General features: G+C 39.8%; 20 protein-coding genes across 31 annotated transcripts; 10 read left to right on the plus strand and 10 right to left on the minus strand.

Moving 5' to 3' along the window:
• The first annotated feature begins 12,005 nt into the window (after window positions 1-12,005).
• On the plus strand, window positions 12,006-19,437 carry LOC125799330 (GTPase IMAP family member 7-like). Of its 2 annotated transcripts, none has more exons than XM_049475853.1 (2): window positions 12,006-12,092; window positions 18,132-19,437. In XM_049475853.1, exons 1-2 carry the CDS (start codon window positions 12,065-12,067, stop codon window positions 19,049-19,051), a joined length of 948 nt encoding a protein of 315 aa, XP_049331810.1. In that variant the 5' UTR covers window positions 12,006-12,064; the 3' UTR covers window positions 19,052-19,437. The 2 variants fall into 2 exon arrangements, 1 of the variants encoding a protein (XP_049331810.1); XR_007438179.1 differs by lacking the exon at window positions 18,132-19,437 and adding an exon at window positions 14,746-14,850 and having other exon boundaries at window positions 12,027-12,092.
• Window positions 19,438-28,635: 9,198 nt separating this feature from the next.
• LOC125799328 (GTPase IMAP family member 7-like) lies at window positions 28,636-31,709 on the plus strand. Of its 2 annotated transcripts, XM_049475846.1 has the most exons (3): window positions 28,645-28,856; window positions 29,323-29,364; window positions 30,438-31,709. In XM_049475846.1, the coding sequence occupies exons 1-3, from the start codon at window positions 28,829-28,831 to the stop codon at window positions 31,355-31,357; spliced, it is 990 nt and encodes a 329-aa protein (XP_049331803.1). In that variant the 5' UTR covers window positions 28,645-28,828; the 3' UTR covers window positions 31,358-31,709. The 2 variants fall into 2 exon arrangements, with proteins under 2 accessions (XP_049331804.1, XP_049331803.1); XM_049475847.1 differs by lacking the exon at window positions 29,323-29,364 and having other exon boundaries at window positions 28,636-28,856.
• Window positions 31,710-56,345: 24,636 nt separating this feature from the next.
• On the minus strand, window positions 56,346-70,121 carry LOC125799313 (interferon-induced very large GTPase 1-like). The gene is made up of 3 exons (XM_049475769.1): window positions 70,015-70,121; window positions 62,502-62,585; window positions 56,346-61,653 (listed from the first exon to the last, which is right to left on the minus strand). Exons 1-3 carry the CDS (start codon window positions 70,078-70,080, stop codon window positions 56,833-56,835), a joined length of 4,971 nt encoding a protein of 1,656 aa, XP_049331726.1. The 5' UTR covers window positions 70,081-70,121; the 3' UTR covers window positions 56,346-56,832.
• A 15,944-nt stretch (window positions 70,122-86,065) lies between these two features.
• On the plus strand, window positions 86,066-87,432 carry LOC125799335 (insertion element IS630 uncharacterized 39 kDa protein-like). The gene is made up of 2 exons (XM_049475873.1): window positions 86,066-86,266; window positions 86,415-87,432. The coding sequence occupies exons 1-2, from the start codon at window positions 86,192-86,194 to the stop codon at window positions 87,072-87,074; spliced, it is 735 nt and encodes a 244-aa protein (XP_049331830.1). The 5' UTR covers window positions 86,066-86,191; the 3' UTR covers window positions 87,075-87,432.
• Window positions 87,433-90,212: 2,780 nt separating this feature from the next.
• LOC103026691 (GTPase IMAP family member 7-like) lies at window positions 90,213-110,619 on the plus strand. 7 transcript variants are annotated; one of them, XM_049475827.1, is made up of 4 exons: window positions 90,220-90,313; window positions 106,247-106,297; window positions 106,714-106,782; window positions 108,862-110,619. In XM_049475827.1, the coding sequence occupies exons 1-4, from the start codon at window positions 90,286-90,288 to the stop codon at window positions 109,770-109,772; spliced, it is 1,059 nt and encodes a 352-aa protein (XP_049331784.1). In that variant the 5' UTR covers window positions 90,220-90,285; the 3' UTR covers window positions 109,773-110,619. The 7 variants fall into 7 exon arrangements, with proteins under 7 accessions (XP_049331787.1, XP_049331784.1, XP_049331786.1 ...); XM_049475828.1 differs by lacking the exon at window positions 90,220-90,313 and adding an exon at window positions 97,484-102,224; XM_049475830.1 differs by lacking the exons at window positions 106,247-106,297; window positions 106,714-106,782 and adding an exon at window positions 91,269-91,337 and having other exon boundaries at window positions 90,213-90,313.
• A 2,515-nt stretch (window positions 110,620-113,134) lies between these two features.
• Window positions 113,135-326,561, plus strand: LOC111189911 (GTPase IMAP family member 8-like). 2 transcript variants are annotated; one of them, XM_049475804.1, is made up of 8 exons: window positions 113,135-113,381; window positions 116,516-117,205; window positions 117,353-117,946; window positions 118,657-119,265; window positions 119,563-119,676; window positions 119,790-119,894; window positions 121,493-121,579; window positions 326,549-326,561. In XM_049475804.1, the coding sequence occupies exons 2-4, from the start codon at window positions 116,644-116,646 to the stop codon at window positions 119,247-119,249; spliced, it is 1,749 nt and encodes a 582-aa protein (XP_049331761.1). In that variant the 5' UTR covers window positions 113,135-113,381; window positions 116,516-116,643; the 3' UTR covers window positions 119,250-119,265; window positions 119,563-119,676; window positions 119,790-119,894; window positions 121,493-121,579; window positions 326,549-326,561. The 2 variants fall into 2 exon arrangements, with proteins under 2 accessions (XP_049331761.1, XP_049331760.1); XM_049475803.1 differs by lacking the exon at window positions 326,549-326,561 and having other exon boundaries at window positions 121,493-122,312.
• On the plus strand, window positions 130,586-134,406 carry LOC103044213 (piggyBac transposable element-derived protein 3). The gene is made up of 3 exons (XM_049475691.1): window positions 130,586-130,789; window positions 131,541-133,327; window positions 134,401-134,406. Exons 1-3 carry the CDS (start codon window positions 130,591-130,593, stop codon window positions 134,404-134,406), a joined length of 1,992 nt encoding a protein of 663 aa, XP_049331648.1. The 5' UTR covers window positions 130,586-130,590.
• On the minus strand, window positions 133,726-152,621 carry LOC103041624 (trichohyalin-like; the record flags this gene model as incomplete). Its single annotated transcript, XM_049475801.1, has 5 exons — window positions 133,726-136,248; window positions 137,046-137,162; window positions 138,082-138,717; window positions 149,904-149,975; window positions 152,564-152,621. Coding segments are annotated over 5 exons (2,520 nt in total), but the record flags the coding sequence as incomplete, so codon positions are not given.
• On the minus strand, window positions 161,464-188,226 carry LOC103039870 (transmembrane protein 184B). 2 transcript variants are annotated; one of them, XM_049475824.1, is made up of 10 exons: window positions 187,753-188,226; window positions 182,571-182,783; window positions 179,994-180,159; window positions 174,554-174,644; window positions 174,294-174,369; window positions 173,818-173,909; window positions 169,994-170,163; window positions 166,061-166,255; window positions 162,914-162,940; window positions 161,464-162,313 (listed from the first exon to the last, which is right to left on the minus strand). In XM_049475824.1, exons 2-10 carry the CDS (start codon window positions 182,781-182,783, stop codon window positions 162,093-162,095), a joined length of 1,251 nt encoding a protein of 416 aa, XP_049331781.1. In that variant the 5' UTR covers window positions 187,753-188,226; the 3' UTR covers window positions 161,464-162,092. The 2 variants fall into 2 exon arrangements, with proteins under 2 accessions (XP_049331781.1, XP_049331782.1); XM_049475825.1 differs by lacking the exon at window positions 162,914-162,940 and having other exon boundaries at window positions 187,753-188,225.
• On the minus strand, window positions 190,726-210,580 carry LOC103041322 (casein kinase I). Its single transcript, XM_022662555.2, has 11 exons — window positions 210,404-210,580; window positions 207,125-207,212; window positions 206,756-206,866; window positions 205,097-205,245; window positions 202,041-202,269; window positions 200,784-200,954; window positions 198,836-198,984; window positions 196,636-196,807; window positions 196,201-196,292; window positions 196,004-196,063; window positions 190,726-194,663 (listed from the first exon to the last, which is right to left on the minus strand). Exons 2-10 carry the CDS (start codon window positions 207,198-207,200, stop codon window positions 196,031-196,033), a joined length of 1,182 nt encoding a protein of 393 aa, XP_022518276.1. The 5' UTR covers window positions 207,201-207,212; window positions 210,404-210,580; the 3' UTR covers window positions 190,726-194,663; window positions 196,004-196,030.
• On the minus strand, window positions 213,108-245,496 carry LOC103040713 (trinucleotide repeat-containing gene 6B protein-like). Of its 2 annotated transcripts, XM_049475771.1 has the most exons (23): window positions 245,401-245,496; window positions 243,503-243,538; window positions 240,059-240,146; window positions 239,932-239,953; window positions 238,305-238,637; window positions 235,231-236,969; window positions 233,868-234,135; window positions 232,092-232,253; window positions 229,750-229,928; window positions 228,442-228,516; window positions 228,199-228,351; window positions 227,060-227,194; window positions 226,833-226,955; window positions 226,633-226,743; window positions 225,626-225,806; window positions 224,888-225,040; window positions 223,371-223,523; window positions 222,683-222,823; window positions 221,678-221,767; window positions 221,202-221,417; window positions 219,959-220,026; window positions 217,928-218,067; window positions 213,108-216,314 (listed from the first exon to the last, which is right to left on the minus strand). In XM_049475771.1, exons 3-23 carry the CDS (start codon window positions 240,113-240,115, stop codon window positions 215,858-215,860), a joined length of 4,956 nt encoding a protein of 1,651 aa, XP_049331728.1. In that variant the 5' UTR covers window positions 240,116-240,146; window positions 243,503-243,538; window positions 245,401-245,496; the 3' UTR covers window positions 213,108-215,857. The 2 variants fall into 2 exon arrangements, with proteins under 2 accessions (XP_049331728.1, XP_049331729.1); XM_049475772.1 differs by lacking the exon at window positions 245,401-245,496 and having other exon boundaries at window positions 243,518-243,805.
• LOC125799315 (caspase recruitment domain-containing protein 10-like) lies at window positions 248,077-281,582 on the minus strand. Its single transcript, XM_049475793.1, has 25 exons — window positions 281,404-281,582; window positions 278,749-278,778; window positions 271,451-271,690; window positions 270,672-270,809; window positions 268,909-269,095; window positions 268,574-268,712; window positions 265,891-266,064; window positions 264,380-264,499; window positions 264,176-264,301; window positions 262,973-263,155; window positions 261,714-261,809; window positions 261,542-261,578; window positions 260,010-260,047; window positions 259,657-259,745; window positions 258,829-258,875; window positions 258,046-258,148; window positions 257,755-257,926; window positions 256,606-256,729; window positions 254,853-255,093; window positions 254,678-254,744; window positions 253,463-253,565; window positions 252,105-252,263; window positions 250,191-250,303; window positions 249,949-250,064; window positions 248,077-248,982 (listed from the first exon to the last, which is right to left on the minus strand). Exons 1-25 carry the CDS (start codon window positions 281,408-281,410, stop codon window positions 248,778-248,780), a joined length of 3,054 nt encoding a protein of 1,017 aa, XP_049331750.1. The 5' UTR covers window positions 281,411-281,582; the 3' UTR covers window positions 248,077-248,777.
• On the plus strand, window positions 305,344-337,115 carry cdc42ep1b (CDC42 effector protein (Rho GTPase binding) 1b). Its single transcript, XM_022662556.2, has 4 exons — window positions 305,344-305,517; window positions 311,424-311,607; window positions 323,255-326,484; window positions 334,175-337,115. The coding sequence occupies exons 3-4, from the start codon at window positions 326,046-326,048 to the stop codon at window positions 334,738-334,740; spliced, it is 1,005 nt and encodes a 334-aa protein (XP_022518277.2). The 5' UTR covers window positions 305,344-305,517; window positions 311,424-311,607; window positions 323,255-326,045; the 3' UTR covers window positions 334,741-337,115.
• A 1,196-nt stretch (window positions 337,116-338,311) lies between these two features.
• Window positions 338,312-346,085, plus strand: LOC103045320 (GTPase IMAP family member 8). The gene is made up of 4 exons (XM_049475792.1): window positions 338,312-338,405; window positions 341,552-341,599; window positions 341,946-342,608; window positions 343,496-346,085. The coding sequence occupies exons 1-4, from the start codon at window positions 338,390-338,392 to the stop codon at window positions 345,823-345,825; spliced, it is 3,057 nt and encodes a 1,018-aa protein (XP_049331749.1). The 5' UTR covers window positions 338,312-338,389; the 3' UTR covers window positions 345,826-346,085.
• Window positions 346,086-351,566: 5,481 nt separating this feature from the next.
• LOC111188771 (GTPase IMAP family member 8-like) lies at window positions 351,567-360,919 on the minus strand. Its single transcript, XM_049475692.1, has 7 exons — window positions 360,818-360,919; window positions 358,141-358,764; window positions 357,258-357,890; window positions 356,392-357,012; window positions 355,015-355,775; window positions 353,767-353,931; window positions 351,567-351,572 (listed from the first exon to the last, which is right to left on the minus strand). Exons 1-7 carry the CDS (start codon window positions 360,837-360,839, stop codon window positions 351,567-351,569), a joined length of 2,832 nt encoding a protein of 943 aa, XP_049331649.1. The 5' UTR covers window positions 360,840-360,919.
• A 13,730-nt stretch (window positions 360,920-374,649) lies between these two features.
• LOC111190173 (interferon-induced very large GTPase 1-like) lies at window positions 374,650-453,910 on the minus strand. The gene is made up of 8 exons (XM_049475693.1): window positions 453,730-453,910; window positions 442,878-442,928; window positions 442,077-442,703; window positions 387,967-388,017; window positions 387,163-387,789; window positions 383,232-383,861; window positions 380,518-381,116; window positions 374,650-379,321 (listed from the first exon to the last, which is right to left on the minus strand). The coding sequence occupies exons 1-8, from the start codon at window positions 453,857-453,859 to the stop codon at window positions 374,708-374,710; spliced, it is 7,329 nt and encodes a 2,442-aa protein (XP_049331650.1). The 5' UTR covers window positions 453,860-453,910; the 3' UTR covers window positions 374,650-374,707.
• A 46,961-nt stretch (window positions 453,911-500,871) lies between these two features.
• Window positions 500,872-503,937, minus strand: LOC111195549 (uncharacterized protein K02A2.6-like). The gene has a single exon (XM_022683417.2). The coding sequence runs from the start codon at window positions 503,788-503,790 to the stop codon at window positions 500,872-500,874; it is 2,919 nt and encodes a 972-aa protein (XP_022539138.1). The 5' UTR covers window positions 503,791-503,937.
• A 4-nt stretch (window positions 503,938-503,941) lies between these two features.
• Window positions 503,942-505,170, minus strand: LOC111190916 (uncharacterized). Its single transcript, XM_022664627.2, has 2 exons — window positions 504,131-505,170; window positions 503,942-503,954 (listed from the first exon to the last, which is right to left on the minus strand). The coding sequence occupies exons 1-2, from the start codon at window positions 504,907-504,909 to the stop codon at window positions 503,942-503,944; spliced, it is 792 nt and encodes a 263-aa protein (XP_022520348.2). The 5' UTR covers window positions 504,910-505,170.
• Window positions 505,171-506,927: 1,757 nt separating this feature from the next.
• LOC111195548 (GTPase IMAP family member 4-like) lies at window positions 506,928-507,715 on the plus strand. The gene is made up of 2 exons (XM_049475694.1): window positions 506,928-507,558; window positions 507,705-507,715. Exons 1-2 carry the CDS (start codon window positions 506,928-506,930, stop codon window positions 507,713-507,715), a joined length of 642 nt encoding a protein of 213 aa, XP_049331651.1.
• Window positions 507,716-511,415: 3,700 nt separating this feature from the next.
• LOC125799332 (GTPase IMAP family member 4-like) lies at window positions 511,416-554,302 on the plus strand. The gene is made up of 2 exons (XM_049475858.1): window positions 511,416-511,794; window positions 552,972-554,302. Exons 1-2 carry the CDS (start codon window positions 511,522-511,524, stop codon window positions 553,581-553,583), a joined length of 885 nt encoding a protein of 294 aa, XP_049331815.1. The 5' UTR covers window positions 511,416-511,521; the 3' UTR covers window positions 553,584-554,302.
• Window positions 554,303-576,716: the final 22,414 nt, after the last annotated feature.

Consider the following 576,716-nt stretch of genomic DNA (forward strand, 5'->3'; position numbering starts at 1 on the left):
CACAGGGGCTTTGAGGTGACGGAGGTAACGTTAGTAACGTTAGGATAACACAGGGACTTTGAGGTGACGGAGGTAACGTTAGTAACATTAGGATAACACAGGAACTTTGAGGTGACGGAGGTAACATTAGTAACGTTAGGATAACACAGGGGCTTTGAGGTGATGGGGTAACGTTAGTAACGTTATGATAACACAGGGGCTTTGAGGTGATGGAGGTAACGTTAGTAAAGTTAGGATAACACAGGGACTTTGAGGTGATGGAGGTAACGTTAGTAACATTAGGATAACACAAGGACTTTGAAGTGACAGAGGTAACGTTAGTAAAGTTAGGATAACACAGGGAATTTGAGGTGATGGAGGTAATGTTAGTAAAGTTAGGATAACACGGGGACTTTGAGGTGATGGAGGTAATGTTAGTAAAATTAGGATTACACAGAGACTTTGAGGTAATGGGGTAACGTTAGTAACGTTAGGATAACACAGGGACTTTGAGGTGATGGAGGTAATGTTAGTAACATTAGGATAACACAGGGACTTTGAGGTGACGGAGGTAACGTTAGTAACATTAGGATAACACAGTGACTGAGGTGATGGAGGTAACATTAGTAACATTAGGATAACACAGGGACTTTGAGGTGACTGAGGTAACGTTAGTAACGTTAGGATAACATAGGGACCTTGAGGTGACGGAGGTAACATTAGTAACGTTAGGATAACACAGGGACTTTGAGGTGACGGAGGTAACGTTAGTAACGTTAGGATAACACAGGGACCTTGAGGTGACGGAGGTAACGTTAGTAACATTAGGATAACGCAGGGACTTTGAGGTGATGGAGGTAACGTTAGTAACATTATGATAATGCAGGGACTTTGAGGTGATGGAGGTAACGTTAGTAACATTAGGATAACGCAGGGACTTTGAGGTGATGGAGGTAACATTAGTAACATTAGGATAACGCAGGGACTTTGAGGTGACGGAGGTAATGTTAGTAATGTTAGGATAACACAGGGGCTTTGAGGTGATGGGGGTAACGTTATTAATGTTAGGATAACACAGGGACTTTGAGGTGATGGGGGAAATTTAGTAATGTTAGGATAACACAGGGACTTTGAGGTGATGGGAGTAACGTTAGGATAACACAGGGACTTTGAGGTGATGGGGGAAATTTAGTAATGTTAGGATAACACAGTGGCTTTGAGGTGATGGGGGGTAACGTTATTAATGTTAGGATAACACGGACTTTGAGGTGATGGGGTAACGTTAGGATAACGCAGGGGCTTTGAGGTGATGGGGGAACATTAGTAACGTTAGGATAACACAGGGGCTTTGAGGTGATGGGGTAACGTTAGTAATGTTAAGATAACACAGGGACTTTGAGGTGATGGGGGTAACGTTAGTAATGTTAGGATAACACAGGGACTTTGAGGTAATGGAGGTAACGTTAGTAAAGTTAGGATAACACAGGGACTTTGAGGTGATGGGGTAACGTTAGTAAAGTTAGGATAACACAGGGACTTTGAGGTGATGGGGGTAATGTTAGGATAACACAGGAACTTTGAGGTAAAGGTCTGCACTCATGCGGGGGTCCCAAGCAGCCCCTTGAGCAACTAACCGTATGTTCTACAACCATATATTGCCTACATATTACAAGCCTTAAAAAATAAATAGCCAATTTATTTATTTTTTATACAACTTTACTAGTCAAATAAATGCATTAAACTCAGTTATCAATGAAAGTAATAGTCTAAAATCAACTTTGTCATGTACATATATATCATCCTTACATATTACAAAGCTTATTTTTTAATGAGTCTGTTAATTTATTTTAAAATAAAATTTACTTGTTATAAGGCTTACCTTTTTAATTAGTCAGTTCACTTATTTTATGTTAAACTAATGATCAAATAAGTGAATACAACAAAATCATCATTAGAAGTAATCATTTCAAATCAACTTTGTCATGTACAGATATATATTCCTTACACGTTACAAGGTGTAAATGCATTAAACTCAATCGTCATTAGAAGTATTTATTTCAAACTAACTTTATCATGTACAGATATATATTCCTTACATGTTACAAGGCTTATTTTTTTATTAGTTAGTTCATATAGTCAAGTCAAGTCAAGTCATTATCAACTGCTTTATCCATTAAGGGTCGCAGGGGGGTGCTGGAGCCTATCCCAGCCAGCATCGGGCAGAAGGCAGGATACACCCTGGACAGGCTGCCAGTCCATGGCAGGGCAGACAGACACAGACAGACAAACAGACACATTCACACACACACACTCACACCTAGGGGGCAATTTGTTTCTGACATCCAATTAGCCTAACATGCCGTCTTTGGACTGTGGGAGGAAACCGGAGCACCTGGAGGAAACCCACGCAGACACGGGGAGAACGTGCAAACTCCACACAGAAAGACCCGGGTCGCCCCAGCCGGGAATCGAACCCAGGCCGTCTTGCTGTGAGGCGGAAGTGCTACCCACTGCGCCACCGTGCCGCCCTAGTTAGTTCATTTATTTTATATTAAATTAATTATCAAATGAATGCATTAAACTCAATCACCGTTAGAAGTTTTTATTTCAAATCAACTTTATCATGTACAGATATATATTCCTTACACGTTACAAGACTTATTTTTAATTACACAATTTATTAAAATTGTGCGTGTGTATTTATTCAGTTTTAATCATTTATCTGCTCAGTGTGAAGCTCGCTTGACCATCTAGGAATCATCTTGTTGCAAGTCTTTCAGAAAATCCACTCCTGGCTATTATTTTAATGAAATCTCAACAGCACCTTTACATTTTCAATATACCACTTATTTTATTGTATTGTAAACTGTATGTAAAAGTGAAAGTCAAAAAAAGTTTTTTTGCTATTTGTGCCAACATTCACATTTAAATAAAGGTTAAATAAAAAATTGCATTGTGGGTTTTTTTTGTCTTATTTAAATACAATTAATTGATTTAGTAGTGCTTTTATTTTTAGCCAAGAGCTGTTTAATTCTTTAAATACATACCTTTTATGTAAGTAATTAAGGTAAAAATTAATGAATTTGTTTACTACATGTATTATTGTATGTATCAAATGACACATAATACTTCAAAAATAACAAAAAAATAAAATAGTTTGATCAAAAGGTGAATTTCAGTAGTCCCAGCTTGCAGATGTACTGCCCAAGTTAATCACTTGTGGTCCATGAAAGCATTTATCTATAGATTTGGGCCTCTCATTCCATCCTGTTCTGCCAATCCCAGACCAGCAGTGTCTTCATCTAGTAATATTTTTTGTCTAACTGACCTCTCAAAATTTGTCACATACAGCTCCGGGAAAAATGAGATCTCTTCAAAATGATCAGTTTCTCTGATTTGACTAATTATAGGTTTATGTTTGAGTAAAATGAACATTGTCTTATTCTGTGAACTACTGATAGCATTTTTCCCAAATTCCAAATAAAAATGTTGTCATTTGGAGCATTTAAATGCAGAAAATGAGAAATGGTCAAAATAACGAAAAAATTGCAGAGCTTTCAGACCTCGAATAATAATTAATTTAGAAACACCAATATACAAGTTTTTAGAGTTTAGATACCAATATTTAGTGGAATAATCCTGATATTGCATGGCATGATATTTTCTTGGCATGTTATCCTCCACCAGTCTTTCACACTGCTTTTGGGTAACTTTATGCCACCCCTGATGTGAAAATTCAAGCAGTTCAGCTTAGTTTGATGGCTTTTGATCATTAATCTTCTTCTTCATTATATTCCAGAGGTTTTCAATGGCGTTAAAAATCAGGGTTATTGCACCAAATGTTGATTTCTAAACCAATATTGTTTACAATACAAAAATAAAGGGATACATTGAAAATGTAAAGGTGCTGTTGAGATTACATTAAAATAATAGCCATGAGTGGATTTTCTGAAAGATTCCGGGCACCAATGTGATTCCTAGATGGTCAAGCGAGCTTCACACTGAGAACACAAATGAATAAATAAAAAAAAATAATTACAAATTTATTTTTTTAATTATTTGACTATAAAATGGATTATTAAATAAAGAAAATGACTACATAAATTTGGTTTCAAAATATTACATCTGATGATAATTTAGTAGTTTAATGCATTTATTTAACTATAACACCTATTATAAAATAAATTAACGGACTAATTACAAAATAAGCCTAATATGTGAGGACTATATGTCTGTACTTGACAAAGTTAATTTGAAATTAATACTTCTAACGATGATTGAGTTTAATGCATTTATTTAATAATTAATTTTATATAAAATAAAATAACCGACTAATTAAAAAAATAAGTCTTGTAACATGTAAGGAATATATATCTGTACATGATAAAGTTGATTTGAAATGATTACTTCTAACGATGATTGAGTTTAATGCATTTATTTGATAATTAATTTAATATAAAATAAGTAAACAGACTAATTAAAAAAATAAGCCTTGCAACACGTAAGGAATATATATCTGTACATGATAAAGTTGATTTGAAATTATTACTATTAACGATGATTGAGTTTAATGCATTTATTTGATAATGAATTTAACATTAAATAAATTAACAGACTCATTAAAAAAATAAGCTTTGAAATATTTAAAGATGATATATATCCTCCTGAGACCTGGCCTATTCATTTGTGTCCTCTGTAGTGGACATTGTGTTTCTGCATCTCTCATTTTACTTGTTTGAGTTACACTAATAATTCCTGCTGTATCTTAAAGAGGACATAAATATGATGTAAAACATACAATCTTCAGTAAAAACTGTGGTTGTAGTTTGTTGTGTTCCCTCATTATAGCAAGAAACCACAATTACAGTGATGAATCTACGTTTTGATTAAGGGGGAGGAAGTCCGGAATTCCGAATCTCTCACGAATGTCAAACATAAAACTAACTTTACTGCAGTTAGAACTTTTGGATAATACAAAAAAATAAATAAGTTGGCAATGCAAAAGTGAAACTAACTTTACTGTAGCTCTATCTCTACCAAAGTCTGCTCTTAGACTAAAAAAACACATATCAAAATAAATAATTAACTTAAGACTTTATAATGTCATCATTGGTTTATCATATGTTACTTTTCATGATGAAATATGTAAATAAAATGCATTACCCCAGGAAGGACGGGTCTCTGTCCAGGACCACTACAGTCCATCTTTTCTTCTTGGTTTGCTCATCTGCTGCCCCTCAGCTCCGAGCAGAGAATGAAAATCACGCTGCTTTCAGAGCCTTATATCAATCTGAGACTGCAAATCGAGATTTCAAAATAAAAGTCTACAGTGACTTTTAATTGCCCAATAGAACCCAACATTCCAATCTAAGGGTCGGTGATTTCCCACTGCTCAGAGTCTTTTCTTCTAAACCATGTGACTCTATTATTCCTGTAAATCAGATGGTTTCTGAGACCCCCTGTTTGCAGTTTAGTAACTTTTCCTCTAAACCACGTGACTCTACCCCCCCCCCCACCCCCCCCAGGTGACATCCTTTCATTATTAATATCAGTACTGATAGTAATGCTTCAAATAAAACTCCATGCTTCATGTGCTGAATAATGCACAATAGAACAATATAATATAATATAATAAAATAACAGTGAAGTGTAATAAAGTTTATAGGATTTACAGAAAGTGTGCATTCATTCTTCAAACAAAATTAAGCAGGTATATATATTTGGATACCTTGTCGTTTTTTGACAAACACCTTTAGCACTAATTATTGGAACACAATTTTGTTTGGGTAAGCTCATTGACCTTTGACCTACATACACAGGCAGGGCCGTGCAGAGACCTTCGGAGGGGCAGGTGCTCAAAAGTCAAAAGGGGGCACATGGAGCACGAATTTGAAACACCGTACAGGAACATACCTTACAATATAACCGGGTGATTGTGGTCTTTACTGTTGTTACTGTTAAGTACAAATGATCAGAAGTCACGTTAAAGCAGTGTTTCTCATCCCTGTTCCTGAATATTCTACTGCAGAGGTCACCAATATGTAATACGTTGTCCAATGCGAACCCAAACCGATAAACTATTGAGAAGGATTTAATTTAATTTAATTTGTTATGACCTCATCAGATGTTTTTTTTTTTTTTTTACATTTGCAGGTACACCTCTGTCAGGCATTCTGCAAGGTTATACAAATCAAAAAAGTTTTCTTAGTTGTTGTGATGGTTGTAAAGTTTTTAGTTGTTGTGATGGTTGTAAACTTTTTAAAGATGTGTTACAACCCACCCCACCCCTGTCAGCCATTGATTAGCTAGCTGTATTAGTGTAACGTAGAGGAGGCAGGATGCAAACGCAAGTTTGGAGTACCTCTGAGACCTGCCGGTGAGTGTCCTCCCACACTTGCTCACTGCGTTTCATCCAGTCATCCACAGCTGGCACGTCGGAAGACACCGCTGTCCATGGTGCCAAAGGAGGTTGATAACCCAGAACGCACTGAAAGGGAGTGAGACCCGAAGTGGAGTTAGTGAGTGAATTTTGAGCTATTTCAGCCCAGATGAGATAACGGAACCAATCAGTGGGGTATTTAAAACAGTAAACACGTAAAAATTTGCCTAATTCTTGATTAGCCCTTTCACACTGCCCGTTACTCATAGGGTGAAAGCCAGAAGTCAGACTAACCTGCACTCCTAAATGCTCAAAAAATGCTCTCCACACCCTAGAGGTGAACTGAGGCCCTCGATCAGACAAAATGTCCTCGGGAATACCATAGTGTCTAAACACATGAGTATAGATTGCTTGAGCGGTTTGGAATGCAGTAGGCAGAGAAGGAAACGGGATAAATTTAACACCCCTACACACTAAGAAAAGTAAGTACAGATTTGTACCTAAAAGAGTACAAAGCTTGTCGCTGGGGCTGTACCTTATATTGAGGTACAAAAAAGGACTTGCACTAAAAGGTACTTTTTTGTACCTCAATATAAGGTACAGCCCCAGCGATTTATATTTTTGTGCCAGTAAAGATTATAAAGATTATAAACATTATCATCAACTAAATATGTGTCAAGAACTTGATGATCTAAAATTGTCTGGCTTTCAAATGAAACATGTGCAGTTAAAATATATATTGTTTATTAGTACAGTGATACAGAATACTGAATGTACCTTTTGGCTGGTTAAATGGTACAAATCTGTACTTATTGCTGTTAGGAATGACTTTGTACTTCAATGGGAACAAATCTGACCCTGTAAAGACCAATATTGTACCATTGAGGGTACAATTATAAAGAATGTACCTTTGAGTACAAAAAAGTACTCATATCGTACCTCTGTTTTTTAGAGTGTAGAGAATCTGTCAATCACTGTAAGGATTGTGGTATAACCCTCTGAAACAGGTAGATCAGTCACAAAATCCACAGCTAAATGCGACCAAGGTCGCTCAGGCACTGGTAGAGGCATAAGTTTACCGGCTGGAAGGGTCTTGGGAGTCTTACACTGAGCCCAGACCGAACATGACGTAACGAAAGTGTGTATGTCGGCTTTCATGGTTTCCCACTAATACCTAGAGGAAATTAACTGTAGCGTGCGCGTCACACCAGGATGACCTGAAGATAGAGCAGAGTGGGCCCACGTAATTAATCTATCTCTGAAACAAGGTGGAACAAACGTCTTATCCTGAGGACAATCTGCTGGAGGTGGATGACCAGCATTGATTTCCATAATCTGGTCATCCAACTCCCAGCGTATAACAGCTATTTCTACTGAAGGCGGAAGGATACGCTCAGTTTCGGTTACATCATTTGCGCTGTCCGTGGTGCTGAAAACCCTGGAGAGCGCGTCAGCTTTGGTGTTGCGGCTACCTGGACGAAACGAAATGGAGAACTGGAATCTCGAAAAGAATAGAGACCAGCGAGCTTGACGGGGATTTAATAGTTTAGCGGTTTTGAGGTATTCGAGGTTTTTGTGATCTGTAAGTACTGTAAACGGGTGTACGGCCCCTTCCAGCCAGTGACGCCATTCCTCCAATGCCAGTTTTACAGCCAACAATTCCCTGTCTCCTATACCGTAATTACTTTCGGCCGCAGATAACTTACGTGAAAAGAAAGCTATGGGATATAGTTTGGGGGGTGACCCACTGCGCTGAGAGAGGACCGCACCAACTCCGGTCTCAGAGGCGTCGACTTCGACTGTGAAAGGGAGATTCGGATCAGGATGCTTAAGAATGGGAGCGGATACAAAAGCAGCTTTAAGTTTAGCAAAGGCGTGCTGAGCCTCAGAGGACCACTTCAGAGTTTTTGTGGCTTTCTTAGTCAGAGCCGTAAGTGGGGCAGCAACGCTACTGAAATTACGTATAAAGCGCCTATAAAAATTAGCAAAGCCTAGGAAGCGCTGGAGATCTTTAATAGTCTGGGGCGTGGGCCAACTCGTGACGGCTTCCACCTTGTTATCATCCATGAGGACACCATTCGCGCTAATTATGTAGCCGAGAAATGCGATTCTCTGCCGGTGAAATTCGCATTTTTCGGCTTTGGCATAGAGACTGTTTTCGGATAAACGCTGAATGTGTTGTAGCAAGATCAGGGGAATAGATCAATATATCGTCTATAAAAATTATGACGAATTTACCCAACATATCTCTGAATAAATCATTCATGAATGACTGGAACACGGCGGGGGCCGAGATGCGAGACCGTAGCTCATAACGAGATACTCATAGTGACCGTTAGTGGTGGTAAACGCAGTTTTCCATTCATCTCCCTCCCTTATATGAACCAAATTATACGCGCTACGGAGATCTAATTTCGTAAAAAACAAAGCGTTTCTCAACTGTTCCAGAGCTACTGGAATGAGAGGAAGGGGATAAGCGAATTTATGAGTGATGTCGTTGAGACCCCGATAGTCAATACATGGTCTCAGTCCACCATCCTTCTTTTTAACGAAGAACAAACCCGAACCGACTGGAGATTTGGACGGGCGGATAAATCCTTGTTCGAGTGCCTCGCTAATGTATTCCTCCATAGCTTTCTCTTCATCTAAGGTAAGGGGATAAATGCGCGCCTTAGGAAGTGTGGAACCTTCAACTAAATCAATCGAACAATCACAGGGACGGTGAGGAGGTAATTTAGTGCCGTTGGTCTTACTAAAAACCCCTAAAAAATCAGAATATTCTGAGGGTACGTCAGGGGAATCAATAGCATTAGGGTTCTCCACCGAAGTGGACTGGACAGCTAATTTATCTAAAACTAGACAGGTAGCGTGGCAATGAGGAGACCAAGAAATAATTTCCCCTTTGGACTATGATATAACAGGATCATGAGTCTTTAACCATGGCAAACCCAGGATTAGCTGGTGTTCAGTCCGTGGGAGGACGAAGAGAGGCATTTCCTCGATGTGGAGTGCGCTGGTTTGGACAGTGAGAGGCACAGTCTGCTGGGTGATGGGTTTGGAGCGTACGGTGTTCCCATCAACAGCACGGATCGAGATGGAGCGCAGCAGACTTCTGGTAGGGATGCCTCTCTCTTTAACCAGGTCCGCGCTGATGAAGTTTCCCTCTGCCCCGGAGTCTAAAAGGGCTGGGACAGAAAATGTACCGGTTGGACATGTAATAGCAACATTCAATGAAAAACATTTAGATTTAGACAAAAGGGGGCATCTACGTACCACATTAGCCCGTTGTAGATGCCTTAAAAGGTCGGGGACGGAGTTCACAGTCAGCTTTTAGATGCCCAGGCCCACCGCAGTAAAGACAAAGGTGGAGACGCAGTCTGCGCTGACGTTCAGTCATGGACAGTCTGGTTTTCTGGACCTCCATGGGTTCAGAGTAGTAGTGTGCTGAAGCCTCTGGAGCCGGAGGGGAGATGTTAACCACCGGGGCTGGAGCAGGAAGAGAGCGGGTGGCCTGGTTGGGGCGCCGAGACAGGAGCTGATCCAGCCGGATGGATAAAGAAATGAGTTGATCCAGAGTTAGATCGTCATCTCTGCATGCCAGTTCTTTTTGGATGTCTGCATTTAGACCATTCCGGTACACATTAATCAGTGCTGAATTATTCCAGCCATTACTTGCTGCCACAGTGCGAAATTCCAGTGCATAAGCAGCTGCTGACTTGTTCCCCTGTTTCATAGTTAACTAAAGTTCACCACTGGAATATCCGTACTTCGTGTGATCAAACACACTGCGAAAATTCATCAAAAAGGCATCGTTGCTCGACTCCGACACACTATTCCAAACCACGGTGGCCCATTCTAGTGCCTTACCGGACAGCCGCGACACGATAAACCCAATTTTAGCTTTATCCGTGGTCGGTGGTGTATTACTAAAAAATACTGAGCACTGTAGAAGGAACCCGCTGCATTTTTCAGGATCCCCATCAAAAACCTCTGGTTTGCAGACTGAAAAACCAGAACCAACCGGGATAGTTTGGGGTACGGGAGGAGGTACTGCTGGGCTGGGATTTTGAACAGTTAATCCCCTAAGGTGCTCTAAAATCTCGGACAGCTGCTGCTGGCTGGCCTGCTGTCGAGCAAGCTCATCTACAGCTTGGGTCACACCAGCGAGGGTCTGTTGGTGCTGACCAAGTAGCTTGCCCTGGTTGGCTAGACCAGATTTAATGAGCTCGGCATCCGCTATCTGATCCATACGGCTGAGTATTTCTGTCAAGGCTAGACAGTACTCAGACACATGCAGATGCAGAACACTGTGATTTATTTTACAGCACAGAAACCACGGGTAGTCAAAATACAGAAAAGGTTCAACAGGGGCGAACAGCAGCCAGAGAGATAACACGTACCGACTAACGAGGGACAGTCCTGAGGTCATACACGGCAAGGCAATAGTGAAGAGCAGGCAAAAATAAGCAATAGTATAAACAGTCCAGGTAATACACAAAGATCCAATATCAGAGCGTAGGCAAAAATCAGAGTCAAGAATAAACAATCCAGGGGTCATACACAAAAGGAAAACACAGGCAAGAATAGAAACGCGTTGTAAAGTGGAAAACCAATGAATACTCAGCACAGGTATGCGTGTGAAAGGGCTATTTATACTGTGAAATATTAGTATTCCGGACTTCCGGGGGGTGTACTGAGATCAGGTGAATGTGTGATGTCAGCGTGTGGTGCGTTCTGGGTAGTGTAGTTCGGAGACTGTAGATCGCAGGGAGCACTGAGTGTGGGAGAGACAGAAGCGCTATCAGCATCAGACCTGACACTGGCCTGAATTTGTTAAGATTGAACCAATAAATTGCAATGTGCAGACACATTTCCAATACAGTGCAATGCTCAATTAAATATATACAAATATTATATGATATGCTGCATCCACTGCAATTTATTGGATAAAACCGTGGCGGAACCTTGTTCCTGGATTTTGTTTCCCACCCGCAAGGTTATGAAGTCACACAGCTTATCCAATAGAAGCGTTGCAGCTAAGCTAAGCGTCAACTCAACTCATTTGAGCAAAATGAGCCAGGCTTGTCTTAATAAGCCTGGCTTACTGCATGGCGGAAAAATAACACAGCATTCCAAGACAAACACTTGCTACCCACAGTAAAATTTGGTGGTGTTTCATCATGCTGTGTGATCAGTGCAATCGTTTTATAGGAACCTTTCTTTTTTACGCATTTGTTACAAATGAGAGCTGTTGACATCAACTGTTTGAAATCAATCATTATTCTTTTACCTCATTACTATCTCTAAATTTCCTCCATACCAATATTTTTGTATGTGTTGCCGGGCTAAAATGCAGGAGTGGGTGTATATTAGGTAGAAAATGTTTTATTGTGCCAGGCATTTTGCATTGTGGACATAAAATGTATTATTTCTGTGAAAATTGTCTGTGCTTCCTTTACTGTTATGGAAAATTATAAAACCCTCACGTCTGCACACATCTACATTAAAAGACCTGAAGTGTTTCTTGTCGGTAGTCTGGTTAAAGTCAGCACGAACAGAAGCTGAAGTCTGCCTGAGTTAATTACATCTGCGTCAGAAACTGAGAAACAGCGCCCACCACAGATTTCAGTGTAAGGTTGGAAGACTTTCCTTCTCTCGCTCGAGGAACAGCAGAACTTTTCTGTTTAGAGAGCAAGTCCTCTCAGAATGGCCGAAACTGCTGAAGAATCGCAGAGTAAGTTCAATGTATATTTACAATTCTAACAAATATAGCCACAGCAGCAAAATAACAGCCTGGATATGTAATAATATTTTACTTTCGGTTTAGTTAAGTCGATTCTTCTCTGTTACGTTTTTCTTATTGAGGTTCAGTAGTTCTGTTCTTTTGTTTACTTAAAGAGTTATACGTTTTCTTGTATATAACATAGGTTCTAGATACTATCTAGCTTTCCAGGTACTATGCTTTAGTCCTGTTTATATATTGTGAATCCAATCCATGTCGACATTAGAATCAGATTTCTCCAATAGGTGATTTAAATAGAATACAGCACGTAGTCACTGATCTTGTACAGCACTTTAATCTCCATTTGGAACTTGTGAGAATGTATGGCCATGCAGTAAATAATTAGTTATTTGTGTTTTTTGAGCTCCATTGTATCAATAATGAATGAAAGAATATTTATTTTAAGTAGTAAGCGTGGGAAGTCTGTTAGGACTGTCAAGATAAAACATAGCAATTTGTTGCTGTCACGTCTTAGCCCTGTCTCATGTCTCTCTGTGTGTTTTCCCCACGTGACCTGTACTCCTCTGTGTCTCCTGTCAGTAGTTTTCCACCACATGTCTCATTTGTAGCTCCGCCCCTTCCCCAGGTGTTTCCAATTCTAGTGTGTTTCCTATTTCTTTAAATAGATCCCCTCTGCCACTTTGTCTCCGTCGGTCTTTGCACCTTCCTCTGTTGTTTTGTCGCTCCTTGTTACTTTCGTTTATTCTCCGTGTTCCCTAGTTCCTTGCTCTGTGTTTTTCTCTGTTTATTTCTTGTTTGTTTTTTTCTAGTTTCTTGTTTAGCTCCGTGTTCCCTAGCTCCCTGTATATACCCTGCTTTGTGTTTATTTTCTAGTTTAGCTCCTTGTATATATTCCGTTTGTTTATCATTAGTACTTCTTGTTTTGTTTAGTTTATGTTCTCTACTCTCCCTCGTTTATTTTTGGTTTATTATCTTTGTTACGTGTTTACTTGTTTCTTTGTTTATCTTTGTTATTTATTTAATAAATTATTTATTTATTTCGCCCTACCTGCACTTGCGTCCGTCTCCTCGTCTCCCTGCCTGGGTATTCCTGACAGAAAGACCAAACATGGACACAGCAGGTTCTGCGTGGACTGGCTCCAGGATGGCGATTCGCCGTGCTCCTTGCGGGACCCCAGCACAGGACACCTCGAGGCCTCAAGGACGCCGCAGGCCTCGGGGTAGGCGTTTTAAGGGGTTCCGCCAGCCGGATGAGGAGCCCTTTTCCAGGGAGGATTTTCTTGGGGGGGCGATAAGGGTTGGCGCGGTGAGCCTCGGTCCTCACCCTGGACTACGCGGTGCCTACGAGGACCAGAGGCGGGTCAAGCGCGACCAGAGGGACTACCTGGGATGTGCACCCAGTAGCTCCGAGGAGGAGGAGGAGCTCTACCACGCACCAGCCCGCACTCCATTGCCGTTTCCCCCAGGGGCTGTACTCTACCCAGCTCTCGGCCGCACAGCTCCTAAGGCCATCCCAAGTCCCGTGACTCTCGCGGCCGAGACGCCGCGCTCCGTGAAGCCCGCGGCCAAGACACCACGCTCCGTGAAGCCCGCGGCCGAGACGCCGCGCTCCGTGTTCTCCGCGGTGGCAGTCGAACCGCGCCCCGTGTTCCCCGCGGTAGCTGCCGAACCGCGCCCCGTGATTTCCGCGGTAGCAGCCGAGCCGCGCTAGAGGACCTCCTACCCAGCGAGCCAGCCGCGGCCAGAGACTTTCTCCAAGCTTGACTCAGCCGGACAAAGTAAAGATCCAGTCCGGGTTTTTGCGGCACCCACAGCCTTGAGCCCCACAGCTGCAGCGACAGCCCCTCAGGCTGAGGAGCTGGCTTTCATGGCGGCTGCAGAGCTGGATTCCGCCGCTGCAATCCAGTCTCGCTCTAGGACTCTCTCCGCGGCCACTCAGCCGCGCTCTGGAACTCTCTCCGCGCCAGACTTTACCGGCGGTCCCGCGCTTTCTGCCTCTACAGACTTTGCCGGCGAAGCTGCGTTTAGGGCGTTTAGGGGACCTGTACTCCTCTGTGTCTCCTGTCAGTAGTTTTCCACCACATGTCTCATTTGTAGCTCTGCCCCTTCCCCAGGTGTTTCCAATTCTAGTATGTTTCCTGTTTCTTTAAATAGATCCCCTCTGCCACTTTGTCTCCGTCGGTCTTTGCACCTTCCTCTGTTGTTTTGTCGCTCCTTGTTACTTTCGTTTATTCTCCGCGTTCCCTAGTTCCTTGCTCTGTTTTTCTCTGTTTATTTCTTGTTTGTTTTTTTCTAGTTTCTTGTTTAGCTCCGTGTTCCCTAGCTCCCTGTATATACCCTGCTTTGTGATTATTTTCTAATTTAGCTCCTTGTATATATTCCGTTTGTTTATCATTAGTACTTCTTGTTTTGTTTAGTTTATGTTCTCTACTCTCCCTCGTTTATTTTTGGTTTATTATCTTTGTTACATGTTTACTTGTTTCTTTGTTTATCTTTGTTATTTATTTAATAAATTATTTATTTATTTCGCCCTACCTGCACTTGCATCCGTCTCCTCGTCTCCCTGCCTGGGTATTCCTGACAGTTGCATAGACCTAATTACCTTGTTTCTGTTTTTATTAATGTCACTTTTTCCTGAATGCAGTGACAACAGGAAGACACAGTCCTGACTGGAATCGCCCTAACACTAAGGAAATAATTTATTTTGCAAATCATGCCATACATACATATATCATTATATACATATGTATATGTCTGTATGTATGTATGTATGTATGTATATTTATATATATATATATATATATATATATATATATATATATATATATATATATATATATATATATACACATACATACAGGGGTTGGACAATAAAACTGTAACACCTGGTTTTAGACCACAATAATTTATTGTCCCGATGGACAGTTTGGTGGAAACAGGAGAGTTGAGGTGCACATTGATTTCTGCCATGATTTGAGCAGCCATGGTTTTATGTTTTTTGGATACAATCCGGGTTAGCACCCGAACATCCCTTTCAGACAGCTTCCTCTTGCGTCCACAGTTAATCCTGTTGGATGTGGTTCGTCCTTCTTGGTGGTATGCTGACATTACCCTGGATACCGTGGCTCTTGATACATCACAAAGACTTGCTGTCTTGGTCACAGGCGCGTCAGCAAGACGTGCACCAACAATTTGTTCTCTTTTGAATTCTGGTGTGTCACCCATAATGTTGTGTGCATTGCAATATTTAGAGCAAAACTGTGCTCTTACCCTGCTAATTGAACTTTCACACTCTGCTCTTACTGGTGCAATGTGTAATTAATGAAGATTGGCCACCAGGCTGCTCCAATTTAGCCATGAAACCTCCCACACTAAAATGACAGGTGTTTCAGTTTTATTGTCCAACCCCTGTGTATTATGCCTTAAATGCTGCTGTGGCGACGCACAGGCTTCAGGCTGTGAATGGACGCTTTTAAGGAGGAACAAAACATTCAAATGGGAGTCCACGTTCTGTTTTACATGAACTGTTTGTGATTTTTGCACATCCTAAGCAAAAATGTGTAAAACTCCTAAAACACTTAATCATCTACTACAGTCTAAAAAGGGAACTGTATTTTAATGCAGGAAAACTATTAAGGTGGAATGGAAATGTGTTTTAAGGCGGAAGGGAAATGTGAACAAGAAACTAAAAGCTTTATATGCTGCAGTAAGTTGACCTAGGGAGGAATTAGTTACTCAGATGAGTAGTTTTACAGTAAACTGGTATATTACGTGTATTAAGGTAAGACTTATTTTCTATCTTTTTATGAGGCTATTTTGAAAATATAGCCAAGCTATATAAATGCATTTCTACATCTCCTGATGACATTTAATATTGTGTCACAATATGTCACTCTCTGTCCACTCACTGTCCACTTACTGTCCACTCACTGTTCACTCTCTGACCACTCACTGTTCACTCTCTGTCCACTCACTGTTCACTCTCTGTCCACTCACTGTCCACTTACTATCCACTCACTGTCCACTTACTGTTCACTTTCTGACCACTCACTGTCCACTTACTATCCACTCACTGTCCACTTACTGTTCACTCTCTGACCACTCACTGTCCACTTCCGGTTCACTCTCTGTTCACTCTCTGTCCACTCACTGTCCACTCTCTGTCCACTTACTGTCCACTCACTGTCCACTTACTGTTCATTCTCTGACCACACACTGTTGACTCTCTGTTCACTCTCTGTTCACTCACTGTTCACTCTCTGTTCACTCACTGTCCACTTACTGTTCACTCTCTGACCACTCACTGTTCACTCTCTGTTCACTCTCTGTTCACTCACTGTCCACTTACTGTTCACTCTCTGACCACTCACTGTTCACTCTCTGTTCACTCTCTGTCCACTCACTGTTCACTCTCTGTTCACTCTCTGTCCACTTACTGTCCACTCACTGTCCACTTACTGTTCACTCTCTGTCCTCTCACTGTTCACTCTCTGTCCTCTCACTGTTCACTCTCTCCTCTCACTGTTCACTCTCCATTCTCTCATTGTTCACTCTCTGTCCACTCACTGTCCACCTACTGTTCACTCTCTGTCCACTCACTGTCCACTCTCTGTCCACTCACTGTTCACTCTTTGTCCATTTACTGTGTTCACTCTCTGTTCACTCTCTGTCCACTTACCAGCCATGCTCTGTCCACTCACTGTTTAATTACCATCCACTCTGTGTCCACACTCTGTCCACTCTCTGTTCACTCTCTGTTCACTTACTGTCCACTCTCTGTTCACTCTGTCCACTTATTGTCCACTCTCTGTCCACTTACTGTCCACTCTCTGTCCACTTTCTGTTCACTTTCTGTCCACTCTCTGTCCACTCACTGTCCACTTACTGTTCACTGTCTGTCAACTCACTGTTCACTCTCTGTCCACTCACTCTCCACTCTCTGTCCACTCACTGTCCACTCACTGTCCACTCTCTGTCCACTCACTGCTCACTCACTGTCCACTCTCTGTGACATTATTATTTTCTATTTATTTTGAATTAAATAACAAAAGATTGCTGTGGAAGTGATCCTGTAGAATATGAATTAAAATTTAAAGGCAAGAAAGCTGATGAAAGATAGCAGTCAGTAGCATTGTGTGTGTTTTTGCAGGATTAACTGTGGATTTTGCTGTATAATATATTATTTATGACTATAAAGGTTATTGTGAGGTATGTGCTACATTAGCTGATGTAATGGATTTATCTTTTATGTGCTGTAGACAATACAATAAGGAAGCGAGACATTTGTAAGACTTTATTTTAGTGAAGCACACGCCTGCACTGTACTGGTTTACAATTACACCCTGAATAAATACTTGACCCCCCCAGTTATCATTGTATAATTTGCACCCTGATAAAAATATTGTCATTTAGTGCATTTATTTCAAGAAAATGGGAAATGGCTGAAAAAAAGATTCAGAGCTTTCAGACCTTAAATAATGCAAAGAAAATAAGATCATATTCTTTTTTTTAAGTTGTAGGAATTCAGAAATCAATATTTGGTGGAATAACCCTGGTTTTTAATCACAGTTGTCATGCATGTTCTCCACCAGACTTACACACTGCTTTTGGATAACTTTATGCATCTGCTGGTGCAAAAATTCAAGCAGTTCAGTTTGGTCTGATGGCTTGTGATCATCCATCTTCCTCTTGATTATATTGCTTGGTTATATATATTGGTTTTCAATTTAGGAAAATCAAAGAAACTCGTCATTTGCACTTGTCACATATATATATATATATATATATATATAAATACACATGATAGATTTCAGTACAATATTGTGTTCAGACAGTTGTAAGCTTTTCGTGAAATGCAAAGCAAAATGAATCAAATCAAAATGAAATATATGCAGACGTCACAATTGTGTAGAAAAGATTGTTGACCAGTGAAATAAACTGTATTTAATACTGAAAAAATATATATATATTTGCAAATTAATGGTGAATCATAAGCAGCATCACTAAAAAATCCACCCCCTGTTTCTGCAGTGTCTGTAACCAGGAGAATGGTCCTGGTTGGGAAGACTGGTGCTGGTAAAAGTTCTTCAGGAAACACCATCCTGGGTAGAAAGGGATTCCGAGCTGCTCTTAGTGGATCCTCTATCACTAAAGAGTGCTGGAAGGAGACAGAATGGGTGGGAGACACTAAAGTGGTTCTGGTGGACACTCCGGGTCTCTTTGATACCACACTTTCAGAAAGAGATTTACAAAAGGAGATCAGTAAGTGCATTAACATGACTTCTCCAGGACCCCACGCCATCATACTGACCATTCAGCTCGGACCCTTCACTGAAGAAGAGGTTTTAGCTGTGCAGAAGATCAGAGCTGTTTTTGGGGAGGAAGCAGACAAATACACCATCATCCTCTTCACACATGGAGATGAACTCAAGATACCTATTGAAGAACATCTGAGTCAAGCTGAAGGACACCTCCAAGACCTTATAGAACAGTGTGGAAAAAGGTATCATGTATTTGACAACACAAAAAGGCATGATCACTCCCAAGTTCTCGAATTCCTGGACAAGGTGGAAAACATGATGACGGCAAACGGGGGTGAACACTACACCAACCCCATGTTTGGTGATCTGGAACAGAAGCTGAAGGAGAAGGAAGATGAATTAAAGACTGAATATGAACACAAACTACAGGAGTTAATATTAAAATTCAGTGAAGAAAAGAATGCCTTACAGCAGGAAATAGGAAAGCTGAAGGAATCTGATCAGGAGAAAGACAGGAAGGTTGAGGAGCTGGAACTGCTGATTAAAAAGAAGGATCGAGAGCTGAATGAATACAAGCGTTTTTATGAGGAAAAGTGTAGGAATGTTAGACTGAAGGCAGAAAAAACTCAATTCATTGAACAAGTACAAGCTGTTTGTACCAAGTTACAAAAAATCTTTATTAAAGAATGAAAAAAAAAATACATTCTATTACAGTTTATAGTAAAGCGTTAAGTTGAATTAGAATAAGGTATTTACTACAGGTCTGCATGTACACAGTATCTAAAGAAGTCCATCTATGCCATCAAATGGACTTTTATAAATTGCTATAAAATAAGAAGAATGAAATGGTTTAAATTGTATTGATTATTTACAGATTTTAGTTATATCTGATTCTAGCATTATGCAAGTGAACCCACAGGGTTAAGACAATAATCCTAGTTCATGTTAATTATACTGTGTTTTATATTTTTCTCCATTTGAACACAGGTCAAAGTAAGATTTTATTACATAAAATGTTATTATTACACTTACATCTGTATATCTTATGCCTCTGTACACACAGTTACAATTCTTATAGATTTTGCATCTGTAATTATTAAACATATATATACTGTATATATATATATATATATATTTTTGCAAAAATCGAAAATGTGGTCTGTTTATTTAAGAGGAGACATAATTTGCATAGAAACACACACACATAAAATTAAGTTAAAATTGTATCAATAATTGCATTGTACCAGAGGGGTATTCCACCAACTGAGCTAAATCATTAAGCTGGGCTTTTTGGTACAAGCCTGGTTTATTTTGTTTAAATTTAGTTCCACAAACGAGGCTTGACTTTAGCCTTGCTCATTCACTACAGCAACATATGTGTTTGGACAAACCTGCTCTTTACATTTGTATATACATTGGTAAACATGCCTCTGTCCCAACCTCTTTGGAATGTGTTGCAGGCATCACAAATTTAGTGAATATTTGCAAAAAACAAAAAAGGTTTTACTTTTGATCATTAAATATCTTGTCTTTGTAATGTATTCAATTGAATATTGGTTGAAAAGGATTTGCAAATCATCTTATTCTATTTATGGTTTACACAACTCTCAACTGCATTGGATTTGAGCTTTAAGAATTATTTGCATAAATAAAAAAATAATCAGATGCATGGATCAGAAAAATACATACAATATGGAATAATTATTTTAAATTATTAATGGTTTTAATGACAATGCTGACAATATTGTGTTGTATATAAATCTTACTTTGTTTTAAAGCTTTCTCAATTATGAGTTATATATAAAAAGTATATTTTTGTATACCTGCACAGGGATAGTTTACATCAGAGGTATGTGAACTGTTTAGTATTGATTTATCATAATAATATTGCTTACTATTGCTTGTGAAAAATGGAACTATATTTTATATTTCTCATAGTGTGCATTTTCTGCCCATGTCTAAGAGAACAGTAATGTTTTATCCTGGTAGTTCACACAGTCTAAACTACAGTCAGAGCGAATGATACACTGGCAGATGAGCTTTTAATTACAGTAGAGCTGTAAGAGAAACTGATCCACACTTTATTGTGCACAAAATTTTCTTATCTCCTTATTTCTTATTACATTATTTGGACATTTAGCCTGTGAGAGGAAAGGTTTTTGTATCAAACTGGTACATTTAATTTTATTTGAAACTTTAACACTGATATATGTATCTATGTATTATAATTTTGCCTATATAATTTGTACTTATTATTATAGGGTAATTTACCACAGCATGACTTACATAAAACTCGGATGTGAGAAATCCCAGAACATGAAAAGATGACCAATGAGTCAGAGCTTAGAATTTAAAATATATTAAAGTTTACATTAAAGTTTATATTAAAGTATATTAAAATTTATCAATATAACTACGTCAGCAGAGTCCAGTTAACAGGTTGTTGTCCAGTTCCAATGACGTGATCAGCTCCAGCCTGTCTGAGCAACAGTTGCAACACTGTTGCAACACTTGTTTTAGTACACATTATATTCAAACATTTAAAATGCACTGATTTCTCTATTTGCCTAGTATAAAACATGCTGTTAGTCGCTGAAATATATTTTTCTTTATAACGTTACTTTTAATAAAGAGTTATGTATCCTAAGTCAGAGTATATTGATAAAGTGCTAGCACAAAACTTTAAAACCCTGCGACACTTGTTTTAGAACAATTTATTATCTTTACTTTTATTATCTTCATTTCTTAATGCGTTTGCAGGTTAGAGTCGCAGCTGTATCGCAAACACTCCTATTTACAGGCTCTTTACAGAATATATTTTTAGGGTGGACTTTTATTTTGACAGAAAATCGATTTTGACATTAGTAAGAGGAAAGCCGCATCATTACCAGTGATAAGAAGCTGATTGTGAATAAAAGTTGAGCGCATTGTAGCGTATATTTAGTCAATGACATGTACACAAAACAGTATATATTTAATCACTTATTTTTTTACATTTTAGGGGAAGCTGAGCTTCCCTTGCAGTCTTAGAGCAATCACCTCTATTGTGGATAGCCAGAATTTAGTACAGTACTTTATGTTGGTAGTTTAAATCAGTTTCTTAACCCTGATCTCTGCCCTAAAATTGTGTTTTCCAGCGGATCCAACTGATCAGCTAATAAACAGTCCTTTACTGAGTTTACCTGTTAAAATCCTTTAGCTCCCTATCGGCCTTTAAACAGAGAAAGCTCTAGAATATGCAGAACAGTGGCAGTAGAATATGCAGTAACAGGGTTGAGAAACACTGAGCTAACGTGACTTCTCTTCATTTGTAGTTCAAAGTAAGATCACAGTAAAACCTCATGTCCTGAGTAAATAGAGGGATAAACTGGGACAAAGCAGTGGGCTTCTTTTTTTTTTTTAAACCTTTATTTTACCAGGCAAATCATTAAGAACAATTTCTTTTTTACAATGGCAGCCTGGCAAGAGACACAGCCTCTTGCAAAACATACAAAACACAAACAACACAACATGGAGAGAGAAAGAGAGAGTAGGGGGAAAGGAGAAAAAAAACATTTATAAGGTCTGAATAACTGCAGTTACAACATTTAGTTAGAAGACCTGTAATAGCATTTTCAAAAGCGGACTTGGGTGTAAAAGCAGTCATTTTTAATGTTTTTTGTAATGAGTTGTAATCCAGTCTCTAGCTGCCATAGACTGAAACAAAGATATTCCTAACACTGTGTTTCTTTTTGGGATTTTCAGTGTGATGACTTGGTCATTGCAGGTGTTATAAGCAGAGGATAACAATTGTAGCAGTTTGCAGAGGTAAGGAGGGGACACCCCAAAAAGGGTTTTGTAAATGAGCATATACAGGTCCTTCTCAAAAAAAAACTGCTGTCCAGAAGACCATCATTGACACCCTCAAGCAAGAGGGTAAGATACAGAAATACATTTCTGAACGAATAGGCTGTTGCCAGAGTGCTGTATCAAGGCACCTCAGTGGGAAGTCTGTGGGAAGGAAAAAGTGTGGCAGAAAACGCTGCACAACGAGAAGAGGTGACCGGACCCTGAGGAAGATTGTGGAGAAGGGCCATTTCCAGACCTTGGGGGACCTGCGGAAGCAGTGGACTGAGTCTGGAGTAGAAACATCCAGAGCCCCATTGTGCAGGAAATGGGCTACAGGTGCCACATTACCCAGGTCAAGCCACTTTTGAACCAGAAACAGCGGCAGAAGCGCCTGAGCTTGGTTTTAGTTAGGTTTTTGTTTATCTGTAACTGTAAGGTAGAGAAGAACTGTTGAACACTATGAAAACTCTTTTGAATTGTATTGGTTACTGACTCTGAAGATGGACCTGTTGCATAGAGATCATCGGCATATCATCGGCATAGAGGTGCAACGAAGAGTTTTTGGTGAAAGAAGCAATATCATTCAGATATATAGAAAATAATGTAGGGCCAAGAATTGAGCCCTGAGGAACGCCCTTGGACACCAGCAGAGAATCAGATAGCAGTTTATTAGATTTAACATGGTGAAATCTATCTATAATATAGCTTGAAAACCATGCTAAAGAACTATGTGTGAAACCGATGCTGTCCAATCTTTTCAGAAGAATCGAATGATTATCGCTATCAACAGCTTTTGACAAATCAATAAAAATTGCTGCGCAATACTGTTTGCAGTCTAGGGCAGATATAAGGTCATTGAGAATTTTGAGTGTAGCGGTGATACAGCCGAACCTGATCTAAATCCAGACTGAAACTCAGACAGGATATTGTAGGTCTCTAGGTAGTTGGTCACTTGCTTGTTAACAAATGTTTCCAACACTTTTGATAAACACGGTAAAATAGAGATTGGCTGATAACAATTAGGGTCCGTCTGATCTCCTCCTTTAAAGAGAGGGCATACTAAAGCTGTTTTCCACGCTTGAGGAAAGTTAGCAGTGTGTGAAGACAAATTAAAAAGATCTGCAATTGGTTTTGCAATTATAGGAGCTCCTATCCTGACAAAGAACGGGGCCAACTCATCTGATCCAGCTCGTTTATTACCGTCCAGTTTAAGCAACTCATCCAGCACTTCACCCACTGATATAACCTGCAAGAAAAGCTCTGAATAGGGCTCAGAGATCTCGTGGAGTCCTTAGAGTGTAAAGTTAAGGATGACTTGAGGGATAACTGATTACGCTGATTGAGTGGGGGAGCTGGACAGGGGGTTTATTTTCAAGGTCTCTAACTGTTTTCCAGAATCTTTTTGGATCATTGTCACTAAGAGAAAACTGTTCTTGAAAAAAGTCAATTTTTGCTTTGCGAACTGCATGTGTGGCCTTGTTTCTGAGCCTTTTTAAGGCTAGTTAGTCAGCAGGAGACGTGGATATACGTGCCATGCGCCAAGCAGCATTTTTCTGGTGTAAAAGCAAGAATAATTAATGATGAAACCAGGGACTGGTTGCTTAAAAGGGGCATGTTTGTTGACAACAGCATTAAACATACTGTATTATAAAAGATACTCCAGGCATCATTCACTGAGGGAATCAAACCAACTCTAGACCAATTAAAAATGGATAAATCAAAGTCAAAGTGTTTAAGGTATTGTTTATAACTGAACTGTGTAGATTTGTTGAGGTACAATTTGACCGAACACAAGCAGTAAAACAGTAGTCACTAATGTCAGCACAAAACACACCAGACTGGTAGTTATGAGGTGAGTTTGTGAGAATAATGTCAATCAATGTGGCCTTTTCGATGTTTTTAGGGTCATGCCTGGTAGGAAGGGAAATTAATTGATGAAAGTTTAAAGCATCAAGTTGCATCCCAACTCTGTCAAGAGGTCTAAGCATGTCCCAATTGAGGTCACCTAGGAGAACGAATTCTGATTTTTAAAAAAGGCTGGGGCTGTTGGAGGATGGTAACAACCTGCCACTCTCAATGAGAAGCTTTTTGATAACTTGATATTGAGAACCAATAAATCAAACTGTTTCGGAATTGATTTTGCTAACGAAACTGAGCACTGAAGATTTTCTTCTGGTAAAAATAGCTACTGTCCCACCCTTTGAAGATCTATTCTGTCTGAACAGGTTGTAACCTGGCAACAGAATTTCAGGGTATTCTACCGATTTATGAGCTGTAGAGGAATAGTTAGAAGGGCAACAATTACAGAACAATTGCAGAAATTGTGATTAGACATTATTCAAAATCTTAAAGGACCAATATGTAACTAATTTTCAGTAGTAAATGATAAAATTATCAGGATGTATCATCAGCTTAAAAAGCCTCAGCATGTCTCAAAAATCTCAGTGACCAAATAAGGAATATAACAAGAGTGAATATTGGGAGTGAGTTGAAAGTTGGAGACTTAGAGCTCAAAAATACTACAAGACCGACCCAGAGCGGCTACTTTTCTCCTGAACAGGTAAAGTTAAGCTAACTGGCTAGCTAATTTAGTCAGGTAATTTATCATAACCACTAGATGTGCTTAGTAGGGACTAGAGCTGTCTCTCACGCGGGGCAGAGCCAACCGCGGCGCTCCCTCGTGTAAAATACAGTCAATATAATGCTAAATATGGGTGATAGAGGAGTTTAGGATTGCTGTATTTCTCCTCTCGCTCGTAATCAAAGTTCTCTGCCTCTCCTACTACTCTTAACTTTGTGTAGATTGTGTAGATTCAGCATGCTGAATTTGGCAACCCAAGGTAGTTTCGTGGCTGGGGAGGGGTGGGCGGGTCAGACTACTCTCTGTGGTGTTTTAAAATTGAACTGCTGTAACTATTTCACACACTCGCTCTCAGTTCCTACAGAATGTAGCTTTAAGCAAATATAAATGTTTTGAGTCTAGATTTAAAGATACATTCTGTAGGAAAAGTGAGCAAGTGTGTGAAATGGCTACAGAAGATCAATTTAAAAACTTCACAGAGAGTTGTCTGCCCCGCCCACCCCTCCCCAGACATGAAGCTACCGCGGGTTGCCAAATTCAGCAGGCTGAATCTACACAACCTACACAAAGTTTAGAGTAGTAGAAGAGGCTTAGTCTCTGATGATACATCCTAATCATTTTATCATTTACTACTGAAAATGAATTACGTATTGGTCCTTTAAAGACTGAGAGTGAGTCCTGTATATTAATAGGAAGTTGGGGGCCAGACCATTAATGGATTTATACGTCAGGAGAAGTATTTTATAATCTATATGAAATTTAACAGGTAGCCAGTGTAGGGATGAAAGAATAGGTGTAATATGATCAAACTTTCTAGCTCTAGTAAGCACTCTCATGGCTGCATTTTGAACTAGCTGGAGTTTATGAAGTAATTTATGTGGACTTCCAGCCAACAACGCGTTGCAGTAGTCCAGCCTCGAGATTATGAATGCATGCACCAGCTTCTCAGCATCTTCCAGAGAGAGTATACTGCGGATTTTAGCTATATTTCATGAATGGAAGAATGCAATTGGGTCAAAGATAACCCCAAGGTTTCTCACAGTTTTAGCAGGTACAATTAAGTGACCGTCTATGTCTACAGAATTAACGTTTATGTTTTTATCAATATTAGGACCTAATAGAAGGACCTCAGTCTTTTTAGAATTAAGTAAGAGAAAGTTTTGTGTCATCCAATTTTTAATCTCTTTAATACAGTCTGCTATTTGATTTAGACTGTATTAGCCCATTGTATTTGTAGCCCATTGGCTACAAACTCCCCTAACACCAGTGATGCTGTTTCTGTTCAATCTAAAATATACAAATATTATATAAATCTCTTTTCAACTAAATAATGCACATTATAATGAAATGTTGATAATCTTTGTGTCATTCATTATTTTATTACTGTAAAGCACTAAAATTCCTTGTATTTTATATTCTTAACTTGTTCTCTCTAAATTCTTTGTAAAACTAGCTCCTCCTCCTTTTTACCCATTACAATGTACTAGGCATATGTGGAAAGGGAAAATGAGGCGCACTTGGGGTTGGATGAACCACTGTTCTCAAATTCTTTGTCATCAGGTGTACTGTTGTTCATTTTATTCAGGTAAGAACATTTTAGAAAAGTCAGAGAGCTTTTTAATATAGTAGCAGGGAGATGGCGATCATCTACGGAGAAAAAAAATGCTTTTCACAACTTTTAATATACTTTGTAGGCTGTGCCTTATCCAATTTGCAGAGCTGGTTATACTTTCAAGAACTGATGATTACATCAAATGCTCTGGTGGAGAGAGAGGAAGGAGACAGTGGTCTTCTGTCTGTTGAGGGTTGGCATGGAAAAAAATGTTCCAGAGCTGATAAGAGAGGTTTGTATTAGAGTTGAGTAAAATCAGAGTTCTTTGCTGAATTAGACTAAAGGCGTTACTCCAAATGGAGGCCCTCATCTTTTAGCTTCTGAAAATTTGTGGCCTTCATGGAGGCTTTTGCATAAGGGTCTTTGCTTAAGCGCTTTCCAGTGGAGGATTCTGCATTGTGCTGTGCCCACTAATGCCTTTGTGGGAAAAGTTCATTTATGTGTGTCATTCATGTATCTTTTTTGACAGAATTCAGACACTTTTTTGTACAAGGTTGACTCCACTGTTTAAACCAGAACAGTTTTTTTTGTTTACATGATAAAGCATTAAACCACAGTCTGTAACCTTTGAATTTTTACCCATGACTATATATTTTCAAACAAGTCGAATTTGGCAGTAAACTGGCAACTCTGGCCAAACTGCAGTTTAAACTGCGAAGACGGGAATGTGTGAACAGGAGCACAAGGTTAGCTGGACCAAACTGCTGCTGTCTGTGCAACCCACCAAAAAACACCATGCACCCAACACCACATTTTGTGCAGTTCAGTTACTTTTCCTCTAAACCACGTGACTGTATTCTTGTAAATCAGATGGTTTCTAAAACCCCCTTCTGAGTCTCACCAGGAAACAGCATCCTGTTACAGGATGTTAGCAGATCTGAAAGATATGTAATGCTCATGATGGTTAAATAATTGAAAAATCAACATTGAGGTTAGTAAAACATGTGACAATCTTTCTTTATTAATAATACTACTGATATAATATAATATAATATACACTGTATAATATATAACATACACTATATATATATATATATATATATATATATATATATATATATATATATATATATATATATATATATCAAAGACTCACCTTTTTGTAGATGTTGCTTGTGTACCAAATCCTAAATATGTTTACCCATTGACATTATCTGCTTAAAATCATCTTAATTACTTTTTTTTACCTCATTACTATCTCAAGATTCAAGATTCAATGCAAGATTCAAGATTTTTATTGTCACATCACAGAGTACAGGTGTACACAGAGGCGTGCAGACATAGACATCAACTCTGCCCTTTATCTGCCCTTTTGAAACGTTTTTTTTTTTTTTTTAATATTATGATTATTAAGATTTTACTGAGGCCGGTTTGAAATGATCTTTTGAAAACCTGAGCGATTAAAAACGACTGAAAACAGAATGCCCTGAAATCAGCTCGCACACACCCGACCTCTCTCTTCCTCTGTCACGTGACCCCGCGCGTCACACGCAAGGCACACCAGATGCGCTGCAGCAGCAGTTCAGTTCAGCTAGTCTTCAGCACAGCACACATGGCAACAGATAGGCTTCTTCTCCCCCGTGTCCCACCAGCCAGGTAACATACACATAAAAAAAAAAGTGCCCTTTTTCCCCCTGAGCACTTGCCCCCCAAAATGTCTGTGCATGCCACTGGGTGTACATGTGAGTGAAAAACTTGCAGATTCCCACCAATGTGCAGAGAACAATATTTACAAGAAGAAGAATAAAATATAATATAAAATAAGACATACAGATAGCTTTACAGTATAAATATACACAATACACTCAATAACAATACACGTAATAATTTACACTATAGGCAAATATTGCAATAACTCTAACTTGTCTCCATGCCAATGTTTTTGTAATGTGTTGCAGTGCTGAAATGCAGGAATGGGTGTATATTAATACATAAAATTGTTTTAAAATGTTTAGCAGATTCATGCTGTGTGCAATTAAATAAACAGATACATGTCAAATTAAAGGAAATGTGAGAAACACTGTACTTATTTGCACTTTGCATGCTGTCTCAACTTTTTTTGATTTGGAGTTGTATTTTGTATGTAGAATATAAATCTGTTTTGTTGTGCCAGGCATTTTGCATTGTAGACATAAAAGTATTATTTCTGTGGAAAATGTCCTTCCTTCTGTGCTTTCTTTAGTTTTGAGGAAAATAATAAAATCCTTATGTCTGCACACATCTGAATTAAAATACCACCTGAAGTGTTTCTTGTCGGTAGTCTGGTTAAAGTCAGCACGAACAGAAGCTGAAGTATGCCCGAGCAAATTACGTCGGCGTCAGAAACTGAGAAACAGCTCCCACCATAGGCCACGCCGGTCACATTTCAGTGTAACGTTGGGAGACTTTCCTTCTCTCGCTCGAGGAACAGCAGAACTTTTCTGTTTAGAGAGCAAGTCCTCTCAGAATGGCCGAAACTGCTGAAGAATCGAAGAGTAAGTTTCAATGTATATTTACAATTCTAACAAATATAGCAACAGCAGCAAAATAACAGCCTGGATATGTAATTATATTTTACTTTCGGTTTAGTTAAGTCGATTCTCTTCGGTTGCGTTGCTTTGGTTCACTAGTTCATATCACTCAAGGATTATATGTTTTCTTGTACATAAACCTAGATTGTAGATAGCGTACTTATCTTTTCAGATACTGTGCTTTACTCCTGTGTATAAATTATGAACCAAATCTATAAAGAGATTTGATTCAGGTTTCTGTGATTTATGAAGAACATTCTGTTAATGATTAGTTATTTATTTGTGTTTTTTGGAGCTCCTTGTATAAAAAAATGAACAAGTGAATATTTATTTGAATTGAAGTAGTAAGTGTGCAAAGTCAAGATATAACATATTGCAATTTTGTTACCTTATTTCTGTTTTTAATAATGTCTCTGTTCCCTGAGTGCAGTGAAAACAGGAAGACAAAGTCCTTCTTGGAATCGCCCTAACAGTAAGGAAATATATTTTGCTGTGTCTGTACCTTAATATCTTAATTCAAAGCATAAATGCATGTTTTCAAGATCTTTAAGAAGTGTGTCTTTGTGTGTTTGGCTGGGATCAGATGTAGTTTTACTATATTTATTTATTTACACAGTTTGACTGGTTTATGGCACCAGTAACAGCCTTGGAAAAAAATAGTTACAAGGGATGCACTAGAATTAATTTTCTGGTCAAAACTGAATGACTGAAAAAAAATGACCACATATTGCAGGTTCTAAATAAAAATCCTTTTATAAATTAGTCATAGGGAAGCACCCAAAGTATATGCCCTGAATATTATTAGTTGAAAAATATTTGTTGCATCCCTTGGAAATGCTTCAGACTTTTATTAAATAGTGCTGCTGTTCCCTTGCTGTATCCTCTGTGCAAAGTGTGCTTAATACATTGTTACCATCACATTTGACCATTTCTCCAGCTGTTTGTAACAGTTTTGGGGTTTTAGAACTGGACTGTTGTTGTGCTGTTGTTTTTCTGCTGGAAATTATTTTAAAGGAGGGACAACAGTGTATATGAGATTTGAGTGAAAATTGTTACTTCCATATCAAAATCATGTTATTCCAATTCATTATTTATCTACAACAATATGAAAACAGTTCTCTATTCTCAGGCAGCGTTAAATAAATCATGCATATATTTGTCTTTTATATATAATCGTATTCATCTTTGGTACAGAAGTTTTAAGTTTTTGTTTTATATATATAAAGATTTGATGTCACCTTTACTATAAAAACTCATCAGAGATTTCAGTACAATATTGTGTTTAGACACAAATTTCACCTTAACTGATACCTTAACCTCCATACCTTAACTGGTCCCAATTAACAGGTTTATTAACTAAAACCAATACTAAAAGCAAAATAAATAGGCGAGCAAATGCAATATTTCACATGAATGCCCACATCAAAAATGTGTAGAAAAGATTGTATTTTTTTTCACTTTTATAGTGAACAAAATGTATATGTTTGCTAATTAATGGTGAACCATAAGCAGCATCACTAAAAAATCCACCCCCTGTTTCTGCAGTGTCTGTAACTAGGAGAATGGTACTGGTTGGGAAGACTGGTGCTGGGAAAAGTTCTTCAGGAAACACCATCCTGGGCAGAAAAGGATTCCGAGCTGCTCTTAGTGGATCCTCTATCACTAAAGAGTGCTGGAAGGAGACAGAATTGGTGGGAGACACTGAAGTGGTTCTGGTGGACACTCCTGGTCTTTTTGATACCTCACTTTCAGAAGGAGATTTACAAAAGGAGATCAGTAAGTGCATTAACATGACTTCTCCAGGACCCCACGCCATCATACTGACCATTCAGCTCGGACCCTTCACTGAAGAAGAGGTTTTAGCTGTGCAGAAGATCAGAGCTGTTTTTGGGGAGGAAGCAGACAAATACACCATCATCCTCTTCACACATGGAGATGAACTCAAGATACCCATTGAAGAACATCTGAGTCGAGCTGAAAGACACCTCCAAGACCTTATAGAACAGTGTGGAAAAAGGTATCATGTATTTGACAACACAAAAAGGCATGATCGCTCCCAAGTTCTCGAATTCCTGGACAAGGTGGAAAACATGATGACGGCAAACGGGGGTGGACACTACACCAACCCCATGTTTGGTGATCTGGAACAGAAGCTGAAGGAGAAGGAAGATGAATTAAAGACTGAATATGAACACAAACTACAGGAGTTAATATTAAAATTCAGTGAAGAAAAGAATGCCTTACAGCAGGAAATAGGAAAGTTGAAGGAATCTGATCAGGAGAAAGACAGGAAGGTTGAGGAGCTGGAACTGCTGATTAAAAAGAAGAATCGAGAGCTAAATGAATACAAGCGTTTTTATGAGGAAAAGTGTAGGAATGTTAGACTGAAGGCAGAAAAAACTCAATTCATTGAACAAGTACAAGCAGTTTGTACCAAGTTAAGAAAATTCTTTATTAAAGAATGAAAAAAAAAACGTTCTATTAAAGTTTATAGTAAAGCGTTAAGTTGAATTAGAATAAGGTATTTACTACAGGTCTGCATGTACACAGTATCTGAAGAAGTCCGTCTATGCCATCAATCAAATGGACTTTTATAAATGGCTATAAAATAAGAAGAATGAAATGGTTTAAATTGTATTGATTATTTACAGATTTTAGTTTTATCTGATTCCAGCATTATGTAAGTGAACCCACAGGGTTAAGACAATAATCCTAGTTCAATGTTAATTGTACTGTGTTTTATATTTTTCTCCGTTTGAACACAGGTCAAAGTAAAATGTTATTACATAAAATGTTATTATTGCACTTACATCTGTATATCTTGGCCTGGTATTTCTCGGAATCCATTAAGGTCTATACACAATCAAGATTGCCAGTTCCTTCCTGCTACAGAAATACAGCCCCTCATGATCAATGTCCCACCTCCATGCTTGACTGTGGGGATGGTATTCTTCTGATCTTAAGTCTGGTCTTTTACATGCCAGACATACTAGTGGTTCATACAATTCCTTAACTTATTTAAGCTTTCATCATGTCATCCCGTAGGTGTCTTGCAATTACACTACAGTTTTTGGTCAGTTATCCTGACCAATTTGCTAAAAGCCCTTAAAGGGCTTTCCTCCATGGCCAGGCAGGTTTGCATCTGTTTCATAAGTTTTACAAAAAACTCTTAAATCCAAGGCCCTTTAGGTGTGATTTTAAATAATTTCTTTATTGCTTAATTGTGTTTCAACTGTACTTTAGATACGAAAAATAATCAGAAAGCTTAAAAAAAAAACAATATTGATAAATCCGTAACATCAAATGGTAAATGTGGCTTGTGTCTGACCTGTGTGTGTAAACCTGTTGTAGAAATACAAAAGCTGCTCTTCATTAAGTAAAGATTTGTTCTAAAGATAAATTGCCATACATTAACAGTAAAAAGGAATGCAGTTCCTTTTTGACTCCTGTGTAAATTTCATTTAGTAATACAAACGAAGTTTTAAAGTAAAAATGAAGGATAAAGGATTGACTATTCTAACACCTGGATACGTTTTTTTGTGAATCATTCCATTGTAGATTTTGCTTTATATTTTGTATCATTGCCTTGTTGAAAGATAAATCTCCATCTCAGTCTCAGGTCTTTTACAGTCTCCAACAGGTTTTCTTCCAGAATGCTCCTGTATTTGGCTCCATCCATCTTTCCATCAATTTTAACCATCATCCCTGCTGAAGAAAAGCAGGCCCAAACCATGATGCTGCCATCACTAGAGCCAGTTTAGATAAGGCAACATGCAGTGTGTGTGCAAGAAAGGTGGCTGTTAAACGGGAAAACACTGCGATATTAAAATTAATATAAAAAGGGACATATTATAAAATCAACTATCTACATTTATAACCTGATGCATATTAATATTCCATTGTTAAAGTTAAATAAAACAGTGTCTAGCTTTTGCGAGGCTTCCTTTCCGTAACCTCGCCTGTACCGTGCTTCGGCACCCCCGCCTCGTGATGCCGTGTCCGGAGAGCGCATTGGTCCACGGAGGTCTTTAGCTGCTTTTCTTTATTTTTTGAGATCAAAGGAACATAAACACAATCAGAAAATAATGTTTTTATGATGCCGGAGGACTGTGTGTTATTGAATATACTGTGAAGCATAACATGCATGATACAATGTGGAATTGTGTTTATTGACTTCGTTCCATCTGTACACTGTAAAAATGAGGAAAGAAAAATTATATAAAAATGCATATAATGGAATTTGGGACAGTTCTATAAATGGCTCATATGAGTCCTGCTTTACATATGTAACAATATATTAAATTATTTTAGCTGGTCTAAAAAAAAATTTTTTTAAGATGTTAATTTGAGTGGGGAATTATATTTTGATCATTTATTTCAATATTTTAAATGTGTTTTAGATGTGCCCAAATAATTGTAAGAGGTAGGACAAATAATATCATGATATTACACTAAAACCAGGGATATATTTTTAATATAATTAATGTGTAAGCCTAAAAAAATAAAGGGGAGAGTAAAAAAGGTGTTGTAATTTCTTTAAAACCAGTTACAAAAAAAATATAAGGTAACAGCTCTGTGCGCCGCTTGCTCTGCCGACTGGGCACGTCTCGTGGTGGGGGTGCAGAAGGCTCTATCGGTAGATTTGCCTTGAGGGCAAATTCTGGACACTGTATTATTTAACTGTAAGAATACAGCATTAAATAGTTAATGAATGAATTAAGCATTAATTAAAATAAAATAATGAAATGGTAAAATGTCTCAAATTTTTCTGATATGTATGTATATTAAGTATAGTATTATTGAAATCATACAATATATAGACATGACCACAACAAGTTGATGTCCTTGATATTGTCTATTGATTTTCTTACAAAAGAAAGCACATTATCAAGCTGATGTGCTGACTTGAAAAACAATGTTTTATAAAATTTGTTTTATGTATTTAGGATACTTAATATTTATACTCCAATGCTAATGGAATAATCTTGTTAATTAAAATGTATTTGTCTTAAAATTGTGTAACTGTGATTTTTATGCTATTATGTTAGCATTTAATTATTTCATAAAACAGAATATGCTATCATAAAACAGAATTACAATTATTTATGGCCACACAAAAAAATGGATGCGATAAATGATCTGTGTTGCAGCCTAATTAAATTGTAGTGCAATGTGCATTTATTTATGCTAAAAACTAGCGCTTACTGGTATAGGGATGTCCATCAGATTAAGAGAGTCACTGAAACATGACTGAAATGTTTTGAACATTTAAAAATCAGTAAAAGAGACCCTGCATACAATGAGCGAATTTGCCAACTTGTCAGGGGCAGCCTTAAAAAATAATTATTTAGAGAAACAAAAAAATAATTAATAGGATAACTTAAGCCAAGAACCCCTCACACAGTAACACAATGAGAAGATGATCTGGTCAAGTCATTTATATAATTTATTACTATTTTTGTTTTTTGGAAGAAATCAGATCCAAAAGTTGTTTCATATGTATATTCTAGCTGTAGCTGTATACAATAACATACAGCAGGTTGAAGTACATCAGCCTCCTACCATTTTAAATGTATTGTGTTGTGTTTGTGTGGTTCTATTTTTATCTTACTAGTATATTCTGTGTAAATTTTCTTTTCTTCTTCTTGTTTTAAAGGTCATGCCAGCAGTCTAAATGAGTACACCATTATGCTATAATGTTATCCTGCTGGGAAAAACAGGAGCTGGAAAAAGTGCTTCTGGAAACTCCATAGTAGGACAAAATTCCTTTGATTCCAGAGAGAGCTTTAAAACTGTAACTAAGGAGGTTCAGAAAGAGAGCATGACTTCTGATGGCGTGAGACTTGATGTTTTTGACACACCAGGACTCTTTGGACCTGGAACAAACAATGATGATGTGATGAGAAAATGGCAGCATCTTCTGGATTTATGCCCATCAGTCCCCACTGTGTTTCTGCTGGTGATGAAGACTACCAGATTAACTCCAGAAGAGAAGAACACTGTAGAACTAATTCAAAACTTTATACCAAGTCATCTCCTTCAGAACACATGGATCCTCTTCACCAGAGGAGATGAGCTGGAGAGGGAGGGTCTCTCAATAGAAATGTTTATAGAGGAGACTGAAGAGCTGAAGAGAGTCGTACAGAGATTTAACAACAGATACCACGTGTTCAACAACATCACACGCAATCCTGATCAAGTCAAAGGACTGATAGAGAAAATCAAAAAAAGAATTGGAATTACCAGTAAGTGTATTCCTTCTATTGCTCTACATTCTGCCATAAAAATTCTTACAGTCAATATTATAGTCTAAAGCTCACTTTGTGAATAAAAAGCATTTTTGTAGCTTCTTAATTTGGAAAGACCTTTTTCCTCAAAAGCCTGCACATTTTGCAAAAAAAACCTTCAAATGTGTCTGAATTAAAACAATTCTATAAAGAAGAGTGGAACAAAATTCCTCCACAGAGATGTGAAAAAGACTCATTGGCAGTTATCAGTAAAGCTTGATTGTAGTTGCTGCCGCCAAGCGTAGCACAATCAATTATTAGATTTAGGGGCAAACACTATTTTTTACACAGGGCTAGATTGGTTTGAATATTATTTTTTCTTAAAAAAAAATCTAAAATATGATTTAAAAAAAAAAAAAAAACCTTCCCTTACTATCCCGTCCCTTTTTTTTTTGCATCTTATATCTCATCCTTTATTCCTTTCATCCCGCACTCTTTTTTTTTTACTACATATTCTTCTTTTTTTTTAATCTTTCCACTACTTTTTTGCTCTGCATTACTGCTTTCTCTACTCTTGGAGTTGCATTTGGCTCCCTTCAACATTCTGGGAACTTTAATCACGCAACAAAAACTGAGCCACCAAATTTATCCTATTAAAAGGCTCGCCTCTCTATTTCGTTTCCCTCGCACCACTTGCAAGTGGTGATTTATAAAATTACTGTCCATAGCCCACCTTAAAATCACAATCCTTTTAATTCAATCTCTACTTTGTTTACTGGTTCATGTCACAACCCCCCTGCTTTTTAACACTGGTTCTGGTCATTTTGTACACATACTAATGACCTTCACACAGCCCTTGAACGTCTGACTTTAATCCATTTTTGGGGGCTCAGCTTTATGCCACCTTGAAGCTTCACTGAACCCCTACCCAAACTACTTCTGAATTTTCTTCCCTGTGCCACACTACAGCATTGTCCTTAATCACAATAATTTGTGTTTTTCATTTTAATTATGTTTATTAAATTTGTTTGTCTACAAATTACATTACTTTTAAAGAAAATGAATTTACATTTGTATTCATGACATGATCTTGTATCTTGGCTTTCTGGATTTTGTTTATATGTGGATTATATGTGGATTCCCACAGTTTTAATACTCAGTTTGTGTCAGTGATTTAGATGCACATAAGAAATTAAGAATAACTAAACATATATATATATTTTTTTTTGCTTTACCAGGTGGAAATCAACTAGATGGAAAGCACTTCCACGATGAACACGTGCGAAGCTATTACCAAGAAAAAAATAGCATTTGTTTTCAGGTTGTATAATTTGTTTTATACACTTAGTATTGTTCAGTTAAAATATACAAATCAGTTATGTAATTACTATAATATTAACAGAATTAATAGAACAATATAATGTTTTGAGTACACAGCTTATGGCTAGGATTCTAATGGTGATTATTTATTTATTTAATGCTTAGGGAGAAAAAACAGCACTGCGAAGAAAAGAACTATTAAATAGACTTGGTCTTGGGATGAACTATAATAACAAACTAACCAAAGGATGCTTCCTCGAAATAAATACTTCATCAATACAGAACAAGGAGTCCAAAACTGAAAAGTATCTGGTTCACACTTTCATGCAAAGGCTTCTCAGAATAGATTACACAGCAAAACATCTTTCTGTTAAAACTGAAGGACCAATACCAAAGTCTCATCACACAGCTGGAAAAGGTAGCTTGTTTGCTAAGAAAAATGCTGGAAACAAAGAAAACAAACCAACTCAAGTTCATCCAATGGATGTTCAGATGGCAGTGTTTCATTGTTCAGATCATTTCCTTCAGCAGATCATGGTATCTAAGCTCTCTCAGTGTCAGTATGCAGTTCCTCTGCTGGTTCCAAATCCTTTAACTGGAAATATTGAATTTCCTCTGTGGACGATTCGCCAGATCAGTAAGTACTGGAAGACCACGGATGCAATGGTGGCGTTCTTCAAGATTGGCTCCATTTCTTCATCCAAGTCTCAGCTGATAAACAGGCTGATCAATGAGAAGCACGACACGTTCTTCCACAGGGACTGTCCAGGCAGCAGCAGAGAGTGTCTACTGATGGACGGAGTGGTGGAGATCGCCTGGTACCTCCCATCTGGAAAAATCACTGATCATTTCTCAGACTGTGTAGCGTTCTGTAATCTACATGGAGATTCCAGCATCAACGAGACTCAGAGAAAGATTCTTACTGAAATGTCCTCTGTGAATGTTGTACTTTTACCTGAACTTGATGAGAGTGATAATAATATGGTTATTGTACAAGAGCTTTTTGATGGTTCCAAACCTCTCATTGTTGTTCTGACTGATGAAGATGATGAGGGTGAAGATGATGTGTGTGAAATCGGAGAGAGAAAATACAGAGTATCACTGAAGGGCAGAAACCAGTCTGATGTTTCTGTTGCTCTTAGAGGAGTTATCAAGAACTGCCTCTCAGAACAGCCTGTGACTTTCAGTGTGGAGAAGATAGCAGAACACTCAGAGATGAAGGTGGATGAGGATAATGAAGACTTTCAGAGAGGAAAGAAATCTGCACAGGAGATAATGAGATTACTGAAAAGAGAAAATCCATCAACAGTCAAAGAAAAATATCTGCCCTGCCAGGGAAAACTGTGGCATGACTGGTGCCAAAAAAACAAACACTTGCGACGACTCAAAAGTGAGACAGCAGAAATAGAGAAAAGCGAGAAAGAAGAAGAGTTAAACCAAATAAGAAGGAAACAGCAGAATCATGGTTTCAGTGACTTTATGGGCTTGTTTGTAGGGGGTTTAAGGTCACTGTCAGACACCGAGACAATGTATTTCCTCAAGTGGACAACAATACTGCTGAATGATTTCACTTTAGACATATGTTCAGTTCTCCTTCAGGAGTACGACCAAAAATGGTCAGAAACGTTGGCTTTGAAAAGAACAGATAAAGAAACTTCAGAGAAACTGAAAACTGAACAACTAAATCTAGAAAAGATCTCCAACAAGCTTAACTTTGCCCCCTTCGGTTTGGAGCACATGCTGAGAGAGATGGGTCAGATTTATGAAGCTTCAGTCTCTGAGAGAAGAGAGGATAGAGTGAAGGATGGAGATCTTTCTTACCTTCCTGAACTTGCTGCTGAACTTATGATATCTGGCAACCCGATGGAACTGATGGATGGTGATGCTGCTCATGTTCCTCTGGTCTGGGTTTCAGCAGTTCTGGATAAGGTCATCAGAAAACTGGGAGACCAGAGAGTCTTTGTGTTGTCAGTTCTGGGAATTCAGAGCTCAGGGAAATCCACCATGCTCAACGCCATGTTCGGACTCCAGTTTGCAGTCAGTGCTGGAAGATGCACCAGAGGAGCCTTCATGCAGCTGGTGAAAGTGTCTGAAGAGATGAAGGGGGAACTGAAGTTTGACTACATTCTGGTTGTTGATACTGAAGGTCTCAGAGCTTTAGAGCTGGCTGGAAAAGACACACTACATCATGATAATGAACTGGCAACATTTGTTCTAGGTCTTGGAAACATGACTTTGATCAACATCTTTGGAGAAAACCCATCAGAGATACAGGACATTCTTCAGATTGTTGTTCAGGCCTTCATGAGGATGAAGAAGGTCAGACTGAATCCCAGCTGTGTGTTTGTTCATCAGAATGTTACTGATGTTGCAGCTGGAGAGAAAATAATGGAGGGAAGAAGATGATTACAAGAGAAACTGGATGAAATGACAAAGTTAGCTGCTAAAGATGAAGTCTATGATGCAGAATGTTTCAGTGATATCATTGCATTTGATGTACAGAAGGATGTGAAGTACTTTTCTCAGCTCTGGGAGGGCAGCCCACCCATGGCTCCACCAAACCCACGCTACAGTGAAAATGTTCAGGAGCTGAAGAGAGACATTGTTTCTCGTGCATCAAAAACAAACTGCATGAGATTATCACAGTTTCAGCAGCGAGTGAAAGATCTCTGGGAGGCTGTGCTGAATGAAAACTTTGTCTTCAGTTTCAGGAACACACTGGAGATATCAGTGTACAGGAAACTGGAGGTGGAGTATGAGAAATGGACCTGGAGTCTCAGGAGTGCCATGCTGAGTATTGAAGACAAGATGCTGAACAGAATCTCCAGTGGAAAAGTAGAAACAGTGGGAAAAGAAGAGCTGATGAGAGAAATGTCAGAAGCCCTGCAGAAAGTCCAAACAGCATTTAAAAAGTATTTTGAAGAAGACAGTGAAAAACAAACTCTGATTCGGTGGAAAAACAGATTTGAGAAACAAATACAACACGTCCATGATGACCTTGTAGATGAGGCCAAAAGAAAACTGGATGAAAACATCAAACAGAAAAACATTCGGAAAAATCTGGATAAGCAGCTGGAAAATCATGATAACCCTCTTTGACAAAAGTAAAGAACTTGCTCTAAAGCTTGAAGTAGTTCCAGAGATCCAAAAATAAAATTTGATTCAGTTTGGAGAAGTGGGTATCTGAATGAAATAAACAAATCAAATATTTTAACATGTCAAATTATGTCATTAACATTGTTGGTGGGTTTTATGATGATGTTCTTGTTTTTGGTCAAAAGAAGAATTCACACAGGTGGGACTGCACACAGTATACAAGGATTCACACTGGTGCTGATTACTACAGTTGAGTTTTCATGAAAAGGGTGAAGTTGGGACATGTTACTTTGATCCCAGATTATTGAATATCAATACAGGAGCTGGTTACTAAAGTCATCCAACAAACAACAGAAAAAAATGGAATCATCTCCACTCTCAGATCTGGGATACAGCTGAGGCTACATCCATATTTGCATATTATATGCATATTTTGCACTACTTTGTCTTATTGTGAGGTGTTATTTTTAATAAACATGTTTAATAAATACACATTTAGCAAAAATGGCATTCTTCATTGTATTAATTCTATCTAAAAGGCAAATGTTTGCTATAAAAGGTTGTAGTGAGGAGCTTATAATCAGAGCTGAACACAAAATATATTATTTTAATAAATATCAAGAACAAACAGTGTGGCAGAAAAAAGAAACTGTTAATGGGGAAAAAAGCTTTGAGTCCATAGTATTGATATTCACATTATTTGTAATTTAATATGTAGTATGCACTAGTTCTTTAGATTTTAGACTTTTTGAATCCAGATAGGCAGCTAGTCTGTGCCTCTCATTACTATTCCCAAATAAAATAATCTCTGTTTTATCTTTATTTAACTGCAGAAAGTTCTGTCCCATCCATTTATTTATCTGCTCAAGGCATTTACACAGTGAGTCAATGGGACTGAAATTGTTTGGGCAGAGGGCCATGTAGATCTGAGTGTCATCTGCATAGCTGTGGTAAGAGATCCCATAGTCACGCATGATTTCACCCAGAGGAATCATATATAAATTAAATAAGAGTGGCCCAAGAATTGAACCCTGGGGTACACCACAGGTCACTGGCACAGTCTCAGAAACATTATTTTCCATTTCCACAAAGTATTTCCTTCCTTGAAGGTATGAACTGAACCATTTTAGGACAGTTCCAGAAATTCCAACCCGGTTCTCAAGTCTATCTATGAGAATGTTGTGGTCAATGGTGTCAAAAGCAGCACTGAGATCAAGCAGTAGTAGAATAGATATTTTTCCTGAGTCTGTGTTTAAGCGAATGTCATTGATAACCTTAATAAGCGCAGTCTCAGTACTATGATTGGGCCGGAAACCTGACTGAAATTGGTCTAGACAGTTATTTATGGACAGGAAGTGCATAACTTGCTTGAAGACAATTTTTTCAATTATTTTTCCAATGAATGGTAGATTAGAAATTGGTCTGTAATTGTTTAATAAGTTTGTATCTAAATTTTTCTTTTTTAAGAGAGGCTTCACAACGGCTGTTTTTAATGAATTTGGAAAATCACCCGACATGAGTGAGGTATTTACTATTTGAAGAATGTCTGCTGATATTGAGTAAAACACATTCTTTAAAAACTTGGTTGGTAATGTATCAAGACTGCAGGTGGATGATTTGAGGTGACTCACTGTATCAATTAAAACTTCTTCATTAATAGTGCTAAACTGGCACATGTTGACTATGATGCTTTTGCATGGTTTTGGAGAGCACGAGGGCTCGTTGGTGAATGTAGATGTACTGATGGCTTGTCTGATATTGTGGATTTTAGTATTAAAAAATTTAGCAAACTCATTACATCTCTCAGTTGAAACTAGCTCAGAGGTCATATATGTAGATGAGTTAGTTAGTCTGTCAACCACAGTGAAAAGAACTTTGCTATTGTTAATATTATTGTTAATAATGCTGGAGAAGTAGGTTTGTCTACATGTGCACATTATTTTATTGTAATCACGCAATCTATCTTTAAAAATTTCTTTGTGAATGTGAAGCTTGGTTTTACGCCATCTGCGCTCAGCCTTTCTGCATTCTCTCTTTTGGAGCTGAACTGCAGCATCATTTCTCCATGGAGCTTTCTGCTTGCATGGCATGGTTTTAACTCTAACTGGTGCAATCTCATCTAAAACTCTAGCAGTTTTTGAGTTAAAACTATCCAGCAGAGTATCTACAGAGTCTGATGGTTTGCATGGTGCAGAGCACACTTTGCTCACAAAAAGTTCAGCTGTCATGTCATTTATCTGCCTTTTCTTGTACCTAATCTGTCTGGTTTCACTGTGTATTGAAGTCCACATTTCAAAGAATACACAGTAGTGATCTGACAGTGCAACATCCTTAATAGAGGCTGATATGTTGAGACCCTTTGAAATAACCAAATCCAGGGTGTGACCGTGACAGTGTGTGCTTCCAGTCACATGCTGAGAGAGTTCAAAAGAGTCAAATACATCATAGAGTTCTCTGGCATAATTATCCTTGGGATTATCAATATGAATGTTAAAATCACCAGCAATAATAAAATGATCAAATTCAGTAGAAATAAAAGACAGCATATCTGTAAAATCATCAATAAAATCAGCATTGTACCTTGGAGGCCTGTAGACAATTACTAGTAATATTCTTGGTGTCCCTTTTAAAACTGCACCTAAATATTCAAAAGATGTGAAATCACCAAGTGATAACTGCTTGCATTGGAATATATCATCAAACAGCATAGCTACACCTCCACCTTTCTTGCCGGTACGTGAGACATTTAAAAAGTTAAAGTTTGGTGGAGCCGACTCAATTAATACACTTTCAGCACTACATGAATTTAACCATGTCTCTGTTAAAAACAGAAAATCAAGCCCATAATTTGTAATAAAATCATTAATTAGATAGGACTTGTTTGTAAGAGATCTGATATTTAGCAGAGCTAACTTAATAACCTGTGCATTTTGTTCCAAAGCCTGTGGGTTACAATTTACATACTGCAAGTTGGATATATTCGCATTATCTGACCTATACTCTCTGTTCTTTCTGCTTCTGATAAGAACTGGAATGGGGGAGATAATTGGCACACAGGGTCCGTACTTGTTTTGAAAACATGTACTGCTGACTTCACCACTGTAGCAGCACGGACCCAAAAGATATCAGTTTGCTGGATTACTTGTGGCGGCCTCTTCCCTTATGGTGGAGGGAGGTGGGAGGGGCTCCTGCTGGTGAAGAAGTCGAGAGCGGAGCTGTCTGTCCGGTGGTTTAGGAGCTTGCCTCTTCTTTTTGGGTTGTGGGGGGAGTTTGTTTAATACTTCCTCATGTTCATGCTCACTGGGCTTCATTTTGGTCCCCTTTACTAACTCCTTGATTGGAGAGTGTAGTGGTGGTGAGGATGGGGGTTGCTGTGTCCGTGAGGCAGTAGGTGACTGTGGAGGAGAAGTTGTGCTGATTTTCCGCTGTACCTGAGGACTCGCTGACAGAGAAAGCGTCAGTCTTGTCCCTGCAGATACCAGCTTCTCCATGGTTGCTGGGAAGTTCAGGTGGGGTGATGATGGGGTGGAGATGGAGGATGATGATGATGAGGTGGAGATGGAGGATGGTGTGGAGTGTTCATGCAGTTGCGGTGTTTCCGGCAGCTGATACAGCAGATCATGGCTCCCGTCCGATAACTCCGCAGTCTCTGTGGGGGGAGGATGTTGTGTCTCTGTAGTGCAGACAGTGTCCTTGGGTGTTAAAGCTGACGTGTCTTCACCAGTGGGAACAGAGAAGTTGCACAGAGAAAAAATGAAGTTCTCTGACAGGAATTTGACTCCTCTCTTGTTGGTGTGCAGTCCATCTCGCCTGAAAAACTCTCTCTTCCCAAAAAACAGATTGAAATTGTCAATGAAGTTCAGTCCGTTTGACCTGCAGGTTTTCTGAAGCCATATGTTTAATGCCAACAGCCTAGAGAACATATTGCAGCCTCTTGCAGGCAGAGGACCACTGATGAATGTCTGAATGTTGAATTTGCGCAGTGTGGTAAAAAGATCATTAAAGTCCCTTTTTAACACCTCAGACTCCTCTTTCCTTGTATCATTCTTTCCAACATGAACAATAATCCGTTTCACTGTTCTGTATTCAGCCAGTAGTGTTGGAAGCTTCTCATTCAGTTCAGAAACTGTGATGTTTGGCTCACATCGAACGATGAGTTTGTGATTATTTTTCATGCCATGAACAGAGTCATCCCCCAAAACAAGGGTGTCTGCTGTGGCCACAGCCTGGAGCCCTGTGGCTCTCCTGGGGTGTTTTGAATGGCTGAATCTTCTGGTTCTTTCTGTATCATACTGGCTGGTATTAGGAAAGTCATTGAGGTCTTGCAGTGGCTCAAATCTGTTTTGCAAACTAAGTGACTGGAACTGATTTCCTCTGGCTCTGTGCTCTGATCTCCGAGCAATAGCTTTAGCATTAGCATTAGCCAGATGTGCTATGTTAGCAGGAGTGGAGGACACTACAGAGCTGTATGTGGCATGGCGTTTGGGTTTAGGTCCAATGCGAACCCATTGCTGGTTTTGCCCATATCTTTCAGCTGTACTCACATTAGGGATGTCCACATGATCTGCTGGTCCAGTTCTATTCGTCTCCACTGCTCGCTGCTCCGTTAAAATCCCTGCCCGTTGTCCGCTGGCAGCACTCCCACACTCCGATGGTCCTCGAACAGCGCAGAAATGCCAGTCCTTAAACTCTGATAACAAGGACCGAAAATTTGTTTCCAAAACAGTCATTCTTTGTAGAAGATTGTAGCAGTTCTGGCAGCACAGGTGCTCTGAACCCACACAAGGAGGCATCTTGTAGATTTCTTCTTTAGTACTCTACAGAAACTTGTCTAATTCCTGTGCCTATGGCTCTACTATAAAATGTCCAAAAGAAACTAGAAAACATAAAATAAGAAACAAAATATGGTAGTGCTAGTGCTAATCTAAATAATGAGCTCAGACACTGTAGCTCTAAAATGTCTAAAAATAAAGAAAAGTATGAAAGATAGCAGAGCTAAGCAGAGCTAAGCAGAGAAGCGTCTGAACGGCACAGAAGCAGCTTATTAGAGAAGAGTAACTCCACCTGAAACACCACAGCTGAGCACCCTTGACTATCTTTTACTGTCTGTCTGTGTTTTTTACAGACTCAGCACCAATCAACAGTTCAAGCCTACCAATCACTGACAGCTATTTACCCCCTTTTGGAGCCCTGTTAATTTTTTATCTCTAATTTTCATTTTTTTCTGTAATTTTCAGATTTTTTTGTTATTTCTAATATTCTATAACCTTATTGATCAACAAAATACCTCCCTCTGGTGGTGCATATAGATCAACTACTTTATTTATTGTATGGTAATTGGGGTCCTTGAGATAAAAAGAATGGGTAGATTTAGCATCCACCCAGTTTAACACTGTAAAACTTTCATCATTGTGTTATAGTTGTTCAAATAAACATCAACCAGAACTCAAGACTCTGAACTAAAAACAGCCTTAAATATCATCTTATTGTGAGCTGGAACTCCACTCTATGCCACACATGCACATTTTATTATTGTTAAATTGTTCATAAGAATTTAATGCAAATAATATTAGATATCATCAAATATATTATTGTTTTATATATTGTATTCAAATATTATGTAAATTTCTGCACAGCTTGAAAGAAAACACATATTTCCATGTTAATTCACATCAACATGTTGTGTTTGTCAACTAATAATATCTAATATATACAGCTCTGGAGGAAAAATAAGAGACCATTTAAAATGATGAGTTTCTTTAATTTTATCAAATTAAAACCTCTAAATATAATCAAGAAGAAGATGGATGATCATAAGCCATCAAACCAAGCTGAACCGCTTGAAACTTTGCACCAGGAGTGGCATAAAGTAGCAGTAAGACTGGTGGAGGAGAACATGTCAAGATGCTTGAAAACTGATATTGATTTCTGAATTTTATGAATATGAACTTGTTTTTTTTTATTGTTTGAGGTCTAAAAGCCCTGGATCTTTTTTGTTATTTCAGCCAGATTTAAGAGTGTTTAGGTCCTTTCATGTGTCTGTTTCCTGAGGAGATTATTCTGTCTGGACAATCTCTTATAAAGCACAGACTGGTGGAGCTGCAATGAGGGTTCTTAGTTACCTCTCTTATGGAGTCCAACTCTTCTCCCCCGATTACTGACTTTGGTGGGAAGAATAGTTTGGGTGGGGGGCTTAGAAAGAGTCCCAGCTGATACGCATTGTCAGTTGTGACATCTAATATAAAGAGGAGTCTTTTATGAGTTTCTTTTATTTAGGCACAAGACCATATAAGACCATATTTAAATATGAAAAAGGGTCTATAGACTGTGAATGCATTGTGTGTGTATTTAAGACATATGTTCTGCAATATGCTATTTTCATTATAGTCTCTTTTCTTCTAATAGGACAAGATTCTTTTATAATAAGATTATTATCATTTATCTGAGAGTGTAATAGTGGTGTTGATTCTGTAGTAACTGTGGATGCTGCAGCATTAATACCCACCAGAGGGCGCAACAGATTCACTGCTGATGTTAAAATAAAATCACTAAAAAAACAGGCTGGTCATAAAAAATAATCATTCAGCTACCTGATTCTCACCATCAGCATATTGTTGTCCATATTTTTATAAACATCATGCGTAAAGTTTTTTTTATATAGATATATATACAAATATTGTACACTCTTTATATTAAGTATAAACAAACATTTGTTGTAACACAAAAAGTGATGTTACTGTTCATAATTATAAATAATTATGTGCAAGAGTTTAATATACAAACAATTCATATTAAATATACAAATTGTATTCCATTTAAAGCTAATTGACACTTGTTCAATCAATGTTTCTTTCGAAGCCTGTTAAAAAAAATCTAGCTAAATTGCTTAACATCAGACTCAAAGTGGTTTTCACTTTGAATAATAATAAAAAACGTGACACATCCAGACAGCCAGTATAATACTGCTGGCTGAACATACATGCGGCCGCCTGTAGATGGCGCATTTTCACAGTAAAAAACAGCATGTAAGGAAAGCGCTGTGCAAACGCTCTGAATAAAAGGGAGAACACAATGCGAGGAACAGAGTTCTCTCACTTTTGGCCTAATTCCCAGGGCATTATCTCTTCAGTCTTAAGTTGTCTACAAAACTATCATATCTAATACACAATACATAATACATTCAAAATCCTGAAGGACAAATATTACTGTTGATTTTTTTTTCACAATGAACCTGCGAACACAGCATGTAAAATAATATTAATTAATATTAATAATTAATGGTGAAATAGCACTTTTCACCTAAATCCAAGACCATTATCTCCTCAGTCTTAAGTCGTCTCACAAAAATGAATATCAGACCTAATACCCAATACCTCAGACCGTCCTAATCCTGAAGGAGGACATATTGTGTCACACATGATTAGAACTTGGTTGGAACTGGAATACTCATTCTGTGTATAAGAAAGGTCACTCACCTGTATTTACTGAGGAGGCTAAGGATTGGTGTGCGATTTCTTTAGATATTCTACCAGTCTAAGCATCATTTCCTTTGGTACAGACAAATTAATAAACCGCATGAAACATTATAGGAAAGGGAAAAAGCAGTTATTCAGTCAACAGCCTGATATCAAACAATCACACGTTGTAAAAAATCTTTGGCTTTTACAGTTTGACACTAAATTAATGTATGCTTTCAAATTTAGAAAATAACTATAAACTGTCATAACATATAATTATATATAGTATGATAGGTATATAGTGAATAAACTCTTACTTCCGAAGTGAATTTCTTAATCTGTATAAATGTTAAAGTCTATTATCATTAATATAATAATGAGATGAAAAGACATTTAAGGTGTGCAAATGTATCACATCATAATTTAGAAGCCAAATGTGACAACATAAAAAATAATGAGGAGAATGAGTAGACTGTCTAAAGTACTGTTCGTAATATTTGTCCTCCTTCAGGATTTTGACAGTCTGGGGTATTGGGTATTAGGTCTGATAGTCGTTTTTGTGAGACGACTTAAGACTGAAGAGATAATGATCTGTGAATTAAGAGAAAAGTGCTATTTCACCATTAATTAAATAATCTTACATGCTGTGTTCACAGGGTCATTGTGGAAAAAAATCCACTGTAATATTTGTTCTTCTTCGGGATTTTGACAGTGTGGGGTGGGTATTAGGTCTGATAGTCATTTTTGTGAGACGCCTTAAGACTGAGGAGATAATGGTCTTGGAATTAGGTGAAACGTGCTATTTCACCATTCATTATTAATATTAATTAATTAATATTATATTACATGCTGTGTTCACAGGGTTATTGTGAAAAAAATCAACAGTAATATTTGACCTTTTTTTGGATTTTGACAGTCTTATGTATTGTGTATTAGGTATGATAGTTTTCTAGACGACTTAAGACTGAAGAGATAATGGCCTGGAAATTAGGCCACGTTTTAATTCATATCATCTAATTGTATTTACATTTTATTCCACTCAGAATTAAACTCTGTCCCTCGCATTGTGTTCTCCCCTTTATTCAGAGCGTTTGCACAGCGCTTTGCTTACATGCTGTTTTTTTTACTGTTAAAATGCGCCATCTACAGGCGGCCGCATGTATGTTCAGCCAGAATTTAAGGTGGAACAGAAATCTGAATAAGACACTGGCGAATAAGAAGCTAACTTCAGCGTCGTGTTCTATGGAGGAAAACTCTGTTCTGAAGCTTTGGTGAAGGACAGGTTGGTGCTAACCAGTGGGAGAAGACGTTAGCTTTAGAGCTAATGCAGGAGTGCAGGGGTAAGGGATGTGTGTAGCAGTTAAACCTCAGAGCACACCCACTTTACTGGAGCTTTAGAACTGGGAACCCATTTCTCTGATGTTGGTTTATTATCTATAAAATTGTGTAAGTACAGATGTATAGGTATTTGTTTAAATGTGTTAAATTTAGCTGTCAGCTGCAGACACAGCTCCATGGGACTCGGTAAAAATGTGGAATCTGGCAACAGCACTGTATACCAATCTTGAAAGTTGTTTATACAATAGCTAGCTAGTAGCTTAGCTAGCTAGTTCAAAACAGAACCATTTTAGTAATTCCTTGAGTATATATATATACTCGTATATATATATAATAAAACGCTGAGATAACAAGAAGCTCTACATTTTCATTAATTAGATAACTAGCTTATTTTACAAGCTTCTCTTCTGTGGAAGGTGGTGGATATACGTTAAATGGAACTCCTCACGACTAGGTATTTCTGTGTTGTTTTAAACACTGCTTGTTCTCCTCTTATTCTAACTAACTAACTAACTAAGGAACATTATATTACTTACACTGTGGGTGTAACCTAAATCAGTGGTCTGTGTAAATAAATGCCGCTGCCCATTATCCTCACAAAGAAATAAAGTGGAAAGAGACAGAGCGCTTTGTCATCAGAGGAAAACCACAGCTCTTGTAGGAGAAACATCCTGCTCAGTTTCAGTAGATGTGAATGGGAAATTACGGCTTACTGTGTTTTACGGCAAACAGCTTTAACATAAAGTGTCAGCACCAGCATGTCTTCCTACCCTTCTGAAGAAAGGGAAATATATACACTAGAACTAGATATGATTGGAATAATACTGTGTATTATTATGTACCTTTACCTTACTGAGAAACCAGGCAGAGTAAGCTGTTAACATTAGCTAACATTGTGATCAAAATGTATAGCTTATTATGCTTCATCTAATTAACACCTCTATCACTCTCAATCAAATACTCAGGTATAGTTGCACTATTCCTTATTATTAGTACTATTATTACAGGCATGGCCTATATGCGCTCTGTTTCTATATACAGAAAAAAAAACACATTTTTTTCCTCAGGGGAAGACTCTTACCATTATCCAACTCTTTAAAGAACAGTCCATTAATTAAGCCATTAAAAGATTATGAAGAGAAATTTTCCTCAATTCCGCTTTTCACACAAGTTGAATCATTCTCATCTCCTTACACTGTTTAAAAAAACCCTGGTGAGTTTTGGTTAATAATGAAATAGCATGATAGCATGCTAGTTAGCTAGCTAGTTAAGCTGTCGCAGAACTGGTTATATTGAGGGACTGGGTGTTGACTGTATTCAGTAACAAAATGGAGCAAACAAAACTTAAGGAATTGGAGTGAATGTGATATTTAATTCTGTAAGCATGAAGGTACTCTGTGTGTGTTCATAAGATGTGACTGTGCTAGGTGCTTGGCTTAGCCTAGATAGATAAAGGCTGTTAGGAGCAGTTTTAAGATGTACATTTTGACAGAATTGTGGTTCCAGTTCTTTTAATTAAGTTTTGGGTTGCTCAGGTTGTTTTTTTTTTTTTTACGGGAAATTTGCCTACTACAATAATAATTTCCAAGATGGTGACCCAGACAAAACTACAACTCCCAGTGGGCTTTGCAAGTGATGCCAAATGGTGGACATCTTTGCAAGGCCACAGCAGAAACACAGATAAGACAGTAAAACATTACCCCATGTAAAATATCTTGAACACATCTACAACAGAAAGCAGGCCTGGAGTGGCTAATCGGGAGATTCGGGAGGATTTCCGATGGGCCGGCTCATGTCAATCTCGAGTTTGGGTCGGTTGGACGGAAAAAATAATTTTGACACTGTCACCAGTGGCGCAAAAAGGGGGTATGCAGCCTATGCTACACATAGGGGCGCTGCACTAGAGGGGGTGCCAAATCAAAGCCCCAAATAAATTTCCTCTCCAGAGAAACAGCCAATCAGCTTGCTGGTTTGCGGAGCGTGGTGGGAAAGTAATGACAAGACGCTGACGATTTTAAAACGTATCTCTCATTCCCTCATTGTTTTTCTGTATAGTTGATCTTATTGTAACTATGACTAAAGAAGTAATTCCTGTCCTGTAACCTTTATTAATTCTTAGATGATTTTGTTTATTTTTTTAAATACAAATTTAAAAAATCAGTGTCCTCATGCTAGTAGCATAGCTGCCATTAAGCTATGTTTCATGTTTTTGCTAATTCTATGCTAAAAACTCATTCCTGTTACTCAAAACATAAGTAACAGGAATGAGTGCCAGTGACAGGAATGAGTGCCAGGAGTGATTTTTTGTGATAAATTTCAATGATTTGAACTTGCAGTGAACCATTTCTTTAAAATAAATATTTTCTTGAGAGAAAATCAAAGAAATTTAAATGTCACAAGTTTTGTAACAATCTTCGGCTTAAAAACCTTGTAAAATTAAGTAAAGCTGCCTAGTTTTGACCAGTACATGTTTTGAATAGTTAAATGCATGTGTTATGGAGCTGAAAAAGGTAAAAAAAAAAAAAAAAAAAAGCAAATGGCACTCATTCGGTGCAATGGCCCAAATGCACTTTTTACAGGTCAATATTTTTTACTTTAGGTAAATAATGACTTTGTGTTATACATAGACTATTTAGTATTCATTATACTTCTGATAACTCTCTTAAAAATGATCTATGTGTTTAAAGTAAGTCTAAACATTAATAGGTAGAAAAAAAAAGTTTATCCTGCTTTTGTTGGAATACTGGCACTAGTGTCCAGTAAAGAATGTTATTAAACAGTGCTGTGAGGTTTATGGGTAGTGTAGTTCTGCAAATGGTCAGATGCACAGAAAAAAGTAGCAGAAGCACAGAAGGTGTGTGTTTCCACGTCAACTTTTGTTTTGGCCACAACAATCCAGCTTTACAAGCTCATATAAAAAAAGAAGGCAGAGGACACCCGGAATGGAGCGGTGGAGCTAAAACCAGGTAAATTTAACTTATAACAAATCAATGAAATTAACATTAATGTACCTTAATAACATACCGACAGCCCTGTGGAGTGCTGATTAATAGGAATATTGTCTAATATGTGGTTAGTTTATTATAACCAAGACAAGTTCTCAAATTAATACAGGCTTTATGTAAACAGTAAACACAGCGCTGTAGAGTTAAGAAGATGAACAATAAACACATGTTAAAGTTAGCTTAGCTGAAGTTACTTTGGCCAGAAACAATATGCTTCATTTTTATATCTACAAGTACATTTGGCCAATGAGACAAAAAAATATATTTTACAGACACTTTGTTTTGTGGAACAAAGAAAAGTGTGTCTCTTGGTTGATGGATAAAATATCAGTTTACTTCTTAAGAGTTCATTATGTGGCGTGAGGAGGCCACAATGTATGTTTGAGTTCATTTACTCCCCGTGTCTGTGTTCTCTGTGTGCTTCCTCCTTCCGGGTCACAGTGGTCACGCCCCTAACCCCAGGGGCCTATCACAATTAATACACGGCAATGAACTTACTGTATTATGTCATTTAGTCTAAGTAATTAGCCCTTAGTAGTGCAAAACGTAAATAAACAAAAAAGCAACACTAATAATCAGCCACTTTATGTTTATGTGTTTATATTAAATGCAAAGTGCTAGTCTGTATGTGTATCAGATAATTTATGTTACTGGATAATAGAACTTAAGTTGAGAAAGGTGATGTCCCACACAATTTGATTGCCCAGAGTAGGTTGGGCAGATGCCCTGAAAAATCCATACAGAGTTTTTAGTAGCTTCCTGCTTTAAGCTATTTAAATTAAACCAGATAATGGAGAATGCAGCTTTACGTTTATTTTAAAAATATGTAAAAAATGTGCACTCAAAAGTTTTAACTTCTCATCTGCTGAATAAAGCTTAAAATGAAAGTAACACACCTGTCCCCTGTATATAAAAGTTTGTGTCTCTGATTTGAATCTAAATTATTCTATTCTATTTATTTACCTCTCCTGAGAACTTTTCTCAAATTCATTTACTTTTTTTAAATGGGGGAGGGCACTGGGGCTGTCTATTTTCTGGTCTATTTTCATACATAAGGCGCACTGAATTATAAGGCACATTTTCAGAGACAATAGAAGTAACTTCTAATTCAGCAGGTCTGTTACTGGGTGGTGGTGGGGGGTTAAGTAAAGCTAAAGTAAACAAAACTGTGATAAAAAAAAAACTTTCTTTTAAAGTCAAACGAGCACTAGATGTTAGTCTACACAGATTGCTGTCCTGAAAACTGTTTATTTGGGTGAGTAAAGCTTTTCCGTTTATTTACAGTAAGCATAGATTCCCGAATTTCTCCAGCACTAGGGCTGGAGGATTAGCATTAGCAGCTAACCACTAGCAGTTAATGCTAATGCTGCTCCAACAGTGCTAGCTGGGGTTAGGAGCAGGCTACCGGCCGATAATACTCACCTCTGAACAACGAAATAGCTAGCGTGGTTAGTGGATAATGCTAATGCTGTTAGAAGCATTCTACAGATTTCCGAATTTCTCCAGCACTAAGACTGGATGATTAGCATTAGCGGCTAACCACTAGCGGTTAATGCTAATGCTGCTCCAGCAGTGCTAGCCGGGGTTAGGAGCAAGCTACAGGCCGATAATACACCTCTAAACTGGGAAATAGAGGTTAACAGCTAATGCTATTCCAGCCCCGGTAATGGAGAATGTGTGACCCCCTTGCACAGCAATATTTGCAGCTATATGTTTTAGGTAACAGTTGATTAGCTCTGCACATTGGCTTGGAGTGATTTTAGCCTATTCCTTTATACAAAACAGCATCAGTTATTTTGTGGGTTTTCTCCCAGAAACTGCTTCTTTTTGATCCACCCACAACATTCCTATTGGATTAAGGTCGGGACTTTGACTTGGCCATTCCAAACATTACCTTTATTCTTCTTAAACCATTCTTTGGTAGAAACACTTGTGTGCTTAGGGTTGTTGTCTTGCTACATGACCCACCTTTTCTTATTCAGATTCAGTCTACGCACAGATGTAATATTTTCATTCTGAATTTGATAAGATTATTCCGAATTTATTGTTGCATCAATGATGGCAAACCATTCTGTCCTGGATGTAAACTAACATGATCTATTTTCATCTGATCTGTACAAAAAGCATTCTTCCAATAGTCTTCTGGTGTGTCAATATGAGACTTAAAAAGTGTTAAATGTAAACTTTCTAGTTAACTTTCTAATTAACATTAGAAAAAAGTTAAGGGAGAAAGGCCTTTAATAGATTAGAAGTTCCCTTGGGTTCTTTTACATACCTGTCAAGTTTTGGACTTAAAAATAAGGGATTTTTTCCGCCGCCCCAACAGCCCAACCGAGGGCTTGTGCTTTATATATATATATATATATATATATATGAAATTGAAGGGTGCACAAATTTACAAGAAGGACATGGATCAGATATATTCCATAAGTAAATAATAGTCCTAAGGGGCCTACACAATTACTAATCTTTCATTAATACTTCTTTCTATTGTTCAGTCCACTCCTGATCAGTTCAGTTAATTTCAGCCCTCTTCACATTTTCTCTCTCTCCAGCTCAACCATCTCTTCTACCCCTTCTAAATAATACATTACACCACAATACTTGAGATTTAAACAAATTCTAACAAACCCTAAAACTAGCCCTGAACAAATAGAGTTTGGAAATTATAGTTATTGGCTGATCAGGCACATAAGGGCAGGGCAAACCATTGTGGCAAACCAATGATGGCAAACCATTCTGTCCTGGATGTAAACTAACATGATCTATTTTCATCTGATCTGTACAAAAAGCATTCTTCCAATAGTCTTCTGGTGTGTCAATATGAGACTTAAAAAGTGTTAAATGTAAACTTTCTAGTTAACTTTCTAATTAACATTAGAAAAAAGTTAAGGGAGAAAGGCCTTTAATAGATTAGAAGTTCCCTTGGGTTCTTTTACATACCTGTCAAGTTTTGGACTTAAAAATAAGGGATTTTTTCCGCCGCCCCAACAGCCCAACCGAGGGCTACACAATTACTAATCTTTCATTAATACTTCTTTCTATTGTTCAGTCCACTCCTGATCAGTTCAGTTAATTTCAGCCCTCTTCACATTTTCTCTCTCTCCAGCTCAACCATCTCTTCTACCCCTTCTAAATAATACATTACACCACAATACTTGAGATTTAAACAAATTCTAACAAACCCTAAAACTAGCCCTGAACAAATAGAGTTTGGAAATTATAGTTATTGGCTGATCAGGCACATAAGGGCAGGGCATTACATATATATATATATATATATATATATATATATATATATATATATATATATATATATATATATATATATATATATGTAGATTTTTCTCAAACCCTGAATATCTATCTAGCTAATTCTAAAGTTAAGCTAACTGAGTCACAAGCTGTATTTTATTAAACACACAGTGGGTTTAATTTATGTTTTGATTCAGAGAAGAGTCTTTTTAACCAGCTATCAGAAACAATCTCATCACAGTTTACATGGTTAGTTACCTTTCTTTTAGAAAAATCTCCGTATATCCAGATTAGTTTTAACGACAGCTGCTCCGACTAGCTGCCTGAACTCACAGCGAGGGGAGGGGCGGGGCTTCCCCCACACTAAACAGCTCTCCGCAAAACCAGCAAGCTGATTGGCTGTTTCTCCTGAAAGGCGGGACTTTCTCCTTGAACCGGCACCACGATTGGTTAAGAGACACACAGCGGTCAGTGCATTGTCGCCTGTGGCCTATATATTTTTTTATTTAGTATAATACGGGAAATTTACGGGAAAATACTAATACGGGAGGACGGCGGGAAAGAGGAGTAAAATACGGTAGTTTCCCGGCCAAAACGGGAGACTTGACAGGTATGTTCTTTTGTGACCTTGTGGACTATTATATGCCAGCTAACGGTGTGCCATATCATATTGTACGCAATAATATTGCCAACATTTTTCAATATCATGAACGATATTATACCCTGGAATATTGTGCCCACTCCTAATTATCACATGAGGGTACTACATTTTTGCTGTTTTTAGCAAAAAATAATTCACACTGTTCTAATTTCCCATTATATATCTACTAGAGACAGATTATATCTGTTCAGTATAATTTATTTTACTTTAATCCTGTATATATGGAGATATTTGGAGTGCATTATTAGTATCATGACATTCTTGATCATTGAATTCTGTTAAAAATCTGATATAAACAGTTAGAGGTGTGCCATATCATATTGTATGCAATAATAAAATTTTATTTTCATTTTGTTGTTTGAACTCTTGAAATAATTTTTCTAATTCAGTGTTTTGTCAGATCGCCAAGAGTATCGTTATTGTGAAAATACCATGAAATATTGAGATATTATTTTGGGGCCAAATCGAATTTCATCCCTGAATTTCATTTATTCTTCATAAAGGACCTTATCTACACTAATCACTGTCTGTTCTCCCTGTTTCCCAAAAAGAAGTACAGAAGCAAAAAATAAAATAAATAAAAGTAAAAAAAACATCTTCTTCCCCCAGGCTGTCAGACTGCTAAACATCCATTGGTAGTGTTCAGTCCTTAAATTTTCTCATCTCTCACCCCTACATTACTACATTACCCCTTATCAACTCAGTGTTCAGTTTACTTTTTTACTGTCACACTGCACTAATCAAGACTTTTACACCCATTCACCCTGTCACATTAATTTGGATTTACATATAATTCACTTATATATATGTTAATAGCAATGCATACATCTGCATAGATGTAGTTTATATATTACAGTCTTTATCAGTGCAATATTATATTTCTAGAGTTATGTGTGAAATTCTATATTTTCTATATTCCTGTGTATCTAATATTTGTGAGGGACCTGGCACCTAAGCTTTTCACTCCTTTTTTCACCTGTGTTAACTGTAATATTTTTTTTTTATTTGATCCCTTTTCTTTAAATAAAACTGGACTCTGCCCATTTACACCTGATTACCATCCCATTGATTAAAAACACCAGACTCTTTTTAGGTCTTGTGTGAATTTGTTTTAATAGTTCACAAATTCTTTAATTCAGCAATACATCTAAATGAAAAAAAAAGTTCAGTTTTTTATTTTCACACAATATCCCATTTTTTATTATTGAAAATTGGATTGACAGTACAGCTGCACTGTTCAGCATTAAATGAGCCACATGATTGTAAAACAAAAAATATAAAAACATCATCTTGACATAAGTTGAACATGCATTCATTTAAGCATATTTTGTACTGAAAAAGAGAAAACCCACATCACTTGGTAAAGATCATGCAATTATTCTGTGAATGTTACAAACAGCTACTCTGTAACAGATTTTGTTGCTACATTTTTTCTTTAATACATTTAAAGTTACTTTTTGACCTTTTCAATTTAATAAGTTTATTTAGGAAGCAATGCAAATTCAGCTGGATTTAGTTTTGTCTTAGAGAACTTATATCACAATGTATGTGAAAAAACACTTTCTGTTAGTTCTTTCCTTTTTAGTTTATTCCTAAGCTTGCAACTGCATCAGCCTGAGTAAATTTAGTCCATTCAGAAGGAATCTCTCCATTACCACTAAAAGTAAGCTGGTAGTGATTTTCAAGGTTTTCCTGAAACTCACAAACAAACCATTTCCAATATGCCATCTCTGAAAAGTCAGAGGAGATGCACCATTTAGCAATATGTTCTCCTGCTGTTCTGTACTGTTTGTAAGGGACAAGCCAATCCGAATCACTTAATGGGTAGAAAGATTTCTCACTTGCTACTAATGTGGTGCAAAATTCTGTGACAAATTCTGTTGTCCCTCTGTATTTTCTTCCAATTATTCCAGATGAACGGTGGAAATCTACATGGTGATCTCCAGTATGGTCTTCTTGACTGTTGGTACAAACAGCTCCACAGAAGGGGCACTTTGTCCAGCAGCACCTGCAGAAGTGTTTGATCAGAATCTCTTCAGGCGTTTCTCTAAACATCTCCTCTTTTAGATCTGAAAGCGTACAGAAGCTTCCTTTTAGCTCAGAAACAACCGATGGGAGCTCCTTTTGAATAAAATCAAGCAGTATGTCATAGTCAGTGACATCTTCTGTAACACCATCACCTAGATGAACACTAGTATCTCCCAACTCATCTACAAGACTGTTGGAGAAAATGTCAAGCCAAGTGTTCACATCTCCACCAATGTCCATGACTTCATCTCTGGCCATTTTTGCTGCACTAATGACAATTCTCTGTTTGTAGTCGAAGTGTTCTTTTATTGCAGAAACTGCCTGTGGGTTTCTTGCTGCCATGTGCTCTTTAACCTTAAGTTTGATGAACATTTCAAAGTATGTCCTGGGCTGGTACATGTATGTTAAGAAGTTTTTAAACTTTTCCTCCTTATCTCCCTCCTGCTCTGCCAGAGTCTTCAGAAAGTGCTTCTCCAGATCTCCCCTGTTCCCATTAAATGGAGGTTTTCCTCTCATCTGATCACAGATGAATTTAGCAGTCATGTTGTACACACTCTGCAGGATTGTTTCTTTCAGTTTAACACAGATTTGGTCTCCAAGCACTGCTGCAGATGTTGCTCCTTTCCAGTAATTCCCAAAGACTTTAACATATTCAGCCTTTTTCCTTTCAAAGTACAGAAGTGGATCATTTGCTTCTTTGTATTTTCGGTGAAGTTCCTTAAAGCGTTTCTCTGCCTGATCACACACATAAAGAGAGAGATCAACATAAAACTCTTTCTTAAACTCAAAAGAGTCGTGTCTTGGTTTCAACTCCTGCACTAGTTGTTTGACATCTCGTGCAAGCTCCTGGATATAGCCTGAGCTGTATCCCTGCACTGAGACTGGAAATAATTTCACTTTTTCTGTCGTTTGATGAATGACCTTAGAAATCAGCTCCCGTATTGATATCTGATCCTCTGGTTTGAGGGCCTTACCCATAAATGGTATATTTTCAATGACAGAAAAAACTTTTAAAAACTTGTTCTTTTTCAGGGAAACATAGTTTAGATAATCTCCAGCAGTGCAAATCATTTTGTAACCGGCATTTTTCTTTTGTCCAACAACAAGATCATATTCATAAAACTCTCCCAGAATGTTACAGACATCATCTAAGATGTTAACATCTTTGATTTTCGGAACATCTGTAGTTAATTCAGAGACCCACTTTCCCCAAACTGAATCAAATTCTACTATAGGGTCTCTGTTTTTGCTCCTGTCTACTTTAAGCTTCAATGCAAATTCTTTACTTTTTTCAAAAAGAGTATTTTCGTGATTTTTCAGCTGCTTATCCAGATTTTTCCGAATGTTTTTCTGTTTGATGTTCTCATCCAGTTTTCTTTTGGCCTCATCTACAAGGTCATCATGGACGTGTTGTATTTGTTTCTCAAATCTGATTTTCCACTGAATCAGAGTTTCCTTTTCACTGTCTTCTTCAAAATACTCTTTAAATGATGTTCGGACTTTCTGCAGAGTCTCTGACATTTCTCTCATCAGCTCTTGTTTTCCCATTGCTTCTAATTTTCCACTGGAGATTCTGTTTAGCATCTTGTCTTCTATACTCAGCATGGCACTCCTGAGACTCCAGGTCCATTTCTCATACTCCTCCTCCAGTTTCCTGTACACTGATATCTCCAGTGTGTTCCTGAAACTGAAGACAAAGTTTTCATTCAGCAGAGCCTCCCAGAGATCTTTCACTCGCTGCTGAAACTGTGATAATTTCATGCAGTTTGTTTTTGATGCACGAGAAACAATGTCTCTCTTCAGCTCCTGAACATTTTCACTGTAGCGTGGGTTTGGTGGAGCCATGGGTGGGCTGCCCTCCCAGAGCTGAGAAAAGTACTTCACATCCTTCTGTACATTAAATGCAATGATATCACTGAAACATTCTGCATCACACACTTCATCTTTAGCAGCTAACTTGGTCATTTCATCCAGTCTGTCTTGTAACCGCCTTCTTCCCTCCATCATTTTCTCTCCAGCTGCAACATCAGTAACATTCTGATGAACAAACACACAGCTGGGATTCAGTCTGACCTGCTTCATCCTCATGAAGGCCTGAACAACAATCTGAAGAATGTCCTGTATCTCTGATGGGTTTTCTCCAAAGATGTTGATCAAAGTCATGTTTCCAAGACCTAGAACAAATGTTGCCAGTTCATTATCATGATGTATGGTGTCTTTTCCAGCCAGCTCTAAAGCTCGGAGACCTTCAGTATCAACAACCAGAATGTAGTCAAAGTTCAGTTCCTCCTTCATCTTCTCAGACACTTTCACCAGCTGCATGAAGGCTCCTCTGGTGCATCTTCCAGCACTGACTGCAAACTGGAGTCCGAACATGGCGTTGAGCATGGTGGATTTCCCAGAGCTCTGAATTCCCAGAACTGACAACACAAAGACTCTCTGGTCTCCCAGTTTTCTGATGACCTTATCCAGAACTGCTGAAACCCAGACCAGAGGAACATGAGCAGCATCACCATCCATCAGCTCCATCGGGTGGCCAGATATCATGAGTTCAGCAGCAAGATTAGGAAGGTCAGTATAGTCTACATTTCTTTTTCTTTTCGTTCCTCTTTTCTCAGAGACTGAAGCTTCATAAATCTGACCCATCTCTCTCAGCATGTGCTCCAAACCAAATGTGGCAGAATTAAGCTTGTTGGAGATCTTTTCTAGATTTAGTTGTTCAGTTTTCAGTTGATCTATTTTGTCATGTTCCGGATGCATTTTTTTGGAGAAATCATAAGTCTGTTTGTGTAATGTATTTTTAAAGCTAGTTTTTGTTTTTTCATCCTCAAGTTTGTCATGCTTTTTTCTCAAAGCCAGCACCTCTGACCATTTTTGGTGGTACTCTTTAAGGAGGACAGAGAGTTTGTCTGAAGAGAAATCATCCAGTAGGATTGCCAGCCACTTGAGGAAATACATTTTCCCACTTTCTGACAGCAAGTCTAAACTTTCTACAACTAACCCCATGAGTTCACTGAAACCATGATTCTGCTGTTTGATTCTTATTTCCTTCATTTCTGCTTCCTTTCTGCTTTTCTCTAATTCTAAGTTGTCACTTTTAAGACGTCGCAGTTCTTTGTTTTTTTGGCACCAGTCATGCCACAGCTTCCCCTGGCAGGGCAGATACTTTTCTTTGACTGTTGATGGATTTTCTCTTTTCAGTAATCTCATTATCTCCTGTGCAGATTTCTTTCCTCTCTGACAGTCTTCATTATCCTCATCCACCTTTATCTCTGAATGTTCTGCTATCTTCTCCACACTGAAAGTCACAGGCTGTTCTGAGAGGCAGTTTTTGATAACTTCTCTGAGAGCAACAGAAACATCAGACTGGTTTCTGCCCTTCAGTGATACTCTGTATTTTCCTTCCCCAATCTCAGATACAGCATCTTCAGAATCATCCTCTTCATCAGTCAGAACAACAATGAGAGGAGTTAAACCTTCACAAAGTTCCTTCACAATAACCATATTGTTGTCATTCTCATCAAGCTGAGGTAAAAGTACAACATTCACAGAGGACATTTCAGTAAGAATCTTTCTCTGAGTCTCGTTGATGCTGGAATCTCCATGTAGATTACAGAACGCTACACAGTCTGAGAAATGATCAGTGCTTTTTCCAGATGGGAGGTACCAGGCGATCTCCACCACTCCATCCATCAGTAGACGCTCTCTGCTGCTGCCTGGACAGTCCCTGTGGAAGAACGTGTCGTGCTTCTCATTGATCAGCCTGTTCATCAGCTGAGACTTTGATGAAGAAATGGAACCAATCCTGAAGAACGTCACCATTGGAGTTTGAGCTTTGTACATGGGCAGGGTCTTACTAGTGACTCTGCCAGAAGTATCAGTGGTTTTCCAGCTCTTACTGATCTGGCGCATCGTCCACAGAGGGAATTCAATCTGTCCAGAGAAAGGATTTGGAACCAGCAGAGGAACTGCATACTGACACTGAGACAGCTTAGTTACCATGATCTGCTGAAGGAAATTATCTGAACAATGAAACACTGCCATTTCAACATCCATTGGGTGAACATGAGCTTGTTTCTTTTCTTTGTTTCCAGCATTTCTGTTTGAAAGGGCACCAAAGACACCTTTTCCAACTGGGTGAGACTTTGGTATTGTTGGGTGATTCTTAACAGAGAGGTGTCTTGCTCTGTAATCTATGGTCAGAAGCCTCTGAATAAAAGTGTGAACAAGATCCTTCTCAGTTTTGCACTCATCGTTCTGTAATAATGGTGTTATTTCAAGGAAGCCTTCTTTGGTTAGCTTGTTGTTATATTTCAGATCAAGGTCAAGTCTCTTAAGCAGGTCTTCTTTTAGTCTGGCTCTTGATTCTCCTTCCTAAGAAAAGCAAAACAAAGCAAGGCAAAGTGTGTAACAATAAATACATTTTATAAACCATGTTTATACAGTACACAGTAAGCCTCGTATGGAATTTTTCTCTTGGTATAATGATGAACTTGTGTTCATCATTCCGGTGATGATCGGTGAGATCCCCCATTTGCCACCAAGCATTAGAAAGTGCACAAGAGCAAAAGAGAGCAAGAAAGAATGTCACACACACTAAATCCTTTGCTTAGTGAACTGTTAATAACCTGTTTTACATCTGCTCAAGTCATGACAATATGCGTCACACCTAGTCATGGTTCCACTGTTCTGAGGTCATCCTCTCCAGACTATTGAGGCAGACTCCACTTTCACCCATTCTCATTTGCTCAATCAACAGTTCTATATACACCTGGACTCTTTCTCTCTCTGCTTCCTTGCGAGATCCAACCACTTGGTCTGCATGTTACAATTTGAGGACAGTTACAGTGGAACATGTGAAAACACCCCTGTGCAATTGTATGTATATGCCTAATAAAGCTGTCATAGTGGTACAATAAAAACAATGTGCACAAGCAGAGGATGTGCCTTACCTCATAGGGCAACTCTGATCCAGGTAAACAGCCAAAAGATCAACATCTTAAACAATCAACAGACATGCACAAAATGCTCATTTTGCCTCCCTGCTTTGTACTGTACTTCCTTTTCCAAGGAAGATAACAGGTACAGGTGTAGAAGACAAGCGGCTAGACAGCAGAAGGCACATTGATGCCATCTAGTACCTCCCACATCAATACATTTTAAGGGACCGTTACAAGAACACACCTGTGAAACATCAAATGTAGAACTGAATCTGCATTTACCTGATGTGATGTCACTGTAGGAGTGGGATCCCTGTTACATTCTACGTTTGGAAGCATTCGAGATGATACAGGAGAAGGGGGAGCCTGTGGAGAAAGAAAGAAATATTGAGTGCAGAAATATATGTGCAGGCAATCAATGTTACAACTGCAAAAATACATTTGTGTTTTTACTATTGTGTTTGTGGAAATTATTTCTTTTTTTTTAATGTGCTTTTGGTTCCCAGGGCATAAGCTTGGTATGCTGCCGTTCTTAGGTCCAAACTACTTAGGAGAAGGAGGAGACAAATGGACTGATAACGCTGTGTTTTTTTGCAGTGTTTACTTTGATAGTAAAGTTTGAAATATCTTACTCTCTAATTTGTTTCAGATAACAACAGACCTGAATCTACCACAGCATCTGATAACTTTGAGAAATGTGTAAATGCTGGTCATAGGCAGCATACTGTACTGTAGTAATACGTCACGCCGAACGCCTCTCCTTATCCGTCTGCCTTCTAATGAGGCCGGCTCTCTCCATGGTGCTAACGCCAGAGAGCCTACATTCACCTCTACTGTTGTGGACGGCCACATGGCAAAGGGGAGGAGCCAGAGGCTATTACACGGCTGGCTAGCGTAGATTAGTCCACCTGATGACACTCACCTCTTGGTGTCTACTCTGCTGTAGCTTTATTTTAAGAAGACTGATCTGAGAAACCTGAGACACATCTAATTGGCAGATTTTCAGCCACATGACACTGCACACTCTCAAGAAAGAATGGCACTCCTACCCACAGTCCTGCAGCCAAAGCCTTAAAAATTCTCCAGTTTTAGCAGGCAAAGTCTTCTTTGATTAAGGGGTTGAGGCTGGCTGCACATGCAGATGAATTTTATTAAAGCATTTATCAAACTCAGTCAGGACAGGCAGAGGTCAGGAAATAGGCAGCAGAAATAACTAATTGCAAATTCACAATCAATGTCTAAAGTTAGGGTGACCAGACCAAGTCCTACTTTTAAGACCTAAAAAAATGTCTGGGGGGAATTTCATAATCGTCCGGGATTTTGTTTGACTGCCCACAGTACAGTGCATTGTTATTAGAATTGCCACACCGTTCCATTCCACTGCATTCCAGGTTTCTCTGTATCGCAAATTAATCACGCCCTTCTCCTCAAATCTATCTACTTTGCATTGTTTGTGTGTGAAGAAGAAAGCGTGGGCTTGCAGTCTACCACGAGTGTTTACAAGCGAAAGCACGTGTGTGTCCGCCGGTTCTACACCTTTTCTCTGTGGAGTACGTTTAGAGTTGAGCGCAGTTGACAGCAGCAGCAGACCGGGAGAGCAGGCTTTTGACGGAGGAAACGAGGGACAGACTGAGCAGGAATGTGTAGCAGGTAGTAATGTTAGTAAAGTTAGGATAACACAGGCACTTTGAGGTGATGGAGGTAATGTTAGCTCTATTACATGAAAATGATGAGCAATGACATAAAAATAGCAAACGGTCAAGAATGAGAAGTGTTAGATGAGCAGTAAGTGTGTATTTTAGGCCACATCATTTTATTTTAGATATTTAGGTTAAAGCTGTGTTGAAAGGATGCATAGTTTGAGTTTTGTAGTCTATTTGCTGTGGATCAACATGTTTTAAAAAGCACTTAAACAAGTGAAATAACAGATTTTAACACTGATAAATGATAAGTTAACTTAAAAAGTAAGTGCAAAAAATATAAAAGTAATATTAGAAAAATGTATGCCCACACTGAATAAGAGTAAAACAGTTGGAGCCTATCCCAGCAGGCATCGTGCAGAAGGCAGGATACACCCTGGACAGGCCGCCAATCCATCGCAGGGCAGACAGACACAGACAGACAAACAGACACATTCACTCACACCTGAACGTGCCGTCTTTGGACTGTGGGAGGAAACCGGAGGAACCCGGAGGAAACCCACGCAGACACAGTGAGAACGTGCAAACTCCACACAGAAAGACCCGGGTTGCCCCAGCCGGGAATCGAACCCAGGCCGTCTTGCTGTGAGGCAGAAGTGCTACCCACTGCGCCACTGTGCCGCCCGTTATACATTTATATATACAGTTATTATTTTTACTGTTCACTTAATAATTCACTTAATAACCTTATGAACATTGCTCTCTTTTTAACTATCACAATGACAAGACTTTGGAGGTTGTTTGTACTTTTTCAGGAATCAGGAAGGTCAGAGTGTTTTCATCAACAATGAGAGCTGTGAGGAGAACGTGACCCTGAGCGGCAGAGAAGCTTCACTGCTGTTCTGCTGTTCTGGGACCAGGGCATATGAACTAGGAGACAAGCTATCTGAGTGAAGTGCTGGGAACCTCTCCTCAGATAGCCAGCGCATGCCTGTTCCACATGCCGTAAAGATGTACACAGGCCAGAAGACCTTTCCGTCCACTCTTTCCCTCTGTTTCATCTTCTCACAGACTTTAGGACACTTAAAGATTGTTTGGAACACAAGGACTGTCTGCTGTGTTCAAGGACAAAGAGCTGAACAACACCATGATAAGAACCTGTTGCTCAGACAGGCTGGAGCTGATCACGTCATTGGAACTGGACAACAAACTGTTAACTGGACTCTGCTGACGTAATCATATTGATAAGTTCTGTCCAATCACATGTCATTTGCATAAATGTATAACTGCTTGGATGAAGTCTGAGGAGTTCTCTCTGTCCCTCGACTGGCTTTAGTTTCTTTCTCTCTCTCTCTCTTTCTCTTAAATCTCTATCAAGATTTTATTACAGTATGTGTTGACTCGTTGATGTACTTTTACTCTTTTCTAATATATATTTATTAATTTATGTTTCTTGTATATATATATCTGTAATGCTGAAACTATTTTTCCAGTAAACTTGAATATATTTTAAATTCTAAGCTCTGACTCATTGGTCATCATTTCATGTTCTGGGATTTCTCACATCAGAGTTTTATTTAAGTCATGCTGTGGTAAATTACCCTACACAGGGAATCAAAAGAAACAACACTGCTCAGAACTCGGGATATACAACATAGCGACTTTGCATTAATCCATATGCACTGAGCTGCTTACAAAGTCCTCACAACTTAGACATTTGACCCCAAGGAATTAGGTGTTTCCTGTAATTAACATCACGGGTGTCTTCAATCTTAGAATCAGTCAGGATGAAAATAGGGTAGTCACTATGCTGGTTCGTATCATGGTGTGTACCTGAGCTTCTCTCAGAAGATTCTCTAAGCATTCTGGAGGAAAATGTGTTAGAAAGATTGGTCGCTGTCACAGCTCATGGGTCCTCAAACAGGTTAATCACCCAAAACACACAGCTAAAAACACCCAAGAGAATAACATTGGACTATCCTGAAGTTGCCTTCTATAAGCTCTGATCTAAATCCTACTGAACATCTGAGGATGGAGCTGAAACATGCACTCTGAAGAAGGCCTTCAAACCTGAGACAACTGGAGCAGTATTCTCATGATGGGTGGAACAAAATGCCCGTGGTGAGGTGTAGAATTCTCACTGAGAGAAATCACTTGATTGCTTCAAAGTTGTGCAACAAAAATACTAAGTTATGGGTACTATAGTCATTGTCCAGTCATGTTCCATTAGTTTTCAAAATTATTCTTTTGAACCATAATTCAAAAGGAATGTCTGATTTTCATTAGTAGATTTACAATCAATTTTATTTATTACATTTTTTTTTGCATTTGCATTTTGCAATCTGACTTCACTAGATTGTGTCACAGACTGTACAGGAGCTTACTGATGCCCTGATTCATGTCTGGGAGGGGATTGTCCAGAACACCATCCACAGTCTTAAGGATGTCCTTACACTGCAGGGAGTGCATACAGGCATATGTGGGTCATACATATACACTACTGAGTAACATTTCATTTCAGCCCAGCCCTCCATAGGTTGATGATTTTGTTTTCCACTGACTCTTGTTATGCTATTTTGTTATCCATTAACAGCACAATTTATTTTAGTAAAGATTTTCTACTTGAATCTTTAGTTCAGCCAGATTCAGTGTAATTTATGTGTTACAGACTAGTTCTGTAAGTGTGCTGCTGTGACTCCAAACGTTTCTTCAAATTTGACGTTGTGTTTTTGAAGCTAGGTAGCACTTTGTCTCCAGCCCAGAGTGAACAACCAACCTTGTCATCTTTAGCTGATACAATTTAGAATAGGGTCTGTATTTCCAGCTAGAAAATGTGCATTTCCCAAATATATCAGCTTATCTGTAAACACAGAGGAGTTAATGTCATGGTTGGGCTTGCATGGCTTATTTTCCAAACCTTTTCAGTCTACAGCAGAAATAATGGGATTTGGCCCATTTTCAGTACTTTTAGAAAGGACTTTATCTCAGAGGAGCTCTTGTATCAGCACCATTAGCAGCACCATGGTTTGCGCAGGTAACGAGCAAAAGCTATTAAAGCCAGACATGAGACTTTTATGTTTTTAGACACTAAGACATATCTGATGTTCCCTAATCCCAACAGTTCCTGGCAGAAAATCCTGGAGGCAAACTGTGTGCCTGTTGTTTATATGCTGTTTATTTTGGTTCTAAAGTTTTTAGAGGGTTTGTTGTGCTGGATGTATAAGTACAGAAAATGATCTGCTTAAACTGTGTAGATGCATATGAACAGAGATTTCTTTCTTTGTAATGTACACCTGCAGCGAACCATAGTGAATTTACACACACATCTAAACACTGCTGTTAGTTGTTAAGTAATGAAAGTTTGGGCCAGTAATGTTAGTATGAATCTGTACTAGAGTAAAAGTACATATTAAAAAAAAACTCTTTATTTGCTTTATTTGCCTCTCTGTCTTTATTGCTTAGTTGCTTCAAAACACTGTGATGTTAGCATAATTTAAATGTAAAAGGTAAAAAATCTATTAATTTAATAAATGTTATCAATGAAAAAAAAATAATTTAATAAGTAATAACAAAAATCTTAAATAGTATAACCTTAAAAATAATTGACTTAAACATAAATATTTTATATAAATATTATAAATATAAATATTAACTAAATTGACTAAAACTAGACTAAAATGTTTTTAGTTTGTTGATTAAACTGATAACTAAATGACTAAAATGTGACAAAACTATTATGCATTTTAGTCAAAAGACTAAAACTAAATCAAATAACCAGGGTTATCATTTGTCCTAGAGACTGATCACTGATAATTACAGTAATACTATATATATTAATACAATAATACAATAGTTACTGATGAGCTAAAAAATGTTATAATTACAAGATTATTGAGATTTTCAACTACATTACAAAATACATATTCAGAACATTACTGCAGAGTGAAATCTTATGTGTGGGTGTGTGTGAAGATTTCTTATAACCCCAAATCAGAAAAAGTCGACAATATGGGAAATGATTATAAAATAAAAAATTCAGTGTTCCTTACATTTAATTTAACATTTATTTGATTGCAGACGAATATGTTAAGATGTTTCACCTGCTTAACTGTTGTCCATCCATTCTAGCATTTCATGCCTGCAACAGATTCCAAAAAGGTTGGGATGGGCTAGTAATGACAACTGTAGCAGGTAAAGGTGTGGTGCACATAATGAGGGACTCTTATTCTGAAAGTAGCCGTCCAAGTGTCTTGCAAAAGTATTTATACGTCTTGCACTTTTAAATGTGGTCACCTTACAACCACAAACTTAAATATATTTTATTGAGATTTTAAGTGATAGACAAACACAACGTAGCACATAATTGTGAAGTGGAACTAAAATTATGCATGATTTTTTAAATTATATTCCACCCCCTTTATTCTGAAACCCCTAAATAAAATCCAGTGCAATCAATTGCCTTCAGAAGCCAAATAATTAGTGCAGCTGTGTGTAATTTAGTCTCAGTATAAATACACCTGTTCTCAGTGGTTTGTTAGAGAACACTAGTGAACAAACAGCATCATGAAGACTATGAAACACACCAAACAGGTCAGAGATAAAGTTGTGGAGAAGTTTAAAGCAGGCTTAGGTTATAAAAACATATATCAAACTTTGAGCATTCCAAGGAGCACTGTCTATTCCATCATACAAAAATGAAAATAGTCTTCTACAACTGTAAACCACAACAAAACTTTTAAGAGGTTACAGAAGACTTGAGACTTGGGCAAATGTTCCAGCAAAACAATGACCATAAACATGAATTTCCTTTCGTTTTGGGTCAATTATTATTTGTTTCAGTTGGGATTTGTTCTCTTTTCTTTGTTTATTTGTTATTGCTATTTTCTTTGTCGTTTAGGATACAGTAATTTTTACTGAACATTTTAATGGATGTTAATTTGTTAATGTAATAGCTGCATCTAAATACTTTAGTGTTTTAGTCCATTGTTTGAATTTGTGAAAAGTTTAAATAAAATCAAGTTTTTCTGGAAAATAGGTTGGTTTTTACTTACGACTTGTAGTTATTTCCTGAGGAGCAATTCCTTAGGTGGCGTAGTCAGATTTTAATTAAAGGGTATTTCTTAATAACCCCCTTTTAGTGTGTATTATCGCTCATATGACCATTTGGGTATGGGTTACACTTTTTTGGAATATGTTGCAGGCCTGAAATGAAGTCAAGTTGTGGAGATGAAACATGAAATTGGTTTGTACTGTCTGTAATGAAAAAAAAGTCAAAGGATATGAATTTTGCATTTTTTAGGTCAAAACTTTTTTCCTGATTTGGGGCAGTCATACACTTCACCTTAAGTGACTGTTACACACCTATGAAATATGGCATGCAACACTACTCCTTCTCCACCACACAACACCACCCCCCACCCAACCGCTGTTTTTCCTCCACTTTAATTTGAGTCTGCTAATTCCCTGTAAAGAACATAAAAAAGTGAGTTCATCCAGCTGTCTCTGTCTGGTTCTACTCTTTATCTGGATCGCTGGTGACAAAACTTTAATGTTTTATTTGTGGTTATTGCATTCTGTGTACTGGGCGATAATCAGGACTGCTTAGGACCTGGGGTAGACTTTTTTTATATACTTCTCTCTGCGTGTCTCTCCACAACCGTGCAGCAACCAATCAGAATTTTTCTGAATTTACTAATAGCGAATCAGCGCTCTGAAGGCAGACGCTGAATATTTAAGGGATAATTAAAAAATCTGTCTCAGCTGCATGATCATGAGCGTTAACGCAAAACGGAGAACAGGAAATTTGAAGAGGCGCCTTCAGCTTATAAATCCGCTGTTTGGTAGTTTAATTAACAAGGTAAAAAGACAGTCAGCAGATAAAGCACAGTGTGATATCAGTTGCCTGTTTTTGACTAATGGTCAAAATAAGTGTTCCTTTTTTATAATAGATATTGTGATTTGAATTAATCTGTGCCTTTTTTCTATTTTATATTGGCTCTGCAAGTGTGAGTAGGAGCACCTTGTTGATTTTAAAATAGAAAGGGCTAAAACGTGCTGCATATTGGAGCTAGATAATATTAATATATATATATATAAAACCAAACCGATACCGTGGCCACACTGTATTGTTGCATCCCTATTGAATATGTCCTTACCTGTTGTGATCCCATTGCAGTAGTTGGAGCCATTGTGATCCAGTTTCTTTCTGGGTTCAGAACCATCCAAGCTGGTTCAGGAGAAGTGAGATCCTGTGAAAAGAGGAAATAAGGATGTATTGAGAGCATCAATACAGAAGGCTGGATGCTGGTAATGCTGCACAAAGGGGTTCTGTGGCTTCACAGCAAAATGTGTACAATACATGGTAGGATAGCGATGCTCTAAAATAAAGTTGTACGTTGACTAACACTTAACAATGATATTCTTTTATCTTTTTAGTTTATTTTATCATGGGTGTAACTATTTCTGTGTGTAAAACAATAAATCATGTGCACATTTTATGGCTGAAACCATGTTGCCATACTGATGCCTCTAAGACACTAACTTTAAAAGACGAAATATAAAATAACAAATATATAAATAAAGGTACAACTTTAAAATATTGCTTAAAGTATCTGCCTTGCTTTTGTTGATGCTTGGACTTGTCAGGTGATAAAAAAATGTTTATCTAATTAAACTAAACTAGTAATATTAAATCTAATTAATAACATGTTCCATGATTTATTCTGAATTAATAATCCTCATATAATTGCATTCATTATCAAAGTATTTCAAACTGTACAGTTTGAATTTAAGCTGAGGAGTAAATTAATAAATAAATAACCCACATAGAGTAGTGATGTGCCGATCCACATTTTTTCACGGCCAATCTAATTTCGATACCCAAGTGCCGATACAGATCCACATTCCAATGCACAAGATGTTTTCATTTTTGTTTTAATTATTTAACAAAATTTGTCACAAATATGTAATGATACCCTGGAGATATCAGCCAATAGCCTTTGCTGAGGGAGGTGACCCTGCCCCTGCCCCTAAACTGTCAAAACCACCCCTTTCAAAATGTGAATTTGAGAGGAAAATAAACACCCGACAGAAATGAAGCTCAAGAGCGATATTCTGTTCGGCGCGCACAGGATTCCCTTTTTTTGCTTGCGAGTTTTTCATTTGTGCTCACAAGAAGTTAATTTACACACACAAAATGTTAAAAAATGGTGGTTAATTTTTTTTCACCTGTTGTTTTTTTGCGCCCCCCGACTTTTGACATTGATCTGACGTCATAACGGCCGGGTCTTGGTAGATTTGCAGTGCTCTGATTCCATTTCAGTGTGATCGCTTGCACAGTGCTCCTTGAGATGTTTCAAGCTTGGGATTTTTTTTGGATCTGTTCTGTCGAATTGTCCTACCCATCGATACATGCTTCCCAAAGGTACTGCGCATGCGCTGACCTACACAATTTTATTATTTCTCTTGTTTTTTATTTATAATTAATCTGTTTTAGGGGGGTTTATGTGCCTTAAACAACCTGGATGCACTGTCATTGCACTAAAGTGTAAATATATTAATATACTAATAATTAGAATTGTTTTCATAAATAAATACAAAAGCAGTGTGTAATGAGCTATATTTGCCATAACTTTGCCATGATACAAATGATTTATGCAATCTAAATCTAATAATGTACATCTACTGGAATTTCACTGGGTACATGCCCTAAAATAGTGCTTCTTTTGTATTTTTGCAGTTAAATATATATTAGGGCAGCACAGTTTGACAAGGTAGCACAATTCGACAGAACACCGGTTTTAAGCTTATCCACAACACTATCTCGGACCTACGTGGTGTGTTCCTTGGTCTTCATGAAGCTCTCTGCTCTTTAAACAGAACTCTGAGACTATTACAGAGCAAGTCGCCATATTGGATGGGTCTTCCATGAGCCACAAGTGCATTTATTTGTACTAAGGAAGGTGTTTAATACAACTATAATAATCACAACTCAAAAATTCACACGGTTTGGTTTGTTACAAACAGCGGAGATGAGGTTATAAAACCGGACACTGTCACACATTGCAAATATCAGCTTTCATGTTGAAATACTTTGTTTTCTGCTCTTTGACAAAAAATGTATTGTTTATTTGAAATTATTTCACTCTCTCTCTCTAACACAGAGAGACAGAGAGAGAGAAAGAGAGAGCCCTAAAACCTCTAAAGGCTCTGGTGGTAGCCCAGAATAAGGAGACCCAACCAGTATGGCGATGATCCTGGATTACACTCCACCCTGTAATGGGGTGTCTACTTATATTATGTCTATGTCCAGCACAACCTGCAAATTGGAATACATAATCTGTGTGATTAATCAGCGATATTTTATGTGCTATTGGTTCTGTGATTAATTCATTCAAATTAACGCGTAAATGTGACAGCCCTAAAAAGTACCCAAACTAACCACCTATGAAGATACAATAAGCCAGAGTTCCAGCTGCCATCCATCCAAACTTTAAAGAATCACCTTCAAGTTAAGCTAAACACAAGTAGAGATCTGGTCCAAGCTTCTTTTTCTCAACATTGAGCTTTATGTGTCATGATAATGTAGTATATATATTTTATACAAATAACTGCCATTAATGTGTTTTTACACTTACGTTTATTTTTACCGCTTGGGGGCGCTGTTAGGTTTAAAAGTGACTAAGGTTGTTGCAGGCAGAGATAGAGGAGGTTGGTGAGGAAGTCAAAATACGGTGAACACTATTATTAATTATTTTAAAGCTGCAAAAATGGCCAAGTCAACAACCAAGTTGAAGCGGAAACTTTGCAAATATAAAACCCTTTGAATTATACTAAATAATCTGGAATGTGCGAAAGTGAAACCAACTTTACTGCAGCTCAGTTTCTCCCAAAGTCTGCTCTTAGACAAGACTTTATGTTTGCAGCAGCCAAAATGACAAATAATACAAAAAAATACAACATAAACAAGCATTTATTTAATATTTAAAAAACGTTATATTAACTAGTGTTTATGATACTGTGTATTAACTAGTGTTTCGTTAGAATAAATCTTAAGTAATCTTGTTCAGCTCAACCTGGATCACTTCAGTCAGATCGTCTGAATATGTTACTGTTTATAATAAAATATATAAAGGTTATACAGTACATTACCCCAGGTCTGTCAGACGTATGTTCAGAATCACTCCAGTCCATCTTTTCCTCTTTTTTTCCCCATAGACTGTTCCCCATCTTCGAGCAGAGAAAGACATCTGCACTCCTACCACCACCTGATATAAATGTGTGACTGTAGCAGCAGTACTGGGCAGAACAGTGAACCTGTCTAAACCACGGCTCTCACTAAAAAACAGGGGTTCTTCTTCTTCTTTGTCGAATTAATGGCAGCCAGCACTCCTGTCATTGGTGCATTACTGCCACTTACTGGATAGAACATGAAATGCTGAATTCTAAATCCTATTAAACAGCCCAGATAATTTAAGAAATTTAATCAACTTATATGTGTCGTGAATCATACTATGTATAGATAGATTCCCTACTGCCCGAACTCCTCCAAACACCTCTTCCCTTTGTATATCATATGCCACACACTGTATTAAGACATGTTCTATAGTCTCTGGTTGAGAGCAATACAGACAATTGCCATCCGGATGTTTACCAATTCTGAACAGACTCTGATTCAGTCCACAATGTCCTATACGTACCCTAGTAAGTACCAACTCTTCCTGTCTATTTTTACCTCTAATTATTCTCTGTCCTACTAACCTTTGAAACTTATAAAGATGCCTTACTTTTTGTTCCCCATCCCACATACCTTGCCCAGTCCTAGTTACATATTTTTTAATGAGCAGCTTAGCCTCCTGCCTGCTTAAGGGCACTGAAACATTAATAAAGTCCAGCGTAAGGGCTCGCTTTGCCAACATATCAGCACATTCATTGCCCTCCACCCCCACATGAGCTGGTACCCACAGAAAGCCAACTGATAAACCCAAATGCTGTAACCTGAGAAGGATCATGAGGACGTCATAAATAATGTCTATCCTTGATGACTTTTGACCGTTCGGTAGGCTTTTCAAAACAGTCTGAGAGTCAGAACATATTACTGTTCTCAAGGGCCGTACATCCTCGACCCAGAGCAAGGCCATCATAATGGCCACCAATTCAGCTGTATACACTGCCACATAATCTGACACTCTCCTAATAAGTTCCGTCTTAAAGGTTGGAACATACACTGATACTCCAGCTCTTCCTGAATCTGGATCCACAGATGCGTCTGTATAAATTTTGAGGTCATATTTATAATAGAGATCTAAATATGATAGTGTTACCTGATCTTTCATCACCTGCTTCCCATGTTTCTTAAACTCATTTTGCAATTTTAAGTCAACTTCCGGCATTGGAAATAGCCAAGGAGAAATTGGTGCCGCAATCACAGTTTTACATAAACAGAGACTTTCCAGATTCATTTGCTGAGCCAATTCACCCGCTATCCAGCCAAAACTTTTACCTCTGCTATCACCATGTTCCCAGCAATCCCTTAAAACTATATTAGCAGGATGATCTATATCATGCCCTTTTATTCCCACCCAGTAGGACATGGCTAACTGCTGACGTCTAAGGTCCAGCGGTGGTTCACCCGTTTCCACTAAAATCGCTGGGTTTGAGGAAGATCTAAAAGCCCCACAGCATACCCTCAATGCTTGTAACTGAACTTTATCTACCTTCTGCAACACAGTTTTTGAGGCAGACCCATAAACAACACTACCATAGTCTATTGCTGCACGAATGAGAGAGAAATATATCTGCAGTAGCGCCTTCCTACTTGCACCCCAGTCCAGTCCAGCTAGACATCTCATTACATTAATACTATGTTTACATCTTGATACCAATCTATTAATGTGAGACTGAAAAGTTAGTTTACCATCCATCCATACCCCAAAATACTTAACTTCTGAGACCTGTGTCAAAGACTGACCATACATCTGTAGCTGAACATTCGGAACATTTCTCATTTTAGTGAAACAAATTGCCTGAGTTTTATTCACTGAAAATTTGAAACCCCATTTAAATGCCCAGTTTTCTACCGCATTGATGGCCAATTGCATTTTCTTCTGGACCTGCCCTACATTACGGCCTCTTTTCCACAAAGCCCCGTCATCTGCATATAATGACTTTCCAATTCCTGAATCAACCATAGAAAAAATATTGTTAATCATTATATTAAATAATACAGGACTACAGACACTACCTTGCGGTGTACCATTGTCCACAGAATAAATTGCAGAGTAACTAGCACCTACTCTAACTTGGATAGACCTCCCAAAAAGAAAATCCCGAATCCAATTGAATAGTCTACCACCAATTCCCATGTTATACAGCTTAACTAAAAGACCTTCTTTCCAAATCATGTCATACGCTTTTTCAATGTCAAAGAATACTGCCATGACAAACTCTTTGGATACCTGAGCCTTCCTTATGTCTGATTCCAGGTATAATACAGCATCTATAGTGCTACGACCTTTCCGAAATCCACTCTGGTAAGGAGACAATAATCCCCTTCTCTCTAGTTCATACAACAAACGTCTAACAATCATTTTCTCCATAAGTTTGCACAGATTTGAAGTCAGAGCAATAGGCCTATAACTAGATGCATGTGATTTGTCTTTCCCTGGTTTTACTATAGGAACTACCACACCATGCTTCCAAGAAGTGGGTAGGCTTCCTTCCTTCCATACTTTGTTAAATAAAGCTAAAACACACTGAAGAACTCTATCTGATACATTCCTCAACATAATGTAGCAGACCTCATCTTTCCCAGGTGCAGTCTGCCTAGCTGACTCTAATGCCTGTTTCAGTTCCAGTAGACTAAATTCGACGTCCAAAGGGTGTCCACCATCCTCACATCTCGTAATAATACACTGATTTAGCCTATTCTGCTGTTCCCTGTACAACCTTGCTTCTTCAGTTAAATTATTATTACTATGAATCGCAATAAAAGTCTTTGCTAAAGTCTCAGCTTTTTCTCGGTCCGACACTGCTATCTCAGCCCCATGCTTCAGAACAGGGATACTACAGTCAACCCGTTTACCCCCCATTTTCTTAATCATACTCCACACATCAGCAACAGATGTTTGTCGTCCTAAAGAAGAACAAAAATCCCTCCAATACTTTCTTTTAGCCTTCCGAATAACATTCCGAGCTACTGCTCTTGCCTTTTGAAACTCAATTAACATTTGAAAGGTATGAAGGGACTTCAGAGCTCGAAACGCTTAACGCCGACTTTTAACACTCGCTGAGCACTCAGACGTCCACCACGGAACAACTTTCTTTCCCTTCCCACTGTTCGTTTTCCCAATAGCCTTGACTGCAGACTTACACAAAAGATTCTGAATCTTATTATTAAAAGTCTCCACATCATCCTCAAAAGAAATCTCATTAACCCCAGCCTCACATAAATCCAAAAACATACCCCAATTTGCTTTCCTAAAATTCCAACGTTTTACCTTCTCTATATCATGGACTAGGTCCAGACCTATTCTACACCAAATTGGAGAATGGTCACTACCCACCAGGACATCCTGCCTAACCATCCAATCAGCTATCCCAGCCAAATCACCAGACGTCAAGGTCAAATCTAATGCAGAAAATTGCCCCCGTGCCACATCAAACCTCGTCCCCTCACCTGTATTAAGACACACCAGGCCAGTACATTCTAACATTTCTTCCACCACCCTACCATTATGATCAGACTCCTTGCAACCCCACAAAGTACTGTGTGCATTAAAATCACCACACCATATAAATCTATGATACCCTTGGCCACTCACTTTTTCAAGAATATCCAAACTCAGTTTGTCACAAGGATTATAAAAATTAACAATCCGCACAAAACAGGAACCGACCCATACATCCACCATCACACTTTCAAAGTCTGCATTCACCTCTACTATTTTATAACTCAAATCTTGTTTAATAAACATTGCAACCCCCCCTCCAGAGCCCGTCACCCTGTCCCGTCTGACAACCTCATATCCTTGTATCCTATAATCCAGACGTGGGTTTAACCACGTTTCCTGAACACATATAACACTAGGTCGTTCATTGCTACTATTAATATATTGCTTAAAAACCAAACCATTTGCAATCAAACTTCTCGCATTCCATTGCAGGAGAGTAAGGGCCACCATCACATGCCACTTACAGACTGTGAAGTAGCAAACTGCGACATTAAGGACTCATTTAGTTGGTCAACTGTTACACCTTCCATAGCCAGATGTTTCTCGGCTGCCCTAAGAATAATCCTAATCCTTTCAGTTCTGCTATCTGTTTGCGCTGAACAGTTAACTACTTCCACCATAAACGCGAGAAATTTAACTTTGTCCAGGACTAGTACATCCCTACGGACCAAGCTCTGCCCATCCTGAGGTTCCCTCCTCTTCAACTGTTCCTGTGATGACTTGTGCTCTTCACCTAACTTGACCTCCTTTGCAGCCTCAGCATATGACAAACCCTTAGTAATCCTTACACGTTGGATGGTTTGGGCAGATTGATAAACCTCACATCCTCCAAATCCTGCACTATGCTCACCTCCACAGTTACAGCATTTGGGTTTTACTCCTTTTCCACAGTTCCCATACTCGTGTTCTCCCCCACATCTAGCACATCTCAATTTCCCTTTGCAAACTGCAGCAACATGACCATATGCTTGACATTTATAACATCTAAGGGGTGGAGGAATATACGCCCTCACTGCATAACTCAAACAACCCAAATAAACACGAGCAGGTAATTGAGCTTCATCAAACAATATCATCACAGACAAACTGTCAACCTTTTCCCCAGCTTTACCTATCTTGAGACGTTTCACCTCTCTCACCTAGGCCCCTTGCACTCCAGATTTAATCATGCCTTCTGTCAGGTCAGTAGAAACCCCACTGATAACTCCTCTAATCCATGTTCTAGTGGAAAAAAGAGAGCACATTACCTTCTGCCCCGCCAACATCTTAATCTTTAAAGCTAAATCTTGTTGTCTTTTGTCTTTACACATTAGCAGGACCCTCCCATCCCTTAACGGCTTTGCCCAGATTACATCTCCTAGTGCTTTCTTCAGATCCTTTGTCAGTTTAATAGGGTTCAAACTTGTACAACTCTCAGACAAAACCTTGATCACCACTTTGAACTCTTTGTCACCTCTCTGATTAAGTTCCCGGTCATTATTCCCATCTGAGGCTGATCCCCAACTTTTCTTCCGTTTAGCAGTCCTATTTTCAACTTTCTTCCACTCAGAATCAGCCGCAGCTTTCCCACTCAAACTTTCAGGTTCACTTCCTGACTCAAACACCGCACCATCCTCCGGCACCTCTGACCAATCCATGGTTCCGCCAGCTACCTCTCCCTCCGACGACCGATGTCCACTCCCAGGTGCCAGTGAACCTGTCTAAACCACGGCTCTAAGATAGATTGGGGTTTGTGACTCCGCCTTCTATCGACAATAGGTTTCCATGAAATCCCACTGCGAATCATGTTTATAATAATAATTATTATTATTATTATTATTATTATTATTATTATTATTATTATTATTATTATTATTATTATTATTATTATTATTATTAAGTTATTAACTTATTATTTTGATATACTAAATTAGAAGCTCAAAATAATGACATGGTACATCAAAATAAAGATTTAGTATCTAAAAACAATGAATTAGCTTCTTAAAATAAATGGAGAAATTTAAACAAGATTTAAAATCTCAAAATGGAGAAATTAAATTACTTAAACAAAAATTCATATATTTTTATTTTAAGTGGCAAGAATTGGCTTTCATAGATTAAAACTGACAAGCCTAATTTTTGTGAAAAAATCATAGCTCTTATTTTGTCTGTCCATAGCCTGTAGAGTGTGAACAATGAAAGTAAAAGTAAGTAAAATGTAAGTGTTTTTTTTTTCTTGACTAAACTATTTATAGCTCTGCGCACATTTAGAAATGTCAACAGATTTTGAATACTAGAAATGTAATTTCCTTAGACCTTGGGACACCCCCATTTATTACAGCTTTAAAAGTCTTAAATTAGAATCTTGTGCAATCAGCTGTTGAGTGTATCACCATGGCCAGGTCCAAAGAGCTCCCTGGTTTGATTTGTGTGGCTACATACAACAATACATTCTAGTAAAGCAAGTACATACCCTTCCAGTGTACTAGCAGCAAAGTTTATGTAGCAATATCTGTCATGCTTACTGCTTAATTTATGACTAAAAACAGTGGGCCAGTTATAAAAATGGAGAAAGAGAATGTCAGTCATTTAATGTTAAATGTGCACACATGTAGGACATGCAGTATAATCACTCAACACAAACACAGACTGTTGACAAGTACTCAAATAGAAGACTCAAGGACAACACAATTTTACATGCTGTAAATGTCAAGTATAACATATTACAATTTCGCCAAATTCCAATTTCTGGAATTATTTCTTCTTTTGTCCAAACTTAACACACAGCAGCCATTAACAACATACACTCCATGCTGATTGTTTTACCCTTCTGGACTAAGTGAATACTTCACCCAAATCTCTGTAAACTCGTGCCAGAATTATATTTATATTATATTTATTATATTTATATTTATATTTTTGCCAAACACACCAATCTAATAAATTATGAGATAATTAGATTAGCAGCTATTACTACACCACAAACTATATTATATATTGTAGCACAATTTTGGAAATTACTAACTCAAATAAGAGGACAGGTACATGTTGGTGGGGTTGGGGATAATAGACTTTTCACCTCTGTGATAAAAAAAATATCTCAGCAGGATGGAGTGTATGGCAGTAGGTAAAGCACAGTTAACACAATTTACGCTGACAACAAACCTAGACAGCTATGGTCTTGCCCAAAACTGTAAATTAACCAAAAAAGTACCTAAAATAAAATATTTGAACAGCTACATAAATTACAATCTGATCAGAAATAAGAAATTAAATAAAATGTTATTTTTACATTATGTTACTATGCTTTTACTATGTATCAGAAAGTAATGGGTTACTGTAACATTTTGTTTAATGGCAGTTCTTGAGCACGGCTTTGATATCCCTGAGTCTTTTACCAGAGGGAAGTTGTTGGTTGATGTCAGATTGAATAGAGATCTTTCCAACATGCTACATGACAGTTGTGAATGTCCTGAAGTGTTGGCAGAGAACACACTTTGTCCTTTTCTATGCTTCTGCTTTGTGCAGGAGTTTTGCTTGTTCTTGTGAGATGAACAATCCAAACCACATGGACATGATCAAATTAAATGTATTTATGCAGCACTTTTTAGTTAATAATCCCTGTGTAGAATTGGATCATGAGGCTCTGTGGCAGATTAAATTTCTTCAGTGGCATCAGGAAGAAAATCCTTTGCATTGCTCTCTCAGGTCCCATGAGCTGGGACAGGATTTGCTAGTTAAACCTGCTCCCTCTTGCCAGCCATACAATCCACAATCCACCAGCAAATAAGGTGTTGTAGCATTAAATGCTGGGCTAAGTTTACAGAATTTTTGGCCAGCGTATATGCAAACAGCAATGTTTGTGAAGATGCAAGTTAATCAAAATATTGAATTTTATTCTGGTTATTATAACAGGTTATAATTATATCTTATTTTACATATTAAAATGAGGCCAATAGTTGGATTTCTTGTGTTCATATATCAGTATTTATTCATATTCACTGTTGTGATATCATGTGTCATATCTTTACATCACTGGTCTTAGGTAGAAAAAGACACTTAGCCAATCTTACAATTATTCTTTACTTGTTTTTGTTTCAAAGAATAGGAATAATCATCAAGCATTTAACTAAAAAGACGCTTTGAAACACTTAATCATATCTTTCAGATATTTCCTAGATGTGGGAGCCAAAACATTAAGACTGTGTTAAATTGTATGTGAATATAAATAGATCATTAGCTTTTCCTAAGAAATGTATATACTGCATAACATGGTAATAAAGTTGCCATAAGTGCTTTGTACTGTGAATTAACTCAGATGTCTTTATGCATCATTTATTTACATGTATAAAATGGGTGTACTGTCACTTTAAGAGCTAAGGGGCTATGGTGCTGTGGCTGGACCTGCATAAGGCAGTGCTGAGTAAGCTGCATAGGATGCTAGTAGTTTTCAACTATGGTTTAAAAGTTTTATTTTAGTTTATTTTAATCACATGTACAGTCTGCAATAAACAACAATTTTTTGTCTATTCTTACACAGTGTCCTGTGGAAGTGTTTATCAAAGGATGCAGACATAAGTAGAGAAGACGCTTCAGCCACTACATAACAATGTACAATGTACTCTGTCTAGTAAAAATAGTACTGTCTGGGCTCAGCAGGAGTGAAATAGAGTTTCTGTCACATTTAATCAGCACCAGCACAGACTAAAACACTTAAACACTCCAAGTGTTAACAACACTCAAAAACCATGCCATTGGCAGCTTCTTTTTCATTTTCTATGAGTATTTAAAAAAATGCTCAAATGACCAAATACAAATCTACAAATTGTATTCACCTGATCATCACATTCAAAGTAGAATTATTATGCAAAGCAATTACTACCTAATACTATCATATGTATCATGTATATATATATTTGTTAAGTTCACTGTACTTAAAAATAATTTTTCATTAACTTAAAATTTCTTAGGTAATCGGTTAAAACAAAAGTTTTGAGTTTAGTGACCTTATTGGGTTTTACAGTAAAGGGGATAAGGTTTAACTAGGGGTGTCTAAAAGTAAGCCTAGATTTAAGACTAGATAAAAAAAAAATACTGTCAAATGAATTATTTATACATGATTAGCCAAGGGTGTTTGGGTAATTGCCTTAATAAAATGAACACAAAATAAATATTAATATATTTTAATATGAATTCATTCTGAGATACATAGCAGTGCTTTAAATACATAAATAAATGAATGAATGAACAACAAATACCCTCAAGGATTAACTAAATAAATTCACAAAAATAAAAAATTACATTCACCTGTTAATGCGATGTAAATAAAATTTTGATATTAGAATAAATATGCATGACGTCTGGTGAACAGATTATACTGCCGCCTGCCATACAACAAATAAAATATGTGAATCTGAAATCTGACATTATATATAAGTAAATGTAATGTAAACTTTATACAAATGATGTACCAATGTCAGAGGACATGTCTTCGTTTCTGTATGTGTGAAGGAGAATTAAACAAATGCACAATGAGACACGAGGTACAATAAGCAGCAGAACCTGCAGAACAGGTTGATTTCTGGGTGCCAAACAGTGCTGTGTCCCCGGCTACATACTTCAGAACTTTTTTTATTAGCCCCGGGGTCTTTACTCACACCAAATTCACTTTATTTACTTTAAATAAAACCATTGCAAAACATATTCACACAATAATTAACTTCTCTTTATGATTCAAAACAGTTAAAACATAGAATTAGCTGTCCCTTCCAAACCTCGTTTTAAATCAGTGGCTGTTTATATACGGGCATTATTTTTTCCTTTATCTCTCAGACTTCATGCGAGTGATAGGATGGCAGCAAAACTATGAAGAAGGTAATGTTATCACTGTATCAAGTACTCTTTTGGCACTTTTAGGCGCCTGCATACAGGACTTTGAGAACAATTGATTGACTATAGATATCAGCTATCAGTCATTGTTAGGCTTGTGGTCACCGGTTGGTTGGCACTGTGCCCATTGGGGGCGGGGCAGGGGAGCGTGAAGGGCTGGAATATAAAATAAAAAAAACTCAGGAGTATTAGATTGTCAAGCAGAGACTCTGTACAGTATACTAAAACTGTATTTTTTAAGTTTTTTTGTATAATATTTATAATATGAAGCTTTTGACTTTTTCCTTGAAGATTTAATTAGACCCCTTAAGTTAAACCTGTTCTCCCCTAATTATAAATCTCCAGTGATGCCCCTGTGGGGATAATGTTAGTATTGTCAGTATTGTATCTCTATTGTCTTGTGTAAATTGTATCAGAAAATATATACTTCATGGAAATAAAAACAGGCGTAGTTTTTTATTTGAGTTTTAGAACAAATACACAGTACTGCATTTTTTCTGAATGCTAAAAAAGGGGACATTGAATTCTATTAAAATTATCTTTTACAGTTTTTTTCCCAATTGCCAATACACATTTCTTGAAACCATGTCTGCATATCTCTAAACTGTTAACACAAAACTTAATTTTCAAACTACATTCACAACACAGTTCAAACAGTGTTTAAAAGAAAACAATGATGTCAGATCAGACCCTGAGTCAATCAAAATAAAAAACACTACTGAACAGTTATTACACACAACATAGAAAAAGGAAAACACAACGACCAGATTATACAGTCTTTAGAAATAATCTTTACTGTTCAAAAAAATGCATTTTCAAAAGAATAAAATCTTGTTTAGCACTTGTATTTTAAATATTGCAAAAAAAAACATTCTCTTTCTCAATGATTCTTCAAAGATCAGAGCTTCTTGTACTGAACATTTGGTTCAGACACATGGGCGTGGTATTGGGGGAAAAAGAGGACCTGACTACCCAGGGGAAATGGGCCCATTAAAATTCTGATTTTTTTTCAATCACTTTATTCATGTACTGGCATGGATAGGGGCCCACTGATATCAAGAGTGTACAGGGCTCAGACTTTGCTGCCATGCAAAGTCAGATGTTTATATGAAGTGTTTTACCTTTGTAATCTCATGTAGTAAATGTGGTTTGGTTTACACTGGTATGCAATGCAGCATAGTACCAGTAATCACAGCTGCAGTGACCGTCCACAGACAGTGTGCTATTGCACAATCTAGCTCTGACAAACAGACTTCAGACTTGTGCTTCAGACTTGACCCAGGGGTTATCAGTGGAAATGAGAGTTCCTGTGACAGGTCAGACAGTTACAGTTTTTCCCAAATGTTTAAACGCATTTTTAGAAATTTGGCTCAGTTTCTCAAAACTTTAAACACAAACTGAAAATGATGAACTGCTTTGTTGAAACTCCACAAATCTCTAGCAAAACTGATTCCTTTTACCAAAACAACACACACAGCTATTTATATACTTATCTCTTGCAGAGCATCAAATAAACACTGACAAGATAAATTCAAAGCACTATTATCAGAAGTATTTGGTTGTGTTTTTGACTTCATGAGGCCACTGTGCAAATTCAAATGCATACAAGTCCATGGAAATATGTTGGCTTTCTGTTGTTTTTATTTATTTGGTATGGTGTATTTGGTATGGTGTAGGACCCCCCCCCCCCCCCCCCCCCATTTACAGTACTACACAAATGTATTTTTACTGTATGTAATATGTTGCAAAACTGTAATTGTGACCTATTTTCAGAGAAACATGATAAGGAAAATCACATACAAAGAGGACACACAAATGTATTTATTGCAAAATGCAAAGAAACAGATCACTGTTCTTCAGACCCCTGATCTCGGTCAGGAAAGGAGACCTCATCTACATCAGCTGCAATATTCTCCCTCGCCAAACAGCGGGGAAAAATGCCTTGCATGGCAAATCCATCTTTGGCAATCATCTGCGTGGATGTCATCACATGCCTCCCCCAAACATGAAGTAGAGCCACATGCTCGTGGGGTCTGCGTTTGTACACTTTCCACCTCCATGCAGAAAAGAATTCCTCTATTGGATTGAGAGATGGGGAATATGGTGGAAGGTGCAGCACAACAAACTGTGGATGTAGTAAACCAGTCATGGACCAGAGCTGCCCAGTGGAAACTTACATTATCCCAGATGACAACATTGAAGAGCTGTATCAGTCACGTGAGGCCTCTTTTATTCATACAACAGTGCTATCTTCCCTGCCAAGGTGGACACAAATACTAGGAAAATAAAATATTTGAAATCGAGTATTGATAGGTATATTGACTTGTGCTGTATTGGGTTTCTTCTGTGAGTCCTGTATTTCATCTTGTAAATCTAATCTAATAAACATTTCATTGGCAGAACAGCTCCGTCCATGTCTTACACCATCAATTGCAAAGCAGGATTATTTTAATAAGAGTTTCTGTTTATGTGTCTAATATTAAATGTTTAGAGACATTTAGAGATTTAGGAGACACGTCTGCACATTCAAATCCATTCATCACATGAGTCTTTCAGCTTTTGTGGAGAGAACGTCTTCAAGGCATGAAAAGTAACGAATAAATGCAATGGTGCTAAAAGCTTAAAAACACAACTTATTTAATCTTCATGCAGTGTCAGTCAACTTAACTTTAGTTTGGCATCATAGGAACTGTTGTCCTTGATCTAATTACCAACCAATAACGTAAAAAGGAACATTAATAAAAAAACACTTTTTACAGTTTTTCTCGATTGTTTACACACAAATATTGGTACTTGAAACACAATGATCACAAAATGTAACTCATGCACCAACCCCCTGAACCAATTCTGCTAAACTACTAGCACAATTCCTGCTTTACACTCAAATTGTAGTTCTAAAACACACTTTTTCCAAAACTCTACACACAATTGTCATGAAGAAAATCTCTTGTTTTCACAAGGAACACACTGTTATTCAAAACTCTAAAGTTAATTGCCCTACTATGCACACTGACTCCTCACATGGGCAAACACCTAACACACATGTTTCCACTCAGCAATCAGAGCTTTAGCATAAAAGGGCAACAGGTGAGCTCTTCTGTTTTGGAGCAATGGAGGCCAAGGTTGTAAACAGAGGCAGAGCCAGAGCCAGAGGAGTGAGAGTAAGAGGAGGACGATGGGGAGGACGAGGACGAGGAAGGCCAAGGACAATCATTTCTGATGAGATCCGAGCCACTTTGGTTGACCATGTGGTCAACCATGGCCTAACAATGAGGGAGGCTGGGCAAAGAGTACAGCCAAATTTGAGCAGGTACACTGTAGCATCCATCATCCGGACTTTCCGCAATGAGAATAGGTAAGAAATCTACTCTCACTACAAAACTGCAGTACTGCATATCAATACAGTACTCAATGAGTACAGTAGTACAGTATTACCTGTGGACTGTTCTGTAGGACATTGTGTTTCGAGTATTTGGGAAATGTATTCCTACTCAGTATTTACAGTATTGCACTCTTTGTATTGCAGAACTGAAAGATTACCAACAAGAGGTGGACGGGGCCGTCTTCTGTCTCCTGAACAGGAAACAGAGATCATGAACTGGTTCTTGAAAATAACGCCATTACCTTACGGCAAATACAAAGAAAAATAATAGAAAACAATGAGATATTTCAAAATATTGATAGGGTAAGTTTATCAACGCTGGACCGTGTCTTGCACAGAAATAAACTGAGGATGAAGCAGGTCTACAGGGTGCCATTTGAGCGCAATTCAGAAAGAGTCAAAGAATTGCGATATAACTATGTGCAAGTACGTCCTATACATTCCCAACCTTGATGCATACTGTCAACATTGTATAAATCATACATATTTCTTTCTATTATATTGTAATCATAATGATTGTGCTTCACAATAGTGACCGCTCCATGTCTACTTCTGATATTGTTATGTGTTTCAGAGAGTCCTTGAGCTGGAGGTGGATGCAGTGGAGCACCAGTTCATCTTCATTGATGAGGTTGGATTCAACCTCACAAAAAGACGAAGGAGGGGAAGGAATATAATCGGCCAGCGTGCCATTGTTGAAGTCCCTGGCCAGCGCGGAGGGAACATCACAATGTGTGCAGCGATGACCCACCATGGCATCATCCATCACCATGCTACCCTTGGCCCCTACAACACTGCCCATCTGATCACATTCCTGGACACCCTACACAACACACTCATTCCACCAGATCAGATAGACGGCCCAGAGCAGCTCAGGTACGTTGTCATTTGGGACAACGTAAGCTTCCACCGGGCTGCTCTGGTTCATAACTGGTTCACTGACCACCCACGCTTTTCAGTTGTTTATCTCCCTCCATATTCTCCATTCCTGAATCCTATTGAGGAATTTTTTTCTGCCTGGAGATGGAAAGTGTACGACCTAAATTCAGAAACGCGTATACCCCTTTTCCAAGCTATGGAAGACGCATGTGGAGATATAGCAGTTGATGCTTTTCATGGCTGGATTCACCATGCTAGGCGATATTTCCCCCGCTGCTTGGCCAGGGAAAACATTGCTTGTGATGTAGATGAGGTGCTGTGGCCAGACCGAAACAGAAGAGAGGATGCAGCATAGTTTTTTTTGTTTTGTTTTTTATTATTAACTGTATACAGTAAAATCTTCTGCACTGTATGTGCAACTTTGTGTCGGTTGGGATGTACACTGTGTACATTGTTTTGTGGGAAAAATAAAACATGTTTGTTACAGTATATTTGTGTGTTCTGAGTATAAAAACAATATTCTAAAATATTTTACAACACACTTATGTATTTAATGTCTGTAGTAAGTGTAACACTGAACAAAAAGTCATTATGATGAATGGAGAATGGTGTTTTACACTGAGCACATCAGTGTTTAAATGCTTTTTTTAATTGTCTGTTCATATGATAGTTTGTGTGTGTCATCTGAACACAAAATGGCCTTTTGTGAAGAGATGTATGTAAAGTTTCATTTTGCAGGAGAATTGAAGGGTTTTGCCCATTGTGTGCGTGTTTGTTGGATTTGTGTGTAGAGTTCTGAGAATATGAGGCATGTTTTCAGAAAATGTGTGTAACCAATCCAGAAAAACTGTAAAAAGCACCGGAGCGCCACTTACTGGACAATGACTGAATAAATTTTAAATTCATATTGTGTTTTTTACTGTTTATGGAATTTGCTTGTTTTCTTTTATAATTGCAATTGTTTAGAAAATAGTTCTAAGCTAGTTGACTAGTTCTCATTGTTTCATAAAGGGGGAACACTTTTTCACACCATATAACTTGGGTGTGGGGGGGGGTGGATGAATATATAATATAGATATTATAAATGCACTTGACCTTTTTAATGTATTTATTTATTTTTATTTATTTAAAAAAAGAACAACATGGATCATTTTCTTTTCACTTTACAATTACTTGCTACATTTTGTTGGTCTATCACATAACATCCTAATAAAATTAAGGTTAATTCATTTACAAACATGTTAGTTTGTGGGTGTAATGTGAAAAATTGTGGAACAGTTTAAGGGGTATGAATATTTTTAAGGTACTGTAGGTGCTGTCTTCTAACAGAGAGGGAGCGTATCTAGACCAGGGACCACTAGTCTCATCCATACTGGTCTGGGGTGACTGCAGGTTTGTAGATGAATGATTTTGGAGGTAGACAGTAAATAATATAACCGTTTTCTCGTTGCTTTTCTTTACATTTTGGTTTGGAAGCTGTCCCCCACTGCCCTGGGCCAGCCTTCACTATGTTTCAACCCCAAGAGACTAATTTAAAGTAATTACATAACTTTTGGCACTGATACATACTCTAGGACAGAACATTTTACATACGCATTATGAAATTTTGGAAAAAATAGCAGAAAGCAAGACTTCCTGGTGCAGAGTTTGTTTTAAAATAGGTTCATGTTTACTATCTGCTCCAGGGAGTTCTATTCTATTGGCAGTACTTTTCTACAGGGACTAGACATGGTCACACATATTATCATACATTTAATCACAAAAATGCCATAATATGACTGTAGAAAGCAAATCTAGCAATACATGGGCCTAAATCTATGAATTTGCTTTTTTATTTATTTCCTGAACAGTGACATCAACCTTAATAAATAGGTAATAAACAAATAAATTGTGAAAGTTCAATTAGCAGGGTAAGAGCACAGTTTTGCTCAAAATATTGCAATTATGCAATTATTGCACACAACATTATGGGTGACAAACCAGAGTTTAAAAGAGGACAAATTGTTGGTGCACATCTTGCTGAAGCATCTGTGACCAAGACAGCAAGTCTTTGTGATGTATCAAGAGTATCCACGGTATCCAGGGTATCCAGGGTAATGTCAGCATACCACCAATCAACCACATCCAACAGGATTAACTGTGGACGCCGTAAGAGGAAGCTGTCTGAAAGGGATGTTCGAATGCTAGCCCGGATTGTATCCAAAAAACATAAAATCACGGCTGCTCAAATCACGGCAGAATTCAATGTGAACCTCAACTCTCCTGTTTCGACCAGAACTGTCCATCTGGAGAATAAATTATTGTGGTCTAAAACCAGGTGTTTCAGTTTCATTGTCAAACCCCTGTATATATTGCAGGAGAATTGTTGCATACCATTCTCTGTCAGAACAAGAAAAGGAACAAACTATTATTAAAATTTTTCAGTTATAAAAAGTTTACAGATATACAATGGCTTGCAAAAATATTTATAACCCTTGAACTTTTTCCACAGTTTGTTACCATACAACCACAAACTTAAGCCCTATCCGGACGGGATTAATTTCTCAGGGGGACATCTGTGAAAAATATTTCACACTTTACTATTATTCAGTGATAAAACTCTTGTATCCGGACTGCAATTGAAAAAACATCTGTACATTGTTTTGGACAAATAGGTATATTATTAAACGTAAGGTGACGAAACTCAGAGATGTGCGTCCGGACAGGACTAACATTACCGGAGGACCACGGAGTTCAGAGAAAAGGAGTAAATAATCCAGCCTGTAATTGTATCAGAGGATGTCTGGGAAAAACACATACATGGTCAAAGCGGACGAGAATAAAATCACAGAGGACCCCCCCAAAAAAATTACCCCAGGACCCCCAGAGAAACTAATCCTGCCTGGACAGGGAGTTAAATGTATTTTATTTAGCTGTTGTGATAGATTAACACAAAGTAGCACATCATTGTGAAGTGGAACAAAAATGATACATCATTTTCTATTAAGTAACTAAGTGACTTTTTTAAGGGTTTCAGAGTAAAGGGTGATGAATACTTTTAAAACCATTTTGCAGGCCACTGTATTATTGAAGCTGATAATGAAACAGCATGAGTGAGGCCCAGTGCACATCAATCTATAGGATCTCAACTGTGAGTCTTATTAACTCAGTCTAATCGTGTATAATAATCAGAGTTATTTTATTTTTATTTCATTTTAAGGGAGATAAAAAGTTTACAGATACAAACAGTAAATGCAATGGTTTATCTGAACTGCAGAGCGATGGACTTCCACTAGGTGTCGCTAAAAGGTAAAACATCGTCTCCCTTTAAAAAAAGCTGAACTTAAAGTCAGATTTAAAAAAGTGCATTATATATATATATATTTTTTGTGTGTGTGTGTGTGTGTGTATTTACATGTTTAAGTATAGTTTACTCGCTGAAATAAAACATTAATAAGTAGAAATGGTATTTCTTCGCTCGGTCAGAACTGCACGGAGCTGTTGGTGGTGGAGCGCATGCGCAGAGCTGAACTTGAATCGAAAGCACCTGGATGTGTTTTTTTCCTGCGTGATCAACAAATGCCCAAATGGCGAATATTCCCCCCAAACTACAAGGTAAATCTCTCTGTATTTCATTAATTAAATACACTACTGTTTATATAGCAGGGCGAGGGTTCCTGTAGCTTTAAAATGGTTCTAAACGGAAACAAACGGATTATTTGTTGGCGCGTGTTGTCGAGAGCCAGTCGTAAACAGTGTGTCCAGTTTTTACTGTTTTTAAAGAATTTAATGACCTGAAAACTTAACGTAAAAGTCACCAATTCTTTTTTTTAATCAAATATACCCTGTTTTGTGTCCTTTTTGACTCATTTCACTCGTTTTTAGTCGAGTACAAGTTTCCTGTTCGTCTGTGCTTCCTGATAGGCCTGCGCTGCCTGCGGTGGTTGATCAGTTTAGCCCAGACATACTTCTGAATATTGATACCAAGTTCAAAATTATATAAAAATTGATACAGATAAAATCAGTGAGCAGCTCATTAATGTTTTTTAGTGAGGGCACTTTTACTAAATCTGGCTGCACCACAAAACAGTTTGTTGTATTTTAATTAGTAATAAGTAACTCACACAAAAAATGAAAGAAACGAACTCCGGAAAATGGATGTGAATAAATAAATTGGATTAATGTTTTTAACACTATTGTAGATTAATTCTCTTCACTGATATTTAATTGTAAATAAAACAAGCCTTGTTTTTACAGTGAGGGCGGAACCGGAGGATGGTCCTAAAAAAGACCTTCATACCCCCACTGGGAAGAGTAATGTTTATAATCTTCTCAGCAAAGCACTCCATAATATTTATTGTATTATCACACAGTGTTCAGATAATTACTCAGCTTTGTCAGAAAACACAAACACACAGCAACTAATTACCCCAAAAAAGATATAATAATTTATGTATCATGAATTATTGTATTAGAAGAAGCATCGAGACAGACATTTGTGCATTCAATCTGACCAAGGTTCAAATTTTGTATGTACTCCAGTGTTGTGTCTTCTCCCTTTCTCTCTTAGATGAATCTAGTGAATATGCTCCTGGGAAGCTGGTGCGGTGGAGCAGCAGTGACATTGACCATCCAAACAGTAAGTCACAACAGAATATTATATTGTTTATTTTACATTAACTTTATACTGTTAATAGGCCATTCCACCGAATCTGTGCCAATTCATGTTCCCAGGAAATTACTTGCATAAATGTGCACACAAAATAACTTTAAAATAAATTTTATTATTAAGCATATTGTCTTGTACATGGACCTAATTGCAAAAGTTAGATATACAATTAAATTTGTTTCCTGTCCTCACTCTCTAACTACAAGCCTTACCATGAAATATAAAGAAAAAATCATTTTTGCATTGTTGTGCGAGTCCAAATCCCATCTAAGCTTTAAAAAAATATTTTTTAATATTAAATCCATAGTGTTTAAGTTTAAATACACATTTTAGTTGTGTCCCTGGGTTTTCACTTAGTCCTGTTACCGTACAACACTACCCCATCTGAAACATCTGGAACATTCCATAATCACATCTACAACAGAAAGTTACATCAGCTGGTTCTTCTGAAGATCATGGGAAGACCAAGATTAAGTACCTTAATTAGTTTTTCTGCGTATTTGATTTTATTGTAACTATGACTGAGGAGGTCAATCTCAACACTTACTCCTGTTACCTGAAATAATTCTTAGATCTTATTTGTTTATTTTTAAAAAACAAATTTTTGGAAAATTACTAGAATGTGCTCAGTGTCCTCATGCTGTTAGCATAGCTGCCATTTAGCTATTTTTCATATTTTTGCTAATTCTATGCTAAAAACTCATTCCTGTTACTTTAATTCCTGTTACTCAAAACATATAAAGTAAGAGGAATGAGTGCCGTTAACAGAAGTGATTTTTTTTGTCATGAATGTTATTTGAACATGCAGTCAACCGTTTCTTTAAACTAAAGACTTTCTTGAGTGAAAATCATAGAAATTAGTGAACTTGCTTTTAAACATGCTTTTTTAAATGAGTTTTGTAACCATCTTTGGCTTCGAAACCTTGGAAAAAAAATTAGGCAAAGCTGCCTGAGTTTACCCAGTACATGTTTTGAATAGTTAAATATGTGTTATTAGATTCAGAGTTGACAAAATAAAAATAAATAAGTTTAATTTGGAAGAGTTACAACAAGCAAATGGCACCCATTCAGTGAAATGGCCCTACAGTATTATAACCACCTCTTTGTTTATACACTCATTATTCATTTTGTAATTTTATAATAACAGACTGTAGTCCTTGTTTCTACTTCTCTGCATACTTTATTATCCTCATTCAACAAGTCTCAAGACCCCCACAGAAAAGTCATTATTTGGGTGTAGGTTATTCTCAGCACTGCAGAGACACTGGCATGCTGATGGTGTATGAGGTGTTAGTTTGTGTTAGTAATTTGTGTTAGGGCTGGGCGATATGGATTAAAAACTATATCTATATTTTTTTCTGAATTGCGATATACAATATATATCTCAATATTATTTTATCCCATAAAATAATATCAAAAAGATACTTTTCAGACAAAGTTACATGTTCCAAATTATATATTGGTACTTTTATAATTCAGTGCTGTATCCTGTATATTACAGTAGCCTAGCAGTTCTAGCAGCATTTTATATAATCGACAACTGAAAGTCATTTCAAATTATACTAATTATAAACACATATATAAATATATTATTTATTATATATATGTATTGAACAATTCCTCAAATGAAATCTGTTTTTCCAAGTAGCTTAAAAACAAGGGATATATTTAAAAAATTGGAAAAAGAGCATCTAAAGTGCTTAAGAAAAAGTAAATAAAAAGTGCAGTTTTCTGTAAATCTGGGCTGAAACGGTGTCAGGTCTATTCTCTTACCCGTGTGAAGGAGCTGATTGGTCAGTTCAGGTTAGAGTGAGTGTGTCTGCTCTAAAGATCAGTGTTTAGTTCAGTGGTGATGTTACAGAACACGAGACATGCTGCTCTTTGGCTGAAAAGTCGGGTTCTGCCGTCACTGTGTGTTTTTATAGAGAACAGTGTCTGAATGAGCTTCATATCTCTCCTCTGTGCGCGCCACACTTTATTTAGAACGCAGGCAATTGGTCTTTGAGCACTGCAAAACCTCCGTCAACGGCTAGTAAAGTTCAAAATAAACCCTGTCGAAGTGAACTAGTTCTCAATAGTGGAGCAGGTCCGCCTATTACTGACTCGCTGAATCCAAACCATCTGGAAATGAGCTGTAACTTTAGGTTTCTCTGTCGCCTCTGTTTAGTGAGTGAGGGAGGCGGGGCTAGGTGAAGCTGCACAGAGAGACAGCGTTAGAACCGACGGGGCTCACTTAATTGCGGCGTAGTCTACATCGATATACACGATATTGGCTCGTCTTATATCGCATATGAAAATATGTCGATATTTTTCAAATCTCAAAATATCGCCCAGTCCTAATTTGTGTTAGTATGAGCTAGCCGTGTCCTATATGAAAACTGGATAATGGGTGTAGAAACAAGGATGTGCTCATAATATTGTGACTTGATTGTGCATAGCGATAGAATTGTACCTATCTGAGGTGCCTGTGTTGTGTTTAGAAGGATGGGCAATAAACACCCAAAACAGTCCAAGAAATGGGTTTACATTCATTTTTACTATATGAACTCAAACCCTAAAAATTGTACATTTTAAATGCATTTTAGGTAATCGATTTTTTTTTACACTAAACACAAATTACAAAACTTTCCTTGCATCAAAGAAGGAGTGTTGTGTGATGTCATGGTGTTAAAAATCAGATGGTAATCATATTTAAAATACAAATTAGAAGGAGGGTCTACACTTTTCAAACAGCAGCTCACTCTGCCAGACATATTCTCTTTAGGCCTGATCTGTGTTTAGTTGTACAGGGACAATTTAACGGAAAATCAACAAGAATTGTTAGGTATGGTTGTGGGCTGCCATGAGCCATCAGAAGAACTTTAGTGCTCCTCAGCATAGATTCTTCTGTCTTTGGAATTGTACAGAAAAGATGAAAATGAGTATTTCCTCAGCTGATGGTTTGATGGTGGTGCGGATTGAACTGACACATGGAGACAGTCAACAGCTTAAGTCAAAGTTTCTTCCCATTCACCAGATGTTTAGGAGATATGTCTAGGGATATTTTTGACTGACATCAAATAGTTTTGGATGAATGAGGTTCCAACCCTCCACAACCGAGCTGCACTAAGCAATGTTCACACAGCACATAAAAGTGGACCAAATCCAATCTTTTACACAATTGTTTGTGTGGCAGTGTGAACAGCAGAAATACATTCTGACATATTCTATTGCGATTTGGATCACTGTAATGTGTGATATTGAAATCCGATGTGTATCCAATTTGCAGCAATGCAACACTTTCTGAACAGCCTGATTTTACGTCATGAAGAAGGGAAAATGGACATGAATAGATGTAAAAATGCACAACAGCAGTGAATAAGGGTTTCAGTGGTGGGATAATGAGGCAACAGAGCTCATAAATATTTGAACTGATGTCTCTGTTCCCATTATATTAGAAGACCTGTGTTGCAGGGCAGCACGGTGGCGCAGTGGGTAGCACTTCCACCCCACAACAAGACGGCCTGGGTTCGATTCCCGGCTGGGGGCGACCCGGGTCTTTCTGTGTGGAGTTTGCACGGTCTCCCTGTGTCTGCGTGGGTTTCCTCTGGGTGCTCTGGTTTCCTCCCACAGTCCAGGCACGTTCAGGCTAATTGGATGTAAGATACAAATTGCCCCCTAGGTGTGAGTGTGTGAATGAATGTGTCTGTGTGTCTGTCTGTGTCTGTTTGCCCTGCGATGGATTGGCGGCCTGTCCAGGGTGAATCCTGCCTTCCGCCCAGCAAACCCCCCCCCCCGCAACCCTTAATGGATAAAGCGGTTGATAATGACTTGACTTGACTTGACCTGTGTTGCAACTGCTCCCTGCAAGGCAGATGAAATCTCCCGGAATCTAGAATGAGTGGCCTGAGAGTAAATACAAACGCGCACGCAGGCGACACAAAAAAAAACAAATGCCTGTGGGAAACAGAGGGAGAGAAAGGCACTCCCCTCTTGTGCATATTCATAAAGTGCATGCAAAACAGAGAAGATTCTGATTGGTCTGTTCTCTGCAAAGAATCTGTGAGTCAGTCAATCAGTTTTTAGTGTGGGCGGGCAGTGTTTTTACCCCTCCTGGATGGGATGGGTTCAGTAAGAGAAGGAGCATCATGGCTCCCATCAAAACTCATTTCACCTCTGACTACTTTAAAGTACATCCATGCCTGGTGAAAGTAAAAAACAATTAAAGTCTTACCTGCTGTACAGTTTGTAATAATGATTTTAGCATTGACCACAGGGGACTAAATGATTGCTAAAGGCATGCTAAATTGAGTTAATGTGGGTCAAGTCCAGGTCTGGGGGTACCGCCCTAAATAAAATGTTTGCAACTTGGGATGTCTGTTAGTGTTCTTAATGAAATGGCCAAACATGGCCACACACAGACATACATCAAGTTGTAAGCATAGAATTAAATCTGTGAGATCGGGCATCACTGTCTGTATCTGCTCATCATATGAACTTACTTTACAGGGCCTTATGCAATGACTCAACTCTGTAACTATATCACAGTCTTTTGCTTCTCTTCCTAACAGTCTTGTCTGTTTTTCAATTTTTTAACAGTGTCTCTGAGGACAATGGTGTTGGTGGGGAAGACAGGCACAGGAAAGAGCTCCTCTGGAAACACCATCCTTGGCCGAAATGCTTTCAAATCTGCCACAAGCAGCACCTCCGTCACAGGAGAGTGCAGGAAGGAGGCTGGAGAGGTGGCTGGGAGAAAGATTATAATAGTGGACACTCCAGGTCTGTTTGATACAGATCTCTCTGAAGAAGAACTGAAGGAAGAGCTCAGTAAGTGCATTAACATGACGTCTCCAGGACCCCACGCCATCATCTTGACCATAGAGCTCGGACCCTTCACCAAAGAGGATCTCCAAACTGTGAAGAAGATCAGAAATGTTTTTGGAAAGGAAGCAGACAAATACACCATCATCCTCTTCACTCACGGAGATGAACTGAAAGGTGGTATGGGTATTGATGGGTATGTCAAACGACGTGGCAATGAGGAACTCCGTCAGGTCATCCAGCAGTGTGGTAGGAGGTACCACGTCTTTGACAACACCAAAATGAACGATCGCTTACAGGTTGTGGATTTCTTAGACAAAGTGGAGGAGATGGTGGTCCGTAATGGAGGCGAGTGCTACACTAACAGTGTGTATCAGGATGTTGAAAAAAGGCTTAGAGAAAAGGAAGAAGAATTACAGAAACATCACAAGAAGAATCTGGAGGAGCAGAAGTTGAAGCTGGAATCCAAGTTCAGTGAGGAAAAGAGGAAACTAGAAGATCTGAAAGTATCTGGGGAGGAAAAAGAGAGGAAAAGTAAAGAACTGGAACTTTTAGAAGAACGGAAGAAAAGGGTTATGACTGAGTATGAACGGTATTATGATGAGAAGATCACAGAAAGCAGACAAGAGGCAGAACAAACAGTGTTTCCTGAGACTGTTCTCAAGGAAATGGCAAATCTCAGCATCTGAGTTTGTATTGTATATAGAGGCCTTATGTAAAGGGGATTACTGTAAATCAGGGGTGTCCAAACTACGGCCCGCGGCCATTTGCGGCCCGTTTCCTTTTTGTGGAGCGGCCCACGAGGTATTTTAGAAATAGAATGAACGTTGGCCCGCTGTTAAGCAGGTTTTTATAATGTGAACGTTATAAAGTTTGAACGCTAGGTGTCAGAAACGTGCCAAAGAGTCTAAAAACGGAGAGGGTGCGCATTTTTAGCGCAGAAAAACGGGGCAAAAGTGTCTAAAAGCGGAGAGAGTGCGCATTTCTAGTAGGGGTGGGAATCGATTACTATCTCACGATTCGATTCGATTCCGATTTTGGGGGCCACGATTCGATTCAAAATCGATTTTTGATTCAAAACGATTTGAATTATAAAAATTTCTGCTTCTGGCTTATGAATCTTATTAAAAAAAAACCCTCCATAATATACACTGGTCCTGGAGAAGGTAATGTGTTACAAAAACAATAAAATGTGCAGGAATGTGACAGAGGAATCACTGGGATATCACAATGACGTTAATGAACAATAAATAAATAATAAATAACACTGCTTTATTACCAGGCTACTAGCGGTGGTGTGTAGGTGACGCTGCTGGGCTGATGTGATGATAGCAGTGGAGCGCTAAAGTTCAGGAGGTGATTAACTAGTAAATTTAAGGTCGTTGTATTTCTTCAGAAAGGGGGCAGGAGGTGGAGAAATTAATTCATATTGTCCATTCCTTAATTCCTCTGTGATGAGGAGCTGAAATTAGCTCTGATTAGCTTATTGTTATTTTTCCGTTCCGCCTTAAATGCTGCAGCCCGCAGCCACCTGTAGCGTTATTTAAGGTGGAACTGGAAAGTTAGCTAGTTAGCTAGCTAACAGTTACTGAAACTAACTACTAGCGATCTTTTTTATGCTTGTTATGAAGCATTCTGCCATAAAACATTGAAACTACACGTTAATCTAAGGTAATATAGTGCTTGTTCTGCCATCTTACCGGTGATTCTCAAACACCTACGCTCTGTGTGTGTCTGGAAGATCTCCAAAGGGACAAGCGCTATCCCCAGGGTTGCCAGGTCCAACAAAAATACCCAGCCCCAAATCAGTCTAAAACCCGCCCCTCAGAATCGATTTTGGGACATTTTAAATCGATTCTGAATCGTAGTAAATGAGAATCAAGATTCTTATGTGAATCGATTTTTTGGCACACCTCTAATTTCTAGCGCAGAAAAACGGGACGGAGAGTCTAAAAGCGGAGAGAGTGCGCATTTCTAGCGCAGAAAAACGGGGCAAAAGTGTCTAAAAGCGGAGAGAGTGCGCATTTCTAGCGCAGAAAAACGGGACGGAGAGTCTAAAAGCGGAGAGAGTGCGCATTTCTAGCGCAGAAAAACGGGGTAGAAGAGTTTAAAAGCGGAGAGGGTGCACATTTCTATAGCAAAAAAAAACGGGGCAAAAGAGTCTAAAAGTTGCCTTAATTAAGGAGTTTATTATTACGAGAAAAATCTTAGTTTACACAACACTGTCAAAGATAAAGATAGTAAGTCAAGTAAAATGGTGTGTAAATGAAATAATCAGGAAAAAGAATATTATTTAAAGTGGTATATTTCATTTTATTACAGAGTCTGTGGCCCGTGATATTTCTCTTTCTGGCCCCCAACAAAAAAAGTTTGGACACCCCTGCTGTAAATCATTGTAATTTGTGGTGTCATGACATTGTAATAAATCTGAAAATGCAAGACAAACTTACTGTAAATCAGGGGTGTCCAAACTACGGCCCGCGGCCATTTGCGGCCCGTTTCCTTTTTGTGGAGCGGCCCACGAGGTATTTTAGAAATAGAATGAACGTTGGCCCGCTGTTAAGCAGGTTTTTATAATGTGAACGTTATAAAGTTTGAACGCTAGGTGTCAGAAACGTGCCAAAGAGTCTAAAAGCGGAGAGGGTGCGCATTTTTAGCGCAGAAAAACGGGGCAAAAGTGTCTAAAAGCGGAGAGAGTGCGCATTTCTAGCGCAGAAAAACGGGACGGAGAGTCTAAAAGCGGAGAGAGTGCGCATTTCTAGCGCAGAAAAACGGGGCAAAGAGTCTAAAAACGGAGAGAGTGCGCATTTCTAGCGCAGAAAAACGGGGCAAAAGTGTCTAAAAGCGGAGAGAGTGCGCATTTCTAGCGCAGAAAAACGGGACGGAGAGTCTAAAAGCGGAGAGAGTGCGCATTTCTAGCGCAGAAAAACGGGGTAGAAGAGTTTAAAAGCGGAGAGGGTGCACATTTCTATAGCAAAAAAAAACGGGGCAAAAGAGTCTAAAAGTTGCCTTAATTAAGGAGTTTATTATTACGAGAAAAATCTTAGTTTACACAACACTGTCAAAGATAAAGATAGTAAGTCAAGTAAAATGGTGTGTAAATGAAATAATCAGGAAAAAGAATATTATTTAAAGTGGTATATTTCATTTTATTACAGAGTCTGTGGCCCGTGATATTTCTCTTTCTGGCCCCCAACAAAAAAAGTTTGGACACCCCTGCTGTAAATCATTGTAATTTGTGGTGTCATGACATTGTAATAAATCTGAAAATGCAAGACAAACTTTAAGAAAAATTCTTCCATAGATGTGAAGAAACTGAGTAAATGGAAGCTAGACCCAATTAAGACCAGTCAAAACAATGTGCTTCATGTAATATGACAATTGCTTAGCAACCTATATAATGTATTAATTGCTGAAGACATGCCTAATACTGGCTTTTCTGAAACTTCAACTGAGAAAAACATACACAACAGTAAAACTCACTTTCTCGAAGCCCTTAAAACAGACATAGAAGGCTTGTAAAGAACATTACACAGAAGAATATCTGAGACCTCGTTAGCTGTGGAGGTGTTAAAGGATCTGCAGTCTTTTTCACTGTTGAATTCAGTGAAAGTTAATTTTGCAGCCATTTACTTTATCTTTACAATTAAAGTGAGTTTAGCTCATTACAAGGAGTAAGGTCTCTCAGTGCACACAGTCTCATGAACAGGTCTAAACCTGGTTGCCTTTAATATATTTAAAGCTCTTAGTTCCAACAAATATTAGTCTGAATGGGCTAAAAACATTTATTTTTTTTCTATATATTTTTATCATATATAGATAACATATTTTTTATTTAAAGGTGTGCAGTTAAAGTAGATTGCTCAACCTTATATGACGGTATACTGTGGTTAAGTAAATTTACTCATCGAATAATAATCAAAAGGAGAATGCTTTCATAAAAAAATAAAAAAAACAGTCCTGCTTCTTTAGTGTTTTGTACTTTCATTTTAGCAACTTAATGCAGTGTGAAATAATATGTTTTGTTAATACGAGTTTTGTATAATGTGTTATTTTAGAATAAATAAATATTCAGTATATATTTTGCGTAATTAAAATGTTATCCAGTTGTACTTAATGAGATCTGTATGTATCTCTATGCAACTATTGGTAGAACTTTTATATGTGCTGTATTTCCTTTTTTACAGGCCTCTTTTTCAAAGTTGTTATGAAGTTATTTAATCAGTATTTTGTGGACTATCTGACATATTTGTGTGGGTTCATAGGGGCCGACTATTGTACCTTTACAAGACAAAAAGCCATGGCTCCTGTTTTAAGATAATGAAACTTGTCTGTAATGCACAGACAAGAAGACTAATATTTTATTATGAAATCTATGTAACAAATAAATTCAGTTAACTTAAATATTTAATAGTTCTTTTATTTCAATACAGTTGAAAGCATGTATGTAATATTTTATATTGACCTTTTTATTTTATAAACCATCCCTAAACAGTCCAAAACATGATTAAAATGTGTTCTAAATCACATTATATTAATAAAGAATTAGCTGTTACTTCTTACTTTTTTCCAGTGCAGTGGGTGGGGCTAAGTTATCTGTATGAAAATTAACTGTCTACTGGATATGACAGTGTAAATATTGGGTCTTTAATGGGTTTTAGATGATATATATATTTTTTTCAATAAAAAAAGAAAGAGTCACAAGTGATCAAGTGATCACTTCTAACCAATGGAGATTAAGCTCTGTCGTCATCAGGGCGTCTCTCCGTTTCCGGCCCCAGGCTGGAGCTACGTCACTTCCTGCCCCAGCTGGAGCTCACCCAGCCGTCTTCTTGTTTGGAAGGGAAAAGCTAGGAGCCTGTACACACACTCACACGCACATACACAGCAAGCCCCCCTTTCTCTCCACACAAACACCAGTTGACCAATCCTGCCTTAGAGCAAGGGTAGGACCGCCTATCTAATTAACCTACAAATGCAGAAATTAATAAATAAATCAATGCAGAAATATGGTAATACATAAATTAATACATGAAGAAATGTGGAAATAAATGAATAAATTGCAGAAATATGTAAATAAATAAATGTAGAAACAAACAAATAATTAAATGCAGAAACACCCCCCAAATAAAGGTCCATGCATGGAAATATGGAAATAGATTCTTGAAATCATTTTAAGTGTGTACTATTTCGTGATAAAATGTTTTTTATTAATTAATTTTCTTATCTATACAATTATTTATGCATCTATTTATTTGATTATATATTTATTATTTATTTGTGCATTTATTTGACATTTTTTGTCCTCCGTAATAAACTTGTAAGTTACTTTTGAGATTAGTTATCCAAGTTATCCATAAAGTAAAGTTACTTTTTAAAGGAGCAATCAGTAATCAGATTACTTTTCCATAGTAACTATGCCACCACTGGTTACAGCATATATAGTGTGCTAAAACGTTCTATTCCTTCACAGTTCAGATGTTAAAGCTGAAAAAAGAACAGCATGAGTGAGGCACGATGTACAGCAATATTTAAGAACCCAATTGTCAGTCTTAATAAAAACAGCCTAATCTTAAAGGATAGTTAAGAGGTGGCAAATGATAAAACACATTGTCACACATATAATTACAAAAATGCCATAATAGGAACATAGAAAGGAAATGCAATCAACATTTTAAAATAAATATATATACATAATATAGTCATAGTAATAAAAAAAAAAGTTATATTGCAGGATAATTGTTGCATATTGTTGTCTGCCTAAACAAAAAAGGAGCAGACAAATAATTTTTTATTTAATGGAGATTAGAAATATACAGATATATAGACATATACAGTAAATGCAGTGGTTTATCTGAACTGCAGAGCGGTAAACTACCACTATGTGTCGCTGAAACATCGTCTCTCTTGAAAAGTTCTGAAATTAAAGTTACTTTAAATAAGGGGGGAGGGGGGCGCATGCGCAGAGCTGAACTTGAATCGAAAGTACCTGGATGCGTTTTGTTCCTGCGTGATCAACAAATGCCCAAATGGCGAATATTCCCCCCAAACTACAAGGTAAATCTCTCTGTATTTTATAAACTAAATACGCTACTGTTTATATAGCAGGGCGAGGGTTCCTGTAGCTTTAAAATATTTCTAAACGGAACAACACGGATTATTTGTTGGCGCGTGTTGTCGAGAGCCAGTCGTAAACAGTGTGTCCAGTTTTTACTGTTTTTATAGAATTTAATGAGCTGAAAACTTAGCGTGAAGCTCAGTCATTATTTTTTATCAAATATACTCTGTTGTTGTGTCCTTTTTGACTCATTTCACTCGTTTTTAGTCGAGTACAAGTTTCCTGTACCTCTGTGCTTCCTGATAAGCCTGCGCTGCCTGCGGTGGGTGATCAGTTTAGCTCATAAGAGCCCAGACTTCTGAACAGGGCCGCTGCTAAGGTTTTGGAGGCCCTAAGCATAACTGGTCAGGGAGGGCCCCCCCCCCCCCCCCAAAAAAAAAAAAAAAACACAAAAAAAAACACACACACACACAAACACAAAAGGTTTAAGCAAAATTTTACTATTTATTAAAATTACACATGTAACTGTGAATATTTACAACGTTATAAGTAAGGCCAATAACAGTGAAGAACAGCACAAGAGTACTATTTATAATGTATAAATAATAAATGAAACGATGCATGTCTATTTTAAGCAGTGGACACGTCATTTACACATGCCAGCCTTAAAGGTTATGAAATTATCGTTTATATTCGTGGTGTATTTATATCAGCCTGTCAAAATAGGAGCTCCTATTAGCTCCTATTTTTTATTTTATATAAAGCTCTGATGTGATAATCACAATGTTGCTAAGTAACCAATTATTATTGTTCATTACAGCGAACGAAATAGCGAAAACTGAAAGTGAAAAAAACATTTGTGTTAACTGAATCTAATAAAAAAGGTAATTAAAAGGAAAAAAACATAACTATCTGGAACTGTATTTTGTGTTTATAAAACTAACTAAAACGAACTGAAATTACAGATAGAATACCCTCATTTTCGTGTTTAATTTATTTATAAGCGCTGTTGTACAGCGGAGTTGTACAGCGGGAGTTGTTGTGCCGAGCGCGCGGCACCTCGTGGTCCTTTAGTTCTTGTGTAAAGCGCTCGCGCTAGCAAGCCCACCCTAAAAACTTACTGAACAGAAAAAATCAAAACAAAATAAAATTAAACTATAATAAAAATGAAAAATGTAATCACGTAGCTCTGGGCGCACGTGAACGCCTCCGCGTTTGACTTGCAGCATTGTGTGTAGCTGTTCTTAAAAAACATTTAAATTAAAAAATAGTTCTATGCTTTTATGTTTCAGTGTTAATTAACATAATTCTGATTATATTTCGCGCATTCAATCAGCCCGAAAACAGACAGTTTATGGGGCGGATCGGGTCCGGCTCAGTTCATGGTTTGGGCTTGGGCAGAACGTGCACGGGCTCCGGCTGGATCGGGTCGGATTTTTTGCCCGATCTAAGCTCTATTCCCTTTTGGTGAAGCTGTTATATTAATACCATTTTAACGGGCATTAAATTGTTGTTTTTGTCCATTATTTTGTTTTGTTTATATATACATATTTCCTTTGAGTGTGGCTTGGTTTGTTTAATTTCATCCCAAGATGCGTTTTTCCGTTTTTTCCGTTTTTTTCAGTATTAAAAGTTTTAGTAATTTTCTTTGGTTCTGTGGAGAATTTCGTTTTGTTTTTTTGAAATTCGTTAGATTATATTTTTGTCAACATTTTGGGTTTATTTTCGTTTGTTATTTTTCTAATAATAATAGTAAATGCATAATTGATTTCCTTTTTTTTTGACGGGCGAATAATAAAAAGTAACGCGATAGTTACTTTTACTGGTAACTAATTACTTTTATAGTGGAGTAACTCCGTTAGTAACTCAGTTACTTTTTTGGAGAAGTAACGAATAACTATAACTAATTACTTTTTCAAAGTAACGTGCCCAACACTGCCATTTAGTAGCAACTTCGCGCGGTGAACTTGTCTCCTGCCAAACTCAAGTAGCGTTGCTACTTTAGTTAGGACTAAGGTTGCCAGATAAGTTACGATTTTTCATCCTATTTATTTTATTTTAAGTTTTTAACTTACACAAATATTGCACTGGACAAGTTTTTGTATAGAATGGCCACATACACTTTAAAAATGGTTAAACATGCGCAAGATTTAGCGCCTCCATGCATTTTTTGATTATTTATTTGACTGGAAAATGTCACATCTGGCAACAACCAACAGAGCAAACCGAGCCGTGCCATTTCAGGCAATAGGGGTGGGGGCATTATATTATGCACAAAAATAATAACGTGCCGCTTTTAAGTAGTAGAGTAGGTGCCCCATGCAATGTTTAAAGACAAAAAAGATGAGCGTATCATAAATAATTCACATTGGGTTTTAAATTTAATAATGTCATAACTTCAACACATTTCATTCTCAGTCAATTTGGCTCCCTGCAACTGCAAAATGGTTGAGGCCTAACGCTGGCTGCGTTGTCTGCGTATGCAGAGCGGCGGCCCTGCTTCTGAATATTTATACCAAGTTCAAAATTCTATCTAATAAATTCAGTAAGCAGCTCATTGATGTTTTTCTTACTGTAGTCACAAGATCCTGATCCTGATGTATATTTTACATGTTATTATTTACTATTTTATTAAATAATGCAATAACTTGTAAATCTCAATTTATAAAGTTATTTAATTAACAATAGAGCACAGAAACAGTGTTAATTTTGACAACACATTTTGATTTAGTTTTAGTTATAGTCTTGTGACTAGTTTTAGTCATAATTTAGTCATATGAAATGTTTTTAGTTTTAGTCGACTAAATATCACAAGACTATAGTCGACTAAAACTTCAATTTAAATGTTGTTTCTTCAGTTCCCTTGAATTATTAACTATACACTTATAAAAAATAAACATTTATTAACCAGTTGTGTAATAGCATTATATTGTGTTTAAATGTCAAATATATTTATATTTATATATGATTAAACATATATTATTATTGTGTGACTGTAAATATTTTAAATTTAAACTTTTATTATAGAAATCAGGTTATAATTAAATGTATGGAAAGTAAAAGGCTTACTTGGAATGGTTAAATAGTTTGAACAGAGCTGTAGAAACATTCACACACTGTCCTGTAGAGATGCTCTCAGGATGTTTAAGTGAGACACTTATGAGAAAGAAAAACTATTTTACACAGACATCTGGGTTCATAGATTCACTTATTTTATCGTTATATTTTCGCTACATATTTTTTTCTATTTCTACTGACCTGTTGCTGCTGTCATCACTAGCCAAATGTTTTTTCTACTGTGGGCGTAAACAGATCTGATCTTAATGAGTGAGTTCTTCCTAACTTGTTCCTACCTTTCACAAAACTAAATCATTCTGATTGGATGACTACCCCGCTTGTCCCACCTCTCTCTACATACGCTAAAGTAGCAGTGATTGGATCTCTTCCTAACTTGTCCCTACCTTTCACAAAACTAAATCAGTTCTGATTGGATGTCGTCCCTGCCAAACATTGTCGTCCGGTTTTTATTCATGCTGGAAAAATAAGTTGTAATAAAAAGAAACAGCTGGAGGGGTGATTAGCCGGGTATAAAAAGATAATTTCAAAATTCAATTTTCAAAAATGTGCAGAGGTTCACCAATCTGCCAGAAACTGCATCTTTAAATTTCAGAAAATGTTCCTTAATGTAAAATTGCAAAACGTTTGTATGTTCCATCATCTACGGTTTATAATATCTAATAGAACAGATATAGAAAAGATTTAAAGAGATCTTCAGGTCTTGGGTGCACCAATTTTACTTAAATTCCTTTTTAGTGTTGTGTGTAAAATCCCTTTACTATATCTGGTTGTACCACAGATCTGTTTGTTGTGCCTTAACTAGTTGTATCTAACTCACACACAAATTAAATAAACTCCTGAAAGTGGGTGTAACTAAATAAGGGGAATTTATATTTTTAACACTAAGGAGATTCATTCTGTTGACTGATATTTAATTGTAAATAAAACAAGTCTTGTTTTACAGTGAGGACGGAACCGGAGGGTGGTCCTGAAAAAGACCTTTATACCCACATTGGTAAGAGTAATGTTGTTTGTAATATTCTCAAACATTCCATAATATTTATTGCATTATCACACTGTGTTCAGAGAATTACACTGGTTTGTCAGAAAACACAAACACACAGCAACTAATTACCCCAAAAAACTTCTAATAATTTATGTATCATGAATTATTGTATTAGAAGAAGCATTGTGACAGCACACTTGTGCATTTAATCTGACCAAGGTTCAAACTTAACACTGAAACTTTTCTCTAGGGTTGTTCATAAGTTATTATCACTTGTCTGGAGACACGTGAATGGGTGAAACATTTTAAAAGTGCACGGTTTTTAAGTGAAACAAATGAGAATGTAATAAGGGGCATCTCTGTTTTTATTTGCTTTTTGTAATACTGTGGACTCCAGTGTTGTGTCTTCTCCCTTTTTCTTTTAGCTGAACATGGCGAATATGCTCCTCGTAAGCTGGTGCGGTCTAGCAGCAGTGAAATTGAACAACCAAACAGTAAGTCACAACAGAATATTATTATAATATTTTAAATTAACTTTATACTGTTAATACTTTCGAGTCACAGTCTTATAACCACCTGTTTTGTCTACACTCATGATTCATTTTGTAGTTCTATAATTACAGACTGTAGTCTTTGTATCCGTTTCTCTGCATACTTTATTATCTTAATTTTACCCTGTTCCTCAACAATGCTCAGCACCACCACAGAGCAGCTATTATTTGGGTGTGTGTTATTCTCAGCACTGCAGTGACGCTGGCATGCTGAAGGTGTATGAGGTGTTAGTGTGTATTGGGCTGGTATGAGCTAGCAGTGCCCTTTATGATATGTGGAGCCTGAAAAACTGGTTAATGGGCGTAGAAACAAGGAAGTGACTTGTTTTGTATTGTGATTTGATTGTGCATAAAGAAAGAATTGTACCTAAGAATTGGGTTTACATTCATTTTCTTTGTATTTTTACACCGTAATAAATGTACATTTTAGGTTATGGATTTTTTTTTACGCTAAATACAAATTACAAATTTTCCTAGCATCAAAGAAAGGAGTGTTGTGTGAGTCAGATGGTAATCATAAGTAAAATAAAAAATATAAGTAGGGTCTACACTTTTCAAACAGGCAGTGAAACAGCAGCTCACTCTGTCAAACACATTCTCTTTAGGCCTGATCTGTGTTTAGGTGTACGGGGACAAATTAAAGGAGAATCGTTCTGCCATCAGAAGAGCTTTAGTGCTCCTCAGCATAAATTCTTCTGTCTTTGGAAAGAATGGAAATCTATTACAGAATTTCCTCAGCTGATGGTTTGATGATGGTGTGGATTGAACTGACACATGGAGACAGTCAGCGGCTTAAGTCAAAGTTTCTTCCCAGTCATCAGATCTCTGTCTAGGAGATATGTCTAGGGATATTTTAGACTGACATCAAATAATTTTGGATGAATGATGTTCCAACCCTGCAGAACAGAGCTGCACTAAGCAATGTTCACACAGCTGGTAAAAGTAGACCATAATCTGATCTTTTACGTCATATGTGACACAGATGAGTCGTTGGTGTGGCAGTGTGAACAGCAGAAAAACAATCTGATATTTTCTATTGCAATTTGGATCACGGTAATATGTGATATTGAAATCAGATATGTATCCAATTTGCAGCAATGCAACACATTCTGAACAGCCTGATTTTACATCATGAAGAAGGGAAAATGGACATGAGTAGATGTTAAAATGCACAACAGCAGTGAATCAGGGTTTCAGTGGTGGGATAATGAGGCAACAGAGCCAACAAGGCCCGCAAATCTCCCAGAATCTAAAACGAGTGGAACAAGAGTGAACACAAATGCTCAATGTTTAAAAATATGAGTGCATTGGTCTGTGGGAGGCGCTGGTAATCAAGGTAAGACGGATAAACATTTCAGAAATGAGGAGCGTTTACAAATATTTTAGATTAAAAAGATAAAATGTCTGTATGTAATATTGCAATTACTCCATTTTGAAAATCGCATTAAAACTGTAATTCAAATTAAACAAGTTAATTGTGAAAATTGCCCATTATTAATATATACAGCTCTGGAAAACTATTTCAAATGATTAATTTTTTTGATTTTACCTAATTGAAAACCTCTGGAATATAATCAAGAGGAAGATGGATTATCACAAGCCATCAAACCAAGCTGAACTGCATGAATTTTTGCCTCAGTAGTGGCATTAAGTTGTTCAAAAGCATTGTGTAAGACTGGTGGAGGAGAACATGCAAAGATACATGAAAACTGTGATTAAAAACCAGGGTTATTCCACCAAATATTGAAGATTCATTGGGGGCCATGACTGGTTTTGTCTTGACTATAAGAGATTTTGCAAAGGGTTTTTTGATGTACCCAAGGATAATCTTTTGCCTTGTCTGTTTTGAGATGTCTTAACAGACATACAGAGTCATAGGCATAGAATTAAGTCTGTGAGATCGGTCATCACTGCCTGTATCAGCATCATATGAACTTTACAGGGCCTTGTGCAATGTCTCAACTCTGTAACTATATCACAGTCTTCTGCCTCTTTTCTGATTTCTTTTTCAATTTTTAACAGTGTCTCTGAGGACAATGGTGTTGGTGGGGAAGACTGGCACAGGAAAGAGCTCCTCTGGAAACACCATCCTTGGCCGAAAGGCTTTCAAATCTGCCACAAGCAGCACCTCCGTCACAGGAGAGTGCAGGAAGGAGGCTGGAGAGGTGTCTGGGAGAAAGATTATAATGGTGGACACTCCAGGTCTGTTTGATACAGATCTCTCTGAAGAAGAACTGAAGGAAGAGCTCAGTAAGTGCATTAACATGACGGCTCCAGGACCCCACGCCATCATCTTGACCATAGAGCTCGGACCCTTCACCAAAGAGGATCTCCAAACTGTGAAGAAGATCAGAAATGTTTTTGGAAAGGAAGCAGACAAATACACCATCATCCTCTTCACTCACGGAGATGAACTGAAAGGTGGTATGGGTATTGATGGGTATGTCAAACGACGTGCCAATGATGAACTCCGTCAGGTCATCCAGCAGTGTGGTAAGAGGTACCACGTCTTTGACAACACTAAAATGAACGACCGCTTACAGGTTGTGGATTTCTTAGACAAAGTGGAGGAGATGGTGGTCCGTAATGGAGGCGAGTGCTACACTAACAGTGTGTATCAGGATGTTGAAAAAAGGCTCAGACAAAAGGAAGAAGAATTACGAAAACATCACAAGAAGAATCTGGAGGAGCAGAAGTTGAAGCTGGAATCCAAGTTCAGAGAGGAAAAGAGGAAACTAGAAAATCTGAAAGTATCTGGGGAGGAAAAAGAGAGGAAAAGTAAAGAGCTGGAACTTTTAGAAGAACGGAAGAAAAGGGTTATGACTGAGTATGAACGGTATTATGATGAGAAGATCACAGAAAGCAGACAAGAGGCAGAACAAACAGTGTTTCCTGAGACTGTTCTCAAGGAAATGGCAAATCTCAGCATCTGAGTTTGTATTGTATATAGAGGCCTTATGTATATATCTATATATATAGAGGGGATTACTGTAAATCATTGTAATTTGTGGTGTCATGACAATGTAATAAATCTGTTTTTAACTTTAAAACAAATTTGAAGGAAAATTCTTCCATAGATGTGAAGAAACTGAGTAAATGGAAGCTAGACCCAATTAAGACCAGTCAAAGCAATGTGCTTCATGTAATATGACAATTGCTTAGCAACCTATGTAATGTATTAATTGCTGTAGACATGCCTACTACTGGCTTTTCTGAAACTTCAACTGAGAAAACATAAACATCAGTAAAACTCACAAATTAAATTACACACAGCAGAATATCTGAGACCTCAACTGTGGAGGTGTTAAAGTCTCTGCAGTCTTTTTTACTGTTGAATTTAGTGAAATTTATTTTACAGCCATTTACTGCAACATCTACGCTTATTTTTACAATTGAGTTTAACTCATGACATGGAGTAAGGCATGTTAGTGCACACAGTGTCAGGAGCCGATCCAAACCTGGTAGATAATTGCCTTTCATACATTTAAAGCTCTTAGTTTTAAGGGGTAAAACGTTTTAATTTTTTTCTATTTATTTTCATCATATATATATATAGATAACATATTTTGACTGGAAATGTATGCAGTTAAAGTAGATTGCTCAATCTTATATGACGGTATACTGTGGTTTAAAAAAAAACTTTTCCTGCTTCTTTAGTGTTTTGTTCTTTCATTTTTAGCAACTTAATGCAGTTTAAAAGAATATGTTTTGTTTATGAGTTCTGTCCTATTGTATAATGTGCTATTTTTGAGTAAATAAATATTCAGTATTTTATCTTAATCAATGTTTTGCGTGATCAAAATGTTATCCAGTTTTACTTTATGAGATCTGTATGTATCTATTGTTACATGTTACATGTATGTAACTATTGGTAGGTTTTAAGGCCTCTCTTTCGGAGTTCTTATGAGGACTGTACATTTAATTAGTATTTTGTGGACTATCTGGCATATTTGTGTGGGTTCACAGGGGCTGACTATTGTACCTTTACAAGACAAAAAGGCCATGGCTCCTGTTTTAAGATAATGAAACAAGATACAACATGAACCCGAAGTTAATTTAACCTTTCAGACCTGAATGAACTCCATTGATGGGGAAAAATGTTTTTCTTCGGTCTGTAATGCACAGAAAAGAAGATTTTAATATTTTATTATGAAATCTATGTAACAAAAAAAATCAGTTAACTTAAAGATTGAATCTTTTTTTTTTCATATTTTATATTTCATATTGACCTTTTTATTTTATCAAATACATCCCTAAACAGTACCAAAAACATGATTAAAAGGGGTTCTAAATCACATTATATTAGTAAAGAATTAGCTGTTACTTTGACTTTTTTCCATTGGGTGGGGCTAAGTTACTGTTTCACTGGTGGACAACAGCTCTCAAATAATGTTATGTGCAACAGAGAATTTTATGATAATGAAAATAAATTATGTCCATTGTAATGAATGCAGGGTCTGAAAGGGTTAACTTAATCTTTCAGTTGTTTTGAACACATTTTAATATGTCTAAATCCCTTCTCCATAAAACCATACAATTCTATTTTACATTCTAAAATAACTATTAAAAATAAAAGAGACCTTGAATCCGCTCTGACTTTGGCGGATTGGTATTTTAACGGCGCAGCTACCCAGACATGTCCAACACTTTTCAGCAGAGGAAACTGACCTGCTCGTTTACGCTGTGAAGGTGCAGAGCAGATCATTTAGGAGAACAGCAGGAATTCACCAAAAGCTACAAGGTGAAGCTGCCGTGAGGGTTTTGGAATCCAAAGTAATTTTGTATTATTATTTTCAATTATATTTCATGGACTCCATGCAGACTTATTAAAGGCATTCTTTATTTAACATAAAATCCCATCAACAAATCAAACAATGAATAGAGAAAATATCAAATGTTGCAGATCTGTTGATAAACGTCTGACTGTTAGCGTCTGTCTAGGTTGTTTTCGGAGCACCTGTGTTTTCTGTTGCCAAGATGGCAATACACCAAAAATCTACCTAAACACACCTCACTATCAGACACTGACATGAGGTTTGTTTTCCTTTTTCATTAAGCTATTAACTACTGTAGGTTTCACTGTGAAATACCATAATAGTATTCTAATACAATAAAAATGACAAATAGTGTTTAAATTTACATTTTGTTTTGTCACGCATATATATGCTTGAGTGAAAAAATAATTGCAAATGATGTGATTTTATTTTTAATTTATACAGTAATAATTAAAGTAATTTTAATTTTAGCCGTTTCAATTCAGTTCTATTTTTTGCTGGATCTACCTTCCACACTAACTCAGCAGCAGAGGGGTTCAACTTCAGTGAGGAAATTCCACTAGAATTTATACAGCTCTGTGAGGGCAAAGAATCTTTGTTGATTTGCTTATTTTGTACATTGTAAATTTAATACTGAAATATTTAATATTGAAGACATTAAATCTTTACAGGAACACATGCAGGATTATTTTGTAAACATAAAGTGTTAAACAAGACAGAATATGTTTTATACTTTGTACTTTATGAGTAAATAGAGCAAAATGGCTCAAAACTCAAATTAAATATATTTTTGCATTGGAAAGGAGAATTATGTATTTTGCTGAAAAAAGCAAAGAAAACATACCTGTATAATTCAGTTTTTCTACAGTAAACGGATTTTAGGCAGTAAAGGCGCTGTATTACTGCTACTGTGAGCTGATTGGTTGGTGAGCTGATTCTGGAATCAAAATCTCTGAGTCACTGAGTTCAAAAGTATAGCTGTAGTTTTAAATGATTTATAAATTGTCTGCGGTGCTAAAACATGTAATATTGTTCTGTTCTGAGCAAATTTGTACAAGGTTCTACTGAAAAATAATAGCAGTCTTATTTATTGAGGGAAAAACAAATGAACTTGACTGTGTGTGTGTCTATATATATATATATATATATGTGGGCCATTCCACCGAATGGATGCAATTTCTGTCCTCAGGAAATTACATGTATAAATGTGCACAACGATGTATTTTTTTTGCATTGTTGTGTGAGCCAAATCCCATCCATGCTTTAAAAAATATATATATTTTTATAATAAATTCACAATATTTAAATTATAATACACGTTTTAGTTTTGTCCCTTTCAGCTGCCTGAAATTTGCTACATGCTTCGAATAGTTAAATAAATGTGTTATTAGATTCAGAGTTGAATGAAGATAAAAACAATACGTTTAATTTGGAAGAGTTACAACAAGCAAAAAAAAAACAGCTTAGGGGTTAGCTCCCCTCGCTGTTGAAGAAAGGGACTTTTATTTTGTCTTCTCGGTGTGAGATGCGCATGCGCCTAGTTTCTAGTTAGAAGTGAAGAGGTGCCGAGCTGCACTGTGTTTTAATGCTGGTATTTTATTGTAATATTTATAGTTTCTGTAGGAATGCGAAGGAGCGGTAGATAATCAGACGGGAATATTTTTTGTCCGCTCTGCGTCCGTTTAAATTGTGCTTTCGATACGTTTTTCCTCTCTGGCGGACGGACACACGGAAGAGTGCAGGCCAAAGGCGGGCTGTGACTAAACGGTAAACATTTTCTGATTAACAGAGATAATAATATTTAGTAAAAACTCAATAATGCGATAATATTTAATTTTATATACTGGTTATGTGTGTGTTTTATTGTTGCGGTTGTATAAACCGAGCTTATTAGAGTGCTTTTTCCCTGTATAAATGTAGCGTTAGCGTTATGGGTGTTGATCTGTGTCATCGCTGCTGCTGAATCAGCTTCAAAACTAGAGAATATTGTAATATTTATTATTTTATACTAGGTTTTTGTTGTTTCTGTGTTGTTTTGTTCCTCGCTGTTTCACAGTTTTAAAGTCATAAATAGGAGTTTCTGAAGACGAGTTGGGCTAAAGTGGCCACCTAGCATTAGCTAACACAGAGGCTACTAGAGAATAAAACTCTAACACAGAAGCTACACTGCTCATTACTAAAGCCAGTAAGATGGGTTTACTTACACGTCCTGTTTGGGATCCAGTTGAGGCTAAAATTAAGCTGTTCTGCGAAGAGTTACCTGAATCATTTTAATTTAATTATTTAATTTAATATTGGCCTCCTGTGCACAGATATCGGCAATAATCGTTCAACCAATGTTTTTACATTCTGCCATACCCCACAGAATGATACGTTTTTGGTACGGTTGGTGGAAAAAATCAAGAAGCTGGGTATTCTGTATAGCCTTACCTTAATTAACTTCACAACAACAATGGGACTGCATTATAATCATGTTCTGTATTTTGGGATGGAATGTTGTAATGGGACTCGAGCTCTTTTATTAAATGCTTGAAACCAGGTTTCTCTCCTACTGTCATCATGAGAGGCTCCATCTTTTAAATCTTGTTGGAACAAACAATGATCTTTATTAAGAACAAAAATAACAGCATTAGTTACTGCTTAAACTACAAATAGTTTTTCTTAAGCATATTACTAGACGGAGAGAGGGCGAGAGAGAGACGAAGAGACAGCACAAATTCAGAGTGAGAGAGGCAGTACGAGCGCCTAACCATGCGTTGGACATTTCATGTCCTATGTCTATTTCAGCACAGTGACGGGCACAACAGTCCTGTGAGCATTAGTTCCGCATTACATTCATTGGTTTCACAAGAGTCCTATACCTGTACTGTGTATTCTCCGCGCGTTTACGCAAACCGAACCGTGACCCCTGTACCGTGACGGTTTCTTACAGAATACACGTACCGTTACACCCCACTTAATGCAGTCTGATTTCTGTATGGTGTAATTTTGTGTGACAAAGTAAACCCAATAGTAATCAAAGCCCTAATTAAAATCCTCAATGTTTATTGTATGTACTCCTAACAGCACATTAAGTCACAAATCTATATTTAAGACCTGTCGTACAACAAAAAACAATAAATAAATAATAAAAATGTGGTATACCGTAAAACCGTCAGAATCTTGCAAAATAGCGTGATATGCATTTTTGGTCATACTGCCCAGCACTAAGTTGAAGTGTTCTTTAAACTCCCCACTTAAGTAAAGTACTAAATAATTTAACATTTTTGTGCATAAGTATTTCAAGTAGTTTATTTTAAAATGTACTATAAGTACTGAAAATTAAAAGTACACGTATTTTGTAGTTGTTACTGAAAGAAGTCAAAAGTTTGAATATCCTGTTGTGTGTATTCCCCCCATGGAGTCTTCAATTAGTGTTTCAAACAAACTCGTCCAGAAGGTTATATAGAGTTGACAGCAAGTCTTTCAGATATTCCAACCAATTGGGCAAAAAAAAAATAGATCTGCTCACTCTGAGTAATGATGTTATTTTTTTTTTCTCTCACCTGAATCTGCTCTTTACTTTGGAAAAACAACCCACTTGGAAAGAAATAAGTGACCACTTAAAAATGATGAGTCAGTTTGATTTTACCAAATTGAAAACCTCCGGAATATAATCAAGAGGAAGTTGGATGATCACAAGCCATCAAACCAAACTGAACTGCTAGAAATTTTGCACCAGGAGTGGCATAAAGTTATCCAAAAGCAGTGTGTAAGACTGGTGGAGGAGAACATGCCAAGATGCATTTGTGATTAAAACTATTCCACAAAATATTGATTTCTGGACTCTTAAAACTTTAAGAATATGAACTTGTTTTCTTTACATTATTTGAGGTCTGAAAGCTCTGCATCTTTTTTTATTTTAGCCATTTCTCATTTTCTACAAGTAAATGCTTTAAATGACAATATTTTTATTTGGAATTCTGGAGGAATGTTGTTCGTAGTTTATAGAATAAAACAACAATGTTCATTTTACTCAAACAAAAACCTATAAATAGCAAAATCAGAGAAACTGAATCCAGCAGAGGTGTTAGAAATTCAGAAACTGAAGGGGTCTCTTAATTTTTCCCAGAGCTGAATGTAGTGAAGTAAAAGTGGAAGTAGGAAAAACATATATAATCCAGTAAATACAGCATTTTAGTACTTAAGTACAGTAGTGAAGTAGTTCTACTTACTTACTTCTTTACCGTATCTCTGCAGTACCGGACAGTGTGTGAATGTATGATCATATAACCTTAGAATGTAAAGAAAGTAGGAGTGCTGGATCAGTACTGTCAGATACTGTTTTATCTTCTACAGGTTTCTTTCAACCATTTTAACATTTTTAAATGCATTAAAATGGGCTCTTGTGGTTTAAATTGTAAGACACATCAGCCCACATACTAATGCATTATAAGTTGTGCAGTGTTATTAAGCAGTTAGATGTTTTAAACATAAAATTTCATTTTGTACAGACATAATTACAGTGACATCATTTGAATTTTGGTTCATTTTAAATGAATAGAAATGTTTAAATCCTCTGTATAATACTTAGTGGAAAGTGATGTGGAAAAATAATGCCTCATAACGCATAATAGGCATTGCAATATGCATTTTTCTTTGTGGTGTTTTTGAGCTTTCAAACTGAAAATATAAAACAGTACCACATAAATAATTCTATTAGAACTAATAGAATAAGAGAACTAGAATCAATGCATTGTGCTACATCCAAATAAATAATACTAATGCTCTCTAAACACTCAAGTTCATCATAATAATTATGATTGCATCTTGCCTACAATTATACATGTTCCTTTTATTTCTGGGATCATATTTTTTTGTGTTGTTACCATAATTTTGGTCTGTGTCTCGTTCACTTTCAGATTTAGGGCTGGCCTAATCTGTGTTAACAGAAAAACAAATGGAAATAAAACACTGAAACAGTCCACCCCATTGTGAAGACACTGTGAGAACCCGTACTCACAGAAGATTTGTGCAGCTATGATCAGTAATGGCGTGTAAACATGATAAATCTCTGCCTCACTTCAATTTAATCCTGCTGGGGAAATCAGGAGTTGGGAAAAGCGCCACAGGAAACACTATCCTCGGACGAGTGGCTTTCGACTCTGAGTTAAGCTCCACACCCGTAACTCAGGAGGTACAGGAGAAGAACGTGGTTATTGATGGGGTCAGCATTGACGTGTACGACACACCAGAATTATTTATCACAGAAACGAGCAACGAGGATGTGATGAAGAAACGCCGGTCTCTGTTAGACAGCCCTGTTCCCACAGTGTTCCTGCTGGTGATTTCAGCAAAAAGATTTACTTCAGAGAACGAACGTGCTGTTGAAGCAATCCAGGACACTTTAGGAGAAAGGTTTCTAAAGAACACCTGGATCCTTTTCACCAGAAGAGATGAACTAGAAAGAGAAAATAAATCAGTACAGAGGTTTATTGAAAAGTCAACACACCTCAAACTATACTTGAAGAAATGTAACAACAGGTACCACTTCTTCAACAACAACAAAGTAGAGGATCGTGGGCAGGTTAACGAATTATTGGACAAAATAAGTAAGTGTTAAAACATTATTATTTTGTTGGTCTGTCATAAAAACGAATAATTGTTTTTCATATGTTATCGCCATTTACACATCTTAAGTTCTATATTTTTATTGTTTTGTTCATTATAATTGTTATTATTGTGTTTTTCTAATCAAGGAGAAGAAGTGCAATTGCTTATAAGGAGGAGATCACCATTTTGGAACATTATCTTACTGGGGAAATCGGGGACTGGAAAAAGTTCTTCAGCAAACACTATTTTGGATCGGACACGGTTTACTTCAAAAACAGGTCACAGATCAGAAACACTCAGAACTCAGAAGGAAAATGTAACGATACGTGACCTCAGTATTAATTTGTTTGACACTCCTGGACTCTCCAACACTGTAATCGGACATGACGAGGTTATGCGGGAATACCGATGCCTCTCACTGTTTGCAGACTCAGTTCCCACAGTATTTCTGCTGGTGCTGAAAGCAGAAAGACCAACTCAAGAGGATATGGAAACTGTTGAAAAGATCGAGAACCTTTTAGGAGATCAGCTCCTCCAGCACACCTGGATCCTCTTCACCAGAGGAGATGATCTGGAGAGAGAAAGACTGTCAGTAGAGGAGTTCATTCAAGGTTCAAACTACCTCAAACAAGTTGTACAGAGATTTAACAACAAATACCACATTTTCAACAACAAGATTCCCAATCCTGATCAAGTATGGAAATTACTGGACAAAATAGACACTTCACTACTGATGATGGGTAAGCTTTCAAGAAAGTATATGGAAGTTCAGAGAGAGTTTGATGTTAAACTATTCAATGTAGAACAACTTGTGTGCTATTCAACTCAACAGTCAATCTATTGTTGTGAATTCAAACAAACAAATACAGTTTCTTCAGGGACTATTATACCAGGCGACACCCTACATTCATACATTTACAGTTAATGGATTTAAAAAGATCTAAAATCTTTCCACAACTCCGGTAAGCCAGTAAGTCAGCTAATAGGCAGTGTATTCTATTCATAACTATTTGGTGTAATACGTTTCAGTGATGAGCTTTTAGAGCTTCTGATGGTCTGCTTCTATTCAATGGCATGTTAGACTATTCTGATTGGGTAAGATTGTGAAGAACACTCGGTTTTCCTCCAATCCCTTTTGGGGTGGACTTCTGAGACCCTGATTAAAGCTAATCCTGGACTTTTCCAACTCCAGAATTTCTAATTACGTTTCCATTAATGCCGCAGAGAACCACAGAGTCCACAACCAAATGTTTTCCCATTGCAGGAAATCAGCCATGAATGATTTCAATAAAGCTGAAAAATTGGGTAGTGATTAGTTATGTTAACACTTGTTTTAAAATTGTTTATCTTGTTTAACTTATTTTGATTGGAGCCAATGTATATATTTTGGGATTGTTCTTACTATTTCACTCTTTTTTTTTTTTTTTTTTTTTTTTTTTTCCTTGTTTAGGAGAAATTCTGAAAATGACTTTGACTCTAAAGGACAACCCACCAACATGGAATTTTTTTCTACTAGGGAAGTCGGGGGCTGGAATAAGTTCTTCAGCAAACACTCTTTTAGGTCGGCTGCGGTTTACTTCCAAATCTGGGTTTACATCAGAAACACTCGAGACTCAGAAGGAAAGTGTAACGATGCGTGACGTCAGTATTAATTTGTTTGACACTCCTGGACTCTCCAACACTGTAATCGGACATGACGAGGTTATGCGGGAATACCGACGTCTTTCACTGTTTGCAGACTCAGTTCCCACAGTATTTCTGCTGGTGTTGAAAGCAGAAAGACCAACTCAAGAGGACTTGAGAATTGTTCAAGAGATCGAGAACCTGTTAGGAGATCAGCTCCTCCAGCACACCTGGATCCTCTTCACCAGAGGAGATGATCTGGAGAGAGAGAACCTCACTATAGAACAGTTTATCGACAACACAGTGGAGCTGAAGAGGGTTGTAGAGAGATTTAGGAGGAGGTTCCATGTTTTCAACAACAAGATACGCAATCCTGATCAAGTCAGAAGACTGATAGAGAAAACATTAATGTGTTACTGAGCTTCGGTACTTAGATGTAAGTAGGTTTATAATCTATTGTATTTCAATTATGTATGTCTGAAATGGGTTGGTTCTTCAAATTACTTAAATGAACACAACTAAGCTTTATTAGTATGTAGTTTATGTCAAGATAACTTGAATTTGTTGGGCCAAATTGTTTCTTTCATATCATAATATACTCTATATTATTATACTATATATTTTACTTTATTTGCTGTAAAATGTTCAAAGTTAATTTGTAGAAAAGAAGCCGTACCATAGATAGAATGAACCCCAGCATGCTTTCTCTTCAAGGAGTTTTCTCTTTCTTCAGCTCTAGAGATAACACTCTGTATGTACCAAAAACCCAGATGAACAGTACTGCTCTGGGAGAGTGGGGGTGGAGTGTAAAAGAGTGCTACTGGATACAGCATCCTGGGAGGAACAGGTGAAGAGTACAATATCTGTTAGAAATTATCCAGAATTTGCAGAGATAATAACGTGTTTTTCTACCCAGTTCTGGGTTTAACTATATCTTAACATGCATTATTTTATTTGCAGCTTGACAAGAAATGTTACAGACGTCTTAGAGATGACTAGATTGCATTGAGATGCAGAAGAGGGCATTGTGAAGAGGCTGAGTGAAGCGTGGCCATCAGGGCAAAGGTGAGATATATTTATTTCAGTGACTGTGTAAAGCATGGACAGCAAATCATCTCTCAAATGTGAAATCACCACAGGTCTAACACTTCTGCTGGGTGGTTGCAGCATTATGTATAGCTCTGTCCATCTACACATGTTTAATGACATTACAGACAGCCCCGTCCATTTTCCATCTCATTTTTCTCCTCTAAATTGTCTTTTCATCTCTAGAGTCTAATTCCCACAGTTAGATTTCCATGTGCTAATAAATCAGTTATTAAACCTTTTTCTCCTGTATTGTAAGAAGGCATGTTATCGTAAGAAGCGAAGGATTAAATTAAACTGGACCATAATAGCTCAGCAGTAAACAAAGCTAAGCTATGGTACTGGAATTTGTTATAGATGTAAATAGTTTTATGAGTAAAATATTGTAAATTTTGAATTCAGTAAGAAATGACCTAATCTTGGGTTTAACCAAATAAGTAGGATTTGGTCTGATTGACTCTTGTTGCAAATTTTATATTGCAGAAGATTTGGTTTAATTTAAACAAAAAAGTGTGGTGTCCATGCTTATATACAGCCTTTCATAAATTTATTGATACATTAATTATATATATATATTTTTGTAATTTTATTTGTATTTGTGTAGCTGTCTTAAAAATGCTAAGGATGAAAAATAGTGGTAATACTTATACTGTGTCATACTTGTGCACCTTTACCGTATTTTTCGAACTATAAGGCACACTTAAAATCCTTTAATTTTCTCAAAAATCATCAGTACGCCTTATAATCCAGGGCACCTTATGTATGAATTTTACCAGTCAGGTTTTAAGGAGCAGTAAAGCGAAAGAGTTATACTGGAGTTTCAGTTTAGTTCTCCAGCACTGGGGCTGAAGCAGTATTAGCATTAGCCGCTAAACCCTATTTGTTTGACTTGTCTTACTTTTTTGAGTGATTTTTTTTTAAGAATTACAGTTTTGTTTATTTAACTTATCTTAGCCTTACAGGTCTCACCACCCAGCGGCGAGGCCTGCTTAATTAGAAGAAAAACATGGCAACATCCCTGTTCCTTGCTAGTGTCGCATAATGCACCTTATAATTCAGGGCGCTTTTGTATAAACATAGACCAGAAAATAGACACTTACTTGATAGTATTCCTTATACTCCGGTGCGCCTTATAGTGTGAAAAATACGATACTTGGATGGTCTATTATGGATTAGGTCTTATAGATGTTCAACATTCAACTGAATATTTATTAAATGCAACTGAACTCTTAACTAAATGTAAATTACTCTGTGTAATCAACCCCTAAACCTGACTCTAATAATAACATTAACATAAACCTTGAATCAACCCTAAAACCCCACCCTAACCCTAACATTCAGCTAAAACTTTAATCTAACTCTTTTAGTTAGGGTGTAGGGTTACATTTAATAAATAATCATTTACTTTCAACTTATAATTCAGTTGCATTTACTTTACAATTAGTTGAGCATCTATGAGGCATCAACAATGGACTATCCAAGTGAAGTGATGCCCGAAGATCTGTAAGAAAATGATCTGGATGTTTTGTCTATTTATTATTGTAATCAAATAAGATTATTTTCTATGTTTGTCTTAGGTACCCAAAAGAGGGACTTGGACAGAAACAGCTAAAACTTTTTTTTTCTGCAATAAAAAACATCTGCTGTGAATTTACATAATAAAAGTTCCGTTCTGACTGATCAATTCTATTTCTAAAGGAACATATTCAGTTGTTTATAAAACAGATATGATAATTTGTGTGCTGTCCTCCGCATTTCTGTGTCTCATATTCTGCCTGACTTTAAAGGACTTTTCCAATTCCATTTCTCTCAGTAAACTCAAAAAAAGAACTGAGGTAGAAAAAAACATACAAATGCATTTATTGCCTTTTTTGTAAAAAAGTTGTGTAGCTGATACTGCTGCTAGTTTTTTACCACTGTTAATTTTGCACATTTTCAAAATATTTTTCATAAATGTTTGTTAAATATTTATATAATTATGTGCTCATCATTTTCATTGCATCATTGTAATGTTTCATTTAAATTAAAGCGATGCTGGTCTTCGAAAATTTTATGTCAGGTTGTGGTGCTAGTCAAAACACTACAAAATGTTTACAGTTTTCTATACTGAACCATCACATATTTATTAAATATTTATATAATTCAACACATTTCATTGTATCATTGTAATGTTTCATTCACTGTTTTTTTATATATAAATAGGGTTATTATAAATGCTGTATAGGTCTACAGTATTTATGTAATGGGCAGAACCAAGTATATTAGTCTGGCTCTCTAAAACTGTTGCAATTTCTCATGTGGCCCCTTGGAAAATTAATTGCCCACCCCTGATATATATGATGTAACAAATCATGTTAATAAAATGTAAAAATAAAAAAAAGGCTATAATTACTTTTTAAGGTATTTTCATTACACTACCAGATGTCACCCAAAATCGTTTGAAAATCGTCTGTAACTGAAGTTAGATGCCATTTTGAGTCTCGGCCCATCAAACACTACGCCAATTTCACTCTGACTGTCAGCACCAGAGTCTGCAGACTACATACAACCAACTAGCATAGACTCGCCACAACTGGAAGTTGGCGAAAATCATGTAGCATAGTTTCAGTTTTAGAAAGGCCAGCCAATCAAAAACATTAAGAAAACAAGCACCTCAAACTGATTCTCAGTCTTGTGAAAGTTGTGCAGGTTGACTGAGCCATACTCTTGTGTGTGTTAGTTAGAGCAGGGTTCTTCAGTCCTGGTCCTGGCACCCCCTGCCCAGCAAACTTGTAGCATACCCTTCTCACCATACTATTTAATACATAGGAAAAAGTGCAGAGGTGGGGGGCACCAGGACCAAGATTGAAGACCTCTAGTTTAGAGCCTAAAGCTTTGTAACTAATGTGTCCCTAATCCAGTCTTTTCTTCACATGTGACACGCGTGTCATTTGTGTAACAAAAAAAAAAACTCACTAAAGCTGTCATTTCAATTCTGATTTGGGCAACTTCAACTATGTGCTATTAAAATCTGATACAAATACTAAACAGCAAGATCAGAATTTATACAAATTTTACATAAAAAAAAAGAAAAATTACAGTGAGTAGACTCCACTGGAATGCTGTAGGTAAACAGATTAAATTCTTCTCATGCTACCTTAACACCCCCTGTAACCTGCAATTAATCTGTGGTACTAAACTTTTGTAGCACCTATTAGACCAGGGTAAATCTCTGTTCACTATTAAAATATATATCAGAGTCATCTCCGTGCACCATGCTGGTATTAATGGTACCCCCCTAAGTGCTTACAAGCTGATCTTCAGATTCCATAGAGGTGCTGTTTTGGCTACAGCCCCCCAAAAATGCCTCATAGTCCTTAGTAAGACTTAAATATTGTGCTGATCTTTCTTTGTATTCCCCCATTTGAATAGAAATAGACTTCATTCAAGACGAAGTTGCTCAGCCAGACATGAAGGATGACTCAGGAGGATGAGTGATGTATCATAGTAACCCTTTACCTGAAACAGACTATCCAATTATTGAATTCAGTGTCACAGCAGCAAAATGATAGCAATGCATAACAAAATTTGAAAACGGCAGCAAACTCAGTATTATAAATGATAAAGAATCTAACATCTATGTAATCATCTATTTACTGGAAATTTGTATCCCTAATCAACAATTAAGGGACACATAAAATTACATAGTAAACAAAAAAGTGTTTGGCCTCCACAATCCCCTGACCTAACCCCTCACCTCTAGAAACTCCTTCACGCAAATGCAATTATTCATCCAGAGTTATAGTACATTTTTCCCAAGATCTTTCAAGTTTTGGAGCACTGAGAAAAGTCTTCTCCAGCACATCCCAAAGATTCTCAATGGGGTTCAGGTTGGCCAGTCCACCCTGCCATCTTTCACAATTCATGTCCCATGAATCTTGGAATGGTCCTCTTTAAATATACCTGTGCCAGCAGGGAAGAAAAAAATCCATTGATGGAAAAGCTGGTCATTTAGTACATTCTTAGTCAGCTGACCTCATTCTTTGGGTACATTGTGTTCAGGTTTCAAACACTTTTTGACAATAAATTTCCATGATTTTTTCATGCCTTTCAGGTAAGTTTTAATGACTATACATTCTCTAAATGTGTGTCTCAAACCCTGAGGACTCAAATGAACATGAAAACTGACCAGCAACTATGTTTAAAAAATAAATAGGTAAATTAAATTGTTCAGCAACAGTAACTGATTTCAGAAGGCAGCAGTGTAAGAGATTCTTTCAGAACACAAGATTTTGCAACCAAAACATTTTAAATTAAATATGCTTGATTTACACAGTGTTCTTGATGTTACTTAAATACAGGAATCACACTATTGGATATAAAGATGCTGAAGGAAAACATTAACAAGCACCCGCAGTCAAATACTAACCTTAAAATCATTGCCTCTGTTTCCAGTGAATACAAGTCAAAAGCTCTGAATGAAGCTAGTTTTCTTTTTGGGTTAGTCAGTGTCAAAGGGTCAGCAAGATTTCTATGCCATAAGAAAATATCTAAGCCTCTGTCTCGAGTCACCCTGCAGTATAGGACTTCTACACAGTTTGAGCAGTTGACCAAGGAACATATTGGGACAGGGAACATTAAGCACTGGAATGTGTTTCAGGAGGGCTCTGCCACTCATGTTATAACCAGCCTCCTGTACGGTGCTCAAGCCTTTTTTGTTTTTGACAAAGAAGTTCAGTCACATGAAAATCACCAAGAAGACGTACAAGGAGCGCTGCATGCATTCATCAAAAGATCCCTACCATATCATTGATGACCTGAATGATGCCATCATACAGTGCCAGGAATTGATAGGTGTTATTCAATTTCCCGAATTCAAGATCAAGTTAAAAAAAATTCAAAGAGCTGTGCTCAGAGTATAAGATGGTCTTCCAAAAACATTTGTTTAAACTTCTTCCATTGATCAGCAAAGAACAAGAGCTTGTGACTTTGCTAACCAGTGTGGAGAGATCTGCCTTCCAAGGTGATCTCATGTCCACTTGTCTAAATGACATAGAAAAGGAGATGAATGTGGAGATGACCTTTTACATTTTTTTTTAACTCTAATAACGCTAATGGCTATGTGGTGGTTTTCCTACTTGATAACATATAGAACAGTTCAAATCAGCACAAGGTTTATGTTATGGAGTACATTAAGGTTTTTTACATTTATGTACTTTATTAAAAAATAATATTTGTTGCTCCACCAAGAAATTACGCCCAAAAATTATTTATTTTTATTTTAATGTTTAAAACAACAATGCATTTCTACTTTAGTTTAGTTCCCAAAAGCAGACTTATTTAAAAATATAATAACGTAAAATAACACAAAACACATTATTCATGTTCATGTCCTTCTAAATTAGCACATTTTATTTACAATATACATTACTTTCACTACTGCAACAGCCTGTGATTTATGCAGGAATGAACTGTGTCCTACATTGAAAGAAATATCTACAGATTTCACAGCATTAACACTGATTAGTAAACACATTCTGAGTGTAGAACCTGTATGCATACATGTTCCTTTAAATCTGCAAAGCATCATGGAGGAAATTAATTGGTGGGTGATTTCTACAGTATTTTTGCACTAATTTTGCTGGAAGGACAAACTGAGGGGGAAAAGAGAAGAAAACACAGAAAGGAAAAAGCCTGAACAAGAAGCTGCTGTTTTCCAGGTAAGCTGTACTTTTAAAGTATGTCTAGTGAGCATGATACATTTGTTAATGAACACATATAGCACTGCATATTTTTTACATTGAGAAATTCTAGAGCTAACAGTGCTAACATTAAGCTGTAGCACACACCTGCAGGCACAGGGGCAAGGGAAAGGCATAAAGAGGCACACAAACACTTTTTTGTATAATTGACACTTCTTGAGTATTTTAGAACGTTTTGAATCGTAAAATTGTTTCCATTTGAAAGCTAAGAGGTTTAGAACATCAAATCTGTGTAAGGGACCGTCCACCACTGTGACCTGAAAACGCTGCATGGGGATGTAAATGGGGTGGAAAAAACATTCACAGCCACTTAAAATGTATTTTACCACATTTTAGCATAACATTTATCACACGAACAGGTTAAACAATCAATTAGAACTAAGAAACACAGTGTTTTTATATTTAATCTCAGTTTGCTACATTAGCTGAGCTAGTTTTGTTTCATAGCGTCGCCTCACTTGCTGAGGAGGGGTCTAGCGTGAGACGGCTTGCTGAGCAGGGCTCGTTTGTCCGCAGAAAACTTTTCAAAAAGAAGACGTTTCAGTTGGCTGCCAGAGGACGAGCAGAATTAATTCATGAACCCTTTTGAGACTGTGAAAGACATGAACCATTTTTGTCAATGGTGCATGACACACTGAATTCCTGTTTAGTATCGAGTTTATAATGTTTAAAATGGTGAACATAATAAACTAACAAACATTAAAACCATAGTGTTCTGCTATACAGTGTGTGCAGTAGGGTTTGGCATGTCTCCTTAATTGGCATATGAAGATGTTTACAGTAAAACATCGCGATGGACGATGATATTTACTGACATTTACTATAGACGAATAAAATATACACGTAAAAAAGGAAAATAGGACACTTTAAAAAGATAAAAATTGATACATAAAAAATAAAGAATTTTTATCTTATGAAGAAAAAATAATTTGATCAGTAAAATAATAAAAATATTAAAAATGAATAAAAAAATAATTAATATAAAATTAAAACACAATCAAAGGCTTTCTAATAGTGCGCAGAATAATGTCAGTTTCAGTTAGTTTCAGTTTCAAATAATTGAAACCGCTCACCAAAACCTTAACCTATTTTTTTTATATTTGACAATATTTGATTAACTTTACAGGTCCTCACTCATCTTAATTTATGTAACTAAACTGAGTTTTTATATTATGTGTAGCGCCTCGTGCTGAATTCAGCTCCGCGCTGAGAGAGAAAGAAAGGGAGAGAGCGCAGCGCGGCGCATTTTGCCTGATTTCTCTGGATTGAATTTTAATACCATGTAATACCATACATACCATACCTATACTTGATTTTTAAATCGCAATGCCCCGCGACCTTTCAAGCTCCTCTGCGTGACTGCGGCATTTTAAAACGCTGTACCAGATTTTAGTGAATTAATTATTATATTTAATATTTGAATAAATTTGCCCTGGGGAAACGAAGCTAACATAAAGCTTTATATTTCTGTGTATTTCAAATGTTTTAAGTTTTATATACCTGACGTGCAGCACCAGATGCCAGAGATGCTTTATTTTTCAGATATGATTTTTTTTTAACTGAATTTCAGTTACATAATAGCAAAGTGAAATAAAATAAATTTCTCAAAGTTCTTTTCTCTTTTAATTGTTCATTTCAAAAACTCCAGATATTGAGTAAGAATAAGCATCTGTTGAAATTCTTAAACAGCAGAATGCCTGTGTCTGCTATATTAAGCTACAGTTATTAAGTCTGTGTACTAAACATAAATATAAATCCATATAACTGTTTGATCCAGCTGTTAAACTGTTTACTATTTTAACGTTTTTTGTTTCTATGTATGTCGTTAGATTATATTTTTGTCAACATTTTGGGTTTATTTTCGTTTGTTATTTTTCTAATAATAATAGAAATTACATAATTTATTGTTTTACGGGGCGAGTAACAAAAGTAACGCAATAGTTACTTTTACTGTTAACTAGTTCCTTTTATAGTGGAGTAACTCCGTTAGTAACTTTTTTAGAGAAGTAACTATAACTAATTACTTTTTCAAAGTTAAGTGCCCAACACTGGTTGACTATGAGCAAGTTTCCCCCAAGCACAACGAGCAGGCTTATTCTATTTGCGTGAATAACATGAAATGTTTAAAATTAATACAGACATGCAGAAAAAAACGAAGACAAGCTGTAACCTAGATATTAATAATAATATCATAATAATAATAATAATAATAATAATAATAATAATAATAATAATAATAATAAATAATAAATAATAATATAATAATATGCCAATTAGGCATATTTGTAGCAGTAGGATATTTTAATTTTCATCCCTGACTCTAATTCATATAAGTTATATACCTGATTTGATCTTTTTCCGTACAATCCCTGCTAAAGTTTTAAGGTGAAGGAGACCTAAAGAAGGTCAGTGCATGTTTCTGGAAAAAGAAAAAAGTGGGCGTGGCATTGTGATGTGGTGTTGGCTCCCACTCCTTACCTGATCTGCGATGGTCCTCCACCTGTGTGTCTCCTGCCTCCAGCCGTTCTCTCCCTCCCTGGCTCCTTCACCGCAGCTGCTCCCGGCTGCATTCCCTGGTGTGGTGTGTTTTTCCCAACTGCTGCGGAAGGCGTCTCCTCTCCTGGCTCCTCGGCCGGTCTGGCCGCTCCCGCGAGGTCGCCTTCAGACTTCAGCGTCTCTTTCTCTCTCTCTCTGCTGCCACTCTGGCACCCACGCCGCTCCCGGCGCCCCCACCGCTTCACCGGACTTCTCTTTATCCGTGTGGGTCTGTTTTCCCTGTTTCCCCTTCCAACCGGCATTCTTCCGGTACTCGAGCGTGGCCTCTGCCTCTTCCCTATCTTTTTTTCTCTAGAACCCCACACCACATTCCCTATTTTAAGATTGTATTATATCATACAAATGCATTTTGGGTAGAATATCCAATGATCAATGTAATAAAACCTAATATATATTTCTCTTCATTTAAACCTGGTTACCTCCAATGGTTGTGGTATGTTGTGACTCTCCTGGGCCAGATTAAGACCAGAGTAAGTTTGCTATCAGGGATGCCTTTCAAAGTAATATATGATTTGCTTGGGTAAAAATAATAAAAATAAAATAATTTCCAGCGCAGATGTAGAGGCGAAGTTAATGAAGAAGTACTTAAGACATGTTTGTAACTTTGGAGACTAAATTTGTTCTGAAACGGGGGCAAAATATGCATTCTAAGATCAGTCGCTATGAGAAAACACACCCCAGAGGACCTTAACACTTAGCCATTTTCCACCAAAGGAACCTTGGAGCTTTTCAGTAAACTGGCCTGCATTTGCATCAGGAGAATGGAGCTAGTTTTTTTGCTGTGTTGTTAAATGTTAGCATAAGAGTAGCAGTTAGCAGGAACTGCTATTCTACGTTCAACCCTACTCCTTTATAATTCAGCGACCTCTAGGGACTTTTAGGACAGCCAATAGCTACTTTCTTTACTGAGTAGTTGGCAACACTACACACACCTACCTGATTTGATTGTTCAGTTGAGAAAAGAAATGTGCAAGATAGGCTACAGCAACTGGATTGAGGGTAATCGCCTATGTTTGCTGTATTGAAAACTCTACCTAGTAACTAACATACCATTTAGTTGGTCTAACTATAGTCCTCCTTACAGACTTCGCTGAGCTATCTGTCCAGGTAAATAACGTGGGCACAGCATCCTTCTTCAACTTTCACATTCCAAACAGTTTCTTAAAGAAACACTCTTTTGTTAAGTGTTCTGAACTTACAGTGTTTACACACTGTTTGCTTGTTAGCTCGCTAGCCTTTTGTTATTTATAAATTAGGGGTGGGTGATATGGCCCTAAAATAATATCACAATATTTTATGGTATTTTTGCGATAACGTTATTCTTGGCGATATGACAAAACATTCAATTAAAACATAAATATTTCAAGAATACACTACTGCAACAGAATGAAAATTACATTTTAATATTGTATACAATAGGATGATATGATATGGCACACCCCTAACTGAGATATTAAAAAGAAATACGAGAATTTTCATCAGATTTGTAACAGAAGTCAATGCTCAGAATGTCGTGATATTAATACTACAATGCAAATATCTCAATGTATATCCAGAACCTAAGTAAAATAAATGATACTGGACAGATATAATCTGTCTCTAGTAGATATTTTATGGTAAATGAGAACAGTGTGAATCTTCCTTTTGCTAAAAACAGCTAAAAAAAAAAGTAGTACCCTGATGTGATCATTAGGGGTGGGTGATATTTGGGCACGATATTTTAGGATATAATATCGTTCACGATATTCAAAAAAGTTGGCGATACGATATGGCACACCCCTATTATCAATCCAGTTCCAGCAATAAAGTGACGATTGAAAACGTCTTTCTCATCCAGACTTTTTTAACAATGCTACAAAGTGCACAGTGACTTATATATGTATATATATGTAACTATAAGTAACTTTAATTTGATTACTGGATTGGAAATAGTAACACATTAGAGTACTTGAGCTTTGGGTCGGCCAGGTGAGAAAAAGGACTGAAATATCTACGTTTCCTCTCGTCTTCAGTACACATACCAGTTACAATTTGTGAATGTTACTATTGCTCATTGGAGTATTTGAGGCTTTACTTGTGGATGGGTGGAAGGACAGGAGGCAGGATTCGCCACCAAGAGAGGGACGAATACATCCAAGGTAAAAGCATTTTTTATTAAGGGTTCTCAGCACACAAATAACAGAGGGTAAAAAAAAAACGGTACAAATCTAAAACAAAATTAAATTAAAGATAGTGGAAGAGGACTATCTGACTCAACAGCAGTCAGGAAAGGGTTCTAGCTGCACTGCTGTCTAAAACCCCATATCTCTCTAGCAACACCCTTAACAAAAGAAAGAGACCCAATCCTTCAGTCCTCCCTTCTAGGACCTGGCGTCCACATGTGTGGACTTCACATTTTGGGTTGTCTAGACCACAACAATAAATCTTTCTCTACAAGGGTCTGGTGTCCTCTTATGAAGCAATTATACTGTCACCTAGTGGTGGCAGAAGAGTTTAACACCTTAGAGTTTCGATTCAAGATGGCTGACAACACACCCAGAAGTTCAGATGGGAACTCCCGATACAAACATCGACCAGGTAAAGAAATTGATCAGATTTTGTGGCTGATTCTTGATCAGATATGTATAAAAGCATTCACTGTTTGTTATGAAAGTCAAATTTTACAAAAGTTAGCAACTGTAACGATTTACCATGTCGCTAAACATGATGTCCACATATGTGGACTTGCGGACTTAGTTTTGTTAGTTTAGTTGAAAGGGCGTCATATATGCTAACAACATAATGTAAGAATTAAATTGTATTTTGTAATGTTTAAGGTAGAAAAAATTTGTTTACTACAGTACAAGCAGATCTAGCATGTTTTATAAATAAATCTACATCTCTCTTAGTTTTGTTAGTTTAGTTGAAAGGGCGTCATATATGATAACAACATAATGTGAGAATTAAATTGTATTTTGTAATGTTTTAGGTAGAAAAAAGTTGTTTACTACAGTACAAGCAGATCTGGCATGTTTTATAAGTAAATCTACATCTCTCTTAGTTTTGTTAGTTTTTTACAAGCAGATCTAGCATGTTTTATAAGTAAATCTACATCTCTCTTAGTTTTGTTAGTTTTTTACAAGCAGATCTAGCATGTTTTATAAATAAATCTACATCTCTCTTAGTTTTGTTAGTTTAGTTGAAAGGGCGTCATATATGCTAACAACATAATGTAAGAATTAAATTGTATTTTGTAATGTTTTAGATAGAACATTTTTTACTTCAGTACAAGCAGATCTAGCATGTTTTATAAATAAATCTACATTTTTCTCATGATTTTATTTTCCAGAGCGGTATTCTCTGTCACAAGCACTGGAGTTACTGGAGTTAATGGGTGATGACAACTCAGAGGTGGAAGATTTGTCAGACATCGACGATCTCGTGGGGGATACTGACTATCAACCCCCACAACAGGTGCCAAGCAGCAGTGAGGAGGACAGTAGTGGGTGTGAGGACCCCATTCCACAACCCTCTCAGCCTACCAGGGGACGTAAACGTCACCGTGATGAATATGAAGGATATCGCTCCGATCGTGACATTGCCAGATCACGGCCTTCTAGACGTCACTCTCGGACACAGCAAGATGCGGCTGATGTCTCAGACAATGTCCCTGAAGAGACAACACCAGGACCAAGCCATCAAGAACAGGTCAAAGAGGGGCGTGGGATGCGATGGCGGGCTTCTCCACTAACACCAAATCAAGCCCAGTTTGAGCATGAGGAGGAAACTGTGCAGAACAGAGAAAACTGGACCCCACTGGACTACATAGAACAGTATATTGATAAAGATTTAATGAAAATGATAGCAGATTGTTCTAATGCTACATCACTGTCTAGAAGTGGGGCCCCACTCAACACATCAACTGATGAAATGTATCATTTTTTTGGTGCCTGTATTTTAATGTCTTGCGTACCCTATCCTGCAATCAGGATGTACTGGTCCAAAACTACAAAACTGCCCGCCATCACTGAAAAGTTCACACGTGACAGATTTTTCAGACTGAGGCGATCACTCAAAGTGCTCATTGATGATGATGTTCCAGAAGATCTGAGAGAGTGTGATAAATTCTGGAAGGTGAGGCCTTTTCTGAACCGCATTCTGAAAGGCTGCAAATCTCAAGCTCGACCACAATGCGTTTCCATTGATGAGCAGATGATTCCATTCACAGGAGCTTGTCCATGGCGACAATATCTGCCAATGAAACCAAATCCAGTTGGCATGAAAATTTTTGTGTGTGCAACAGCAGATGGTATTGTGCTGGATTTTGACATTTATCAAGGTGCAGATGCACTCCTTGAGCAGGTTGAACAACCAGGGGATCTGGGTTTGGGAGGCTTGGTGATAGATCGTCTGTCTCAAACTCTGCATCCTAATACAAACATTTACTGTGATCGGTTCTTCACATCCATCCAAGTCATGGAACATATGATGAAGAAGCAGATGCATGTAACTGGTACAGTTATGAAGAATCGGGTCAATGCAGCAGTACAGAAGCTACCAACTGACAAAACAATGAAAAAGGATGGAAGAGGTACTTCAGCACAAGTTACCACTGAGGATGGAAAGATTTGCGTGGTGAAATGGTATGACAATAAACCAGTGTTGATGATGTCTTCTGTTCATGCTAGAGAGCCAGAAGACAACTGCCAGAGATGGAACAAAAAGCTGAAACAATATGTGACCATCTCACGACCAAATATCATCCGTGAATACAACTCCAAGATGGGTGGAGTTGACCTTGCCGATAGAATGATGAGTTACTATCGCATGAGTGGCCGTACAAAGAAATGGACACTGCGGATGCTGATGCACTTTACCGATCTGGCTTTATCCAACAGCTGGCTACTGTACCGCAAAGACCTGACTGTATGTGGCACGCTAAAAAAGAACATCATGCAGTTCCTTGAATTTCAAATGGAAGTGGCCATGACATTCTTGGCTCAGCATGCCAATGACAGCTCTGACTTTTCAGAAGAGGATGACCCAGTCGTGTTATTCCAAGGGAAAAAGCGTCCAGTGAAGGCAGTGCCCCATGTCTCATTCCGCAGAAGGGCCAATGCACATCTGCCAGAGATGGTAAACATGAAGAATGCAGCGTGCTGCAGAGCAAAAGGCTGCTCAGGGAAAACTCGAGTGCAGTGTGTTACATGCAAGGTATTTCTCTGCTTACAGGGAGATCGCAACTGTTACACAGCATTTCACACATAAGTGTAAACACATTCCCACAGGGAAAAAAGTTTCAAGTAGCAGTATTGGAACGTAAATGAAATGTTTCATGCGTCATGCAATTGTTCAGAAATAAAAAAAAAAACTAAATACAAATAAAGTAAATACAAATGTTATTTTTTTTACTTTGTCTTCATGTTGAAGCAGCACTTCAAATGTTTCATGCAATGTTAATGCAATTGTTCAGAAATAAATAAAAAACAGTAAAACAGTAAATACAAATTCAAATTTTATTTTTTTTACTTTGTCTTCATGTTGAAGCAGCACTTCAAATGTTTCATGCTTCATGCAATGTTAATGCAATTGTTCAGAAATGTAAATGAACACTAAATAGAAAATGTTTGTTTTTTTCTTTGTTATTTCTTCATGTTGAAGCAGCACTTAAAATGATCCATATTGCTCAGAGGGGCACAATTGTTGTTTCTACTTTTGTTTTGCACTCAGGCAAAAAATGCTGCTGTGTTCAGGCATAAAATAAATGTTTTGCACATCATTACTAATTGTGATTTCATTGTGTTTTATCGAAATATAAAACTAAAGTCCTCATATGTGGACATCATTTTTCTAAGAAACTACATCATGTAAAAAGATAATTCTTTGTTTTTACACTAATCAGGTGCCAATTAGCCCACATAGCAAAGAGAAATAAAAAATGCATGCCATGCAAGAGTTCAGGTCTTAGGAGGTTAAAAGCTATGGCCCCAACCCTTAAACAATTGGGCACTACTATTACTACAGACTAGCGCTAATGCATACGTAAACATATAAACACACAATTACAATTATCAACAATTACTCAAACCAACAAATACTAAAAAACATCACTGATATCAGTTAAAAATATATATTTTATCAAAATAGTGCACTTCAAGGTAAGTACTATCTTTAACACATTACTAATCTTATTCTTCCCCTTTCCACAGGTATAACTGAACCAGCTCAGGCCAACCCCCTTCCCACCAGTAACCCGAGGGCTCTTCCATCACTTCAGTTAAGATTATTTTCTCATTATTAAAACTGCAGTACACAATGTCAGTGTCCCACAGTATACTGGTGAGGGGTCAGGTCTACTGATATCATCACAGTTTCAAAGAGAATTTTAGCCATAATCTCTCCAAATGGACAGGTTTTGATTTATGATATTATTTTTTTTCTTATCCAGTCCATCAATCCACTGATCAATCCTCCTGCTTCTAGAGGGCCTGCTTTCTTGCTCCATTCATGTGCTAGTCGCCCTGCATTTCCCTCTTCCCTGCCCTCTACTCTGCCCTCTTCCCTGTCCTCTTCTCTGCTCTCTACTCTGCCCTCTTCCCTGTCCTCTTCTCTGCTCTCTACTCTGCCCTCTTCCCTGTCCTCTTCTCTGCCCTCTACTCTGCCCTCTACTCTGCCCTCTTCCCTGTCCTCTTCTCCGCCCTCTACTCTGCCTTCTTTCCTGTCCTCTACTCTGCCCTCTTTCCTGCCCTCTACTCTGCCCTCTTCCCTGTCCTCTTTCCTGCCCTCTTCCCTGTCCTCTTTTCTGCCCTCTTTCCTGCCCTCATCTCTGCCCTCTTTCCTGCCCTCTTCCCTGTCCTCTTTCCTGCCCTCTTCCCTGTCCTCTTCCCTGTCCTCTTTTCTGCCCTCTTTCCTGCCCTCTTCTCTGCCCTCTTCCCTTTCCTCTTTCCTGCCCTCTTCCCTGTCCTCTTTTCTGCCCTCTTTCCTGCCCTCTTCTCTGGCTTTTGCCACTGCTATTTCCAGTTTAGCGCAGAATTCCTCTTCTGCCTGCCGTCTCGCCTTCTCCTCTGCATTTTTCCTTATTTTTTCTTTCTCCCTCTCATAATTTTCTTTCTGATAGTGCAGATCTTTCTGCAATTGTTCTTTATAGGTCTGCACTTTCTTTTTCATCTCCTCAGTAAAGGACTCTTGCTGTTCTTTAAGTCTCTTGCTCATTTCCTTTTTGAGCTCTTTGTTTGTCTCCTCCTTTATTTGAGCTTCTCTCTCCTGAAACTCTTTCTCCTTTTGTCTTCTCTCATTTTCCAGACTTTGCCGTTCCTTCTCCATGGTCTTCTTCAGTTTCTCCAGCTCAGCTTCATGTTTGGCTCTCAGTTCTTCTTTCTCTCTCTCTATCTCCTCTTTTCTCTCCTTCAGGATTCTCTCCTTATCTTGCTGTAGAGCTTTCTCCACCTGCTGGAACATCTCATTAGTGTAGCAGCTCCCTCCATTCACTGCCACCACGGAGTTGATCTTCTCCTGTAGATCAGTGACCTGGGTTTGGTCTTCAGGATTTCTGTTGTTGAACACGTGGTATCTGTTTCCACACTGGTAAATGATGTTTTGTAAGCTGTGATCAGAATCTTTGATATAATCATTGATATTTGTTCCTCGCAGATCATCTCCTCTGGTGAAGAGCACCATGGTGTATCTTCTGGATTCTTCACCAAACAGATCTTGGATCATCTTCACTGCTTCTTTCTCCTCTTGTGTGAAGCGTCCCACTGTCAGCACCAGCAGAAAGACGTGTGGACCTGGTGCAGCCATGGTGATACACTTAACAATTTCCTTCCTGATCTCTTCATTAGGAACATTTGTATCAAACAGTCCCGGAGTGTCGATCACAGTGACTCGTCTCCGTCTGTCTTTAGCAGATTCTTTCTGACAGACGCTGGTAACTGACCGAAAAGAACTTAACTCCCTGAAAACTTCTTTGCCCAGGATGGTATTTCCAGAAGCACTCTTCCCCACTCCAGTCTTCCCCAATAACACAATCCTGAAAGTGTCCTCACTCTGCACAGCATCTGGAAAACAACAAACAGGTTGTGATTTACTGTCATTTTTAGTGCCATATTTCTCAACCCTGGCCATGAAGGCATGTTATCCTGCACATTTTAGTGGAGTGCTTTAAAATGTGCAGGGGCATGATGCACCTAGACCAGGAACACTAAAAACACTGATTCTGTGCTTAGTCTCCCTAACCATTATATATAAAGCTGAAGGAAGATGTACTTAGTGAATGTACAGTGATAAAACTGTGGAAATCTGAAATTACATGCTATTTCTTTACACTTCTGAACTTTAAGTTTCTAGGTTAAGTGTAATAAATAAATATTCAGACATAGTACAAAAAAATAAACATATACTATATAATAAAAAAGTGTAAAGCAGGGAAGCTGTTGTGTATCAAAGTGTAAAAAAGTGTTTAAAAAACTGTAAAAGTGCAAAATGTGCAAAAATGGTTATGCACAGATGTAAGTTTGTATATAAGATAGTTCTAGATGCTGTCCCGGTTTAGAAGCCAAATAGCTTTCAGTAAGAAGCTCCTCCCCATCCTTTCTGTGTTTCCAATCAGGGAGCAAAAGTCTTTCCCTGACTGCAGCAGAGAGAATATCCTATTATTAGGATGGCTGAGGTCCTTTACAACCTTCCTGGCCTTGGTTCAGTGTTGTGTCATTTGTTCACAGTCACAGACATTCTTCCTCTTCTTGCATTCCCTGATCCTGGTCTAGAGGTTACCTATATTTTGATCAAAGTCTGTCCTGACTATAAAATACAAGTCTTTATCACATTTCTACTGCCCATGCATGCGTTCAGTTACCTGCTGGTGCCCGAGTCTTAAGCTTCATCTCTAGAGCTTCAATAATTCTCTTCATCTCCTCCTTTTCAGCTTTGTGCTTCTGTCGCTCCTCTTCTAATGTCTTCAGGACAGAACTGTCTGTTACAATAGGAGGAAACACTGCAAGTAAATACTTTTCAAATTACTGGTTAAATGTTCAAAACAATTAACCAATTACATGTAGAATAGTAGACATGGCACTTTATCCACTATTAATACTATTAATTGAAACATCAAGAACTGTTGAATTTCCGACCCCAAAGCATTCATTATCATTATATGTTTTCAGTCTGTTGTTTCACACTTTGTCTTGGTCAAAATTGCATTTACACTATGACTTGTCTCAACAACTAAAAAAGCCAATGTGTCCTGAATAAAATGCTCAAGTGTTTCTAAAGAGCTAAGTCAGGTGTTCTGTAAAGATTTCTTTTGTTTTTGCTTTTTTGTTATACTTTTTTTCATGTCATCATTTTTCAGAATTTTTTAAAGTCAAACATGGTGGTGGTAATGTGTTGGACTTGGGCTGCTTTGCAGTTTAGGACCTGGACAACTTGCTGTCATTGATGGAACCATAATTTCTGCTCTCTACCAAAAATCCTGAAGGAGAATGTCTGTCCATCTGTTTGTGACCTCAAGCACAGGCAGATTTGGGTTCTGTAGTAGGACAGTGGTCTAAAGCACACTAGCAGCACCACCTCTGAATGCCTCAAAAAACAAAATCAAGGTTTTGGAGTGGCCCTGTCAAGGTCTGATTGCGATACTGTGGCATGACTTTAAATAAATCAAAACCAAGGGGGCACAACAAAGTTTTTATATATATATATATTTTACATAGGGCCAGGTTGGTTTGAATAGATTTTTTGTATAATTTAAAAACTGCTTTTTTATATGTACTCAAAATGTGTAAAAAAAAAATAAACAAAGCAAATACAAAATAAATATGTATAGAATTTTATCCAGGTGCATGTAGACTCATGAACACAATTATATCAACAAAACAGTGCATCTATATACTTACAATTTTCCTTGGACTTTCTCTTTGTTTCTTCACTCGTATCTGCCTCTTCTGATTTTACTGAAAGCCTCTCCTGTAGCTCATCACAGGTCAGGTAGCCTCCTCCATTTTCCTTTACCACTTCATCTATCTTCTCCAAAAGCTGATGATTTGTAATCACTGAAATATCTTCTGTCCTCTCTTTACAGTCTGTGATCAACAGCTGCAAATACCGACCTTTCTGTACCAAACAACACCCTGCAGAAAGATTTCCACGGTACGGCGTACTCTGAGTCAACACTATAGTGTAGTCCAGTGAAGATGAGCTGTAAGAGTTCAGTACATGTCTGGTTCTCTCCTGGTCCTGCTTGGTAAAGTTTCCTGACTCAAAAACCAGTAAAAACACATGAGGTCCAGGAGAACACAGAGATACACACTCTCTCACTCTCTGATTCAGCTCTTCTTCAGAGAGCTGAGGATCAAGCAGGTGAGGTGTGTTGATGAGGGTGATGTATCTTCCCTCCACTGTTCCTCCAGCTCTCTCACTGTGCTGCTCTACTGAAGGAGGAAGAGCTTCAGTATTAAAAGCATCTCTGTCCAAGATGAAGTTCCCAACTCTGCTGATCTCTGAGCTGTTCTTCCCCAGCAGAACAATCCTGACTGAAAAATTAAGAGATCACACATCAAAAACTGAGGTTCTTACTAACAGAATATGAGCGACTGCACCCACAGTCACAGTACTGAATTGAAAAGATAGTTAGTTGGTTTTTGGTCTTTTTTGAAGATACTTGGAGTTTGGAAAGGAGGAGCTTTCAGTTTTTTTCCTAATATTTTTTATTGATGTGTTTAATAGCTTAGAACAGGGGTTCATAACTTTTTTTGGCTGTGTAACCCCTTTTTAGGGTTTGAAATACAGTGGCTTGCAAAAGTATTCATACCTGTCAGAATACCCAGGCAGGGAGACGAGGAGACGTACGCAAGTGCAGGTAGGGTGAGAAATGAATAATTTAATAAATAAATATAAATAAACCAGGAAACGAGAAACAAGTAAACACTTAAACATAAAACAGGGAGATAAACTAGATAAACAAATAAACAAAAACCAAAACAAACGAGAGAAACCAGAGAACATAAACTAAACCAACAAGAGATAATAAATAACAAAATAAACTGGGAGTAAATAAACAAAGAAACAAACAAGGGACTGAATAAATACAATACTAAACAAGGCAGGGATATATACAAGGAAAACAAACAAGAGGCTAAACTAGACAGGGAAAAACTAAGCTAGACAAGAATAAATAAACTAAGCAGGGAACTAAAGGGAACAAGAAACAAGAAGATGTAAACAAGGAACTAGGGCTAGGGCTAAGGCTAAGGCTGAAATCACAAAGAGACACGGAGAGACAAACAACAGGGGTTAGTGCCAAGACCGACGGAGACAAAGTGGCAGAGGAGGGCTATTTATACTAACAGGAAACACTCTAGAATTGGAAACACCTGGGGAAGGGGCGGAGCTACAAATGAGAAACACGTGGTGGAAATCTACTGACAAGAGACACAAAAGAGCACAGGTCACGTAAGAATAACACAGAGACAAGACCATGATGTGACAATACCCCTTGAACTTTTTCACATTTTGTCACCTTACTGCCACAAACTTAAATTTATTTTATTGAGATTTTAAGTGATAGACTAAAACAAAATAGCACATAAAGTGAAACGAAAATGATACACAGATTTAAAAAAATGTAATCAAATAAAAATCTATCAATACCTAGTTGAGCCACCATTCGCTGGGGTATATTTTATTTTGGGGTTTGTTTCTACCAGCTTTGCACATCTGGAGACTGAGACTGTTGCTCATTCTTCTTTATAAAATATCTCTAGCTCAGCCAGGTTGTATGGAGAGCATCTGTGAACAGCAATTTTCATGTCTTGGCACAGAAGCTCAATTGGATTTAGGTCAGGGCTTTGACTATGGGCCATTTTCACACATGGATATTCTCTGATCTAAACCATCCCACTGTAGCTCTGTCTGTATGTTAAGAGTCATTATCTTGGTTCTCCTTCCTAGTCTCAAGTCTTTTGCAGCCTCCAACAGTTTTTTTTTCGTCCAGGATTGCCTTGTATTTAGCTCTGTCCATCTTTTTATCATCTCTGACCAACTTCCCTGTCCCTTCTGAAGAAAAGCATCCCCACAGCATGATGCTGGAACCACCATGTTTCACTTTGGGGATGGTGTGTTCAGGATGATGAGTTGCTTGGGGCCTCAAGCTGGCCTTGGGCCCCCAGACTACTGTTTATGAATTGAATTCATAGCTGTACCCACGCTCTGTCTGAACTCCGTTCTGTGCACTGCGATAAGACAAGGCACAGCACACAATATAACATTTCAGTAAAGTTGGCATTATAGTGTGTTTGGAAACACTTTATAATACTGTTCCATAGTTAATAGGTAACTAAGCAGTAACTAATTAATAGCGCTGCATTAACACCTAAATATTTTCTATTAAGTACCAGGGAGTACTGAATAATTACTCAGTAGATAGTACTGAACTAATGATTATAGTAGTTCATTATTACTTAGTCTTCTTTATAGTAACTATTCATTAATTACTGCTCAAATCAACATTAACTACTCAGCTGAAAACCCTTACATGCCACCTGGTAACTATGTACTCGAACAATTATTTGAAGTATTTGATTATGATATTAAAGGCATATTTGAATGAAGCAAGCGACACCATTTGTAGTAGTAGTAACCTCATTTACCTTATTATCCTCATTATCTTCCAAATATTAGCAAGCAACACTTAGTAAAACAATACAGTGTATTAGTCTGCTTAACCCCATTTTTGGAAGAAAAAATATTATCTAACATTAATACGTAGGAGTCATTAATTAATGTTCTCCAGAAGGCATCCAAGTCTCTAAGAATGACTGTAAGACTGATGTATTTTTTAAATAATCATTGCTTTAATATTAAGCATCAACCTTATAAATGTTCATCTTCAGCCTTGCAGTCTTTACAGTGCGCACTATTGGGATAATTACGATAATGTTTAACAGAGGCAGCTCTCATGGTTCTCAGTGTATTCTCTGCTGTGCTGCTGCTGGAGGTTTAGAGAGAGAGACTGTTTCTTTTTTATTTCTGTATTTGACTGAAAATAAACTAGTAATCAAATGTGTGTGTGTGTGTGTTAGTTAGCTAGGTTAAATGTGTGTGTTAGTTAGTTTAAATGTGTGTTAGTTACCTAGATAAATGTGTGTGTTAGTTAGCTAGGTTAAAAGTGTGTGTGTTAGTTAGCTAGGTTAAATATGTGTGTGTGTTTGTGTGTTAGTTAGCTAGGTTATATGTGTGTGTGTGTGTGTGTGTAAGTTAGCTAGGTTAAAAGTGTGTGTGTGTGCATTGTGATTAGAATTGCCACGCCGTTCCATTCCACTCCATTCCAAGTTTCTCTGTATCGCAAATTAATCACGCCCTTCTCCTCAAATCTATCTACTTTGCATTGTCTGTGAAGAAGAAAGCGTGGGCTTGCCAGTGGACCCCCGAATGTTTACAAGCAAAAGCACGTGTGTGTCCGCCGGTTCTACACCTTTTCTCTGTGGGGTACGTTCAGTGTTGAGCACGTATGGAGAGGGGGTTGGATCTCTGCCTGACGGGAGACGGGCGGCAGTGGTGGGTCTTCGTGACGTCACCCGCCAGCCACTTTTTCATCGACCCGGCAGTGTCAGGCACGTACCCGGCAGTACTAAAAACTGTCAGGTAGCTTCCTGACAGTATGCCGGCACTAATAAAAACTGTCAGGGAGCTAGCTGAAAGTACGCCGGCACTACTAAAAACTGTCAGGGAGCTTCCTGACTGTACGCCGGCACTACTAAAAACTGTCAGGGGGCTTGCTGACAGTACGCCGGCACTACTAAAAACTGTCAGGGGGCTAGCTGACAGTACGCCGGCACTACTAAAAACTGTCAGGGGGCTTGCTGACAGTACGCCGGCACTACTAAAAACTGTCAGGGGGCTTGCTGACAGTACGCCGGCACTACTAAAAACTGTCAGGGGGCTTGCTGACAGTACGCCGGCACTAATAAAAACTGTCAGGTAGCTTCCTGACAGTACGCCGGCACTACTAAAAACTGTCAGGGGGCTTGCTGACAGTACGCCGGCACTAATAAAAACTGTCAGGGAGCTTCCTGACAGAACGCCGGCACTACTAAAAACTGTCAGGGGGCTAGCTGACAGTACGCCGGCAGTATTAAAAACTGTCAGGTAGCTTCCTGACTGTACGCCGGCACTACTAAAAACTGTCAGGGGGCTAGCTGACAGTACGCCGGCAGTATTAAAAACTGTCAGGGGGCTAGCTGACAGTACGCCGGCAGTATTAAAAACTGTCAGGTAGCTTCCTGACAGTACGCCGGCACTATTAAAAACTGCCAGGGGGCTAGCTGACAGTACGCCGGCAGTATTAAAAACTGTCAGGGAGCTTGCTGACAGTACGCCGGCAGTATTAAAAACTGTCAGGGAGCTTGCTGACAGTACGCCGGCACTACTAAAAACTGTCAGGGGGCTAGCTGACAGTACGCCGGCAGTATTAAAAACTGTCAGGGAGCTTGCTGACAGTACGCCGGCAGTATTAAAAACTGTCAGGGAGCTTGCTGACAGTACGCCGGCACTACTAAAAACTGTCAGGGGGCTAGCTGACAGTACGCCGGCAGTACTAAAAACTGTCAGGGGGCTAGCTGACAGTACGCCGGCAGTATTAAAAACTGTCAGGGGGCTAGCTGACAGTACGCCGGCAGTATTAAAAACTGTCAGGGAGCTTGCTGACAGTATGTCAGCAGTATTAAAAACGGTCAGGGAGCTTCCTGACAGTATGCCGGCAGTTTTAAAAACCGTCAGGGGGCTAGCTGACAGTACGCCGGCAGTTTTAAAAACTGTCATGGAGCTTGCTGACAGTAAGACCGGAGTCAAGCTATCCGCGCTTCGGAAGTTCTCAGTCAAGTCATCCGCGCTTTAAATTTAGATGCGCGTATACGTGCGATTTTACGGTAAACAGCCGCGCAGGCGGAGAGCACGCTTAAAAAACACAGAGAACGGGAGACCGACACGTTTCAGTCTATTATATTAATTCAGACATACATTAAGCCCAGAAACGAGAAAAAAACGGATTAAAATAACTCACCTCACTGTATATTTTGTGCAGTACATTATCTATTTGATATAATATTTCATCAGTGTTTAAGAGAGAGAGAGAGAGAGAGAGTTTTATATTAATATTACTTTTTTCAATCCATGCTTCAAATTAAAATTCTCATGAGTTTCCCAAAAAACCAAAACAGATCCAGTACCTTGTAAAAGAGTCTGCAAGTGTGGGCAATTTTCACTGTATGGTTTATTTTATATTAATAAAAAAATTGTATGCGTGTTTAAAATTAAATTTTTCATGATTTTCCCATAATGCCAAAACTGGTCCACTACCATTTGAAAGAGTACAACATGTGTTGTAGGCTGTCACCTCTGCAAGTTTGGGCAAATTTCACTGTATTTTTTATTTTATATTATTATTACTATTATTATTATTATTATTGTTGTTTTTTTATTCATGTTTAAAATTAAATTTCTCATGATTTTCCCATAATGCCAAAATAGATCCACTACCATTTGAAAGAATCTGTCCTATGCTATGACTCCTGCGAGTTTGGGCAAATTTCACTGTTTTGTTTATTTTATATACATTTTATTATTTTTTATTTATACTTAAAATATGTTTTTTTCATGATTTTCCCATAATGCCAAAACAGGTCCACTGCCATTTGTCCTAGGCCATGACTCCTGCGAGTTTGGGCAAATTTCACAGTTTTGTTTATTTTATATTAATTACAAAAATATATAGATATAAACATATATATAGTATATGCATATTTAAAATTAAATTTCTTGTGATTTTCCCATAATGCCAAACCAGGTCCACTACCATTTGAAAGAGTCCATCCTAGGCTATGACTCCTGCAAATTTGGGCAAATTTCACTGTTTTGTTTATTTTATATAATTTTGTTTTTTTTTTATTTATGCTTAAAATGACATTTCTCATGATTTTCCCATAATGCCAAAACAGTTCCATTACCATTTGAAAGAGTCTGTCCTAGGCTTTGACTCCTGCAAGTTTGGGCAAATTTCACTGTATTGTTTATTTTATATTAATTTATTTATTTTTTCTGCTTAAAATTTTATTTCTCATGATTTTCCCATAATACCAAAACAGTTCCACTGTTAGCATTTGATGCCAAAACATAGGCTATCACCTCTGCAAGTTTCGGCAAATTTCACTGTATTGTTTATTTTAAATTATTATTATTATTATTATTATTATTATTATTATTATTATTATTATTATTATTATTATTATTATTAGTATTTTATTCATGTTTAAAATTAAATTTCTCATGATCTCATGATCTCTACAATTTGAAAGAGTCTGTCCTAGGCTATGACTCCTGCAAGTTTGGGAAAAATTCACTGTATTGTTTATTTTATATTATTTATTTATTTTTATTATTCATGCTTAAAATTAAATTTCTCATGATTTTTCTATAATGCCAAAACAGGTCCACTCCCATATGAAAGAGTCCATCCTAGGCTAGCTCCTTGACAGTTTTTAAAACTGCCGGCATACTGTCAGCAGGCTCCCTGGCAGTTTTTAATACTGCCGGCGTACTGTCAGGAAGCTCCCTGGCAGTTTTTAATACTGCCGGCGTACTGTCAGGAAGCTCCCTGGCAGTTTTTAATACTGCCGGCATACTGTCAGCAAGCTCCCTGGCAGTTTTTAATACTGCCGGCGTACTGTCAGCAAGCTTTCTGACAGTTTTTAATACTGCCGGCGTACTGTCAGGAAGCTCCCTGACAGTTTTTAGTAGTGCCGGCGTACAGTCAGGAAGCTACCTGACAGTTTTTAATACTGCCGGCGTACTGTCAGCAAGCTCCCTGGCAGTTTTTAATACTGCCGGCGTACTGTCAGGAAGCTCCCTGGCAGTTTTTAATACTGCCGGCATACTGTCAGCAAGCTCCCTGGCAGTTTTTAATACTGCCGGCGTACTGTCAGGAAGCTCCCTGACAGTTTTTAGTAGTGCCGGCATACTGTCAGGAAGCTACCTGACAGTTTTTAAAACTGCGGGCGTACTGTCAGCAAGCCCCCTGACAGTTTTTAATACTGCCGGCGTACTGTCAGGAAGCTCCCTGACAGTTTTTAATAGTGCCGGCGTACTGTCAGGAAGCTCCCTGACAGTTTTTAATAGTGCCGGCGTACTGTCAGGAAGCTACCTGACAGTTTTTAAAACTGCCGGCGTACTGTCAGCAAGCCCCCTGTCAGGTTTTAGTACTGCCGGCGTACTGTCAGCAAGCTCCCTGGCAGTTTTTAATACTGCCGGCGTACTGTCAGGAAGCTCCCTGGCAGTTTTTAATACTGCCGGCATACTGTCAGCAAGCTCCCTGGCAGTTTTTAATACTGCCGGCGTACTGTCAGCAAGCTTCCTGACAGTTTTTAATACTGCCGGCGTACTGTCAGGAAGCTCCCTGACAGTTTTTAGTAGTGCCGGCGTACAGTCAGGAAGCTACCTGACAGTTTTTAATACTGCCGGCGTACTGTCAGCAAGCTCCCTGGCAGTTTTTAATACTGCCGGCGTACTGTCAGGAAGCTCCCTGACAGTTTTTAGTAGTGCCGGCATACTGTCAGGAAGCTACCTGACAGTTTTTAAAACTGCGGGCGTACTGTCAGCAAGCCCCCTGACAGTTTTTAATACTGCCGGCGTACTGTCAGGAAGCTCCCTGACAGTTTTTAATAGTGCCGGCGTACTGTCAGGAAGCTCCCTGACAGTTTTTAATAGTGCCGGCGTACTGTCAGGAAGCTACCTGACAGTTTTTAAAACTGCCGGCGTACTGTCAGCAAGCCCCCTGTCAGGTTTTAGTACTGCCGGCGTACTGTCAGCAAGCTCCCTGGCAGTTTTTAATACTGCCGGCGTACTGTCAGGAAGCTCCCTGGCAGTTTTTAATACTGCCGGCATACTGTCAGCAAGCTCCCTGGCAGTTTTTAATAATGCCGGCGTACTGTCAGCAAGCTTCCTGACAGTTTTTAATACTGCCGGCGTACTGTCAGGAAGCTCCCTGACAGTTTTTAGTAGTGCCGGCGTACAGTCAGGAAGCTACCTGACAGTTTTTAATACTGCCGGCGTACTGTCAGCAAGCTCCCTGGCAGTTTTTAATACTGCCGGCGTACTGTCAGGAAGCTCCCTGGCAGTTTTTAATACTGCCGGCATACTGTCAGCAAGCTCCCTGGCAGTTTTTAATACTGCCGGCGTACTGTCAGGAAGCTCCCTGACAGTTTTTAGTAGTGCCGGCATACTGTCAGGAAGCTACCTGACAGTTTTTAAAACTGCGGGCATACTGTCAGCAAGCTCCCTGACAGTTTTTAATACTGCCGGCGTACTGTCAGGAAGCTCCCTGACAGTTTTTAATAGTGCCGGCGTACTGTCAGGAAGCTACCTGACAGTTTTTAAAACTGCCGGCGTACTGTCAGCAAGCCCCCTGTCAGGTTTTAGTACTGCCGGGTACGTGCCTGGCACTGCCGGGTCGATGAAAAAGTGGCTGGCGGGTGACGTCACGCAGACCCACCACTGCCGCCCGTCTCCCGGCAGGCAAAGATCCAACCCCAACTGCACGTATGTTAAAGGAGAGGCAGTATGGAGAAACAAAAGCGGCAACAATAGTTATGCAGAGAAGTTACACGCGAAGAAACTCACTGTAGCTGCTACAAAATGTGTCTCCGCATCCTCCGTAGGTGAAGACAGAAGCAGCAGACCGGGAGAGCAGGCTTGTGACGGAGATAGCGAGGGACAGACTGAGCAGGAATGTGTAGCACATAAACAGGTAAGGTTAGTAAAGTTAGGATAAGGGACTTTGAGGTGATGGAGGTAACGTTAGCTCTATTACATGAGAATGATGAGCAATGGCTGATAGTAAACGGTGAAGACTGGTGAAGATCAGCAAGTGTGTATTTTTGGCTACATTTTATTTTAGATATTTAGGTTAAAGCTGTGTTTAAAGGCTGCATAGTTTGAGTTTTGTAGCCTCTATGCTGTGGATCAACATGTTTTAAAAAGCACTAAAACAAGTGAAATAACAGATTTTAAAACTGATAAATGATCAGTTAACTTAAAAAGTAAGTGTAAAAATCTAAAAGTAATATTAGCAAAAGGTCTTGCCACACTGAATAAGAGTAAAACAGTGTCAAATGCTTTTAAGACATTGTTGCGTTGCATGAATTCATAAAGCAGTCCTGTTTGTAGCCTGATACAAATACATGTTATAGCTGTTTAAAGGAGTTATCACCTTTAACCTGAAGAATTAGAATTGAGCTAATTCTCTGGTGAATGCCCGGCAGTGCTGAGCTGTAGATACAGGTTGCATTAGAGGACATTATCAATCCTGGAGGTATGGAGGACGAAAAGTGACATACATACAAATAAATTAATGCACACATAAATATATAAATAATACATGCCTAAATAATTGTATAAAAAAATAATAAATACATTTTTATTTATATATTTATTGATTAATGAATTTCTAGATTTATTATTTATTTTCACATTTCTTTATTTATTTATTTCTTCATGTATTTATTTCAACATTTATTTATTATTTATTTCTACATTTATTTATTTTCACATTTATTTATTTCAACATTTATTTTTTCATCTATTTGTTTTAAATCATGCGTGACTATGGGATATCTTACCACAGCTATGCAGATGACACTCAGATCTACATGGCCCTCTGCCCAAACAACTATGGTCCCATTGACTCACTGTGTAAATGCCTTGAGCAGATAAATAAATGGATGGGACAGAACTTTCTGCAATTAAATAAAGATAAAACAGAGATTATTTTATTTGGGAATAGTAATGAGAGGAACAGACTAGCTGCCTATCTGGATTCAAAAAGCCTGAAATCTAAAGAACTAGTGCGTAATCTTGGTGTACAAATGGACTCTGATCTCACTTTTAACAGTCATGTCAAAGCCGTCACCAAATCAGCATTTTATCACCTCAAGAACATCAATAAGATCAGAGATTTTCTGTCTAAATCAGACCTGGAGAAACTCATCCACGCCTTTATTTCTAGTAGGATTGATTACTGTAATGGACTCCTAACTGGACTCCCAAAAAAGCCCATTAAACAGCTTCAGCTTATTCAGAATTCAGCAGCCAGAGTTCTGACTAGAAGTAAAAGAAGGGAGCACATCACCCCCATCCTTAAATCCCTACACTGGATACCAGTCTGTTACAGAATAGACTTTAAGGTTCTGTTACTGGGCTATAAATGTGTTAATGGTGCAGGACCAGCATATTTATCTGATGTGCTCCAGCAGTATGAGCCGAACAGAACTCTCAGATCATCAGGAACTGCTCAGTTAGAGCCGCCTAAAATAAAAACTAAACACGGAGAGGCAGCGTTTAGCTACTACGCTGCTCTTAAATGGAACCAGTTAACAGAGAGCATTAGAAGAGCTCCAACACTAAACATGTTTAAATCCAGACTGAAAACCTACATGTTTGATCAGGCTTTCAGCTCAGCTTAAAACACTGCAGCTCCGCCCACTTTTATTCTGTAACGGCACTTTTATATTATGTTTTATTCATGCTTTATTCTCATTAAATCCTTGTTGTTCTTTTACATGTTTTTAATTTAATTCTCTTTGTTTTAATCATGTTTTAATCATGTTTTAATCAATCATGCTTTATTCTTATTTTAGTTTTTATTTCCATTTTTACTGTTAATCTTTTACATGTTTTTTTTTTTTTTTTGATTTCTCTGTGTATTTTCTAATTTGTAAAGCACTTTGAATGACCGTTGTGTATGAAAGGTGCTATATAAATAAACTTGCCTTGCCTTGCCTTGCCTAACATTTATTTATTTCTACATTTATTTATTCACATATGTCTTCATGTATTTTTATTTATTTATTTTCATATGTATTCATTTATTTATTTCTGTATTTGTGCATTTTTAACTCTCGGCTACCGGAGGAATGAAGAAATGTGTAAATAAATAAATAAATTAAAGTAGAAATGTTGAAATAAATAAATGAAGAAATAAAAAATGCATAAATATATAAATAAATTAAAACATTTAGAAACGTGTTCATGCATGGACATATGGCAATAGATTTCTGATTTTAAGTGTGTTCTTTTTCTTGACAAAATGTATTTATTAATTTATTTATCCATGCAATTATTTATGCAAGTATTTATTTATTTACACACATGTTTATTTCTTTAGTAATTTATATGTGCATTTATTTATTAATATTTTTCTTTTTTTTTTCTTTTTCATTTTTTGTCATTGAGGAGCTGGATTACCCGTGTAAACTGAAAGGGCTGGTTCATGCTACCAGTAATGATAATTACACTGGCAAAACATGAAAACTAGAGAATAATCAGTCAGGAAGAATGCACTTGTTTTCACTTTCATTTGCACCAAAGCAGGTAAACTTGATTCATGATTTATTATGCTTCATCACTGGGCAGATGGATATCCCTGAAGTTTAACTGACTTGATGTGCTCCCTTAATTTTTGTGAGCATTATATTTGGTTGCATATCTCTTCATTTCAAATCTAGCAATCACATAAAACTTCTTAATAAGTCAAGTCTGGAGATTCTAAGAGTGTTTCATTAAATCAAGGCCTGTAAAATATATTGCAGTCACCATATTTAGCAGTATAAGCACAATATCAGAACATTGTTTGTATTGTTAATCTGTATTTATTTACTTTATTGTCACTCACATTGTAGAGGAATGTCTTTGCTGCTTCGTCTTTTAGGCTTTCTTCCTCTTTTGGGACTTCCTACGTCAGACCCTGCAAGGTTTTCAAAACACATGCTGTAGTATACCAGAGAAAAAAGTGCTGATAAGAATAGAAGAGTTATTCAAACTGTTGTTACAGTCCAAAGAGCACACCTATATCATGTTAATGATTTATGACAGTAGAATTTCATTGCAGACAGTATTAAACCAAAATATTTCATGGTTTGTTTGGACAGCTTGATTTCATTTCATTTATTAATCTATGCCCATTACTGTGTTTTATGCCTTCAGATTTGATATATTGTCATTCCTTTTCACAACACTGTACATACATTTAGGCACTGAGGAAACCAAGTGATGGAATGTTTCAGGTGTTATATTGTCTCATTGTACCTGCAAACACATCTTAATGATTCTGCACATCTTTAGTACAGAATAATCACTTTTGCATTTTTCTTCTTCACAAATTTTCTGCTGGCACAGGTCAGCACCCATAATCTGTTCTTCTGCAGCCACGCCTTTGTATTGTGTGCAGCATGTGGATTTACATTTTCCTTGCTGAAATAAGCATAGATGTCTCTGGAAACATGTGGTATTGAAAGCAACATATTTTGCTTTAAGCTCTTCATGTACTAGTGGATCTCAAAAAAATAGAATATCATTGAAAAGTAATTTTATTTCAGTAATTTTATTCGAAATGTAAAACTCATATATTATATAGACATATTTCACACAGAGTGATCTATTTTAAGCGTTTATTGATGATTATGGTTTACAGCCAATGAAAATCCAAAAATCAGTGTCTCAGAAAATTAGAACATTATATAAGACCAATTGGTACTTTTGGCATTGTGGGCAGTGTGCCAAGTCCTGCTGGAAAATGAAATCCGCATCTTCATAAAAGCTGTCAGCAGCAGAGGGAAGCATAAAGTGCAGTAAGATTTTCCAGGAAAACAAAACTGCACTGACTTTAGACTTGATAAAATATAACACAGTGGATCAACACCAGCAGATGACATAACTCTCCAAACCATGTTGTTTCACTGTTATATTTTATCAAGTCAGTGCAGTGTTTTCCATGAAAATCTTACAGCACTTCATGCTTCCCTCTGCTTACAACTTTTATGGAGATGCAGATTTTTTGATTTTCCAGCAGGACTTGTCAGACTGCCCATACTGCCAAAAGTACCAACTGGACTTATATTATTCTAAATTTCTGAGATAGTGACTTTTAGGTTTTCACTAGCTGTAAGTCATAATCATTCACATTTGAACGGAATTACTGAAACAAAGTAATTTTTTAATGATATTCTAATTTTTGGAGATGCGCCTGTATGTTGCTCTAAGATCTCAATGTGCTTTTGTGCATTTGGTTCAGACCTTTTTCTTTCTGAAAAGATCTGGAATATTGATTATCTGACAACAATACAAAATACTTTTACACTGTGTAATGGTCCATCGCAGATGCCTTCAAGTCCAGGGGAGTCAACATCACTTTTGGACATGGTTAATTAAGGCATTTGCTTTGCACTGTAAAGTATTAAGTGTTCTTCGTAAACTACCCATAGTAGTGCTTGGGAAAGGTTTGCCAAGGTAATCTCTTGCCTGTGTGCTTTATTTGGCTTTTGCCAAGTGGCAGTTTGTGATGCAATGCTGTGCTTTAATGATTTAATTATATTATGGGTTGTAAAGGGGGAAATATGCAAATAATTTCCACTCATTGTGTAAAAATATTTCAGTAATTTTCTCACACATTTGTTATGAACTAAGGATTACCTGCCCAAATTTGCTCCTTCAACACTTTTGTGTTACAAATATTTGTTGTATCGCCTGTTTGAAATCAAATAATTTAGTTTTATTTATCTTAATAATATTAGCACTCTCTTTTTAAGTAAACCAAGCATCAATTTGGCAACTAATTTAAAACCTTTAATGGCGGTTTTACAAATTGTCACTGATATCACTAATCATTAATCATTGGTAACAATACATTATGGAGGATTTTTTTGTGACAGTGTTAATAAAATACATTAATAAAGAAATGACAACAAAAATGATAAATAAATAATTAAATTGAGATTTATTTGAAATTGATTTAATGAATTAAATGTTTCATGTAAATGTGAAAAAGGTGTAATATATATATATAATTTTTTTATATAAGTTAACATAATTAACTGGTTAGACCACTGGCTAATATCAGAAGTCTTGAGACTATCTTTGGTTAATTTTAGTGGAGTTTTATTGTTTCCCTGCAGATTTTATTATCCTCATTTACTCTGCTGTATCTGCTGTGTCTGATCCTTGAACTGTACTCTAACAAGACATAACAGTATTAGGTTTCAGCATTAGAAATCCACTTGCTATGATAAACTTGTTTTTACCATTATCATTTAAACTGTACCTCCATATAATTTTTTCAGGTGGCAGAAATTACAGAGCTCTGGAGATCTCACTTCTGATCTCTAATAAAAACACTTAACGCTTAATAATTGTATCATCTAGTTTTATCACCTTAACATTTTAGTCTTTAATTTGATCTTAATCCTATTTGTATTTATAATTGGATCAAAACATTGGAATAAAGTGTTTATTCGTTTCATTTAAGTGTTTAGTAGGCTAAAGAAAGTAGTCACTTACTTTCCAGAGATAAATCTGTTCTTCTGCGTTTGGGACTTGGGGTCACAAATCCTATAAAACAAACAAGCAAACAAACAAATAAATAAAACTGTGGTAAAAAAATATGAAAACATCAGAACAGATGGAACTTTAGTTTTACGGATACTTTTTCCTTCTTTCATTGGAAAAAAAATTCCACATATTGTGTTTGATTAATTACAAATCTCAGAGTATTAGGAGGTGTTCACAGACACTACATTAATTTCTCAGTTTTATTGGTTTATACTTACGAGTATTTGACGCCATTACCACTTGTTTGTGTTTGCAGTGTCCAGGTAAATCTGTTCACCTGCTTCAGGAGGGTGAGTCAGGTAAAGTCCGTCTGTGCCGTTACTGATCTGAATAAAGTTAATAACAGTCCAAAGAGCACAGTGGCTGTCATTTTAATGATTAATTACAGTAGAAGGTACATGTCCCTTCTAATATTATTAACATATAAGTGTATTTACAGTAATGTGAAAAAGTGTTTGCCCCTTCATGATTTATTAGGTTTTTGCATGTTTTACACTCTTAAATGTTTCAGATTATCAAACTAATTTTAATATAAGACAACACATGAAAATACAACACAATGCAGTTTTTAAATGAAGGTTTTGATTATTAAGGAATAAAAAAAACAATCAATTCCTACATGGCCCTGTGTGAAAGAGGCGGAATTACAACAATTCTGTAAAGAAAAGTGGAGAAACATTCCTCCACAGTGCTGTGAAAGACTCATTTCAAGTTTCTGCAAACACTTGACTGCTGTTGCTGCTGCTTAGAGTGGAAGAACCAGTTGCTAGGTTTAGGGGGTAAACACTTTTTGACACAGGGCCATGTAGATTTTTTTTCTCCCTTAATAATAAAAAGCTTCATTTAAAACTATGGAGCCCCTAAGGTGACATCATGTAAAAAAAAAAAAAAAACAATAATAATAATAATTCCACGGTTTATTAAGGCATGTGAACGAGATAATTAAGGCAAGCGAACAAGATTCTAATGTGTGGGAACGAGATCATTAAAGTGTGGCCATGACTTATTAAGGCGTGGAAACGAGTTAATTAAATCTAGCTGGAGATTAATAAAGCTTTTTTTCTGTAAATTAATGCCCATGAAAAACTGAATATTACACAAAAGCTCCTTTAATCCAAAGATAATCTTTTATAAGAAAATGAAGACTGAATTGGTTTCTTTATATCTTTTTTTGGAATTAATTATGGTGATATTTTGGAGTCTATTGCAGTGAAACAGGGTGTAATTCTAAGTTAAAACCACTTAATTCTCATACTAAAAGCTGATTGGCTCAGACGCAGACAGTATACAGACCCGTTTATCTTCCTTACGCAGTCATATTGTGCACAACAATATGACAATAAGAGATGCTTGCTTTGTTAGCTGTTAAACAAAAGGACCTTTTGGCCACACCTTAATGGCTACGATTTAATTAATTTGTACCCACGCCTTCATAAAGCATGGCCATGCATTATTTTTTTTTTTTTTACATGATGTCACCATAAAACTGTATTTTGTATTTACTTGTGTTGTCTTTGACTAATATTTAAATTTGTTTGATGATCTAAAACATTTAAAAGTGACAAATATGCAAAAAAGTAAGAAATCATAAAGTGTATATTATTACTACACGTAACGTTTAGTGCACAGCTGTGCGAAAGTGTAAGAATGCTCTTTAAAGAGTACTTACACGTCCAATCATTTTTCAACTTTATTTTTTTGTTTTATATGATCAGATACCAACAGGAAAAACAGATGGAAAGATCTTGACTAATATATCGGGGGTGGAGGGGGGAAGTCACTTTTGTGTCCATTTACAAAGATTTCAGGGATCCCTGTAGAGGAGAGATCAAATCACTTAAAGAAACACAGATATGTTTAGGTTTGTTTAAGGTGAGCTATAGCCCCGTCTTTAAACCTCCACTCCAATTTAACCTGCAGCTCATGGAAAAAGATTATACAGTTGCAACAAAAAGTATGTGAACCCTTTGGTAATTTTCTTGTAATGTGAACACTGAGGAACTTGGTGTTCTTCGTATAGTATATAGTATATATAACTTTACAATACGTTTTATTATATATAACTTATTGTAAAGTCTGTAGGTTGCTAAATAGAGATTTGGTTTACAAAGCCAACAAACAGAGAGAGAGAATCTTCCTCTCAGAGTGAAGAGTTTAGTTTGGTTTGCATAGGCATGTTTAGCAGCATCTGCTTAGATGTTTTCTGGCTTTAAAAGACAAATCTTGTGTAAAATAACTTGGTTTGTAGTGAAACATGATAATGAGTACACACTTTTGTTAAATAGCCCACCTTCATTTGCTCCCCGCATTCTGAAATACAGTGCTTTTACCTGATGCTTCCAACAGGCTTACAATGCTAGTGATAGGGGCATAGTGTTGCCTACGCAAAGAAATCCCTATTGTTACATCATTAGCAAGATTAAAGTAGCTCCACAGTTCATTAGTAGAATTCTGAGGGCACTGAAATTTAAAACAAGGCACTGTGAACTTTGAAAGTGGTAGTTAATAAAAAAAAGACAGTTTACATACACAGTACCCTGAGGTAGTTCTCCAGCACAATATTAAAAATAAGTCAGGATAAATAAACTGATGAACACGAATAAAGAGGTAGGATAGGGGAACCGATTGCAAAATTGCTAGGGGTTTCACGATTTTGATATCTCATCGAAATTGATCCAAATTATGTCATGGTCTCGAGCATCAAAGTCAAAAAGAGGATCTACGATCCCTTCCGCAAATGGCGCAGCACGCTGTAGCTCAAAGAGCAGCTCTTTCTCCAGAGAATGTGGACATTCTCATCTTCTTAAAGAAAAACTTGAAAATATAAAAATGACAGTTGTTTTGTCTAGCCTCAAATATGTTAATAGTTTTGGTACCTTAAGGAGCATCTTTCTCTCAGATAGAGTTAATAATATATCTTTATAAAAAAAAAAAACATGTCATTCTCAGGGACCAGAAAAGTCTTAAAGTCTTATTTTTCATGTTTAACTGTTATAGTCGGCTAGAGTTCAGTTTGTTAAGGCTCTAATTGTTCTATTATTTTGTACATGACTGTTCCTGAATTTTTCCTATTATTTATTTTGTTATGTTGCACATTGCTGTTTTAATAGTGCACACTGCTGCTACCAAAAAAAGCCACTAGATGGCATTACATATATATCTTATTTAAATTATTTAGTGTTGTATTACAGATCACTTGTATCACTTTGCATTACTTATATCAAGCCCACCTTTTGAAATAAGATATTGTAAATTTGATTAATCAAACCAATGACTGACCATAGACTAATCTAAAACTGGCATAGGCCTCTCTGCTGTAAAAGAAATAAAAAAGAAAATCGAGAATTGAATCGAATCGTGACCCTAAAATCGGAAATAAAATCGAATCAAGGATTTAGAGAATCGTGGCACCCCTAAAAATTGCACATAAATGAATTCTGTGAAAATTCACATATATTTTAGAAATATTTTCAGCTACAGCTATATTTAAATATCAGGGCCCTTAGAATTATACCAATGAAGTGTGTGGTATATGCCCCCATTACTAGCATTGTAAGCCTTTTGGGGGCATCAGCAAAAACCTCTGTATTTGGGAATGCTGAGGGTGAACAAAAGTGGGCTATTCTGCAAATGTTTATACTTATTATGTTTCACTACAACTCAAGTTCATTTCAAAGTTCTCCTTTGATGCAGGTCATGCTCAACACCTGAATAGCCTTTAATATTCCTTAATATATTCAGGGTGGAGTAACTGACTTTCTCTCGATAGTTAGTATCTAATTATTAAATTAATTAATACTAGTGAGCTGATTTAGCTAGCTAGTGACTTTGTTTCTGAAGGAAGCTGTTTCTATGCAGCAGATTACATTAGTATTTCATCCCCTTCTTTCTTTTCTCCCCTGGCAACAAATAATTTCATACTTTTAGACATTTTGCTAAAGTTTTTGCATACAGTTTCTTATCTTTGACTACAAGTATCGCCTTTTGAAAACCCAATAAAAAAACTAACCAAATTATGTCAGTTAACCTCCCAGCTCTTGTGAGAATGATAATCTTCGTAGGTGAATCACTAAAGAATCTGAACAATCAGAACTAAAGTGAACAACATAAACACCAGAGTAAATCATCATAAATCCTCTTTATTACACAAACACAGAATATCAGCTGAACTATGTAAAAAACATAAACACAGACAGAACTGATGTAGAGCCATAATAAAAAAAATTACAGTACAAAACTAGGCACCTTAAGCCAAGCCTAAAATCTGATCTCTGCTATTTACACTGTCCTGCTCCTCCTGATCTCTCTACTGCAGCTTAGGAAAAGATTTAAAGCACATTTTCAATGGAGATTTTCTATTGAAACGAAAACGTAATCTAGGACTAGGCTTAATCCCTGTCTGGGAAACTGACCTCCTAATGAATAATCTGTGGTTAAAAACCTTTAATGTTGAGCACTGTGTCAGAACTCCATTAAATCAATTAACTATCAATTTTATGAATAAATTAAAAGTTAAGGTTAGGTTAAATTTAGGTCATATTAGTGTAGAGCGTTGGTGAATGTATATCAAACATCAGACGCTTTAAAAGCTTCTCAAAGAAAGTTATTACACTCATCGCTTAGTGTTAATTTACTGCCTGATGTAATATACTGACTCACTGTTTCACCAGAGTTATGAGAAGACTCAGGGTCTGAAACATGTTTCTTAAATCACATATCAGCAAATGGTGGAGGGATACATACTGCAGGAAGTTGTGAGGCAGAAAATAGTCCCTAAAAAAAAACTTTTTTTTTTTTTTTTTTTTTTAAGATTAGTCACTAATATACTATGTTGTGATCATTACATGTAAACTCAGAAGACTGGTTTATGTTTACTAGTATGTTTACAGTACATTAAATGGCCCCAGGAACAGGACTGATTTCTGTGAACACATTTGGCTACAGAAGACGGTCTGGGTTTGTTCATTAATGACCCAATCATGCCCTCTAGTGGCAGTTTACTGACATGGATCAACTCATATGTTAAAAGCACAGTCTGTCAAACGTTCAGCACAGTCTGAGCAAACTCATAAATTACCTGGACAAATTTTAAGAATAAAGTTAACTGTGAATATTAACAATGAATGAAAGTGAATGAACAATTATTAGACAAAAGGAATGATCACGTTTGGTGCCTGGAGTTTTTAGTTTTCTACTAGAACTTAGTTTGGTTTAAAGACCTGGATCTGCTTTAAATAAAAACGAGGCTACATTAAATAAAGAAGACCAGTATGAAGACATTCCAAACATGTCAGCTAATGGACTGGAGTTGGGTTCAGAGCAGGGATACAGAGGGACTTTAAAGATCTCACATAGCCTAAATCCAGCCACAGATTCAGGCTTATTAAAAGAGCCACTGTTACAGACTTTGAGGGAGTAGAGCTGCAGGAAGGTCTCACAGCCCAGAGAGCAGGGTCCTAAAGCCCAGAACCGGACAACACAGGGTCTCAACGCCCAGAGCAAGACAGCACAAGGTCCCAATGCTCTTAGCCAGACAAGACAGGGTCCCAATGCCAAAAGCAGGATAGCACAGGGTCCTAATACCCAAAATAGGTACAGGCTACTAAAGCCCAGAGTGAGACAGCACAGGCTACTAAAGCCCAGAGTGAGACAACACAGGCTACTAAAGACCAGAGTGAAACAGCACAGGCTACTAAAGCCCAGAGTGAAACAGCACAGGGCACTAAAGCCCAGAGTGAAACAGCACAGGGTACTAAAGCCCAGAGTGAAACAGCACAGGGTACTAAAGCCCAGAGTGAAACAGCACAGGGTACTAAAGCCCAGACCGGGACAGTGCAGGGTACTAAAGCCCAGAGTGAGACAGCACAGGGTACTAAAGCCCAGAGTGAGACAGCACAGGGTACTAAAGCCCAGAGTGGGACAGCACAGGGTACTAAAGCCCAGAGTGAGACAGCACAGGGTACTAAAGCCCAGAGTGGGACAGCACAGGGTACTAAAGCCCAGACTGGGACAGTGCAGGGTACTAAAGCCCAGACCGGGACAGTGCAGGGTACTAAAGCCCAGAGTGAGACAGCACAGGGTACTAAAGCCCAGAGTGAAACAGCACAGGGCACTAAAGCCCAGACTGAAACAGCACAGGGTACTAAAGCCCAGAGTGAAACAGCACAGGGTACTAAAGCCCAGACCGGGACAGTGCAGGGTACTAAAGCCCAGAGTGAGACAGCACAGGGTACTAAAGCCCAGAGTGAGACAGCACAGGGTACTAAAGCCCAGAGTGAGACAGCACAGGGTACTAAAGCCCAGAGTGGGACAGCACAGGGTACTAAAGCCCAGACCGGGACAGTGCAGGGTACTAAAGCCCAGAGTGAGACAGCACAGGGTACTAAAGCCCAGACCAGACAGCACAGGGTACTTAAGCCCAGAGTGGACAGCACAGGGTCTCAAAGCCCAGAGCAGGATAGCACAGGGTCTTAAAGCCCAGAGCAGGACAATACAGGGTTCCAATGCCCAGACCAGGACAGTGCAGGGTACTAAAGCCCAGAGTGAGACAGCACAGGGTCCTAATGCCAAAAGCAGGACAGCGCATGGTCCTAATGCACAGAGCAGGACAGTGCCGGGTCCTAATGCTCAGACCAGGACAGTACAGGGTCCTAAAGCCCAGAATAGGACAGCAGAGGGTCTCAAAACCCAGAGAAGGACAGCACAGGGTCTCAAAGCCCAAAGCAGGAAAGCACAGGGTACCAAAGCCCAGAGCGGGACAAGACAGGGTACTAAAGCCCAGAGCAAGACAGAGCAGGGTCCTAATGCTCAGAGCTAGACAGCACAGTGTCCTAATGCCCAGAGCAGGACAGCACAGGGTCCTAAAGCTCAGAGCAGAACAGAGAATGGTACTAAAGCCCAGAGTGAGACAGCACAGGGTCATAAACCTCGGAGTGGGACAGCACAGGGTCCTAAAGTCCAGAGCGGTACAGCACAGGATCTGTTTGGCAGAGAGAGATGGTCGAGGGAGAGTAAAACTAAATGCACAACTTTTGGACCTGTGTTTAAAAACAATGCTTAAATATATATACACACACATTACACACTGTGTCCAAAAGTAACCAGACGCCTGTGCCTCCAGCTTTACTTATGAAATCAAGAGTATTAACAATGGCTTTATTCCACTTGGCTGCAGTACCAACAGACGGGTAAACAACAAGTAACAGTACTCATATGGAATGGCTTTACTCTAGATGCTGATTACTGTAGGAATAAACAGTTAGAATCAGTCACAAAATAGGTCAGTATTGGCTGGTCCAGTTTACTGTTTAATCCTTTGGCTGATATGTGTTTTAATTTTACGATGCACAGTGGGGTCTGGAATATCTGTCAGTTTATTTTTATTTAATCTTAGATAAACAACAGAAAACATGATTTTTGTGAAAATAAAAACTATGCTGCTCTATTTCCGACTAATAAATCAGATTAAAGCCAACAAGGGACCATTTTAAGGTTATATGTACTAAAAGTCTGATGAGAATTGTATCCAAACCTGTCGGAGTCTGTTCTTTTGAATTGCATGCCGGCATTAAAGCTAAACATCTTTAATCAAATTTTGTTATCATACATTCTCCTTTCCACTTATCATTTGTAATGAAAATAATTCAGAGGAATGCAAAAAAAAAAAAAAAAAAAACACTGTATCAAACAAGCTGCAGTAAGTTTGAGTAAGGCTGCACAACATACCATATTTGTATCATTACGGTGATATGAGTTTTCATTATGAACAAATAAAAAGAAATAAAAAAATCGCATAGCTAGACTAGACTGGAGGTAGAGTGAGGTAGAGGTCCGCAATAAATGCACACACCAAACTACTTCTTAGACTAAAGCCAAGTGCTGAAATAATAAGGATCTTAATAAGGATATCCACTAGTGTTATCATACATCTCATTTTGGTCCATATCGTACACCCCTTATCTGTACCATAAAGTAGAGGTCTGCGCGGGACTGTTTTTTTAAACCCGCTCCCGCCCGCTCCCGCGTCTTTTTGTCCCGCTCCCGCCCGCTCCCGCAAAAAAATCACTTCTTTTAATCCCGCTCCCGCCCGCCACATACACATTCCCGCCGCTCCCGTCCCGCAGTCCTAATATGAATTGAATTAATTACATTTAGTGCTTCAAATTTACATATGTATTTATTAAAACAGCAATTCAGTTCGCAGTCCAAACACATGCCATCAGGTGCATCAAGAATCCTAGAAGTGGATTAGAAGTGGATCTATATTATATAAAATAATAAATGTAAAAATATATAAAATTAAATTCAATTAGTTTAATTAATATTTGTATTATTATTATTAATAATAATAATAACAATAATAACAATAATAATAATAACAATAACAATGTTATTGTTATTATTATTATTGTTATTATTGTTATTATTATTATTATTATTATTATTATTATTTTGCACCAGTATAGTAAATGTCGTCCTTTAAATTACACACCCCCCTCCCCCCCCCCCCCCCCCCTCCTCTGCACACGCCTGCTGGAGATGCTGAAAATGTGTGTGTGTGTGTCCATCCTCCGAGAGATTTTTCTTGTGTTTTTTTGTTGCTTGCATGGGAATCATAGCGTGATTATTATAATTTTCTTAACTATTTATCAATTTGCGGGAGCGGGACCACATGTTAATGTGGTCCCGCTCCCGCATGGCCTGTATTGATTAAATTACCGCTCCCGCCAATAACAATTCAGTTTTGTCCCGCGCCGCAACATATTCTGACGGGTCCCGCGGGTCCCGCGGGACTCCCGCGGGAGTGCAGACCTCTACCATAAAGTCATTTAAGTCAGTTAAACAGACAGTTTTCTAATGCAGCACTTTATTTACATTTATAGCTTTTAAAATATACATCTTACTACTAGTTTAAAAAGTAAACATGCCAGACTGACTCCTTAAATAGCTAATAAATGTTATTTTACAATTTTAGGCTGATAAACAGCAGCGTGAAGGTGTTTCATGTGGCCATTTATCCCAGTGTGGACTTATAATAACAAAGCTAATATGAAATTGAATTGTGGATGATAAATTGTGATGCAATTTGACTGTATTCTGTCCAGAGAGCCTGAGCATCAGCGAGGTCAGGTCCTGATGTTGGATATTTAGCTGGTCCTGAAACTCCAACTCATCCCTAAAATATAGGACTGAGCTCCATCATCACTCTAGAGAGCCCAATGCTGGGGGTCTTTATACCCCTCTAGCCCCCGGTCAGCACTGGGCACAGTGACTACTGGTGATGTCATGTGATCACAGCTGCTCCAGAGTATCTGGTCTGTAGAGAGAGTATACAGGTGTGTGTGAATGCCTGTAGCAGAAATAAATACACCTGAAAGCAGATGAATCAGTTACAGAAGGGCTTGTCTGGATACCTTTGGCCACATAGTGTGTCTCATAATTATGGCACATGGTCAAAGAGTTCTTAAGCTAAACTGTGTCAGAACTCGTCGTCGGAGCTGAGCAGCATGGTTTTCTCGTTGTCTCGTGTAGAGCCAGAGCTCAGGCTGCGTGTTAGAGCGCCCCCCGGCTGCTCCAGCGTGCTCTGCTGGGTGTACTGCTGATACGCCGGGGAGAAGTTATGGATGGCGTCCTGCACCATGTCCCCGGGGTTCATCGTCTCCTTCAGACTGCTGGAGATGCTCTTCATCACACAGCGCCCTGAGAGAGAGAGAGAGAGAGAGAGAGAGAGAGATTAATACAATAAGAAATGAGGTAAAATATTAACACCACTAAATATTTAAAAAATGTGATACAATACAGAGATACACTAAAATTTAAATTTTCAAAACAAAATGAAACTTTGAAATCTGGCTGAACATTACATACCAAACATGTTTTTTCCACAGGTTTTCATTAATTTTGCTAATTTTTTCATCATTAAAAGAACATCATGGCCTAAAGATATTTTGTCTTGTTTTGTCTTTAATTGTGTCGAACACAATTAAAATGGAAATTAGTGGATATTGTTGTCCCTTGATGACAGGTTCATGGCACTGGTTTAGATAGGATAAGTTTTGCTGTTTGATATGATGTGTTATGTCTCTAGGTCACTCTGAACATTTATGGCCGAATAATTTTGTTTGGATGATGGTATGATTTCTACAAACCTTTTCACCAGCAAAAGAAAAAAGAACATGGAGATGCTGGAGGTTCAGAATTAACATTTGAAAAAAGGAAATGAGAACAGAGTGTTTGTCATCTGGAGAAGAGAAAAGCAGGAGAGATTGAAAAGAGATGAAGCAGCTCAGAGAAACCTACCGTAATGTCCATAAACAGGGAAGGATCCTGATAGAGCAGCAGAGGCAGAGGGAGGGGTAATGTAAATACACATATAGAAGTCGGGAGGGTGTTAAATAAATAAAAAAATAAAAGAAATATAAAAGGTCAAAATGGGATTGTTCATAAAATCATGAGAGGGGAGGACAGCAGAGAGTGGAAGAGAGAAAAAGAGAAAGAGAGCAGCAGGTCAGTAAGGTGCAGTACAGCATATCTTCTGAGAAGGAAACAGCATTTATACAAAACAGAACCACTACAGGTAAGCCTACACATACCATATGCAAACCAACCAGCCTTAAAATCGTCGCCTTCTCGTTGAGAGATATAGTAAAAACAAATCAAACAAACTTTAATATCAGACAAAGATAACCTGAGTAAATATAAAACCCCTTTTTAAATGATGATTTCATTTATTAAGGGAAAAAACATCCAAACCAACCCCCCCCATATAAATTAACTATGATTAATCACTCTTTAAGAAGGTGAGTTCAATTTCACTAACTACAACTAGTCCTGATTACTGCCAGACCTGTTGAATCAAGAAATCACTTGAATGAAACCTGTCTGACAACATGAAGCAGCAAAAAGATCTAAATACATTGTGACGCTATCAGTTATCGGTTAACGTTTGAGTGAAGTTGTTGCCACAAAGGGTGGCACAACCAAGTTATTAGCTTTAGGGGACAAACACTTTTTACACAGGGCTAGGGCTAGATTTATATATATATATATATATATATATATATATATATATATATATATATATATATATATATATATATATATATAATGTTTAATAATGGGGGCAAATATACAGGTCTGGAAAAAAATAAGAGACCACTTAAAAACAATGAGTTTCTTTGATTTTACCAAATTGAAAACTCCTGGAAAATTATCAAGAGGAAGATGGATGATCACAAGCCATCAAACCAAACTGAACTACTTGATTTTTTGCATCAGGAGTAAAGGCATAAAGTTATCCAAAAGCAGTTTGTAAGACTGGTGGAGGAGAACACGATGCCAAGATGCATTAAAACTGTGATTAAAAAACAGGGTTATTCCACCAAATATTGATTTCTGAGCTCTTGAAACTTTATGAATATAAACTTTTAATATAAACGTTTTTTTGCATTATTTGAGGTCTGAAAGCTCTGCATCTTTTTTGTTATTTCAGCCATTTCTCATTTTCTGCAAATAAGTGACAATATTTTCATTTTGAATTTGGGAGAAATGTTGTCCATAGTTTAAAAAAGTTCATTTTACTCAAACATACAGTTGTGGTCAAAAGTTTACATACACTTGTAAAAAAACATAATGTTATGGCTGTCTTGAGTTTTCAATAAGTTCTACAACTCTTATTTTTCTGTGATAGAGTGATCGGAACACATACATGTTTGTCACAAAAAACAGTCATAAAATTTGGTTCTTTCATAAATTTATTATGGGTCTGCTGAAAATGTCACCAAATCTGCTGGGTCAAAAATATACATACAGCAACATTAGTATTTGGTTACATGTCCCTTGGCCATTTTCACGGCAACTAGGCGCTTTTGGTAGCCATCCACAAGCTCCTGGCAAGCTTCAGGTCGAATGTTTGACCACTCTTCTTGACAGAATTGGTGCAGTTCAGCTAAATGTGATGGTTTTCTTGCATGAACCCGTTTCTTTAGCACTGTCCACATGTTCTCAATGGGGTTTAAGTCAGGACTTTGGGAAGGCCATTCTAAAACCTTAATTCTAGCCTGGTTTAGCCATTCCTTTACCACTTTTGATGTGTGTTTTGGGTCATTGTCTTGTTGGAACACCCAACTGCGCCCAAGACCCAACCTTCGGGCTGATGGTTTTAAGTTTTCCTGCAGAATTTGGAGGTAATCCTCCTTCTTCATTATCCCATTTACTTTCTGCAAAGAACCAGTTCCACTGGCAGCAAAACATCCCCAGAGCATAATACTACCACCACCATGCTTGACAGTAGGCATGGTGTTCCTGGTATTAAAGGCCTCACCTTTTCTCCTCCAAACATATTGCTGGGTGTTGTGGCCAAACAGCTCAATTTTTGTTTCGTCTGACCAGAGAACTTTCCTCCAGAAGGTTTTATCTTTGTCCATGTGATCAGCAGCAAACTTCAGCCGAGTCTTAAGGTGCCTTTTCTGGAGCAAGGGCTTCTTTCTTGCACGGCAGCCTCTCAGTCCATGGCGATGTAAAACACGCTTGACTGTGGAGACTGACACCTGTGTTCCATCAGCTTCCAAATCCTTGCAGACCTGCTTCTTGGTGATTCTTGGTTGACTCTTGACCATCCTGACCAATCTCCTCTCGGCAGCATGTGATAGCTTGCGTTTTCTTCCTGATCGTGGCAGTGACACAACTGTTCCATGCACTTTATACTTGCGTATAATTGTCTGCACAGTTGCTCTTGGGACCTGTAGCTGCTTTGAAATGGCTCCAAGTGACTTCCCTGACTTGTTCAAGTCAATAATTCGTTTTTTCAGATCCACACTGAGTTCCTTTGACTTTCCCATTGTAGCTTTTGTAGCTGAGTCTAATCACTGGGTCAAATGAGCCCTATTTAAATGGGCTCATGAGAAGTCAACAGCTGTAGTCAATCAGAATCACTTACAAGAAGTGAAGAGGCCATGACATGAAGCTAATTTGATTGACACAACTCGCTACATCACCAAAATTGACAAATTTTGTTGCTGTATGTATATTTTTGACCCAGCAGATTTGGTGACATTTTCAGCAGACCCATAATAAATTTATGAAAGAACCAAATTTTATGACTGTTTTTTGTGACAAACATGTATGTGTTCCGATCACTCTATCACAGAAAAATAAGAGTTGTAGAACTTATTGAAAACTCAAGACAGCCATAACATTATGTTTTTTTACAAGTGTATGTAAACTTTTGACCACAACTGTATATCTATAAATAGCAAAATCAGTGAAACTGATTCAGAAACTGAATATACACACCCCACATCATCTATATTCTTCACTTCAACTGTCAGTGTTGTTAATATAATGGCTAATCAATGTACATTCCTGAGTAAAAATGACCTTTGAAAATAGTTCATTATAGGAACAACTGCTAGCATTGTTAGCATGTCTGATAATTTTCTCTCTCACCATAAGAGTCCAGTCTTTTGTCCATGTACACCTTGTAGGTGAAGGCGTGCCTGAGAGCCACAGCGGCAAAAAACATCTCAATGCAGATGATGAAGTTCTGGTAACCAGCGGCAACCGTGCCCTCCCCCACCTTCACGTCAGGAGATTCGATTTTAGGAATTGCCCCACACTTTTCCAGGATGGCCAGCAACATACCTGTATCACGAGGCAGTACAGTGAGTTAGTGGCATTTAGTATGCTGTAGATTGTTGGATGTATAATGTAGGATGTAGATGGTTGGGTGTATAATGTAGGATGTAGATGGTTGGGGGTATAATGTAGGATGTAGATGGTTGAGTTTATAATGTAGGCTGTAGATGGTTTGGTGTATAATGTAGGCTGTATATGGTTGGGGATGTAATGTAGGATGTAGATGGTTGGGTGTATAGTGTAGGCTGTAGATGGTTGGGTGTATAATGTAGGCTGTAGATGGTTGGGTGAATAATGTAGGCTGTAGATGGTTGGGTGAATAATGTAGGCTGTAGATGGTTGGGTGAATAATGTAGGATGTAGATGGTTGGGTGTATAATGAAGGATGTAGATGGTTGGGGGTATAATGTAGGATGTAGATGGTTGGGGGTATAATGTAGGATGTAGATGGTTGAGTTTATAATGTAGGCTGTAGATGGTTGGGTGAATAATGTAGGCTGTAGATGGTTGGATGCATAATGTAAGATGTAGATGGTTGGGTGTATAATGTAGGCTGTATATGGTTGGGTGTATAATGTAGGCTGTAGATGGTTGGATGTATAGTGTAGGCTGTAGATGGTTGGGTGAATAATGTAGGCTGTAAATGGTTGGGTGCATAATGTAGGATGTAGATGGTTGGGTGTAAATTGTAGGCTGTAGATGGTTGGGTGTATAATGTAGGCTGTAGATGGTTGGGTGTAAATTGTAGGCTGTAGATGGCTGGGTGTATAGTGTAGGCTGTAGATGGTTGGGTGTATAATGTAGGATGTAGATGGTTGGGTGTATACTGTAGGCTGTAGATGGTTGGGTGTATAATGTAGGCTGTAGATGGTTGGGGGTGTAATGTAGGCTGTAGATGGTTGAGTGTATAATGTAGGCTGTAGATGGTTGGGTGTATAATGTAGGATGTAGATGGTTGGGTGTATAAAGTAGGATGTAGATGGTTGGGTGTATAATGTAGGCTGTAGATGGTTGGGCGTATAATGTAGGCTGTAGATGGCTGGGTGTATAATGTATGCTATAAAACGTTGGGTGTATAATGTAGGCTGTAGATGATTGGGTGAATAATGTAGGCTGTAGATGGTTGAGTGTATAATGTAGGCTGTAGATGGTTGGGTGTATAATGTAGGATGTAGATGGTTGGGTGTATAATGTAGGATGTAGATGGTTGGGTGTATAATGTAGGATGTAGATGGTTGGGTGTATAATGTAGGATGTAGATGGTTGAGTGTATAACGTAGGCTGTAGATGGTTGGGTGTATAAGGTAGGCTGTAGATGGTTGGGTACTGTAGATGATTTGGTGTATAATGTAGGCTGTAGATGATTGGGTGAATAATGTAGGGTGTAGATGGTTGGGTGTGTAATGTAGGCTGTAGATGGTTGGGTGTGTAATGTAGGATGTAGATGGTTGGGTGTATAATGTAGGATGTAGATGGTTGGGGGTATAATGTAGGATGTAGATGGTTGAGTTTATAATGTAGGCTGTAGATGGTTGGGTGTATAATGTAGGATGTAGATGGTTGGGTGTATAATGTAGGATGTAGATGGTTGGGTGTATAATGTAGGATGTAGATGGTTGAGTGTATAATGTAGGCTGTAGATGGTTGGGTGTATAACGTAGGCTGTAGATGGTTGGGTAATGTAGATGATTTGGTGTATAATGTAGGCTGTAGATGATTGGGTGAATAATGTAGGCTGTAGATGGTTGGGTGTGTAATGTAGACTGTAGATGGTTGAGTGTATAATGTAGGCTGTAGATGGTTGGGTGTATAATGTAGGCTGTAGATGGTTTGGTGTATAATGTAGGCTGTATATGGTTGGGGATGTAATGTAGGATGTAGATGGTTGGGTGTATAATGTAGGCTGTAGATGTTTGGGTGTATAATGTATGCTGTAGATGGTTGGGGGTGTAATGTAGGATGTAGATGGTTGGGTGTATAATGTAGGCTGTAGATGTTTGGATGGTTGGGTGTATAATGTAGGCTGTAGATGGTTGGGTGTATATTGTATGATGTAGATGGTTGGATGTATAATGTAGGCTGTAGATGGTTGGGTGTATAATGTAGGATGTAGATGGTTGGGTGTATAATGTAGGATGTAGATGGTTGAGTGTATAATGTAGGCTGTAGATGGTTGGGTGTATAACGTAGGCTGTAGATGGTTGGGTAATGTAGATGATTTGGTGTATAATGTAGGCTGTAGATGATTGGGTGAATAATGTAGGCTGTAGATGGTTGGGTGTGTAATGTAGGCTGTAGATGGTTGGGTGTATAATGTAGACTGTAGATGGTTGAGTGTATAATGTAGGCTGTAGATGGTTGGGTGTATAATGTAGGCTGTAGATGGTTGGGTTTACAATGTAGGATGTAGATGGTTGGGTGTATAATGTAGACTGTAGATGGTTTGGTGTATAATGTAGACTGTAGATGGTTGAGTGTATAATGTAGGCTGTAGATGGTTGGGTGTATAATGTAGGCTGTAGATGGTTGGGTTTACAATGTAGGATGTAGATGGTTGGGTGTATAATGTAGACTGTATATGGTTGGGGATGTAATGTAGGATGTAGATGGTTGAGTGTATAATGTAGGCTGTAGATGGTTGGGTGTATAATGTAGGCTGTAGATGGTTGGGTTTACAATGTAGGATGTAGATGGTTGGGTGTATAATGTAGACTGTAGATGGTTTGGTGTATAATGTAGGCTGTATATGGTTGGGGATGTAATGTAGGATGTAGATGGTTGGGTGTATAGTGTAGGCTGTAGATGGTTGGGTGTATAATGTAGGCTGTAGATGGTTGGGTGTATAATGTAGGCTGTAGATGGTTGGGTGTATAATGTAGGCTGTAGATGGTTGGGTGTATAATGTAGGCTGTAGATGGTTGGGTGTATAATGTAGGCTGTAGATGGTTGGGGGTATATTGTAGGCTGTAGATGGTTGGGTGTATAATGTAGGATGTAGATGGTTGGGTGTATACTGTAGGCTGTAGGTGGTTGAGTGTATAATGTAGGCTGTAGATGGTTGGGTGTATAATGTAGGCTGTAGATGGTTGGGGGTATATTGTAGGCTGTAGATGGTTGGGTGTATAATGTAGGATGTAGATGGTTGGGTGTATACTGTAGGCTGTAGGTGGTTGAGTGTATAATGTAGGCTGTAGGTGGTTGAGTGTATAATGTAGGCTGTAGATGGTTGGGTATATTGTATGATGTAGATGGTTGGGTGTATATTGTATGATGTAGATGGTTGGGTGTATATTGTATGATGTAGATGGTTGGGTGTATATTGTATGATGTAGATGGTTGGGTGTATAATGTAGGCTGTAGGTGGTTGAGTGTATAATGTAGGCTGTAGGTGGTTGAGTGTATAATGTAGGCTGTAGATGGTTGGGTATATTGTATGATGTAGATGGTTGGGTGTATATTGTATGATGTAGATGGTTGGGTGTATATTGTATGATGTAGATGGTTGGGTGTATATTGTATGATGTAGATGGTTGGGTGTATATTGTATGATGTAGATGGTTGGGTGTATATTGTATGATGTAGACTGCCAAGCATATAATATAAGGTGTACATGGTTTGGTGTATACTGCAAGATACAGACTGTCTGGTGTATGATTTAACATGTAGTGTGCAGACTGTATAATGTAAGATATAAAGCTAATGCAGGCAGTAGAGTGTGTGGAGTGTTGAGTGATGGTTCCTCACCCTGCCAGAAAGAGAGGAAGATGACTGATTTGACCATGAAGAATTTGAGTACGGGGCTATAGGGCACCAGCAGCTCCCTCGTTGCAAAGTAGAAGAGAAACAGAGCGTAGAGAGACAGACTGACCGAGATGTTATAGATTATCGTCACATACAGATACCCACTCGCCACACTGCAGACAGACAGAAAGAGAGAGCGGGAGAGAGAAAGAGAGAACATGAAGTAATTAATGAATAGTGACGTTTTTGCACTTTTGAGGTTATTTTATTAAGTCTATACTAATTCAAAGATATACTTGAGCTTTGTGAGTTTCTGATTGTTCTATCAGTTCTTGTCACTAAATGTCATTTAAATTCATCATAAAATCATAAAAGCTGCCATAAAAAGTTCTGATAGGTGCTTCTGAAGACACTTGAAATTTGATATGGCACATCCCTAACAGAGATACTAAAAAATACAAGAATTTTATTAACAGAAGTCAATGATCCAGAATGTCATGATACTAATAATACACTTCAAATATCTCCACATATTCAGGATTAAATTAAAATAAATGATACTGGTCAGATATAATCTGTCTCTAGTAGAAAGTATCTAGTATCATGGGAAATGAGAACAGTGTGATTTTTTTTTTTTGCTAAAAACATCAAAACAAGTAGTACCCTGATGTGATGATGAGGGGTGGGTGATATGGCACAATGTTTCAGGGACCAATATTATAATATTGGTCCACAATATTGAAAAATGATATCATGATAAAATAATAAAAGTGATATTATTGCGTACAATATGATATGGCACACCCCTAGATATTATGAGCTGAAATATACAATGTCAAAAGTGGCATTATCCAGTTAGTGGTATGGGAAGTCCCACTTTCCCCAGTCCCCAGTTTCCTACTCAAGTTTTACACATTCTACTAGGGCTGCACGATTTGGGCAAAATATCTAATTGCGATTTTTCCACAGAATATTGCGATTGCGATTTAAATTGCGATTATTTTTAATCCATCAAAAACCTAAACCTGTATTAGTGGTTACCATACCTATCAAATAAATTTATAAACTTCTTCCACATAAAATATTCACAGGTATCTCAGATTAAATGCAGTTTTCAGTTTTATTTTTAAATTGCAAGTAACAACAAAATAAATAACAAGGTTTAACTGCAACATCAGTAACTGTAAAGTCTGAGTTTTGAGATGCATTTTTACAATATAAATTAACTTAAAAGTAAATCAGTTTTTTTGCACATTAAATGCAAAAGTAGCATCATTAATGCTTGCATGCACAAAAGGTATAACTGCAACATCAGTAACTGACTGGTCCGCTGTGGACAGTAATGCCTTAGCAGAAAAGCTAAAAAAAAAGCAAAATATCGGTTTTATCCTAAACTCTTTGAGTTTTGAGATGCATTTTTACAAATAAATGAACTTAAAAGTAAATCAGTTTTTAGCTGTTAGCTTCATACTGGTAGCTACCAGTGTTGGGCACGTTACTTTGAAAAAGTAATTAGTTATAGTTATTCATTACTTCTCCAAAAAAGTAACTGAGTTACTAACAGAGTTACTCCACTATAAAAGTAATTAGTTACCAGTAAAAGTAACTAATCGCGTTACTTTTTAATATTCGCCCATCAAAAAAGGAAATCAATTATACATTTACTATTAGAAAAATAACAAACGAAAATAAACCCAAAATGTTGACAAAAATATAATCTAACGAATTTAAAAAAAATAAAACGAAATTCTCCACACAACCAAAGAAAATTACTAAAACTTGTAATACTGAAAAAAACGGAAAAAACGGAAAAACGCGTCTGGGGATGAAATTAAACATACCAAGCCACCCTCAAAGGAAATATGTATATATAAACAAAAAAAATAATGGACAAAAACAACAATCTAATGACCGTTAAAATGGTATTAATATAACAACAGCCTTGCCAAAAGAGAATAGAGCTTAGATCAGGCCCAAAACGTGCACGTTTTGCAAGAGAGAAAGAAAGAGAGAGAGAGATTTCTGGTGTGAGTTACTACTCACAGGTAAATATTCTCACGCTGTATCTGCTGTTTCTCTTTCATCTGCCTGGCGCTCATATTGTAATCCCATAGATAGTTCTGCAGTTTCTCAGTGTTTTCTGTCGTATTTTGCGGCTAGCGCGAGCGCTTTACACAAGAACTAACGCCACGGACCAGGTGCCACGCGCTCGGCACAACACCGCCTGCTGTACAACTCCGCTGTACAACAGCGCTTTTAAATTAATTTAACACGAAAATGAGGGTATTCTATCAGTAATTTCAGTTAGTTGTAGTTAGTTTTATAAACACAAAATACAGTTCGAGATAGTTATGTTATTTTCTTTTAATTGCCGTTTTTATCAGATTCAGTTAACACAAATGTTTTTCACTTTCAGTTTTCGCTATTTCGTTCGCTTTAGTGAACAATAATAATTGGTTACTTAGCAACATTATGATTAGCACACCAAAGCTTTATATAAAATAAAAATAGGAGCCCGATTTCGGGTCGGTCCTCGGGTCAGGTCAGGTTCGGGCAGAAAATCTAAGCTCTAAAAGAGAAAGCAGCAGCACCACAAACATCGGAGCAGCTAAAAAGAGCTTAACGTCCTTAATTCGGAACTTGGCTTGTCCACGGCAATCACTGAATTGATTAGAGCAGCAAATCGTCACAATTGTGCCTCACTTCACCACGCCAAACCACAGGCACAGCGGCCAGAAGCTGTTTTAACGCCGTTACTCCCAACACTGGTACAAACTGATATTTATTTATACTGTTTATATATTACTTTTATATTTTATTTAATAATCCCCAAATACTAATAAAATTACAATATAACGAATTCCAAAAGATATAAACGAAAAACGGCACGCAATAGCAGAAATAAAATAAAGAAATATTATTTCTGCCCCAAAAAGACGCGTCGTCACCCCGGCGATGTGTGCGGCGCAAACCGATTAACCCACGCGCGGAGCTTTAAACAGGCAGAGCTGCAGCTGCTGACACGCGTGCAGCACTGTGTGATTATAACAGTGTAACTTGTGGTACATCATAAAGATCATAGTGTGATTTGTTGTATTAAAACAGATCTACCTCACAGACCATTTTCTGGAGCACCATCTGACAGAGCGCAAAGGAAAGCGGAGGGAATTCTCTGCTGACCCGGCGCGAGTTCGGGCATCAAGTCAGGTTCGGGTTCGCAGACAATCTGAACTCTACAACGCATTTAAACAATTGCACAGTGTCCGCCTGGCTTTAAATTATTTTATCCAAGTCTTCCACTCATGTCCAAGCGCCACTTTAAATTTAATTCACCCTGATGTAGCTGCAATGGAGAGAGCGGCAGTGCATGCTGGCTTCGTTGCGTTGAACGCAGCCCCGCCCTCCAGTGAAAAAAATATTCAAATGAATCCAGCCCCTGCTGCATCAGGCCAATCGGAGAAGAGCAGGCGGTGTGCTCACACACACACACAAGCCTCTCAGACACAGAACAGGCGCTTTTAACCACATAAGTTGGAAACACTTGCAGGCTATTGGCTAATTCAAATCGCAGCTCCTGCGATTGAAAAATCGCGTCCATTCAAATCGCGATTTCGATTAAAAAACGATTAATCGTTCAGCCCTACATTCTACACATATAAATGTCAGAAACTTAAAAAAAAAAAAAAAAATCATGGTCAATCATGCTCTCTGAGGCTTCGTCTGTCGATTTTAAGCTGCCTGATTGGGATTTAGACTGGTGATCATCCTGCATGTGTTTTTGACATGAGGTTTAAAAGACTCAATGTGTGTGAGAGAGATTTCCTTACTTAAAGTCTCCATCTCTGTATTTTCCAAACGCCTGCAGGATCACTGTAATAACAGCCATCAGGGGCTTCACCACACAGAACTGCAGAGTAGCCTGAGATACCAGAGAGAGGGAGAGAGAGAGAGAGAAAAAGAGAGAGAGAACAACATTAGGAATGCACTAAAATAAAAAAATGTTTTTTCATCACAAAACACAAAACTGGAGCTTTAGGCGTCACATTAGCTCTATGTTTACAGATGCAAAACTAAAGCATACAGAGAAATTAACATTGTAGCTACTGTGAAACTTAGAGTTGTAGAGTACCATCAATTTTGTCAGTGTGTAACTGTGTGCTTGTTTTTTTAACCTGATGTGCATTTTTTATCACGCCTTAACATGTTTAGCTTTTACTGATATCAGTGGAAAATACCCCCCACATACTGCGAGATCAGTGGCAGGGAGAGAAAAGACTTCCTAAAAACTTCAGAAGATTCCAACCTGTTTACAGAAGCGCAGGAAACCAATGGAGTAGGTTCTTCCCCACAGACAGCACGTCCCATATACACAACTAGACCTGCACACACACAAACACACACTTTTATTAACATAGTGTATCTGTAACTAAAACAGATTCATTTTGTATCTGTACACACACTACCAAAATCATCATCAGAAGAAGAAGAAGAAAACAAATAAATAGTTGTGTTTAAAATGTGTGTGAGAGAGACAGAAAGAGAGAGAGAGAGAGAGACACTTACTCAATGGGTTTTCCTCTTATCTCAGACATGATGGCACTTTCTCCACCCAGATATTCGTAACACAGACTCAGGAAGTTATAGATCACAAACGCTGTAGAGAAACACACACAAACATTTAATAGGCACTTAAGAAAACCATGCACAAAAGAAACAACAGACAAACTGTTATATATGCTTAAAAGTTTTTAAACCCTTAAGAATTTTCAATATATCTGCATAAATTTGATCTAAAACCTCATCGGATTTCCTAAAAATATACATAAAGAGAACCCAGATAAACATATTATATTGTCTTTAATAAATGGGGTGACATTTTATTTAAAGAATAGAGATCTATAAAAGTCTGCTCTTCACAACACATGTTTGTAAAAGTGCATCATGTCACGAACAAATTAGATTTCTTAGGAACCAAGAAAAAGAGTTATTAATGCTAATCAGGCTGAAAAAGGTTCCAAAATCATCGCTAAAGCATTTGGACTCCACCAATCCACAATCAGGCAGATTGTGTACAAAAAAGGAAATTCAAGATTTCCCAAGGATCACTCCAAGGATCATTTCAACCAAGATCACTCCAAGAGCAAGGCGTCTTTTAGTCGGCAAGGTCACAAAGAACCCCAGGGTAACTTCTAAGCAACTGAAGGCCTCTCTCACATGTTAATGTACGTGGGTCTACCATCAGGAGAACACTGAACAACAACAACAACAAACAACAGTTCTGTATAGAGAAATGCACTAAACTGATTAACAGTTTAACAGGAAATGTTTAGTTGCAGTTATTGCTGCAAAGCAAATGCAAAACTTTTATTATAACAACAACAAGTATAATAAGTATAATAAAACTAATTATTAAATAATACATTAATAAAGTGCACTGTTTGTGTTTGAGGGATGTGTGGATAGTGTTTTACATGCTTTCACTTCCCACACTGAGTGCATATTATATTTTTACACCACAAGGGGGCTCCCCAGGACTGACTGACCCACCCTGACTGGACCAGAGCCAGCCTACTTCCTGTCCTGCCTGCTTCATCAAAACACATCTTGATAAACACCAGAACTGATACACACACACACACATGTATATATACACATTCCTCATCCTTAGTGAGAGTTAAGGAGAGTGAGTAAAAGTGAATGAGGGTGAGTTACAGTGGGTGGAGCTTAATGGCTAAAAATGGCTATTGTGCAATATATGCAATGTTTGTGGACACCCCTTGTAATACATGCATTGTTCAGCTACTTTAATATGGCACCCACTGCTGACACAGATATTCAAATGCACACACACAGCCTGTCTAGTCTCTGAAGAGAATTACAGCCTATAGATTAAGACTGTCTGGAACTGATAACTAAACATGAATCTATTTGTACCATGTCTAATTCCAAGCATGGGCTAGAGGGTATACTGTATACAGTTTTGAGCTGTGGAGTAGTGGAACTCTGGATTCAGTTCTCTGTATTGATGGAGCTCTGTCTATTACTTTTGGATGGGATTAGTTGGGGGGGGGGGGGGGGGGATAGGGATGAGTTGGGGTGGTGATCATCCAACATCCTGGCCTCACTAATCCTCTAAATGCAATCAAATCCTCACATCAATGCTCCAGAATCTAAAATAATGTATTTTCTGGACAGTTAACATTTATTGTATTTTTCGGACTATATGGCACACTGGATTATACAGGGTTCATACACAGTTTAACCAATACATTTCCACTAAATTGTCATGAACATACGAGTTTGATTATAGTATGTCTAAAATTAATCAGATAAAATGTTGAAAAACAATCTTTAATAATAAAACGTGTGAGATCCTGAGAGCTCCATTGTGTAGGCTTACAATTACTGAATTAACCCTGAGCTGATGTATTTGTTAAGCTCAAAATAGATTTTCTCCATCGATAAAATAAAACACAGAGATTTGTAGACCAAATTTCCATGACTTTTCCCAAACTTTTTGGGTATTTTTATTTTTCCAATAACTTATCCAGGCCTGGAAATTTCCACGACTTTTCCAGGTTTTTCATGACCATACGAACCCTGATTATAAGGCGCGCCATCAGTGAACAGCCTGTTTTCAGTCTATTTTCATACATAAGGCGCAACGGATTATATGGTGCACTGAGCGCCTCCATGATGCTTCTGACTACAGTAGCCATAATGCTCAGACATACCATAATATTGCATTGAAGCACAGTAAGTATTACTCAAGGCTCCTGACTATGGTAGCTTGTTTTGCCAAATTCAGCACCCCAGCCAGGAAAAGCGTGATGTGCTTCTTTTAAACCAGGGGTGTCCAAACTTTTTGTTGAGGGCCAGAAGGAGAAATATATTTGAAGTTATGGGCCACAGACTCTGTAATAAAACAAATAATGAAATATACCACTTTAAATAATACTTTTTTTCCTGATTATTTCATTCACACACCATTTTACTTGACTAACTAGCTTTATCTTTGACAGTGTTGTGTAAACTAAGATTTTTCAAATTGATGTTTAATCATGATGTCTCTTAATATAAAACTCCTTAACTACGGCAACTTTTAGACACTTTGGCCCGTTTTTCTGCGCTAGAAATGCGCACTCTCTCCGCTTTTAGACTCTTTGGCCCCGTTTTTCTGCGCTAGAAATGCGCACTCTCTCCGCTTTTAGACTCTTTGGCCCCGTTTTTCTGCGCTAGAAATGCACACCCTCTCCGACTCTTTGCCCCGTTTCTGACACCTAGCGTTCAAACTTTGAATCTCACATTATAAAAACCTGCTTAACAGCGGACCAACTTTCATTCTATTTCTAAAATATCTCGCCGGCCGCTCCAAAAAAGGAAACGGGTCGCAAATGGCCCGCGGGACGTAGTTTGGACACCCCTGTTTTAAAGTTTACTTGGTCAAAATAAACAAACTAAGTGAACTAAGAAGGTTATCTCAGGTTTTGATTTAAGCAACACAGCGTGCACTCCTGAAAGAGAGGGGTTAGGAATTCGGCACACCAGACTATAGGGCGTACTGGCGATTTTTGAGAAAATTCAAGGATTTTACGTGTGCCTTATAGTCCAAAAAATACGTTACTCAACAAAAGCAGGATGCAGGATAAATGATTTTTTAATACCACTGATTTCAATTTTGTACACATACTGTAAATAGAAGCTTTAGCTGAGGTACTGCATTTTTGTATATGTATTATAAATACACAAATATATTCAAGAACATGCAGAATAGGGATTTCCAGTTGCACACTAGCTCCCCCTCTGTGCTGGAGTGAAATTGCTGGGGCCTTTATACAAACACTAAAGCTTAACATATTTTAGGGACTTACCAAATATCATCAACTTAAAGTAGCACTTTCTGTGTTTAGCTGTAATTGTGAAAAGGCTGAATCATTTATAACAAACAATGACTATACTCTAAAAAGTATTCTGTGTATCTATAAAAAAAAGACACCCAGCGGATATAAACACAGTAACTTCGCTCTCAGTTGAAACAACAGCATGGAGAAACAGCCTCAGCACTCCTGATCCCCCATAAAGACCACCACAGTCAGCGGGGGGCTGTTATTTATGAGCTCTTTGAACACAGCACATAAACACAGTCAGGCCTCACAGCAGTAATTTACTTAACTGCCCCCCTAACTCACTCGCACTCAGCCCTCGATTTAAGGGGGACTAGGGGTACAAAAGAAACCCCCTTAAAAACAACCATTCTTCTTCTAACCCCTTCTGTAATTCATGTGAAATACCTGGATGAGAGTTATTTTACTATTCTTAATAGCTGATACAAATAAAGTATTTGTGAATAATTGTTGATATATTTTTATTTTATTAATATAGGACACAAATATCCTCCTATCAGGGAGTTTTTTTTTTTTTTTTTTTTTTAACTCTCAGGGATGTGGTTTCTGTCCGGGGCACGTGAGCACTATTAGGACTGCTTTATTAGGAGTGTAACAATCTGTATATCAGTTCAGAATTAAACAATCTTAGCAGATATACATTAATTAGACCTGTTCTTGAAAACACACATGCTGTGTCAGTTGTGCTCATTTGCATACTGTTACCAGGAGACAACCTCAGCAACAATGCAACAAAACACTGCCATCATCAGGCCAGGAGGACAAAGAGGAGCACCATCTGTTACTAGGGATGAACTGAATATTTGGCAACTAAACTTCATCAGCTGAAAACAGTCCAATATTTTTAGCACTATAAGATGCACTGGATTATAAGGGAAACCATCAATGAACTTCTATTTTCTGGTCTATTTGCATACACAAAGCTCCTCACATTATAAGGTGCATTATGGGACACTAGTAAGGAACAGGGATGTCGCCATGTGTTCTTATAATTCAGCAGGTTTTGGCGCTGGGTGGTGGTGGGGAGGCAACTAAGTTAAGTAAACCTAAACTAAGTAAACAAAACTGTAATTCTTAAAATAATTAATAAAACATTTTCTTTTAAAGTCAAACAAGTGCTGGATGTTAATCTACACAGATTTCTCTCCTGACAACTGTTTATTTGGGGATGAAGTGCTTCCATTTAGTTACATTAGGCTTAGATTTCCAGATTTCCACTAAGGCTGGGTGCAGCAGCATTAGCATTAGCTGCTAACCTCTAGGAAAATGTAAATGCTACAGGCTGATAATCCTCACCTCTGAATGGTGAACGAGCTAGCGTTAGCACGGTTAGCAGATAATGCTAATACTGCTCCAGCAGTGCTGGCCGGGGTTAGCAGAAGGCTGATAATATTCACCTCTTAACAGCAAAAGAGCTAGCGCTTAGCACGGTTAGTGGCTAATGCTAATGCTGCTCCAGCTTCAGGGTGGAGAACTAAACGGAAACTCCTTTATAACTAGTAAGTAGAGTGACTTTACTCCTTCTTACAACCTGACTGGTAAAATTCATACATAAGGTTCACTGGATTATAAGGGACACTGACGATATCTGGGAAAATGAAAGGATTTTAAGTGTGCCTTATAGTGCACAAAATATGGTAAAAAGACAAGATAATTCATATTAAATAAAAACTAATTTATTTGAAGTCATACTTTAGCTGTTCCTCTAGAATTTCTTCTTAGCAACAACAGCAGGTCAGCACTGAAAGATATGAACTGTACAGGGCTAGGATAGTAACAGTAGCTTAGCTAACCTAGCCTTAGCATTTGTCTATCTGCATGTCTCAAAGTAAACATGTGACATAAGCTGCATTGCAAAGCTAAATCTATAAATAAAATGCACAGCTGAGGTAGCTGGTAAATAAATGTATATGAGTAGAACAGCACTGCTGAGGTAATCGTATTATTAGAATTTAACTGCTGTGGTAAATGTAATGGGTTTTGTTGGTATGTCTGCTAGAATATGAAAAATGTTTTTACATTGTAGTTTTAAAATTGAATTAAAATTGAAATAAATGAGGTGGTTTTTTTTAACCAGCTAAAAACAACAATGTCTTTACCTTCATAGCAGTCTCTGACAGTGTCGAAGTAGACATAGAACTCCTCATTGGTGAAGAAGAGCAGACTGAGCCAGGAGTCGAAGGCGTAGATGGGGACAATGAAGAGGATGCGGACAATGTGTCGCTGCTCGTTGGGGGAGCTGTAGTAGCGCAGGTGCATGTAGATCTGCAGGAGAAACCACAGGTTAAAGCACATTTACACCCCAGAGTGTCTCCACACCTGTTCCAAATCAGGATAATGAATGATTAACTATATGTGCAAATGTTTGTGGACACCACTTCTAATAAATGCATTCAGCTTGCACCAATTTTATTATTAAGGGAGAAAATTTTAAACAACATGGACCTATGTGCAAAGTGTTTGCCCTCTAAACCTGACTGGTTGGGCCACCCTTAGTAGCAACAACTGCAACCAAGCTTTTATTGTAACTTGTAATGAGTCTTTAGCAGCTCTGTGGAGGAATTTCTTCTTTACAGAATTGTTGTAATTCCGCCACATTGGAGCATAAACTTCCTTTTTAAGTTCATGCCACAGCATCTCAATCGGATTCAGGTCAGGACTTTGACTAGGCCACTCCAAACTCTTCACTTTGCTTTTCTTCAGCCATTTAGAGGTGGACTTGCTGGTGTGTTTTGGATCATTGTCCTGCTGCAGAACCCAAGTTTGTTTCAGCTTGAGGTCACAAACAGATGGCCGGACATTCTCCTTCAGGACTCTTGTCTTTTGTCTCGTCCGTCCACAGAGTATTTTTCCAAAAGTCTTGTGAATCATCAAGATGTTTTCTGGAAAAATTGAGACGAACTTTAATGTTATCTTTGCTCAGCAGTGGTTTTCGTCTTGTCACTCTGACATGTAGGCCATTTTTGCCCGGTTTCTTTTTATGGTGGAGATTATGAACACTTACCTTAACTAAGGCAACCGAGGTTTGGTTTTTTTTTATATTATGTGGTCTTTTGTGACCTCTTGGATGAGTCGTTTGTGCGCTCTTGTGGCAATTCTGGTCACTCCTGGGAAGGTTCACCACTGTTCCACTTTTCCACTTTAGAAATAGCTTTATAACCTTTTCCACACTGATAGATCTCAATTACTTTCTTTCTCTCTTGTTCCTGAATGTCTTTGGATATTGGCATTATATGTCTAGCTTTTGAGTCTGTTCTGGTTGCTTTTGCTTTGTCAGGCAGGTCCTATTTAAATGATTTCTTGATTGACAAGAGGTGTGGCAGTAATCAGGTCTGGATGTGGCTGAAGAATTTGAACTCAGGTGTTATAAACCTTATGTTTTAAGTTATGTTTTAAATGGAGAAATATGTTTTCTACCATAATAATAAAAACAGTTAAAACTGCATTTGTGTTTACTTGTGTTGTCTTTGATGAATATTTAAATTTGTTTGATGATCTGAACTATTTAAGACATTGACAAACATGTAAAAGGATTTACTTTCAAGTGCTAAACACGAACAACAAAGTCCAGAACTGAATTTTGGTTTAAAGGTCCATAAACAGGCTAAGCACAGTTTAACAAGTGCATGTTCCAATGATACAAATATTTTCCATTATATCCAGGGTTACCATTAGTTTTGTCCAGGCCAAATTTATTATTTTTAAATGATTCTATTAAACCACAGTTCAAAATCCACATCTGATTATCAGTAGTTGATTGTCAGTACACTTGTTTTTGTTATTACATTTTTTTCAGTTTCAAATCATTTTACTGATCACAGAAGTTTTTTTCATTTGGGATTCTATAATAGATTTCTTTCATTGAATGTGATAGAGTAATTCTATCTGTAATTATTTTTTTTTATTTTAACTAATGTTTATTTATTCATGTATTTTGCTTGTGCAACAATTAGGACAAGGTTACGTGATGTTACTGCAAACTAAAGATCAGACCATTAGAGCTCAATACATTTAGCCTGAACCAGTTTCAGAAACCAAACACACCTGCAGTGTTCAGCACACACCCTCCTTCTCCTCCTCCTCACAGCTGTGTGTGTGTGTGTGTGTGTTGTGGGGGCTCAACATGTCTATTTTCTATCTAAAGCATTTGTCAACAGCAGCTTTTGTCTGTCTGATATCAGAACACAAACACCTACATATCACCTTACACACACACACACACACACACACACTAAAGAGCAGAAGAGTGGAGCACTGCTGCTAAGCAACCGTCTCAATACTCTGATGTCACGACACTTTCTGCACAGCATCAGTGTACATGAGAAGGCTGTGTGTGTGTTGTGTTTTATAATGGGCTCACAATACACATTCAGGCAACAGGTTAAACACACTGATGACAGAAGTGCATATTCACCTGGGCGCCTGCCAGCTGTCTCATCTGATAGTAGTGATGTGTTTTTGAATAACACTTGTTTATTTATTATTTGATATGTATTGTTTACTATATATTATATACATTTTGCAATATGTACATTACAGTACATACATTATTTTTACTTAATAAATAAATACACTGCTGCATTCTAGTAATTATAATCATGGTAATACAATATACAATTAATTCCTATTATATGTGTTTGTGTGTGTGTGTGTGTGTGTGTGTGTGTGTGTGTTACCTGGTGGCAGGTAAGCAGCAGTGCGGTCCAGACGAACAGTCCGGAGATGGTCTGAGCCGCGGGGGTCATTAGGAATATGGGCTCATCCGGGCTCACCAACGGGGCCTCGGTCACCCAAGACCTGTTCTGACCCTTCGGGGCCACTGTTGCCGGGTCTGGCGCCATGCCAACTGCAGAGCTGTTCCCCAGGTCGCGTCTCCACAGCTGCCTCATCTGGAGGAAAGAAACAATCATTGATTAGAAAACAAACAAAAAAAAGAGTCAGTCATTAAAAACCCATTCATTTGAAAAGCTTGACAACTTTTTCATTCAATTATTTGATTTTTTTTTATTTTTTCCAAGATTGTAAAATTATATTGGAAGTTATCCAGGCATCAAAATGTTTTTGATGGTCTTTGCTAATGCACTTGAGAAAACTTATTTCATATTCTTGAAATGTCTTTGCCATCAAGGTGCCGGCGCTCAGAGGGAGCAAAATTGGCCCTGCTCTCTCTGGGTGGGTAGATGGCGCTCTCTCCCCACATCACTCCTAGGGTGATGTCTGCAGCACAGGGCGTCTGTGAGCTGATGTATTGGAACCAAGCCGCTGTGCTATCCTCCAAGCACGCTGTGATGCTACTCAGCAAAAGAAGTGATGGCTGGCTTCACATGTATCGGAGGAGGCATGTGCTAGTTTTCGCCCTCCTGGTGTGTTGGGGCGTTACTAGTGATAGGGGGGAGTCCTAATGAGTGGGTTGGGTAATTGGCCGTGTAAATTGGGGAGAAAAGGGGAAAAAATTGAAAAGTATTTAGTAGAGTATTTCTTGTCATAATATGAATTAGAACATTACTCAGATAGGTCTATTTATTGTATACCAACTCTACCTAATGCTACTTGGCAAAGCTCCATCAGCAGCATCTCGAAAAGAAGTGGTGGCTAACTTCACAAGTATCGGAGGAGGCATGTGCTAGTCTTCACCCTCCTGGTGTGTTGGGGCATTACTAGTGTTGGGGGAATCCTAATGAGTGGGATGGTTAAATGGCCGTGTAAATTGGGGAGAAAACAGGATACAAATTAAAAATAATTCAGCATATTTCAGTACACCTGACCCAAACCACCTGATCTAAATATTCAAACACACTCTGTGCTAAGTGTTGACTTGATTAGGGGTGTGTGTGTGTGTGTGTGTGTGTGTGTGTGTGTGTGTGTGTGTGTGTGAATGAGTCACACTGGCTGTGTTTCTGTCAGCTGAGAGTTTAGCTGTAACCTCTGACCCCTCTTACACATTAGCGTCATATGACCCACAGACACAGTGACCCCTGTGTGCATGTCAAGTGACACCCCATCACACAGACACACATACCACATCACACACACACACACACACACACACGGTCATGAGTGACGTAATACACCTGTATCTATTTACACAGTTGTCAGACTGTTGTTTACAACTCAGTGTAAAGTCCTACAGGTTGAATTAGTTTTACCTGGGGATGAGGTGTAATGTAATTATTACTCAGTGACTAAATGCACCAGTCATAATTTATAGACAGAGTGCTCCAGCATTAGTTAAATGTCCACTGCCCTTTATCTTTTGTAAGACAAGCAGTAAATAGTTTATATTAATCTCATAATGTATTGCGATGGAAAAATGTCACTATGTGCATCAGGAAAAAAACGATACCATGTTTTGTTTATGAAATGTTATGCAGTTGCAGTGTTTTAACACCTGTGGTCACAATCCTGCTAGTGCAGGCCAAAGAACCAGTGGGCGTAAGCAAAGAGCGGAGGATATGTCAGTCATTTTTGACTAAAGCCAATCAGACAACAGTTTTTTTTTACTGTATGGGTGGCGGGATTTGTTCTCACCGGGGTCGCTGCACAAGTTTTGACTCTCCAGCATTTGACTCTTGTGGGCTGGGAGAGAAGACAGATCCTTCACTCAGCCATTACAAGGCAAAAGGAATGATAGATTTCCAATAATGTAGTGGAGTTAAAGCAAGATGTTTGGATTTTACATGCAGCCAAATTAAAGTAAAAAGTCACCAAAAAAGTGCAAATACATTAGTAAAGAAACACAAAAATTGTCCACTGAGACAATTATACTTTCACTCTAAATTGGCCAAATAAATACGTGATTAATTAAGTAATATAACAACACAGTAGTTTGTTTATGCTTAGAACAGTACGAAGGGGAATTATACAATATTTCAATTGTTTATACATTTAAGAAATAAAAAGAAGTTAAAGTCACATTATTTTTGTCATTCAAAGTTTGTTAAACTTCGTAAAAAAAAATCATAAATCGATTTGTGAACACCCCTATTAAATACTGTGGAAATGCAGCTTTTCTGATACCTAATGTGTCTAATATGCTGATTTTGATAATAAAATTTCATTTTTACTATAACCGTGTTATCATCTGGGTTATCATCACGTTTTTTTTTTTTTTTTTTAGATGACAGCAGTGTGGAAATCGAGTAGCCACTCCCATCTCAGGCATTTATACTGAGATTTCTAATTCAGAGTGAATCATTCATACATTTTACACACACACACACACACACACACACACACACACACACAAACACACACACATACATACACACACACACACCTATAGAAGTCAGTCTGACTAACAGGTGATCAACTGCAGGTGACCTTTTACAGCGTAACAGAATACAAGTCAACTCATCCTCCTGTGAAACAAACAGTCACACACTGACATCATCTCTGTGCACACACACAGTAAACACACAGGTCAGTCACAGAGTTCAGAGGTCATCTGCTCTCTATTAGACACTCAGGCAAATCACAGGAGTTTTAAACACCACTGACACTGTGTGTGTGTGTGTATGTATGTGTGTGTGTGTGTGTGTGTGTGTGTTTACAGATAGAGTAACATGACATCCTCTCTTTATTACTAAAGTGGTCTCCGGTCCCTCAGAGCACATTTCCTGGAACGGGCACAGGGAAGGATCAGACTCCCTGTTGCCATAACAACCTCGACGCAGACAAAGCTAACCACATCAAAGACTATAAGAACCAATCAGAACAAGACCAAGACAATTCCATCTAAAAATAATAATAAAAAAATCAATAATGCCTTGAACTATCAGTTTAAATCCAGTTTTTACAAATGAATTAATTCAGCACTCAGGCTTTACTGGCATGGAAGTTGTGCTCAGCACAGGGGTGAGTCATGTGTGCTGTAATCACAGTGTAATTACTGCGTGTTCTAGTCCACATAGCACAGCTCTATCACCTCCTCCCACCACCCGCTTTACATCCATACACTTTATCTCCTCTCATAACAGCGGTTCTGTGGAGTGATGAATCAATACTGAGCTGTTCTGACTCTGAACGCTGACCCCAATCCACCCAGACAAACACAAAACAACCTGCAGGACCAGCAGCAGCAGCAGCAGCAGCACACAATCTCTGAGTTCTACATCACTTCCTGCAGAGATGCTAAAAGCTAATCAGAGGTCTGCGAGTTTAATCTAACAGAAGGTAAACAAGGAGACAAAACATGTAACACCACCCGACTCAGACACTGACAGAAGAAGATAAGCAGTAGTTTGAGGGATTAATCGATGCAGCACCTACATTTTAAAACTACAGTACACTACAGTACATAATTATAGAGTACGGGAAACAATCATAACGTAACCAACAGACAGACCACTAAACACAGTCCGTCAGTAAACTAAAAACGAGACCAGCACTATGTCAACACAAGAAAACAAGGTTCTGCTCTCTGTCTGTACAACAAATAAAGACCCTACTCGATTTTTTAACTACAAAAACGGTCTGCACTATGTTTAAATTACAGTTTAAAAACATGTTTTAATGTCTAAACTACAAAACAAGGCTATGTAATATGTCTTAACTACAAACCAAGCCTATGATCCATGTCTTAACTACAAAAGAATGGCCATGATCTATGTCTAAACTACAAATTAAGGTCATGATCTATGTCTAAACTACAAAGCAAGGCCATTATCTATGTCTAAACTACAAATCAAGACCATAATCTATATCTAAACTACAAATCAAGGCCATGATCTATGTCTAAATTACAAAGCAAGGCTATGATCTATGTCTAAACTACAAATCAAGGCTATGCTCTATATCTAAACTACAAATCAAGGCTGTGCTCTATGTCTAAATTACAAATCAAGGCCATGATCTATGTCTAAACTACAAATCAAGGCCATGATCTATATCTAAACTACAAATCAAGGCTAAGCACTGTGTAAACTACAAATTTAGGCAATGATATATGTCTAAACTACAAATCAAAGCCATGCTCTATGTCTAACCTACAAATCAAGGTCATGATTTCTGTCTAAACTACAAATCAAGACCATGATCTATGTCTAAACTACAAATCAAGGCCATGATCTATGTCTAAACTACAAATCAAGGCTATACTCTGTCTAAACTACAAGACAAAGCCTGGTCAAAGTAAAATACAAAACAGAGCTCAGCTCTGTGTTCAAACTACAAAACAAGAATCAAACAAGGCCATGAACTATATCTACACTTCAAAATAAAGACCAGAACTGTCTCAAAGTCTCAAATAAGATCTTATTGAATATGTATTTCAAAACGAAGGCCTTGTCTGACTTTGAATTTCCAAAATAAGGCCATAAATAATGAATGGTCTCTACAAACATAAAGAAAAAGTCATTTGTACAAGAATCTCCAAGGGGATCTGTCACCTCTGCACCAACAACCGCAAAGAGTGTGTGTGTGTGTGTGTGTGTGTGTGTGTGTGTAGCAGGAGGAGGATAAATTCAGCTTATATGAGAAGACGATGAGGGTTTATTTGATAAATGTATTGATGTGTGTGTGTGCCCTAACCCAACCCTAACACACACACAAACACAAACACAGGCACACATAGGCACACACTCTCACACACACACACACACACACACACACACACACACACAGATAGCAAAAAACGCTAAAACAAACTAACGCCAGCATTTATAAACACTGCAGTTACTTAGATACTAATTCGCCAGTTTGTTGTTGTAACTCCCCGTTCCACCTTAAATGGCGCAGCTGTTCCTTTCAGAATGATGAGGCAGAATGGACCTGCTCCACCATTTAAGGTGGAACGGAAAATTAGAAAAAGAAGCTGGTAAACAGCTATTAAAACATTTCCAGAGAAGATTTTTTTCTTACCTCTGAGCAGCAGAAGCGGTCACTCAGTGCTCACTGCAGTCCTCCGTCCTCTCATTTACTCCCAGCTCCACTAATCACTGTTCAGCCCTCAGTAAAACCCCCTCTCTACAGCACACACACACCGCTCTAACTCCTCTACAGCTCTACCGAACAAACACTTCACCCATAACTTACTCTCCCTCACAGCAGCGCGGACACTCCAACAACACTCCAAATAATCCACATTAAAATCCGCATCCACACCGCGGATTCAGATTCGCCTCCAGCAGCTGGATTTTCTCAGCTGTCGAGTCTGAAATTAACTCTATTCCATGTAACCTAATATCACAATCCAGGAATGTCTCTAAAACGAGTCTATAAAACACAGAAAAGGTGAAAATAAATCCGTGTTCAATCTGAAATTCACTCCGTGCAGATTCTCCCCGTTAAACCGCTGCTCCGCTTCAGTCCGGCTCCGCGCAGGCGCACTGCGTGCCACAGAGCTGGCGAGGTGACGTCACAGCGCTCAGCGGTCCACGTCGCTCTCTCCGAGGTGAATAATAATAATAATTATTATTATTATTATTATTATTATTATTATTATTATTATTATTTATTTTTTTAACTATTATTATTGTTAGTATTATTGTTGTTATTATTATTAGAATTATTATTAGAAACAAACAAAAAAATTATATCTTCAGATATTTTTAAATGTACATATTACTCATTAATTCTTCAAGAGTGATAATAATAATACAATACAATAATACATATTTACAGTCATGGCTGAAGGTTTGGCAAATATTTCTCTCCGAAAATTATCGCAATTAAAAGTTTTGCTATAAATATATATTTCCTTTGAGTGTGTATTGAAGCAACTCAAAAACAAACAAAAAACAAATTACACAAAATACACATTTTCAAGCAGGTTATTTAAACTCACAAACTAACAGGTGGGAGCAAAACAAAAAACACACCTGATAATAGACTAAAAGAAGAGAAGTTGTCTCAATCCTTGCATTGTGTGTCTGTGTGTGCCACATTAAGCATAGAGAACAGAAAGAGGAAAAGAAAACGGTCTGAGGGTTTGAGAACCAAAATTGTAAAACAATATCAGCAACTGGCACAAAAAAGTTTTTTTTTTTTTACTAAGATCTTGCATACAATCATTGATGATTGTAGAGTCTGACCGCTGCACAAAGCCTTCTCCAGCACATCTCAAAGATTCTCAATGAGGTTAAGGTCTGGACTCTGTGGTGAACTCTCTCAATCCATGTGTGAAAATGATGATCTCATGCTCCCTAAATCACTCTTTCATGAATTCTGATATTATCATCTTGGAATATGTCTGTCCAGATCATAGCGTTGCCCCCACAGGAATATACAGTTAGCCTCACTGATTATTGTTTTTTTAAGGCTACACAGCTGTTCAGTCCCAATCCCTTGAGTTTCCTTCACATTGTGCTCTTACTGTTACTATTTAACATATCCCTGAGTTCTAGTGCTGTTTTTTCAATTTGATTTCACTAAACTTTTAAATGATCGGCGATCACAATCATTAAGGACTTTTTTTCCAGACACATTTCTTCCTCAAAGACAATGGGTTGTCACTATCCTTCCAGTTTTTTATAATGCATTGGACAGTTCTTAACCCAGTTCTTTCTGCTTGATGCATGCCAATAATTTGATCCTTCTCAAACAGAGGTTCTCAAAAAAGGTTGCAGAGCTTTCAGACTTTAAATAATGCATTGAAATTAAATTCATATTCATAAAGTTTTAAGAGTTTAGAAATCAATATTTGGTGGAATAATCCAGATTTTTAATCACAGTTTTCATGCATCTTGGCATGTTCTCCTCCACCAGTCGTACACACTGCTGTATGTAAAGATTTTAACTGAATAAAATAAGGTAACACAATGTCGAGAGTAAAGTGTGTGAGGAAATTTTATTTTTTATTATTTCATAAAATATACACAAATACTGTTGTAAATAAAGTCAGTGTTAAAGAACTGTACAGGATCAGTACACAATACAACCCCTCAATAACCCCTAACCCACTAATCCCACCCCATACACTCCTACAGTGTCTTTCACACACACTTTCTCTCTCTCACTCTCTCAAACGCACATATCACCTTTGTCAGACACTGGGTGTGTTTACATGCACTTCCTAATCCAGTTACTGCAGAACATCAGAATTTGTCAATATTTCAATCTTTGCTTTGCTACCAGCAAATAATCTCATAGAATAAGAAGTGATGTAAACATCACGTAAAAAAAATTATGCTTGCTTATTTCCGAACACTCCAGTTAAGACTTTACACTGAAAATCTGCTTGCTTATTTCCAAATACTCCGTTTAAGAGTTTACACTTATAATCTGCACGCTTATTTCTGAATACTCCGGTTAGGAGTTTACACTGAGAATCTGCTTGCTTATTTCCGAATACTCCGGTTAAGAGTTTACACTGAGAATCTGCTCGCTTATTTCCGAATACTCCGGTTAAGAGTTTACACTGAGAATCTGCTTGCTTATTTCAGAATTCTCCGGTTAAGAGTTTACACTGAGAATCTGTTTGCTTATTTCCGAATACTCCGGTTAGGAGTTTACACTGAAAATCTGCTCACTTATTTCCGAATACTCAGGTTAGGAGTTTACACTGAGAATCTGTTTACTAAGCTAAAATGAACATTTTAAGTTTATGTAAACACACTCAGTGTGTGTAAGAAATTAATGACATTATTACCATTATCTGCAGTGAGATAGATTGTGTGTGTGGAAAAGAAGTATAACCAACAACCATTTGCACAAAGAAACCATACAGTCACCATCAGTCACTCATACACACATACACATAAAAAAGTGACTATGAAAAAGAAAAAAGAAAAATCACACTCTCCATCCACTCTCCACACACTCACTCTACACTGTGACCCAAGCAATGTTGTGCACCCCTCCCCCCATTAGTATCTGTATTATTACAGAATAGTATTATTTTTTTTCTCAGACACTCTTTAGTTCAGTCTGCATCATTTTCTGCATCAACTGACAACACTTTGTCCTCACACACACATATTTACAAAAAAAGAAAAAAAAAGAGAGAAAAAAGTTAAATCTTACACCCTGCCCATATTAAAGAAGCCCCACCCCCTTCCCCACAAGATATGCGGTAAAAAAAATCTGTAAAATAATTTACAATGCAAAAAAAAACCTATTGGCTGACAGTGATGTCATAGTGGGGTGATGTGGCAGTTAGAGCCTAAAAGATATAGAGATTTTGCCGCCAATAAAGTTTCTACTGGCACAAATGCAGATAACTGATTACATCAACTGATATTTATAGATTTTAATGCTGTACTGTGGATTTTCTAAAAAAAAAATTATTATTATTATTAATATTATTATTATTCCCTTTCAAGTGTTTTTTAGTGTTTTAATGTGATACTGTTAATAAATGTGAATTGTGCTACATTAACACCCAATGGGAAAATTACTGTATTGTATTGAAGTTCAACTTACTAGAGGTTGTGGAGTCAGTGATAAATTGATGTCAAATAATACAGTTTACTATATTCACAGATTTCCACTCTATATATGAATTTCTCTTACATATGACTTGAGTATCACTTTTGGGGTAATTATTTTTACTAGAATAGAACAGAATAGAATCATCTATGATTAGTATTGCACTGCTGAGGTAAATGTATGACTCGAATAGAACAGTGGGGCAGATTTATGGTTAGAATTGCACTGCTAAGGTAAATTTAAGACTAGAATAGAACTGTGGGGTAAAACTATGATTAGAATTGCACTGCTGAGGTAAATTTTAAAAGGTAAGTTAACATTTTTTTCATTATATTTGGTAAATTATTTTTCTGTCAAATTAAGCCAAAATTACAAAGTGGGCAATTTAAGATGTTTGTATGCAGCCTTTGACCAATAATCATTATTTCAGTGCATCTTTAGTTTTTCTCATCAGGAGATTATGAGTTTATATATATATATATATATATATATATATATATATATATATATATATATATATATATATATATATATATATATATATATATATATATTATTAGTAAAGATGCAGAACTATTGCTAATACTGTTAAAAGTGCAGGTCATTAATGTCAGTCAATATTATCAGCAAACTTGATATATCGTCAGGCCCTGAAGGCTATGTGGCACATCAATGGTAAAACGCTGTAAAACACTATAAAACAGGAGTAACAAACAGAGAACTGATGTGACTGCAGGGTTTCATTTTAACCAATCAGGAGCTCCTCAATAAACTGATCATCAGACTGAAGAGCAGCCGGACAGGAGAACCGCTAATCTATCACATCAGAACAGTCAGGGGACCGCCTTCACTCAACTGAGACAAAAACCTGCAGTCACTGCATCTTTACGTAAAGACTGAAGACCCCCAGTGTAAAGCCACACCCACCTAAAACAGAACAGAAAGATGAGTATGAGGAGGTGTAAAGGGGAATGAAGCCTTTCTAATACTCTCACTTCTCTCTTCACAACTTCACCAAAAGCTCTTCCCTTAAAACTCGATCACACTCACTGCCAGGACTGGGCATGATTCAGACTGCACCCAACCAGTACCTATTCGCCACATAACTTAACCCTACCTCACTGTTTACACTGTTGAATAACACACCTTAATTAATAGCAGTTAATACCTTCAATAACAGTGTGTTTATAAATGTTAATAACAAAAGAAACCAACAGAAATGCTTCCAAATGCCTTACTATAAAATTTCTTTACCTTCCTCTGCAGTAAAATATCATATTTCTGTTTTTGTTTCTCTTGTAATATAATTTTAAAAATACATTTGACTCTTCCATGTCAATTGCCAATCACTAATTTAGAAATTTTGAAAATCAGAAAAAGCTGTGTTCACAAAGCTTAAATCCAATCACAGACGTTTTTTCCTTTCAGTGAAAAAATTTGCAAAAGGAACTGCCCTTAAATGCTTACTGGCAGCCAATCATAAATCTAAACTTTGGTTAGTTATTGGAGCGCTTCCATACATGATAATATTAGGTCTGTTATGATAACCAAGTATTTACAGTTTTGTGGTAACAGTGTTAAACAATATTAGTCATGTTAAGACTTGTAGAGACTTAAGATTTTTTGCTGTTGATGTAATGATACAATAACAGCATATTAAGACATTTACACCATTTAAAAAAAAAAATAATAAATAAAAAAAAAAGAAAAAAAGGAAAAGTTTTAATTAATATGTATATATATAGACATTGAGTACAATACAATAATGAATGGCTCATTAAATGTTTAAGAAAAGCTAGCAAAAAATGAGAGGTCATGTTCATATATTATTATTATTAGTATGAAAAAATTGATAATGTAATTACTGTTACAGGCCTAGATAATGCTAAAGTGTTTAGGTTGGCAGCATAAAAGTACTGAATTCTGACCCCCAGCCCTGGCCACACTTTCATATACACACACATAACATTTCAATCTGCTCTTTATTTCCTATCTCTCTGTTCCTCGCTGTTCTTCTATTCCTCTCTCTCTCTCTGTATCTCTCTTTCTTTTGTGAACAGTCAGGCTGCACAATACTCTAAAAAGTTAAGTACTGGGATTATTCTGCTACATATTGTATTATATTCTGACACGTCCCGCAAAACATTAAAATCACAGGTTTTTAATTGACCAATAATATCAGGGTTAAAGGAAAATCCCACCAAAATAACTCATATCTGAAATTCATATTCTTGCATTTTATTTTTTCCACATATGCTTATGGTACAATGTTTCTGTATTCTGCATCAAACATCAACAATTTCTATTGGCTGCACTCATTCAAAAAGCAAAACACCGCTTTTAAACTTGAATTATAAGGTAAACGGGCGGAGCTCAACTGCTGCAGCCTGAAGAGGTTGATAATGAATGCAGTGACGCACATTAAAGAGTGTAGTGTGGTGGTGAAGGAAGCTCCTCACGGGACTTAATGGTTATGAATACACTGTTTAACCACTTCTAGAAGTTGCATTTTTTATTAAAATGGTAGAGGCATGCATACAGCAGGGCGATGTGCGGAATAATTTAGTTCTTCCCCCAGATCTTCCCAACATCATCATTCCATATAAAACTCTACCTATGAAAAAAAAAGACTTCTGTAGGATTTACTGGTGAGTTTTGACAGTAAAAAGGTTATAAATATATGTGTCATAGCCATATTTATGCATGCTTAATTTTTTGAGATTGATTTTCTCAAATGTGAAGCACAGTTTCTAACTAAACCTCCACTCTGAATTAGTTTCTCTCACACACACTGGATTCTACAGAGATTTTTGGTGGAATTCCCCTTTAAAGTTGCCCAAAATTATTGTAGAAATAAGCCGATTTATCAGAACGCCCTCAGAAACTGATCTGGACAGCAACACTAAATGTGAAGACAATTAATAAGATCATTTACAAACAATACACTGTGCAGCCTGAGCCCAACAAAAAACCCTCCAACCTGTGTCCGATTTCTCTCTAAAAGATCATCACTGCTCGTCTGTGCACACAAAAACAAACAAACAAACAAACAAAGTGTACACAAACATTCCAAACTGGAGAGTACAAACCAACCCGCCTCAAAAAAGTCGAACCCTTTACATTCAAAACCAACGAAAAACAACGTTCAGCTTCTCTCCCAGCCTTTATCACGCGATCACAGATCAGGAGTGAGGGATGATGGGTAAAGGAGTGATGTGTAAAGGAGTGATGTGTGGGATGAAACAAAGGGGTAAAGGGGCGGAGTCTTCATCTGAGCGGAGGGTCACGCAGATCAGCCCCCGCTGTGCTGGTCAGGTTCACAGGCAGAGTGTTAAAAAGAAAAAAAAAAACAGAACAAAACGATCTCTGAGAATATCTGGAGAAGGAGGCGGAGTCCTGCAGCCCTGCAGAAACAACAAACACATGCAAAGGGTCAGTCAGTACATTAGTAATGAATTATTTAATGTCTATAAAGTGGTAGTTTAGTGACAAATCAAATGTATTCATGCTTACCATCTTACTCTAAAACACCTAATCGTAAATTGTGACAGTCAATCAAGTTACATTTATATAATTTTTCAACTCAAATTAATTATGCCACAGAGTTTGACCTCAACTTGCGGAGTAATCTGCCCAACGCTCGCCTTATGTGCGGATTTCTTGTTCTGGCAAAAGGACTGAATCGCTCAAACATAGACAACACAAGGAAAGACGGGGCTTTCCCCTGGTGTGTGGTGTCTAACGCTCCGGATTCGGTCTCAGTCAAGACTTCCAGCTCTGACTCAGATAGAAGCACAAGAAGAACTGCATTTTACATTTCTTACATTAAGTGTTTTATGTGCATGTAAACCCGATTTTCCAGGTTTGCAGTTTTCCCATCAAACTGGACTTGTTTGATCGTCGTAGGTGAAAATTCACAAGGTGTGCATTTTTTTATTATTTTTATTTTTTATATGTATTATTGTCGCCACCAAACAGCTTTAATTACAAACCTTTCAAAATGAAAATGTACTTTGTTTCGAATGTCTGTGGCAACCTTAATAGTAGGATAGTTTAAGCTTTTGACAGGTGGGTTTTAGATTTTAGATTTTTGCTAGACCTGTCAACCTTTGTGTTGCATGAGCTGGTGTACAGTGAATAAGGATGTTGTCTTGTCCCATATGTGGTGTGTTTACACTTTTGGAGAGAGCCTGTGTGTGTGAGCCCCAATACCCCTTCCACGGGTAGTCTGCGCCATCACTCATTAATACGGGGCAGACAATGAAAATCCCTGTTGACATTTTTTTCTTTATTGCTGATGATGTGGATAATGTCAGTAATCTGGAATTCATTTGTTTCTTCTGAAAAAACGGTATTGAAGAGAGTTTTTTTCTGCTTTTTTTGAAATAACTGTCTCTACTGTCCAGGAAAGACTTTCTACTAGATACCAGAATAAGCATTGTTGCAAAGTTTTGATTGCACTCAGCAACAAGAGAACTGTAGGCAGGACCACCCCTCCTCACCCAATCCAAAAGTATTGGATGGAGTTTTATTGGTTTTAGCTCTACAGATCAATGGAGTGAGTCAAGGTGCCAATAGGTTCATATTGGTTTATCTGCAGTACTTCTAAATTAGAGACGGGGCAAGCTGTGTGTGTGACAGCAGTGTGGAGGAATTAATATATCTGATTATATTCATTAGGAAGGATTTCCACAAGCATTTGAACACATGGTGTATGTGTAAAAGTGTGTGTGTGTTTTTTTACCTGTTGTTTTGTGTGTGGTTGGACAGCTCACTTTCCCAGGTGCTCATATGGCATGCTGACCTGGAGAGGGAGGGAGAGAGAGAAACAGATATGAATGAAAGGAATAAAAGAGCAGGGTGTGGAAGATCTGAGAGACTCCCACAGGGGTGGTTTTTGGTGTGTGCGTCTGTGAGGATGGAGTGATGCAGTAAATGTACCTGTGAGGACGAGACGTTGGCTCCTCGGTGCAGTCTCATGCTCACCTTCCGGTCCCGCTCTCCTCGGGAGACTGCCCGTGGCGATGTGTTACCTAGCAACACAAGCAAAAAGGTCAACGCTTTTCTTACTTACTCTCACTCACACACACACTACTCTAAAAGCCAAATGATAGTGAGATTTCTTTGGGAGGTGCATAGAATTTGAAAGAAAAAAAAAAGCTTAATTTTTATCCAATCAGAACTGTGATATTGAAAACAAACAACAACCTTGTTATCTCTAACACCAATGTGAACTGGAAAAAAAAAATCAATACTCTGCTGCAGAACTGCAAAACATAATTAGGGCTGTAGCGATTAGTTGACACAGAAAGAGACAAAGAGAGAGATGCTAGGCCTGCAGGCAGCATCTCTCAGAGCATACTGTTTTTCTTTTACCTGATTGCTGGATGCGGGAGGCTGGGTTGGAAGTTGGCTGTTCAGGGCCGTTTCTGGTGCGGTTTGGCCCGGAGGAGGCGTGTCCTCTGACTCCTGACCCCCGCACCACTCCACTATCCCTCTCTTCACCTCTCCGCTCTCGATCACCCTCATCCACTGCTCGACTCGCTCCCTGAATCAAAAAACCTCATTTAAACATTCACTCATTTTCTTCTAGACAATGCAACATCCACCATGTCCAAAGCAGTGTCTGTGAACAAAGCGTAAATTAGCAATATGGAAAATTTTTCTTTTTTTTTTTTACTTTCTAAATGGCGATATACAATTTACAGGGGTTGGACAATGAAACTAAAACACCTGGTTTTAGACCACAATAACTTATTGTCCTGACGAACAGTTTTGGTGGAAACAGGAGAGTTGAGGTGCACATTGAATTCTGCTGTGATTTGGGCAGCCGAGGTTTTATGTTTTTTGGATACAATACAGGTTGTCACCTGAACATCCCTTTCAGACAGCTTCCTCTTGAGTCCACAGTTAGTCCTGTTGGATGTGGTTGGTCCTTCTTGGTGGTATGCTGACATTACCCTGGATACCATGGCTCTTGATGCATCACTAAGACTTGCTGTCTTGGTCACAGATGCGCCAGCAAGACGTGCACCAACAATTCGTCCTCTTTTGAACTCTGGTATGTCACCCATAATGTTGTGTGCATTGCAATATTTTGAGCAAAACTGTGCTCTTACCCTGCTAATTGAACCTTCACACTCTGCTCTTACTGGTGCAATGTGTAATTAATGAAGATTGGCCACCACCTCCCACACTAAAATAACAGGTTTCAGTTTCAGTTACACTGTCCAACCCCTGTACATCTCGGTCCTTTTTATCACATAATGTAATAACAAAAAGACACATCTGAGACAGCTATTTATATCATCAATAACTGAAAGGTAATTCAAATTACACTAATTATAAACAACGGATTCTTCAAATAAATGTTTTTCCCATATTTTCCCACAAGTAGACACATAAAAGCATCTAGAGTTTAAGAAAAAGTAAAATTGTGAATAAAAAGGGCAGTTTGAGTTTTAATTTTTAATTTTCTAAAAAAAGTGGCTGAATCAGTGTCAAGTCTTCTCTTATACCTGTGTGAAGTAGTTTATTGGTCTGTTCAAGTTTGAGTGGTGTGCCTGCACTACAGATCATTGTACTGACTTTAAAGTATCGAACTGGTATTAACAAAAAAATTAAAAGAATAACCAGCCCTAATGCCTTGTGGATCCCTGTTAGGGAAGTTTAATCAGAGGAAGCTGCAGTTACTTGACCAGACGCTAAATAAAGTTCTGGAGCTGGACCACACGTACCAACACTGGCCTGATAAACCCCACTTTCCTACAGGTTGCAGTGAGACTCTCGTCAGCAGCCATTCAGTACTACACTCCGCAGCCACTCCAGACCAGCTACAGGCTCTGCTCGCTTAGTCAGTCTGAAGCTTTCACAGTTTCTGCAGCGCATATGTGTAGGACTAATGCACCTTACAGTTGTTTCCACTTAGAGCTCCACAGTGCAGTTCTTTTGTGGGGATTTAAAGACTACCCCAGCTGGAGCTAAGTTAGAGTGTTAAATTATTGTTATTATTAAAATAACAACTTGGTTATATATAAAACAGGCAGTGAGGTGGCCGATGTCGGGATACTCATTTCTGTGGTATTGGCTTTGGTATTACAAAAATAAAACAATTAGCACACATAGCACACATTAGCACAATCCATTTATTTTGATGATTAATGCATTTTTGTTTATTTAAATTCAGCTTAGATTCCCATGGTTTGCTTAGAAGTTGCCATATTTAGGGGAATCTGTACCAGGTTTGGGCCTGGCATCTATGTGGCATTAATGTTGCATTTGGCCATGCCCAAGACCGGTATTGGCATTCAGCTAATCGAGCTAAAAAAGCATTGATGGCCAAATCTCCCTTATAAACGGAGATCAGTCCATCTCTTACTGTGACACCTAATGTTTTATCAAAAACACTAATTATACAGTTTACCTGCTCATGTGGTTTCTGACACTGTATGACGCACCGTTATCTAAAAACGTGGGCAGAACAGCTCATCACATTTGGGATGAGACACAACTCATGTAACTGACATTTATGTTGAAGTGCTGCTGCTCTAAATATCAGAAGAGTTTGGACACTCACGAATTTGAGCATGTTCCAGTCGAACACGTAGTCGTAAGAGAATCCCTGTCTGTGGAAGAGGTTTCTGAAGAGCTGCCGCAGGTACGAGTAATCCGGCTTATCATCGAACCGCAGCGAGCGGCAGAAATTCAGATACGTGGAGAACTCGGCTGAGGAGATAAAACACAAAAACAGAATTAGAAATAATACCTGTTAAAAGACACTTGATAAAAAAAAAAAAAAAAAAAAAACACTAAAACAATACAATATATATGTTGTACATATATCTGATTGATTTAATACAAAACAGCTGTACAGCCCAGTCTAAAATTGTGGGACCATATATTTGACTCATCATTAACTCATCATTAAATCTGTCAAAACCATTTGAAACAGGCACAGAGTTGATATTTTCATCCCTTTTGTGCCATAACTTCATGTTCTAACCCTTTCAGATTCCAAGTGGCACGTTTATATATATATAAAAAAAAAAGGTAAGAGAGATATAGAGTAAAAAATATACAACTAAATCTAAATTATTTAATGTAAACTATAAGCTGAATGTAAACATCTGGAGATGAAGAAATGATATAATATGTAGGCTGGTTGTCATTTAATTAATATTTTGCATATAAATAGTGCATAAAACATACACCAATTATTTTCAATATAATAGTGTTCAATATAACTCATTATTAGCCAAAACTGATTCAATATATTACTAATTCAATTTTGTTTTTAACAACAAAAGGTTTATCAGGAAGTAGGACTGACAAATCTTTAGTAAAGTGTCAGGAAAGTACAGATGTGCTCCCTCTGCTGGCTGTTTTACAGCACTTTTTAATCCATGCGGAAATCTTTTATAAAAAATTTAATCTACCGAGGCTGAAACTTTTGTTATAACTACACAAAAACATGTGCATATTTGTGGGCCTTCACTAATTAATCAATTCATCTATTTTAAGTTGCACTCATGCAAAAAATGCACACATAGTTTACTAGTCCCTGTCGAGAAGTACTGAAAATAGAATAGGACTGAAGAAAATCAACAAACACAAACCTGTTGGCACCATGCCTAATGCCAGGTATGGACTAGATAGGGGTAGTGCTGGGCGATTCTGGCCTAAAAAAATAATCTTCAATTTGAAGAAAAAAAAAAAATCTTTTGATTTTTAATTATGCTCGATTATTTTTTCTCCTGCTAAAAAATCAAACTACAGATGGAAAATAAATGGTTCAAAACTAGGTTTACCTGTAAACTTTGGCTTGAGTCGATTTATTGTGTAAATCAATGATTCAAAACATTGTTTACAATGACCTTGTGTTACACACTGATGGACTAAACTTGGATTATACTTCAAAACATGGGTCTGTGACTGAAAATTGAGAAATAACGCACTAAACGAGTCACAGAAAAAACTTTGAAGGAGAGATTATTATTGTTTTCCGCAGTTCATCACAGATCCTCACTGGAGAGTGACGACGCTGCAGTTTTTAAAAGCAGTAGGATTTATTTGTTTATTTTAACTGTTTTGGTACGAGTCTTCAGACTGATCTAAATGTTAAAAAAATATATGCGCGTTAGTCTGTGAGAAGCGCCAGTAAACAAGGTAGGACGGATAAACACTTCAGAAAGGAGTAGCGTTTTCGGATATTTAAGATAAAATGTCTGTACGTAAAAATGTGATTACTCCATTTTGAAAATCGCACTAAAACTGTAATTCAAATTGATCATGATTAAGCCCAGCACTACACAGAGGGGTAATTAAGCCCCATGTACTGAAGCTGTGAAACAGCAGAACTGTGTTCTCTGAAATGACTGTGCCAAATGCAATCAAATCCTCACAGTAAATGATCAAAAATCTAGCAGAAAGTCTTTCCTGGACAGCAGAAACAGTTACTCCAACAAAAGCAGCTTCTGCTCAGTGTTAAACACTGCACTACACACCCATCCCCTCCGGTCACTTACAGGGGTAGCCTTTACACAGCACCTCGATGGGGGTGGACATTTTCTTCTCGCTGATTCGTTCGTATTTCTGCCTCTTGGTGGCGGCTTTCAGACCCTGCCAGGGCAGAGAGCCCAGGTTAAAGTACATCAGCACGTAGCCCAGAGACTCCAGATCATCCCGCCGAGACTGCTCTGTACACAGAGAGAGAGAGAGAGAGAGAAACAAAAAAAGAGATTACAGCAGAGTACAGACAGCAAACACATGCCAGCACATGCAGGGCCCATCCCAAATCAACCACAAGACTTCTGTTCTACAAGAAACAAATCTAGCTTGTGTCTCTTTTCTAGATCAGTTGATGAGTTTGTTTACTTGGAACTAGTGCTGGGTGGTATGATCATAAATACATATCACAGTATTTTGCAAGATTCTGATTGTTTTACTGTATTATTTATTAATTTATTTATAGTTTTTGCATGACTGGGCTTAAATACAGGTTTGTGAGTTACTGTGCCATTAGGAGTAAAACCAGCTCTGTGCATATATTACACTCAGCCATAACATTATAATCACCTTCTTGTTTCTGATTTCCTTGTAGCTGAAGCCTGTCTAATCATTACCCTAACATTAATCCTAGATTTATATCACGATTCAATGTGAGTAATTAAAAATCAAGGATCAAGCAATGAGGAAAAAAGAAATTCTGCATAGATAAAGAAAAACTGGTGCATGAAGATGCATCATTAACCATTTTATAATCACATTGCAGATCTCGTAATCAAATTGAATCAAAAGGTGCCATGAGATTTCCACATCTAGGGGTTATAAGTCAATATATTACAATTTTTGGAATACTGTTTGCAAGGAGATATATTGCTATTGTTTGAAGCTAATTATAGGAAATGTTTCATGGTATAAAAAAGACAATTTAATAAAATCTGAGTAAATGAAAAGTGGTATCTAAACAACACCGCTATCTAATGGGTGGGATTTAAACAGCACTAAATAATACACTGTCTGATGGCAAGTACTTCAATAATTTTAAAAAACATTTTGTGTAAAAAAATTCTCTTCTAATTTACTTTTGATACATTAAGCAGACTTGCAGTGCCTGATCTCAAAAGACAACTTGCCGCATACAGGATATTTAAAAATGTCCTATTTTAGGATAAATACATTTGTTTATTTTGTAATTCCAAAAATGATATCCAAAGCACTAAACGTAGCTCCTCAAATATGAGGTTTTGCCCACACTGTGTGTGTGTGTGTGTGTTATGTACCTATGCCGAGGTGTGTGTTGATGGAGGCGTAGCGGGCGGTGCCGGTCAGGTTCTTGTTCTCGCGGTAGGGGATGTGCTGGTGTGTGCGGGCGTCTCTGTACTTCTTGGCCAGGCCGAAGTCGATAATGTAAACGAGGTTCCCCTTCTTCCCCAGACCCATCAGGAAGTTATCCGGCTTCACGTCCCGGTGGATGAAGTTCTTGGAGTGGATGTACTCGATTCTGCTGATCTGGAAACAGCAGCACACAAATACAACATTTTATTACATTTAGAAACACAGTTAACATGATTTTATGATGGAGAACAAGCTTTTTTAGAGAGTGACTGTTCTTTTATGAATTTAATAAAAATGTGATGTGGTGCCCCATAGGTTCTCTCACAACAGTATCACTATTGTATTTGATGGTAAAAGACAAAACTAACTGTTGTCAGTTTATTCCCATGCTGCTGCAGTGTACAATGAGAGATCACAAGCTTTCTTTAAAACGATTAAGCCAGAGTTTAGCCTAACAACAAACTTAAATCGAGGATGAAAAATATTTGACTATGAACAGAGCCTCACACAGACATTCATCTGAAAAGCTCATGCTCCTAAACTAAAGAGCAATGCTTCACATGACCCAACCCTCCAGAGGTAAACAAGCAAACTTCAGCCAACAGCAACAGCCACTGCGGTCATCCATTTTTACTTCTTTCCTCAGCAAACATTTGTGTCAGATTTATATATATAAAAAAGTCACATGAATTCTGATCTGGCTGTACAGACTGCAGCATAACAGATTCATATTAAATTTTAAAACCACAAATGAGAGTGTACCTATTCAGGACATTCAGGAAATTAAAAGGCGTTTTTGAACATAGAAAAATGTGCTTGAAGTTTTTAACTAAGAGGAGATACTGTTCTAGCAGCTTTAGTGAAAGTTTCCTTTTTTCAGAAAAGGGAAAAAAAACAGTCACAGACTTATTTTGGTGAGACAACAAGTGTGTTTACATGCACTATTAATCAGTTAACTGGATTACTATGGTTTGGTAGGGGTGTGACCTTTTCCTTTTTTTTAAGCTGCTGAAAGTGGAATATGGAGCTAAACTAGCGGTTATTTTCAGTTAAACTCATTAACACAGTACATTACAATATGATAGTTAAAAAAGCTTTGAAACTACCCTGAGATATTATAATACAGTAAATCTACCCTCTAACTCCTTAGATCAGAGGGAGATCTAGAATTTAGAATATCTGATATAGAGAGCTGGATTTTAGCTCAGTGGATGTACACTTCACAGTGTATTCTGAGATACCTCAGTCTGGCACAGTTTTGCGCTGATATTTTCACTTACAGCTAAATTCACGCTTTTAATCCCAGATAAATGCTCTTATTTACCTTTTAAAAAATGTAAATGCCTGATTGAAGGGACGATTACTGCTGTTTGCTGTTTTCCTTGGGTTTGAGTACTCAGCGCTGACTTAGCTCAGAGTGAGACGGGTGGGTGGGGGCGGGGCTGCTGATGTCATGGACCCTGCATTGTTTAATATTGCAATATATATATATATATATTAGAGGTGTGCCAAAAAATCGATTCACATAAGAATCTTGATTCTCATTTACTACGATTCAGAATCGATTTAAAATGTCCCAAAATCGATTCTGAGGGGCGGGTTTTGGACTGATTTTGGGCTGGGTATTTTTGTTGGACCTGGCAACCCGCTTGTCCCTTCAAACCGAGGTCTTCCAGACCCACACAGAGCGTAGGTGTTTGAGAATCACCGGTAAGATGGCAGAACAAGCACTATATTACCTTAGATTAACGTGTAGTTTTAATGTTTTATGGCAGAATGCTTCATAACAAGCATAAAAAAGATCGCTAGTAGTTAGTTTCAGTAACTGTTAGCTAGCTAACAAGCTAACTTTCCAGTTCCACCTTAAATAACGCTACAGGTGGCTGCGGGCTGCAGCATTTAAGGCGGAACGGAAAAATAACAATAAGCTAATCAGAGCTCATTTCAGCTCCTCATCACAGAGGAATTAAGGAATGGACAATATGAATTAATTTCTCCACCTCCTGCCCCCTTTCTGAAGAAATACAACGACCTTAAATTAACTAGTTAATCAGCAGCTGCTCCTGAACTTTAGCGCTCCACTGCTATCATCACATCAGCCCAGCAGCGTCACCTACACACCACCGCTAGTAGCCTGGTAATAAAGCAGTGTTATTTATTTATGTATTTATTGTTCATTAACGTCATTGTGATATCCCAGTGATTCCTCTGTCACTGCACATTCCTGCACATTTTATTGTTTTTGTAACACATTACTTGCTCCAGGACCAGTGTATATTATGGAGGGTTTTTTTTTCAATAAGATTCATAAGCCAGAAGCAGAAATTTTTATAATTCAAATCGTTTTGAATCAAAAATCGATTTTGAATCGAATCGTGGCCCCCAAAATCGGAATCGAATCGAATCGTGAGATAGTAATCGATTCCCACCCCTAATATATATATATATCGTAAAAAAAGAACATTTGCAATGTAATATTTTTTCCAATATGGTGCAGCCCTAAGATTATGCATATCTATACTGTGACTCTTATTCTGAGAGACCATTGGCTGACTGCAAAGTAATAATCTGATTATTGGCTGACTCATGTAAACTCAGTATTTACATTAGTTAATGTAAATCTGTTGCTTGTATTACGTACTACATAACTTATTTTCTGCAGCAGTTAGAATACCCGATGCATATAAACGCACTCAGTGATATCTGTTTATCTGATGAAAAACAGTCAGAATTACAGACTTCCTGTGGAAATTACTCTCCCATGGGGAGGTGGGCTCCTGTCATCTTGTCCAAATATGGCTGAGGCCTCTTTACTGTGAGTTACTATCCACTGTAAACTCAGTGCTCATTTTACTGTTAGTGCTGTTATTTAAATCATCTGCTCTGTGACATCACATGCACACCTTTAGCAGCAGCTGCCAAACAGCTGAACACACTAATGCATACACACACACAGATGGACAGAGAGAGGGGTGTGTATAGGAGTGTGTGTGTGTATTACCATTTGGTCAGCAAGCAGGAGGACTGTTTTCAGGCTGAACTTTCTGGAGCAGAAGTTGAAGAGGTCCTCCAGACTAGGGCCAAGTAACTCCATCACCATCACATTATAATCACCCTCAGCTCCACACCACTTTATAGAAGGGATTCCAACTAAAACACACACATTATAATGCGTCACACAAAAGTATTAAACTGATCTGCAAGATAGCTGCTCACCCATTCAAATAATTGAATCACTTTCATGGCTACAGGTGTATAAAACCTAGAATCTAGTCATGCAGACTGCTTCTACAAACAATACTGATAGAACAGGTCACTTTCAGGAGCAGAGTGAATTTTAGTGTGGTATCGTGATAGCATGCAGCACCTGTGCAACAAGTCCAGTCGTCCAGTCATCTATTCCACATTATTTAAAAATCATTAATAGTGCAATATACAGGGAGAGACTATTTAGTAGCATCAGACACACTAGTTTGGACATTTTATCATCATGAACATTGCCTTCAAATCCTATCGGAAATATCATATATATGAAAGGAGTGCACATGAATGCCACCACAAACAGGTAGAGCAGGATTTAGAATTAAATAAACATTCATAAGGTAACATAAATCCTGTCCCACACCAGCGTTTCACACCATCAAACCATGTACAGTAACTGCGCAGCCCGCGCAGTATTCTGACATCACTACATTAAATTAAAATCATACAGAGACCAGAAAAAAACAGAATGCTAATTCACTCAGCTATTGTTCTTGCCCTGGCACTGTACAGCTTGTATCTTTCAACTGCAAATAAGTTAGTTTGTGAAGAGCTATTAACAGGGTTCGTACACTTCTTTACCAATCTCCATGATTTTTCTATTACTTTTCCATGCCTTTAAGGCAAATTTTCATGACCATAAACTTTTTAAAACAGTGAAAACATGGACAACAAAACCAAACATCTACTAAAACAATAATCAAAATTGATTTATAGTAGGCCTGAAATTAATTTGACACACAATATTTAATAATAAAATGTGTCAGATCCTGAGAGCTCCATTATGTAGAGCTAAATTACTGAATTAATTCTGAGTTGATGTATTTGTTAGCTAACAAATTTTCCCCATCAATAAACTAAAACTGAAACACAGATTTGTAGACCAAACTTCCATGACTTTTCCAAAATTTTCTGGGCATTTTTATTTTTTCAAAACTTATCCAGGGCTGGAAATTGCTATTTTTTTTTCAGGTTTATCATGACAGTACGAACCCTGTATTGGATTTTGGAATTGGAATTGGATTAACTGAGACCAAGAATAGTAAGTGATACACAACACTTCATTTTATTTAATTTATGCAAATGGAGTTTAAAATAATTCAATGCAAGGCTGCCGGTTTGGCTGATACCAGGCTTGGACAATTTCTACGGGTTTCAAACATGTGGGCCTGATGCTGCTGCTGCTTAAAAAAATGTACAAAACACTGTACTACCATCTGTATGATGTCTTTGCCACCAAGAAGGCCTCTAGAGGAATCCACCAATAACTGTGTCACACATAGGCAAGTACATAGATATTTACAATGGAGGTGATTGTTGTTAGTATATCTCCTAGCCTTTGACAGAAGGAAGTTTCTTTGCCGCACCCTTCGTCTCTATTCACTCCCTCCTTCATTACCTCCTCCCTGCATCATCTTGTAGAACTTGCTCTCGATGTGAAGCTGTGGATGTTTGGTTTTCACACACTCCAGTTTGATGGCCACCTCCTCCCCTGTAGCGATGTTAGAACCTGGAAACCAACACATAAGAAATGCTTATGAAGAACATGTACTATGAGTGTCATTACCATCATCATTACCACAAACTCACACTTTTGGATGAAGCACAAGGTAGGTGTTTCTTTAAAAAAAAAAAAAAAAAAAAAAATAATAATAATAATAAACAAGGATGTAAATTGTAGGTGTTTCTCCTCTAATGTATCCAGTAAGGAAGTGCAAGTTTGCTGATGTTTCTAATAAAGTGGCCACAGTTAACGCAAGTGTCTTACCGAGGTAAATGTCCCCAAAGGAGCCGCTGCCGATCTTGCGGCCAAGCCGGTATTTACTCCCCACTCGCAGATCCATGCTTTCGGTGAACTGCAAAACAAACACACACACAAAGATTTACTTTAAATAAATAATAAATTAATGATTCTTAGAAATATCAGAGTGGCAGTTATTCAGCTGGCCTGCAGAGTAACTAATCAGACTCTGCTGGTTCTTGGAATGCTTCATCAGCTGTTTAGCCCAGCCTCAGAGCGCGAGTGTGCCAGTGTGCCCAGCTGTGTGAGAGAGGCTGTTGTGAAAGCCAGACATAAGTGAGTGGACGGGCCCAGCCTGCATGTGACCCAGCTAGAGAATTTCATCATTTATTCAGAGTCTAAAAGCTCACATGTTCCTGAAGCATGTCTGAACTCCAGACAAACTCCAGATCAGTTCTGATCTAACTGCACATGCTGTTTATCATCTGGCGGAGTGAGTGTGGTACTGCTGTTTGTTTTCAGTCGTGAACAAAAGTGATGGACATCAGTAGCCATGTTTCAGGGCTAAAATCACATGCAAAAATCTGGACCCAAGTACTAATTTAGTCCGGTTTGTTTTGTTTCACAGTGCAGTTTAGTGATTGAGGGAAGTATTGAACCTTACTACAACCTGACATCATTACCTACATGGGCGGAGTCTCCCTATACTTCACACTGATTGGTTTGTAGAATGTTATCGGCTCTGCAAGTTGCCTTTCTAGGTTTTTTATCCTCCAGAATCCAACTCCCTTAATAATGTCCCCTCGGATACTTTTTATTTCTAAAAATAACAAAAACTAAATGTGTGCTCAAGCTACACCACTGCAAAAAATCAGGCTCATTAATCAACCACATTTAACCATTAATGCTATTAAAATTAGGAGATTACTACAGCTCACGGTAACCAGAATTACTGTAAACCTTAGCGCTCCTCATCTATTACTATCCACCACAGTTACTAGTTATTACTACAGCCCTAAGAGTTACTTAGTACTTAGTACTTCTACAGATTACAGTTACTATTGTAAGATATTAATTGGATGGTCAATACAATCACTACAGCAATTACAGTTTCCACAGTGTTTACAGCTACCATGGTTACTGTAACCCTTAGAGCTATGAGAGTACAGCACACAGTTATTATAGTTACGTCAGCAGTATTATCGACAGTCACTAGTCAAAGTTACTACAGATGCAACATACACTAAATACAGCTACTTCAGGTCACAGTTACTATAGTTACATTAGTAGTTGCTGGTCACTACAGTCACTGCAACAGTTAAAGTTTCCATATTTGCTGTAACCTTTAGAGGAGATACATTACTACAGCTTGCAGTTACTACAGTTACATCAGCAGTACTACTACTGGTCACAACAGTTACAATTGATACTGGATAGAACAAATGCAGCCTACAGTTAGTATAGTTACATCATCGATTGCTGTCACTACAGCCACTGCAGCAGTTACAGTCACTGGAGTTACCACAGTGTTTACAGCTACCATGTTTACTGAAACATTTAGAGCTTCAATAGCAACAATACTACAGTTTACATTTACTACAGTTATATCAACAGGGCCATTGCTGGTCACAGTTACTAGAGTTACCATTTTGTTTACAGCCACTATGATTAATGTAACCCTTTAGAGCTACAAGAGTTACATTATTACAGAACACTTACTACTGTTACATTATCAGTACTACTGTTGGTCACTACAGTCACTGCAGCAGTTACAGTTACAAAAATTACCATATTGTGTACAGCCACCATAATTTCTGTAACTCTTAGAGCTAAAATACACTACTACAGCACAGTTACTACAGTTACATCAGCAGTACTATTGCTGGTCACTACAGTCACAAGAATTACCATAGTGTTTACATCTACCATGATTACTGTAATCCTTAGAGCTGCAAAAGTTAGTTACTACAGTTATAACTGATACTAGCTAGAACTACTAGGTTACATGTTACAGTTTCAATAGATAGTTACATATTACATTTGCGAGACCCTACAGTCACTGCAGCATTTACAGCTAACATGTGAGTTGCATTACTACAACACTGTCACTACAGTTATGTTTACATTAGCAGTACTATTGCTGGTCACTACAGTCACTGCAGCAGTTAGTTACTTGAATTACCATAGTGTTTACAGCTCCCATGATTACTGTAACTATTAGAGCCACAGGACTTGCACTACTACAGCACAATTACTACAGTTACATTAGCAAGACTATTGCTGGTCATTACAGTCAATGCAGCGGATACAGGTACAAGAGTTACCATATTGCTTACTGTTACTCTTAGAGCTACATTACTTCTTAAGAGATACATTACTTCAGACCACAGTAACTACAGTTACATCAGCAGTGCTACTGCTGGTCACAACAGTCACTACAGTTACTATAACAGATATTACAGGTACAACAGATACTAGCTCGGACTACTACATGTTACAGTTACTATAGATAGCACTACAGTCACTACAGTGTTTACAGCTAACATGTGCGTTGCATTACCACTAAAAATTTACCACTAAAACAGTTACTATAGCAGTTACAGTTAAAACAGTGTTTACAGCTATAGTTTTTACTACAGTGTTTACAGCTAACATGTGAGCTGCATTACCACAGCACAGTTACTAAAGTTACATTAGCAGTAACGTTACTATTGCTAGTCACTACAGTCACTGCACCAGTTAACCTACAGTTACTATTGTTACAGCTGATACTAGCTATAATGAACTAGTACATGTTACTAAAGTTACTGTAGTGTTACAGTCACATATGCCCTTACTGTGGCTGTGACAGTTAGCGTTACACGAATTATCTAGTCCGTACCAGCAGCTGCTGGTGTTGTTACTGGTGTTACAGCAGTTAAAGCGTTTCACCAGTTCCTGTAGACTCTAGTTAGCTGGACCCAGCTGTTAGCCGCAGCGCTAGCAGGCTAACAGCGCTCGGTTGTAAGTGCGAGGCTGAAGTCTGAGCTCCTCTCCCGGTGAAGCCTCTCCACTTACCGCCGGGACCCGCACCGCACCGCCCTACGCGGCTCTGCTCGACAGCCTGACGGGTAAAGTGGATGTTTTAACGCTGTTTTATCGCCGTTCCCTCGCTGACAGTAACGCAGCGCTAAGCTAGCGGAGTTCCAGCCCTCCCCGCCCCCTGCTCCCCCCTTCGCTCAGAGCTCCAGCTCGGCCGAGACCAACCCCCAACCCCGAGCCCGTCTTTCCCCGCTGGTTTCGACGGCCCATCGGAACCGAACTCACCCGATACTCAGCTTGTCTGAAAGCTGGAGCGATGCTGTTTCTGATCCGCTGTTTGTCAGGCTCGCTGAGCCGAGGGCGGAGGAGGATGGGAGCGGATTGTGGCGGGTGTCATATCCCACTGTCCCTCTGCTGGAGTCGGCTGAGCTCCCTGTTCAGCAACGCCGAGTGAGCCTCTGCCCCGCCCCGCCCCCCCTCTACTCACTACTCTACCCAGCCCCGCCCCCCCTCTACTCACTACTCTACCCAGCCCCGCCCCCCCTCTACTCACTACTCTACCCAACACACACACACTGAGCACGTGACACCCGTCAAACACAGCGTGTATTATTATTTTAATATTAAATTAAATTCAGAAGGGGCTTTTCAGGAGTAAAAACTGTTCTAATAAACATAACAGATTAGTATTCTATAAAAAAAGAAAAAAAAAACGCCACAGGGGATCATATTGAAAAACAGTCACTTTATTATACGTTTTGTATTTATAATATAAAGTCAGAGTATTACATTTAAAAATCGTGCAAAATATCTACACATGTAATTACAGAGGAGTCATGTAGCAAAGAACTAATACTTTATTACTTTACTTAAGTACAAATGTTGGTTATCTTTCGGTTGTTGTCAGTTATATGTGTTTACTTTAGTAACGTCACCAAAGCACTATGTTTAAAGGACCGTTCAGGATTATTTTTTTCAGTAGTAAATGATACAATGATGAGTGTCATCAGATTAAGGAAAAATGTAATGTTAAAGCACTGTCAGCCATGGTCAGCAGAGAAAAAGCCAGTATTTTATTTTATAATTTTATTTATAATTTTATCCCATTTTCTCCCAGTTTACACAGCCAATTACCCAACCCACTCATTAGGACCCCTCCTATCACTAGTGATGCCCCAACACACCAGGAGGGTGAAGACTATTACATGCCTCCTCTGATACATGTGAAGTCAGATTCCACCTCTTTTCGAACTGCTGCTGATGCAGCATTACCGAGTAGCATTACAGCGTGCTCAGAGGAAAGCACAGTGACTCGGTTCTGATACATCGGCTCACAGACGCCTCATGCTCATCTACATCACGCATTGGAGTGATGTGGGGAGAGAGTGCCATCTACTCACCCAGAGAGAACAAGGCCAATTGTGCTCTCTCAGGGCTCCTGTAGCCGATGTTGAGCTACATAAACAGGATTTGAACCAACAATCTCCTAAAGCCAGTATTTTCTAACTGGAGATGTGCAGTGATGGATATCTGTGTGGTGTGGTCTCTGTCTCCACCTGCTGCTCATTCCCCACCCTTACATTACTTTTATAACTTACTTTTAAAACTTATTTTTTTAACTCTTCAACTCTGAATCTAATAACATATATTTAAGCAAACTGAGCAAACTCTTTACTTATTTTTATACGGTTTCTAAGCCAAAGATGGTTACAAAACTCATGTGACATTTAAAAAGCATATTTAAAAGCAAGTCCACTTATTCCTTTGATTTCCTTTCAAGAAAGTCTTTATTTTAAAGAAATGGTTGACTGCATGTTCAAATAACTAATATTTATGACAATGGCATTCATTCCTGTTACTGGAACTCAGTCATGTTACTGGCAGGAATGAATTGCTATAGAATTAGCAAAAACATGAAAAACAGCTAAATGGCAGCTAAGCTAATAGCATTATAATAGCAGGACACTGAGCACATTCTAGAGATTTTTCCAAAAGGTGTATTTTAAAAATATAAAATAGACAAATAACATCTAACAAAGAATTTGGGTAACAGGAATGAGTGTTGAGATTGAGCTCTACAGTCACAGTTACAATAAGATAAAATATACACAAAAACAAATGAGAGAACTTAATTTTGATTTTTGATCTTCAGAAGAACCAACTGATGTCACTTCCTGTTGTAGATGTGACTTGTAGAATGTTCCAGATGTTTCAGATGAGGTAATGTGTTACGGTAACAGGGTCACAACTAAAATGTGCATTTTAACTTACTGTAAATAGTATTCAATTTATTATTACAAAAATATATATTTAGCGCATAGATGGTATAGATGGAGTCACACAACAATGCAAAAAAATTACATAACTGAAGGATTCTAATAATTGTATTTTATTGTTATGATTATAATTACAGAGTGGGGACAGGTAACAAATGCTATTTTTCAGCGTTCTAAGTATTTTACATTATTTTTTAAATTACACATCTTCCTTTTGCAATTAGGTCAATGTACAAGACACTATGCTTAATTATAAAAAGTATTTTAAAGTTATTTTGTGTGCACGTTTCCTTGTGACAGAAATGGCCCACAGGTATAGATCAGAACTGTATTGCTAATTTTGCTAGAACACATCCAGAAAAACTAGAGCTTTTTTTTTTCAATGTTGTAATTTAGAATGTCATCCCTTTTTTAATGCATTTCTCAGTGAATTTGATTTATTTACAGAGTCTCTTAATTGTATTAGCAACCAAAAAGCTGTGTCCACTAAAAAGTATATTAACAATATAACTTTTTTAGCCATGGCCGCCCTCCACTCCAGGCATGTGTGCTCACTATATATTACTGCGTGTCACTGATTGTGTATATTAATATGATTAGAACTTCAAACTGGATATATTTTGTGTGGAAATGTGTGTGTGTGGGTGTGTGTGCTTAAGATGATTGCTTAAGTTGAACTGAATAAAATGAAATAAAGAATGCACACACAGGGGTTCAAGCCAATCTTCGTCTTTATTATAGAGCTCTGTCTTTCTCTCATTCATTTAAATAACTTTTCTCGAATGCTCTGTAAAATCTCCAAAAAGGAAACACTGAAAGGAGTGTTAAAGTCTGTCTTAAATTAAAACAAAAAACAAAATTATAACAGAATAAAACAGCACAAACATAAAACGTACAATATCTGTATTTAGCAGTGTGTGTAAACCTCCTGGCTGCTGGGGACAGATCGGTTTTGGCCGTCACGCGCTCGTGTCTTAAAAATGCTCTTCAGAATCATTATTGCAGTTTTACAGCCGATAAAAAAAGGCTACATGAGTGAGAATATACTAAAAAACACAGACGCAGAAACCCGCTAACGCCAGAGTACCAGCACAGTGTAGAGTACACCAACACACACACACGCACACACACACACACACACTACAGCCAGAACAGTAAAGTGCACACATGCGCAGTAGACTCAGCCCTTCACACTCACACACACACACACACACACACACACAGGAGATACAGGAAGCCTAAAAAAGAGGACAGTGGAAGGTCTATTTCACTCTCACACACTCAGACAAAAATGACCACAAAACAACTCACTTCAGGAGGTGTGCTTGCATCAGTGCGCTTGGATAAGTGTGTGTGTGTAAATGTGTGTATGTTTGTCCTTAATTAGCAGACGTACAGATTGCCCTTTGCTATATTCATGCAAAACAAATCGCAATGCAAGCATCACTGTCACAACAATCGTCAGGCGGATTAGTGTGTGTGTGTGTGTATGTGTTTGTGTAGAAGCAGAGGATAGGATGAAATGCAGTGGGACCCTGGAGGAGCGGCGGGCTTGCAGTAGATGAGTGCACTGGTGAGAAGAGGCCGTTTAAACCCACCATAGTTTAAAGCCAAACTGACCACAGAACCACTGTGAGCGCTTAATGCTGCTGCCACCGTGTGTGTGTGTGTGTGTGTGTGTGTGTTTGGTGTTTTTATGTCCAGTGTTCATATAGAAATGTCTGACTTAAGTGTGTCCCTGTATACATACTGTGCAAAAGTCAGAGCACTCTAGTTATTTAAACAACTCATGTCCTTAATTTCTCTTGGATTTAATTTGTTTTGTTTTATTTAAAATGTATTGTTATATTTATGTCTGCATGGGTTCAATAACTTGCAATAATTTACGTATTTGTGTAATTTTACTGATTAATTTTTATATTCGTAAAAAGGCTTTCTGTTATTGTGTTATAGATTGTAAAAGAAATTATGTTTCTGTTTGGTTGCCCTACACTGTCTGCACCATTTAAAAAGTGATTCAACACTTTAGAGGTTAAAACAGTGCAAATAACTTCAATGTGAACAGACAGAGCTTTACTGCTGTAGGCTGAATAGGTGGGGCTTAATTGCTTGTAGCATATATAGGTGTGGTTAAACTGCTATAGTGTCAATAGGTGGAGCTAAACTGCTATAGGCTGAATGGGTGGGGGCTTAACAGCTACAGGCTGAAAGGGTGGGGCTAAACTGCCGTAGGCTAAATGGGTGGGGCTAAACAGCTATAGGCTGAATGGGTGGGGCTAAATTGATAAATGCTGAATGGATGGGGCTACACTGCTATAGGCTGAATAGGTGGGGCTAAATTGCTTGTAGCAAATATAGGTGTGGTTAAACTGCTGTAGGCTGAATGGGTGCGACTAAACTGATAAATGCTGAATGGATGGTGCTAAACTGCTACAGGCTGAATGGGTGGGGCTAAATTGCTTGTAGCAAATATAGGTGTGGTTAAACTGCTGTAGGCTGAATGGGTGGGGCTAATCTGCTGTAGGCTGAATGGGTGCGACTAAACTGATAAATGCTGAATGGATGGTGCTAAACTGCTACAGGCTGAATGGGTGGGGCTAAATTGCTTGTAGCATATATAGGTGTGGTTAAACTGCTGTAGGCTGAATGGGTGGGGCTAAACTGCTATAGGCGGAATGGATGGGGCTTTACTGCTATAGGCTAAATGAATAGGGCTTAACTGCCATAAGCTGAATAGGTGGGGCTAAACTGCTGTAGGCTGAAAAGGTGGGGCTAAACTGTGTGTAGCATATATAGGTGTGGTTAAACTGCTACTGCTGTAGGCTAAATTAATAGGGCTAAACTAATAAATGCTGAATGGGTGGGGCTAAACTGCTGTAGGCTGGATGGGTGGGGCTAAACTGCTTGTAGCATATATAGGTGTGGTTAAACTGCTGTAGTGTCAGTGGTGGAGCTAAACTGCTATAGGCTGAAGGGATGGGGCTAAACTGCTGTAGTGTCAATGGGTGGGGCTAAACTGCTTTAGGCTAAAAGGGTGGGGCTAAACTGCTTGTAGCATATATAGATGTGGTTAAACTGCTATAGGCTGAATGAATAGGGCTAAACTGCTGTAGTGTCAATGAATGGAGTTAAACTGCAGAGTAAAAGGGTGGGGCTAAACTGCTAAAAAAAAAATAGGTTCTTGAATTCTGATTTTATCAATATAATGATGCATAATTTTGATTAAATAATAATTAATAGTCGTTTTGCCTGAAAATGAAACATATGATGAGGGCTCTGACTTTTGCACAGTGATCTGTGTGTGTGTGTGTGTGTGTGTGTGTGTGTGTGCTGAGAGTCTCCAGATCCGAATGTCCGAGGGCTACTAAGTGTATAAAAGTGTCTGCCTGTCTGCTCTGAGAGAGTGTGTGTGTTGAATCCATGTACCAGTGTTTTAAGGTCAACTCTCAACATTCCCTGTCAGTCACAGAGTGTCGGCCCCGCCTCCTAACAGGTCACCTGGCAACAGGCCCGGCGGGCTGTCCTCCATCTGAGGAGCGCCCCAAAGGCTGGTGCTGTGGTAACCAGGGGTCACGCCGCCCCAAACTCCGCCCCCTTGCCCCTCGGCCCCGCTGCTGCTCCACTGGCTGAAGAGAGCCAGTCCGGGTCCTTCCACTGCCGGCCCACCTGTCAGACCACCCGAAACGTCCAAGCCCTGCCAACCCGCCGCAGCCTCGCCTCCTCCTCCGCCCGTATCCACCATCCCTCCTCCTCCACCACTCCTCTCCCTCTCTCTCTCTCCCTCTCGCCCGGCCAGCTCGGAGACGGACGACCCCTCGGGAGACCCCGCCCCTCCGGAGCTCTGGGAATGTGTGAAGAAATGAGCAACTTCCTCCTCGCTCACAAACTCAGCCAGAATAGTGGTGTTCCCCAGCACACACCTGCAGAGACACAAAGACAGGTACCACAGACTTAACTCCACACCGTCTATCAAAGTACAAACACAGTTCTAAAAACTTTGGGCCGCTGTGTAAAAAAGCAAAAATTTAAATAAAAACTGAATGCAATTATTTGCAAATCTCAACAGACCCATACACAACCCTGTGTTTTTTCTTTCTTCTTCCTGATGTGTTGATATTTCTCTTTCTGTGGTACTATCAGCCCCTTAAGGGCTACTATGCACATGTATTTATTTTTGCGTAAATGGAAATATTTTTTAAATTGGATAAAGAAAACATGATAAAAAATTCCTTACTTTTGTTAAATCTCCGCACTTTACCCAAACAGGCTTTTAGAATGGGTCACACAGGGCATATAAATATATAAATATAAATATATTTACCCTGCAGATAAATCTCTTTTTCCACACCTGGTAGAATCAGGAGAGCCTTGACATTTAAAACGAGACATTTAGAATTTTAAAACTGTTAAGCACGAATAGTAAAACATTTTGAGCTATGTTTATGTAATCTGTTGTAGGTTCTTTGCATTCTAATATCGACTGTAACCAGATATTTTCAGCAACAGCTGGAATTCATGCATTTCCAAGGAATTAATTTTGCAATCTGCTCAACTATCCTACCTATTCATTCGTGCTCAACGGTTGACTTATTGTGACTTAAATTTAAGATGTCGGCGCCCGGAGATTTACCTACACTATGGGATGTAAACAGTGGCTTTTAATAAACTTATTGTGCTGTTTTAAAGTTTTAAATGCCTCGTTTTAAATGTCAGAGCTCTCCGGATTCCACCAATGAGGTGTGAAGCAACTTTGCGGCTAAATAATGTTGGAAAAAGCGATTTATCTGCAGAGGCAAAATACACCCCATATTACTAATTTTAAAAAACTTTTTTGGGCAAAGTGCATAAAATACTGTATCTCTGAAAGCTGCAGGAGAGTGGAGGAGGGCTACTCAATAAAGATAAGTACTTTTTATCACATTTTAATGCACCCAAAGTCCATTTCACACTGGAGTCCTCCTTTAAGTTTTTTTTTGTTTCCTTGTTTTCCTTCATACCAAGCATTCGTCTCAGTAGCTAGCTAGCTAACTTTTCTGTTCCACCTTAAATGGTGCGACAGATGGCAGAGCCTCCACATTTACGGTAAAGTGGAAACATAAATTAAAGTAAAAGTTAATAAAAGCTAATGTAGGCTCCTCATGACATGAGTGATTAAGCAATGGAAAATAATAATACAATGCGGCACCATCTCCACCTTTCTGAAGACATACAATAAAGCCCTAAGGTTAACTAGTTATCCAGCATCTAGGTTGCCAAACTTCAGCGTTCCACCTTTTTTATATCCGTATCAAGTGCTTGAGAGGTTTTCCAAATTCTTGTGGGGAGGATTTCACCCCTTTCCCTTGTAACTCTGTTCTAAGGCTACACTCGAAAACAAAGGGCAGGGGTAGAAACAAGAGGATTGGCCCATAGTCTTGGCTGGAAAAGAGAAGTGGATGAGTGATTTTGAAAACTGGCACTGAAACAGAGGTTACTCCTACTGTTTAGAGATGGACTATTTAACATTTGAAAGATAAAAGGTCAACAGGCGTACATGTGCAGTGCAGTCTGGGCCTTGGCCGCCTCGTGTGGGCTGCAGTAGCGAATCAAAGCGCTGCCCTGCGTCAGACCCAGGTGAAAGGTCATCAAAGGACCATGCTGCAAGCAAATCGTCCTCAGAGTGGAGCCGTCGATCTGTGCACACACACACACACACACACACACACACACACACACACAGAGGAGAGAATATCAGACAAAAACAGTGAGTGTGTGAATGTGTAACAGTACAGAGTAAATTTGTCAGTGTAAACTCAACAATGTTACTGTTAATTTTTTTGTTACTCGTTTACTTTGTTACTTGTATTTAATTCAGCAAAATTAAGCAATTTTACATTAAAATGCTTTACACATGCTTGCTTCACCTAAATTGCAAGCAATATAAACAGCTTACATGGTTAATATTTGCCCTTTACCTTTCTTATGTTACATTTCTTTCAAAAAGTGCTCCTCTTTTTTTTATTTTTTTAAAATAAAATGTAAAAGAAAATGAATTAAACTCAAGATATGAGTAGAAATTTTGTTTAGCTTCAAATTTACAAATGAAGCAATGTTTATTAGCCCTTGGCCAAACATACTGTATGTAATATAAATGGTTGGGGGGGGGGGGGGGGGGTGTACAGTGTGTGTTTATCGAAAATGTTTTTCACAAAAAATGAGCCAATGCCAACGAGTTTGAGTTAGAAAAAATATTTTTTTAGTATCATTTGATGAAAAATGAAAACGGGTCCCACAGACCCGAACAACACACAAGGGTTAAACAATTATTAAATAATTGGGTAAATCCTCAAACAGGGATTAAGCTTAGTCATAGACTACACAGTACTTTGCAAACTGATTTTTCATTGAAACAAAAAGACTTAATCTCTATCCAGGAAATCAACCAATTCGACCAAGTTCATTTCAAACCTACTGCATTAAATTATTATTTGGAAAATTGCTGTGTAGATGTTGCACACTTCCACCTTTATAACACTGATACTAAGATCTGATAACATGTCTGATACACTCTATTTAAAAACAGATTTAAAAATTATTTTTATTTAAAGATCTTTACTTTTTTTAATTTAATTTTGTGTTAATTTTACCTGACTGCATATTTCTAAGTAAACATTGCCACCTACACAATTTATGCAAGACAATGACTTACAGGGGCTAATTGACTTACAAAATGTCTGTTGTAAGAGAAACAGCATATTCCTACACATTACTCAACCTATTTGAGATTCAAATTGGATCTTCCATCTTTCCCATTGGCTCCTGACACATCTATTTGCATACTGGGCCCGTCCTCCTGACACTCCGGGCACTCACCTCAGTTTGTAGTCGTTCCCCCCAGACTAACTTCTCCTATTTATTCATGTGTGGTCACTGTTTTCTGTGTGCCACATGATTGTTTTTGTCTGTGTTTGTCAGACAGTTAATATTAACTCATTAATGAATGAAAGAATTCAATTAGATTTTAAATGTGAAACTGTGGTTTAGTCTCATTAAGTTTCATTAATATAACTGACACTGTTCAGTACCTTAATTCAACTTTAATTTTTTTTTATTTTAAACCACTAATTATATGTTACGAGAAGATAATTCTTTATCTATCCCACAATGGAGAAAATGTCCTGCATCACAAAGTCACTGCACTGGTAGTTTGTTTTGCATTTCATAAACATAAATTTATAAAATTCATATGGTATAAAATGCAATAATAGTTAACTGGATATATATTTGTTACATTAACATGTGCTACCATATGTAATTTAACTAAAGCTGCCACAAATATAGCAACTGAAATTAATCCTCTCAAAATGGAAAAAAAACCTTCCTCTAATCCTAAAACAATTTTAAGCAGCATTGGCGGCAGGCCCATCCTATTGAAATCTAGTTAAAATACTTCAATAAAAGCAGGATCTTTTTAAACCCTTTGATTTCAGAAGAAACAATAAATGAGTAGGTGTCCCAATACTTCTGTAAACAGGTGAATCCATTAACAGTTTACCACGTATAATAAACATCTCCTCCCCCATACCTGAGGGGTGAGGTTGCTCAACAGTAGCCAGGAGCTTCCTGCAGATGAACCACCACTCCATGCAGTTTCTGAATGATTAAACGAGAAAGAAAAGTCATGGGAAACAATGTTACATGAACTAATATCTCTTATTCTAGTGTATATGAGTGTTTACTGGGGTATTCATGGACTAATGTCTCCTATTCTAGTGTATAGAAGTGTTTATCAAGGGTGTTTATCAACTAATATCTCCTATTCTAGTATACATAAGTGTTTATCAAGGGTGTTTATGGACCAATATCTTGTATTCTAGTGTATAGAAGTGTTTATCAAGGGTGTTTATGGACTAATATCCCATATTCTAGTGTATAGAAGTGTTTATTAAGGTTATTTATGGACTAACATTCCATATTCTAGTGTATAGAAGTGTTTATCAAGGGTGTTCATGGACTAATATCCCATATTCTAGTGTATAGAAGTGTTTATTAAGGTTATTTATGGACTAACATACCATATTCTAGTGTATAGAAGTGTTTATCAAGGGTGTTTATGGACTAATATCCCATATTCTAGTGTATAGAAGTGTTTATTAAGGTTATTTATGGACTAACATACCATATTCTAGTGTATAGAAGTGTTTATCAAGGGTGTTTATGGACTAATATCTCCTATTTTAGTGTATAGAAGTGTTTATTAGAGTTATTTATAGACTAATATCTCATATTCTAGTGTTTGGAAGTGTTTATTAGGGTTGTTTATGGACTAATATTTCCTATTCTAGTGTATAAGAGTGTTTACCGAGGTATTCATGGACTAATGTGTCCTATTCTAGTGTGTGTAGACGTGTTTATTAAGGTTGTTTATGGACCAATATCTCCTATTCTAGTGTATAGAAGTGTTTATCAAGGGTGTTTATGGACCAATATCTCCTATTCTAGTGTATAGAAGTGTTTATCAATGGTGTTTATGAACTATTATCTTGTATTCTAGTGTATATAAGTGTTTATTAAGGGTGTTTATAGACTATTATCTTGTATTCTAGTGTATATAAGTGTTTATCAAGGGTGTTTATGGACTAATATCTCATATTCTAGTCTATAGAAGTGTTTTTCAAGGTTGTTTATGGGCTAATATCCGAAGTTGTGTTGAGTTTGTTGATATACATTATAACTGGATAAGTATAAAATATGGAACAGTATAAAGATATGCAAAAGCAGAAACATCTTCCTGAAGGGTGAAAAAGTTCAAAAGATCGAAAATCTACCTGTACCAAATGGAGAGTCTTGGCTCCGCCCCCCTGGGCCCCATCCTCTGGGCATTCGAGGGCCTGTGCCTGACCATGGGGATGAGGACGGCTGCTTCTGATTGGTCAGACCCGGAGGGGGGCGTGGCAGGTGGGAGCTGTTTCGATTGGTCCTCCATGACTTGCTGTGTCCGATTGGCTCAGGGGGCCAGCTGGACTTGTAGTCCGTGAATTTAGCTAAAGACAACAGAACAGCACTGTGATTTGGATCATATAAAAATAAATATACAAGTTCTATAAAAGCTGCAGTCTGATCTTGTACTTGAGGTAATGTACTGTTAACATAATAACTGTCAATAGCAGTAATTTATTATTAAAATTTACTATTTCAATAATATGAATTATTTAAAAAAAAAAGTGACTGTTACACAACAATATGCCAATATGCTAATAAAATGCATTTGTTTTTTAAATGTTGAACAGAAATAGTTACTCACCCGAGTTGTGTGCGGTGAGGGGGTTCTCTGAGGCACTGTAGGGCCAGGCACCAGGTGAAGGCAGTAAGGTGTTCAGGGAGGGGTTCGATTCTGAGAGAGAAACAGAGAGAGTGTTGGAGGCTTTCACAAGGATTCCTTACTAAAACACTTATTCAGACTCTCTATTTATTGTCATATTTCATTGCCACAGATCCGAGGTGGGAAAAGTTTACTAAAAAAGTGCTAAAATCACATTAATCAATTTATGAACATATATTTTTACATTTTGTTTAGATACAATTTGTCTCATTTTACAATGGAAACATTATTTGGCGATTGTAAAAAAACACAAAACACTTTTATTTTTATATTTTTGGTTAAAGATATTATATCTACGGATGAGTGATATGGCCATAAAATAATATTGCAATATTTCATGGTATTTTCACGATAACAATACTGTGTGAATTTTACTTTTGCTAAATACAGTAAAAAAAAAGTAGTACACTGATGTGATTATTAGTGGTTGGGTGATACGGCACGAAATTTCAGAGTATAATATTGTTGATGATATTGAAAAATGTTGGCGATATTATTGCATATGATACAATATGGAACACCCTTTATTATAACAAATGCTCAACAATTTGAAACCATTGATTTTATATAGGTAATCATACCAGTGCCAACGCTGCTAGTTTGGATGTCACAGAGCACCACTCAGGGCTTTGTAAATTACATTAAATTATAACCAAACCCATATCACCAAAATAACCGATAATATAACGAGACTTGAATTTTACAAAAAAAAAGAAAAGAAAAAAAAAACAATATTTAAAGTATTAAAGTATCTGGCCCTCTACAGCTTATTGAGGTCAGGGCTGAAACTGATCAACGGAGTAGTAAATAGCCAACACCCTACACCACTAGTCACAGATTATTACCAGACAAACCCCAACCATCATAAAGTTCAGCTGGAAGTCAGTTTGGATTTGAAGATGAGCTTGTGTACAGGTGTGTGTGTACCTGTGTTGTCCTGCAGTAGCTGGTGGTCAGTATCACTGAGCGCGGGTGATGCCAGCATGCTGCTGGAAGTCATGTAGGGATCAGGGTCAGGATCGGGATCAGGACTCTTAACACCCTTCCATGGCACACCTGGCTGGAACTCTGTCACACACACACACACACACACGTACACATACTTGTACAGTAATTGATGGCACGGGCATATTCCAAGGTAACAATGTCAGGATTCATGGTGCTGGAATTGTGAAAGAGTGATTCAGGGAGCATGAGATCATCATTTTCACACATGGATTGTTCACCACAGGGTCCAGACCTTAACCCCAGTGAGAATCTTTGGGATGGACTCTACCATCATGAATACAAGATCACTGGACTAAAAAAAAATCTGGTGACATTGCAGAAGCTTATCGAAACAATGCTACAGTGTGTGTGTAAAGCAGCAATCAAAGCTAAAGATTGTCCAAGGAAATATTAAAATGTGAGCTTTTTTTTGGTGTCAGTGTATTAACCTTATGAATTGTTAACATATAACAAAATATTACAAATTATTTCTTCTTTATATCTAACTACTCATAATATAACTAAACACTCAGTCTTCATTATAAGCACCATTACAAAAAACACAACCTTTATACTGTATTACTGTATTAGACAGTGTGTGTTTGTGTGTAAGACATGTAAATATTACCTTGTGGCCAGGCAGGGGTGCCAGGTGTGGCGCCCAGTTTGCCACCAGGCGTTCTGTGCCAGCTGTCAGTCATGCCCAGAGTCTCCGCCCCCAACAAATCATACTGAGAATACGGGGAGTCGCCCCGCAGCTTCATCGGCCCGGGCAGGAGACCTACACACACAAGAGACAATTATACATTCCGCATGTCCGAGTTCAGAAAACTATTTTTTAAAAATACAAATAAAATCATGCTTTTATATGTGTATAAAATATATGTTTTAAAACTTGGTTTAATAAATCTGACTTTAGAACCAGACATCTTTATTGAACAGATTTACTCCCCTCAACTGATACGTGTTTATAAAGTTCTTATATACACTCTCTAAAAAAAATAATGATCAAAACTTCAGCATACAGCATACAAATAGCATAATTCAGCATACAATTGTGTTAGGCAGATATGCAAGGGTGTGAGTAGTATTCACATTCATTACAAGGGTTTAAAATACTTCTGTAGAACTCATGCTTTTTACTCAAGTAAAAGCCCCCACCCCTATTTTAAAATGTAAGGAGTAGAAAGTTTAAATAATTGTTTGTAAATGTAAGTAGTGGAAGAAGAAGTAAAACGTTGTTTGAAAAATAATTACTAGTAAAGTATAGATAACTAATATTTCTACTAAAGTAAGGTAACAAAATATTTGTAGTTTATTACTTGACACCTCTGCAGATATGTAAATGATTGTAGATAAGGTCTGATTAGACACATGGCCTTGCCTCTAGAGCAGAGGTCACTAATAGGCGGACTGCGGTCCGGGTCCGGACCCAAATGTTGTCTGATGCGGACCCAAACTGATGAACTACTGAGAAGTATTTAATTGTATACGTGCTTTGCAGTGCAGTGAACTCAGAGACCAATCACGTGTGGTGTAAAATCACCAAACACTCTCCTCTGCCAATCAGATCTGTGCAGACCAAGAACGAGCGGAAAAATTAGAACAGGCAGAGCACGAGAGAGAGAAATGTAAACAAATACTGGTCAGAGAGGTATATTTTATTATTATTATTTATTTATTATATATTATTATGAATCATAACACAAGTTAGAAATTGGTCCGGACCTTGGCCTGTCGAAATGTTCTCTAACTGGACCATACTGAATTCTAATTAAATACCCCTTCTCTAGAGGGAGTAAAAGTGTTCATCCCTCAGCCAAGTAAATTGGCTCTCAGAGGGTACTTTTGGGAGCTTGCCTAACCGTATCTCATCTTGTATCCAGGCTAGAGGCACCCTTATTCTCCAATAATAATCCATTTACTTTAATATTGTAATGACTTATACATATATCATTGTTACTTTCACAAATTTATAAACATGACTGTATATAGATTATTAAAACCCTAATAGTAGCAGTAGGGTTAAATCAATCAGCTGAACTGATGAGGCCCTATTGAAAAGTGCTAGATTACATCACTTAATAATTAAACATGTGAATACACGAGTGAGAGAATGAGAGATGATGTCATTACTAATTTTACCATTTTTGTGCAGCATGGGATCTGGGGGAGAGGGAGCGAGAGGGTGTCCTGCCTCCATCATCCATTTAAAGCGAGACTGCGATCCACCTGCGTCCTTCAAACCGCCCACTGGCCCGCCCATCACAGACTCCAACTCCGGCCCTGAGCCAAATCCTGCTCACACAAAGAGAGGATTGTTTTTTCAGGGGTAAAAGGAGAATGTGAAGCATTGCTGTAAAATTTGATTGGATTTAGAAACTCCAGAAAAGTAGTGAGATCAGTCTGTTGGATGATCACCTTCCCACCTAATCCCAGACTACCCAACTCATCCTAAAAGCCCTCCAGAGAAGAGGGTTTCTCTGCTCCACAGCTCAATTCTAGGGGCTTTATACCCCTCTAACCCATGACAGGCATTGGAAATGGTGCTAATATGTTTATCTGCTTTAGATAAACATATTTATCTGCAGTTTAACAGTACAATAACAGCTGTTTATCTGGTAATTCTGAACTGGTTTGTGAGGTTCTTGCCTCCGTGTTCTCTGGGTTTTGTACTTATTGTGTGCGTGGGTTCATTACAAATTTAGCACACTGTGGACTCTGCACCAGCAGTAGAACCAGCCTTAATTTAAGTGTTTTTTCTCTCTCTGAGATTTGTATAAATTAAACTTTATTTACTGTAAGTCTGGACCCAGAACAGAGACCGCCTATTGAGTACACCTGACCTAAAGTGATGTTACCCACTAATGCACAGTGACTGACCAGGAAAGGTGTTGGGGCTTTTAGGGTGTAGATCAGCCAGAGAGCCCCCCATGGCCGGGTGGAGGAGGGGTCCATCAGGCTGTTTGGGAGCAACCCCTGCAAGGTGGGATGGGGAAAGTTTAGCACCCCCTACGCCTTGCTGCTGTCTCTGCTGCTGAAGGATGGCCATGATTCGGGCCAACTGGGTGAAGAGAGAGAGAGAGAATGTTGAAGAATGTTGAAACAATGACAGCATTACAAAGTGCTAAATCCTATACCGTCCCAACTTTTCTTTAAAGGTGTATTTCCACTAAAATCCAATTTTCTTTTTCTTTGTAAAATAAAATAGGTCTCTCTGAGTTGTATGTTTGTATTGTTAATGTTGAATCTTGTGTAAGTTACTATAGGTTTAAATCGGATCTACGGTTGATTCTGTCTTTTAAAGAGTCCGGTATGACAAGGTAGCACAACTCGACAGAATGCCGGTCAAAGCGGGCACCGTTTGCGTCAGACTTTATAATATAGAGCAGACTCTGGGGCTTCCAGAGAGGTAAGAGTTTAAGGGTTAACTTTGCCTAGCACACAGTACTTAGACCTGTCTTTCTTTAGAGACCTCTAATTTAATTAAATAAAGCAGGACTATACAGAAACACACGAGCACTTTTTTTTTTTTTTTTTACAAAAAACGGCTCACATGGCATTTATTTATATTAGAGACCTTTAAATGTGTTGCAGGCCTACAATGCTGGAATATATATAATAAAAAAATTAAAATTAATGAAATTACATGAAATATTTTGTGCTCGTGCTGTCTGCATATAAAAGTCAAACAAAATATAAGAAAATGTGCTTTTTTAAATTTGCATTTTGCATCTGTCATAACTTTTTTTGTTAAGGATGTACAAAGGCAACAAAGGATGATTTAATCAAGTGAGAAATGACAGTATTCTTTTCTTTTATATTTTCTTTAAGTTTTCTTTATATTTTAAAGTCTCTGTAATTTGGGATGAACGTTGAGAGGTGTGTACCTGTTGTGGGTCATGCTGCTGACGCAGAGGAGGAGGGAACTTCCTTTGAGAAAGGAAATGCTGTTGTTGTTGCTGCTGTTGCTGCTGCTGCTGCAAGAGAAGCTGACAGGCCTAAGAGAGAGGGAGAGAGAAAATTGTACTGTAAATATTATATTCACTGTATGTTTCTGGACTATGTGCTATAGAGCAGTGATATTTACCAGCTGAAACTGTTGCATCTGTGGGGGAATGCCACTGAGCATGGCCAGGTGCTGAGGGGAGAGCTGTGGGGGGAACATGCCTCCACTGGGAGGAGGCATCGGCTTCAGCATGGATCCTGAAACCTACAGACACAACACACCCACTGTAGTAATCATGGAGGAAAAACCATAATAATAAGGTACAGTAAACCATAACATTGAGCATTCACTATAACATGACAAGTCACCTGAGGGGGGAGGAACTGATGAGGCACTTGTGCTCGTATCCCGGGGGAAGGATTCATGGGGTGAACACCAGGCTGCTGCATTCCTCTTAACTGAGGAATCCCACCACCGCCGCCAAACACACCGTGACCCCCCGTCTACAAAACAAGGCACATGATTGATCCTGATCTCAATAAATACTAACCTAATTACCCATTAAACACTATTAACCACACTTTTAGGACCCTATTTTAGGCTTGGTATCGTGAGGGCACAAAATATACACCTCAAAAAAATGCAGCTTAAATTGTGCAAAAGGCATGTACCAATTCTCTTAATTAAACATGGGTGTGTTTTCGGCGTAATAAAAATAAAAAAACAATCAGCAATGTTATTTTACTCTTTATTCTATTTAATACTGAGTTAAAAGTCAGGTTTTTGCTCTGCAGCGTGTCTGTGTGTGTGTGTGTTTAACGAGCGGACAGTGGGCAGTTCACAAGGCACTCCTGCATGGTTAAGATTGGTTAAGGATTGGGCGGCTGAGTGTTTACTGTTGTCAGGGTTTTAAACAGGCAGTGGCACACTGTGTACGATAGGGCCCTTATAGAGCGACACCAGCTGCCTTTTACCTCTGCCTCCTTTCCCATGCTCCTTCAGAATTTCTCAGGTTTAGCCTATAAACACATTTTAGCCCTTTGAAACCGAATCTACTAAATCTTAATGCCTTTATTTGATGCACGTAAACTAAAATGATGAACTATTGCTTCAGATATAACACAGTATAAAACAGGTACCTACTCACGAAAAACACACATTAGTTGCATTACTTTTTGTTTTATTTATAACACCTTCATTAAGCATAATGTTTTGGACATGCTGGGTAAGAAAATAAACCTTATGTCATTTTAGACTTTAGATTTCTTTCATAAACTGTTTATGTCATGTTGAAAGCACTGGCAATAAGCTATGTATGAATATTAAAATGTTGCTTTTCAATTTCCTCAAGCCCCCTAAGTGTTGCTATGGGTTGTTATGGGTCAAAGAACCAGTTCTTTGCAATATGTGCTGGGGGTGAATTGTAGGCTAAGTCAGCCTGGCCTTCAGTGTGGCCTTCTCTTAACTATGATTCCCTAACACAGTAAAAATATTTTATTCATTGTACCTTATCATAGTAGGGTCCCGTCTCCCCAGGGCCCATATCTTTGGAGCTCTGTGAGCGGAAGGCCATTCCTCCCCTTCCTCCCTTCCTCATCTCTCCATTAAAGTCGTTCATCCCTCTCCGGGGTCTGTCTGAGGCACCGCCTGCCTCTTCATCCTAATCGCAAACAGAGACAAGAATAAGATATTAGACACCACATCAACCATTTCTCATATCTATCCTTGAGGTGATGAGCTGTGATCTTACCGCAATCCCCATGTTTGAAAACTGTCTCGACATTGGAGACGTCCAGGAGTCTCCCCCGTTCCCTTTCGGAGGACCCTAAGTAAAATAAATACATGTCAGAAAGGTCTGTGTTGATGTATTTGTGGTGTGTGTAAAAACATAAAGCAGCATATGGCATCTAATCTTACCTGATTTATACTGCTGCAAATTTAAGGGTTCTAATCCCAATTAAATCAAACTGATCTGCAGCTCAGTAATAATGGGGTAATAACGTACTAAATAGCGTATTTTTCGCACTATAAGGCCGGATTATAAGGCGCACTATTAATAAACATCTATTTCCTGGTCTATTTATATACATAGGGTGCATCGGATTATAAGGCGCACAATCAATAAACATCTATTTTTTGGTTAAGTAAACTAAAGTATTTAGTTAAATTAAGTAAAATGTATTTAAAAAAAAAAGAATTCAGATGAGTCAGAAAAGTTAAGCGAGCGCTGGATATTAATCTACGCAGATTTCTCTTCTTAAAACTGTTTATTTGTGTAATTAAAGCTCTTCTGTTTATTTACAATAAGCTTAGAATTACAGATTTCCACAAAAGCTGGAGTACTAGCATTAGCGGCTAACCACTAGCTGCTAGTATCTAATGCCACCTGACAGAGCTACACTGTGGAACCCTAAGTCTTCTGGTAAGCCAGGGCGATATTAGCTAGCAGCTCGCCCCATGTAGCTCGTTTTAACATAGCGAAAGGGTAGTGCTTAGCGGTTAGTAGCTAGTGCTAATGCTGGTTCAGGAGTGCTAGCTGGGATTAGCAGCAGGCTACAGGCCAATAATACTCACAAATGGACGGCCAAAAAGCTAGCGTTTAGTGCAGCTAGCAGCTAATGCTAATACTGCTGCAGCAGTGCTAGCTGGCTCCAGTTCTATAATACTCACATCTGGAAGACCAATAAGCTAGCATTTAGCGCATTTTGCAGCTTATGCTAATACTGTTGGAGAACTAAACTGGAACTCTTTTTTAAAACTGTATTTTAGCGAAATGGCTTTACTGCTCCTTACAACCTGACTGGTAAAATTATACATAAGGCACACTGATGATTTTTGGGACAATGAAAGGATTATAAGTGTGTCTTGTAGTACGAAAAATATGGTAACCCTGTGACACTAAATCCCAGTGTATGACATAATGTTGAAAATAAAAACAAAAAAGACAACTTAATGCTAATTGATCGTTTTAATTAGCACAAATCAGTCATTTCAACTGAGAAAAGCAGATGACTGAAAATCATGAGAGTTATACTAAGACTAAGATCTTGCCACGTACCTTCCCACAAATTCTCTTGCCCCCCTGGCCTTGGTTCCACCCTCCAGCAGTAAATGAGGAGCCACCTTGGGGCCCCCTGCCACCCCACACACCAGGACCACTGTCCTCCTCCTCCCAGCTGCTGTGGCGTGAGCTGTTGGAGCCTTCATCACCCCAGCCTTCTTGCATAGACTTTGAACCTAAGGAGAAATACAGTGCAGCAGCTACGGATTAATGCATTTTAGGCTTTACCTGCACTCAAAGATCCAGTCTTTTAGCAATGTTTTAGTCTAGGGATATACCGATTACTCAAGTAAATCGAGTTACTCAATAAAAAAAAATTGATAAGAATTATTTTCTGTGCCCAAATAATTGTTTATTTAATTTAAAAACTCAGAGCGTGGTATTTTCACGACTTTTATTTTGACACGTGTTTGTCTCTTATTTGTTGGATAAAATATTATTGGAAAAAAATATTAATTACCACTAGTGCCTAATGTGCCCCAATGCAGTAGGTGTCAATCTTAGCGTTCATAAAGGCATGGTCATGAACCTACTGTATTATTAGTCTTAGTGATGTAATTAGACTAGTGCTGGACGATATGGCCAAAGTTTCTATCACGATATATTCCTTAATTTCGGTCAATACGATATAATTTCGATATCAATATAAATACTTTGAAGGCCTCAGAAAAACTGCTAAGAATCCCTGCAATGGATATCTGTACACTAATGTCTGAAATTTTAATTTAAGTCTTTAAAGCCTCCTCTCACAAAAAACTGTATAATACTTTAGAAATAATAAATGGTCAGAATAAATCAATGTTCACTTTTATTTGCATGTAGCAAAATAAAAACATGACATCTCTGTCAAACACAAACCTATAACCTATATATATATTACCAATATAAATAACTTTACATTACAACAGAGGCATAGCTTTTTATTCTTTTGTAAACATATTTAACAGATCAAAGAGCTTCATCGCGGAAGGTTATAGGTGCGGACCAGAGCGCAGCCTAGCTTCATCGCGGGAGGTTTTAGGTGTGGAGCGAAGTGCGGCCGAGATACGGCCTGTGAAAATTCTGTAAATAATCGATATGCCACAAAAATGATATCACCGTTTTTTAAACATTTCTTATCACGATAAATACCGATATCGATATATTGTCCAGGCCTAAATTAGACCCAAGTAGTCCAAAATGTAAATAATCAAAAAAGCCAATTTTTAAATACTTTTGATGTCACAATTATTCCACAGGTCCTGATATATTTTAGAGCGCATCCCATGTCCAAGAAGGAGAATCCACTGACTTGGTGGTAAAGAATGCAGAACGCTTATCCAGAACTGGCAACGTCTCTGCTGTTCAGAAGCTAAGATGCACGACACAAAGCCAATGATTATGCTTTTTTATTGATTAATACCCAAAATTTGATACCTACAAGAAATCCAAATTTGAAAGTAATGTAATTAAAGATATTTCTTACTTGTGGTTAGGGGTGGGCGATATGGCCATAAAATAATATCACGATATTTCATGGTATTATCGCGATAATGATACTCTTGGCGATATGACAAAAAAATAAAAAATACACTACTGCAACAAAACAAAACTTACATTTTATTTTTTGTATACAATATTATAGAGCACACCCCTAACTGAGATATAAAAAACATACAAGAATTTTAGCAGATTTTTAACAGAAGTCAATTATCCAGGATGTCATGATACTAATAATGCACTCCAAATATCTTCAAATATCTCCATATAAGAAATCTGTGAATTTTACTTTTGCTTAAACAGCAAAAAAGTAGGACCCTGCTGTGATAATTAGGGGTGAGTGTTTGGCACGATATGGCACGATATTTCAGGGTATAATATCGTTCACGATATTCAAAAATGTTGGCGATATTATCGCGTACGATATGATGGCACACCCTACTTGTGGTATTCATTTTTATTGTGTTTTATTCATTTGTATTTGCCATTTGGAAGTGTATGTTGTGAATTAAAAAATATATATATTATTTATCCAAAAAAAAAAAAAACAATTGGTTATTCATTATTAAGTGAAATGTCTTGTGTTCTATTGTGTCTTTTTTTTAATTGCTCTTTAACCAAGCAAAAATGTTTTATCTGATTACTCGATAAATCAAATCTATTTTTTAGTAGAGTACTCGAATACTAAAATAATCTATAATAATTTATAAACAATATATTTATAAATTATTTATAAATATATAAATAATAGCTGCAGCCCTATTTTAGTCTATCAAATCCGGATCAGGTTTGTATAACTGCTGTAAAATCCAAAAACAGGGCTGGACCCCTTTTGGTTAGATGTATGGGGTCAATCTTACCAGACTTGGCTGAATTGGAGTGGGAGCCGCCCCATCCTCCCCCTTTTCCAGAATCCTCAGAGTCCCTCCAACCTGACGGGGCATCAAACGTTTTTCCCCAGCTTGTTGTGTCTTTATCCGCAGCCGGTTCTGGAGGACCACCACGATCCCACCCTGCAGGGGCTAATGAAACACAAAAAACAGGGTAATTTCTGACCATAGCACAGTATTAAACAATTACATGTAATATTAAAAGTATATAATATTACGTTGACATGTGTGGATATCACATTTTGAGTTGTCTAGACCACAACACTAAATTAAGCTCTAAAAAAGTCTGGTGTCCTCTTATGAGGACATTATACTGTCACCTAGTGATGGCAGAAGAGTTTAACACACTACAGTTTCTATTTTTTTTTTTTTCTATGTTTTTTTTAATGTCTTCATGTTGAAGCAACACTTCAAATAAACCATATTGCTCAAAGGGGCAAAATTGTTGTTTCTACTTTTTGTTTTGTACTCAGGCAAAAAATGCTGCTGTGTTCAGGCACAAGTTTTACACATCATTCTCAGAAACTACATCATGTAAAAAGATATTTTTTTTTACACTAATCAGGTGCCATTTAGCCCAAACAGCAGAGAGAAATAAAAAATGCATGCCATGCAAGAGTTTGCGTCTTAGGATGTTAAACCTTATTAAATGAAACATCTATTGTTTGTTTTTTATATTTTAACAAACAACAATATGAATAATGTTTTTACACTACCAAATCTCTTTTGTAATGTCTTTAATATTTTCTTTACTTCTTTACTTCTCTAAACTTAAATTTAATTAATTGGAAATTTTCTTACTAGCTTCGTTATCAGCACAGATATAAAGGCATTCACACAAAGCAATCCAGACTGTTCTCATACAGAGTTCCCCAATGGTGGAACAAACTACCTTCCACCACCAGATCAGGAGAATCTCTCACTATCTTTAATAAACTCCTGAAGACAGAGCTCTTCAAAGAGCACTTACTCTCTTAACACCTCTAACTAACTACCTTCCACTACCAGATCAGGAGAATTTCTTGCTATCTTTAATAAACTCCTGAAGACAGAGCTCTGCAAAGAGCACTTACTCTCCTAACACCTCTAACTAACTACCATCTACTACCAGATCAGTAGAATCTCTCACTATCTTTAATAAACTCCTGAAGACAGAGCTCTGCAAAGAGCACTTACTCTCCTAACACCTCTAACTAACTACCATCTACTACCAGATCAGTAGAATCTCTCACTATCTTTAATAAACTCCTGAAGACAGAGCTCTTCAAAGAGCACTTACTCTCCTAACACCTCTAACTAACTAACTTCTACTACCAGATCAGGAGAATCTCTCACTATCTTTAATAAACTCCTGAAGACAGAGCTCTTCAAAGAGCACTTACTCTCCTAACACCTCTAACTAACTAACTTCTACTACCAGATCAGGAGAATCTCTCACTATCTTTAATAAACTCCTGAAGACAGAGCTCTTCAAAGAGCACTTACTCTCCTAACACCTCTAACACACTAACTACTTCTAACCTCTTTTCCTTCTTCCCCTTCTTCACTCCTCTATCCCATTATTTCCCTTTGTCCTCCTTTAGGCCCTATCTAAAAATGTTTTTACCTCTAAACTTCTATTACTTTTGTACTTCACTATTGTAAGTCGCTTTGGACAAAAGCGTCTGCCAAATGTAATGTAATGTAAAGCCAGCCCCTCTCCATCAAATATTCTTTACATTATAAACTGTGTAGCTCATTCTGTACCTGTGTTTTTGTCTCTGCTGGTCGGGGCAGTGGCGGCCGGCCGGGTGGTCTGACCCCTCTGCTGTGGGGGGCCACTCTTTTCCCACATATTGACGCTCTTGCTGTCGTAGTGGGCTGGGTCGCCCCAGGCTGCTGTGCCGTCGTCTATCTCCAACTTCCTGCTGATGGACTGGGGCGAGGGCTCCTCCCATCCACTGGGCTCCACAGCCGTGGGCGCATGAGGGATGGGGCCGGATGTCCATCCTGAGCTTTGGTTCTGGGTCTGAGGCTAGGGTACGCAGTAAAACAACATTCTATTAGTATTGTGGTAATAGCGTAATATTAAAATACCAAACATACCTAATATAGAATTTCATTGTACAGTGTAAATGCTTGTTTCTATTGTGCATATGACAATAAAAATCTTGAATAAAATTTTTTACTTTGTTTAGAGGGTTCTGAAAAAGGACTGTGCGATATAATAATGTATTTGTATGATGACAGAAAACTGTCTATTGATTTGTATTACACTCTATAATCTCAGTTGATGCAAATACAATAAACAGCCTTGTTGTTGCCACACAAAGAAAGAAAAGTGAGTGCACAGCAGAACGGGGAACAGGTCCGTGGCACACAAACACAAACACACACACACAACATGCCTGGGCACTGATTCACTGACTCCGTGCGTGTGTGCTGTTGCAAATACCATTTTAACATAGTTTTCCTAAACTCCAAACAGGACTGAGCTGGAATGTGTATGGTTAAATACAAAAGGTGTGCTTTTTTAACCAGCAGCCACTGTTAAGCATTAGTGTTGTGTCTGTTCCAATTCTTGTGCCAAACCCTAGCGTCTTGCTTGAAGTGTACACTTCCATGACAGTGAGTGAAGATGGAAATTTGTACACTTCCCATCATGAATACTTCAGTATTTTCTATGTCTGACGGTTTTCATTTTAAGAGTCCCTGCATTAACCATATAAAACAGTGTTTCTTAATCCTGATCCTGCACCAGTGTCCTCTGCACAATTTGCACAAAGTCTCTTAGAGAAATATACAAATATGAAAACATACTTTTACTTGACTACTGTTAATTCAACATGTCAACGCATTCACTGACTTCAAATGCCATATTGTGATATATATCATTATCGTAATATGAAGTGGCCTATATCGGGATGTAAAATTTTAATCACAGCCATACTCAGAATACCAAATTAGAATAGCAGTTTGAAAACTTTGCTTCTTCTTCCAAAAAAGTTATATCAGATGCCGAGTAATAAAATATAAGAGTACATTTAGACAGATAATAATCAATAATCTGTGACAATAATCACAAATTTCCAAATAATTACTTGATGTTCTTCATGCAGCCCACCCTTACCTGAGGCCCTGCGGGTCGAGTCCTGGGGTCTTGCGGGCCTCTGGATTGTGCAGTCTGGGCCTGGGATTGTTGCTGCTGCTGCTGATTTGGGCCTTTCAGTGCTGTTTGGTTGTTTGGTATTTGTGTTCCACCCCAGCCTTGGTGCTGTCCGACTCCAGCATCCACGTCTTTCCCTCCCCACCCTCTCCGCCGCTCTTCTTCAGAACTGCCCCAGGAACCATCGTCCTGACTCCCTCGCTTTACCCCCCTTTCCTCTCCCCATTCTGTGTCCCCTTTCCCCCAGTCGCTTCTGCTCCCGCCTCCACCCCCTTGCTCCCAACCCCCTTTATCCCTCTTGTTCTCAGCCCACCTGCCGCCTCGCTCGTCTTCCGTGGCCTCGCCCCATCCACTGGATACAGTACCCTGTTCTGGTCGACTACGCCATTCTCCGTCCCTTTCGCCACCCCACTTCTCTTCTCTCGGCTCCCCCCAACCTCCCCCGGTGTCCCCCCACCCCTGGTTTCTGGCAACCCTCGCCTGACTGCCCTCTTGAGGCTTTTGAGGCAGGTTAGCGCTGTTTAAGTTAGCATTAAGTTTAGCATGCTCAGTCCATCCTGACCCACTGTCTGCCTCAAGGTCCCAGGCTACGCCCTGTTTGATCTGGGTTTGGCCCCAGCCAGTGTTGCAAAGCACCCTGGGATCCAGGTCGTTCCGAGTGAGCATACCCTGTAAGGCCACTTCAGTATGGGTGGCTTGGGCTTTCTTCGGCGTGCCGAGCTTCCCTGTGTCCTCACCACTTCCGTGTCCTACGGAATCGCTCTCCGAACCCTCCCTGTCGTCCGCCCCTGCTTTCTGATTATCCATTGCTGTTTGGATGTTGGTTGCAAGCATTTGAGAGTCTTGTAAACTACCTGCAAAGCTGTCTTTTGCGTTCCCGCTGGTGCCCCCTGCTGGCCACGCTGTAGCTGCCTTCTTGGTTAGTCCACCTGCTTCTTCACCCCACGCTCCCTGAGATACCCCTCTGTCATTAACATTACCACCACCGCTTCCCCACATCTCCCGGCTGTCTCCAGCACCCCACGTGCCTTCACTCTTGACCCCAGCATCCACCCTACTGCCCCACCCATCAGTTCTTGAGGCAGCTGGATTTAAGTCATTGGAGGCAGGAACCTGTGAGGCCCCCGCGCAGTCCGCAGCATCAGCAACATCAGCAACACTTGTTTGTTTTGGTCCTGCCTCTTGTTCTAGTCTATTGACTCTGTCCTGGCTCTGCATTTGCTGCTGCACACTGTCTGAAATCAAGGCAGTCTCGTGGGAGGCAGTGTGGGCTGACTTTGACTCAGCCACAGTGACATCTTTGCAGTCAAGCCAATCCACAGGAGTGCTGCTGGAGTCCCGTGGTTTCTCTTCCACTCCAGCGGGGGGCAGCACCTCCGAACTGAATGACCGATCTGCTGCATCAGCCTGAGAAGACGGCCCCCACATCATGCTGGGGCTAAACGACCCACCGGCTCCACTGAGCCCCGACTCGCTCTCCTGCCCCCACGAGGCACTGCTGCTCTGGGCCGAAAGCTCCTGCTGCCTCCTGCCCTCTGCGATACTGGGCCACGCTTTAAGATCAGAGCCGTCCACTACTACAGCCTTATCCATTCCCTGAGAGGGGGACGGGGCTCCGGAGACCGGCCCCCATGTGGAATTTGCATAAGTCGAAGTGGCAGAGGACAGTGAGGAGAGAGGAGAGGCAGGATCTACATCAGAATCTGAGGAAGAACGTACACATAGACAGGGCTTTATTTTTGATTTTACACTGTAGTTTAGTGAGCGGACTAAAGAAATGTACTACATCCTGTCATCATCTCTATACTTCATATTGACTGGTTTGTAGAATGTTAGTTATGTTTGACTTTGCTGCGTTCCCTCCACTGGCTTCCTGTTGCCGCCCGCATCCGATTCAAAACCCTAACTCTGGCCTACAAGGCAAAAAACGGACCAGCTCCTTCATACTTGATGGCAATGGTCAAAGCCAGATCTGCACCAAGAGCTCTTAGAGCTTCCAGTACGGCTTGGCTCGAACCTCCATCCCTCAAAACACACAGAAAACAAACATCCCGTCTCTTCTCTATGCTGGCACCAAGGTGGTGGAATGAACTTGCACTGGTTGTCAGAACAGCAGAGTCACTCGCCGTCTTCAAACGTCGACTAAAGACACATCTTTTCAGTTCCTAAACTAATCAAAAAAAAAAAAAAGATTCCTAGGGTTCTAAACATGATCAAGCTCCGTGTATCTCTTGATCCTAGTCTACAAACTAGCTTTGGATATTTGAAGTAACATCGAAGCACTGTTGTAAGTCGTTCTGGATAAGAGGGCGTCTGCTAAATACTTTAAATGTAAATGTAAATGTAAATGCATGTTGCTTTGCCAGGTGCTGTGACGAATTCTAGCTTCCAGTCAGAATCCGACTCCCCTTTGTGTTGATGCCCCACCACAGCAGAATCTGATTATCCTCAGATCACCTCAGATTTTTTCTGCTTATAAATAGGAGTTAATCTATTGTTACAATAAATAAATGTAGTCAGATTTTTGCACATCTATTCTTTTTTTTCTTCTAGAGAAATATTCAGGCATTTTTACCAGCGTTTATAATGAAAAGGTGAGAGTAGGGGTGAGCGATATTGCATCATACCCAATATATCAGAATCTATATCAATTTAATCTACCAAATCTATATTGTAATAATAGCAGAATTCATTAAAACAGTCTATGATGTGTACTGTGAAGCTTTAAGGGTATTTACACAATGACTGTTTTGTTACATAATTATTATTTTATTCAAATTCAGGAGTTACTATAAGTAACAAGTTACTGGTAAGTTGCTGTAAGTTACAAAATAGACAAACATCAAAAGATCTTTAAATCTTTAAAACTGGTATACTATATAAGGCATTTTTTTATTTTTTTGTTGCAGTAATATATTCTTGAAATGAATTGCAAATATACACTGAAATAATGTGATATTATTTTAGGGCCACATCATTCCTTCTTTCTGGAAGAGCTTCAGGTACTGTAAAATTAGAGTTATAGTTTATAGACCCACCTGAGCAGTGCACTGTGTTTGCATTTGAGAGCTCCCCCGTGTGGATGGGTGGTGAAATGTCTCCCACTAGTGGCTGACCCCTCTTTAGCAGAACTTTGGGCTCCTGTTGGTTACGGAAGCGAGGGGGCACTTCTCGGGGCATGAACCGCGCAGACGCTCCGGAGGGGGGCTGTCCGTTGGCCACAGTGGTCCGCTTTGCATTGTTCCCACCCGCGGGGGAAGCTGCAGTTCCCCCAGGAGCAGGACAGGGGGCAGAGGCTGGAGAGGAAGCAGTGCGGGGAGACACACAGCTGACGGGGTTGGGGGACTGAGCCGACGGAGGAGAGGTCAATTCTGAAAAAAATAAAAATTAAAATACAGTCAAATTGACATCATTGAACCACTTTTACAGACAGATAGACAGAGACCAGACAGACAGATGCAAAGAGACATCAAGCTAAACAGGACAAATCGTAAAAGGTTAGATTTGTGACCAAACAATTAATCCTGAGGTGATTACTTATTAGTAACCTGAGATTTTTTCACTGATGACTAACATTTATACTTTAACAGTAGAGATTAAGATAGGCTTACTGTTTAGACACGGACAGATAACAGTCTAGCCCATTATTACTGTAATAATTGATTATTAAATTTCTATAACATGTTTATGACCTAGATAACTGCCATAAATAAACAAATATCAGTCCAGGGTTAAACCTTCATAGTATTAGTGTACTTTTCCAGTTTTCTGGATTTATATTCATTATTTATATTCATATTTATATTTATTTCTTGTCTGATCCAACCTCAAACCGTGGCTAAACTAGCCTAATCCTACAAAGCCTCATTATTGCTCTAATCCTGCTGAGGTTGGCTGTTAGCATCGCAACTAACATATGCTCCAAATCTAGTCCAGCTGTTAGCATTGTGGCTATCCTGCAACAATCTTTAACATTTTTAAAAAGGGTTGGACGATGTGATGCTTTTAGAGTTTTTTGTTGGAGGAATATTTGGAAGGTCTCTTTCACACGAACGATTTGATCTGCACTGTTAGCATCTTGCATGCACAGTGCATCTGTTATCTCTAAATTTACAGAGGGCAGTACTAAGATGCGTGTGTAGCTGGACCAGGTAGATCATGATCTCAAAGAGCAGAAAACACACACACAGAGGCATGAATTCGTTCTCTCCTTTGGAAGCCTTTACTCCACTTAGATTTTGTACCTTTGCATGCAGACATTTTGTATTTATAGTAGAACATAAAAACATCTGTGGATCTATTGCTTTGACTGGGTTTTAGCTGATTTTTTCTCCACATGTTCGTCTAATTTCTGCTAGTTTTAGCATAAATGTTGGGAAATACTTCATCAGCACATTTGCCCTCTTGAATTATGACTGATACAAATACTCTATCAAGACAGATATAATAGCAGGTTATCAAAACAACCAACATTGCTGACCAACTGATATGTACAAAGACCGATATGATAAACAAAGATTGCAAAGATTTAAACACGCCACACATAAATGTAGGGGAAGATGTCAATAATAAAAAACTAATTCTTTCATATTTACAGATATTTGTGTGCTTTAAACTGCTGATGTTATGTCAAGAACATCAACTACAGATCTGGTAATTACTTACCTTTAATTGTCTGTTCAGCGTCCTGAAAAAAGACGAACAAAACACGTCTTGAGTATGTCATTTGTAGTAAAACATTTATATCACTGCACATCTGAATCAAACTCTTTTTGATTTCTTTTTTACACACCTCGTGAGAAAGCTCCTGGTGACTTTGTTCTTCTCTGGTGTTTCTGAGGTCTTCCATGAAACACTGTTCCCTTTCCTAACACTCCTCTCTGAAACAGATACAACATCCCAAAGCTGTCAAACTTTGTGTTTGGGCACATTTTTATTCTTTCTTATATGTCATGAAAATCATTTTGTTCTGGATGATCTACTGTCCCAGAAATAATTGTGATAAATGATACAGTTGCCATTATAAGACCAGTTTACGCTACAGTTAAACAATAGCATACTTTTTTATTAAAGTCTTATTCGCACGAATGGTCTCTTCTGCTAAGAAAACAATGGGTAGTATTTAAGGATGCAATGAATATTCTGCAAAATAAGAAATTATTTGACTGAAAAGTTAAATAAACTATAAACTATTATTTTGAACAATCAAGTTACTGACAATAAGATCAAATCACAACTAGTGTAGGGAAAAGCAGCAATGATGAAAAAGTAACAAAATTATTTAAAACCTGCAAAAATCATGTTCAGCGTTTAGGCTTTGATCAAATGTTTCATTATGTTTGGTTTCAGTTCCAGACCTAATTGTAATTTTGGTGAATCTTAAGTAATATTAAGGTTGAAAACAGTGTTTAGGTAATTTCGTCCATTTACTAAATAATAAGTCAATACCCAAATTATTGTAAGAGGCTTAATTTCTGAATTTGAATCGATGTATGAATAGACAGACAGATTACTATAATTACATTGATATTGTTAGAAAGATAGATAGATAGATAGACAGATAGATAAATGCTTTAATAAGCATATTTACGATATATCATCAGTGCTAAATGGAAACTGTCATTACTGCACATTTCACTACAGAGAGTTTAAAAATAGTGTTAAATTGGATAATGTGCAGCAGAAATAGAATAAAAATCACTGTACTATGCATGAAAGAGTGTCAATGTAATGTTTATTCATTCAGTTTTCTGGCTGCTAAATTCGGAAAATAAAAAATTAAAATTAAATTCAAAACTTCAATACTATTTTAATTCAATTTCAATTTCCAAAGTTTTTTTTCATTTAGTTTAGTAAAGAAGAAATGGGATTTTTGGTTTTATTATTGTCCATTATTTAACCAACAGGTTTTATTACAAGATGCCAAAATAAAAACAACTAAAAATGATTTTTTTTTCAAAATTCCCTTTAAATCCTGATTTTAACAGGCAGAAGTGAAAAACTAGAAAATTAAATTAAAATCCCTTTTAGTATATATTTAGTATACTAAATGGAAAAAAGTTGTTTATAATTTTTACATCCAATTTTCTATTTGTTTTAATTAAGTTAAATGTTTAGAAAATTCAACTGATAAATGATACACTGACTAAAGAGCCTTTAAATAGCAGAATAGTGTAAAAACATAATAAATACTGTGTAATAGGGCTGGGTGATATTGTAACAAAAAAACGAATCTCGATATTTTCCTAAAATATGAGCGATTCTCGATTATGTTTTTTATTTTTTGTAAACAGCAACAAGTGATGTGAAAGCTATTGCTTCCTTTACATTTAATTAAGTTTATATATTTAACTAACAGTAACGCTAAACAGCTTACATGCAGCTTTTATGTTAAACACAGAGCAAACATAACCTACTTATATTTCAGTTAAGGATAAGTGTAAAATATGAAAACCACTGCCACATAATAAAGTTCTTTACAGGTTTCTGCCAAAAGAAAATCTCATCCTATTAACTGAGATTCCCTCTCAGCTTCTATAGGTAAAAATCTCCATTATTCCATTTAAAAATCGCCTTAAAACAGTATTTAGGTCTTTAAATATCGTGGTATAACGTTTTTAACATATCACCCAGCTCTATCAGTGTGTGATTAACTAACTACACTATTGTCAGTGGCTATACTGTTCACATTGATATCTTTTTTTATATCGTATCGACCAGAATTAAGAAATATATTTTGATATAAATGTTGGCTTATGGTCCAGCAGTGCGCTGAACCCTGAATGAGCCTGAATGAGAGCTAATGATTTAAATTGACTAATTCAGGACACAACCAAATGAGATCCAAATAAGCCCTGGCTGCTCAACTCACTTGGACACAGAGTGAAGTTTAAGCCGCTCAAGTGGGTGGATGGAAAGCTAATCCCAGAGAGAAGAGCTGCTTATTGGAATTTTCCGTTCCACCTTAAACGGTGCAGCAGTTCCAGTCGGGAACTTCAGCATTTAAGGTGGAACGAAAAATTCCAACTTTAGCTTCGAGCCAGGGTTTAAATTAAATTCTCTAAAATATTTTATAGGGTTAAGTACGAGTGTTAACTGTTCACAAACATAGTTTTTATTATCTAATAACGCCAAATATGTTATTTCTTTCCTCGCCTCTCGGCAAAACGCTGATAAATTTGACGGTTAACTAATAGCTAGCTTAGCTAGCGAGCTAACTGCGAGCAGCCGCTAGATTAGAAGCAGCAAAGGATAAAAACAGAATATTTCTATAAAGAAACAACTAGTACAAAACAAACCTAAATATTTATGAAATGATTCACACAATTAATACAACCTAGCTCATTAGCTAAGTTATGTTTCCTGGCTGCAACTGTTTGTTATCTACAAGAAGTGTTAGCTAGCCTTGTTAGCTTAGTATGCTAACAAGCTAGCTAGCTAACACTCTCCAACATGCCTAATAAATAACGCTAAATAGAGTAGCTATACACGTTTATTTGTACACTTACGGGGATATATTTACATTGCTTTCCAACCAAAATGTTAGAAAACTGATCTAAATGAGTATTTATTGCTACTAGATACATATGTGGTTTAGCTAACCTAGGTTAGCTAGCTACCCTGTTAGCTTAGCTAACGTTATTTAGCTAACTAGAACAGGGGGATGACGTATTTAGCTTAAGCGATTTTCGAGACTGTTAAAATGTTAAAACAGCTCAATTTGGTTATTATAATGCAGTTATAACATGTTTATTCATCTCAATCCAACTGAAATGCATTTTAAAACACATAATATATCAGTTATTTATCTCCATAGTTTCAGCTGTTATCATTATCCCTATCTGTTTTTGCAAAAGCGAATTTTTCTGCTTAAAGATTCGATTTACTTCGTGCATGTGCGCTCAAATCGAATTAATCGTGCTGCAGAGAACATTAAAACCAGCCAGCAGTCAGATCCGCTGTTCTGGTCTGGGGCAGAATGCTACAATAACAAGCAGTAAACAAACAAGAAGACGCTCTCTCCACAACATAAGAACCAAAACTAAACTTCAGCTCCACTCCAGCCCGAGCTCCAGCTCCGGGCTCTCAGGCGGACGAGCTGAGCTCAGTAACCCGGTAATAAGCCGTGCATTCACCGCGACAGCGCCCCAATTCCCCGCATTTTTAACTAGCATGCATTCATTAATTTCCCATTCCAGCCGTCGTATGAATTAACCAGCAGCGCTAGCTACTTTACCTTGGGAGTTGTTACCTATGGCATATCAGCAGCAGCAGCAGCAGCAGCTTAGTGCAGCCAGATAAAACCCCGTTAGATGCACGAAAAACAACACGGTGCATCCAGGTCCGAGGCTGCAAGCACATTTGAGAATATGCAGGATAAGAAAACAATGAAGAAAAAAGCACGTGAGAAAAAAACGAGCAGGCGGTAAATAAACGAGCAGGCTGTTTAAAACGCGTTTGTTGTTAAAGCCGTTTGAATTGTTGTTATTCGGCCATTTCAGCCCGAAGTCTTCCTGGCTAAGTGCACGGAAGGTGTAGTGACGGGGTTCTTCCACAGGGGGGCGGTGCAGAGAGGGGCTGGTTAAAAACACCGCGGGCGCTGCAGAGACGCGCTCCTTCCACAGGGGGCGCTGAGGAGACCAGCTTTTTAGAAACACAACAGGGGCAGCCAGACACTGACTGTTTATACCATTAAAATCTTAAATTACATTTACCGGATTTTTAAACTTTGATTTTAAATTTGTGAAAATAATTTCAATTTCAAAAACAACCATTTTTTTGGATCTGAATTAGAATTAATCAGAAAATTATCTGAAGTTATTTAGGTTAAAACACAAAACAAGCATTGTTTAGATTTATTAATTATGCCATTTAATATTTAAAAAAGAAACATTCAAATATACAAAATGCAGAGTCAGCAGATAGTATTGAATTAAACTGCACGAATATGAGTAGTTAGAACAAAAGCTATGGATAACAGCCAGTTTACTATATAAACTGAGTACAGTATTTTGCTATGTTGGTTGAAAACCCTGGACAGGCCACAACAAGGTTAGCCAGCAGACTTCATCTGAGGGAGGTATCTGTACCTGCTGTTGGAGGCAAATAAGCAGATGGAGGATATTTAAGTACTTTCAAACAATGAGTTTTGAGTTTCTATGGCAGTTAAGCATGAACCATTATGTTTGTGTTTTGCCACTTACACTGTTATGTAATAAACACTAATTCTAAAAGGGACTGAAATTAAGCATGCCTATGATTGAGTGTGACCTTACCTCTACTGCTAACCAGAACCATGGTGTTTTCACACTCCAAACCTTCTCCCCATGCATAGTGTCTAATGCTCTTGCTACTATTAACCCTCAGAAAATTATCATTTATAATGATTACATATATTTAACCTTATTATTGTGTCTAGCAGAATTCCCAGTATCTGGAAAACAGCTAATGTTATTTCTCTGCATAAAAGTGGAGACGTGGCAGATATAAATAATTATAGACTCATCTCAAAACTATCATGCTTAGCCAAAAAAATTGAATCTTTAGTAAACAGACAACTCAAATAATTTTTTGTTGAAAACTCTATCTCTATCTAAAACTCGACCACACTGGTTTTAAATGACCTGTACACATGCCTTAGACAGAAAGAAGCACTGTGCTACCATTTTTAGTGACCTAAGAAAAGCCTTTGACACTGTTGACCACAGTCTTCTACTGGCAAACCTGCATAAGATGCAATGTAATGCGATGAAAATGCAATGTAGTGGGCCCAAAATTATCTTTTAGATAGAAAACAATGTGTGATTCTGGATAACCATAAATCAAACATAACTGCTATTGACAAAGGAGTACCACAAGGCTCAGTCCTGGGTCCAGTTTTATTTAACATAATATAAATTACCTATGCCTCAGATTGCAAAGTGCACCTTTATGCAGATGATACAATGTTATACTGTTCAGCTGATTCTGCAGATGTAGTAATTGAAAAGCTCATTTAATGCTTTGCAGTCTGCTTTATACAATCAAAAATTAGTTTTAAATGCTAAGAAAACTAAGGTTATGCTGTTCTCCAGATCTCCAAATATTAATTTCAATCCTATGACTGTTAGTACCCTGATAGGATCCAACATTGAGAGCTTAGTGCAGCCAGATAAAACCCCGTTAGATGCACGAAAAACAACACGGTGCATCCAGGTCCGAGGCTGCAAGCACATTTGAGAATATGCAGGATAAGAATTAGGCTGTGCAGAGGTGTTACAGCTAGCACCAATATGGCAACACAGTACTGAGACAGCGTGTGTTACGATAATGCTGAAGTGAAACCATACGTTTTTGTGTCCGTGGACACACCAACTGATTTACTGGAGCCGCAAAAGCCATGATACTACAATACGTACTGCACTGACCAAGTAACGGTCTCATCTGAAGTTCCATTAAGTCATAAGTGTCCTTTACAGATAAGAGCTCACCAGCCACACTGTGCACAATTGTGTTTTATTAATTACTCCAAGTAATGTGCACCTCTTTCCATTTTTTATGAGCTTAAATCTAAAAACATTCTAAAAGTACAAAATAACATTTACAGATGTACAGTTTGTGAGCTGTGGATTGTGTGTGTTCATGTAAAGCTGCTAATTTAGAAACAGTATGCATCACATAAGGAAAATATGCTAAATCATCATCAGGGCACTGTGCAAAATGAACCGAATGATACAAATGATACAAAAAATGTTGTAGCTACAGTTCTGTGCAAAATTCTGATTGGCCGAACTGTGTTTGGTCCAGTCCAAAAAATAAAATTATATTACATTGCAATTAATGAAAAATGCAATATCTTCTTTTAATGTTGTTATTCATTATATGTTAAAAAGCTTGTAGACAAAAACGTATTCACTGTCTTGCTTAAATAAGTGAAATCATAAAAAGTAATGCAATTTAAAAAAGCAGCAATTTAATTTGTCATTTACATCAGTCCCTGCAGTTCAGGCCTACAAACCTACAAACTTCATGTTTTTGCAACAAGACAATGCAAAACCACATGCTGCACACACATGACAAAGAGAACTGTAAAAATACAATATACTTAAAAATCTCCACAGTACGATATTATTAGTTATATTTATTATATTTATGTTCAGTAAACAGACCTAATAACTGTAGCTTAATATGGCATTCTGCTCTCTAATATGTTGCAGGCACATGTAGCAGAGCTTGGCAGCGCGGGATTGCCTCTTTTTTCTTGAAAAAATCGTTTTAATAAATAAGGTCGTATCAAGTGTAGTAAAATTCATGGTATAAACTCACTATATTTACACCACCATATTTACTGATATTTAATCAAGAGAAATCAGGCCTACGTTTTAGCCTGTCTGCATATCCTTTTATTTTAAATTATTTCTTATGTCCTCTTTAAATTTCCATTGATCTGTGACCACGGTTTTCAGCAGCTGATAAAAAATACCAAAAAGAACAAATAAATACTTTTTTATTGTTTATTCTTCAGTCATCACAGTTTATAAACAACTTGGCTCAGTAGAAAATGTCAAAAAGGACTTACATATAAAAACACTGGTATAAAAATAAGATTATAAAGTTTAAGGATGATATAAAGTAAAGATATGTGATAAAAGCTTCTGAAAGACCACAACTAGCACCAATTTTTCACCAATTAATTATTAATATTAATATTCCTCATTCAGTAACTGCTATAAATGATATGGTAACAGAGTAAAGCCCTCTTGACCTTAATGAGGTAATGTGCAAACCGAGTGAAGCTGAGAGCATCAAAAAATGTCTGTTTATACATCTGGCTGACTCCTCTGGATTAATCAGATTCTAGGGGGCGCTAATGATAGAGATCAAAACGGATTGGGGTCGATGGCTATATTCACATTACCAGAATAAAGTGACTCAAATCTGATTTTTTGCTCAATGTGGCTCAGATCTGATTTTTTCATGGCTGTGTAAACGTGCCAAATCTGTTTTTTTTTCCAAACCAGATTTGAATCACTTTCATATGTGGTCCTAAATCGGATACATATCTGATCCATGGACATGTGAGATTAATGTGAACGGTCAAATCGGAATTCATGCATCTTTTGCACGGTTTGTTTTGTTACAAACAGCAGAGATGTAGTTATGATACAGGATGCTGATAAACATTAAAATTTAATGCTGAAATACTTTGTATTATGTTCTTTAACAAAGACATACCTATGGTATGGCATATTAATAAATGTTTAAATTATTTGTTTTTAATATTTTAATGAAGAAACAAGTTTTATTGTTAATTTGAAATTATTTCACTCTGACAAACACACACACACACAGACAGATTTTCTACGTTTACATACTTTCAAACAAAAAGTTACTGTTTCTAGGGGCGCCGAGTGGTCCACGGGTCTAAAGCGAGTTTGCAGGTTCGAATCCCCACTCATGCAGCTTTGCAATCAAGCTGCCGGCGCTCAGAGGGAGCAAAATTGGCCCTGCTCCCTCCGGGTGGGTAGATGGCCATCTTTCCCCACATCACTCCTAGGGTGATGTCCACAGCACAGGGCGTCTGTGAGCTGATGTACCTGAACCGAGTCACTGCACTTTCCTCCGAGCGTTAGCTTAAATAGAGGCGGTGGATGACTTCACATGTATCAGAGGAAGCATGTGTTAGTCTTCACCCTCCTGGTGTGTTGGGGCATTACAAGTGATAGGGGGGAGTCCTAATGAGTGGGTTGGGTAATTGGCTGTGTAAATTGGGGAGAAAATGGAATAAAATTTAAATAAAATTATATATTTGAAAAAAAAATTAAGTTTTTTTTTCTTTACAGCTAAAATAACAAAGATGCAGAGCTTTTAGACCTCAAAACAATGCAAAGAAAACAAGTTAATATTCATAAAGTTTTAGGAGTTCAGAAATCAAGATTTGGTTGAATGACCTTGGTTTTGTGGCATAGAGTTATCCAAAAGCAGCGTGTAAGACTGGTGGAGGAGAACATGCCAATATGCATGAAAAACAGGGTTATTGTACCAAATACTTATTTTTGAAAAAGGTATGAAGATTAACTTTTTTTTCATTATTTGAGATCTGAAAGCTCTGCATCTTTATTTTATTTCAGACATTTCTCCTTTTTTGCAAATAAATGCTCTAAATGACAATATATTTATTTGGAATTTGGGAGAAATTTTGTCTGTAGTTTATAGAATAAAACAAGAATGTTCGTTTTACTCAAACATAAACTGATTCAGAAACTAAAGTGATCTCTTATTTTTTTTCCAGAGCTGTATGTGCATGTGTGAGTGAAATAATTTTAAATGAACAATAAAACTTCTTTATTCATTAAAATATAAAATTATTTCATTTATAATTATATATTACATATATACTTATATATTACATTAATATAAGTATACAAATATATAATATAATTAAAATACGTATATAAATAATAAGTCTGTGCTTTTGTGCAAATTGAAAAGAATAAGAAGTGGAGACTCTGCCCCCTGGCGCATCTGCTGCTCTACTGCAGCCTGTCCATTTCCACCCAGGCCACCGCCCCCTGCTGGCTGTGGATGGTGTTGCGCACGGCGGTCAGGAGCTCCTCGGTGCAGCTCCACATGTTGGGCTCCACTGTGCAGCACAGCAACGGCAGAGTCTCCAACTGCAGCTCCTCAGCCTGCAGCTCCAACATCAGCTCATCCTCACCCCCACACAACAACAATTTACTGCACAGAGAGAGAGAGAGAGAGAGAGAGAGAGACAGAGACAGAGAGAGAGACAGAGAGAGAGATGATAAATGTGCTGTAATTTTTAATGTAATTGGGAGTATTATTTAAAAAAGTTAAAATATTTATTAATCTAATTGGTAATATAATGGCAATATACAGGGGTTGGACAATAAAACTGAAACACCTGTTTTTAGACCACAATAATTTATTGTCTCAATGGACAGTTCTGGTGGAAACAGGAGAGTTGAGGTGCACATTAAATTCTGCCGTGATTTTGGCAGCTGTGGTTTTATGTTTTTTGGATACAATCCGGGTTAGCACCCAAACATCCCTTTCAGACAGCTTCCTCTTACAGCGTCCACAGTTAATCCTGTTGGATGTGGTTGGTTCTTCTTGGTGGTATGCTGACATTACCCTGGACACCGTGGCTCTTGATGCATCACAGAGACATGCTGTCTTGGTCACAGATGCGCCAGAAAGACGTGCACCAACAATTTGTTCTCTTTTGAACTCTGGTATGTTCATAATGTTGTGTGCATTGCAATATTTTGAGCAAAACTGTGCTCTTACCCTGCTAATTAAACCTTCACACTCTTAATCTTGCAATTAATGAAGATTGGACACCAGGCTGCTCCAATTTAGCCATGAAACCTCCCACACTAAAATGACAGGTGTTTCAGTTTCATTGTCCAACCCCTGTAATTGGTAATGTAAAGGTAATGTATTTTCAAATGTAATTGTGTATGTTTTGCGATGGTAATGTGATTGGTAATGTAACTAGTAGTGGAATTATTAATGTAATTTTTAGTGTAATTGTTAAGGTAATTGTTAAGGTAAGGTGTTTGTAATGTAAAGGGTCATTGTTTTCTATTGTAATTGTTTTGTCATGGTATTGTGCTAGGGAATGTAATTGGCATTGTTATTTTTAATGTAATTGGTAATGTAATTGTATTGTAATCTTACCGGAACTTCCTGCCCTTCTTGTCTTTGGGTTTGATATGGATGACGATGGGATACAGACCCTGCCTCAGGAGACCCTCAACACTGCTCAGTCCCAACTCCAACAGACAGTGCTTGTCCTGACACACACACACACACACGTAAACAGATAAACCAAAATATAGATATTTAAAAGTAATATTTGTATTCATATTTAATGTGTCGTGGGCTTATGTGTATAACTGTGTGTGTGTGTGTGTGTGTACCTGGTTTATAACCTCCTGAATGTTCTGCAGTCTGATTCCCAGGGTTTGGTCTGATGTTGAATAATCGAGCAGGAACACACTCTTATCCTGCTGCTCACACACTGAGATCGGCTCTGCAGGAGAAATCAGCAATAACATGACGCTATAAAGATCATTATTATACTCTACCACTCAAAAGTTTGGGATCATTGTGAAATTTTCTTGTTTTCAATGAAAACACACTTGAGACAAGGAAATATAGCACATAATAAGAATATGCAGGCATGTATGACAAAGTAAAAAATAGTGATTTTAATGGATGTGCTGCCAGATACTTTAGGGGATAGGGAAATTTAAAAGCCAAGATTTTATCCTTGCAGCAAAATATAAAATAAAAGGACAATAAATTCCTACTGGCCATCTCCCAGGATACCACTTGTGAAAAGACTTTAATCTTTATATGTAAAATTTGATGCTATTTAGCATTGTGGGAGCATTTAGAAATACAACTTGACAATGAAATTGATTACAGTAAAATAATCAGTGATTTATTTTTCAAATTTATATCCTATTTTCTCCCCAATTTACAGGGTCAATTACACAACCCACTTATTAAGACTCCCCCTATCACTAGTGATGCCCCAACACCAGGAGGGTGAAGACTAGCAGATGCCTCCTCCAGTACATGTAAAGTCAGCCAACGCCACTTTTCGAACTGCTGCTGACATAGCATCGCCAAGTGGCGACTCGGAGGAAAGCGCAGCGACTCGGTTCTGATACATCAGCTCACAGACACTTTGTGCTGATCAACATCACCCTTTGGAGTGAAGTGTCGAGAAAGCGCCATCTACCCACCCAGAGAGAGCAAGGCCAATTGTGCTCTCTCAGGACTCCGGCAGCCGATGGCAAGCTACATGAATAGGATTCGAACCGGTGATGTCCTTATCATAGTGGCAGCGTTCAGCCTGCTGGGCCACTCTGAGCCCCCATCTGATGTGATTTCACACCATGCTTTATGGAACATCTCCCACAACTAGGCTTAGCTTAATTCAGTCTTTCTCCGTAACATACACTCAAGCTCCTCCCACAACAGCTAGAGCTGTCCACAGTGTATAGTATAAGTGTAGTACTTATTGTGGTAGATTTCCTTCTTTAAGGTCCATTACACTCTTTATAAAGCTTAATTTTACCACCTCCAAAGCATCCCCAGACCATCACACTGCCTCCACCATGGTTGACAGATGGCAATAAGGATTGGTCATGCATCTTTTCATTGGTTCTGAGCCTCACAAATATGTTCTTCTGTTTGATCCAAAGACCTCAAACTTGGACTCATCTGACCACAACTCCTTCTTCCAATCTCCCAGTTCCCAATTGCTTTTTTCCCTTTGGCCCATAACAGTCTTTTCTTTTTAGTGTCTTTTCTTTTTCAGTGTGAAATATGGCGTTTTCTTGGCAATGCTGCCATTAAATCCAGCATCCTGAAGTTACCCCATCATGGGGAATGTTGACAATAGTCAGCATACAAACTTTAACCTATTATAATATAATAAAACTAGTACAAATTACATTAGAAATACTCATTTTTTTCAGTGACAAATGTGCATTATTTATTTTTTATTTCTCTTCAACAATTGTGTCTGTCTCTGTCACATCTTGTGTCCCAGAAGCAGTTCAGGAGCTGCTGGGCCTGAACAGGTTCTCCTGAATGATGTGGTAAAACTCTCTCTGCTTTGTCCAAATACTTCTATTAAACATTAACATTTTCTGTCCATGTTCCTCAGTTTTATCTGATCTTTAGTTCAGAGCTTCAGTAAATATCAGTCAAGCTGAGTAGCATCTGCATCCACATGAGTTACAGATCAAGCAACGGTAGCAAAAGAAAATTCATTCTTTTGTGTGTGTGTGTGTGTGTGTGTGTGTGTGTGTGTTTACCTGGCTGGCAGGTGTTAAAGTGCAGTCCGGACTCTGCAGGCTGCAGTAATCGCTCTATGAGTCGGCGGGAGAGCAGAGAGGGAGAAAACACCACAGGTCGTTTACAATCAACCTCCACAGGCTGCACCAAACTGTAGGGGATCAACTGATCCTCATGTCCTACACACAAACACAAACACAAAAACACACATTATTCCAGACAACAAAATTCCCCTGCTGGAGAGGACAGTATGGGGGTGGTGAGTGGTCAGAGAGTGAACAGTGAGAGGATGGAGAGTGAACAGTGAGAGGACGGAGAGTGATCAGTGAGAGGACGGAGAGTGAACAGTGAGAGGACGGAGAGTGAACAGAGAGAGGACGGAGAGTGAACAGTGAGAGGATGGAGAGTGAACAGTGAGAGGATGGAGAGTGAACAGTGAGAGGACGGAGAGTGAACAGTGAGAGGACGGAGAGTGAACAGAGAGAGGACGGAGAGTGAACAGTGAGAGGATGGAGAGTGAACAGTGAGAGGACGGAGAGTGAACAGTGAGAGGATGGAGAGTGAACAGTGAGAGGATGGAGAGTGAACAGTGAGAGGACGGAGAGTGAACAGTTAGAGGACGGAGAGTGAACAGTGAGAGGACGGAGAGTGAACAGTGAGAGGATGGAGAGTGAACAGTGAGAGGATGGAGAGTGAACAGTGAGAGGACGGAGAGTGAACAGTTAGAGGACGGAGAGTGAACAGTGAGAGGACGGAGAGTGAACAGTGAGAGGATGGAGAGTGAACAGTGAGAGGACGGAGAGTGAACAGTGAGAGGACAGAGAGTGAACAGAGAGAGGACAAAGAGTGAACAGTGAGAGGACGGGGAGTGAACAGAGAGAGGACAAAGAGTGAACAGAGAGAGGACAAAGAGTGAACAGTGAGAGGACAAAGAGTGAACAGAGAGAGGACAAAGAGTGAACAGTGAGAGGAAGGAGAGTGAACAGTGAGAGGAAGGAGAGTGAACAGTGAGAGGAAGGAGAGTGAACAGAGAGAGGACAAAGAGTGAACAGAGAGAGGACAAAGAGTGAACAGTGAGAGGACGGAGAGTGAACAGTGAGAGGACGGAGAGTGAACAGTGAGAGGACGAAGAGTGAACAGTGAGAGGACGAAGAGTGAACAGTGAGAGGATGGAGAGTGAACAGTGAGAGGACGGAGAGTGAACAGTGAGAGGACGGAGAGTGAACAGTGAGAGGACGGAGAGTGAACAGTGAGAGGATGGAGAGTGATCAGTGAGAGGATGGAGAGTGATCAGTGAGAGGACGGAGAGTGATCAGTGAGAGGATGGAGAGTGATCAGTGAGAGGATGGAGAGTGATCAGTAAATGGACAGTGCTCACGGTTACTAAGTGTGTAGAGTAGCGGGGAGAAGGAGCCATTCTTGCGGCAGCTCGTAGACGCTGGTTTCACCAACCGCATACGCTCAGGAGTCTTCCTATGAAACTGTGCACACACATACACACACACACACACACACAGGCACACAATCACACACACACGTGTCAGAAACCATTTCTTGCAGCAAAGGACTCACTGGCCACTTTAATTAAAGTAGGGTTGCAATGATTAGTTGACATACAGGGGTTGGACCATAAAACTGAAACACCTGGTTTTAGACCACAATACGGACAGTTCTGCTGCAAACAGGAGAGTTAAGATGCACATTGAATTCTGCCGTGATTTGATCAGCCGTGGTTTTATGTTCTTTGGATACAATCCGGGTTAGCACCCAAACATCCCTTTCAGACAGCTTCCTCTTGCAGTGTCCACAGTTAATCCTGTTGGATGTGGCTCGTCCTTCTTAATGGAATGCTGACATTACCCTGGATACTGTGGCTCTTGATTCATCACAAAGACTTGTTGTCTTGGTCACAGATGCGCCAGCAAGATGTGCACCAACAATTTGTCCTCTTTTGAACTCTGGTGTGTCACCCATAATGTTGTGTGCATTGCAATATTAATATTTTTAGCAAAACTGTGCTCTTACCCTGCTAATTGAACCTTCACACTCTGCTCTTACTGATGCAATAATGTGCAATTAATGAAGACTGGCCACCAGGTTGGTTCCATTTTGCCATTTAGTTTCAGTTTCATTGTCCAACCCCTGTATATGACATTGTTAATTATAAACATTTGTTAAAATGCAATGAGTTTCATTGGTCATTATTTAAAGTTGCTATGGGAACTTGTTATGGTATGTTGAAGCAGAGACTGGAGAACAGGTTAACATTCAAAGGTGTGCAGACTGTAGGTGAGGTAAATCATTCACTGGAACAGAAGCTGTGCTCACAGGAAGCAGAGGTTGGGGGGGGGGGGGTGGCAGATATAATTTGTTGACTAAGCAAGTAATAAAAAAAATAAAGGATTAAAAATTAAAAGATTAGTCAACTACTAAAATACTCATTTTAGAAACACCTACATTTCTACTTCCGTTCATGAGCCACGTTATTAGTAGCTGGTTGTTCTAGTGAGAAAAGAGGATGACTGAATTATATATAACTGTTTGAGAGGGATGGATGGATGGATGGATGGATGAAAATATAGTAAAATCTTACCTTTTTCTTGCTGTCTTTATGCTCCAGTGTCATCGTCTGCAGCCTCACCAACATCAGCTGCTGTGCCCTAACACATACAACCACACACACAGAGAGTGAGGTATGAAGGTTTGCTCCATTGTCCTCTAATGTGAAGGGCAGTAAGTGTGTGTAAGTGTGTGTGTGAGTGTTGTACCTGTTATAGTTTGGCACAGCTCCAGCCTGCAGCGCTCTGGCGGAGTGTGTGTCGACCCGTGTGCAGCGCCACTGGTACCTCCCGTTGTATCGAGTGTCCGTCACGTGCAGGATGTCATTACAGCTCAGGCGCAGGCAGGGTGGGTCACCGTGTGGACAGAGGTCCAGGTTCACACGCACGTAAAAAGAGTCAGCACCCGTGAAGGAGGGAGAGGAGAGCTCACTGTTCAAACGAGAGTAACCTGAGAGAGAGAGAGAGAGAGAAAGAGAGAGAAACAGTTTACACTTGGCTGTTTCATCCATTTGTAAGAATAAGGTTCATATCTGATTTCACAAGTGTTGGTCTATTGGAAAATTCTGTACAGTCATAACTTCACTTCACATAACTCACTAATTTGGAATAATCGCTCCATCACAGTTAAAAACAAATCCTTGTATATTGAGGACTAGATGGAAAAAGGTATTTGGTCTGTATTACATTTAGTTAACAGTAATGGCTCTCTGTTGTCTTACAATGCTTTATGTCATCAGTATAATTTTAAAACAAACCAGAAAAAAACATTTAAATCCATTATTAATGTTATTCCTAAATCTTTTTTGGGTTTAATTGTTTAATTGTGCTTTTAAGGACTCCAAACTTTTTGATAAGGTAATCCGGCACTACTCCTGTATCCCACTCTTACATTTGTCAAATTTCCCCACTACAATCAATTCAGAAGTCGCGTACCAGACACCTCAAATAACCAATTGTTCCAAAAGCCAAAGAAGTCCACTTTAAAACCTTAAATGGAATTCACAATGGTAATAAGCCTTGGAATTAAATAAAGGCATTGAAATAAACAATAGAAATAAACCACAATGGAAATAAGCCTTAGTGCTTTATTGTGTTTTAGTCCTTAATGATTTGAAGTGCATAAATTTGTTGTCTGTGTATGTACTTTTTGAGTCATTAAATAAATTCAATTCAATTCAATTTAATCTATCCTTACAGCCACTTTATTCAAGGTTGGTTTGGTATTGAAACACATATCTGTGTTTGTTGTGATGATACTGAAAAAACTGAGCATTCATTTTTTCAATGCATATATGTTGAAACACTCTGGTCTGATATGTTTAATTGGTTATCTTCCAAAGTTCCTTTTCTTAAAATGTATATAATTTATGGAATTGTAAAAAAAATGTTGGAAAACCATTTAATTCTATATATGGACAATTACAATGATGACTTTCTCATCCACTCTGATACCAGACTGATACATGGTAAAAACGCCCACCTACTTTGTTCTTCAATAGAATATTATAATTTAAAATCAAGACACTAGCTGCCCTCCTTCCCCCCCGCCCCCTTTTTTTATATTGGTGCACCTATCCTTTGTTCATGCACCCATCCTTTCTTCAATGTGTAGTAGTATTTTTATTTGTGCCGTATTGTATGTAAATTGCACATTTCTCTGTATGTATGTCTGTTCGTTATTCAATTAAATAAAATGTCTTCTGTCTGTGTTATAAGGCCTGTACACAGCTGCTTGGCCATGGAAACCCATTTCATGAAGTTCTCTACACTCTACTGTTCTACAGCTAATCTAAAGTCTGCATGAAGTTTGGAGTTCAGTAGTAGTGGACTCTGCAGAAAGTTGTAGATCTCTGTGCACTATGCTCTCTGAGCCGCTTTTGTTACCTGTTGCTTCTATTTTGTTCTAACAGCACTGACAGCGGACTGTGGAATATTTAGTGTGGTAGAGAGAAAGACTCACCCTCCTCATTAAGCTTGTATTTCAGAGAAGATGGTTCAGTCCACCACTGCAGAGAGAAATGAGCCACTTCCCCTGTACACTGACTCAGATCAACCCGTCCACCATCAAACAGCTCCTGCTCCAGCTACAGCACACAGAGAAACACCAGATTAAAGCATATAGACCACAGTATGGATTTTAAAACTAGCACACAAATTACATCACAGAGATTAGCACAAGCACAGAATGCAGTAAAGAGAATAACACCAGCACACAAGTTACAATATAAAAATTAAACTAGCACACAGGCTACAGAACAGAGATTAACACCAGAACACAGATTAAAGTATATATAATAAAAGTACAGATATTAAAACTAGCACACAGATTACAGCACAGAGAACACAGTAAAGATAACAACACCAGCACACAAATTACAGTTTAAAGATTACAGTGTGGAGTTTAACACCAGCACACAAATTACAGTTTAAAGATTACAGTGTGGAGTTTAACACCAGCACACAAATTACAGTTTAAAGATTACAGTGTGGAGTTTAACACCAGCACACAAATTACAGTAGGGAGAATAACACTACAACATTGGTTGCAGTATAGAGATTAACAACAGCACCCTCAATTCAGTACAGCAACTACAGTATAGAGAACTGTATAGAGAGTATCACAATATTAAACAATGCAGGACCTGTGATAGGAGCAGGGCTGGTGACATCATGGGTCCGGCATTGTTTAATATTGCGATATATATTTCCTGGGAAAAAAAATTCAATATCATGCAGTCCTACTATAATCTGTGTGCTGTGAAGTGTGTTCTGGTGTGAGATCCAGACCAACCGAGAGCTAAATCAGCACTTTAATGTCAGCCAAGCACTCAAAAATCGAGAAAAACAGCAAAACAACAATAATCAAGCATTTAAATGGCTTTTAAAAAGGTAAATATACAGTAAAAGTTTTATCCAGGATTAAAATTCGTGATTAAAAACATTGCCACATGACGTGTTTGTAGGTAACATCGCACGTTCTGCAATGTGACTATTGCACATTGTGATGACGATGCTTAAATGATATATTGTGCAGCCCTAGACTATAGTATATGAATTATTATTATATTGATGCACACATACTATAGAACACGTTCTTGCTTTATCTTACCTGCAGAAGCTCACTGCCCTCTCTGAGACCAGCTTTATCTGCCGGTGAACCCGCCCTCACCGTCTGCACAAATATTCCAAGCCGGTTGCCCCCCACAATAGTGATGTCATTAGCCAGGCCCACGTTCTTGGGTGGAGAGGGGGGTGAGGGGACGACAGGCAGGGGCTCTGAACTGAGAGACAGAGAGAGAATATGAACTGCATTCTAATGATAAGCCTGCATCCAGCATCCTAGCCTTGTTATACTGTCACACATGTAACCAACTGAGAGTGTGTGTGTGTGTGTACTCACAGTAGTAAAGGTTTGCTGGCTTCTGAATGATTTTCCAGATCAGGAGGGAAAATCTGAGATGATAGAGAAGCGCAGGACACCCACAGAGACGACTCAGAATCATCTACACACACACACACACACACACACATACACACACACACACACACACACACTACAGTTAGATTACAATTGCACAAAAAAGATATATAACCTATATTTCCAAAAGTATTCGTTCACCTGCAATGAGTTTGGTGATGTAAAGCTTGGATGAAGCTGCTTGGCCACAGAAACCCATTCTATAATTCTCTCTACTCTCTACTGTTCTTAATCTAATCTGCAGCTACATGATGTTAGGAGGTGTGTAGTGATGTGGTGAATCTGCAGACATTGGTGAACTCTGTGCACTATACTCCTCAGCATCCGCTGACCCCGCTCTGTTATGTTACACTGACAGGGCACAGAGTCGCTGTTGTTCCCAGTCACTTCCACTGTGTTATAATATCACTGACAGTTGGCTGTGAAATATTTATTAGTGAAAAAAATATTTACAACTGGATTTGTTGCACAGGTGCTGCATCCAATCACTGTATCACACTGGAATTCACTGAGCTTCTGAAAGCGACTTATTCTTTCACTAATGTTTGTAGAAGCAGGTGCTTAGTTATACACATTTACACACCTGTAGCCATGGAAGTGACTGGAACATGAGTTCAATAAATTCAATGGGTGAGTGAATACTTGTTAATACAGTGTATCTTAACAATGTGTCTATGTAAGTGTGTGTGTGTGTGTCTGTCACACCTGTAACAGTGTCAGTCTCATCACTGCCCCAAGAGTCCATATCAAACCTGAAACACAGTAAACACATCCTGTCACACACTGACACACTGATTGGCAGGATCAAAAATAGGAAGATTTTACAGTAAAAGTAGACATTGTTTTAAAATATACTTTGGGTTTATTATCAAAAATTTATATTAACTGCTGCTAAAAATCTTAACAAAAAGTCAGGTTTCATTCTTTTTCCTAAAAGCACACCATCGTAAAAAGTGCTTTCAGTAGTGCATTGTGTTCCAGAGTGTGCTGTTTGAGACACAGCCATTTAATTTCTTAACATTTAATTTATTTTTATATATTTTTATTATTTCATTTCAGCAGTATGCCACAAAATAAAAAACCCAGGAAACGTTTTTTAAAAAAGAGAGGGGTAAACGTAAGTATACAACAGAATTGACATGCCAATACATAATAATAATAATAATAATAACAACAACAATAACCAAATCTGTTATATGTTTTAAAATATTAGCTGATAACTGATCGTTTTTTGTCATATATGTATATTTCAGTAAATGTAATGTGGAGTAACATGTTTAAGTTGTAAAGTCACCTTTAGGATTTAACAAACAATAAACAGAAGTACAGAAAAATGTGTATTTTGTTTATTTGTGATTAACTGTAATCACGCAAATGTTGTTCTAAGTCACTATATAGCTTTAATTCATATTATTTCATTAATTCATATGTGTTGCTCCCAATGTCAAACATGCTCCTACATCTTTGGACACACTAATACCCTCATTTGTAGATGCGTGTGTGTGTGTGTGTGTGTGTGTGTGTGTCTCTTACTCAGTGTTGACTCTGCGGATCATGGAGTTTGTGCAGGGGGGAAACGGGAAAATGGACAGCCTGTTTATGTCCTTTGCAGTGTCACACTGCTACACACACACAGACACACACACACACACACACACACACACACACACACACACACACACACACACACACACACACGACAACTTAATACAACAGCTTCACCTATTTAAAAATGTTCAGATGTGTAAAAAGAGAAGATTTGAGTAGATTTGGTGTAAAACACTAGATAATATAACTCAGTCAGAATAGAGTAGAGTGGTGAGGAATAGAAGCGTGTTTTGTGTATGTGTGTGTGTGTGTGTGTGTGTGTTGGTTTGGCTACTGACCGGACTGAAGATATTATCCTCAGAGTTGGAGAATGAGTCTGAAACACACACACACACACACACACACAAACACAGACAAAATATTGTTTAAAAAAAGGGTTTTGATTAGGGTTGTGCCATATCGTATCAGATCACCTACCCCTAATTATCACATCATGGTACTACTGTTTTGCTGTTTTTAGCAAAAAAAAAAAAAAAATCACACTGTTCTCATTTCCTATTATATCTACTATCTACTAGAGACAGATTATATCTGTCCAGTATCATTTATTTTACTTTAATTCTGGATATATGGAGATATTTGGAGTGCATTATTATTAGTATCATAACATTCTGAATCATTGCCTTCTGTTACAAATCTGATAAATTCTTGTATTTTTTAAATATCTCAGTTAGGGGTGTGCCATATCATATCATATGCAATAAAAATAAAACATTTGTCATATTTTAATTTTGTTGCAGTAGTATATTTATTAAAATAATTTGTGCTTAAGTGTTTTGTCATATCGCCAAAAATATTGTTATCGCAAAAATATCATGAAATATTTTGTATTATTTTAGGGCCATATCGCCCACCCCTAGTTTCGATTAGATCAAGGGTGTCCAAACTACGGCCCACGGGTCGGGTATTTTAGAAGTAGAATGAAAGTTGTCCCGCTGTTAAGCAGGTTTTTATAATGTGAGATTCAAAGTTTGAACGCTAGGTGTCAGAAACGGGCCAAAGAGTCTAAAAGCATAGAGAGTGCGCATTTCTAGTGCAGAAAAACGGGGCAAAAGAGTCTAAAAGCGGAGAGAGTGCGCATTCCTAGTGCAGAAAAACAGGACAGAGTCTAAAAGCAGAGAGAGTGCGCATTCCTAGTGCAGAAAAACAGGACAGAGTCTAAAAGCAGAGAGAGTGCGCATTCCTAGTGCAGAAAAACAGGACAGAGTCTAAAAGCAGAGAGTGCGCATTTCTAGCGCAGAAAAACGGGGCCAAAGAGTCTAAAAGCGGAGAGATGAAATATGAAATGAAATAATCAGGTAAAAAGTATTATTTAAAGTGGTATATTTTATTATTTGTTTTATTACAGAGTCTGTGGCCCGTGACTTCAAATATATTTCTCCTTATGGCCCCCAACAAAAAAAGTTTGGACACCCCTGGATTAGATCATAAGTGGGAGCAGATGTGTTTCAACAAGAAGAAAGTAAAACATGCAGAACACCAACCTAACTGAACCTCTCTGAACACACCTGAGAACACCTGATTATAGACCAATAAACATCTGTTCTCTTTAAAACCCACCTACAGAATCCTCACACTGACGTGCTCAACAAAAAATAGTGTGTTAAGTTTGAACAAGCTTGACAGAATCCTGGAAAAACCCAAACCCCAATCCAACCCTACTGAGAGACTGTAGCTCTGTAGACTGCAGGAGTTTTGAACATAGTGATTTGTGAGTGTTAGTTTGAAACGCTAGATAATCTATAAAAAAGTATATAAAAGTATATACTGTAGGTTTTAATGATTTTCAGGAGAAGACTGACTCTCTTACCTTCTGACTGTTCACTGTACTGGCCAGTAGAGGGCGACTGCATATAAGAGAAATAATAAAAGTACTTCAGCCATAAATAAACTAAGAATAAGAATAAATAAAATTAGAAAGAAAGGGGAAAGTTATTATTCATTGTATGTTTGTGTGTGTGTGTGTGTGTGTGTGTGTGTACCATGCAGAGTATCTGGTGTGTGCCGTTGTGGTGGTTTAGGCTGAGAGAACAGCAGGGTCCAAAACACTGATCCTCACTGAGCAGAGAGAACTCAGACTAGAGAAAGAGAGAGAGAGAGAGAGAGAGAGAGAGAAAGAGCAGTTTAAGGCAGTGCTAAACAACAAAACCACACTTTTAAAACAACAGAACATAATAAAAAATTGCTTCACATTATCATAAATAATATTATAATAATAATTATGTTTTTTTTTTTTATTACTTTAACAACCTCGAAGCACGCAAAAGACATATAGTAATTCTCTTAATTAATCATGAGTGTGTTTTGGGCATAACATAAAATAAACCAATCAGCGTGTCACTTACCATTCCCTTTAAGAGCTAGGTGCGCGCTGACTTCGGCAGATTGCTATGTTAATGGCGCAGCTACCTGAGATTAGAGTGTACTGCACCTTGTGTATGCGATGCATTAATTTCTGAAGACGTTCTGAATAACCAATTCTTCAGACACAGGATAGCTTGCCAGCCATCATGCATATGTGAACATGTTGTTAACAGCAAGTATGTCTCTTGTAGTGGTGTAATAATGCACTCTGCTCACATTTCGATTCGATTCAAGATACAATTCTAACAATTTTTAGAACAAATATTAAAAGACAAAAAAATTCAAATAAATACTTTTTAATTTTTTTTTTATATCTTAAGGATAGAAACAATGACAAAAGCACCTTGTATAAATGTCCCCTGTACTGGTTTAAGCGTAAAACTACTGTTTACTATTTCTCAATTAATCACTTATTTATTTTGTAAATTTAGAGTAAAATTATCATTGTCAAAGTGGACAGTAACAAATGAAATATAATTTGTTACTCTACATAAGTGAGCATTTTGTGTATCTTTACTAAAGTATTTTCGTAAATTTTTTTGGTAACTTTTCACTTTAATTTGGCTGCATTTAAAAATTCAAACATCTTACTTTTTTGTAAATAAATTTTATTCAGTTTTCAAGCAAGAGAAGCACATATAGGGAAAAAAGAGAAAAAAAATAACAATAGTTCAGTCCTAAATGATTGTTATATTCTAAACAATTTGCTTACGCCCACTGGTTCTTTGGTCTCTGGTGGAATTGTTTGTTCACATGATGCAAATCGTCAAATTATTCTATTGCGATGCATCGAACAATGATGTTCCATTACACCACTAATTTCTACCCTAAGTAAATCTTTTGTGTGTGTAAAAGAACAGTGGTGAGCAGTACTAACCCCATGCCTGCAGGGGGCGCTGCTCTGATCTCGGATTCTCTCGTTTTTCTCCTTCTCTTTCCCCAGTTCTCTCTGCTGCTGCTCCAGACTGCTCTGCAGCTCTGCTATTCTCTTACGCAGACGGTTCTTATCCAGCAGACAGTCTGTAAACTCCAGCTGCAGACTGTCCCGACTGCGCAGAGCCTTAACACACACACACACAAACACACGGATATACTATTTTTTGCATACTTTCAAACAAAAAAGTTATCGTTTTTTTCCTTTATTTGTTCAAAATATGGTTAAAATATCTGTATTGACATTTGAAATGCAGGTGGGTGTGGCCTAAACCTGATGTTTATGGCTGTGACCGAAATGTAAAACCAGAATATGTTTTACATTGCTTAGATGACAGCTTTGCACATCTTGGTTGGATTTTCTAAGTCAGCTTTATGAGGTAAAGTCACCTGGAATTCAGGCTTTCAGTTAACAGCTGTGCTGAAATAGTCAAGAGTTAATTACTTACATTTCTTGTCTCTTAATGTGTTTGAGAGCATCAGTTGTAAAGTAGTGAAGAGGTAGAGTTACAGGTATACAGTGAATAGTTTTATTTGAGTAATGTTCTAATTCATATTATGGCAAGAACTACTCAACTAAGTAAAGAAAAAATACTTTAAGAAATGAAGGTCAGTCAATTTGAAAAATTTGAAGGACTTTGAAAGTATCCTCAAGTGCAGTTGCAAAGACCATCATAAAGTTATAATGAAACTGGCTCTCATCAGGACCGCCCCAGGAAAGTTACCAGCCTCAAAAAACGCAAGTTAACAGCACCTAAATGCTTTAGAGTATTTTGGCTTGTTTAAAACTTTTAAGTTACTACAGGATTCCTTTATATGTTCATCATAGTCTGGATGACTTCAAAACTCATTTAAAATGTAAGAAAAGCAATATCTCACTCTTTTCTACTAGAAAGGCAGAAAGGCACCAATTCATGGGCATTTATTAAGGTGCATTATCAAAATTCCTTGATCTAGAGGGCAAATCACCTTAATGTAGTGTAAGAAGGGGCATTTAATCAAGTTTTCCCAGATGCTCAGTCTCCTTTTTGCCACTCTAGAGGGCATTTTAGTAATCAAAAAATGTATCTGTCTATTCACAGTAATGCGTTTCTATTCGGTTAAGCATGTGTGTGTGTGTGTGTGTGTGTACACATGTGTGTGTTACCTGGTCCCTCTCCCTCTCTAGTTCCATGATCTGATTGAAGTAGGACACACTCCTCTTCTGCTCCGCCTCCCAGTCCAGCTGCAGGGTCTGCATCCTCAGCTGCAGCTGCTCACAGTGAGCCTCCAGCTGCACACACACACATTCACAGGTCAGATGGCTGATCTTGGGTCAGCAGAGGAAAAGGTTCAAGGTGTTCAGTCTGACCTTTTCTCTGGCTGCCTCTGCGCTCTCCAGCTCCGCCTGCAGTCTGAGGACGGTACTGCACAGCTCCTGCCTCTGCTCTGCTGCCTCTCTGCGGTCCTGCTGCAGGATATCCAGCAGAGCCTGAGGGAACACACACAGACACACAATCTTAGTGCACTATTTTAGCGAACGTTCAATTGCACTGGTCAATTGCTCATTAAGCAGCTTAATTGAGGGTGTGTCAGTGTTTCTTTGGAATCGAAAGGATGTTTAAAATACACCTTGCCCAGCTTGAAATGCACAAACGACATGCATTAATTAACTTAATTAATGAGTGTGTTTTTGGCGTGATGTAAAATAAACCAATCAGTGTGCCAGTTGTCATTGCCTTTAAGAGCCAGGTGAGCTTTGACTTTGGCACATTCTTCTCTTAACAGCACAGTGCTTTTGTGCATCTCAGCAGAGGATACTGACCTGTGTGTTCATGCTGTGAAGGTACACCAGCAGCTCATTTAAGGGAACAGCAATGATATCTTATTCTTTATTCTGTTTATTGTTGTAAAAGCTGAATTTGCACACTGAAGCATGTTTATTTGTGTGTGTAACGAGTGAAGGTGTACGCACACTGAGCGTGCACAATGCACACAACATTAAGGCATGACTAAGAAACGATTGGTCAGCAGACTGTTGACTGTTGTCAGGGTTTTAATCAGTCAGTGGTGCACCTGTATTTCCCAGTGCCAAGATAGAAACACGTCAGAAACTTTCATGAACACACCTCACTTCCAGATATATTGTAGATATATTCCTAAACTCTGACGTTATTTTAAAGGCATGGGCGAAAGGCTGATGAGGGGGTGTCAGATAGCAACGAGCATCGCAACACACCTCGGAAGGTTTAGGATAGGGCTCTTAATCTTAATTATCTTTATAAGACAGTGTCTGATCACAAACATTATTAAAAAAAACAATTTTCCATGGGTTAGGTTACACATGTAATGTGTTACCTGTTTAAATATGTCATTAAAATATAATCTAATTGATTACTATCTATAAAAAGTCTCATGAAAGTGCTTTTGGATAGTGTACCTCTTGGTGAAAGATTGCTGACTGCTAGACTTGCCTAAAGTAACTTTTGCCCAGATGAGACACGTTGAAAGGAGGTGCATTATTAGACTGAAAGAACCAGTATGGTCTTTCAAACTAATTGTCAGCCACGGTCACCTTCTTTTGTGTTGTGTAGTAACCGATACTACAACAAACTAGTATTAACATTGTCTTTAGTGATGAATCCACATTCTGTTTAATGATAAGTTAAAGTATAAAGGCCTCAATCATGCCTTTGCTGTGGAGTAACACACTGCCTCAACTGCTGGTGTGATGATCTGAGAAGCCACTGCATACAATAGTCAGTCACCCCTAGTAGTGATACGAGAGACACTAACAGCTCAGCACTATTTGTAGGACATCCAACTGGTATTTTTCAGCAGGATAATGTTTGTCCACGCACAGCAAGGGTTTTATATTTATACCTGAGTTCCAGTAAAGTGGTCTTTCAGCGCCTCAGTGGGCAGTTTTGTGTTTTGTCCAGCAGGGGGGCTCTCTGTGTTTACGCACACTGTGCTGGTCCTCTTGATGGAAAGGGTGGAGGTGGGGTTTCCAGCACTTTTCTCTGCCTCCATCAGTCTGTTCTTCAGCTGCTCCACCTGCGGGGAGCACATGATGATATAAGAACACACAGATTATAAACAGACTGGGTATTTCACACATCCCCACTGACTTTTGATGACTGTACTGAACTGAACACACCCAAAATGCTCCATTTATGAACTAGAATATGCAAATAGTAAATGTAGACGTATAATGTCAGGCTGGTCTGTATAGATCTCAGAGAGCTGGAGGTGAATAGCACAACACATATTAAAAGCAACCCTACAGACAAAAGGCAGATGTTAGATTTGTATACAAATTTATGTTTCACCTTAAATCAGGGGTGTCCAAACTACGGCCCGCGGGCCATTTGCGGCCCGTTTCCTTTTTTGGAGCGGCCCGCGAGGTATTTTAGAAATACAATGAAAGTTGGCCCGCTGTTAAGCAGGTTTTTATAATGTGAGATTCAAAGTTTGAACGCTAGGAGTCAGAAACGGGCAAAAGAGTTGGAGAGGGTGCGCAATTCTAGCACAGAAAATCATGGCAAAAGAGTCTAAAAGCAGAGAGAGTGTGCATTTCTAGCGCAGAAAAACGGGCCAAAGAGTCTAAAAGCAGAGAGGGTGCGCATTTCTAGCGCAGAAAAGCGGGCCAAAGAGTCTAAAAGCAGAGAGGGTGCGCATTTCTAGCGCAGAAAAACGGGCCAAAGAGTCTAAAAGCAGAGAGGATGCGCATTTCTAGCGCAGAAAAACGGGCCAAAGAGTCTAAAAGCGGAGAGGGTGCGCATTTCTAGCGCAGAAAAACGGGCCAAAGAGTCTTAAAGCGGAGAGGGTGCGCATTTCTAGCGCAGAAAAACGGGCCAAAGAGTTTAAAAGCAGAGAGTGTGCATTTCTAGCGCAGAAAAACAGGCAAAAGAGTGTAAAAGCGGAGAGGGTGCGCATTTCTAGCGCAGAAAAATGGGGCAAAGAGTCTAAAAGCGGAGAGAGTGCGCATTTCTAGCGCAGAAAAACGGGCCAAAGAATCTAAAAGAGGAGAGTGCGCATTTCTAGCGCAGAAAAACGGGCCAAAGAGTCTAAAAGCGGAGAGAGTGAACCTAAACCTATGTTTAAGTTTACATTTAAGAACTGGTATCTTACCACAAAAGAGCTTAAGACAGTATGTTCTATTTTGAATAGTCTGTTATGGTAATCTGTTTGTGTTGTAACATCTGCTACCTCCCGCTGTCTGTCCCACAGTCCAGTTTCTACACCCCAGGTTGCCAGTTATGGAACACAAAAAGCTAAATCAGCAGCGTAAAACAGTAAAACATCTGTACTGGAGGCACCAAGAGCGTTTTCACACCTGTAGTTCATTTCTCTGGTCCGAATCAGTTAATGAGTTTGTTTACTTGGAGCGTTTTCTCGCTCTGTTCGGTCTGATTTCACATAAGCATAAATGTAAACGCACCAAAATGCGCATTAATAAACCACGTGAGCAGCCTGTGTCCTCTGATTGGTCAGAGCTGTCTGACATGGGAGTATGTTAAATATAAATATACGAAAAAATAAATACAGCGAGAAGATTTTGTGTTCCAGCGCAAATATCTGTGCTTTAACACTGAGCGCTGGAACGCTGCGCTTTCAAACACAGTGTTTCTATGTGCAGCGCAGATTTATACATAATAAACAGAGTTACGCGGCCGTGAGCTGTGAATGCAGCGCAGACGGCGCTGGCATGGACACAGTGTTTGTTCTTAGCTGTGGTAATTAGCGTTATCTGGCTAATATATCAGTTTAAACTGTGCTTGCTTTATCAGCAGTTTAGCTCAAATAAATGGATTATATTTAATAGCTGGGTCGGATCGAGACCGGATCACGTTTTCACCACAAGCGAACCTAGCTGGTCTGGAGCCGGTTCTTTTGATCCGCACCAGAGTGCGATTACTGTTTTCACACCTGCTCAATCGAACCGCACTAAAGTTACAAACGGACCAGAGTTCGTTTTAAACGGACCAAATAGTGCTGGTGTGAAAACGCCCTAAGAGCACAGAGCACAGAAGAACTACAAGGCAGATACTGATCTGCTAATTTTACAGTGTTTTTTGCTGTTGCTAAGACCCAAAAACTCATACTTGTAGCACATTTTTGGAAACTACTAACTTAAAAAGCCTTTCTATTATCCTGGTAAACTAAACACAGCCTGTCTAGTTCCTGTACTTTCAATAGAATTGTACTTTCTTGAGCATATAAACAAACATGAACCTACTGACACCACAGTGTTCTGTGGAGTGATGGAGCTCCATCCAGTACACTATTGGATAAAATAAATTGGGGAGTTAAGGGGTGAGGTGGACTAGTGATCAGCATCCAACATTCTGAGCGTGGTAAAGCATATCTTGTAGTCCAAAGCAATGGATTTCTCACAGTAATTTTCCACAATGTAGTAGATAGGACTGTAGAAACACTTAATCTAACAATAGCAGCAATAGAGCAGGTGTCCCAGTATGATCATATAGTTTTTTTTAAGCACATTAGAATACAGGTGAAAATATTTGAAATTGTACAATGTGTTTTACAGTGTGTGAGTTACCTGTGTGAGTAACTCCCTCTCACGGGCGGAGGCCTTCCGCTGCTCCTCCAGGGCTCTGGTGTATTTCACGGCCTGCTCCAAATGCCTCTCCTTCAGTCTGCCCAGCTCTCTCGCCCCTGCCTCCCAGTCCTGCCTCAGCCTGACACACACACAGACACACACACAGACACACACACACACACACACACACACACACACACACACACACACACACACACACACACACACAAACACACAGTTAGGCCAAGTATTTCTCTATTCAGTGATAATGCTTCAATGCTTGTGAGTAATGTGTGTTTGTGTATGTGTATATGTGTGTGTGTGTGTATGTGTACCTCTCCATCTGTCCTCTCTCCTGTCTGAGGTCCTGTGTTTTCCTCTCTGCTCGGCTGCGCTCCTCCTCTGCCACTCTGCAGCGCTGAGACAACCTGCGCTCACACAGCCGGGCGCACCTCACCTGCTCCCTCAGCTTCTTCACCTCCAACAGCAGGAACTGAGTCAGACCCTCCGGACCCTCCTCATCTACAAACACGCACATACAAATTTGAATATCATTGAAAAGTTACTTTATTTTAGTAATTCAGTTCAAAATGTGAAACTCATATATTATATAGATGTATTACACACAGAGTGATCTATTTTAAGCGTTTTTTTTTATTTTACTGTTGATGATTATGGCTTACAGCCGATGAAAACGCTGTGAAAAGTCCTGTGTGCCAAGTCCTGCTGGAAAATGAAATCTGCATCGCCATAAAAGTTGTCAGCAAAGGGAAGCATGAAGTGCTGTAAGATTTTGTGGGAAAACAAAACTGCACTGACTTTATACTTGATAAAATATAACACAGTGGATCAACACCAGCAGATGACATGTCTCTCCAAACCATCACTGATTGGTGGAAACTTCACACTAGACCTCAAGCAGCTTGGACTGTGTGTCTCTCCACTCTTCCTCCAGACTCTGCTTCCTTGATTTACAAATTAAATGTGAAATGCACTGATGATCAGTGATGGTTTGGAGAGACATGTCATCTGCTGGTGTTGATCCACTGTGTTTTATTATCAAGTCTAAAGTCAGTGCAGTTTTGTTTCCCCACAAAATCTTACAGCGCTTCATGCTTCTCTCTGCTAACAACATTAATGTGCCAAGTCCTGCTAGAAATACAGATTTAATTTTCCAGCAGGACTTGGCACACTGCCCACACTGCCAAAAGTACCAACTGGTCTTATATAATATTCTAATTTTCTAAGATACTGACTTTTGGGTTTTCATTGGCAGTAAGCCAAAATAGATCACTCTGTGTGTAATACATCTATATAATATATGAGATTCATGATCTAGATTTTGCTTTTAGCCTGGATAAATACAGGTTCCGTAAGGCATCCTGCAGTACTTTTGTACACAGAATGTAGATTCTGCTCTACAGGTTGTTAAAAAGGTGACATCTCAGCTGATCCTATAAATGCTAGACTGATGATCAATCTGGCAACCAGGCATGCCAAGAAAAAGTAGTGATATATCTGGGAAACATTTGCTGTGTGTGGTAGAGCATTATCCTGCTGAAAATTGCCAGTTTGAAACACTGCCAGTAGTGATAGATACACATATTACTGAGCTGCTAGTTTCCCTTGTATTACAACTAGGGGTGACTGACTGTGGTATGCAATGGCTCCCAGTTCATCACACCAGATGCTGGGGCAGTGTATCACTCTGCAGCAAAGGCAGGATTAATAAGCTCACCCAAATTAGCCTAGATAAGGTACTAGTCTATTGCAGTGCAGGTTTTTCATTCAAAATGCCGGTGCAAAATGAACAAAAAATGTCTTGCTTAGAGGTGGTCTAGATTGCTGGCAATTCATGAAAATAACCATCCTGCTTCTCTCTGTCCAATGATGCAGACCCTCTCAAAGTCATTCAAATGGGCTAAATGTCTCGAGTGCATTGTAGAGGCATTCCTAGCAGTCAACGATCTCTCACCAAGAGGTGCACTGAATATCCTCGTGTGGCAATAACCAGTTTCCCAGTTTTGGCACAAATATAGAACCCCTTAACTCTTAAAATTAGTGCAATACAACAACAAGACAAAACACAAACCCATACCGAGCATCATGGAGCAGCGCTGTGTGGCTTGTTGGCCTGTGAGCTGTGTGTACTGTTCTGGATGGTAAAACTCCAGCGACTCCATGAAAGCCTGCAACCCTCGTTCACCACGTCCCCTGAGGATGTCCAGTAAACGACCTGCATAACAGTATCGCAACCAATCAGAACACTCCAAACTCAGACACATCTCAATCACCTTTACACAAAGTGGGGGTCAATCAGAATTAGCTAAGGAAAAAAGCATGTCTCATTGTGATTAAACTGATGTTATTAAACAGGTAAATTAGGGGGTTTCCAAGTGCAGGCTTAGCAGGCTAAGTGCTGCCACTATGATCAGAAGATCGCTGGTTCGAATCCTGTTCATGTAGCTTGCCATCGGCTATCCAAGCCCTGAGAGAGCACAATTGGCCTTGCACTCTCTGGGTGGGTAGATGGCGCTTTCTCCCCACATCACTTCAAAAGCTGATGTCGAACAGCACAAGGCATCTGTGAGCTGATGTATCAGAACCGAGTCAGTGCACTTTCCTCCGAGTGCGCTGTGATGCTACTCGTCTACAATCGCTGCAGTTTGTAAAGAGGTGGTGGCTGACTTTACACGTATCGGAGAAGGTATGTGCTAATTTTCACCCTCCTGTTGTTGGGGACTAGTTATAGGGGGGAGTCCTAATGAGTGGGTTGGGTAATTGGCTGAATAAAATGGGAATGAAATGAGGAAAAAAGGTAAATCAGGCAGTGGAGGCAGGGGTTGTGAGATGTGAGGGTCAGTAAAGAGTTCTCACCAGCCTTGCTGATCCGCAGTGGAAGCTGACTGGAATTCAGCACCTCGTCCTCGTCCTGCTCGTCGATGACCTTACACTGCCGCAGGTACGGGGTCAGCTTAGCCGGGTTCAGGATGCGGGTCAGCTTGTGTCTAACCCCCTCCACTCGCTCCCACATTTCCTCATAAGCCTCCTCACCCCACGGGGGCACCTGCGAGCTCTCAGCCTCACCAGCATCAGGTAAAGACCACTCACACACACCTGCAGAGAGAAAACAAGAGAGAGTACACACCTGGTGTTAATGTGTCCTGGATGATTTACATTACATTTAAAGCATTACCTGACGCTCTAATCCAGAGTGATTTACAAGGTTATTCCTATTAAAGAAGTGGGTCAATATAGTGTAAGGAGTCTTGCCCAAGGACTCTAATTGGTATAATTGGCAGGTAGTGGTGTTATCCACTGCACCACACCAACTATACGATCACAAATAATTGCCTGGATCGATTTTTTGTGAACACTGCCATTAGTTAGCGAGGAGTTGGGCAGTTTTCCACTTGTAGGTCATGTTCTTGGTATTATATTTGATGCACTGAACTGATGCACTATGAAATAGACAGTAGACAGAACACTGATAGGTCTATTGACCAAAGAGTCAGGCCAATAAGGATGTACATCTCACCAACAGAGTAAACTGATTGGTCTACTGTTCACAAAGACAGACCACTGCTTTTTTTGTCATTCACTTACTACTACTATCTGTCCCTCACTCTGTCTCCCTTATTCATTCCCAAACAGTACTGTATCATATTTTCTCATCTTTACATTTTTTAGAATCAACCAGGTTTAATAATATCACAAGTTCTTAGTCTTGGCTCATGCCAACTTTCACATAGATATTGTGAATAAACAACAGCAAGAAACAAGAGCAAGAGAGTCAATATAGCGAGAAGGTTCTGTGTTACAAACCAGCGCATATAGTTGTGCAACGTGAAGCTAAAAAATTTGCCACGGCACTTTTTTTAATAGGAAGCGCAGCGCAGATGTCCATGTAGTAAACAGAGCTGCGAGCAGTGAATGCTGCACATACCATGTTCAGTGTGTAAATGGAGCATGGAGCAGCATAGACAGTGTTTGTTTATTCCTGTGATTAATTGCGTTAACTGGCTAGTATATCAGATTAATCTGTGGCTTATCAGCTGTTAAGCTCAAATAAAAAGAGCATCATTGACAGTGGGGTCGGATCGTAACCAGACCAGTTCTCACCAACTGCTCCGCTCCACTTTGTTTGCTGTGTAAAAGCACAATTATAGATGATTCAGACTTTTAGACCAATCATCACCTATTAAACAATAGACGAAGAAAAAGAACTGGCTTTCTTGTCCCTTGGGTGCAGGTGCATGACGCATGAGTGCGGGTCTCACCAGAGATTACACTGGTGATCACCATATCTACTGTAACTGTAGATTAACCCAGAAATAAAAGGAATCAGAGGGGAATCGGTTACTCTCATTCTGCGTATCTGCACTCAAAGTGAATCTCATTCTACAAACCAATCAGTGTCCAGTATTTTGAGCTGCTGGTATAAGTGTATATTCTAATAGACTCTGGTATTAGAGTATTTTCTTCTAGGGTATGGTTGGCATCAGATGTAGCAGCATCTACCTAGAATATCAACTCAAAACACACACACCTGCTTTATGTTTTACAGCCAGGATGCATGCAAAATGATTAATATTGAGTACTATTTACTATTTACAACTATCCAGGCACGGTAAATTGCGGTGGACTGATCTAGAAGCAATAATATATAAACCGAGTGTATTACACAATGGATACCCTATTCTAAAAGATCATATTGTTGATCAGGCTATATTAGTTAATGCTTCTCAGGCTATAGTTGTCAAAAAGCAAGGTGATTGGAATCTGATAGTGAGATCTGATAGTATGTCAAACCTCAGTGAATTCAACTGTTTTGGACTAAATATTTAATGCAGGCTTTGATTAAATCACAGTGCTGGTATGCAGGTGGATTCCCTGAGAAGGATTATTGGGTATCAGTAGAAGGTGGGTGAAGAGGGAGTTTTTTAGCTTGTGGGATCTTCCCATTATCTCATCCAGAGCAGATGTGGAGGTTTCTCGGATGGGTAGAGCGCAGCATAATGCTGAGCTTTGTGTTTTGCCAGTAATTTATGAGGATCTCATCAACGGGGAGGACGTCTGTCTCACTTCTCAGGAATGCAAACAGCACCATCCAGCCCTCCCCTTTACACTGCCTGATACTCATCAGCGAGAAGAAAGAAACAGAGTAAAAGAGAAGAGAGAGAGAGAGAGAGAGAGAGAGAGAGAGAGAGAGTGACAGTGGAAAGCTTTCTGTTTATGCCTCTCAGTCGCTAACATCAGAGACTGTGTGCCATGGTCTAGGCACGCAAAGGTTGAGCTGTTTGTCTGATAAGGCCTGCATGGCCATGCCTCATCTGCTTTTCCGGCAGCCTGTGTTTGGAGTCATGGGTGTTTGGGAAGGGGTGGTGGGTAGAAACAGTAACCCTACACCTTCCAAAAGCAAGCCCTTGAACTCAGCCATAACATTTCAGCTTTATTCAAAAAGACTCTATCCACTATGATTATTGGAAATAAAAATAATTTACAGTAGTTTAGAGAGTCACATGAACATGATGAGAAAATCAGTTCTGACACTGAAGTAAACTTCCAGTGAAAATCTAAAATAATGAAAAGCTAAAATAATGTAGCATCCCAAAATTCCCTTAGAACAACATTTTCAAAAGCTTTCTATAATTCTAAGAATATCCTTAAATTCTAAAAAGCCAAACATTCAAAAATTTTGGAGTTTTACAATTTTAACTGAATTTTGGGGGTTTACAGCTGGTGTTAATGAAATTCTATAATTTTGGAGCTTCATGTCTGTTTTCAGATATTTCTAAGGCCATTGCACACTAGATATACATCACACTGCCTAAAAATTCTAAACCATTGTTTTTAATTGAGGAAGACAAAGCTCTTAAGGACTTAGAGCACAAAACACTATGCAAGACATTTTTGATTGTTACATTAAATTAATTTATAATATATGACTTCTGATTTCAAATCTAAACGAAAAGCAAAAAAGTCACAGAAGAGAACTGTGCACAATTGCTCTTTTTTTGTTCCAGCAGTGCAAATATTTTTGTTGGTGGATCGCAAAATATGTTTGTTGTTGTGCTGATGCAAAATGATGCATTAAAAAAGGGTTAAAAATGCAACCAAACAAAAAATACAGTTTAAATTTATCTGAACAAACAGATTTTTTTATGTTGAATGGACTCTTTTTATTATGTTTTATTTACTAACACCCTGAATCATTTTTAGAGTGTATGTGATTTGTCTTGAGTTTGGCAGAATTTAGTGACTGAACTTTTTGGAGACTGTTCATAGAAATGTTTGGAATTATAGAATTTTGTAAGTACTGTAACTGACCAAGGAAAAATGTTTATCTCTATTTTTAAATAAGTTTTCATCATTCCTGAACACAGCATATGACCTTTATATTGTCTCAGAATTTCATTGTAAATGGACCAACGGAAATGCTCCATAAATGCTTACTTTGACTTTCATTGACTTCTCTTGCAATCTTCTGTAAATTTGTCACTTTGGAAATACATAAAATGTATTTCTTTGAAGAGTAACACCATAAACATAAACTCTTGAATTCTAGAATTTCTAAAAAGTCTTAAAACATGTAGATGTCCTTTACTAAACTTTACTAGAATTCTTGGATCAATATCAACATTTTTGCATATTTGCATATTTTGCATATTTGCAGCTCTTCAGCTGTTCATTTCTATATTTAGAAAACTATCTAATGTAAGTTTGTAATTTACAGCTGGTTTTGTTTGAATCCAGATGGAGTCCTGCAGTAAACCCCATCATTTGAGCTGGTGTGGCTCAGCTGTCACTACTGCTGAGGCCTATTTACTTCTTTGTGCCTCCAGGGCAGATGATTCAGGCATTTCTCAACGTCTCTCTCTCTCTGTCTCTCTCTCTCTCAGTGCTGTACACAGATACCAGGCAGGTCGGGGCAGGATGCTGGAATCTGTTGAGCCTGAGTGTCCCACAGGTATTCCATTGCCATTCACTAAACAATATTGGTCGGGGCAGGATGCTGGAATCTGTTGAGCCGGAGTGTCCCACAGGTATTCCATTGCCATTCACTAAACAATGTTAAATAGTGTCTGAGTCTCGTTCAGGGTTATTTGTATTCAATACGGATGCTCAGTGAAATTTCCAATATTCAAATATTAATTATATTCTGTCTGTATGTCTGATTCCATCCAAGACACTATAATTCACCTGCATCTGTGACATCAAACCAAGCTGGACATCCGAGCTATTCTAGATAAGAGTAACATCTATAAAACAGTAAGTATCTATATAAGAGAGTTATAGGGCTGTTTGACAGTTTGTCACTCAGTAAAATCATTGAGCGACCTGTTTTTGCCTGAAATCACAGCGGTGATACCAGTCTTAACTCAAAAGTTACCAATTTAAGTACTAGATCCTCAGATAACTGAGTTAGTTGTAGGGGTATAATGGTATAACACCAGAGTGTGAATTATTCAAGGATAATTGGGGGGTCAAGTATTTCTTTGGGGTGTAAATGGAAACCAGTACAGCAGAGTCTTACAATCCTTACAGTGTCTCGCTTCCTTGTAATGTCCACAGCATGTAAACGATGCATCAAGAGATACATTACATCAGCTAATGTAGCATTTACATACCACACAATAACCTTTATAGTCATTAATAATATATTATACAGCAAAATACACAGTTAATCCTGCAAAAACACACACACACTTCTATTGGCTGCTATCATCAGCTTTCTTGCAAAAAAAAATAAATTTTAAATAAATAGACATACTAATGTAACTGAAAATGTAACTGAAAATCCCTGTAAGGCCCAGACACAGTGACTACAATATTAAATGTAATGGGGAAATGTAAAAATGCATTTATATAGCTTAGCTAGTGCCTTTTAAAAAGCTTGTTAATTTTTTAAGTAGCCCAATAAAAACATAGAAAATAAGTTAAAAAAATGTAATACACCAGTTTACTGTAAAACTACTCATCTAATTCCTAATGAAATTCTACTCAATCTAATTCCTAACTAGGTCAATTTACTGCAAGCTTTTAAAGTTTCTTGTTTACATTTCCCTTCCACCTTAAAACACATTTCCTTAACAGTTCCCTGCATTAAAAAAATTTCTCCACGTTAAAACACAGTTCTCTTTTTAGACTGTAGTAGATGATAAAGTGTTTTAAGAGTTTTACACATTTCTGCTTCGGTTGTGCAGAAATCACAAGCAGTCCATATAAAACAGAAGGTGGATTCCCATTAGAATCTTCTGGTCCACCTTAAAAACGCCACAGTCTCTACTACAGCCTGAAGCCTGGGTGCCGCCACGGCAGCATTTAAGGCGGAATTGTGGGATAGCAAATTCACGTGAGTTATTTATGGATGTTATTCAAGGAAAAAGTGTGTTTAAAGTTTATATTTAAGGAAGCTAAGTAGATAACAAGCTACTTACACGTAATGCTGTAGCTTGAGCAGCGTGCGTACTACCGTAACTGAGACGCAAGTCACGTGACCAACAACGAGCCAGCAGGCAGGTAAACGAGAGGAATGGTTAATAACAGGAAATGGTATGATCCACTTTAGGGGGGCTGAAATCGTATCACAATATTCTTCCAGGCAAAGATACTGCATTGTTTTTGTAGTATTTAACATTATATGTAAGAAGTATATTTAAATGTTTTGACCCCCCCCCAAACTATTGTTTTTACCGTTTTAGGGGTGTTGAAGTGATAATTGACCTACAGCTAGTTTGCTGTATCCAATCAGCAACATTTAACACTATGTTGATGATTGGATACACAGCAGTCTTTAAGAATACTACGAATGGAATTTAATCAAGATATTAATATTTAATGTAAGTATTATTATAAGCAGTACATTGTGATGATGGGTGGGGACATCATGACATAGACAGTACCCTCCAAAATTTAGGCAAAAGATCAATATTTCAGATATTATATATTTTTTTCTGTATCTGATACACAGTTCAGAAGATAGAACCTTCTGTCTGAACCCCCACCCATTTTTCTTGTGAGCAAAAGTATTGTAACATATAAACTTAAGATGAATTAAAGTGAATAAGACTCAAAATTTAGTTGCAAATCCTCCGCTTTCAATAACTGCATCAAGCCTATGACCCACTGACGTCACTAAACATCTGCATTCTTCTTCAGTGATGCTTTTCCAGTCAGTGACTTTCGAGTCATTATCTTTCTGCATGATGAAGAATCTCCTGATCAGTTCGGTTTCATCATTCTTTAAACTGACAGACAAAATATTTCTGTAGACATTCCATAATAAGCAATGTAAGCCCAAATCATGACACTGCCTCTGCTGTGTTTCACAGATGAGCTGGTATGTTTGAGATCATGATCAGATTCTTTCTTTCTCCAAACTTTAGCTTTTCCATCACATTAGTAAAGGTTCAGATTTGCCCCATCAGTTCATATTTATTCCATAGGCTTGTCTCTGTACTTCTTGGTAAATTCCGGACTGGCCTTCCTATTCTTCTTGTTAATAGTGGTTTTCATTTTCTGATGAAACCTGTGTACTTTTATTCATGAAGTCTTTTGTAAACAGTAGATTGAGATACTTTCACTCCTGCCTCAGGAAGTTGTTGCTGATGTCACTAACAGTTGTTTAAGGGACTCTCTTTACAACACTCTCATCAACGTCTGTGGTTTTCTTTATCTTTTCTTTACCTGTTCAACATCTATTACTCAGTACACCAATGACGACTTTCTTCTACAGGACATTTCAAATGGTTGTACGGCTATGGCTAATCGTTTTTCACCCATTAATATGGTTTTCATGTTGGTTACACCTCTAGCTATAAATGCACAGTTTGCACAGATAAAAGCCAAATCTAAAATTCAGTGTAGACATTCAGCACTGTTTACTGTTTAAATAACTAATGTATCAGGATTCAGGACACACCTGGGCAACAAAATACACCTTACAACAGTTACTTGTGCCAATGCTTTTGCTCATAAGAAAAATGGGAGGGTTCAGACAGAAGGTGCTATCTTCTGAACTGTGCATCAGATCCAGATGTAAATAAAAGCTGATATGTAGATCTCTTGCAAAATGTTTTCAGTCTACAGCAGAAACTATGTTATTTGCCCCACTGTTCCAATAATTTGGAGGGCACTGTATATAGTGTTTCTATTAAACAAAGAGTACTTACGTGGGGTCAGGGAGTCATGATGAGGGGTACCTATAAAAAAGGATATAATTAATATAATTATATATACATAAGTATTTGGTTTATTTTATGTACACAATTTGTTTTCAATGGCCATTGGTGTTTTTTTTTTGTTTAGTATTTGCATGACTGTTTTTTGTCTTAAATGTCATTAGTACATTTTTTTATTTTATTATTTATTGGGAGACAGGCCCTAGGTCTCCACTGCATAACAGGAGGAAGGGAGGAACATGGGGAGCTCTTTTTTGTTTATTGTCCAAGTACTCTCTGGCTTAAGTAGCTGCCCGAGGTCGGCTTAGGAGAGCTGGGTTACTTAATATTGGGTCATTGTTGATTAATGTTCATCAATGCATTTATGATGGGAAAATCAAAGTTAATTGAATGTATGTATGCTATCTGGAAATAATATTATTTATTTTTGGTTTGACAAAAGGCCACTCCACCCCATAAAATATGAGCTATACACTGTATAGATACCACTGTAGCTAAGGTAGTATTGTTTATCAGTGAATGTATGTATATGCATATAAACTATATGCATATTTTAAAGAAATACCAATAAGTAGGTAATGATTAATGCATTGAAATTTACAAAATTACACAATGGGCTTAAAACAATTCTATTTTACTTTGACAGAATGCAGTTAATATACGTATTTAATCATTTTTCAGACACAAATGCCACACATCAAAACGAAATAGATTTTTGTTACGTCACAATAACACAGAAGTAAAAAACTTGCACAGTCTACTACCTTACGACCTATTAGTAGTAAAAACACACTATATGCAAGAATCTAAAAATATAGAATACAGAAATATAACTTACACTATAGATACATTACTGCAGATTTAAAATTGACAGGTATTAATATGTAAACTATTAATGTTACATATAAACATAGGATAAGGTGTGAATGCAGATGTGTGTGAGGTGGTGAGTAGGGAGAAAGTGTGTGATTACTACCTTTTAGTGCAGCAATATATTTGTATCAAATGAAAACAGATGAGGTATCTAATTTTTTCAAAAGAACAATGCGTCTCCATTGTTCAGCCCTCATGAGTTTACAGCCATATGAAAAAGTTTGGGCACCCCTATTAATCTTAATCATTTTTAGTTCTAAATATTTGGGTGTTTGCAACAGCCATTTAAGTTTGATATATCTAATAACTGGTGGACACAGTAATATTTCAGGATTGAAATGAGGTTTATTGTACTAACAGAAAATGTGCAATATGCATTAAACCAAAATTTGACCGCTGCAAAAGTATGGGCACCCTTATCATTTTATTGATTTGAATACTCCTAACTACTTTTTACTGACTTACTGAAGCACAAAATTGGTTGGGTAACCTCATTGAGCTTTGAACTTCATAGCCAGGTGTATCCAATATCAGAAAGGCAGAGAAGAAGAATGGTGAGAACAGTCAAGGACAATCCACAGACCACCTCCAAAGAGCTGCAGCATCATCTTGCTGCAGATGGTGTCACTGTGCATCGGTCAACAATACAGCGCACTTTGCACAAGGAGAAGCTGTATGGGAGAGTGATGTGAAAAAAGCCATTTCTGCAACCATGCCACAAACAGAGTCGCCTGAGGTGTGCTTTTGCATAATGAGAATATATATTTTGCATAATAAGAAATGGCTTCTTTCGCATTACTCTCCCATACAGCCCAAACGTTTTCATATGACTGTAAAAACGTAAAGCATGTCGCAAACCGGCGTGTCCGTGTGTGGCCGTCAAATAACATAAAGCAAAACCTCATTATGAAGCTTTTTTTGTGAAGATTACTTTATCACTTATATAAACCGAGTTTATGCAAAGTGACCACGCCAATACATTTTATCGTAGCCTACTTTATATATTTGCATTAAAAATTGATTAAATTACTGTAGAAACGGTAGGGACGATAGAAGGTAAGTAGCACAATAGACACTTTTCTATCGTCCCCACAATATTTATCATCATATAGCACAGCACTAGGGTGAGTAGAGAGAGAGTGTGTGGTGTGTGCAGAGTGTGATTATATTATATTATATATATATTATGTTACTATATTATTGTATTATATCATATTATATTATATTATATTATATTATATTATATTACAGATTGAGTTTATAAGGGGTGCAGGTTGTGTTCAGGTCAAAAATAGGAATGAACTGAAGGTAAAGAAGGAGTAGACAGCAGATCAGTGACAGGAGGATTTGGTTATAAACATGCACAGCTCTGTGTCTGTCTGCTGCTCCTCTTCTGGATCAGAGGAGATGCTGTGTTCAGTGATTCTCCTCTGTGAAAGGAGCTGTAGTGGTTCTACTAGCTGTTCGTGTATTTGAAAATAACTGGCTGGAGGGTCTAAAAGGTCGATAATTTAGCAACACTGGTCTCAACACTAGCCTTTAACACAGGGACAGAAAAAACATATGCTCTCTGACTTTAAAAATACACAGTTTTTGGGGGGCATGTCCTCCTATCCCCCTCTTGTAATATACACCAAAAATGAATTATTAATTAATAATCTGGAATTACAACTCTACTCTCTACTAGTATAAAATTAATAACATTTTAGATGATAACTGGGGTTTGTAGTAGTACAGAGTGTTTATTAAAAAAAACAATGCAGAATCACTCACCACTCATCTCTCCTGCTGGAGTGGAGGAAGAGTCCTAAGTCCTGTAGAGTCCTGTAGTCCTGCAGTTCAGAGTCACACTCTCTCCCAGAAGAATCAGAGCTACTTCAGAAGACTGGAGCTACGACTTTACCCTCCTTACTCTACTCTACTCACACATACCTCCCTCCCTCTCTCTCTCTCTCTCTCTCTCTCTTTACTTACACCTGCACACACTGTACACTCCCCTCACACCAGACACACACACACACACACACACACACAGCTCCACTCAGGACTGCAGGGGAGTGCAGTCTTTGTTTTCACTCTGCCAATAAGGTCAGCCCACTGACTTTACTCCCTTTTACTGCTCAGATAACAGTGCAGAGTTCTCCCAGACTGGGCTATAGTCAGTGATGTCAGTAACGCGTTACTTAGCAACGCGTTACTCTAATCTGACCCTTTTTTTCAGTAACGAGTTATCTAACGCGTTACTATTTCCAATCCAGTAATCAGATTAAAGTTACTTATTTAAGTCACTGTGCGTTACTCTCTCTCTCTCCACCTCATCTCCTACACACACACACACACACACACACCGCTCCCTTACCCATTCCCCCTCCGCTCTTCCCCAGTCACACGCGTCTCGCTTTCTCCCCTGTCTCTCTCTCGCGCGCTCGGCGTGTCTTTAGTTTCCGCCCGTTTTCTTTTTTCGCCAGTTCTCGGGCTCTTTATAAAGGCGTTTTTTTTGCGGCCGTGTCCCAATTCACTAGCCAGGGCAGCGGTCTGCCACAAATTTGATTGGCAGAGGAGAGCAGCAGTAAAAGATTTTACACCACACGTGATTGGAAGTTCACTGTGGCGCAGAGCGCACATACCGTAAAGACAAGAAAAGTTCCGGTGCTTTAAATGAACACTGTCAGAATTAAATCCTTCTCAGTAGTTGGGTCCGGTATGGTTCCGTATTGGACAACGTCTGGGTCCGGACCCGGACCGCAGTCTGCAAATATGTGATCCCTGGTCTAGACCATATACACGGTTCTGTTTTATAAAACCACTCCTTGCTGCCCTGCAAAGAACAACAGGTTTAATGTTCAGTTTTACAGTGTTAAATATGTCAGGTCAAGAAAGACTTTCTTTATTTTATATATTTTTTATAAAAACAAGTATTTATGTTTAGTAAAATCAAGAAAGACCATATTTTATTTTATTTTTTAAAAATATGTTAAGTAAATTTTTTTATTTTTATAAAAAAAAAAAAATTTAGGAAATAGTTCAACTTAATAGAGATACATTGTTGCTGTTAAAAATGCATTTTCCAATAAAGGGAGTATTGGCAAAACTGGTTATAATTTTTATGTTAAGGCGGCGGGAGGTGGTGTCTGCAGCTGCTGAAAGTAACTAATAAAGTAACTTAGTTACTTTTAAAATCAAGTAATCCATAAAGTAACTAAGTTACTTTTTAAAGGAGTAATCAGTAATCAGCAATCAGATTACTTTTTCAAAGTAACTATACCATCACTGAGTATAGTACTAAAGCAGAACTACTTCACTACTGTACTTAACTACTACAATGCTGTATTTGTTTACTGGGGTATTATTTTATTCCTATTTTTCTCACTTTTATTTCTACTACATACTTACTACAAATTTTGGACAATTGCAGTACTGTACTTTTACTTTCAGTACTTCAATAGTTAATTTACAATAAACTACGTAAAATACTGAATTACAAAAAATGCAGAATACTTCAGCACTTCTACTTAAGTGTGCAGTCATAGACTGTATATAGCTGGACAGAGCATCGTCTCTCAAAAGTGAAGCCACCACAGGTCGGCCGCCCCCTGCTGTGAGGTTTCAGAAAGCTGTGTAACCCCACCCATCCCCATCGGTTTCAATGGCAAAACAGACAAATTTCAATCACGTTTTTTTCTAATACACTGTAATTCTACCTCCATTATTTAAATGCAACAGCTAGTGTAACCTCTGCTTATATTGTTAAATATGTTAAGTTTTTTAAAACATTATTCAGCTCTATTTAAAAAAGGTGTGGTTATTGAAAAACGGCTGGTTAAGGGCGGGACCAAGAGCTCCGCTCGCTCTGCTGCCTGTGACCTCGAGGTAGCCCTCAGGGGTGGGGATATTTAAGTGAGTAGGCTGGTCTTTCTCCCTCCTCTGGTCTCTACTGCGCAGACTCGAGTTTCAGGATCGCCAACATGAAGGAAGATTTTGGCTTCATTTTCACTGAATGAATTGGAACGGAGACACAATGTCCATCTTTTTTTACAGTCTCTTTGTGGAGTTTACAGTTTTTCTACATTGTATGCACACAAAATGTGGAACTATGCACACAAATCCAAAAACATGAAGCTTATGTGTAAAATCTAGCACAATTCCACATGTTCTCACTCAAACATCATTCTAAATCACAGCTCTGCAAATCGCTAAACACAAACTGCATCATTTAGAACACCTTGGCCACCTGAGAATCACTGACCTTCAAATACATAAATTATAAATACATTTTGTTACCTCTTTGTATGTGAACTGATTTTCCTCATCATGTTTCTCATTGTACTTACATAAGTGAAAATTACAGTTTTACACAAACTACATACAGTAAAAATGGCGTACATTTGTGTCCCATATACATGTAGTACTGTAATGCTACACTCTAAAAAAAAGAGGTACGATATGAGTACTTTTTTGTACTCAAAGGTACACTCTTCATAATTGTACCCTCAAAGGTACAATATTGGTCTTTACAGGGTCAGATGTGTTCTCTCTGAAGTACAAAGTCATTCCTAGCAATAAGTACAGATTTGTACCATTTAACCAGACAAAGGGTACATTCAGTATTCTGTATCACTGTACTAACAAACAATATATATTTTATTTGCACATTTTTTTATTTGAAAGCCAGACAATTATGGGTCATAAAGTTCTTGACACATATTCAATTGATGATCATGTTTATAATCTTTATAATCTTTACTGGCTCAAAAACCATGGGTACAAAAAAGGACTTTCACTGAAAGGTACTTTTTTGTACCTCAATATAAGGTACAGCCCCAGCAACAAGCTCTGTACTCTTTTAAGTACAAAACTGTACTTACTTTTCTGAGTGTGTAGGGGGTCCTACACTGCACCAAATAAATATATAAAAAACAACAACATATTTCCATGGACTTGTATGCATTTGAATTTGTACAGCGGCCTCATGAAGTCAAAAACAAAACCAAACACTTCTGATAATAGTGCTTTGAATTGATATTGTCAGTGTTTATTTGATGCTCTGCTGATAATTATATAAATAGCTGTGTGTTTTGTTTTGATAAAAGGAATCAGTTTTGCTAGAGATTTGTAGAGTTTCAAAAAAGCAGTTAATAATTTTCAGTTTGTGTTTAAGAAGTGAGTTTTAAGAAGACTGAGCCAGGTTTTCTATAATTGTGTTTAAACATTTGGGAAAACTGTCACTTTTTTTGATAGAGCTCTTTTACTCCCTTTACTCAAATCTGGGTCTCCAGTACTTTATATTTTATATATCTGGTTACCAGAGAGAGTCTGTGCTGCAGTATTATAATCTCATACATCTCATACTCAGGCTGTGCCTCCATTCTGGTCAATATTTAACTAACATATGGTTAAACAAGCGGGCAGAGGTATGAAACTTTAACCGTAAGGAAACAGGAAATGTACTGAAGAAATATGGAGAAGACCTTTCCCTAACCTCAAACTAGAGCAGGACAAAATGACCCTAACGGAAACACTTTACAATAAGGGTGCATTAATTAACAATACCTATGACAGAATAATAATGTTTCAACTAATGACAATTAATAATTAGTTGAGACATTACCTAACCAATTAACAATTCTTATATATGATCTTTGATGTAGGGGAAATGAGTAAATAAAAAAAAAAACATTTACAATGAAAGAGCCAAGTTGCTATATCATAAATTTCAATGTGTAAACTGCTACTACCACAGGTTGTGAAATTGATTTAAATACAGTCATTGAAATGTTTAAAATGAAAAGATTGTTTTTCATTCATGTTATTGTGCCTATTTATTTGTTATTTTGAACAGGACTATGATTACTTTTTTTTTAATTCAAGAAAAGAGCACACATTACTATGAGTCACAGTTGTGACAAGTGTAAAAGTGACTTGTGCTTGTGTGCCCAGGCTTTACAGGACCAGCACTGGACCCAGGCCTTCCTTGCCCTGGAGTAGATCTCCAGGCCACAGTGCAGAATTCATCTCTATCAGAAGAATCCTGAATTTTGGCTTCTTGATGGGTTTGCATTTTTTTTGTCACTAAATATATATATATTTTTTCCTCTTAGTATTTTATTTATGTTGATAATCTTTGTTTTTGAAATATACACAAAAGTCACTGACTATTTGATTTAGGGATGATTATAACTAGGCATTACAACCGTCTCAGTATCACCAGATATGATTTAACCTGATGTGAATTAACCTGACATCTAGTCATCTGATACATATATATATATATATATATATATATATATATATATATATATATATATATATATATATATATATATATATATATATATATAGAGAGAGAGAGAGAGCTTATAAAAATACTTTTTTGGATTCCAAGAAATATGATTTTAGGACAATATCCATAGAATAATTACATTTTTATCTAAAAAAAAAATCACTTTTGATGATTGTTTGATGTTATTTTGTGGAAACATTTACCTTTTTGTTAGCAAGAAGACAGTGTAACTGAACATGTGCTTATTGGAGGAATTCAATATTTTACAACCGTCCCTGGTCTCCCTTACCCTAAGTGTGACCACAATATTTTATCATATTGTTAAACAATTTATTATCAATGTGTTTTCAATCACTAATTAATTTTGCAAAGCTCTCCTAAAAAGAGTCAAGTATTTTTATTAGTATTTTTACTAATAGTCTGATCAGAGATATATGACATTAAATCAGAAGAGCTGCTGATGAAATTAGACATATCCTTTGTAGTGCTGGTTGGGGCCATAGAAATCCGATACTGAACAGGACTGTACATTACAAAAGTACTATTAGTCACATTTACATTTAAGTTAATAAAGTAAAGCTAATTTTGAATGTAAATAACTGTACTAAGTATAAACGTCTACTTGAATAACATTGAATTGAACATTTAAATTGTTTAAAAAAAGTCAGATTCATTACTAATAGATATGTGTGTCATGAAAATGTCTTTAAATATCATGATACTATATGAACTATCACCAATATCAACCATCCTTACCCCAACCCCAATAGCATATTGGGACAGTAGGAACTCCTTGAGACAGAATCAGTGTCACGTCCTGGCCTTGTGTCATGTCTCTGTGTGTTCTCCCCACGTGACCTGTGCTCCTGTGTCCCCTGTCTCAGTAGTTTTCCACCACGTGTCTCATTTGTAGCTCCGCCCCTTAGTCCCAGGTGTTCCCACTTCTAGTGTGTTTCATGTTAGTATAAATAGCCCTCCTCTGTCACTTGTCCTTCGTCAGTCTTTGCACCTTCACCTGTCGTTCGTCTCTCTCTGTGTTTCTAAGCTTATGTCAGTGTTTTCTTGTCTCTCATAGCCTTAGTCCCTTGTTTCTTGTTTTTTGCTTGTTCTCTTGTTTATAGTCTCCTTCCGTTTATTTATTAGTTTATTCCCTTGTATATATATTTCCCTAGCCCTGTTAGTTTATTTCTAGTATCTCTTGTTTGTTTAGGTTTCTGTTATTTTGTTTCACTGTTTATTTTGGTTATTGTTTTTTTGGTTTATCTTTGTTACGTGTTTGCTTGTTCCTTGTTTCTTTGTTTCTTTGTTATTTATTTATTAAATATTTATTTCTTACCCGCGTTTCTTACGTCCGCCTCCACGTCTTCCCTGCACCTTTTCATGACAATCAGTGAATACATTAGATGCACATATTCACATAATTAATTTACTGCAGAATGTCTTAGTGTAATTTGATTAATGCATTTACATGAACTTGGGTAATCTGCATATTTTTTCACTATAAAAGGTTTTGCAAGTCATCTCACTGGTGCTTTGTTAAACCTTAAACCAATGTAACTTATTTCCGCTACCATGGCCTGTTTCATGCATGCACAGACTGAGAAATTCCAGAATACTCAGGATATCCCAGAATAAATTGGATTACCGAGCTAAAAGTCAGGTTTCTTCTCTTGCGTGATTACAGTATGAGCACTGGGAGGAGCTTAGTCACTCACTTCCTTCTGACCAAGTTTTCCCCTTGATAAGAGTGTGAGTACAGACTGATTACTAATGCTGGAGGGCAGTCCAGTCATGTAGGGTGGCACTACATCAAACTACTGTATACAAATACTAGCAACAACATTTAATAACACTACGCCCAATACCTATCATACTCTACGTACATACATAGTAGACGGAATTCACTGAATTAACAATGTGTCCCAAAACTTTTGCCCGTTTACTGTAAATACTGTATATGTAATAACCTACATGCTGTAATATAGAGATAAGAATGGATATAACAGAGGTGTGTCTTCGCCGGGCAGGTGAGGACTTTTAGTTGTTGTCAGTAAACTGAGAGAGTAAGAATGACCTTTGCCCTCATGATCAGTCACTGGTGATAAAACTTTGACATTGTGTCACAGAGAGGCCCTGTTTTTTATGTATCCACCAGTGGGCACTCTTGCCTGTGGTCACTGAGCCAGTCAGGGCTGGTCTGTAGCTCACTGAGATTGGAGTGTGTGTGGGAGAGGGGGTGGTCTGTACCACACTAAGAGTGGAGTGTGTGTGGGAGAGGAGGTGGTCTGTAGCTACAGTAAACCCTTTGGGATTACTTGGATTTCTGCATAAATGGGTTATTATATGTTTGCATGGTTTTATTAAACAAAACATGTTAACATTCACAGTGAGGGGGGAAAAAGTATGTGAACCTCTAGGCTAATGACTGTTCTAAGAGCTAACTGGAGCCAGGATGTGATGAGATTGGATGTGTTGGTTAAAGCTGCCCTGCCCAATAAAAAACACACTAGTTTTAAGTTTGCTGTTCTTAAAAAGAATTGTTGACGTGCATGAAGCTGGAAAGGGTTACAAAATTTTCTCTAAAAGTCTTCATGTTCATGTGTCCACGGTAAGACAGAGGGTCTACAAATGGAGAAAGTTCAGCACTGTCACTACTCTCCCTAGGTGTGGTCGTCCTGTAAAGATGACTGCAATAGCACAGCGCAGAATGATCAATGAGGTGAGGAAGAATCCTAGAGTATCAGCTAAAGACTTACAGAAATCTCTGGCCCCTGCTAACATTTTTGTTGACAAATCTACAATAAGGAAAACATCAAACAAGAATTGAGTTCATCGGAGGACACCACGGAGGAGGAAGCCACTGTTGTTCAAAAAAAACACATTACTGCACATTTGAAGTTTGCAAAAGAGCATCTGGATGTTCCACAGCAGTACTGGCTAAATATACTGTGGACAGATGAAACCAAAATATAGTTGTTTTTTTTTACCACCACGCAAACCATGCAATTGCTTGGGGCCTCCGGGATCAGGGGGGGCCCCGCTGGCCAAAAGGTTGGCAAAGAAAACGGAAAAAAATAAAATAAACACATTATTTATGTTTGTTTGACACCAAAGAGACACCTTACATGCAAGTTAGGCTAGACTAAGGTAGCTTCGGTACAACCATGAAGCGTCTTATCCCAGCGGTGCCCAAAAAAGAAAGAAAATTAAGGAAAGGAAGTCCAGCACATCGTCAGCGCTTTGGTGGAACGAGGCGATTTTCAGTTAAAAAAATAATTGAAGGTTATTTGCCTAGTGATCTTTTGTGTCATAGTTTTATTATTGACCCAATTAAGTTGGATACTCTACAGCTTAAATTTAATCTCCTTCTGCTATTACCAAACACAATTCTGGTTGTGTTCACATAAATATAATAGCATCTCTCGCAGTTTGACAAAAAGCACATCAATAATTTTGAGTAAATGTATGTATAAATGTTCTCAGTAACTGCCTAATCAAATGAATAGGGCAAACATGCAGTGAAGAACATTGCTATTTAAATTGTGTGAAACTGACACCAATTAATCCATAATTCCTGCTATTTACTTAGTTAGAAGTATTTTTTTTCTCAGTAGCATAGTCGCTGTGAAGTGTGGAGAACAATTTTGCGATATATTGATTATCGCTGAATGGCAGTTTTGAGATATCACCATTATCATTAATTTACCACAGCTAAAAGGTGCTGGAAAAACTTAAAAATAGGCCTTGAAAGTGTTTAAAAAGTGCTTGAATTTTTTCCCTTATAAAGGGGCTGCTTTGTTGTCTCAGGGCCTGGACGGTTTGCCGTCATCAACGGAAAAATTAATTCTTAAATTTAACCAAGTAATTTTGCAGGAAAACTTAAGACCATCTTTCAGCCAACTGAAGTTCAACAGAGGATGGATGATGCAACAGGACAACGACCCAAAACATAGAAGTAAATCAACAACTGAATGGCTTCAACAGACGAAAATATGCCTTCTGGAGAGTCCTGACCTCAACACAGTTGAGATGCTGTGGCATCATGACCTCAAGAGAGCGATTCACACCAGATATCTCAAGAATATTGCTGACCTGAAACAGTTTCTCCTGACTGTTATGCAGGTCTGATCTGCAACTACAGGAAATGTTTGGTTGGGGTTATTGCGGCCAAAGGAGGGTCAACCAGTCATTAAATCCAAAGAGTTCACATACCCCCCCCCCCTCACTGTGAATGTTAACACGTTGTGTTCAATAAAACCATTCAGACACATTCCGACATTTATTTATTTGTGTTATTAGTTTAAGCAGACTGTGTTTGTCTATTGTTGTGACTTAAATAAAGATCAGAACACATTTAATGACCAATTTATGCAGAAATCCAAGTAATCCCAAAAGGTTCACATACTTTTTCTTGCAACTGTATCTGAGAGTGGAGTGTGTGGTAGAGGGGGTGGTCTGTAGTTTATTGAGAGTGAAGTATGTGTGGGAGAGGGGGTCTGTAAGCCACTGAAAGTAGAGTGTGTGGGTTGAAGCAGAAACTGCTGGAGGGTCTTTCTGATCAGCTGGGATTGTATCACTCAGTCTGAGTCAGGCTCCTCAGTGAGTCACGGGGCTCCTCATGACCACAATCTTTATTTAATCACAAACACCATAGTGAGGTGAGGCAAGCCCCCACACGCCATACAACACCTGACACTGATACCAGCCTTAATTCCCTTCATTACTGCTGTCTTCATCCAGCCTTCACCACATCCTCCTCAGTGCCAAGGAGTTACAGCTTTCAGCACTATTATTATTATTACATACACATATATTATTACATAAGTAGTAATAAAGCAGTGCTTTCAATCAGATAGAAAGAAATTGAGACACAGACAGAGAGAGGGAGTGTCTGAAAGAGAGCGGGCGAGAGAGAGAGAGTGAGTAACAAGAGTGTGAGCAACAGAGAGAGAGAGTTTAAGTGAGAGAGAGGGAATAAGAGAAAGTGAGAAAGAAACAGGGAATGAAAGAGAAAGAAAGAAAGATTAAAAGAGATACTAAGAGAAAAACAATGAATGAGAGCAGGAGAGTTTGAGACAGTAAGAGAGAGAAACAGGGGAAAAAAAGAGAAAGAGAGAGATTAAGAGACAGAGAAAGAGAGAGAAATTAAGAGACAGAGTGAGAGAGAAATAGAGTGAGATAAATGCGAGAGATTAATAGACAAAATGAGAGAAATAGATTGAGAGAGAAAAAGCGAGATCAAGAGACAGAGGGAGTGAATGAGAGAGAGAAAGAGAGGTTAAGGGATAGTGTGAGAGAAAAAAGAGAGATTAAGAGACAAAATGAGAGAGAAAAAGCAATATTAAGAGACAGAGTGAGAGAGAATGAGTTTAAGAGATAGAGTGAGAGAAAAGGTTAGAGATTAAGAGTCAGAGTGAGAGGAAAAGAGAATGAGAGAGAAAAAGAGAGAGATTAAAAGACAGATTAAGATGGGAAAAATGGGAGAGAAAAAGAGATTATGAGACAGAGTGAGAGAGAAAGAGGATGAGAGAGAAAAAGAGAGAGCTTAAGAGACAGAATGAGAGAAAAAGTGAGAATGAGAGCGAGAAAGAGAGAGAAATTTAAAGACAGTGAGAAACCAATAGAGACTGAGAGTGAGATATAGAGTGAGAGAGAAAGAGAGAATGAGAGAAAAAAGAGAGAGCTTAAGAGATAGAGTAACAGAGAAATATCTCTCACTCTACCTATTAAGATCTCTCTCAGAGCAAGAGATTAAGAAAGAATGAGAGGAAAAGAGAAAGAGATTAAGAGACAGTGAGAGAGAAAGAAAGAGATTAAGAGACAGAGTGAGAAATTAAAAGAGAAAGAAAGAAAAATATTAAGAGACAGAATGAGAGAGAAAGTGAGAATGAGAGAGAGAAAGAGAGAGATTAAGAGACAGTGAGAGAAAGAGAATGAGAGAGAAAGAATGAGAGATAAAAAGAAAGAGATTATGAGACAGAGAGAGAGAGAAAATAATATAAGGGAAAAAGAGAGATTAAGAGGCAGTGAGAATCCAAGAAAGACTGAGATAAAGCGATTAAGAGACAGAGTGAGAGAGAAAGAGAGAGAGATTAAAAGACAGAGCAAGTGATTAAGAAAGAGTGAGAGAGAATGAGAGAAAAGAGAGATTAAGAGAGAGAATGAGAGATTAAAAGACAGTAAAAGAGAATAAGAGAAAATAAGGATGAAAAAGAGTGAGAGAGAAAGAAAAGATGTGAGAGAGATAAAGAGAGATTGTGAGGGTGAGACACACATAGAGAGAGAGAGATGTGTGTATTTGTGTATTGGTGTAAATGTGTGTGTGTGTCTGTGTTGCTGTAGGGAAAGAATGTTGTGTCCCAGTAAGTCAGATCTGGTCCAGAACCGAGCCCCCCGTGCCCCCCGAGCCCCCCGGTCTCAGGCCCGTCTCTGTGGAGGAGCAGTATAATCACAGCTCTGTGTGCTGAAGAATGGGTCTCTCTCTCACTCCGGGGGGAGGCAGGGGATAAAGGAGCCGGGCACTGCACACACATTTAACCCAGCCTGACATCAGCCAGCAGCTGTCCACTGCTCCAGGGCGTGATGGACGGGTGCTCAAACACAGCCACAGTACTGTGGGGTCCGGACTGTGAAGCTCCCACAGAGCAGAGATCCAGTTCAAGATCCAGTTCAGGATTCTACATCCGCCTCCCTCAAACAGAAAGAAAAACAGAGACAGAGAGGTAGACAGACTGACAGACAGATATACATACAAATAGATGTAGAGCGTGTGGAATGTGAGGACTGTGGAGTGTGAGGATGATTGTGTGTGAGTGTGGAGTGAGTGTAGGAGTGTATGAAGTGTGATAAGTTTGAGGAGTGTGAGAAGTATAAGATGTTTGCAAGAGAGTGTGAAGTGTGTAAAATGTTTGAGGAGTGTGTAGTGTGAGGAGTGTGTGGAGTGTAAGGAGGAGTGGAGGGGTTTTCTGGAGTGTGTGGAGTTTGTAGTGTGAGGAGTGTGTGGAGTCTGTGGATTGAGAATTGTGAGGAGTATGGGAAGTTTGAGGAGTTTGTGAAGTTTAAGGAGTTAATAGAATGTGAGAAGTGTGGAGTATGTAAAGTGTGAAGTGAGTGGAGAAGTTTGAGGAGTGTGAGAAGTATAAGATGTGTGCAGAGTGTGAGGCATTTGAGAAGTGTAAAGAGAGTGTGAAGTGTGTAAAATGTTTGAGGAGTGTGTGAAGTGTTGTGAGGAGGAGTGTGTGGAGTGTAAGGAGGAGTGGAGGGGTTTCCTGGAGTGTGTAGTGTGAGGAGTGTGTGGATGGAGGAATGGAGAGGAGTATGGGAGGTTTAAGGAGTTAATAGAATGTGAGAAGTGTGGAGTATGTAAAGTGTGAAGTGAGTGGAGAAGTTTGAGGAGTGTGTGAAGTGTGGAGTGAGTGGAGAAGCTTGAGGAGTGTGTGAACTGTGAGGAGTGTGTGGAGTGTGTGAAGTGTGTGGAGAGAAAAATGTGAAGGGTATGTAAAGTTTAAGGAGTATGAGGAGTGTGCAGAGTGTGTGGAGTATGGAATGCAGTGGTGTGCAGTAAGGCCCTTCTAATCCCTCAGAGAAGGGGTGACAATAGGTGCATGTAAATCATTACATAATATTTAATCAGGAATATGAAATGCAGTGGTGTAAGGAGTGTGTGAAGTTTAAAGAGTGTGTGAAAAATAAGGCGTGTGCAGAGTGTGTGGAGTGAGAGTATGGAGTAGGTGAAGTGTGAAGTGAGGAGTGAGTGGAGAAGTTTGTGAGTAGTGTGTGAAGTGTGTGGAGTGTGTGGAGTGAGGAATGTGAAGAGTATGTAAAGTGTAAGTAGTATGAAGAGTATGTGGAGTGTGCGGAGTGTGTAGAGTAAGAAATGTGTGAAGATTAAGGAGTGTGTCAGACTGATCAGACTGCTGATCTTTAATAAGCCGTGTGTTGTAATATGTCTCAGGCCATGTTTAATCCAGCTAAAGGGAAGATCATGTGATTTATAGTTAAACCTCACACTCTTAATATGGGACAGTAGATCACACTGAAACAGAAAACATAATGAACATTAATGTGTTCATACAGTGTATCAGATGCATTACCTGTCATGATAAACAAATAATAAAATGCAGAATAATAAAAGAATAGTAAAATTCTTACTACAAGATGTTTTATAAATACACCCTCCTTTCTGCCCTCTACTGAGGTGCCAACTAGCCTAGTATCGCCAGCAGCAGGCGCCGTAGAGGAGTAGCAGCCTCCTGAAGACACACAGGCTGTTCCTCAAAGAACAGCTCATCACCCTGCACAGTGCTGAGGAAGGAAGAACTTCAGTAAACAGAGAGTTGAGTTTCTCAAAGCTCAAAGAGTTTCTAGGCTCTGTCTCTGATTAGCTTATTTTTACTCTCAGGCTCAGGCAAAAATTGAACAGTAATATGCCTAATTTGTTACAGGCTCAGCTTTTCTGTTTCCAGTGTTGTGCCAGTTCACAGCTTTTCTGAACTAGTTCAAGTTCAGTTCATACATGCTCAAAGTGAACAGTTCACATTCAAAGTTCACAATTTTAATTCTGAACTAGTTCAAAGTTCAGAACCAATTCACATTCAAGTTCTTTATTTAAAAATGTGTTGCGTTCAGTTCAACGTTCACAAAAAAATAAGCGTGTTCAATGAACGTGTTCTTTTGAACTCGTTCACGCACAACACTGTCTGTTTCTACATTTTAATCCCAACCTAATCTGGACAAAATAAAATAAACAGTTGATTCCTTTCCTGTGTTACAGACTGTGTGCAGCCTCATATACAATACAACAGTCGCTCTATAAAGATATTAGGCCGTAACGTCCACTGTGAGAGGACATTTATACCTGACATGTTCATACTTGACATGTTTTCAAGGAAGCAACAATCCATGCAGCACACTCCTGTATGAAAGCTCTATGCGTAGGTCTGTTTAATGAGTCATGGAAATTTGTTATGGTTTACACTAAGGAAAGCAACAACCATCAAGACAGCAGAAATTACTTCACACATCGAGACACACCCTCCCGTACAAACAAAGCTCTGTGCATAGGTCAATCTTTGCGTCACGAACATGAACATTTTCCTTTATGGTCATATATTTCCTTGTACTTAACATCAGCAGCCGGAGTCTGAGAGAGCACAAGAGAGTACAACTGGCAGTGCTCTCACTGGATGGGTAGGTGGCGCTCTCACCCCTCATTACTCCTAGTGTGTTGTTGGTCAGCACAGGCATCTGTGAGCTGATGTATCAGAGCTGAGGTGACATTTTCCTTTATGCTCCCATGTTTCCTTATGCTTAACATCAGCAGCCAGAGTCTGAGAGAGCACAAGAAAGTAAAACTGGCAGTGCTCTCTCTGGGTGGGTAGGTGGCGCTCTCGCCCCTCATTACTCCTAATGTGTTGTTGGTCAGCACAGGCATCTGTGAGCTGTGAGTATCAGAGCTGGGGTGCTGCGCTTTCCTCCAAATGCACTGGCTACACAATGGTGCTGCATCAGCAGCAGTTGGAAATGTGGCAAAAAGAGTCTGAATTCACTTGTATCATATCGATTATCCTTCTTGTGTAGAATGAAGGGATGGAGTAACTGGCCAACAAACTGGAAAGGAAAATGCAGCCAAAATGACATAACATGGACACTTTTCTTATTGCATAGCAGTGCCAGTGACGGTGATGTGTTTGAACGCATTCAACGAACAACTCAGTTTACAAATAATAAACATGAATGTGAGCATCATTTACTTTTGCCTGAAAAAATGCACAGCGAAGTCAGAGCAGTTTATGGAGAGACTACCCACTTTTTATTTCCCTGTTATATCCACTAGAGGGAGGGTGCGAAAGAATCCAAAATGAATAGGAGTGAATGGAGCTAGACACTACAGGCCCTATTTTAGCGATATATTGCGCAACAGTCAATTGCGGGTTGTGCAGCTGGATTTAGGGCATGTTAGTGTGTCTTTCGTATCGTAAAGGCGCAACATTGTCAGGGGTTGACCCAGGCAGAGAGACGAGGAGGCGGATGTAAACACAGGTAGGGTGAGAATTTATTAAACAAAGAGACAAGTAAACACGTAACAACAAAATAACTAAACAAACGAGGGAGGCTAGAGAACATAAAACTAAACAAACGCTGGAATATAAACTAGGAATAAACAAGAGAGAGAGACTAATGATAAATAAACAAATAAACAAGTAAACAAGAAACAAAGAAAAACAAGAAACAGAGGCGAGCTAAAACTAACAAACAAACAAGAGATACTAAAGATAAACAAACGGGGAGACTATAAAACTAGGCAGGATAAACTAAAACAGGGCAAGGGAATAAACTAGGGATATCTATACAAGAAAATAAAACAAGAAACTAAACTAGACAGAGGATGAATACACTAAACAGGGAAATGAGTAAACTAGGGAACTAGAAACTAAACAGAGATATACACTAAACAAGGAACTAGGGCAATGACCAATGAAACACAGAGAGACAGAGAAACGCAGAGAGACAGACAACGGGGGACAGTGCAAAGACCGACAGAGGACAAGTAACAGAGGAAGTCTTTTTAACATAACAGGAAACACACTGGGAGTGGAAACACCTGGGGAAGGGGTGGAGCTACAAATGAGACATGAGGTAATGGAAAATCACAGGCAGAACACAGGGGCACGGGTCACGTGGGACAACACAGGCACGAGGACAGACAGGAAACAGGGCCAGGCGTGACAGAAACCTCCCCCTAAACGCGCAGCTCCCGAGGCGCGTAAAAACAAACCCCGGGGGCTGGCGGCAGGGAGAGGCCGGGGAAAACAGGAGACCGAACGGGAGACTGGACAGGGAACTGGACAGGAGATGGAGACTGGACAGGGAACTGGACAGGAGATGGAGACTGGACATGAGACGGAGACTGGACGGGGAACCGGACAGGAGACTGAGACTGGACGGGGAACTGGACAGGTGACTGAGACTGGACGGGGAACTGGACAGGTGACTGAGACTGGACGGGGAACTGGACAGGTGACTGAGACTGGACGGGGAACTGGACAGGTGACTGAGACTGGACGGGGAACTGGACAGGTGACTGAGACTGGACGGGACCGGACATGGGAACAGGGACGAGAACATTGACGGGGACGGACACAAACACGGTGACTGGGACAGGAACAGTAAAACCACAGGGGACAGGAACAGGCACGAGCACAGATACAGGGACCAGGACAGGGAGAGACAGGGGAACCAAAAACACAGGTGGGTGCCCAGGACCGGCAAAAGTCTGTGGGGATAGCCTGGGCACATAACTGGGGGCAAAGTCAGGAGGCCTAGGAGCAGGCCTGGAAATACGGGGCCTGGGCCCAAACATAGTTCTGGGAGCTGCTGGTGCCGGAGCTGGAGCAGCTGGGACTGCTGGTGCCGGAGCTGGAGCAGCTGGGACTGCTGGGGCCGGAGCTGGAGCAGCTGGGACTGCTGGGGCCGGAGCTGGAGCAGCTGGGACTGCTGGGGCCGGAGCTGGAGCAGCTGGGACTGCTGGGGCCGGAGCTGGAGCAGCTGGGACTGCTGGGGCCGGAGCTGGAGCAGCTGGGACTGCTGGGGCCGGAGCTGGAGCAGCTGGGACTGCTGGTGCCTGAGCTGGAGCAGCTGGGACTGCTGGTGCCGGAGCTGGAGCAGCTGGGACTGCTGGTGCCGGAGCTGGAGCAGCTGGGACTGCTGGTGCTTGAGTTGGAGCAGCTGGGACTGCTGGTGCTTGAGAGAGCGGCGTGGCCGCCGCAGAAATCTCGGAGAGCGGCGCCGCCGCCGCTGCAGTCTGTGAGCGCGGCGCGGCCGCCGCTGAAATCTCGGAGAGCGGCGCGGCCGCCGCTGAAGTCTCGAAGAGCGGCGCGGCCGCCGCTGAAATCTCGGAGAGCGGCGTGGCCGCCGCTAAAGTCTCGAAGAGCGGCGCGGCCGCCGCTGAAATCTCGGAGAGCGGCGCGGCCGCCGCTAAAGTCCCGGAGAGCGGCGCGGCCGCCGCTGAAGTCCCGGAGAGCGGCGCGGCCGCCGCTAAAGTCTCGAAGAGCGGCGCGGCCGCCGCTGAAATCTCGGAGAGCGGCGTGGCCGCCGCTAAAGTCTCGAAGAGCGGCGCGGCCGCCGCTGAAATCTCGGAGAGCGGCGCGGCCGCCGCTGAAATCTCGGAGGGCGGCGCTGCCGCCGCTGCAGTCTGGGAGAGCGGCGTGGCCGCCGCTAAAGTCTCGAAGAGCGGCGCGGCCGCCGCTGAAATCTCGGAGAGCGGCGCGGCCGCCGCTCGTATCATGGGGTGCAGCGCCTCAGACGCGTGCTTCACGGGGCGTGGCATGAAGAGATCCGCTGCAGCACTGGAGCCCGAAGCTGCGGGTGAAGTAAAAACCCGGACTGGATTCCTACTCTTTCGTGCAGAGTCCGGCGTGAGGAGCGCGGGGAAAGTCATTGACCGCGGCTGGCTCGCCGCGCAGGGGGTCTCGAAGCGCGGTTCCACTGCCACCGTGGAAGGAAGTAGCGGCAGGAGGGCTGGTGCTGGAGGATAGTCCTCTTCCTCCTCGCTGGACGCAGGTGTGAGGAGATCGGAGTAGTCCCAGAGAAAGGACTCCTCACAGCCTGCATCCGAGTCACCCCCTTCCTCCTCGGGGCGAGGACCGAGGCTGACAGCACACACCCCCAGCGCCCCCCCAAAATTTTCCCCGCTCCGGAGGGAGTCCTCCCGCGCCTTGCGGGCTTTTCGGGCCTGTTTCCTCCGAGACTTTTTTTTCTTATGAGTCTCGGTGGGCACCGCTGAAGCTGGGCTGACGGGCTCCAACCCGCGGAAAGGCGCTGGGAGCGGGTCATCTCCCCGGATTTGCTCGGCCAGGAGACGGAGAAACTCCAGGTCCGCCTTCCTTGCAGCGTGCCAGTCTGCTACATCCATTGCGGTCGGTCTTTTTGTCAGGGGTTGACCCAGGCAGAGAGACGAGGAGGCGGATGTAAACACAGGTAGGGTGAGAATTTATTAAACAAAGAGACAAGTAAACACGTAACAACAAAATAACTAAACAAACGAGGGAGGCTAGAGAACATAAAACTAAACAAACGCTGGAATATAAACTAGGAATAAACAAGAGAGAGAGACTAATGATAAATAAACAAATAAACAAGTAAACAAGAAACAAAGAAAAACAAGAAACAGAGGCGAGCTAAAACTAACAAACAAACAAGAGATACTAAAGATAAACAAACGGGGAGACTATAAAACTAGGCAGGATAAACTAAAACAGGGCAAGGGAATAAACTAGGGATATCTATACAAGAAAATAAAACAAGAAACTAAACTAGACAGAGGATGAATACACTAAACAGGGAAATGAGTAAACTAGGGAACTAGAAACTAAACAGAGATATACACTAAACAAGGAACTAGGGCAATGACCAATGAAACACAGAGAGACAGAGAAACGCAGAGAGACAGACAACGGGGGACAGTGCAAAGACCGACAGAGGACAAGTAACAGAGGAAGTCTTTTTAACATAACAGGAAACACACTGGGAGTGGAAACACCTGGGGAAGGGGTGGAGCTACAAATGAGACATGAGGTAATGGAAAATCACAGGCAGAACACAGGGGCACGGGTCACGTGGGACAACACAGGCACGAGGACAGACAGGAAACAGGGCCAGGCGTGACAAACATGCGCAAAAGGCATGCACTAATTCTCTAAATTAATCACTGTGTTGTTTGGGCGTAAAGTGAAATAAACCAATCAATAAGTCACTTTTCATTCCCTTTAAGAGGCAGTGCACTCTAACTATATTTGTGCTCTGACTTTGGTGTGTTTATATCTTAACAGCACAGCGCTTTGTGCATCTCAGCAGAGGATACTGACCTGCTTGTTCACGCTTTGAAGGTACTCCAGCAGCTCATTTAGATGAACAGCAATGTTTTTTTATTCTTTATTCTGTTTATTATTGAATTAAAGTCAAGTTTGAGCTCTGCAGCACATCCGTGTGTGTGTGTTTAACGAGCAGGGGTTGTGCGTGGAATGACAAACCTATAGATATGGATATGGTTCATTACAGTCATTGAAACACCTGTGTTTTCAACCTCCAAAATAGCAACATTGGCATGTATTGGCATGAAATGTACCTGAACACACCTTAGTTCCAGACCAACACACCCATCAGTGTAGATGTATTCCTAAACTCCAAAGCTATTTATAACTTAAATAAGGTTATTCCTTTAAATATGAATAGCAGATTAATGTTTTTCGCTAAAAAAGTTAATACAATGTGCCTATATAGTTCCTTTTTTCTGCTGTAAACAGGTTTATGCAGTAAAGGAACTAGCATCACTGCTACTGAGTGCTGATTGTTAGCTGAGCTGATGCTGAAGTTACAGTCAGAGCATGTTTAAAATGTTTATAACTGGTGTTTAAAAGCCTTTAACAATTATCTTTGTGGTACTGAAACATTTGATATTATGTTGAGGAAATGAGTGTAAGTTTTAGTATAAAATCAGTATAAAAATATTACACATCTTATACAAAAAGCTCTCCACCTGGCAGGAGATTCTAACCACCCACTACACTACACTTCTTCAACCTGCTGCTATCAGGGAGGAGAATGCAGAGTTTCGGGGCTGGGATCAGCAGACCAGAGGAACAGCTCCATCCATCAGGCTGCGAGGATGCTCAACTTTCTCCCTGCTTTACTCCCCCTGCCTCCAGCACACACATATTCAGCATCCTGACCCCCCACACCCACCCCCCTCCAATCAATACAGTACTGGAACTGTTCAAAAACTCTCCATACAACTGTGAACTTTTAAATAACTCTTATGCACTTATATCACTTTTATCAGCCTTAAGCTTCTATACATCTTTATTTGCACTACTGTTTACATGGGTTCTGTTTATACTGGTACTGTCATTCTCTTTTTAATCCCCCATCATACCTAACTGGTACAACGTCACTCTTATTTTGTACTATTGTCTTGTGTTTCTTGTCTTACGTATCTCCACATCTGTGTATCTGTTGTATTGTACTTTTAGTGTCTATTTCATTCCTATTTATTATATAATTGTACTTTAGTCAACATTTTTTTTGCTATAACTTTGTGAAGGAGAGTAACACAATTTCAATTCTCTATATTCTGTACATATGCAGTATTGAAAATAAAATCTTAAAAACTTAAGTGATTTAAGTTAAATCTACTTGACTTGATGAGTAGCAATAATTATGGCCTGGTGATGGGTATTAAAAATGGATTCTATTCAAAAAGAATAGGAATAAGGGAAAAAATGAATCAACATGAACTAGTTTTTAAATGTGAATTGGCACACTGGCCAGCGAGGATACCAAGCAAGAAAACTGTGACTTTTGAAGAGAGGCTGGTGGCAGAAATGAGGAAATACAGTGAGCATACACAAAAAATAAACACTAAAAAAAATAAAAGTCTTTATCACAGGGAATGCGCGCACAATCCATCATCATTTGTGCAGCACTTGAAGTGGAAGGTATAATCCAGCCTGTAAACCCACAAGGGTTTACTGACCTCACAGAATATATAAGCAGTCTTTAACGGTCAGCAGGATTTCAGCGGTTACACTAGAATAAGGAAATACTAACATTTTGTCTAAAACAACCCTGCTCTACACACACGCACACACACACACACACACACATCAGACTGTGCCTTTCTCCCAATGCCGAAGTGTGGCTTCAGTTAATCACTGGGTGTAACTTTCATGTTTAAATTCAGTCCCTGAAACATACACACACACTGTGCTCACACCACATTGAACTCACACCAACCACACAGACACACAAACAGCACACAGACAGATAATCTTACTGACCACAGCTCAGGGGTATTTAAGGGACGTTTAGTGCTGAAGGGCTGCAGAAGAATCCAGAACGGGATGGTTGTGAACAAGCATTATGTTAGCTGTCTGATTACAATTCCATAATAAGTAAAAATCAATGCTGTTTTGTATGTTCACAAAATCGATGGGTTGACATTCAATTCATTCTGATAAATATGCATGAGAATCCTGGAAGTCTCAGTAGAGGTGGGATGGCACCGTCATTCCACAGAACACACAGTTCCACATCTATAGAGATCAATGCTGGATGTTTTATACCCCTCTATAGGCAATACCTGACTTTAATCATGGCACCACCCTCTCTTTCCAAAGGTAACTTCTAAGCCAGGGGTGTCCAAACTTTTTTTGTTGGGGGCCAGAAGGAGAAATATATTTGAAGTCTCGGGCCACACTCTGTAATAAAACAAATAATGAAATATATCACTTTAAATAATACTTTTTCCTGATTATTTCATTTACACACCATTTTACTTGACTAACTATCTTTATCTTTGACAGTGTTGTGTAAACTAAGATTTTTCAAATTGATGTTTAATTTCATGATGTCTCTTAATATAAAACTCCTTAATTACGGCAACTTTTAGACTCTTTGGCCCGTTTTTCTGCGCTATAAATGCGCACCCTCTCCGCTTTTAGACTCTTTGGCCGATTTTCTGCGCTAGAAATGCGCACTCTCTCCGCTTTTAGACTCTTTGGCCCGATTTTTTGCGCTAGAAATACACACCCTCTCCGCTTTTAGACTCTTTGGCCTGATTTTCTGCGCTAGAAATGCACACCTTCTCCGCTTTTAGACTCTTTGGCCCGATTTTCTGCTCTAGAAATGCGCACCCTCTCCGCTTTTAGACTCTTTGGCCCTGTTTTTCTGCGCTAGAAATGCACACCCTCTCCGACTCTTTGGCCCGTTTCTGACACCTAGCGTTCAAACTTTGAATCTCACATTATAAAAACCTGCTTAACAGCGGGCCAACTTTCATTCTATTTCTAAAATACCTCGTGGGCCGCTCCAAAAAAGGAAACGGGCCGCAAATGGCCTGCGGGCCGTAGTTTGGACACCCCTGTTCTAAGCAACTAAAAGCCTTTTTGTCACATTGATTAACATTGGTCACGTTGTTAAAGTTTATTAGTTCATCATCAGGAGAACACTGAACAACAATAGTGAGCATGGCAGGCCTGCAAGACGTAAGCCACTGCTCTCCAAAAAGAATATTTCTACTTGTTCCAGCATAACAAACTCATCCCCTCTGTAAAACATGGTGGAAGTAGTATCATGGTTTGGGCCTAATTTGCTGGATCTGGGCCAGGACAGCTTGCCATTATAGACAAGATATCCAAAGTGATCAATTATGTTAATCAGCTCCAGACGTCTATCCTTCTTTTTTTTTTTTTGGCCTGCAACCCTTCCCTTCATTTAGTAATGTCTAGATTGTCCAATTGTTCAGGCAATTTTAGTGTTTCTGATGGATTCTGAGAAATATATTACCTATAATAGGTTTCTCCAGAGATTAGTGCTGATGAAGATGGTTTTCTTGATGATAATTAGTAAGTCAAAGAGTATTATGTAGTTTTTTATTGTCATATTGGTGTTTGATGTGTCTCCTAGCAATGATAGAGACAGAAAGAGTGAGAGGGAGAGAGAGAGAGAGAGAGAGAGAGAAAGCAAAAGAGAGAGAAGGTATTGTTGTTGGCTGAGTTGAGTTTTTATGTAAAAGTCATTTCCTGAGACGGAATCCGTTTGGTCTGAAAAAGCTTCATCCTGTTTTACTTTCTCTCTCTCTCTCTCTCTTTCTCTCTCTTGGCTCTCCTGCTCAATATGCTTTTTTTGTTGTTTTCATTCATTCTGGCGTTTCAAACTGGCATCTTATTCTCTGATCTATGAATAAATCCCTCCATCACACACACACACACACACACATGCACACACACACACACACACACACATACACACCGGACAGGGGGTGAGTGGATTTGGTGTCATTGCTTTGGTTCATCTGTGTAAACATTCTCAGGGTTGAATATCTATAATCTCTAATTCTCTGAGCTTTATTTGTGTGTTTTCATTATATCAGACCTTTAGGACAGTTGTAATCTTTTTGGTGCCCTGTGTGTGGAGGCCCTGCATTTCCCACAAGATGTACACTGACAGAACTTTAGCACAGGATCAAATATCACTAAACACACACACACACACACACACACACACACGTTTGATTTATCACAGCAATTCCTCAGATTCCAGTTCTTAACCCTAACCTCATGCTCTCAGTTCAAGAAAGCATAGAATCATGTTACACACCATCGACAACAAGCATTTCACAGAATACACATGCATAAATAACACACATACACAGTCTTTTATACACATAAATTATGCTGAAATAGTATGTGTCATGTGTTTACCAGATTGATTTAACACATTATAAAAGGCATTAACTCAATGTTTAGTGTAGAATAATCATATACTTCTATTTCACAAGTATTGTTATTTGTAATACTGTAATGTATATCATCCCTTTCACACAAAATCATTCTCCTACTTGGGAGATGGGAAAATGCCCTCAACAGTTTATAGTTTTACAAAACATACCAGCACCAAATTAGCACAATCAGACAAAAATGTAGCTGCTGCTCTCCAAAAAGAATACTGCTGTCTGTTCCAGCATAAAAACCTGCCGGTGGTAGTATCATGGTTTGGGGCTGGGCCAGGACATATTCCCATATAGACAAGTCAACCATAGTGACCATGCATGTGCAAAAAACACAGATGGCATTTAGCACACACACATATAGTGAGCACATGTCCCTAAAGCGGTGGGCAGCCATTGCTGGCTTAAAGGTCCAAAAATCAGCACTGTAAAAAAAAAAAACTTAAAACTAAAAATTGTTTGTTCTCTTTCAAGTCGGTCTTCCAAAGAATAGATAAAAAAGATTAACGTTAATGTTTTTCAACATCAAAGTCGAAGTCCTGACCTTAATTCAATGAAAATGTTGTGGAAGGACCTGAAGTGAGCAGTTATTATGAGGGGATGATGAACGTCCCAATGGTAAAGCTGTTCTTTATGGAGGAATGAGCTAAATTCCTCCAAGCCGGTGTGCAGAACTGATCAACAGTTACCGGAAATGTTATTTTTTAGTTATTGCTGAAAAGGGGGGTCACACCAGATAATAAAATCAAAGGTTTACATACTTTTCCCACTCACAAATAATAATGTAATATTGGATAATTTATCTAAATAAATGAATTACTAAGTATAATATCTTTGTGTTATTTGTCTACTTGTAGAATTTGTGAATCTTTTTTAGGCACTACTGTAAATGAACCAGCAGGGTTCAGACTAGATCAGTGATCTGTTCTGGTTTACATTCGTCTGCTCTGTTTTACTGATTAGACATGGCTTATGTAAATAAGGCTCAAATGAACTAGAATTACGTCTCTTATAAACATGTTTTCCTGAGTGACAGAGCCTCCCTCAGACTGCAGACTGTAACTACACTCATAAACACTCCCTCAAACCAGCACTTACAGCGTTTATGATCCCTGAAAACCCTGCAGACGGCCACAAATGATGTGTCTGTCTGTGTGTGTGTGTGTGTGTGTGTGTGTGTGTGTGTGTGTGTGTGTGTGCACTGTAAACCAGCTTACACACCAAAGGTTTTGGGTTGTACGACATGACAAAAGTGACGGGACAGCAGTGTATATCCATGAAGTGCTTCTACAGGGGACAGCTTGGGAATGCCTACATCTGTGTAAGTTGCGAGGTGTTATTTTAGAAATGCATCTAGCTAGAATTGTCTCTGAAAGAAGTGACTCTGGATGTACCGTTTTTTTATTTTGCACTATAATGCGCACATAAAATCCTTTAATTTTCCCAAAAATGCGCCTTATGTATGAATTATTCACAGTCAGGTTGTAAGAAGCAGTAAAGCCAGCCAGTAAAGCAGTGTTATACAGGAGTTTTAGTTTAGTTCTCCAGCACAGAGACTGGAGCAGCATTAGCATTAGCCGCTAACTATGCTAAGTGATAGCTCTTTTGCGGTTCAGAGGTGAGTATAATCGCCCTGTAGCCTGTTGTTATCCCTGGCTAGCACTGCTGGAGCAGTATTAGCATTAAAAGCGTTTTTCGCCGATCAGAGGTGAGTATATCGGACTGTAGCCTGCACGTTTACTGTGTTAAAACAAGCTATGCGGGATGAAATTAGCGACTAGCTAATATTGCCCTGGCTTCCCTGAACACTCAGGGTTCTTCAGTGTAGCTCTGTCGGGCGACATTCCCACTACAGCTAGCGGTTAAGTGCTAATGCTAATCCTGCTGCACCAGCCTTAGTGGAAATCTGGAAATAAAGGTTACTGTAAATAAACGTATTACAGTTTTGTTTACTTAGATTTAGCTTTACTAAATTAAGTTACCTCCCCACCACCACCTAGCAGGTGACCTGTTGAATTAGATGGAAAACATGGCAACACCCCTGTTTTAATAGTGTCGCATAGTGCGGATTATAATCCAGTGCGCCTTATGTATGAAAATAGACCAGGAAAATAGACGTTTTTTTTATTGATAGTGAGCATTATAGTGCGAAAAATATGGAAATCACATCTACATTCAATGATGGAGACCCCAAACACACACCCCAGTACAGGTCAGTACTGTGAGTACAGTGAATCTGCGCATATCTGTTTCTGTTTACATTAGCTTAGCTTTTTCAGAATGAGCCTGAAACATGAGTACTCTCATATTACAGAACAAATTAGTGCTGTGCTCTGTTTTTTTAATCTTCATGTTATTCAGCAGTATACTTGTTAGTTCTCATTTTTAACCTGTGTTTTGATGTTATTTACGATGTACGATTGCCTCTACTGTGCTAGCATGTTAATTTTAGTGTTTTTGAGTGGCATAGCATTTCTGTGTGGACCAAGGAATTTAAAAAAATGCAGAAAAAAGCAAATTCTTGACAATAACCTGATTTGTGTGGATGGGGTCTAAGAAATTACTGAGCAACTTCATACAGTTCGAGGCTAGTTAGCACTGTGCAAATCAGTATGTTTTAAGTTTTATTTGCTTGTTAGCTGCATTAGCCTCGTAGCTCCAGTGCTAAAAAAAAAAAGGGCAAATTTCAGACATGGAAACAGTTCTGACTAAAACAATATGTTTGGGTTCAGAGGGGGGAAACTGTGTATATTTGAAATTTGGAATGTAATTTCTTTAACTACATTATGGAGCTTAAAATGTGGCATAAGTATCTAATTTTGTATATTTTAACCACATTTACCGGGTATTTAATACATTTTAAATATACAGATTTGGGTGAATTTGCTAATTTTTTTAATTACAATTGCAGATTTGTTCAGATTCACTCAAGTATCTGACATGAATGTGAGTGAGACAGCTCTTTGATTGGTGGCTGTGATATGGCACTGTTATTGATAAAACAATGAGTTAAATTACTATAAAAAGGTTTACTTTTCCTGGAAAGCCCAGCTCTCTGAATCAGAAAGATTTGAATTCATGAATTTTGAAAAAAAAAAAAAAACTATGTATATAAGATTTTTCAATAGTGAATTTTAACCAGCCAAGTTCAGAACCACCAGAAGTAGATAAAATGTTAATTGATGAATAATATCATATTTTAATTACATACATACAATGTAAACATAACTCAGAAATACACATTTTGATTTAAATTTTGCAGGGGTATTAAAAGTTTAAAGCTATAAACTGCAGCATCAGCTACACACACTAGGGCTGCGTGGGCATGAAAGAGAGCTCTGGGTGTGTCTGCGGCCTCAGAAACCCTCTGAATCCAACAGAGAGTGAGAGAGAGAGAGAAAGAGAGACAGAGAGACAGAGAGAGTAATGTGGTCTCCCTCAGGGCGTCTGAGTCGTGTCCAGAGTGGAGCTGTTGTTACTCTGAATAGCTGGACAGTGTGGGGTGTTTAAGTTGGACGCAGTCAGAAGAGGAAGAGGAGGAACAGAGAGAAAAAGGCAGAAAGAAGAAAAAAGGAGCCTCACTGAGAGGAAGTCATAGAGAGACAGAGAGAGAGAGACAGAGAGAGAGAGAGCTTCATTGTGAGTGTGGTGTTGATTCTCATACTGAGAGAGAACAGAGGAGTCTTCATCTATCTGATGTGTCTCTACATAAACTAATCAGCAGCTCTGGACTCTGAGCTGACAGCTAAACCGTCTGTTTCTGAGACTCTGTGATGGACACTATAGTGGAAACTCTGTGGTGCACTCTTTGCACTGTACCTCGCAAGTTGTTTAAACTAAATAAATGAAGTCTGTTTTATATAAAACTGGATATTCAGACATGAAACAACTTCTGACTAAAACACTATGTTTGGGTTTAGAGCAGGGGTGTCCAAACTACGGCCCGCGGGCCATTTGCGGCCCGTTTCCTTTTTTGGAGCGGCCCGCGAGGTATTTTAGAAATAGAATGAAAGTTGGCCCGCTGTTAAGCAGGTTTTTATAATGTGAGATTCAAAGTTTGAACGCTAGGTGTCAGAAACGGGGCAAAAGAGGCTAAAAGCGGAGAGAGTGTGCATTTCTAGCGCAGAAAAACTGGGCAAAAGAGTCTAAAAGTGCAGAGGTTGCGCATTTCTAGCGCAGAAAAACGGGCCAAAGAGTCTAAAAGCAGAGAGTGCGCATTTCTAGTGCAGAAAAACGGGCCAAAGAGTCTAAAAGTTGCTGTAATTAAGAAGTTTAATATTAAGAGACATCATGAAATTAAACATCAATTTGAAAAATCTTATTTTACACAACACTGTCAAAGATAAAGATAGTAAGTCAAGTAAAATGGTGTGTAAATGAAATAATCAGAATAAAGTATTATTTAAAGTGGTATATTTTTTAATTTGTTTCATTACAGAGTGTGGCCCGTGATTTCAAATATATTTCTCCTTCTGGCCCCCAACAAAAAAAGAGAGGATGGAAACTGTGTGCATTTGAAATTGGAATTAACTATTGTTTTAACAGTATTATAAAGCTTAAAGTGTGACATGGAGATGGAGAATTTGCTGATTTAAAAAATAACAACTTGTTGTTTTGTTCAGAGTGAATTCACAGTCATGAATGCAAGTGAGACAACTCTTTGTTTGCTGGCTGTGACATGTGACACTGTTATAAATAAAACAATGGGTTTAATTACTCTGACAACGTTTACTTTTCCTGGGAAACTCAGATCTCGAATAAATAGTTTTTTCAAATTATTCAAGTAGCTTATTCAGGATTATATTGGGTGGTGGTCACTCTGGGTTTTTTTTCAGTGTCTTTCTAGTCTGAGTGTGTAGATCCAGTTTCTGCAGGTCCAGCTCAGACTCTGATCATACAGCATGATCACATCGCCACACAAACACACACACACACACACACACACAAACAGATGTCAAAAACATCCGTTCAATACAGCTCCATCACAACTACTCCCATCCAGTACACTGAATGCTTTGAGAAAGTTTTAGACTGGCCATATGAAATATATGTGTGTGTGTGTTAGAATTTGGAGCCACATATGATTTGTGCATTGTGCTGCAATCTCAGGGTCACTTAGAGGTCACTGAGGTCAGGTAAGGTCAGGGACCGGTCACGGATCACACTGCAATCTGCAAACTAATTACTGCAGGCCTTCAGTGTTACGCTGAAAGATGCAGCCTGTTACACACACACACACACACACACACACACATTCCTCTGTGTACTTCTTGTGTTCTGTCTTTTCTCAGAAGCTCCACTGGTCAGATCGGGTCCGGGTCATTCTTTCACAATCATCATTTCTCAACAAGTCAATAAGAATTCACTGACTTTATAACTCATAACACTGCTGGCTTACAGATATTGTAATATGTGTTTGTGTATAGATATAGTATGGACACCCCTGATCATTTTCATGATGTGCCATTTATAAATCACAGCAATTTCAGGTAAATATGTATGATATAGCAGATGAACACAGTGATATTTGAGAAGTGAGAAGTGAAGTGAAGTTTATAGAATTTACAGAAAGTGTGCAATAATACTTTAAACTAAATTAGACAGGTGCATAAATTTGGGAAGCCCAACAGAAAAATTACATCAATATTTAGTAGATCCTCCTTTTGCAGAAATAACAGCCTCTAAACCCTTCCTATAGCTTCCAATGAGAGTCTGGCTTCTGGTTGAAGGTATTTTAGATCATTATTCTTTACAAAAGACCTCCAGTTCAGTCAGGTTTGATGGTTTCTGATTATGGACAACCTGCTTTAAATCACACCACAGAATTTTAATAATATTCAGGTCTGAGGACTGAGATGATCATTCCAGAATATTGTACTTGTTCTTCTGCATGAATGCTTTAGTAGATTTAGAGCAGTGTTTAGGGTCGTTGTCTTGTTGAAGTATCCAACGGAATATCCCTGGAATAACTTTAACTTTGTCACTGATTCTTGAACATTGTTCTTAAGAATCTACTGCTATTGACTGGAATTCATGTGCCCCCTGTATTTTACCAAGTGTTTGTCTTGCTGTGTTCTTTTTCTGCCCTGCATACCGTCCTCCAAATAACTCAATTTTAGTTTCATCAGTCCACATCACCTTATTCCAAAATGAAGCTGGCTTGTACAAATGTGCTTTAGCATACCTAAAGCAGCTCTTTTTGTGGCATGTGCAGCAAGATTGAAGGTGTTTAGAGCTGGTCTGTGGGTTGATTATGACTGTTCTCACCATACTTCTCCGCTTCTTATCTGGGATTTTTCTTGTTCTGCCACTTCAGGCCTTAACTAGAACTGTGCCTAAGGTCTTCCATTTCCTCATTATGTTCCTCACATAGACTGTATATAGCTGGACAGAGCATCGTCTCTCAAAAGTGAAGCCACCGCAGGTCGGGAGCCCCCTGCTGTTCGGTTTCAGAAAGCCGTGTAACCCCACCCATTCCCAATGGCAAAACAGACAACATTCAATCACGTTTTTTTCTAATATACTGTAATTTTACCTCTTTATTTAAATGCAACAGCTAGTGTAACCTCTGCTTATATTGTTAAATTTGTATATCCCCACAGAATTCGTTTTTTAAAACGTTATTCAGCTCTATTCAAAAAAGGTGTGGTTATTGTAAAAGGGCTGGTTATGGGCGGGACCAATAACAGAACGTCAGCTCCGCCCCGCTCTGCAGTCTGTGACCACGAGGCAGCCCTAAGGGGCGGGGTTATTTAAATGAGTAGGCTGGTCTCCACAGTCTTTCTCCCTCCTCTGGTCTCTACTGCGCAGAATCGGGTCTCAGGATTGCCAACATGGAGGAAGATTTTGGCTTCATTTTCATTGAATGAATGGGAACGGAGACACGGCGCCCATCTTTTTTTACAGTCTCTGGTTCCTCACAGTTGAAACTGACAGCTGAAATCTCTTAGATAGCTTTTTGAATCCTTCCTCTAAACCATGATATTAACCAATCTTTGTTTTTTGTAATGATGAATGCAGTAAAGTCAGGTGACTCTTATCTGTCAGCAGATGAAGAGATTTTAAAATGGTTCTATAGTGTTTTTTTTGTGTCACTGCTGAGAACCTTCTGTGGAACCTTTTAGTTTAGTTCTCTGCTTCCTTTTTTCTTTTCCCCACTTCACTGAGAAACTCATATGTCAGTCTTGTTCTGCTAACTCTCTGATTGGTTGGTGCCCTTTGATGTAGCCCCGCCCCCTGTCTGGAGAGCGGTGCTGCAGTTGCTCTCTTGCGTGCATCAGTGCTTTCTCAGAGGGCTCGTGAGGAAACTCCACACACCACACTGGACTGTAGCATCAAACTCCAGCGCGAGGACGGGCTTAACTGAGGAGTCCTCGAGGCTGTGCTGTCTGTCTGTCTGTCTGTCTGTCCGGTGAGTTTCTGGCCGTTGTGGATAAAATAGCTCTTAAAATATTTAAATACAACTTAGAGTTTGCATGCAGATAAAAGTTTAGTGCATGTGAATCTGAATCTCATGACTCTGCACTGATTGCTGGACTCTGTTAGAGATTGAGTTCATGCATGCATGTTTATACACAGTATTCATTTTGTGCATTTGATTTTGTCTATTATATTTTATAGAATATACAGCTCTGGAAAAAAAAACAAGCGATCAATTAAAAATGATTTTACCGAATTGAAGACCTCTAGAATATAATCAAGAGGCAGATAGATGATCACAAGCCATCAAACCAAGCTGAACTGCTTGGATTTTTGCACCAGGAGTGGCATAAAGTTATCCAAAAGCAGTGTGTAAGACTGGTGGAGGAGAACAGGCCAGGATGCATGAAAACTGTGATTACAAACCAGGGTTATTCCACCAAATATTGATTTCTAAACTCTTAAAACTTTATGAATATGAACTTGTTGTCTTTGCATTATTTGAGGTCTGAAAGCTCTGCATCTTTTTTGTTATTTCAGCCATTTCTCATTTTCTGAAAATAAATGCTTTAAATGACAATATTTTTATTTGTAATTTGGGAGAAATGTTGTCTGTAGTTTATAGAATAAAACAACAATGTTCAATTCACTCAAACATAAACCTATAAATAGCAAAATCAGAAAAAAACTGATTCAGAAACTGAAGTTTCCAGAACTGTATATTAAAACACAATATATATTATCTTGGCAAGAACTTTGTGATATGATATGTATTATGATACAGGGCTTATCATTATATTTATTGCAGTATATTGTAAAACTGTAAGCAAGGTGATATAATGCAATTTTAGACTGTCATAGTATTAAAAAACAAACTAAAAGTTTACTTTTCAACCTATTTTTAACAGTGGGATCTGAAGACAGAATACAACACTACTATCTAGAGGGCGGGGCTTAAACCCAACACTAAATTAACCATTGACTGACAGCAATCTATACATGTACACTAATAATAAAGGTTTTTGCTCACAAAAACACTAACAAGCTCAAAGTTAAACAAAAATTACAGTAAAAAAAAACAGAACATATTTATCTTATGACAGAAGTTAAGACATTGTGAGCAAGTTTAAAAAACCCAGGTTTGGTTCCCAGAGAGCACATAGGATTGCACACTGATTACCAAACCAGCTGCTGATATAATAAGAACTATCAATAATACATAGATGTAAAAATCACCGTTTTTAATTTGAATTATATTTGTATTTATTCTAATATTAGTATTTTACTTAGTAAATCTTTATAGTTTTCACAGAGAACTAAAACGTACATAATACATTGTATATTTTACCACCACACTCTTATAAACTTCAGCTCAGAGACTCTCAGTAAAATTCACCTCAGAGGCTCTTAGGACAATTTCATCACCTGTCTCCATCACTCAAGACCAGCGCATACAGTGACAAGCATAACTCATTCTGATGCCATCTGCTTAGAGCTAAAACTTTCTGGAAAAACATCTTCGTTCAAATCTGCAGCATATTGTTGAAAAAACGAACAATCAATCGATTAATTAGGAATTAGCAGATTAATACTTAATAAAAATAATTGTTAGCTGGAAATAAAAAGGTAAAAAGAGCTTCACTTCATGTGAAGCATTATATAATTTATATATTTCTTTAAAAAGAGAAACACGAGCTTCAAGCTTTAACTATAGCAACCCTGTTATCATTTCTTTAATAGTCTATATTTTAATAAAAATGAAGAACAACAAAAGAGAAAGAATACTATTATGCCAGAAAACCTTGTACACCCTGTGCAAGCCCCGTCATTCGTTGCTATCTTACACCCCGTCAACAGTCTATTTACATGCCTTGCTCCCATGGCATTAAAATAGCGTCAGAGTTTAGGAAAAAATCTACACTGATGGGCGTGGTGGTCTGGAAGAGGTGTATTTAGGTTAATTTCTGACATGTTTCTATTTTTGTGGCGGGAAATACAGGTGCACCACTGACTGATTTAAACCCTGACAACAGTCAACAGTCAGCTGCCCAGTCCTATCTTAGCCATGCAGGAGCGCCGTGCACACTTACAAATAACATCACTTAATTGAGCTGCTGGCGTACCTAGCGTACTCAGTATTTTCTGCTAAGAAGCACAAAAGCGCCACGCTGCTAAGATATCAACATGCCAATGTCAGAGAGCAACTCTGAAAACTGGAGACTGACAACTGGCACACTGACTGGTTTATTTCATGTTACGCCCAAAACACACCCGGGATTAAATAAGAGAATTATTTCATGCCTTTTGCATGTTTCGAGCTTCACAAGGCATATTTTTAGAGGCCTCTTGATACCAAAGACACACAGAGAGCAATTGACCGGTGTGTTAATATAGATCGCTAAAACAGGACCCAAGTGTTTTGTTTCTTTAAGATCAGACACTGATCTAATTCTGTAGGACAAAAGAGATGAGTTGTAGCAGGATGAGCTGTCACTGTCTCCCCTCTGTGAATGAAAAGCTTTCAGTTCTGCCGGGAATTAAACATTTCCAAACGTCTGCATTTCAGCTGTGTTAAAGACATAAAAACTGCTTTGTAGTCAGTGGCATGTCTGATCTGGAGTCAGTGTTCCATATTTAGAAAAGTGCATTTATTGCATTCTTCTCAGAATAAGATTGTAGATCTGTGATCAGTTAAGGTCCACTGAATTCAAGTAGACAGTAGATAAGAGGTGATCTTCGATCAGTATTTATACTCTGAGATGCTTCATATGTGAGGTTCATTGTGGTTAAAAATGAGTAAACTGATTTAAAGTCATTGCTGTAACCAGTCTAGAGTCATTGGTATCAATAATCCTCACTTTGTAGTGTAATTTATTGGTAAAGTCATCGGTGTAACTAATCGAGAGACAACCTTCGTATCTGACCTAAAGTTATTGGTAACAGTCAGTGATGTTACTCCTCTAAAGTCAGTAGTGTAATCAATCTAGAGTTATTGATTTTACTTATCCACAGCCAGTAGTGTAACCGATCTAAAGTCAGTAGTGTAACCAATCTAGAGTTATTGATTTTACTAATCCACAGCCAGTAGTGTAATTGATCTAAAGTCATTACTGCAACCAATCTAGTAATTGATGTCACTAATACACAGCCAGTGGTATAACTGATCTATAGTCATTACTGCAACCAATCTAGAGTCATTGATGTTACTAATCCACAGCCAGTAGTGTAATCGATCTAAAGTCATTAGGTTAACCAATCTAGACATTGATGTCACAAATCCACAGCCAGCAGTGTAATCGATCTAAAGTTATTGGTGTAACCAATCTAGTCACTAATGTCACTAAACCACAGCCAGTAGTGTAATCGATCTAAAGTCAGTAGTGTAACCAATCTAGTCATTGATGTCACTAATCCACAGCCAGAAGTGTAATCGGTCTAAAGTCAGTAGTGTAACCAATCTAGTCATTGATGTCACTAATCCACAGCCGATGTGTAATCGGTCTAAAGTCAGTAGTGTAACCAATCTAGTCATTGATGTCACTAAACCACAGCCAGTAGTATAACCGATCTAAAGTCAGTAGTGTAACCAATCTAGAGTCATTGATGTCACTAATCTACAGCTAGTAGTGTAATCGATCTAAAGTCTTTAGTGTAACCGATCTAGTCATTCATGTCATTAATCCACTGCCAGTAGTGTAACCAATCTAAAGTCAGTAGTGTAACCAATCTAAAGTCGTTGATGTCACTAATCCACAGCCAGTAGTGTAATCAATCTAAAGTCATCACTGCAACCAATCTAGATTCATTGATGTCACTAATCCACAGCCAGTAGTGTAACCAATCTAAAGTCATTAGTGTAACCAATCTAAAGTCATTGATGTCACTTATCCACTGCCAGTGGTATAACTGATCTATAGTCATTACTGCAACCAATCTAGAGTCATTAATGTCGCTAATCCACAGGCAGTAGTGTAATCGATATAAAGTCAGTAATGTAACCAATCTAGTCATAGATATCACTAATCCACAGCCAGTAGTGTAATCGATCTAAAGTCAGTAGTGTAACCAGTCTAGAGTCATTAATGTCGCTAATCCACAGGCAGTAGTGTAATCGATATAAAGTCAGTAGTGTAACCAATCTAGTCATAGATATCACTAATCCACAGCCAGTAGTGTAACCAATCTAAAGTCATTAGTGTAACCAATCTAGTCATTGATGTCACTAAAGCTCAGCCAGTAGTGTAACCGATCTAAAGCCAGTAGTCTTACCAATATAGTCACTGATGTCATTAATCCACAGCCAGTAGTGTAACAGATCTAAAGTCATTAGTGTAACCAATCTAGTCATTGATGTCACTTATCCACAGCCAGTAGTGTAACCGATCTAAAGTCAGTAGTGTAACCAATCTAGAATTATTTATTTTACTAATCCACAGCCAGTAGTGTAACAGATCTAAAGTCATTAGTGTAACCAATCTAGTAATTGATGTCACTAATCCACAGTCAGTAGTGTAATCGATCTAAAGTCAGTAGTGTAACCAATCTAGTAATTGATGTCACTAATCCACAGCCAGTAGTGTAACCGATCTAAAGTCAGTAGTGTAACCAATCTAGAGTTATTGATTTTACTAATCCACAGCCAGTAGTGTAATTGATCTAAAGTCATTACTGCAACCAATCTAGTAATTGATGTCACTAATACACAGCCAGTGGTATAACTGATCTATAGTCATTACTGCAACCAATCTAGAGTCATTGATGTTACTAATCCACAGCCAGTAGTGTAATCGATCTAAAGTCATTAGTGTAACCAATCTAGACATTGATGTCACTAATCCACAGCCAGCAGTGTAATCGATCTAAAGTTATTGGTGTAACCAATCTAGTCACTAATGTCACTAAACCACAGCCAGTAGTGTAATCGATCCAAAGTCAGTAGTGTAACCAATCTAGTCATTGATGTCACTAATCCACAGCCAGAAGTGTAATCGGTCTAAAGTCAGTAGTGTAACTAATCTAGTCATTGATGTCACTAATCCACAGCCGATGTGTAATCGGTCTAAAGTCAGTAGTGTAACCAATCTAGTCATTGATGTCACTAAACCACAGCCAGTAGTATAACCGATCTAAAGTCAGTAGTGTAACCAATCTAGAGTCATTGATGTCACCAATCCACAGCTAGTAGTGTAATCGATCTAAAGTCTTTAGTGTAACCGATCTAGTCATTCATGTCATTAATCCACTGCCAGTAGTGTAACCAATCTAAAGTCAGTAGTGTAACCAATCTAAAGTCGTTGATGTCACTAATCCACAGCCAGTAGTGTAATCAATCTAAAGTCATCACTGCAACCAATCTAGATTCATTGATGTCACTAATCCACAGCCAGTAGTGTAACCAATCTAAAGTCATTAGTGTAACCAATCTAAAGTCATTGATGTCACTTATCCACTGCCAGTGGTATAACTGATCTATAGTCATTACTGCAACCAATCTAGAGTCATTAATGTCGCTAATCCACAGGCAGTAGTGTAATCGATATAAAGTCAGTAATGTAACCAATCTAGTCATAGATATCACTAATCCACAGCCAGTAGTGTAATCGATCTAAAGTCAGTAGTGTAACCAGTCTAGAGTCATTAATGTCGCTAATCCACAGGCAGTAGTGTAATCGATATAAAGTCAGTAGTGTAACCAATCTAGTCATAGATATCACTAATCCACAGCCAGTAGTGTAACCAATCTAAAGTCATTAGTGTAACCAATCTAGTCATTGATGTCACTAAAGCTCAGCCAGTAGTGTAACCGATCTAAAGCCAGTAGTCTTACCAATATAGTCACTGATGTCATTAATCCACAGCCAGTAGTGTAACAGATCTAAAGTCATTAGTGTAACCAATCTAGTCATTGATGTCACTTATCCACAGCCAGTAGTGTAACCGATCTAAAGTCAGTAGTGTAACCAATCTAGAATTATTGATTTTACTAATCCACAGCCAGTAGTGTAACAGATCTAAAGTCATTAGTGTAACCAATCTAGTAATTGATGTCACTAATCCACAGCCAGTAGTGTAACCGATCTAAAGTCAGTAGTGTAACCAATCTAGAATTATTGATTTTACTAATCCACAGCCAGTAGTGTAACAGATCTAAAGTCATTAGTGTAACCAATCTAGTAATTGATGTCACTAATCCACAGCCAGTAGTGTAACCAATCTAAAGTCATTAGTGTAACCAATCTAGTCATTGATGTCACTAAAGCTCAGCCAGTAGTGTAACCGATCTAAAGCCAGTAGTCTTACCAATATAGTCACTGATGTCATTAATCCACAGCCAGTAGTGTAACAGATCTAAAGTCATTAGTGTAACCAATCTAGTAGGGCTGTCCCTAACGATTATTTTTTAAACGATTATTCTAACGATTATTTTTTCGATTAGTCGACTAATCTATTTATTGAGAAACATATTTAAATAATTATTATTTTACGTTTTAAAGCAAACGATAAAATACTATATTTATATATAATAACAACAACAGCAACACAAGCCTACTAAACCAAACCCCACACTTATAATCACTTACATGTACAACACGTTTAGATCTATAACGCTAAAAATGAATAAGCTCCCATACACCACAACCGTGTGTTGCACTGTTTTCTGTGACCGCTAGATTTTGTGACCACGGGCAAGTAGTTCTCAGCAGACCGGTGCACTGGCCGATTCGAAACGTGTTCGTTTCTAATGTTTACCCCGACTGGCCAAAACGGTTAAGTTTAGGGCTGAGGGTAAGGTGTAGGTACAGAAAGCTTCCGTTTTGCCAATGAACGCTCATAACCGTGAGCACTGGTCACAAAATTCCGACGGTGACAGAAAACGGTGTAACACCGCAGCGCCGACGGCGCTAGCTAAAATAACTTAAGGCAGCTAGCTTAGCTAAACACCTGAACTTATGAATAATGCTACTGTTTCTGGAAACTGTGAAATGCCATGCACAAATATAAACCAAAAATGTATAATTTCTGCCTGTGGCAGGTTTAAAACCTTTGGTAGACAGCCTTAAGTCTTTTTAAGGACACCCGCGGAGACCCTGATGTAAACGGTAACTTACTGTGTGACCCTGTTGACATAGTGCTCCTGGATGTTTGCGCTTCAAGTGCTCCTTTTGCACGTATGGCAGAGGACCACATTGTTGCCCTTTTGCGTGAAATGCTCCCAAACTTTAGATGCCCGCTGGCGTTTTTTTGTAGCTGTTTTCACTACCGCAGTTCTACAGCGGGGGTGTTGTGCCGATTCTGTCTGCGAAGCGGGAGTCAGATTCAGCAGAGAGTCGGATTCGGCACAAGCGCGGCAGCACCTCGCGGTCCGCAGTGTCAGTTGTAAGCGCTCGCGCTAGCCGCAAAATACGGCAGAAAACACTGAGGGAGCTGCAGAATTATGTATGGGACTAGAATATGAGCTCTCACCAGAACAAGCGAATCTCTCTCTCTCTCTCTCTCTCTCTCTCTCTCTCTGTGTGTGTCTCTCTCTCTCTCTCTCTCTCTCTCTCTGTGTCTCTCTCTCTCTCTCTGTGTCTCTCTCTCTCTCTCTCTCTCTCTCTCTCTCTGTGTGTGTCTCTCTCTCTCTCTCTCTCGCACGTGAACTCCTCCGCGTTTGACTTGCAGGACTGTGTTTAGCTGTTCTTAAAAATCATTTTAATTAAATAATAGTTCTATGCTTTTATGTTACCGTGTTAATTAACATATTTACGACGCGCCGACGCACGTTATGCAAATCGATGTATTTTCGTAATCGATGACGTCGATTATGTCGACGCGTCGCCCCAGCCCTACAATCTAGTAATTGATGTCACTAATCCACAGCCAGTAGTGTAATCAATCTAAAGTCATTAGTGTTACCAATCTAGAGTTATTGATTTTACTAATCCACAGCCAGTAGTGTAATCGATCTAAAGTCATTAGTGTAACCAATCTAGTCATTAGTATAAATAATCTAACGTCAGTTTTAAATGCCCTCTTGTCTGTCTGAGTGAAGAGAGGAAGATCTGTTCCTTCTTTAAATAATAAGCCCCGCCTTCTGTTTGACATAAACATCAAGCTTTTTGTGTTGAAAATCTGTTGATATTTTAGTCATCACAGTGAATGTGAACCAGACTGTTTCACACACACACACACACACACACACACACACACTCAGGGCTGTGCCACGTTGCATGTTGGTGTATTTTGAATTGAACGAGGCAAGAAACCACCCACAAACCCACACAGTGCTGGCACTGCCACTGCTGAAAAACTGGTGCTGCCAGAACTCATTTCATTACTCTAAACTCACCTCAGACCCAACTCAAACTCACCTCAGACCCAACTCAAACTCACCTCAGACTCAAACTCAAACTCACATCAGACCCAACTCAAACTCACATCAAACTCAAACTCACATCAGACCCAACTCAAACTCACATCAGACCCAACTCAAACTCACCTCAGACTCAAACTCAAACTCACATCAGACCCAACTCAAACTCACATCAGACCCAACTCAAACTCACCTCAGACTCAACTCAAACTCACATCAGACCCAACTCAAACTCACATCAGACCCAACTCAAACTCACCTCAGACTCAACTCAAACTCACATCAGACCCAACTCAAACTCACCTCAGACTCAACTCAAACTCACATCAGACCCAACTCAAACTCACATCAGACCCAACTCCAACTCACATCAGACCCAACTCAAACTCACCTCAGACCCAACTCAAACTCACATCAGACCCAACTCAAACTCACCTCAGACTCAACTCAAACTCACATCAGACCCAACTCAAACTCACATCAGACCCAACTCAAACTCACATCAGACCCAACTCAAACTCACATCAGACTCAACTCAAACGACAAAGTAAAGTTAGAAACTGTATCAGACACTGTTATCTTTTATTAATGTATGTTACTAGATATAATTACTTTAAACAAATAACACCACATAGAAATGAATTAAACAAATGATATTTTCACAGTAATGGCTTGATTTAATCAAATTACTGTACACTCATCTGGACACCCCTACTTATTTAAAGTTAAATTTATTTATTTTTACATTGTAGATTAATATCTACACAACTATGGAGGATCACATGTGGAATTATGTAATAACCAGTGTATCCTCCATAATCACCCATTCTAAAACTGTACCGGTTTGGGTTAAGTTTGGCACGAGTTTGGGATGAGTTTGGGGTGAATTCGGGATTAGTTTGGGGTAAGTTTTGGATGAGTTTGGGGTGGGTTTAGGATTAGTTTGGGGTTGGTTTGGGATGAGGTTAGGGTTGGTTTGGGATGAGTTTGAAGTGGGTTTAGGATACGTTTCGAGTTAGTTTGGCATGAGTTTGGGGTTAGTTTGGAATGAGTTTGGCATGAGTTTGGGGTTAGTTTTGGGTAAGTTTGGCATGAGTTTGGGGTTACTTTGGGATTAGTTTGTGGTGAGTTTGGGGTTAGTTTGGGATGAGTATGGAATGAGTTTGGTGTGAGTTTGGGGTTAAGTTTGGAGTTAGTTTGGGGTGGGTTTGGGATGAGTTTGGAGCTAGTTTGGCATTAGTTTGGAGTTAGTATAGGGTGGGTTTGGGATGAGTTTGAAGCTAGTTTGGCATGAGTTTGGGGTTAGTTTGGGATGAGTATGGAATGAGTTTGGGATGAGTTTAGAGCTAGTTTGGCATGAGTTTGGAGTTAGTTTGGGGTGGGTTTGGGATGAGTTTGAAGCTGGTTTGGCATGAGTTTGGGGTTAGTTTGGGATGAGTATGGAATGAGTTTGCTGTGAGTTTGGGGTTAAGTTTGGGATGAGTTTGGAGCTAGTTTGGCATGAGTTTGGAGTTAGTTTGGGGTGGGTTTGGGATGAGTTTGGAGCTAGTTTGGCATGAGTTTGGAGTTAGTTTGTGGTGGGTTTGGGATGAGTTTGGAGCTAGTTTGGCATGAGTTTGGGATGAGTTTGGAGCTAGTTTGGCATGAGTTTGGAGTTAGTTTGGGGTGGGTTTGGGATGAGTTTGGAGCTAGTTTGGCATGAGTTTGGAGTTAGTTTGGGGTGGGTTTGGGATGAGTTTGAAGCTAGTTTGGCATGAGTTTGGGGTTAGTTTGGGATGAGTATGGAATGAGTTTGGTGTGAGCTAAAAATAAATAGAGAGAAATTAAATGTGTTAGACACATTTGGTTCTGTATAATGGAAGTTACAGTGGTGGCCCTTAGCATCTCTTGGTCTCTCTTTCTCTCTCTCTTACGCACATGTTGTTCCCATTACTCTCTCGCTCAGTTTCCGTGCCTGAAGGAGGGAAGCGTTTCTGATGTTTTTGTTTGCAGATGTGTTTACAGACACACACCGCAGGTATGGCCAAACCCAGCATGTAGTGGAGCTCCCTCAGACTACAGTGTGTTTACTCTGAGTGTGTGTGTCTAATCATTCAGGAAAAGTAGCCTCATATGGTCACTCTGTAAATACAGCAGTGCTGGTAGCATCATGTGTTGGGGGATTTTTTGCTCAGATCTGATTTGACTATCTTGACGGTTCACATTTACAAATGTAAGTGATCTGTATCTGTTTGTAATGTGAACGAATCAGTCCCTGAAATGCCTTACATGCGCACATTGATAAATGTATAAACTTCTTTATACATTTTTTATACGAATGCCTTCTTTACCAACAACAAAAAAAACGTCATATTTGAGAGACAACTTGTAGCTTTATAAAGGGAATGAGTTAGCAGCTCATATGTGGAGCATCTTTTGCTGGAGTGGAGAAACAGTAAACAGCTGGTCTGAAGTTCATGCTCAGGTCGAGGAGGTGGAAAAAGGACAGGCGGTTTGCTTTTGCTGTTTTTGCAGCTATAGCTGCACAGCTGCACCCAGAGATGTATGGGTAAGAGAGAGAAGCAAGCGAAAAACAAAAAAAGACGCATTAATCCTGACCGTCAAAATTTTACCGTCCACATTCATGTCGCATGTCCATGGATTGGATACGTATCCGATTTAGGGCCACATATGAAAGTGGCTGAGATTTGATAAAAAAAAAAAAAAGATTTGTCACGTTTACACAGCAATTAAAAAAATCCATTTTGAGCCACATTGAGCAAAAAATAAGATTTGAGTCCCTTCAGTCTGGTAATGTGAACGCAGAATTAGGCCCAATCCCATTTGGCCTGAAGAGTCATAATTTACTTACCTGAACTAGGCATAGAGCATACAGGGTAAAATTCAAGCAGCATTGGTGCAGATTTTGTGTAATGCCTAGCCCACTCTATGGGATAATAGGGTCAATTTATGATTTTTTTTTTTTTTAAAAGGCCAAAATGTACAGTGTTCATATATATAATATAATCATTAATAATATAATATAATAATATTATAATTATAATTATATTATAATAATTATAATTATATTATAATTATATACTATAATAATATAATAATAATATAATAATAATATAATATAATATAATATATAATAATATAATCATTCAAAAAAATGTTTAACCTGGTCTTTTAAAAGTCCCTGTACTGTGTGCATTAGTTTAGTGCTTTGTTTAGTGCTGAATACTTTGGGAAGCTGCCATCACTGCACTCCTCTAAACCTTCATTACCTCTTCATTACCTTTAGGAGTGTGTCACAGTTGGACAGGAGACGCCGGCTGACGGGACTGTAAGAGGATTGGAAGAGTCTGACAGAGCGACTGAACGACAGAGACAACGAGAGAGAGGGAGAGAGAGGGAGAGAAGGAGAAAGAATAATCTGGCTAATCCAGAACAGGCCAATCCCGGCGGAACTCCTCTCCCACGTCCGCGGTGCAACACAGACAACAAAGCGGCGGGGATTACGTCCCGCCTTGACTGGAGAAAACACCCCCACACAGTCACACTGTGGAGTCCAGACTGTTCTCTTCACAGCCTTGGACACTGCGGAGCACTGACGCCTGGAAACGCTCTGCAGAAACCAGAAGAATCAGAGCTCTGTGGGAGAGAGAAAGAGGGAGCACTGAGAGACAGAACACAGACATCCAGGCAATAAAATAGGATCTCCAGAGGAGATGAGATGTTTCTGCAGCTGGAGACTGAGGACATAACCAGCGCTGACACGCTACTCACTCACTCGTTCACTCCGGGATGGTTTACTTTGTGTAGAAGCAATCAAGAACTTCCTGTCTGTGCTGAGAACTGTGGACCAGTTATTCAAGTGGTAATGCGCCAGTAGATAAACTGGTGTATAAATGTGGATGTGGTTAGTGTGGGCGAATATTAAGAATTCTATGGCTCTATGTTCTATGGATCAGTCTATAATTCTATAATTCTTACTACTACTAGTAGCATAGCCTTACAGTTGGGTAGTTCCACATTTAATCTGAACTCTTTTATCTATTTATGGGGTTTGAATCTTTCACTTATTCATTCATTTAATGAACCAAAAGAAATGGTTCAGCTTCAGCTGTTTGGGCTGGATGATAAGCACTAGTTGCAAAGTAGGTTCCAAAAAATATAAATAATCTATATTGAATAATATTGAAAAAGCAAGGAAAGGGTCAAATTATATTCTTTAGGGCGTTTGTTTACTTCAGGTGGTTTTAGTGGTTAAAGTGTTTAAAGAATAGATGCTGCTGGTATTTTAGGGGCTGTCTTAATTTTTTTTTTGACCAGATGGACGGAAGTCTTAGTGATGTCTAGAGATTGAAGGTGGGGGATAGATCAATCAGCAGGACTGTTCACAGGCAGACTGTGAAGAAGTGTTTAAAATCCATGGGAATCCTATTAAACTTCCTTAACAGGTTATTTATAGGCTTAGAGTGACTGTGGCGATCTCACTGGGGCACGACCCAAACAACCCAACAGTGCTCTGGAGGGTGAATTTCACCCAGCAGAACACAAACCAGAACACTAGTCCAGCTGTGCCTGAGCTGTAGATGTTCAGAAGATTTACTAGATTTACTACTCTTTAAATATTTACACCGGTGAGCTGTAAACACTGTGTAAAGTGATTAGTGTCTGGGTTGTCTATAGCAGTTAGAAAGTTGCTGTGAAGGTCTGGGTGAAGCCAATTGCTTGCTTGACCCCAAATAGTTCGTTTTTGGTTGAGTTGCTAGGTTGTTAGATTCTCTTTTTTCTAACAGAAGGTGAACTTTAAGGCTTTAGGATTTTGATTAAGAATAAGAGAGAGTGTAGGTAGGTGGTGGGCAGGTGGTAGTTTAGTGGGGTTTAGTAAATGATTAGGTCTCTAAATTGCGATTCCAATCCAGCCTTCTAATTTTATCATGCTAGTTTGCTAACAGTTCTGCCTCACTTGTTTATCTGACTTCTCAAACTAGTTCAACAAGTGGTCAACCACTATTTGGTCTACCCATTGGGATTCCTCTAGACCTTGTTGGTGTTTTTAAATTCTGCTTACAGTTGACTCTTATTGGTCTCATTACAAGACTTCCTACACTAGTTCGCACTTTTCTACAGAGGTTTCTGACTGGTCTATAGTCACGCCCATTCTGCTGCCATTCAACAACAGTCAGCAAGATGGCGCAGACATCTGGGTGATGCACCCCTGCTTGCCTAATTCCAAACATCTTGTAGGCTATGGAATCATGTTACAGATGATGTAGATGCAAGAGAGGCATGAGTCGTTCTCCAGAGTTAGAAAAGTCAAAAAGTGGGGTGTAGATTGGGGTTGTGATTGGTGATAGCAGGTGTAGGAGCTTGGTGCAGGATTTCAGGCTGCTTTCCAAAGAAAAAAGTTGTCTGCGTAGGTTTGCGAGCTCACATCTGTTCTGGTGAGGATTCCTGAGTGCAGCTGGATTTGATGGACTCTCCAGTCTCCAGTTTTTTAGAGTTTCCTCAAATAACTAGATGTTTAAACCAGGAAAGTAAGAAGGAGCTTAGCTCAAATATTTGTGAAGAAGCTCATTGCTGGATACTGCATCACTAGAAGACCTTCCAAATACTTGAATCTGCAGTCAGTACACATTGTGGATTTTGGCTTGCTCCATTTGTCACCTGTGGATCCAGTGCTGATGGACAGATGAAGATTTGATCAGTGTGTAATATGAGATTAACTGGTCTACAATATCTTTAACCAACTTACTTACATCTACTCATTGACGTCTCAGGAGACTTGATCCACGTTGGCTCTCTCAAGAGGAGAAAACAAAGCATTTGCTGTTCTCTTCATTTGTTTTGACCGATGGATTTTGGTTGGATTTTGTGATGGCACCTCTTAAAAGAATTGAGAAGACTCTAATGCGAGTTTGACAAACTTCTCAGCTAATTCTTCTTAGCATATCTGGATTATCAAATACCCATTCACAAACAACTCACGATCCTGCTGCTCTTTTTTTCTTTGGCTCTTGGAATTAAACGGATTTTGGCTGGGATTTGGAGATCCGGACCTTAAAAGCATCTAATTCTCTGTCACCATGAGTCTGGGCAAGCTGCCGGGGATTAAAGGCCTGGTGTCGACGTCTCACAGCAGGCGGCGCATTAAGACCGAACTTTCAACCGACATGATCAGCATGCCGCTGGGGGACTTCCGCCACACCATGCACGTCGGCCGCGGGGGTGACGTCTTTGGAGACACGTCGTTCCTCAGCGAGCATGGAGGCAAAGGAAGCGCCCAGGAGAGTCCCGACTCTAAGCCGGCGAGGTTTTTCTCCCGTACGCTGCGGCACGTCAGGAGAACCCCCCAGCCCCGGCTCAGGGTGGACTGCAGAGAGTTCTCCTCCCCACCACCACCCGTTTCCCCCATCATTAAAAACGCCATCTCGCTTCCCCAACTCAACCTGGCGAACGGCAGCCTGGAGGGGGCGCTGCTTCCCACCTCCGCCAGCTGCCTGGAGCAGCCTCTCTACTCTTACGGTAAGACCTGAATGAACACACACATAGAGCTTTTTAATAAAAAGAGCTCTAGATCTTGAACCAGTTCCGTTCTGACTTATAAGAACCACGGTGCTTTTCAGCAAACCGGACCGCGTTTCCACCAGTTTTAGTGGAACCATCAAAATGCCACATTAGTAAACATACTGGCACTATTGGCTGATGTGGACGGAGTCGGAGAGCCAGCGTTGCACTGTTCCGCTGCTGTGGCCGAATTTAGCGCCCCAGTCATCTGGTTAGCTGACCTACTGCCCAGCACGCTGTCCAGCACATCATAAAACGCCGTTACACTCCCCTGCCCAGCTTCACTTAATTTCTAAGCTTTTTTAGCTTGTTTCCCAGCAGGCACAAGACGCCACGTTGACGTCATAAAGACATTGGACTAAAACGTTGGCCAGACGGTGTATATTTTAGTTGGAAATGAAAATTGGGTTGACGTCAAAACCCATCCCCCAAACCCGTCATCAAGATGCAACGTTGGGCAGACAGAGTTGAATTAATTAGAGTGAATTAGAGTTGTTTAATCAGATATCATTTAAAATTAATTTCAAGCTCAAATGTTACAGATATTTAGTTGTAGTTTGAATGAAAATTGGTTTGATGCCAAATCCTGAAATTGCCTTGACATCAAGCTCCAACCATAGACAGATGTTGAATTTAGGTTTAAAATCAAAGTCAAGGATCTGTCAAAAAATTATCTAGTTTAAGATGGAAATAAAAAAATTTTATCCATCAAAACCGGACATTAGCAGTCAGTTTTCTAAAAATCCATATTAAAAATGCGACATTTTAGGCAAAAATTGGATTGTCAATATCAGATCAAAGTTATTCATTTTTAAGAACAGTTAAAATTTACCAATGTGTGGATTAAATGGCTAATACAACAACAGGATCTGAAAACCGTTTTATTGAAATGTTAAATAATGTGCTTACCTTGCTTTTGAAGAGGTATATTCAAAAAATAACATTAATCCAATAGTACTTAATGCAGAACTCCACCAATAACAGGAACTCCATTAACTCCACAACATTTCTCCCAAATCACAAATAAAAATATTGTCATTTAGAGCATTTATTTGCAGAAAATGAGAAATGGCTTAAATAACAAAAAAAGCAGAGCTTTCAGACCTTAAATAATGCAAAGATCAGTTAAGAAATCAATATTTGGTGGAATAACCCTGGTTTTTAATCACAGTTTTCATGCATATTGGCATCTTTTCTCCTTACACACTGCTTTTGGATAACACTACTGGTGCAGAAAATTAAGCAGCAGTTCAGTTTGGTTTGATGGCTTGTGACCAGCCATCTTCCTCTTGATTATATTCCAGAGGTTTTCAGTTTAGTAAAATCAAAGAAACTCATACTTTTTAAGTGATCTGTTATTTTTTTCCAGAGCTTAATGTGAAGCTGACATTAAGATTCTGACGTTTACCAGACGTTAAGTTTTGGTTATCATACCTTACAACAAAATGTCTGTATTTTACATCAATTTGACGTAGGGATGAGATGTTTATGTGATGTTGGATTTTGTTGACAACGTCTAATGATGTTAGAACGTCACGTCAAACTGACAAAAAGATTCTGACGTTTACCAGACGTTGGGTTTTGGTCACTATACCTTTCAACAAATGTAGGTATTTTACGTCAATTTGACGTAGGATGAGATGTTTGGAGGACGTTGGATTTTGGTTACTTAACATTACGTCAAAAACAACTAAATACCAATGTCATATGTCGTCCCTATTCTACGTCAATTTGACGTTAGTATTAGACGTTATCTTGAATTTGATTCTTTGTCAACTGACGTCATGACCAACATTTAACCAGAAATTCACGTCGATTGACGTTGGTGGCCAGCTGGGTTATCACTTGCTCTTTCATGCGAACATATCCTACCTGAGATAAATTCTCCTCTAGATCACTGTTTCTCCTTCCTAGTTCTCCCTTCAAGTTTATCCTGAAACTCTGGAAAACACTAAATCCAGAGTAAATACTGTGTTTCCTCAGCAGACCACTGTGCATTCTTAGTCACGCCCACAGATGTCATCACTGTTCATGCTGAGGAACCTAGTATTCTTTGGTTCCTGCTGCAAACAAACCATCTTGGTTCCGGAACCAACTTTTGTTGGTGGAAACACGGCAAACCAGTTCAAAATTAGGTTCACAAACCAGAAACGTGCTGGTTCCACATCGATGGAAAAGCGCTGACACTGACTCAAATTGAATGTACTGAATGTGTGTGTAGTGTGTGCTACCTCCATGCTGTTTACTACTTGTGACAGGAAAGGAAGGAATAACGGTGACACACACACACATCCAATAAACACTTTGCCTGTTTTAGAGTCATCTAGAGTCACCAAGACAACAAACGAGCACACACACACAAGCACATCGAGTAGACAGGCCTGGCATCCCTACACTGTGACCGATTAAAAGGGCACTTGAATGTGTGTGTGTGTGTGTGTGTGTGTACAGTATTCTCTGTAGGAATTCTCTGTGTGGAATTCCCCCCTGTCCCTGGAGCGCTTACCCAACGCTGAAAGAATTTATCCAGAAAAAGAGAGAAGAGAGTTTAGAATGGGCACAGTGTGTGTGACTCGTCCAAATCAGTGTGATATATATACTCTCTCATTCAGACTGAATACCCCCCCCCTCTCTCTCTCTCTCTCTCTCCCTCACTCTTTTTTTCCCTTCTCTCTCTCTCTATGACTCTAGCTCTCTCTGACTCTCTCTTTATTCTTTTCTCTCTCTCGTTCTCTAACTCCATCTCTCTGTCTCTTATTCTTTAATTCTCTCTTTCTCTCCATTGCTGTCTCTCTCTCTTTTTCCTTTCGTCTTTTCTCTCTCTTTACCTCTACCTCCTTCTTTTCTCTCTCTCTGTTTCTGACTCTCACTCTCTCTTTTTTCCTTTTTTCCCTTGCCTTCTGTCTCTGACTTATGACGACATTTTAGGGCCACTCTTTAAAAAAATAAATAAAAACAGTTTACTTTGAGAATAAAGTTTTGTAATATTACAAGATTAAAGTCGTAATATTATTATTTATTCTCTATTCTTTCTGTCTCCCTTTCTCTCTGATTGGCATGCTCATTTTCTCTCCATCTCTTTTAGTCTCTCTCTCTCTGGTTGTCATTCTCTTTCTCTCTAACTCTCTTTCAGTCTCTCTCTCTTTGATTGTCATTCTCTATCTCTCTATAGATATCTTTCTCTGATCGTCATGCTCCTTTTCTCTATCTCTCTTTCAGTCTCTTTCTCTCTGATTGTCATTCTCCTTATCTCTATCTCTCTCTTTCAGTCTCTCTTTGATTGTCATGCTTTTTTCTCTTTGTCTCTTTCAGTGTCTTTCTCTCTCTCTGATTGTCATTCTCTTTCTGTCTACCTTTCTTTCAGTCTCTCTCTGATTGTCATGCTCATTTTCTCTCTATCTCTCTTTCAGTCTCTCTCTCTGATTGTCATTCTCTTTCTCTCTATCTCTCTTTCAGTCTCTCTCTCTCTGATTGTCATTCTCTTTCTCTCTATCTCTCTTTCAGTCTCTCTCTCTTTGATTGTCATTCTCTTTCTCTCTATATATATATCTCTTTCAGTCTCTCTCGGATTGTCATGCTCATTTTCTCTCTATCTCTCTTTCAGTCTCTCTCTGATTGTCATGCTCATTTTCTCTCTATCTCTCTTTCAGTCTCTCGGATGTCATGCTCCTTTTCTCTCTATCTCTCTTTCAGTCTCTCTCTGATTGTCATGCTCTTTTTCTCGCTATCTTTCTTTCAGTCTCTCTCTGATTGTCATGCTCATTTTCTCTCCATCTCTCTTTCAGTCTCTCTGATTGTCATGCTCATTTTCTCTCCATCTCTCTTTCAGTCTCTCTGATTGTCATGCTCATTTTCTCTCTATCTCTCTTTCAGTCTCTCTGATTGTCATGCTCATTTTCTCTCTATCTCTCTTTCAGTCTCTCTGATTGTCATGCTCCTTCTCTCTCTTTCTCTCTGATTGTCATGCTCCTTATCTCTATCTCTCTCTTTCAGTCTCTCTTTGATTGTCATGCTTTTTTATCTTTATGTCTCTTTCAGTGTCTTTCTCTCTCTCTGATTGTCATTCTCTTTCTCTCTATCTCTCGTTCAGTCTCTCTCTGGTTGGCATGCTCCTTTTCTCTCTTTCTCTCTCACGCTTTCTAGTCATTTCTGATGATGTGTTAACGCTGCTCTCTTGTGGAACTCTGATGAACTGTGACAATAATAATTTAATGTGTTTATGCGCCTGGTGTACAAAATCCATTATGCTAGTTTTATGTTCTCACTTGGTTTTAACATTAAATTAGGAAAAATCATCAAATGTATTTAGAATATTTGAATATTTGAATATTTAATTAGTACTGAGAGTACTGTTCTGGTATTACTAGAGAGGGATTCTATATCCCTGCATGTCATGTCATTCAATAAATTATAAAAAGTTATTAAATTAAAATTTATTATAGTAGGGTTAAAGTAAATAGTATAGGAAAACCTAGTATTGTATAAGCATTATTGTGCATGTATTTATTAATATATTAATTACATCATGGGACTACAATAATTTATATACTAAGCATGTTATTGCTGAAAAGTGATGTCATTTTACAAGAATCATTTAAAAGCTTAAAAATGCCAGATATTTCATAAAATTATGCTAAATTATATTAGAAGATTGGCCAGAATATTTTGCAAATGAATGGAAAAAGCACAAAACACATCCATCAAAATGACAACACAGGCTCTGCCAATACAGAAACGCACTGGTACAATCATGGTAGTTACAGTTAACAAACAAAACTTCCTTTTTCACTAATATTTCTCTGTACACACAACAAATTCAGAGATGTTACTACAGACGTAGACATAATTTTGTTGTGTTGTGACTCATTTCTGTTTCTGTTGTGACTGTATTTGCAGTGCGTTTCTGTATTTGCAGAATGTCTTGGCCACCTTAGAAGTGAATTAAATGGGAATTATCAACATTATTAAAATAACACTAACATTTAGTTTTTGGGTAAAAATGACATATTGTGAAAATAATATATTTTTTACATAAATGGTCCACTCTGAACTGCAGGCAGTTGTAAAAATATATAACTCAGTACTGACTTATCCAGTTATGACACTACGCTTGCCCTTTCGCTTTCATTCGTGTTCTGGATAAAAGGTCACGTATTGTATAATCATGGATGAGCCAGTTCACAGAAAGAAGTTCATCCAGGACTACTGTTACTAATGCTGCTTTAGCTTAGTCCAAACTTTTTTGTTGGGGGCCAGAAGGAGAAATATATTTGAAGTCACTGGCCACACACTCTGTAATAAAACAAATAATGAAATATACTACTTTAAATAATACTTTTTTCCTGATTACTTTCATTCACACATCATTTTACTTGACTTACTATCTTTATCTTTGACAGTGTTGTGTAAACTTAGATTTTTCAAATGTTTAATTTCGTGATGGCTCTTAATATTAAACTCCTTAATTACGGGAACTTTTACACTCTTTGGCCCATTTTCTGCACTTGAAATGCGCACTCTCTCCGCTTTTAGACTATTTGGCCCCGTTTTTCTGCGCTAAAAATGTGCACTCCCTCTGCTTTTACACTCTTTTGCCCCGTTTTTCTGCGCTAGAACTTCACTCTCGCCGCTTTTAGACTCTTTGCCCCGCTTTTCTGAGCTAGAAATGCACACTCTCTCCGCTTTTAGACTCTTTGGCCAGTTTTTCTGCGCTAGAAATGTGCATTCTCTTCGCTTTTAGACTCTTTGCCCCGTTTTTCTGCGATAGAAATGTGCACCCTCTCCGCTTTTAGACTCTTTACCCCATTTTTCTGCGCTAGAAATGCGCACCCTCTCCACTTTTAGACTCTTTGGCTCAATTTTCTGCTCTAGAAATGCGCACTCTCTCCGCTTTTACACTCTTTTGCCCCGTTTTTCTGCGCTAGAACTTCACTCTCTCCGCTTTTAGACTCTTTGGCCCGTTTTTCTGAGCTAGAAATGCACACTCTCTCCGCTTTTAGGCTCTTTTGCCCCCCGGAATATACCTGTGCCATCAGGGAAGAAAAAATCTATTCGTGGAATAACCTGGTCTATATTCAGTATATTCAGGTAGTCAGCTGACCTCATTCTTTCAGCAACCCCACATCATTTACTTAGTTCAATCCAGATGGGGACTTTTTTTTGGCCAGGCAGTGTTTTATTTGGTTGCAGTAGTATACTCTTGCAATGTATTTAAAATAAACTAATGTATTGTCATATTGCTAAGAATATATTTTTTGTGATATTATTTTATGGTCGTATTGCCCAGTCTTAGTAGGCAGTGTGCCAGAGCCAGTTTTAGGGAAGGACTTCTCTGCTAAAGGAAAATATGAGTGTTACAGTAACAGAAGGTAGGATTACAGTTTTTAGACTCAGCATCAGTTCACGTCACATCACATCATATTTTTTGGTGATTTACTTGTAAGTATAATTGACATGTTTAAGTCATGCACTGTAAGAAGAACACACAACAAGCTGTTACATTTCCAAAGACTGAACTTCTGGTTATACCAGCAAAACCATCTTTTCAACACAACGTCTCTATAAGCATCGACTCTCTCTCTCTCCCTGACAAAGGTTGCTAGGAACCTGGGTGTTCTGGTTGATGACCAACTCTCCTTCACGCACCATGTGGCCTCAGTTGCTCGGTCCTGCCGCTTTGCGCTTTATAACATCGGAAAAATTAGACTGTTTCTGACGCAACAGGCCACCCAACTCCTGGTACAAGCAGTGCTCATCTCACGCCTCGACTACTGCATTGCCCTGCTAACTGGCCTCCCGGCCTGCTTAGTAAAACCACTCCAAATGATCCAGAATGCAGCAGCACGTCTGGTCTTCAACCAGCCAAAATGGGCACATGTCACTCCGCTGCTCATTGAGCTCCATTGGCTACCGGTTGCCGCTCGCATCAAATTCAAAACTCTTACAATCGCCTACAAGGTGATGACAGAACAGGCTCCTTCCTACCTGCACTCGCTCCTGAAGGCTTACGCTACCTCCCGGCCGCTGCGCTCCTCCAATGAACGTCGCCTCGCTTTGCCAAACATTCACACAAAGCAATCCAGACTGTTCTCATACAGAGTTCCCCAATGGTGGAACAAACTACCTTCCACTACCAGATCAGGATAATCTCTCGCTATCTTTAATAAACTCCTGAAGACAGAGCTCTTCAAAGAGCACTTACTCTCCTAACACCTCTAACACACTAACTACTTCTAACCCCATTTCCTTCCTCCCCTACTTCACTTCTCTATCCCTTTATTTCCCTTTAAGCCCTAAAAAAAACGGATTATCTTAATTCCTATTACTTTTGTACTTCATTATTGTAAGTCACTTTGGACAAAAGCGTCTGCCAAATGAAATGAAATGTAATGTAATGTTTTACCTTAAACTTCTATTACCTTGTACTTGACTATTGTAAGTCGCTTTGGACAAAAGCCAAATGTAATGTAATGTAATGTAATGTAATTTCCCAGTAAGTTTCTACTGTTGCTCTTTAACACTAGGTCAAACTTCGTTGAGTTACCTGATGCAGATCACATGACTCTTCCAGACTCTTCACTCTTTACTATAAATATCTTTCTTAAAATCAGTTCTATTATAATTTACACATTTTTGTTTTCTCCTTTAGGTGTTCAGTCGGGTTTCGTTACACTGCCTCGTCTGTCCCGTCTCGACAGGAACTCAACAGAATCATCCCCTCCTCAGTCTCAGCAACGCAGAAGCTCAGAACCAGACCCAGACCCCTTCTCCACGCTCCACCGGTCCGACTCACTCACCTCCTTCACCGTGGATCTTGGACCCTCCCTCATGACCGAGCTCCTGGGACTCATCCACAGCTCCAGCAGCCACCAGGTGGCGTCACAGGACCTAGAGGATGAAGAGGAAGAGGAGGAGCCAAGCTCATTATTTGAGATGGCGGTAGAGAGTCCATGTTTGAGCAGTAGGGGGCGTTCCAGCAGTCCGGACTGGACCCAGCCGGACACTGAGATGGCTGAAAACGAGGACTCTGATAAACGACTGACGCCGGACGCGTCCATGTGGTCCCCAGTGAGGGTGGAGCCGACGATGGAGGCGGAAAGGTTCCAGCAGGCTGCTGACATCCTGTCACGCCATTATGGAGGGGGTGGAGTCGTAAAGGAGCGTCGTAAGGCACCGTTTGCTTTTCCTGAGGAAGAGGAGGAGATCAAAGTTTAAGAGCTTAAATTTAAAACTGTTCAGTTAATCAGAAGAAGCAATCAGAAGAAAAGCCAGTGCATGTTTGGTGTTTGAAGTTTACTTCTTTAGTTTATTGCTAGAGCTACAAGGTGAAGGAATGCTAAGTATTGGAAGCTGACATCAAACTGCAAATTAGCATGACGTGCCTGCCTTCAGGTGCTTTCATACCTGGTTTGTTTGGTCTGGACTAAAGTAACAGGGGTGAAAATCAATCAATCATTCAACCTTCATGTCCACTCTGTAATTTATTATGTACTTTTTTCAATGCAGCCAAGCCTTTACAAAATTAAAGGGACTGAAAAATATGTTTAAATTATAAAAAAAAGCAAACAATACAAGATTTTATTAAAAAGAAATAAAATAATTCAGAATAAAAGAATATGCAGACAGGCTAAAATGTAAAGCAATAAAACTTTGCTAGTATTGACCCACGCCCTTGACTGGGCAGAGAAGAAGAAAAGAGGGGGAGCGAACTCAAGAGTATTTGGGATGGAGTTCGGGGCAGCTTCACTGTAAAGCGTGAAAAATGATAAAATTAAAGAAGGAGGAAGATGGGGAGGAGGTGGGTGCGAGGTTGTTCAACGAGCAGGTAGAGAGGAAGTGGCGGTTTAAATAGGGAAGGAAGTGGGAGGAGTTAGGGCGTGGATCAATCTCCCAAAACTTAGTTATGATACATAACTCCACAAAGAGATACAAAATGTAAATAATAAAATATAAACACAATTAAAGAAATAAAGAACTAAAATAACACCAAAATTATAAAAAAGGTAATTGATGGAAATAAAATAGAAAAATAAACAATAATAAGAAAGTATAAAAAAATACGAACTAAATACATGAAATAAAAAGGTAAAATGCCAAAAGTAAAACCAGTAAGAAAACAAATATAGAGATTAGATTAATAAAATAAATAAAAAGGTAAAACATAAAATTAGATCAATAAAATGACAAAATAAATAAAAGGGTAAAAGAAAAACTCAGTAAAAAAAAAAAAAAACTGTTATTGGCTGTCTGAAGGTGGTTAGAGGCTAATAGTACCAAATGTGGCAAGAACCACAGTACAGGCAAAGTATCAAAATTTAGTCCAACCAAAAGAGGTCTCTGTCCAGATATGGTCCAGTTCTTCTGTAGATAGTTTGGACAATTACAGGAAGTAAAGGCATTATAAGGTTATCATCAACCATTACAGGACAAAAATGAAGTGGTGTTGTGCCGAAATCAGACCCCCACGGCGATAAGGTGCATCTTACTGCAGTGTGGGTTCAAACAGATTACACTATGACCGTATCTACTGTAACTGTAGATGAACCCATATTTATAAACTGAAATAAAAGAAATCCAGGGAAATCTGTAACGCTCAATCTGCCGCAAAACTTTTGCATTTGAAGAATTTAGATTCTGGCAAAGAGGCAAAATTCATCATAACACCTGGAAAGGCAAATCGCCAAACTGATTGCAATGTGAAAGCCAAACTAAGTGGACTAAATGTAAAATATACAATATAACAAACGCATTAACCACGGTTCAGACAGTTAGGTGTGAACATGCCTTAAATTATCAAACATTCTCTACAAAACACAAAAGCATATCTTATATGTTTTGTTGTGTTGTTAGTATATTGCCAATAGATGGGATATAAACTTTCATCATTGTTAGCTACATTAGCTCCAGTGCAGAACTTAACAAGTGAACTTCAGTCATCAAACACATCTTGTATGATCGAATACATTTGGTTTAGAGGGCAAACTGAGCAGATTTTGTTTTCCCCTTAAAACTTAGACTTTAAACCACAAGGAAACTGAGATCTACAATGGTGGACATTTTGCTTTTTTATGCTACATATATTTCTGATGTACATCCATTTTAATACTCTTACATTTACACACATTTAATACACTTACATGTAAGGAAACCTTACAGCTATGTAATTTAATACAGTATGATGATTATTATTATTTTTATGCATCAGGCTGAAGCTCCAACAGACTGTACACAAACTCTCATACAAATGCTTCTCCATAAACAAATAGCACAAAATTATGTAAAGAAACTTTTAACGTTTACTGGTAGTTAGCAGCTTCAGCAGTTGGTTGGTCTTGAGCAATGAACAGTGAGCAGATTCTGTTTCTGATTGGCTCAGTCAGATGTAGTCCAGTAGAAGATGAAAAATTGATTTTCAGTGTTTTAGTGCTGGTATCTGTATAGTTTATACAATGGCAAATATAAACTAATATCTTTACAATAACTTTAATGTATCAGAGAGCAGGTGCAAGTATCACTCATGGAAATAATCCTCATGTTTAAATACACTACATGATATTTCTGTACAAAAAAATAAAAAGATTTTTTGTAAAGTGATGGAGTAATTTCTTCTAGATCAATGATGTGACAGAAATCTTATTAAAATTAATACAATTATTAAAATGTGTTCAGGGTTAAGGACTGGGTGGAAATGGATTCAGGGTGGGTTTGGCTGAAAGGATTTTGCTTGGGGCTTAGATAAGGATCAGGTTTTGAATTGAGTTATTGATATATGGGGTTGGAATTCATTTGAATAGGGATATAAATTGTGTTGAGGTATAATATATTTTGGTTATATTTTGGGATATACATTTATTGGGCTTGTTGATAGAAATGAGTTGACGTCAAGTATTGAAGTAAAGGAAATGGGTGCTGGGGTGAAGTTAGATTTGTTTGAGTTGGGAGTGTATTGTAATGAATATGTATTGAGTTTTGAATGAGATTATGGAAGGGGTTTGGGCTGAGGTCGAGATGGATGTTAGGGTGGTGTTGAGATTGGGATGGATGTTAGGGCTGAGGTTGGGATGGATGTTAGGGCTGATGTTGGGATGGATGTTAGGGCTGAGGTTAGGATAGGTGTTAGGGCTGAGGTTAGGATAGATGTTAGGGCTGATGTTAGGATGGATATTAGGGCCGAGGTTGGGATGGATGTTAGGGCGGGGTTAGGATGGATGTTAGGGCTGAGGTTAGGATGGATGTTAGGACTGAGGTTAGGATGGTTGTAAGGGTGGTGTTGAGGTCGGGATGGATGTTAGGGCTGAGGTTGGGATGGTTGTTAGGGTGGTGCTGAGGTTGGGATGGATGTTAGGGCTGAGGTTAGAATGGATGTTAAGGTGGTGTTGAGTTTGGGATGGAGTTTGGGTTGAGGTTAGGGTGTATTTTGGTTATAGGTTTGGGATATACAGTAGAATGGAGTTGAGTTTCAGATAGAGTTGATGTTAAAATGGATTTGGGGATGGGGGTGTTATTATTTGGGATGGTGTTTGGATGCAGTTGAGGTTGGAATGGGGTTGGGTTTAATTGGGATCTAAAAAACTTAAATCCCAAGTTTCTGCAGCTGGATAAACCACTGGTGGACTCAATGCTGCATGTAAATCAGGGAAGTGCTCTTTGGTGTGTGTGTGTGTGTGTGTGTGTGTGTGTGTAGCGTGAAGGGTGTGATCAGGTGTGCTCTTCGAACAGCTGTAAAAGTATGACCTTTATTCCAATAAGGAAGTTCTTAGAGCAGAAACTGAGGACAAGCACTGGATACTGTTCTCTGAAAGATCGAGCGGTTTAACAGTCTGGATGTTTTCTGGATATTCCTTCTATAGAAATCATCAATCAAATGGAGTCCGATGTCTGTAAGTATTCTATAGTGGATTCTGGCTTTTGCTTATTATGTATATCTACACAGTTTACGTCTTGTTGAATTGACAGTCATTGACTGTCGTTTTCTACAACAAATCATAGTAGGGATATAAATATTAAGATCATTTCATTAAAAAAGAAGTATTGTATAACTGTAATGAACCTTAATATTACATTAATTGCTGACATTTCTAAAAAAAAACAATTCTTGTGATCTTTGCCCCAACTATGGTTAGCCACACCTATCATTACAACATTAAAGCAGTATCACTAGTGTTAAATTACAAATAACATCTGTAAATCTTAATTCTCTTCAGTTTTAGAAATGTTTAAACACTTCTGTTGTCATAAGGCTGTGATACACAATAAGAGTTCATTCTGAGTTTCCTCTGCAGGACTTTCTGTGGTATAAGTTATTAGTGAAGAGAATACTGTAGACTGGATAGAAGACAGACACAATTGCAGTAAAAACTGTGCACTGTTATTGGCTATTGGAAAATTGTCTTTTTTACCAGATACACAGCACTGCCTACAGTCTACTTCACACCAATTTAGTTCACAACCTCTATACACTGGCAAAGGCCTGATAGTGGGTGCCACATTAATTATTATTATTCCATATATCGTTGCTGTCCAATGAAAAACACGTATCTCCATTTTTGTCGATTTTTAGTTTACTACATAATTTGAATAGACAAACTGTCCCTTACACTGTGCCAAAATTTCTTGATGAACAGTCCAATAGAAGCTCTTCAAAATGACCTGAAATAAACTCTTTTTACATTGACTTACACTGAAAGTTTATAAGGTTTTTTCTCCCTACTGTAGGGGTGTCCAAACTTTTTTTTTTGTTGGGGGCCAGAAGGAGAAATATATTTGAAGTCACGGGCCACAGACTCTGTAATAAAACAAATAATGAAATATACCACTTTAAATAATACTTTTTTCCTGATTATTTCATTTACACACCATTTCACTTGACTTACTAACTTTATCTTTGACAGTGTTGTGTAAACTATAATTTTCAAATTGATGTTTAATTTCATGATGTCTCTTAATATTAAACTCCTTAATTACGGCAACTTTTAGACTCTTTGGCCTGTTTTTCTGCGCTAGAAATGAGCACTCTCTCCGCTTTTAGACACTTTGGCCCGTTTTTCTGCGCTAGAAATGAGCACTCTCTCCACTTTTAGACTCTTTGCCCCGTTTTTCTGCGCTAGAAATGCGCACCCTCTCCGCTTTTAGACTCTTTTGCCTCGTTTTTCTGCACTAGAAATGCACACCCTCTCCGACTCTTTGCCCCGTTTCTGACACCTAGCGTTGAAATCTTGAATCTCACATTATAAAAACCTGCTTAACAGCGGGCCAACTTTCATTCTATTTCTAAAATACCTCGCGGGCCGCTCCAAAAAAGGAAACGGGCCGCAGTTTGGACACCCCTGCCCTACTGTAAAGTTGCTGTTTTAGAGATAAGTGTTTTTAATTGGACAGCGACGATATATGTATATACAGTATGTTAACTGAAAGTAACACCAGTTTTTTTACACAGTTCCCTGAGAATAAAGTAGGTCAAACAAGTGACTGCACGTCAGCCTTATATGAAATCATGAGCTAAATGAGAAAATTGCAGGTTCCATAATTCCAGATCTTCAGAGAATCAAAAACATATGTCAAGTTTTTGTCAAGCACTCAGTGCGGTTTTCATTTTAAAAGAAAACATTTTATGCTATGCATTAACACCAGCAACATGACTCCTGGGGAGCACAACTTTCTTCATACTTTTTGTTATATTTATTTAGCATTATATTTTTATGGCATATGTATTAAATATTTCATAGTTATGTGTAGATTATTGCAGTTAAAATAGTAGAAAAGCATGTAAAGCAAATATATTTACCACACCCTTTACACCTCACTGTGGTGACAAGCACATTTGTGGTGCTTGAAATATGATATAATTAATTATAACATGAGTATTGCTAAACTGATGGCTCAGGGAGTTTTCATTATTATTGTTATCAAAGTTTTTTGAATGTTTGTAAAGGCTAGGGACACAAAAACAGATAGAATAGAATGACCTTTGTAAAATTAATAATTAAAGATTTACTTTTCAATTATAATGAAATTGTGCACCTAATAAACCTGCTCTGCACATTTCTCTGATTTAACTTACCCCTGCTATACTGAAAGCACTTGTTAATGAGCTGGGGTGGGTTTCCCAAAAAATGATCAATCTTATCGAATAACTAACGAACTAACGAATGACGTAAGTAAAAAATGATCCAGTTCTGCGAGTGTTTCCCAAAGAGCTTCGCAAAGTGAAAATTAAGGAACAAGGTTAAAGAACGTCTTTGTTGACTCCTCCCCCGAAACATCGCGCTCAATCGATCCACAAATATCGATTCAAGACTGCCAAAAATAATGTTTTTATTCACTATTACACCCTAAAAACATAGTTTAGTGTTTTATAATCTAATCTATGAAGATAGAAGTTAATGCAGGGACTCAAATCAAAAAGTACCAGTCAAAAGTTTGGACACACCATCTCACTCAATGCTTTTATTTTTTAAGATTTTACCTACATTGTAAATGAATACTGAAGTCATTCAGACTCTAAAGGAACACAAAAAGAATCATCTAGTAAACTTAAAAGTGTTAAACAAACCAAAATACAGGGAGCTGTTAACTTGTGGTTTCTGAGGCTGGTAGCTCTGATGAAATTATCCTGAGCAACAGAGTTAACTCTTGTTCTTCCTTTCCTGGGGTGGTCCTGATGAGAGCCTGTTTTATCATTATATTTTTGATGATCTTTGCGTTTGCATTTGAGGATACTTTCACAGCTCTTGAAATTTATTTCCCAAAAGTATTTTTTCTTTACTTAGTTCAGTAGTTCTTGCCATAATCTGGATTAGAGCATTACTCAAATAGAGTTATTCACTGTATACCTGTAACTCTACCTCTTCACAACTTTACAACAAGAAATTCAAGTAATTAACTCCTGACATGGTTTTTAACATGCAAGTAACATGCATTTAATGTGTTAAGTTATATCAGTTATTATTTTAAAAGTCTTGGGGGATGCCACACTTCAATTTTTACTTTAAAAAGACACTGATACTATATTATACTTTCCCTACAGATTCTGCGAAGGTCCAAAGAAGACGAAGCATAACTCCACCCCCCAATGGTAAGTAACCACAGTATTACAGCACTGCTTCATTTAAATTTTCATTTTCATTCATGTTGAGAACCCCTGTTTAAGACCACTTGACCACTCCAGAACATGAGGCAGGTCTTGTGGAGTTGTACTTTTACCTAACATAAGTGCTCAATGAAAAAACAACAATTGAGACAATTAAGACATAACAAAATTGTGGAGTGCTTACTTTATCAGGTCAGAAATGTTTTGGGGTTTTTTGACAGTAGGGAATCTATGCGATATTGACAGGTGGTTTTAACGTTGTGGCAGATCAGTGTAGAGTCTTTCAAAGGGTAATATCTAAACTATAATGTTTGCCGCATTCATATTTCAGTGTCTGAGGAGCAGAGGATCGTTTTGCTAGGAAAGAATGGCCTGAACAGCAGAGTGGGGAACTTCATTCTGGGCAAAGATGCTTTTAATACTGAAGCTCCTCCTCCTTCAGTAGAGCAGCACAGTGAGAGAGCTTCAGAAACAGTTGAGGGAAGAAACATCACCCTCATCAACACAGCTCACCTGTTCCATCCTCAGCTATCTGTGGAAGAGCTGAATCAGAGAGTGAGAGAGTGCATGACTCTGGGTTCTCCTGGACCTCATGTTCTAGTTCTGGTTCTACAGCCGGACGACTTCACAGAGACAGACCGGGACAGGCTGTATCACATCCTCCACTCTCTGTCTGAGGAGTCCCAAAAACACACCCTGGTGGTAACAACACAAAAGCTGCAGTCAGACTCCAGCATTGATCGATTCCAGGAGAACCTTGTGAAGAAGATCATTGATGAGTGCAGCAGCGTGCACTTTGAGATTAAGAAGGGGTGTAGTTGTGCTGATCTTGTGAAAGTGATTCAAATGTTGATTGAAAAAAATGGAGGGAGTCACATTATCTGGGAGACACATGAAGCAGCTTCTCCTACAACAGAACGGCCGTTCAGAAAGTCTGAACATATACAGATGAGGGGAGATATGGAGAAACTAGAGGAAGAAGACATATATCGTGGTAAGTAGTGATGACCCAGACCCTTGACCCAGACTTGTACTCTCTATAGACAGGTGTGTCTTAAATTCACACACCAGGGACTAGGAACTTGACTCAGATCTATACTCTAGAAACTTGACAAAGATTTGCACACCATAGACTTAGAATATGACCCAGAAGTGGATTATAAAGATATAACATGCATTTGACTTCACTCAGATTTGCACACAAAGGACTCAGGACCTTACCTAGACTTGTACTTGAATTAGGACTTGACCCAGTAGTGAGCAATACAGACATGCCCCAGACTAGTACTGTAGAGATGATTGTACTCAGAATTGCTCACCGAGGACTTAGGAATTAAATTGTACTCTAGAGACATGACTTGAATTTGCACAGCATAGACTTGAGACTTAAATTTACATTTTAAAGATACAACTTAGATTCACACACCAGGGACTTGATTTGTACCATAGAGACCTGACTTGGATTGGTCTGCCAAAAACTTGGGACTTTACTCAGATTTGTATTCTAGACATGGATTCACACAAAAGAGACTTGGGACTATTTTAGATACCTCATTTAGAATTGCATACCAATAACTTAGAACATAAATTGTGCTGGCTTTGATCACTTAGACTTGCATGCCATAGACTTGGCCCTTGACCCAGACACCAGAAATGTAGACATGAGATAGACCTAAAGACTTGACAATTGGACTCACGTCTAACTTAAGACTTGGGAAACTTGAGACACAATCCACATTGGCTCCCCTGAGCCATGCCTTGCACTTATTCGTACACCAGAGCCTTCAGATTTGTAATAAATAGCTGACTCGGACTTGTATACAGAAAGCTTATCACTTTGTGTCATTATGATTATTTCACATTTTTGCTTGTTTATTTTAGATTTAGAGTGTGAAGCATCGGCCTTCTCTTCTAAGACCCTGAAACCACAGCTGAACCTGGTGGTGTGTGGGAGGAACCAAGAAGTAAAGGCATCCTTATTAGACCTCTTGTTGGACAGAAATACCTCTAAACCCAATGTTGAGCAATCCAGCTCAGTGTGTGTGAGGAGGGAGGCAGAAGTATGTGGACGTCTGATCTCCCTGGTGGAGCTTCCAGCTCTCTACAGCTCTAAGCTCTCAGAGGAGGAAGTGATGCGGGAGACTCTCCGCAGTGTCTCTCTCTATGATCCTGGAGTTCATGCTTTTCTCTTTGTCGTTCCTGCTGGGCCTCTTACTGATGAAGATAAGAGAGAGCTGGAGAAGATCCAGAAAATCTTTGGCTCAAGGATTAAGGAGAACAGCATTGTCCTTTTTACAACCGAGTTGAACGCTGATAGAGGAGAGGTAGCTGCATGGTTAGATTCCGAAACCATACAACTTCTCAGTATGTGTGAAGGCAGATACAAAGTCTTGGAGAAAATGGAAAATGCAAACCTCAAACCAGTTCCAACTCTACTGGATGAGTTAGTGACTATGGCAACCAGAAACAAGCCTGCTGATCCTTTTGACGCAGAGTGTCTGAGAATAGTCCTGATTGGGAAAACTGGGAATGGGAAGAGTGCAACAGGAAATTCGATTTTAGGTTTGAGTCAATTCGATTCCAGGGCTAGCATGAGAGGTGTGACCTCAAAGTGCCAGAAAGAGTTCGGTAAAGTCCTGGGAAAGTCTGTTGCTGTTGTCGACACACCAGGACTCTTTGACACCAGATTCACTACTGAAAAAGTGACAGAGGAAATCGCTAAGTGCATCTCCCTATCTGCACCCGGACCCCACGCTTTCATCATTGTGTTAAGCATTGGAAGATTTACAAAGGAGGAGATGGACACTGTAGACCTAATTAAGGACATCTTTGGACCCGAGGCTGTAAAGTACAGTGTAGTTCTGTTCACTCGAGGAGATGAGCTGGCAGGTGAGACGATTGAGGAATACGTCGAGAGATGCGGCCATGACGACGTGAACAAACTGATCAAGGACTGCGGCGGACGAGTTCACATGTTTAATAACAAAGTAAACCACTCTAGCCAAGTGAGCGAGCTTCTCAGAAAGATCGAGGAAATGATCCAGTTTAACAGGAACAATTACTTCACCAATGATATGCTAAAGTTAGCAGAGAGGACCATACAGCAGAAAACAGAGGACATACTGAGAGGGAAAAAGATGGAGATCCAAAACAGTATAAAGTCTCTGAGGAAGGATTACATGAAAGAAGTAGAGAGGAACACACTGCACAATAAGAGAGAAAGAGAGCAAGCGGAGGTGAAGCAACGTCATGTGAAAAAGGAGATTGAGAAGCGCATGAAGCTGTTCACAGCTGTAACAGAGAAAAGGGAGGACAGAAAACAGAAGGAACTGGAAATAGAGAGAGAGAAAGAACTAACGGGAACAAACCTGAGACCGGCTGCTGCTGAGGAACATCCTAAACAAAGCACAAAGAAAATGATAAAAATGTTTGAAGGAATCATAAACCAAGACAAACAGGACCAGCAGTCTGAGACCGAACGAAGGAAAAAGATGGAGCGAGAGCAGATTAAGAGAGAGAACAAGGACATTTCAGTACAAACAACAAAAGAGCGCAAGGATAAAGGACAGGAGCAGAAAGTGTGTGAGGAGAAAAGAAGTGAAGAGGAGAGGAAAATGCTGGATAGGCTGGAGCTGGAGCGAGAGAGACAGGAAGAGCTGAGGAGGAGAGAAGAGGAAGACAGGATGAAAAAAGAAAGCGAAGATAAAAAGCGTAAGCAAGAAAGAAAGGAGAGAACAGTATGTGAGGAAGAAGGAAGTGAAGAGGAGAGGAAAATGCTGGAGAGGCTGGAGCGAGAAAGACAGGAAGAGTTGAGGAGGAGAGAAGAGGAAGACAGGATGAAAAAAGAAAGTGAGGATAAAAAGCATAAGGAAGAAAGAAGGGAGAGAAAAGTGTGTGAGGAGGAAGGAGGTGAGGAAGAGTGGAAAAAGATGGAGAGGCTGGAGCTGGAACGAGAGTGTCAGGAAGAGCTGAGAAGAATAGAAGAGGAAGAAAGGATGAGGAAAGAGAGAGAAAATAAAGAGCACGAGGAGATGAAGAACCGTTTTGAGAAAAGACTAAATGAACTTAAGATCCAGTACGAGATGGAGGCTCGAGCACAGGCCGAGCTGATCAGTGATTTAATGCCTCTGTTGGAAGAGGAAATCTCAGAAGCGGTGAATCGCGGCAAGGGTAAAAAGAAAGGCACGAAAGCTCAGTGTGTTTTTCTCTGAAGGCATGAGAGAGAAGAGCATGTAAATATGTATTATAATCTACATGTTTGACTTTACATTGTTCATATTTTCTAAATAAGCAAAACAAAAATTCTCTAGGGTATCATAGTGCCTATACATTGTTTTTATTAGTTTATTTGTTGGCAGTTACTGTATATAATCAATCTCTTGTGGAAAAAGACAAATGTAAGTAAATGAAAAAAAAAAAATTCTTAAGGTGTTCTTATTGTTTAAAAAAAAAAAAAACACTTGAAAAAAATGTGATATATTGACAAGCTCCAAAGTGGTGTTATGTATCCATAACTAAGTTTTGGGAGTTGATCCACGCCCTCACTCCTCCCACTTCCTTCCCTATTTAAAAACGTCACTTCCTCTCTACCTGCTCGTTGAACAACCTCGCACCCACCTTCTCCCCATCTTCCTCCTCCTTTAATTTTATTATTTTCCTCATGTTTCTCTTCGTGTGAGAGGGGGGGCTTCAGCTTCACGCTTTACAGCGAAGCTGCCCCGACCTCCACCCCAAATACTCTGAGTTCCCTCCCCCTCTTTTATTCTTCTCTACCCAGTCAAGGGCATGGGTCAATACTAGCAAAATTATGATTATAGACTTAAAGACACATCTGGCATGCTATCATGGCATCATTATGTATTCAATTCAGTATTTATCCTAATTAAGAAGCCTAAAGCATAGTGTTGCTTTGCTGTTACAATGTGTGTTAGTGCACCCTGCTGAAGAGAAGTGGAACTACAGAGCTAAATCTAACACTAACACAGGCCAAATTCCAAATCCATGCTTTAACCCCTCCTCAAAAAACAAACAAACAAACAAAAAAATAAAATAAAATAAACACGTTTGCAATTAATTTTTGCAGTAACTTTTTCTCTGGATTTAAAGAGACCTCCTGTCAGTCGCTTTTTTCAGATGTTCCCTTTAAATCCACCCACATCTCATTTACAGGTAAAGGGTAAACAAACATAATAGAACACAGTTGGTACAAATTATGTGAATTAATGGAGTTGATTCTACACAGTTTAATAAAAAAAAAACTAAACAACTTCAAAGAGAAGATCCAGTCAAATAAAAAATATCGTATTTTTATTAGGTATGTAATTATGTAAAAAATAAATTATAAGTGAGATATGCTTTATTCACCTACATCACCATTGTCTAACAAAACAAAGCTGTGAGGTACAGAAGTAGTTTTGTGTACCTGGGTACTGGCAATGCCACTTCACTGCTGCATTCCCAAATGCACTTCTTTAAAAAGAAAGACATTTTTATAATTTAGAAAATCAGTAGAGATCACCATTTCCATCTAAGATGTTACTGTGCTAGCTATCTAGCTAAGGATAGTCATATTAATAATACCCAGCCAGCATTTCCAACCAGATGAACGTTAGCAGAGACAGCAAACTAGATAAACCCGGTTATGAGCTTAATTTACCTTAAACTGGTTATTTTCTTGTTTTAACGTCAAAACGAATGGAAGGAACCCTTAATCAAGCCATAGCTCTTTAGTGGCCTGTTTAGCTCGCTAGCTAGTTAATATGGTGGGTAGCCTGGTCTTACATATGTGTACATTTGCATGCGTTGTGTTAACATTAATTTTATGTTCAGTTTTGTATTACAGATTAATGTGGAGACAAAAGACAAAAGTTCAGAACATTTTAATAAAAGGGTGGAATGTGAAAGCTCAAGAAGGATGCTGTACCCACGTTATTTGCCAGGACTGTAGTTAGACAAACTACAAGATATATCTATTTTTTACAGTAACCAAGTTAGTTAGTAACTAACTAGTTAGCAGGCTAGCCAACACATGAGTTTTTTATACAGCCAACATCCTGCACATAACCCTCGATCCAGTTGCTGTAGCCTTTTAGTAAAACAGCCCAGGAAATAAAAAATGGCCAATTATTTTTAGTCCATTTTCCGACTGCTTTAGTTGTCCACACAGGCGCTGACATTTGAACTGGTGGATATTCTGTCAGCTCCCTCACTGCCTTGGAGTTTTTGGTTTAGGAGCGGACCCCCCAGCCTCACTTTCATTTCAGCATGGGCGCAGTGTGAATATGGTACAGTGCTGTACAATTCATCCAAACTGTAAAATAATGTAAAAATCAGGAGAAATGTTATGTAGTGAACTGTACACGTCTACTTCTAGTTTACTACAGTTTTTGTGTATGTTTAACAATAACATAAGGAGCCCAAGGATGGTTTGTGTTCAACACACCAACCTACTCCCACTGATGCAGTTTAAAAGAAACCACATATGTGGACACAGGGAGAACATGGAGGCTCCACCCAGATAGGGACTTGAACCAAAGGTAAAAGGTGCTAACCACAAAGCCACGGTCTTGTCAGAACTTGCTACATCAGCAAGTCAGGCATCAGGCTGTGTATTAACCACCATTTGCTGTAAGAACTGTCTGTGAGAAACTTTTAGGAATTCAGATGTTCTGCTTGCCTTACCACCATTAAACACTATTCTGACTCTGATTTCTTAATTTCCCTTTAAATTATTAAGATAATTTTGAAATAAATAGAATTATTTGTGTTCTGTTTTTAAAGTTTAATAAAGATGTTCCAACATGTGAAGTTTTAAACTGTCCACTTGGTGGCAGCAGACACCAGCCAACCAACAAGGTCATTTATTGCAGGAGATTTTGCTAAATATAAGCATTTACTTAGTATTTTAATTGAATTTCTTTAACGCTAATAATTACAGCACTGACCGTAATTGTAAACAATCATGTTTAAGTATTTGAGATCTAACAAGAAATTCACATTTCTGCATTATAAAAAGGTACTTCTGCATTATAAAAATTGTTAAATTATCATCATTTGGTATAAATCATTAGACTTGTTTGGGTTCATTCATTGGAGGGTTTGAACATAAATATAATATGAAATAAAATGGCTATATCTATGCTGTAGTGATGGTGACGCCTGATTCTAATCAATTGACTGTTCTAATCAATAACATTTTTTCAGTAAAAAAAAATAATAAATTAGTTAGTTTACAACAAAGCACCGAACCTCCACTCTGAACAAGCTTATATGAAACCCCCACTCTGAATGAGTTCGTTTCAAAACGATAAAAGCAACAAAAGCAAACTGTGGATTACTCACAATCATCAAACTCCACGTTACTGAAGATTATACAAGGTTCTTGCACCATTTTAAAAGTCAAATGTAATGCTTTTTAAAGATCTTTATCAGCCTCAATGAATATAATTTAAGACCCAAAAATGTTGTCATAATTTATATTGTAGAAAATTTGTTGTATTAAAAATCAAAATGTAACATTTCCCAATTGTTTTCTCTTTTTTATTCTTCAATTTTGTTCCATTGTGATGAAGAATAGAGCATTAAATTACATAATGTAGTTGCATTACATTAAACAACACACTGTACTGCAATGTAGGAAACATAAAGAATAATGAAAGAACACAACGAAGTAAAAGCATGTTGTTCAGATTGAGCATATGTGTAGCTTCCTGCACATATGGAAAAAAGAGGAATTGTTCAAGCTAGCTTGCTGCTAGAGTTAGCTAGCTCTCCAGTATTATTAGCTATTAACTATCTGCTAACATTAGTTCTCTTCCCAGTAATGTTAGCTAGCCCGCCACTAACGTTAGTACGTTAACATGTTAGCTAGCTCTCCGCTAAAGTTAGTATGTAGCTAGCTCGCCACTACAGTTAACATGTTAGCTAGCTCTCAGCTAACCTTTGTTCTCTCCCCAGTAATGTAGCTAGTTCACCAATAATTTAGTGTGTTAGCTAGTTTGCCGATAACATTAGCTAGCTCTCTGCTAACATTAGTTCTCTCCCCAGTAATGTAGCTAGCTCACCAGTAAAGTTAGTGTTAGCTAGCTCGCTGCTAGCGTTAGCTAGCTCTCTGCTAACCTTAGTTCTCTCCCAATAACGTTAGCTAGCTTGCCGCTACTGTTAGTATGTTAACATGTTGGCTAGCTCACCGCTTATGTAGTATGTGTTTTTCCAACGGCATTAAACGCACAGTCTGAAAATGTAATACCTAGAGAAAATTTACAGTAAATTTAAGACAATTTAAGGCTTACTCTGATTTTAACTTAAGACACTTTTTAAGAACCTGCAAGAATCAGGTCAAAAAAAAAAAAAAAAAAAAAAAAACAGTATTCAGAATAATGTGTTTAATCATTTGCTGTTTCTGGAACAGGTTTCACAGCTTTTTGCTCTTATTAGAACTTTCTTATCTGAATAAAGTTTATACTCTTTGCAGCTGTTAAAATATCTCCCCATTCACTCCAAACACAGAGCATAGATCAATCATTAAACCACATACATACAGATGTTTGAATACAGCTTTGTCTTTTTTATTTATATAAGATAATTTGCACTTATATAGCTTGTTTATTTTGCAGAGTATACAGCTTGTGATTGAATTGTCTTTGTAATGAAACTGTGAGCTAAATGCTAAATGAGTTTTCAATGAATGATTAATTGTTTACAGGTTTATTTGAATATTGGAAAAGGTTTATAAAGCCACAAGCGCTACCATATTTAATTATTTTTACACAGATACTAAAGTAGTGAGAAAGTAATGATATTATAAACTTGGGAGAGGTTTTTAATGGTTGCTGTTATTTATCATTATTGATAAACATGCATGGAGTCAATCTTTTCTTATAAATCATCTAATCGTTTCTGTTACTGAACACATGTTGAGAGTTTTCACATCTTTCTACAGTAACATGAGAAAGTGGCTGATTTTCAAAGCTCTATATGCATTCTCTTAAATCAACGCACCAGAAATATTATGAAGAGATCAACTCTTTTTCCTATGCACATCTTAGTGAATCTACAGTACATTGCACCTGCAAACTGCTCTAGGAATTCACCTTGCAGCCATGCCAGTTTACATACTGATGTGATTTTCTAGACTAAGTTGAACATAAGAAGCATTTTAGTTTTGAACTGGTCTGGATTTAGAAGGTGACTGCTCATCGAAATCACTTCCAAAATCACAGCCACACAGAAAACTTCAGAATGTCACGTAGCATCAGAATCATGTTGATGCTTCACAGAGAAGGTGAATAGCATCTCTGCCACTCTGGGCTCAGTGTGCTGCTAACTGCACTAAGGAACTTTGATGGAGGAAACAGGAAAAGGCTGTGTTATATCTTGTAATATTACTTGGTTGTCTCAGTCCACATGCTTCTTTCACTTCAGAAGCAGCTTTTGTTTTCCTCTAAATAAAATTAATGTGTGCTTTGAGACAAAAGGAGCTCAATGCAGGATTGGTTTTCAACTGCAGTAATTACACTCTCAACCTGTCTGGGCTATTAAGCAAGAAATAGCTCATTTCAACAACGTTGCTTTAAAATAAAAACATGCACTTTTCCCAGTAGCCTTAAACAAAGACACAACAAAGATACAACATTTCATGATTATGATAATTACGTTTATCTGGCTAATATCTGATGTATGCCTTTGTATAATAAAAGTTTCTCTGGAAGATCATGTGGGTAATATATATGTCCCCAGACCTATTCAGATTTACTTTTTAATCCCAAAGTTAAATTCTCTGTTCGGAACTGAATTGCAGAATGTATAAAAACAGTGTTAAAACATTTATGACAGTCATTAGAAGGTCAATGATTTAGAGACCACACACACACACACACACACACACACACACACACAAAACTGATTTCTGCAGTGTTCTTCGGCACAAGCAGAAGAATCCTGAGAATTTTCCTCAAACCTGCAAAAAACCAAACACACTCAGTCACTTTACACAGTTTAACACGACTGCAGAGATCAATCATTCATATTTATTCACACTGAATCACATAATTGAGCTGATTAATAAAGTTAAAATAGGTTATTATACAACCATTAAACACATTGAAATTAGGTACTGTGAGGTAGGTTGAAGCTGAGAATCTGTTTAATTTGTATGTGTTATATTTAACTCAACAAGCACAAATTGAGCTATTCTTTTTTAAACTAATGCAGTTAACTATAGAAATGTGTCAGGGGACCTCATTATCTAAGATTATTTCCATTACGTGTCATGCTGTTAAAGAAAAGAACAATATTGTAAAAATGACATAGCTATTCCAAAGTAACCCACAAAAATCAAGACACTAGGATGATAATTGATCATAATAGGCCTGTTTGAATGTACAGTGGTATGAAAAATTTGGGCACCCCTGATAATTTTCATGATTTTTCTTAATACAGTGGTTTTCAAAAGTATTTATACCCCTTGAACTTTTTCACATTTTGTCACCTTACAACAACAAACCTAAATGTATTTTATTGAGATTCTAAGTGATAAACCAACACAAAGTAGCACGTAATTGTGAAGTGAAATGAAAATGGTACATTGTTTTCAATTTTTTTATAAAATAAAAATCTCAGTATAAATCCAGCTGTTCTGTGATGGCCTAGGTAGATTCAAATAGATTCATGGAGACAAAGTTGTGGAGAAGTTTAAAGCAGGGTTAGGGTTAAAAAAACGTATCCAAAGCTTTAAACATCTCAAGGAGCACTGTTTAACTAATCATCCAAAAATGGTTTGCTACAACTGCAAACCTATCAAGACATGGCTGTTCACCCAAACTGACAGATTGAGCAAGGAGAGCATTGATCAGAGAAACAGCCAAAAGAAAGAAAGCAAGAAGACCACACAGCCCCAAAGCATGATGGAACCGCCACCAAATTTTACTGTGGGTAGCAAGTATTTATCTTGAAATACTCTGTTAACTTAATTTTAGTTCCAGTCCACAGCACCTTTTCCAAAATTAGGCTGGATTCTCCAAATGTGCTTTAGCACACCTCAAGCGATTTGGTTTGTGGCGGGTGCACAGAAAAGGCTTCTTCTGCATTACTCTCCCATACAGCCTCTCCTTGAGCAAAGTGTGCAGCAAGATGATGTTGTAGGTCTTTGTAGCTGGTCTGCAGTGTTGTGCGTGAACAAGTTCAAAAGAATGCGTTCATTGAACACGCTCATATTTTCGTGAACGTTGAACTGAAAGCAACACATTTTTTAAATAAAGAACTTGAACGTGAATTTGTTCACATTATGTGTCATGAACGGCAGACATCACTGTAAATGAACGTTGGAATTTGTTTTCCATTGAAAACTGAGTGACATGAGAAACGAGAGAAAGTTCCTCCCTCCTGTATTCTCGCTGGTGCCGCTTACATCATGTATCACCAGACAGAAATGGTTTTGACATTGTGTGCACGCAATAGCAACACCACGTAGTAGCGCGGAGGGCTGGAGGAGCAAGCAAGAGAGAGAGAGAGAGAGTGACAGACCAATGACGTGAGTGAGAGAAAGCGCTGCAAAATACATATTTCATATTATATATTCTTTTTTTTAATTAAATGCTGGTAGATTTCATTGCACTAAGTATAGAACTGGTCTACCTTGTCTGTACTGCTGCAAGTTTAATTACCTGGTAAGAAACCCACAATTGCAGTGTCATGAGCAAATGTCTACAATGAGCAGTTTTAAAGAACATATAGTGATTTCTAGCTTGTAGTCTGAAAAAAAAGTATTTATTTGAATATCTCACGAAAAAAGTAAAATTAACTGAACTTTGAACTAGTTCAGAATTAAAATTGTGAACTTTAAACGTGAACTGTTCACTTTGAGCCTGTTCGAACTGAACTTGAACTAGTTCAGAAATGCTGTGAACTGGCACAACACTGCTGGTCTGTGTTATGTTCTCACCATCCTTTGACTCTGCTTATCTGAGATTTTTCTTCATGAATTATGAAAATGATCAGGGTGGCCAAACTTTTTCATACCACTGTGTATAGAATTCTAATATCATGGTATCATTTCGACTTAAATGCTTAAACAAACCATTGATATGTAAAAAAAGCCATATTGTATAATATTAATTATTAAATAATAATCTATTTTTTATATTATTTATTACCTTATGTGGATTATTTGCTGTTCCTCCTGAAGCAGCATTCTTTCTGTTGATCTTCTCATAATCACCTTGCTGAACATCACGCTTTATTATATGTCTCTGGTACCATAACCACTGCTGATATTTCTGCTTTTCAACATTCTCCATCATGATCTCCATTTCTTCATCCTGTTTGGCATATACATAGGTTTATTTTCTTGCATGAAGAAAAAGAAACATTTTATTAAATCATTTGTTTTACTGTTTTGTTCCATTTATGTACAAAAAACTGTCCCAAACACCTCTGCAATGAGTTTCTGCAATGAATTCTACAGCCTACACAAAAGGAGCCGTTAATAAAAATGAATGTGATTACAATAGAACTGTGTGAAAAGAAAGAAAAAAGTTGAACAGCTGTTTTATTTTAACTTTATCTGAGGTTTTTATATTAGGTGTCATTATTAAGTAATTTTGTCTGAAATATTAAACAACTATTTGAGAAAGTTAGAAGTAATGATACAATTTTTAACTGTAAGTTAAAAAATGTAAGTTTTTTCACTGTGCGTTTGGGCTATTTCTTATTTTTGTAATTAGATGCACTGCACATCCACACCTTATAACCACATTATAAGTTTATAAGTCAAGTAAAAGGACACTGGGTTTATGAATCATAACTGAGTTTCCTAGGTTTTAAACTAAGGATCTGAAAAATTATTCATATGTAATGTCTTCTCAATCAAAGTTTTTCTTTATTGAATTCATTTTCTACACTGTAGATTAATATTAAATACATCAACAGAATTATGGTACACATATGGAATTGTGTAGTAAATAGGTTAAAAAAAAAAGTGTCCCCTGATCTAAACCTGATAAACTGAAATGATGAATTGGGATGAGCTGGAGCTTTACAGTGTGAAGAATAGGCAGCAACTTTTGTCCTGCAACTCCTTCAAGAAAACTATTCTAGGTGACTCTACTTCATAAAATCACTGAGATTAAAATAACAAGAGTATACAGATCTGTCCTCAAAGATAAATATGGTACTATTGAATCTAATGTTTAAAACTTATTCGGTTTTGTATAACACTTTTTGTTTAGCATGTGTTTCTGTATAGCTTTAATATAGTCTTCAATATTAAATTTACAATGTAAAAAATCATAAAAAGAAAGAAAACACATTAAATAAGACGAGATGTGTCCAAACCTTTGATTGATACTGTGTGCCCACATAGAAAAATGTCCCACACTTTTATTGGAATATGATAAAATTACCTCATGTTTGATCTTATGAGGATCCTCTTGCTGCTGATTGCGCTTTACACTCTGACTTTGGTACCATAACTGCTGCTGTTGTTTCTGTTTTTCAACATTCTCCATCATTATCTTCATATCTTCATCCTGTTCTTCTTCCTGCTTTTCTTTCATCACCTTCTGGAACATCTCCTTAGTGAAGCAGCTCCCTTCATTTGCTGCCACCATGGAGTCAATCTTCTCCAGTAGAGCAGTGACCTGGGTTCGGTCGCCATGGTTTCTGTTGTTGAAGACGTGGTACCTGCCTTCACATCTTTGGATGAGGTCTTTAGTGTCTTGTCCAGAGTTTTCCATGAACTGTTCAATGGAGTCATCTCTAAGAAAGTCTCCTTTGGTGAACAGCACCATGGTGTATGTTCTAGAGTCCTCACCAAGTGTGTTGAGGATCTTCTTTGTGGTTTTATTGGTGTCTCGGTTGTATCGTTCAATCGGCACTACCAGCAGGAACACATGTGGACCTGGTGTCACCATAGTGATGGAATTAGTGATTTCTTTCCTAGCGTTATCTGTTACAACGCCTGGATCAAACAGTCCCGGGGTGTCAACTACAGTAATCTGTCTACCGTTGATTTCACCTGTTTCTTTCTGGCAAACATTGGTCACTGTTTTTCCAAATACTCCCTCCTTGAACAGATTTTCTCGACCTAATATGGTGTTTCCTGTCGCGCTCTTTCCAGCTGCAGTCCTTCCCAGCAGGATGATTCTTATAGTTCTTGGAAAATCTGTTTAATTGGATCAATTATTTATTATTTAAAAATAACAGGTAAACATAAGAATTGCTGTATTTTACTGCAATCTGTAGAGAAAACTTGAAAAAAATGTGAAATGAACATGGGGTGTAGTGATACATTACTTTTAGCTGATTCTAGAGATAGGGGCTTAGTGTTGGCCATGCAAAGAAATGGCAATTTTTACACCATTAACAAGCTCAAAATAACTCCACACTTCATTGGTAGAATTCCGAGGGCCCTGAAATGTATATAAACACTGCTTATATAAACAGTGCCTTCAGGCAGTTCTCAACTAATGAGCATAATCAAATAGTCAAGATATAGACAAGATATAGAAAAGATATAGTATATGTATATTTTGGAAATATTTTAAGCAATAGCTGGAATTCATGCATTTCCAAAATAGCAATTTATTTGCATTATTAGCATTGTAAGCCTGTTGGGAGTATCAGTTAAAAACACTGTATTTTGGAATCCTGGGGGTGAATGAAATCTTTCACTACACGCCAAGTCCATTCCACAATGGATTACTCCTTTAAGGCTGAGCGGTTTTCAACAAATGAAAGTTGACATTTTAAGAAAGAAAACAAATACTTTTTTTTCTCACCTTTATTTTTGAGCATAGAATTTGTTCTTTTCAGCCCATCAACTTCTCTCCAGTATTTCAGGTGGCTGTTGAATTGTGCACTATAATACATCTTCGTGGTGTAGTAGCTTTCTCTGTTCTCTGAAAGAAGCTCTTCAACATGCTCAATCAGCTCTAGAACCTGTGAACTGTAGTTAAAGATCAGCCGCCGTTCTCCAAAGTCTTTTATCACAGTCGTGACAGCCCCATCCAGCGGTTTGTTTTGAGGATGCTGAGTGATCAGCACTACAGTGTGATCATTGAATTTTGATCCAAATATGTTCTGGATCTTCTCCAGTTCTCCTTTATCTTCGACAGTGAGACGTCCCTCAGGGAGGACGAGGAGAAAAGCATGAACTCCAGGATCACAGAGAGAGACACAGCAGAAAGTCTCCTGCATCACTTCCTCCTCTGAGAGCTGAGAGTTGTAGAGAGCTGGAAGCTCCACCAGGGTGATCAGACGTCCACATACTTCTGCTTCCCTTTTCACACACACTGATCTGGACTCTGATCTAAGCTCTCTCTGACCCAGTATCAGATCTGATATGGAGAACTTCAGCACTCTGTTACTCCCACACAGGACCAGATTCAGCCTCTCAGACCCTGAATAAGAAATGATGATCTGTGATTTTATTCAGATAATTACAGTAATGAAGAACTGGGTACATCCTGAGCCTGATCCTCAGGGACACAGATGGTTCATATATTTTTTTCGGTAACCAAATCTCGAAATCTCAATACATACGGATGATAAAATGTGGTTCATCTGGTGACCCTCAGGAGCATTTTGAGAACCTCTGAACAAAATCACCTCACTGTAATCTAAAGTTTTAAAGGTGGTCACTTACGTGCTTTGGTCTTAGGGGCTATGCTTGGTGTCAGGTGCACCACCCCTCCAGTCTGCTTCTTCTGGTCTTTCTCATAAGATGACTCTTCCATTGCACTGTCCTTTACATAACCCTTCTTATTCTTTTGCACCAATTTTTCCACTGCCTTTACCAGATCAGAGGGATTACCGCCTGTGTCTAACTGAAAATGCTGGCCTCCGCATTTCTTAATCTCTTGTATGAGCTTATTCAGCTCGTGCGGATCCGTGCCAGTGCCTTGTTTCTGTGTTATCACTGTGGTGTGTTTTAACGCTGTATCAGAGAAACTGTTGAGAATGATTCTGATCTGTTCCCTGTCCCTCGATGTGCATCCATCAGACTGTAGCACCAGTACAAAAACATGAGGTCCAGGAGAACACAGAGCCAGGTACTCTCTCACTCTGCTGTGTATTGTGTTCAGGGGGAGCTGAGGATCGAACAGGTGAGGTGTGTTGATGAGAGTGATGTATTTTCCCTCCACCATTCCTCCAGCTCTCTCACTGTGCTGCTCTACTGAAGGGGGCGGAGCCTCAGTATCAAACGCGTCTCTTCCCAGGATGAAGTTCCCCATTCTGCTGATCTCTGAGCTGTTCTTCCCCAGCAGAACCATTCTCACTGCAAGAAGATGCATTCAACATGTTTATCATTACATCATTAAATCTCTCACCTTTTTAAGTAGAAGAACTTGACTAAATACTTTTATGCCCCACTGTATTTGTAAGCTCCATCACTATTTAATCAATGCAGACTCAAGGAATGAGGGTATAAGGTGGCAATATGTATTGTGACACGCCTTGCGCAGGGATTAGAATAGGGCCCATAATTTGTCAAGTACCACAGATTTATTAAAAGTTGGTCAACCTACCACGTTTTACGGTTTTCGATGGAAGATCTTCCCGTTTGATCGGCAGCTTCTTTTTAACTTTTTTAAGCAGTTCATTAGTGTCATAGGTCAGATATCCTCCACTGTTAGATTTCACCACCTGCTCGATCTTCTCCAAAAGACTCAGCACCTGCACTTTACAATCTCTCTCAGATTTTCCGATGATGAGATGCAAGGATGGATTACTTCCCTTCTGGGCTTGAGCAGCAGCACGGTAATTAACATCTTCATCTGGAGTTAAAACAATAGTGTACTTCATAAACCAGGGACTGTATGAGGTCAGGCTGTTTTTGATTCTATCCTGATCCTCTTTCTTTAATGTTCTGGACAGTACCAGTAGAAACATGTGAGGTCCAGGAGCACAGAGATACAGACACTCTCTAATCTGCTCTGTGATCTGATCCAGTGTGTCTTTAGGATTAAGTTGGTGAGGTGCGTTGATGAGGGTGATGTATCTTCCCTCCACCATTCCTGCAGCTCTCTCACTGAGCTGCTTTACTGAAGGCAGAGTTTCTGTTTTAAACGCTTCTCTGCCCAGGATGAAGTTCCCCACTCTGCTGATCTCTGAGCTGTTGTCCCCCATGAGAATTATTCTCAGTTCAGACACTAAAGAGAAAATACCACAAGAACGTTACAATTGAAATAATTTAACAGTTCATTGCAAATGTAGGTCCTCTCTGCAAGAATCCTACTCTCCTTTGCTGGCACCCTCTGATTACTTTTATTTTTGTACATAAGCAAGGGTTGATCTACAGATACAGTAGATATAGAATCACCAACGTAATCTGTTGTACCCATATTGCTGTTTTTCTTCTGTTTTGATTAAAGGCTGTTTTGTTTAAAGGCTACAGCGTAGATTTGATGCATAAATTGGCCTTTAATTAGCATCACTCCCCCCAAGCACTATGTCAGGACCATTGTGGGTTGCAACGCTCAGGTAAAGGACAATAAATCAATCATACAAAAAATATTTAAATAGCTCAACACAACTAAAATTAAAATTTTTGTTTCTTCAAATTCAAACACAAAATACCATTTTAAAAATTATTAAACCCCTTAGTATTTATTAGAGCATTTACTCAATATTCTTGAGTTTGCATGCAGGCACCTTCTTCAAAAGCCAACAAAGATTCTATAGGCGATTCTCAGGCGACTGTGAAGGCCACTCCAGAATATTACAGGACTTTTTTCTGAAACCAAGCTTTGGTGGTAGAGGAACCAAAGCAGTTCCATAGCATCACAAGTCACCACTATAAGTGAGATGTCCTTTTCCCAATTGTTTTATTTTTCCACTTCCAGACATCCGCTGATATGTAGGGCCAGAAAGTTACAATTCATTTTTGTCACATTAATTCCCAAACTGAAATGAAACAAAACTGAGCCTTTATGGGTCTATATGAACCAGTAGTATGACGGACGGAGTGAATGAAATAATGTAAGTATGAGGAACTCCTCTAAAAATACATGTTGCTTTCTGTGTGGAAACTGAAATTTGAGCCTCAGTAAACCTTCCAACAGGACAATGATCCAGTCTTCACAGTCACATGACTTCAAAGAAAACATTTGATGGGTCGTGAAGAATGCAGTTGCAGCAATAAACACAAGAATATTGGAATATAATAGAGGTCAATGCCCAGGAATGGGCTATTATCAAAAGCTGGTGTCTGGCTGAACATTACATTTACAGCCACTCAAAACAGTAAAAGACTGATCTGCTGAGTATTTAAGACACTCCTCATGAACAGGTAAAAAACCTGAGAGTACCATTATTTATTAAAAGTGTCATTTTGTGTTGAATTCAGAGAAACCACTTGTTATATTAGTTATATTTATATATCTAAACTGGTCTTGTTTAAATGTTTGAAAACTTTGCTTACAAATCTAATTTGAAATGGGGGCCAAATTATTTGATTGCATCTGTAACTTGCAGTTAAAATATACTGCAACACCTATTCTCAGTTCTAAGTAGGCTAAGATTCAGAAGGTATTACAAGCTACATTTGAGTGTAATTGTAATGTGCTTATTAAAGTAAAGTTACCTGTAATTTACATTACATTACATACACTACATTCAGTTTAGCTGGTAGCTGGTTTCAAATAGTATAAATCTGAAAAGTTTGTCACTGAAGTAAAAACATACCATTTACTTGAAGGCTGCAGGGTAAGCAAATTAAACCTGTTTAGCTCTACCCCAGCAAAGTGTGCATTTTAATTTTAGTTTGATCAAACTTTTCTAAACACACCCAGGGCCTTATTTTAGTGATCTACATGTGAGCTGTTAACTGTGTACCGTGCAGCTTGATTTATATATTGTATAAAACAATATTCTTCTGTAAATAATATTTTGGGAATGTCTTCACTGCACATCACATATTTTAAACATGTTCCACAGAAAAATAAAAGTTATTAAATTACACAGATCCATTTTATAACTGCACCTCAAGATATGCTGTTTATTTGTGAGCACTTCAACCTGAGGGGATGATCAGTTCTAGAGAATGTGATGAAACAGATATACTGTGCCATCTTTCAATGTACCTGACCAACCAGTTTGACTGAAGTTCTGGTGTGATGCCAGTCAGTGAATTCCTCAGATGGGTTTTTAAAGGTCAGTGAAAGAAAACAAGTTGTATTTGGTTAGAGAATTGTACTCACGTACCCATGATTTCTCTGGAGGCCATGAAGTCTGATTTGATTTGTTTACTCTGCAGTGTTGATAATCTGGATTAAACAGATTCAGATTTTACTGAACAATGATAGGCTTCTCCTGTTGGAAAATAAAGATGTGTTATTGAGAATACTGTGATACATTAATATGATTTATGTTAACTGGAAGTAATTTTTACTTTTGAACCAATGTTTTCCTAAATGTTAAAATAATTTGATTTTTAATTCAGATTTTTTTTACTAAGAGTATTACTAAGAGTAATAACACCATATTCTGATGATTAGGGGGCAGCCACGTTTGTTTACTTTGATTTACAATGTCCAGAGCAACAGACCATTGATATAGGTTACATCCACGTTAATATATGTACAGAATAAGTAATATAATATCCTCAGTTAGTTAGTTAATTCGTGAGAATAAGAGGAGAATTTTGCTTGAACAGCAGTGTTTAAAACACAACACAAACATATCAGTGTCTTGAGGAGTTCCATTTAACTTATATCCACCACCTTTCACAGAAGAGGAGCTGGTAAATTAGCTAGTATTACATTTAATAAATATTAAATTAAATTAAAAAAATACTAAAATGGTTCTGTTTTTCACTAGCTAGCTAAGCTATATTGTACAAATAACTCTCAAGGTTGGCACACAGTGCTGTTGCCAAAATCCACATTTGTAAGTTTCATGGAGCTGTGTCTGTAACTAAATTTAACACATTTAACCAAACACCCATACATCTGCTCTTACTATTTTATAGATAATAAACAACACCAAAACATCCTAACCCAAGTTCTCGGTTCTGAAGCTCCAGTAAAGCAAGTCACACACACCACAGTTTCCCTCCACAGAATGGTAAGAGCAGACATTTGAACATTTATGTGTATGTGTTAAATTTAGCTCCTTCAACCACAGTTGCAGCTCCTCTTCTCTGGAAGTCAGTAGATATAAGTTAGCTAGGTAAGCTAGCAAGCTCCACACAGCTCTCCTATCTTTTTGTGTTGTGTGTGGAAGCTGGTTACGTACAAGATTAAAAGGTCTTAAATTGTCTTAAATTTACTGTAAAATAGCTGTAAGTATTAAATTTTCAGATGCTGAGTGTAATGTCAGTGAGAAAGTACATAGTTACTAAATATTAACTAAATATTATCAGGGAGAGAACAAAGGCTAGCGGAGAGCTAGCTAGCTAACAAACAAACATTAGTGTGAGTTAGCTAGCTATGTTACCGGGAAGAGAATTAAGGATAGTGGAGTGCTAGCTAACATTAGCGGTGAGCTAACTTATATACTATCTTTAGCGGCAAGCTAGCTTACATCCAAATGTTAGCATGAGTTAGCTAACATACTAATGTTAGCAGTGAGTTAGCTAGCTACATTACCAGGGAGAGAAAAAAGGTTAGTGGAGAGCTAGCTAACATTAGCGCTGAGCTAGCTAACATGCTAACATAATAAAGTTACCCACCCTACCTGCTAAATCTGCAAGCTTTACAAGTTTGTTTTTGTGAGTTTCATGTTATCAAGCACTACTTTTTAAGATATGGCCAACATATGCTATGTTGTCTCTGTTCTGCATCACAATGGACCAACATTGAAAAAAATATATTTATAAAGTATATTATGACTACATTGTTGGGTCTTAAATTATATATTATATTTATTGAGGTCTTACAAAGGTCTTAATAAGCATTACATTTGACTTTTAAAATGGTGCAGAAAGCCTGAGGTATGCTGTAAATAGCTGTAAATAAGGTTAAATAGCCTGTTGGAAGGTTAGGTTAGCATAGCTAGCTACTTTATTATTAGTATCCACAGCAGTACCTACTTCAGACTGCATTTTCTTTAAATATGATATAACCATAAACCATTTAATATAAATTGAACAGATATTCTAGTATACATTCGGTAGAAAGGGCCTCTAGAAAGTGGGTGGGTGCAGAATAAGGTGGATAGATGTTACCAGTCTATCATAGTGCCGCACCCACATTATTTGAAACCGTAAAGACCGGTCCTGCAATCTCTGCTGGAGTCGTTCCATCAGCCACAGGCAGCTCTGCTATTTAATGTTGATTAAACTGGAATCTATTTTTTTCTGAGAAGTAAAGCTTATATAATTTAGAAACTCTAAATGTATTACTATGAAATAAACAAGTGAGTGTTCTCTTCTGTTGTATCAACGGTTTTACCTTTAACACATCTAACTTCGGCATGGTTCATTAGTAGTACACAATATTGAATCCAGGTTTTGAGTAAACTTAAACTCTCCAGTGAAAGTAAAAGTGTATTTCAATATATATACATACATACATACATACATACATACATATAATAAATATAATAATACATATAATAATATAGCAACATTGTAACCTGAAGTGAGCTACTGGAAATCATTGTGAATAAAAGTAGACATACTATTTACTTTAGAAACTGTAAAAAGAACAACAATTACTTATTTAAGATATATTACAATACAATACGTGAGTTAAGTAAATATGAAACAGTGTATGTATTAATATGACCCACCCTGGTGCTGAAATCTTCACTGCATATGCACCTGTTTCTTCTCTGCACTGAAATTAAAAACCTGAGGAGCAAGTGGGCGGCACCTCACTCAGTGAGGACACTCAGCTTATTTGCATAAAAAAGTGAAAGTAAGTTACACTACTGTCTTCATGTCACATTCAGCTATAGTGTTCATACAGTGCTCCATACTCCATATTAATCTGAGGTTTATGACTGTGTAATTATAATTACACAGTCATAAACTGAGCAGCACGGCAGCATGGTAACATTTTTATTTATTTTCCTTTGCAATAGGCTGCATGTCTGACAGAATTAAAATGAAAACGCAAAATGGAAAAATAAATAGCAAAGTGAGAGTTTGTGATTCAGTTTTTGGTGTGGACTGCGCTTTAACCCCCAATCCCAAACCGCTCCCTACTCACTCCGCCTCTCTACTCCGCCTCCGTTTGCGCGTTCACGTGGAGTGCTCGCCACATTAAGGGCTGTCCCAAAGTGATTAGGACGGAGTGGGAGTGGACTATAAAACCCTCCAACAGCGAGTGTACACCAGAGCACACTCAACCACCACGCTCCATGGAAGTGCAGCTTAAAAAGGAGAATGGAGGAAACACCATACAAATGTAAGTTCTGACATCATTTTCAGTAAAATATGATATCAGGTTATCCTGATAAGGTGTAAGAGCAATTTTAGGCACAGTTGTCTTCAGTCTTATTAAAGAAAGTCATGGGAATGTGTGATTGGTGAACTTAAACTTCACCAAAAAAATCTTTTTTTTTACCACAATGCACATACAAGCATGAATTTACATTCACATTTTCTGCCTTTAGCAGATGCTTTTTTTCTGAAGCAATTTACAGTCTAAGCAATTGAGTGTTAAGTGCATTGCTCAAGGGCACAACATTTCATATAATCAATGTGCTGTGATACATTGTGCATTTTGCAGGGACAGTTGAGAAGACCAAGAGCCTTATCAAGTTCAGAGTGGAAAATGACTGTCTTTTCACAAAAAAAAGGAATGCTGCCAAGGAGGCTTGGGAGTGAGTCATTACTCTTGCCTACATTCATTCAATCATGGTTTTGATTACACACTTGGGTCACACAAACACCAAGGTTCACCCCCACTTCAATTAAGAGGTTCTTGATTAAGGAGCTGGGACTGGAGGGTGTTGTTACACACAAACAAGCTTCAAAAAAATGGGAGAATTTGAAGAAAAAATATAAAGTGAGTTTGTCTGTAATATTTAAAGAGTACTATCACATGGTGGTGAGAGATAATTAACATGATTGATTACTTATTAACTGTAGGAACTGAGGAAGCCTCCTTCTGGTTCTGGTACTGACCAAGGAGAAGAAACCCCAGCAACATGGACTTACTACCTGGACATGCATGAAGCATTGGGTTCAAAACCTTCTATTTGCCCCCCTGTGCTCATCGCCTCATGCATGTCAAAACCTACCATTTTCCCAAAGTCTACAGATTCTGCACTCCCCAGCCCATCTGATTCATCGGCACACCCCAGCCCATCTGATTCATCGGCACACCCCAGCCCATCTGATTCCTCTATGTCTAATGTTTGTACCCCAAGTTGTATGTCCAATTCCACAGAAAGTCAGGCTGAAACTAGCCAACCAAAAAAAGCAGCTAAAAAAAGGAGGCGTGAACCTGATACTGTGTTGGAATTTCTAAAGAATGAGTCAGAAAAGGAGGACAAACGACACAAAGAGTTAACACAGCAAACAGATAAATTGTTATATTTATTTGAAAAAATGGTAGAGAAGATGTATTTTTTTGTTTGTGCTGAGACTAATGTGTCTTGGGCTTTTTTCCTTCTCATATATATATATATATATATATATATATATATATATATATATATATATATATATATATATATATATATATATATATATATTAGTGCATTTGTTTGGAATTATTCTTTGTGTTTTTTATTGGTTGGAATGTAAATAAAAATACCAATTGTTGCACATAACATATGATGAGTGTTCACTGCAAATGTTTACCCTTTGATGCACAATAGTTTTCAACCAGTTTCTTTATGTTGCTCTTCATGAACTAGCTGGTCAATGGCAGGTAGGTCATATCTAGTAATGTAACCCTGGGTGTCCTATATGTGCTTTATGATGTTGATGTGAAGAACTGAGGCCAGGAAACACAAAGTTGACATTAAAAAACAATAAAGAGATCATACATTTAATTCATATTGAAAAGACTAATATAAACATTAAGAAACAAAGCTTGTCAATTAAAGTACATCATTTTTATTAAATCTTGTTTGGCATATATGTCACAGCCTCGCTATGTTTTCCTGTGTTTTCCCCGTTTCCTAGTGTGTTTCTCCAGTACTTTTCCGTCACGTGTGTGTAATTTGTTGCTCCGCCTCTTCCCCAGGTGTTCAGTGTTTTATGTTCCTATTTATAGCTCACTTTAGTCCATGTTTATCCGTCGGTCTTTGCACCTTCCCGTGTTGTCTGTCTCGCCACGTTTACGTTATAGCTGATTTCTCGTTCCTTGGTTATTTGTATTTTCACGCTTTTGTTTATTTCTATTCACGTTAATTTCCTGTTTGTTTCATTCTATGTTTTGTACATATTTACGTATTTATCCTTTGTATATATATTCCCTAGCCCTGTTTTGTTATTATCTGTTTAGTTTAGTCACTTATCTGTTTTACATTACTCCTTGTTTGTTTGTTTATGTACATATGTATCTGTTATTCCCTTATTTGTTTATTTGTTTATTTGTTATTTATTAAAGTCTTGTTCTTACCCACATATAAATCCGCCTCCAGTCTGCTCCCATTGTTACAATATACTGACTGTCAAAGTAAATGAGTAATTCTACAATCGTATGGCTGATGTGCTCAGCACCTTGGTGAAATTAAAATAAATTCATGTGAAAATAATGTACATATATAAAACATTGGAAACAAAAGTGACTAAAAAAACAACTTAGCAGAGCACTTCATGACTATGCTGGTCAAAGATAGTCATGTTCTTGCAGGTGCTGTGGAAAACATATAGGCGCTGATATACAAGCAGCAATCCTATCTCTGATATGATTACCATGACTTTCGTGTCCACCTGGAGCATCATAGCACTGGTTATCTTGAATATCATCGATTATGTTTTCCTCAATGTCCACTATGTCATTTGCCTTTAGACACAGATTGTGCAAAAAGGCACAGCATGCAATCACTTGTACAGCAAAGGATGGCCTGACCTCGAGTGCCTTGAAAAGTGTGGACCTCCATCGTGTTTTCATCATTCCGAAGGCTCTTTCAACTATACATCGTGCTTTGGAATGATGACGGTTCAACCTGTCCTCGTAGAGGATGCTTGTAGGGTGTAAGAATGGTAATGGGCCTTTCCAGGCAGGGATATCCACCATCTCCCAAAATAAAAAAGCCAGCTGGTGGATACAGTGCTTGTGTGAAGATGGGGCTGTTCCTTAGAACCCTAGCATCATGAACAGATCCTGGATAGCCCACAAAAAATCAATAAATCTGCCTGTCGCATCACAGATTGCTTGCATTTGGATGGAAGGGAAAAGTTTGTAGTTGACATGTCTGCTTGATGTTGATTACCTGGTGGCTTAATGCGAATGTGACATCCATCAATTGCACCAACTGCATTTTGGAAAGCCAGACTTTGTGCAAGCTCACAGAAACCTTGGCCTATTTCGCCCAATTCTTCTCGAGTTGGGAATGAAATCAGTGTGCTGAGGATCTCTGTGATCTCACCAGCTACTCTGTGGATTACTCGATGCACTGTAGACTTCGGAACCCCAAATGCACGAGACACCACAGAGAGTGAAAGACCATGGGCTAAACCATAAAGGACCAACTCCTGACCCCAGCCATGGTCCCGTGGATTATGGATCATTTTCAGCAAAAGTGTCACAGACTGACGGGTCAAACGAAAATCTCTCCTCAAGCAGGTCTCTGGATTATTGTAGAGACGTAAAATGGGCACTGCTGAATTAATCTGGATGTACAGCATCCTGCCTCGCTGCAAAGAGACATGTTTTAAATATCATACAGATGCTTGATTTTATCTCATAAAAACTATTTGAATACACACCTCATTTTTATCCGCAAACAACATTTAGGCTGCGAATTTACCTAATGTATTTTCTTTACCTCTGAACATACACATTAGATTGTAATGTCTATAATAGACATTACTATCAATAACATTATCATATTTACACATTTGTTTTTGAAAATTAAAACATAACTACACATTTGTACTACTTATAGCTTGCTAATTATAGACCAATTTCTAATCTTTCCTTTATAGCCAAAATCCTAGAAAAAATTGTGTTTAACCAGCTGCGCTTGTATCAACAAAGTAATAGTATGCATGAGGTTTTTCAATCTGGATTTAGACAAAACCATAGTACTGAAACAACTCTACTTAGAGTAACTAATGATTTAATTTCAGCTCTTGATAGGGGCAGTACTGCCATCCTTGTACTGCTAGATCTAAGTGCTGCCTTTGACACCATAGATCACGCTATTTTACTTGATAGGTTAGAAAATCTTATAGGAATTAAAGGATCAGCCCTCACCTGGTTCAGATCTTATCTGAGAGATCGATTCCAGTGTGTTTACTTAAATAACAAATGCTCTTATCAGTAAAATATGGTGTCCCTCAAGGATCAATACTGGGTCCATTACTCTTTACTCTTTATATGCTACCACTGGGTAAAATTATCCGTAGGCATGGTATTAACTTTCACTGCTATGCTGATGACACGCAACTTTACATATCTGCTAAACCCAACGAGGAGCTCTGTATAAATCAAATAACAGACTGTATTAAAGACATTAAAAATTGGATGACACACAACTTTCTCTTACTTAATTCTGATAAAACTGAGGTCCTTCTATTAGGTCCTAATATTGATAAAAACATAAATGTTAATACTGTAGACATAGACGGTCACTTAATTATACCTGGTAAAACTGTGAGAAACCTTGGGGTCATCTTTGACCCAATTCTTTCGTTTGATGCTCACATATGTAGCATAGTCAAAATTGCATTCTTCCACTTAAGAAATATAGCTAAAATCCGCAGTATACTCTCTCTGGAAGATGCTGAGAAGCTGGTACATGCATTCATAACCTCCAGGCTGGACTACTGCAACGCGTTGTTGGCTGGAAGTCCACATAAATTACTCCATAAACTCCAGCTAGTTCAGAATGCAGCCGCAAGAGTGCTTACCAGAGCTAGAAAGTTCGATCACATTACACCTATTCTTTCATCCCTACATTGGCTACCTGTTAGATTTCGTATAGATTATAAAATACTTCTCCTGACGTATAAATCCCTCAATGGTCTGGCCCCGCATTATCTACAGGAACTCCTTACTCCTTACAATCCGCCACGTTCACTCCGCTCCCAAGACGCTGGCCTGTTATTAGTCCCGCGTATTAGAAAAAACTATGCAGGAGGAAGAGCGTTCTTTTATAAAGCTCCCCAACTTTGGAATAGCCTCCCTATTAATATACGGGACTCAGACACACTCTCAATCTTTAAATCTAGACTCAAAACATTTCTATTTGCTCAAGCTTTTGAGTAATGTCTCATTACAATTTTCTTCCTCTTACAGCTTATCCAGCAAATATAAACCCTGTCCTAATCATCTGCTTTCTCTTTCTCTCCCCATGTCCTGAGCTGCTGCTACCAGTGCCCATCCCACTCCAGCAGAGTTTTATAAGGCACATGCTATTTGCACCCGGGTGTATGCAGCAGTGTGTGCTATTTGCACCCGGGTGTACATAGCAGTGTGTGCTATTTGCACCCGGGTGTACATAGCAGTGTAACCCTAGCTAAATTAATCAGAATAAGCAACAAAATACAAAACTTTTTACTTAATAACTAAGATAAGGTTAGATACAAGTTACCTAACTGCCTCAAACTTTAATTCAATCAAATAACTTAAACTGAGATCCACCAAAACACTAGCTTAGTTTATTCGTTTTCAGTCAACAGTGTTCGATAGATAATAATTCTCACACTCTGTCTTAAAAATTTATCTTAAAATGTAGAGTTAAATTGAGTGATGGGCCTTTTGTACATAAATAATAACCAAATTCTGCTTACCATTTCCTATGGTCTCCGTTTCCCCATCTGTGAATTTGCGCCTTTTCGCTCCCTCGCATTGAGTTCTCTTTCTTTTTTTTTTTAATTAAGGGGTGAAAATAGCCTTGCTGTGTGGCACGTGCTATTTGCACCCGGGTGCAAATAGACACTCCGGTTTTTTTTTAAAACCATTCTAACCCCTTTTTCTTCCCTCCCCTCTCTGTTCTCTCTCTCTGTCTTTCTCACATGTGCTGAGATGCCCGGCCGGCCGGTCTTCCTGGATGTGTCCGTCTGTGGTTCCAGCTTTCAGGAATCAGCCCTGTCCTTCTACTCATCAGAATTATTTCACAACCTTTCTAACTCCTGCTTTTTGTTTCTCTTTCTTTCCTTTCTGTTTTCTCTATCTATCTCTTTTACATGTATGGAGATGCCCTGTTCCTGATGTTCCCAGCCTGGCTCTCCACTGCCCGCTATGTTGTTCTCCGGCTCTGCAGCCCTGCACTGATTACCATTAGCACACTCAGTATCTGTTTCTGTATTAGCCATAGCTCTATAGTTTGTGCCCATCACATTCTTATATTCATAAATTAGTACCTGTTATATTAGCCATAGTTCACATTAATTCTCTGTACTGTTTTTGTTCTGTTATTTGTTTGTTGTTTGTTTGTACTGAGCGGGTCAACCCGAGTAGGATGGGTTCCTCGGACTGAGTCTTGGTTCCTTCCAAGGTTTCTTCCTCTTAAAGGGAGTTTTTCCTTGCCACTGTGTCACCATAAAATTGGCATCTCTGTGGTGCTGCTCATAAGAGGCGTGGACCTGTTTTTCCTGTAAAGCGGCTTTGTGACAACCTTTGTTGTAAAAAGCGCTATATAAATAAAATTGAATTGAAAATTGAATTGAATATAAAATAGTTACCACTTGCTGATGCAGTAATGCAGCACGATGTAGCAGGCACTTGCGTCTCCTGACAGCTCGTATTCCCGCTTGGAGATGCTGAAACGATATCAAAGCACAAGACATGACAGCAAGGCGTCTGTCGGTAGCCATGGTGATGGCAGCTTCCTTTTTCCGCTAGAAAGCAAAAAGGGCGTCCCAGAGTTGACTCCTAAATTTATACCCTCCCCTTAATTGGAAGCACCCTTCACAGCACAGAGTGTGACTTCATATGGAGTGTCACTCTGTCGTGGAGTGTTAGTGAGGTGGGAACGGTTTGGGAAAGGGCCTAAGTGTCAAAAATAAAAGGGAAACACAAAGGAACACTGGCGCTCCCTGCTGGTGATTTAGTTTTCTTTTTATACATTTCTTTTTCTTTTTCAACTTCACCAGCATGCAAATATATGTAAATTAGCAGTAGGCGGGGCTACAACTACAGTTCTCCCAGAGCCATAGAGAAAATGTAACCATTAGTGCTGTCAAGTAATAAAAATTACATGGTCATCATCACTTTTTGCTAAGAAAGTATTTTAAACTGTATAATTCAAATGAATTTTAGCTGAGGAGCAAATGAATAAATAACTGGTATAGGTTTGAAATCTCCCTGTAATGAACATCAGTCAGTGACAGATGCTGTAAATACTGTATATCAAACATATTCAGTGGTGTGAAAAAGTGTTTGCCACCTTCTTGATTACCTGATTTTTTTCATGTTTGTCACACTTAAATGTTTCGGAACATCAAACCAATTTAAATATTAGTCAAAGACAACACAGGTAAACACAAAAAGCTATTTTTAAATGAAGGTGTTTATTATTAAGGGAGAAACAAATCCAAACCTACATGGCCCTGTGAGAAAAAGTGATTGCCCCTAAACCTAATAGCTGGTTGGGCCACCCTATAGCAGCAACAACTGCAACCAAGCGTTTGCGATAACTTGCAATGAGTCTTTTACAGCATTGTGGAGGAATTTTGGCTCCACTCATCTTTGCAGAATTGTTGTAATTCAGCCACATTGGAGGGTTTTTGAGCATGAACGGCCTTTTTAAGGTTATGCCACAACATCTAATAGGATTCAGGTCAGAACTTTGACTAGGCCAAAGTCTTCATTTTGTTTTTCTTCAGCCATTCAGAGGTGGACTTGCTGGTGAGTTTTGGATCATTGTCCTGCTGCAGAACCCAAGTTTATTTCAGCTTAAGGTCACAAACAGATGGTCGGACATTCTCCTGCAGGATCTTCTGGTAGACAGCAGAATTCATAGTTTCATTTTTCACAGCAAGCCTTTAAGGTCCTGAAGCAGTTAAACAGCCCCAGACCATCACACTCTCACCACCATATTTTACTGTTGGTATAATGTTCTTTTTCTGGAATGCAGTGTTTCTTTTATGCCAGATGTACTGGGACACACACCTCCCAAAGAGTTCAACTTTTGTCTAATCGGTCCACAGAATTTGTTTCCCAGAAGTCTTGGGGATCATCAAGATAAGTTCTGAAAAAGTTGAGATGAGTTTTAATGTTCTTTTTGCTGAGCAGTGTTTTTTGTCTAGGAACTCTGCCATGTAGGTCAGTTTTGCCCAGTGTCTTTCTGATGGTGGAGGCATGAACACTGACCTTAACTGAGGCAAGTGAGGTCTGTAGTTCTTTTAATGTTGTTGTGGGGTCTTTTGTGACCTCTTGGATGATTTGTCGCTGCGCTCTTGCGGTAATTTTGGGCGGCTGGACACTCCTGGGAAATGTTCACCACTGCTCCATGACTTCGCCACTTGTGGACAAGGGCTCTGTGGTTCGCTGGATTCCCAAAGCTTTGGAAACGACTTTATAACCCTTTTCAGACTGATAGATCTCAAATACCTTCTTTCTCAATTGTTCCTGAATTTCTTTATATTTCTTATAATACTGTATATCTCTTACAACACTAGACCAGTTTATTATAACTGCTCCTTTATTCATCTAAACATTATAAACTATTATAATACTGTATATCTCTTACAACACTAGACCAGTTTATTATAGCTGCTCCTTTATTCATCTAAACATTATAAACTATTATAATACTGTATATCTCTTACAACACTAGACCAGTTTATTATAGCAGCTCCTTTATTCACTCTAAACATTATAAACTATTATAATACTGTATATCTCTTACAACACTACACCAGTTTATTATAGCAGCTCCTTTATTCACTATAAGCATTATAAACTATTATAATACTGTATATCTCTTACAACACTACACCAGTTTATTATAACTGCTCCTTTATTCACTATAAACATTATAAACTATTATAATACTGTATATCTCTTACAACACTACACCAGTTTATTATAACTGCTCCTTTATTCATCTAAACATTATAAACTATTATAATACTGTATATCTCTTACAACACTAGACCAGTTTATTATAGCAGCTCCTTTATTCACTCTAAACATTATAAACTATTATAATACTGTATATCTCTTACAACACTACACCAGTTTATTATAGCAGCTCCTTTATTCACTCTAAACATTATAAACTATTATAATACTGTATATCTCTTACAACACTAGACCAGTTTATTATAGCTGCTCCTTTATTCACTCTAAACATTATAAACTATTATAATACTGTATATCTCTTACAACACTACACCAGTTTATTATAGCTGCTCCTTTATTCATCTAAACATTATAAACTATTATAATACTGTATATCTCTTACAACACTAGACCAGGTTATTATAGCGCTGTGAAATTTACTGTAGTGTCTATTTTGCCATTACTACCGACAGACAGCAGAGGGGGCTGTGCAGCTGCAGTAAATAGCCAGACACTGAGGAGCTTCACAGCACTCTCCATGTGTTTCTGGGGCTTTCTGTGTGAAGCACACACACCTGATCTCCAGCCAAAGTCTTCAGCCATTTAGTTTCTGGCAACACAGCCCCCATTATAAAGATTAATTATCTAACAATGAAAAGAGCCATGTAAGCTTTTGAAGTGATGTTTTACTCATTGGTCAATTGACTCAATCATTACCATTAAATAAAAATATTAAGGATGTACTGCCCACATACTAATGGCGACGTAAAAATAGGACTTACTTAGGAAACCCAGTGTTCTCAAACAGATCGATTTTAACATTTTAGAGCCACACAAGAAGGCATTATTACAAGTTTCAGAATAATAAATATTGAAAAATAAACAAAACGTCAACAAGAAAACTTCTAGAGATTTATAAAATGGACACCAGCAGACATCTTGTCTTGATCAGTTTTATTAATGACTTGCTTCATAAACAGTTTTACAAGTCTTTAGAATACACTTAAAGGTAAAACAACACATGGTCAACATAACGCAACACTCAACAATGAGGAATTGTTTTATACGATATATTGTTGTTAGTAGCAGTATATTTGCAAAATGATTAATAAGAAGTTACTTTGACACAAGGTTGTTAGACAGCAATAGGCTCCGTACTTTAAAAAATTAAAGCACAGAAAAGCTGGGGTACTGGCCTTGAGACATTTCATTATAAGCAGTTTTAGTCATGCTTGATCCAGGACATCTCATGTGACTTATCATGATTAACACAATAATTAGAATAAGCAAAGGCTAAACATTTACCGTTTATTATTCTGAAAGGCTCCTTGTTTAGTTTGAATGTAAAAACATGCAAATGCACAAAACTGTAGCAAACTGCAAACTTAACTGGTTTTGCTCAGGATACACTTGATTATAAAATGGATGTTAAAATGGATAAACACGTGGGTCAAACACAGGACTTGCCATTGTCATCCTGGACATTGTGGAGACAAAAGGAGACAACACTTATATATTACACAAGAATAATAATCACCATTATCATCAGCATTTTAGTAGTAGTAGTCATAGTAGTTGTTACTGTTAACTACTACAGTTTTATATTACATGGTTAAATGTATGAAAGGTTGTGTGTAAAACATGATTGTAAAGCGACCTTGGGTTTCTAGAACAGTGCTATATAAGTGTATCTTCATTCATTCATTAGTAGCACTCTAAATGAGTTAATGTTTTTCATTAAATTGTAACATGTCTCACCTCTAACATCTGATACGTGTTTTGTGTTATTGTAAATTGTTCCAATATGCCTTATTTACATTTTACACAGTGTCCTAACTTAAAGCATTTACTTCTTCAACCACAATTGCATACATGTTCATCCACATGACACAGATAACGCTACAAATCTTCTTTCCTTACAGGACCATGTAATGTTGTATAGTATGTTGTTGGTTTTCTTGTGAGTTTTGTGATTTCTAGGATGAGTCTTGTTGTTGTATGTTACACATCTTTCTTATGTGATTATTGAAAAATATTTATCCAAACTCTCAAAGGCTTTTTCCTTTGTGTATGTTCTCCATTCATGTGGAATCTGACCTTTTCCCTGGAAAGTTTTTTTGTAATAGCTTTCAAGATTCTTTTGGAATTTGCACATGACCCATTTCCAGTATGGCAGCTCAGACAGATCAGGGGTGATGCTCCACTTTGCATACTCTCCTCCTGCTTTTCTGTATTCTCTCCAAAGATATTCCTTATCATCAGTCCAAAACTTTTTATCACCTGTTACTCTCAGTGTGCAAATACCGAGACTGAGATTTTCTGTTCCTCTGTAAAACCACCCATTTATCCCACAGCTACGATGGAATGGGACACTGTGATCTCCAGGATGACCCTCCACTGTGTTGGTGCAGATGGCTTTACAGAACGGACACTGGGCCCAGCAACACTGACAGAAATGTTCAATCAGAATCTCATCAGGTCTCTTCCTGAACTTCTCCATTTTTAGAGCAGAAACACTGTTTAAATTCTTTTTCAGCTCTTCAGTGATAAGCTGAATTTCCTTTTTTACAACATCTGTGAGCAGCTGAAAGTCCCTGATGTCCTGACAGTTTTTGTCACTGGGTTCTGTGGTCAGTTCAAGCTCATTTTTCAGACTGTCTGAAAACTTCTTCAACCACATTTTAGCATCTCCCTTTGCTTTTCTCACTTCTTTTGTTGCAGTTTCTGCTGCACTGATCACAATGTCCATTTTTCGGTCAATAGTCTCCTCAATTACATCTGTATTAATTTTGGGATTTTCTTTTTTCATGTAATTTTTGACAACATCTTTAATGAAGTTCTCAAAGTGGTCCCGGGGAGAAATTAGGTAGTTTTTAAGCTTTTCAAAATCTTCCTCTTCTGCCAGGGATTTAAGAATGTGTTTCTCCAGGTTTAACCTGTTTCCATTAAATGCCGGGACGTCAGACATCATTTGTCCTGCCAGCTCATTGGCTGCCCAGCTGTAGACACTTTGGTCAATGGATTCTCCAAGTTTACTGCAAAGTAGTGCACCGAATGCTGCCACTGATGTTGAACCTTCGCAGAATTTCTGAAACACACTGTAGAACCCTGGTTTCATATCCATGAGGTAAACCATGGGATCATTAGCATTTCTAAACTGATTCTGAAGCTCCTCAAATGTCTTTTTTGCATTTTCACACACATGCATTGAGAGATCCACCAAAAACTCTTTGGTGAACTTGTATTTGGGTGACTTGCGTTCTGTCACAGCTTTTTTGACAAGCATAGCAATCTCTTGAATGTGACCTGAATTGTAGCCGTTCTTTGCAACTGGTTTGGACTTAACCAGATCTTTAGCTTGCTTGATGACAGTTAGTATCAGATTTCGTATTGAGTCTTGGTCTTCAGGCAGTAAAGTTCTTAAGAGTTTATGGATCTTCTTAAATTTTACATACTTGGTAAAATCGCCTAGCTTGTCTATTTCTTCATATTCTTTATTCTGTCTTTTGCTGTACACAAGTGGCAGTTCTAAGGTTTCAGACAGAATTTTGACAATATCTTGTTCTATGTCAATTTCTTTCATTGGTTGAACGTTTGCAGTCAGCTCAGACACCCATTTTTCCCAAACTGAACCAAACTGCATCATCTCACTCTCATCCTCGCTGCCACTTTTGAGAGACAGAGCAAATTCTTTGCTCTTCTCAAAAAGTTTTTCCTCATACTGTGTTTTTTGTTCTTCCACCTTCTTATATGTTTCCTTTTGGCAAATTATTTCATCCAGCTCCCTTTTTGTTTGTTTCACAAGTTCATCATGCAGGTTATCAATCTTTTTTTCAAATGTTCCTTTCCATTGCTGCAGCAGGTCTCTTCCTTCTTGATGTTTTTCAAAGTAACTTTTTATTGACTCTTTCACTGCAGTGTATGTGTCTTTCAATTCTTCCACCAGATCACTCTCCTTAATCTTGTGTAGATGATTGTTTTTGATGCTAGTGTACAGTTTGTCTTGAATCTTCAGTATGGCACTTCTAAGACTCCATGTCCATATTCCATATTTCTCTTCCAGTTTCCTGTATACTGTGATCTCTAGTGTGTTTCTGAAGCTGAAAACAAAGTTTTCATGGAGAAGCGCATCCCAGAGGTCTTCAATACGGCTTTTAAAATGTGTCAGGGCTAAGGTGTCGCATTGTGAGGCACGGTACAATATGGTCTTCTTAAGCTCCTCAACATTGTCACTGTATGCTGTATTTTGAGGAGCCATGGGCGGGGTGCCCTCCCAGAGCTGTACGAAGTACCGCACGTCCTTCTTTACATCAAATGCAATGACATCACTGAAACATTCTGCATCACAAGATTCTTCCTGAGCTGCTAGCTTGGTCATTTCATCCAGTTTTTCTTGTAATCGTCTTCTTCCCTCCATGTTTTTTTGTTCAGCTGTAACATCCGGAACATTCTGATGTACGAACATACAGCTGGGATTCAGTCTGACCTGCTTCATCCTTAGAAAAGCCTGAACAACAATCTGAAGGATGTCCTGCATCTCTGATGGGTTCTCTCCAAAGATGTTGATCAAAGTCAAGTTTCCAAGCCCCACAACAAATGTTGCCAGTTCATTATCATGATGTCTTGTTGACAATCCAGTAAGCTCCAGAGCTCGCAATCCTTCAGTATCAACAACCAGAAAGTAGTCAAACTGCAGTTCTCCCTTCTTCTCCTCAGACACTTTCACCAGCTGCATGAAGGCTCCTCTGGTGCATCTTCCAGCACTGACTGCAAACTGGAGTCCGAACATGGCGTTGAGCATGGTGGATTTCCCCGAGCTCTGAATTCCCAGAACAGACAACACAAAGACTCTCTGGTCTCCCAGTTTTCTGATGACCTCATCCAGAACTGCTGAAACCCAGATCAGAGGAACATGAGCAGCATCACCGTCCATCAGCTCCAGTGGGTATCCTGATATCATGAGCTCTGCAGCTACAGCAGGAAAGGAAGAAATGCTTAATACTTCTGTTTTCTCAGTTGTCTCTGTTTTAACAGGCTGTGAGGCTTCAAATATCTGACCCATCTCCCTCAGAATGTGTTCTAAGCCAAAAGATGCAGCATTCAGTTGATTAGATATGTCTATAAGTTTACTTGCAGTTCTTTGTTGTTCTGATGTATTATGTGTCTTCTTTAATTCTAAAACTTTCGACCACATTTCATCATACTGTTGATGCAAAGAGTGGAGACCATCTGTGGTTAACTTGTTCAGAAGGATCTCAACCCATTTCACCAGATACAGATTCTGCTCTAGAACTTGGGGGTTTAATCCTTTCAAAAATAACTTCATAAGTTCACTTGGACCCTGTTGCTTCTGTAGGTCACGGACTTCTTTCATTTCCTGTCTTTTTATTGTACAGTACTCATCGATGTTGTTTCCACTCGGACGATGTAGTTCTTTGTTTTTCTGGCACCAGTCATGCCACAGTTTACCTTGGAACGGCAGGTAATTTTCTTTTACTTTAGACATATCTCCATGCTCCAGCAGTGACACAATATGTCGAGCTGTTTCCTTCCCTGTCTTTATCATTCCATCATCTTCATCTGTCTTTAACCCTGATTGTTTGAACACATTCTCTAGTTTAAAGGTGTTGGATTGCTTTGTCAGACATGCTTTGATGGTCTTCTTCAGTTCTTGACATACATCATATTGGTTCCGGTCCTTCAGCCCAATGGTATACCTTCCTTCCCCCATCTCACCTCTAACACTGTCATCATCTGTCAGGAGACAAATTAGAGGACAGTGGGATTTGAAGAGCCTTCTTACTAAACCCTTATACATGTTTTTCTGACCAAAATCGGTCAGAAGAACCACATTTACAGAAGACATCCTTGTCACAACCTCATACTGATTCTCATTAGCGCCAGCATCTCCATGTAGATTACAGAACGCTACACAGTCTGAGAAATTATCAGTGCTTTTTCCAGATGGGAAGTACCAGGCGATCTCCACCACTCCGTCCATCAGTAGACGCTCTCTGCTGCTGCCTGGACAGTCCCTGTGGAAGAACGTGTCGTGCTTCTCATTGATCAGCCTGTTCATCAGCTGAGACTTGGATGTGGATACAGAGCCAAACCTGAAGAACGCCACCATTGAAGTGTCTGTCATGGCGATCATCCTTTCTTCACTTTTTGCATTTTTTGTTTTCCAGCTCTTCCTGATCTGTCGGAATGTCCACAGTGGAAACTCAATCTCTCCTGTGAAGGGATTTGGCACCAGTAGAGGCAGAGCGTACTGACACTGTGAAAGCTTTGTCACCATCAGCTGCTTTAAGAAACTATCTGAGCAGTGGAACACTGCCATCTGAACATCCATGGGGTGGATCTCTCTCTCATTTTCTACTAAAAAGTCACTTTTTTCTATCTCATTTGTATCATTTCTAATGCAGTATCTTGCTCTATAATCCATCATGAGTAGTTGTTTCAGAAAGGATTGTGTCAAATTGATCTCAGAACCAGGATAGTTTTGTGAAGATTTAGTTATTTCAAGAAACTCAGCAACTTTTAGGGGATTATGATCATTAAGGTTAAGTCTGCTCATCAACCTGTCAAGTTTTGACTTTTCTTCTGGATTTTGAGTGCATGTTTCTCCCTGTGAAAAACAAAAAACAAAACAAAATTTCCATTATTATACATCTCTGATTACAGATTTCTGTTGTAGTTAATCCAAATTTCTTAATCTGACCAGTCTAAGCTTGCAGTCTAAGCTGCAATAGAAAAAAGTATTTTCTATACATAATCCTCAAAGAAATATTGAACCATAATTACCAGATGAAAATAAAGACAATTTACCATTTTTAGAACCACAACTCCAGATGATAACCGCTTTAGTTCCTGAATTTCTTTTGCTCTTTGTCGAGTGCAATCTTCCTGCTGCCATTTCAATAAGGTGCCCTCCTTCATTATTGTGTCCAACGAGGTCTGCCAGCTATCTCTCAGCTTTTTTTCTTCTTGTAAGTGGTCTTTCAGCTGATTTTTTTCTTCCTCTGTTCGCTTTATTTTTTCCTCCAAAACCCTTCGCTTTTTATCATCCTCTGATTTTCTCTTTTCTTCATTCTGATCTTTAATGTTTATTTGTTTATTTTGACATTCAACAATTTCTTTAATTTTCTGCAACTCTTCATTCTTGGCTTTTAACAGATCAGTTTGCTTCTTAATCTCACTTTCTAATGTCATTTCAGCACTCTTTTTCAATTTTTCTATTTCCCCCTGATGTCCATCAATTAGCTTTTCTCTAGTTTTAACTTCCTCTTGGACTTCCTCTTCACATTTCTGCTTTAGCTCCTTTAACTTACACTCATACTCGTATCTTTCTGTCTCTCTCTTTTCTTCCCATTTTATCCTCTCTTGCTCTGCTCTCTCTCTTCTTTTCTCCTCCTCTTGCTCTTCTCTCTCTCTCCTTTTCTCCTGCTCCTGTTCTCGCCATTTCTGATCTTCATGTCTTTGCCTCTCAAATTCTGCTCTCTGTCTCTCCAGCTGGGAAGTTATTGCATTCTCTCGCTCAGTGAATCTTTTTTCATCCTCCTTTATTTTGTTATCATATTCTTCAGCTTGTTTATTAGCAACACATTTATACTGTTCCTCTTTTTCTTCTATTTCTCTTCTAAATATCTGTTTTCTCTCTTTAAGCTCTTCCTCTCTTCTCTTTTTTTCATATTTTATTTCTTTTTGAAGTGTGGACTTAATTATCTCTATCTCTGCTTCATATCTGCCTTTCAGTTCTTCTTTCTGTCTCTCTATTTCCTCCTCTCTCTTCTTGAGGATTCTCTCCTGTTTTTCTTTCTCCACCTGCTGGAACATCTCATTAGTGTAGCAGCTCCCTCCATTCACTGCCAGCATTGAGTCGATCTTCTCCAGTAGATCAGTGACCTGGGTTTGCTTTGTGATCTGTTTGTTGTTGAAGATGTGGAATCTGTTCCCACACTGTTCAATCAGATTTCTAATATCAGATCCAGGATCTCCAAAGTACTCTTCAATGCTCATGTCTTCAAGAAGATCTTCTCCAGTGAACAGCAGCATGGTGTAGGTCACTGACTCTTCTCCAAAAATGTTCTGAATAATCTTTACAGCTCCTTTTTCCTCCTCTGAGAATCTCTGTCCAACCCTCAGAACCAGCAGAAACACATGTGGACCTGGAGCCGCCATGAAGATGCATTTAGTGATTTCCTTCTGGATCTCCACATTTCCAACTCCAGTATCAAACAGTCCTGGAGTGTCAATCACAGTAATCTGTCTTCCATTGACCTCAGCTGTTTCTCTCTGACATTCAGTGGTCACTGATGAAGAGGATGGATGGTGTTTGAATGTATTTTTTTTTCCTAGGATGGTGTTTCCTGTAGCACTCTTCCCGGATCCTGTCCTCCCCAGCAGCACAATCCTGAGACCATCTAAAATGTATACAAGAAAAAATGAAGACATGTTAAGTACCTTTACTGGCATTATACTTACACACTTGTACAGTACAGCATTCTTTCCTTTTTCACCCTTGCCCCCAGCCACCACCACCTACAGCCACCATTGCTCCTAGTCACCCCTCCCTGAGCCACCATTGCCCCAGCCACCGCCTACAGCCACTACTACCATCTCTCCCTCTCTTGCTTACCTGCTGTCTTTCGCTCACTCACTGTCTCTCCCTCTCACTTACTCGCCCCATCTCTAGTTCATTTGCTCTGTCTCTCCCTCTCACTCACTCTGTCTCTTCCTCTCTTGCTCACTTGCTCTGTCTTTTGCTCACCCCGTCTCTCGCTTGCTCACTCGCTCTCTTTCCCTCTTTCTCTCACCTGCTCTGTCTCTCGTTCACTCGCTCTCTTCTTCACCCGCCCTGTCTCTCGCTCACTCGCTCTCACTCCCTCTCTCACTCACCCTGTCTCTCGCTCACCTGCCCTGTCTCTCTCACTCGCTCTCTCTCCCTCTCTCACTCATTCGCCCTTTCTCTCTTCCTCGCTCTGTCTCTCCCTCTCTCACACGCTCTGTCTCTCTCATTTGCTCTGTCTCTCCCTCTCTCACTCGCCCTGTCTCTCCCTCTCTCAGTCTCTCCCTCTCTCACTCGCCCTGTCTCTACTCTCTCACTCACCCTGTCTCTCTCACTTGCTCTGTCTCTCCCTCTCTCACTCGCTCTGTCTGTCCCTCTCTCACTCGCTCTGTCTGTCCCTCTCTCACTCGCTCTGTCTCTCCCTCTCTCACTCGCTCTGTCTCTCCCTCTCTCACTCGCCCTGTCTCTCTCACTCGCTCTGTCTCTCCCTCTCTCACTCGCTCTGTCTCTCCCTCTCTCACTCGTTGTCTCTCCCTCTCACACACTTTGTCTCTCCCTCTCTCTCTCACTTGCTCTGTCTCTCCCTCTCTCACTCGCTCTCTTTCCCTCTTTCTCTCACCTGCTCTGTCTCTCGTTCACTCGCTCTCTTCTTCACCCGCCCTGTCTCTCGCTCACTCGCTCTCACTCCCTCTCTCACTCACCCTGTCTCTCGCTCACCTGCCCTGTCTCTCTCACTCGCTCTCTCTCCCTCTCTCACTCATTCGCCCTTTCTCTCTTCCTCGCTCTGTCTCTCCCTCTCTCACACGCTCTGTCTCTCTCATTTGCTCTGTCTCTCCCTCTCTCACTCGCCCTGTCTCTCCCTCTCTCAGTCTCTCCCTCTCTCACTCGCCCTGTCTCTACTCTCTCACTCACCCTGTCTCTCTCACTTGCTCTGTCTCTCCCTCTCTCACTCGCTCTGTCTGTCCCTCTCTCACTCGCTCTGTCTCTCCCTCTCTCAATCGCTCTGTCTCTCCCTCTCTCACTCGCCCTGTCTCTCTCACTCGCTCTGTCTCTCCCTCGCTCACTCGCTCTGTCTCTCCCTCTCTCACTCGCTCTGTCTCTCCCTCGCTCACTCGCTCTGTCTCTCCCTCTCTCACTCGCTGTCTCTCCCTCCCTCTCTCACTCGCTGTCTCTCCCTCTCTCTCTCACTTGCTCTGTCTCTCCCTCTCTCACTCGCCCTGTCTCTCTCAAAAATACAGGGAACCACCAGCATTTAAAAAATGAATCATAATTATAATTCATTTTTTAGGTGATTGACACCACTAATATAAGTATAATTTAATCTAATGCTGACATTGCTTAAACAGAACTCTTTAAATCTGAAATGCATCCAGCAGTATGCATACAGAAAAGATTTATAGTTAAAGTAGAGGTAATGCTGCTGTTGTTGTTCTTAATATTGTGCCAAAAAATGTGGTCACTGTTTTTACCTCCTGGTGACAGTATGAGAATGAGATTACTCATGTCTGCAATTAAATAAATACATTGTGTGAGAATAATTATTGATTTTTGTATTTTTTTGGTTGAAATCTAAAAAAAAAGGTATTGGAAAAAAACATTCTTTGTATATCAGTATTGAATTCATTGTAGTGTATCGCTAACTAAAATTTTAAAACAATACCCAGCCCTAGCCACCACCATTGCCCTCAGCTATCACTGTCTCCTGCCACCACTGCCTATAGCAAATGCCAAACGAATGCTAAAATGTTACCTTTTCTCTGTAGTTTCTGAATGGTTTTCTTCATCTCTGACACCTGATTATTGTATATTCTAAGCTGGGTTTCAACTTGTCCATCCAGGAACGTGAGTGGTGTGTAAAGATCTCCATTCTTCTCCAACAGCAGCTGCTGAACTTTGTCTATTAACCCGGACACATCTGGAACAGAGCCAAAAGTATAATATCCTCCTCTACAGGTTTCAGCAAAAGTCTGCATCACTTTATCTAAGTCCACCCCCTTCTGCTGAGTCTCTGTAGTGATAAGGGTTATGGTGTGATGATTTAATCTAGAGCCAAAGATGTGCTGGATCTTCTCCAGTTCTCCTTTATCTTCATCAGTGAGACATCCCTCAGGAAGGACTAGCAGAAAAGCATGAACTCCAGGATCACAGAGAGAGACACAGCGGAGAGTCTCCTGCATCACTTCCTCCTCTGAGAGCTGAGAGCTGTAGAGAGCTGGAAGCTCCACCAGGGTGATCAGACGTCCACATACTTCTGCTTCCCTCCTCACACACACTGAGCTGGAGTCTGCACTGAGCTTTTTCTGACCCAGAATTAGATCTGATACAGAGGACTTCACTGATCCGTCATTCCCACATACAATTAGGTTTAACCTTGGGGAGCCTGAAAGACAAACAAATTGACGCTTTAGAAGGGATAGCTGTAAAATTAACATGGTTTGTGTGCAGGTCAGAATGTGGCTCAATAATAGATACCAATATGTGAACCATTATGTACCTACATTTTCATAAATTAGAGATGTTCTCACATTGGTGGACAACATAAAGTAAGTGACCAGTGACAAACTGTATCTGGTCAGGTTGAAACGTTTTTGGTCAAATATAGTGGCTAGTCACTTTAGTCAGCTACTGATTGTGCAAGTTTTCGTACTTAGAAAGATGAGAGTGTCCATCATAGCTACACTTCAACAAAAAAAAAAAAATCAGGAAATCACATTGTCTGATTTTTAAAGAATTTGTTTGCAAATAATGGTGGAAAATAAGTATTTAAGTTTAAACGTCTTCACTAGATTTGCACACATTGTAGCTGTATTTTGGCCCATTCCTCCATGCAGACCTCTTCTAGAGGAGTGATGTTTTGGGGCTGTCGCTGGGCAACTCAGACTTTCAACTCCCTCCACAAATTTTCTATAGGGTTATGGCCACTCCAGGACCTTGAAATGCTTTTTACAAAGCCACTGCTTCGTTGCCCCAGCGGGGACCATATATATATATATATATATATATATATATATATATATATATGTTAGTTAGTATATCAGTAGTATTGTTTTTATATATACTTGCAAGGCTTGCTCTCAAGAGCAGGATAGGAGTCATGTTAGGTCGTCTCCCAGCTTAGGCCTCACACCCTAGACATGCAAAACAGGAAGGCCTGGTGCGTTGTCCACACATTCTTCAGACATGGTATAGCTGAACTGTTAGTTTTTCATGCAAAACAGGAAACCCAACTTTAGGATTAGCAGGGATCTATGGAGGGATCTATTGTATGTTAAGGTGACTTTATACTGGAAGGAGTCGAGGAGAATAGAGTTCTTTTAATACAACTGTAAAATGTAAGTCCGTCCCTGGAAGCTGACCGGTCTGCGAATCGTGAGGCTTCAGGGTAGGCTCTCCAGGAGCCTCCTGTTAATAAACTTGTTTTGTTTTGAGAAGAATCTACGACTCCTGGTGAACCTTCATAAACCATAGTAAATGGATAATTATTTTGGTTTGTATGCAACAATTCCCAGTACCTGCACTGACCACACAGCCCCACAGCACCAAATTTTACTGTGGGGAGCAAGAGTTTGTCTTAAAATGCTGTGTTCTTTTTTTACCATGCATTTTTTTTTACCATGCATACCGCCAAATAACAAGTTTTAGTTTCATCAGCCCACAGAACCTTATTTCAAAATTAAGCTGGCTTGTCCAAATGTGTTTTAGCACCTCAAGTGACTCTGTTTGTGGTGTATGGTCAGAAAAGGCTTTTTCGGCATTAATTTCTCTCCCATACAGCATCTCCTTCTGTAAAATGTGCTGAATAGTTAAACGATGCACAGTGACACAGTAGGTCTTTGGAGCTGCTCTGTGGGTTGATTATCTGAGATTTTTCTTTTTCTGGCATTATTTTGTTTAAAAAATTATTGCACACTTTTTGTAAATCCTATAAACTTCATTTTATTTCTCGATTGTAGATTTTAAATTTAAGATTTAACTGAAATTGCTGATTTGAACAACCAATGATTCATAAATAAAAATCATGAAAATGATCAGGGGTGCCCAAATGTATGTAATTACATACACCTATGTCTGCAAATGTTTTCATGTGACACTACTAAAGAAATGAAACTTTGATATAACTGGATTGTACAACTTGGATGGCAGTATTGATTTACTTGCCAGTCCATACTGTATACCTTCAGCTACCATTGCAAGGCAGTTGTCATTTTGGAGGTGTGTTTGGGATCATTATATTCTTGGAAAACCTCCATGCGCCCCAGTTAGTGTTACAAGGTTCCAGGTGTGAATGGAAAGCAGGGCTGTCAAATTTGGTGTTCTCATACTGGGTACTAGATATTCAACATGGCACAATGCATTCAACAATGTAAGAATTGTTGTTCTCCTCAAAGATAACGGAGATAAACTAATATATAGCACGATAGCCTTGGTCATCCAGCAGTTTTTCAGAATGTGTTCCACTCAGAACAGGCCTCCCCAGGCTCATCAAACAAAGAAGCCAGCATTGCTGCAGAGCTTGAAGACGTATGAGGTCAGTCTGCAGCGCTCAGACCATGCGCCACACACTACATCAACCCGGTCTGCATGGAACATTCCTAAAATGTAGCCTTTTCTGAAGCTCATGCACAAGAAAGCAAAGGCAAGAAGGCAAGAAGTCCAAGAACATGGAATACTGGAACTGCTAACTTCAACCAATTATGTTGCACAGCTGAAAACTATTATACAAATAAGGGAGCAATACATGGACTACAGACCTAGACCTTTACCAGGACTTTTGTTTTGGACAGATGAATCCAAAGTTGAAATATTTGGGAAGAGTAACTAAAACAAACCAAATTTGAGCAATCTGTCCCAACTGAGAAGCATGGAGGAGGAAATGTCATAGTTTGGAGATGTTTTTTTTATACTCCATATATTCATCTGAGATGATCTCAAAGTCAAAAATGTCAAGAGAGATTTTAAGGGGATATAAAGAAAAATAAGGTTTTAACAAAAGCTGGACATATGAGATGGCAGTAGGGCTGACGTTACCTTCTCCAGTTTTTAGCAGCCTGCACTGTCTATGCACTGACCATTCATTCACTTGCATGCAGTGAGTTGCTGTGGGCAACCTGGAAAACCTGGAGTGGATTTTTAGTGGTATGTGTATTCCCCTATCAATCAAGAGGAATGGTTTCTTTTGTGACAAATTAGAAATAGCTCAGGGTGAACTAATAAATGAGGGGTGAACTGGGTAAATGTCACCCAACCACCAACAATGAATAAAAGAATAGTTTTTGCATATCAGTTCTGTTGATGCTCCACTGACTAGAATGGGGAGAATGTTGTCTTTACTGTTCTCACTCCAGGTCAGAATGCTGCTACTGCACCAATGGAATTTGCTGGATGGATTATTTTTCGACAAATTAGAAATAGCGCTGAGTAAATTAATATTTTATGGTAAATGTCACCCAACAACTGACTATAAATAAAATAATATTTTTTCATTATCATATTCTCTGAAAAATGGTCCAATAATCACAAATTCTGCCAGGGTCTGAGCACCACTGTGTAGCACAACATCAACTCAAAGGTAGCACTGTTACTTGGGCCTTGATTGTATCATTACACCCTAGACAAGGAAAAGCTTCTGTTTAGTCTAAGCAGTTCATTGTGACTTAATTCTTAAGTTTAATCATACTCACGTTTATGTAGGTCTGTTTGTCCAAACTCTTGTTCTGTTCTTTCTTTTTGTGGTTTCACAAGTGGAGCATCTTCAAACTCCTCACAGATAAGGTATTGTCCTCCATTCTTGCTAAACATCTCCTCCATCATCTTCACAACAGCAGAACTACTCCCTCTCAGCTCTAAACATCTGTTATTGCATTCTGCAATGATCTTCTGTACAATGATCTCCTGATCACTATCAACAGTACCATTATCTTTGTTTTCTGTCTTCAGAACCAGAGTGTGTTTATAAGGATCTTCAGACAGAGAGTGGAAGATGTAATGCAGTCTGTCAAGGTCTTTCTCAGTGAAGTCGTCTGGCTGTAGAACCAGAACTAGAACATGAGGTCCAGGAGAACACAGAGGCATGCACTCTCTCACTCTCTGATTCAGCTCCTCTGCAGACAGCTGAGGATCAAACAGGTGAGGTGTGTTGATGAGGGTGATGTATCTTCCCTCAACTGTTCCTCCATCGTTCTCACTGTGCTGCTCTACTGAAGGAGGCGGAGCGTCAGTATTAAAAGCATCTCTGCCCAGGATGAAGTTCCCCACTCTGCTGATCTCTGAGCTGTTCTTCCCCAGCAGAACCACCCTCAGCTCGGACACTGTTTAATGAAGAGGACATTATGAGTTAACATGATTATCGGAAATGTGTTACTGTATTAGCTTTACTACACCAGGCCAGAACTTTTTAGGTTCTACTACAATTTTCATGCTTCAAAATCTAATTATAGAAGCAGTGTAGTGTGAATTTATAATAATACAGAGCTAGTGTAACTTACTACTGGGAGGGGGAGTTATGCTTTTCCTCCTCTCCCCCAAATGTTCTGTATCTGTTCCAAAAACACAAAATGTTATTTTTTGATTTGTAGCACAACATAATAAAGCATCTGTCTGTAAATCGCTAAGCATCCCAAAAAAACATCAACATGTAAATAAGTAAGTTATCCAACATGTTTTACTTTATGCTTCATGCAATGGTAAAAGCTGTTAGCAGATACCTGTCTTTCTGTATCAGTTAAAACAGCAGCTTTAGAGAGATGTTGATGCTCCACTGACTAGAATGGGGAGAATGTTGTCTCTACTGTTCTCACTCCAGGTCAGAATGCTGCTACTGCACCAATGGAATTTGCTGGATGGATTATTTTTCAACAAATTAGAAAAAGCGCTGGGTAAACTAATATTTTATGGTAAATGTCACCCAACAACTGACTATAAATAAAATTCTCTGAAAAATGGTCCAATAATCACAAATTCTGCCAGGGTCTGAGCACCACTGTGTAGCACAACATCAACTCAAAGCTAGCACTGTTACTTGGGCCTTAATTGTATCATTACACCCCTAAAGGTAAACAAGGAAAACATCTGTTTGGTCTAAGTAGTTCATGGTGACTTACAGTGAACCCGGAAAGTATTCACAGCGCTTCACTTTTTCCACATTTTGTTACGTTACAGCCTGATTCCAAATTGTATTAAATTAATCTCTTTCCTCAAAATTCTACACAAAATACCCCATTATGCCCATGTGAAAAACGTTTTCTTGAGAGTTTTGAAAATCTATTAAAATTAAAAAACAAAGAAATCATATTTACATAAGTATTTACAGTCTTTGCTTAATACTTTGTAGAACCACCTTTGGCAGCAACTACAGCCTCAAGTCTTTTTGAAAATGATGCCACAAGCTTGGCACTCCTCTCTTTAGGCAGTTTTGCCCATTTTTCTCTGCAGTACCTCTGAAGCTCCATCAGGTTGGATGGGAGATGTCTGTGCACAGCCATTTTCAGATCTCTCCAGAGATGTTCAATCGGATTCGAGTCTGGGCTCTGGCTGGTGTCACGAACTTGCTCTGTTTCCCTGTATTTCTCCGTTTCCCAGTGTTTTTCCCCAGTATTTTTCCGCCACGTGTTTGTAATTTGTAGCTCCTGCCCTCGTTACCCGTTTCCCCAGGTGTTCATTGTTTCCTGTGTGTATAAATAGTCCCCTTATGTCTGTGTTTATTCGTCAGCCTTTGCACCTTCACCTGCCGTTTGTCTTCTCTCGTTTGTTCCAGTCTTTAGCCCCGTTTATTGCGCTCTGTTTATCTCTTTGTTTACCTCTTGTTTATTATCAAGTTTATTTCCTTTTTTATTTCTCTTTTCTTGTTATTATCTGTCTAGTTTAGTTCCTTGTTGTTTTTGTTAGCCTCCCTGTTTGTTTCGTTATTATTATCTTTGGTTTGTTTCTTTGTTTATTTATATTAAAGTTTGTCTTACCCGATATTACGGCTGCCTCCTGATCGTTACAGCTGGGCCACTCCAGGACATTCACAGAGATCTTGGCTGTGTACTTCGGATCGTTGTTCTGCTGAAAAATGAACCGTTGACCCAGTCTGAGGTCAAGAGCACTCTGGAGTAGCTTTTCATCCAGGATGTCTCTGTACATTGCTGCATTCATCTTTCCCTCTATCCTGACTAGTCTGCCAGTTCCTGCTGCTGAAAAACATCCCCATAGCATGATGCTGCCACCACCATGCTTTACTGTAGGGATGGTATTGGCTTCGTGATGAGCAGTGCCTGGTTTCCTCCAAACATGACACCTGGCATTCACACCAAAGAGTTCAATCTTTGTCTCATCAGACCAGAGAGTCCTTCAGGTGCCTTTTTGGCAATTTCCAGATGGGCTGCCTTGTGCCTTTTATTAAGGAGTTGCTTTCATCTGGCCACTCTGCCATACGACGACCGAGAGAGCGCGTCAGCTAGCTTAGCTAAACACAAGGCTGAATAGCCCATTGACTTTAACTACATTTATTTATTTTTTTCATTTAACCTATTTCATTTTATTTTAATTAACCCATTTACTTCATTTTATTATAATTTTTTTTTTTTTTTTTTTTTACCTCCGGACTATTTGATATGGCCCCACTTAGCTCTCCAACCGGTTGCAGCAGCTGTCTATGGCTGAGCCAGAAGGTCTCTGAACTGGAGGGAAGAATCTCTGTGCTCCACCAGATTAGAGACGATGAGGATCTCCTTGACTCCATGCTGGCGACATCTCAGGCGATCAGCGCGGGTTTAGACGGCAGTTTACCTCGAACGGCTGCTTCGATTTCGAGGGAGGAGGAGCACTGGCCTCCGCTTGGAGCTAAGCCCAAGACCCACGCCGCGCCAGCCTGAGCCATGGTCCGTCGCAGGTGGAGGTCCGCGGGGCGGTAGACTCTCTGCCCGCCACCCGAAAACGCGGGAGATCTGTCTGAGCAACAGGTTCTCCGTACTGGAAGAGCTGGATGACGCCACTCCAACAAAACCCATCAGAGTGAGCTCTTCAGCCAACTTCACCCCCACCCCATCCAGAAACCCCACTGGGCAGCGGGGGTTTCTGTTTTTATTTCTGGACCAATTCCTTCGCTAGGAAGAGGCTCAGGTCATTTTAGTGGACTTTTAAATCTTCATACCTGTCTTCAGAATACCTGCGTCTCCCAAGGCTTGGCTTTTATAGACAATTTTAACCTCTTTTGGAATCGCCCCTCTTTCTAAAGATTTGATGGCTTTCATCCCAATAGGCTGGGTGCTCAGATTTTAGGACACAATATGTTTTACTCTGTTTTTAATTTTAAATGACTACCCAAGACCTACAATGCAAGTTCAATTATACCAGTAGTCATTAGTAGTAGAAGACCTAGGACCAGCATTTTTACAAAAAATGCCTTTAATCTACAAAAGTTTAATGTTTTTAGTTATTGTAATAATCTTATACACGTTAAACCATCTCATATTACTGTAAACCAAAAGTAAAACTGTACAGTTAATCCAATGAGTAATCTTGAAAGTTTTCAAAAAAGAAAAGGTTTAGGTATAATCCATTTAAATAGTAGAAGCCTACTACAGAAAGATAGAATGGATCATCTTAAAATCCTGGTTGCACAATCTAATCCTGATATAATAGTTTTAACAGAGACCTGGCTTAGTCATAGAACCAATGATTAAGTTGTAGTTTTAAATAATTTTATCCTCCATAGAAAAGATTGAATTTCAAGGGGAGTAAATATACAGACTACGGTTTTATGTGCAGTATCTAAAGAAAAATGTTATGAGTTTTTAGCCCTTAAGGTTTCACTTGGGAAAAATAACTCTTTTGTTTTAATTGGGATATACAGGCCTCCCTCTGCCCCGCACTCTGCAGTCAAGGAATTAGCTGATCTTTTATCTAAATTTAGTAGTTCTGAATTGCTGGTTCTAGGTGATTTTAACCTCAACTGGCTTTCTAATGCATCCGATCACTTAAAGGAAATATGTGGAAATCTTACCCTAACACAATTAATCAATGAAACAAGTCGCCCAAATCTGAAAGAAGCTACCAAGTCAACCCTGATAGATCTAATACTGTCCAATAAAGCTGACAAAATTACTGCTTCAGGAGTCTTTTAACTTGGCATAAATGATCATTGTCCCATCGGATGCATTAGAAGCAGTTGGACAAACAAAACAGGCTCTCGATTGGTGGTTAGAAGAAATTTTAATAATTTTAACGAGGAAGTTTTCCTTTCTGACTTGGCAATGAGTGAAATCTACCTTACTTCAGAAATCCCTGATGTGGATGGGGCACTAAACCATTTCAGTAAAACTTTAACAGTGGTAAACAAACATGCCCCTTTTAAAAGGTCAAGAAGAAGAGACGGTCAAGCCCCTGGTTTACAGGTGAAGTTTCCTCATTGTTTAAGGCCAGAAATAAAGCTTGGTCAACTGCTAGACGCTCAGGGGAGAGAGACCATCAGCTTATATTTAGACAGCTGAGAAACAAATGTACTTCTGTTGTTAGAAAAGCTAAATCAGAATATTACCTTAACTTAATCACCAGCTCTAGAAACCCTCAAAACTTCTGGAAAATAGTACATTCCCTCAAAAATAATTCTCATCCCTTTCCAACCAGTGTTTTAGTTAATGATAAGCTAATTTCTGGCCAGAAGGAAATATGTCAAGCTTTTAACTCACATTTTGCTGCAGCTGGCCACATCTTTGATAAAAATAGCACAAAGATATTGAATAAAACTGATCCCAACTCTACTGTTTCTAAAACACATGGTCTCTTCTCACTTCAGCCATTTTCTCCATATTTAGTTGCTAATGCCCTGGCTAAAATTAATCCACGAAAAACCACTGGAGAAGATGGGCTGGACCCCTTTTTTATTGCATCTCGCAGCCCCAATTATTTCAGAATACATTTTATACATTTTAATCTCTCAGTTTTATCTTGCAGAATTCCCAGGGTCTGGAAAACAGCTCATGTAATTCCTCTGCATAAAGGTGGTGAGACAACAGAGTTAAGTAATTATAGACCAATCTCACAAAAACTGTCGTGTTTAGCAAAGATTTTAGTATCTCTAGTGAACCAACAATTGAAATAATTTCTTCTCGAAAATTCTGTTTTATCTAAATATTAGTCTAATTTTAGAGAAGGACAAAGCACTATCTCTGCTACAACATTGGCTTTAAATGATCTCTATTCAGAAATGGACAAGAAGAAACATTGTGCAGCTATTTTTATTGAATTAACAAAAGCCTTCGACACAGTTGATCACTCTCTTCTTTTAAGGAATTTGGCTTTGATAAATATGTTCTGGAATTGACCCAAAACTACCTCACTGACAGAAAACAATCCATGTCATTAAATAATTTTAAATCAGATTTGGTATCTGTGACTAAAGGCGTCCCACAAGGTTCAATTTTGGGTCCAGTTCTATTTAATATATACATAAATAATATTGCTGCCTCTGCTTCTACCTCAGACTGCAAAATCCACCTTTATGCAGATGACACAATTTTATATTGCTCAGCTGATTCTGTTCAGGCTGCAACAAGAAAATTACAGAGCTCATTTAATGCCTAACAAGTTGCATTGTATAAGCACAAACTAGTTTTAAATGCCATGAAAACTAAGTTTATGTTGTTTTCCAGATCTCTAAACACCGATTTTAGTACTGTAAACATTACAACCCTGGAAGGATCCAGCATTGAGAGAGTCACAGAGTATAAATATCTTGGCATATGGCTGCATGATAAACTCAGCTTTAAACCACACATAAATAAACTAATCAGTAAATGCAGACAAAAGCTGGGTTATTTTTATAGACACAAGTCCTGTTTCCCCATGCACGCCAGAAAAAGAATAGTTGAGGCAACTTTACTGTCAGTGCTGGACTATGGCGACATTATTTATAAACATGCTCCCTCAGATTATTGGACCCAGTGTATCACTCTGCACTGAGGTTCATCACTGGAGATCCATACAGAACTCACCACTGTGAGCTGTACGCAAAAGTTGGTTGGCCATCTTTAACGGTACGAAGATAAAAACACTGGTTGATTTTTATTTATAAGACACTCTTCGGTCATTTTCCAGAATACATCGCTTCATTGATGAATGTAAAAAACAGTAATTATCTGACTCGCACTAGTGATTGGATCAGCTGCCAGGTTCCGAAAGTTTTTAGTGAACTGGGAAAATCTGCTTTTAGCTACAGTGCACCAGTGAGCTGGAATTCACTACAGGACACTCAAAATCTCAGCTCACTGGTGTCACTAAATCATTTTAAACTATTAATATCTAACCACTTTCAGACAGCCTGTTCCTGTTTTACTTAAACTTATTTATTCTTAACTTTTATTTTAGTTCTTCTTTTAGTTTTATTATTTCCTTTTTCATTTTGTTTCCTTATTTTATTTTCATTTTATTTATTTTTTATTATTCTTATTCTTATAGTTATTATAGTTATAGTTTTGTATTTTTGCTTTTTATCTTTTGATTTTTTTTATTAGTGTGATTGCAGATCACACTATTGATCTTCTTAAGTCTGTTTCTTATTAGTGTGATTGCAGATCACACTATTGATCTTCTTAAGTCTGTTTCTTATTAGTGTGATTGCAGTATGCAATCACAGTATTGTTCTTCTTAAGTCTTATTCTTCTTATTATTATTATTCCACCTGTTTTTTGTCCGGTTAACTAGTGCCGCAGTTTTCGAAATATCGACTTCGTTCAAAAGAGAAAACGTGCGTCCATATCGGGAATGGTGGGCTTGTATACAGCTTTCCGATCGGACTTACGTTTTTCGTAAAAACTTCGTAAGTACGCGTTTTTTTGACCATTGAAAATGAATGGGCAGAACTTTGCACGCCCGTGGACGTCGCAATTTTTGAAATACGAAGATGAAACCAATTGAGGACCTGTAGAACTTATTGAGCTCTTTCCGAAAATATGCGTTACGAAAAGTTACGACGTACGGATTTCGTACGATTGTCGTACGAAGTGGCCCCATTGGAATGAATGGGGCCAATCGGAGGACGGCAGCTAGATCGAAGGACAGGTAGCTAGAACTCCAGTACTGTGTGTAATGGAGCAGCTATGGGATAAAACAGCATTAGGTCAAAAGTTTGGACACCCCGGCCCCCCAGTACTGTGTGTAATGGAGCCACGGGTCAAAAGTTTGGACACCCCGGCCCCCCCAGTACTGTGTGTAATGGAGCCACGGGTCAAAAGTTTGGACACCCCAGAACGGCCAAAGCAACCTAGCGTGCATAGCTGATTGATGTATTTGCACGTTGCGTAGCAACGTGCAAACACCATTTAATCAAATTTATGCATATACATCACCTAGCAACCACCTAGCAACACCTTAGCAACCACCTAGCAACCACCTAGCAACACCTTAGCAACCACCCCGGATACCATAGCAACACCTTAGCAACCGCCTAGCAACACCTTAGCAACCACCTAGCAAACACCTAGCAACACCTTAGCAACCACCCCGGATACCATAGCAACACCTTAGCAACCGCCTAGCAACACCTTAGCAACCACCTAGCAACCACCTAGCAACACCTTAGCAACCACCCCGGATACCATAGCAACACCTTAGCAACCGCCTAGCAACCACCTAGCAACACCTTAGCAACCACCCCGGATACCATAGCAACACCTTAGCAACCGCCTAGCAACACGCTAGCAACCACCTAGCAACCACCTAGCAACACCTTAGCAACCACCCCGGATACCATAGCAACACCTTAGCAACCGCCTAGCAACACCCTAGCAACCACCTAGCAACCACCTAGCAACACCTTAGCAACCACCCCGGATACCATAGCAACACCTTAGCAACCGCCTAGCAACACCCTAGCAACCACCTAGCAACCACCTAGCAACACCTTAGCAACCACCCAAGATACCATAGCAACACCTTAGCAACCGCCTAGCAACACCTTAGCAACCACCTAGCAACCACCTAGCAACACCTTAGCAACCACCCCGGATACCATAGCAACACCTTAGCAACCGCCTAGCAACACCCTAGCAATCACCTAGCAACCACCTAGCAACACCTTAGCAACCACCCCGGATACCATAGCAACACCTTAGCAACCGCCTAGCAACACCCTAGCAACCACCTAGCAACCACTTAGCAACACCTTAGCAACCACCCCGGATACCGTAGCAACACCTTAGCAACCGCCTAGCAACACCATAGCAACCACCTAGCAACCACCTAGCAACACCTTAGCAACCACCCAAGATACCATAGCAACACCTTAGCAACCGCCTAGCAACACCCTAGCAACCACCTAGCAACCATCTAGCAACACCTTAGCAACCACCCCGGATACCATAGCAACACCTTAGCAACCGCCTAGCAACACCTTAGCAACCACCTAGCAACCACCTAGCAACACCTTAGCAACCACCCCAAATACCATAGCAACACCTTAGCAACCGCCTAGCAACACCTTAGCAACCGCCTAGCAACACCTTAGCAACCACCTAGCAACACCTTAGCAACCACCTAGCAACCACCTAGCAACACCTTAGCAACCACCCGGATACCATAGCAACACCTTAGCAACCGCCTAGCAACACCTTAGCAACCACCTAGCAACCACTTAGCAACACCTTAGCAACCACCCGGATACCATAGCAACACCTTAGCAACCGCCTAGCAACACCTTAGCAACCACCTAACAACACCTTAGCAACCACCCCGGATACCATAGCAACACCTTAGCAACACCATAGCAGATACCAGCCAGCACTGCAATCACACTCGCAGTTTCTGTAGGAACTGCAATCTAGTTAGTGTGATTGCAGTAATGCAATCACAGTATTGTTCTTCTTAAGTCTTATTCTTCTTCTTCTTCTTATTATTATTCCACCTGTTTTTTGTCCGGTTAACTAGTGCCGCAGTTTTCGAAATATCGACTTCGTTCAAAAGAGAAAACGTGCGTCCATATCGGGAATGGTGGGCTTGTATACAGCTTTCCGATCGGACTTACGTTTTTCGTAAAAACTTCGTAAGTACGCGTTTTTTTGCCCATTGAAAATGAATGGGCAGAACTTTGCACGCCCGTGGACGTCGCAATTTTTGAAATACGAAGATGAAACCAATTGAGGACCTGTAGAACTTATTGAGCTCTTTCCGAAAATATGCGTTACGAAAAGTTACGACGTACGGATTTCGTACGATTGTCGTACGAAGTGGCCCCATTGGAATGAATGGGGCCCATCGGAGGACGGCAGCTAGATCGAAGGACAGGTAGCTAGAACTCCAGTACTGTGAGTGTAATGGAGCAGCTATGGGATAAAACAGCATTAGGTCAAAAGTTTGGACACCCCGGCCCCCCAGTACTGTGTGTAATGGAGCCATGGGTCAAAAGTTTGGACACCCCAGAGCCCCAGTACTGTGTGTAATGGAGCCACGGGTCAAAAGTTTGGACACCCCCGAACGGCCAGAGCAACCTAGCGTGCATAGCTGATTGATGTATTTGCACGTTGCGTAGCAACGTGCAAACACCATTTAATCAAATTTATGCATATACATCACCTAGCAACCACCTAGAAACACCATAGCAACCACCCCGGATACCATAGCAACACCTTAGCAACCGCCTAGCAACACCATAGCAACCACCTAGCAACCATCTATTAACACCTTAGCAACCACCCCAGATACCATAGCAACACCTTAGCAACCCCCTAGCAACACCCTAGCAACCACCTAGCAACCACCTAGCAACACCTTAGCAACCACCCCGGATACCATAGCAACACCTTAGCAACCGCCTAGCAACACCCTAGCAACCACCTAGCAACCACCTAGCAACACCTTAGCAAACACCCCGGATACCATAGCAACACCTTAGCAACCGCCTAGCAACACCCTAGCAACCACCTAGCAACCACCTAGCAACACCTTAGCAACCACCCCGGATACCATAGCAACACCTTAGCAACCGCCTAGCAACACCCTAGCAACCACCTAGCAACCACCTAGCAACACCTTAGCAACCACCCCGGATACCATAGCAACACCTTAGCAACCGCCTAGCAACACCCTAGCAACCACCTAGCAACCACCTAGCAACACCTTAGCAACCACCCCGGATACCATAGCAACACCTTAGCAACCGCCTAGCAACACCCTAGAAACCACCTAGCAACCACCTAGCAACACCTTAGCAACCACCCCGGATACCATAGCAACACCTTAGCAACCGCCTAGCAACACCCTAGCAACCACCTAGCAACACCTTAGCAACCACCCCGGATACCATAGCAACACCTTAGCAACCGCCTAGCAACACCCTAGCAACCACCTAGCAACACCTTAGCAACCACCCCGGATACCATAGCAACACCTTAGCAACCGCCTAGCAACACCTTAGCAACCACCTAGCAACACCTTAGCAACCACCCCGGATACCATAGCAACACCTTAGCAACCGCCTAGCAACACCTTAGCAACCACCTAGCAACACCTTAGCAACCACCCCGGATACCATAGCAACACCTTAGCAACCGCCTAGCAACACCCTAGCAACCACCTAGCAACCACCTAGCAACACCTTAGCAACCACCCCGGATACCATAGCAACACCTTAGCAACCGCCTAGCAACCGCCTAGCAACACCCTAGCAACCACCTAGCAACACCTTAGCAACCACCCCGGATACCATAGCAACACCTTAGCAACCGCCTAGCAACACCCTAGCAACCACCTAGCAACCACCTAACAACACCTTAGCAACCACCCCGGATACCATAGCAACACCTTAGCAACCGCCTAGCAACACCCTAGCAACCACCTAGCAACACCTTAGCAACCACCCCGGATACCATAGCAACACCTTAGCAACCGCCTAGCAACACCTTAGCAACCACCTAGCAACCACCTAGCAACACCTTACCAACCACCCTGGATACCATAGCAACACCTTAGCAACCGCCTAGCAACACCCTAGCAACCACCTAGCAACCACCTAGCAACACCTTAGCAACCACCCCGGATACCATAGCAACACCTTAGCAACCGCCTAGAAACACCCTAGCAACCACCTAGCAACACCTTAGCAACCACCCCGGATACCATAGCAACACCTTAGCAACCGCCTAGCAGCACCCTAGCAACCACCTAGCAACCACCTAGGAACACCTTAGCAACCACCCCGGATACCATAGCAACACCTTAGCAACCGCCTAGCAACACCTTAGCAACCACCTAGCAACCACCTAGCAACACCTTAGCAACCACCCCGGATACCATAGCAACACCTTAGCAACCGCCTAGCAACACCTTAGCAACCACCTAGCAACCACCTAGCAACACCTTAGCAACCACCCCGGATACCATAGCAACACCTTAGCAACCACCTAGCAACACCTTAGCAACCACCTAGCAACACCTTAGCAGATACCAGCCAGCACTGCAATCACACTCGCAGTTTCTGCAGGAACTGCAATCTAGTTAGTGTGATTGCAGTAATGCAATCACAGTATTGATCTTCTTAAGTCTTATTCTTCTTCTTCTTCTTCTTCTTATTATTATTATTATTAGTGTGATTGCAGTAATGCAATCACAGTATTGTTCTTCTTAAGTCTTATTCTTCTTCTTCTTCTTCTTCTTCTTCTTCTTCTTCTTATTATTCCACCTGTTTTTTGTCCGGTTAACTAGTGCCGCAGTTTTCGAAATATCGACTTCGTTCAAAAGAGAAAACGTTCGTCCATATCGGGAATGGTGGGCTTGTATACAGCTTTCCGATCGGACTTACGTTTTTCGTAAAAACTTCGTAAGTACGCGTTTTTTCGCGCATTGAAAATGAATGGGCAGAACTTTGCACGCCCGTGGACGTCGCAATTTTTGAGATACGAAGATGAAACAAATTGAGGACCTGTAGAACTTATTGAGCTCTTTCCGAAAATATGCGTTACGAAAAGTTACGACGTACGGATTTCATACGAATGTCGTACGAAGTGGCCCCATAGGAATGAATGGGGCCAATCGGAGGACGGCAGCTAGATCGAAGGACAGGTAGCTAGAACTCCAGTACTGTGTGTAATGGAGCAGCTATGGGATAAAACAGCATTAGGTCAAAAGTTTGGACACCCCGGCCCCCCAGTACTGTGTGTAATGGAGCCATGGGTCAAAAGTTTGGACACCCCAGAGCCCCAGTACTGTGTGTAATGGAGCCACGGGTCAAAAGTTTGGACACCCCCGAACGGCCAGAGCAACCTAGCGTGCATAGCTGATTGATGTATTTGCACGTTGCGTAGCAACGTGCAAACACCATTTAATCTAATTTATGCATATAAATCACCTAGCAACCACCTAGAAACACCATAGCAACCACCCCGGATACCATAGCAACACCTTAGCAACCACCTAGCAACTGCTTAGGAGTGACCTACCAACCACTTAGCAACACCATAGCAACCACCCTGGATACCATAGCAACACCTTAGCAACCGCCTAGCAACACCCTAGCAACCACCTAGCAACCACCTAGCAACACCTTAGCAACCACCCCGGATACCATAGCAACACCTTAGCAACCGCCTAGCAACACCCTAGCAACCACCTAGCAACCACCTAGCAACACCTTAGCAACCACCCCGGATACCATAGCAACACCTTAGCAACCGCCTAGCAACACCCTAGCAACCACCTAGCAACACCATAGCAACCACCCTGGATACCATAGCAACACCTTAGCAACCGCCTAGCAACACCCTAGCAACCACCTAGCAACCACCTAGCAACACCTTAGCAACCACCCCGGATACCATAGCAACACCTTAGCAACCGCCTAGCAACACCCTAGCAACCACCTAGCAACCACCTAGCAACACCCTAGCAACCACCTAGCAACCACCTAGCAACACCTTAGCAACCACCCCGGATACCATAGCAACACCTTAGCAACCGCCTAGCAACACCCTAGCAACCACCTAGCAACCACCTAGCAACACCTTAGCAACCACCCCGGATACCATAGCAACACCTTAGCAACCGCCTAGCAACACCCTAGCAACCACCTAGCAACCACCTAGCAACACCTTAGCAACCACCCCGGATACCATAGCAACACCTTAGCAACCGCCTAGCAACACCCTAGCAACCACCTAGCAACACCTTAGCAACCACCCCGGATACCATAGCAACACCTTAGCAACCGCCTAGCAACACCTTAGCAACCACCTAGCAACACCTTAGCAACCACCCCGGATACCATAGCAACACCTTAGCAACCGCCTAGCAACACCTTAGCAACCACCTAGCAACACCTTAGCAACCACCCCGGATACCATAGCAACACCTTAGCAACCGCCTAGCAACACCCTAGCAACCACCTAGCAACCACCTAGCAACACCTTAGCAACCACCCCGGATACCATAGCAACACCCTAGCAACCACCTAGCAACACCTTAGCAACCACCCCGGATACCATAGCAACACCTTAGCAACCGCCTAGCAACACCTTAGCAACCACCTAGCAACCACCTAGCAACACCTTAGCAACCACCCCGGATACCATAGCAACACCTTAGCAACCGCCTAGCAACACCTTAGCAACCACCTAGCAACCACCTAGCAACACCTTAGCAACCACCCTGGATACCATAGCAACACCTTAGCAACCGCCTAGCAACACCTTAGCAACCACCTAGCAACACCTTAGCAACCACCCCAGATACCATAGCAACACCTTAGCAACCGCCTAGCAACACCTTAGCAACCACCTAGCAACCACTTAGCAACACCTTAGCAACCACCCCGGATACCATAGCCACACCTTAGCAACCACTTAGCAACACCTTAGCAACACCATAGCAGATACCAGCCAGCACTGCAATCACACTCGCAGTTTCTGTAGGAACTGCAATCTAGTTCCACCTGTTTTTTGTCCGGTTAACTAGTGCCGCAGTTTTCGAAATATCGACTTCGTCCAAAAGAGAAAACGTGCGTCCTTATCGGGAATGGTGGGCTTGTATACAGCTTTCCGATCGGACTTACGTTTGTCGTAAAAACTTCGTAAGTACGCGTTTTTTTGCCCATTGAAAATGAATGGCCAGAACTTTGCACGCCCGTGGACGTCGCAACTTTTGAAATACGAAGATGAAACCAATTGAGGACCTGTAGAACTTATTGAGCTCTTTCCGAAAATATGCGTTACGAAAAGTTACGACGTACGGATTTCGTACGATTGTCGTACGAAGTGGCCCCATTGGAATGAATGGGGCCAATCGGAGGACGGCTGCTAGATCGAAGGACAGGTAGCTAGAACTCCAGTACTGTGAGTGTATGGAGCAGCTATGGGATAAAACAGCATTAGGTCAAAAGTTTGGACACCCCGGCCCCCCAGTACTGTGTGTAATGGAGCCACGGGTCAAAAGTTTGGACACCCCGGCCCCCCCAGTACTGTGTGTAATGGAGCCACGTGCATAGCTGATTGATGTATTTGCACGTTGCGTAGCAACGTGCAAACACCATTTAATCTAATTTATGCATATACATCACCTAGCAACCACCTAGCAACACCTTAGCAACCACCTAGCAACACCTTAGCAACCACCCAGGATACCATAGCAACACCTTAGCAACCGCCTAGCAACACCTTAGCAACCACCTAGCAAACACCTAGCAACACCTTAGCAACCACCCTGGATACCATAGCAACACCTTAGCAACCGCCTAGCAACACCTTAGCAACCACCTAGCAACCACCTAGCAACACCTTAGCAACCACCCCGGATACCATAGCAACACCTTAGCAACCGCCTAGCAACACCTTAGCAACCACCTAGCAACCACCTAGCAACACCTTAGCAACCACCCCGGATACCATAGCAACACCTTAGCAACCACCTAGCAACACCCTAGCAACCACCTAGCAACCACCTAGCAACACCTTAGCAACCACCCCGGATACCATAGCAACACCTTAGCAACCGCCTAGCAACACCCTAGCAACCACCTAGCAACCACCTAGCAACACCTTAGCAACCACCCCGGATACCATAGCAACACCTTAGCAACCGCCTAGCAACACCTTAGCAACCACCTAGCAACCACCTAGCAACACCCTAGCAACCACCCCGGATACCATAGCAACACCTTAGCAACCGCCTAGCAACACCTTAGCAACCACCTAGCAACCACCTAGCAACACCTTAGCAACCACCCCGGATACCATAGCAACACCTTAGCAACCGCCTAGCAACACCTTAGCAACCACCTAGCAACCAACTAGCAACACCTTAGCAACCACCCCGGACACCATAGCAACACCTTCGCAACCGCCTAGCAACACCCTAGCAACCACCTAGCAACCACCTAGCAACACCTTAGCAACCACCCCAGATACCATAGCAACACCTTAGCAACCGCCTAGCAACACCCTAGCAACCACCTAGCAACCACCTAGCAACACCTTAGCAACCACCCCGGATACCATAGCAACACCTTAGCAACCGCCTAGCAACACCTTAGCAACCACCTAGCAACCACCTAGCAACCACCTAGCAACCACCTAGCAACCACCTAGCAACACCTTAGCAACCACCCCAAATACCATAGCAACACCTTAGCAACCGCCTAGCAACACCTTAGCAACCACCTAGCAACACCTTCGCAACCACCTAGTAACCACCTAGCAACACCTTAGCAACCACCCCAGATACCATAGCAACACCTTAGCAACCGCCTAGCAACAGCTTAGCAACCACCTAGCAACATCTTAGCAACCACCCCGGATACCATAGCAACACCTTAGCAACACGTTAGCAGATACCAGCCAGCACTGCAATCACACTCGCAGTTTCTGTAGGAACTGCAATCTAGTTCTTCTTCTTCTTCTTCTTCTTCTTCTTCTTATTATTATTAGTGTGATTGCAGTAATGCAATCACAGTATTGATCTTCTTAAGTCTTATTCTTCTTCTTCTTCTTCTTCTTATTATTATTATTATTAGTGTGATTGCAGTAATGCAATCACAGTATTGTTCTTCTTAAGTCTTATTAGTGTGATTGCAGTAATGCAATCACAGTATTGATCTTCTTAAGTCTTATTCTTCTTCTTCTTCTTATTATTATTATTATTATTATTATTCCACCTGTTTTTTGTCCGGTTAACTAGTGCCGCAGTTTTCGAAATATCGACTTCGTTCAAAAGAGAAAACGTGCGTCCTTATCGGGAATGGTGGGCTTGTATACAGCTTTCCGATCGGACTTACGTTTTTCGTAAAAACTTCGTAAGTACGCGTTTTTTTGCCCATTGAAAATGAATGGGTAGAACTTTGCACGCCCGTGGACGTCGCAATTTTTGAAATACGAAGATGAAACCAATTGAGGACCTGTAGAACTTATTGAGCTCTTTCCGAAAATATGCGTTACGAAAAGTTACGACGTACGGATTTCGTACGAATGTCGTACGAAGTGGCCCCATTGGAATGAATGGGGCCAATCGGAGGACGGCAGCTAGATCGAAGGACAGGTAGCTAGAACTCCAGTACTGTGTGTAATGGAGCAGCTATGGGATAAATCAGCGTTAGGTCAAAAGTTTGGACACCCCGGCCCCCCAGTACTGTGTGTAATGGAGCCATGGGTCAAAAGTTTGGACACCCCGGCCCCCCAGTACTGTGTGTACTGGAGCCACGGGTCAAAAGTTTGGACACCCCCGAACGGCCAGAGCAACCTAGCGTGCATAGCTGATTGATGTATTTGCACGTTGCGTAGCAACGTGCAAACACCATTTAATCTAATTTATGCATATAAATCACCTAGCAACCACCTAGAAACACCATAGCAACCACCACAGATACCATAGCAACACCTTAGCAACCGCCTAGCAACACCTTAGCAACCACCTAGCAACCACCTAGCAACACCTTAGCAACCTCCCCGGATACCATAGCAACACCTTAGCAACCGCCTAGCAACACCTTAGCAACCGCATAGCAACCACTTAGCAACACCTTAGCAACCACCCCGGATACCATAGCAACACCTTAGCAACCGCCTAGCAACCACCTAGCAACACCTTAGCAACCACCCCGGATACCATAGCAACACCTTAGCAACCGCCTAGCAACACCCTAGCAACCACCTAGCAACCACCTAGCAACACCTTAGCAACCACCCCGGATACCATAGCAACACCTTAGCAACCGCCTAGCAACACCCTAGCAACCACCTAGCAACCACCTAGCAACACCTTAGCAACCATCCCGGATACCATAGCAACACCTTAGCAACCGCCTAGCAACACCCTAGCAACCACCTAGCAACCACCTAGCAACACCTTAGCAACCACCCCGGATACCATAGCAACACCTTAGCAACCGCCTAGCAACACTCTAGCAACCACCTAGCAACCACCTAGCAACACCTTAGCAACCACCCCGGATACCATAGCAACACCTTAGCAACCGCCTAGCAACACCTTAGCAACCACCTAGCAACCACTTAGCAACACCTTAGCAACCACCCCGGATACCATAGCAACACCTTAGCAACCGCCTAGCAACCACCTAGCAACACCTTAGCAACCACCCCGGATACCATAGCAACACCTTAGCAACCACCTAGCAACACCTTAGCAACCATCCCGGATACCATAGCAACACCTTAGCAACCGCCTAGCAATACCTTAGCAACCACCTAGCAACATCTCAGCAACCACCCCGGATACCATAGCAACACCTTAGCAACCACCTAGCAACACCTTAGCAACCACCTAGCAACACCTTAGCAGATACCAGCCAGCACTGCAATCACACTCGCAGTTTCTGCAGGAACTGCAATCTAGTTCTTATTATTATTATTATTATTATTATTATTATTCCACCTGTTTTTTGTCCGGTTAACTAGTGCCGCAGTTTTCGAAATATCGACTTCGTTCAAAAGAGAAAACGTGCGTCCATATCGGGAATGGTGGGCTTGTATACAGCTTTCCGATCGGACTTACGTTTTTCGTTAAAACTTCGTAAGTACGCGTTTTTTTGCCCATAGAAAATGAATGGGCAGAACTTTGCACGTCCGTGGACGTCGCAATTTTTGAAATACTAAGATGAAACCAATTGAGGACCTGTAGAACTTATTGAGCTCTTTCCGAAAATATGCGTTACGAAAAGTTACGACGTACGGATTTCGTACGAATGTCGTACGAAGTGGCCCCATTGGAATGAATGGGGCCAATCGGAGGACGGCAGCTAGATCGAAGGACAGGTAGCTAGAACTCCAGTACTGTGAGTGTATGGAGCAGCTATGGGATAAAACAGCATTAGGTCAAAAGTTTGGACACCCCGGCCCCCCAGTACTGTGTGTAATGGAGCCACGGGTCAAAAGTTTGGACACCCCGGCCCCCCAGTACTGTGTGTAATGGAGCCACGGGTCAAAAGTTTGGACACCCCCGAACGGCCAGAGCAACCTAGCGTGCATAGCTGATTGATGTATTTGCACGTTGCGTAGCAACGTGCAAACACCATTTAATCAAATTCATGCATATACATCACCTAGCAACCACCTAGAAACACCATAGCAACCACCCTGGATACCATAGCAACACCTTAGCAACCGCCTAGCAACACCATAGCAACCACCTAGCAACCATCTAGCAACACCTTAGCAACCACCCCAGATACCATAGCAACACCTTAGCAACCGCCTAGCAACACCCTAGCAACCACCTAGCAACCACCTAGCAACACCTTAGCAACCACCCCGGATACCATAGCAACACCTTAGCAACCGCCTAGCAACACCCTAGCAACCACCTAGCAACCACCTAGCAACACCTTAGCAACCACCCCGGATACCATAGCAACACCTTAGCAACCGCCTAGCAACACCCTAGCAACCACCTAGCAACACCTTAGCAACCACCCCGGATACCATAGCAACACCTTAGCAACCGCCTAGCAACACCCTAGCAACCACCTAGCAACCACCTAGCAACACCTTAGCAACCACCCCGGATACCATAGCAACACCTTAGCAACCGCCTAGCAACACCCTAGCAACCACCTAGCAACCACCTAGCAACACCTTAGCAACCACCCCGGATACCATAGCAACACCTTAGCAACCGCCTAGCAACACCCTAGCAACCACCTAGCAACCACCTAGCAACACCTTAGCAACCACCCCAGATACCATAGCAACACCTTAGCAACCGCCTAGCAACACCCTAGCAACCACCTAGCAACACCTTAGCAACCACCCTGGATACCATAGCAACACCTTAGCAACCGCCTAGCAACACCCTAGCAACCACCTAGCAACCACCTAGCAACACCTTAGCAACCACCCCGGATACCATAGCAACACCTTAGCAACCGCCTAGCAACACCCTAGCAACCACCTAGCAACCACCTAGCAACACCTTAGCAACCACCCCGGATACCATAGCAACACCTTAGCAACCGCCTAGCAACACCCTAGCAACCACCTAGCAACACCTTAGCAACCACCCCGGATACCATAGCAACACCTTAGCAACCGCCTAGCAACACCCTAGCAACCACCTAGCAACACCTTAGCAACCACCCCGGATACCATAGCAACACCTTAGCAACCACCTAGCAACCACCTAGCAACACCTTAGCAACCACCCCGGATACCATAGCAACACCTTAGCAACCGCCTAGCAACACCTTAGCAACCACCTAGCAACCAGCTAGCAACACCTTAGCAACCACCCCGGATACCATAGCAACACCTTAGCAACCGCCTAGCAACACCTTAGCAACCACCTAGCAACACCTTAGCAACCACCCCAGATACCATAGCAACACCTTAGCAACCACCTAGCAACCACTTAGCAACACCTTAGCAACCACCCCGGATACCATAGCCACACCTTAGCAACCACTTAGCAACACCTTAGCAACACCACAGCAGATACCAGCCAGCACTGCAATCACACTCGCAGTTTCTGTAGGAACTGCAATCTAGTTATTATTATTATTCCACCTGTTTTTTGTCCGGTTAACTAGTGCCGCAGTTTTCGAAATATCGACTTCGTTCAAAAGAGAAAACGTGCGTCCTTATCGGGAATGGTGGGCTTGTATACAGCTTTCCGATCGGACTTACGTTTTTCGTAAAAACTTCGTAAGTACGCGTTTTTTTGCCCATTGAAAATGAATGGGCAGAACTTTGCACGCCCGTGGACGTCGCAATTTTTGAAATACGAAGATGAAACCAATTGAGGACCTGTAGAACTTATTGAGCTCTTTCCGAAAATATGCGTTACGAAAAGTTACGACGTACGGATTTCGTACGAATGTCGTACGAAGTGGCCCCATTGGAATGAATGGGGCCAATCGGAGGACGGCAGCTAGATCGAAGGACAGGTAGCTAGAACTCCAGTACTGTGTGTAATGGAGCAGCTATGGGATAAATCAGCGTTAGGTCAAAAGTTTGGACACCCCGGCCCCCCAGTACTGTGTGTAATGGAGCCATGGGTCAAAAGTTTGGACACCCCGGCCCCCCAGTACTGTGTGTACTGGAGCCACGGGTCAAAAGTTTGGACACCCCCGAACGGCCAGAGCAACCTAGCGTGCATAGCTGATTGATGTATTTGCACGTTGCGTAGCAACGTGCAAACACCATTTAATCTAATTTATGCATATAAATCACCTAGCAACCACCTAGAAACACCATAGCAACCACCACAGATACCATAGCAACACCTTAGCAACCGCCTAACAACACCTTAGCAACCACCTAGCAACCACCTAGCAACACCTTAGCAACCTCCCCGGATACCATAGCAACACCTTAGCAACCGCCTAGCAACACCTTAGCAACCGCATAGCAACCACTTAGCAACACCTTAGCAACCACCCCGGATACCATAGCAACACCTTAGCAACCGCCTAGCAACCACCTAGCAACACCTTAGCAACCACCCCGGATACCATAGCAACACCTTAGCAACCGCCTAGCAACACCTTAGCAACCACCTAGCAACACCTTAGCAACCACCCCGGATACCATAGCAACACCTTAGCAACCGCCTAGCAACACCCTAGCAACCACCTAGCAACCACCTAGCAACACCTTAGCAACCACCCCGGATACCATAGCAACACCTTAGCAACCGCCTAGCAACACCTTAGCAACCACCTAGCAACCACCTAGCAACACCTTAGCAACCACCCTGGATACCATAGCAACACCTTAGCAACCGCCTAGCAACACCCTAGCAACCACCTAGCAACCACCTAGCAACACCTTAGCAACCACCCCGGATACCATAGCAACACCTTAGCAACCGCCTAGCAACACCCTAGCAACCACCTAGCAACCACCTAGCAACACCTTAGCAACCACCCCGGATACCATAGCAACACCTTAGCAACCGCCTAGCAACACTCTAGCAACCACCTAGCAACCACCTAGCAACACCTTAGCAACCACCCCGGATACCATAGCAACACCTTAGCAACCGCCTAGCAACACCTTAGCAACCACCTAGCAACCACTTAGCAACACCTTAGCAACCACCCCGGATACCATAGCAACACCTTAGCAACCGCCTAGCAACACCCTAGCAACCACCTAGCAACACCTTAGCAACCACCCCGGATACCATAGCAACACCTTAGCAACCGCCTAGCAACACCCTAGCAACCACCTAGCAACACCTTAGCAACCACCCCGGATACCATAGCAACACCTTAGCAACCACCCCGGATACCATAGCAACACCTTAGCAACCGCCTAGCAACCATCTAGCAACACCTTAGCAACCACCCTGGATACCATTGCAACACCTTAGCAACCACCTAGCAACACCTTAGCAACCACCTAGCAACCACTTAGCAACACCTTAGCAACCACCCTGGATACGATAGCAACACCTTAGCAACCACTTAGCAACACCTTAGCAACACCATAGCAGATACCAGCCAGCTCTGCAATCACACTCGCAGTTTCTGTAGGAACTGCAATCTAGTTATTATTATTATTCCACCTGTTTTTTGTCCGGTTAACTAGTGCCGCAGTTTTCGAAATATCGACTTCGTTCAAAAGAGAAAACGTGCGTCTATATCGGGAATGGTGGGCTTGTATACAGCTTTCCGATCGGACTTACGTTTTTCGTAAAAACTTCGTAAGTACGCGTTTTTTTGCCCATTGACAATGAATGGGCAGAACTTTGCACGCCCGTGGACGTCGCAATTTTTGAAATACGAAGATGAAACCAATTGAGGACCTGTAGAACTTATTGAGCTCTTTCCGAAAATATGCGTTACGAAAAGTTACGACGTACGGATTTCGTACGAATGTCGTACGAAGTGGCCCCATTGGAATGAATGGGGCCAATCGGAGGACGGCAGCTAGATCGAAGGACAGGTAGCTAGAACTCCAGTACTGTGAGTGTATGGAGCAGCTATGGGATAAAACAGCATTAGGTCAAAAGTTTGGACACCCCGGCCCCCCAGTACTGTGTGTAATGGAGCCACGGGTCAAAAGTTTGGACACCCCGGCCCCCCAGTACTGTGTGTAATGGAGCCACGGGTCAAAAGTTTGGACACCCCCGAACGGCCAGAGCAACCTAGCGTGCATAGCTAATTGATGTATTTGCACGTTGCGTAGCAACGTGCAAACACCATTTAATCTAATTTATGCATATAAATCACCTAGCAACCACCTAGAAACACCATAGCAACCACCACAGATACCATAGCAACACCTTAGCAACCGCCTAGCAACACCTTAGCAACCACCTAGCAACCACCTAGCAACACCTTAGCAACCTCCCCGGATACCATAGCAACACCTTAGCAACCGCCTAGCAACACCTTAGCAACCGCATAGCAACCACTTAGCAACACCTTAGCAACCACCCCGGATACCATAGCAACACCTTAGCAACCGCCTAGCAACCACCTAGCAACCACCTAGCAACCACCTAGCAACACCTTAGCAACCACCCCGGATACCATAGCAACACCTTAGCAACCGCCTAGCAACACCTTAGCAACCACCTAGCAACCACCTAGCAACACCTTAGCAACCACCCCGGATACCATAGCAACACCTTAGCAACCGCCTAGCAACACCCTAGCAACCACCTAGCAACCACCTAGCAACACCTTAGCAACCACCCCGGATACCATAGCAACACCTTAGCAACCGCCTAGCAACACCCTAGCAACCACCTAGCAACCACCTAGCAACACCTTAGCAACCACCCCGGATACCATAGCAACACCTTAGCAACCGCCTAGCAACACCCTAGCAACCACCTAGCAACACCTTAGCAACCACCCCGGATACCATAGCAACACCTTAGCAACCGCCTAGCAACACCCTAGCAACCACCTAGCAACACCTTAGCAACCACCCCGGATACCATAGCAACACCTTAGCAACCGCCTAGCAACACCCTAGCAACCACCTAGCAACACCTTAGCAACCACCCCGGATACCATAGCAACACCTTAGCAACCGCCTAGCAACACCCTAGCAACCACCTAGCAACACCTTAGCAACCACCCCGGATACCATAGCAACACCTTAGCAACCGCCTAGCAACACCTTAGCAACCACCTAGCAACCACTTAGCAACACCTTAGCAACCACCCCGGATACCATAGCAACACCTTAGCAACCGCCTAGCAACCACCTAGCAACCACCTAGCAACACCTTAGCAACCACCCCGGATACCTTAGCAACACCTTAGCAACCGCCTAGCAACCACCTAGCAACCACCTAGCAACACCTTAGCAACCACCCCAGATACCATAGCAACACCTTAGCAACCGCCTAGCAATACCTTAGCAACCACCTAGCAACCACCTAGCAACATCTTAGCAACCATCCCGGATACCATAGCAACACCTTAGCAACCACCTAGCAACACCTTAGCAACCACCTAGCAACACCTTAGCAACAACATAGCAGATACCAGCCAGCACTGCAATCACACTCGCAGTTTCTGTAGGAACTGCAATCTAGTTATTATTATTATTATTATTATTATTCCACCTGTTTTTTGTCCGGTTAACTAGTGCCGCAGTTTTCGAAATATCGACTTCGTTCAAAAGAGAAAACGTGCGTCCATATCGGGAATGGTGGGCTTGTATACAGCTTTCCGATCGGACTTACGTTTTTCGTAAAAACTTCGTAAGTACGCGTTTTTTTGCCCATTGAAAATGAATGGGCAGAACTTTGCACGCCCGTGGACGTCGCAATGTTTGAAATACGAAGATGAAACCAATTGCGGACCTGTAGAACTTATTGAGCTCTTTCCGAAAATATGCGTTACGAAAAGTTACGACGTACGGATTTCGTACGAATGTCGTACGAAGTGGCCCCATTGGAATGAATGGGGCCAATCGGAGGACGGCAGCTAGATCGAAGGACAGGTAGCTAGAACTCCAGTACTGTGAGTGTATGGAGCAGCTATGGGATAAAACAGCATTAGGTCAAAAGTTTGGACACCCCGGCCCCCCAGTACTGTATGTAATGGAGCCATGGGTCAAAAGTTTGGACACCCCGGCCCCCCAGTACTGTGTGTAATGGAGCCACGGGTCAAAAGTTTGGACACCCCCGAACGGCCAGAGCAACCTAGCGTGCATAGCTGATTGATGTATTTGCACGTTGCGTAGCAACGTGCAAACACCATTTAATCTAATTTATGCATATAAATCACCTAGCAACCACCTAGAAACACCATAGCAACCACCCCGGATACCCTAGCAACACCTTAGCAACCGCCTAGCAACACCCTAGCAACCACCTAGCAACCACCTAGCAACACCTTAGCAACCATCCCGGATACCATAGCAACACCTTAGCAACCGCCTAGCAACACCCTAGCAACCACCTAGCAACCACCTAGCAACACCTTAGCAACCACCCCGGATACCATAGCAACACCTTAGCAACCGCCTAGCAACACCTTAGCAACCACCTAGCAAACACCTAGCAACACCTTAGCAACCACCCCGGATACCATAGCAACACCTTAGCAACCGCCTAGCAACACCTTAGCAACCACCTAGCAACCACCTAGCAACACCTTAGCAACCACCCCGGATACCATAGCAACACCTTAGCAACCGCCTAGCAACACCTTAGCAACCACCTAGCAACCACCTAGCAACACCTTAGCAACCACCCCGGATACCATAGCAACACCTTAGCAACCGCCTAGCAACACCCTAGCAACCACCTAGCAACCACCTAGCAACACCTTAGCAACCACCCCGGATACCATAGCAACACCTTAGCAACCGCCTAGCAACACCCTAGCAACCACCTAGCAACCACCTAGCAACACCTTAGCAACCACCCCGGATACCATAGCAACACCTTAGCAACCGCCTAGCAACACCCTAGCAACCACCTAGCAACCACCTAGCAACACCTTAGCAACCACCCCGGATACCATAGCAACACCTTAGCAACCGCCTAGCAACACCCTAGCAAACACCTAGCAACCACCTAGCAACACCTTAGCAACCACCCAAGATACCATAGCAACACCTTAGCAACCGCCTAGCAACACCCTAGCAACCACCTAGCAACCACCTAGCAACACCTTAGCAACCACCCCGGATACCATAGCAACACCTTAGCAACCGCCTAGCAACACCCTAGCAACCACCTAGCAACCACCTAGCAACACCTTAGCAACCACCCCGGATACCATAGCAACACCTTAGCAACCGCCTAGCAACACCCTAGCAACAACCTAGCAACCACCTAGCAACACCTTAGCAACCACCCCGGATACCATAGCAACACCTTAGCAACCGCCTAGCAACACCCTAGCAACCACCTAGCAACCACCTAGCAACACCTTAGCAACCACCCAAGATACCATAGCAACACCTTAGCAACCGCCTAGCAACACCCTAGCAACCACCTAGCAACCACCTAGCAACACCTTAGCAACCACCCCGGATACCATAGCAACACCTTAGCAACCACCTAGCAACCACCTAGCAACCACCTAGCAACACCTTAGCAACCACCCCAAATACCATAGCAACACCTTAGCAACCGCCTAGCAACACCTTAGCAACCGCCTAGCAACACCTTAGCAACCACCTAGTAACCACCTAGCAACACCTTAGCAAGCACCCCAGATACCATAGCAACACCTTAGCAACCGCCTATCAACACCTTAGCAACCGCCTAGCAACACCTTAGCAACCACCTAGTAACCACCTAGCAACACCTTAGCAACCACCCCGGATACCATAGCAACACCTTAGCAACACCTTAGCAGATACCAGCCAGCACTGCAATCACACTCGCAGTTTCTGCAGGAACTGCAATCTAGTTATTATTATTATTAGTGTGATTGCAGTAATGCAATCACAGTATTGTTCTTCTTAAGTCTTATTCTTCTTCTTCTTATTATTATTATTATTAGTGTGATTGCAGTAATGCAATCACAGTACTGATCTTCTTAAGTCTTATTCTTCTTCTTCTTCTTCTTCTTCTTCTTATTATTATTATTCCACCTGTTTTTTGTCCGGTTAACTAGTGCCGCAGTTTTCGAAATATCGACTTCGTTCAAAAGAGAAAACGTGCGTCCTTATCGGGAATGGTGGGCTTGTATACAGCTTTCCGATCGGAATTACGTTTTTCGTAAAAACTTCGTAAGTACGCGTTTTTTCGCGCATTGAAAATGAATGGGCAGAACTTTGCACGCCCGTGGACGTCGCAATTTTTGAGATACGAAGATGAAACCAATTGAGGACCTGTAGAACTTATTGAGCTCTTTCCGAAAATATGCGTTACGAAAAGTTACGACGTACAGATTTCGTACGAATGTCGTACGAAGTGGCCCCATAGGAATGAATGGGGCCAATCGGAGGACGGCAGCTAGATCGAAGGACAGGTAGCTAGAACTCCAGTACTGTGAGTGTATGGAGCAGCTATGGGATAAATCAGCATTAGGTCAAAAGTTTGGACACCCCGGCCCCCCAGTACTGTGTGTAATGGAGCCATGGGTCAAAAGTTTGGACACCCCGGCCCCGCAGTACTGTGTGTAATGGAGCCACGGGTCAAAAGTTTGGACACCCCCGAACGGCCAGAGCAACCTAGCGTGCATAGCTAATTGATGTATTTGCACGTTGCGTAGCAACGTGCAAACACCATTTAATCTAATTTATGCATATAAATCACCTAGCAACCACCTAGAAACACCATAGCAACCACCACAGATACCATAGCAACACCTTAGCAACCGCCTAGCAACACCTTAGCAACCACCTAGCAACCACCTAGCAACACCTTAGCAACCTCCCCGGATACCATAGCAACACCTTAGCAACCGCCTAGCAACACCTTAGCAACCGCATAGCAACCACTTAGCAACACCTTAGCAACCACCCCGGATACCATAGCAACACCTTAGCAACCACCTAGCAACCACCTAGCAACACCTTAGCAACCACCCCGGATACCATAGCAACACCTTAGCAACCGCCTAGCAACACCTTAGCAACCACCTAGCAACCACCTAGCAACACCTTAGCAACCACCCCGGATACCATAGCAACACCTTAGCAACCGCCTAGCAACACCCTAGCAACAACCTAGCAACCACCTAGCAACACCTTAGCAACCACCCTGGATACCATAGCAACACCTTAGCAACCGCCTAGCAACACCCTAGCAACCACCTAGCAACCACCTAGCAACACCTTAGCAACCACCCCGGATACCGTAGCAACACCTTAGCAACCGCCTAGCAACACCCTAGCAACCACCTAGCAACCACCTAGCAACACCTTAGCAACCACCCTGGATACCATAGCAACACCTTAGCAACCGCCTAGCAACACTCTAGCAACCACCTAGCAACCACCTAGCAACACCTTAGCAACCACCCCGGATACCATAGCAACACCTTAGCAACCGCCTAGCAACACCTTAGCAACCACCTAGCAACCACTTAGCAACACCTTAGCAACCACCCCGGATACCATAGCAACACCTTAGCAACCGCCTAGCAACACCCTAGCAACCACCTAGCAACACCTTAGCAACCACCCCGGATACCATAGCAACACCTTAGTAACCGCCTAGCAACACCCTAGCAACCACCTAGCAACACCTTAGCAACCACCCTGGATACCATAGCAACACCTTAGCAACCGCCTAGCAACACCTTAGCAACCACCTAGCAACCACTTAGCAACACCGTAGCAACCACCCCGGATACCATAGCAACACCTTAGCAACCGCCTAGCAACCACCTAGCAACCACCTAGCAACACCTTAGCAACCACCCCGGATACCATAGCAACACCTTAGCAACTGCCTAGCAACACCCTAGCAACCACCTAGCAACACCTTAGCAACCATCCCGGATACCATAGCAACACCTTAGCAACCGCATAGCAATACCTTAGCAACCACCTAGCAACCACCTAGCAACATCTTAGCAACCACCCCGGATACCATAGCAACACCTTAGCAACCACCTAGCAACACCTTAGCAACCACCTAGCAACACCTTAGCAGATACCAGCCAGCACTGCAATCACACTCGCAGTTTCTGTAGGAACTGCAATCTAGTTATTATTATTAGTGTGATTGCAGTAATGCAATCACAGTATTGTTCTTCTTAAGTCTTATTCTTCTTCTTCTTATTATTATTATTCCACCTGTTTTTTGTCCGGTTAACTAGTGCCGCAGTTTTCGAAATATCGACTTCGTTCAAAAGAGAAAACGTGCGTCCATATCGGGAATGGTGGGCTTGTATACAGCTTTCCGATCGGACTTACGTTTTTCGTAAAAACTTCGTAAGTACGCGTTTTTTTGCCCATTGAAAATGAATGGGCAGAACTTTGCACGCCCGTGGACGTCGCAATTTTTGAAATACGAAGATGAAACCAATTGAGGACCTGTAGAACTTATTGAGCTCTTTCCGAAAATATGCGTTACGAAAAGTTACGACGTACGGATTTCGTACGAATGTCGTACGAAGTGGCCCCATTGGAATGAATGGGGCCAATCGGAGGACGGCAGCCAGATCGAAGGACAGGTAGCTAGAACTCCAGTACTGTGTGTAATGGAGCAGCTATGGGATAAATCAGCGTTAGGTCAAAAGTTTGGACACCCCGGCCCCCCAGCACTGTGTGTAATGGAGCCATGGGTCAAAAGTTTGGACACCCCGGCCCCCCAGTACTGTGTGTAATGGAGCCACGGGTCAAAAGTTTGGACACCCCCGAACGGCCAGAGCAACCTAGCGTGCATAGCTGATTGATGTATTTGCACGTTGCGTAGCAACGTGCAAACACCATTTAATCTAATTTATGCATATAAATCACCTAGCAACCACCTAGAAACACCATAGCAACCACCACAGATACCATAGCAACACCTTAGCAACCGCCTAGCAACACCTTAGCAACCACCTAGCAACCACCTAGCAACACCTTAGCAACCTCCCCGGATACCATAGCAACACCTTAGCAACCGCCTAGCAACACCTTAGCAACCGCATAGCAACCACTTAGCAACACCTTAGCAACCACCCCGGATACCATAGCAACACCTTAGCAACCGCCTAGCAACCACCTAGCAACACCTTAGCAACCACCCCGGATACCATAGCAACACCTTAGTAACCGCCTAGCAACACCTTAGCAACCGCCTAGCAACACCTTAGCAACCACCCCGGATACCATAGCAACACCTTAGCAACCGCCTAGCAACACCCTAGCAACCACCTAGCAACCACCTAGCAACACCTTAGCAACCACCCTGGATACCATAGCAACACCTTAGCAACCGCCTAGCAACACCTTAGCAACCACCTAGCAACCACCTAGCAACACCTTAGCAACCACCCCGGATACCATAGCAACACCTTAGCAACCGCCTAGCAACACCCTAGCAACCACCTAGCAACCACCTAGTAACACCTTAGCAACCACCCTGGATACCATAGCAACACCTTAGCAACCGCCTAGCAACACCCTAGCAACCACCTAGCAACCACCTAGCAACACCTTAGCAACCACCCCGGATACCATAGCAACACCTTAGCAACCGCCTAGCAACACCCTAGCAACCACCTAGCAACCACCTAGCAACACCTTAGCAACCACCCCGGATACCATAGCAACACCTTAGCAACCGCCTAGCAACACCTTAGCAACTACCTAGCAACCACCTAGCAACACCTTAGCAACCATCCCGGATACCATAGCAACACCTTAGCAACCGCCTAGCAACACCCTAGCAACCACCTAGCAACCACCTAGCAACACCTTAGCAACCACCCCGGATACCATAGCAACACCTTAGCAACCGCCTAGCAACACCCTAGCAACCACCTAGCAACACCTAAGCAACCACCCCGGATACCATAGCAACACCTTAGCAACCGGATAGCAACACCTTACCAACCACCTAGCAACCACCTAGCAACACCTTAGCAACCACCCCGGATACCATAGCAACACCTTAGCAACCGCCTAGCAACACCCTAGCAACCACCTAGCAACCACCTAGCAACACCTTAGCAACCACCCCGGATACCATAGCAACACCTTAGCAACCGCCTAGCAACACCCTAGCAACCACCTAGCAACACCTTAGCAACCACCCCGGATACCATAGCAACACCTTAGCAACCGCCTAGCAACAACCTAGCAACCACCTAGCAACCACCTAGCAACACCTTAGCAACCACCCCGGATACCATAGCAACACCTTAGCAACCGCCTAGCAACACCCTAGCAACCACCTAGCAACCACCTAGCAACACCTTAGCAACCACCCAGGATACCATAGCAACACCTTAGCAACCGCCTAGCAACACCCTAGCAACCACCTAGCAACACCTTAGCAACCACCCCGGATACCATAGCAACACCTTAGCAACCGCCTAGCAACACCCTAGCAACCACCTAGCAACCACCTAGCAACACCTTAGCAACCACCCCGGATACCATAGCAACACCTTAGCAACCACCTAGCAACACCCTAGCAACCACCTAGCAACCACCTAGCAACACCTTAGCAACCACCCCGGATACCATAGCAACACCTTAGCAACCGCCTAGCAACACCTTAGCAACCACCTAGCAACACCTTAGCAACCACCCCGGATACCATAGCAACACCTTAGCAACACCATAGCAGATACCAGCCAGCACTGCAATCACACTCGCAGTTTCTGCAGGAACTGCAATCTAGTTATTATTATTATTCCACCTGTTTTTTGTCCGGTTAACTAGTGCCGCAGTTTTCGAAATATCGACTTCGTTCAAAAGAGAAAACGTGCGTCCATATCGGGAATGGTGGGCTTGTATACAGCTTTCCGATCGGACTTACGTTTTTCGTAAAAACTTCGTAAGTACGCGTTTTTTTGCCCATTGAAAATGAATGGGCAGAACTTTGCACGCCCGTGGACGTCGCAATTTTTGAAATACTAAGATGAAACCAATTGAGGACCTGTAGAACTTATTGAGCTCTTTCCGAAAATATGCGTTACGAAAAGTTACGACGTACGGATTTCGTACGAATGTCGTACGAAGTGGCCCCATTGGAATGAATGGGGCCAATCGGAGGACGGCAGCTAGATCGAAGGACAGGTAGCTAGAACTCCAGTACTGTGTGTAATGGAGCAGCTATGGGATAAATCAGCGTTAGGTCAAAAGTTTGGACACCCCGGCCCCCCAGTACTGTGTGTAATGGAGCCACGGGTCAAAAGTTTGGACACCCCGGCCCCCCAGTACTGTGTGTAATGGAGCCACGGGTCAAAAGTTTGGACACCCCCGAACGGCCAGAGCAACCTAGCGTGCATAGCTGATTGATGTATTTGCACGTTGCGTAGCAACGTGCAAACACCATTTAATCAAATTTATGCATATACATCACCTAGCAACCACCTAGAAACACCATAGCAACCACCCCGGATACCATAGCAACACCTTAGCAACCGCCTAGCAACACCATAGCAACCACCTAGCAACCATCTAGCAACACCTTAGCAACCACCCCAGATACCATAGCAACACCTTAGCAACCCCGTAGCAACACCCTAGCAACCACCTAGCAACCACCTAGCAACACCTTAGCAACCACCCCGGATACCATAGCAACACCTTAGCAACCGCCTAGCAACACCCTAGCAACCACCTAGCAACCACCTAGCAACACCTTAGCAACCACCCCGGATACCATAGCAACACCTTAGCAACCGCCTAGCAACACCCTAGCAACCACCTAGCAACCACCTAGCAACACCTTAGCAACCACCCCGGATACCATAGCAACACCTTAGCAACCGCCTAGCAACACCCTAGCAACCACCTAGCAACACCTTAGCAACCACCCCGGATACCATAGCAACACCTTAGCAACCGCCTAGCAACACCCTAGCAACCACCTAGCAACACCTTAGCAACCACCCCGGATACCATAGCAACACCTTAGCAACCGCCTAGCAACACCTTAGCAACCACCTAGCAACCACCTAGCAACACCTTAGCAACCACCCCGGATACCATAGCAACACCTTAGCAACCGCCTAGCAACACCTTAGCAACCACCTAGCAACCACCTAGCAACACCTTAGCAACCACCCTGGATACCATAGCAACACCTTAGCAACCGCCTAGCAACACCTTAGCAACCACCTAGCAACACCTTAGCAACCACCCCGGATACCATAGCAACACCTTAGCAACCGCCTAGCAACACCCTAGCAACCACCTAGCAACCACCTAGCAACACCTTAGCAAACACCCCGGATACCATAGCAACACCTTAGCAACCGCCTAGCAACACCCTAGCAACCACCTAGCAACCACCTAGCAACACCTTAGCAACCACCCCGGATACCATAGCAACACCTTAGCAACCGCCTAGCAACACCCTAGCAACCACCTAGCAACCACCTAGCAACACCTTAGCAACCACCCCGGATACCATAGCAACACCTTAGCAACCGCCTAGCAACACCCTAGCAACCACCTAGCAACCACCTAGCAACACCTTAGCAACCACCCCGGATACCATAGCAACACCTTAGCAACCGCCTAGCAACACCCTAGCAACCACCTAGCAACCACCTAGCAACACCTTAGCAACCACCCCGGATACCATAGCAACACCTTAGCAACCGCCTAGCAACACCCTAGCAACCACCTAGCAACACCTTAGCAACCACCCCGGATACCATAGCAACACCTTAGCAACCGCCTAGCAACACCCTAGCAACCACCTAGCAACACCTTAGCAACCACCCCGGATACCATAGCAACACCTTAGCAACCCCCTAGCAACACCTTAGCAACCACCTAGCAACCACCTAGCAACACCTTAGCAACCACCCCGGATACCATAGCAACACCTTAGCAACCGCCTAGCAACACCTTAGCAACCACCTAGCAACCAGCTAGCAACACCTTAGCAACCACCCCGGATACCATAGCAACACCTTAGCAACCGCCTAGCAACACCTTAGCAACCACCTAGCAACACCTTAGCAACCACCCCAGATACCATAGCAACACCTTAGCAACCGCCTAGCAACACCTTAGCAACCACCTAGCAACCACTTAGCAACACCTTAGCAACCACCCCGGATACCATAGCCACACCTTAGCAACCACTTAGCAACACCTTAGCAACACCACAGCAGATACCAGCCAGCACTGCAATCACACTCGCAGTTTCTGTAGGAACTGCAATCTAGTTATTATTATTATTCCACCTGTTTTTTGTCCGGTTAACTAGTGCCGCAGTTTTCGAAATATCGACTTCGTTCAAAAGAGAAAACGTGCGTCCATATCGGGAATGGTGGGCTTGTATACAGCTTTCCGATCGGACTTACGTTTTTCGTAAAAACTTCGTAAGTACGCGGTTTTTTGCCCATTGAAAATGAATGGGCAGAACTTTGCACGCCCGTGGACGTCGCAATGTTTGAAATACGAAGATGAAACCAATTGCGGACCTGTAGAACTTATTGAGCTCTTTCCGAAAATATGCGTTACGAAAAGTTACGACGTACGGATTTCGTACGAATGTCGTACGAAGTGGCCCCATTGGAATGAATGGGGCCAATCGGAGGACGGCAGCTAGATCGAAGGACAGGTAGCTAGAACTCCAGTACTGTGAGTGTATGGAGCAGCTATGGGATAAAACAGCATTAGGTCAAAAGTTTGGACACCCCGGCCCCCCAGTACTGTATGTAATGGAGCCATGGGTCAAAAGTTTGGACACCCCGGCCCCCCAGTACTGTGTGTAATGGAGCCACGGGTCAAAAGTTTGGACACCCCCGAACGGCCAGAGCAACCTAGCGTGCATAGCTGATTGATGTATTTGCACGTTGCGTAGCAACGTGCAAACACCATTTAATCTAATTTATGCATATAAATCACCTAGCAACCACCTAGAAACACCATAGCAACCACCCCGGATACCCTAGCAACACCTTAGCAACCGCCTAGCAACACCCTAGCAACCACCTAGCAACCACCTAGCAACACCTTAGCAACCATCCCGGATACCATAGCAACACCTTAGCAACCGCCTAGCAACACCCTAGCAACCACCTAGCAACCACCTAGCAACACCTTAGCAACCACCCCGGATACCATAGCAACACCTTAGCAACCGCCTAGCAACACCTTAGCAACCACCTAGCAAACACCTAGCAACACCTTAGCAACCACCCCGGATACCATAGCAACACCTTAGCAACCGCCTAGCAACACCTTAGCAACCACCTAGCAACCACCTAGCAACACCTTAGCAACCACCCCGGATACCATAGCAACACCTTAGCAACCGCCTAGCAACACCTTAGCAACCACCTAGCAACCACCTAGCAACACCTTAGCAACCACCCCGGATACCATAGCAACACCTTAGCAACCGCCTAGCAACACCCTAGCAACCACCTAGCAACCACCTAGCAACACCTTAGCAACCACCCCGGATACCATAGCAACACCTTAGCAACCGCCTAGCAACACCCTAGCAACCACCTAGCAACCACCTAGCAACACCTTAGCAACCACCCCGGATACCATAGCAACACCTTAGCAACCGCCTAGCAACACCCTAGCAACCACCTAGCAACCACCTAGCAACACCTTAGCAACCACCCCGGATACCATAGCAACACCTTAGCAACCGCCTAGCAACACCCTAGCAAACACCTAGCAACCACCTAGCAACACCTTAGCAACCACCCAAGATACCATAGCAACACCTTAGCAACCGCCTAGCAACACCCTAGCAACCACCTAGCAACCACCTAGCAACACCTTAGCAACCACCCCGGATACCATAGCAACACCTTAGCAACCGCCTAGCAACACCCTAGCAACCACCTAGCAACCACCTAGCAACACCTTAGCAACCACCCCGGATACCATAGCAACACCTTAGCAACCGCCTAGCAACACCCTAGCAACAACCTAGCAACCACCTAGCAACACCTTAGCAACCACCCCGGATACCATAGCAACACCTTAGCAACCGCCTAGCAACACCCTAGCAACCACCTAGCAACCACCTAGCAACACCTTAGCAACCACCCAAGATACCATAGCAACACCTTAGCAACCGCCTAGCAACACCCTAGCAACCACCTAGCAACCACCTAGCAACACCTTAGCAACCACCCCGGATACCATAGCAACACCTTAGCAACCACCTAGCAACCACCTAGCAACCACCTAGCAACACCTTAGCAACCACCCCAAATACCATAGCAACACCTTAGCAACCGCCTAGCAACACCTTAGCAACCGCCTAGCAACACCTTAGCAACCACCTAGTAACCACCTAGCAACACCTTAGCAAGCACCCCAGATACCATAGCAACACCTTAGCAACCGCCTATCAACACCTTAGCAACCGCCTAGCAACACCTTAGCAACCACCTAGTAACCACCTAGCAACACCTTAGCAACCACCCCGGATACCATAGCAACACCTTAGCAACACCTTAGCAGATACCAGCCAGCACTGCAATCACACTCGCAGTTTCTGCAGGAACTGCAATCTAGTTAGTGTGATTGCAGTAATGCAATCACAGTATTGTTCTTCTTAAGTCTTATTCTTCTTCTTCTTCTTCTTCTTCTTCTTCTTCTTCTTATTATTAGTGTGATTGCAGTAATGCAATCACAGTATTGATCTTCTTAAGTCTTCTTCTTCTTCTTCTTCTTCTTCTTATTAGTGTGATTGCAGTAATGCAATCACAGTATTGTTCTTCTTAAGTCTTATTCTTCTTCTTCTTCTTATTATTATTATTAGTGTGATTGCAGTAATGCAATCACAGTATTGTTCTTCTTAAGTCTTATTCTTCTTCTTCTTCTTATTATTATTATTAGTGTGATTGCAGTAATGCAATCACAGTATTGTTCTTCTTAAGTCTTATTCTTCTTATTATTATTATTATTAGTGTGATTGCAGTAATGCAATCACAGTATTGTTCTTCTTAAGTCTTATTCTTCTTATTATTATTATTATTATTCCACCTGTTTTTTGTCCGGTTAACTAGTGCCGCAGTTTTCGAAATATCGACTTCGTTCAAAAGAGAAAACGTGCGTCCATATCGGGAATGGTGGGCTTGTATACAGCTTTCCGATCGGACTTACGTTTTTCGTAAAAACTTCGTAAGTACGCGTTTTTTTGCCCATTGAAAATGAATGGGCAGAACTTTGCACGCCCGTGGACGTCGCAATTTTTGAAATACTAAGATGAAACCAATTGAGGACCTGTAGAACTTATTGAGCTCTTTCCGAAAATATGCGTTACGAAAAGTTACGACGTACGGATTTCGTACGAATGTCGTACGAAGTGGCCCCATTGGAATGAATGGGGCCAATCGGAGGACGGCAGCTAGATCGAAGGACAGGTAGCTAGAACTCCAGTACTGTGTGTAATGGAGCAGCTATGGGATAAATCAGCGTTAGGTCAAAAGTTTGGACACCCCGGCCCCCCAGTACTGTGTGTAATGGAGCCACGGGTCAAAAGTTTGGACACCCCGGCCCCCCAGTACTGTGTGTAATGGAGCCACGGGTCAAAAGTTTGGACACCCCCGAACGGCCAGAGCAACCTAGCGTGCATAGCTGATTGATGTATTTGCACGTTGCGTAGCAACGTGCAAACACCATTTAATCAAATTTATGCATATACATCACCTAGCAACCACCTAGAAACACCATAGCAACCACCCCGGATACCATAGCAACACCTTAGCAACCGCCTAGCAACACCATAGCAACCACCTAGCAACCATCTAGCAACACCTTAGCAACCACCCCAGATACCATAGCAACACCTTAGCAACCCCCTAGCAACACCCTAGCAACCACCTAGCAACCACCTAGCAACACCTTAGCAACCACCCCGGATACCATAGCAACACCTTAGCAACCGCCTAGCAACACCCTAGCAACCACCTAGCAACCACCTAGCAACACCTTAGCAAACACCCCGGATACCATAGCAACACCTTAGCAACCGCCTAGCAACACCCTAGCAACCACCTAGCAACCACCTAGCAACACCTTAGCAACCACCCCGGATACCATAGCAACACCTTAGCAACCGCCTAGCAACACCCTAGCAACCACCTAGCAACCACCTAGCAACACCTTAGCAACCACCCCGGATACCATAGCAACACCTTAGCAACCGCCTAGCAACACCCTAGCAACCACCTAGCAACCACCTAGCAACACCTTAGCAACCACCCCGGATACCATAGCAACACCTTAGCAACCGCCTAGCAACACCCTAGCAACCACCTAGCAACACCTTAGCAACCACCCCGGATACCATAGCAACACCTTAGCAACCGCCTAGCAACACCCTAGCAACCACCTAGCAACACCTTAGCAACCACCCCGGATACCATAGCAACACCTTAGCAACCGCCTAGCAACACCTTAGCAACCACCTAGCAACACCTTAGCAACCACCCCGGATACCATAGCAACACCTTAGCAACCGCCTAGCAACACCTTAGCAACCACCTAGCAACACCTTAGCAACCACCCCGGATACCATAGCAACACCTTAGCAACCGCCTAGCAACACCTTAGCAACCACCTAGCAACACCTTAGCAACCACCCCGGATACCATAGCAACACCCTAGCAACCACCTAGCAACACCTTAGCAACCACCCCGGATACCATAGCAACACCTTAGCAACCACCTAGCAACCACCTAGCAACACCTTAGCAACCACCCCGGATACCATAGCAACACCTTAGCAACCGCCTAGCAACACCTTAGCAACCACCTAGCAACCACCTAGCAACACCTTAGCAACCACCCTGGATACCATAGCAACACCTTAGCAACCGCCTAGCAACACCTTAGCAACCACCTAGCAACACCTTAGCAACCACCCCAGATACCATAGCAACACCTTAGCAACCGCCTAGCAACACCTTAGCAACCACCTAGCAACCACTTAGCAACACCTTAGCAACCACCCCGGATACCATAGCAACACCTTAGCAACCGCCTAGCAACACCCTAGCAACCACCTAGCAACCACCTAGCAACACCTTAGCAACCACCCCGGATACCATAGCAACACCTTAGCAACCGCCTAGCAACACCCTAGCAACCACCTAGCAACCACCTAGCAACACCTTAGCAACCACCCCGGATACCATAGCAACACCTTAGCAACCGCCTAGCAACACCCTAGCAACCACCTAGCAACCACCTAGCAACACCTTAGCAACCACCCCGGATACCATAGCAACACCTTAGCAACCGCCTAGCAACACCCTAGCAACCACCTAGCAACCACCTAGCAACACCTTAGCAACCACCCCGGATACCATAGCAACACCTTAGCAACCGCCTAGCAACACCCTAGCAACCACCTAGCAACACCTTAGCAACCACCCCGGATACCATAGCAACACCTTAGCAACCGCCTAGCAACACCCTAGCAACCACCTAGCAACACCTTAGCAACCACCCCGGATACCATAGCAACACCTTAGCAACCGCCTAGCAACCGCCTAGCAACCACCTAGCAACCACCTAGCAACACCTTAGCAACCACCCCGGATACCATAGCAACACCTTAACAACCGCCTAGCAACACCCTAGCAACCACCTAGCAACACCCTAGCAACCACCTAGCAACACCTTAGCAACCGCCTAGCAACACCTTAGCAACCACCTAGCAACACCTTAGCAACCACCCCGGATACCATAGCAACACCTTAGCAACCGCCTAGCAACACCCTAGCAACCACCTAGCAACACCCTAGCAACCACCTAGCAACACCTTAGCAACCGCCTAGCAACACCTTAGCAACCACCTAGCAACACCTTAGCAACCACCCCGGATACCATAGCAACACCTTAGCAACACCATAGCAGATACCAGCCAGCACTGCAATCACACTCGCAGTTTCTGTAGGAACTGCAATCTAGTTATTATTATTATTCCACCTGTTTTTTGTCCGGTTAACTAGTGCCGCAGTTTTCGAAATATCGACTTCGTTCAAAAGAGAAAACGTGCGTCCATATCGGGAATGGTGGGCTTGTATACAGCTTTCCGATCGGACTTACGTTTTTCGTAAAAACTTCGTAAGTACGCGTTTTTTTGACCATTGAAAATGAATGGGCAGAACTTTGCACGCCCGTGGACGTCGCAATTTTTGAAATACGAAGATGAAACCAATTGAGGACCTGTAGAACTTATTGAGCTCTTTCCGAAAATATGCGTTACGAAAAGTTACGACGTACGGATTTCGTACGAATGTCGTACGAAGTGGCCCCATTGGAATGAATGGGGCCAATCGGAGGACGGCAGCTAGATCGAAGGACAGGTAGCTAGAACTCCAGTACTGTGAGTGTATGGAGCAGCTATGGGATAAATCAGAGTTAGGTCAAAAGTTTGGACACCCCGGCCCCCCCCCCAGTACTGTGTGTAATGGAGCCATGGGTCAAAAGTTTGGACACCCCGGCCCCCCAGTACTGTGTGTAATGGAGCCACGGGTCAAAAGTTTGGACACCCCCGAACGGCCAGAGCAACCTAGCGTGCATAGCTGATTGATGTATTTGCACGTTGCGTAGCAACGTGCAAACACCATTTAATCTAATTGATGCATATACATCACCTAGCAACCACCTAGAAACACCATAGCAACCACCCCGGATACCATAGCAACACCTTAGCAACCGCCTAGCAACACCCTAGCAACCACCTAGCAACCACCTAGCAACACCTTGGCAACCATCCCGGATACCATAGCAACACCTTAGCAACCGCCTAGCAACACCCTAGCAACCACCTAGCAACCACCTAGCAACACCTTAGCAACCACCCCAGATACCATAGCAACACCTTAGCAACCGCCTGGCAACACCTTAGCAACCACCTAGCAACCACCTAGCAACACCTTAGTAACCACCCCAGATACCATAGCAACACCTTAGCAACCGCCTAGCAACACCTTAGCAACCACCTACCAACCACTTAGCAACACCTTAGCAACCACCCCGGATACCATAGCAACACCTTAGCAACCGCCTAGCAACACCCTAGCAACCACCTAGCAACCACCTAGCAACACCTTAGCAACCACCCCGGATACCATAGCAACACCTTAGCAACCACCTAGCAACCGCCTAGCAACACCCTAGCAACCACCTAGCAACCACCTAGCAACACCTTAGCAACCACCCCGGATACCATAGCAACACCTTAGTAACCGCCTAGCAACACCCTAGCAACCACCTAGCAACCACCTAGCAACACCTTAGCAACCACCCCGGATACCATAGCAACACCTTAGCAACCGCCTAGCAACACCCTAGCAACCACCTAGCAACCACCTAGCAACACCTTAGCAACCACCCCAGATACCATAGAAACACCTTAGCAACCGCCTAGCAACACCTTAGCAACCACCTAGCAACACCTTAGCAACCACCCCGGATACCATAGCAACACCTTAGCAACCACCCCGGATACCATAGCAACACCTTAGCAACCGCCTAGCAACACCCTAGCAACCACCTAGCAACACCTTAGCAACCACCCCGGATACCATAGCAACACCTTAGCAACCGCCTAGCAACACCTTAGCAACCACCTACCAACCACTTAGCAACACCTTAGCAACCACCCCGGATACCATAGCAACACCTTAGCAACCGCCTAGCAACACCCTAGCAACCACCTAGCAACCACCTAGCAACACCTTAGCAACCACCCCGGATACCATAGCAACACCTTAGCAACCACCTAGCAACCACCTAGCAACACCCTAGCAACCACCTAGCAACCACCTAGCAACACCTTAGCAACCACCCCAGATACCATAGCAACACCTTAGTAACCGCCTAGCAACACCCTAGCAACCACCTAGCAACCACCTAGCAACACCTTAGCAACCACCCCGGATACCATAGCAACACCTTAGCAACCGCCTAGCAACACCCTAGCAACCACCTAGCAACCACCTAGCAACACCTTAGCAACCACCCCAGATACCATAGCAACACCTTAGCAACCGCCTAGCAACACCTTAGCAACCACCTAGCAACACCTTAGCAACCACCCCGGATACCATAGCAACACCTTAGCAACCACCCCGGATACCATAGCAACACCTTAGCAACCGCCTAGCAACACCCTAGCAACCACCTAGTAACACCTTAGCAACCACCCCGGATACCATAGCAACACCTTAGCAACCGCCTAGCAACACCCTAGCAACCACCTAGCAACACCTTAGCAACCACCCCGGATACCATAGCAACACCTTAGCAACCGCCTAGCAACACCCTAGCAACCACCTAGCAACACCTTAGCAACCATCCTGGATACCATAGCAACACCTTAGCAACCGCCTAGCAATACCTTAGCAACCACCTAGCAACATCTTAGCAACCACCCCGGATACCACAGCAACACCTTAGCAACCACCTAGCAACACCTTAGCAACCACCTAGCAACACCTTAGCAGATACCAGCCAGCACTGCAATCACACTCGCAGTTTCTGCAGGAACTGCAATCTAGTTATTATTATTATTCCACCTGTTTTTTGTCCGGTTAACTAGTGCCGCAGTTTTCGAAATATCGACTTCGTCCAAAAGAGAAAACGTGCGTCCTTATCGGGAATGGTGGGCTTGTATACAGCTTTCCGATCGGACTTACGTTTTTCGTAAAAACTTCGTAAGTACGCGTTTTTTTGCCTATTGAAAATGAATGGCCAGAACTTTGCACGCCCGTGGACGTCGCAACTTTTGAAATACGAAGATGAAACCAATTGAGGACCTGTAGAACTTATTGAGCTCTTTCCGAAAATATGCGTTACGAAAAGTTACGACGTACGGATTTCGTACGATTGTCGTACGAAGTGGCCCCATTGGAATGAATGGGGCCAATCGGAGGACGGCTGCTAGATCGAAGGACAGGTAGCTAGAACTCCAGTACTGTGAGTGTATGGAGCAGCTATGGGATAAAACAGCATTAGGTCAAAAGTTTGGACACCCCGGCCCCCCAGTACTGTGTGTAATGGAGCCACGGGTCAAAAGTTTGGACACCCCGGCCCCCCCAGTACTGTGTGTAATGGAGCCACGGGTCAAAAGTTTGGACACCCCCGAACGGCCAAAGCAACCTAGCGTGCATAGCTGATTGATGTATTTGCACGTTGCGTAGCAACGTGCAAACACCATTTAATCAAATTTATGCATATACATCACCTAGCAACCACCTAGAAACACCATAGCAACCACCCCGGATACCATAGCAACACCTTAGCAACCGCCTAGCAACACCCTAGCAACCACCTAGCAACCACCTAGCAACACCTTAGCAACCACCCTGGATACCATAGCAACACCTTAGCAACCGCCTAGCAACACCCTAGCAACCACCTAGCAACCACCTAGCAACACCTTAGCAACCACCCCGGATACCATAGCAACACCTTAGCAACCGCCTAGCAACACCCTAGCAACCACCTAGCAACCACCTAGCAACACCTTAGCAACCACCCCGGATACCATAGCAACACCTTAGCAACCGCCTAGCAACACCCTAGCAACCACCTAGCAACACCTTAGCAACCACCCCGGATACCATAGCAACACCTTAGCAACCGCCTAGCAACACCCTAGCAACCACCTAGCAACCACCTAGCAACACCTTAGCAACCACCCCGGATACCATAGCAACACCTTAGCAACCGCCTAGCAACACCCTAGCAACCACCTAGCAACACCTTAGCAACCACCCCGGATACCATAGCAACACCTTAGCAACCGCCTAGCAACACCCTAGCAACCACCTAGCAACCACCTAGCAACACCTTAGCAACCACCCCGGATACCATAGCAACACCTTAGCAACCGCGTAGCAACACCCTAGCAACCACCTAGCAACACCTTAGCAACCACCCCGGATACCATAGCAACACCTTAGCAACCGCCTAGCAACACCCTAGCAACCACCTAGCAACCACCTAGCAACACCTTAGCAACCACCCCGGATACCATAGCAACACCTTAGCAACCGCCTAGCAACACCCTAGCAACCACCTAGCAACACCTTAGCAACCACCCCGGATACCATAGCAACACCTTAGCAACCGCCTAGCAACACCTTAGCAACCACTTAGCAACACCTTAGCAACCACCCCGGATACCATAGCAACACCTTAGCAACACCATAGCAGATACCAGCCAGCACTGCAATCACACTCGCAGTTTCTGTAGGAACTGCAATCTAGTTATTAGTGTGATTGCAGTAATGCAATCACAGTATTGATCTTCTTAAGTCTTATTCTTCTTATTATTATTATTATTATTCCACCTGTTTTTTGTCCGGTTAACTAGTGCCGCAGTTTTCGAAATATCGACTTCGTTCAAAAGAGAAAACGTGCGTCCATATCGGGAATGGTGGGCTTGTATACAGCTTTCCGATCGGACTTACGTTTTTCGTAAAAACTTCGTAAGTACGCGTTTTTTTGCCCATTGAAAATGAATGGGCAGAACTTTGCACGCCCGTGGACGTCACAATTTTTGAAATACGAAGATGAAACCAATTGAGGACCTGTAGAACTTATTGAGCTCTTTCCGAAAATATGCGTTACGAAAAGTTACGACGTACGGATTTCGTACGAATGTCGTACGAAGTGGCCCCATTGGAATGAATGGGGCCAATCGGAGGACGGCAGCTAGATCGAAGGACAGGTAGCTAGAACTCCAGTACTGTGTGTAATGGAGCAGCTATGGGATTAATCAGCGTTAGGTCAAAAGTTTGGACACCCTGGCCCCCCCCAGTACTGTGTGTAATGGAGCCATGGGTCAAAAGTTTGGACACCCCGGCCCCCCAGTACTGTGTGTAATGGAGCCACGGGTCAAAAGTTTGGACACCCCCGAACGGCCAGTGCAACCATTTAATCTAATTTATGCATATAAATCACCTAGCAACCACCTAGAAACACCATAGCAACCACCACAGATACCATAGCAACACCTTAGCAACCGCCTAGCAACACCTTAGCAACCACCTAGCAACCACCTAGCAACACCTTAGCAACCTCCCCGGATACCATAGCAACACCTTAGCAACCGCCTAGCAACACCTTAGCAACCGCATAGCAACCACTTAGCAACACCTTAGCAACCACCCCGGATACCATAGCAACACCTTAGCAACCGCCTAGCAACCACCTAGCAACCACCTAGCAACACCTTAGCAACCACCCCGGATACCATAGCAACACCTTAGCAACCGCCTAGCAACACCTTAGCAACCACCTAGCAACCACCTAGCAACACCTTAGCAACCACCACGGATACCATAGCAACACCTTAGCAACCGCCTAGCAACACCCTAGCAACAACCTAGCAACCACCTAGCAACACCTTAGCAACCACCCTGGATACCATAGCAACACCTTAGCAACCGCCTAGCAACACCCTAGCAACCACCTAGCAACCACCTAGCAACACCTTAGCAACCACCCCGGATACCGTAGCAACACCTTAGCAACCGCCTAGCAACACCCTAGCAACCACCTAGCAACCACCTAGCAACACCTTAGCAACCACCCTGGAGACCATAGCAACACCTTAGCAACCGCCTAGCAACACTCTAGCAACCACCTAGCAACCACCTAGCAACACCTTAGCAACCACCCCGGATACCATAGCAACACCTTAGCAACCGCCTAGCAACACCTTAGCAACCACCTAGCAACCACTTAGCAACACCTTAGCAACCACCACGGATACCATAGCAACACCTTAGCAACCGCCTAGCAACACCCTAGCAACCACCTAGCAACCACCTAGCAACAACTTAGCAACCACCCCGGATACCATAGCAACACCTTAGCAACCGCCTAGCAACACCCTAGCAACCACCTAGCAACCACCTAGCAACACCTTAGCAACCACCCCAGATACCATAGCAACACCTTAGCAACCGCCTAGCAACACCCTAGCAACCACCTAGCAACAGCTTAGCAACTACCCCGGATACCATAGCAACACCTTAGCAACCGCCTAGCAACACCCTAGCAACCACCTAGCAACCACCTAGCAACATCTTAGCAACCACCCCGGATACCATAGCAACACCTTAGCAACCGCCTAGCAACACCCTAGCAACCACCTAGCAACCACCTAGCAACACCTTAGCAACCACCCCGGATACCATAGCAACACCTTGGCAACCGCCTAGCAACACCCTAGCAACCACCTAGCAACCACCTAGAAACACCTTAGCAACCACCCCGGATACCATAGCAACACCTTAGCAACCGCCTAGCAACACCCTAGCAACCACCTAGCAACACCTTAGCAACCACCCCGGATACCATAGCAACACCTTAGCAACCGCCTAGCAACACCCTAGCAACCACCTAGCAACCACCTAGGAACACCTTAGCAACCACCCCGGATACCATAGCAACACCTTAGCAACCGCCTAGCAACACCTTAGCAACCACCTAGCAACCACCTAGCAACACCTTAGCAACCACCCCGGATACCATAGCAACACCTTAGCAACCGCCTAGCAACACCCTAGCAACCACCTAGCAACACCTTAGCAACCACCCCGGATACCATAGCAACACCTTAGCAACCGCCTAGCAACACCCTAGCAACCACCTAGCAACCACCTAGCAACACCTTAGCAACCACCCCGGATACCATAGCAACACCTTAGCAACCGCCTAGCAACACCCTAGCAACCACCTAGCAACCACCTAGCAACACCTTAGCAACCACCCTGGAGACCATAGCAACACCTTAGCAACCGCCTAGCAACACCTTAGCAACCACCTAGCAACCACCTAGCAACACCTTAGCAACCACCTCGGATACCATAGCAACACCTTAACAACCGCCTAGCAACACCTTAGCAACCACCTAGCAACCACCTAGCAACACCTTAGCAACCACCCTGGATACCATAGCAACACCTTAGCAACCGCCTAGCAACACCTTAGCAACCACCTAGCAACACCTTAGCAACCACCCCAGATACCATAGCAACACCTTAGCAACCGCCTAGCAACACCTTAGCAACCACCTAGCAACCACTTAGCAACACCTTAGCAACCACCCCGGATACCATAGCCACACCTTAGCAACCACTTAGCAACACCTTAGCAACACCATAGCAGATACCAGCCAGCACTGCAATCACACTCGCAGTTTCTGTAGGAACTGCAATCTAGTTATTATTATTATTATTATTCCACCTGTTTTTTGTCCGGTTAACTAGTGCCGCAGTTTTCGAAATATCGACTTCGTTCAAAAGAGAAAACGTGCGTCCATATCGGGAATGGTGGGCTTGTATACAGCTTTCCGATCGGACTTACGTTTTTCGTAAAAACTTCGTAAGTACGCGTTTTTTTGACCATTGAAAATGAATGGGCAGAACTTTGCACGCCCGTGGACGTCGCAATTTTTGAAATACGAAGATGAAACCAATTGAGGACCTGTAGAACTTATTGAGCTCTTTCCGAAAATATGCGTTACGAAAAGTTACGACGTACGGATTTCGTACGAATGTCGTACGAAGTGGCCCCATTGGAATGAATGGGGCCAATCGGAGGACGGCAGCTAGATCGAAGGACAGGTAGCTAGAACTCCAGTACTGTGAGTGTATGGAGCAGCTATGGGATAAATCAGCGTTAGGTCAAAAGTTTGGACACCCCGGCCCCCCCCAGTACTGTGAGTAATGGAGCCATGGGTCAAAAGTTTGGACACCCCGGCCCCCCAGTACTGTGTGTAATGGAGCCATGGGTCAAAAGTTTGGACACCCCGGCCCCCCAGTACTGTGTGTAATGGAGCCACGGGTCAAAAGTTTGGACACCCCCGAACGGCCAGAGCAACCTAGCGTGCATAGCTAATTGATGTATTTGCACGTTGCGTAGCAACGTGCAAACACCATTTAATCTAATTTATGCATATAAATCACCTAGCAACCACCTAGAAACACCATAGCAACCACCACAGATACCATAGCAACACCTTAGCAACCGCCTAGCAACACCTTAGCAACCACCTAGCAACCACCTAGCAACACCTTAGCAACCTCCCCGGATACCATAGCAACACCTTAGCAACCGCCTAGCAACACCTTAGCAACCGCATAGCAACCACTTAGCAACACCTAAGCAACCACCCCGGATACCATAGCAACACCTTAGCAACCGCCTAGCAACCACCTAGCAACCACCTAGCAACCACCTAGCAACACCTTAGCAACCACCCCGGATACCATAGCAACACCTTAGCAACCGCCTAGCAACACCTTAGCAACCACCTAGCAACCACCTAGCAACACCTTAGCAACCACCCCGGATACCATAGCAACACCTTAGCAACCGCCTAGCAACACCCTAGCAACAACCTAGCAACCACCTAGCAACACCTTAGCAACCACCCTGGATACCATAGCAACACCTTAGCAACCGCCTAGCAACACCCTAGCAACCACCTAGCAACCACCTAGCAACACCTTAGCAACCACCCCGGATACCGTAGCAACACCTTAGCAACCGCCTAGCAACACCCTAGCAACCACCTAGCAACCACCTAGCAACACCTTAGCAACCACCCTGGATAACATAGCAACACCTTAGCAACCGCCTAGCAACACTCTAGCAACCACCTAGCAACCACCTAGCAACACCTTAGCAACCACCCCGGATACCATAGCAACACCTTAGCAACCGCCTAGCAACACCTTAGCAACCACCTAGCAACCACTTAGCAACACCTTAGCAACCACCACGGATACCATAGCAACACCTTAGCAACCGCCTAGCAACACCCTAGCAACCACCTAGCAACCACCTAGCAACACCTTAGCAACCACCCCGGATACCATAGCAACACCTTAGCAACCGCCTAGCAACACCCTAGCAACCACCTAGCAACCACCTAGCAACACCTTAGCAACCACCCCAGATACCATAGCAACACCTTAGCAACCGCCTAGCAACACCCTAGCAACCACCTAGCAACACCTTAGCAACCACCCCGGATACCATAGCAACACCTTAGCAACCGGCTAGCAACACCTTAGCAACCACCTAGCAACCACCTAGCAACACCTTAGCAACCACCCCGGATACCATAGCAACACCTTAGCAACCGCCTAGCAACACCTTAGCAACCACCTAGCAACCACCTAGCAACAGCTTAGCAACTACCCCGGATACCATAGCAACACCTTAGCAACCGCCTAGCAACACCCTAGCAACCACCTAGCAACCACCTAGCAACACCTTAGCAACCGCCTAGCAACACCCTAGCAACCACCTAGCAACCACCTAGCAACACCTTAGCAACCACCCCGGATACCATAGCAACACCTTAGCAACCGCCTAGCAACACCTTAGCAACCACCCCGGATACCATAGCAACACCTTAGCAACCGCCTAGCAACACCCTAGCAACCACCTAGCAACACCTTAGCAACCACCCCGGATACCATAGCAACACCTTAGCAACACCATAGCAGATACCAGCCAGCACTGCAATCACACTCGCAGTTTCTGTAGGAACTGCAATCTAGTTCCACCTGTTTTTTGTCCGGTTAACTAGTGCCGCAGTTTTCGAAATATCGACTTCGTTCAAAAGAGAAAACGTTCGTCCATATCGGGAATGGTGGGCTTGTATACAGCTTTCCGATCGGACTTACGTTTTTCGTAAAAACTTCGTAAGTACGCGTTTTTTTGCCCATTGAAAATGAATGGGCAGAACTTTGCACGCCCGTGGACGTCGCAATTTTTTAAATACTAAGATGAAACCAATTGAGGACCTGTAGAACTTATTGAGCTCTTTCCGAAAATATGCGTTACGAAAAGTTACGACGTACGGATTTCGTACGAATGCCGTACGAAGTGGCCCCATTGGAATGAATGGGGCCAATCGGAGGACGGCAGCTAGATCGAAGGACAGGTAGCTAGAACTCCAGTACTGTGAGTGTATGGAGCAGCTATGGGATAAATCAGCGTTAGGTCAAAAGTTTGGACACCCCGGCCCCCCCCCAGTACTGTGTGTAATGGAGCCATGGGTCAAAAGTTTGGACACCCCGGCCCCCCAGTACTGTGTGCAATGGAGCCACGGGTCAAAAGTTTGGACACCCCCGAACGGCCAGAGCAACCTAGCGTGCATAGCTGATTGATGTATTTGCACGTTGCGTAGCAACGTGCAAACACCATTTAATCAAATTTATGCATATACATCACCTAGCAACCACCTAGAAACACCATATCAACCACCCCGGATACCATAGCAACACCTTAGCAACCACCTAGCAACTGCTTAGGAGTGACCTACCAACCACTTAGCAACACCATAGCAACCACCCTGGATACCATAGCAACACCTTAGCAACCGCCTAGCAACACCTTAGCAACCACCTAGCAACCATCTAGCAACACCTTAGCAACCACCCCAGATACCATAGCAACACCTTAGCAACCGCCTAGCAACACCCTAGCAACCACCTAGCAACCACCTAGCAACACCTTAGCAACCACCCCGGATACCATAGCAACACCTTAGCAACCGCCTAGCAACACCCTAGCAACCACCTAGCAACCACCTAGCAACACCTTAGCAACCACCCCGGATACCATAGCAACACCTTATCAACTGCCTAGCAACACCCTAGCAACCACCTAGCAACCACCTAGCAACACCTTAGCAACCACCCCGGATACCATAGCAACACCTTAGCAACCACCTAGCAACACCCTAGCAACCACCTAGCAACACCTTAGCAACCACCCCGGATACCATAGCAACACCTTAGCAACCGGCTAGCAACACCTTAGCAACCACCTAGCAACCACTTAGCAACACCTTAGCAACCACCCCGGATACCATAGCAACACCTTAGCAACCGCCTAGCAACACCCTAGAAACCACCTAGCAACCACCTAGCAACACCTTAGCAACCACCCCGGATACCATAGCAACACCTTAGCAACCGCCTAGCAACACCCTAGCAACCACCTAGCAACCACCTAGCAACACCTTAGCAACCACCCCGGATACCATAGCAACACCTTAGCAACCGCCTAGCAACACCCTAGCAACCACCTAGCAACCACCTAGCAACACCTTAGCAACCACCCCGGATACCATAGCAACACCTTAGCAACCGCCTAGCAACACCCTAGCAACCACCTAGCAACCACCTAGCAACACCTTAGCAACCACCCCGGATACCATAGCAACACCTTAGCAACCGCCTAGCAACACCTTAGCAACCACCTAGCAACCACCTAGCAACACCTTAGCAACCACCCCAAATACCATAGCAACACCTTAGCAACCGCCTAGCAACACCTTAGCAACCGCCTAGCAACACCTTAGCAACCACCTAGTAATCACCTAGCAACACCTTAGCAACCACCCCAGATACCATAGCAACACCTTAGCAACCGCCTAGCAACACCTTAGCAACCACCTAGCAACATCTTAGCAACCACCCCGGATACCATAGCAACACCTTAGCAACACCTTAGCACCAGCCAGCACTGCAATCACACTCGCAGTTTCTGCAGGAACTGCAATCTAGTTATTATTACTATTTTTAGTGTGATTGCAGTAATGCAATCACAGTATTGTTCTTCTTAAGTCTTATTCTTCTTCTTCTTATTATTATTATTCCACCTGTTTTTTGTCCGGTTAACTAGTGCCGCAGTTTTCGAAATATCGACTTCGTTCAAAAGAGAAAACGTGCGTCCATATCGGGAATGGTGGGCTTGTATACAGCTTTCCGATCGGACTTACGTTTTTCGTAAAAACTTCGTAAGTACGCGTTTTTTTGCCCATTGAAAATGAATGGGCAGAACTTTGCACGCCCGTGGACGTCGCAATTTTTGAAATACGAAGATGAAACCAATTGAGGACCTGTAGAACTTATTGAGCTCTTTCCGAAAATATGCGTTACGAAAAGTTACGACGTACGGATTTCGTACGAATGTCGTACGAAGTGGCCCCATTGGAATGAATGGGGCCAATCGGAGGACGGCAGCCAGATCGAAGGACAGGTAGCTAGAACTCCAGTACTGTGTGTAATGGAGCAGCTATGGGATAAATCAGCGTTAGGTCAAAAGTTTGGACACCCCGGCCCCCCAGCACTGTGTGTAATGGAGCCATGGGTCAAAAGTTTGGACACCCCGGCCCCCCAGTACTGTGTGTAATGGAGCCACGGGTCAAAAGTTTGGACACCCCCGAACGGCCAGAGCAACCTAGCGTGCATAGCTGATTGATGTATTTGCACGTTGCGTAGCAACGTGCAAACACCATTTAATCTAATTTATGCATATAAATCACCTAGCAACCACCTAGAAACACCATAGCAACCACCACAGATACCATAGCAACACCTTAGCAACCGCCTAGCAACACCTTAGCAACCACCTAGCAACCACCTAGCAACACCTTAGCAACCTCCCCGGATACCATAGCAACACCTTAGCAACCGCCTAGCAACACCTTAGCAACCGCATAGCAACCACTTAGCAACACCTTAGCAACCACCCCGGATACCATAGCAACACCTTAGCAACCGCCTAGCAACCACCTAGCAACACCTTAGCAACCACCCCGGATACCATAGCAACACCTTAGTAACCGCCTAGCAACACCTTAGCAACCGCCTAGCAACACCTTAGCAACCACCCCGGATACCATAGCAACACCTTAGCAACCGCCTAGCAACACCCTAGCAACCACCTAGCAACCACCTAGCAACACCTTAGCAACCACCCTGGATACCATAGCAACACCTTAGCAACCGCCTAGCAACACCTTAGCAACCACCTAGCAACCACCTAGCAACACCTTAGCAACCACCCCGGATACCATAGCAACACCTTAGCAACCGCCTAGCAACACCCTAGCAACCACCTAGCAACCACCTAGTAACACCTTAGCAACCACCCTGGATACCATAGCAACACCTTAGCAACCGCCTAGCAACACCCTAGCAACCACCTAGCAACCACCTAGCAACACCTTAGCAACCACCCCGGATACCATAGCAACACCTTAGCAACCGCCTAGCAACACCCTAGCAACCACCTAGCAACCACCTAGCAACACCTTAGCAACCACCCCGGATACCATAGCAACACCTTAGCAACCGCCTAGCAACACCTTAGCAACTACCTAGCAACCACCTAGCAACACCTTAGCAACCATCCCGGATACCATAGCAACACCTTAGCAACCGCCTAGCAACACCCTAGCAACCACCTAGCAACCACCTAGCAACACCTTAGCAACCACCCCGGATACCATAGCAACACCTTAGCAACCGCCTAGCAACACCCTAGCAACCACCTAGCAACACCTAAGCAACCACCCCGGATACCATAGCAACACCTTAGCAACCGGATAGCAACACCTTACCAACCACCTAGCAACCACCTAGCAACACCTTAGCAACCACCCCGGATACCATAGCAACACCTTAGCAACCGCCTAGCAACACCCTAGCAACCACCTAGCAACCACCTAGCAACACCTTAGCAACCACCCCGGATACCATAGCAACACCTTAGCAACCGCCTAGCAACACCCTAGCAACCACCTAGCAACACCTTAGCAACCACCCCGGATACCATAGCAACACCTTAGCAACCGCCTAGCAACAACCTAGCAACCACCTAGCAACCACCTAGCAACACCTTAGCAACCACCCCGGATACCATAGCAACACCTTAGCAACCGCCTAGCAACACCCTAGCAACCACCTAGCAACCACCTAGCAACACCTTAGCAACCACCCAGGATACCATAGCAACACCTTAGCAACCGCCTAGCAACACCCTAGCAACCACCTAGCAACACCTTAGCAACCACCCCGGATACCATAGCAACACCTTAGCAACCGCCTAGCAACACCCTAGCAACCACCTAGCAACCACCTAGCAACACCTTAGCAACCACCCCGGATACCATAGCAACACCTTAGCAACCACCTAGCAACACCCTAGCAACCACCTAGCAACCACCTAGCAACACCTTAGCAACCACCCCGGATACCATAGCAACACCTTAGCAACCGCCTAGCAACACCTTAGCAACCACCTAGCAACACCTTAGCAACCACCCCGGATACCATAGCAACACCTTAGCAACACCATAGCAGATACCAGCCAGCACTGCAATCACACTCGCAGTTTCTGCAGGAACTGCAATCTAGTTATTATTATTATTGCTTTTATTTTTGTTAGTTCGTTTATTTATTTGAATTTATATTGTATAATGTACAAGTTAGTTTTAGCTAATTTTAACCCATTTTTTTGTATTATTCTTACTTTCTTTTGATCTTATTTTTTGTCAATTTAACCATACTTAATTATAATAATTAATTTTATTTATTATTATTATTATTATTATTATTATTATTATTATTATTATTATTATTATTATATATATTTTATTATTTTTTTCTATTTTATTCTAATTCTACTTTTTTTTTAATCTATTTTTATATTTTATTTACTGCTATTTTACAATAATTAAATTTAGCTTTTATTTTCTCTGTCATGTCAATCCCTGTTTATGTAAATGCTCGGCTACACTGAAAATGAGGGCTGCCCTCAATGTACATCCGAGTTAAAATAAAGATTGATTGATTGATTGATTGATTGGTGGATTGCTGCAGAGATGGTGGTCCTTCTGCAAGGTTCTCCTCTCTCCACGGAGGAAGGCTGGAGCTCTGACAGAGTGACCATCGGGTTCTTGGTCACCTCCCTGACCAAGGCCCTTCTCCCCTGATCGCTCAATTTAGACGGACGGCCAGCTCTAGAGAGTCCTGGTGGTTCCAAACTTCTTCCATTTAAGAATGATGGAGGCCACTGTGCTAAATTTTGAGCTTGTCTGTGAATACTTACGTAAATGTGATTTCTTTTTTTTTTTTTATAAATTTTCAGAACTCTCAAGAAAACTTTTTTCACATGGTCATAAGGGGGTATTTTGTACAGTGAGATTAACATAATACAATTTGGAATCAGGCTGTAACGTAACAAAATGTGGAAAAAGTGAAGCGCTGTGAATACTTTCCAGATGCACTGTAATTCTTAAGTTTAATCATACTCACGTTTATGTAGGTCTGCTCGTCCAAACTCTTGTTCTGTTCTTTCTTTTTGTGGTTTCACAAGTGGAGCATCTTCAAACTCCTCACAGATAAGGTATTGTCCTCCATTCTTGCTAAACATCTCCTCCATCATCTTCACAACAGCAGAACTACTCCCTCTCAGCTCTAAACATCTGTTACTGCATTCTGCAATGATCTTCTGTACAATGATCTCCTGATCACTATCAACAGTACCATTATCTTTGTTTTCTGTCTTCAGAACCAGAGTGTGTTTATAAGGCTCTTTAGACAGAGAGTGGAAGATGTAATGCAGTCTGTCAAGGTCTTTCTCAGTGAAGTCGTCTGGCTGTAGAACCAGAACTAGAACATGAGGTCCAGGAGAACACAGAGTCATGCACTCTCTCACTCTCTGATTCAGCTCCTCTTCAGACAGCTGAGGATGGAACAGGTGTGGAGAGTTGATGAGGGTGATGTATCTTCCCTCCACTGTTCCTCCATCTTTCTCACTGTGCTGCTCTACTGAAGGAGGCGGAGCGTCAGTATTAAATGCATCTCTGCCCAGGATGAAGTTCCCCACTCTGCTGATCTCTGAGCTGTTCTTCCCCAGCAGAACCACCCTCAGCTCGGACACTGTTTAATGAAGAGGACATTATGAGTTAACATGATTATCGGAAATGTGTTACTGTTTTAGCTTTACTACACCAGGCCAGAACTTTTTAGGTTCTACTACATTTTTCATGCAAAATCTAATTATAGAAGCAGTGTAGTGTGAATTTATAATAATACAGAGCTAGTGTAACTTACTACTGGGAGGGGGAGTTATGCTTTTCCTCCTCTCCCCCAAATGTTCTGTATCTGTTCCAAAAACACAAAATGTTATTTTTTGATTTATTAAAGTTTTGCAGCACAACATAATAAAGCATCTGTCTGTAAATCGCTAAGCATCCCAAAAAACATCAACATGTAAATAAGTAAGTTATCCAACATGTTTAACTTCCTTTTTTCGTAATGATATTTTTCCCCATTATCAAACAAACTTTAACCAGACTGGGACACTTCAAAACCTTCATTTTGCTTTACAGCTATAACAGCAAGTGGCCCAGGCTGTGAAGCAGCAAAGCAGTCCCAAACCATCACACTACCACCACCATGTTTTACGGTCAGTATGCTCTTTTTCTGAAGATTTTTGTTAGCTTTACGCCAGATGTAACAGGACACACACCTTCCAAAGAAAATCTACTTTTGTCATGTCAGTCTAACGAAAATATTTACCCAAAGTCCTGGGGACCATCACAATGTTTTTTGTTTAATGTGAGACGGGCCTGATGGTTGGCGAGCTGATTCTGGAGGTACAGGTAGAGCATGTTTAAAAGGTTTATAACTGGAGTTCAACGTGAAAAAAAATGTCTGCGGTACAAAAATATTTACATAGTTCTGTGTTGAGGACATAAGTACATATTTCAGTATAAAACTGACCAGACATTTATTAATTCAGATTTTGCTCAGTTGTTTTATAAGAATCCATTCATGCTGGACTCATTGCGAGTGCAGATTCTCCTCTATCAAGGGCGTAGGAGCAGGTTTCATATTGGGGGGGCACATCTGCTAAAATGAATCAAAGCCCACCCTATAGTGTCTTAGAACAACATTTGTGAAATTACTTTTAAAAACAAATAACCATTTTTTCTGAACTTCTGTTACTCTGCTTTAAATACACTTAATAAAATAAGTGGTGATATGATGTGTTTAATACACTGCTGCATATACATAATGATTGATTTATGATCCACAGGGGGCTAAAAGATTTGAACAGGTAAACTCAGTAAAGGATTGTTTATTAGGTGATCAGCTGGATCCAGTGAAAAACACACAATTTTAGGGCAGTGATCATGGTTAAGAAACTGCTTTATCCACAACATCCAGCTTCTAGCTAACTAGTTAAGCTAGCTGAAAGAATTTTCCTTCATTATAGCTTACAGTAATCCTGCAATCCTAGTCACAAATCAGGGTTTTGATTCAGGGATGTGTATTTTTACCCAGCTATCAGAAACAATATCATCACATTTGACATGGTTAGCTCCGCTACCTTCCTTTTAGAAAAATTGCCGTATATCCAGATATGTTTTAACGTCAGCTGCTCCAACTCGCTGCTAAATAAAAAAAAAATCCTCCACAGCGAGAGGGGGCTTCCCTAACTCTCCTCTGCGCTCCGCAAAACCAGCATGCTGATTGGCTGTTTCTTCTGAGAGACTGAACTTTCTCCCTGAACCGGCTCCGTGATTGGCACTAAAAGATTTCCAATTTACACAGTGGTCACCTGTGTCCTCATTAATAATACAGCTGAGCTGAGAGAAACGGTTCGCTCCTGGCAACGCCCCAGTTCTGCGGTATAATTTGGGGGGGGGGGGGGGGGGGCAAATCCACCCGTTTCTGATATTGGTTCCTACGCCAATGTCCTCTATAGAGATTCTCTGGCTTGGCATTGCTAGTTTTTGTGTGCGTTTAGTTCAGGTGTGTTGTTGTGACGAAACGTGTTTCTGGAGAGCAGCCAGGTGAGCCTGCGATTTCCCACATTGAGAAATGGTGTAATTTGTGACCCTGTGTCGCTGATCAGTCATGTAGTGTGAAAGTCTCAACAACTAAAGGACTCACGATTACAGCACAACCAGTCATGTAGTGTGAACAACACAATGACTGACCACTCAAAAAGTTGTGTAGTGTGAACCTGGCATTTGTAGTTGGAGTCTTACTGATTGTGTGGAGTAGACAGGTGGCTTTATGCAGCTAACGACCTGTGCTTCTAACATGTGCTTCTAATTTAGAATAATATGTGGAGTGGAGGTAGACTTTTTAGAGGCAGACTAACAGGTCTTTAAGGGCATTTTTTGCTGATTGGCAGGTGTTCAAATACTTATTTGCAGCATTAACACAAAAATATATATTTTTAAACTTTATACATTGTGATTTCCAGATTTATTTTTATTATGTCTCTCACAGTGGACATGCACCAAGATGAAAGATGACCCGTCCATGATTTCTAAGTGGAAGAACTTGCAAAGTTGCAGGGTGTTCAATTGTTTTTTTTTCTAACTGTATGTAGTATTATTTTTATGCTAACTTGTGTATTTTACTCTGTAGTTTATTTAAATTTTATTTGTATTATCTGTCCCAATTTTAAAATACAAAAGTGATATTATTATTATTATTATTATTATTATTATTATTATTATTGTGGCAAACAATATACTCCATAGTAAAGCTGTACCTAACTGCATAAAATTACAGCTCTATAAATAGGCAGAAAAGAATTATGCACTGTCTGTTTTAATGCCGTTTTTAGCTCACAGATTTAGAGACCAACGTCACAGATTACGGTAATAAAAGACCATTTGAAGAGCTCTTTTCCAAAACGTGATAAACGGCAAAAAAAAAAAAAAAAAAAACACTTTGTCACGTCATTCTGCTGTATACCGAGCCTACTCACTGCTCCATAAAGGTTTCTAACTAAATCGCTACATATCCCTGTTTAAACTGTACCGAAAGGTGTCGTTTTACTCCAAACCGCGATAGGCGCTACACTCGTTTCGAGTCACAGTGTGACATATCCTCTTGGCCAATCAGAGTGTTAAGTGAGCAGAGAGAAGAACAGTAGAGTTCAATGAGCGTCCCAAAACATCTGTCATGGCGGCGCACTGAGACGTGAGTAAATACGTCGGACAAATGAATGTTTTGAATGAGGTTAACACTTTTGATGGTTCCGAAGAAGCAGTGAAGCCCACACCAGGTGGAAGACGACGGCGTTTAAACAAAGACAATCATGAACGCCAACAAACTAAAAAAATGCGCTACTCTGGTGGAGGACGAATTCCCACCGTTGGATGTACACACACCTCAGCTAAATGCTTTTGCCAAGCAGATAGATTAACACCCGATGACCTTGCCATGAATTTTCAGAAGTTTCATTACAAACCTAATAAGGTGGAACAGGACGGGGCACTTCTTCACCTGGTGTCAGTATCTGAGGTAAAACGACAGCGTCAGAACGACGAAATCCGACAAAAGGAGAGGAATGTCACCGTAAAATACAGCCTGCTGTGTGATGAGCACCCCAAAAAAGTGCCAGTTTGCAAGGCCACATTCCTGTCAGTTTTGGGTGAGTACAGTTTTCATTTTTGGAATAGTTGAAATCTGTTTTGTATGCGATTTTCCTTTGTAGTTACACTGATGGGCATCATGTTTCATACTATTAGAATGATTGTTTCTTAGCTATTTCTCAGAGAAAAGTAATGATGATACACAACCCTTTATTTGTGTAGTGGATGGTGCTACCTCAAAACGGCCGTGTTTGTGTGTGTGTGTGTGTGTGTATGTATGTGTGTGTGTGTGTGTGTGTGTGTGTATGCATGCATGCGTGTGCGTATGTGTATGCGTGTGTATGTGTATGCATGCGTATGTGTATGCATGCGTGTGTGTATGCATGTGTATGCATGCAGGCATGCGTGTGTGCACGCGTGTGTGTATGTTTGTATGCTTCGTGTATGTGTGTGTGTATATATGCTTTGTGTGTGTGTGTGTGCATGCCTGTGTGTGTGTGTGTGTGTGTGTGTGGTGTGTGCGTGCGCATGTGTGTGAAATCTACATTATTGGATTCTGTGACTCAAAAAAGGTTGCAAGACAATGCTCTAGACTACTTGGCTAAAACTAGGCTATTTGGAACATCAAGTTAAGTGTTTTAAGTTGAGTGTGTACTGGGCTACGTTTATAGTGTGTGTAATGATGTGTATGTATGTCGGTTTTACATTGAACTCGATCTAATTCATTAATTTACCTTCACTTTACCACAGGAATCAGCTAAGACCGGGCCTCCCGGGTTGCCCGGTATTATGCTGAGACTGCAGAGAAGAGGTGGTGCGAGAAACATCGATGGGAACGACAATAGAAGGCAACTGATCATAAATCACATCAAGACCTTCACGTGCAGGGCCAGCCACTATGGGCGGAGGGGAGCACCTGGGCGCAGATATCTGCCAACTGACCGGAGTGTGCGCAAGATGCACAAGCTCTTTGAGGCTCTAAACCACGCACACACAAGCTACTCCCTCTACTACTCTGTTTTTGCCAATAATTTCAATCTTGGCTTTGGCCACCCAGCAACAGATGCATGTTCTGATTGTGCCAAATATGGCGTCATTTTACTGCCAAAAGTCGAGAGCAAAGTTTTTGAATGCAAGAGTCTATTTCATGCAGCGCTCACGGAATTTATTTGCTCACGTGTAAAATATAGGTGTGCTCACACAGATTTACCATGCTCTCTCTCAGATTAACTCTCCTCTTGTACGAATCTGCGCGTGCGCTCTCGGATATATCACCCTCGTGTGCTATTTGGCTGTTGCTCGCGCTCAAATTCCTCCTGTGTGCTCGCGAATCGGTCTCTGCTCGAGCTCGGAGCTTTTCACTGCAACAAAGCTGCCAAAAGTGCATTCAAAAACTTTGCTCTCGACTTTTGGCAGTAAAATGACGCCATAGCCAAATACAAATTCAGAATCAAAGATCCGAATATGACTAAAGCAGAGAGGCAGATAGAATCTGCATCATTCATCTTGCATCGTCGCAGAGCTCGTGTTTTCTATGACCTACTAGGCAGAGATGTGAATGATTCTGTATCTGTCTGCTTTGATATGATGCAGAACCTGATCCTTCCAAAAACTCCAATAGGGCAGGCCTACTACTCTCGTCAGCTGTACCTCTACCTATTTGCTGTTGTTAGACACCATGGAGAGAATAGTCACCAGCCAAAAGAGGATGTCCATTTGTATGTGTGGCAGGAAAATCATCGTCCCAAGGACAGCAATATGATTGCATCTGCATTGAATGACTGCTTCACAGTTTGCCTTGCCAATCAAATTTGCCGATTCAAGGGGATTCGGCTATTCAGTGACTCGTGCTACGGACAAAACAAAAATATGACCGTGGTCTCCATGCTCATGGAGCTAAGGCAAACCTTCCCCAACCTTTGCATTGAGCACACATTTCCAGTCAGGGGGCACAGCTATCTCCCAGCAGATAGAGTTTTTGGCAGGATTGAGCAGAAACTCAGAAGGATCGACACAATTCTCTTGCCACAAGAATACCATGCCCTCCTGCAGCAGTTTGGAAATGTGTACGTTAACGGCACAGACTGGAAGGCTTTTGATTACAGGTCGGCTGCAAAAGAGTGCGTGAAGGCGCAGAGAAGCTTCAAGATCAGTGAAGCACGCATGCTGGATTTGAGTACCAACAAGGTTGGCATGAAGATGGCATACAATGGGGAGTACTGCTTCCACAGTGTGCTGAAACGGGGCAAACGGTGGGCTGACCTGAAACCTGCCATTCTTGCAAGCCAAACCACAGTGAAGGAAGCAAAGAAGCAAGATGTGGTTGCACTCCTGAAAGCAATAGGTGTGTCTGAGGCAGTGAGTGCTTTTTATAGTGATGCACTATCTGATGTGAACGAAAACGCTCACCAGTGACGAAGACCCAGAATAAATTCCTACAGTGTAGTGAATGAATGTAATGCAGTATTAAATTTAATCTGTCTTGTTTTTCTTTTAAAGGTTATACACTTCAAGCAACGTTGCACCTTTTACAGGTTCAGTACTTTTGAATGGACTATTTAATGTATTTAATGTATTGTTAATGTTGATATTGTTGTTTCATAACTTGTCATAATATTTAAGGTGACATTTTCAATGGTTTCGCACTGAATATTGCACTAATTGGCCATTTGTATGTGTGTTATTTTTTTACTGTGTCTCTTGTGGACAATCTTAATGAACTGTTTGTGTGTGCATGTGCGTGTTAGCATGCTTTAGTTTAGAAAATGGAGTATTACATTTAATCAGTTAGAAGGGGGTAACTATGGGGAGTAGCTACCGACTATTGAATTTTTTTTTTTATCAATGTTAATATGATTTGATTACTTGTTATACTATTTAAGATGGCACGTTCAGTGTTTTGTACTGAAGATTGCACTAATTGACCAGTTGTGTTATTTTTTTTACTGTTTCTCTGGTGGATAATCTTAAAATGTTAGATTTAAACATAAATTAATATTCATTACTTCATAATTAAAAAAAAATTGATTTTATTACACACTGTACACTGTGAGCTCATGATATTGTATGTAATCTTGTTTTAAAAACAGACTGAAAAAAATGAATGGTTTTATAATATTTTGAGCAAAAAACACATGGTGGATATACAGTGGAGAGTGGATATATAGCGTTTTGAAAAGAAATATAATAAACTTTGGATTTATAATCATTAACATTCTAGTTTGATTTGTAAAGTATTGCTGATGGTGTTCAGACTGACCCAAAAATGATTTTTAACTATATAAATTAAATACTTGCAAAATATGTAGGTCTGGGTAAATAATTGTCCTTTATCTCAAAACAATCACAATGAATATATAGAGTTTTGGAAAATAGCTCTTCATTTACAGGTGTTAACAGCCCTTGGAAAACGTATAAAATGTATAATGTATAACAGGTCAGCTTGTGGAGCTACATTATGAACTGCTGCAGCTACATGTTGGTAAAACCAACAAACAACACATTCTTTCTCCCCTCAACCTCTGAAACAAGGACTTCTTCTTCGCACTCTCCAAAATTTCACTTCTTTGCGGTGCGTTACTCTGTTATCCCGCTCAGGATGAATGGTGAATCCCACATTGAAATATTTATTGAGTGATTTGCATGGATTTTTTATGGGTAAATTATGCTGTTAAGGAGGCAGAATAGAGGCTGGGTCACCTGCACACCTTTATAAAAAGGTTGTGATTTATAAAGAGAAAACTGCATTCTGAATCAGACTTTTTTTGGGGCGTAAGCTAGTTCCTGGTTTTTGAGCATGCGCACACTTTCACTCCAGAAGCTATGCAGAGTTTTTATAAATGAGGCCCTTGTTCTGTAACTTAAGTTTTGTTAAGTTGCTGTTATGTTTTCATGTCTAGGCTCAATGATGTCTAGGCCAGATGTAGTCTATGCTGTATGCTGTGTAGAGTGTATGTTGTCTAGATTGCATGCTGTCTATGGTATATCCTGTCTAGGCTGAACACTGTTTATGTTTTCTAGGTTGAATGCTGTCTATGGTTTATACTGTTTAGGCTGTTTGCTTCTCATTTTTTGCATATTTGTCATTCTTAATTGTTTCAGATCATTAAACTAATTTAAATATTAGTCAGTGACAACACAAAACCAAAAATACAACTTTTAAATTAATAAAAAATACAAACCTACATGGCCCTGTGTAAAAAAGTGATTGCCCCCTAAACCTATTAACCACCCATAGCCGCAGCAACTGCAATCAATCGTTTGCGGTAATTTCCATTAAGTCTTTTACAGCGTTGTGGAGGAATTGTGGCTCCACTCATCTTTGCAGAATTGTTGTAATTCTGCCACATTGAAGGGTTTTCGAGCATGAACGGTCTTTTTAAGGTCATGCCACAACATCTTAATCGGATTCAGGTCAGGACTTTGACTAGGCCACTCCAAAGTCTTCATTTTGCTTTTCTTCAGCCATTTAGAGGTGGACTTGCTGGTGTGTTTTGGATTATTGTCCTGCTGCAGAACCCAAGTTTATTTCAGCTTGAGGTCACAAACAGATGGTCAGACATTCTCCTTCAGCATCTTTTGTTAGGCAGAGAAATTCATGGTTTTATTTTTCACAGTCTTCCAGGCCCTGATGCAGCAAAACAGCCCCAGTCCATCACACTACCAACACCATGTTTTACTGTAGGTATAATGTTATTTTCTGAAATGTGGTATTCATTTTACTTCAGATGTAATATGGGACACACCTTCAAAAAATTTTTGTCTCGTCAGTCAAAAGAGTATTTTCCCAAAAGTCTTGTGAATCAATAAGAAAAATTAAGACGAGCCTTGAATGTTCTTTTTGCCCAGCAGTGGTTTTTGTCTAGGAACTCTGTCATGTAGGCCATTTTTGCCCAGTCATAAGCGCTGAGGCAAGTGAGGGCTGCAGTTCTTTGGATGGTGTTGTGGGGTCTTTTGTGACCTCTTAGATCAGTTGTCGCTGCACTCTTGGATTGATTTTGGTCATTTTTGAGTTTACTTTAGAAATGGCTTTATAACCTTTTCCAGACATGGACATTACGGAAGAGACTGGCGAGCATGGACATTACGCAAGAGACTGTCCAAAAGAAAACGACCAGAAGGAGGAAAATCCAGCGACAGCACACCGGGAGCAGGCGGGCAGCAGAAGGTGAAGGGCGGCGAAAACCGAGGCCCACTGAGACAGCGAAAAAGGGAAGTACCTTCTTCTGCTCCTTCATTTTGGTTAGTACAACAGTGTAAAAGAAGAACTATACTGTAGCGAACAACAGGTCTATGAACTGGTTTGAGGAACCAGTATGTATGATGAAACTGAAAGTTGAAAAGGAGTTAGTTTTCATAATTTCAGTGGCCATCATGTTTTAGTTTTTTTCTCTTTTACTCTGTATTCTTTGTCCTCACTTTCTTTCATTGTTTATTTCAATTATGTGATGATTCATTGTTGAGATTATAGGATATTAACTGGGAAAAAATATTTAGAGCTGTGAGTCTTTCAAAATGGCTTTAGCATAAAAATTAGACCAACCGAACTTTAATAAGAAAAAAGGAAAAGCAAAAAGAATGATGTGTTTTAGAGTTTTTAGAAAATTCTGTTTTATCTAAATATTAGTCTAATTTTAGAGAAGGACAAAGCACTATCTCTGCTACAACGTTGGTTTTAAATGATCTCTGTTCAGAAATGGACAAGAAGAAACATTGTGCAGCTATTTTTATTGAATTAACAAAAGCCTTCGACACAGTTGATCACTCTCTTCTTTTAAGGAATTTGGCTTTGATGAATACGTTCTGGAATGGACCCAAAACTACCTCACTGACAGAAAACAATCCATGTCATTAAATAATTTTAAATCAGATTTGGTATCTGTGACTAAAGGCATCCCACAAGGTTCAATTTTGGGTCCAGTTCTATTTAATATATACATAAATAATATTGCTGCCTCTGCTTCTACCTCAGACTGCAAAATCCACCAGATGACACAATGCAGATGACACAATTTTATATTGCTCAGCTGATTCTGTTCAGGCTGCAACAAGAAAATTACAGAGCTCATTTAATGCCTAACAAGTTGCATTGTATAAGCACAAACTAGTTTTAAATGCCATGAAAACTAAGTTTATGTTGTTTTCCAGATCTCTAAACACCGATTTTAGTACTGTAAACATTACAACCCTGATTTTTATTTATAAGACACTCTTCGGTCATTTTCCAGAATACATCGCTTCATTGATGAATGTAAAAAACAGTAATTATCTGACTCGCACTAGTGATTGGATCAGCTGCCAGGTTCCGAAAGTTTTCAGTGAACTGGGAAAATCTGCTTTTAGCTACAGTGCACCAGTGAGCTGGAATTCACTACAGGACACTCAAAATCTCAGCTCACTGGTGTCACTAAATCATTTTAAACTATTAATATCTAACCACTTTCAGATAGCCTGTTCCTGTTTTACTTAAACTTATTTATTCTTAACTTTTATTTTAGTTCTTCTTTTAGTTTTATTATTTCCTTTTTCATTTTGTTTCCTTATTTTATTTTCATTTTATTTATTTTTTATTATTCTTATTCTTATAGTTATTATAGTTATAGTTTTGTATTTTTGCTTTTTATCTTTTGATTTTTTTTATTGTTATTACTATTTTTATTATTATTATTATTGCTTTTATTTTTGTTAGTTCGTTTATTTATTTGAATTTATATTGTATTATGTACAAGTTAGTTTTAGCTAATTTTAACCCATTTTTTTGTATTAGTCTTACTTTCTTTTGATCTTATTTTTTTGTCAATTTAACCATACTTAATTATAATCATTAATTTTATTTATTTATTATTATTATTATTATTATTATTATTATTATTATTATTATTATTATTATATATATTTTATTTTTTATTTTTTTCTATTTTATTCTAATTCTACTTTTTTTAAATCTATTTTTATATTTTATTTACTGCTATTTTACAATAATTAAATTTAGCTTTTATTTTCTCTGTCATGTCAATCCCTGTTTCTGTAAATGCTCGGCTACACTGAAAATGAGGGCTGCCCTCAATGTACATCCGAGTTAAAATAAAGATTGATTGATTGATTGATTGGTGGATTGCTGCAGAGATGGTGGTCCTTCTGCAAGGTTCTCCTCTCTCCACGGAGGAACGCTGGAGCTCTGACAGAGTGACCATCGGGTTCTTGGTCACTTCCCTGACCAAGGCCCTTCTCCCCCGATCGCTCAATTTAGACGGCCGGCCAGCTCTAGAGAGTCCTGGTGGTTCCAAACTTCTTCCATTTAAGAATGATGGAGGCCACTGTGCTCAATTTTGAGCTTGGCTGTGAATACTTACGTAAATGTGATTTCTTATTTTTTTATTTTTAATACATTTTCAGAACTCTCAAGAAAACTTTTTTCACATGGTCATAAGGGGGTATTTTGTACAGTGAGATTAACATAATACAATTTGGAATCAGGCTGTAACGTAACAAAATGTGGAAAAAGTGAAGCGCTGTGAATACTTTCCAGATGCACTGTAATTCTTAAGTTTAATCATACTCACGTTTATGTAGGTCTGCTTGTCCAAACTCTTGTTCTGTTCTTTCTTTTTGTGGTTTCACAAGTGGAGCATCTTCAAACTCCTCACAGATAAGGTATTGTCCTCCATTCTTGCTAAACATCTCCTCCATCATCTTCACAACAGCGGAACTACTCCCCCTCAGCTCTAAACATCTGTTACTGCATTCTGCAATGATATTCTGTACAATGATCTCCTGATCACTATCAACAGTACCATTATCTTTGTTTTCTGTCTTCAGAACCAGAGTGTGTTTATGAGGCTCTTTAGACAGAGACTGGAAGATGGAATGCAGTCTGTCAAGGTCTTTCTCAGTGAAGTCGTCTGGCTGTAGAACCAGAACTAGAACATGAGGTCCAGGAGAACACAGAGTCATGCACTCTCTCACTCTCTGATTCAGCTCCTCTGCAGAGAGCTGAGGATGGAACAGGTGAGGTGTGTTGATGAGGGTGATGTTTCTTCCCTCCACTGTTCCTCCATCTTTCTCTCTGTGCTGCTCTACTGAAGGAGGAAGAGCGTCAGTATTAAATGCATCTCTGCCCAGGATAAGGTTCCCCACTCTGCTGATCTCTGAGCTGTTCTTCCCCAGCAGAACCACCCTCAGCTCGGACACTGTTTAATGAAGAGGACATTATGAGTTAACATGATTATCGGAAATGTGTTACTGTTTTAGCTTTACTAAACCAGGCCAGAACTTTTTAGGTTCTACTACATTTTTCATGCAAAATCTAATTATAGAAGCAGTGTAGTGTGAATTTATAATAATACAGAGCTAGTGTAACTTACTACTGGGAGGGGGAGTTATGCTTTTCCTCATCTCCCCCAAATGTTCTGTATCTGTTCCAAAAACACAAAATGTTATTTTTTGATTTATTAAAGTTTTGCAGCACAACATAATAAAGCATCGGTCTGTAAATCGCTAAGCATCCCAAAAAACATCAACATGTAAATAAGTAAATTATCCAACATGTTTTACTTTATGCTTCATGCAATGGTAAAAGCTGTTAGCAGATACCCGTCTTTCTGTATCAGTTAAAACAGCAGCTTTAGAGAGATGTTGATGCTCCACTGACTAGAATGGGGAGAATGTTGTCTCTACTGTTCTCACTCCAGGTCAGAATGCTGCTACTGCACCAATGGAATTTGCTGGATGGATTATTTTTCAACAAATTAGAAAAAGCGCTGGGTAAACTAATATTTTATGGTAAATGTCACCCAACAACTGACTATAAATAAAATTCTCTGAAAAATGGTCCAATAATCACAAATTCTGCCAGGGTCTGAGCACAACTGTGTAGCACCACATCAACTCAAAACTAGCACTGTTACTTGGGCCTTAATTGTATCATTACACCCCTAAAGGTAAACAAGGAAAACATCTGTTTGGTCTAAGTAGTTCATGGTGATTTACAGTGCATCCGGAAAGTATTCACAGCGCTTCACTTTTTCCACATTTTGTTACGTTACAGCCTTATTCCAAAATGTATTAAATTAATCTCTTTCCTCAAAATTCTACACAAAATACTCCATTATGACCATGTGAAAAACGTTTTCTTGAGAGTTTTGAAAATCTATTAAAATGAAAAAAACAAAGAAATCATATTTACATAAGTATTCACAGCCTTTGCTTAATACTTTGTAGAACCACCTTTGGCAGCAACTACAGCCTCAAGTCTTTTTGAATATGATGCCACAAGCTTGGCACACCTCTCTTTAGGCAGTTTTGCCCATTTTTCTCTGCAGTACCTCTGAAGCTCCATCAGGTTGGATGGGAGACGTCTGTGCACAGCCATTTTCAGATCTCTCCAGAGATGTTCAACCGGATTCGAGTCTGGGCTCTGGCTGGTGTCACGACCTTGCTCTGTTTCCCTGTATTTCTCCGTTTCCCAGTGTTTTTCCCCAGTATTTTTCCGTCACGTGTTTGTAATTTGTAGCTCCTGCCCTCGTTACCTGTTTCCCCAGGTGTTCATTGTTTCCTGTGTGTATAAATAGTCCCTTTATGTCTGTGTTTATTCGTCGGCCTTTGCACCTTCACCTGCCATTTGTCTTCTCTCGTTTGTTCCTGTCTTTAGCCCCGTTTATTGCGCTCTGTTTATCTCTTTGTTTACCTCTTGTTTATTATCAAGTTTATTTCCTTGTTTATTTCTAGTTTAGTTCCTTGTTGTTTTCCTAGTTTGTTTTTGTTAGCCTCCTTGTTTGTTTCGTTATTATTATCTTTGGTTTGTTTCTTTGTTTATTTATATTAAAGTTTGTCTTACCCGATATTACGTCTGCCTCCTGATCGTTACAGCTGGGCCACTCCAGGACATTCACAGAGATCTTGGCTGTGTACTTCGGATCGTTGTTCTGCCTTGAGCCTTTTATTAAGGAGTCTGGCCACTCTGCCATACGACAACCCAGAGAGCGCGTCAGCTAGCTTAGCTAAACACGAGGCTGAATAGCCCATTGACTTTAACTACATTTATTTATTTTTTTCATTTAACCTATTTCATTTTATTTTAATTAACCCATTTACTTCATTTTATCCATTTATTTATTTTATTATAATTTTTTTTTTTTTTTTTTTTTTTTTTACCTCCGGACTATTTGATATGGCCCCACTTAGCTCTCCAACCGGTTGCAGCAGCTGTCTATGGCTGAGCCAGAAGGTCTCTGAACTGGAGGGAAGAATCTCTGTGCTCCACCAGATTAGAGACGATGAGGATCTCCTTGACTCCATGCTGGCGACATCTCAGGCGATCAGCGCGGGTTTAGACGGCAGTTTACCTCGAACGGCTGCTTCGATTTCGAGGGAGGAGGAGCACTGGCCTCCGCTTGGAGCTAAGCCCAAGACCCACGCCGCGCCAGCCTGAGCCATGGTCCGTCGCAGGTGGAGGTCCGCGGGGCGGTAGACTCTCTGCCCGCCACCCGAAAACGCGGGAGATCTGTCTGAGCAACAGGTTCTCCGTACTGGAAGAGCTGGATGACGCCACTCCAACAAAACCCATCAGAGTGAGCTCTTCAGCCAACTTCACCCCCACCCCATCCAGAAACCCCACTGGGCAGCGGGGGTTTCTGTTTTTATTTCTGGACCAATTCCTTCGCTAGGAAGAGGCTCAGGTCATTTTAGTGGACTTTTAAATCTTCATACCTGTCTTCAGAATACCTGCGTCTCCCAAGGCTTGGCTTTTATAGACAATTTTAACCTCTTTTGGAATCGCCCCTCTTTCTAAAGATTTGATGGCTTTCATCCCAATAGGCTGGGTGCTCAGATTTTAGGACACAATATGTTTTACTCTGTTTTTAATTTTAAATGACTACCCAAGACCTACAATGCAAGTTCAATTATACCAGTAGTCATTAGTAGTAGAAGACCTAGGACCAGCATTTTTACAAAAAATGCCTTTAATCTACAAAAGTTTAATGTTTTTAGTTATTGTAATAATCTTATACACGTTAAACCATCTCATATTACTGTAAACCAAAAGTAAAACTGTACAGTTAATCCAATGAGTAATCTTGAAAGTTTTCAAAAAAGAAAAGGTTTAGGTATAATCCATTTAAATAGTAGAAGCCTACTACAGAAAGATAGAATGGATCATCTTAAAATCCTGGTTGCACAATCTAATCCTGATATAATAGTTTTAACAGAGACCTGGCTTAGTCATAGAACCAATGATTAAGTTGTAGTTTTAAATAATTTTATCCTCCATAGAAAAGATTGAATTTCAAGGGGAGTAAATATACAGACTACGGTTTTATGTGCAGTATCTAAAGAAAAATGTTATGAGTTTTTAGCCCTTAAGGTTTCACTTGGGAAAAATAACTCTTTTGTTTTAATTGGGATATACAGGCCTCCCTCTGCCCCGCACTCTGCAGTCAAGGAATTAGCTGATCTTTTATCTAAATTTAGTAGTTCTGAATTGCTGGTTCTAGGTGATTTTAACCTCAACTGGCTTTCTAATGCATCCGATCACTTAAAGGAAATATGTGGAAATCTTACCCTAACACAATTAATCAATGAAACAAGTCGCCCAAATCTGAAAGAAGCTACCAAGTCAACCCTGATAGATCTAATACTGTCCAATAAAGCTGACAAAATTACTGCTTCAGGAGTCTTTTAACTTGGCATAAATGATCATTGTCCCATCGGATGCATTAGAAGCAGTTGGACAAACAAAACAGGCTCTCGATTGGTGGTTAGAAGAAATTTTAATAATTTTAACGAGGAAGTTTTCCTTTCTGACTTGGCAATGAGTGAAATCTACCTTACTTCAGAAATCCCTGATGTGGATGGGGCACTAAACCATTTCAGTAAAACTTTAACAGTGGTAAACAAACATGCTCCTTTTAAAAAGTCAAGAAGAAGAGACAGGTCAAGCCCCTGGTTTACAGGTGAAGTTTCCTCATTGTTTAAGGCCAGAAATAAAGCTTGGTCAACTGCTAGACGCTCAGGGGAGAGAGACCATCAGCTTATATTTAGACAGCTGAGAAACAAATGTACTTCTGTTGTTAGAAAAGCTAAATCAGAATATTACCTTAACTTAATCACCAGCTCTAGAAACCCTCAAAACTTCTGGAAAATAGTAAATTCCCTCAAAAATAATTCTCATCCCTTTCCAACCAGTGTTTTAGTTAATGATAAGCTAATTTCTGGCCAGAAGGAAATATGTCAAGCTTTTAACTCACATTTTGCTGCAGCTGGCCACATCTTTGATAAAAATAGCACAAAGATATTGAATAAAACTGATCCCAACTCTACTGTTTCTAAAACACATGGTCTCTTCTCACTTCAGCCATTTTCTCCATATTTAGTTGCTAATGTCCTGGCTAAAATTAATCCACGAAAAGCCACTGGAAAAGATGGGCTGGACCCCTTTTTTATTGCATCTCGCAGCCCCAATTATTTCAGAATACATTTTATACATTTTAATCTCTCAGTTTTATCTTGCAGAATTCACAGAGTCTGGAAAACAGCTCATGTAATTCCTCTGCATAAAGGTGGTGAGACAACAGAGTTAAGTAATTATAGACCAATCTCACAAAAACTGTCGTGTTTAGCAAAGATTTTAGTATCTCTAGTGAACCAACAATTGAAATAATTTCTTCTCGAAAATTCTGTTTTATCTAAATATTAGTCTAATTTTAGAGAAGGACAAAGCACTATCTCTGCTACAACATTGGTTTTAAATGATCTCTATTCAGAAATGGACAAGAAGAAACATTGTGCAGCTATTTTTATTGAATTAACAAAAGCCTTCGACACAGTTGATCACTCTCTTCTTTTAAGGAATTTGGCTTTGATGAATACGTTCTGGAATGGACCCAAAACTACCTCACTGACAGAAAACAATCCATGTCATTAAATAATTTTAAATCAGATTTGGTATCTGTGACTAAAGGCATCCCACAAGGTTCAATTTTGGGTCCAGTTCTATTTAATATATACATAAATAATATTGCTGCCTCTGCTTCTACCTCTGACTGCAAAATCCACCTTTATGCAGATGACACAATTTTACATTGCTCAGCTGATTCTGTTCAGGCTGCAACAAGAAAATTACAGAGCTCAACAAGTTGCATTGTATAAGCACAAACTAGTTTTAAATGCCATGAAAACTAAGTTTATGTTGTTTTCCAGATCTCTAAACACCGATTTTAGTACTGTAAACATTACAACCCTGGAAGGATCCAGCATTGAGAGAGTCACAGAGTATAAATATCTTGGCATATGGCTGCATGATAAACTCAGCTTTAAACCACACATAAATAAACTAATCAGTAAATGCAGACAGAAGCTGGGTTATTTTTATAGACACAAGTCCTGTTTCCCCATGCACGCCAGAAAAAGAATAGTTGAGGCAACTTTACTGTCAGTGCTGGACTATGGCGACATTATTTATAAACATGCTCCCTCAGATTATTGGACCCAGTGTATCACTCTGCACTGAGGTTCATCACTGGAGATCCATACAGAACTCACCACTGTGAGCTGTACGCAAAAGTTGGTTGGCCATCTTTAACGGTACGAAGGGAAAAACACTGGTTGATTTTTATTTATAAGACACTCTTCGGTCATTTTCCAGAATACATCGCTTCATTGATGAATGTAAAAAACAGTAATTATCTGACTCGCACTAGTGATTGGATCAGCTGCCAGGTTCCGAAAGTTTTCAGTGAACTGGGAAAATCTGCTTTTAGCTACAGTGCACCAGTGAGCTGGAATTCACTACAGGACACTCAAAATCTCAGCTCACTGGTGTCACTAAATCATTTTAAACTATTAATATCTAACCACTTTCAGATAGCCTGTTCCTGTTTTACTTAAACTTATTTATTCTTAACTTTTATTTTAGTTCTTCTTTTAGTTTTATTATTTCCTTTTTCATTTTGTTTCCTTATTTTATTTTCATTTTATTTATTTTTTATTATTATTATTATTCTTATAGTTATTATAGTTATAGTTTTGTATTTTTGCTTTTTATCTTTTGATTTTTGTTATTGTTATTACTACTTTTATTATTATTATTGCTTTTATTTTTGTTTGTTCGTTTATTTATTTGAATTTATATTGTATTATGTACAAGTTAGTTTTAGCTAATTTTAACCCATTTTTGTTGTATTAGTCTTACTTTCTTTTGATCTTATTTTTTTGTCAATTTAACCATACTTAATTATAATAATTAATTTTATTTATTATTATTATTATTATTATTATTATTATTATTATTATTATTATTATTATTATTATTATTATTTTATTATTATTTTTTTTCTATTTTATTCTAATTCTAGTTTTTTTTAATCTATTTTTATATTTTATTTACTACTATTTTACAATAATTAAATTTAGCTTTTATTTTCTCTGTCATGTCAATCCCTGTTTCTGTAAATGCTCGGCTACACTGAAAATGAGGGCTGCCCTCAATGTACATCCGAGTTAAAATAAAGATTGATTGATTGATTGATTGGTGGATTGCTGCAGAGATGGTGGTCCTTCTGCAAGGTTCTCCTCTCTCCACGGAGGAACGCTGGAGCTCTGACAGAGTGACCATCGGGTTCTTGGTCACCTCCCTGACCAAGGCCCTTCTCCCCCGATCGCTCAATTTAGACGGCCGGCCAGCTCTAGAGAGTCCTGGTGGTTCCAAACTTCTTCCATTTAAGAATGATGGAGGCCACTGTGCTCAATTTTGAGCTTGGCTGTGAATACTTACGTAAATGTGATTTCTTATTTTTTTATTTTTAATACATTTTCAGAACTCTCAAGAAAACATTTTTCACATGGTCATAAGGGGTGTAATGATTGCGCAATCTAGAAGGCATGGGGGGATCAGGGCGGAACCGGAGCGCGGTACTGGTGAGCAGCACGGACACTATAAAGTGGGGGAACTTCCGCTGTGCCGGGGCGGCGGCAGTGTAGTTGTTTGCACGCGGTTAAGAGAGTGAACTGAACCTGGCTGTGGCGTTGACGAGGGTGACGACCAAGCACTTGAGATAAACTGTAACTGCGTGGGCTAGAGTGTGGATTGAGCTGACGTGCTGCTGAAGTGACTCGTTGCTGAAATGACTCACTGCTGAAAGGACTCGCTGCTGAAAGGACTCGCTGCTGAAAGGACTCGCTGCTGAAGCGACTCACTGCTGCCCTGAACGAGTGGCCTGGGGCGATTGCCGGGCCACGTGTGACGCTGTGAAGGCTGCATGGGGTTATTCGGGGAAAACTGAAATGCCGGGTCAGTCTGCTCTTTTTTAGAGTTTATAATTTAATTTGGGTCGGCCTTTTCTTTTCTTTGTATAGGTGTTCTATTTTTAACTTAATAGCGGAGTCATTTTTAGGGAAACAGATGAGTTAATGGGTGGGAAGAATTAGATTATGAGATCTGTGGTTTTCCGAAGTAATATAACAACTCTTGGCCTTGTATTTTGATCGTGTATGCAACATTGAGTTATTAACTATACTAGTCTATACCCTGCTATCTTGATTGGGTCCCTGTGAGTAAGGTTGGACATTTTAAGAGGGGGGTTTATCAATGTATTGGAGGTTGTGGCGTGCAGTGTAGTAGAAACATCGGTGGTTGTTGTTATTCTTGTGTGCGAAGACGTGTATTTTTTAGAGTGCTGTGTTATACTGGTTGCTGTGGGTTTGCCGTTTGAATCTAATATTATGTAGTATGGGTTTTACTTTTTTTTCGTGATGAATTTATAAATTACAGCGTCCCATTAATTGTGCCCCCCTTCTTCTGAACTTAGTCTGGGAACCAGCCATTTTTACCCTGTGTATATAATAAAGCTTGATACTTACTATACTAATATTATTGTGTTGCATTTTTATCGTTTGGTGTATGAGAGAGCTTACTTAAATTGCCAGACCATACTGGTTTAACAAAGGTGGTGGCAGCGGGTACGCTACCGTACCTAGAGAAAACATTACATTGGTGGCAGCGGTGGGATAGTAAAAAAAAAAAAAAAAAAAAAAAAAATCTATAAAAATAAGAAAAATAACTAATACGTTGATTTAGAATAATGAGTGAGCCAGAAAATTCTGATTTGGCAAACCAAAATGCCGCTCCACAGGCGGTACCACGGCCTGCTTTTATGCCAGAAGCCTTTGATGGCCTTACAGGAAATTGGTTAGATTGGTTTGGCCAGTTTGAACTGGCTGCAGAGTTAAATGGCTGGGGAGATAATTTAAAGGTAAAATTCTTGACCTTGCTTTTGAAAGGAAAGGCTAGGGAGGTGTTCTTAGGATTACCTACTGATGCTAGAAGTAATTATGTCCAGCTCAAAACTTATTTAGGGAAATATTTGGTTCCACCGGCTAATGTGGAAGTGGATAAATTGAATTTTCAGGGTTGTAAGCGTTCCCCAGCTGAGTCTGCTTGTGATTTTGGTAACCGAGTGAGGAGGTTGGCTCAGTCTGCCTATCCGGGGGTTGATGGGGTGGTTGTAGATATGCTGGCCAAGGATCATTTTGTTACTAATGTTGGGAAAGGAGATGTACGGATGCAGCTTAGGGCGGCTAAACCCAAAAGTCTTGAGGATGCTATTACCCTGGCCACTGAACTAGAGGTTTTAAGGGAATTGGAAAAAGGGGAAATGTCAGCGGAAGCTAGGGTTCGGGGTGTTCAAGTGGATAGAGAGCCACAAGTACCAGCTGCTGTCTTAACTGATGTGTTAAAGGCTATTGATCATCTGACTAAAGAAGTGCAGAAGTTGAAAGATGACAGGCGCGGTTCAATCAGCTCCATTCCAGTACAACAGCCATTTAGGCCAAGAGTTGCTTCTGATCCATCTGGCAAGCGATGTTGGCAGTGTGGAGAAGTGGGCCATTTAAGTAGAAACTGTCTTAAGCAGTCGGGAAACTAGAGTGGGTGGGTGCACAGGGCTGCTCACTCACCCTTCCAGATACCCTTAGCCAGCCCTCATGTGTTAATAAAGACCCTGGATTGGGATTTTATGTAGATGGTCACTTTATGGGATGTAGAGTTAAGTGTCTTATTGATACCGGTGCACAGGTTTCTCTTATTAGTGGTGATTTCTTCGGGTCATTGGGAGACTTTTCCAGGGATCCGTTGGTATATCAGGGAGAGGTTCGAACTGCAAATGGAGCCCAGTTAGACATTTTGGGTACTTGGGTGGGACTATGTTCATTTGAGAATCTACAGTTGAATCACATGTTTTTGGTCTGTAGAGACCTTAGTCAGTCTGTTCTGTTGGGCACAGATTTCCTCTCCAAGTTTGGAGCAGTGATAGATTTGCAAGCTCATACATGCTCATTACTGGGTAAGAGACTGCCCTTAATCAGGTTTTTGGGTAAGGGGGAGGTTGGAAAAGTGGTAGTGAAGGAAGACGCCGTGATTCCCCCTCGTTCAGAAGTGATGTTATGTGGTCTGGTCCCGGGGCTTTGCTCTGATATGTATGGCCTTATTGAGCCAAGTGATGTTTTTATGGAACGCCAGGATGTACTTATGGCTCGCTGCATAAGTTTGTCTGATAAAGGAGAGGTCTTGTTAAGAGTGATGAATATTTCGTCAGAACCAATAGAACTCAAGGCAAAAATGACTCTCGGTTCATTTTCTCCTGAAGTAGAGCTTTGCTCTCAGAGCATTTCAGACAGTCCATCTGACTGTCCTTCCCCTAGTATGCTGAATCAGCTACTTGAGAGTCTAAATATTTTTGATAGAGGTTTTGATGGGGATCAGTTGAAAGCCGTGAGAGAGTTAATTGGGGCTAATATGTCAGTATTTAGCTCCGGGCCACATGATTTGGGACGAACCCATCTTAGCTTGCATCGTGTCAACACGGGCGACGCCCCGCCCATCAAGCAAGCTCCAAGAAGAGTCCCTATTCACTTGCAGGGCGAGATGCAACAAGAGATTCAGAGTATGTTGAGCCATGGGATCATTAGTCCTTCTTATAGCCCATGGGCAGCTCCAGTAGTCCTCGTCAGGAAGAAGGATGGGTCCCTACGGTTCTGTGTTGATTACAGAAAGTTAAATGATGTCACTGTAAAGAATGCTTACCCTTTGCCCAGAATTGATGACGCTTTGGATTCGCTCGCTGCTGCCAGATGGTTCTCTACTTTGGACCTAGCAAGTGGCTATTGGCAAGTGGAGATTGATGCAAAGGACAAGAAGACTGCTTTTGCTACTAGAAGTGGTCTATTCGAATTTAATGTCTTGCCATTTGGTTTATGTAATGCACCAAGCACTTTTCAGCGTCTTATGGAGCTAGTTTTGGCAGATTTGCAGTGGACGTCATGTCTTATTTACCTAGACGATAAAATAATCTTCGGAAGGACTTTTGAAGAACATCTGGGTCGTCTGCAGGCAGTGTTGGTAAAATTAAAAGAAGCCAACTTGAAGGTTAAACCCAGTAAGTGCCAGCTTTTTGCAAAGGAAGTGCATTATCTGGGCCATATCATTTCCCAACATGGCATTATGACAGATCAAGCAAAAGTAACTGCAGTCAAGGAGTGGAAGATTCCTCAAAGCCAAACTGAGGTGCGCAGTTTTTTGGGATTGGCCTCCTATTATAGGAGATTTGTGCAGGACTTTGCTGAAATTGCTAGACCCCTTCATAAGCTTACTGAAAAGGGGGCTAAGATGGTCTGGAGTACCCAGTGTCAGAATGCTTTTGATGAACTAAAAAGACGACTGGTGACTACTCCTATTTTAGCTTTTCCAGATCCTGAGAAACCATTCCTGCTTGACACAGATGCCAGCGATGTGGGGGTCGGTGGAGTTCTATCTCAATTAGTGGATGGAAAAGAAAGAGTCATAGCCTATGCAAGTAGGGCTTTGAGTAAAACTGAGAGGAACTATGCCACTACCAAAAAAGAGCTATTGGCGGTGGTTACATTCATGAAGCATTTTCATCATTACCTTTTGGGGAGACGGTTTACACTTCGGACAGACCATAGCTCCCTGAAGTGGCTTCATAGTTTCGATCAGCCTGAAGGCCAGATTGCACGATGGCTGGAACAGCTAGCTTCTTTCGATTATGAGATTGTCCATCGTCCTGGGAAAAATCACGGGAATGCAGATGCCATGTCACGTGCCCCCATCCTGGACCTGCCTAAGGCTGTTGTTGGACAAGTATATGAAGATCTGGAGAGGAATGGGATGAGATGGGACTGGAAGATGGAACAAGCAAAGGATGAACAACTTCGGAAAATAAGAGACTGGGTGGAAAGACATGGAGCAACACCCCCTGATGAGGTGAAGTTGGACCCACAATTCAGAGGCTATTGGAATATGTGGAGTACCCTTTGGGTGGAGAATGGGGTGCTATGGAGTCAACAGAGGGGCGTCGGCAGTGTTGACGTATGTAGGCGGGTGGTTGTTCCTAGAGAATTAGTACCAGAACTGTTGCAGCTCTTACATAATTCCAAGACAGGCGGTCACTTGGGTATTGCAAAATTGAAAGATAAGATCAGGACACGTTTTTATTGGCCCAAGTGGAGTAGGGATGTTATGGATTGGTGTAAGAAGTGTGAGCTGTGTGCAGTTTTTAAAACTTCTGGAGCAGAGCCCCGGGCACCATTACGACCAATACAAGCAGGATACCCTTTTGAGAAGCTGGGTATAGACATTGTGGGGCCCTTACCGGTTACATCTCAGGGTAATAAGTATATAATTGTTATTGCTGATTATTTTACAGAATGGTGTGAGGCTTTTGCAATGAGGGCCCAAGATGCGGACACTGTGGCGAGGACTGTGGTTGAGCAGTTTATCCTTAGGTGGGGTACCCCTCGTAGCATTCATACAGATCAAGGCAAGAATTTTGATTCAGCCCTATTTCGAGCAATTTGTGAATTACTGGATATTCATAAAACTAGGACCACACCCTATCACCCGAGTTCAGATGGTCTAGTTGAGCGGTTAAATCGCACTATTACGACAATGCTTTCAATGTTTGTGGATGCTAATCAAGGCAATTGGGACGAATTACTCCCACATGTTATGATGGCATATAGAAGTAGTGTTCAAACCTCCACCAAGTTTTCCCCTTTTTGTGCAGTTTTTGGAAGGGAGATTGTAATGCCTGCAGATCTGTTGTTTAATGTGGAAGTTGCAAAGTCGTATAGTTCAGTTGGGGGATATGTAGAGGAGCTTGAGGGGAGACTTCGATCAGTTAACACTGCTATCCATAGACATCAGGAACTTGCATCTCGGGGCCAGAAAACTTTTTATGATCTAAAGGTGCGAGGACCAAAGTATCAAGTGGGAGATCGAGTATGGGTTCAGGATAGGGCTAGGAAAAAGGGCAGATGTCCTAAATTCCAGAGGCATTATAAGGGACCATACATTATTAGGGAACAAATTTCAGAAGAACTTTTTAGGTTATCTGGACAGGGAAGACCTGAGTTTGTTGTCCATTATAACCGCCTTAAGCCTTGCACACGGTCTTTTTCAGGGGCAAAGAAACTGGGGAGTGCAGTCTGGCACCAAGAGGGAGGCCGAGGTGAAGCAAGTCCCAAACACCCCCCTGGTCAAAGAGATGCTGAAGTACCTGCAACATGGTGGATGATGCAGGGACGAGGGGGACAGGCCAGTGCGGCTCAAGAGACAAATTCAACCGGACCTATGGGTGGGGAAGGGCAAGACACCTCATGGCAGAGGGCAGAACAATCTACAGGTTCCTCAGCTGCCCACGAAGAACTGCAGAGTGCTGGACAGCAGGGAAGTGACTTTGGACAAGGTACCTCTACTGCACATCAGCTACCTGTTTTGTTTTCATCGCAGAGGGCCGAACAGCCCACCAGTTCGTCAGCTGCCTTACAGGAGTTGAGGAGTGCTGGGCAACAGAGAGGCGGTTCTGTACAAGGGGCTTCTCTCGGACATCAGCTGTCTGGTTTAGAGACAATTTTAAATGAACCTCATCGGCGTACTGCCCATAGACCTGTGCGAAATTCTAGGACCCCTACTTGGCAAAGAGACTATGTGATGGACTAAGGGAAGACCCGAGGACGGGTCTTGTACAAAAGGGGGGGTAGTGTAATGATTGCGCAATCTAGAAGGCATGGGGGGATCAGGGCGGAACCGGCGCGCGGTACTGGTGAGCAGCACGGACACTATAAAGTGGGGGAACTTCCGCTGTGCCGGGGCGGCGGCAGTGTAGTTGTTTGCACGCGGTTAAGAGAGTGAACTGAACCTGGCTGTGGCGTTGACGAGGGTGACGACCAAGCACTTGAGATAAACTGTAACTGCGTGGGCTAGAGTGTGGATTGAGCTGACGCGCTGCTGAAGTGACTCGTTGCTGAAATGACTCACTGCTGAAAGGACTCGCTGCTGAAAGGACTCGCTGCTGAAGCGACTCACTGCTGCCCTGAACGAGTGGCCTGGGGCGATTGCCGGGCCACGTGTGACGCTGTGAAGGCTGCATGGGGTTATTCGGGGACAACTGAAATGCCGGGTCAGTCTGCTCTTTTTTAGAGTTTATAATTTAATTTGGGTCGGCCTTTTCTTTTCTTTGTATAGGTGTTCTATTTTTAACTTAATAGCGGAGTCATTTTTAGGGAAACAGATGAGTTAATGGGTGGGAAGAATTAGATTATGAGATCTGTGGTTTTCCGAAGTAATATAACAACTCTTGGCCTTGTATTTTGATCGTGTATGCAACATTGAACTATTAACTATACTAGTCTATACCCTGCTATCTTGATTGGGTCCCTGTGAGTAAAGTTGGACATTTTAAGAGGGGGGTTTATCAATGTATTGGAGGTTGTGGCGTGCAGTGTAGTAGAAATATCGGTGGTTGTTGTTATTCTTGTGTGCGAAGACGTGTATTTTTTAGAGTGCTGTGTTATACTGGTTGCTGTGGGTTTGCCGTTTGAATCTAATATTATGTAGTATGGGTTTTACTTTTTTTTCGTGATGAATTTATAAATTACAGCGTCCCATTAATTGTGCCCCCCTTCTTCTGAACTTAGTCTGGGAACCAGCCATTTTTACCCTGTGTATATAATAAAGCTTGATACTTACTATACTAATATTATTGTGTTGCATTTTTATCGTTTGGTGTATGAGAGAGCTTACTTAAATTGCCAGACCATACTGGTTTAACAAAGGTGGTGGCAGCGGGTACGCTACCGTACCTAGAGAAAACATTACAGGGGTATTTTGTACAGTGAGATTAACATAATACAATTTGGAATCAGGCTGTAACGTAACAAAATGTGGAAAAAGTGAAGCGCTGTGAATACTTTCCAGATGCACTGTAATTCTTAAGTTTAATCATACTCACGTTTATGTAGGTCTGCTTGTCCAAACTCTTGTTCTGTTCTTTCTTTTTGTGGTTTCACAAGTGGAGCATCTTCAAACTCCTTACAGATAAGGTATTGTCCTCCATTCTTGCTAAACATCTCCTCCATCATCTTCACAACAGCAGAACTACTCCCCCTCAGCTCTAAACATCTGTTACTGCATTCTGCAATGATCTTCTGTACAATGATCTCCTGATCACTATCAACAGTACCATCATCTTTGTTTTCTGTCTTCAGAACCAGAGTGTGTTTATGAGGATCTTTAGACAGAGACTGGAAGATGGAATGCAGTCTGTCAAGGTCTTTCTCAGTGAAGTCGTCTGGCTGTAGAACCAGAACTAGAACATGAGGTCCAGGAGAACACAGAGTCATGCACTCTCTCACTCTCTGATTCAGCTCCTCTTCAGACAGCTGAGGTTGGAACAGGTGTGGAGAGTTGATGAGGGTGATGTTTCTTCCCTCCACTGTTCCTCCATCTTTCTCTCTGTGCTGCTCTACTGAAGGAGGAAGAGCGTCAGTATTAAATGCATCTCTGCCCAGGATGAAGTTCCCCACTCTGCTGATCTCTGAGCTGTTCTTCCCCAGCAGAACCACCCTCAGCTCGGACACTGTTTAATGAAGAGGACATTATGAGTTAACATGATTATCGGAAATGTGTTACTGTTTTAGCTTTACTAAACCAGGCCAGAACTTTTTAGGTTCTACTACAATTTTCATGCAAAATCTAATTATAGAAGCAGTGTAGTGTGAATTTATAATAATACAGAGCTAGTGTAACTTACTACTGGGAGGGGGAGTTATGCTTTTCCTCCTCTCCCCCAAATGTTCTGTATCTGTTCCAAAAACACAAAATGTTATTTTTTGATTTATTAAAGTTTTGCAGCACAACATAATAAAGCATCTGTCTGTAAATCGCTAAGCATCCCAAAAAACATCAACATGTAAATAAGTAAGTTATCCAACATGTTTAACTTCCTTTTTTCGTAATGATATTTTTCCCCATTATCAAACAAACTTTAACCAGACTGGGACACTTCAAAACCTTCATTTTGCTTTACAGCTATAACAGCAAGTGGCCCAGGCTGTGAAGCAGCAAAGCAGTCCCAAACCATCACACTACCACCACCATGTTTTACGGTCAGTATGCTCTTTTTCTGAAGATTTTTGTTAGCTTTACGCCAGATGTAACAGGACACACACCTTCTAAAGAAAATCTACTTTTGTCATGTCAGTCTAACGAAAATATTTACCCAAAGTCCTGGGGACCATCACAATGTTTTTTGTTTAATGTGAGACGGGCCTGATGGTTGGCGAGCTGATTCTGGAGGTACAGGTAGAGCATGTTTAAAAGGTTTATAACTGGAGTTCAACATGAAAAAAAAATGTCTGCGGTACAAAAATATTTACATAGTTCTGTGTTGAGGACGTACATATTTCAGTATAAAACTGACCAGACATTTATTAATTCAGATTTTGCTCAGTTGTTTTATAAGAATCCATTCATGCTGGACTCATTGCGATTGCAGATTCTCCTCTATCAAGGGCGTAGGAGCAGGTTTCATATTGGGGGGGCACATCTACTAAAATGAATCAAAGCCCACCCTATAGTGTCTTAGAACAACATTTGTGAAATTACTTTTAAAAACAAATAACCATTTTTTCTGAACTTCTGTTACTCTGCTTTAAATACACTTAATAAAATAAGTGGTGATATGATGTGTTTAATACACTGCTGCATATACATAATGATTGATTTATGATCCACAGGGGGCTAAAAGATTTGAACAGGTAAACTCAGTAAAGGATTGTTTATTAGGTGATCAGCTGGATCCAGTGAAAAACACACAATTTTAGGGCAGTGATCCTGGTTAAGAAACTGCTTTATCCACAACATCCAGCTTCTAGCTAACTAGTTAAGCTAGCTGAAAGAATTTTCCTTCATTATAGCTTACAGTAATCCTGCAATCCTAGTCACTGAAGAGTAACTGTTTATTTTACCTTAGGTGTATTGACAAATATCTTTCAGTTATGATTACTTATCTTAGTATCTATATTTACATAATCATTGTGTGAAACCTTGTATTCTATATGCATAACCAATACTCACATTGTATTTGATCATTTGTATTACTCACAGTGTATTTTACACGCATTTATATAGAAGATTAACCAATACTCACAATATATATTATTTACACATATAGTAAAACACTGTTTGATCAGGCATGTGACTAACACATCTATTATGACAAATTAACCCACATGATACATAAGGCATTTACTAACACATAGGATTTAGTATATGGCGGACTAACCACGCGTTATTAACACATTAACATATAACATATGAAATTTATTCTTGAAGCATTCGTTCACTGCATGACCCTAATTAATGGCCATCAATCATTGACTGGTACACTCTGTATGAACTCGACTGATACACTGTATGAACTAAATTGATACAGAGGAGGCTCTTAGACAAAGCGACCTTCTCTGTGTGTGGGTGCCTCCCTGAAACCTGCAGCTGCCTCAAAGCGGGGGGTGACGCACACTCACACAGATAATGCCACAATGTTCAATTCTGGAAGAACACAGTCAAGGCCAAACACTAGTGGTCCGGTCAGACACGTGAAACGGATTACTAACACGTGAAATTATGCATGCTAACATGAGATGATTTTAGCAACGCCTCATCAGGAGGTTTCACGTCATTTGAGGTATAAAACATGGAGTCAGATCAGAGGGGGGTCAGAACTTATACTGGGACGGCTGTTAGACGGTCTTTCATGTGTGGGTTCTCCTGAATATTCAGCACTTTGTAATAAATGCTTGGTTTGCTTTCAACTTCACTCCACTGTCTGACTCTCTCTATCAAACGAACACGCAGGGGATTTGTACCCCGGTCGAGAGGTGGGTGTTGACCCACCTTTCATTTTCTTTTCTACAACAATTTGGTGACCCCGACCTCTGAACCAGTCTGACGAAGGACAGCATCGGGCACTGATCCACTCACGGCCGAACCTAACAAACCAGGTAAGCAGAGCCGGTTTAATCAAATTCTGCATATTGGCTATTTCAAATTTGAGTGGATCGGCGGCCTGGCTGCTGTCCGGAGGGAAGCGGGCAGCATACCAAGCTATTTAAGTGAGAGTAGAAGTGCCTACTCCAGGGTTTTAAATGAGAATAGAAGCTGTTCCTATTCCAGGGTGTTAAACGGTAGACGCTGTACCTACTGATTTTAAGGATTGGAAGCTGGCGTGTCCCCCCGGCTTCTGACGAGAAGTTCGGATAAAGGCCAGGTGTAAAGGCTCACCTCGAGATTGATCCGCTCGTAAACAAGCCAGAGTAGACGCTGTACCTACTCACCTCTATTTTAATTCGGTTAAAAAAGAGCAGATGTTGTACCTGCTCGGGTAGACGCTGTCCCTACTTCTCTATTTTAATTCGGTTAAAAAAGAGCAGATGTTGTACCTGCTCGGGTAGACGAAGTACCCTACTTCTCTATTTTAATTCGGTTAAAAAGAGCAGATGTTGTCCCTGCTCGGGTAGACACTGTACACTACTTCTCTATTTTAATTCGGTTGAAAAGAGCAGATGTTGTGCCTGCTCGGGTAGACGCTGTCCCTACTTCTCTATTTTTATTCGGCTGAAAGAAAAAAAAAAAAAAAAAACATTAAATACATAGAAAAAGACAATAAAATAAAAAATAATAATACTCAAGTGTTATATGATTTTGTTAAAACAGAAGCAGATGCTGTTCCTGCTCAAGAAATTTGGTAAAAAATGAATAGACACTGTACCTACTACGTATTAATACAGATAGAAATAATTGACAAAAGATCGGGTTAATATATTGGGCGTTTCATGTTGAAAGTTGCGGGCTTTAAGAAGCGTGACTGGGACCATATTCGCGTCTTGTCTGGGGTAAAAGAAAACAAATAAAAAGGGGTATACATAGCAGTATAAACTATAAGTTTGAGGGAAGTGAGTCTGTGGCCAATAATTGTGAGAGAGTATGCGTGTGTATGTGTGCTTATTCCAGGGACTGAGTGTGTCTGACTTTGTGATTGTGTCTGTGCGACTGACAGAGAGAAAAAGAAAAGGGTCTACGAGTGTCTGTTACAGGGATTAAAAGTGTACCTGTGAGTGTGAAAGTGTGCGTGTCCAGTTTTCCTGTGAGAGAAACAGAAAATGTGTATCTTGTGTGGCGGAGAGAAAGAATGTGTGTGTGGCAGTGAGTGAGAAAGTGTATGGCAGCGAATTAAAGAGTGGGTGTAAGACAGAGTGAGTGAAACAGAAGTGTGTGCGTATGTATTGGAGTGTGTGTGAAACTGTGTGTGAGCGGGGCTCCTGTGAGCGGTGTGATTGGTTGAGTGTACGAAGTCGTGAGTGACAACGAAATAGGAATGGATGAGTCCCACTGCAGGGGAGGAGTCCAAGATGAAGTAGGTGGAGTTGGTCCAGCCTATTGGTTTTAGACTGAGAGGCTGGTTTTATTTGTGAATTAACGCTTGTGAGACATCATAGAAAATAGAACATCAGTTCAGTAGGGAAATAGAGTAATACACAGTAAAAATGGGGGACAGAGGTGAACAGGGGGAAAAGGCTTTTGTGTGGGTAGATATATATATATATATATATATATATATATATATATATAAGAAAATATAAGGATATAAAAAACCTAACTATACAAGGTAAGGATCTATCTGTAAACGGAGCGGTGCAGTAGATGTTACTAAAGGTCATAAATAATTCAATAAATAAAAGAGTAGAGTGCGATGACATCGATTACGAAAGTGACTGATGTGACATATAACTATAATATAATATAATATATGCATACGTTACAAGACAGTTCTAAAATGAAAATATGAAAATGTGAATACCCAATCATGAGTACAGTGTACTTTAATGTAAGCAAGGTTGGGGAAGGTTAATATAAATAATTAAGTTGTTGAATAATGGTGTGTGACTGGATAGATAATTAGAGAATTTAGAGAATTTAATAAAGGGATTATGGGGTTGGTTAGCAACACAAATACAAAATAAAAAAAAAAAAAAAGGAAAAAGGGGAGTCAGAATTGAGGAAAATAATTAGCTCAATTTTGGGTATTGGACTATATCTTGGGGGCCCTAACCTAACAGGGACATATGTCTAACTCTATATTCTATTAGTAAATCTAATAATGGAAATAATGAATGTGTGTGGCGGTGTCGGAATCGTTTCCTATTGCAGAAATACTAAGCAATTTGGATTGGCCATTTTTGCAGTGCTTTGTAAAAACGGAGCAGTAAATTTTTCCCCATATAGTTCACTATTAATTACATTATATTATAATAATATTGTACAGAAGATGTATGCTGGAAATTCCAAAATATACTATGCCATGCAGTACTGCTGTGTAAGATGTCCTCAGAGCAGGACAAATAAACATGGTTTCTTGTTTGATTGTTAAATAATCAGTTCAATAAATAGAAAAATGATACATAGTGAATAGTGAGTGAGTTAATAAGTGAGCCATTCCAAACACAGCTTTTTCTATCAGGTGATTTAGTCAATTATCTTACTATTCGTTTCTTATTCAGACTGATCTCAGTTCAGTCCTAGCTGAATGAGACTTATATAAGACAGATGTAATATCTAATTTCTCTATGATCTCATGTATCTCAGGCTATGCTGATATTTTGATTCTCTTAAGAGGGATAGTTGATTTCAGAAACCAATGAGGAAAGACCTTATTTATTTAAAAATGAAACTCAGTATTGGATGTAATACAAGCATTAGTGAATTGGGTCTTTCTCATTTTAAATAAGGGGAAATAAAATGTGTTTAAAAATGCAGCTCTCTGTTTTGCTTTACGGTATTAAATTAGACTAGAAAGAGATCTGGAAAACAGCATAAATTTAGTTTTCATGCTTATACAATGCCACCTATAAAACAAATGCATAATTTTCTGGCTGCAGCATGAACAAAATCAGCTAAGCAATATAAAATTGTTTCATCTGCATAATGGTAAAGTTTGCAATCTGAGAAGCAGAGCTACCAATATAATTTATGTATATATTAAATAAAACTGGACCAAAAATTAACCTTGTGGTACATCTGTGAGATACAGATGCCAAATCTGAATAATTATTCATTGACATGCACTCTTTTGGGTCTATTCCAGAGCAGTGGCATCAAAGCACATAATTTAAGCTAAATTCAGTGGGAGAGAAAGGGTGATACTGATGGTAATAAAGAAAATCTGTATACAATAATAACAAATAATAAACCATGGGTACTTGGTGCCTTGCACAGGCTTTCACGGTACACATCAGCGTGTGAGGTTCTGACAGTACGACATACCTGGGTTTGCGCTCCCTAGCTGTACCCTGCAGGAACACTACGGCACTGAATGTTGATAAAACTGTGCTGCTACGCTGTGTGTGGTTCAGTGTGATAGGCTGGTTAGCCAAAGACGGGTAAGATCCCAACGTACTACAACGGGACAACCTAAGGCAGGCACACTCTCGATCTGAACACCACATGCATTCGAACAGAAACCGGAGAAAACATCGTGGAAGGGAAGCGCGGCCCAGGGGGAGAGTGAGTGGATGAATGAAGTGATGGGGTGTGTGTCAGTGGAGGCCTGTGCAGGGTAGACCAGCCCAATGGACAGTAAGAGGGTGAAGCAATTTTGGGTTAAGTTCTCTGAAACAGAAATTCTGTTTCAGAAAAAGGGGGAGATGTGAATAGATGACCATTATCACCACCATTATTTGCCCAATAATTATTTTATACTTTTTATCTTTTTTAAACCTATTACCTTTTTCATCCCTCACCACTATTACTAAAATGTTTTGACCAATCATTATTTTATAGATATAGAGCATTTTTTAAACTTTTAGCTTGTTTATCTTTTTAAAGTTTGGGTTTAAAACAACCTCTATGCAGATGAGCGATTACTTTCAGCAATATTGTAACAGTCTTAACTTTAAGACACACCCAATCCTAATTTAAAAAGAAGAAATAAGAAACTTAGAAATCACAAAATTGAACTTTCACTATTCAACATGTGAGCCACTTTTTGAGCAAGGGAAACAGTAAGTGAGATTTGACAAATTGTTTAAGGAAGTAGATGTATTGTTGATCATTGTGAAAAGCAATCTGCCTGGCATTGTATATGCATAAATACATATTGAACATATTGATCAGTAAATGTAAAGCATTGTTCGGATTTACTTGCTATAATAACGTGGACAAAGCAAAGCATAACATCTGTGTTTATTAATATTGATAATATTATTGTTTGTAATGGAACGATTGATACAGAGAAAAATAATCACGTTCCACTTATCCCAATTCTTAAAGCACTTCTATTCTAATCTAGAAATGAAGTCTTTATAAAATCTTGGGAACTGAATAAAGTCAGAAATATAATTACTACATACATAGCACACCGCAGAAAATTAAAGTGGCAGGTAAATTAATATAGCCATGATTAATATAAAAATTAATATAGCGGTGATGCTAAAGTCCAAGCAAAAGTAACCCAAGAAAGCCCAATACATCAATATGGAACCATTCCTGACACAGAAGCCACATTATGTGTAGTTTGTGCTGAGTTTAAAACTTTGGGCCCTGATATTCTATCAATCAGTGTGGAGATGAATGGGAGAATAGAGCAGCTGATCATTAAAACTTTGCATGGAGCTATATATAAAAAACATGATTTAGATGTATTTCCAAGGGCCAGTTGTTCAAAGGTAATCTGATCAGATTTTGGTTATCGGATTGGATCAAATCTGGAAAACGGGTTGTTCAAAAGGGAAAGAAGCATTCTGAAATCGGATCAGATCATGTAATCCAATCCTAGTTTGTTAATGGATCAAACCTTCAGTTTCTGTTGTTCAAAAATTTTCAGTAGGATTTGGATAACTTTGATCCAAAAAAACAGGATTACCCTGATCCCAACAAGGGGTAGGATTTCAAGGTGGATTTCAGGAAGAAAATGTAGTAAAACTTTAAAATCAAAGTTTTAAAGTAAAAAAAATGTATTTGTACAATTTAGTGTATATACTTTTACTTCTATTTTGCACTTGACCTGTTTAACCGTTACAGTAATAAAGTAGACATTGGCTACCAATTAAGCCTTTTTTCTATAGTAACGTAAAAATAAAAACAATCTTGACCCGATTAAATAATCCCCACAAAAGATTTCAATAACAAACAAAAATAATACATTCATTTTTTCATCTACGTCACTGTCATTCATCACTGTATATTAATGTCAAGGAAACATTCATCAGATATGAAGCTGTCAAAAATAATTTCGAACAATTGCAAAGAACACCAGAGTTTGTTCTGGTTCTTCAACAGGCTCAGGTGCATCATGAACATCACAGAGAGGGACATTGCGTCTGGTAGCAACATTGGGCAGGACAATACATGCAAGTGTTATGTTGCATGCTCCCTGTGGGTCGACTCGCAAATAGTTAAGTCATGCAAAGCGTCTCTGCAGAACGCTCAATTGCTCGTATTGTTTTGCAATAAGCAGTATCTTGTTACTGCAAGAAAAGGAGTCATCAACCCCTGTTGGTTCTTCTATCTGTTTTTTACATAGCTAGTAATCCGGATTAGGTAATCCTGAAAACTGTGTTTCTGGATCAGGTTGATCCAATCCAAAATTGCTTTGAAAAACTGTCTTAAAAGTAAGACAGATCACCTGATCCTGGATAGCAAAAAATGTGATTACCAAATCTGGATAATTTTGATCCGGATTACATTTTTTGAACAACTGGCCCCAAGTGTTTGTTTCTTATCTATTATCTATATAGTGTTACCAATACAATATGAGAAGCTTTCAGTGGTAGGTTTAACAGCAGGTGTGTTTAAAGCAGCAGCTTTGGGCTGTGAAGCAGTAAAATATGGTCTGTACAATGATGGAACTCCAGAGCTGGGTTGTTTTAATGTCTGTTGCTGACCTTTAACTTTGGTAGGGTATGTGAGAGTGGAAGTGTTTGAGTTTGTGTGTGTGCACATGAGCGTGTGTGTGTGTGTGTGTGCCTGCATGAGACATAGTGTGTGTCTGGTGGTAAACTTGGTCGTGCAAATTGAAGTGTTTGTAAGATCTAATTTGGATATAAGAGATTAGTTAGAGCAACAGGGAAGCAGTTACACTAAAAGGGAATGGGATGTGAACAAAAGTAAGGTAAAAGCCAGTAATTCATGGTGATGATAACTAAATGTTACGGATAGAACGCACATTTGACAGTAAAGATCATGATTGAGTATAACTGAAAATCAGGACAACTGAAGAAGGTAAGAAAACAAAAATTGGGCTGAAATCTGTGCACAGACAAAATTTAAATATGAAATAATTAACTTCCAAGGAAATTAGAGCTCCAGTTAAGTGTGATAAATGTATTTTAACCATGTATTTTAACTTACAGGAAGGAGACACGGAGGACCCCTTAAAAGACCTCGAAAATGAATAGAGAACCTTAAACATGATTATAACGAATACAAAAGTCTCGTTTCAGATCTGTTTACACAGGGGGAGAAGGAGAACGTGGTGCAAAGGTGGACCAGTCCAGACACAAAGTGAGGGTTCCTCCGCCATTACGCACGAAAGGGGAACGAGCATGGCTGGATTGAGCCTTTCCAGGTGACTGAGAGAACAACGTACGCAGATCAACTGAAAGGCGAGGGTTCTACAGCTGTGCAGCAACAGAGATCGCTCACAGAGCAAGCAGGAGGAGACAAGACAGCAGCAGCTGAAAAGTCTGACCCTGCAGCAGCAGCAGCAGAAGGCCTAAAGGAAGGAGGGGTAGCTGAATCCCCCTCAGCAGGCCCGCAGTAGGAAGGAGGGGTAGCTGAATCCCCCTCAGCAGGCCCGCAGCAGGAAGGAGGGGTAGCTGAATCCCCCTCAGCAGGCCCGCAGCAGGAAGGAGGGACAGCTGAATCGCCCACAGCAGCAGACAGCACACAGCAGGGGCCGTCAGTGCCTGGCTGTGACTGAGGAGAGGAAGTGAGGGAGTGACTCATTCAGCAACGTTTCGATTGCGTCAAAGTACACTACATACAGAGACTCTCAAACACATCTCATTAAAAGAACACACATAGTCTTATCACACACCAACTCATACTTTTCATTCACTGATATTGCAGACATCAAGAGCCAGAATAAAGCTCTTCGTACGTGGGGCTGAGGTAGTCTACCTTCAGAACCCTGAAGCAAGAAGAAAGAAGAAAAGAACAACACGCATTGTAACTTTAACATTTTTACATATAAGGTTATAAACTGTGATTTGCTAAATTAAGGGGGGGAACACATTATTTTTTCTTTACAGGTTGTCCTGGACATTGCTTTCCTTTACAGGTTGCCTTGGACTCTTGAAAAAACGGAATTGTAAAAAAAAAAATATATATACACTCTGTAACCTTAACACTTACACATATAGGGCTATAGATAACAAGTTTACTAAATAGTGGAAAACTTAGAGGGAAAACACATTTATGGTTTAATAATGGCTTGGTACGGAAAAAGAGGGTGGGACAGGTCAAAGTACGGACACTATAACCAACCAGCATTTCCTCTGGCTATTCCAATATGGCTCCAGATAATAATAACTGTTGCCTCATGGGTATAATGATAATAACACTGACCATTGTCTCAAAGCAAGAACAACTAACAAACGGTAGAGGGAACAATAGTAAACACTTCGGCGACCATACACCCGACAAACACAACAACTAAAGACCAGCCCACACAGCTTAATAGAACCAAACGATCAACCATCGCCCAGCCTAACTCAAAATGCATTTGGCGATGGGGAGGTATAGAATTAGACTATTATTGGGGTGAGACGACCGCATGGACAGTGAACTTATGCGACGTAGTGACTTGTGGTAAGCTGGGGTCCAAGGGGGAAGCGGTGTACTTGTGTTGGTCCCGTGATGATAATCTTAAGTGTAACCATAACACCGACCAAGCAGCTTATAAGGCTAGACCTTGTAACAAGTGGGAACACGTAATTAGGTCAACGCATGTCAATTGGGATCCGAGCGAACGTTGGGCGACTCGTATCGTATTAGATCCCTGATAGAAAGAACAATAACACGTATGATGGAGGGCAAAGACGATAAACCGCCATATGTGTTACCTATACTGGAGTGTGAGGAACAGCAGGAGGAAATGCTGTAAACCAACCAGTCTTGGGGATGACTTTAAGGCAATGATGTCACTTCCTCCTTTGATAGAGTTCGAATTATTAGCCGCCTGGCGGCAGAGGGGCTGTGGGAGAATTTTTCCTGTAAAAATTGGTTGGAAGGCTGCCGGACAGGTTTTCGCTCCCACCATTAGTAAAATGTTCACTCACATGTTTATCAAGTGTTGAACATATGTAAATACATATTTGGAGGAATTACGATGTGTTGACGTATCTGGTTGATACGTCAAAAGCGGGAATTGAAGAGTAACTGTTTATTATACTTTGGGTGTATTGACAAATATCTTTCAGTTATGATTACTTATCTTAGTATCTATAATTACATAATCATTGTGTGAAACCTTGTATTTTATATGCATTAACCAATACTCACCTTACATTTGATCATTTTTACTCACACTGTATTTTACACGCATTTATATAGAAGATTAACCAATAATCACAGTATATTCTTTACATATATAGTAAAACATTGTTTGATCAGGCATGTGACTAACGCAGACTCTATTATGACAAATTAACCCACACGATACATAAGGCATTTACTAACACATAGGGTCTATTGTATGGCGGTCTAACCACGCGCCACTAACACATTAACATATAACATATGAAATCTATTGTGAGACTTATATAGCTCATGCTTGAAGCATTTCGTTTACTGCATGTCTCTGACTAACATCAATCAATCATCATCTAGTGTACTCTGTATGAACTAAATTGATACAAAGGAGACTTCGGGACGAACAGAGCGGCCTTTCTCTCTGTGCGTGCAAAGTCCTTCACCTACCAAAGCGGGAGGACGCGCGCACATAGGGAGGGCGGCACAGTCAGTTCCTGAAACAATATCACACTGTCCGGCTGGATACAGTCAAGGCCAAACACTCGTGGTCCGGTCAGACCTGTGAAACTTGAGTACTAACACGTGAAATTACGCATGCTAACATGAGATGATTTTAGCAACGCCTCATCAGCAGGTTTCACGTCATTTGGGGTATAAAACATGGAGTCAGATCAGAGGGGGGTCAGAACTTATACTGGGACGGCTGTTAGACGGTCTTTCATGTGTGGGTTCTCCTGAATATTCAGTACTTTGTAATAAATACTTGGTTTGCTTTCAACTTCACTTCACCTGTCTGACTCTCTCTATCAAACGAACACGCAGGGGAGTTGCACCCCGGACGAGAGGTGGGTGTTGACCCATCTTTCATTTTCTTTTCTACAACAGTACACAGCTTACAGCGTTCGCTCCCTGTTGGACTCCAAGCGCCGGGGACACCAGCTGTTGTACCTGGTGGACTGGGAGGGTTACGACCCAGAGTAACAGTCCTGGGTGCCTGCTTGTGACATCCTCGACCCCTCGCTGATGGAGGAGTTCCACCGTGAACACCCCGATCACCCTGCTCCCCGTCCTAGGGGTCGTCCTCGGCGCAGGGTCAGGGGATCGGCTGGGGCCGATCGTCAGGTGGGGGGTGATGTTACCAATGACCCAGGTTGTGCACCTCCTCGCCTCAGGAGGTCACTCTCGCCACAGTTTTAGTCCTTCTTCGTGAGTGATTAGTTTTGTATAAATAGACACCACACCTGCACACAGGTGCGATGTCTTGTCTGGTCTTATCTTGCATTTCGAAGCACTTCTGTATGTTTGTTACTCTGGTTTTTTGACACCTGCTCTCGTTTTTTGGACTGTGATTTTTGGATATTCCCTGCTTGTTACCTCTGCCTGGATTTTTCTGTCTGTGTGAATAAACCTGCTTTTGGATCCTCATCCTTGGTCTCGTGTGACAGAACTATCATCAATATTCTTATGATTTAAACTCTTTAAAACACTCTAGTCTAACAATTTTTGAAAAAATATCCTGGGTGTGAATATATTTAAAGTCTATGCATTATATGCAAATATAAGTAAAAAAAAACAGGTGCTTGGTAAAAGTGTGACCAAAACTCCATTAAAATATAACAATTCTGTTTCCTTCTACATTTTAAATGATTATATTTTTGAGCAGCCGCTTGGCTTCTGGAGTAAAAAAGATTAGGGCATGTGTCTGTCTGATATAATTACTGTGTTATAAGTCCTGAAAGAAGAACTGACAAAAATGAAAAAAAAACCAAACAAACAAACAAAAAAAACACACCAAAACAGCCTTGGGTTCAAAGGGTTAACTTAGAACAAGTGAACAAATAAGGTAAATGAGGCTGACTGCATAATACCTTCAGCAGTGCACTAAACAAATAGATCCTCTTGGTAGTGCAGCATTAGCTTGTGTGTGTGGTGAGGTGACAGGGTGAGTTGATTTTACTTTTTGAGATCTGTTCTGTGCTTGGGGCCATTATCCATATGGGTGGACTTAATAGAGTGAGCCCACCCATTAGCAAAATTACCTAGCTACTGTATAATTAGTGTCCACAGCAGGAGCTATTTTAGACCATATACACTCATGAACCTTTTAATATGAACTGACCAAAAATTCTAACACAAATGCGGATGAAAAGCATGGGGGTTGGACTTGGTTAATTAGGGTATAAAGGTGCAGGCGCTTTCAACTGAAGTCTTACAATTCTTACAGTGTTTTGCTTGCTTACAATATTGAAGCTCACTGAGGCTCAACATCTCTCTAGATTACATCAAATAAAGAATCTACACATCCTGGGCGTTCAGTACAGCATGCAGGTATGAGCTCACAAAAATGTGTCAAAATATATATACACTGCTCAAAAAAATAAAGGGAACACTCAAATAACACAATAAAACTCCAAGTAAATCAAACTTCTGTGAAATTAAACTGTCCACTTAGGAAGCAACACTGATTGACAATCAATTTCACCTGCTGTTGTGCAAATAGAATAGACAACAGGTGGAAATTATTGGCAATTAGCAAGACACACTTAATAAAGGAGTGGTTCTGCAGGTGGGGACCACAGACCACTTCTCAGAACCTATGCTGTCTGGCTGATGTTTTGGTCAGTTTGGAATGTGGGTGGTGCTTTCACACTCGTGGTAGCATGAGACGGACTCTACAACCCCCACAAGTGGCTCAGGTAGTGCAGCTCATCCAGGATGGCACATCAATGCGAGCTGTGGCAAGAAGGTTTGCTGTGTCTGTCAGCGTAGTGTCCAGAGGCTGGAGGCGCTACCAGGAGACAGGCCAGTACACCAGGAGACTTGGAGGAGGCCATAGGAGGGCAACAACTCAGCAGCAGGACCGCTACCTCCGCCTTTGTGCAAGAAGGAACAGGAGGAGCACTGCCAGAGCCCTGCAAAATGACCTCCAGCAGGCCACAAATGTGCATGTGTCTGCACAAACGGTTAGAAACCGACTCCATGAGGATGGTATGAGGGCCCGACGTCCACAGATGGGGGTTGTGCTCACAGCCCAACACCGTGCAGGACGCTTGGCATTTGCCAGAGAACACCAGGATTGGCAAATTCACCACTGGCGCCTTGTGCTCTTCACAGATGAAAGCAGGTTCACACTGAGCACATGACAGACGTGACAGAGTCTGGAGACGCCGTGGAGAGCGGTCTGCTGCCTGCAACATCCTTCAGCATGACCGGTTTGGCAGTGGGTCAGTAATGGTGTGGGGTGGCATTTCTTTGGAGGGCCGCACAGCCCTCCATGTGCTCACCAGAGGTAGCCTGACTGCCATTAGGTACCGAGATGAGATCCTCAGACCCCTTGTGAGACCATATGCTGGTGCGGTTGGCCCTGGGTTCCTCCTAATGCAGGACAATGCTAGACCTCATGTGGCTGGAGTGTGTCAGCAGTTCCTGCAAGATGAAGGCATTGAAGCTATGGACTGGCCCGCCCGTTCCCCAGACCTGAATCCGATTGAGCACATCTGGGACATCATGTCTCGCTCCATCCACCAACGTCACGTTGCACCACAGACTGTCCAGGAGTTGGCGGATGCTTTAGTCCAGGTCTGGGAGGAGATCCCTCAGGAGACCATCCGCCACCTCATCAGGAGCATGCCCAGGCGTTGTAGGGAGGTCATACAGGCACGTGGAGGCCACACACAATACTGAGCCTCATTTTGACTTGTTTTAAGGACATTACATTAAAGTTGGATCAGCCTGCAGTGTGTTTTTTTCACTTTAATTTTGTGTGTGGCTCCAAATCCAGGCCTCCATTGGTTAATAAATTTCATTTCCATTGATGATTTTTGTGTGATTTTGTTGTCAGCACATTCAACTTTGTACAGAACAAAGTATTCAATGAGAATATTTCATTCATTCAGATCTAGGATGTGTTATTTGAGTGTTCCCTTTATTTTTTTGAGCAGTATATATATATATATATATATATATATATATACACCATTGCTACCTTAATTATGTCTGTTATACCAACAATGTTGTCACAATTATTACATTTATGTGTACTTTTGTGTACATTTATATAATAAATGAGTATAATATCATATAATAAATAAGTAATATCTGCCTTAATATAGTGGATAAAAATAAACAAAATATATATAATACAACCTGAGTAAAGGTGCTGGTCAGTGGCCATCTGCTTGCTGGTGTTTGTGGGGAGATCACTGCGTCAATAAATGAAGCGCTCTTGTGGTTGGTGTTTATATAGGTCAAGATGAAGCCACATTTGAAAACACATGACTTCTAAAAATATATCTTGGTCATAATCCAAATGTCCACTTTTAGTATTAAGCTTTTGATAAAACTTTACATTGTAAGTGTTTATGAAGTGCCTTTTAACATGTAATACATGAGAAATACATTTTGCTGTAGAGTATTCACTCTTTGTTGTTCTCAAACTAAACATTATTACACTGATTCTTGAAAATTTGGATAAAACACTTCTCAATGAGAAAAGTACTAATCTCATAAGAAATTAATATCATTTTCAAAAATAAAAAATCATAATGTTTAATAGGGTCCTTTGCTAATATGTAAGGTTCTTGTATAGGTTTATTTACAATTATTATTAATTTAATGATCCCCTACTCTCTGTTGCCTAAAAAAAAGTCATCTTTAGGAGATAATCATTAAAATTTTATTTAAAAAAAATAAAAATAATTATTCAATTGAATAGTATTTTCACCACATTAAAGAGTATATTATATTTTATTAAAAACTACAAACAGTGAGTTTTAAACAATATTTACTATTATTGTGTGGTTGTTCCAATTGTGTCCCACATATTCCTCACCACTGTCAGATATTAATAAAAAAAACAATAAAAAATAGGTCAACTACATTCCTACCCCATTTCCAAACCTTAGTAACTGCACTACCTCATTTGGAATGCTTGTAGCACATAGTACACAATAGGCTTAAAATATCCAATAATTAAAGCAAAATAAAAAATAGCAACATTTAATCAAATTAATCAAAATTCACTTTAATTCCCCTTAATTTCAGTCATTACATTATAGAATATAATATTAATTAGGGGTCACTAGATGACAGTTTAAAATGATGTCAGTGATGCATTGTACATTATTAGCTACATCAGTATTGTGAAAGTTTTTCAGATACCAAAGGTCAGACTTCAAGCAAACTACAGTCATTTGCAAAATGGGGAGATTTTAATAGGACTGGATGAGGAATTTATTCCAACCTGAATGAAGGTTACTGGTGGCAGGCAGCTCATCACAGACGATCACAGTGGCTCGCTGAACAAGAAAGAAGCTGTGTGACTTTCAGCAGGAAGCTGCTTCACTCCTGTTGTCCTGGCATCAGCTCTGGTTTACTCAGACATGGGTCATTTCAGCACAGAGCCGGGCCAATCACAGATCAGCATGCAGGAGCAGCACTGGCCTTGGGTGCAGTGCCAGTGGAAATTGGAGACTGGTGGGGGAGTGAGGCTGCATTGGTGTGGCTGTGGCACTGCGGACATGTAAAGTTGAATATAAAGGATAGTTTAGGGTTTTACTGTGTTTTTCCATGATTTGAAAGTGAAACGCATGTCAGTTTGTCAGTTAGTGTCAATATACTTTCTTGCATTGACCGTCAACGAGTTTTAAATCGGCTTCTCACAGTTTATTGTTGCATTCAATTTATAACCAGTTGTTGTCTGGGCGCCCCAGGCAATTGCTTGGTTTGCCTGTCCTGTTGCAGAGGGCTGGCTGCAGTGTGTTTATTTGTGTATGTAAAGAGCAGGGCTGTAGACATGGTAAGCGGGCACAATGCACACGGCTCTCCGGCATAGCTAAGTCCTGCAAATGTTTGGACAGCTGACTGTTGACTGTCAGTGGTGCTCCTGTATTTTCTGTCACTGAACACACTTCACTCCAGACCACCACAACCATCTGGGTAGATATATTCCTAAACGCTATTTAAATGGCACAGGAGCAGGGAATGAAAATAGACTGTTGACGGGGTGTAATGTGATATGCGCCTTGCACAGGGTGTACGATAGAGTTCTTATTTCGATATGTCAACACATTCAGAGACAGAGAGAAACGAAAAGCCAGGCGAGGGGGTGAGGACCCTTGGGCGTCTCCTCCCATAACCTGACACAGACTTCATCCAAGCAGTTATACATTTATGCACATGACATGTAAATCAATAGGATTTAATGCAATTGGATGGAATCTATCAATATGACCAGTGTTGGGAAGGTTACTTTTAAAATGTAATCCCTTACAGATTACTGATTACATCACTCAAAATGTAATTTGTAACATAATCAGTTACATTACTTCAAGTGAGTAACGTAATCTGATTACTTTGGATTACTTACAATATTGTCGTTTTTTAAGCCTGAATGAATGTAGCAACCACATATTGCATATTATTCTTTTTTATTTTCCTTGCCAGTTAACAAATAGATAAACAAATAAAACAGCCTTTTCAATCACCCTATAAAAATACTTATGAAACCATTTCATCAAACAATTTAATGACACACTTCTATAAACTGATGATGAAACCATTTAAAACCATTAAAAACCAAACAATGTAACAACAACTGTAAGCTATCTATTTGCAGGTTTGCCACCAGTGTTAATTTTGACAACAAATTTTGATTTAGTCTTAGTCATAGTCTTGTGATGAAAATAGCATTTAGTTTTAGTCACAATTTAGTCATCTGAAATGTTTTTAGTTTTAGTCGACTTAATGTCCTAAGAATATAGTCGACTAAAATTACAGTAAATTTAGTCGACTAAAATGTAAAGGGTGTAAATGTAAATGCTTTTTCATCAGTTTCCTTGAATTATTAACTCTACACTTATACGAAATGAAACGTTTAATAACCACTTGAGTAATATTGTTAATATTTGAATGTGAAATATATTTATATATGATTTAATGTATATTATTATTATTATTATTGTAGGTGTGTGACTATATATATTTTACATTTAAAATTTTGCTCTAGGAATCAGGTCATAAAACATCTGAATAGTTAATTATAGTTTGAACAGAGCTGTAGATGTAAAAAACAGCTTTTAAATGATCTAGTTTTATCTCCAGCATTAACCCAGCACACCTACTGGAGCTACAGTCTATAAATGAGATCAAAAACACACCTTCACACACTGTCCTGTAGAGATGCTCTCAGGATGTACTGAGAGACTTCATGAGTTAAAGTGAGAAACGTATGAGAAAGTGCTGTAAGGAACTTTACACAGACTTTTGGGTTCAGAGATTCACTTATTTTATTGTTTTATTTTCGTTATATTATTGAGTTCCTTTCTGACCTGTTCCTGCTTTTACACTAGCTATATCTTTCCCACTGTGAGACTAAACAGATGATCTTAATGAGTGAGTTCTGTATCAGTTCTGTGTTTTAGTGCACTGCCGAGTTAAACACATCAGCTCATGAAATAACATCAGCATTAAAACGCGGATCTCTGCATGGAGATCTGTGTTACTCTGGTCTGCAGAAGCTGAAAGATTAGTGGTGTTTTTACCGGAGATGGAGTCGCTCCACGCGGTTTACACGTTACACGTCAAAGGAGAAATATATCACCTCTCCCCTCTCTCTCTCCCTGCTGAACACTGTCGAGTTAATTTCCAGTCGAGCTCCGTAACGAAAGTTTAATTCGCGGGTTTGTAACTGAGCGCGCGGCGCTACTGCAGGAGAGGCGGGTACTGATTGGATGACTACCCCGCTTATCCCGCCTCTCCACCTTCGCTAAAGTAGCAGTGATTGGATCTCTTCCTACCTGGTCCCAGAGCCATAGAGAGAGAGAGTCGCGACAACGGAAGTTCAAAATCCTTGATGGTCACGTGATTCATGGAGATTTCAGATAGTTCCAGGAAGTTCTTGGTGGGCAATTTGAGCCCATAAACACAGAGACAGAATTGCGATTTGGGGCACTAATAATAATATATAAATAATCCTCAATGAATTGTCTATGTATAATGAAATAATATATATATATATATATATATATATATATATATATATATATATTATGGCAAGCCAAACAGGAAATATATAATAAAAGCTGATATATATATAATGAAAGCGATATATATATAATGAAAGTCGATATATATATAATGAAAGTCGATATATATATAATGAACTCTGATATATATATAATGAAAGCTGATATATATATAATAAAAGCGATATATATATAATGAAAGCCGATATATATATAATGAACTCCGATATATATATAATAAAAGCGATATATATATATAATGAAAGCCGATATATATATAATAAAAGCGATATATATATAATGAACTCTGATATATATATATATAATAAAAGCTGATATATATATAATGAAAGCTGTTAAGATGCTTTAAGAGGTAAACGGGTGGTCCGAGATGTCAGCCTGAGAGACTGAAGGTGGCGTTGTGGTTCAGCCGGCCGCAGCTCCTCGCGCAGGGGAGGCAGACCACCGGCAGGCAGCGCGGCGCATTCTCTCCACGGAGGTGCAGCGCGACCGGCCTCGGACTGGCTTTAAAGTGTCAGGGGGCGAAGGTGGCAAAAAAGCTCCGGCCCACGAGCTGCTTTCCCCGAGCCGGGGACGGTCTACCAGCGTTCATTATATATATATCAGCTTTCATTATATATATATCAGCTTTCATTATATATATATCGCTTTTATTATATATATATCAGAGTTCATTATATATATATATCGCTTTCATTATATATATATCAGCTTTCATTATATATATATCGCTTTTATTATATATATATCAGCTTTCATTATATATATATCGCTTTTATTATATATATATCAGCTTTCATTATATATATATATCGCTTTTATTATATATATATCAGCTTTCATTATATATATATCAGCTTTCATTATATATATATCAGCTTTCATTATATATATATATCAGCTTTCATTATATATATATCGCTTTTATTATATATATATCGCTTTCATTATATATATATCGGCTTTCATTATATATATATCAGAGTTTATTATATATATATCAGCGTTCATTATATATATATCGCTTTCATTATATATATATCGGCTTTCATTATATATATATCAGAGTTTATTATATATATATCAGTGTTCATTATATATATATCAGCTTTCATTATATATATATCAGAGTTCATTATATATATATCAGTGCTAACCTTACTTCCTTTTCCTGATGATTTAATTTCCTGTTCCTATTTTCCCCCCCAAGCTAGCTGCTGTTGTTAAAAAAATAATTAATAATTAGTTTCCCAAATCCCTATATTTCCCTATATATACATATATAGGGAAATATAGGGATTTGGGAAACTAATTATTAATTATTTTTTCCGTATATATATAGGGAAATATAGGGATTTGGGAAACTAATTATTAATTATTTTTTAATTAATTAAATCTCATTTTAAATATTTATTTAACATTTTAAGCAATTATTTCTTTATTCATTTATTTATATGATATTGTTACAAATAACACTCCATAAGTTTTTTTAACAACAGCAGCTAGCTTGGGGGGAAAAATAGGAACAGGAAATTAAATCATCAGGAAAAGGAAGTAAGGATAGCACTGATATATATATAATGAACTCTGATATATATATAATGAAAGCTGATATATATATAATAAACTCTGATATATATATAATGAAAGCCGATATATATATATAATGAAAGCGATATATATATATAATGAACGCTGATATATATATAATAAACTCTGATATATATATAATGAAAGCTGATATATATATAATGAAAGCTGATATATATATATATAATGAACGCTGATATATATATAATGAAAGCTGATATATATATAATGAACGCTGATATATATATAATAAACTCTGATATATATATAATGAAAGCTGATATATATATAATGAAAGCTGATATATATATATATAATGAACGCTGATATATATATAATAAACTCTGATATATATATAATGAAAGCTGATATATATATAATGAAAGCTGATATATATATATATAATGAACGCTGATATATATATAATGAAAGCTGATATATATATAATGAACGCTGATATATATATAATGAAAGCTGATATATATATATATATAATGAAAGCGATATATATATAATAAAAGCGATATATATATATTGAAAGCTGATATATATATATATAATAAAAGCGATATATATATATAATGAAAGCTGATATATATATAATGAAAGCTGATATATATATAATGAAAGCGATATATATATAATAAACGCGATATATATATAATGAAAGCTGATATATATATATAATGAAAGCTGATATATATATAATGAAAGCTGATATATATATAATGAAAGCTGATATATATATAATAAAAGCGATATATATATATAATGAAAGCTGATATATATATAATAAAAGCGATATATATATAATGAAAGCTGATATATATATAATAAAAGCGATATATATATATAATGAAAGCTGATATATATATAATGAAAGCGATATATATATATAATGAACTCTGATATATATATAATAAAAGCGATATATATATATAATGAAAGCTGATATATATATAATGAAAGCGATATATATATATAATGAACTCTGATATATATATAATAAAAGCGATATATATATAATGAAAGCTGATATATATATAATGAAAGCTGATATATATATAATGAACGCTGGTAGACCGTCCCCGGCTCGGGGAAAGCAGCTCGTGGGCCGGAGCTTTTTTGCCACCTTCGCCCCCTGACACTTTAAAGCCAGTCCGAGGCCGGTCGCGCTGCACCTCCGTGGAGAGAATGCGCCGCGCTGCCTGCCGGTGGTCTGCCTCCCCTGCGCGAGGAGCTGCGGCCGGCTGAACCACAACGCCACCTTCAGTCTCTCAGGCTGACATCTCGGACCACCCGTTTACCTCTTAAAGCATCTTAACAGCTTTCATTATATATATATCAGCTTTTATTATATATATATATATCAGAGTTCATTATATATATATCGCTTTTATTATATATATATCGGCTTTCATTATATATATATCAGCTTTTATTATATATATATTGCTTTCATTATATATATATCACTTTAATTATATATATATCGCTTTCATTATATATATACCGGCTTTCATTATATATATATCAGAGTTCATTATATATATATCGGCTTTCATTATATATATATCAGCTTTCATTATATATATATCAGCTTTCATTATATATATATCAGCTTTCATTATATATATATCAGCTTTCATTATATATATATCGGCTTTCATTATATATATCGCTTTTATTATATATATATCGGCTTTCATTATATATATATCGCTTTTATTATATATATATCGGAGTTCATTATATATATATCGGCTTTCATTATATATATATCGCTTTTATTATATATATATCAGCTTTCATTATATATATATCAGCTTTCATTATATATATATCAGAGTTCATTATATATATATCGACTTTCATTATATATATATCAGCTTTTATTATATATTTCCTGTTTGGCTTGCCATAATATATATATATATATATATATATATATATATATATATATATATATATATATATATATATCTATATATATATATATATATATTATTTCATTATACATAGACAATTCATTGAGGATTATTGTGACCATATATTGACTTATTTAAGGCTTATGTTATTCTGTGTGAATCCAATATTGTAATCCATAAGAGAGTTTTTATAGGGTAAATTTGTATGTTAATTAATATTAATTTCATGACACTGTGCAAATGCAGTCGCTACAAGTAAAATTTTAGGTTCAAAAGAAGATGGAGAAGTTTTGGCTTGCATATATTTAGAGTTTACTGCAAAAATAATTTAATCAAAGGATACAAAGATCTGCAAATATTCTTAAGTCACCACCTGAATATTTCATGCAGAATTATTTGGATTAAGAAAGAGGAACCACATTATTTGCAACAGCTTTATTATTTTTACAACAAACATGAGATGATATATAACTTTAAAGACTGATATCAGAATATACAGAAAAACAAAGTACAGAACACATGTAAATCAACTAAAGGAAAATAGTACATTGCACATGTAAATAAACCAAAGAAACAGCACAGATTACATAAAATGGGGTTTACTTGTGTAGTTCGGAAGAATGAACCCTGGGGAATACAAAAGCAGGAAGAGAATAAGAAAATTGAGACATGATTGCATTTAATACATGAATACAATTAAACATTTTGGAAACATTATCTACATTTTATTATTATTATTATTTAATATAAAATGAAGACAAGAAAGATGATTGTATTAAAGTTGTTATATTTTGTATTCATTATTTACTTATTTTATATTTATATAAAACAAACAATAACACACACATATTTATTGGGTTTGTTTTTGGCACACTATTACTAGTGCATCTCAGAAAACCTGAATATAATGATTTTTTTTCTATCATAGTTTAATAAAAAAAAAATCTGTCAAATTTTATAATCACTACATATAAAGAGACATATCCCAAAACTGTTTTTGTTTTACTTTTCTAAAAGCTCATGAAAAAAAAACAGAAATAATAAATCCCTAAAATATTTCATTTAAAACTTAAAATATAAATTGTTAGATGTGTCACTGTAAGCATAATTAATACAAAAGATGACTGTTAATTAAACAATATTAAACATTTCTTTTGAGATGCACTACTATTAAACATAACTAATTATGCTATCTTAAATTACACATGCATTGGAAAGTGTTTTTCCCTACTGTTGACAATATAGCCTATATCCTTAATCAAACATATATAATAAAATAAATATTGGTCATATCACCTTAAATCATATCTCTGTTAAATTAGTAGTTACTAAGACAAACAGTAAGATAGCTAGTTAGCGTTAGCTACCCGAGCAATAGGTAGCTATCATTTAGCTAAATTCTGCAGTACTACTTAGTACTTAGTTTCCACAGTAGTCTGTATTTATTAAGCATTTATCTCTTGTTAGTGTTTAAAGTTCTTTCTGAAATGAATAGAGTTAAGCTTTATTTACCTAGCTAGTTAGGTTAGCATGGTCTACCTGGATATATAAGATATTTATTTAGTTAGCTTAGCATGGTCTATTTGGACATACAAAATATTTACAATATTTAGTTAGCTTAGCATGGTCTACCTGGATATATAAGATATTAAGATATTTAATTAGTTAAGCATGGTATATCTGGATATATAGGATATTAATATTGTGGCGTCTGTGTGTGTGTGTGTGGCTGCTGTATGCCTGTGTGTGCCTGTCTCTGTGTGCCCGCCTCTGTGTGTCTGTGTGTGTGTGTGTGCCAGCTGTTAGTGTGCCTGTGGGGGCGGGTTATGTTAATCCGGGGCCAGTGGGGCATTATGGGGGCATGTTTTGGGTGGGTTAAGGGGACCTACCATCTTCGTGTTGGATAGCTGGGTTGGTGGCCTCAGGGCTGTGTGAGCTGTGTGAGCAGTTGGGTTTCGCTCTCCTAGCCTTGTTAAAGGCTATAAGTGAGAAGCAAGCCAGTTAATAAAGAGCTGTTAAGTACTTGTCATGAGTCTCACGGGTCCTCCTTCCACTTCCACGCCAAATTTGGTGTCAGAAGCGGCCCTGCTGGATGATATGGAGATGCTGGCAGGGGAAATCGAACGGCTGAAGAGGATAACGGCGGACCAGCGGACGAGGGGCAAGACTCACCAGCGGAGCGGACCCAGACCTGACGGCGCCAGCAGGCTGTCCGAAGGTCGAGCCCGCGGAGCGGATGGCGCGAGGACGGCGGCACCGGCTCACGGAGTGGACGGCGCGATGACGTCAGCGCCGGCTCGCGGAGCGGATGGCGTGGAGCCGGCGGCGCTGGCTCCCAGAATGGACGGCGCGCTGACGGCGAGCTTGACGGCTCATCCCCGCCTGTCATTCTATGACGGCAGCGCTGACTGGACGGCTTTCGAAGCCCAGCTGGAGATCGTGGCGAGCCGTGCGGGCTGGACGGATGCTGAGACGGCGGCCAACCTCTGTCTGGCGCTGCAGGGAGACGCACTGAGGGTGCTGATCGAGCTCCCCGCGGAGTGCCGCTGCGAGCTGTCTGATTTGACACGGGCGCTGAGAACCCGCTTCAGCCGTCAACCTTCCGAGGCGGCCGCCAAAATGCTAGTGGCGGACCGGCGCCGGCAGCGGGGAGAGACTTTGGGCGTGCTGGCATCTGAGATGGCTCTGCTAACCCGCCAAGCTTATCCGGCATTCCCGCGAGCGGCTCAGAGAAGTCTCGCGCTGGATAATTTCCTGCGCGCCCTGGAGCCAGGCGAGCTGCGCAAACATGTGAGACTGGCCGACCCGCAGACCCTGGAGGCCGCGGTGGAGGTGGCTGAGCGGTCCGAACTCATCCTGTCCAGCCATCCGGGACCGTGGGGGGCGTCGCCCGGAGCCCATGATCCACCGAGATGGAGGCGGAGCCGGCCTGATGCGCAACTGGAGTGCTGGCATTGCGGGGGGCGTGGCCACAAGCGAGCGCAGTGCGGCCGGCCGGGAAACGGAGCCGGGACCACCAAGTGAGGGTTACGGTGGCCCCAGGATTTCTAGGCTTACCCTCGGAACCTGATCACGGAGCTGTCGGACCCGGCGGCTATTTTCTGAAGTGCACGCTGAATGGTGTGATGGTGGACGCGCTGGTGGACACGGGCTCGTCAGTCTCGCTGATAAAGCCTGAGCTCGCGAGGGATGTGGCAGGCGAGTTTGGGGTGGACTGCAGCCGGCGCATCGCTCTCTCTTCGGCCACCGGAGATCCTATCGCTCTCCTGGGATTAACGGAGCTGACTGTTGATGTTGGCAAGGGCCCCTTTCAGCAGGAGTTCTGGGTTGGGCACATCAACGATCCGTGCATTCTGGGCAAGGACCTGCTCGCACGCGTTGGAGCCGTCATTGATTGTGCACGGGGCTCGGTTCTGGTGACTGGACTCCCCGTAGAGGAACATGACGAGTGCGGGGTAAGTGAGCCGTTGTGGGGGGATGCGTGTGATTCGGTGCACGTTATGTTCGAGGGTCCGTTAGATGAGGGGTTAATTATCGATCCGATTGAAGAGATGCTGGAGCGCAGTTGTGTGGGCTTATCAGAGCCCCAACAACTGCGCTTACGCGACCTGATTGAGCGTTTTCGCGCTAGCTTCGCTGTGTCTGAGCGCGAGTGTACTAGGACTAGCCTTCGAGCAGCCCGTGGTCGGCCCCGGTGGTCCTTGCAAAAAAGAAGGACGGGAACTGGCGTTTTTGTGTTGATTATCGCCGACTTAACGCCGTCACGAAGCTTGACTCTTATCCGCTTCCCAGGATCGACGATACGCTTGATCAGCTATCGGGCTCAGCCTGGTTCAGCTCGTTAGATTTGAGGAGTGGGTATTGGCAGGTGCCCCTAGCTATGTTCGAGGGTCCGTTAGATGAGGGGTTAATTATCGATCCGATTGAAGAGATGCTGGAGCGCAGTTGTGTGGGCTTATCAGAGCCCCAACAACTGCGCTTACGCGACCTGATTGAGCGTTTTCGCGCTAGCTTCGCTGTGTCTGAGCGCGAGTGTACTAGGACTAGCCTCGCGTTTCATTCTATAAACACAGGCGACGCCCAGCCCATCAGGCTGAGACCGCACCGTCTGGCATTTGCGAAACGCGTGGCGGCTGAGCAGTTAGTCCGTGATATGGCGAGTGCGGGCGTTATTGAGCCTTCGAGCAGCCCGTGGTCGGCCCCGGTGGTCCTTGCAAAAAAGAAGGACGGGAACTGGCGTTTTTGTGTTGATTATCGCCGACTTAACGCCGTCACGAAGCTTGACTCTTATCCGCTTCCCAGGATCGACGATACGCTTGATCAGCTATCGGGCTCAGCCTGGTTCAGCTCGTTAGATTTGAGGAGTGGGTATTGGCAGGTGCCCCTAGCTATGTTCGAGGGTCCGTTAGATGAGGGGTTAATTATCGATCCGATTGAAGAGATGCTGGAGCGCAGTTGTGTGGGCTTATCAGAGCCCCAACAACTGCGCTTACGCGACCTGATTGAGCGTTTTCGCGCTAGCTTCGCTGTGTCTGAGCGCGAGTGTACTAGGACTAGCCTCGCGTTTCATTCTATAAACACAGGCGACGCCCAGCCCATCAGGCTGAGACCGCACCGTCTGGCATTTGCGAAACGCGTGGCGGCTGAGCAGTTAGTCCGTGATATGGCGAGTGCGGGCGTTATTGAGCCTTCGAGCAGCCCGTGGTCGGCCCCGGTGGTCCTTGCAAAAAAGAAGGACGGGAACTGGCGTTTTTGTGTTGATTATCGCCGACTTAACGCCGTCACGAAGCTTGACTCTTATCCGCTTCCCAGGATCGACGATACGCTTGATCAGCTATCGGGCTCAGCCTGGTTCAGCTCGTTAGATTTGAGGAGTGGGTATTGGCAGGTGCCCCTAGCTGAAGGGGATAGGGAGAAAACCGCTTTCTCGCTCGGCTCGGCTCTATGGCATTTCACGGTGCTCCCGTTTGGGTTGTGTAACTCGCCGGCTACTTTCGAGCGTCTTATGGAGCGCGTGTTAAGCGGGATCCCGCGTTCGTGCTGCGTTGTTTATCTGGATGACGTCATGGCGCACGGGACCGACTTCGACTCGGCGCTCTCTCACCTCGAGGTGGTGCTCGGCGCGATTCAGGCGGCTAACCTGAAGCTCAACCCGGCGAAGTGTAACCTGCTGAGGCAGCGCGTGAATTTTCTGGGCCATGTAGTGAGCGGTGCTGGTGTGGAAACCGACCCTAAAAAGACGGAGGCTGTCCGTGACTGGCCTGTCCCGCGTAACGCGAAAATGGTTCGTAGTTTTGTGGGGCTCGCGTCGTATTACAGGCGGTTTATCAGGGGGTTCGCGGACGTGGCGGCGCCGCTTCACGATTTAACTAGACCGGGTGTGACATTCCGTTGGTCTGACGAGGCGGAGCGAGCGTTCGAGGAGCTAAAAAGCCGTCTATGCAATGCTCCGGTTCTGGCGTATCCGAAGATGTCGGAGAGGTTTATTGTGGATACTGATGCGAGCGACCGTGGCCTCGGTGCGGTCCTGTCACAGGTTCAGGATGGCTCGGAGCGCGTAATAGCGTACTATAGCCGCCGTCTGGACAAGGCGGAGCGTAACTATTGCGTGACGCGCCGGGAGCTACTCGCGGTGGTCGAGAGCCTTAAGCATTTCCGACCGTATGTGTATGGCGTCCCATTTCTGCTGCGCACCGACCACGCCTCGCTACAGTGGCTCATGCGTTTCCGCGAGCCCGAGGGCCAGCTCGCGCGCTGGATATCTAGACTCCAGGAATTTAGCTTCGAGGTTGTGCACCGACCGGGCCGTAGCCATGGTAACGCGGACGCTTTGTCGCGCCGGCCGTGTGTGGCCATGGACTGTAAGCATTGCGCTCGTGCGGAGGAGAAATCCGCTGAGACTGCTCATTGCGCTGCAGTCTCAGCGGATGTGACCGGCGGTGTAGTGGTGGCGCAGGTGTCCGTGGAACAGATACGAGATGCGCAACGGGCGGATCGCGACTTAATGTGGGCCGTACACGCGCTCGAGGGGAATGTCACGCCGTCGTGGGAGGAGGTGGTGCCGTTGGGTCCGGTCGCTAAAGCGCTACGCTCCAACTGGGCTAGCTTTAGCTTGTCTGATGGCGTGCTGTGTCATACCTGGGAGGATCCGGCGAACGGGCAGCGCGTGTTTCGGGTGGTGATACCGCGGGCGCTTAGGGATTCGGTCCTACGGGGAGTCCATGGGTCGCCTGGGGCTGGGCACTTTGGCGTTACCAAAACTCTGAAGCGCCTGAGACAACGTTTCTATTGGCCTGGGTGCAGGGCTGATGTGGAGCTCTTTGTGCACTGCTGTGACGTGTGCGCCGCCAAGAAAGGCCCCGCGAGGGCGCCCCGCGCCCCACTTCACCCCTATCAGTGCGGCGGCCCGATGGAGCGGGTGGCCGTGGATGTGTTGGGCCCCTTACCGGTGACGGACTCTGGGAACCGCTATGTCTTAGTGGCGATGGATTACTTTACAAAGTGGCCGGAGGCCTACGCGGTGCCGGACCAAGGGGCGGTCACTACTGCAGATGTCCTGGTGCGGGAGTTCTTCTGCCGATTCGGGGTTCCGGAGGAGCTGCATAGCGACCAGGGGAGGAACTTCGAGTCGGAGGTCATGGCGGAGGTCTGCCGCATCTTGGGCATTCATAAAACCAGGACGACGCCCCTTCATCCGCAGAGTGACGGGCTGGTGGAGCGGTTTAACCGCACGCTGGCGGCGCAGTTGGCCATGGTGTCGAGCAAAGGCCAGCGTGACTGGGACAAACATCTGCCGGTCGTGCTGCTGGCCTGCCGCTCGGCCGTGCAGGAGACGACAGGATTCACGCCGGCCATGCTTATGTTTGGTCGCGAGCTGAGGACGCCGGTGGCTCTGGCTTTCGGGGCGCCTCCTGATGGGGGCGAGCACGCTACGGACGCGCCCACCTTCGTGTCGCGTCTTATGTCCTCACTGGATTTAGCGCACGGGCTCGCGCGCTCGAACCAGTCTGCTGCCGGACAGAAGCAGAAACGCGCGTATGATACGCGCTGCTTTGGGGAGCCTTTATCTGTGGGGGCGAGGGTTTGGCTGTACAACCCTCAACGTAAAAAGGGACTGTGCCCGAAGCTTCAGTCGGCATGGGTGGGTCCGTGCTTGGTGCTGTCCAGGCTTGGGGAGGTGGTGTACAGGATCCGGTGGGGCAGGCGCAGGATGATTGTGCACCGGGACAGGCTGGCCCCGTATAGGCCGAAACTGATGGACACTGGGGACGGCGGTGCAGAACCTGCCGGCCCTGCTCCTGAGCCTGACCAGTACTCTGTCTCTGTGGAACCACTGGCGGGTGGCGCTTTGCCCGGCCACTCAAGGCAGCCACGGGTGAGAAGGCCGCCCGCCCACCTGGCAGACTTTGTGTGTGAATAATTGTAAAAAAAAAAAAAAAAAAAAAAAAAAAAGTTTCATTGTTCATGGGGTTTATGTTTGGTTTGTGGGGTCGCCGGGACGGCTGACCCTTGAGGGGGGGGCTATGTGGCGTCTGTGTGTGTGTGTGTGGCTGCTGTATGCCTGTGTGTGCCTGTCTCTGTGTGCCCGCCTCTGTGTGTCTGTGTGTGTGTGTGTGCCAGCTGTTAGTGTGCCTGTGGGGGCGGGTTATGTTAATCCGGGGCCAGTGGGGCATTATGGGGGCATGTTTTGGGTGGGTTAAGGGGACCTACCATCTTCGTGTTGGATAGCTGGGTTGGTGGCCTCAGGGCTGTGTGAGCTGTGTGAGCAGTTGGGTTTCGCTCTCCTAGCCTTGTTAAAGGCTATAAGTGAGAAGCAAGCCAGTTAATAAAGAGCTGTTAAGTACTTGTCATGAGTCTCACGGGTCCTCCTTCCTCTTCCACGCCACAATATATTAGATATTAAGATATGTACTTAGTTAGGTTAGCATGGTCTATCTGAATATATAATATATTGATATATTAGATATTTACTTAGTTAGGTCAGCATTGTCTATCTGGATATATATGATATTAAGATATTTAGGAATTTACAACTAATAGGCTCTCAGTCATTAATGTTAAATGCCAGTAACTGTATTCGCGTTGTCCTGGCATAGATTTACTCCCCTAAATCTGCTTTTTAAGAGGGGGTTAATTCACTAAAATGCTTCAGTGCACATGTTAATTTGATTCTGATGTCCTGATAAAACACAATCAGATTATTTAAGCGTACTAACCTGTAAAAGTGGACCACACATGGTGTATCCTGCTCCAGCTCCACTGTGCTGATAGTATTTGCTGCTAACTTCCGGGAACTATTGACAGGCTCCACGGTCCGCCATTGCTGTAAAAAAACTGGTCCATTGGAGTGAACGGAGTTGACGCAACTCTCTCTCTCTATGGCTCTGCCTGGTCCCTACCTTTCACAGAACTAAATCAGTCTGGTTGGATTTCGTCCCTGCCAAACATTTTCGTCTCGTTTTTATTCGTTGACCAAAATATCAGTTAATTTCGTCTCGTTGTGTGCGCGGAGCCGCTGTCTGCCCCTCCTCCCTGTGTGTGTGTGCAGCGAGACGGGAGGAGGGGCAGACAGTTCCCTGTCATATCAGAGCGATTTCACCGCAAAATGTTATTTGCGTTTTGTCAGTGTTGGAAGAGCAAAAATAGGAAAGTACCGCAATGTTACCCTTTTATTTTAGCAGAGTAACTGTAATCTGATTACCACTTACTGAAGCAGTAACTGTAACGAATTACAGTTACTTATAATTTGTAATCTCCCAGATAGTCACTGTGATATCCGTGATATCAAAAGTACAAAAAAGACAGACCAAACATACCTTTAGGTTGTCTTTAATTAACCAAGTGCATGAACTCACAACAACATTGTTCTCTGGGCAACTATCAGCTTCAACTGGCTTTTCTTCTTCTAAGACACTCACAGTAGCTCTCCTCTAGAGCCCCCTACTGGTTCTCAAATACATTACCATTTACACATTCACATTACTACATATTTCCCTCCTCTTAAAGAGTTCACTTAATGAAAAAATAAACAACACACAAAGAAAACGTTTATGATACTGTTTCACAAGAACTAATCTTTCTTTTTCCATTTGCATTCAGTACAAAGTAGGTAGGCATTTTTTTTTTCACCTAAATCAGTAAACTTAGAAACAACAAGCTTTTAGCATTAACAATAACATGAACATAACAATTGTGTCCTCTCTTGTTTCTTTTGTTTTCAGTTCTCTCTCTCTTTCTTTTTCTTTTTTTTTTTTTTTTTTTTTATTGTTCATAGTCCTGTAAGTGAGTAGGCTTCCTTACAGTCCTTTGAGAGCGACGCAATGTTGTTTCAGCACTCTGAGAATCGTGAGTACTGACACTGGCACTCACGGATGGTCCCTGCGGATGTGGAATCTCAGAGTCCTTGACAAAGTCCTTTGTCTGTTCCTTTTCTGAGATTGTGACAGTTTCAGCTATGTCTGTTTCTAACGACAGTGGATTTGAAAGTCTGTCTGACATATTCCTCTCTGAGATCTGACTGTTCTCAGCTCCAGCCAAAATCTGATCCACATGTCTTCGTACAATTTTGCCATCACCCAGTCTGACCTTGTAGGATACTGGACCCGTCACTTCTTCAATGAGTCCTCGAATCCATTTAGGACCATGACTGAAATTCCTTGTCATTACCACAACTCCTTGTTCAAATTCTCGACCCTGGCATTGCTTGTCGTGACTCTTCTTCTGTTTATCCTGTTTCTCAATCACCCTCCTCTTTAAGTCTGGATGCACCAGGTCTAAGGTTGACCTAAGTTGTCTACCTTGTAACATCTCTGCAGGTGACTTCCCTGTCGTAGACTGCGGTGTAATCCTGTAACTGAACAACACTCGAGCCACTTTTGTAGAGATGCTGCCTTCTCCAGCTTTTTTCATCATGGTCTTGAACGTCTGAACTGCTCTTTCCGCAAGACCATTTGAGGAGGCATGGAAGGGAGCAGAAGTCACGTGTGTAATTCCGTTCTTTATCATGAATTCTTTAAACTCTGCACTCATAAAGCAAGCACCATTATCTGAAACTATCATTTCTGGTAGCCCTTGGATGCTAAAACTTTTGCGCAGACACTCAATGGTAACAGAAGAGGTAGCTGAATGTACAGGATAGACATCTAACCATTTGGAATGAGCATCAATGACTATGAGAAACATTTGTCCCATAAACGGTCCTGCATAGTCGATGTGCAATCGTCTCCATGGTTTGTCCGGCCACTCCCAGGGGTGAAGTGGGGCTACAGCTGGACATTTTTGCATTTCCTGACACTTTGAACATCTTTTCACTGTAGCTTCAATATCCTGGTCAAGCTTTGGCCACCAGAAATAACTTCTGGCTAGGGCCTTCATTCGGGTAACTCCAGGATGGCATTGATGTAATTGGTTCAGGAGATCTTGGCGTCCCCTATTTGGCACCACCACACGTGCACCCCACAAGATGCAACCATCTTGGACACTCAGTTCATCTTTTCTAACAGCCAACGGCATAAACTGAGGATCCATCACCTGCTCTGGCCAGCCTCTCATTATGTATTCTCTGACCCTGGACAAAACAGTATCTTTGGTTGTCCACTTGCGCACATCACTATCAGACACCAGTGCTATTTCCTCCATCATTAGAACTCTGTCTTCCTGTTCCTTTACCACTTCTGAACATGGAAGTGGCAATCTGCTCAGAGCGTCAGCATTGCCATGATCTTTGCCTGGCTTGTAGATAATGACATACTCATAAGCTCGCAGTGCTACTGACCACCGTTGTACTCTTGGCGATACCATCTGAGGAACAGCTTTCATTTCATTGAAAAGGGACAGAAGGGGCTTGTGATCAGTGCAAATGGTAAACTTTCTACCATACAAGTACTTGTGAAATTGCTGCACTCCAAACATCACAGCAAGTCCTTCCTTGTCCAATTGCGAATAATTTCGCTCCGCTGGTGTTAGTGTTCGCGACATGAAACTAATGGGCCTTTCTTCCCCATTGGACATTCGATGTGACAACACAGCCCCAACCCCGTAGGGTGATGCATCACATGAGAGAATGAGATCCTTCTGACTGTCATAATGCACTAACACGTCTGATGACTGCATGAGCTTTTTAGACTTCTCAAAAGCAGCTTCTTGCTCTTTTCCCCAGTGCCAGTTGGTGTCTTTTCTCAGTAGCTGATGTAGAGGAGCTAACAAAGTTGACAGATTTGGTAGAAATCTGTTGTAATAGTTTAACAATCCAAGATACGCCTTGAGCTCTGTCACATTTGTTGGTGAAGGTGCTTCCTGAATGGCCCTGACCTTATTCTGCAGTGGGTGCAGTCCTGTAGAATCCACTTTATGTCCAAGGAACTCTGCTTCTTTGCCCATGAACGAGCATTTGCTCCGTTTTAGCCGCAAGCCTGCTTCTTCTAACCTTGTTAGAACTTCACTTAGGGTTTTGAGGTGTTCCTGGTCATTCTTGCCCGTCAGTAGAATGTCATCAAGATACACTGCTACATTGGGGATTCCCTGCAGTAATCCCTCCATGATTCGTTGGAAAATTGCAGGACTGGAGGACACTCCAAAAGGAAGTCGATTCACTGCAAACAGACCCTTGTGCGTACTAATAGTGACATAGGGTTTGGATTCTTCATCTAGAGTCACTTGTTGATAGGCATGACTTAGGTCTAACTTGGTAAACTTCTCACCACCTGCCAACTTCTCAAAGAGATCCTCAACTCTTGGAATCGGATACTGCTCTAACTTGGATACTCGGTTGACCGTTAATTTGTAATCACCACAAATTCTCACTGACTTGTCCGGTTTTAAAACTGGAACAATAGGCGCTGCCCATTCTGAGAATTTCACAGGTTCTAGAATGTTTTCCTCTACTAGCCTATCTATCTCTGCCTCTACTTTCTGCTTCATTGCATAGGGAACGGGTCTTGGTTTGAAAAACCTTGGAACAGCTTCTTTGTCAACATGGATTTTTGCGGGAGGACCCTTCCATGTCCCCAATCCTTCCTTGAACACCATGTCATGCTCTGCCAGTACATCCTGCACTGTCTGTGTAGTCTCAGTAAGTTGGTTTAAAGAACACCAGTCTACAGCCAGTTCTCTGATCCACCCACGCCCTAATAAATTTGGACCCTTACCTGCCACTACTACTACAGGTAGCTGTTTGACCATGTCCTTGTACACTACACTGACCTTTGCTACGCCTAAGGTTTCTACTCTTTCTCCTGTGTATGTTTTGAGATTCAAAGAACACTTCCCTAGTTCCGAAATGTTTTCCTTGCTTTCTAGTTTTGCATACTCTGCCTGCGTTAAAATTGTAACGCTACACCCAGTGTCTACTTCAAAGTTGACATTCAAGTCATTAACTTTGAGCTGAAGCTTGATTGGCTCTACTTTAGGAATGTTTGTCTCTTTCAAATTGTGCATTGTGAATATCTCTTCTGCTTCATTCTCTGAGTTGGAATTTTCACTGATGTGATTGGCTGACTGCTTGTTTTCCCTTTTCTCATACCTTTTCTTCCCTCCCCCTGCAGGCCTGGAGTGATCGACAGGTAACTTTGCTCTGCACATTTTTTTTATGTGTCCCACTTTTTTACATTTGTGGCATTTTTCCTTTGCAAACCGGCACTCTGTCGCCATGTGTTCACCTCCACATCGGTAGCAAACAGTACGTGAGCGATTTCCATCTCGCGCTTTTGGTCCTGCAAAGAACTTGCACACCATCTCCCGCTTGTCTGCCACGACACTGTGAGACTTACTCTGTCCTTGAAGATCCTGAATATCTTTAGAAGCAGTCTCTATTGCTTGAGCAAGCTTCAGGGCTTTGTCATATGTTAGCTCAGCCTCCGCTAACAATCTACGTTGCATGCGATCATCTTCAATACCGCAAACAAGTCTGTCCCTCAACATTTCTGTCAGCTTATCTCCATAATTGCAGTGTTGAGCCAGTTCACGAAGTACAGCCACATATTCAGAAACACTCTCTTTTGGTTTCCTATTCCTTGAATTGAACTTGAAACGCTGTACTATCTCACTTGGCTTGGGGTTGTAATGCTCTTTCAGCAGTTCCACCAGCTCATCATAGGTTTTCTCCCCTGGTTTGGTAGGACTTAACAAGTTTCTCATGAGGCCGTAGGCTTGACTTCCCACCGAGCTAAGAAGAATTGCACGTTTCTTAGCAGCATCTGTAATCTCATTTGCCTCGAAGAAATGTGATAACACTTCACAATACTCCTCCCAGGACTGATTTCCATTTTCAAAAGGAGTGAGAGTTCCTACCATAGCTGCCATGCTCCGGATGTCTTGCAAAAAAAAACCTTGCAGAGTCCTCTTCCAAAAAAAAAGGTCCAAAGAGCTGAATTATTGTCCACTGCTCAACACACCAGTTTCCTCGTCGCCAGATGTGATATCCGTGATATCAAAAGTACAAAAAAGACAGACCAAACATACCTTTAGGTTGTCTTTAATTAACCAAGTGCATGAACTCACAACAACATTGTTCTCTGGGCAACTATCAGCTTCAACTGGCTTTTCTTCTTCTAAGACACTCACAGTAGCTCTCCTCTAGAGCCCCCTACTGGTTCTCAAATACATTACCATTTACACATTCACATTACTACAGTCACCGAGTGCTGGCCCAGTGTCTTTTTGAACATAGGACCAGGTCTGGGCCTTATTCGGTTTCTGACTTCTCAAAGCTGGCTGAGATCCGGCCATTGAACTTGGCCCAGTGTCTTTTTGAACGTAGGACCAGGTCTGGGCCTTATTCAGTTTCTGACTGTTCTTGAAGCTGGCTGAGATTCGGTTACCGGACTCGGCCCAGTGTCTTTTTGAACGTAGGACCAGGACTGGGCCTACTCTGGTTTCTGACTCCTTGAAGCTGCCTGAGATCCTGCCACCAAACTTGGTGCAGTGCCCAACATAGGCTGAATAGAGTAAGCAAACTGCTTGTAACTGAAGGTACTTTGTCTTTTACTGTTGGTGAATTTGTTTTCTAAGAACTAGGAGGTTCAGGAACCTACAATGTTATTCCTACTACTACAAGCTATTTGTACATAAAATTTATGTGAATAACCACTTCGTACATCAGAACATCAATATGATTATTATATATTATTATAGGAAACACTAATAAGGAACTCACCATTGGTTTAAATAGAGTATTCTGTTTACTCAATTAGTGTTAATGAGAGAAAAACTGTTTGTCTGGAAGCTCAAAGAAAGACATAAAACAAAGATTATATTAAATTTATGTTTAATTCATAAATTTTACATATAAAAAAAGGGAAAAGAAGAAAACAGAAACAGAATACAATTTGCAAATCCTTTTTTAACTCATTAAATTGAATACACTACAAAGACAAGAAATTTAATGTTGCAAATATTCACTCATTTTGAATTTGATGCCTGTAACATGTTCCAAAAAAGTTAAGACAGGGGTAACAACATTATGCATGCATTATGAAGATCAAATACGAGAACGGAGACCCCGGACTGTTTCTTTAACTAGCTGAGCTCCGCGGTACAGTTAAAAAGCTCTGCACGACAGTGCTCTTACTGCCTCTCCCTATTAGGCTACAGAGGGGCATGTAGTGTCGTGTTACAGTGTTTGTTGTTGTGCCGCTAAAGTATGGAGGATGAAGAAAAAGAAATCCAACAGATTTGAAAGAATCAGAAAAAAATCAAATCGTGACCCCAAGAATAAATTCTGAATCGAATTGTGGGATTCCCAAAGATTCACAGCCCTACTCTGTACTATAAAAACATTGGTTTAATAGGTTCGCCCAAACAAAGGTTTGGCACCTGTGTTGTTACTTTTTACCGTATTTATTTTTATTTGCATCTGTTTTAATACGTGGTACCTTTGCCTCTTAATTAATTAACTCTCTTAATATTGAGATAATTGGTTTTAAGAAATTTGCATCGGCCTAAAACATTTTCACAGTACTGTACATACACACATACTGTATAGGTTTTTGTGTGTGTGTTTGAGCTGTACTATGGAGGACCAAAAATTACAAGTATAAATTAATAAATGCACATATAAATGTAGAAATAAACAAATATATACATAAATAAATTAATGAATACATGTTGAAATAAATAAATAAATATATACATACATGCACATATAAATTAATGAATAAATAAATAAATAAATAAATAAATACACGCATAAATATTTGCATAGGTAAATAAATAAATTAATAAATACGTTGATTAAGTCGATGTAGTCACATTTCACAGAATGAAATTTTCTCTGCCTCTCAGCCTGATCCACAGTTTTACCTCTTTCAGGGTCTCAGAAGATGAACCTGGTTGTGTGCGGGAGTGATGGATCAGTGAAGTCCTCCATATCAGATCTGATACTGGGTGAGAGAGAGTTCAGTGCAGAATCCAGTTCAGTGTGTGTGAGGAGGGAGGCAGAAGTATGTGGACGTCTGATCTCCCTGGTGGAGCTTCCAGCTCTCTACAGCTCTCAGCTCTCAGAGGAGGAAGTGATGCAGGAGACTCTCCACTGTGTCTCTCTCTGTGATCCTGGAGTTCATGCTTTTCTCTTCATCATTCCTGAGGGACGTCTCACTGATGAAGATAAAGAAGAACTGGAGAAGATCCAGAGAATATTTGGATTGAAATTGAACAGCTACACCATAGCCTTCATCAGTACAGAGAATCTGAAGGATGCAGTGTTGGATGATGTTATTAGGGATGTAGCTGAATCTGGTAAAGAACATGTTTGTGTTTTGGAAACCAACATAGACAAGTCAGTGTTTCTGCAGAAAGTTGAACACGTGGTTGAGAAAAACAGTGGAAGCTGCTACACATCTAACATGTATGCAGAAGCTAAGGGGGAAACACAGCTGAAATACAAATCTGAGATTGAAGAACTGAAGAAAACAATCAATAATCTCAAAGAAGAAAATAAACACCAGACTCAAGGTAAGTATAGGTTAATGTTACTCTGAATTCATAAACAGAAAAAGACACAGTGAAACACAATGACACAACAGCTATGTCACATGTAGTTGAACAAACAGTTGTTGTCGTTTTTGAGTTAATTCTCATATCTAGGCGACATCTGCCAGGGAACACGTGAACAAGTATATAAATAAAATTAAAAATGATTAAAATTATTCGAGTGATTTATCCATTTATCCATTTTTGTATATACTATCTCTTGAACTTTGCAAACTTTTGCCACATTTTAGGCTTCAAACATAAAGATTTGAAATTGTATTTTTTTTTTTTTTGTGAAGAATCAACAACAAGTGGGACACAATCATGAAGTGGAATGAAATTTATTTGATAATTAAAACTTTTTTTAGAAATAAAAAACTGTAAAGTGGGGCGTGCAATATTATTCGGGCCCTTTACTTTCAGTGCAGCAAACTCACTCCAGAAGTTCAGTGAGGATCACTGAATGATCCAATGTTGACCTAAATGACTGATGATGATAAATAGAATCCACCTGTGTGTAATCAAGCCTCCGTATAAATGCACCTGCTCTGTGATAGTCTCAGAGTTCTGTTTAAAGCCCAGAGAGCATCATGAAGACCAAGGAACACACCAGACAGGTCCGAGATACTGTTGTGAAGTTTAAAGCCGGATTTGGATAGAAAAATAATTTGTGCACTGTGCAAGCGATCATATTGAAATAGAAGGAGTATCAGACCACTGCAAATCTACCAAGACCCAGTCGTCCCTCTAAACTTTCAGCTAAAACAAGGAGAAAACTGATCAGAGATGCAGCCAAGAGGCCCTTGATCACTCTGGATGAACTGCAGGGATCTACAGCTGAGGTAAGAGACTCTGTCCATAGAACAACAATCAGTCGTACACTGCACAAATCTGGCCTTTATGGAAGAATGGAAAGAAGAAAGCAATTTCTCAAAGATATCCATAAAAAGCCATCTGGGAGACACACCAAACATGTGGAAGAAGGTGCTCTGGTCAGATCAAACCAAAATCGAACTTTTTGGCCACAATGCAAAACGTTATGTTTGGCGTAAAAGCAACACAGCTCATCACCCTGAACACACCATCCCCACTGTTAAACATGGTGGTGCAGCATCATTGTTTGGGCCTGCTTTTCTTCAGCAGGGACAGGGAAGATGATTAAAATTAATGGGAAGATGGTTGGAGCCAAATACAGGACCATTCTGGAACCTGTTGGAATCTGCAAAAGACCTGAGACTGAGACAGAGATTTATTTTCCAACAAGACAATAAAGCAAAATCTGCAATTGGATGGTTCACAAATAAACTGATCCAGATGTGACCAAGTTAAACTCCAGAACTCTAATCCAATCGAGAATCTGTGGAAAGAGCTGAAACTGCTGTTCACAAACCAACGCTCTCCACCCAAACTCACTGAGCTCCAGCTGTTTTGTAAGAAATAACGGGCAAAAAACTAAAGTCTCTTGATGTGCAAAACTGATAGAGACAAACCCCAAGTGACTTGCTGCTGTAATCACAGCAAAAGGTGGCGCTACAAAGTATTAACTCAAAGGAGCCGAATAATATTGCACTTTTCAGTTTTTTATTTCTATTTTTTTTTTAAATATCCAATACATTTTGTTCCACTTCACGATTGGGTCCCACTTTTTGATTCTTCACAAAAAATTACAAATTCATATCTTTATGTTTGAAGCCTGAAATGTGGCAGAAGATTGAAAAGTTTACTTTTGCAAGCCACTGTATGCGCTTCGTTGAAAAAAAAACTTTTCTTTAATGTTGACACAATGTTGATAATAAAAAGCGTAATTGTGTAGACATAAATTACTTGAAACCCTGAGCTAATGTGTATATAATTGTCAGTTCAGACCCACTCCATCTGCTGATATGAATTTCTGAGTGTTTAACCTGCAAACAGAGGTTCAAAGACGTTGAATCACCAGCCTTTTAAAAACACTTAACTAAAATCAGTTTCCATAAGAAACCTAAAGACTAATTATGACCTGGAAATTGATACTTATCTATGTCCCTAGGTAGGTGCATGGGCCACCCAGCTTTTATAGCCTTGAGTGGGTGCAGAAAATTGCTGGTGCAGAGGAGGATTCAGTAGACCTGCGTAAAGAGAAACATTAACTGTTACATTTTGATGTGTTTGATATTGTTAATGTTAAAAATAACAATTAAAACTACCAACATTAAAGATAATAATGACTTCATCTACTACTTTTAATAATATTAAAATTAAAATGTTTTTAATAAATTTAATTAAATTGTAATAAAATTATCCTACAGTTATACTCTCTAAAAAGTAATTCTGTGTTTTAGTCAGGAGAACTAATATTATTAAGTTGAGTGAACTTACCGGCCAGTACAACTCAATAAAATGAGTTCAGAGAACTTCAACCTGAAAACATAAAAATGTTTGTTGAGCCAATGAAAAAAATGTGATTTCAACCAACTTTTATTCACTACACGTGTCAATGCTCTTTCTACAGTGTTGGTTCATACAGCTTTCCCATAATGCTCCTGGCACCATATATTTGCATATTGGGTGTGGCCTCTCCCTTACTTACCATCTTTGTGTTGTCTGTTGCCCAAAGCTCCCTTATCCTGGGCGTGCAGTAATTATAATATATGTGTTGATTGGCAGGTCTCAGTGTTTGTGGGCTGTAAGAGCACATTAACTTTGTTCTGTGTTTCTAGTGATCACAGTATGCTGATTTTGAGCTACAGAGTTAGTTCTTTATGGAGTTTACTCTTATACTCCAGTATTATACTGTCAGTATTGGCAGTTAAATAATAATAATATTATACTAAATATGTTGAGAATACTTGTGTGTGTATATATATACTAAATAAACTAAATTATTTAAGCCCACAAAACTTGAAAAAAAGTTAAGTAATTTTTTATTGTGTGAACAAAACTCGGTTAAGTTGAATAAACTTAACTGATTCAAGTTATCATCTAGCTTTGAATCAGTTAAGTTGTATAAACTTAAAATTGTATGCATTTACAAAAAAGCAAAATGATGAGTTAAGTTGAGCCAATTAATATTTTTTTTACAGTGTAGGAATATAATACTTGTTCAGGTTAAAAATAACACTAATAACAACTACTATTAGTATAAATTGTTGTAAACTGTACAATACTATAATAAATTCAATAACTACTAATATGTGAGATTATGAACAGGTTTATTTAAAAAAAGAACAACAAAATCTCAGCAATAAATACTATTACTATTTTCAGTCTCTCCATTTTGTGAAATGAACTAATCTGGTTGCTTTGTTGCTTTAGTTGCTTGTATTATACACACAATTATGAGGGGTTATCTCTCTCTTACTGTCACTGTAGATTTGCATATTGCACTGCTGTGGTTTAAAGTTAGTGCTTGGGGGCTTCTTTTGGGGTTGCCTGGATGACCTGATAGCAAGTATTACACCTGGGTTTGGGAATAATGTTGGATCTGGTGAACTTTTCAAAGCTGGTTCTAAAGTGTTGCATAAAAGTACAATAATTATCATGATAATAAATAATAATGATCCAATCTAAAATCAAATAAATGCAACTACACTCCATTCTCAGCTAATACATATATATTCTGAAACTATATTGGAAATAAATATCTTAACTTTTTAATAATAATTTGTTTTATTGTTGTTTTTTTCTTTTTTTTCATCATGAATCTTTGTAGAATCTTTCTCAGATACAGAAGATCTAAGAATTGTTCTTCTGGGGAAGACTGGAGTGGGGAAGAGTGCTACAGGAAACACCATCCTGCAGAAAGAGGTTTTTAAAGAGTTACTTTCCTCTAAGTCAGTTAGCAGCGTCTGTCAGAAAGAATCAGCTGTCAGACAGAGACGGGTCACTGTGATCGACACTCCAGGACTGTTTGATACGAGTATTTCTAATGAAGAAATCATAAAGGAAATTGTTAAGTGTATCCCCATGGCTGCACCAGGTCCACACGTCTTTCTGCTGGTGCTGACAGTGGGACGCTTCACACCAGAAGAGAAAAAAGCAGTGAAGATAATCCAAGAACTGTTTGGTGAAGAATCCAGAAGATACACCATGGTGCTCTTCACCAGAGGAGATGATCTGCGGGGAACAAGCATTGATGATTATATTAAAGATTCTGATCACAGCTTACAAAACATCATTAACCAGTGTGGAAACAGATACCACGTGTTCAACAACAGAAATCCTGAAGACCAAACCCAGGTCACTGATCTACTGGAAAAGATCGACTGCATGGTGTCAGTGAATGGAGGGAGCTGCTACACTAATGAGATGTTCCAGAAAACAGAGAAAGCTCTACAAGAAGAACAGCAGAGAATCTTGAATGAGAAAAAGGAGGAGAGAGAGAGAGAGAAAGAAGAACTGAGAGCCAAACATGAAGCTGAGCTGGAGAACATTGAAGACATTGAAAAAGGAACGGCAAAGTCTGAAAAAAGAGAAAAAAAAAAAGGAGGAAGAGTTTCAGAAAAAAGAAGCTCAAATAAAGAAGGAGACGAATGAGGAACGAAAGAAAGAGCTGGATGAAAAACTGAAAGAACAGAGAAAGACTTTCAAAAAGGAGATGGAAGCAAAAGAGCAGACTCATAATGTTACGGTTGGGGTAGGTGTGGGATCCAAGTGCAGAGCAGATATGAATATATAAAAGGATATATATTTATATATATTTATATACTTATAAGGATATAGTTCTATTTTGTATTATTTAGTTCTACTTATGGATTGGGATAATAATTTGAAATGTGTTGTGCTTAGGTGAATGTTTCTCCAAGGAGACTGGAGAATGAGTGGGAAAAAATCCCCAACAAGAGGTGTGGGAAAAAAGGCGGGAAACAGAACAAAGGAAATGCCACAAAATGGCTTGTACCAACAAAAGACAGCTTTAAACTTCAAATAAACCAAACTAAAACACAACCAAACTTAGAACTGGCTGAGCACCGCTCAGTCCTCTCTTTATGCTCTCTTTCAAGATATTTTCTTTTATTTTATTTTATTTTATTTCTGTGTGGCTTGCTGTGATCACTTTCCTTTTTTGAGATCACCTTTTATTTTATTCTCTTTTCTTTTCTTTTCTTTTCTTATACCCTCTAGTACCGGTCACCCCTCTGTGAAGGTGCAACAGTGAGGTCTGGTTAGACTGAGGTTTAAATAGGGTAGTGCACATGTGCAGCTGGTTGACACTAATCACCGCCGGGGATTCTGGGAGTTGGAGATTTGGGATCCCACTCTACCATTTCTACCAGTCCCCCTGCTGGCAGCCCGCGGTGCAGCACTGCCCATCACAGAACCCCCCCCCCTAGGGGCGGCACCCGACGTCCCCAAGCCCGCAGCGCGGTCACGTCGAAACTCCCGAATAAGTTCGGGATCCAGGATGTGGCGTGCTGGGACCCATGAACGTTCTTCGGGGCCATAGCCCTCCCAGTCAACTAAATACTGAGTATTGCCCCTAACATAACGGCAGTCCAAGATGCGATGGACAGTGTATGCCGGAGCTCCGTCTATAAGGCGTGGGGCAGGCGGCCGGGCACTTGGGTCTGGAGCACCACAAAGGAACGGCCGGAGCCTTGATACATGAAAGGTGGGATGGACTTTCATGTTAGAGGGCAACTGCAGGCGGTAAGTCACAGGATTTATGCGCCGTGCCACCTTGAAGGGACCGATGAACCGGGGTGCCAGCTTACGGGACTGTCCGCGGAGTGGAAGGTCCCGGGTCGAGAGCCAGACCCGCTGTCCAATGCGGAATGCAGGGGTACCACGACGCTTTCTGTCAGCAGTCCGCTTTCGGGCTTCCGTCACTGCCTGGAGAGATGCCCGTGCTTTCTGCCAGGCTCGACGACAGCGCCGAACATACTGGTCAGCAGCGGGGACCCCTACTTCCCTCTCCTGTTCCGTAAACAATGGTGGAGGATAGCCGAACTGACACTCGAAGGGTGACATGCCCAGTGAGGAGTGCCACAGGGAATTGTGGGCGTATTCTGCCCACAGAAGCTGGTCGGACCAGGTAGAGGAGTTACTGGAAGTCAGGCAGCGCAACATCTGACCCAAGTCCTGATTCACCCGTTCTGTCTGACCGTTGGATTCTGGGTGGAATCCGGACGCTAAGCTCACTGTGGCCCCCATTCTCCGACAAAAGGCCCCCCAGAATCTGCTTGTAAATTGGGGTCCTCGGTCCGACACTAGGTCACTGGGCATCCCATGGACCCTGACGACGTGCTGTAATAGCAAGTCAGCTGTCTCCTTGGCAGAGGGAAGTTTCGGCAAGGCCACAAACTTGCATGCCTTGGAGAACCGATCAACTATTACCAGGATAGCTGTATGCCCCCTGGAGGGGGGCAGACCCGTCACAAAGTCCAGCGAAATATGGGACCAAGGACGGGCTGGAATTGGTAGGGGATGGAGCAGACCTGGTGGTCGAGACCTGGGTGTCTTGTTCTTTGCACAGACCTGGCAGGCCGCAACAAAGACACGGACATCCCTCTCCATTCCAGGCCACCAAAATCGCCGACAGAGGAACTCCTTGGTTCGGGTGACCCCAGGATGCCCAGAGAAAGGAGAGGAGTGTCCCCACTGTAGGACCTGCTGGCGGACACTGGCAGGCACGTATTGCCGGTTGGTGGGCCCACCTCCAGGATCAGGATCTCGGTTCAGTGCCCCTCTTATTGCATCTTCAATGCCCCAGCGGAGAGGAGCCAGAATCTGTGCGGCTGGCAGGATAGGTTTGGAAGAGGGATCATGGCTGGAATGTGACCACTGCCTAGAGAGGGCGTCTGGCTTAGTGTTTTTTGAACCTGGCCTATACGACAGCAAAAAATGGAAGCGGCCAAAAAACAAGGCCCATCGTGCCTGACGAGGGTTAAGCCTCCTTGCCTGCTGTATATAGGCCATGTTCTTGTGGTCAGTCCAGACAATAAATGGGTGTTTAGCCCCCTCTAGCCAGTGTCTCCACTCTTCCAGTGCAAGCTTTACAGCCAGGAGCTCCCTGTCCCCAATGCTGTAATTCCGTTCAGCCGGGGACAACTTCCTCGAGAAGAAAGCACAGGGATGCAGCTTCTTTTTAGGCCCCTGGCGCTGGGAGAGCACAGCTCCGACTCCTGCATCGGAGGCGTCTACCTCGACAACAAATGGTTCTTCAGGGTCAGGCAACTGAAGAACTGGCGGTGATGTTAGCCGTGCTTTGATGTCTTCAAAGGATTTTTGTGCCTCTGTGGTCCAGCGAAAAGGTCCTGGGGTCTTTCGCGTAAGGGCAGTGAGGGGTGCTGCCACAGTGCTAAAGTTGCGCACAAACCGGCGAAAGAAGTTGGCGAACCCCAGGAAGGATTGTACCTGCCGGAGGGAGGCAGGCCGAGGCCAGTCCCTTACAGCTTTTATTTTCGCTGGATCCATTCGGAGGGTGCCTTTGGAGACAACAAATCCTAGGAATGAGACAGTCTCAGTATGAAACTCAGACTTCTCCAGTTTCACAAAAAGCCTGTTCTCTTGGAGTAATTGAAGAACCCGTCTGACATGACCGATATGCTCTTCCTGAGACCGGCTGTAAATGAGGATGTCGTCGAGGTAAACATATGCATACCGGTCCAGGGCCTCCCTTAGCACATCATTAATGAACCGTTGGAAGACTGCTGGGGCATTCATCAACCCAAAGGGCATAACCCGGTACTGGTAGTGCCCTGAAGGGGTGATGAAAGCAGTCTTCCATTCATCCCCCTGCCGTATGCGGATCAGGTTATAGGCACTACGTAAGTCCAGCTTAGTAAAAATGGATGCTTGCTGTAGTGCCTCAAAAGCTGTTTGCATGAGAGGCAGGGGATAACGGTCTTTAACAGTGATGGCATTGAGGCCCCGGTAATCAATGCATGGTCGGAGGCCACCATCCTTCTTCCCCACAAAGAAAAACCCTGCTCCAGCCGGGGAAGAAGAGGGCTGAATGAATCCTGAATCAAGGGCCTCCTGAACATATTTCTCCATAGCGCTACGCTCAGGAGGTGATAGTGCAAACAACCTTCCCCTGGGTGGTGTGGTATCAGGGAGAAGGTTGATTGCACAGTCATATGGTCTGTGTGGGGGTAACACTTGGGACTTATCCTTGTTGAAAACCTCCCGGAGGTCCCAGTATTCCTTCGGAACCCGTGAGAGGTCAGAGCTAGTAGGCTCAGGGCATGTCACAGGTGAAGTGGGGGCCAGGTCAGGAGGCCTTAAGCAGGTCCCCTGGCATCGAGTTCCCCATGCAAACACTGATCTTGTAGACCAGTCAATCCGAGGATTGTGTTGTTGTAGCCAGGGGTAACCCAAGACTAACCGCAAGCGTGGGGCCTGTGTCAGATAGAGTTCTATCTGTTCAACGTGGTCACCAACACGGAGGGTAAGTGGTTGGGTGCGATGCGTGACATACCCTGAACCAACAGCCCGCCCATCGATAGCAAGGACAGGCAAAGGGTGGTCCAAGGGTTCAAGGGGAAGTCTAAGTGTCATGGCAAGCTTGGAATCTATAAAACTACCCGCAGCCCCAGAGTCCACAAAGGCCTCAACTCGGGTAAGTCGCTGGGAGGACCAACTAAGCGTTGCCATGAGGGTCAAACCGGACGCGGGGGATGCGTCTTGGTCTAGTCCCGGCTCCCCCTTCCAGGATAGACCCTTGCGTTTCCCGATTTGCGGGGAGAAGCCTGTTGCGCCATCCCAGAAAGGGAGTGGCTAGATGAAGCACTAGGCAGATGAGTGCCCCCAAGCTGCATGGGCTCAGGCATCTCCCGTGTAGGTGTTGAAGGAACAGGGGAAGCAAGGTCCGGCAGGTTATGCACCTGAGCCCGCGCACCATAAGCCCGCTCTCTGGCTCTCTGACGCATACGGGTGTCGAGGCGAATACACATTTCATACAACCCGGCCAGGTCAGAGGGCTGGTCTCGTGTGGCTAGCTCATCCCTAATCCTCCCGTTAAGACCATGCTGAAATATAGATTTTAAGGCCCCTTCATCCCAACCGCTCTCAGCAGCTAAAGTACGAAATTCTATAACGTAGTCTGCTACAGAGCGTGCACCTTGGAAAAGCTCCAGAAGGCGGGGGCCAGCTTCCCTGCCACCAGGAGGCTGGTAGAAGGTTTGGCGCAGAGCTGTAGTGAAGGCCTGACTGCTTGTGCAGTCTAAAGATCCTTGCTCCCACAATGCCGTAGCCCAGGCCAGAGCCTTCCCGGTAAGAAGGGAGATTATGAAGGCCACCTTTGAGCGCTCTGAAGGGAACCGTGAGGGCTGTTGCTCAAAAAACAACGAACATTGGAGCAGGAACCCTCTACACCTCTCTGGTTCCCCCCCAAAGCGCTCAGGAGTAGCAATCAGTGTGTCCCCCTGAGCTGGAGGTGCTACCCCTGGTGCAGGGGTTTCAGGAGGAGGGGGCTGTGGAGCAGCCACCTCTGTAGCTGCCTCAGTGCGGCTGTTTACTAGTAGGGACAGCTGCTGCATCATTTGCTGCAACATGTCCTCATGGCGGCCTATGGCTGCTCCCTGAAGCTGAAGGATTTCCTTCAGCGTGCCTGCTTCTGCTGGATCCATTGATGGTTGCACCTTTCTGTTACGGTTGGGGTAGGTGTGGGATCCAAGTGCAGAGCAGATATGAATATATAAAAGGATATATATTTATATATATTTATATACTTATAAGGATATAGTTCTATTTTGTATTATTTAGTTCTACTTATGGATTGGGATAATAATTTGAAATGTGTTGTGCTTAGGTGAATGTTTCTCCAAGGAGACTGGAGAATGAGTGGGAAAAAATCCCCAACAAGAGGTGTGGGAAAAAAGGCGGGAAACAGAACAAAGGAAATGCCACAAAATGGCTTGTACCAACAAAAGACAGCTTTAAACTTCAAATAAACCAAACTAAAACACAACCAAACTTAGAACTGGCTGAGCACCGCTCAGTCCTCTCTTTATGCTCTCTTTCAAGATATTTTCTTTTATTTTATTTTATTTTATTTCTGTGTGGCTTGCTGTGATCACTTTCCTTTTTTGAGATCACCTTTTATTTTATTCTCTTTTCTTTTCTTTTCTTTTCTTATACCCTCTAGTACCGGTCACCCCTCTGTGAAGGTGCAACAGTGAGGTCTGGTTAGACTGAGGTTTAAATAGGGTAGTGCACATGTGCAGCTGGTTGACACTAATCACCGCCGGGGATTCTGGGAGTTGGAGATTTGGGATCCCACTCTACCATTTCTACCAGTCCCCCTGCTGGCAGCCCGCGGTGCAGCACTGCCCATCACACATAAAAAACAGATGGAGAAAGATCGGCAAAATCAGGAAGAAAATTACAAGAGAGAGAAAGAAAACATACGGAAGCAGGCGGAGGAGAAGGCAAGGCAGCAGGCAGAAAAGGATTTTTGCGCTAAACTGGAAAAAGAAACAAAGAGAATTAAAGGAGAACTTAAAGGGGCAAAAATAGGGTCTATATTTGGACCATTAGGTGCATTAATAGGTGCAAAAATCGGAAAATCAGTAGCAGCAGACTGAAATGCTTTAAGAAAGTGTAACAGAAATGGTTTCTGGACTAAAAGATTTTACAAAAGTATGATATCTCTGTAACGTGTACTTTGTGAAGCTGCTTATTAAATGCAGCCTCTACATTTGTCTCATGAAATTTCTCATCTTAAAATACTCATGCTAATCAGAACAACAATAATGTCAGTTACTTTACACGACAACTTATAGCTTAGATATTTGAATTGGGATACCTGCTCATTTAAATTTCTTTAGTGTATTTAAAGAGTTAATTCTGATTTTGATGGAGTAACTGTCTCTACTGCCACAGAAAGATTTTCTACTAAATGTACATCTTGGGATAATTTGGAGACTCAACAAGTCCACCAACAAAGTAATCTAAAAGTATTGGGTGGAGCACCATCATTCCAGAAAACACAGTTACACTTTACCACAGATCAATACTGGGGGCTCTTTAGACCTCTATAGACCAATCTTTAGCTTTAGACATGATAGATTCATGTTTGTGTGTAAAAAAAAATCGAATTAATGAACAATACTTGCAGACAAGCAGTGTGTGTGTATTTGCATCTGTGTCAAGTAGTAGCTGAAAGAAACATTTGAAGATAAAGTTTATGTCCATTTTTGTCATATAATGAGAATAAATTACACTATGAATATATAATAGTGAATATATAATTAGCAGAATGAAATTTTGATTTAATTGTTTTCAGGTTTGTTGTGGGTTAAGTTTGCTGATTAGGTTTTTACAGAAGATTTAATCACACAATCAGTAACAGTAAACAGTAAAGCTGAATTCTGTATTTCTGCAGGTAAAAGACAATACCAGCACAAATTATGAATAAACAAATCTTTCATTATATATTTAATTAAATGTATTAATGGAAATTATTTTATTATGAGCTGTGAAATATAAACCCTGAGGAAATCTGCAGCTTCATTTAAAATGTGATAAAGCATGTAGCAAGTAAAACTGTTAGCTTACGGTCTGAATGTCAGGCTGTGTTAATATTCTGTATTATTCTTATATCTACTGATCATAATCAAGTTTATGATTGTTTATTTAACTAACAGTGACTGTACCCAAATGTGGCTTCTAATAAACTCATTTACTCTTACTTTTGTAATTGTGTTTATTAATGCTTGTTTGTTCTGCAGTACAAAATTATGCAGAGGTCTAAATTACCATGTGTTTCACTCTATAACACTGTTATAACCAGTATCACAATTACTATTCTTATTATATCCTAGTAAAGTGCACAGTAGTACATCATTCATTAACACTCCTTCATTATCAAGCATTGAAAGAAGTTCATCTATTCAGTGGTTCATGCACTTAAATACCTTTGGAGAAATGTTTTTTGACAAAACACTAATATAAGAAGTAATAAAACGCTCATACTGTATCCTGTTAGATTAAGCTAATTGAAAGTATTTAGTCAATTATTCTGGTTAGTAAATCTAAATCTTCTTCTTGAAAATCAAGTCTAAATCTTTTTCTTATGTTTGGTTTAGTCTATAAATCACCTCAGACTGAAGACTGGAATTGCTGCAGTTTGAGCTCCATTAACTGATGCTGAGTAAATGTTCCTTTAATGAATAAACATTCTTTATGAAAATTCTCCAAGAAGTGGAGAACATTTCTCTACAGAAATGTGTGTAAAATTTGTGTGTAAAAATTAAACACCAATCACTCTTTCATCTCTACCAGTATGTGTGTGTGTACTGCACCCCCTGCTGGAGTAAAGTGTGTAAACAATGTAGAGTGTATTAAAGTGTTTACAGTTCACAACAATAACAACAATTTACAGTTTTGTATGAATGATCATTAGTGCTGATGCTGTTAAAGAAAGAACTGACATTTCAATAATTACAATTCAGCTTAATTTAGTACAACTTATATTACAATTAATTAATATTAATAATCGATTTATGTATCTTCATTCCTGGACTGTCTATATAAGATAAAATATTAAATATTCAAATTGTGAGGTTGGTCTGCAAAACTGATTACAATAAGTAAAGATAATAATAATACTGTTTCTCTATTTTATGTTATATTACAATATATTACAGGCATTATGTATATTACAAAATAATTGCTCTGTGATTGGCTATAACACCTTTTGCTAAATCAATAACTGCACTGTGATTGGCTATAACACCTTAAGCCAAACCCAACACTGCTCTGTGATTGGCTTTAATTCTGTTAGCTAAGCCCATCACTTTTCTGTGATTGTCTGTAACACCTTTAGTTCAACCCATCACTGCTCTGTGATCAGCCAGGTTTCCATCTCTCCTTAATTTAAAATCAGAGCAGGAATATAAGAAGAGACACAGCGCATCTCTACTGAACATAAACTACTAATATATACATCATATTATCATCACACACACAGAGGACATTCTTCTGAAGAAGAGCTGAGTGTTACTTTCACTTTCACAGATCATGTGACCTCAGTGGCTCCTCCTCCTCCTCTGCAGCAGCTCTGATTTCACAGTGATGGAAGATTCTGGAATAAAGTGCTGTGTGTAATGAGCAGAGGTGGAAAGTAATTAATTACATTTACTCAAGTTACTGTAATTGAGTCGATTTTATGAATAATTTGTAATTTTTAAAGTAGTTTTTAAAATAGGTAATTTTACTTTTACTCAAGTACATTTTGACACAAGTAATTTACTTTGCTACATTGGAAAACTCCTAATTACTGAGTAAAAAATTAAATGCTGGGGGAAAAAAATTGTCTGAATTAAAAATAAATTGGCACGGATGCTCACTCGTGGAATAACGAGGCAATAACGTCCTCATGCAATACAAAATGTGCCCCGCCGGACAGAGCTGTCAGCTTTCAAAACTTCCAAAACAATCTGCTTAAATGTTAAAAAAACATGTAAATAGCAGTTAAAGCAGAGCAATGGCAAGTTAAAAAATAATAATGAACTGTAAAGCTATAAAAATACAGTTTATAGTCACCTATATGACCATAACTTTTTAATAGTAAAGGAAAAAAAAGGATTATAGAAACCTATACCACTTGTTCTTGAAAATGTTTTATTTTGGTGTAACAAATACTGCCTGAAAGATCCAAATTATTATGTGGAATATTAGTTCATTTTAATCGAATTAATTTATGATTTGTTGTACTTTTTTACATCAAATAATTAAAAGTAACTATGTAACTTTTACTCAAAGTACATTTTAAATTGAGTACTTTTTACTTTTACTCGAGTAGATTTTTAGATGGGTACTTTTACTTTTACTTGAGTAGAATTTTAGCAAAGCAAAGGTACTTTTACTTAATTACAATCTTTCAGTACTTTTTCCACCTCTGGTAATGAGTGTAGAACAGAGTAAAGCTCTGACTGTAATGATTCTGTAAATATCAGAAAACAGCAGAGTAACACCAAATCCAGAAACTGAAGTTAAATAAAGTCTTTAATTCAGCACCTCTGTAAACTATCACTGTTTCTTTATGATTGATGGTAGTTGAGGTAATATATGTAGGAGTGTTTTTTCTCTCCTGTATTTAACTCTTACAGTGGTACTGCTGGTTAATCTGCAGGGACTATAAATAATAAACTCCCAGCAGGAGAGCACAACAGGAGGGTTTCAGTATTTTATTAAAGCCATAAACCTTAAAGTTCTCATTCCATCATTGGCCCCGGCGCCACTCTCCCCGCGGATTTCCCCCCCTCTCCCTGCAACATTGATAATGTTTCTTTCAGCTAAACTAACGCTACTAAACTCTTACCTCAGACTTGATGATTCAGTGCTTGGGTAGTTTCACCACGTTGAAGCCCCAGAGTCCGCTCTATATCATAAAATCTGACACCTACAGCGCTTGCTTTGAGCGGTGTTCTGTCGAGTTGTCAAACTGTGCTTCCCTAGTATTTATTTAAGGACTCTGTAAAACATGAAATCAACCGGAGATCCGATTTAAACCTATAGTTACTTACACAAGATAGCTAACTCTAACTTGCTGTGTAAACAGAAGTTCCTCCTCTTTAGCTAACTTCTTCTACTGCAGCCCGGCTTGCTGTCTGTGGGCGGTCCTGAGCCGAGGTGGGAGAGGCCGTGAACTCACTGGTTGATGTAGACTTCAGAGCCTTTCCTGATCGACTAGTTTTTCTGAGGCTTTTCTTTTACTAGCTACTGCAGACAAGGGAGGCTGAAGAACAGTTTCATATGCAGCATTAATATACAACTCAGAGAGACTTTAACTAAGAAAAAAATTGGAATAAATCATGTTTTAAACTACTTTCATTGTAATGTAGCCCATATTTATGCAATGTGTGTTTTATTAATCTAATCATGTATTTAAAACTCATTTCAAACATTATTTACTACAAAAAACGAATATTTGTACTATGAAATCACATTGGAACACTTGCAGGGAAACTGGACTTTTATGTCCCCAGTGGATGTGTTCAAATCCATCAGCATCGAACCAGGTGCTGATGTGATAAATAATACTAGACTAAACCCTAAACTGATGATATGATGATATAAACATCACAATCTGATGTTCTAACTGTGTTGATATTTGTGATAAAGGCACGGCCTTCTCACGCTAAATCTGTATCACTCCACAGACATGTTGTTAAGTAACGGCATTTACAAACAAGACCTTTTTATACCATCCCCTCCACCAGCAGCACCAGCAGCAGTATTAGCTTAGCACAGGCAAGCCAAGGCACGCCCGCCTGCAGCCTGCTGTATATGAAATAAAAAAAGAAAGAAAATCCCCCAGTCACTTCGGCCGCAGTCTCACAGCCTGAGCAGAAACCAGCCAAGCTAAGCTAAGCTAAGCTACAGAAAGCTACACTAACCCAACCACAGTCCTTCTGGAGCAGGAGAGGAGAGGTTCAGAGTTATTATAAGGTCCTAACATTTACTAACCCCCTTAACCCCCAATTTGGATTTCAAGCTAACTATAAACCATACACAGTTTTGTAGTTACAGTTCTGTTAAAGTTCACTTGTTGTGGAACTACTTTTTGGTGGAAGGAACAATCCAAATTAAAGCATATTCATTATACATTTTTTGAGGGTCATTTATTTACTTTTGAAAAAAAAAAAAAAAACCTGTTGTATAAAAGCAATAAAACACGAGAGGGAGTGTGTTATCAAGAATAAAATCACAGCCGTGATGTTATTTGCAATAATACACTCCCTCTCGTGTTTTATTGCTTAAATAACTGTTAACAGTGCAGTGTGATGTTTGTGTTATTGCTGGTCTATAAAGTATATTATAAGGCATTTCATTTTATCTAATTTGAATTTGCTGCAAAAAATTATATATGTAATCAGAATCTAATTATATCATTATTTAACACATCATATCCAGAGCTAGGCCATCTTTTATGCATGTTGCATATGGATTTAACTGTGAAATCATTGGATTCTTCTTGTTGGATTGTTTACATCCAGCATCGTAGTCTATTAATCATACATCCACAGGATATTCAGAGGTTTGTAGAGGCTCCACAACCACAAAGCTCCATACAGCCACTGTGAGCATGCACAATGTTCCACCTTAAACCACACTAATTCCACCTTAAATGCTGCTTTGAACTTTGATAGTTCACAGGTAGTTTATTAAGTACACTGTTTTTTCACACAGTATACCTTCATGTGGTTTTGCTACATCCCAAGTCCATTTCACACTGGATTTCTCATGTAAATGCTGTCACTATATTCACACAGTCAAACTAACACCTGTTTATATGATGTGTTACAACCCCATTTGTTTGTCTAGGGATAAGAGGGGTATGTAACATTGTGGATAAGTTTAATGAGTGTATGGGTGTGTGAAACTGTGAGGGAGAAAACAATAGACCAGAGAAATTTCCATTTAACCATTTACTGAAGTCACAACTCAATATATACAGTGACAAAATCCAAGTCCAATATTTACAAAAATACAAAGTTCTCAAAAAGATACTTAAATGAAAACAAAAAAAAAAGGGCTGAACTCAGGACGGCACCAAAGAAAAGAACTTAACAAAATAAACCAAATCCCTAAGCTAACTTAACAAAAAGAATAACAACTTATCTAATGAAACAATGAAAACAAAAACTAACTACACTAAACCTAATATAATAAATAAAACATACAGAGAGTGGTGCCCGCCCCTTACCTAGGGTGTTTAACAAAAGAAGGCCTGCGTGATGGAAAATGTATGAGCGCGCTCCTTCTTACCTGTCCAGCACCTAAAAAGAAACAAATAAGCAAACAAAATACTACTGGCTATTAGCCATTTTAGAACTGATTCTCAGAAATACATGATTGTATGTTGCAGCATTGCAGTATGTTTGGGCCACATGGTTTCTCCCCCATCAAACAGCATGGCCACTGCTCTCCCTCTGTGGTGTCTGTCTGTCTGTCCCATCTGCCCTCCTCTTCCCTCTGGTGGCAGACCTTAAATAAAAGGAGCTCCACCCACTGTGGAACCTCAGTACCTGGACCACACCCCAGGCTGTACCTGTAGAGACACACACACACACACACACACACACACACACAAACATGCCCTGCGTGCATTTGCACGTAACACGCCCACCCAAAAAAAACAAATGAGAAATTTGTTGCACATTAAAAAAAAAAAAAAAAAAAAAAATAGAGTTAAGCTCTAGAAAGAGCATCAGCCATTACATTTTCCACTCCCTTTTTGTGTCTCATCTCAAGGTTAAAATCCTGCAAAAACAAAAACCATCTCATTAGCCTTTGGTTTTGGTTATACATCCTTGATAAAAACACAAGGGGATTGTGATCTGTATAAACCACAACTGGCAAAAGACTAGAACCAACATAAACCTCAAAAAATTTCAAGGCTAAAAGTAAGGCGAGTGCTTCCTTCTCAATGGTGGAATAATTTAACTGATGTTTATCAAACTTCCTTGAAAAGAAGGATACAGGGTGGTCAACATGCTGGTCATCCTCCTGTAACAGGACAGCACCAGCACCTACCTGGCTAGCATCAACCTCCAACTTGAATGGTTTTGTAAAGTCAGGGGCTGCAAGTACTGGAGCAGAACACAACAAAGCTTTTACATTTTCAAAAGCTTGATGACAATCCAAAGTCCAAACAAACTTATTGACAGGACTTAACAACGCTGTCAGCGGAACAGCAACAGATGAGAAATTACGACAGAAACCTCTGTAATAACCCACCATACCCAAAAAACGTCTCAGCTCACGTCTGGTGGTAAGGGCTGGAAATTTCACAATAGCACTGACCTTTTCATTCAGTGGGCAGACTTTTCCTTGACCGACTTGCTTACCTAGATATGTCACAGTAGTGTGGTGGAAAATAATGACAGGAAGAAAGAAACTGCAGAGTCTCTGAGTCTTGATCAGAATGAGTAACAAGATTTATTGAGAAGACACGCGTACGAATACAGAGTGATCTCCTCCCTTGCAAGAGTGCCACGCTCTCTTTATACCTTTTAGATCCTCCCAACCCTTACTATCTTACTTCCCAATTATGGGCACAGTGCCACCATTGTGACACGTCAACTTCTTCTGACAGGTGGTATGACATAATCCCTTAGTGAGCATATCAGGCTGGTTCTCAAAACACCCTGGCTTTCTGCAAGCAGAAGGAAAAATGACCCTGGCGCCAGAATTGTAGACAGAACAACCGTGACGTGCATTCCTTAGCACACACACATAGACACACACTGCTTTTCCCAGATAGAAAAACTCTCACTCAGCATCTTAGATATGCTCACTGAGGGAAGAATGTTAAGTTCAGTTTACTGAGTACACATTATCATCGCATGGAACAAAAAGTAATATCATTAATAGTCGTCATTGTTTATGAATCATCACACGTCATTGATTATGAATCATTTCAATAAACACCTTCCATCACACTCCCCCCTTTGATTCTGAATCAATAAATTTTTTTTTTTACAGATAATTTTCTTTACCTTCATCAAACAAACGGTCCAGCCCAAATGCAGTATCTAACTCTATTGTATCTACTGTAACTTGCAGGAACTGGCCTTTCTTCTGCATATGGCGGAACAAAACCTCAGTAAGGCAATTACATAACAGTGGTCCACAACACAGCAAAAACACCAAGAACAAAAGAATAGGTAAAACCATAAAGAAAACAGTTCGTAAACCAGCTAAAGTAGAAACCCAGTCCCACAGCCATGACTCAGCTCCTCGTTCTTCATTGTTCAGTTGGGCAGCCCCAGTGCGCATCTGGTACAATACATCACTGATATTACCTCCTGGGGCATCATTAGGGGGAACATAGGTACAACAGTGTTTACCGATCATGCTACAAACCCCACCTTCTTTTGCTAAGAGGAGGTCAAGGGCCATACGATTTTGTGTAGTCATAAGTCTTAGGGCTGTAAGTTCAGATCGCACCCCTTCTAATCCCCGAATAGTCTGGTTTACAAATGTAGCTAGTCTATAATGGACTCTGGTGAGGTCCCTGCGCAAAACCCCCACCCCCCACATTGGAAATAATATTTCAGCGAAGCGTGCACCCTCGCTGACCATTTTGTTTTTGTCAGGTACAGATAAATCTGTGTATGTGTCACGTTGAGTGCGGAGACGGGGATTCATAGAATAGAGAACAATGTGTGCACTTAACCGGACTAGAGCACATCGGCCTCGTTGTAGTGTAGGTAGATAAAACAGCAGTCTGTGACCACAATACCAATACCAGTCTGGTATCCAAATAGGCCTATGCATGTTGTCAGTGGTCACCCCCCCAAAGTCTCTTACTAGATTCACAGTGCTATTGCATTGATTAGGGTCTAAGCCTCTTTGCCAACTACTGGTCTGATTACCGGGCAGCCTGGTACAATTCTCCCCCCCCCTTCTAAATATATGCAATCATTTGGTGCTTCTGAGTCTGTATCATTTTCTAATTCTCTATCGAATCGTCTGAAACAGATTGGGAAAAGTCTGGGGCTGGTCATCCCAAACTGAATATCAGCATCTAGCTTCCCTCGATTCCCTTTTAGAAAAACATTAGCATCTGTATCAGCATTTTTAAGCCAGGTTTGATTAACTGTGTTATATGTGTCTGTATATAACTCAAAGACAAATGGATCGGCTGTAGCATGAGGTATTAGGGCACAAGCATAACAAGTATTATTTACACCTGATGTACGAGCTGTAAAATTGGCATATTGCCAGAAAATGTTCTTCCCTGGGTGTCTAAGATAACCTTTATCAGGACCATCGGAGCTGCTCCTTGTAGTCAGAAATAGTGTCCCCATGATGGCCAGCAGGCAGGCCAGCCCCAGTGTCACCATTGCCACTTTCTTGGGGTTGATCCCCTCCCTCATCTCCTAGGCTGTTGTTTCTTCGGGTGTAGTTGGTGCCTTCTTGCAGTGAGTGTGGTGTACCCACGTTCCTCGTCCTTCCACCTTCACGGCTGTGTGCGTTACGAGGAGAACCTGATGGGGCCCTGTCCACTTCGGTTGGTTCCACCTTCGTCTGCGGAGATCCCGTATCAACACCCAGTCGCCTGGCTTGTGGTCGTGGAAAGGTTGGTCAGCTGGCTGCGGCAATACTGCTTTCACCTGTTTAGACACAGAGAGAAGCGTCTCATATAATGAGACGCAATATGTGATGAGAGAGTGGTCAAGCAACTGGTTGTCAAGTGGGGGGGGCCCCAAACCCACATTTGGAGGTCTGCCGAACACAATCTCGAATGCACTGAGGCCTGTTTTTGTCTGTGGTCTGGTCCTGCTTTGCCAAAGAACCAGGGGGAGGCATTTTACCCAATTAAGGCCTGTTTGTTGTGTCATTTTTGCTAGGCCATTCTTAATGGTCCCATTGACCCTTTCTACTGCCCCAGCACTAGCTGGGTGGTAGCTGCAGTGCTTTCTCATGTCTATTCCCAAGTACTTGGTCAAATTGTTCAACCCTGTGTGTACAAAGGGAGCGCCATTGTCACTCGAGACGCGTTTCGGCAGGCCCCACCTTGAAATTATTTCCCTGAGAAATGCTTTTGCTACTGCTTCTCCATCTTGGGTACCTGTGGGAAAGCTTCGACCCATTTACTGAACATGCATACACAGACCAGGAGAAACCTTTTCCCTTCTGCTGGTGTGAGTTCCACAAAGTCCACCTGCCAATGTTGAAATGGCTCTGTTGCTGGGGGATGACCTACAGGCTGTTGCAACAGAGTTTGTTTGTGTCTGTGTGTGTTCTGTGCACATGTAAGGCAGGCAGAACAAAAATTTTGAGTGAGTGTGGAGAGTCCAGGTGCATACCAATACTTTGCTATTACATCTAAAATCCCCCCTTTGCTCATGTGACTCCTCCCATGAGCAATTGCAATTAACCCCTTCATGTATGCTTTCGGGAGACATGGTCTGTTTGTTGCAGTGTGCACCCACACATTGTTTTGTTTACCACACCCTGATTTAGTCCACTGCCCCTTTTCTACTGCAGTGGCTGTGGATTGGATGTCTTGTAAGGTTGGTTTCTCTTGGTCTGTTGTAGGGAGTTGTACGGCGGTGACAGAGGTCATGTGGGCTGTGCGCTTTGCCACGTGGTCTGCAAAAGCATTTCCTCTGCTGACAGGATCATCTGCTGATGTGTGCGCTGCACATTTGATTACTGCAATCTGTGAGGGAAGCAACAAAGCAGAAAGCAAGTCATTAATCAGTGTGTGATGTTTTATTTTCTTTCCTGAGCTTGTCAGGAAACTGCGTTGCTTCCACATGTACCCGAAGTCATGTGCGGTGCCCCACGCGTACCGGGAGTCAGTGTACAGGTTCAATGTCTTATCTTTTGCTAGCTCACAAGCTTTGGTTAAAGCAACCAACTCCGCAGCTTGTGCTGAGTACGAGCTGGGGAGGGTTTGTGCTTGTAAAACTTCGGTAGCAGAGACCACAGCATATGCAACCCGATTGGTTCCTGTGTTATCTTTGCTGGCTGAGCCATCTACAAAGAGTTCGAGGTCCGCATTCTGTAGCGGCTCCTCTTTGAGGTCTATTCTGGGTGTGCATGTGTGTAGTAGCAGTAACTGACAATCATGTGGTTCCACAGTTGCACAGTGACATTGGGCATGTCTAGTAGGGCTGTGTGATAGCGCAGCCATCTCTGAGCTGAGAGATGTGCAACCTTTTGATCCTGCAGGATGTTGTGTACAGCATGTGGGACCTTGAGAGTGAGGGGGGCATATGCTACAATATCTCTAGAGGCCACTAGGGCCTTTTCAGCTGCTGCTACAGCCCTGAGACATGTTGGTAGGCCCTGAGCCACAGGGTCCAGTTTGCTGGAAAAGTACGCCACAGGGCGCTGTTTATCCCCATGTGTTTGAGTGAGGACTGATGTCATGTAAATTCCTTTGGCGTCCACCATCTGGACAAAGGGTTTTGTTGGGTCTGGAAAACCCAAGGCTGGCATGTTCTGCAATGCAACCTTAAGTTGCGTGAAGGCTTCCTCCGCCTGTTCAGTCCACTGCAATTTTGCAGTGCTGACCCCTTTTGTAGGGATAATATCCCTTAAGGGCCCCTCTGTTTCAGCATAAGATGGAATAAAGGTGCGACAGTAAGAACACATCCCCAAAAAGGATAACAACTGCTTCTTTGTCATGGGTTTTGGAGTTTGGCAAATTGCCTCTATTCTGTCTGTTGACATGCGTTTTAGGCCTGGAGTGAGAATGTGGCCCAAAAAGGTGACCTCTGACTTGCAGTACTGTAATTTTGTTTTGCTGGCTTTGTGCCCATGTTCAGCCAAATGCTGCAGAAGGAGTATGGTGGCTTGTTTGCACAGTTCCCGCGAGGGGGCGGAAACGAGCAAATCATCCACATAGTGAACAAGAATGACCCCTTCAGGTAGTGCTAGAGACGACAGGCTATCTCTCAGGGCTGCATTATAAATGGTGGGAGACTCACAATACCCTTGACAAAGACGTGTGAAAGTGTAGGCTTTTCCTTCAAAGGAGAAAGCAAACCAAAACCTGCTGTCTGGATGTACCGGTACACTGAAAAATGCATTTGCCAAATCAACAACTGTGTAGTGAGTGTGATCTGTGGGTATCTGAGACAAAATGGTGTGAGGATTTGGTACCTCAGGGGCTCGAGCTTGAACTGCAGCATTTACTGCCTGCAGATCCTGAACAAATCTCCACTCATCCCGGCCGGGTTTTTTTACTGGGAAAATTGGGGTCCTAACCGGTGAGTCCGGACAGGGCACAATGACCTTAGCTTTAAGGAGGGCTTGAAATACAGGCCTAATGCCTTCTATTGCTTCAGGTTTTAGGGGGTACTGAGCTTGTCTAGGTCTGTATGCTGACTTTGGTGTAATGGATACTGGTTCACAGTCTTTGATGAGGCCCACATCATATTTGTCAGCTGCCCACAGCTGAGGAGGAAGGGGAGCGAGCTCCAATTCCTCCTCCTGTGTCAGCACAGAAGCTTGAATTTGTGGAGATGAGCCAAACAACTCCACTGTTCGTTCTGCTCTCAATCTGTACTGGAAAGAACACTTCCACGCTCTTGTAGAAGCACTATAGTGTACATGAGGGCGATCTGTATTGACCCAATCATTTGCCCTGGCCACCCTCAAAGCCCATGGTCCGATGTCACGCCAGGGGAGGGTATGGTTAAATCTGGCCAGGGAGATGTGGGGGTATGAATTTCCTACTGTGAATGACGCATCCTGTTGTTTTGTTATTGTCACTAGTGCGGCCGCCATTCTATCACTCCAAATGAGTGCTGTAGAAGATAGTGAGTCTGTTTCTTGTGTGAAGAAGTGTTTTTCATAGTCATAATCTGGGCCCTGGCTGATATGTGAAGTGCAATGTAAACCATTCTCTTTCCACTGCAGTGGGTTTGACACTATCTTCTCTGCTTCTGATAAGAAATGTCTGATGGTTTCTCCCAGTTGATCAACACTGCGCCACATATACGCATACCCCGGAATCCCAGCTGCTATCTGTACCATGCATGGTTGTTCTGAAAAATCTACAGCTAACCCTTCAGGAGAGCTAATCAATGTACACCCCAGTTTACACATCAAATCCCTTCCTAGCAAGTTTACTGGGCAGGCAGAAGACATAAGGAAACAGTGTGAGAAGCTTTTATCATTAAAAGTACATTGGAGGGGCACAGACATTTTTTCTTTAACCACTACTCCCCCTACCCCTATCAGAGCCATTGTTTTTCCCCATTGTGTGTCACAGCAAAGATCATCTGCTCTAATTACCGAATGACCTGCCCCGCTATCCACTAAGAACTCCAGAGCTTCACCTTCAACTGTTAGAGTTATTTTTGGCATGCCTAATGGGCTTGTTGTAAGCTGCTGCACTAATGAGAGATAGGGAGAAGAAGAAGAAGAAGAAAAAGAAGAAGAAGACACTTCCCTTTTTCCCGCCTCAGCGTGTCCAGTTCCACCGTCCTGCCCCTCCGCCGCCCGTCACTGCTGCTGCTGGCCCATGTGCTCGTACTCCTGGGTGGCTGGGTCCTGGCATTCCCGAGCAAAGTGTCCATGTTTTCCGCAGTTGTAGCAGCGGTTATACCAGTCTGCATTTCCAGCTTGTTGACTCGGCTGGAAGGCTGGCCCATTGCTAGCAAATCCTCTCCCCCTGCCTCTGCTCCGATCCCTGCCTCTGTTCTGTCCTCTTCCCCTGCCCCTCCCTCTCGAAAAACTTGCGGGGAGGGCTGCAACTTGCTGGACCATGGTTAACATTGCTTGGTCCTGTGTGTCCGCTCTTTTCTTCTCCTTTCTCCTGGCTTGGGCGTTAAGGAGAGCTTCATGATGCTTGGCGTGGTCTTCAATCGTGCTTAGGGGGCTCCTGTGGAAGCCCACACAGTGCTGCTGTATGGCATTGGAGAGTTCAGGCTTCAGCCCCAGTAGGAAGCTGTTGCGTAAGTGCGCTTCCCACGGGCTCACATGCTCTGCATCAGCCGCTCTCGCTTGGGGTGCTTCTAATCCGCTGAAGTCCGTGTGTATTCTTGTGAGGCGGACCAGATAGTCTTGAACTGTTTCTCCGTCTTCCTGCTTGCAGGCTGCTATTTTCCCCGTGTTGACATGTAAGGGAAAAGCAGCCTCCAGACGAGCCCTCAAGTCTCTAACCATAATCCGGTAGGGGGCATTGGCACCCTCTTGGTTCCCCTCCGGGTTAAGTCCTGTGGTGTAGTCAGGGTCAACTAGGCGGGTATCATTGCCTGTCCAGCCCCGATCTATCTTGCAGTAACTGGAACCCACTTTTCGCATCAGGATGCGTTTGATTTCGTTCTCGGTCGGTCGGCATGATTTGCAAAAGTTCTCAAGTTCTTCTCCGAACTTTCGCCCCCCCACTTGGCGGGGGTCTGCCATGTCAGAGGCAGCTTCCATAATGTCTTTTTCGGTCCAGTACCGATGTACTAGCATGGGACCCTCTGGTCCAGCCACTTCGACCAGGGGAAAAGAGCCAGTCGGGGCTTGAGCTGCAGTCTGCTTTTCCCCTGGTTCCGTCTTGATATCATGTCTCCGGGTGCGTGATGCTATTGGATCTGTGGTTGAGCTCACTTCCTCCCGTGTTGGAAACAGTTCGTTCATCTGGTGCTGCAGTCTCTGGTCCAGCCGTTTTTGCAATGTAGCACAGGGGTCAGGCTGTCGGGGTGGTTCCCATGCCGGGTGTTCATGTGGAGCTGGTTGTCTCTGTTCAGCTGCTTGCTCGGGTGCTGCTGCTCCCACGTGATCCGGGCCTGGCAGCGGTCCAGCTGGGTTCTGGTTTCCAGCTGGCACGGGTCTTCTCGGCGGGGCGGCGTCGAGGTCAGGATCGGCAGACACTGATACATAAACACACTGAGAGACTGGGTTAGTGCCTCCCGCCCCCCTCTCCCTCTCCTTCTGCCTGCGCTCTGCTTCTTCCACCCAGAACCCTACTGCTTGTAATATAGCATTTTTATTTTTTGTCCAGTATTTAATTACCCCTTTGGGACACCCTACTGGTGGTTTTTCCACTCTAACTTTAAACTTTTCCAAGTATTTTACACTGAGGCTTCTAGTAGTAGGAAATCCAAAATATTTTATCCACAGTGGGACGTATGCTACACTATCAACCCCATAGTTTTGGCTCATTTGATTGAAAAGAGCTGCATCATGAATTTTTGGATTAAATTTCAATTTTTTAGTTACTTGGGATCCCATTTTGTTCTCTCATTCAATTTTAATGACTCAGAGTAATTTAGCCCCAATAATCACGTCTCACCTTCCTTCTTCTAACCCTGCTTAATACACAATCAGTACCCTGTACTATTAGTATTATTTATGCACTCCTCCCCACGGTCCCGGGACCTATTACTCTAATGACACGTCTATCAATAGAGGCCTCGCTACGACCAGGCTAGTCTTCTCTTTAACTTTAAAGATATATTTACATACATCAATAAAGGCCTCGCTATGACCAGGCTAGTCTTTTACACCGTCATGTAACTATACACTGTCCAGGGCGGAGTGCTGAAGGAAGGATGGAGGGGAGTAAATTAATTTAAGAACAAATTTTGCATTTAAAATTTTCTTAATGAGTAAATTAGTTAACCTGTCACTCACCACCAATGTTTGTTGATGAGGCCTGGATTGCGAGTGGGGGGTGAGAGGCCGCACTTACCCCCGCGGTACTTGTCCTTATTCTGTGGAATTTTTCCCTTGCTTCTGGGTCCAGCTGTTTTGCTGGAGAGCGTCCTCGGCAGGTGCTAGTCTCTCCCCCTCCGTCGCAAGACCATGCTCATCCTGTTCCGTGACGCCAAATTGTGGTGGAAAATAATGACAGGAAGAAAGAAACTGCAGAGTCTCTGAGTCTTGATCAGAATGAGTAACAAGATTTATTGAGAAGACACGCGTACGAATACAGAGTGATCTCCTCCCTTGCAAGAGTGCCACGCTCTCTTTATACCTTTTAGATCCTCCCAACCCTTACTATCTTACTTCCCAATTATGGGCACAGTGCCACCATTGTGACACGTCAACTTCTTCTGACAGGTGGTATGACATAATCCCTTAGTGAGCATATCAGGCTGGTTCTCAAAACACCCTGGCTTTCTGCAAGCAGAAGGAAAAATGACCCTGGCGCCAGAATTGTAGACAGAACAACCGTGACGTGCATTCCTTAGCACACACACATAGACACACACTGCTTTTCCCAGATAGAAAAACTCTCACTCAGCATCTTAGATATGCTCACTGAGGGAAGAATGTTAAGTTCAGTTTACTGAGTACACATTATCATCGCATGGAACAAAAAGTAATATCATTAATAGTCGTCATTGTTTATGAATCATCACACGTCATTGATTATGAATCATTTCAATAAACACCTTCCATCACAGTAGCATGTGCAAATTCACATTTAGCCAGATTCAAAGTTAGATTTGCCTTAGCTAAACGAGTAAAAACAGACCGTAAAGATGCCAAGTGGTTATCCCAGTCCTGGGAATAAACCACAATGTCATCGAGGTATGCTGTACAGTTTGGTACATCAGAAAATACAGTATTTACCAACCTTTGAAAAGTTGCTGGGGCATTCTTGAGACCAAAAGCCATCACAGTGTACTGTAAAAATGCATCAGGGGTAACAAAAGCAGATAATTCAGCAGCCTTTTGAGTCAAGGGAACTTGCCAGTAACCCTTTAGCAGATCCAACTTAGAAACAAAACTTGCAGAACCAATATTATCAATGCAGTCATCAATGCGTGGTAATGGAAAAGAATCAGAAATTGTAACAGCATTTAATCTGCGATAATCTGTGCATAATCTGGAAGTACCATCAGGTTTTGGAACCAATATGCATGGTGAACTCCATGGGCTACTACTAGGTACTGCTAAGCCATGTTTTAGCAAATACTCTACCTCTTTCTTCATAATTTCACGTTTCTGAGCATTTACTCGGTATGCATGTTGTTTTAAAGGTTTCTCAGCAACTACCTTAATGTCATGCTGAAGTAGAGACGTTTGTCTTGGTACATCACCAAGTATAGAGGGAAATTCTCGAATTAAAGCAACAACATCTTTACGTTGTGAGTCAGGTAAATGGCTAACAATTGAAGACTGTCCAGAATGCAATTGTTCTAACATTTCAGAGTTTGATAATCTGGCCTCCATCTGTGAAGAAGAGCACAAACCCAAATCATCTTTTCCTTCAACAATGGAGCAGTGCTCCAACACAGAAGTTAAAACTACAGGAGCTTCTACTGCTATCTTAGCATCACTACAGGATGGCGGTCGCTCATAGTAAGGCTTGAGCATATTTACATGACAGACTCTGTGTTTATGTCTGCGGTCTGGTGTTCTTACCTGATAGTCAAGATCACTTAACCTCTTTTGTACCACGTAGGGACCAGCAAAACTAGAAGACAAAGAAGTAGCAGAAGGTAAAAGCACTAAAACTTTATCACCAGGACTAAAATGACGGACAACAGCCTTTTGGTCAAAGCAGTGTTTCATTTTAACTTGGGACTTGCACAGCATTTCTTTTGCCAAATCACATGCACGATGCCAACGCTCACGAAATGAACTGACATAATCTAAAACATGTTTACTCACAGGAGTCTGTTCTGTCTGAAACACCTCCTTCAAGACTTTCATTGGACCTCTCACAGAATGTCCAAAAACCAATTCTGCTGGAGAAAAACCCAAAGATTCCTGCCTAGCTTCTCTTGCAGCAAAGAGTACAACAGGTACACCCTCATCCCAGTCCTGCCCACTGTCTACACAATGTTTCTTCAACATGCTTTTTAGAGACTGATGGAAGCGTTCTAATGCCCCCTGTGACTCTGGATGGTATGGGCTGGACATTTCATGTTTGATACCAAACATCTTAGAAACTTGTGCAAAGAGCTTTGATGTGAAATTCGTACCTTGATCAGTTTGTACAACTTTTGGAAGGCCAAAAGTAGTAAAGAATTTCAGTAGAGCTTTAACAATATTCTGGCTTGTTATTTTTCTTAAAGGAATAGCTTCAGGAAAACGTGTGACAGCACACATGATTGTCAGAAGAAACTGATTTCCAGATTTTGTTTTGGGCAGAGGCCCAACACAGTCTATCAGGACCCTCTCAAATGGTTCACCAATAACTGGGATTGGATGTAACGGAGCTGGAGGAACAGTTTGGTTTGGTTTTCCTACCTTTTGACAAGTATCACATGAACGGCAAAATGCCACAACATCCTTACGAAGACCAGGCCAGAAAAAGTGTTTTAAAATCCTTACATACGTTTTGGTAATTCCTAAGTGACCAGACCAAGGGTGATCATGAGCAACACTCCGAACCAAGGAACGAAAATCTGTGGGAACAACCACCTGAAACACAGCATCATCATTACTAGCATAAGAGATCCACCTTCGCATCAACATGTTATCTTCCAAAAAGAAAGTTACCTGCTTACTTTCAGAGTCATTAAGGCTACAGACAGACTGAAAATACTTCTCTAGACTGACATCTAGCTTCTGGGCAGAAATAAAATCTTGTCTAGAAATTTTACCGTGAGTCAAGGTTGACTCAAACAGCTTCTTTCCGTCCTCCACAGCAGAAACATCTGGAACAGACACAACCGGCACCTTTAAAAATGTGTTGGACAAATCAGTGTGGTCCTCTTCTTCATCACCTCTGGTCAGCTTTTGTGACCTAGTGACTACACAAGCAGGAAAAATGCTAGTGTTAGAGACATCACATGGGGCTACTTCTGGAAGTTCTGAAACAACTAAAACAGGCACAACTTTTCCTCCTGCCAAATCATTCCCTAAAATCACATCAACACCCTTCACAGGCAACTCCTGTCAAACACCTACCTTCACCTCACCACATACAAGATCCGACTGTAAATTTACATGATGAAGGGGAACCTGCACATAACCCATCTCAATCCCTTGACAAAGTGCATACGACCCACTGAACGATTTCTCAGAAAGTGGAAGTACACCTTCACGAATAAAGGACTGTGCTGCACCAGTGTCACGTAAAATGACAACTGGGCTTCTACCTTCAGAACCTGGAACAGATACAGAGCCATTTAAAATGAAAGGATGGTAACATTCATCAGGGGAGACTAAAGACTCAGATATAGTCTGAACCAGTCCTACACCTTTTGCTTGTCCACCAGACTGTTTTCCTTGTCTTTCCTGTCTCTCTTGCTTTCGCTTAAGACTAAAACAGTCTGCAGCTTTATGGCCTAGATTGTGGCAAAAGTAACACTCCAAGTCAGACTTGACTTTATCCTTATTATGTGGGGGTGATCTAAAACCCTGTTTAGCAACAGATGATCTGACAGTAAAGCTAACTTTGTGAGTTAAAACAAATTCGTCTGCTAAAATAGCAGCCTGAGACAGAGTAGTGACTTTAGATTCGTTTAAATAAACTGCAATTCGATCTGGCAAACAATTTTTAAAATCCTCCAGCAACATAAGTTCTCTTAGTGATTCCTGATCAGAGACCTTATTAGCTGCAACCCACTTATCAAAGAGAAGAGCCTTCTCTCTTGCAAACTCCACATAAGACAGATCAGATGACTTTTTAAATTCTCTAAACCTCTGTCTATATGCTTCAGGCACAAGTTCATATGCCCGTAAAATGGCAGATTTTACGGCATCATACTCCATACTTTCAGACAAAGACAGTGATGAGCAGACTTCTTGAGCTTTACCAGTTAACTTACATTGAAGCAATAATGTCCAAAACTCTTTTGGCCATTTCATAGAAACAGCAATACGTTCAAAAATACTAAAATATGTATCAACCTCAGACTCACGAAAGGGGAGTACAAGGGCAATGTGCTTAGTTATTGAAAATGCAGGAGTCAACTCACCAACAACTGCTGCTTCTGCACCAGAGCTAAGAGGAACCTGGGAGGAAACTTGAGGCGCAGGCCCGGCAGGAAGAGCTGGGGAAAGATCAGACTGGATCACAGGTCTTGAGGGAAACTCCTTTACCTTCAGTTCCAGTTCACGCAGCCGAATCTCCTTTTCCATCTCAATCTCCAATCGACGAGAAGCAAGTTTATAATCAAACTCTGCTTTTCTCTGCTCTGCCCTCTCTTTTCGCTCCATCTCCAAACGAGCAAGCCGCACTTTCAGCAAGGCCTCATCTCTGGGACCGGAAGACAAAGAAAGTGGCTCAAACCTAGGCAATGTTGCCTTCAGTTTAGGAGTATTAGTGCCAACACTCTCCTTCACAATCACAGCTGGAGTACATGGGTCTCTCTCAAACTCACTAACTGTGCCATCAGCAGAAGTTGGTAGTACCTCCTCTACCTCAGTACCAACAGTACCAATAGAGCAGCTTATTTTGCCAAGCTCCACTAACTTATCAAGCACCAGCCTCTTTATATCCCCTTTTCTTAACTGTCTGGAAGCCAAAATGCCAATATGCTCACATATACTCAATAACTCTGTCTTTCTAAAACAATCTAATTGTTCTAAACTTGGAGAACTCAAAAATGCCTGTACATTAAATTCAGCCATATTGACACCACCAACTAGACTCCACAAACTGGATCACAAACACCACATCCACTCACAAACCATCCACCAAATTTGGGACAAAAATCCCGGACGAGCCCCCATATGTTACAACCCCATTTGTTTGTCTAGGGATAAGAGGGGTATGTAACATTGTGGATAAGTTTAATGAGTGTATGGGTGTGTGAAACTGTGAGGGAGAAAACAATAGACCAGAGAAATTTCCATTTAACCATTTACTGAAGTCACAACTCAATATATACAGTGACAAAATCCAAGTCCAATATTTACAAAAATACAAAGTTCTCAAAAAGATACTTAAATGAAAACAAAAAAAAAAAGGGCTGAACTCAGGACGGCACCAAAGAAAAGAACTTAACAAAATAAACCAAATCCCTAAGCTAACTTAACAAAAAGAATAACAACTTATCTAATGAAACAATGAAAACAAAAACTAACTACACTAAACCTAATATAATAAATAAAACATACAGAGAGTGGTGCCCGCCCCTTACCTAGGGTGTTTAACAAAAGAAGGCCTGCGTGATGGAAAATGTATGAGCGCGCTCCTTCTTACCTGTCCAGCACCTAAAAAGAAACAAATAAGCAAACAAAATACTACTGGCTATTAGCCATTTTAGAACTGATTCTCAGAAATACATGATTGTATGTTGCAGCATTGCAGTATGTTTGGGCCACATGGTTTCTCCCCCATCAAACAGCATGGCCACTGCTCTCCCTCTGTGGTGTCTGTCTGTCTGTCCCATCTGCCCTCCTCTTCCCTCTGGTGGCAGACCTTAAATAAAAGGAGCTCCACCCACTGTGGAACCTCAGTACCTGGACCACACCCCAGGCTGTACCTGTAGAGACACACACAAACATGCCCTGCGTGCATTTGCACGTAACAGATGTTTTAGACTTATTTGACATTTTCAGCTTAAACACTGAAGCCGTTAATGCAATCTTAATTCGTGTTCACCTGCTGCTTATTTGATTTTTCAGTGCCACCTTTAATAGTGGAGGTGCTTTAATAGTTAAATTCAAGAGCTACAGTGTGATTGATGTGGTTTCTAACTCTATTCCACTTAAAAATAATGTAATATCTGCAGGAGTAAATGTGTTCATTTTCGTGTGAATCTAGAACACTTAATGAAACTCTTTAAAGCACTTTAAAGCGTCACTCTGACAGTATATAAACTACATTTTAACTCCTATATCATCTCGCAAAAATGGTCAGATTTTGTCTTTTAGAGTTCAGGTAGGAGGACCCCCTATGAGAATCTTACTTAGGGCTCCAGAAAAGTCTAAACCGGCTCTGATCACATCATATAAAATAACTGAATAATGAGATCAGTAAGCATCCATTCATTTACACTGAGCTCTTTGTTTTTTTTTAATGGGGAGTGGCCAGACTTTAGGAAAGGGGAGCTGTGGGGGGGGGGGGGGGGAGGATGATTCTGACTTTCCCTTTGGAATTTCCTGATTTTCAGCTCACGAAATGGAGTCGACAGCAGGTAAGAAACAAACACCTGAAATCTTTATTTTAAATTAGCTAAATATATGATTTACATTCAGCAAATGTTTGTATTCATATAACAAGAATAACTTAAATATCCTAAAGTAAAAGTATTCTGTGTAACATCAATGTAAATGTAGTTATACTGTACAAACTTTTTAATAGCAGTAATAAATGCAACATTTATGTCTGTAGAAAACATTATATTACAGTTAATTTAATCTGTGATTATTCAGCCCATGAAAAGAAGCAACGTATCTTGTGAAAAGTGTTACCCCTTTTTTTACCCGTTTTTTTTTATATACATTAAACAAAAGCAAAACGATAATATCTATGATCTATTTTACAATGTACAACATGTTTATTGTTTTTCATAATTTTGGCTAAATCAATAGAATATAACATGCTTTTTGTTTGTAACACAGATCCATCAGATCTTCAGAGGAGTATGTCTCCCCCTCCTAACTGTAAGTTACATTTCCTCTATATTTTTCAATTCTGTTTTACTGAAGTTGAAAATTTGATCAACTCCCAGATATTGAACTGTATGAAAATATGATATGATAAGTGCATGTTCACCAGATTAGGGGTGCATTTCACATACAATAACAGAGGCTAGTGTTGATCTAAAGATTCATTGTTTAATTAACCCCTTAACATGCCGTATACAGGCTACAGGTGTAGGTGATACAAACCCCTTTTTTGCAATCACCACCACCAGCAACAATCATATTAACAGATCTAACAAATAAATACATTTATTAAAAACTAATCATATTATGAATTATGTAGTAGGCAGTGCTTCTTGTATGAGACAGATTATAAATTCCAATGCATTTTTAGGCAACTATCTACAAACATTATTAAAAACAATGTAAATTAATTAAATTAAACAATATTGTTAATGCCAATATTTTAAATAGGTTTCCCTGCAATCAGTTTACTTAATACAATTTTCTGACTTAAACTAGCAGCCATTCCAGTACACTGAGGCCGAGGACTGAGAATTGTTGATAATATCACAATATGCAAAAAAGGCCTCCATTTAAAAATAGGCTTTAATGCACATTTTCATTCTTTAAAAATACCATTGTTCTGTCAAGTTATGCTACCCATCAAAACGTGCTTCCTAAAGACACTGCACATGCGCTAACCTACATTTTTTACTATTTCTCCTGTGTTTTATAATAATTCTGTTTTTCTAGTATTTTTTGTGCATTTAACAACCTGGACTCACTGTCATGGCAATTAATAATAATAAAATTATATAAAAAAATACAAAAACAGATTAAAATAAACCATAATATAGATGCGGTGATTTAGTCTATCCAAAAATAGTACATGTACTTCTACTGGAAACATGCTGTAATAGTGTGCTTCTTTTGTATCTTTACCTTTAAATACACACAAAAATGGTAGTGCAGTTTGACAGGGTAGCACAACTCTAAAACTTATGATTGACTACATCCGTTGCTTCAATTGAATTCAAAAACATCACAGACGATCTTAAATTCAAATGAAGCAACAAATGTAGTCAATCATAAGTTTAAGATTTTTAATCAACCTCACTGTGATCTATAAATCCATATTCCGCCGTTTTCAGCTTCTCTTCCTTGGTTGAAAGGCAGCTGCTCTGTGTGTGCGTGTGAGGCTCGTATGTATGTGTGTAAACTCATTGGCTGGAAGCAGCACGGAGGCTGGATTCATTTGAATAAAATTAAACTACACATTGAGCCTGTAGTAGATGTTAAGTACATTCTAAACAGGTCTGCTTATATTTTGCAGAAATTACAAATTTAGTCCACATAAAACTAAGCCTGGATTCTTATTGGAATGCTCTTTTCCAAATTAAAAGATGAAAAAAATAAATTTAAAGCCTATAGCCTGTGTGTCCCCACAGCAGCATTTAAGGTAAAACAATCTAGAATCTTAAGGAGTGATTTACTGAAGTGTGTTTAAGAAAATGATATAGCTAATTACACATAGTGCCATGGCCTGTGCAGGTAGTCCCTTAATGAAGACCCAAGACAGGACTTTTTTCTCTTGTGTCTCGTTTTGTTTGTGGAGTTATGCTTCTGTCAGCGTACAGAGCACTGGAGAAAAAGCGTGCCTCACTGCCTCTTTAAAATCATGTACCTCTCGCCAGGGCCATGCAGAGACCTTTGGAGGGGCAGGTGCTCCTCCAAAGGAGGGCACATCCAGCAATAATTTAAAACACAGAAACACACCTGACAATATAACCGGTGGTTTTGTGGTCTGTGTAGAGCTGGGCGATTAATCAATTTTATCGATTAATTCGAATTTACAGTTAAGGACGATGTGTTTTTATGAAAATCGTTTTTATGACGATTTTCTCTCAGTTTTAATTTTCACCATGACGCTCCCCTGAGCTTAGCCCCGCCCCTCTCTCCCGCGCGCACCCCGCCCCTCTCTCCCTCCCTCGCGTGCCCACCCCACACACACACAAAACATGAAGTTGGAGCAGTGTTGCCAACGCTATATATAGCGTTGGCAACTATATATAGCTATATATAGACCCTCTAGCGACTTTTTTTGTAAAAAGGAGATAAATCTAGCGAGTTTTTGTTGTGTTATTGGAGATAAACACATGCTCTTCAGTTACTGACCTCCGCGCTGCAGCGGGCTATGCCGTCAGCCCCGCCCCACACCACTCACAGTGCAGTCTCACACACTCAGCACACACACACACCGCTCCACGAACACACTGTGCGTGCTGACTGACCCCGCCCGGTATTTACAGAGCAGGAATCTAAATATAAAAGTGTCTTCAGTGTGACACGAAAAAAAAACTCACTGAATTTAACTCACACAGTCTCAGTCAGTCACTCACCTCGTCCACAGTGTCTCCCTCTTTGTAAAAAGCTATTCAACAATTTGTCTATAATAAGTTTGAAAATAAAGAAAACTTAAAAAAGCTAAAAAAATTAATAAAATAAAAAACTGCTCTTATAATAACATTTAACAACACGGCCAAAAACTGATTTAATTTACTTAAAAATAAAGTTATTTCGAGACGTGACTGCCTATTTAAAAAGCAACAGAAATTGTTCATTTGTTGGAGTTTATTTGTATCATTTTTAACATATTTAGAGTGTTTACTCACTTTTTTCTCTTTCACAATGTTAATCCTTTACAGCTTCAAAAACATGTATTATGCAAATTAGGCGATGACGTAATTTAGCGACTTTAAGGAGATTTTGGAAGAGGGAAAACATCGGATTTTTAAAAAAAAATTGAAGATTTTTTGTTGGGCCATATCGCCCAGCTCTAGGTCTGTAGTGTTACTATAAACTACAAATGAACAGAAGTCACGTTAGTGCAGTGTTTCTCAACTCTGTTCCTGCATATTCCCACTTCTCTCCATATTCTAGTGCTTTCTCTGCTTTAAAGGCATTTAATAAAGTAAGTGGTGGTATGATGTGTCTAATACACTGCTGATTTACATAATGATTGATGTATGATCAATAGGGGACTAAGGGATTTTAACAGGTAAACTCAATAAAGGATTATTAATTAGCTGATCAGTTGGATCATGTGGAAAATACACACTTTTAACCAGCTATCATTAACAGTGTCATCACAGTTTACATGGTTAGCCTACAGTTACCTTTCATTTATAAAAATCCCTGTACGTCCATCTGTGTTTTAAGGTCAGCCGCTGCAGCCCAATTTACAGCGAGGGTAAGTTAATATAATATGGAAAATTTACGGGAAAATACTAATACGTGAAAAAGGCGGGAAAGAAGAGTAAAATATGTAGTTTCCTGGCGGGTATGACTTTCACACATACACTTACACAAAAAAATGTAATATGAAAAAAGGCACTTTGGGCAGTGAGAGCCAAAGGTGCAGGTGCTCCAGCCCACATCTATCCCAAGATACTACATGTGTTATAATACACTGAAGATCGTTTCAAATTAGTGAGGCTGCTTCCTCACTTTTGTGCTTCAGTTGAAAAAAGTTGTTCAGGTTCAGCAACTGTAAAAAGTAATTTAGGCTCTCAACAGATCTTAGTGCACAGAGACAGCTGAGAGTGTGATACAATGTACAGATTTTGTTCTAATTTGCTCCACTTTGTTACCAGTGTCAGACCTGAGGATCATTCTGCTGGGGAAGAACAGCTCAGAGATCAGCAGAGTGGGGAACTTTATTCTGGGCAGAGAGGCGTTTGATCCTGAAGCTCCGCCCCCTTCAGTAGAGCAGCACAGTGAGAGAGCTGGAGGAACAGAGGAGGGAAGATACATCACCCTCATCAACACTCCTCACCTGTTCCATCCTCAGCTCTCCCTGACTACACTGGATAAGAGAGTGAGAGAGTGTGCATCTCTGTGTTCTCCTGGGCCTCATGTTTTAATGCTGGTTCTACAGCCAGATGATTTCACAGAGACAGACAGACACAGGCTGAATTACATCCTCCACTCTCTGTCTGAAGATCCTCATAAACACACCCTGGTAGTAACAACCCATCTACTGCAGTCAGACTCCTGTGTAGATCCAGCTAAAGAGAACGTATCTCAGAGGATCATCACTGAATACACTAACACACATGTAGAGTTCAGCAGGGGATGCAGTCGCTCTGATCTTGTGGAGATGGTGGTGAAGATGGTTGTGGAGAATGAAGGGAGTCATCTAAAATGGAAGGAATTTGAAGATGCTCCAGTTGCAATTAAACAGCGACAACATGAACAAACAGCAGAGAAAACGAAACAGCCTAAACAACAAATCTCTGAAAAGAGCTCAAAGGAAATATGTAAGAATACTTTAATTAATAAAAATTAGACTGTAGATATTTTATGTTGACGTTTGTGTTTTTACTGCTAACAGATTACTATAAAATGAATAAAATTTATGAAAAAAAATATATATATTTTTTTACCTGTTGGATTTTTTTTGTGGGTTCTTCTTGAGGTTTTTGTGTTAAAGAGAATACAAATTAAAATAAGATTAAGATTTTCTTCACATCTGACATACAGAACATATAATTTAATATTTTCAAATATAATTACATTTCACAGAATGAAATTTCCTCCGCCTCTAAGTCTGATCCACAGTTTTAACTCTTTCAGGGTCTGAGAGGCTGAACCTGGTTGTGTGTGGGAGTGAAGGATCAGTAAAATCCTCCATATCAGATCTGATACTGGGTCAGAGAGAGTTCAGTGCAGAATCCAGTTCAGTGTGTGTAAAGAGGGAAGCAGAAGTATGTGGACGTCTGATCACCCTGGTGGAGCTTCCAGCTCTCTACAACTCTCAGCTCTCAGAGGAGGAAGTGATGCAGGAGACTCTCCGCTGTGTCTCTCTCTGTGATCCTGGAGTTCATGCTTTTCTCTTCATCATTCCTGAGGGACGCCTCACTGATGAAGATAAAGGAGAACTGGAGAAGATCCAGAGAATATTTGGATTGAAATTGAACAGCTACATCATAGTCTTCATCAGTACAGAGAATCTGAAGGATGCAGTGTTGGATGATGTTATTAGGGATGTAGCTGAATCTGGTAAAGTACTTGTTCGTACTTTGGAAGCCAACATAGACAAGTCAGTAATTCTGCAGAAAGTTGAACATGTGGTTCAGAAAAACAGTGGAAGCTGCTACACATCTAACATGTATTTGGAAGCTCAGATGGAAACACAGCTGAAATACAAATCTGAGAATGAAGAACTGAAGAAAACAATCAATAATCTCAAAGAAGAAAATAAACACCAGACTCAAGGTAAGTATAGGTTAATATTACTCTGAATTCATAAACAGAAAAAGACACAGTGAAACACAATGACACAACAGCTATGTCACATGTAGTTGAACAAACAGTTGTTGTCGTTTTTGAGTTAATTCTCATATCCAGGCGACATCTGCCAGGGAACACGTGAACAAGTAAATAAATAAAATTAAAAATGATTAAAATTATTTAAGTGATTTAAGATTAGAGTGGATAAAGACGGGGCTCACACATCATAACCACACATTTCTATGATAGATATTTCCTGATTTTGATCCATTTTTGTATATAATATCTCTTGAACTTTGCAAACTTTTGCCACATTTTAGGCTTCAAACATAAAGATATGAAATTGTATTTTTTTTTTGTGAAGAATCAACAAGTGGGACACAATCATGAAGTGGAATGAAATTTATTTGATAATTAAAACTTTTTTTTAGAAATAAAAAACTGAAAAGTGGGGCGTGCAATATTATTCAGGCCCTTTACTTTCAGTGCATCAAACACTCCAGAAGTTCAGTGAGGATCACTGAATGATCCAATGTTGACCTAAATGACTGATGATGATAAATAGAATCCACCTCTGTGTAATCAAGTCTCCGTATAAATGCACCTGCTCTGTGATAGTCTCAGAGTTCTGTTTAAAGCCCAGAGAGCATCATGAAGACCAAGGAACACACCAGGCAGGTCTGAGATACTGTTGTGGAGAAGTTTAAAGCCGGATTTGGATAGAAAAATAATTTCCCAAGCTTTAAACATCTCAACGAGCACTGTGCAAGCGATCATACTGAAATAGAAGGAGTATCAGAGCACTGCAAATCTACCAAGACCCGGCCGTCCCTCAAAACTTTCAGCTCAAACAAGGAGAAGACTGAGCAGAGATGCAGCAAAGAGGCCCTTGATCACTCTGGATGAACTGCAGAGATCTACAGCTGAGGTGGGAGACTGTCAATAGGACAACAGTCAGTCATACACTGCCAAATCTGGCCTTTATGGAAGAATGGAATGAAGAAAGCAATTTCTTAAAGATATCCATATAAAGTCTAGCTTAAAGTTTGCCATAAGCCATCTGGGAGACACACAGAACATGTGGAAGAGGGTGCTCTGGTCAGATTAAACCAAAATCGAACTTTTTGGCCACAATGCAAAACGTTATATTTGGCGTAAAAGCAACACAGCTCATCACCCTGAAAACACCATCCCCACTGTTAAACATGGTGGTGGCAGCATCATTGTTTGGGCCTGCTTTTCTTCAGCAGGGATAGGGAAGATGATTAAAATTAATGGGAAGATGGTTGGAGCCAAATACAGGACCATTCTGGAACCTGTTGGAATCTGCAAAAGACCTGAGACTGAGACAGAGAATTATTTACCAACAAGACAATGATCCGAAACATAAAGCAAAATCTACAATGGAATGGTTCACAAATAAACATATCCAGGTGTTAGAATGGCCAAGTTAAACTCCAGAACTCTAATCCAATCGAGAATCTGTGGAAAGAGCTGAAAACTGCTGTTCACAAACCGACGCTCTCCATCCAACCTCACTGAGCTCCAGCTGTTTTGTAAGAAAGAATGGGCAAAAACTAAAGTCTCTTGATGTGCAAAACTGATAGAGACAAACCCCAAGTGACTTGCTGCTGTAATCACAGCAAAAGATGGCGCTACAAAGTATTAACACAATGGGGCTGAATAATATTGCACGCCCCACTTTTCAGTTTTTTATTTATTTATTTATTTTTTAAATATACAATACATTTTGTTCCACTTCACGATTGTGTCCCACTTTTTGATTCTTCACAAAAAAATTAAAATTTCATATCTTTATGTTTGAAGCCTGAAATGTGGCTTTTGCAAGCCACTGTATGTGCTTCGTTGAAAAAAACTTCTTTAATGTTGACACACAATGTTGATAATAAAACATAAAAAAGCGTAATTGTGTAGACATGAATTACTTGGAACCCTGAGCTAATGTGTATATAATTGTCAGCTCAGACCCACTCCATCTGCTGATATGAATTTATAAGTGTTTAACCTGCAAACAGAGGTTCAAAGACTTTGAATCACCAGCCTTTTAAAAACACTTAACTAAAATCAGTTTCCATAAGAAATCATAATGACTAATTATGACCTGGAAATTGATACTTATCTATGTCCCTAGGTAGGGGCATGGGCCACCCAGCTTTTATAGCCTTGAGTGGGTGGAGAAAATTGCTGGTGCAAAGGAGGATTCAGTAGACCTGCGTGAAGAGAAACATTAACAGTTACATTTTGATGTGTTTGATATTGTTAATGTTAAAAATAACAATTAAAACTACCAACATTAAAGATAATAATGACTTCATATAAATGATCCCACTACCACTATGTCTACTACTTTTACTAATATTAAAATTAAAATGTTTAATAAATTTAATTAAATTGAAATAAAATTATCCTACAGTTGCGAAACAATTTTACATTACACTCTAAAAAGTAATTCTGTGTTTTAGTCAGAAGAACTAATATTATTAAGTTGAGTGAACTTACCGGCCAGTACAACTCAATAAAATGAGTTCAGAGAACTTCAACCTGAAAACTTAAAAATGTTTGTTGAGCCAATGAAAAAATGTGATTTCAACCAACTTTTATTCACTACACGTGTCAATGCTCTTTCTACAGTGTTGGTTTATACAGCTTTCCCATAAGGCTCCTGGCACCATATATTTGCATATTGGGTGTGGCCTCTCCCTTACTTACCATCTTTGTGTTGTCTGTTGCCCAAAGCTACCTTATCCTGGGTGTGAAGTAATGTAATTTATGTGTTGATTGGCAGGTCTCAGTGTTTGTAGGCTGTAAGAGCACATTAACTTTATTCTGTGTTTCTAGTGATCACAGTATGCTGGCTTGGAGCTACAGAGTTAATTCTTTATGGAGTTTACTCTTATACTCCATTATTATACTGTCAGTTAAGTTGAACTGATTCAAGTTAAAATCTAGCTTTGACTTAGTTAAGTTGAATAAACTTATAATTGTATGCATTTACAACTTAACTGAGTCAAATCTAAATGACAACTTGACTGAATTAAGTTGAATAGACTTAAAATGTTATGTATTCACAAAAAAAGCAAAATGATGAGTTAAGTCAATTAATATTTTTTTACAGTGTAGGAATAAAATAATTGTTCAGGTTAAAAATAACACTATTAACAACTATTAGTATCAATTGTAGTATGCTGTACAATACTATAATAAATTCAATAACTACTAATATACTAAGATGAAGATGTTTATTTTAAAAAAGAACAACAAAATCTGAGCATTAAATACTATTTTCAGTCTCTCCTCCATTTTGTGAAATGAACTTATCTGATTGCTTTGTTGCTTTATGTGACCTGTGGTATAGTAATAACCTGACTACGCCACCTGGGGGGTTTCACCCCAGGAAATACCTTAGCACACATGTGTCAAACACAAGGCCCGCGGGCCAAATGTGGCCCGCCACGTCTTTTTATGTGGCCCGCGAGAGCTTGTAAGATCTTAGTGTCTATAATAAATAGGTCAGAAGCGTTCTTTGACCAAAAAATACATTTCCCACAATGCTTGTCGATTGTATTACCCGCGAAGTTACGGCTTACTGCCACTACACGGCAGTGTAGTCATTGATGTGGAAACCCTGCCGGAGGGAAGGTGTAACTTCGCGGGTGGAATTGAAACATGTTTATCCCATAATATCCAGAAAAAGAAAAGTTGATGCAGACGGACGGCTGTGCTTCAAGGCGAAAGACCGGTATGCCTTTTGTGTTACGAAGAGTGTTACTGACCAAAATAAACGCTTTTTAGGAGAGATATAAGTTCTGTGTAAATATTTATAAGACAATAGCTGACAAAATCTGTTTTAATGACGTTAATAAACATCACTGTGACAGCGCTAGTCGCAGTTTACCCGCAGCAAAGTACGAGGACGTGAATCACTTATCTAACCAGCCTTTACTGATTTCTGCCCTCAATGACCCTTTCAATAACCTCCAATAGCCTTTAATAGTCTTCAGTAGCCTTCAACAGTCTAACCTTGCAGCCGTGGTGTGTCCACTAAACTCCGTAGTTATAAACATCCTGAGGTTAGCAGCGCGATAACTGACCTGTTTATAATGTAATCCCAGCAGTGACTCATGCTCTAAACGGCTGCTGTTAGCTGATTGGGCTGAAAGATGAACTGTAGAGAGCTGTAATATTCGGTTACAAAAATCTTTATTTCATACACAGAAGAACTTAAAAATTTTAAAAACGCTCCAGACTGGCTGAGCTGAGCCCAGTAGCCCGTGGCTGGGCTGTAGCTCTGACTCAGTAAAGACTGCGGACTTGTGGTGCTGCTGCTGCAGCTCCCACTAGTGGTTGGATGAGGAACTGCTAAATCTGAGGAAATGCTATGTTCTTAACAGCTCACAATTTTTGATTTTATATTTATTAAGCCTTATTTCAGTTAATAATTTCAAAGTTAATATAACTTGATGTCATTTCTATTCACTTGAATAGTTTGGTTCTTGATTGATGGAGTTTTTGGATTTCATGACATGACAAATTAAAAGGATTTATGTTAATAGAGCAACAAGCAAACATTTTTTCCATGCAACTGTAATATTTGATTGAATAAATAATATATTGAGAGTTATTTAACATTAAGGAGTAATTACATTCATTTACATATATTACATTTGGTTACATTTTATTACATTTATAAGTTACATCTGGCCCTCGGAGGACAGCCAATATGCCAATGTGGCCCTCGGCCAAAATGAGTTTGACACCCCTGCCTTAGCATTATAAACTATAAAAGAAGGCACTTACACAGGTAAGCCTGAATAACATACAGAGACGTGAACTTAAGAGTCAAGAAGATTTATTAATTAAACACTCATAAAAAAACACTAATTTATTAATATAGAGTAAAATCAACAAAAACATGCAAGAAGAAAATTACACAGGAGCTCCAAAAGCTGGGCTACTGGCTGTGGGCATCCAACGTTTTCTAAGTCTCTAACACACACACACACACACACACAAAAGTGCAGTGCACGTGAACTCACACCACAGCAATTAAGGTGCCAAACCACGAGTGAACAGACAGGAAGGGAGCATCACTGGAGCACCCCACCACAGGAAGTGTAATCACAAGCACTCAGGTGTCTTATAAAAACAAAGAGACAATTAGAATTTATAATTCTCAGGCCACTAAAATCACGAGGATGCCTCACAGCCAAAATTACCCGCAAAAGAAACTAAGACCGACTTCTTAACAATATTCAAAGCACTGCAAAAGAAAATCACATCAACTAAGCAACCAAATGAAAAAAAGGAAAATACACAGCATAAAGTAGTATCAAATGATCACGAAAATGTAGCAAATTAAACCAAAAATAAAACAAGAATAGAACCACACATTATAAATCAAAAACCATATGGCCAAAGGCCATCAATAAACAAATACAAAGAAACACAAACAAACGAAAGCAAAACTCAAAACAAACCCTATAAAACAGCAGCGGCTCCAATATCACTATGTAGATAGTAAAATATAATAATAGAATTAAACAGCTAAGGTGATGGCGTGGAACTGCTTCCAGGCCTGCACGTTCCAAGATTTAGGCGCCACCTAGACCAGTCAATGGCGATGCACGCACACACAGGGCCTGAGCATAAAGCAGAATAAACTGTTAGCCATTAGAGCCCGATTTCACAAGGCTAGCCACCAAATGAACAAAAGAACTAAAAAAATACCTTTAGCTGGGGCTAGCATAAGCTCACATCCAGTTAGCCGTCATACCATTCCACACTACCTCCCTACATAAACACAGACGTTAGCCATTACATGCTTACAATAGCCACTATAGAAGAGACAATATACCGCGAGCATACCTGTTTGTAAACGTTGTCACCAGCAACCCGCATACAGTCACGATAACGCAGTAAGGCCACGGCAACGGCTACTGTATTACAGTGGTTGCTGAAGCTTGTTGCTAATACACCAAGAGCCAAGGGGGAGAGGGGAACCTTGTATAAAACACACGCCAACACACCTACACAGGGACAACAACTTGTTAATATGCACCATGAACCTAAAATAGTACCACATATAATAACCTACCTTCTCGCGACCACCAAAACACACCACAGCCAACAACAGACTGGCGATCTTAGTCCCTGCGCTGCTACCGTGCGTATATATAAACACACCGAGGCAAATGCTAACCTGATTTACACCTGGTGTTTCTGTGAGGGGAGGGGGAGACAGCGCAGCGGCTCGACTACGGTGGCTGAATGGGCTCACGCCGCCTAGCGCTCTGCGGGAAAAAAAAAGAAGGGGGGGCTGGAAACAGTACGGCATCTTAACTGACAGCTGACAGCTAAAAACAAACGCTCGTGGAAGAAGCAGTGTTCTGCTGGTCACATTTAGTTGCTTGTATTATACATACAATTATGAGAGGTTATCTCTCTTTTACTGGTGAACTTTTCAAAGCTATAAAATGTTGCATAAAAGTACAATAATTATCATGATAATAAATAATAATGATCCAATGTAAAATCAAATAAATGCAACTACACTCCATTCTCAGCTAATACATATATATTCTGAAACTATATTGGAAATAAATATCTTAACTGTTTAATAATAATTTGTTTTTCCTTTTTTTTCATCATGAATCTTTATAGAATCTTCCTCAGATACAGGAGGTCTAAGGATTGTTCTCATGGGGAAGACTGGAGTGGGGAAGAGTGCTACAGGAAACACCATCCTGCAAAAAGAGGTTTTCAAAGAGTTACTTTCCTCTAAGTCAGTTACCAGCGTCTGTCAGAAAGAATCAGCTGAAGTCAGACGGAGACGGGTCACTGTGATCGACACTCCAGGACTGTTTGATACGAGTATTTCTAATAAAGAAATCATAAAGGAAATCGCTAAGTGTATCACCATGGCTGCACCAGGTCCACACGTCTTTCTGCTGGTGCTGACAGTGGGACAGCGCTTCACACAAGAGGAGAAAGAAGCAGTGAAGATGATCCAAGATCGGTTTGGTGAAGAATCCAGAAGATACACCATGGTGCTCTTCACCAGAGGAGATGATCTGAGGAAAAGGAGCATTGAAGATTATATTAAAGATTCTGAACGCAGCTTACAGAATATCATTAACCAGTGTGGAAACAGATACCACGTGTTCAACAACATAAATCCTGAAGACCAAACCCAGGTCACTGATCTACTGGAGAAGATCGACTGCATGGTGGCAGTGAATGGAGGGAGCTGCTACACTAATGAGATGTTCCAGAACACAGAGAAAGCTCTACAAGAAGAACAGCAGAGAATCTTGAATGAGAAAAAGGAGGAGATAGAGAGAGAGAAAGAAGAACTGAGAGCCAAACATGAAGCTGAACTGGAGAAACTGAAGAAGATCGTGGAGAAAGAACGGCAAAATGTGGAAAATGAGAAAAAAATACAAGAGGAAGAGTTTCAGAAAAAAGAAGCTCAAATAAAGGAGACGAATGAGGAGCGAAAGAAAGAGTTGGATGAAAAACTCAAAGAACAGAGAAAGACTTTCAAAAAGGAGATGGAAAAGAAAGAGCAGACTCATAAAAAACAGTTGAAGAACGATCTGCAATATCAGAAAGATAAATATGAGAGAGAGAAAGAAAACATAAAGAAGCAGGCGGAGGAGAAGGCGAGACGACAAGCAGAAGAGGAATTCTGCGCTAAACTGGAAAAAGAAACAAAGAGAAGTATAGGAGCACTAATAGGATCTGTATTGGGACCATTAGGTGCAATAATTGGAGCATCAATAGGGAAATCATTAGGAGCAGATTGAAATGCTTTATGAAAGAAATGGATTCTAGACTAAAACACTTAAAGTATGATATCTCTGTTACATGTACTCTGTTTTCCTGTATGTAAAATGCAGCCTCTACATTTATCCCATGAAATTTCTTATCTTAAATTACTCATGCTGATCAGAACAACATCAATGTCTGTTACCATTCACAACACATTTCAGACTAGTGTCATGTCTGGTCCTGAAAGCGCTCCTGTTTCTTCCACACTGAGCTCTAACGGAGGTTCTCAGTCTAACAACTACACTACCCAGAGCACACCACCCGCTGACATCACGCACACACCTGATCACATGACACATCACCTGCTTCCTCCAGAAAGTCCTGAAGACTGATCACTGGCACTATAAAAGAGCTCCTCACGCGTAGTATTGTTTGTTTATCCTTATTACGCAGCGTTTCTGATCTCTAGTCTCTGAATTTCGTGTATGACCTTGTTCTTGTTTTTAGACGCCGATTTTTGCCTGTTCCTCTATTATTGGATTTACCGTGTTTGACCTGGACTGTTTATTGTTTCTGCCTTTTTGTCTAACCCTGCTGCTGGCCTTCCTGTGTATGATTCTCTGGACTGGTCCCGTTTATGATATGGTTTTGTTTACGTGGCTCCTGTCTGCTGGTTATTTACTGCTTCTGTTTTTGACTACTCCTGTACCGCTGTATTCTTTAATAAAGAACAAAATCTGTATCTGCGTGTGTCCTGTCCCAAATATGACAACTAGTTATTTTAATTGGGACACCTACTCATTGATCTTTCTTTAGTGTATTTAAAAATAGTTAATTCTGTTTTTGTTAAAGCCACAGAAAGACTTTCTACTAAATCTACATGTTAGGATGATTTGGAGACTCAACAAGTCCACCAACAAAGTAATCTAAAAGTATTGGGTGGAGCACCATCATTCCACAAAACACAGTTCCACTTCACCACAGATCAATTTAGACCTTTAGAGCATGAACCTGGCTTTAGACACGGTTGTGTGTTTCATGTTTGTTAATTAACGAAAAAAAACAGTTGTGTGTAAAGTTTGCTGATTAGGTTTTTACAGAAGCTTTAATCACACAATCAGTAACAGTAACAGTAAAGCTGAATTCTGCATTTCTGCAGGTGAAAGACAATACCAGCACAAATGATTAATAAACAAATATTTCATTATATATTTAATTAAATGTATTAATGGAAATTATTTTATCATGAGCTGTGAAATATAAACCCTGATGAAATCTGCAGCTTCATTTAAAATGTGATAAAGCATGTAGCAAGTAAAACTGATTGCATACAGTCTGATGGCTGTAATATTATTCTGTATTATTCTTATATCTACTGATTATATTGAAGTTTATGATTGTTTCTTTAACTAACAATACTTGTACTTAAATGCGGCTTCTAATAAACTCATTTACTCTTATTTTTGTAATTGTGTTTATTAATGCTTGTTTCTTCTGCAGTACAAAATTATGCAGGGGTCTAAATTACCATGTGTTTCACTCTATAACACTGTTATAACCAGTATCACAATTACTATTCTTATTATATCCTAGTAAAGCACACAGTAGTACATCATTCATTAACACTCCTTCATTATCTAGTATTGAATGTGGTCCATGCACTTAAAGACCTTAGCAGAAATGTTTTTTTACAAAACACTAATATAAGAAGTAATAAAACGCTCATACTGGATACTTTTGGATTAAGCTAATTAAAATTATTTAGTCAATTATTCTGGTTAATCAGTTGAGAGCAAAGCTGGCTACACAGCAGTGATGAACCAAAACCAGGTTAAATCTTCTTCTTGAAAATCAAGTCTAAATCTTTTTCTTATTTTTTGGTTTAGTCTATAAATCACCTCAGACTGAAGGCTGGAATTGCTGCAGTTTGAGCTCCATTAACTGATGCTGAGTAAATGTTCCTTAAATGAATAAACATTCTTTATGAAAATTCTCCAAGAAGTGGAGAACATTTATCTACAGAAATGTGTGTAAAATTTGTGTGTAAAAATTAAACACCAATCACTCTTTCATCTCTACCAGTATGTGTGTGTGTACTGCACCCCCTGCTGGAGTAAAGTGTGTAAACAATGTAGAGTGTGTTAAAGTGTTTACAGTTCACAACAATAACAACAATTTACCGTTCTGTATGAATGATCATTAGTGCTGATGCTGTTAAAGAAATAACTGACATTTAAATAATTACAATTCAGCTTAATTTAGTACAACTTATATTACAATTAATTAATATTAATAATCGATTTATGTATCTTCATTCCTGGACTGTCTATATAAGATAAAATATTAAATATTCAAATTGTGAGGTTGGTCTGCAAAACTGATTACAATAAGTAAAGCTGATATTACTGTTTCTCTATTTTATGTTATATTACAATATATATATATATAAGTATTATATATATATTCCAAAATAATTGCTCTGTGACACCTTTTGCTCAATCAATAACTGCACTGTGATTGTCTGTAACACATTTAGTTGAACCCAACACTGCTCTGTGATTGGTTATAACACCTTAAACCAAACCCAACACTGCTCTGTGATTTATCTGTGAATTATCTTTCTGCCTACGTAGGCAGAAACTCACAGACCAGCCCACCTTGGCTCGAGAAACTCCCAGAGGCGGAGCTGAAGCGACGCAACATCACCGCTCATCAGTTAGGAGGTGGGAGGCAGTGAGCGGCAGAGCGGTGGAGGGGCGTCGCAGTGCTCCTAGCCAATCAGAGGAGAGATATTTGCATGCTGTTTGCATGTATGAATATTCATGAGCAAAGCTGGAATCCGGTCATTTTGGACACACCCCTAAAACAGTCCATTAAAAAAGAGCTATACAGAGACACCTGAGCACTTTTTTTTTACAAAAACAGCTCACATGTCATTCATTCATACTAGAGACCACAACTAGACATTTTAAAATGAAAGAAAAAACGACGGAAGGTGACCTTTAAACCAAACCCAACACTGCTCTGTGATTGGTTATAACACCTTAAGCCAAACCCATCACTGCTCCGTGATTGTCTGTAACACATTTAGTTGAACCCAACATTGCTCTGTGATTGGTTATAACACCTTAAACCAAACCCAACACTGCTCTGTGATTGGTTATAACACCTTAAGCCAAACCCATCACTGCTCCGTGATTGTCTGTAACACATTTAGTTGAACCCAACATTGCTCTGTGATTGGTTATAACATCTTAAACCAAATCCAACACTGCTCTGTGATTGGTTATAACATCTTAAACCAAATCCAACACTGCTCTGTGATTGGTTATAACACCTTAAACCAAATCCAACACTGCTCTGTGATTGGTTATAACATCTTAAACCAAACCCAGCACTGCTCTGTGATTGGTTATAACACCTTAAGCCAAACCCAACACTGCTCTGTTATCAGCCAGGTTTCCATCTCTCCTTAATTTAAAATCAGAGCAGGAATATAAGAAGAGACACAGCGCTGCTCTACTGAACATAAACTACTAATAAATACATAATATTATCATCACACACACAGAGGACATTCTTCTGTAGAAGAGCTGAGTGTTACTTTCACTTTCACAGATCATGTGACCTCAGTGACTCCTCCTCCTCTGCAGCAGCTCTGATTTCACAGTGATGGAAGATTCTGGAATAAAGTGCTGTGTGTAATGATATGGAACAGAGTGAAGCTCTGACTGTAATGATTCTGTAAATATCAGAAAACAGCAGAGTAACACCAAATCCAGAAACTCGTTCGTTAATTTTCACTTTGCGAAGCTCTTTGGGAAACACTCACAGAACTGGCTCATTCTTTACTCACGTCATTCGTTAGTTCGTTCGTTATTCGCTAAGATTGATCGTTCTTGTGAAAGCCACTCCTGACTGCTTTATTACTCACCTCAGCAATACAACTCTCTCCAGTTTCTATATGCTGATCCTTTGACTTACTCTCAGTATTAATCTCCTATAGACAGATCTAAATGGATTAAGCATAGTTTTATTTCTATCAACAACTGAAATAAGTAAGCGTTAAAAAATAAAGAAATTAATCCAGCAGTTCTGTAAACTATCACTGTTTCTTTATGATTGATGGTAGTTGAGGTAATATATGTAGGAGTGTTTTTCTCTCCTGTATTTACAGGAGGTGGTTCTGTTGGTCATTTTGCAGAGATTATAAATAATAAACTCCCAGCAGGATTGCACAACATGAAGGAACTCAATATTACATTAAAACCTCCAAACTAAAACACTTAAAACAGTAAACTGGCTTATACACCCCAGCGGGTGTGTCAACCTCCATCAGCAGCTCACTCTGATTTACACAATACGTTTTTGATATCATGAAACTAAATACTACATAGCATTTAGCGGATGCTTTTATCCAAAGCGACTTACAAATAAAGATGTACATTAGAGTCTGATGTTCTATATTCCTCATACCTGTACACACAGGAGCTGCAGTAGAGAGATCAGTGTGCTGTTAATGAATCAGGAGGAACAGGACAGAGTTCATACTGGAGTTCAGATATTTAGGCTTGGATTAAGGTTTTTGTACTAGTTGTGTACTATATAATTTTCTGATTATGGTTTTCATGCCTATGTTTTTATGTTCTGTATAGTTTATGTTTAGCCGATATTCTGTGTCTGTGTAATTTTAGATGATTTGATGTCTGTATTCTGTGATTAACATGATGTTTTAATGATAAGAAAATACGTGTTACTGTGCACTGACTGTCCACTAGATGGTAGCTCTCTCCAGTCTCTACATGCTGATCCTCTGACTCACTCTCAGTATTAATCTACTATAGACAGATCTAAATGGATTGAGCATTGTTTTATTTCTATCAACAATTGTAAGCGTTAAAAAAATTAGCAGGAAATAATAATAAGAAGAAATAATAATAAGGAATGATGTTCCCTCTACATTATTTTATTCGTTTACAGTGGTCTTCTCATCATCCAAATTTTTTACATTTCATTTGTCAGAACCATGAATCAAGCACTGTTTAATCAGGACATACTGAAACTCTAAAATACTAAACTCTCAATAAACTTTACTGATGTGATTATTTTATTCTTGCTGATAATATGAACACCAGCAGATGGCGCTCTGTGCACTATAATTTGATGCTAGTTGCCTAAATTAGGCTACAGAAAATATGGAAAGGAATTAGTGCCAAATTGAAAAACAAACACTATCGTGGAAAAATGTAAATGCAATCCGAAAAAAAAAGATTGCTTTTCCACACTAACATGCAGAATAATTGTCAAAATGAAATGCAAAACCGAAATTACATTAAATTCCACTGCACTTGATCTCTTTATTGAAAAGCAGTACACAAGATTGAACAGTTTCCATCATTTTGAAGTCTAAAGCATCAAATACTATTTATTACTTTTTTATGGCCTCGTAGGTGAGCGCAGAAATCAGTGGTGGGTTTCCCGAAAGCTTCGTAATGCTAAGAACTTCGTTAACTCGTACTTAAGATTGATCGTTAATTAAAGAGTTTCCCAAACCTGTGCGTAACTAAAGTACCACGTAAACTCGCTCGCAGATTAACGAGTAACCTGACCCAGTCATTATTTTAAAAGAGCTTCTTTAGGGGATCTCGACTTGCAGTTCAGCACCTTAAACACCAGGGACCGCCAATTTTGAGGGATAAAAATTATAATTTCCGTGGTTGAAGCAATTTTATTATATTACTATTCATTATAATCAATTATATTATTATATAATTATTAATATTATTATATTATATTAATTTATATTATATTAATTTATATTATATTATATTATTCCCTGTGTCTGTGTGTGCTCCAATTTCCTCCCACGGCACGTTCAGGCTAATTGGATGTCGGATAAAAATTGCCCCTTAGGTGTGAGTGTGTGAGTGGATGTGTCTGTGTGTCTGTCTGTGACTGTCTGCCCTGCGATGGATTGGCGGCCTGTCCAGGGTGTATACTGCCTTCTGCCCGATGCCGGCTGGTATAGACTCCAGCCACCCCCCGCGACCCTTAACGGATAAAGCGGTTGACGAGTGAGTAAGTGAGTGAATGAGTTATATTATATTATATTATATTATATTATATTATATTATATTATATTATATTATATTATATTATAATGCCAACTTTGTCTGTGGCTTGTAGTCTATGGGCATATTGGAATTGACCAATCAAACCCACAAATAAATTATTAAAATCCAGATTAGCGATGGTAGAGTTCTTGACATTAATGCTGCAAGAAATGCAATTAGTCAATTCCTGCAGATGATGCTCACGGTTTAAAAAAAATGCAAAGTCACCAAGTCCGTGGATTCTGTAATCTGTTACTGTGCCATACACACACCTGTACACAATTCCCACCAGGCCAGGGATTACAGTACCAGACAACATATTTCCATGCTATTGGGAAAATCCCTGGTACTGAAGGTCCGGTGCAGGGGACGCCTGCGGTGTCTTTAATCACACCTACACGTATTGTAATAATATTCCTTAATCAGGTGCTTCTAACCAACATTGTGGTCGTTCATCTGGGCAAACTCTGGGGTGTGTCAGCTCGCAAATATATAAGTACCAGTCAAAAGTTGGACACGTCTCATTCAATGTTTTTTTTTTTTTTTTTTTTTTTTACATTGTCGATTAATATTAAAACAATGAAAACTATTAATTGACGCATATTATTATCTAGTAAACAAAAAGGTGCATGGCCTTCACAATCCCCTGACTTAAACCCAACTGAAATGGTGATTTAGGATGAGCTGGAGCTTTACAGAGTGTATAAAGTATAAAACATATTCCTGTTGATTTAAAATGTGTGTTTATATATATATATATATATATATATATATATATATATATATATATATATATATATATATATAAATATATATATATATATATATATATATATATATACAGGAACATACATATATGTATTATTATATTATTTTTATATTATTAATAATTATAATAATAACGAGTTGTCCCCCTGTCACAGGGGGACGTAGGGCCCTCGCACAACAGCGCAAATCGTACCGGGCCAAACCGAGAAACCGGTAAAAGTAATTTTGAGGTCTTATTGAGTGTGCCAATTTTCAAGAGTTTTCTATCCTGTTAAACATGTGAAATATCCATTTAAAATACAGGTGGCGCTTTAGCGCTGTTAAAATACATGTATTTGAAATTCTAATTCTACATCAAAGAACAGCCTTAGATAAGCAGGCTGGTCAAATTTTGAGAGTTTTTCTCCGTTATAACCTCCTCAAAACACCTGGCATTACCTAGGTTTTCACCTCCTGTTTTGATGTGGGATCTCAAAAATTCAACCATCTGCCATTTCGTCCTCGTTTGAGATATCGACTATTCCTTCACAATTTATCATCAGATATGTTCAATGTTTATTTTTACCAAATACCAAGAGAATTCATCAAATTTGCTAGGAGTAGTTTGACAATGTGCACAAAAATGTGTATAAAATGCAGATATTTCAAAATGGCCGACTTCCTGTTGTGCGGAGTCAGTCCTACCAATGCTGAAAATGTGTGTAATGATGTCTTTTGTGTTTTTGCCAAGTTTCATGAATTTTCAATAATCTGTTTTCTGACCGTGTCATGGTTTCACTTTGGTTTAGTGTTGCGTCTCTAGTGACTCAATTGCTCGCCATTGGGTCACCGTTTTACCGATCAACTAATCCTTTGGCAATTATCATCAAATATGTCTGTTGTTCATTTACAGCGAAATAAGAGGTAATCTGACAAAGACTTTAGGAGCAGTTTAAATTAGTTTGTGAAAAATTTGTAAAAATATTACAAATTCCAATAAGGCCGACTTCCTGTTGGGCGGAGCTAATACAACCCAATGGCAAATATGTGCAGGGTCACACTATCTACGATCCTACCAAAATTTGAGAAGATTAGACAAATTTTGACACATCCAGAGCTAATTTATTAACTGAACAAATTAGGGGGCGCTGTAGAGTCAGCTAGCTACACATGAAAAAATTATCAAAATATTTGTAAAGTGTTTTTAGGTCTTATGCAATCTGACAATTTTCAAGCGTTTTTGATTATTCCTGTAATGTCAAATATTCATTGAAACCTAGGTGGCGCTATAGAGCCAATGAAATGCGTATATATGAAATTTCAATTTCAGACCAAAGGACCACGTAAAACAAGCAGGCCTGTAAAGTTTTGTGAGTTTTCATCCATTTTAACCTCCTCAAACACCTACCAACACAAGAATGTATTCACTTCCTGTTTTAATGGGGTATCTCCAGCAACTCAACTGTCCGCCATTACGTCCCCGTTTAAGATATCGACTATTCCTTCGCAATTTATCATCAGGTGTGTTAGTAGTTTATTGTTGACAAATATCAAGAGTATTCAACAAATTCCCTAGGAGGAGTTCGACAAAGTATGCAAAAAATGTGTGTAAAATGCACTTTTTTCAAAATGGCCGACTTCCTGTTGGGCGGAGTCAGTCTTACCAATACTAAAAACGTGTCTTATGATGTCTCTTGTGTTTTTGCCAAGTTTCATGAATTTTTAATCATGTGTGTTCTGACCGTGTCATGGTTTCACTTTGGTCTAGTGTTGCGTCTCCATTAAATTAATTGCCTGCCATTACGTCATCGTTTCAGCTATCGACTATTCCTTCGCAATTTATCACCATGTATGTCTGGGGACTATCCACTGACAATTTAGAGGTAATCTGACAAAGACTCTAGGAGGAGTTCGAATGAGTTTGTGAAAAATATGTCAAAATTCCACAAATTCCAAAATGGCCGACTTCCTGTTGGGCGGAGCTAATGCATTCCGATTGCTAATATGTGCAGAATCCTATTGTCTATGTTTCTGTCAAAAATCGAGAATATCTGAAAATTTTTGAGAAGGCCACGGCTAATTTATTAGCCGAACCAAATAGGGGGCGCTGTAGAGTCATCTAGCTACACACGACAAAAATGACAATATATATCGAAGTCACTTCGAGGCCTTATTGAATCTGCCAATTATCAAGAGGCTGAGCACTTTCCAAAAATGTCATATGAAATAGGTGGCGCTAGAGAGCTGATGAAACACGAATATACAAAATTTTAATTTACGGTGAAAGTTTGGCCTAAGCCAAATAGCTCTGTAAAATTTTAGGAGTTTTCAAACATCCTAACCACTCCGAAACCCAGCGGGAAACTTTTTATTTTGCAACTTCCTGTCAAAATGGCCGACTTCCTGTTGGGCGGAGTCAAATTAAACCTAGTGATTCTTGTTGTTTATGAGGAGGTCAATGAGTGTACCAAAGTTGGTGCACATTGGACAAACTTCATCCCGGCCAATGCCGACGTTTGGGGGCGCTATGGAGCTCCTGAACCACGCCCATGTCAATGCTCTATGGAACTTTTACATTTTCACCAAGTTTGAGGCCTGTGCCAAAATGCGTGAGTTTTCCCATATCAGAAATGCCTCAAAAATGAGCGAAAGGGTCAAGAAGCGTAATAATAATAACGAGTTGTCCCCCTGTCACAGGGGGACGTAGGGCCCTCGCACAACAGCGCAAATCGTACTGGGCCAAACCGAGAAACCGGTAAAAGTAATTTTAAGGTCTTATTGAGTGTGCCAATTTTCAAGAGTTTTCTATCCTGTTAAACATGTGAAATATCCATTTAAAATACAGGTGGCGCTATAGCGCTGTTAATATACATGTATTTGAAATTCTAATTCTACATCAAACAACAGCCTTAGATAAGCAGGCCAGTCAAATTTTGTGAGTTTTTCTTCGTTATAACCTCCTCAAAACACCTAGCATTACCTAGGTTTTCACCTCCTGTTTTGATGTGGCATCTCACAAATTCAACCATCTGCCATTTCGTCCTCGTTTGAGATATCGACTATTCCTTCACAATTTATCATCAGATATGTTCAATGTTTATTTTTACCAAATATCAAGAGAATTCAACAAAATTTGCTAGGAGTAGTTTGACAACATACGCAAAAAAATGTATGTAAAATGCAGATATTTCAAAATGGCCGACTTCCTGTTGGGCGGAGTCAGTCCTACCAATGCTGAAAATGTGTGTAATGATGTCTTTTGTGTTTTTGCCAAGTTTCATGAATTTTCAATAATCTGTTTTCTGACCGTGTCATGGTTTCACATTGGTTTAGTGTTGCGTCTCTAGTGAATCAATTGCTCGCCATTGGGTCACCGTTTTACCGATCAACTAATCCTTTGGCAGTTATCATCAAATATGTCTGTTGTTCATTTACAGCGAAATAAGAGGTAATCTGACAAAGACTTTAGGAGCAGTTTAAATGAGTTTGTGAAAAATGTGTAAAAATATTACAAATTCCAATATGGCCGACTTCCTGTGGGGCGGAGCTAATACAAGCCAATTGCAAATATGTGCAGGGTCATACTATCTACGATCCTACCAAAATTTGAGAAGATTAGACAAATTTTGACACATCCACAGCTAATTTATTAAACGAACCAATTAGGGGGCGCTGTAGAGTCCGCTAGCTATACATGAAAAAATTGTCAAAATATTTGTAAAGTGTTTTTAGGTCTTATGCAATCTGTCAATTTTCAAGAGGTTTTGAGCATTCCCGTAATGTCAAATATGCATTGAAACCTAGGTGGCGCTATAGAGCCAATGAAATACGTATATATGAAATTTTAATTTCAGATCAAAGTACTGCTTAAATCAAGCAGGCCTGTAAATTTTTGAGAGTTTTTAACCTTTTTAACCTCCTCAAACACCTACTAACACCAGAATGTATTCACTTCCTGTTTTAACGGGGCATCTCAAGCAGTTCAACTGTCCGCCATTTCGTCCTCGTTTAAGATATCGACTATTTCTTCGCAATTTATCATCAGGTGTGTTAGTAGTTTATTACTGACAAATATCAAGAGTATTCAACAAATTCCCTAGGAGGAGTTCGACAAAGTATGCAAAAAATGTGTGTAAAATGCACATATTTCAAAATGGCCGACTTCCTGTTGGGCGGAGTCAATCATTCCAATACTAAAAACGTGTCTTATGATGTCTCTTGTGTTTTTACCAAGTTTCGTGATTTTTCAATAATCTGTTTTATGACTGTGTCATGGTTTCACTTTGGTCTAGTGTTGCGTCTCCATTAAATTAATTGTCCGCCATTACGTCATCGTTTCAGCTATCGACTATTCCTTCGCAATTTATCACCATGTATGTCTGGAGCCTATCCATACCAAATTTAGAGGTAATATGACAAAGACTCTAGGAGGAGTTTGAATGAGTTCATGAAAAATGTGTAAAAATTCCACAAATTTCAAAATGGCCGACTTCCTGTTGGGCGGAGCTAGTACAAGCCAAAGGGTAATATGTGCGGGATGATAGTTTCTATGTTGTTGCCAAAAATCGAGAATATTGGAGAAATTTTGAGACAGCTACAGCTAATTTAATGGCCTAAACAGAATAGGGGGCGCTGTAGAGTCCTCTAGCTACACATGAGAAAAACGACAAAATATTCCTAAATCATTTCAAAGACTTATTGAATCTGCCAATCATCAAGAGGCTGAGAGCTTTTCATAAATATGATATAAAATAGGTGGCGCTAGAGAGCTGATGAAAGACGAATTTACGAAATTCCAACTTACGGTCAAAGTATGGCCTAAGCCAAATAGCTCTGTAAAATTTTAGGAGTTTTCAAACATCCTAACCACTCCGAAACCCAGCGGGAAACTTTTTATTTTGCAACTTCCTGTCAAAATGGCCGACTTCCTGTTAGGCGGAGTCAAATAAAACCTAGTGATTCTTGTTGATTATGAGGAGGTCAATGAGCGTACCAAAGTTGGTGCACGTTGGACAAACTTCATCCCGGCCACTGCCGACGTTTGGGGGCGCTATAGAGCTCCTGAACAACGCCAAAGTCCAGCCTCTATGGAACTTTAAAATTTTCGCCGAGCTTGAGGACTGTGCCAAAATGCGTGAGTTTTCGAGTATCGGAAATGCCTCAAAAATGGACGCAAAGAGGCAGAATAATAATAATAATAATAATAATAATAATAATAATAAACGGACCAAAAACAATAGGGCTTTGCACCTCCGGTGCAGGCTTCGCCTGCGCCTTCGGTGCTCGGGCCCTAATAACGAGTTGTCCCCCTGTCACAGGGGGACGTAGGGCCCTCGCACAACAGCGCAAATCGTACCGGGCCAAACCGAGAAACCGGTAAAAGTAATTTTGAGGTCTTATTGAGTGTGCCAATTTTCAAGAGTTTTCTATCCTGTTAAACATGTGAAATATCCATTTAAAATACAGGTGGCGCTATGGCGCTGTTAAAATACATGTATTTGAAATTCTAATTCTACATCAAACAACAGCCTTAGATAAGCAGGCTGGTCAAATTTTGTGAGTTTTTCTCCGTTATAACCTCCTCAAAACACCTGGCATTACCTAGGTTTTCACCTCCTGTTTTGATGTGGGATCTCAAAAATTCAACCATCTGCCATTTCGTCCTCGTTTGAGATATCGACTATTCCTTCACAATTTATCATCAGATATGTTCAATGTTTATTTTTACCAAATACCAAGAGAATTCATCAAATTTGCTAGGAGTAGTTTGACAATGTACACAAAAAATGTGTGTAAAATGCAGATATTTCAAAATGGCCGACTTCCTGTTGGGCGGAGTCAGTCCTACCAATGCTGAAAATGTGTGTAATGATGTCTTTTGTGTTTTTGCCAAGTTTCATGAATTTTCAATAATCTGTTTTCTGACCATGTCATGGTTTCACTTTGGTTTAGTTTTTGCGTCTCTAGTGACTCAATTGCTCACCATTGGGTCACCGTTTTACCGATCAACTAATCCTTTGGCAGTTATCATCAAATATGTCTGTTGTTCATTTACAGCGAAATAAGAGGTAATCTGACAAAGACTTTAGGAGCAGTTTAAATTAGTTTGTGAAAAATTTGTAAAAATATTACAAATTCCAATATGGCCGACTTCCTGTTGGGCGGAGCTAATACAAGCCAATTGCAAATATGTGCAGGGTCATACTATCTACGATCCTACCAAAATTTGAGAAGATTAGACAAATTTTGACACATCCACAGCTAATTTACTAAACAAACGAATTAGGGGGCGCTGTAGAGTCTGCTAGCTATACATGAAAAAATTGTCAAAATATTTGTAAAGTGTTTTTAGGTCTTATGCATTCTGTCAATTTTCAAGAGGTTTTGAGCATTCCCGTAATGTCAAATATGCATTGAAACCTAGGTGGCGCTATAGAGCCAATGAAATACGTATACAAGAAATTTTAATTTCAGATGAAAGTACTGCTTAATTCAAGCAGGCCTGTAAATTTTCGAGAGTTTTCAACCTTTTTAACCTCCTCAAACACCTACTAACACCAGAATGTATTCACTTCCTGTTTTAATGGGGCATCTCAAGCAGTTCAACTGTCCGCCATTTCGTCCTCGTTTAAGATATCGACTATTCCTTCGCAATTTATCATCACGGATGGTAGTAGTTTTTTGCTGACAAATATCAAGAGTTTTCAATAAATTCCCTAGGAGGAGTTCGACAAAGTATGCAAAAAATGTGTGTAAAATGCACATATTTCAAAATGGCCGACTTCCTGTTGGGCGGAGTCAATCATTCCAATACTAAAAACGTGTCTTATGATGTCTCTTGTGTTTTTACCAAGTTTCATGATTTTTCAATCATCTGTTTTATGACCGTGTCATGGTTTCACTTTGGTCTAGTGTTGCGTCTCCATTAAATTAATTGTCCGCCATTACGTCATCGTTTCAGCTATCGACTATTCCTTCGCAATTTATCACCATGTATGTCTGGAGCCTATCCACACCAAATTTAGAGGTAATATGACAAAGACTCTAGGAGGAGTTTGAATGAGTTCGTGAAAAATGTGTAAAAATTCCACAAATTTCAAAATGGCCGACTTCCTGTTGGGCAGAGCTAGTACAAGCCAATGGGTAATATGTGCGGGATGATAGTTTCTATGTTGTTGCCAAAAATCGAGAATATTGGAGAAATTTTGAGACAGCTACAGCTAATTTAATGGCCTAAATAAAATAGGGGGCGCTGTAGAGTCATCTAGCTACACATGAGAAAAACGACAAAATATTCCTAAATCATTTCAAAGACTTATTGAATCTGCCAATTATCAAGAGGCTGAGAGCTTTTCATAAATATGATATAAAATAGGTGGCGCTAGAGAGCTGATGAAAGACGAATTTACGAAATTCCAACTTACGGTCAAAGTATGGCCTAAGCCAAATAGCTCTGTAAAGTTTTAGGAGTTTTTAAACATCCTAACCCCTCCGAAACCCAGCGGGAAACTTTTTATTTTGCAACTTCCTGTCAAAATGGCCGACTTCCTGTTGGGCGGAGTCAAATAAAACCTAGTGATTCTTGTTGTTTATGAGGAGGTCAATGAGCGTACCAAAGTTGGTGCACGTTGGACAAACTTCATCCCGGCCACTGCCGACGTTTGGGGGCGCTATAGAGCTCCTGAACAACGCCAAAGTCCAGCCTCTATGGAACTTTAAAATTTTCGCCGAGCTTGAGGTCTGTGCCAAAATGCGTGAGTTTTCGAGTATCGGAAATGCCTCAAAAATGGACGCAAAGAGGCAGAATAATAATAACGAGTTGTCCCCCTGTCACAGGGGGACGTAGGGCCCTCGCACACCAGCGCAAATCGTACCGGGCCAAACCGAGAAACCGGTGAAAGTAATTTTGAGGTCTCATTGAGTGTGCCAATTTTCAAGAGTTTTCTATTCTGCCAAAAATGTCAAATATTCATTTAAAATATAGGTGGCGCTATAGAGCTGTGAAAACACATGTATTTGAATTTTTAATTCTAGATCAAAGAACCGCCTCAGATAAGCAGGCCGGTCAAATTTTGTGAGTTTTCCTCAGTTATAACCTCCTCAAAACACCTTGCATTACCTAGGTGTCAACTTCCTGTTTTGAGGTGGCATCTCAAAAATTCAACCGTCCGTCATTTCGTCCTCGTTTAAGATATCGACTATTCCTTCACAATTTGTCATCAGATATGTTCAGTGTTTATTTTTACCAAATACCAAGAGAATTCAACAAAATTTCTAGGAGTAGTTTGACAACATACGCAAAAAATGTATGTAAAATGCAGATATTTCAAAATGGCAGACTTCCTGTTGGGCGGAGTCAGTCCTACCAATACTGAAAACGTGTCTAATGATGTCTCTTGTGTTTTTGCCAAGTTTCATGAATTTTTAATCATCTGTGTTCTGACTGTGTCATGGTTTCACTTTGGTTTAGTGTTGCGTCTCTAGTCAATCAATTGCCCGCCATTACGTCACCGTTTTAGCGATCAACTATTCCTTTGGCAATTTTCATCAACTGTGTCTGATGTTCATTCTCAGCTAATTTAGAGGTAATCTGACAAAGACTTTAGGAGCAGTTTAAATGAGTTTGTGAAAAAAAGTGTAAAAAAATTACAAAATCCAATATGGCCGACTTCCTGTTGGGCGGAGCTAATACAAACCAATTGCAAATATGTGCAGAGTCATAGTATCTACGCTCCTACCAAAATTTGAGAAGATTAGACAATTTGTGACACATCCACAGCTAATTTATTAAACGAATGAATTAGGGGGCGCTATAGAGTCCGCTAGCTACACATGAAAAAATTATCACAATATTTGTAAAGTGTTTTTAGATCTTATGGAATCTGACAGTTTTCAAGAGTTTTTGAGCATTTCCGTAATGTCAAATATGCATTGAAACCTAGGTGGCGCTATAGAGCCAATGAAATATGTATATATGAAATTTCAATTTTTAATCAAAGGACCGCTTAAATCAAGCAGGCCTGTAAAGTTTCGTGAGTTTTCAACCTGTTTAACCTCCTCAAACACCTACCAACACCAGAATGTATTTACTTCCTATTTTAATAGGGTATCTCCAGCAATTCAACTGTCCGCCATTTCGTCCTCGTTTAAGATATCGACTATTCCTTCGCAATTTATCATCACGGATGGTAGTAGTTTATTGCTGACAAATATCAAGAGTATTCAACAAATTCCCTAGGAGGAGTTCGACAAAGTATGCAAAAAATGTGTGTAAAATGCACGTTTTTCAAAATGGCCGACTTCCTGTTGGGCGGAGTCAATCATATCAACACTGAAAACGTGTGTAATGATGTCTTTTATGTTTTTGCCAAGTTTCATGAATTTCCAAGCAGCTGTGTTCTGACCATGCTAATGTTTCTATTTGGTTTAGTGTTGTGTCTCCATTAAATCAATTGCCCGCCATTACATCATCGTTTCAGCTATCGACTATTCCTTCGCAATTTAGCACCACGTATGTCTGGAGACTATCCATAGTCCATTTAGTTGTAATCTGACAAAGACTCTAGGAGGAGTTTGAATGAGTTCGTGAAAAATGTGTAAAAATGTAACATTTTTCAAAATGGCCGACTTCCTGTTGGGCGGAGCTAATACATGCCAATGGGTATTATGTGTGGCATCGTAATATCTATGCTTCTACCAAAAATCTTTAACATTGGAGAAAATTTGAGACAGCTACCGCTAATTTATTAGCCTAAACCAAATAGGGGGCGCTGTAGAGTCATTTAGCTCCACATTAGAAAAACGATTACATTTCTCGAAATCATTTAAAGGCATTATTGGGTCTGCTAATTGGGAAGAGGCTAAGAGTTTTTTATAAATGTCATATAAAATAGGTGGCGCTAGAGAGCTGATAAATTATGAATATGAAAAATTCCAATTTTACATCAAAGTACAGCCTATGCCAAATAGGCCTGTGAAATTTTTTGAGTTTTCGAACATCGTAACCCACCCAAAATGCCACGGGAAACTTTTTTTTTTGCCACTTCCTGCCAAAATGGCCGACTTCCTGTTAGGCCGAGTCAAATAAATCCAAGTGATTCTTGATCGGTATAATGAGGTCAATGAGCGTACCAAAGTTGATGCACATTGGACAAACTTTATCCCGGCCACTGGTAACGTTTGGGGGCGCTATAGAGCTCCTGATCAACGCCCAAGCCCAGGAACCATGAAATTTTAAATTTTTCACCGGCTTTGACGTCTGTGCCAAAATGCAAGAGTTTTCGAGGATCAGAAAGGCCTCAAAAATGGGCGCGAAGTTTAAAAATAAAAATAATAATAATAAACGGACCAAAAACAATAGGGCTTTGCACCTCCGGTGCAGGCTTCGCCTGCGCCTTCGGTGCTCGGGCCCTAATAACGAGTTGTCCCCCTGTCACAGGGGGACGTAGGGCCCTCGCACAACAGCGCAAATCGTACCGGGCCAAACCGAGAAACCGGTGAAAGTAATTTTGAGGTCTTATTAAGTGTGGTAATTTTCAAGAGTTTTCTATCCTGCCAAAAATGTGAAATACCCATTTAAAATACAGGTGGCGCTATAGAGCTGTTAAAACACATATTTGAAATTCTAATTCTAGATCAAACAACAGCCTCAGATAAGCAGGCCGGTCAAAGTTTGTGAGCTTTTCTCTCTTATAACGTCCTCAAAACTCCTAGCATTACCTATGTGTCAACCTCCAGTTTTGATGTGGCATCTCAAACATTCAACCGTCCGTCATTCCCTCCTCGTTTAAGATATCGACTATTTCTTCACAATTTATCATCAGATATGTTCAATGTTTATTTTTACCAAATACCAAGAGAATTCAACAAAATTTCTAGGAGTAGTTTGACAACATACGCAAAAAATGTATGTAAAATTCAGATATTTCAAATTGGCCGACTTCCTGTTGGGCGGAGTCAGTCCTACCAATACTGAAAACGTGTCTAATGATGTCTCTTGTGTTTTTGCCAAGTTTCATGAATTTTTAATCAACTGTGTTCTGACTGTGTCATGGTTTCACTTTGGTTTAGTGTTGCGTCTCTAGTCAATCAATTGCCCGCCATTACATCACCGTTTTAGAGATCAACTATTCCTTTGGCAATTTTCATCAACTGTGTCTGATGTTCATTCTCAGCTAATTTAGAGGTAATCTGACAAAGACTTTAGGAGCAGTTTAAATGAGTTTGTGAAAAAAAGTGTAAAAAAATTACAAAATCCAATATGGCCGACTTCCTGTTGGGCGGAGCTAATACAAACCAATTGCAAATATGTGCAGAGTCATAGTATCTACGCTCCTACCAAAATTTGAGAAGATTAGACAAATTGTGACACATCCACAGCTAATTTATTAAACGAATGAATTAGGGGGCGCTATAGAGTCCGCTAGCTACACATGAAAAAATTATCACAATATTTGTAAAGTGTTTTTAGATCTTATGGAATCTGACAGTTTTCAAGAGTTTTTGAGCATTTCCGTAATGTCAAATATGCATTGAAACCTAGGTGGCGCTATAGAGCCAATGAAATATGTATATATGAAATTTCAATTTTTAATCAAAGGACCGCTTAAATCAAGCAGGCCTGTAAAGTTTCGTGAGTGTTCAAACTGTTTAACCTCCTCAAACACCTACCAACACCAGAATGTATTTACTTCCTATTTTAATGGGGTATCTCCAGCAATTCAACTGTCCGCCATTTCGTCCTCGTTTAAGATATCGACTATTCCTTCGCAATTTATCATCACGGATGGTAGTAGTTTATTGCTGACAAATATCAAGAGTATTCAACAAATTCCCTAGGAGGAGTTCGACAAAGTATGCAAAAAATGTGTGTAAAATGCACGTTTTTCAAAATGGCCGACTTCCTGTTGGGCGGAGTCAATCATATCAACACTGAAAACGTGTGTAATGATGTCTTTTATGTTTTTGCCAAGTTTCATGAATTTCCAAGCAGCTGTGTTCTGACCATGCTAATGTTTCTATTTGGTTTAGTGTTGTGTCTGTATTAAATCAACTGCCCGCCATTACGTCATCGTTTCAGCTATCGACTATTCCTTCGCAATTTAGCACCACGTATGTCTGGAGACTATCCACAGACCATTTAGTTGTAATCTGACAAAGACTCTAGGAGGAGTTCGAATGAGTTCGTGAAAAATGTGTAAAAATTTAACATTTTTCAAAATGGCCGACTTCCTGTTGGGCGGAGCTAATACATGCCAATGGGTATTATGTGTGGCATCGTAATATCTATGTTTCTACCAAAAATCTTGAACATGGGGGAAAATTTGAGATAGCTACCACTAATTTATTAGCCTAAACCAAATAGGGGGCGCTGTAGAGTCATTTAGCTCCACATTAGAAAAACGATTACATTTCTCGAAATCATTTAAAGGCATTATTGGGTCTGCTTATTTAGAAGAGGCTAAGAGCTTTCTATAAATGTCATATAAAATAGGTGGCGCTAGAGAGCTGATAATTATGAATATGAAAAATTCCAATTTTACATCAAAGTACAGCCTATGCCCAATATGCGTGTGAAATTTTATGAGTTTTCGAACATCGTAACCCACCCAAAACACCACGGGAAACTTTTTATTTTGCGACTTCCTGCCAAAATGGCAGACTTCCTGTTAGGCGGAGTCAAATAAATCCAAGTGATTCTTGATCGGTATAATGAGGTCAATGAGCGTACCAAAGTTTGTGCACATTGGACAAACTTTATCCCGGCCACTAGTAACGTTTGGGGGCGCTATAGAGCTCCTGATCAACGACCAAGCCCAGGAACTGTGAAATTTCAAATTTTTCACCGGCTTTGATGTCTGTGCCAAAATTCAAGAGTTTTCGAGTATCAGAAAGGCCTCAAAAATGGGCGCGAAGTTTAAAAATAAAAATAACGAGTTGTCCCCCTGTCACAGGGGGACGTAGGGCCCTCGCACAACAGCGCAAATCGTACCGGGCCAAACCGAGAAACCGGTAAAAGTAATTTTAAGGTCTTATTGATTGTGCCAATTTTCAAGAGTTTTCTATCCTGTTAAACACGTGAAATATCCATTTAAAATACAGGTGGCGCTTTAGCGCTGTTAAAATACATGTATTTGAAATTCTAATTCTACATCAAAGAACAGCCTTAGATAAGCAGGCCGGTCAAATTTTGTGAGTTTTTCTCCGTTATAACCTCCTCAAAACACCTGGCATTACCTAGGTTTTGAACTCCTGTTTTGATGTGGCATCTCACAAATTCAACCATCTGCCATTTCGTCCTCGTTTGAGATATCGACTATTCCTTCACAATTTATCATCAGATATGTTCAATGTTTATTTTTACCAAATACCAAGAGAATTCAACAAATTTGCTAGGAGTAGTTTGACAATGTACACAAAAAATGTGTGTAAAATGCAGATATTTCAAAATGGCCGACTTCCTGTTGGGCGGAGTCAGTCCTACCAATGCTGAAAATGTGTGTAATGATGTCTTTTGTGTTTTTGCCAAGTTTCATGAATTTTCAAAAATCTGTTTTCTGACCGTGTCATGGTTTCACTTTGGTTTAGTGTTGCGTCTCTAGTGAATCAATTGCTCGCCATTGGGTCACCGTTTTACCGATCAACTAATCCTTTGGCAGTTATCATCAAATATGTCTGTTGTTCATTTACAGCGAAATAAGAGGTAATCTGACAAAGACTTTAGGAGCAGTTTAAATGAGTTTGTGAAAAATGTGTAAAAATATTACAAATTCCAATATGGCCGACTTCCTGTTGGGCGGAGCTAATACAAGCCAATTGCAAATATGTGCAGGGTCATACTATCTACACTCCTACCAAAATTTGAGAAGATTAGACAAATTTTGACACATCCACAGCTAATTTATTAAATGAACAAATTAGGGGGCGCTGTAGAGTCCGCTAGCTATACATGAAAAAATTGTCAAAATATTTGTAAAGTGTTTTTAGGTCTTATGCAATCTGTCAATTTTCAAGAGGTTTTGAGCATTCCCGTAATGTCAAATATGCATTGAAACCTAGGTGGCGCTATAGAGCCAATGAAATACGTATATATGAAATTTTAATTTCAGATCAAACTACTGCTTAAATCAAGCAGGCCTGTAAATTTTCAAGAGTTTTCAACCTTTTTAACCTCCTCAAACACCTACTAACACCAGAATGTATTCACTTCCTGTTTTAACGGGGCATCTCAAGCAATTCAACTGTCAGCCATTTCGTCCTCGTTTAAGATATCGACTATTCCTTCGCAATTTATCATCACGGATGGTAGTAGTTTATTGCTGACAAATATCAAGAGTATTCAACAAATTCCCTAGGAGGAGTTCGACAAAGTATGCAAAAAATGTGTGTAAAATGCACGTTTTTCAAAATGGCCGACTTCCTGTTTGGCGGAGTCAATCATATCAACACTGAAAATGTGTGTAATGATGTCTTTTAAGTTTTTGCCAAGTTTCATGAATTTCCAAGCAGCTGTATTCTGACCATGCTAATGTTTCTATTTGGTTTAGTGTTGTGTCTCCATTAAATCAATTGCCCGCCATTACGTCATCGTTTCAGCTATCGACTATTCCTTCGCAATTTAGCACCACATATGTCTGGAGACTATCCACAGACCATTAAGTTGTAATCTGACAAAGACTCTAGGAGGAGTTCGAATGAGTATGTGAAAAATGTTTAAAAATTTAACATTTTTCAAAATGGCCAACTTCCTGTTGGGCGGAGCTAATACATGCCAATGGGTATTATGTGTGGCATCGTAATATCTATGTTTCTACCAAAAATTTTGAACATTGGGGAAAATTTGAGACAGCTACCGCTAATTTATTAGCCTAAACCAAATAGGGGGCGCTGTAGAGTCATTTAGCACCACATTAGAAAAATGATTACATTTCTCGAAATCATTTAAAGGCATTATTGGGTCTGCTAATTTAGAAGAGGCTAAGAGCTTTCTATAAATGTCATATAAAATAGGTGGCGCTAGAGAGCTGATAAATTATGAATATGAAAAATTCCAATTTTACATCAAAGTACAGCCTATGCGCAATAGGCCTGTGAAATTTTATGAGTTTTCGAACATAGTAACCCACCCAAAACACCACGGGAAACTTTTTATTTTGAGACTTCCTGCCAAAATGGCCGACTTCCTGTTAGGCGGAGTCAAATAAATCCAAGTGATTCTTGATCGGTATAATGAGGTCAATGAGCATACCAAAGTTGGTGTACATTGGACAAACTTTATCCCGGCCACTGGCAACGTTTGGGGGCGCTATAGAGCTCCTGAACCACGCCCAAACCCATGAACCATGGAATTTCAAATTTTTCACGGGTTTTGATGTCTGTGCCAAAATGCATGAGTTTTCGAGTATCGGAAAGGCCTCAAAAATGGGCGCGAAGTTTGTAAATAAAAATAATAATAATAATAATAATAATAAACGGACCAAAAACAATAGGGCTTTGCACCTCCGGTGCAGGCTTCGCCTGCGCCTTCGGTGCTCGGGCCCTAATAATAACGAGTTGTCCCCCTGTCACAGGGGGACGTAGGGCCCTCGCACAACAGCGCAAATCGTACCGGGCCAAACCGAGAAACCGGTGAAAGTAATTTTGAGGTCTTATTAAGTGTGGTAATTTTCAAGAGTTTTCTATCCTGCCAAAAATGTGAAATACCCATTTAAAATACAGGTGGCGCTATAGAGCTGTTAAAACACATATATTTGAAATTCTAATTCTAGATCAAACAACAGCCTCAGATAAGCAGGCCGGTCAAAGTTTGTGAGCTTTTCTCTCTTATAACGTCCTCAAAACTCCTAGCATTACCTATGTGTCAACCTCCAGTTTTGATGTGGCATCTCAAACATTCAACCGTCCGCCATTCCCTTCTCGTTTAAGATATCGACTATTTCTTCACAATTTATCATCAGATATGTTCAATGTTTATTTTTACCAAATACCAAGAGAATTCAACAAAATTTCTAGGAGTAGTTTGACAACATACGCAAAAAATGTATGTAAAATTCAGATATTTCAAAATGGCCGACTTCTTGTTGGGCGGAGTCAGTCCTACCAATACTGAAAACGTGTCTAATGATGTCTCTTGTGTTTTTGCCAAGTTTCATGAATTTTTAATCAACTGTGTTCTGACTGTGTCATGGTTTCACTTTGGTTTAGTGTTGCGTCTCTAGTCAATCAATTGCTCGCCATTACGTCACCGTTTTAGCGATCAACTAATCCTTTGGCAATTTTCATCAACTGTGTCTGATGTTCATTCTCAGC

Source organism: Astyanax mexicanus, chromosome 3 (assembly GCF_023375975.1).
Source record: "Astyanax mexicanus isolate ESR-SI-001 chromosome 3, AstMex3_surface, whole genome shotgun sequence".
In the NCBI taxonomy this organism is placed as follows: Eukaryota; Metazoa; Chordata; class Actinopteri; order Characiformes; family Acestrorhamphidae; genus Astyanax; species Astyanax mexicanus.

What these genes read in the sequence shown, in the direction of transcription:
- LOC125799330 (XM_049475853.1), top strand. Translation starts at nt 12,065, where the DNA reads ATGGCCGAAACTGCTGAAGAATCGCAGA. An exon ending in AACTGCTGAAGAATCGCAGA is followed by an intron (nt 12,093 to 18,131) that starts GTAAGTTCAATG and finishes CTGTTTCTGCAG; the next exon opens with TGTCTGTAACCAGGAGAATG.
- LOC125799328 (XM_049475846.1), top strand. Translation starts at nt 28,829, where the DNA reads ATGGCCGAAACTGCTGAAGAATCGAAGA. An exon ending in AACTGCTGAAGAATCGAAGA is followed by an intron (nt 28,857 to 29,322) that starts GTAAGTTTCAAT and finishes CCCTGAGTGCAG; the next exon opens with TGAAAACAGGAAGACAAAGT. An exon ending in TTCTTGGAATCGCCCTAACA is followed by an intron (nt 29,365 to 30,437) that starts GTAAGGAAATAT and finishes CTGTTTCTGCAG; the next exon opens with TGTCTGTAACTAGGAGAATG.
- LOC125799313 (XM_049475769.1), bottom strand. Translation starts at nt 70,080, where the DNA reads ATGGTTCTGAACCCAGAAAGAAACTGGATCACAATGGCTCCAACTACT. An exon ending in CTGCAATGGGATCACAACAG is followed by an intron (nt 62,586 to 70,014) that starts GTAAGGACATAT and finishes CTTTCTCCACAG; the next exon opens with GCTCCCCCTTCTCCTGTATC. An exon ending in CTACAGTGACATCACATCAG is followed by an intron (nt 61,654 to 62,501) that starts GTAAATGCAGAT and finishes TGCTTTTCTTAG; the next exon opens with GAAGGAGAATCAAGAGCCAG.
- LOC125799335 (XM_049475873.1), top strand. Translation starts at nt 86,192, where the DNA reads ATGAAGCAGGTCTACAGGGTGCCATTTGAGCGCAATTCAGAAAGAGTC. An exon ending in TGCGATATAACTATGTGCAA is followed by an intron (nt 86,267 to 86,414) that starts GTACGTCCTATA and finishes TATGTGTTTCAG; the next exon opens with AGAGTCCTTGAGCTGGAGGT.
- LOC103026691 (XM_049475827.1), top strand. Translation starts at nt 90,286, where the DNA reads ATGGCGAATATTCCCCCCAAACTACAAG. An exon ending in TATTCCCCCCAAACTACAAG is followed by an intron (nt 90,314 to 106,246) that starts GTAAATCTCTCT and finishes CTTGTTTTACAG; the next exon opens with TGAGGACGGAACCGGAGGGT. An exon ending in TGAAATTGAACAACCAAACA is followed by an intron (nt 106,783 to 108,861) that starts GTAAGTCACAAC and finishes AATTTTTAACAG; the next exon opens with TGTCTCTGAGGACAATGGTG.
- LOC111189911 (XM_049475804.1), top strand. Translation starts at nt 116,644, where the DNA reads ATGGCGTGTAAACATGATAAATCTCTGCCTCACTTCAATTTAATCCTG. An exon ending in CGAATTATTGGACAAAATAA is followed by an intron (nt 117,206 to 117,352) that starts GTAAGTGTTAAA and finishes TTTCTAATCAAG; the next exon opens with GAGAAGAAGTGCAATTGCTT. An exon ending in CACTTCACTACTGATGATGG is followed by an intron (nt 117,947 to 118,656) that starts GTAAGCTTTCAA and finishes TTCCTTGTTTAG; the next exon opens with GAGAAATTCTGAAAATGACT.
- LOC103044213 (XM_049475691.1), top strand. Translation starts at nt 130,591, where the DNA reads ATGTGTGGACTTCACATTTTGGGTTGTCTAGACCACAACAATAAATCT. An exon ending in CCGATACAAACATCGACCAG is followed by an intron (nt 130,790 to 131,540) that starts GTAAAGAAATTG and finishes TTTATTTTCCAG; the next exon opens with AGCGGTATTCTCTGTCACAA.
- LOC103039870 (XM_049475824.1), bottom strand. Translation starts at nt 182,783, where the DNA reads ATGAGGCAGCTGTGGAGACGCGACCTGGGGAACAGCTCTGCAGTTGGC. An exon ending in TCCTGCGCTTCTGTAAACAG is followed by an intron (nt 173,910 to 174,293) that starts GTTGGAATCTTC and finishes CTGGTATCTCAG; the next exon opens with GCTACTCTGCAGTTCTGTGT. An exon ending in CTTCCTCTCTTTCTGGCAGG is followed by an intron (nt 166,256 to 169,993) that starts GTGAGGAACCAT and finishes CTCGTGATACAG; the next exon opens with GTATGTTGCTGGCCATCCTG.
- LOC103041322 (XM_022662555.2), bottom strand. Translation starts at nt 207,200, where the DNA reads ATGGATCTGCGAGTGGGGAGTAAATACCGGCTTGGCCGCAAGATCGGC. An exon ending in CTTTGGGGACATTTACCTCG is followed by an intron (nt 206,867 to 207,124) that starts GTAAGACACTTG and finishes GTTGGTTTCCAG; the next exon opens with GTTCTAACATCGCTACAGGG. An exon ending in CAACACACACCTCGGCATAG is followed by an intron (nt 200,955 to 202,040) that starts GTACATAACACA and finishes CTCTGTGTACAG; the next exon opens with AGCAGTCTCGGCGGGATGAT.
- LOC103040713 (XM_049475771.1), bottom strand. Translation starts at nt 240,115, where the DNA reads ATGGAAGACCTCAGAAACACCAGAGAAGAACAAAGTCACCAGGAGCTT. An exon ending in ACCAGGAGCTTTCTCACGAG is followed by an intron (nt 239,954 to 240,058) that starts GTGTGTAAAAAA and finishes GTCTTTTTTCAG; the next exon opens with GACGCTGAACAGACAATTAA. An exon ending in TTTCAAACATGGGGATTGCG is followed by an intron (nt 228,352 to 228,441) that starts GTAAGATCACAG and finishes GTTTGCGATTAG; the next exon opens with GATGAAGAGGCAGGCGGTGC.
- LOC125799315 (XM_049475793.1), bottom strand. An exon ending in TCATGACTCCCTGACCCCAC is followed by an intron (nt 271,691 to 278,748) that starts GTAAGTACTCTT and finishes TTCTCTCTGCAG; the next exon opens with GTGTGTGTGAGTGGTCTTTA. An exon ending in ACCACTTTACTGGAACTCAG is followed by an intron (nt 264,500 to 265,890) that starts GTATAAATATAA and finishes GTGTTCCCTCAG; the next exon opens with GCTCTGCTGGATATCCTGCA.
- cdc42ep1b (XM_022662556.2), top strand. Translation starts at nt 326,046, where the DNA reads ATGAGTCTGGGCAAGCTGCCGGGGATTAAAGGCCTGGTGTCGACGTCT. An exon ending in GCAGCCTCTCTACTCTTACG is followed by an intron (nt 326,485 to 334,174) that starts GTAAGACCTGAA and finishes TTTCTCCTTTAG; the next exon opens with GTGTTCAGTCGGGTTTCGTT.
- LOC103045320 (XM_049475792.1), top strand. An exon ending in CATAACTCCACCCCCCAATG is followed by an intron (nt 341,600 to 341,945) that starts GTAAGTAACCAC and finishes TTCATATTTCAG; the next exon opens with TGTCTGAGGAGCAGAGGATC. An exon ending in GGAAGAAGACATATATCGTG is followed by an intron (nt 342,609 to 343,495) that starts GTAAGTAGTGAT and finishes TGTTTATTTTAG; the next exon opens with ATTTAGAGTGTGAAGCATCG.
- LOC111188771 (XM_049475692.1), bottom strand. Translation starts at nt 360,839, where the DNA reads ATGGCCTCCAGAGAAATCATGG. An exon ending in TTCTATGCTCAAAAATAAAG is followed by an intron (nt 355,776 to 356,391) that starts GTGAGAAAAAAA and finishes CCAATTAAACAG; the next exon opens with ATTTTCCAAGAACTATAAGA. An exon ending in CTCATAAGATCAAACATGAG is followed by an intron (nt 353,932 to 355,014) that starts GTAATTTTATCA and finishes TATGCCAAACAG; the next exon opens with GATGAAGAAATGGAGATCAT.
- LOC111190173 (XM_049475693.1), bottom strand. Translation starts at nt 453,859, where the DNA reads ATGATGGAGGAGATGTTTAGCAAGAATGGAGGACAATACCTTATCTGT. An exon ending in ACGAGCAGACCTACATAAAC is followed by an intron (nt 388,018 to 442,076) that starts GTGAGTATGATT and finishes TTTTTGGAACAG; the next exon opens with ATACAGAACATTTGGGGGAG. An exon ending in ACAAACAGACCTACATAAAC is followed by an intron (nt 383,862 to 387,162) that starts GTGAGTATGATT and finishes TTTGTCTTTCAG; the next exon opens with GCTCCCCAAGGTTAAACCTA.
- LOC111195549 (XM_022683417.2), bottom strand. Translation starts at nt 503,790, where the DNA reads ATGGTCAAACAGCTACCTGTAGTAGTAGTGGCAGGTAAGGGTCCAAAT.
- LOC111190916 (XM_022664627.2), bottom strand. Translation starts at nt 504,909, where the DNA reads ATGGCAGCTATGGTAGGAACTCTCACTCCTTTTGAAAATGGAAATCAG.
- LOC111195548 (XM_049475694.1), top strand. Translation starts at nt 506,928, where the DNA reads ATGAACCTGGTTGTGTGCGGGAGTGATGGATCAGTGAAGTCCTCCATA.
- LOC125799332 (XM_049475858.1), top strand. Translation starts at nt 511,522, where the DNA reads ATGGCTGCACCAGGTCCACACGTCTTTCTGCTGGTGCTGACAGTGGGA. An exon ending in ATCCTGAAGACCAAACCCAG is followed by an intron (nt 511,795 to 552,971) that starts GTCACTGATCTA and finishes GACCAAACCCAG; the next exon opens with GTCACTGATCTACTGGAGAA.